General features: G+C 39.7%; 5 protein-coding genes across 23 annotated transcripts; all 5 read left to right on the forward strand.

The window, feature by feature from the left end:
• Positions 1-45,663: 45,663 nt before the first annotated feature.
• Positions 45,664-126,018, forward strand: RPS6KA3 (ribosomal protein S6 kinase A3). Of its 4 annotated transcripts, none has more exons than XM_056327153.1 (22): positions 45,664-45,891; positions 58,969-59,025; positions 82,192-82,308; positions 84,610-84,691; positions 88,497-88,577; positions 89,593-89,672; positions 92,070-92,176; positions 94,572-94,609; positions 94,981-95,123; positions 98,306-98,376; positions 103,304-103,392; positions 104,027-104,091; positions 104,190-104,292; positions 105,077-105,201; positions 107,202-107,327; positions 109,114-109,203; positions 113,200-113,358; positions 116,876-117,037; positions 117,231-117,307; positions 118,357-118,474; positions 120,578-120,718; positions 121,903-126,018. In XM_056327153.1, the coding sequence occupies exons 1-22, from the start codon at positions 45,820-45,822 to the stop codon at positions 122,023-122,025; spliced, it is 2,226 nt and encodes a 741-aa protein (XP_056183128.1). In that variant the 5' UTR covers positions 45,664-45,819; the 3' UTR covers positions 122,026-126,018. The 4 variants fall into 4 exon arrangements, with proteins under 4 accessions (XP_056183128.1, XP_056183129.1, XP_056183131.1 ...); XM_056327154.1 differs by having other exon boundaries at positions 107,205-107,327; XM_056327156.1 differs by lacking the exons at positions 45,664-45,891; positions 58,969-59,025 and adding an exon at positions 69,911-70,020.
• Positions 126,019-127,431: 1,413 nt separating this feature from the next.
• Positions 127,432-136,978, forward strand: EIF1AX (eukaryotic translation initiation factor 1A X-linked). Its single transcript, XM_056328807.1, has 7 exons — positions 127,432-127,630; positions 128,619-128,702; positions 130,471-130,574; positions 132,189-132,239; positions 133,207-133,288; positions 133,398-133,489; positions 135,607-136,978. Exons 1-7 carry the CDS (start codon positions 127,615-127,617, stop codon positions 135,610-135,612), a joined length of 435 nt encoding a protein of 144 aa, XP_056184782.1. The 5' UTR covers positions 127,432-127,614; the 3' UTR covers positions 135,613-136,978.
• A 25,817-nt stretch (positions 136,979-162,795) lies between these two features.
• MAP7D2 (MAP7 domain containing 2) lies at positions 162,796-247,643 on the forward strand. Of its 9 annotated transcripts, XM_056329507.1 has the most exons (18): positions 162,796-163,056; positions 210,271-210,348; positions 213,551-213,714; positions 221,490-221,604; positions 222,531-222,629; positions 224,425-224,535; positions 225,824-225,946; positions 228,886-229,034; positions 230,126-230,253; positions 238,026-238,258; positions 238,644-238,770; positions 240,070-240,274; positions 240,399-240,503; positions 241,778-241,831; positions 242,532-242,610; positions 243,346-243,532; positions 245,131-245,410; positions 246,019-247,643. In XM_056329507.1, exons 1-17 carry the CDS (start codon positions 163,014-163,016, stop codon positions 245,378-245,380), a joined length of 2,250 nt encoding a protein of 749 aa, XP_056185482.1. In that variant the 5' UTR covers positions 162,796-163,013; the 3' UTR covers positions 245,381-245,410; positions 246,019-247,643. The 9 variants fall into 9 exon arrangements, with proteins under 9 accessions (XP_056185482.1, XP_056185480.1, XP_056185483.1 ...); XM_056329505.1 differs by having other exon boundaries at positions 245,131-247,643; XM_056329508.1 differs by having other exon boundaries at positions 228,910-229,034; positions 245,131-247,643.
• An 8,565-nt stretch (positions 247,644-256,208) lies between these two features.
• Positions 256,209-291,996, forward strand: BCLAF3 (BCLAF1 and THRAP3 family member 3). 3 transcript variants are annotated; one of them, XR_008820138.1, is made up of 13 exons: positions 256,210-256,375; positions 264,507-264,580; positions 266,607-267,185; positions 267,528-268,190; positions 270,453-270,631; positions 271,288-271,402; positions 271,599-271,662; positions 272,516-272,634; positions 274,437-274,551; positions 280,326-280,421; positions 284,913-285,068; positions 286,915-287,805; positions 288,976-291,996. XR_008820138.1 is itself a non-coding variant. In XM_056328081.1 (12 exons), exons 2-12 carry the CDS (start codon positions 264,540-264,542, stop codon positions 286,942-286,944), a joined length of 2,157 nt encoding a protein of 718 aa, XP_056184056.1. In that variant the 5' UTR covers positions 256,210-256,375; positions 264,507-264,539; the 3' UTR covers positions 286,945-291,996. The 3 variants fall into 3 exon arrangements, 2 of the variants coding, with proteins under 2 accessions (XP_056184057.1, XP_056184056.1); XM_056328081.1 differs by having other exon boundaries at positions 286,915-291,996; XM_056328082.1 differs by lacking the exon at positions 280,326-280,421 and having other exon boundaries at positions 256,209-256,375; positions 286,915-291,996.
• A 3,256-nt stretch (positions 291,997-295,252) lies between these two features.
• On the forward strand, positions 295,253-526,827 carry SH3KBP1 (SH3 domain containing kinase binding protein 1). Of its 6 annotated transcripts, none has more exons than XM_056327158.1 (18): positions 295,253-295,785; positions 320,943-321,100; positions 375,345-375,468; positions 410,393-410,499; positions 420,192-420,315; positions 437,587-437,783; positions 463,053-463,128; positions 470,853-470,947; positions 490,344-490,445; positions 494,470-494,521; positions 498,373-498,453; positions 501,496-501,658; positions 506,771-506,856; positions 517,535-517,644; positions 518,962-519,087; positions 521,521-521,792; positions 523,221-523,284; positions 525,773-526,827. In XM_056327158.1, the coding sequence occupies exons 1-18, from the start codon at positions 295,782-295,784 to the stop codon at positions 525,812-525,814; spliced, it is 1,983 nt and encodes a 660-aa protein (XP_056183133.1). In that variant the 5' UTR covers positions 295,253-295,781; the 3' UTR covers positions 525,815-526,827. The 6 variants fall into 6 exon arrangements, with proteins under 6 accessions (XP_056183133.1, XP_056183134.1, XP_056183135.1 ...); XM_056327159.1 differs by having other exon boundaries at positions 320,943-321,074; XM_056327160.1 differs by lacking the exon at positions 295,253-295,785 and adding an exon at positions 299,420-299,619 and having other exon boundaries at positions 320,943-321,074.
• The last annotated feature ends 12,600 nt before the right edge of the window (positions 526,828-539,427 follow it).

A 539,427-nucleotide genomic window follows, 5' to 3' on the forward strand; every position in this document is an offset into this window, starting at 1 on the left:
CCCATATCAAAACGAAGTGTGCATGCTGTCTCTCTGCTCCCACAACTTCTCTAATAGCTTCACAGGGTAAATGATTTATGTATCTCTGAGTGCTTTGGATAGACCTTCTGGGTTTTTTATGGACCTCTGTGCATCACACATCAATCACCTGACTCATTGATAATGCTGACAGAGAGAGACAAAGTTGAAAAAGTATGCGTGCTTTGGAAATGATCAGATTATTGGTTTTGTTTGCAAAACTGCTCACATTGTGGGAACGGTGACAGACTCTAAGAGGGCAATTTAAATTTTTTTAAGTCAGATGAAGTGGCTGCTGCTTTTAGTTAATTGCCAACTCTATTTTTCAGTACTAAACAGAAAACAAATTCTTTTCTATTCCCCATAATGAGCTAATTCCAGTCAGGGTAATTACCATGGGATAATTGTAGACTACCTGTTGTTAATTAGGGCTCCACTGTGTGTTTACAACACTCCATGGGTGTAAATATTTTATGATAACCACAGCTTCATACATTGTTACCACTTAATTTAATATATTACACCGTTGTTATTGGGAGGGTGAGCAAGAAAAGATGGAAAACTTTGAAACACATCACAAAAGCTGCAACAGGCTCTTTCTCCAGTAGTAAACCACCCTGCCTGATAATGTCATTATGCTGAAAGATTCCCATTTTTTAGGTCATCTTATGTTCACTCAGCAGGAAAAACAAGTGCACCACCATCAAGCACTTGAACTCCTCTGAGCTTAATGGCAAGCAGAAAGGCAAAGGGGGCCAGGAGACAGTGCTGGGCTCTGTCCTCCCTGCACAGCCCCATCTGTCTGGGGCACCATGCTGGTGGGACAGGGGGCACCCACATCCTCGCTCTGCCGAAAAACATTTCACAGAACACAAATAATCTTACCAGGATGAAATAGAATTATAAATATCTAAGTTTTACTTGGTATGAGAAGTTGTTGGCTGGCCTACTTGGAAATGTGAGTGATTTTCATTTAGTCGTCATTTCATCGGAAGTGTGACATCATAAGCAGGAAGAGAGAGTGAAAGTGAGGGTTCAGCTTCTGGGGAAAATTCCACTTGTAATCAGAAATAAAAAACCCACAGAAACCCCTCAGTTTGCTAACTGGCCCCTCAAAAAATTGTTTTACATGCAGAAATTAGCATTTAATGAAACAAAGATTCCCCAAAGCATGTCCATATGTGGGGTGTGAGCAAGTAATGTAGTTTGCCAGTTGTGTCTTAATCTGTTAAAGCCTTTCCTTGAACATACAGAAGTTCAGAATCCCCATCCCATACAGCAGGGAAAGATTTAAAAAATCATTTCCTTCCTCTTCACTATACAAGAAAATACCTGTGTCTAATACAGTTTTGGTGTAAGCGTTCATTGTCGTTTCCAGCTTTATCAGTACTTTATGATAAAATATTCTCATTCATCTGTAAAAAAAAAGACAAAATCTTACCATATAACATTTCTCACAAAACAGCCCTAACCACAGCAGCTGAGTTAAAAACGCTCATTGCCCATCTCCTTCAAGATAACCTCCCATTCAAGAGAAAACCTTGACAACCGGTGATTTTGTTCTCCACTTAAATACTTCTATTCTTTGAATAACACTACAACTAATTTGGAAATGTGCTCTTCGAATACCTCTGGTGTTCTTCAGAAGGGAAAACCAGGTTTGCAGCACAACTGGTGAAAGCTTCTTTGTATCCTATGCCAATACTAACAGGTATTTTTGCTGCTGATCGTCTTCCATTGACTTCTAGCCAGGACAATAAATCAGATATATTATTATTAAATCCCTGAGTATAACTCAGCAGTTAGATAAAATGATGAGAGTTATAGACATCTGTGAGAACGATAATGTTTTATTCATGCTATGCATCTAACCACCAAACTGTACAAACCGGGGAACGGAATGTGCTCCTTCCCCCCATTTTCTGCAGAAGCAGGAAAAGGCTGGGAGCGCTGTCAGCAATTTGTATCTCCTCTGAAGATGGGCGCAGTACACTTCTTGATCCGTAAGTATGTCAGGGATTCCAGATCCCCTATTTAGACACAGCCTCTGGGTCTATCCCAAACATGAATTGCCATTGGTGTCAAAAGCACAAGTCTGTGTGCATTCCCTAGCTTGTTACTACGCTCTGATCCCTCGTGAAGAATTATTTCAGACTTATTTCACAATCCCTAAATATATTTATCCCTAAATATATTTATTTCACAATCCCTAAATATAAATATAAATCATTTTGGTGGTTATGAAGAAATCTTCAAAAGCAAAAAATATTCTGAAGTGATACTGTATTGGCTTCCTGAGTCTGCAGGCAGCATGAAGCAGCACCGTTGCCAGCCTTGTGGTGCCCAGTTCATCACAAAAACACCAAATGATGACACTTTCTATGAAAACTTTTTGTAACCTCCTTGTTATTGATTTGAATGAACTTTGAACTGATTTGGGGGTTTATTTATTTTCAAAAATCCTCCCATATCAAACAGTTTAGATGCTTTCTAGCCAGCTGCCAAAAAATATAGCCCACCTTCAGCAACTTCATCAACTGAGTTAGAACTGTCTTCAAGACAATTTAAGAGACACTAAAGACTGAAATTGTAGGACAGCATTAAAAAACCTTAAAACATGGACTGTATTATATTTTTTAATTACTATATGTATTCAGCATTCAAACCATGACAGAGTATCCACTGTGCAAGTTGTACTATTCCTCTGTTTTGCGTTTAAAAAAAAAAACAAACACAAAACATTTTTCAAAAATAGAGTTGATGATGCTGCCAGATTTTTTTGTTGCTCTTAATGCAGAGATCTCCCAGGTAATTACAATTTCATTTGCTTCCAGGACTTGATAGAAGGCCAGCTGAGACACTGGCCTTCCTGGCTACCTGCATATTGGGAAAAGGCACAGGCAAAGAAATTGTCATCGTTTAAGAAGCTTTTCCAAAGGTGGACAGAAGGGGAGTTAACCAGGGTTAAATGGCTGCCCTTTCCAGAAAAAGCACACTGCAGCAGAGGCGTGCTGCAGGAAGGCAGAGGTCAGTCAGGGGCGACCACAGCTGAGACATCTCAGAAACAGGCTGGAAAGTGAGACAGAGCCCCAGAGCGCAGGTCCCCACAACCGCCCCTTGCCTTCCCCGAGCATCACCAAAGCCTGCCACGTTACCGGCAGCGCACTGGTCTTCTGCAAAGTCCAGCAGCTCAGGAAACAGCCTGCCCATATTTTTTTGTTTCCTTGTGGGTTCACACCTTGCATAAAATGTGGATCTAAACTTCAGCTTCTGAAGGTATTTTATTAGATTGGCATTTCTTGGCTGCAGACTGTAGCAATGGAGTGAAATGTGTTTTATTCTCAGTGCCAAAGATAATGAACAACTGTATTAAACACTTACAGCTCCATTCTGAACAAGATCAACTAAAGTTACCTGACAGTTGTATTTTTCATTTCCACTCTTCATTAAAACTTCAAGATTAGTTGTTTGCCAAAAGTAAAGTCTTTTTTAAATATGCAAGTGATAAGCGATTTATTTCCAGGCTAAAGCTAACAGCTCCTTACAAGAAAGCCAGAATCTCATAAAGATAAAACTCACCTGTTCTAATCACATTTCCATTTCTTGAACTCAACCTACTTTTTAATAGCTTAAGTCACCTCTGAAGGAGAAAAATAATCAATCCACACACGTCTTTGGAGCAAAGCAGAATTATTTTTAGACTGCACTTTGTGGCTAAAGCTATAACATGTTGTTCTGCTCCGCGAAAGCACTCCATAAACATGGTGTCACACGGGTCTGCTTCAGCAAATTTATCAGCTGTTCATTTCTGAAAGAGCAGGAATAATCACAATTAATTAAACTACTGAAGAGTATACTTCCTTTAAAAATTATTCTATGGCTATACCAAAGATAAAGGCCATTAAACAGTGGAGAAGTTAGTAATAATCTCAGGAGGATAACTGTTGTACACAGCCAATCCTCTTAACAAATCAGGAGGAGGTAGGTAATGGAATAACTGCTGTATGGATACACTTTGAAAGACTTTAGAAAGATAGCAAAAAAATCTCAGGAAGGAAATCTTTATATATAGTAAAGAAATGCTACACAAGAGATTTGGAAAACAGTCAGCTGTCATTACTAAGAAGCTATTAGATCTTAAGCCTAGGCAAATTCCTTTATAAAACTGGGTCACAGGTGAACAGATCACATTTATTTGGGTTATGTAAAGGAACAAGGGAGACAAGGAGAGCAAAAATATGAGCCTGACCCCGTTTTATTTCATCTCTGTGCTCAGAGCAATACTAGAATAAAAATGCAGGGGGCAATATGGCTTTAAGGTAGCTTCTACTTCTGTTTAAAGGTGACTTTGAAAAGAACAGAAAACGACAGACCCAGAGAAAAGAGAAACTCAGCAAAATGCAAGCCCCATATTCTGTGCTCTCCTGGTCCATACAAGCCAAGCAGGTGGCTGTACCGATCCATCAGTACTCCCCACCATGCACTAGCTATTCACAGCCCCCAAAACCACCCTGATCAGCTTGCAGTTCCTCGGATGTGCCAAGGAGCAGCCGGTTCTTCACGAAAAGTTTCCGCTTCACATCCGACTCTCTTCAGCACCATTTTCAGCCACCTTGGACAGCCATGCTCTGGAGGCATTAAACCTCTTCCAACCTCTTCTCTTAAGGGAAGGAAGCCACGTCAATAAAATACACATTTCTCCCCCCGAAAAAAGCTGTGAGAGAACAGTATGAGGACAGCAGGACAAGGCAATTATAGATAAAAGTTGAAAATATGGCCTGTACTGGACTTTATATATAGAAGCTGTGCTGACCCATTTTAATGAAAATTGAAGACAGTTGATGAATCACGTATCTCCTGTATGGCTTAACTTGCCAAACACTTGCAGGTGTTGAGCTACTGATTTCAGAAAAAAGGGTGTGGGTGAGTTTTATACTCTTCCATGCCGAGCAAAACATTCTCTTTGCTCTCCCCTTCAAGTCATAACACACTCTGGCTGAAGCATCAGATGGAGTCAATACTTTTTGTCTTCCAAGGATCTTCCTGTTTCTGTTTCTTTAAACTTCGCAAATGATGCTCTATTGCATTTCAGAGCAGATGCCATTCAGGACCTCTACAATCATCACTTCATTATTTTTCAATTGCACAAACTGTATTTCTGAAATTGCTTGGTTAACTTTATTATAGCCATGATTTTTTTTAAAAGGGTTTTTAATTATATCCCCTACTGACTTAGTATCCAGACTTTTAATAGGAAGCAAATTTATTTTTTTTTTTTCACAACAGGCTACAGCAGCAGCTGTATTTCTCAAAAGACCAAAAAGAACAGGATGTTTTTGTCTATACAGTAACACAGCTTGAAAAGAGAAATGTGAGACATCAACATGTCAAACTGTGGCCACAGTAGGTATTTGCAATAATTATTTTATTTAAGAGAAAGGAACACTTAAACTAGCTTTTTTTAAAAAATAGTTTGGTTCCTTGGTAGTTTGATGACTCTTCTACACAGTCCAAAGGCAGAAGAAAGATAGGGCATACAAACACTAGCGTAACTCAAATCAAGATGTATATACTGATATAGTCTAAACAGCTAGCAGAGAAGAAAGGTTTTTCTAAGGCAAAGACTCAAGAAGATGCAATTTCCATGAAATGTGATCACATCAAGGAGCTGCAGTAGAGCCACAGTAAACTTTATAATGAACAACCTCACTTAGACAGACCTTATAAAAAGAGAAAACAACATAAATGAAATGCCTCTCCTACCATATAGATGATTGTCAGTGCAGCAGTAAATAATACACCTTAAAAGTTAAAGATTAAGTGATTTCAAATTTGTTATGCCTGTAGCAAAATATGAGTTCTGTTGATTATTTGCCACGGTGGTACTTTTCTTGAGCTAAAGATCCCATTTTGGCAGTCATGATGAAACATGTCACTGTGAACTAAAACCTGCAGAGAAAAGACCTAAATAACAACCAGGCAGATCATAAAGAGAGTGCATGATCCATTTGCACAAAGCAGAAGAGCAAGAGGAGTGATTCATACTTGGGCCTTGCTGAAGATATATGCTATGGAAAATAATTTTTGTAGTTCAATATAACTATAGCTCATATGGATCTGTTTAGGAAGCCACTAAACTCTAACTCCAGAAGTGAGGAATGCTGTGTAGCTACAGATGCTAGACTGCGTCATGACAAATATGTGAACTATTTTCACCCTATTATACAGCATGATGCAGTCAGGAACCAAAGCATCATACCCTGAGCTGTGCTCCAAGATTATGGAGTCATGTAAACTCATCTTATAAAAACATGGTGCTCAGCACTTAGCTAGATGCATTGCACATTCAGAGGAGAATCTTTTCAAACTTTAAGAGTCATGGACATAGAATGTGACAACTGGATCTTTCCACCATGTAATTGTGTGTATTTTCACTTGTATATCATCAGGTTCATAGTCTTGTGCCATTTTCCTTTCTTTGAGAAATTTTTCCCTGAAGTCCCTTCCATGTGTCATCAAGCTCAGCTTTCCATTACACAACAGCCCATACTTCAGTCAATCACTTGAACATCTTTATTACTTGCATCTAGTAATGCAGTGCTGGAAACCATAATCTATATGTGTAGCGGTTTGGGATGTCTACAAATGATCAGATGAAATTATACTATTATTAGCTTTGAAACTGAAGTAGTGTGGGAAATTTCTGGGTGAATATATATTTATTTTTCTGCTGTGTGAATGTTAGTGCCTTTTTTTTAGGGATGGAAACATCCTATGACAAGGATTTAAGTGAAGACAGCAAAACCAATTTTCTCCTTCCAGAAAAAAAGAGAATGTAGTCTAGAACAGAGGAAGAAAATCAGTACCCAAAGAAAAAAGCCAAACATTGGAAAAGGAGGTTCACAAAACTCTATTAAAATCTTGTACACTGTATAAATTCTGCAGCATTGTGGACTGGCTATTCTAAAGAATTTATTAGCGTATTGAGGATCCTCTCATTGAATATACAGCTTCCAATGTAATCAGACAATATTTTCTTCATAACACTGATTACATTTTACTGTCTATGCACAAGTATGTATCCATCTATTTTTATAGACCATTCAGTACTATATATGACCAACTCGATTCATATAATTTCCAATTGCTTGTCCATAAAAAAGCAAATAATAAAAATAAGAGGGAAATCCTGTTTCCATTAAAGTTAATGAATACTTTGCTATTGTTTCCAGCACAGGCAAGATTTCACCACAAAAGAGAACACTTACATAAACTGGGTTTGATTACTTGGCAGAGTTACCCATAGTTTTAAGGGGAAGAGAGATCTTCTTCCAGTCATGTTTAAATTCGAACTCTGTATGATGCCATTATGAAAGTTTTAGGTCTTTTCCAAGTAGTGGGACATTTTAGAAAGGAAATAAATCAGTGAGGAAGCCAGCTAAGAGATATTAGACAATCTTGTTTTATTGCATTTCAACTTTGATAATCCAGTGAGAGATATATATCTACTGTCATTACTATAAAAAGATTTCAACACTATCAATTTGCTATGAATCCCCTGTTGGTGTGATATTTTTATTGTCAGCACACCCAGCTGATTGATCAGCTCACAGCTGACAAATTTGGGTTTCATCAAATGAGGGGATAAAAGGCAAATCATGGGATTAGCTTTAAATGATTCTTCTGGTGTTCCTATATTTCTCAGTCTTTGTCAAGTGTCTATTTTTGCTGCTGAGGACAAGTCATTTAAATCAAATTAATCTTCCACTGTTTGTTCTGTATTCCTGCAAGGACAAGTGCAGACTTCTGCTTTGGCATGAAATATGTATGGAAAAACTCCCTGATCTCAGTAGGGGGGGGCATAAGATTGACAGAAAGGAGTGAGCTCAACTACCTGAGCTCTACTGTAATGCCCGGCGGGGTCACTAATGAACTGGACTGCCTAGCTGAAGGTAATTTGGTGTGGACTTCAACTGTGCTCTGTTTTACCTTTTCTGTAGCTCCTGACGCCTCCCCTGCAAAGCAGCAGGCTGAACCAGAAGACACAACTAGATCAGATGCAACTTGATCTTATCCATTGCTGTACAGCTGAAACTGCAGTAGCAACAGTGCAGTTCAGCATGTCCCACTGAGCCCTGTCCTCAAAAAACAGAATAAAATCTGATACTCTAACTTCCAGCACTAAAAGGCATCAATAATAGAAGTGCTTGATGTGTGTTGGCAAGAGGGATAAAATGTCTGAGTGCAAAACGTGAAATAGCAAAGCAGAAAAACTTACAGGTTGGCAACAGAACTTTACAGGTGACATCTAACTAATCTGTAAAATGGCACTGAATTTTAGATACTTTGTTGCATGGATTAGCAGATTAATAAAATGAAAGACAGACGCGTAGATAGACTGACAGTCAAACAGAGGAAAAATAAGCAATAAAAATAAACTTGTGGAGTTTTTTTCCATGTGGAGAGGATGTGGATCTACACTCCAGAGAGGGAACATAGGTATGTTAAGTAGTATATAGAAATATGCTTAAAATGTATAAAATACTATAACATGCAAAAGAATATTCAGATTTAAAATATCTAGCTTCTCATAGTCAATTCTGTCATTCTTATAAATCGTTGTCCAAAAAGAGTGCTAAACACATTTTTCAAAATATATTAAATAAGACACATTTTGGTGACCCTGAAAAAATATTCGGAGTAGAGTTTCATTAGCATGCAGGTAAAAATGATGACTCAATAGGATCAGTCATTGCTAATTCATCCTGTTCTGCAATATACCTCTGAAGAAGTATATAACATCCCTTACATTTTCTAGAAGTCTGACATCATGTGATAAATACTACTGGAAACAAAATAAATGGATCAATTAGCCATCTAAAGCTCGCTATTATCTGTGTGCATTTTCATCTTTTTATAACATGAAAGTCATAAAAATGACAAGACACATTTTATAGATATTTATCGGTAGATGGTCCATCAAGAGAAAGAACTGGTCCCTGCCAGCTGGGATAATACCACTTAAACTCAGGAAAACCTACAGTTTACACTTTTCATTATTCATGCAAATACTACGCACACAGCATGCATCATCAACAGTAAAGACTTCTTTTTATAACTGTAATAGCCTTATTAATAAAGTATATATTTTTATAGATCTTATATATGTGTGTGTATATATATGTATACCTGTACAAATTTTATCTGATTTCTTCCCAAGAAAGGGACTATTTACTGTGTCTGAAACAGAATTCAGCCATGTCAGACTATTTCTGTGCTTCCTATAAAATTTATTTCTTAATGGTTAAATAAATAAGTTATCCTCTAATCTGAGTCATTATTTAAACAATACTTCACTGTGGACAGTTGGATTGTTCTCTTTTCTTTATTGTTGTGAATTTGATTTATTAGGGATTGGGAGACAGGGGCAATGTGGCAGAGGGAGAGTTAGGGAATGGTAATTGTGTGTTGATCCCAACCAAGCTGCACTAATTCTGGGTTCCTCACTCACACTAAGCTGCTGATGCCTGAAAACCAGCAAGCAAAAGGTAAGTTGTTTCACCTGTATTCTACAATTTCAGTGACTTCTATAAAAATTTATAGAGAATACAAGCAAGGAAACTTAGCTGTTAAAATGCAGAGGGAAAGGGGCTGAGTGGGCAAGTCTCCTTCAGGCAGACCTCGATGCAATCCTCAGTGGTCACTGACTTGATCTACAGCAAGCAGATCTTGGCCAGGAAGAACAGTCCCTTTGCCATCTTTCTTGCATTTACAGGATCAAAACACAGCCCAAGCATTCAGCTGAGCAGCTTTAGTTTGGTCCATCATGTCTCCGAATTCAATCAAGAATCCATTCATGATTAGTGTAACTTCTCAAATAGATTCTCCTATACACATTCTTACCATACACAAGGCACTGCGGAGAACAGTTGAAGACACAAGAGGAAAGGTACTGAAGAAGTCCCCAAATTAATATTTAAAAAATCTCAAACTATAGCAGCATCTGCCTCCTTGAGCTGCCTCCCATTTTCTGTTAGAGGTGTACCTGAGCAGTCCCAAGGGCTTAAACAGGTGGAGTTGGCTCCTCTGGCTTCCCTGACAGCTGTTTGTTTTACATTCATTGCAACAGCTGATGTTCTTATAACTGGCTGGTTGCGTTAAAAAACAGATGGGTATTTTATGCCTCCAATTTGCTTTCACTGCAGTGCAACTCACTGCATTATTTTTCAAACTGGAAATGATGATTGATTATGGCCGGGGAAAGGGAGGAGTTGGGAGAGTCTCGGACGTGCCATGTGTTCAGCAGCAAAAAAGCAACAAGCATTTTAAAAAGATAGTACACAGAAAGAACATTGAAATATCAGTTGCACGATTGCTATCTCTCAGAGGAACCCTGATAAGGAAAACTGCTTAGGAAGCGCTTTGAAATCTTCCAATGGTAGCACAAACTGTTATTACAATTATAATTCCCCACCCTCTCACAAGTTGGAGGGCTCAGTCACTGGCAGTCAAAATGACTCACTGAACGGGCATGTGTTTGTGCTTGATCGCAGGCATGGAGAAACCTCAGAAGATCCTTGGCTTTAGCAAGGAAACTGAGGAAAGAATTGGTGCGCCAGTGCTGCACCCCTTGCAGACCCCTGGAGCAAAGCATGGGGGCTCAAAAACTGCTCCAGCAAAGCTCAGTGGTTTTGTTTCAGCTATTGCATGCCCCTGAGGGCTGAACAAAAGCACCCAGAAGAGAGGAAACCCAGAGCAGGGCCTCTCCCAGGACAGGTCCTCAGGCACGCTCAGACCCAAATGGTCTCATTTTGGATGTGGGCATTGGACTCAGCCTAGACACCCTCAGAGGACAGCTCAGCCAGCCTGTGATGAATGGACATTAGAAATACGCTCAGATAATCCTTCCCACGGCTCTCCCAACCCTCACGTTGTCATTTCTTCTAGGTAACAGGCACCCTGCACTGGTGTGCATGCGCTGCCATCCCCTGCCAGCTCGGGCACAATCTTCATTCAAAGGCAGCATCGCGCCCACTGGGAAAAGCAGTTTAGGATGTGCTAGCTAAAGGCCAGGTACAGAGGGTGGCCTGGAGGAGTTAAATTACTAGGAGATATTTCAGGAGATAATATGGGACCCTGTGCTGAAATGTAGTTCAGGTCCAGCATCTGTACCCAGGCAGGCAAACAAATGAGACTTCTTTGGCATTCACAGATGTAACCCTTGGCAGCTGTTAGACAGAGCTGGCCAATACTCTGTGTGGATGCATTAATAAAATATGCCCTGGTATTGCTAGCAATAATGTCAGCAAGTTATTGTTCTTTAAATGCTGCAATAACATTCATGCCTGAGGAGCACAGCACCGAGCGGAGGTTTCACCCTTGGCCAAGCTTATTCTTGCTCTGACTTCCCTGATAAAAGGCGTTAATTGTGGCTGGTATGTCCAAGTGCTTTGAATATGAAAGCAATTGCTTTCTTTGACAGGAGGAGGAATGTGACTTACGTAAGAACAGGAAAACTACATACCCTGTTGCAAATTAATAAGTACATTGCGTGCCAAGACAAAGGCTGCAGGAAAAGGAGGCAGTGGGGATAGCCGGGATCTTCAGTGTCCTTGGCCATGCTTGTAACATGTCCTTGGCCATGCTTTTATACGCCTGCATAGGCTAAACACGTCTGAAGAAATCTGCAGCTGCAAGGATGAGTGAAGCTCACCCATGCCCAAGGGGTAGAGTGCAGCCCTGACAGGGATGTCCTGAGGGCACCCTGTGGGGCACGCTGGAGGAGCCCATGTCCTGGCTCTCTCTGTGGACCATCTGGGTGTGTGGACCACACAGGAGTCTGAGCTCACCTTCAGCAGTGCATGGTGCAAACAGGTGGCTCTGCTTCCATCCCCACAAGCAGATAGGGATTGGGAAGGAAAGGAAACATTGAAACTCCTCTGTGAGGGAGGATGGGAGGGTGCACAGTCCCATGGGCGTAAATGGGCTTTTCTGCAGGATTCTCACCTCTTCTTGTAGACTTATAAAAGTGACCGCCATCTGCACTTTTTCGCATGACAGCATTAATCCCAACAACGGAATAAGCAGATAGCACCTTACTTTGCATTTTTCAAAGTAGGCATGACATGCCAAGAATATGCGCATGAATAATTATTCGAGGAAAAAACACAGGAAGCTCTGCCAAATGCTACACATCAGGGAGCACTTTAATCCACATGACCAAAAAGCATTGCATCCATCAGTGCTTTCAGGATAACAGGCTTTCCTATGCTTGAACAGCTATAATACATTATTACATCTACAAAAGGATTGGTGACAGTTGTTTTGCACTGTATTTCCTACACTTTGTCTGACAGATCATTTCTCACAAAGGTGCTTGAGCTGATCCAGGCATTTATACATACATATAAGATGATAGTAATTCAATATTGCAAAGTTAATTTTGCCTCCCATGATTACCTTTATCACTTGAAAATTAAATGGTTTTGAGGATGAGGTTTGTAACTCACACTGCATTATGGTTCTTCAAACACAAAGCTGATGTAAATCTTCATCAACTTTCCTTTAAGCAACAACAAGAACATGAAACTGCCACCCAGAAGCAGTGCCTTTTTCCTCGCTTGACCAGCTAGCTGTTGAAAGAAAATAAAATTCACCAGAAATTAAAATATTAAAGCTTTAAAAAGTTGAAAGGTGAGAAGGATATAAAAAATAATAATCCTTGCCAAGACCTCTCAAAAGCAGACGCACATTTAGTGTCTTGTGAGGGGTACTGTGTTTTAAATGAAGCTTGCAATGTAATTTACTTCTCAGTCACACCTGTACCAACCAAAAGGATTCACCAAAAGTATTTCTGATCTAAAAAGCCACGTGTTTGGGACATCAGCTGTTCTCATGAAAAGGAGAGGACATCCTGAGGAAGGACTCATGAAGAAAACTACCTGACAGAAACCTCTCCCCAGGTTTGGCAGCTCCCAGGCTTTGCAGGCAGAGAAGCAGGAAGCAACACAGCAGCTGTGACCACTGCCCTGTTTCCGCCAAGCCCAGGGAATGGCTGCAGCGGGGTGGGGACACGTGTGGCATCACTGCCCAGGCAGTGCCTCTGCCCCCCAGGTGGGATGCGCACAGTGCATCCTTGATTACCAGAGGCCAGGAGTCCTCAGAGAGGGCCCACATGATGCTATGGGGACTCTGGTGACTTTAAAGTACTTTTCTGGCAAATGCCATCACCGCCATTGCCAACATGGTGACACCTGCAGAGAGGCCTGGGAGACCTTCCATGGTGAAGAGGAGCCTTGGAAGAGACCTGTGGTGGGTCTGATGAGACCTGAAAGAAGCATTTATCTATTTGTCACTGTTCTGATACTTCCTTACCAGGGGAATCAAGGCAAAACAGCTTTAAAACTTTCATCACAGACCATCAGAAGGTTGCACAGGTATTTCTGTGCTGGTGCAGGGAGGGTAAATATAAGTAATAGTGACTTTATTGCTCTTTCAGCCTTTGTCATCATAATGAAACTACAAAAATATCTGTCCTACTGAACAGCTTCTTACGTAGGGTGACTTAGTGTTATTGCATAAGGCACCTGGAGATAGTAATTAGAGCCCAAATGCTGCTATAGATGTTATATGCCCTCTTCAAGGCAGTAATTAACCAAATGAACCAAATCCTGACTGGGGGGAAGTGGGGAGGCTTTTCATGACACTGCTATGACTTTGCAGTGAGCGTGGTGGTGCCCAGCACCATCCCTAGCTGCAGTTTGTTAGCTTCACCGTCACAGAAGCGGGGGTGAGGAAGCACTGTCAGCAGTGAAGGATGGGAAGCTCAATTCCTGTCACTTGCCAAATTTCCCAAGTCTGGGGCATTCAGCCGGAGCTAGAAAGATGCACAGAAGCAGTGAGGCAGAGTGGGAGGGTGGCACAAGTTAGTACAATAAGAAGCGAAGTGTCCCGTCCTCCTGGGGTGCTGGCAGGGGGACAGCTTTGCTGAGGGCATGGGGATTGGAGATGGAGTCACACCAGCCCTGGGCCAGCAGCTCTACAGGCTGCCCCTGCCTGCCCTGGGCCTGGGAGGCTTTGCTGAGGACTAGCAAAAATGCCTCTTTTCTGCTGGGTTTGTTCTGCTGAGGAGGAAGAGAGCGTGTGTGGTCTCCTGGCTTACGAAATGCTGAGCATTTTATTGCTCCTTAGCTCTAGCGTAACTGAATTGCAGCAGTTTGTCTGCCGTCCAGGCTAAGCATGCCTCAACTTGCATAAAAGGAAATTAACACTGAGGGTTTCAAGCTAAGATAATTTCTATACTAGTGTAAAACTGAAGTATTTTGACACATTCAGCTAATTTGTGCTGTAATCTAAACAGTGGGAAAGAACTCCTTCAAGTTAACCCACAAGCAGCTAATATCCACTACAAATACAGTTTCTTCCTCTCTAGAAGGGACCAACTCCTCCATTAAAATTTTGCTGCTGGCACCAAGAGGCTGGGAATCACTGAGGATTTTAGCACATATTCATTCATACCCATAAACATCATCTTTCCCTAGTGGGGACAGGCCCCCAGCCAGGCTGAAACATTCATGAACAGTAAGTCTGGGGGGAACACGAGGAGCTTTGCTTTGATAAACCACCGCAGCTGTACTGCCTGAGCTGTGCTGAGCATTAATTGGCTTTATTTAATTTGTTTCTTTGCTTTACAAAGGGGTAATGAAGTTCACCTATGGTAACAACTCACGATGGCAGTGAGCCATCTTCACTAAGCAAACCCATTAAGCATTCACAAGGGTTTAAAGGTATGAAACTACAACGTCACTGACAGAGTATAACCCAGAGGGCAGGCTGCATTTTCATCTTTAAGGTATTGATCGTGGCTGCTGCTGTTCCTAGAAAAACAGTCAGATGCCAGCAAAAAGCCAAACTGCGTTACAGTTTTAGAACTAAATTATCAAAATGATCCTAAAAAATTATCTGCTTATCTACCAGTGAAACACCAACAGTTAAAAGTAATAATAAGCTAATTATTTTGTGATGCCACATACAAATCTAAACCTACCCATTTCAGGGAACCACATCTGAACGGTGAGGGAAAGGTCACGCAATCATACACAATACGTTCCTGTGGAAATTTATATTAGCTGGAAAAGGAACTGCAATCAAACCTCACTACATGGGATGGGGAAAGATCCTCTCTTCAGCTGCCTCAGGAAGCTTGTGCTTTCTGTAAACCTTTGAGGTCCATCTTAAGTACAGGACTAGCATGAGTTTAAGTTTTCCGTGAAGTCTGTCTTGTGGCTCCTGAGGGTTTCAGCTGCAAGTCAGAAGCTCACGCTGCCAGCACTCTTCTTGGAAAGGAGATGTTTAAACTACAGAGTGAAGAGTTAGAGCCCGGATCCTGTGGCCAGCCCACTGAGCCGGAGAGCTCCTGCACACAGTGGGGCCTAGCTCCTGACAGGTAGTTTAATGGCAAATTACAGGGACAGAGCTGGAGTTTCCTGAGGGATTCAGCAGCTTTGTCTGACAATTACAATCTGCTAACTGGTCAGCGAGGTCTTTCAGCCAGGGAAGTGTCACACAGGCTTTTGGGAGTGGGGTTTGTAGTAAGATCCCCACAGCATTCAGGCTATGATTGGCTACTAGAAAGAAATACTGAATGTTCAGAGGAAAGTAATTATTTCTACGAAGCAGCAGAGATGTCACCACAATGGGTTAGGGTCTGCCTGAAGCCACAAATTGTCTTCCAAATGCCCACTCCTTGCTGCTTCAAAATTCCTTCCCGGCCCATCAATGCTAGTATTTTGACATCTGGCTCGACTAAACACATCTCTGGGTACAAGTGCATGCTGGCTGGTTTGACTTTACTGCCTCCAGAAAAAGGGTAAGAACCAAACCTACTGGCTTTACTCTGGACTTGCCTCTCTGCAGGTGACAACAGAAGGGGCGATTCTGGAAAAGCCAAAGGTTGATGTCTTTGTTGCAAAACTGGAGATGAGGTTCTCAGAGGCAGAGCAGAGCAATAAAGCTTGGGTTTAGCCTGGCTCTGTTCACCAACAGGTTGCTTCAAGGCTGTTTTCATGTCCTTCATCTACAGTCCCTAAGTCAGGCCTTGGTCAGTAAAAGTGCAGCATTCAACTACTCCAGCAGCACGCCCAAGAGCCGAATGCCAACCTCTCCCAGCTTTATCAGTACAGCTCTTTCAGTTTCCCTTCCCCAGTGCCAACGCTTTACGTGGAAATGGTTGCCTTTAACACTCCAGGCTGCTTTTGATATTGATCTTTGAGCTACTGGCTTCTTCTACCACTTCCCTAATTCAGATAGGAAATTACTCATGCATATCGTGATCAGCTCCTACAGACCTGTCCAGATACAGGTAAAGTATTCATGGCTTATCTTGGGTTAAGGCATTATCTCAACTATTCAAAGCACTTCCCTGTTGTTACAACATTCGTAAGTCTGATCCTGCATGCTACTAATTACATTTTAGCTGTACATACTCTTACTAACTACGTGTCATTAAACAATCTCTACCATTACTTTGGCTTTTCATAGACATTACACATAATACATAGATATTTCAGGTGACGGACATTGTAAGAGGGCTTTTAGTCCAAGCAGCTTCCACTCCACCCCACCAAGGCACAGGATACTACAGTGCCATGCTGACTGCTTCAGAGATGAGATGATACCCATGAGAGCCACAACTCTGACGTCTGCAAACACTGATTTTCTGCTTTGATAACTGCTCTGCGGTTGCTGAGGCTGGTGTTGCCTGAATGAATTCAAAACAGAAGAGAATCAGTTCTTCTCCCATGTTTAAAAGTTACAAGAAAATTCAGCTTATAACATTTTCAGCAGAATTGAATGCTAATCATAAATAGTGGCATGAGTACATGAGTATAATAATTATACAGAGCTGTTTCTCTAAGATTATGGAGTAGAAAAAGCAATCATGCTGCTTGGCTCCAATTCTAAGCTAAACTACTCCAGCAAATACTGCTTCATGATCCTGAATCTGCTGACGTATTTATATTGTTTACTGTGTGATTTCCTATGTCCTTCTTAAGCAAGCTGGGAAATTGACACACACAGAGCTGGAACTAAAAGGACTTTTAAATTTAAAATGTGAGAATACTGGAAGGATAAAGAAGAGTTTAAGTTGTGAGACATTTTTTTTCGGGTTATTTTCAAAAGTTTATCTGTGAAACCCTGGCTTCCTGAAGTGAAACTCTTTGGAGCTGCTAGGAAGGCATGAGGGACGGGAAGGGTATCCTGGAGCCAGAGGAACAAAGAGGGCTGTGCTGCTTGACTCTACTGCTACATCCCAAGCAGCACGCACGCTCTGCACCTCATACTAACCTGAATGGTAGCGCCGAGTCCCTTCAGTTATACTTGTCCAGAAGGTGTAGCTTGTGTCAAGTTATTTCCTTTGGCATTTTAGGCCATCTCCATGATGGCTGGAGACCAAGACTAACTTCAGGGCAGGTGCAGCCAGCCAGCATATGCCAGGGCACCAAACCCACCAACACCTGACTGCCAGTCCCATTCTGGATTCTGCCCCTCCACAGACCATGGGCACAACTTATGCACAGTTATACCTGTTACGCCTTAAATACTAACAGCAACGGCAATATGCATTATCTTTGGGGTGCAAGAGGTCCAAGGAGCATCAGTTTTGGTAGGGCATAGACTAGGATGCCACTTCTTCACTGGTCCTCTAATAGCTCTGTTGATATTAACTCTCTTTAACATCTACGTATGGGTGATTCATAAAATCTATTGGTGATCATATATTTTGTGAACTCTTGAAAATATTTTGAAAACTAAACTCTTGCTTTACTTGGCACTTATTTTTATCATTCTCATTTCCTTTTTCTATGTATGTGACTATAGCATGTCCCTGTGGTATATAACCTAGGAGCTCTGACAAGGGGAGCTGCATTGACTTGCTGCATATTCAGGAGGTGAACATACAAGAGGAAGAATTCTTTCGCTCCTGAAGACCCCAGCTTTTCACGTATTGCAGGATGTGGTCTTCCCACCTGCCAGGCCCAGCTGGGAGGCAGAGCAGTTGGGGCACTTGCGTGACACAGTCATAAACCAGAGCTGTTAGGCAGAACCGCAGTACTTTCAGTAGCATAGCCACAAAAAAGATAAATTCCCCCAAGAAAAAGGAACAAACACAATTTATTTTTCTGCATCTTCATCTACTAGTCACTAAGCAGTGCTATTATATAAGACTGCTTCCAGTTTTAAAACTTAGTAAGTAACTTTCACAGTCTGTAACATTTTCAGCAATTCAGAAAGACCCTGGGTTGAGCCATCTTCATATTAATCATCTTCAGAAACTGATTGAGTCACTGAGATGGCAATCTGAAGGGAAACTGCCATTTCTCTGAGCCACTGCATCCAATGTGAGTGTGTGAATGTGACTTTTTGAGGACTCTCAGAAGAAAAAAGGACAAAGATAATGTTCCATATATAAAAACTCAGGAAGCCTCTCTAAAGTACTTCAAGTACATGGAAAGAAGGAAAGGACTGTTAAAGCCCAGATCAAGAAAATGCTGGCATTATGGTGAAAAAGCAGAATAAACAGAGATAACATCTAGAAGTCAGAACAAGAAAGACAAAAAAGTGCTTGCATGCATTAAAAAAAGAAATAAAAAAAAAAAGTAGGCACTTGAGATCAACGCTGTAATCAAAACTGTTTGAAGATTGTGAGATTTGCTGCCTACTGGCACTGGCCCTTCTATGAATCATCGATTGCAAAAGTTGAGAATTGTTTTAAAAATAAACTGCAAACCATAATTTTTTTCCCCTTCTACTTTCGTGCTGGGACACTTGTTTGTGTTTCAATATGATACTGCAACATGTAAACTGAAAACCTCCTTTACATAGTGACAAGTTTTGATATGTATTCATTACTCTAAAACTATTCCCCTGTCATCTCAAGAATTGTGTGGAGGTTAAAATGAAATTAATTCATGAAATGTCCATGTCACTCACTAATCTGGAGTTTTTCAAAGACGTTACCTATGAAAAAAAAAAAAGAATGTAGATCTGTGCTGAATTACAGTTTATTTCCATTGCCAAAAAAAAAGTCTTATCAATGTAAAACTTTTATTTTCTTAAAAAGTTAGTCACCATAAAGGTACAATGGAAGCAGCAACGTTGCTTGTTATCATAGCATATAATCTCCTGATGAGATGTCTCCTACTTCATAGGATCCTTGTACTGATCATAAGAATAGTCATTCAGAACTGGACCAAAGCCATCTTAGTCAAGTATATGATGCTGAACAACAACAGATATAAGAAAGGTTACAAAAGCAGGACAAGCGTATGAACATACTCTCCCAGAAAACTCCTCCAGCTCAGGCAATGCACTAGACAATAATTTCCTGAGCCAGAGGTGCATGTTTAATCTCAGCATTAAATAGGCTTTGGTGCTTTGTTGGTCTGGGTTTTTTTATTTTCATTGGTTTGCCTAATCACTTTTTGAATCAATGTAAATTTTTAGTAGCTAGAATTTATAGCTGAAATTCATAGGCCTAGGTTTCATAGCTGAGCTGCTGCCTGGTGATTTCCTTGGATGCTTCCTCTTATTTTAGAACAGAAAAATGATTCTTCCTTGTTGATTTCCATCCCATACATGATTTTATAGCTCTCTTTCATATCTCCTCTGAGCTACAGTCCTTGTGTTTTTGATTTTTTTGTATTGAGCCTACTTCATACATATGATTGTCCTTGTCACGCTACTATGCTCCTTTCTTGGACATATTTTTTATATATACATAGTGATATGAAGGCTAAAAATGTCCACAGCATTCAAGGTATTGTAGCCTAATATTTTTTTATGGGTTGTTCTCCCTTTCTTCCCTAGTAATTTGCTTCATATTGACTGCCATTCAGCACTGTGCTGATGTCCCTACAGAACTTGTCATTACAACTTCAGAACTTCTGTACTAGTTGATAATAGCTTTTCCAGAGTCTGCAACTGCATATATTAAATTAGGATTTCTCTTGTGAACTCTTTATATTTTCATACATTCTCTTCCCTCACTCTGCCATGTTACTCAGTATCACAAAACATTATAGCAACTCTTCACACTTTGCTAGCTTTTGCTGTTTACACCAGGAAGAGTTCAGAACAGTCACTGAACTTTGTCACTTCATTTTTCACCCTTTTTCCATTCATTTGTGGATATGATGAAGCGTAAAGCTCCTCAGATAAGTCCCTGTGAGACCCCAGTGGTAAGCTCCCTCTGGTGAGAAAAGTAACTACTTACTCTTTTAATCAGTTGCATGTTCATGTCAACACTGTCCATCTCATCCAAATCTTAATTTCTTTAAGACCACTTGGTGAATAATCTTGTCAAGTGCCTTTCAGGAATCCAAGGAGACCATACCAGCCACATCTCCCCTATCAACGTGCTTGTTCATTTCTTCAGAGAACTCTGATAGATTTATGAGGAATTAATTCCCTTTACAAAACCATGAAGAATCTTGCCCAGCATATCACGCTTCCCTACATATCCAATAATTCTTCTGTTTTATTAATTTTCAGCACCAGTCTGTAATTTTCTAGAATCCCTGCAATTCCTTTTGACAACAGGCACCATCGGTTGCTACATTTCCATTCCTCTGGTATCCAGGTTATTAGTTCTAGATGAGAGATAAGTGGCTGTACACTACAACTAGTAGTTCAGCTATTTAATATTTGCATCTCTTTAGAGCTCTCAGGTGAAAATGTAGTCCAGCTGGTAACTCTCTGTTAACTCTCCATGCAATGGCAACTTAGGGCAATCTGTCTTTTCATGGGTTTGCCATTGCCAAGGCTCAGTCCTCCAAATTGGCTTCAGGTTTGGGACATTCAGAAGTCATTCTTTATTCCTATGAGTGTTAACTGAAATGAGAATTCTGAAAAGGTTAGGAGAGGAAGAAAAACATAACAACCTGACACTGGAAGACCATGTTAGAATGCTTCTTTCAAAGGCTGGACATTTAAAACCTCCTTATTTAACTTCCCATGGCATTCCTTGAAAAGCTCTGTGGATCAGCAGAAAAGAAAAGCAAGAGCCTGTGTTCACAACAGCATCTTTTGCCATTCAGCTGTGTTTCTTTTTCTGTCTACACTCTCTGGGTTCAAAAAGAAGGAACAAACAAAAGCTCGTGGTGCATAGGCATGTTTTTTTAAAAGTAGGATGAGCCTTCATGAAATAAGTTTCATGTAACAGAGGCTTTTAGACACTGGGGCTTTTTATACATTGCTCACATATAATTTAGTAATGAGTAGTTACCGATGTAGTTAGGCAGTTGTGGACCCAATTATCCAATTACTGCAACTGACTGTACAAACAGAGTAATTGTACGGCAAACATGCTCATGTACTTTGCATTCATGCTTTTGTAAGTCTGGCATTACCCTTTCAGTGCTACACCAGCGTGGGGACAGTTCACCTTGTGTATTATCACGTCTGTCCTTGGGGAAATTTTAGCATGTGTTTTGGGGAGAAAACATTCAGGGTTTTCACAGAAGGCAGCTAACAGTGGAACTATCAAAAGATATCTGGCAAGCAGGAACTTTAATTCTCTCAAATTCAGATGACATTGAAGTTAAATTGGCTGGCTTCTCTGAGCTCCCTATTCTCAAAGTTCTCTTGTGATAAGATAATTCTATCCCTTACAGATCGTGAAAAGTCATAGCATCCTCATCATCCAGAAATCTGCATGCAACTGAAATAAATCCACAGTGAAAACTGAGTTTTCTCCTTTGTCTTAACAGAATATTAGAGTTTAGTGCATGTTTATTTTTGAAATAAATAAATACAAACCCAGATCGAACTCACAATAAATTGCAGCATTCTTCATGTCACTCCTCTTCACACTTGGGTTTGGCCTGAGAAGAGAGAGGTGCATTTGTCAAGTCTGTACCTGTGCAAGAGCAGTATAAAGAATTAGGCACTTTTTTCTTCAGACTCAAATTCATTTGCAAAGCTAAATAGTAAGAGTAGATTGTATAAATCAGATTAAAATTTCATGCCAAGCAGGAGTGGGGTACATAGTCTTCCACAAACTGAAGCAACACGTTTCCCTTCACACTCATATTTCTGACTGTGAATTGTGTAGGAAGTCTAATGGCTTGTGACAATTACTGAATAAAATGGCACTGCAGGAAAGGAGATCTTCTTTGTGGGATGTAGCAAAGGTAAAATCACAGATTGTTCTAAATTGCTTGTACAGAATGTACCTTAGAAGAATAAAATATATAAGAGTATTTTTGTCTTGATGCAGCAATATTCCTACAGTGTTAATCTTTTTCCTGTTAATCTCCTGGATTCCCACAGTGCATAGCTCTCTTCCGTTTGTCCTTTATCCTAAAAAGTAGTTGATCAAACTCCAGGACCTTGTTTATCTTGCTGGAGGTAATTAGTTAGGACCAGCTGTCAAAGCCACAGCCAGTTCCTAGCACACGTGTGTGTAGACTGTCAGCATGTGCAAGTAACAGCATATGCCTTCCAGAAGATCATGATACTGATCTTAAACTGGAATCAAGTTTTGTTTGGTAGAATAACACATGGAGAACCAGATTACACCATAACTGAATACTACAATGTTTCAATAAATGATCCAACTTCAGACCTATTTTTGGTTTTGTAGACTGTTAGCACAGCAGCTGCTTGTAATATAAACCCCAGTTTATCTATGCCCTCCCAGTACTTAGAGGTTTGAATACTCCTTTTGAATTTAGTCCCATCTCTATTTTTAAAAGCTCATTTATCAGATAAGTGCAGCTGAAAGACCAAGAAAACTCTAGGCTTTGAATGGATGGATTTAATTAAAGTGTTGGGCATAAGAAGTGAAGATTTTATTCAATTATACAACTTACCCTGCACATCAGTGTTTTCTACACTTTGTCGTATTTAGAATCTGTTTAGCTGCAATATTATTAGAAACAGTAGTTGTGCTCTTATGAAAGAAAAGCAAAATAATGTTACCAATCTGTGAGCCAGAATTGTCTACCTCCTACTGAATGAGAACTGTCAAATAATAAAGAGCTCTTTGAAAGATATAAAAAGACTCTGATAGCTAAGTATGTTCTACATTAAACCTTTGTAATTCCCAACAAATTTGAAATGTAAAATTGATAAAGAACAAATGAAGATTAAGTTTACAGCAATTGCAAGTACAGGTCAGAGGTAGGGATATGTCATTCCAGGAACAATTATCAGAATGGAGAAAACTTTGTATTTGGGTTGAGATAACATGTCTAAGGATGAGCTTTATACCCTTGCACTCCCAAACATGCTGCCTACCCCTGAGAGGCTGCGACAGCCCCAGAAGGGAACCGCAAAGGCCAGAGGCTTTTCTGCACAAGTGCCTTTAGGAGCAGAAAGTTTTATGAGGCCTGGCAAGGCTGGAGTAATTTACTGGGAGACTGAGACAACCATCTGCTGGAAGGGAAGTTCAAACCCAATGCAGTGATCTCTTCTGAAACTGGGGAGTAGAAGAAGAGCAGCAACAAACTGATGAAGCTTAAGCCACCAGTAACTGCACTGCCTTGCAATAAAGAGGGAGATTATTAAAAGCACGTGAGTTAATGTCTTGGAAAGAAGCAAGACAAGGAAGGCTTTCCCTTTTCTGAAGCTTAGGTGTCCCCAGCTGGATTTGGATGTGTGGATGTGCTCTCTGCCTGTGCATAATTTTGACTGTTAGCTTTGACGTTTAAACCAATGCATAACTCATGAGCAGCAGAAGAGTTCAGATTTTTCAGTTGCTTTTGAATTGCTGAGTTCTAGACTGTGGAGGTGATAGCATCTCTAATAAAGGGTGTCCCTTTCTATAGAGAAGAGAAATGGAGCTGGAAGCTCACAACAGAGGTAACTTCAAAACTCATTCTCCACACAATCATCAAAACTATTGCAGGAAAAGAAGCAAGATCATAGCAACCTCTCTCCTGTTTGGATAGCACTCTGTGAAGTGCAAGCCAGAGAAGAATATGGGCAAGAGAAGAAATGGGAGATGGGAAAGGAAAATGCTGAGCAGATTTTGAAAATCATCTAAATACTGTCTTAAAGGAAACTAATCTTTGACTATGAATGCAGAGGCTGCAAGTAGATGGGACTTTTGGGTAGAGAAGTCTTCTTACTAATCAGAAAGAGAAACTGTGCAAGCAATCTAAAAGGAGAATAATAGTATTCGTCACTCCTTATGCTCTGAGATTAAGTCCTTTCAAAACACTGATTACAGCTCTAAGTACGGCCCAAAACTGGAATCCATAAATCAGTGACATTTTAGTAGTTCAGTTTCAGATCCTAGCCATTCTCTTTCTTACATAACCAAGAACAGTTTTTGCATGCTCGTGAAGTTCCACTGTATATAGTTATTCATCCTGTATAGTTAATTTTCCCTATAAATCCTACTATGCTTCAGCCAGTTTGACAGCTTACTGCCTAGTACTGAAAGTTGTGTGGTGTACAAAACAGCCCCAACTATTGCAGACCTCTGTGTAATGTCTCTCCTTTTGGCTTTTAAATCTCATCAGACATCAGCATATAGAGGTCAGGCTGAGTGTGGGGTTTTTTGCCTCCTACGCTGTGTTTGGCCTCCCAGTTGACACAGAACCTATGGGGGGAGACAAGGCCAGTTCTTGCATCGAGCACAGGGTGAGGGGGCACAACAAAGCCTGACCAGCCGTTTTCATGTGTCACTCTTGGACACCCTTGGCTCTTGTCCAGGGCCCAGTTTTCAGCTCTGAATACCCAAGGTCAGTGATAACTAGGCAATAAATTACATTGTGAGAAGATGCTGGGCCCCTGAAAAAGACACCTGAAGAGAATAACACAGAAGACTCATTTTGGGAAAAATACAGGAAAAAGAAACAAGCAGGAGCAAAGAAGGTTGTCACGCAGTAGACACCTTTCTATCAGAGGATGCCTAGTCTGAGGTGTTTTTTAAAAAAATTCTATCTTACAAATCTAAGCACAATACCCCTGAAGTAGAAAACTTCCACGGATTCTTCTTTAACAAGCCTGTGTGTTCTCTGCCTCCTGGAGGAATTAAGTTGCAGAGTCAGTTCCTGCCTGGTTCACCTCCAAACATCTGGAGGTTGCACATCGCAGGTGCCCAGAGCCATTTGTAGGCTCCTAGGAAGATGAGTTTGACTCAGAAAAGCTTCTCCCTATCTCTCTTTGCCTTTTCTTGTGCCTGAATACAAGCAGTGAATCATGGCATCGCTAGGCACAACTCAGAGAAGGGACATGTTTGTCCAGCAGAATCCATAACTTCAAACATACAAGCTGTTGCCCAAATGAAAGCTTTAACTGCTGCTTATCTCATACCCTGCCAAATTAAGTCTGTAAGGACTAATAACATCAGTGCTCAATGATTATGAAACTGTGTGGCCAAATTAACAAAGCAAGGGCTCATCCAGTGCTGAATCTGAAGGAAGTAGGTTGAAAGTTTGTTAGCATGGATGATGTTGCTAGAAATATCCTCATATAATTTGAGGCTTAAAAAACCAGGAGACCAAAACTCTGTAATAACTACATTTCATTATAGGCGTTCAGAATGCACAGCTGGTAGCCCAAGTGAAAGTGAATTAATCTCAGTATATACATTGACACTGTATCACCTGTAAGTTCATTAAAAGCACATGCATTTAAAGAACATGTAAATTGCCTAAGCACAGCAAGACAGAAAATACTAATGCTGAGGTTATGCATTCAGTCTTAAATGAGTCCCTTTCAACACTTCTTAATTGGTAACATAAGATTACTCTCAGTTTTTCTATTTCTTCCAGTGTATCAAGATATTTATTTTATATCCTCACCTAGCCCCACATCTAGCCGGTTTTTCTTTAATTGTTCCTCAAAGCAGTTATTAGTGTGTCAATGGATGCCCAAATATTAATATCAAACAGAAATTTAAAACAAGGAACAAGCATCATTGCTTCTTTTATAATGGCACCTTTTTTGTCTTTTTAAATTTTAACTTCACTATTCACCTCCTGAATTAAATGTGTTTCATTTGGAATATACATAGCTGAATTAGGGTCCAGTTCAGTTCCTATTCGAACCAATTAGCAGAATGCCCAATGACACAAATGAAAGGGAAAATGAGACCTAGTTGTCCCTCTCACTCCCAGCCTCATCTTCCCTTTTTCTCTTCCTTCTTAGATTCACTATACATTTAGCTTGGTTTCTGAATGAGATGGGGTTTATCTGACCAGATTGTCTGCATGCCTACCTTCGCTTTTTAACCATCTGGCTATATCTACCTTGAGAGGGCTACTGACCTCCAAGAGATTCTATTCCTACACATTCTGGGGAAATAGCAGAGAAGAGACAGGCAAATCAGTCACCACTCTAGGAGAAAGTGTGAGATGGGTAGTTACTCCCTCTGATTTGCCAGTCTGCGTTCCCTCTTACTAAGGCAGTACTCGGAAGCATGGATAGCAAGGTTGGTAGCTGGGTATTAAAGAACACATAGAAAGATGAGCTGGGATGAGTGTGATAGGAGTCAGGCAGATCAGATGCCAGACTGGAAATTAAGATTCACAAGTGGCAACTCACAAACTGAATGGTCTGTAAATTACTTTTTCTGGGGGGTGAAGGGGGGTGTGTGGCGTGGGGGATCAGTTTGATCATGACTCACAATCCTTGTGCAGACCTAAGTCCTGAAGAGAAATCCAGCTGAGCTGGCTAAGCATTTGACTGAGCCAAAACTAAGCAGAAACTTTGGGACTCAGCCCACCAGCAGCAAGAGCTCACTTCCTCGCAGCATTTCCTCCCCAGATGTTAGATGAGTATTTCACAAGAGTACCAGCTTATCTCACCCAGGGCAGCTGTGAAAGCTCGTATTAAGTCCAGCTTCTGGAAGTACTGTTTCACCTGGTGTTGGATTTTTCCCTCTCCCCTCAGCAAAACTTTCATTTTTGTTTCAGAACTACAATACACCAAATGCCAGGTCTTAAAACTTAAGGCTGTTGTATGTAATGTCTTATAAAAGTAGGACAAGAAATACAAAAATCAAATCCCATGGCTCACTCAGCTGTGGGAATTCCTTTCATTGTAATAGCCAGTGCAGATAATGTAGCTCAGCTACAGCTAAAATTGTTCACGTGCATGTTCCATTTTCTTCTTCACAGTAGCTTTACTATTTTAAAAAGCTTAATTTAAAAATGTTTTTGCCGTATATTGATCCCACAATCACACTGGCCAGACCTTCCAGCATCTTCAGGTAAATCCTACCCAACCCCACAATTCTGAGTACATCCAGCTTCTTTCAAGTCTCTAGCTTGTTTGACTCCTCCCCACTAAGGGAAGACTGCCCCTCTCCATCCCAGATCATGCCAGTACCAGAGTAGCTTTTGCTTGGGAAGACTGATGAGAAAAAGGTCATTAAATACTTAAGCCTTTTTTCCTCCACTGTAACTAGGGTTTCTTCTCCACCCATTGATGGGCTTATGCTTTTCCTGAACTTACTTTTAAATCAGCACTTCCACAGTCTGTCTTGTCCCATCAGTGCCCCTCAGCAGTCTCAGCTTCAGCTTTTCTGATTTTGACACTAAGTACCTAACATTCCTTTATAATGCTTGTCCTTATTTCTACCTCTTCTCCACTCCCTTTCTGTGTGCTAGTTCAACGAGAAGCTCCCTGTCTAGCCATGCAGACCTTTTCCTGAATTTCCCAGTCTTCCCACACGACAAGGTGGGTCATTCCTGAGTTCTCGCCAGCTTTCCTGGGTGCCCTTCCCCTTCACAGCAGCAGGAGATCATGCCAGACAATCCCTAAACAAGTCCCTGTTTGCTTCCCTGAAGACCAGGGTCCTCTGCTCACCTTTGAGCTTTTCTCCGGACCACAACCTCCAGCATCTTGTGGTTGCTGCAGCCAGGGCTGCTCTGTGTCACCAGAGCTGCCACCAGCTCTTCCCTGCTTCTGAGAAACAGGTTGAGTCAGTCATTGGCCCTGTCCCACTCATCAGCATTTCCACTGAGGACCCATCACCTACGGACACCAGGAGCCTCCTGGGGTTCCTGCCAGATGCTGTGCTGCCCTCACAGCAGGCGTCTCAGTAGTTGAACCTCCACCCTGAGGATGAGAGCCTGCAAGCAGGAGTCTGCTGCTAGTCCAGAGCTTGTGCTAGTTCCCAAGAAGCAGGCACCTTTCTGCCACGGGTAAGCGTAGGCACCGCCAGCCACAGCTGCTGTCAGACTTCATAGAACTGTTCCATAACAGATTGCCATTGAAGAGGCTAGCCGGTCTTCTATTTTTAGATGAGTGAGAGTCCTTCTATCAATTACAATGAGATTCACTACAATGGAAATTATGCTGCTTAAAAAATACAGACTTTTGAACTCCTTTCTGAAAACAATAGGAATATCAACCTAAATTACTGCTTATCAATTGTGATGTAATTGGAAGATGTTTTACGTGCAATACAGCTTTCCAGTTTGTTGTAATTTTAAACTATTTTATAGCATGATACCCATACATCTTACCCTGCGCCAGTCAAAGACTTCTTTTTTTTTTTATTTTGATACAACATCTGGGTCTCAGGAGGGGAGGCTGGTGGTTAAAAAAACAAAGTAGCATTGTACAGAGATTTATTTTTTTTTAGAGCTAAATAAGAAAATGGCCATGTCTGCACTATGGCACTTCTATTAAGTACAACTACACTTTGTTCCATCTGTGATTATGAAACCGCTGTTTAGTAAAAGTTAAGATCCATTTGAATGCACTGTGGGGGAAGGGAAGAGTTTTCAGCATAGTGGTAATGGAGTCTTATGTCCCTGACAACAATAGCATGTCTGAGAAATCTCACTCAGGGATAAAAATGGTATAATTATGTGGAAAAAAAAGATATATTGGCTTGGCAGTGGCAGCAGTTTGTCAGGCTGGGTGGCTAAACCAGTACAGTCTGCACCAGTGAGACATGGCTTTAATACTATGTTGTGCTACGTTAATGCTTTTATAGTATCTGCAATCTTCAATGCTGAAAATCAGATCAAAAAATGTGGAACATAATGAAAAAGGGGTTATATCTGAGACTTTTCTCATCCTTTCTCTACAGGAGAAAAAGACATTCCTGTCAGAGCTGCTGAGTGTGGTATATGTGTGTTTTAAGCAGCTTTACTCTGTGCAGTCAACAAAAAAAGATGGAGTGTTGGTTTTAATGTTACCATTTATATTCTTCCCTTTTTACACCATCCTTTTTAATTTTTATATTCATACTCTGTAAATTTTCACTACCAGAAACTAATTTTAGCATCAGAGATCCTAAAATGAGATCGTTATTCCTGGGGATGAAGAATACACAGAAGATGGTATAGAAATCCAGTCATTCTCAGGAATAACTATTATAGAAATTTAGAAATAAGTAACTTTGGCCCATTTAGTCAAATATATCTTGTTACAGTCACAGGTATCAGCCACCACCAGTTTCAAAGCTCAGAAGTTGTGTAGTACTTTGGTCGCAGTAGAGTGAAAGTCTGCAGTCCTTGAGTATTTTAACGACCATGTAGAAATGAAAAGATTTTTTCCCTAATGTCTTACTGCTTTGCTTTCAGGGTTCTAGGTTAATGGTGTTTGCCAGGCCACCTCTGTACTGTAATCTCTGTTTACTAGGCATTATTTTTTATTCCCTACCTTATCCTAGCTGTCTTTATCTAATCGGGTTTGTATGTTAGCACTCATGCTTAAATACCTGAATGCTACCAGCAGGAACTTGATCACAGTGTCTATAGGGGCATATTATCTTCTAAATAATTACCCCCTCTCACAGCAAGCCACTAATATTTCAATTTATTTTAGCTTTAGTTTCCTCTGTTATTGACACTGGCTATGTCTGCCCAAGTAGAAAGGCTACAGACTGACCCAGGAGCAATGGATTGGATGGAATTTTCCAGTGTATTGAGTTCTATCTATCTGCAAACAACCTGCATCCTCCTTTCTATAAACTGACCACGTTCTGTTTCAAAACCACTTAGATTCTGTCCTCCCTTATTTACATAGTTGTTTTAAAACAACAAAAACTTTGTTGCTCTGATGGTTGCAAACCACCCTAGCCTTCAATCTACATTTATTCATGTCCAATTAATATCCATTCATTCCTGTGCCAGTATTGTTCTTTAAGTGGCTCCCTCCCTTCCAGGTGTTTTACCTGTTTTGCATTCACGGAGAGTAACCATAACCTCTTTCAGCCTTTGCTTTTCCAAGCTGAGCAAACTGTCTTCTCTAAAACATTTTTCATTACCATCATCACTTCTCTGCACCTGTTCCAGTCTGAATTCCCTCTTCCTCAGTCATTGATGCTCAGAAGTACATACAATACTCCAGAGAAGTTTTTGGCAGAGTCACACACACCTGCATGAATATGTCTCATTTTTCTCTACAATTACCTCAATTGACACATCTAAGCACAGCGCTTCAAGGAAGCTTCTCATTAGCAGCTCATAGTCAGATTCACATCAGTTAATACACCTCAAAGCACTTTATCCCCTCCATCATTCCCACCTGGCACTCCCACAACACTTTCCCCAGGATATTTCTGCAGGAAATGGTTTCATTCATACATTTCTAGCCATTTAAACATTCATGGCCAGGCTCATCAACTTTAAAGTACCTGTTCAAGGCAATTTAGGTAGATAAATCCCACTCTGTGATTCATCCCATCTACCTCAAATAAATCCCTAGTACTAACTTGATGTCTAAAGTCGAAGATCACATAGGCTCTGAGACACTTGGGCCATATTCCCAGGTAAATATCCAGCCCTTGTCTAGGACCTTTGGGGTCATTTCTCTGCCTCACACCAGCCCTGTAAGTCCCATTTCTGTCCACTGTGTCCCCAGCTCCCTCTGAGCTTACGCCACCCCTGGCCAACCCAGAAAAGTGAAAGCTCCCACACTATCAATGTGAAAATTATTTCCTCATCAGCCAAGAAAGCTACAAAAATTACTTCAAAGTATATGCAACTGCTTACTACAAAAAGAAAATAGATTGATAATTAATGTAAGTTAGCATTTGCTGCTTTCTGTGAAACCTGATCAAAAGTATGTTTTATAACATACATTCAATGGCTCACATAAGCGAAGGTGCAGTTTGAACAGCTACAAAATAATTGGAAAATACTTCATGGAAGGAGCACCATCTTTCCTCCAGCACCACTGCTATGAATAATGTCTTCATGTGTAAACACTGACCCCCAACACTGAAGAGACACACGAGATGTGTTTTCAGAAACCATTTAGACTAAGTTACTCCAGATGTTAAGCTGGGATAGCAAAGGATGAACTGACAGACAGCAACGGGTTATGCTTACTTTCCTGGTCCTGGAAATAAATGGATGAACAAACCTAGAGCCTCAGCTTTAAAGTTTAGTGAACCGTTCTGGGGGATTCCTGCGAGCACAGACTATGGGACAGCTCAGGCCATGGCTGCAGGAGGGGCACGGCGAGCTGCTGAGGAAAACACTTTCTCCTAGATCTCAAAGAAACAATAAATACTACCATGGCTTTTCTCACTCAGAAACTTTAGGGAGGAAAAGGTTTACAGGCATTTCTTTATGCTCTGAGCACAGGCCTTTTCTTCCAGGATCATTTCCTAGATTGTTCCTGAGTGTAGGCATGGGAAGGCCAAGCAGGGTGGGAGCAATGGTGAGGAAACAGCCTTTGACTACACCTCTCTGCTCTTTCTCGTTGTCTGAAATGGGCAAAGCCAGGACAGACATGGGACAAGCACACACTATCTGTAGAAAATCTGTTGCCACCATCTAAAAGAAAATCATGGTTAGAAGGTAATTACCTGTTTTCCTGCATGAAAATCCCAGGCTTAGATGCCCAGAAGTCATGTCTGATCCACAGGTAGGTGAATAAGGCATATCTAGGTCCATCCATCCATTCCAAGACCAGGAAGGCAGATACTATGACTTCCTCTGAACCTCCTTTGTGAGCATCATCCTAGTTGTAGTTTGCCCAGCTGGCCCTCCTCCACAATTTGTTCTCAGGCTTACTCCCAGCCTTTGCCCTTACAACAACCCTCCTGCTCTGATCACTGCAGGTATTTTGGCACTTTGAAGCACCAGGATTCACTTTTTTAGTGTGTTTAGGTTTACGGTTGCAGGGAGGTTTAGCATTTCAGCCCAAGGAGCGAAGGCTCACCAGCACACTGCTAACTGCCCACCACTGTCAGCCAGCGTACAGAAGCTGCTCACGCAATACTCTGAAAGATGCATCCTACTCAGGTGCAGCCACTGGTCTGCTGCTTTCTGTGAGGGTCAGCTCTCACCTGACTTGGTTGGATCCCTCTTGCATCTGTCAACTTTGAGGCTGCTGTGAAGTCTGTTCAGACACCCATGGCTGTCTTTAAGTTGTGGAGGGCTGGAGGGCAGACGGGTATCTCTTGCCAGGCCACCCAGTGTATGGCTGAGAGGGGAAAGGAGGAGCACTCTCGCGTTCTGGTCGAGAAGTGTTCAAAATTAGAGGCAGAACTGTGTGGTGCCACGCCAAAAGATTCCCACTAGGTCCTCAAAGTGACTGGATAATTTTTTTGTACAACACTGATCTTGCGCAAGAGAAGAGACTTCTGACAGCTACGTTCCCTCTTCTTCACATCTGCATTCCGCTAGTGACAGGGAATTTAGGGCTGTGAGAAAGGTCGTGTGTGAGAGTAGCAGCTGGAGGCATGAGCCCTGCCAGTAGCTGCCCAGGGGGTTAGAAGCTTGACAGCGGCTTGCCCACAGGAAAAATGATAATTTCTTGTCCCACTTGAGAAAGTACTGAGTGCAGAAAGCCTTCTCCAGATACAACACTAAACTTGATTTCAAATTGCTAAGATTTTTCTCATATTTTCAAGTTCATCTTCAGGCAGTGACCCAATATACAACCACACATAAGCTACATGTGTATCCATCTTTCTATCATTTGCAGGTTTTAAAGACCATTAAAAGTTAACAGTGCATATCTCAATATAACAAAATTGTCAATGATAATTGCCACATTCTACTTTACAATTTTCAGGCACTGATGTTTAGCTGCATTACCATCAAAATGTGCTACAGATGTGCTAGAAAAACCAACACTTCTCAACCTTAATAAATCCTGCCTCTCCATCCTAGGGAAAGTTTTTTGAAAGTATGTTGTCTCAATGCCTCTGAAAAAAAGGAAATTAGATATGCTTTACAAAAAACTACAAACTCATAAAGCTGGGATAACTTTATTTTTTAGTCTGTCATAGTCCATGCATCCACCTGGCACTTATTACATCATAAGTGCTATAATAAGCATATCAATGCACGCATCTATTTAATTTTGGCAAGGCCTTGATTGCAGCCTTTTGTACAGAGGCAGTTCCTGGTGCTTAAGAATTGCAGCTAGGAATTGTGGTAGACTAAATCTAACTGATTTTGAACTGGGAACAATAGCTGTAATGAAGATTTGCAATTTTAAAGGCATGTAATTAACACACCAGTATTAGCTTCTTCCTCCGGCTAAAAAGTCAAGCTGAACTACCTTTCACTGAACTTTTGTTGGGTTTTTTATTACTTTTTCTTTGCTAACAAGTATAAAGCATGCAGGTCAGCTGCTGCCCAGATACCATTTTGAATATTGCTCATGCAAATGGTTAAGCCATGAGAGAGAATCAGCATGACAAATCATTAGATGTGTTAGGAACCAATGGGTGAAACAAATACACAGCTTATTTCAGGGCCTGATCTGAGACATAACCATTAGAAAACTTGGGATTTACTCTGTTTTGTAAGACAAAATTACACAGCACCTAAGGCAAGAAAAATCTTTCTTCAATAGTTTCTTCACTTATTGTATTTTTTATACACACGTAGCCAATGTACATAATATCAAACACAGGAATGACTTAGGTGTCCTTAATGCTCCTTCAGCCTTTAGATGTAGAAATTCAGTGAGTTTGCACACACCCCTATGAAGGCATGACACTCAATTCAGTTATTACAATTTTTTAAGCATCACCAAATACAAAATAGAACAATATTATGGTAGACAAAGTGCTAATGCTTATGTTTTTGAGCCACTTAAAAAACACCTATCCTTCAAGAAGGTTGAGCTCCTAATTCTTGTAATGCTGTTTACTTATTATTTCTATCATCTTATTTTCCAGGTATTGTTTCTTTAGCTGAAGTCTCCTTCGGTTTGTTTACCAAGCTCACTAACTGCCAGCATTAACAGTGAAGAATGGTTTATTTGAGTTTTCTCTGGGCCAGATCCTGAGATTTCTATTTGAAGTTTATTTGATTCTTCATCAGAAAAAGCCTCCATGAGCTTTCAAAGGCTTTTTTGCCTTTCAAAAGCCACAAGTATCATCCATTTTATAGGATGCAGGGCAGTTTATGTGAAGAGTTCACTAGACTATATGCAGAGTTAAAAAGCAAGGCTAAGCATGAACCTTTTAGATGCCACTGTGGGATGGAAGATTAAGACCTTCCTAGTGTTATTTATGACACAGAGCCCCTGAAGCATGGAAATTTTGGTTCTCTAAGTTAAAGTCATTTACCACAAACTATTCATTAATCTTCATTAATCATTACAGGTTGAAAAAGAAATACGTGGATGTTTTTACAGAAACTGTGTGTATTGGTGCAGTCCATTTAAGCCAGAGATCTAAATATCTAAGCTAGTACTGCAAAGTTTCCTCATCCTGCATTCATCCTATCCTGGATGTAGGAGGATTCCTAAAGCAGGATTAAATTAAACTACCATAGTCTGCAGCATTAGGATGACAAACTTCTCCACACCATCCTAAAAATGCCGACAGAGCCAGCATCTGATTCTGAGTACAGAGACAATGTCTTTTAAATGCATGATGTTATACTAGATAGCTACTCCTGAGTTGAACGATGTTATGCAGCAATCCTCTATGTCTGGATGAACTTCGCCATTTTAAAAGTTTCAAAATTAGATTGTGTTTTGCTCCTGTAGGTATTTATTTAAATTATGCCTATGGTTTCAATGGGAACAGAACTGTATTCATTGTTTTAATGTATTAGTACATTACCTTCCCATGTACCTTGTATTTAAATAAACTGTTGCCATTAGTTTTCACAGTTTGTTTATAAGAAGAATAAATTCTACAACTGAAATTAGTCCTTGGGGAAGAGTTCTAGAAGACTATTGTTAATGGTGCTGTGACATCAATTTATGGAATTCTTTGGGTTTTCCTACAGAAATACACAGTTCTATCATTAATATGCATGCTCATGGTTAAAAGTGTGACAAATAAAAAAATTATTCATTGAGTCCATCAGAATTTAGAAATATGCCAGTATGTTTTTCTCCTGTATCCTAACAAAAGGGAAAAAAAAAAAAGGCAGGAATAGCTCCCAACCTAAACTGCAGAAAGGGGAATTAAAAACAAACAAGGCAGAAAATAAGATCAGATATGATATTTAATAACTTCTAAGGATTACAGAAAAATAAATTGAAACTAAGGCAATGCTACTTAAACATCCTGAGGAAAACGACACGACTGAAACAATCTCTATCTTTTTTCTTGTTTCTTGCTTGTGTTCTTCCTTGCTTTAAATATTTAGAGCCATTCATTGCATTCAAATATGCTTTATCTTTTGATTATGGACACAATTCTACTTCCCTTAGGTAAGTCAGTAGCAGTCAAAGTTTTAAATCCCCAGAAGATGCAAAGTGGTTAAAAAAGCTAGAGGCCCTCTCATCTTCTGCCAGCAGAGGATCTGGCCCCCGGGTACTTAAATACAGAAGGAGAGCCAAAAAACTTATGCTGTCAGAAAAAGTCTCCATTTGCTGCTACTTTGCCAGTCCAAGCTAAACTGCAACTTCTTTTTTTTCTCCCTAAAATATGCATAAAATACATCATGTAGATATCAAAAATCTTATTTCTGGGCAAGAGAAATTGTGCCCAAACTCACACGTCAGTGGAAAACAAAGGATAATGAAATGGACAACAGAGGGTCCATTTGCACGCTGATTTTCCACAGGACTTTCTCACTTCAGCTTGCAGAGACATTAGAGGGCAGGCCAAGAAAGAAAAACAAAAGCATCTGAACAATGGATCTGCAGCCAAACCATCACTGGCTGACACCACTGATACTGCATCAGCTGCTGAAGTTACGGTAACTCAGCCACCCCGGACAACCAATAACTAGACCACCACCGTGCCCTAGTATGAAAGAAGGAAACTATTCAGTAGGACATGTCTGCAGAAATTTTATATATTCCTGCTTTAGACAACATCTTCTTTATGATATCAAAGTGCAGAGTTAATTTAGACTGTTCTTTTCCTTTTCCCTTCATGAATAGGAGTATCTGTACCTGCTACAAAGGGGGTGGATATTTAAAGCCCCAAACTTACGGTCAGTAGATGAAATAAACAGAGGTACTTTACTTCAGACCTAACAAGTGAGTCAGCAGTCAGATTCTATTTCCCCTGCTGAAGTCAGGAAACAAATTAAGCTGACAGCATGCCTCTAATGGTGATGACATCACTGCCAGCAGAGTTATTTTCAGTCTCCACGGCACTGGTAAAGAAGAAGCATAGAAAAGAGAAAGGGAAGCTTAACTTTTTCTCATGCCTACTCCTAATATATTTGCTTTGCACCCACTTCCTCAAATTAGGTATCTTTTGCAGTTTCATTCCATGCTTAAAAGTATTATGCATATTTCAAAGGCTTGTAACTGAATATTTTTTTTTCTTTCTTTAAGGAGTACCAGTACTTAAGGTTTACAGCAATTTTAGCCTTGTGGGATCAAGTCCTCCAAATACTTTAGAATTGCACCTAAATAAAACAGGGAAGAGTTCAAACCATTTGCCACAATGTTCAAAACTGAGCTTATATGGAGTCTGTCAGCCTTTAGATGCCCAGCCTGTGAGCCCCAGAGGACAGTATAGAATGTGGCTCTACATATGCAAAAACATCTCTCTCTCAAGCACACTCCTTACTTTTAAAGTGGAGGTAGAAAAGTTTCTGCTTTTTGACAGTCCACAAGCTGCACTTTGAAGAATTTTCTTCTTGGAAAAAATATATTTTCTGGGACAGCAGCTGAAAGACACTATTAAGGTGGATATATGAAGACTCGAGGGGATTTGGGGAAGAGCAGGGCTTTCCGTGTGAGAAGCCTGAAGCACAGAGTGACATAAAAAATTCATGAGGCTGTGAAGCAATAGGAAAGAAGATGCAGAAGAATGCAGAACCATAAACAAGGTAAAGGATAAAATGAGAAAAGTGAAATAAGCCAGAACAGAGTTCTGCTGAACCACAAGGCTCAACCTGAGAAAGAAGCAGAAAGAAGCTAAGGTGTAGAAAAGTCAAGAGAGATGGGAGCAGTCTGGCTTTTTCGGTGAGTGATGAGAACATTGCAGAAACGGGACCGTAACTCCTGGCAGTGGCAACAGACAGGAAACGCTGAATTGCAAATACGCAGCTCCTGAAGGTACACAATCTAATGAGAAGCTGACAACTTGACAAGGAGGATTAGAGAGGTTTCTTGCATGGCAAATGGGAAGTTATTAAGAAAAAGGATTCAGGTGTGAAAAAGGGAAGCAAAGTTTTGGACGCACCGCATGCAATGCAGAGGTAGGTAAAAATAAAGATGACTGGGCAGGAAAGAGGAGATGTGGTAAATGAGGAAGTAGATGCACATGAGGTGGGTGAGCACCCCAGATCTGCTCGCTGTATTTCAGGGAGAGCAGGCAACCTGCTGCTTCGGCCAAGTGCCAGCTTGGAGCTGTATGAGGATGAAGAATACCTTGAAAGAAACACAAGAATGAAGTTAAGAGAACCAGGTCTGTCTTCAGAAGATAAAATGGAGAAGAAATGTACAGAGGATTAAGAGGACTGAGAAAAGGCAGTCAGAGCTGGCTGGAAGGAAATTAGTGACAGATTTCCTGTTTGTCTACAACGAAAAATAAACCCAGAGTGGAATGTAACCCTTTAAACAAGAGCATTGATGTGTCACTAATGTAAAAGGGGTTTCTGTGGAGTAAAGTGGACAAACTTTGTCATATAGATGAGTGGAGCTTTAAGAAGCTCACAAAGGATCTCTTTGTCCTAAGAAACTATTAAAAAAGATAAATCCATAGCAATGAAATTAATAATTAAAGAATCCTTGCAACAGACCAATTCAGCACTCTCTGGAGATGGCCATCTTACTGCAATTTACACTCTGTTAACCAGCATCATTAGTAGTGGTTCTAGAAAGCACAAAGGAACGAAGCACTGAAATACTGCAGGAACACTGTCAACACTGATCAAAGCCCTCATCGTAGCTTTTGTTCAACTAGGGCAAGCAGCTCGTTTGTGCGCAGCAGAGGAGGACTCATTCTGTTGAAGCAGGCTAAATAACGTCATTCCGTCCTGAAAATTGTGATTTTTAGAATAGCTTCTTTGAAGTCAGTTTCAAGAGTGTTTCAAGAAAAGTTTCACTCTTGCTGCAAGTGAATCAGTAGAGGAGGAATATAACCCTGACAACTTGTTTAATCCTTTCTACTGTCTGTGGTGATGCAAGAAGTTAACTCTGTTAACTTGTAAGCCCACTGATGAGCTGAAAATTTGCTTCTTACTGCAAACATTTAGCAGAAGCCATTGGATATTTTATCTGGTTGTAATGAATTTAATGAGACCAAATGGTTCTTTCATTAATCTTGTATCAAGTGACTCTAAAATAGGAAATGTTGGCAGATTTCTACAATTGCTTAGAGGATCTCTATGGCTTATCACCGTTAGCACATCAGCCTTTCCGGTTTCCTGTGATTCACTAAATATTAACACAAAAATTCTCACATAGAATTAACTGGCTATTCATTTCCAAGACTCAACTGCTCCTTGTATGCTCTTTAGAAGTGTTTTGCTCTTTTTCCTCTTCCCTGTTTAAAGAACCATCCCCTTTCTCTTTCCTCCTGCATCTTACATTACCTTCCTTTTCGCTTACTGGAGAATGACCAACAAGCTAAAAATCTTCCACAACCTCCCCTCCTCCACCTGCAGTTTCTTGCCCAATCAAATAGTAGGTCAAGTCTGTATCACTTCTTAGCTTAAGCACACCATAGCCCAGAACCTTTTAGAGGTCAGACAGCACAGACTTTAGTTTCTGACTCACCTGTTGCATACATACCTTTTTGCAACACCAAAACTCCAAATAAGTGACCATGTCTTAACAGAGCCTTCAGCTGCTCTGCAATACTGGATAAATATTGATGCCTCTTCATCTTGCTATTCCTTTTGGCAAGGTTGTGACTCTGGAGCAAGGTCTTGAGGATGTCTTTGCTCCATCAAATGGGACAAAGTGGGTCAACACAGCAGGGACAGAGTGTGGTACCCATGAGGGGGTCAGGGTTGTTTCAGCTAACATGTTGCTCTTCACACTTTCCAGATAACGAGATGGCTTCCGTCATGTTCATGCCTTCAGTAAGTGCCAACTCTGGGTGATGGAAATGAGCACTCACTGTGGAACTGTTGTCATCGCATGTCCCGGAATGATTGCTGGAGATCTAAAATATCCATATTCAGAGTAGGTATCTTTTCACTGGCAAATCATCCATGGGACACGAGGAAGGGTGCCGGTATGCTTTGGAGTTTGCCAGTCCCCAGCTCATATGGAATAGTGAAGAAACACTTCAGGGTAAGTCAACCATCACTGAAGTTCCTTTCTCACAGAAGTCATAGATCAATAACACATGGGAGAGTGAATCTGTCACATACATGAATTATGAGGGGACCAGCACCCACACCAGGAATTCCCCAGCTGCACTGGAACAGTAGACATCATACAAGGAGATGGGGAAAATACTACATATGTGCAGCCTGTTGTACTACATGCGCCATTATGATCCCTTGTGATTTACATTTGATGATGCAACAAGTTTTATCGATCACTGGAGAACACTTATGGGCACAGTCAGAAACCTGGGCCCCCCTCTAAATGGCAGTGCCTGATCCTCTACAGGGAAAAACGCAAGGCATAAATGTGAGATGCTGGTGGAAGAGTGAACTGTCTTGAAGAAACATATGGGTTTTCCAAACCAGTAGAGGTAGCAAACTGTTTTTTTAGGTCTGATCACTTTGACAGCAGGTATTTCAAAAAAGATCAGCAGACTGCTGGGAATGAAGATCAGCTGTTGTCAGGCAGGATAAAGTACAGCTGTTAGCTTTTGAAGAGACAGGGGAGGGCGTTAAAACGAATTGGTAGTAAGGTTAGATCCAAAACATGCTAGATAAACTGGGCTTTGCTTGTCAGTAGACTCTTTAAAAATCAGACCTAAATTAATAACAGTAACAGAAAGGTATGTGACTCTTAAACTCCTAGTCTAGGGAAGGAGACCCATAGGGTACATAATACTGTGGCCTCCTGTAGGCCTGGTGTATTTAATAGCAGTGACTTGACAAGCAGACAAATTTTTCATTGCTATCCTATCTTGTATAATATAGTATCATATTCTGCTTCTATCACCTTTGTATCCTTTTTCTTTCTTTTTTGTGAACAGCTAGCTTGTGTCATATTTAACCCAGGAGAACCCTGATCCTCAGAGACTGATCCTTGTTCATACTCTACTGCTTCCTTTGTGTATCAAAATGCCACAACCTGAAACTCTGACCTGCTTCTCAAAGCTCCACTGTAACAGGGTGACAACTTGTATTCACTATTTGATTGCAGGTTTCCATGTAAGATTTCAAAGCTCAGCAAAAGGTTCCTCATACTCTATGGTGAACAGGGTATGTTTTGTCATTCAGATGATAAATATGAGCTATCTGTATGTACGGAAACACTAAAATGAGAACATATGTTGGAGACAGGTATGCTGTAATGAGACCATATTTTATTGAATTCCAGATTTCCACTCAGGATGTAGAAACCACAGGCACAATATTTCCTGCTACTATAGTGACCACAGATAAAACTCAGAGCAGTAATACCATCAAATCTGATCCATTATGCTTTACTCCTTCAGTGCAATTTAATGTAAATGTACATACATCCAGAAGAGCTACAGTTTCAAGTGGTGAGTCAGACATCGTATCTTTAATATACAGAGGATTTAGAAGTATTCTTGTTGTCATTACCACATCTTCTACTACACTTGCGAGATCAGAACTTCAAAGAAAAGCCTGCCAGAGAAAAAGGTAGGAAATGTTCGCATTCCTATATGATTCCATCATCCAGGGGCCTGTAATGGTGAAAGCGCCCTTCAGCAGATGTTGTTTGAAAGGTCAGGTTAAGTCTTAATACATGATAGACATTCATTTCAGTTCTTCCCTTTTTAATTATTGATTATAACTCTCTTTAACCCTGGTTCATACAGCAAATCCTTCTGGCGTCTCTGCTACAACAACTCACACCAGCTGGAAACTTCTTGCAGCACTTTGTCTCTCTTTTCCCACAGTCTTTGTCAGCTTTCCAAACATCAATGAAACCATCCTTTCAGTGTCCCAATGAGGTTAAGGAGATGTTCTTTATATTTGCAACTACAGCATGGAGCAACCAGTTCTAATTAGCACTAAGGCTTCCTTAGTCTATTTTGGCAGGCTGTATTTACACTGCTCCAATCAAGGCCTCTTTACACTTTTGAAAACATCGTGAAGAAAGACCAGGTCTCCTTAGTTGAATCTCATCTATATTAAGTGACTTACTAAATTACACAATCGTCCTTTGTGATCTGCTAGGAATTGAATCCAGGTGTCTTGAGAGTAAGAGACTCTCTGCGTCTACTAGCTATACAAATAAATTGTATTGATTTTAAAAAAAAAAACAACTCCTAGGAGGTTTTTTCCCATGTAAAATCACAGTAGCTTCTGTATAATTTCTTGTGCATTAAATTAAAATTATACATCTCAGTCCTATGGTTGTAATACTTGAAACTGAATTTCACACTTCTGGAATGCATTTACTTTTTCATATTCTATTCATTTTAATCCAGAAGATATTACATTATAATTCACACCTAAGACACTACTACACCTTCTAGATGAGTGTCAGATTGTATTTTTTGTTGCCATAAATAGTTTGCTTTGGTTTTCTCCCCTTTTATTTGTATTTTTAAAATGCAAGTTCAAGCTCCCGAGTATTATTGATAGTAATATCAGCAAATTAATCCTGTTTTACACTTATTATTTTTGGGGTATGACTATGGTGATTTACCAACTTTGCCATTAATTCTGCCTTAATTGCAAAGAGTAAGTAGGTACTATTTCAAAGCCAGTCAAAGCATTAAATACCATTGACTGTAAGCAAGCTTCCCCAGTTTCTGCTACTTATCAAGACACCTTCTGTGAGGAAAGACAGGTTAAGTCCTATTAAGCAGATGTCTCCATTTCAATAGGGTGATCTTTTAGTGAGATTATTAGAAGTGAGATCAAAAAATGGTGCAGCTTGTGAAGCTCACCTAATTCATATGATGACAGGTTTACAGGATTTTGTACAGCACTGTCATTTCAGTGCCAAATGCTACCCTTTTCCTAATGAACGTGATCAAATTTTCTGGTGCAATGCATGTAAAACTATGGATGCAATATGGTTGCAACCACTTACACAAAGGTGAAATGAACCCCCACAGCTAAGTCTAGTGACAGTTATTAGCAGTGACTACAGTCACTGGTAATGGCTGTGCCTAGAGGGAAAGAGGGTAAAAGGAAAAGCCTGCTGCCACAGGTGAAAGCATGATCTTGCTTTGGCCTGAGACAAAAGGAATGAAAAATAGGAGCTTCTGTCTTGAGGCAAAATATCTTCAGCGCCTTACCTCTCACTGAGAGGACAATCCAACTCTGAGCTTAGCAGGATCTGAAAGTCAGAATCCCCTGCATCTCCTAGAGATTAACTGATATGTTTCTCTTCCCCTTTTTTGTGGAGACAATTTCCAGATTATTTTCTTGCCCTGAAGTCTGTTCTTGCATAGTAGCTCCTATTAAAATCCTGATGCAGCTTTCTCCTTTACAAAATTTAAATGTGTGGTGTGATAATACTTAAACCCCAGAACAATGAAATAGCATACTTCTGCCTACCCTCCATACTTCAGTGCCTGAGAAAAGGTCAGATTTCTATTGTTTGCAGCCCTCATATGCTAGCACATAGGATCTTTGCCCTCATCTTTTTTCTGGATTCATAGGATGCATACAGGGAAGAACAAAGGATGACCGACATATGAAATTTAGAAATGCTAGCTGAAATGTGATACCCTCTGTCCTTCTAACCAGCGTTTTTAATTCAAACAATTTAAAATAGGTACCCATGGCAGGAAGGGACTAGACAACTATGAAAGGAAAAGAGGAGATCATGGAATTTTTTTATTAGGAGGAAGGAAGTCTTACAAAAAAAAGGATTGCCTGAACCATGTTAAATGCAAGCTTAGGTTTGGGGCGCTTTTCCTGTTGTGGTTGCCACTTTTCAGCTGCTTAGGTTCTTCTCCCTAATGGCACATTCTGAGATGTATGTGCCTGACAGGTACAAATGCATGGACTTTGATAATGTAAAGTACATTATCCCTGTGAGGGAACAGGAACTGATATTTCCAGAGGGATGAAAAGAAACATTTTTTCTCATTGTGGATTTTTACACAAACTCAAGATTTTTTAAAAAAAGTTGTCATTTGTGTTGCCAAATACGTAATGTATGACTGCTGTGAGTATGGGCTTCCTATTCAACATTCCAGCAACCAGTTTGACACTGAAGCGACCTGATCAGACTACAAAAAAATGATTCCTTGCTATTAACATTATGCTGTTAAGCATAAAGGCTGCCAAGCACTACTGAATTGTTTCCTACTGCCTTGTTCTAAATTTCATACCAATAACTGGCCAGTTTTGCAAATTGCCCCTGTTTTTGAAGGAAGCAGTCCTGACCTCTCTTCAACCTGTAACTCAAAGCTTGATAGGGTTGGTTGGTGGGTTTTTTTCAGGACAACAGAAGGCAAGGGTAGGGCTAGTTCTGACGTAGATCTGTTTCCCAGTCTAACTCACCACGTGGCAGCACCAGCAATTGCACCACTTCAAAAGAGAAGCTCATGCAAGGGCCAGGCTGAGCAGTAGTGACCAGGCGGGGGTGGGGGGTGGGGGGGAGGGCACAGCTGCTTCTCCTGGCAGTGGTGATGGCTTCAAATGATCATTTAGCTATGACCTTTTACTCCAGATATGGAAGTTTCTGTAGTACCAGCTGAAGTCTGATTCATTATGAGCAACTGCCTATCCACTCCTTTGTACCTCTTTGTAGATAGGTATTTATGCTTACGTGAACATGAGGTGGGATCAAAACTGCTGCCAAGCAGAAACAGAAATAGCCTGTGTTCATCATGGCAGTGTGTGCATGCACACGCACGTACACACATTTTTAATTACTAACATTCTTGCCATTCCTCTCACCTCAAAAAAAGCTCCAAATACTTAAAGAATGTTAACTTTTCATCAAGGATGGAACAAAGCGTGTGACCTGTCAAAATCTAGAAATGCTTTGGGACAGTGGAAGCTGTTGAAGATGAAGCAGCCTTCTCAAAATTCTGAAAAATCTGGCTTCGACAGCAAGATGTCTGACACAAGCACCCACCTCCAGTTGCTGGTCTAGTGTTTCAAAGCTTCTCCTGCATCAGCTGAGCCACCTGACACTGCAAAAGGATGAGCGTTTATTATAGCACTTAACATTTTAAGAGAACCACATAAGACCACATATGTTTGTGGATCTCAGTATATGGTTAAATCAGCTGTTTGCATACTACCTAACAGCTGAGGATAAAAAGTAAAATAGGGGCAGTTTTCAGAACCTGTGGGGGTTTTTTTGACAGCTTTATCTTCATGGCTCTTGGCCTGCAGCAGTATGACTTTCCCACTGCAAGGCAACACTTACTCATGCAGTCCAACCTCTACTTAAATGGCATTGCTATAAAATCAAATTCCTTCATCGTAATTCCTCTCCCTCTTTGCCTAATGCTGTTCTGCACAACGCTGCATCTTCCTTCCCGTCCTCACCCCCCTTGCAACTTCCCCATCCGCTCTTCTGCTCGCTTTTCGTCTCTCCCATCCCCCCGGCTCACCTGCCCGAGCGCGGCAGCCCCCGGCGCCCCCCCGGCCGCCCCTTCCCTCGGGCTGGCCGGACCGAGCCCGGCCGCGGCGGCGATCCCCCGCACGGGCGCTTCGCAGGGAGCGTCGCGCCACGGCCGCGGCCGCCCTCCCGCCCAGCGCGCCTGCCCGCCGCCGTCCCGCACAGCGCTGGGCGACGCCGACCGAGGCCGCAGAGCCGCCAAGTACGGACGGGCCTCGCCGCCGGGAGCCGCGGCCCCGCACCGCGCCGGCAGGCACCGAGCGCTTCCCCCGCCCGCCGGCCAGGGGCGGCGGCACGGCCGCGCCCGCCACCGACCCGGTCCTGCCCGGGCCTCCAGCAGCGCCGCGCTCCAGCCTCCAGCCCACGGCTCGGCTCCGCTCCCCCCGAGCCCGGCGCACCCCGCTGCCCCCCCATCCCCCACGGCCCTGCCCGGCACCTGCGGGCGCCGAGGGCCGGTGCGGCGGCGGACCCGCCCGGCGGTGGCGCACGCAGGCGCCGTCGGGCGGGCAGGTAGGGCCCGGGCGCCATGTTGTGAGCGGAAGCCGGGCCCGCGCGGCGGGCCGGGGGGAGGGGGGAAGCGCGGCCCCGCCTGGCAGCGGGGAGGGGGCGGGGGGAAGGCCGGACGGACGGACGGCGGCAGCGGGCAGCAGTCGCCGCAGAAGCCGTCGCTAGAGCCAGCCGGGGTGTCCCGCGCCCTACGGAGGGCTCGTTGCCTGCCTCGCCGCCCTCGCCTCGCCGCCGCCGGGGTGCGGGAAAGCGGAGCGTGGAGGCTGCGGGAGCCGGGCGGGGAAGATGCCCCTGGCGCAGCTGGCGGACCCGTGGCAGAAGATGGCTGTGGAGAGCGCAGCCGAGAGCAGCGCCGAGGTACGGGGCGAGCGGGGGGGTGTTGCGGGGAAAGTTGCGAGGCGGGGACGGGACCCGGGCGCCCGCTGCTGCTCAGGGGACGGGCGGAGTTTCCCCTCGCGGGCGCTCGGGGCGGGCAGCGCCGCGGCTGCGGGCGGGGGCCGGGAAGGGGCCGGGGGCAGCGGCCCGGCGGGGCGCCGGGCGCCGCTCGGGCGGGCGGCGCGGGGTGAGCGTTGTCGCCCGCCGCCCGGCCGGCCCCTGCGCGCCGCTTCCTCCCCGGGGCACTGACTCACGGCCGGGACCGGCCGGGACTCCCCCGCGCCGGGGCTCGGGGCGTGTTTCACGGGACCGGGCTGCTCCCGGCCCGCTCCCTCCCCTTCCGCCCCCGTCCCCGGGAGGGAGTAACCTGCTTGCGCGGTGGCGGCCGACTCGGGCGCTTTTGTTCTAGCGCGGTGTCTGGTTACTGTCACGGCGAGTTTCCCTTCCCGGGCGGCCCCGCCGGGGCGGGGGGGCCGGGGCTTGCCCTCACCTTGCCCGGCGCCCTCGCCCCGCCGCCGCTCCCCCCCTGCGGTGGCCGAGGGCCGTCCCCGCCCGGTGCCGCTGCCCCCTTATCTGAGCACGATGGGGTTGTCTGCAGTTTCGCAAGCGTTTGGGAAACCGCAGGGATGTTTCGCATGGGTGAAGCTTTGTGCTTGGCGGCGTTTACGGGGACGTCCCCGCGGTGCAGCGCGGTGTGGCTTCCCGCTGTCGGTAGCGGGGAGTTGGTGGTGTGCTCCCGTCCTTGTTAGGCAGGACGCGTGCCAGCTTGCCTTGGCTGAGATAATGAGAGCGGCTGGAAATTAGATCCACTTGCATCCAAGGCCATAGGTGCCCTCAGTTGTCTTCTTTTTTTTCCTACAGTGTACTACTGTGTTGGTTTGGATCTATGTAAACACTACACCTACACAGTTGTGCTTGCTTCATGATTCCCTAGTAGCCCGCAACGCCTGTACTAGTTTGCGACCAGACTCCCATCTGAAAAGAAATAGCTTCCTCTGACAGTGCAGCTTCTACCTGAATCTGCTCCAGCTGATACGCAGCCAGGCTGCTTCGAGTGATGCTGATCTTGAACGGTGTGGACTCAGGCCAGCTCACAACAATTAGTCGCAAGGTTAGGACTTACCCCTTAGTGAGCGGAGCAAAGAGAGAGACCAATGCGAAGTTTCTGCAGTATCAGAAGTATTTGTCCTTTTGACGTTTGTCTTGTCTTCCTTCTGCTTAAAGTAACTGCATCTCTGGAGGTCAGAAGAATCTGCTGTTCTGATCTGACAGATCTTTTAAATTCTTGCCAGTTACTGTAGTTACTTTTAAATTCTTGCCAGTTATTTGCTGACTTCTGAAGTGGTGATCTTAGATGATTTATGTTTTTTTAATGGGGAGTAACTACAGTAGCAGTGTGATGCTAGGGGGTGGGGGAGAAGGTGGTAGGGGAGATGTTTCAGCAAGACCGTTTAGACTAATGATTTGGAGAAAAAGATCTTAACTGTTACTTTAGTCTTCCATGCTCGCTGCGTGTAGTAATGGTATATATGCTGGAAAGGTAGCAAAATAGATTATTTGAAAGGTGTGTATGTCTGTCATCAGTTATACTTGTTTTAGTGTATTGCAGACATGATTTGTATTTAAGCTACTGTCGTAAACTTCTTGAAAGAAGAAACCTCTTCCTAAAAAAAAAAGTTAAACACACTGACATGAGTCTACCATAGTTTATCACCAAAGAATTTCCTAGGACCACTAATAAAACTTGAAACAGCAACGACCTGACAGGTTTGCAGTCTAACACCCTAGTCTAGAATAAACACTCAGTTCTTGAAAAGACCAGACTGCACTTTTAAAAGCTTTTCAGATGATCCTCAGAAGGTAAAAAGTAGACTTAGAAAGTTTGCTTACTTGAGATGAGTCTTTAAGAAAAGATGTTTTAGTGAAAACAGGTAAGTTTCAGTCAAATGCGTAAACAAATGACCTAAATACATAACTTAGGTTTTCAATTTGCATGAGTTGTGTTTATCTGTAGCATAGCAATATCCTAATTACAGACCCTATCCTGCGAAAGTATCCTTGGGCAAAAGTATTTTTTACATCCACCTGGAATCTCATTGTGATCTCAGTCATAGTTTGATAGTGATAATGTCTTTAAGCTGTAATACGGAGTCAGGTAAAGAGTTTCCGCTGACCTCTCGGATTTGCTGACAGTTCTTGTAACACCATGTTATCCACATAGAATTACAAATTACTGGGCTTTAAAACTCAGCTCAGACACTTTTCTTGTCTTAACAAGTCGTTGAGTTTTTAATTGGATTATTTTTTTTTATTTGTTTCCCAGTGCAGTCCTGTATTTGGTTTTATAGTGCTATCACCAAGGAGGCGATTTGCTGTGATGTGTGAGCAAATTTAGTAGGAGGACTAAAATACCTTTAACTAGGATTACTTTAGAAGACAGTATAGTTAACCATAAACAGATGCTGTAACTTAGATGTACAGGACAGCAGATCTGTAGAACATGGTCCTTCTTAAGAAATACGCAAACAATTTTTTTAGATAAAATATGGATTTATAGTTTTCAGACATCAGTTGCAGGACTTTTGTTTCTACTGGTACAAAGGTCAGTGATCCACACTACATCTCTGACAGCTTTTTCAATGTGTAAAGTTGTTACACTATTTTAAAAATAATTTACCTATATAGTGTAGTGTGTAGTTTTGTTTTGGTTTTAGTTTCCTGTTTTAAATCCCAACACCTTTAAAGCCTGTGGAATGATGCTGTCTTTTATTGACTCAGGGTCTACTTGGGATTTATAACAAGCATAGGTTTGTTTTCAGTGGTGAGAATATGCTTGTTACTTAGTCATCTGCTTTCAAGCAAATTAAGTATTGATGATTTGAGTTTGTATTTGACTGCCTGAGTAACTAGCCTGATCCTTTAATCTCTACTCCTAGCTATGCATATTAGCGTTGAGTGGAGGAGAATGAATACAGTTATGGCAGCCAAATTTTGGACACCGGTAGGTACATTGAAAAGAGCTGGTCATCATAAGGAGATGCAGTTTGCTAGACTTTCTGGGAAGTGTTTGTGCCATCTGTCTTTAGGAGTTTTAATTTAGGTGCTCTAAACTGGCTCTGGAGAAAGTTAGAATTTTTTTCCACTGCTCTTGGCAGGGGATTTAAGATCACCTGTTTAGGTGTCTAAATAGATGGTATGAATCCCCTCTTGCAGAATTCCTTGTTTTATCTTCTGTATCCAGAATTATTTGAACCTTGCACAAGACAAAGGACATTAATGTTTAACAGTCATGCTGATGCTTTAAAGAATCTTGTATAATATTATTTTTGCTTTGTAGTTCCATTCTGATGTCAATGTGACATTCTGTATGTCCATGTATACTGCTGGTGTAAGTTTATCAGATATCTTGCTGCCTGCAGTCATGAAGCTGTGGTTGTGTTTGTCTCTCTACGTTCTGGACTAGACTGTGCAGTCAGTGTTGTACTTAAGTTCCACAGGAACAAAGGCTGTATTTACAGTCATTTCTGGTATAGCCAACACAGGTAAACAATTCAAAGCTGCAGTGGAATCACCTAAATGGACTGGTCTCTGTGGAGTTTCAAGACTATCCATCGTCTTTACATATAGACAGATTCTCTGCAGCAGATGGCTGTTGCTTCTCATGCATGCCTGCTGTCAGGACATTCTGAAGTCTGGGTTTTTCACAAATTTGTGAAAGTAACATTTTCTTACACAGGGTTAAAAGTGGCAATTTGCAGTTTAATTCTCATCTGAGTAAGTAGTATTACCCTGTATTCCACAAACTGCTGTGATAGGTAATAGGCACTACATATATGTAAATACTGTCCTGAGAAACATGTCTGCATGAAAGATGTTTAGGTGTGTGGGTGAGGGGTTCTTCAGCTTTCTCAGATCCTTAATGGCACAATTTTACCTGCTCTGTTTCTTAGTTAATACAATCCTGCTGTGTGCCATAGTACTGATGTCCTGCTGTCAGCTGGGTGGGGTACGAGGGGACAGGTGCTTTACTTTGCTGAATTCAGTACCTTAATGCAGTATTGTGTCCGCTCTGCAGTTCCTGGTTTCCTGATAGAAGGTGTTGAATTTGACTTCTTGAATTGTTCCGTTAGTTTTCTTATGACATGGCCAGTTCTTAGCTTGCTGTCATTTTGTTTGTTATAGCATAGGTAATATTTCTTGTTACAGCTGGGACATCTAACACAAAGTAGGTGTATGCAGACTGGCATGTTTAAAGGCATGTCTGCTGTCTTTGAATTGATTGTCTTCTGTCACACTAACTGTAGTTTGTCATTTGAAATGCTTGACTTAGATTCACACTGATACATAGGCTAAAGTGGGCATTTAATTATTTCTGCACATCAAAAATATTAGCTTTATGAGTTGATTGATCTTGGCAGCTGGCAGATCTATCAACTTGAAGAACTCATTCAAGATATACTTGGCTTTGTTGTGGTTTTTTGTGGGTTTTGGTTTGGTTTGGGGGTGTGTGCAGGGGGTGTTTTAGGTGTTTGGTTTTGTTTGTGTTTTTTTTCCCCAGTATAATTCATAGCTGTATTCCAATAATGAATTTTTTAAGCAGCTCTTCAGGCAAGAGTAAAACCTTGTAATTGTGTTTTTTTTTAATCTTGGTGACTTTCAAGAGGGGAGTAACTTAATCAGTAAAACTGGATAAGTTAGAATCTTTTGCATACATGATACTGTGCTACTTATTCTCTCCTGCTTTGAAATAAGATTAAATGCCTCACCCATTGGAAATAGAGGGGGGGAGAAATCCTGTGTAACAGATGGGGAAATGAGGCTCAACAGCTTAGTGACCCCATCTAACATGGTTCGTGGGGTGTGTTCTAGAGCTAGGAGATGAACTCTGATTTCCAGGGACCTACTCCAGTGGCTCAACCACAAAGTTACTGCTAGCTCATTTTTATCAGTAACAGTTACCATATGTTCCCTTTGATGCAAGGAACCCCCTGTGGTATGCTTGCTGTACTTAACTCTTTTTGGAGGAAACGTGCTGCCTGTTTCCCACCCCCCCAACTTATTTATTTATTGAGTGAAGCAATTCAATTGTGTAAAAAGTAGCGCTTGTCTTCTAAATACATTATTATTGTATAGGTCTTTTTTCTGTCACCATTTCTAAGGTTCCATTTAATTAAATTGATTACATGTCCATTTCACATTTAATTTCAAGCATTAATTTATCAGAACATGCTAAAGTATATACAGAAGTTGTGATTAAATGATACTTTATTGTGATTTTAAATGTCCAGCAAAACATAGCTTTGAAAAATAAAATCTTTGTCCTGCAGGCGCAGAAGGTGGTAGTTTCAAGATGTAATCAGATCATAGTGAATATTATTTGTATTATTCCTTACATAACATGATTGCCAGAATTGGTTACTGTTAGACCTGAATGTTAAACAATTCTTTTTCACTTAACGAGGAGTCTTTGTCCTCCTGTCTTCCAGCAGCTGACATTTGTTGTACAGTCACCTTGGAAATCCTGAATTTTAGGAAACAATGAAGTTGCTCCATAGCTTAGTCTCTCTTCTTAGTAGTATTTATTAAAATAGCTAAATGACAAAACAAGCATAAACGAGTAATGGTTCAGTTTTCAATATTACATTTCGACCTTTGTAGTTTTTATCATGCAAAGAGATTCTGAGAAACCAACTCATGTCTGAAAACCTGCATCTGCATTGTAAGGAACTGCAGCACGCAGACCTTGCTCTGCTGTTTGCTGCCCCCAGCTCACGGGGGAAGGACCTGACACACTCCCTTGTGACTTTTGTGTGCCCCAGTCCCCTCCGGAAGGAACCGTGGCAGGTGCAGGGCATTTCAGTGGGCCAGGGACTGCAGGAGGCAGTGAAGGCAAATCATACCTGCCTTCTCATGTAAGTACAGCCTTGGTAATAAGATTTGCATACTGTCGGGTGCTAGAGTCACTCCTAAGATATTGTGTGTAAGCAGAGAAGGAATTTCTTTTATTTTTATATGTGCAGCAGTGGTTGGATATGTTGAAGTAGGTGATTTCTACACATGCATTTCTTCTTCCTCTTTGGAGCAGATGAACAGAGAACAGGTGGTGTGGGTTTTTGTGTTTGGTTGTTTAGGTTTGTTTGGTTTTTTTACTAAGGTTGCTGAATTGAGGCCTGAAGTGTAATTTACCACCCATACAGGTAGGGAACAAAATGAAAGTTTCACTTCCCTGTCTTTTTTTTTTTTTTTTTTTTTTTCTTTCCTTGAACAAATGAACATACATGATTTGGAGATTGTTTTGGCTACAGAAAGTGCTTGTGTGTCTGGCATCTGGATAATGCCATGACACTTTTCTAACTTCAAGCTGAATTAATTCAGAGAATTAAACTCACTGAGCACTGCAGAGTTGGTTTTTTTTAGTTTCATTTTCAGACCTGACTTGGCACGGGGCTGGACAAATGCTGATGCCAAGGAAAGCTTCACAGTGGAGGAAAGGGGACTACTTTTCTGTATTGCTAAATGATACTCTTGAGTCATATTAGATAAGAAGGTGGTAGCGTAAAGTAGATGGGGTTTATGAAATCTCATAGTTGAAGTTGCCAGAGTATCCTTCCTTAAGGAAATTTGGCTATGTACCTAAATGATCTAGAAATGAATGGCTTATATCTGAGGCCGATTGTCTACAGAGAGGCAAGTTTCAATGTCCTGCTGTTTCTTTTAACACTTGGCGAAGGATGAAGTCAGTCACCTTAGTCAATAAAGCTTAGAATAAATTATGTGAAATTAATGGAACTTAAAGTTACAAAGCTTTATATAAAAGAAGTAATTGCAGTAATTTTATGTTCCATAAAAGTAAAGAACTTGTATCTTTAGGGAGGTTTTTTTTTGATTAAAAAACAAAAAAAGTAAGGAGATTTTAGTACTTGGCGTGTACTATTTATAGCATAGTATATGCAAAATGGATTGAATATATATGCTAGAAGAGAACAGCTAAAGGAGTCTGATAGCTCACTTCTGCTGCTTACATACAATAAGTTTTAATCAGGTCAGGATTTAGGTACGTGCTTTGGATCTGTGTGGCTTCACAGCTCAGGAGTTAGGGCACAAGTCATTAATCCAGATCCTATTAAAGCCTTATATTTTAGTTAAGTACTGGAATAGATTGTGAAAACTCCTTTACTGAAGATTTAAGAATGGAGTAGATATAAACATCTTGTGAGCAACATTGCAGGAATAGCTGATCATGCCTTGGTGAACTGAGATAGATTGGATGACCTTTCAAGGTCCTCTCAGTCTATTTTCAACTTTTTCTGTGGACCTGTGATTTTCTTTTTTTTTCTCGGGGTAGCTCATTGCTACTTAGAATAGCAAGTTTGAGTGCATGGAGTTCAAAAGGCTCTTACTGAATGTAGTTCCATGCAGTGCCTTGTGTTGCTAACAGCAGATTTGTTACGAATATTATAGTGAGAATTCTGTATTCTGTGCTGCTTTGAAACAAGGCTGAAGCTTTGTTACAGCTTTACTCAATTCAGGGACTGCACAGTTCTTGAGCTTTACCTGTCAGTTGAGATTCCCTTGAAAACACCAGAGTGTAAGTGCTCAGGTCTATATATGGCCAGTGTTTTAATAACTAAATAATAGATAATACTTAAAGTTCCTGTGTGTTTTGAAATATTTATTTTTGGTATCCTAAACTTCATTTCAGTTTAAAGGGGAAAAAAAGTGTTTTATTATATCCTATAGCTGTGTTTAAAAGTTGCTGGGTAAGTCTGGAAGTTTTGGCAGCTGAGAATTAGGAATTACCTGGGAGAAACTTCAGATCCATCCAGATAATCTATTTAAATTATAACTCTAAAGCACAGTTAAATCATTGTTTGTGTAACTCATTGGCATGTTAAAACTTCTAGGTAATGATTTTTAAACAATGTGATGCAGACATATTATCTTGTGTGCTTATTTATGTACTCAAAACATCATCCTGCACTTATATATGGTTCATAATTCTTGATTTGTCCAATTAAGTGTAAGAATATAACACTTTTATATCTTAATTGGGAGTTACGGTTCTGCTAAAACATTACACGGAAAAGTCAGTAGTTACTTAATATACTGAGCCCTGTTAATAGTATAAAGACTGACATGCTCAAGCCCAATAATAATAATTAGGAAATGTTGAAGTTATAGTGGAAGAGTTATACCAAAAGCTATAACTGGTATCAGTTTCGTAAGGGGTTTTAAAATAACTGACAAACATAATTGAGTTAAAAAGTTAAAATATTTGGCACAGAGGCTACTTAAACACCCCAGAGTAGTCTAGCAATAGACTAAATGCAAAGCAGAGATGTTTTGGGAGTGGAAGAAGATATTGGTGGTGTCTTAATATCAAAGAAGCTTTGGGGATGAACTTATATCCTTCAGAAAAAAATTCTGTTAAACTGTAGGAAAGAACATAAAGTTCAGCAAGGTAAGTTCAAATTAGAACTTTGAATTGCAAACAGAGTGTGAGAATGGAGATACTAAACTAAAGCTAAAAAATTCAGGTGTATGCTATCTGTAATAGTATTGATGAAACTAATAGGAAAAATAAGAAAAAAGAGTACTGTGAGAAACATAATGATTTGTCCACTTAATATTTCGATTAATATGGTTTAAATACCTGTGATGGGAATGATGGATACCTGACATTAGTATTAAGGTAAAATATTCTTCACCAAATTGGTAAATTTGAATTGCTGTTATGGACACTAGATGGTGTATTTTTTCACGCAAGATTACCCATGTGGTAATTATCCAGTGCTTATCAGAAAGATAGATGGAAATAGCATTAGGTTTGTTGTGCAGGTGTCCAAGATAATACAATTTTGCCAGACTTCTGAGATCAATTGGATCTGTAAAAAAAAAAAAATAAAATTTACAAGTGACATTAAAACTGTAGATCAATATATAGTTGTAAAGTGCAGGATATTCCCTGCTTCACAAAAAGCAGTTAATTGTTTGTGGGTGGGATGTGGGCTACATTTCTTGATGTACTCCTTTCTTACAAAGTATTTAGTATGATTATATTTTCTCAGTACTAACACCCTAACCTACACCACTACTTGATAACTTTTGGTCCCTTCCACTGCAGCTATTTATGCGTATGGATTACTAGGCAAGAAATGAAATAATCTGAATTTTTAAATTTATTTTTTTTTAAAAAAAAACTTTTTTAAACTGTCTTTTTGCCAGGAAAGTCAAGTACGTGATTAGATCCCAGGAGTTCATTGGGTATAAACCTGTAATTTTTGATTGCTGGAAATATTGATAGTTGATTTCCTGTTCTGTAGTTGATAGACATTTGTGTCAAGACGTTCTGTTGGTTGATATGGGGGACATTCACGTACCAGCTGCCTGATGCAGATTCCCTGATGTTTGTCAGTTTTATGCTTAGTTAGGGAACCTGTAAGATCTCTTTTGTGTTCCTGTCCATGTGCCTTCAGGAAAACTACTGGAACCCAACTGTGTTTTAAGTATTAATTTCTACCAATTTAGTGGAATGTGGCAACAGGTTTAAAAGCTTTTGGGAGTCAAATTTGTAACTAAACATGACTGTTTGCCAGTGGAAAACAGACTAGGAAGTGCAATTTGAGTGGATTGGAAGTATTTGAGTGGTAACCTTTGTAGGTTACCTTTATAAGGGATGTGCAACCTTCTTTCATGGTGTAAATAGGTTGCTGATGTGTAAGTAGAAACTGGACTTTCCTGCTGGTTTTCTTATAGTTCTCTTGTGCTGTCATCTGAAGTAAGTTCTACTTTTGGAGGCCGACTACTAGAAATAATTGATCCATTCTGCTTGCTTAGTGTCCCACTGTGGGAGGAGTACAGTTGAAGAATAATCAAGGTCGAGTCTCTGTCTTTTGAATTAGACCAATTTGGACATGCGAAAATTATATTCAGCCTTCTCTTATTCTGTATTCATCAGACTATTATATCTAGTCCCAATCTGTTATGTCATTGAGAGTTACCCTTGGTTCTAGTTAAATGCTAGAGGGAGTCTACGCCCAGCAAGATGGAACCTATTTCATTCGCTCACCACTTAAGCATGCTGCTGACCTCCTCGATCCACAGTGCTTTAGATGTTGCCACTTCTGACAGGAACCTTTTGGCTTTACATTTTAATTCATAAGCAAGGCAGTACACCTTGTAGACTTTCTGAATACACAGCTGCTTTCCATTCAATGGTATCATATACCAGCAAACCATAAATCATTTATACATATTCTTCTTTACCTTACATGGCTGAGACTGTTCTGAGAAAAACTGGTTCTACCATCCAGTGATTCCTTTAGCATAATCATTGCTTGGGCAGACCTGTTTAAAAAGATCTTGCTAGTCCAATGATCTGGCTCAGATACGACTGCATGGTGCACATGCTGATTTCTTGAGTTTGTTCCTAGTTCCAAAAAGTGTGTTTGGAATGCATTGGTTGAATTTAACGGAAAGCAATGCAGGATTAAACAGGGAAAACAGATTGTACAAAACAGTTCAGTTGTGTTGCAAAAGTTTGCTGTGTTTTTTCTGGTAGACAGATAAAATTTTGAAAATTCAATGAAGTTAAAGATTAGAGCATTTTTAAAGAGAGTGATCTTTTTGTCTTCAGAGAGAGGCTTGTCTCAGGTTTCTGATAGCGTGGTCTACTTTCAACTATGTTTCAGTTGCTGTAAAATAGTAAATGTGAAATATTAAAGCTTACTGTGTAGTAAATTCTTATTTAACCTGCTCTTAGTGTACATTATTCTTCAGTGGAATTATTGTTGTAGCAGGAATCACTATTTCTGAAAATCTGCATGTGGTGTCAGTTTAGAGCACATGGCTTTGGTACACAAATTGCCCTATTTTAGGCCCCAGAGTTTAGCCATCGTTAGTTGTTAGGACATTATAGACTCCTCCTTTCGGGCTAAACTCAATTGTCTTGTTTGTTCTACTGGTTTTGGGTTTTGTTTTTTCCTATTGACGTGATACTTTGGAAGCTGTCCTGTAGCCTGAAAAGAATATAGAAATGTGTAACTAAAATACAAATGTTAATTTAATGTAAATATATGCCATAGATTTGAGAAAAGGGGAAGTATGTGATTTGCGGCCTTGATGGTAATGATACTTGTATACACAATATGCTTCCTTGTAAACAGGCTTTATTAAAAACACTCATTTCTGTTACTTAGCTAAGCTGGTATTTTTATGGTCTTCTGTTTGATAATTTCAACTTTTTATGAACCTTAAGGAAAGAAAGTACGGTATTTACTGCCTGCACGCTATAAGGAAAAGATGCTATGGTGAGGGGGATTTAGGCTGTTTGGAGCATCATCTTTTCAAATTACATTTATCTGTACTAGAGGGTTGTACTGATTACCTTTAACAGAAATAGCTTTTACAAGCTTATATAATATATACATAATATATTCACCTCTGTAGTAACCTATAATGTGTAAAGCTGATTTCTTACTAGTCCTCTGTCATGGAAAGATGACTTCTAGACTGGAGTCATACTAGAAGTCTCTATTATCTTCATGAAGCCAGTTAGGGTGAGAAAATGGCAGTGCTACCATGTGCCAGGACTCTGCACTGGAGGGACAATCAGAAGCCCAATGTTCTTCCCCTCCCCACCCCCTAAAAAAAAAAAAAAAAAAAAAAAACAAAAAACAAAACAAAAAACCACAAACACCACTGTGTCGTATTTGGGCAATCCACAATTCTTATAACCTAGCTTTATCTAGCTGCATCTTTTAACAAAAAAATGCTGAGGAGAAAACTTCGTAGAGAGCTGGTAATCATCTGAGATTGGACATTCTGTGCGTTTGCAATATTTGAAAATCAGAATTCATAAGTGGTTAGGATCTGATCTGTCATTTCATATAAAAGATTCTCCCAGCCATGTGCAACCTGGAAGACTATATTAATGAGAAATTGTTGGAGAAAAATGCTAGGAAAATTCCACACAAGAAGTCTGCTGACAAACTGAACTGTAGGAAAGAAGGTGTAGGATGAAGCTTGACTCTCTGAGTAGCTTTTGTTAACTTTCTAGCATCTAGAAAATACCTATCCTTACATGCATGTAACTTTAGGTTCTGAAAAAGCTAGATTAATTAGGCTTTGTGTTCTCTAGGGAAGCAATGCACAAATGAACTTAAAATTCTGCCTCCAGTGGTAAACGGAAAATGTTACTTTTTATAATAGTTTTTAATTTGTTTCTAAAATCATACTAAATTGCTGTTATACTTTTGGAGCAAACTAAGAATTAATGCCCTAGGTGACACCCTGTACCATAACTTACAAAATACGTATTTTCCTTACAACTTGTTAATATTCGTGCTTGTTCTGTAAGCAAGGTCATTCTATGTCTTTCTGGGAAAAATGGCTCTTAAAGATTCTCCAAGTATAGTATCACTGGCAAGGAAAGCAAAGCATTTGTTGACTGGCAAGGTATTTAAGCTTTTTTAGAATCTTTATGGCTAAATTTCAAATTCAAAAGCCTATTTCTCTATGGCTAATTAGAATGGTCCTTAGAAAAATACAGAAATAAGTAAATGTGGGCTAATAAAATTAGCATTGTGTTCATAGTTTTTATAAGGCTATACTGTAGTTAAACAGTTTCTTGACATAGTCATGGTGACGTAAGGACTGACTTGCTACATAAGATCTTGCTCTTAAAACCTGTTTATCTGTTCTTTGTTGTGGCTTTTTGCTGTTCAGTCTTCATCAGCTTTAAGTCTTTTGTGGAAGTTGTAGTAGTGGAAAATAATGTCTAGCTGTGTAGTGGTAGGGTTTCAAATACCAGAATGGTTTATGTGCGCCTTGCTGTGACTTCATCCAGTTTGATAATGGATGAGGATCAAAGTGAGAGTGGCATTGCGCGCCAGCAGTATGCGGTCTTCTGTGTTTACTTTCAATGACTTTTTTTTTAATAGAATATAGAGAACACTTGATCCTGTACAGTAGCATGCTATAAAAGCCCATCTGCATTATATTTTATTTCTGTACTTGGATTCAGCATTTCTAGTAATTTGCTGTATCTTTTTTTTACAGAATGGACAGCAAATTGTGGATGAACCTATGGGAGAAGATGATATCAACACACAAACTGTGAGTAAAAGATGGTTGTAATAAAGACAGGTAATAAAGCGCAATATTGTAGCACACTGATATCACCTACAGGCAGTTGCCACTAATGTTTTGTTGTTTAGGTTTACTAGACATGAGGTGCAGTCTAGGTTACTAATACTTTTGAGAGCTCTACTATTCTTTCTCACTGGCTCTGTTGTCTTGTTCAGTATCCTACTGTTTGTTCTGATGAACTTTTATGCTTTCCCTAGTATTTTTGTATGATATAGACTATCTCTAGTGTTTTTAGTATGAGGTAGGCTTTCCTGTGGAAAGCGCAAAGGTGAATATGGTAGAAATCATAATTGTGTTAGAGAGTGAAAAGGTTTGATGGTAAGATGTGGCTAGTTATAACATTCCTGTAGAGGGGAGGTTGATCTCCTCTTTTCTTGTCTTAGCAAACCTTAAAAACATACTGGGTTTTACTACCCACTTTTCCCAGTGCCAGCGAGTAAAGCACTTCCATTGGCTTCTGTTAGTCTCATCAGTGCATAGGTGAAAATATTCTGCATCTATGAGTTCCAGAGTATGCTTTATTAATAGTGAAGGTTTCAATTGGGGTTGTGTCACACAGCAAAGAGTTCTCTCATGGTTAAATTCCACACAGATTCAGTTGCAGACACATGTGTACTTGCTGTATGAAATATGATTCTTTCAGCGTGGTAGGGTACACCATAGCTTTGCCTCTTCTATTTTGATATGCAATGTATAACAGCAGCTATCACCTTTGTTTTTCCATGCTGTCATGAGATTTCTTGGCAGTATCTGTCTGTGCCCTTTTGTTGTCAGCATTAGTCATTTCATATTTTCCTTGTTGATCTGTGTCAAACTAGATTATTTGCATGATAAATCTTCATTAGCCTGGAATGTTCTGTCTATTCCCTTTCTTCATAGAACGAGGAAACAAAGTTTTAGGTCCTTTTCCTGGGCTTCTGGTTGAAAAGTTTAGATGTGTCACATTTGAGTACATTCAGGAATAGCAAAGCTAGTCCATTGAGGTCCAAGTGTGTATTAAGTCTTTCCTCTGATGATGTGAATTGCAACTTTACTCTTGTGATGCTAGTTTGGCTAAGTTGGAATGGAAGAGAACTGTTCATTGGTTTAGAGCTGACAAAGCTAAGGGCTCCAGAAGTGTTTGCATGGAGATACCTGAAGATGATAGCTGTAGGTATCAAACTTAAGACCCCTTCTCTGCTTCAGATAAGATGCTAAATGCGGAAACATGCTTACTGAAATTTTCATAGTGATGCAATAGCCAAAGGCAGGGGCTGCACTGTTAATGTAGATCTGAGTGGTGTAAATCAGATCTGGGCAGTAAGCATTAAATAGCTCTAAACTAATGCATTGTGAAGCACACACAGGAGTAGAGTGGTCACTCTGAGCTTGAACTAGCAAGTGAATACAAAACCCCAGGTATCTATCCCTTCTTTCTTCCTTCACCATAACTCCTTTTCATTTCGGCTATCTGTAAATTCTAAAAGCTCATACCTCATATTCCTTTCTGCTTTCAGCTTTCGATAGTCTTTCAGGGGAGTGTCAAGGGTGAGAAAGGACTGTGAAACTATAGAAGAAGAAATGTGAAACATTGCTATTGTTATTGAGAGGCATTAATCAAATGAATTCTTAACCCAGGCTTCTTGAAAATAGAGGTGCTGCTAAAGACAAGATCACAGTCGGGAAGGTTCATTGATAATTTAAGTTCCTTATCTTCATGTCAAACTTGCTGTTTACAAAATTCCGTACTGTGAAGATACCAGTGACTTCAGGCTTCTTATTGTGATGCTTTTTTTCTCGGACTCGAACGCAACTTTAGTGGTTTACCTGTAGTTTTCTGTTAGAGAGTACTAGCTGACTGTTAAGCCTGGTAATAAGTGGCCTTAACAATAAACCACAGTTTTTTAAACCCCACATTTGGTTGGAGTTCAGGGTTCGTATGCTGGTATTGTGCAGACGTCAGCTTGCGATTAGATGGTCAAAGCTGTTTACATCTGTGTAGCGTGGATGTAACTACAATGCCATAGCAGTTTCTGCTGAAGTTGTGGACAGAGCCAGTTCAGATAATGAGTGGAGTTGCCTTTCCCATACCAGCAGTAGATGTAGCTCTTAAGCGGGTATGAAAAGTAGATTAAAAGCCTGCACTATGTAGCTGCTTTTGGTTCCTTGTCATGGCATGCAAGGCTCTGCTGTCTTTAGCACACAGTGAAGGAACAAGGCAAGTGCTGCCAGATTACTCTAGAGTAGCACAGTGTTAAAGAGTAAGAAAGGAACAATATTTTTTTAGTTAGAAGGCAACACCAGAAGGGGATTTTTGTGCAAACTAGAACATCTCTTTTGGGGAAAGTGTTCAGTTTTGGTTTGATTTGTTAATTTATTCTGACTAGTGCCATCACTTGATGATAACTTCCTTGTTTTGAGTCTGTGACTTCATCTTCCTATGAACTTTTTTGTTTCGTGTTTGTCTGCTAGAATTATATTCTTTATTGTACTGGTTTTACATGACAAGGTTTCAGGAGCAGGGGGGTGGGAGGGGCTGCCCTACCATGTATGACAGAGCCAGTTCCAGCTTTATCCAAAATGGACCCATCACTGGCCAAAGCCAAGCCTGTCAACCATGTTGGTGGTATGTCTCTATGATAATATGTTTACAAAAGGGCAAAAAACCACTGTGCAGCAGCTGTGAGAGTAAGGAGTAGAAAAGTGTGAAAGAAACAGACCTGCAGACACCAAAGCCTGTGAAGGAGGAGAGGCAGGAGGTACTTCAGGTTCCAGAGCAGAGATTCCCCTCCAGCCCATTGGAGGACCACGGTGGAGCAGATGCCTTACAGACTGAGGAGGACTCCACACTGGAGCAGGTAGATGTGCCCTGAAGGAAGCTGCAGCCTGTGGAGAGCCCATGCTGGAGCAGGCTCCTGGCGGGACCTGCAGCCCATGGAGAGACTCCCACACAGGAGCAGGTTTTCTCTGATAGGAACTGTGGCCCATGGGAAACTCACACTGGAGCAGTCCATTCCTGAAGAACTTGGCTCCATGGAAAGAACCTATGCTGGAGCAGTTCTTGAAGAGAACTATCTCATGAGAAGGACCCACACTGGAGCAGGGGAAAAATGAGGAAGAAGCGGCAGAGACAGAATTACAAACTGATTGCAATTCCCATTCCCCATCCCACCTGCACTGCTTGGTCAGGGGAGGAGGTAGAAAAGTAGGGAATGAAGGAGAGAAGTTCAGCCTAAGAAGAAGGGGAGAGTGAGGAGAAAGGTGTTTTTAGTTTTGTCTTTGTTTCTCACTGTCCTATTTCATTTTTAATTGGCAAGAAATAAATTTTCCCCGAGTTGAGACTGCTTTGCCCATGATGGTAATCGGTGAGCGATCTGCCTGTTACCTTGACCCATGAACTTTCTTTCACCTTATTTTTTAGCCCCCTGTCCTGTTGAGGAGTGGGAGTGAGAGAGTAGCTGGGTGGGTGTCTGGAAGTCAGCCAAGGTTAGCCCACCACAACTGTCACATTTCCCTTTCAATATTTGGTAATTGCAGGATTACTTAAAAGTGGTTTCCTGTGCTTTCTTCAGATGTTTCCAAAGTGCTGCTTTTTTGGGGAGCAACCTATCTTAACACAATATGACCATCAAAAAATAAAAACATTTCTCTTAATATTCTTTCTGTCATGCTTGAGCTATTTGGTTAAGATTGTTTTAGCTTTTTAATGCCTCAGACCAGTATTTTAGGAGCTTATTTTGCATTTATTTCTAGGTCATGGCGAGTAAAATGTTGCTAATAGTGATGTAAAATAATTACGTGGGGTTTTTTAAACAAAACATTACTAAGGCTGCCCAGTCAGTTATAGCTGAAAGCTAGCCTTTGCTGTCTGTCAGCTAATTAAATACTACTTCAGCTAGGATGTGACATTCTTTGAGTGCTTCAGATTTTGGTGCAAGATAAAGACTAATTTTAAATTACCACTGAAACTCCTTTCAGTTCTGTTTAACTGTGCACTGCAATGGACTTGGAGCACTTACGTGGTCACTGAGAATTTATGAAATCTCCCAGCTTTAACTGAGGACAGGAGAGTGAACAGGCCTAGCATGTACCAACTAGCATATCAGTAACAAAGACAAAATACTTTGGTAGGTGTGTAAGGTATGCAGGTTCAGGATAGAGAGTTGCCATAGTTCTGTGGAAACAGAAGAAGGTGAGCACTTGAAATGCTGCATCCTTTTGCTGTGTTAAATGTTTGGATAGTATGCTGATACTGCAAATCAGATGAGAAATTTAAAATAAATATTAAAGCCTAACAGTGCAATCTGCATAGCAAGTCTCTCTAGTATTCTGTGTATGGAAAAATAAATGTCATTTTATTACAACCCTGTTCTTTGGGTCAAAAGTAAAGTTAATTGACAGGAGAGTCTGAGTTGCATGGCTTTGATTCAGATTTGGTAGTATGAATTAAGAAAATCAGGAGCTATAATGGTACATGCCTGTTTCTGAGGAGTCCAAGATGCTGTATGGTTCAAAGACTTGTTCCTGTTAAAACAGGAATCATTCATAATTCTACTTTTACTGCAATTAACGTACTGGTTATATCTGACTTTATAGCTTGCTGTCAACATTTTTTCTGATGTATCTCATAAATGGTCCGAGTCCAGCAGGAAATAAATATAAGAACAAGTAAACAAATGGCTGAAGCTTGACCTAATGTGAAAGCTTGAGTGGACATTAATGAAAGAGGGGAAGCTATTTAAAGCTTTTATTTGCTACCTTTCTCACTCTTGTGATGTGTACCATTGCCTTTGTATCTCTCTGTCCATAGAGATCAAGTAAATTAACCGAGCAGATAAACTGTTTTGAGCTCTTACAATCCTGATGTATGCTTTAGTACTAGTAAAGCTAAGTAGAAACTACAGCTAGTCCAGCATGTAGCTTTCCATTTTGTATGTATGTGAAGAGCATATTGTGTATGCTGTGTTCTTTGTTACGTTCTGTTGTCTGCATTCAATTAAGCTGTTAAAAAACACTTACTACAACTGATGTGCTGCCATTGCGCTATACTAGCTTAAGCATAATTATTAAACATTCAAAACAGGTTCCAAGAATTTGTGAAAAATTATCAGTAATATTTTGTAAGTTGCAGAAAAACTCAAGTATATACTTCTTTTTGGTAACCTGCGAGGACTGTAGATTGCAGTTTTTCAGTACAGGCAGGAGTGGAACCTATTCAGGCTCAAAGAACTGGGATGAAAAAATAAACCTTCTCTCCAGTGGAAGTGGTTGGGTAATATTACTATGCTTGACTTCTTGTACGCTTTGGTGAAACTTTAAACAAAACCCTACTTTTAAAAAAGCAGAATTAAAGCATACATAGAATTAAATAGAACTAAAGCGTAAAGCAGTATACTATAATATGCTGATCTGGATGATAAAAAACTAAGTCTCGGTAGCTGTCATCCTTTTACTAAAAATATGTAACTAAGATAACTAAGACTGTAGTCAGTGGGTAATCAAAAGGTAACATAAGAAAGGCTTCCAAAGAAAAGTCAGTAGTGAAAAAAATCTTTTCCACTTGTTTTTCTCTGTTGGAATTTAAATAAAAGAACCGTTTGCAGTTAGGAGGGATTAAAATTATGACCTTTGTCTTGCCAATCAGTGTTTTAATTAAAGAGTTCGCAAGGAAAGAAAATGTGATCTTAGAAAATGCTTTTAGATTAGAAAAATAATTTGAAGCATGTGGGCAATATAGTCTCTTTACTGTAAATACTGAACTGGTTCAATTATATATAGTAATAATGTTGAATTTCTATATTATACATGCATGTATACTGTACAATTTACCACAAATCTATAAAACACTGGTCTACTGAGGGGGAGTGGGAGCAGGGGGGAGGAGGCATAGAGGCGGAAATGTCAAGATAAGGACAGGGACGTCACTTACCAATTACAGTCATGGACAAAACAGCCCTCCATCACTTAGCCAGTAATACTAAAACTGGGTGATCCCATTTGCTGTGTCAACATTCATGAAAATAACAAAAGAATGTTAAAATGAAGTAAATAATTCAGCAAAAAAAAAGCATAATTAAACTGAAAAATGTTTAGATTTTAGAACGTTTGAGAAAGGCTTTAACTGATTTTTAATTTCACCTCAATTTTTGATATTGTAGCATTGTACCAGTGAGAAGTCTTAGTTTCAGAAATGCTGCATTTTGACAGGCTGAAGCACTGTTTCAGGACTGCTCCAAACTTCTGTTGGATATTGCTGTTCAGGTGCTCAGTAACATTTTCCAATTACAAGCATAATCATGTGTGCTAACGTGACAATAAACATATTTCTGATAATCGTTTTGATGTATTTTCAATTTTTGGTGTGTGTATTTTTGCCAGCTTTTTGATATAAATTCTTGGCTCTGGAGTAGAGTTTGTAAGACAGAGCTAGAATTTCTTAAATATTTCAGAAATGCTTGAGTTCACAAGTATTTGTTGACCACTGTTTGGGATTTCTCATTTTTTACAGACTGATACTTAGTTTTAAGTTAAACAGCTACTTGTGTAGCTTATCAGTAGTAAAACAGTAACAATTTAATATTTCTGCAGGTTTAGTGAAAGGTGAAGTATACAGTCATTTTTTTCACATTGCTTAGACGTTCTTGAATGTGTAATTAGTGCCTGTTTATATGGAAATCAAACTAAGGAAGCTTTCTTTACAGCCATAGCAATGCAATTGTTTGAAACCATAATACTAGATAATTCAGTATAATACCATGTTCCTTGTTATGAAGTAAGTTGCAGTTTCTGTTAAAGCCAACAAAGATAACCTGGCCATCAAATGAGACAGTGTCCACTGTGTAGTGGAGTGGGTTACAAATACTAAACTTGGACTTTAAGGTGGTCCATAATTTCTACATTCCTCCTAATGTATTCTACTAAATATACTTAAGTATACATACATGTGTATTTAATTCTATTTTAAAATCAAATAACTTGATTCTTGAACAAATAAGTTTCCCAAGCAAACCATGTATGTCTGTAAAACTTGAATCCAGTTATTCCCTTCTCAGTGCTCAGATTTTCCTTTGTAAAAGGCAAAATACCCTTTTTTCCCTCTAGTGTAATTAAATTGGAAGTTCGTTATTTTCTAAAGCACTGTGCTGTATTTCAGCTTGGGTGAATTTTGCTAGAAATTTACAGTGAAGTACGTGCATCTTACCTGTGTAAGAATGGACTTAGTGGTCCTCATGTAAAAGTTAAAGCATCCTTGCAAACAGCGCAGAGCTTTCAGCTGGAGACATTAACTGTTAGATATCAAACCTATATAAAGAAGGAATATTTTTTTCCCTAAGGTATCATCAGGTGCTGAGGAAATGCAAAAAAAAAACCAAAATTCTTTCATTGATGCCTTCTAATGGATTTTCTGGGTGGTTTATTTTGCACTTAGTATCTGAGGTGCAGCATACTTTCTGGATCTTGGTCAGAAAACTAAATAATTTGAGAGTGTAAGCAACATTAGAAGTCAAGCTGCTTGCTTGTTACTTGTGGAGGAAACAGATGGTAGCCCTGAAAAGCCTGTAAACTAGCAGATGGAAACTGCCACACCCCCGGATTAATAGAATATTGTTGCTTTGGCTATACAAACATACATATTTATTATGAAGAGAAGTATATTATTCAGCTTCTGAGAATTCCAAAACATGGTTCTCTGTTCCTCAACTGTTGACCTTCATCAATTGAAAAAGCTTTTCGTTCCTTGTGTGTACTCCATCTTTGTATTTTCCAGGTAATTGAAGGCAATCTGTACTATAGGGCCTTGCTTGTCTAGCAGCATAAAGACTTAATTTGCATTATTATACTTCTTGGGCTGAGGGTATGGGAAGATTGTCAGTCTACCTAATGGATTCTACTTAGATGAAATGCTTCAACTTTTTCTGGTTATATGTAAAAGTGAGCATCCTGCTGTGGCGTGCATGTTTTACTCAATAAAACCTATGGATTGCCACGTGTTCTGTACTGCTTTGAGAGTTCCTCCAGCATCTTTCACTTCTCCTTGCTCTCTGTGGAGGCTGTGAGCCCTATTCTCTTGAATGTCTGGACAGCAAGTCTGATGATATTTTCTCTTCACTTTACTAAATTTAGAGCATCCCATTTAAAAGAAGAGGAGGGGAAGATGGGAGATGAACTCACTTTATATTTCTGTACTGGAGGAGGAATTGCATTGTACAAGTGGAGATCTGCAGTTGACAGAACCGTCACTGTTGGGCTAAACAAATTCCTTTTGTTTTGGAGACAGTTGTGTTTTGTGATAAACATGTATAATGCAAATCCTTATCAAAGACTTCAAGGTAAGGGGAGCAATTTGCCGGAGCAGTTTGTCCTTGTTATCACAGACTTCCCTGTTGGGGACTGCTGCCCTCTAACCTGTCATTCTTCTCAATACGAAGGAATATTTAAAAGGGCAAGTTTTCTTCTCAGAGATTCTCAAAATTAATTATGTAGCGTATAACAACATTTCTGGTTGGCTGGTAGCGCTCTTTGGGAACCATGCAGGCTTTATTCTCCCAGAACACAAGAAATTTCTTCCACCTGCTGCAGACCCATGCCAGTTTTAGGAGAGCTATTGTTGTGAAGTAACCCCGCTGACCCCTGAGCACTGTGTTTTGTACTTCACTGGAAGGTTACATAAAAGGTTTGAGAGAGCAGTAGTCAGTAATTGTACGACTGTTGCAGTTGAAATGCCTTATTCCTGTCACCCTTAGCAGATACAGCTTATCTGCAGCAGAATACACTCATATCCTTACAGCAAAAATAGGAGGTGGTTATTTATCCACATTATCTTTTTGTCTTTAAAGAACATTGTAGTTAGTGTATGTGTTACCGCTTACTCTCCATTTCTGCTTTTACCTCTCTTTGCTACCATAGAGTTTAATTTAGTGATTTGTAGATTCCTGCTCACTCTGCTTTTAGTGCATTCATACGTGTTCTTGACAAGGTAAGTCAGAGAACTGGAATGGTCTCCCATTTATTTATTTTAATTTGGTTTAAGTCTTCAAAGGGTAAACAACTATATTGCTGTTAAACTGCAGTTCTTGAGATATTTCAGTTTTGAGGTGAGAGCAGCTGGAGGTTTAAAACAATTGGAGAGAGGAAAGCTTCAAGTCATTTTTATACTGTTTCTGAAATACTTGAAATCCTTGTGTAGCAGTAACCTACTTGTGTTCAAGAAGCTTTGTTTATCCTGAAACAAATATTGAATCATTTTTCATGCTGTGCTACTGCTGTTGTAGTAGAGGCTGTTTCTTCCAAAAAGGTTGTAACACTGTAAAAAGTACATTGTAATTGAGGACTCAAGGTACAGTACTAGTAAGTGGAAGCCTGTGTAATCTTCAAGAATAATTCAGTACACAGAATTTAAACAATCCATCCCGGTGGATATGATGTAAATAAAGACCCAGAGGAGTATGAGAGAACACAAAAAAGGCATGTTTTTGCTTGTGGAGTCCTGATAAGGCCAGGGGTCTTTATTTCATCTCTGCATTTGTGTGAGAGGGTCTTTGCTCATGTTGGGGAGACATATAATCCAAGTTTCAAAAGCAAAGTTAGAAACATACTGTAGACAGCCAAGATGTGGTATAGAGATAGAAGCACTATGTTCTGTCAGTTTAAATAAATAAATTACTGGCTTTGTCTTCTGAAGAGGAATTAAAATTAAAAACATTTGCGTTAATCCAGATATTGTTAGAACCCAATCAAGGAAGGTAGTTTGGAGGGTTGGTTTGTCTTAATGTCTTGTGCAGGAAGAAGTACAGTATTTTTCTGTAAGTTTCCTTTGGTGCAGAGTCACTAAATGGAATCACCTGGAACTGTTTATAGCTGAACTTGTATATGCCTTTGACTAAACGTTGTTACTTGCCTTTATTTATTGCTTGAAGAAAAACAGCCTTGCTCCATATTCTAATTGAGGCTGTACTATGTAGTTCAGTGCTTTTATTAAATATCAAAAAAGCAGAAGATAGTATCATACTCAGAAAAATAACTTTCATACTAAATCTAGAGAGATCAAATTAAAAACTTCATCTCTAGCTATTTGAAGTAATTACAGTGAATTCTAATTCTTAGAAACATTTGAAAGGTTTTTTTTAAAACATTGAAAGAAAGCTTAGACATTTTTATTACTTTAAGAAATTTTTCACTGTCTACAGAGCAATATAATATTGGTGCATAAGTCAGATGTTGGACCTGGGTGATCCAATTCAAATCATTTTTGCAGTCTGGTTTTTTTTTTGTCTTGGTCTAACCTCTGTAACATCTGTGTAGCATTTTCTATGTGCAGGATTCCAAAGGGCGATGCACAAGGTCAGTTCGGTCCTTTAACAACTCGAGAAATAAAAATAGTCATTAAGCATATACATACCACATTCTGTGCATTGAAGTCTAAAAAGTAGTGATATATGATATGTTAAAACATTTTGTAAAGTTAATTGTATTTTGATGAATTTTAACTTATCACATGTAGAATTTAAAATAGTTGCTATTCTGCTTAACTAGTACATTGTGGCATAGTACCATGATTTCTGATACAGATGTTGATCTTTTTTGTTCTTTTCTGGGAACCAGCAATAAATAACATCTGCAACAGCATGTTGCTATCAGGCAATCTGCTTAAGTTTCCTGTGCTGATCTCTACAGCATCAGCAACATGAGTACCACTGCTGCCCAGGTTTTTTTTTAGTGGGGCGGGGCAGGGGTTTTTTTTGCTTTTTTGTTGGTTTTGGGGTGGGGTTTTTTTGACCTTCCCCCCCCCCCTTCTCTCACCCCACCCCCAACTGTCTGACTTGCCTGACAGGAAATTTTCTAATTGCCGGAACAGCTGGTCACAGCAAAACCGCCAGGGTTGGTCTTCCCTGCTAGACTTATGATCACTCAGTCAGAAAATCTAAACATCATGGTTTCTTAGTCATGTTTAAGTTTCTGGCTCTACGTGTTCGTTCTATTCGGGTGAGCTTAGTTTCTTATTTAAAAGAATAAGGGGGGAAAGGGGAAATTCTATTTTAATCAAACTTCTAATTTCAAAGCAATTTTAGTCTCTCACTGCTTTGGGATCAGTGCTGTGTGTATGCAAAGGGGTTTGTATTTTCTTAAAAAAAACCCAAAAAACAAACTTGTGGTGTGCTCATATTCTTAGAGATTTCTAAGCTACCTGTTGATAATTTAACCTTATTGGGAATGTCTTACCTGTCTATAAACACTGTAAATCTTACTCTTTTTTTTTTTTTTTCCTCCAAAAATTTATGGGTTTAGCTGTATGTTAAATTTTCTCACTGAGAGTCTAGTTTTATTTAAAATCTATTTTTAAAATTAATACTTAGTGGTTATTTTAATAGTTAAATTTTCATGTAGCACTTTAAACTATAAAATAACGTGGGCTTTTTAATATCTTAGATTTACTTCTGAAAACAGTATTAAGAATTTTGACACTCTTGCATTAGTTAATGTCATGGTTATTTTAACTTTTAAATGATAATTTAGTCACAACAGACAGTTAATTTGTATAATTTGTCTTGTTGTTGAGCATGTATTTAAACATAAGAGTGGTTTAAGTAATGAAAAATCCCTAGTGTAGAACTGTAGTATCTCAAGCACTATTTCCATACTATTTAACAATATATGTAAACATGCAATGTGATAGAGCATTTTATCATTGAAACTCAAATAACTTTTCATGTTTCTCCTCCTGTAATCTGCAAATACTTTTCAGTGGAAAAAAACCCCAAACAACCAAAACCACCAACCTCAGCCACCTTCTTGTGTACTGTCTTAACATCTTAAGTGAGGGAGGTCTACCAATTTGTAAATAAAAGGGATAGTAATTTAAGACCTAGCCTTTGCAATACTTGTTAGAAAATGCAATTGAATTTGCTTGCTGTAACTGAAGCATTACAACAAGACATGCATGTAAAACAATGGAACATAGGCTGCATTATGTACACTTTTTTTAATGTAAAATAAACATGTATCAACTCATAGTCCTGAACTATAGTTCTTTACCACAGGCAACATGAAAGGTATTTCTTAGAAGTCAAATAGATAAAACAATGCCTTTTTTTCATCAACTTATGGCAGCTTGATTATATTCTCTTTAACATTCTGTCCATTTAAAATGCCAGGCAGTGCAGATCACACTAAGGGGTTTCAGCCCATATAAATTTTAGGGTGTATTTAGGATATTATCCCGATAAATCGGGAATCGCAGCTTTCATAGATTAGTGCTGAATATGCTTGTGTATATTTTTTTGATTTGTTGATTTTTTTTTTTAAACTTTGAATTTTTTTTTGATTGCAATGCTTTTAAATGTTAGTACTTACAAAGCAGGAACAAAACTTATATCAAAGTTACTGAGAAATGAAAGTTCCACCCAATGAGTATTTTTTTTCCAATGCTGACATGCACAGTTTAGTTCATGAAATAATTTTGTGGTGTTTGATCAAAAGACAACTGCATTACAAAACTGCTTTTGGTGACCAACACTGAGCTTTCAAAATGCTTACAGGAATTTCTCAGTTTTACCTGCTGAACAACTTACTCCTCACAGTTCCTTTGTGAAGAAAGGAGCCCTACTTCTGTCCTGGCCTTTGTATTTTCATTCTGAGGAGGGGAAGGCATTTTCGGAATTACCCTACCAGCCTGGCCAACCATGTTTATCCAAAGGGCTTCACCTATCCTTTGACTTGTTGCTCTGGGACAGGACTCATTCTTCAAACTCCTATCTTGCTTAGTCTATAACACCAAAAGAATGGGGGGAGTTCAGTCTCAGTAACCAGATTTGCAGTCTTCATTATGTGAGTTGGCTACCTGGAACAAATGTGGACATAGACATCCTTCCAGATCTCAAAACTGTTGTAGTAGAAAGCCAGGAATGAAAAGAGTAGGAAATATAGAGAGTAAGGAATAAATACATGAATACAGTGATTTTTATTATCTCTATGCATGGTTTGTCTCTTAGAGACTTAACAATTTAAGAATAAATGAAATTAAAAAAACACTGAAACTAAACATATGCAAATAGTTTGCTTTTAGGAAATCTTGTTTTCTGTCAGATAAAACAATAGGTGGCATCTGCAACAAGTAATCTGATATTATTTGAAAATACAAGTTTTTCAATCTTTGAAAAAGAAGCAAAGGCATGAATTGTGGAAACCTGTATTTCTGACTTCAAATGTCCATGTTAATTAGAACTTACTTCTGCTCTATTCTTGCTTTTCTTTGGTATTAGCTTAAGACAGACAACATACATGGAATATCCTTAAAGACTTAATTTTATGCATAGCAGTGCTTTGCTTTTCATTGTATTAGAATAATTGCTACTTCAAAAGCGACATATTTAATTAGCTTTTAGAGCAATTATTTGTGTATGAGCATTTAAGTAATCATTAGTTCTGTTAAGTGACTCAAATTGAATATTAGTCACAGATACAAGGAATGTTTTTTATTCCATGGTTTAGCTCACTAAAGTTGCTTACTGAGGTAATAGGAGATTGTGAAATATTTGTTAGACATTGAATTTATTTTTTTTTCAAGTCAGTTTTGAATTGAAAATTAAGGGTATAGTGAGTATGGAATGTGTGAATATGTGTAGAATTGTCTGAGATTTTCAAAAAATACCTAGACTGATGTGCCTCTCACATTTTAAACTCTCTTTTTTAACGTAATAAAGATTTCCATAAGCCCTAATACCAAACCTAGAAGTAATTGGTTTTCAGTTTGTTGGCTCTTTTTTACTTCAAAAAGCATAGCTCATAGGCGTTTTATTTCTTCAGGTAATACTGAAAATTCATTCTACATTCATAACAATTTGGGAATGTAAAACTGCATCTAGGAGACTTCCTGACTCAAGGGAGGGGAGGAAAAGGAAATTATGTATATGAGCTGGGGAACTGTGCCAGCATTGAGTCATCCTTTTAAAATCACTTGATATCCAATAAGCATACTGTCTTTACAGGACATAACTGTTATATGTAATTTCAGCACCAAGGTTTAATATCATAGTTAATATTTCAGAAATGGTTTCTGTTTGGTTACAGAGATCAACATTATTCTGCCTGTAACAGGAGAGTATTTTGCCAAATACAGCAATGTCCAATTGAGCTCTGACAAGTACAATGAAGGCTAACAAAGTAGTAAAAGGAAACCTGCAACTGTGGTTGGAGCAGTGTTAAGTAACTTGCTGGGGAATCCCATTTTTCTGCTTTCAGCCTTATCTTCACTTGTACCGAATGTACATATGCCTCAAGAACATGCATTTGTCTAGAGGAAGCAAAACATTCCTGAAATAGAGATTGAGAGGGGTGAAAACAAAGCTGCTACTTCCATAAAGAAAGTGGAAAAATCTATGCAGCTATATACCTTACATAACAAATGAAAACTGATAAAAGTATTGTTGCTGCTGCTCAACTTCAAAGTGGACAATAAGATTGCAATTAGCTCTTTATTACATTGCTTTTTTTGAAAATTGTAATTTCAGTAGTATAAGCTGATACAGCAGTCAGATAAGTTAAAATTCATTAGGTGCAGTTGAACAGTATTACGAGGAAGTATGCTATGAACTGTCCTTTACACCGATAGCTTACTATTGCCTGCCTTATAGGAAAAGGGTTGCACTTTACTATTGTTGAAGTATTTGTATCTTTCTTTCAGAAGCTTAATTCTAAAATTTATTTCAGGGCTGTTCTCTTATCTTGAAAGATGGCTGACATTTGAGGCAGGTATTCACCAATACTGTCAATATAGATCTGACTCAGTTGTTGTGATTAAAACTAGCAGAAAGATTTGGGTTTTTTCTCTCATTCTTGTTCCTGACTGTAGAAGTTGAAGTTGCAGAACTGTGGACTTTCCTAATGGCGATTCTGACTGGTTTATGTGTAAATTATCACTATATAAATTAAATATATAAAATATATTTTAATTCCTTTTTAAAATGTTATTGAAAGCAGAAAATATTAATGAAACTGTTCCTGGAAGAGTTTCTGCTAGGATCCCACCAACATTTCTTAATGTGTTAATAATGTCTGTTCAGAAGAAGTGTTAACTGTGCCAATACTACTTTTACATGCTAAATTGTGTATTAGGAACAAAGAATCCCGCACAGTTTCAGAGTGACTTGACTTTGGCAGGTGGTGACTCTACAGGACTGGCAATACCACTGAACACTCAGCTGAGCAGCATCGTGGTCGGTGCCTTAGCAACTGCAGTCTCTTCAGGTCCAGACTAGGAGAGTAGTATGGGGCTATTGCTGTGTATGCAGCATGAAATCAGTCTGTTGTTGCTCTGTAGCAAGGATGCAAGGGCTTCCAAAATAATGTTAAAACCAAAAAATGATTCAGAGAAGACCCTACAAGATTGGGAACTGGAAGGTTGCTTTAGGGTGAAAAATCTGAGCGAACTCTTATTGAAGGGGCAAAATAAGTCCTAAGTCTGTACGTAACTATACATACTGCTTGTTCCTTTTTAACTCTGTTGAGAGTAGTACAGAATTAACAGATAAAGGTGAAACCTGGGTCTTGTTGGAACCAGGAATATCAGTATTTCAGTTAATCTCTCCAGTAGTTACTTAACCTAGCTTAGATATTAAAACAGGTTTTAATTATTCATGCAGATTATAATTTCTTATTCTGTTTATCTAAAGTTTACCTTAAGTCAAAGTCTTAACCCCATTTTTACAGGTTTTGGTCAGCATGTCAACAATGTTTGCTCTACAGGAAGAACTTTTTTTGAATACAGGACCTGTCTTAAGGACTTGTTGCTTATGCCAGATTTCCCACCCACTGGGTTTTGATGAACTGAAGTACATACAGCCATGTCTGTACTGGTCATCTGTGCCTTTTTCCAATAAAAGTTTATCTTAAAGCCCTACTGAGAGGCAAGTTGCTTCTCGATTCCAAAAGCAAACATACTATGGTATTTTTTTGTTCAGGTAAAATTCAGAGGTTTTATTTAAAATTACTCTGAAGGTTAATGTTTTATTCTTGTTCCTGTACATCGGTTACTTCCTAGTAACTTCCATTTCTGTTAGGAAATGTTCTCACTGGGAAGCCTTTTATTCAGATATTACAGGTTTGGTGGTGTATTTCTCGATACAATTCCTTTATACAGAAGAAGTGTGCAGAGGGAAAGTTCTTTGATCAGTGTTTAGTTGTCTACCAGCTGAAATTCCCCGCACTTCTGAGGAGATTTTCACCTACATCTAGGTGGTATACATTTTGTGGGAAAGGGAAAATGCAACCTTGGTCTTTAGTCACTTCTATCCCTTTCATTAATGGAATACCTATGCGGTGTGTTATCTTTAATACCCCTTCCTGATGCAAAGGGCTCAAGATAGGATACGGTTATTTATCACATATCTCACTCTATAAGAACTGGGATTTTCTAAATCCACATATGAACTTTTTTATAAAGAGAATTTTCTCAGGAATCTTTTTCTGAATTTGTTAGTGAAATTCAGGTATGGTGAAGGAGCCATTTTTTTTGTTTAGCCTTTAAGTGCTGTTATTGCCTTTTTTGTCATCAAATAAGAACACCCATTTTCCACAATACAGGCATCAGAGTAATCAAAAATGTAATGCCAATCCTTTTGAAGTGTTTTAGCATGTTAAAAATAAATGGAATGTTCTTTCAAAAAGCCTTAATCTATTATGTATTCATAGCATGTACTGCACATACTCATCTTTGCTCTTGATATTATAAAAAATAAACTGCTAGTTGTTATTCTGTGCATGGTTATCACGAATATATTTTTAAAAGACCCACACTGTTATAATAAAATAAAACCTTTCCAGCCCCCTGCAACCCCCAGTTCTGTGCAGGCATATCTTTGTTAGAGATCTAACCTTTGGACATTTAGGGTTTGGTTAACTTTCTGTGTTTCACTTATTTCAGTTTAATTTCACTGAAGCTGACAGCAGAGGTGATGCAGTCAGTCTTTCTGTTCAGGATGAGTCTAGTTTACTTTCAGTCGCATTCTATTTGACCTGAATGCTTTAGATGTCTTAAGCGGTAAATGTTTCCCTGTTGTTTTTTTTTACTTATTCAATTTTATGTCACTTCATGACTTTGCACCCATTAAATGTCACCTATGTGTAGGAACAATTTAAATATAACATTCCATTAGTATTATTAGTCTAAATATTTTTTTTTTAGATAGCTGCTGCTTTTTCCCTTTAGGGTAATTTATATGTATTATAATTTTAACATATTTTCAGTATATTAAAGTGTGTATACTCAGATCTTTGTCACTTATTGTGAGGCTGATGAACTAATTGCTCTTTTAGTAACTCCTATCTAAAATATGCTATCATAAAGAGTTAAGTGTTTAAAATATCTCCACTTACATTCATATAATTTTGAGTACTCATAAAAGGAGGAATCTGTCTTCCAGGGATACCTTTTCTCCTAAGCAAGCATTCCATATGTGACATATAAGCTTATTCTTTGATGTTCTGTTTAAGTTAATCCACGTTTAATTCTTAGACATCTTTGAGAATTAACTTTCTTGCTGAACTTCCCATTTCTGTCCCAGTGTTAAAATGTCTTTGTCAAGCACTTGTCATTGTGCATGTTTACACTTTGCTTATGTGTTTATTCATGAACCTGAAACTGAGAATTTTAGGTGCAGCAGAACCCCTATGGTCTTTGGATGTGCTAATGTCCCTTATTCTGGATAGCCTCCCTCTTCCTGATACAAGTAAGAGCACAAATCTGATCCTGTGCCATCAATTTAAATGATTCAGGACTTCTTACTTGTGGATTATTTTGTTGGTGTCAGAGCATACACTTAAACATTATATTTTTTAATTTTTATCTCTAGTTTGTTCTTTCTTTGTCCTTTTTATATAAAACTTGTAGACTAAGAATGCTTCTGTGTTTTGAGGTGCTATTTAAATTATAATGAGTGTTTATTGTATTTTCTATATTTATCATATTTAGGTTGTGTCATAAGAATATATCTCATATGGCATTCACAATACTTAGTTGTTGTAAGTGTGTGTCTGGCAACCCTCGCTTAAAGTGTCCACAGATGGTTTAAGCTCAGACTCCAGAATTCTTGCACACACCCTTTTTACTTGTTTTTCCTTTCATACCACTGTTATGTTATCTTCAGGAACTGGAAGTTAGAGGTAAAAGGGCTATGTACTCTTTTTGCTGCTGTATTCATGATTAGAAAATAAATTCAATCTGTAAAAAGATTGGAATTATTAGGAGTAATAAAAGAAGTGGAAATTACAAACCTGTGGGAACAGTAGGAGTGGTATCGTGAATGAGACTGGCAGCTCTCCTAGCAGTTCAGTGCCCATTTTACTAGCCCTAGACCATCTTTTCAGTTGTCCCTAGAACATGCTGCTCAGAAAAAGGTCTATGGATAAGCTCGTCTGTGTAAAGCAGGCAGTGTGTTACACCATCCAGCTCTGTGTGGGCCACTTCTTTACACACAGAACCATTTTCAGATCTCCTAGTGAAAACTCAGAAATCTGAAGGATAAATGACAGAAGATTCTGTATGTAGATAAACTCACGTTTTTCTCTTACTTTTCTGGGCTCTTTTGTTACTACTGAGAAATATTTACCTACTAAGGCTCTTCTACTTCCTTTAGAGTTTGAAGTCCAGCTTCCTTTTAGTACGTTATCTAATAGTTTTTCCTGTAATAAGATCTCAGAAGCAAATACAAATATTTAATGTTAGAGCAGAATTAATTTGTCTTGAATTAAAAAATGAACATAAAAACAAATTCACATAAATTCAATTACTAAAACAAAAGTAAGTATTTAGAGTTTAAGTACCTGAAATACAGAATTTTTCCAGCAACATGATTAGGCTGCTATTTTTATAGCCTAATAATGGTTAAACGGTTTTTAGAAACTGCTTGCCTAGAAGGTGTGTATCCTTTTTCTTTTTTCCTGACAAGCATGTTTCCTATTCTAATTTGCAGCTGATTCCTAAAGAGAAAAATGTGTCACCCTTAGTATGCTGAACCTCTCTCTCTTCCCACCACCGATTTGGTTTGTCTGTGGAATATAGCCCATTCAGTTGTTTGTTATGCACAGGAATGCATACATGCATAGACATATATTGTGAGGTACATTACTAAGAGCTTACTTACGCTGAGATACTTACTGACCAGAATAGTTCTAACTTGCAAACTGTATCAGTACAGGAAGTTATTCTGAAATAGTGGCAGTTTAAATTCATACCCAAACTTGTTTGTCACTTACTTCCCTTCTAGGCCGGTGTTGATTTAACACTATTATACTGTTAAGGAAATGTTAAGGGAACTCAGAGTAACATTACCGTCGGTTTGTTTCCTTGTATTCTATATTAAGTTTCATGATAACGGAAGCCAGTAGCAACCACTTTAAGTTGACTAACACAGTATTTAAAACTTTTTTGAAATGTGGCTTTCTATAACAGTTTTACTTTCTGCTGTGAGGAAGGCCTTAAAAGAGAGCTGTGTGGCTAAAAAAAATCAATTTATTTCTCAGGACTTTTATTTAGACGTTGTTGCAGTAATAAGGCTTGAGAAAAGGGAACTATCCAAGCTTGTAAGTAACAGAAATAAAACTTAGGCAGTGGGGTGTAGTTATAACTGGAAAGAAGATCACCATTGCAATGGCCAGGTCACTGGTGAGTGAAGGGCTGCAGTAGTGTGAAAGTTGTCAGGGAATAGGAGAAAGAGGAGGAGCAGAGTCTTTCAGCACCCTACACATCTCATCTAATCTGAATTCATCACATGGGACAAATGTTTTTTTCCAAATATTAGGGAATGATCAGAGGCAGAGGTTAAGAGAAATTCAGTACCAGGCTAAACAGCTGACTTTTCTTCCAGCATACTGTGAGATGACATCTGTCAATTAATGTAATTAGTACAGTTAGGTGAGAAGTAGCGATCTCTTTTTACAGTGTGAAAGGTTTGTATTTTCGTTCAGGTGGATAGTGTGTACAGTGAGGGTTGATTACTTCTGCATATAATTTGTATTTCTATAAAAGGCCTAGCTTTTGTATTTTTAACTGCATTTGCAAAATCTGTTGGTAACTATTCGTAATAAATCTTGCTCCCAAATGTGTTATGGACAAGTTACTAAAGTAGGATATGATCTGAGTTCTGTTTAATTTAAAACAGAGTTGTATTAAGTCTGCCTTATAAGGACTGAAGAATATCTGAACCCTGAGAAACTGTGAAGACTGGGAATATTCTTTTAGCATTAGGAATGTGAAGTGGTAGTTTGGAGGGTTTTTTAGAGGTTGCCCAAAATAACCACTGGAAAGTTGGTTGCATAATAATTGCATCGCATTCAAAAATATTTTTGTTTGTATATAGAGAATGAGTTAATATATTTTCCATTTCTTGTTTTTATTACATTTTATGATGTTTTTAAAGCAATGCATCCACCTGATCACTTTGTGTCCCTGAATCTGAGTAGATAATAGAAAGATTTGAGGAAGTTCTGTTTCACGCGTTTTTTTACTTTCCCAAGGTTGCCAAGGAGCTAATAGGTAAAACAGTGAAACAAAAATGGATCAAAGTATCTGAAGTAATGTGTACTTGGCAAGCTATTCTGCTGTGTTAGTCCTCCCCTGGGATTCTCTAACATTGCAGTAGGTGGTTTAAGTAGTATGTAATCCATCTGATTATATACTAATTTAAAAGATGAAAATACAGATGTCCACCAGCAAATAATTCCTTTAACAAGTAAAGGAATCGGTATTTCTTTCAAACTCTCTAAAGATTCAGCCTTGAGTCAATGATGGCAGCATTTTATCCTGAAAGGAAAAAGGAGTTTAGGCTTATTAGGAGTAGTACAGAGCACGCATACATACACACGCGTGCAAAATTTTGGCTGTCTTAAAATAGAAATCGGCACCTACCCTTATTGGTCATCTTAGATTTAGAACACTCAATACAAATCCAAGTTCTTTACATTAAAATATCTTTTCTTCTTTTTCTGATTTTAAAAGTTGTCAGGATGTTCTGTGCATTATTCCAAAGTGTACACTGGAATTTTTTTTTTAATATATGTACACACTCTCTCACACATACATGCTCAGGATTTGTTATGTGCAGTTTCTTTCCAACTTTGGTTAAAATCTTTTGAAAAAAAGGGTCTTTCGAAAGAGAAATGTTGATATGGGAAAAGCATATGTTAGAGCAAGCTGATATGTATGAACAGATGCTGTGCACTTACTAATGCACAGTACTGCAGTGACCAAATACAAAAGGATACTTTCAGCAATAATTAATGCATATAAATCTTACTGAACACTTGAAAAATCTATAAATTCATGCTTCAGAAACATGTCTTTAGAATGCTGCCTCTATTTGCCCATTACTAGAACTAATTAGTGCACGTTTTTGTGTGTATAAATAAAGGGAAGGTCTGGAGCAAAGAAAACATGCCCTTGGTGGAAAGGGGTCAGGTTAGAGAGTACTTAAGCAAACTGGGCGTACATAAGTCCCTGGGCCCTAACAGGGTGCACACATGAGTGCTGAGGGACCTGGAAGATGTCGTTTCAAGATCACTCCAGTGATCATGGTGATTACGAGAAGTGCCTCAGGACTGAAGGAAAGCAAATGTCACCCCTGTCTTCAAAAAGGCTAAGCCAGGGAACTACAGAATGGTCAGCCACACCTTGATCTGTGGGAAGGTGATGGAACAACTGATTCCTGGAAACCATTTCCATGTACGTGAAGGACAAAAAGGTAACTGGGGTTAGTCAGCATGGATTTCACAAAGGTGAAATCATGTTTGACCAGCCTGAAGGGACAGTGCAAAGAGGACAGAGCCAGGCTCTTTTCAGTGGTGCCCAGTGACAGGACCAGAGGAATGGGCACAAACTGAAACACAGGGGGGTCCCTCTGAACATCAGGAAACACTTTTTCACTGTGAGGGTAACCGAGCCCTAGCATGGGCTACCATGGGAGGTTGTGGAGTCACCATCCTTTGAAATACTCAGAACCTACCTGGACATGGTTCTGGACAGACTGGCTCTAGGTTGCTGTGCTTGAGCAGGAGTGTTGGACCAGATGACCTCCATAGGTCCCTTCTAACATCAACCAGTCTGTAATTCTGTGAAATAGATCTGAGACTTCCTCATTAAATAGAGGAAAAGTATTCTCAGATTTATTTTATTCACTATAGCCCATAGAAGGGTTAGAAAGAATGCACAAAAAGTTGATATTGTAGTTAGTATATTTGCATTATATAAGTTAACGATTCTGTGTAATGCCTAGATAGTTCTATGGATGACATTTATAAGAATGCAGGTTTTTTTACTTAATTTTGAACACTTGCTGTTAAGTTCTGAAATTCTTTCCTTGTGTAACAAGGAGCGGTGCTTTTCAGGGAATTTTTGAATTCTGTGCTGAAAATGCTGAATTAAGTGCAGACCAGAAAAACACTAGAAGATCCACTGCCCTTTAGAGCTTTCTGGTGACAAGTTTCTCACAGAAGGAAATGCTGAAGACTGGCAGCTTTTATAGAATAGACTCTCCTTGAGAAGAGAGGCAATGAGATTCTTTTCCGTACCAGAATTTTCTCAGTGGCAGGTGGAGAGTTTATTGCTGCTGAAGTGGGGGTGGAGGGTGTGCTGCTTTTCGAGGAAGTGTCTTGAGTCTTACACTGTCTTATAAAGGTGAGCACTAGCATCACTGCAGCATAGTGGTCCTCATTCAAGTGTTAAAAAGGAGGGCTTTCCTAAGAGATACGGTCCTTTGATGCATTCTAGGTGTGCTTTACGAGGACTACATTCTTAAGAAGATTGGTTTCCATTCATGGGTTATGAATCTGGAACAGAGATGAACCAAACAGTATCAGCCTAAGCACAAAAGCTTGGGAATCGCTGACTTGCTTTGTCAACTCCATTCTTGTCTGGATTCTGATGCATCCCTTACAGTTTAAGCCATGTCATTACTGAACTAATACTGCCTTTTGTAACAGATATGATTTACTTTTTTGTGTCTTAATTATGCAAATAGCATTGCTCAGTGTTTTTTATCTACATGTAGGAGCATGTAGTTGGTTGTATTCAGTGGCACTGATATTTTTCAACATACTGTGTATTCATAAACATTTTAGGAAGATGCACCACTAACGTAAATTTATTCCACTGTGTTCATCTGTTAGGAAGAAGGAAATATAAAAGAAATTGCAATAACTCACCATGTAAAGGAAGGCCATGAGAAAGCAGACCCTTCGCAATTTGAACTTCTGAAAGTACTAGGACAAGGATCCTTTGGAAAGGTTGGTAACTGAACTCTTGTAGAGCCAATTATTCAGGAATATAGCATTGAATAGGAGTGAAATATTTAGAACAGCCACAATCTTGCATTAAGGCAATGCTGCAAGTGAAAACTACTTTCTGAATTAGTGCTAACTAGCCACTGTAACTTTGGCAGATCTTTTTAAAGCAGTAAATTTTTTTCTGGTTTCTGTGATATGTAGTTCTCAAGGTTCCATAGAGAAATTGGCTTGATATGAAATAATTGGATATTCATTGTTTAAAATGAAATATCATTTTAGTGTAACTACTCTTCTGTGTTGGAGGGGGTGGGCTCTGAAATGTTTTTTTGGTAAGTATTCCTAGTTCCTAACTTGCTAATGATAGGTCATCACCAGCACAGAAGCTATAGGCATAATTTATTTTTGTAGCAGATTGTAATTGCAAAGAGCCAATTTTAGGCAATAATGGCTACTGAAGTAAACATGATATATATACCCTAGTTGTGGTCATACTAGACATTAGCTGTCATAATTTGGTTAAAGCACAACGTACCTTCGTGTTTATTTGAAGATCTGTTAAAAGACTCTGTTTCTAGCATTTAGTGAGTACTGTCCACACTGAGATCTCACTAGATGTACGTGATTCATACTTTTAGTTGTCCAGATCCAACGTGGAAGCAAAAGATTAACTTGATGTGACAAGGCAGATCACTGAGACAGAATGGAATACACAATGTAAGACAACAGAGCCTTTATATCAATTTTCCACCTTAATTGCAATTCTGAATGTGATGTTAGGCTCTAGCATATAATGCCATCTGTATGGGGGAAAATGAGAATAACTGGTCCAATTATCTCTTGGTGGTAGGAAATTATATTAGTTATATTACTGGAATAGAAGTTCCAGTTAAGCTTGGAAATTTAGATGTTCAGAAACTATAAAATTTTGTACTCAAACTAGTAAGAATTCACCGAGAAACCTTGATGCCAAAGGTGGTTTCCTGTGCTATATGATTTCACCCAGAATTATAACCAAGTTTTTATTTGGAAATCTTCAGATCAGGAGAAGTAAATCATTCAGGGGCAAGGAAATGTAAGTTAATAAATGATAATTTTAACAATCCCTTGTATTTCATTTATATTACTAAATTCAATGCTATAACGGGGCGGGGGGCAAGTTTTGAAAAAGCAAAAGTAATTGATTGTCTAGTTGACTCAAAGTGTTGCCGAAGTGCTGAACAATTCAGTTGTTTTAGCCTTTATGCAAAAAGGATTGATATTACAAACCCCATAATATCTTTTCTAATAATTTGGGAAGATGTCACCAATTTCCACTCAGTTTAAAAAGACTAATTCTGCATGCTTTTCAAGGTTCAGAATTTTAGGTTCAGAATTGTGGAAGAAAAACACACCTGCCACAGGTTTTCTGGTTATTTATGAAAAAGTGTAGAGACATGTTGTGGTATACGAGAATGTTAAAACTAATTTCATATAACGTATTTATGTCTGGTTTTGTATCCAGTTCTCATTTATGTTAAGATCCCTTTGCATCATCGATAGATGATCAGAATATATAACCAAGCATAAATACTTAATATGAAATTAGTTTTTAATGTGTTTTTCTTCCACAGTTCTGAACCTAAAATTAGGCTTTGCTGGAATTCACTTTGAATTAAGGATATTTAAAAAACAATCCCACTCGAGAAATCCCATTACACTAAAGAAGGAAATGAAACACAAATAAGCTGAGGCTGGTTGTTCTTTATTGGTACATGCAAAACTAATCTGAAATATGTCATGAAAAGGTATGTTTTTGGGACACAAGAGGTTGTTATAATTTTATAGGAGTTTTTGTTATTATTATTTTGTTATGCATAGATTCATACAGTTTTCCAGATCAACTTTTGCATACATGTTTATCTTTATATCTGACATCTTATTAGCACTTTTGCTATGCCATCTTACAAATTTGAATAAGACAAAACTATTTAGAGGTAAATTTTAAAAAACTGAATTTTATGTTTCAAGTTTGTCTCAACTTCTGAGAGAATGCAAATTCATCCTTTCTTCTGTTCACTGTAGTCAATTAAGTTAAACCAAAATTAATTTAGCAGACTTCCTTGAATTAACCTTTTAGATTATGAAATGAAGGAATAGTAGGGAAAAAAAATGAAGGAAAATTTTGTTCAGCTTTGCAGAATCTAAAACTGTCAAGCTGAGTTTCATTGAAATAATACTGACTACTTGAATATCATAGCCAAGCATATTGATCAGACTTGCCTTTATTTTCTTTCAAGAATTCTTTTTTAATTTTCAATGCAGGTCTTTCTTGTCAAAAAAATCTCAGGATCAGATGCTAGACAGCTTTATGCAATGAAGGTATTGAAAAAGGCCACCTTGAAAGGTAAGCGCTGTTGAGAGAGCAGGAGGAGGGAAGAGGAACTGGGGACATTATACTCAACTTTAATCTTTACACACACGTTCTGCAGATTGTGTCTTAGAACTTTCTTCTAGCAAACAGCAAATAGCAGAATACACTGCCTTGCCTTGTATTGTAAACCCAGAAAGATTAAGTAAACAACAGTACTACACTGATATTGATGGGGGAAAGTAGGTACCTTTCCATGCTGTTTGTTAGATGATGGTGGGTTTAATAGGGTAGTTGTGTTACATCTGCCACCGACTTGTTCCTGAGCTGTTATTTGAAACTTAATATCCTTCCTTTTTTCGTTTGCTGTGCATCACCAAGGATACAGTTAATGCCTTTTGCTCAGTTTATATTTAGGTCGTGATATTTAAAAGTGCATTATATCAGCTGTTTTATTCTAAAAGTTTTAAGCACAGGAGTTTAAGTCTGTCTTTAAAACAGAGGTATACAGTACATTTTCCCTAAACTTTTGGCACTTGTTCTGGATGTATAATATATTTGATAAAATTATAAGTTAATAATCTACTCTACTTGAGCAAATAGGTAAATTATTTTGTTTCCTGGGTAGTTTTGGTCTTGAATTGTTTCAGTAACAAAATAAGTTTAAACCTAAACAATCTCAATTCTGTCCCGGAGAATCAGACAAGAAAAAAGAAATAATGTAATTTTTACTGTAGACTAAAATGTGATCTTTTCACATCATTGTGAAAGTGATCTTTCACACTAATCCCTTAACCAGAACGTGTATTTATTGCTTTATGCCATTGTTTAATACTTCTGTCTGTAGTTCTTATAACTCGTGACTGTACTGAAATTGCAATGGTAATTTTGGGATAGTTCCAACAACTTGTAGTACTTCACCTATGTTGTCGTTCATTAATGTTGATAACATACAGCTTAATCCGGAAATACAGAATGACTGAGGGAACAAAAATTTACATTAAATTGTGAACTTCTGCTGAAACATTGAACTTGACATCTTTCTGCTTAAGATCTAGTGCTGAATATCTAATCTCATGAATCTCATTATATGTCACTTCCCCTTAAAACTATTAGAGAGGGTGTAAGTATTTTTTAACAGTTTCCTATATTTTGATTCCTCTGTGTTTTGTGGCACGTGTTATTCTCATTATTTACTTCCTGTTTTTCTGAAATTGATTTCCACTCATTTAAGGTATTTTGATATCCTCAATAGCCTTTCATTCTCCAGCCTGTTAATAGCTCAGGACTGGAGTCAAAGGTCATTCAGCAGTTGCTTTTTTAAGACATTTAAAGACTTCTCTCTGACACCTTTTGATTGTGATTTAACCTTATGCGTAAAAATTAAGAGTCCAAGCTGTGGATCTAGTTTTGCCTACAGATGGCAGAGACTGATAAATACAGTAACTGGAAGCTTGACACTTCTGGTTGGAACAGGAGTCTCTTTGAGGTGCTAAGAATTCAAGGGTGCAAAAGTCTTGAGCAGAAAGGCGACACTAGCAGGAGGATGCCACGCTTTTAAACACTTCGAATTTTTGAGTGTCTTTTGGTTGTGATTCATGTTTGAATCACATGTGATTCAAGAGTGGAGTTGCAAGCAAATGAAGATTACTGTTGAAAACTTAATATGAAATTAACTGAAAGTAATCCTTTTTTTCCAGAATTGCAACATTTATCTAATCTAATGTTGTAATTTTAAATAATACACTGTATTGCTTGATTTGTCTAAGGTTCCTTAGCTCTTTCAAACATATTTCATAAAGTTATTTCTGTGTTCTAAAATTTAAGATAAAAATGCCCTTTAAAGACCGCTTCTTAATCGAAGGCAGTGTGATTCACAAATCAAATTTAGAGAGACTATTTTCATAGGAATGCAACTATATTAGCCAGAACACACAGCAACTATGAACAATCAACCTTTTAATGTTTAGAGCAAATCCAAAAATATATGCATAAACTTTGTTTAGTGCAGAGACTAGTTTATTAATACACTCTGATAGAAGGGATCACCTTTCGGTGCCCATTTATGATGGGGAGAGAGAAACGGCCAAATCATCGCTGGAGAGTCTGGCATCAAACATTTTAAGAAAAATCAGTGCTTCCAGCAGTACACATAAAGAAACTATAATTAACAGAAGTGAGCCATTATTTATCTTAGAAATCTAATACTAATGTCTGAAATAAGCTTAGTTACTTATACTTCTTTTGCTTCAGATTTTGTAAATCCAGACTTTCTCTAGCTTTTCAGGAGCAAGGCTTGTTATCCATATAACTGTTGCATAGCTATAGGTACTGAAGTCTTTTGAATTTTTTTTTTCTCCACAGAACCTACCTAAAAAAAGAACATTCTGCATTTTGATTTTGTAATGCAGATAAACCCTTGGAACAGTGAAATCACACAACTGTTTTATGACAATTTAATTACTTTAGATGTAAGGGTCAAAATTCGAATGTGATGTTTGCTCTGTGTTTGTTGAGCACTTATTTCATGTGCTTCCATTTTTAGGAACCTGCTGTAGGGAGATGGAAACTTGATAAAAATGTATCTATGTAACTTTTTGACAAGTACTTGTATTACTGTAAGTGCCTGTTTCTGGAAAAAGGTAGCGAAACTTCTAAAAGACCCTTTTGCTTCTTGACTTTTTTTTTTCTTTTTCCTGCCTTGTTATGTTTTAATGGCTGGGAACTCTGGTTTGTTAACTGTACTAGGAATGCCAGCATCTTAAACTTTGGACTGGACTTCGTTGCTCTGGGCTGCTTCCTTCAAGAAGCTGTATCATATGGGAAGGAGGCAGTAACAAAATGTAGAATAAGGGAAAGAAAGGGAAATGCAACATGTTAAACCAACGTAGCAAACTTCACTAGCTCCCATCTGTAAGAGTTCTGAGTTTTGTCTGTGTCCTGGCTAATCTGGAGCTTCAAATGGGGACGAGGCACTGACTGGAGTGGCCGGGGAGTTGCCTAGGACAGCTGAAGCAGGTGCCATGCTCAGCTGACTGTCCTGCCTGTATTCATGGATTGCCAGCCCCATATGTGGGGCATCTGCACGTGATGCTCATTTAGTTTAATCTGTGGTGGTATAGGAGCAGATATTTGTCTGGTTCTGAGCCACCATGATGGGGACAGCACAGGCAGCTTGAGCAATAACAGCCTCTGCTGTCTGATTCACTGCACTATGCACATGTTTACTCTCAGTAGACCTTTTTAAAATCAGAAAGGTTATCTGAAGTACACGCCACGTTGAATGGGTGTTCTTTTTATTCTAAGTTAATAATAAAGAAGGGAAATAAAACAAAAAATTTCCTTTGAAATTGTGAAGATACTTAATGCAAGTTGTTTGAATTGGTTAAGCCAATATAAGCATCTTTATGATAGTATAATTGTATTTGTTATTAGTTTGTTTTGTTATGACTTTAATTTTCCCTGCTCTTCAACAATAGAGGAAATGGCTATATTTTCTATACATAGCTGTGACAGTTTTGCTTTACTGTTGAAAAGGTTAACTAAGTATAGGGCAGACTGAAGGGTGGTTATGTTTTCTCATGTGCTTTTGTTATATTTATTTACCCAGTGTCAGATTTTCCCAACAGCAGAAACAGAAGCAAACTGAAATGCATAATGAGATTTATCAGAAAGCTCTGTACTGTGAAATAAATTCTGTCTCATATCTCTTCTATATATAGCGACCTGCAGACCATTGTATTACTACAGGCCACGATGTGAAGTACATCATGAAACATTGAGTAATACTGATTCATAATGTAAATTCTTTTATTTTAATCTTGCTCATATCCTGTTGTAGTTCGAGATCGGGTTCGAACAAAAATGGAACGTGATATCCTAGTAGAAGTTAACCATCCTTTTATTGTCAAGTTACATTATGGTGAGTTGTAGAAAATTTAATTTTTATATTGTAAAAATGGTGCTTGTCAAGATCGTACCTACTGTTTGCTTTGTGGTTCAGAGAATCGTAGAAAATTAGTGTCTTATCTCAATCCTGGTTGTGCAAATACTTGCTGTGTAGTGATTCTCATGCAAAGTAAGCACATGGCTACCTTCATGTACAGTGTTAAATCTCTATAGGACTCAGAGTCTGTAGCCCTTTGTGTTTTCAGAGAGCAGTTATCTATTTATGTCTAGCCATTCTTTTCCAAAACCTCTTCTTTTTCATAAATGTCATTCACTCTTTTTATTATTTCGTAGCCTTGCTTTATTTACTCTATAGAAAATACATGCAATGGCATTAGTGCCAGATGCATCAAAACTGGTGGGAATATGCCTTTTAATTTTAATATTAAGGGCAGCCATAAAAAATACTCACGTGGAGGGGGGAGGAAATCAATACTCTTAGCATGTCATGCAGAAAGTAACCTGAAAAAAAGATAGAGAATAGTTTCCACTGGTTGTTTTTTTCCCCCAGTTTGTGTTTTCTTTTAGTGTCCAGTTTTTCCTATAGCTCAAACCTGAGATGTCTATCACTCTCTGGTGTGGCTTAAATAATGTAGCTTTTCACTATTTTACTTGTTACTCTTTTGCAAACTAGATCTCCTGTTAAGGTGAGTTTCTAGAGGTTGTAGAAATACGTGCATTAGTTACCATTTTGCCCATTTAGATCTAGGCTTTTTACTTCCAAAATCTGGAATGAAATGCTGACTAACATAAGTATATATTTTTTTAGAAATTCCATTGGTGACTTGCTTTGCTTTCACATGGCATGGGAGTTACCTGGTCCATGGTAGAGAAACAGTTACTTAATTCCTTTAAAGACGTTTTTCCACAAAGGAGAAAGATGAAGAATTAATTTTGATGATGAAAATAAGAGTGCATTTTTGGGTATGGTAATCTTGTGATCATGGGTAAAATTAGATGATGTTTAATTTTTTAATTGATCTTTTCAGCTTTTCAAACAGAAGGGAAGCTATATCTTATTTTGGATTTTCTCAGGGGAGGAGACTTGTTTACACGTTTATCCAAAGAGGTAAACTTTTCTAATTTGAAAATTGTCTATTGATAGAAATCTCACTATAAATTGTCTGTATTAGCAGAATTTATTTTTAAACTCAGTTATCATTGAATAAAATTTCTAATATCTTTTTTTTCATCAGCTGGATCTTCTGCTTGGTTGGTTTTTTTGCAAAAAGTAGTCACTTTGTGAAATGCTGTTGGTAATTTACTTGTTTCTTAAAAAAAGGCTTAAAGAAGCGGTCTCTCTGTGCTGCTTTTCTCCTATTGCTACCATGTTTAAAGATGAGTCTCAGAAAGAGGTGGACTTTTATATAGTAGTTGTATTCAAATTAACTTCTTTTTGTCTGGTTTTTATATACAGAATTCAGTGTCAGGTGGTGATTGTTGTAGTTATTAACATTTAACACAAAAATACATTATTTATAAATATTAAAAATGCAAGAATTGTATTCCCCTTACTTCAGTAATTTTCCAAACGTGAACACTTTGCCTCTGTCATACTGGTGGTATTTCTGTGCAGGTATGTGAAATAATGACTTGGAAAAGTTTGGTTGCCTCAAATTAATTTGATTATAACTCTTAAAATAAATGCTAACATTTCATGTATCAGATTTTTTTTCTATCACTTGTGCAAAAACTTTCATCAAATAAATGGTAGGATAGAGATATAAATATATCCCATGTATATCTAGTAGCCAGAGCTTGTAACTGTAGCTGCCTTCCATTTTCCCTTGCTACACAGTATCTGGGACAGTTGGGTCACCACTACAAAGCTGTATGGTTATTAAGAGGAGAGTCGAATGCAATGCATTTTGTATATAGATAGATCTTAATTTCTGTGCTGACCACATAAAGTATTAAATTTAATTCAGTCAAGCCATCTGTTTCAAGTTGCTTATTTTAGTTGGTTTTGCCACAGATAAATAGAAAGTTATTAGTACTCTAAAAATGAGATATTTTCTTAAAATCCATACTTCTTTCTTGATTCCTAAGAAACAATGTATGTTGCTTTCCTGCTGATGACTTCTTAATCTTGAGCCACTCAAATTTTATAGGTTTAATATGGTTAGAAAGAAATAATCATTATAGGTACCTGAATCTAAGCAAATTGCTCATAACTGAAGGAGTGAAATGAACATTCTGGATGCAATTAATGTCATCCTCCTATCAAATCATGTGATTTTTACAATAGATCAGATGAACTGCAGCCTAAAAGTTCCTGCTTTTTCCCCATTGACTACAAAGGAAAAAGTGATTAATTCCGAGCTAGATGTCTAAACCGCAGATGTTTTAGGATCAGGAGAGATTAACTCCATCCATAGTGGGTGTATTATCATCCTCATGGGATCTTTCATTATTTGAGCTTTTAAATGTTTCTTATACGGATTTCCCTTCTTTAAATGTGCCTGTACTAAATATTGGCTCTTTTCTAGAAGTAACATAAGCAACAACCTTTCGTACAAGCTTTGGTATCACTTTCCCGCTTTACTAAGGGGAAAATACAGTGTAGTCTTCATTCCTAACTCTTGCTTAAAATAATGTTTACATGTGCTCCCCATTGCCATTGTTTTTTCCAGGTCCATATGCTGTATCTAAAGATTTTTAAAAAAGGCTAAGTGGTAACAGAGGTAGAATCAAATAACGTAGGCTTTTTTTTATTTGTATCTTTTTCTAAATTCTCAGAAAACATTATTTGTAACTTTTCTGTCAGTGGATCGCAACAGTTGTTGATGTAATTGGGACAACACATTCATTTCATTCAGTGTAAGCAGGGATTAATTTATCTTCTTAACAGAAAATGTGGGATTACTACCTGAGATCTTACCTGTGCTCTTACATAACCTATTTCCTTAGTTTACTCCTTGATTTACCTTTTCTGCACTTACATCTCAGTCTGCATCTTGGGGTTTTTACCATCACTGTAACTTCTTTCTCATAGTACTTTGAGGCAGTCTTCTCCAAGCCAAGGTGCATATACTTTTCTTGTGTCTCTGACTTTGTAGATGAAATTCAGGCATTTGGACTACTTTAGTCTATTTGTTGTCTGGAAGTGAAATGGACACATCCAATGAAGAGGTAGTCACATTGTTTAAATGTTTCCCAAAATTTCTCAGTCCCAATACAATGTATCTGTTCCCTTGAACAATCAGAAGCAAATAACCTGTTTTGCAGAAAGAATAATATTGGCTTCAGAAGTTATTTTTCAGGTATGTACTGTGAAATAGTATTGCTTATAAAATCCTAGGTTTTGTTTAACTAAGGAATTTTAATTTTTAGGGTTTCATATATAAATGAATTCAAGTATCATGAAGAACCATTCTGCAAAACCACTGTTTAAACCATTCTTTAGTTGGTGCTGGTATAAGCTTTACAGATTTTGCATGTAAAGTACATTGTTTTGCTTTTTCAGGTGATGTTCACAGAAGATGATGTTAAATTCTACCTGGCAGAATTAGCACTTGCTTTAGACCATCTGCACAGTCTTGGAATAATATACCGGGACCTAAAACCAGAAAAGTAAGACTCCTCTACAGCAGATGCAGTTTATTTATTTGGTTTCTGTAGCACTTCTATCCATGCACTTCACTATCCAGCTTTTAAACTTCAGTAATTTACTATATAAACTGAACAGGGAGGGAGGTGGGGGAAGTTTGTGGGCTATTTTAATTAAAAAGGTTGGATTTAATTTCTGCTAGAACATCTGAGCATCTAGTTGCAGAGTGATATGCCAAGTACTATAATCCATATCACTTTAAGAATGTACTGAAATATTCCTAACTTTCATTTTCCAGTTATTTTAGGGTGTATGATGGAGAAGAGGTGGCCATGACCTTTTGTTTTTGTCATTATTGTAGAATTTCTGGTATACAGATAAACTTAGAACAAATGTGTGATACAAAGTTACAGCTGAATGTTGTGTCTTTGCATTTGGAAGGCTAACAGCAAACATTTTTTTCCAATGCTGATTTTTAAAGTGCACTGCAGGAAGAGCAGAATAGAGTTTAAAATTTTAAGTAAAATATGGAAATATTAAGTCACAGGCTTCATTTAGAGTATCGACAATCGCTGAATCAGTAACAATTACACTGAAAACTTAAAATAAGCTTGAAGCTACAATTCCGGTATGGTGTTGTGTCTCAATATATTGGCCATCCATGCTTCATTCAAATGTCTGAATTCTGTCTCCTGTGTACGTCTCTCCTCCAGGAAGCTTTTGGGGTTTGGTTTTTTTAAGTTTTAGAAGATGTGAAGAAGAAAATGTCAGTGCAATCACGTGGAACATTTGAGCCTTTCAGCTCAAATGTATGCTGTAGTGTTACCCTCTGTCTGGAGGGGAATCTAAGTGACAATATGATGTGTGCATCTCCTCTGTTGTGCTCAGTCAGTTAGTTAGCATAGGCTGCCTCGTTGCTGGGAAATCTGTAATATAAACTCCAAAGTCCTGATGTCTTTGGTGACCCAACTTCTCTGTTATGGCTATAGAGGGAACCTGAAAAGTCTGTGCGAGATAACCATCTCATGTAAAGGATTGGTGGAAAAGAGCAAAAAGGAGTAACAAGTATCACAGAACCTGGCTGTTCCATGAAAATTCCATTAGGATAACTTGTTCTTTTATGCATCTCCTGGAAAAAAAGACACAAATTTTAAGATATTTAACCCTGACTGACAGGAAGGGAAAGATTCATACTCAAATCAAAAATTTGGAGACTTTTGGCATGGGGTTGCACTTCCAAATGAACAGGGAATTAATTATGTTTAAACTTTGGGAGTGTTCTGTTAAGTAATTCTGAAGTGAGGAAAAATAAGCTTGCCCAGTAGAAAAAGATCTTTAAAAAGCAAAGTGAGAGAACTTTAGTTATTTTGCTAACATTTACTTCCAAGAGGAAAAGAACGAAATAGTAATTGTCAGAAGACTAAATAGCTACTGCCTCAAACACAGTGTTTTTAAAAAAGAAAAAAATTGGATGTGTCAATACCTATTGAAACGCCTTTGGTTTTAGCCTTGGGTGTATCTGATTAAAAAAACCTATCAAAGCAAATCATATTACTTGCAATTTATGGATGACACAGTAACTCTCACAGGCTGTATCTGTACTGTGGGGCTGTTTCCCACCACGGAAACTGTAAGGAGGAAAAGGAAAGGGCAGGGAGAATGGACAAGAAGTGTGTGCCTGAGTCATGTCTCATCCCCAGGATGAAATGCAGCTGCCCACAAGAGAATCTGGAGGAACTAAGTCCTCTGTGTAGGTGGTGTTACAGAGTCCAGTTCCTGAATATTTTACATGTGTTGAATTGTGATTATATTCAGTGGTGGTTAAGGATAGTTGGCTTCTCAGAGAACTGTGGCCGCCTTTGTGATTGAAATAAACAGGCGGAAGCACAAGGCCTGCTCTAAGTGTAGGGCTTATGGGTTCTGTCCTTTGGTACACTATGAGAATATTTATTACTTCTGTTATCTGTAGTGGTCAACATTCTGAAATGGCAATTAAAAATGAATACCCATTTTGCATATATATGCAAACATACATTGTATTAACATATTTTGCTCAGTTTAATAGAAACAGAACTGTATTTCTATTTTTAGCAGTTGTGATAGACACGCACTGCAGATGGCCAAAACTGAAAGTTCAATATAAATGTTACTACATACTGTGCTGAATTTAACCAAATAGTTAAATAAAGCTCTGAAGTGTAGGTTATGTTTTATAATCTTTGCAAAGAAAGAATTAAAAGAGAATAAATTGTGCGGTTTCAAAGTATCATCTCCTAATGATTCATTTACATGCATGTTCAATTCTGCTCATCTTTATGTATGCTGTTCTGTTTATTCCTAAATGTTATCAATACATTGTCTGAAACAACAGTTAAAAGATTTTAATTAGTTTATTTTATTCTTTTTATTGTTTCTTAGCATCCTGCTTGACGAGGAAGGACATATCAAATTGACAGGTGAATAAGGGGAAAATGCAATGTCTGGATCTTTTAATTATAAAAATCTTTGCTTTTTTCCTTTTTTGGGGGAGTGTGATAAAATACGCAGTTTTAACTGGTAGGTAATTTTGCTGTGGAGCAAATAAAGTAATTAGTTTGAAATAAATAAAATACAGAATAATTTAAATATTATATCTGCTTTACAAGTATATCTGATCTTACGGACATATGGTAATGTGGGGAGGGGAAGAGAATTCTGTAATTCCCACATGTGTACTTGGGTGTATGTATGAAACAAGTATCACGTTTCACATTATGGTGAAAGTATTAACCATAAGTGATTTTAAAAGGAATAATTACATTTAGAACTATTTTTGGTTTTCTACCAGATTTCGGCTTAAGTAAGGAGTCAATTGATCACGAAAAAAAAGCCTACTCTTTCTGTGGAACAGTGGAATATATGGCACCAGAGGTCGTTAATAGACGAGGCCATACACAGAGTGCAGACTGGTGGTCTTTTGGTGTTTTAATGGTAGGTTTCTGGTAAATGTACAAAATAGCAAAACTGTGCTTTGCCAGGTTTGGTGAAACAAATCAAACGTTAAACTCTAAGGTGAGCTTTAAATGAATTCTAACTATCAAAAAAGTCTAAATTATATGAAATTAATAACAATACCACAGAGTTTGGATGAAGAACATGGACTAGGTCTCATATCAACACCAACAATATGCCTATTTTTGTTACCATTGAATTGAAATACTGTGCATCTATTGTAGTTTGAATGTTACGGAGACTAATAGGAATACTAAAGTATACAGGAAAAATACTGTCTCTTCCAAGACAGGGAAGAAAGTTAGATGGAAATTTTAAGTTTGAATTTATTCTCAAGTTGGAAAAAATGAATGATAACTTTCTAATTAGTCTCCAGTGTAATTATACCTCAGTGGAATAATGGCAGCTGTTGCTCTTACACGTCAAAATAATCTAAATGACACTGAGCTGATATACAATATAGTTGCTCAGTTGCTTACAGAGTTTCTGCAGAGAGTTAACTTCTGTGAAGTTACAGGGTTGGGGGAAATAATGTGTGTATCAAATATGGCTTTGGAAGAGAAAAATAGATCATGTTTGGTATATTAGGAATGCTGAATGGCTTTTAATATTTATAATCTTTTTGTGCATTTTTACATAAAAATTAAATAGTTGTATTTCTAAAGGAAATAATTTTGTTTCTTACTGCTTCTGCTACATATGACTGTAACAGTACAACTAACGTGTGTGCTTTGTAGTACAAAAAGTACTCGTGTTTGAAAATAAGTCATCCTATCACCTTTTAATCATCTAGAATGCTGTTGTGATCTGAAAACTGACTATGTAAAAGTAGCATCTGATAACTAGACTCTCTCCAGATAGACAAGCACACACACACACCCAAGTACATTTGATCAGTAAGAACACAGTCAAGTAACAGATAATTGTAGGGTAGTTGCAGGATATTTGTTGTTGATAACACAAACAGGATTAAACTTCAGCTTTACTTCATAAAGCTGGGAAACATAATTTTGTGCTTACAAAGTGCATATGCTAAAATTGAAAATTGCTGAAAGATGTTAGACGTGACGTGTAGCTTTCACAGTCTAAGTGCACTGCATTTTAAATACTTTGAGTTCTACTTTGAATACAAAAATATGACCTTAAAAAGTAATTTCTCTAAATTCTAGATGGAATACAGTGCAGTTTTCTCAACATCGTATTTTTATTGCTTGCATTCCTAGTTTGCATGGTAATTTTCATAGACAGTCTGTATGTGTCCGCTCTCAAATGATTTAATCAATGCAGATTCTAATTAAGAGAATTCAAGTGGTTGTTGGTGTGGTATGAGTACACATTATCTGGATTGAACAGAAGTTAAAGATAGAAACGGACACTAGAAAGTTGTATCGACAAATCATTTGGTCTCTTTTCTCCTGCTGCTGGATACTGAGTATGTTTAAACCATCCTTGAGAAGTATATTTCATTTTGTCCTCTAAAAGAGTGACTGTTTTGAATGCCAGACGTGAAAACATTCATTTAAAGTTTTCAGGAGCATTATGTGTTTGAGGTACTCTCCTGTAGAAGATGATAACTAGGGAAGGCCAGTGTTGGCTTATTCTTAAAGTACTATTGACCTGTTGATGTTGGAAGGTAGTGTTTTTGGAGGGGACAAAGAACACGTATGCTGAGTTGTTTATACAAGTGTGTATGCTTGTGACAAATAGGACCTTGCTAAAGAAACTTTTTTTTATTTCAAGCAAGTGTAAGCCAAACATGCAGCACTATAAACTTACCTTTAAAAAAGGGCTTTTTTGCAAGTGCAACTTGTGACAATCATTCTACACTATAAACAAACAAAAGGTGATTATTTTTTTTTATAGTTTTGGATTGTGCCTCTCATATCTTCCTGAAAATTGTCTTAAGTGTTAAGTTAAAAGTAGGGTTTTTTCATGTTGGCATTAAATTAAATGTAAAATTTTAAATATAAGTATATATGTAAAAAATAATATTTAGAGTAAAAAGTATCTCGCAGTAGTGAAGAGTTGGCAGCTTTTATTCTCTGAATACTTTATAGGTAGGGTAAGAATTCTAAAATTTTATTTTTATATAAAAAGGTTTTAAAGAATGCTGTTAGTGCAACTTCATGCTCTTATTGTAGATATAAGAATGCTACAGTCAGACATTATTCACTCAAGTTATCCCTGTACATTTTTAATGCTTAGAAGTCTGAACGATTAGGTCATACCAGAAAAGAGGGGAATAGAGGATGGATACCTTGTGTTCAGGATGACTTAAGCTTGCATAAGCTGTTCAGAGGGTTCCTTTATAATTATTTTAATTTTGATGGCTTTAAGTGTATGCCTTGACACTTCGTTAGATGAAATTGTTTTGCAATTCTTAAATCAAAAATCAGGATTTCTGCCTCAGAGTATTGGCTCCCATGACGGCTGCCGGACTGCTTTTGCTACCTCGCTTAGGTCCGATATCCCTGCAGTATACTGCAGCACAACAGAAGTGCCTTTCTATTTATCTATTTTTACTCAGTCACTTTCAGAACAAATCAGTATTTTAACAGTGTCTGTTGCCTGCTACCAGGCACTGTAAAATGTGCGTGCATGTACTCTGTAGCTCTTATGTGTTCCTTCAGGCTTTATTTCTGCTGTATGCATACAGTAACCACTTTTCATCATGCATGTCTTCGTCAATTTCAACTAACCTTTTTCCCCTTTCCAATTAAGGCTATGTACATGCCGATGTAAAAAATTTTGACCTTTTTTAATTTCTCTGCATGAGGAGAAGTCATCACTAACTTTTGAAAGGGGAATTTTTTTTTTTCCCTACTCCCTACTCTCTTGAAAACTAAAATACAGTTGTATAGATCAAGTCTTCCAAGAATAAACTTTTGTAGGTAGAAATGAAACACAGGACATTATAGTCTAAATTGTTCAGATAGAAGCATGTAAAGCAAGGTGTCAATATAGGAAAATATTTTGCAGCTTTAAAAATGCCAAAGGCTGCTCAATGTTTACAGTAATTTAAATTGTACAATGAGAAGTTGTTTTGCACAGACTTGATTGTTAACATGCATGAATTTTGGAAGGTTAAGATGCTAAGTAGTTTTGTCAAAAATTAGATTTTGTCCAGGTAATGTAATTGATGAAAGTTTTACTCTATACAGTTTGAAATGCTCACTGGTACTCTACCTTTCCAAGGGAAAGACAGAAAAGAAACCATGACTATGATTCTCAAGTGAGTACACTCTTATTTATATATCTCATCAGGTATTCTACAGGGATGCCCTCCGGGCTGCAATATCTAATTTCTACTCTTCCCTCATTTCCAAAGGTACTGGTAAATCCTCACTCCCTATTCCATACTACTAATTCCCTTTGCTGCCTGTCTAATTTGCCTTTCTATTCCTCCCCTATACCAGGTACAAAGAATTTCATAGCAGCTCTTTAATCTGTAATAATAACTTCTCCAACCATACGATCTTTCCCATCTTATTTCCATAATATTTTTAACTTTCTTATCCCTTTTGATAACCTGTGTGTTTTTTCCTTGTTGTTTTTTGGTTTAGCTTTTTTTTTGAGAAGTATTTTCTCTCCTTACCCATCTCTTATCTTACCAGCTCCTCACCCTACTTTATATTACTGGTGCTGCCAACAACTTGCTTCTCTGATACTTCCCCTGGTTACTAAAGTGCACCCTCCCTTACGTACTCTCCTATGACTTGTCCAAGCTCCAGTTTTCCCTTTTGCTATTTCCAGTATAGATTTTGCATTAACCATATTGTGGAAATTGCTTTCCTTCATGCAGTTAATGTTCTTGGTTTTGCTAATGAAGACCTGCTGGGGTTTTTTTCTTGCTGATTCCCTACATATTCTCTGAACTAATACAACCTATAACGTAATTGTCCCACTTTTGGGACTGTAGCCCAATGCTGTGCACGCTCCTCTGTTTCCTCATATCATAGTTTCACTTCTCTGTTTCCATCATTTTTTACTAATACTTTTTTTCCCGTAGAAGTTCATAAGACTATTTTAGTTTTCTCATGTGTTTTCTGCTTCATTGTTTTTCATTGTTCTTAGTCCCGTTACCGCTTGTCTTCCCATATATCGAAGCCAGCATTTCTTTTGCATCAACGGCTTGTTTTGAAAAGTAAATATATGAAATTCTTTCATATTTTTTAAGCAATTAGAATGCGAAAACTGCTAGAAAACAAACTCATTCTTTTCTTTGCTTTTGCTTTCATAATGCATACATGTTATGTTACTCTTTGCCCTTGTTTTTCTTCCTCATCTTGTATTTGCAAATGTATTTAGTGCTGCTAGTTTCTGCTGCTGCGTCAACACCATGCCAATTCAAATCTTCATGTTGTGATTATTGAATGTCTTTTACTAAAAGGTTCTATTTATTCACAGCAAGCGTAAACTCCTTCTGACCACCTCCTACTTACAAGAAGCTAGTCTGAATTCTACTGCACTATCACTTATTTCAGGAGCCATGCTTTTTTTTTCTATCCATGTCTCACAAGTCACATCTTCTTGTTCTTTCCTCTGTCTGCATGTGACTCATCTCTGTTCCTCAACAGTCTTTCCACTGTTGCTACAAAAATCTTATGTATTTAGCTGCCATGTGGACCATCCTCCTTGCATCTCCCCAGTTAATTGATATTCATAGTCATTCATAGCCCAAAGAGTGGTAGTGAAGGCAGTTAAATCCAGTTGGTGGCTGGTCACACATGGTGTTCCCCAGGGATCAGTATTGGGGCCATTTCTGTTTAATATCTTTGCCAATGATCTGGATGAAGGGATCAAATGTACCCTCATTAAGTTTGCAGATAACACAAAACTGGGCAGGAGTGTTGATCTACTTAAGGGCAGGGAGGCTCTACAGAGGGATCTGGACAGGCTGGACTGATGGGCTGAGGCCAGTGGTATGAAGTTCCACAAGAAGTGCCAGGTCCTGCACTTGGGTCACAACCAGCCCATGCAGCACTACAGCCTTGGGGCAGAGTGGCTGGAAAGCTGCCTGGTGGAAAAGGACCTGGGGGTGTTGGTCGACAGCCAGCTGAATATGGGCTGGCAGCGTGCCCGGGTGGCCAAGAAAGCCAACAGCATCCTGGCTTGTATCAGAGATAGTGGGGCCAGCAGGACTAGGGAAGTGATTGTCGCCCTGTACTTGGCAGTGGTGAGGCTGCATCTCAGATGTTGTGTCAGGTTCTGGGTCCCTCACTACAAGAAGGACATTGAGGTGCTGGAGTGTGTCCAGAGCAGGGCAATGAGGCTGGTGAAGGGTCTGGAGCACAGGGCTTACAAGGAGCGGCTGAGGGAACTGGGGCTGTTTATCCTGAAGAAAAGGAGGCTGAGGGGAGACCTTCTTTCTCTCCACAACTACCTGAAAGGAGCCCGTAGGCAGGTGGGTGTCAGTCTCTTCTCCCAAGTAACAAGTAGTAGGACAAGGGGAAATGGCCTCAAGTTGCACCAGGGGAGGTTCAGATTGGATATTAGGAAAAAAATTCTTCACTGAAAGGGCGGTCAAGCTTGGAACAGGCTGCCCAGGGCAGAGGTTGAGTCACAACCCATAGAGGTATTTAAAAGGCGTGTAGACGTGGCACTTATAGACCTGGTTTAGTGGTGGACGTGGCAGTGCTAAGTTAGTGGTTGGACTCAATGATCTTAAAGGTCTTTTCCATCCTAAACAATTCTATAATTCTATAATTACTTTTGGATTTCGTCTGAGCAAGTATCTCTAATTCCCTTTCCAAGTTCTTTCTTTTCTCACCTTTTAATCTTCATAACTGTTGTTAGTTTCAGAGAGCTGCACAAAAAATGTGATATGAAGTAAAGAAATTTTACTTCTGTTTTAATGTTCTCTACATTTATCATTATTACATACATATAAATCTATTTCACTGTTAGTAATATTGAACAGCTGAAAAACAGAAGATATTTTAAAGACTTTTCTAATAAGTTCACATTTTTTGTCTGGCCCCGTAAGAATGGCAGTTTGTTTTCTTTTTATTCTCTGTATAGTAGTAAATGTACTATATTTCTCCATAAATAATTTGTAAAACTGTTTAAAATGGCCAGGTGTGCATACAAGTTCATATTTTCATAGTGTATCATTTAAGACATATTGCTTTTCTTATGTTCTGTTCCTGAAAATCCACAGAAAATGTATTCTTCATACAAGCATGTTTTTCTGGGCTCTCTCTTTCTCACAACATTACCAAGACAAGTTCTTGTTTATTCTTGTGTGTTCTACCTAAAATTGTAAAGTCTGCAATTTGACGAAATCATAGTTTGCAGCAATGAAGTTAACTTTTTTAAGCATCTTTTCTCCTTTTGAAGAGGTATGCCTTCATATAAAATTCCATCTTCATCCATCAGGAATGTTGGGAAAAAATTGCTGTCACTCATGTAGTTGTATAACGTAGGAACTCTGAGGACCTGGTGATGATCTTTTCTTCTGCTGTGTCACTGGCCAGTAAAGGATTTTGTGAAAGGTGCTCCTTTGTGATGGAAAGGGAGCACTGACAGTCGTAATCTCTGCCCTTTGCACAGGGGCCTCCAGTTCACTCCACTGTGGACTGCAGTACATACCAGTCCTCTAGAATTTTTTCTGTGTACTTGGTTTCTATTCATTGAGTCACTTCTCTGTAAGATTAATTGCAGTTATGTTTTTGGCCTGGTTTTAGATTTTTTTCTAAGTAGTTGACCCTATCATACTGAACCTCCAGGGTTGCATCCTACTGTTGGAGCTGGTTTGGATTATAATAGGACAAAGATTTCCACCCACTGCAGCCCTCCTATTGTATTTAGTTGTCTGTTCTCTGTCCTTCAGTCACACTGTAAATGATACCATTGTTTTTCTGCAGACAGTGTGTTTCTTGCTTCCTTTCACAGTATAGCTCTATGATACTTCACTGTGAGCAGAAATGATATCAAGTGAATGTGCAATGAAATCAGCGCATATAGAGCGCATGAGTAAGAATTCAGCCGCTAGCGGTGCATGGCAGTCGGGGAAGCATTGGATGGGTCACTGCCTGTTCTTCCACTTCATCCGTGGTCTTGGTCTGCCTGTAGTGCATTATTGAATAGCCTAAAGAAGGCATGGTTTTTCAGACTTACCTTACCCCACCCTACCTCTGAGTTCATTAAAGCTGAAAGGAACGGAAAATATAGTAAATTCTAGTTTTAAAGTAATTAGTAGTGAATCAACGGCAATGTGTATGCACTTGCTGAAGTGACACAGAGGTGGACATCTACGAATAGCTGGAACACAAGGCAAATCATGTCTTCTGAGTGAAACACAAGGAAAGCTTGTGTGATGGATTGTTATGGAAAAATACAAACCACAGTTTGAATGAGAGGTGGAAAGGAGAAATTATATCCACCCTTACCATTATCATGGTCATAAGAAAAAGTGTAGTAATACCTAGTAATAGTGAGGGGGTGGAGGCTCAACATTAAATGGAAAGGAGAAAAATATGGCAAAGATTACAAAACAAAATTAAATGACAGGGCTACAAAAACATAAATCAAAAAATTCAAGACTGGAAATTTGGAAAGTAGTATTTGAAATTGATGGGGGGGCGGGGTGAGGGGTTCAAAAAGAAGGACTGAAGGGAGTGATTTTTTTCCGTTTTACCTGCTAATCTTGCAAGATCTGTCTTACCTTAGTACAATTTCTATTTTCCAGCTTTAGGTTTCCTGTTGTTTTGCTTGGGTGTTCTTGGTGTATGTCATACTGTGGTAGTTTTCTTACCTCTTTTAGAATGTCTTTTATCTTACTATCAGAATGGATTTTCTTGTTTGGTGTCACTTGGTAATAACTGGACTTAAAAGTTGCTCAAAGCATATTACAAAAATTTACAAGTTTATAAACTGTTATCCTATAACTTACCTCTCTACATTTTTTACCACCTCTTCCTCAAGTTCCTGAGTCTTACTGAAAATATTATAGTACTCAAAACAAGAGGGGGAAAAAAAGTAACAGGTTTACATGACTGACAGCACTTTTGCTCTGTTTCTGATGTCTGAAGGCAATTTCTTAGTGATGCTGGGTTTTTTGATACAGATTTTTTTTGAATGACAAAGGACGGGGGGGAATGCAGAGTTAATTCTCACCTAAATATGTTTGTATGCTAGTAATTATTTTTGTTCTATAGGGCCAAACTTGGAATGCCCCAGTTCTTGAGTCCTGAAGCACAGAGTCTTTTGCGAATGCTCTTCAAAAGAAACCCGGCAAACAGATTAGGTAAAGTGTTTAGCAGACTATTTTAAATTTGATTATGATATTGATAGCATCAATGATCATTAAACTGTCGTTGGTTTAGCCCCCAGAAGGTAATCAAGTACCACCAGGGTGGTGGGGAGGAGGATCGGAAAGGAATGGAAAGTCAAGGGTTGAAACAGGAACAGTTTAACAAGCGAGGTGCAATTAAAACAAAAGAACAATAATAACTTTTATAATTAAAAGGAGGGAGAAGGGGAGAGTAATGAAATCCAAAGGGAAGGGAGAAAAGAAAACAAATGATGCACAGTGCAACTGCTCATGACCCACTGACCGATGCCCAGCCAGTCCCCGAGCAGCAATTGGCCATCCCAGCCAACACCCACCTCCCCGCACTCCCCCAGTTTATATACTGAGCTTGACGTCCCATGGTACCTCTTTGGCTAGTTTAGGTCAGCTGTCCTGGCTGTGTCCTCTCCCAGTTTCCTGTGCCCTTCCAGCCCAAAACACAGCACTGCACTAGCCACATCATTGATCAATAAAATACCATTTCTGCTAGTCATACATCTAAAATTAACACAGAAGAAATACAGTTTTGCTAGTCATTCTTTTGACCAAGAAGAAAACAATTCACATGCATTTTTCTTCCTTACAAAAGGAGCAGGTCCAGATGGAGTTGAAGAAATTAAGAGGCATGCATTCTTTTCCAAAATAGATTGGAATGTGAGTATCTAATTCAAAATTAATTAAGTAAACTTTTTAGTTCAGTCTTTGGTGTTGTATAACTTTTTCATTCACTCTGGCCTGTGCCTTCTCATCAGAAATTGTACAGGAGAGAAATTCATCCCCCCTTTAAACCTGCAACTGGCAGACCTGAAGATACATTTTATTTTGACCCTGAGTTTACAGCAAAAACTCCAAAAGGTAAAAAGTGAAGAATTTAAAATTTACGTATTCAAAAATTAGAAACATTGTTTGGCTTATGTAAAGTGTCTTGTTCTTCCAGGTGTTGCTGGGCTACATGAATGCTCACAAACAAGTATTCCATAGTCCATAAAAGTTTGTGTGGTCTTTGGTGTGAATATGTCATGAGGGACAACTGAGTTGTCCTATGTTAAAGTAATCCTCAGCTACAAAGCAAATACATAGGTTCAGTTTTACTTATCTAAGCAATCTCATTTTTTTAATTCAAAAGATTATCCCTGTCTTTGTGACCTTAAAGGCTGTATGCAGTGGCTCCATTTAATCCATGATGGTGACTCTACATACCATGTATACATAGAAGCTTAAGAATGTCAAGCTTTGGATGGCAAAGTGCAGTCTATCTCTGTATAGTAGTTGTACACTGATCTATTCAAAATATGACACAAATTTCTGTCTTTACAAATTTAGGGTGTTTACCAAAATTTGAGTACTTCTCCATAAATATTAGGTAGATACACTGCTATAGGTAAATATTTTCTGCAGAGTACTGGATTTTGTATAATAAAATATTATCTGACAGTAATAGTCGTTGTTGTGTTTCTAGATGGTACATGCAAAACAATTCAGTAATTATTTGTATTTTGGTCCTCAGAAACAGAATTTCTGCAAATTCCGGTTTCTGTGTACTTTATAGAATAAAGCTGTAGTTTTCACTTCAGAGTAGACATAATCTCATCTCTGTATTTTAAAAACTTTGCTTGTAAGTAGATTATGTGTTTTTCAGATTCACCTGGTATCCCACCTAGTGCTAATGCACATCAACTTTTTCGGGGATTTAGTTTTGTAGCTATTGCATCAGATGATGAAAGCCAAGCAATGCAGACAGTTGGAGTGCATTCAATTGTCCAGGTGAGTATCTCTGCTTTAATAAACAAAAAAAGTCAGGAAAGCAGTATTGCTGTCTCTTGGTGGAAGGATTGTTTCCTTTGTCACAGAATGAAGTACCATGACAAAGTCATTATCAGCTTCATACAAGAAAATTAAGAGCAGATTATTTTATCCAAACAAACCTCTGAAGGTTCAGGACCTGTTTAATTACTAAACAGCCAGGTTGTGAATAGGCTTCAACCCTTAAATGAAAACATTCTACCACCTGTACTGTATTAACTCTTTAATGTCAAGCCATAATTATAAGGTGGAGGGGAATAACAGACATCTTGATCTTTTTCCCCAATGTGTGAAAATATCAGTTGATTCTTGCAGTAGGAGGCACTGGAGTACAATTGTGAATTGTATCTGGATGTTTTGGACTGCTATGCGTTTTGGAACCCCTGACCCAGGACATATGCTGTCCCTCCCAAGCCACTTTAAGTTGATGCGCTCATCTGTGATATTTTGTGACTAGTTTCAGTGCATCATACAAGGTAATGTTGTAGCACACACACAAGCTTTGGCTTCCTGACAGAATTAGAATGACTCCAGTACAGTCTCCTGTATTAATAAATGTGAGGTTGTCACTTTTAGTAGCCTAATGCAGTTGCTATTCTTATATACTTTGTTACTGCCAGTACTGCTGATTTTTGGACAACAAACCTTCAGTTAAGTGCAGTTTTGTGTGAGACGAGAAAAGTGGACTTCATGCTAGGATAGGGGAGAGGCATGCCTTGCCTCCTTATGAGGCTGAGGTCATTCTAAAAAGCGTACTTCAGCACTGGAGAGTTTACAGCCAGGAAGAAGAAAGCAGATGCATGTACAGGAAAAAAAACTGTAAGACACCTGCGAAAACTGTATTTCTACCTCCTCTTTCTGCTTTTAATTATTGTAATTACCAAGGAGGACTGAGTCGTGAAAATGAACTGGTGATCTAAACTGTGTCGAAAACTTATTGGTGTATAAGCAAGAATAAAAAGGTATGCTGTATGATATGTAGGATATTTTGCAAATGTCTGAGAATTTTTAAAAAACAATTTATTCAGATCATGAGTAGCTCTTATTTCTTTAATCCTGTCATTATGTCTAGATTAGTTATAACATACTTATTTGTATACATTACCTGCTTCATGTGTAATGAATCATTACAATTCAAGGGGGTTTAGACCATTTTTTATTCTAAATAAGCTGTCTGATTTGGTGTATACACATCAGAATGACTTCTGGTCATGAAGTCTTCTTGCCAATAGTTTCTGCAAGCTTTTCTGTGCTCCTTCTTTCCCACATAGTTTTTGTGGATGAAATTATTTGTCTTTGTATATGGTTTCCTTCTCTTGTAAAGGTCTGCTTCTCTGCTGCTTTTCCTCTGTGCCCCTCAACCGCTTCCTCACTCTGATTTCCTCTTTTCTGTGCTCCAGGATACCCAGATGTTTTCCTGCAAATGCTTTGCATCCTTTGCACAAACTCCTTATACTAGAACACCATTTCCTTCCGTTACAAGACTGAACACTTGTCCTTCTTTCAGCTTTTTATTTCTGTGAAAGGATTTTTGACTGCCATTCCATGCAATTTCTATCTAGTTAATCTGATTCTATTCAGTATGTCTGAATTTTCCAGCTGGCATTCATCTAATAGAAACAGTGATGATTTTTTACCATTATTTTGTTATTATTTTGTCATGTGGTCTTCTGATCTTACCTGTTTTGGAGTTTCTATCTTTAAATTAATCAGTAAGTGACCAGAAAAATCGTGTTTTCCATTTCTGAGATACAAGGTGCATTATTTACAATGTCTCTAATATAGAATTTATCTTGTACTAATATCAAACAGAAGGTAGTGACTGTTTAGACTGCTTTGACCAAGTACAGCCATCAGTTGAAAATTTGAAGCAAATCAGTAGGAATTCAAAAACTCATTTTTAATATAAAGGTCAGTTATATATTTAGAATAGTCATCAATTGATAATGTTATTTTGGTAGCAGTTGCACAGGAACAGCATTCAGTTTACTGACGGATATGAAGTAAAGGAAGATATTGGAGTTGGGTCTTACTCTATCTGCAAGAGATGTATTCATAAAGCTTCAAACATGGAGTATGCTGTAAAGGTAATTACTTGGTTATAGAACACACTGTTTTCAAGTTTTAGCATGGTAGATATGGGGCATCATTAATTTATTTGCCATAAAGAAAATTAAGGGGTTTTTTTTTTAATAAAAAGATTTTAGATGTAAATGTGAATTATAATAATCAACCAAATATGTACTGGAAGCTATTTATATAGCATTGCTATGGATTTTGTTATCTGTGTGCTGGTTTGGGTGGTGAAAAGCAATCTTCAGTCTTTGAAACACCTATGTAATTGTGGTAAAACTGTTGGGAGTTACATGACTGCTTCTAGAAAGAAATGTACGATGAGAAACTTACATGACTCATCATCATTTTTTAAAAATGTGACTGATTACTTTTATTTAAACATAGTCATATATGGCTTTTTTTCTTCCAGAGTAAATTCATAAATTGTCAGATAGCTAGGAGTTCGTAACAGTGCTTAAGTCTGCTATACCTTCCAGAATAAACTTCAACTCTTTGCTTGCTAGTTTTTAACAAGGTTTCTAATGTTGTTTTTATGTAATTCTGATGGGCTTTCTAGCACTTCTTTGAAGGCATTAAATTCTTAGCTGGAATCGGTGGAGTTCCCAGAAGTGAAATGATAAGTTTTTTTGTCTTTCTGTATGACACTGTGGGGCTGAATAGTGACTATGAAAGCAGAAGTATGGATTAGCAGACTTGGGGGGAGGGGGGCGGCGGGTTTTAAATCCTGTACTGTGAGGCAGTTCTCTTTTTGAATTGTTGAACAGTTTACTAATTAAATATGTAAAATTCAAAGACAAATTAGGTATGTTTTGCTGTGTCCTTGCACACAGATTGTCTACTGGGAAACCCTCCAATTTCAGTTTGGTACTTACATAGTTGTCTTTGTTCTGATTCTGACTAGGAACAGATTTGAATTATGTGCTTGCAATTTGAAGTAATTTCTTGAAACTGGAAGAAAGTACTGGCATAGATATTAATTCTTTAAGCCGTTATATTTATTGTGAAGATTGCCTCACTTTTCTGTTGCCTGTGTTGCGGCTTTTTTTCCTCAAGGAGTAATGAAGAAAGAATAACATCATCAGTGTTCAATGTGTTAGGATGGTGCTGGTAGCAGTAGGGTTTAAGGATGTCAAGAGGAAGAAGGGGTAAGGCAGAGACAGAGAAGACATTAGAGGAAATTCTACAGTTTAGAAGGAGAGAAAAAAAGGAGAAGAATTAGAGTATTTATTAAGTAGGACAAAATATTTTGCTTGTTTGCACAGGGAGAACTTCAGAGCCCGATAGCAAGCCTCCAGAGATTCAAATGACTTTCATAATGGAATGCTTGTCTGAATTAACTCAGAATTTTTTCCTTTTTCTTTCTTTTTTTTCCTTTGCTCTCCTGCTTTGTCTTTTGCTGCACTAATATTTGTTTGAGATTAGCTTTGTGAAAATCAGTTCATTAGCGTCATCAAACCAGTATCTCGTGTCAAATTAGGAACTTACAATGTTATTACATGATGCATGACTGAAGCCTTATCTACTAAACAGCCTTACGTTATTTATCACAGCCTGAGGGATCGGATCACTTGTCCTCCAAAATTGTTTTCAACTGAGAGATTTTACCATGTTGTTCCAACGTTTTTTTGCTTTGCCTTGCTGTTCTAATTTAACAAACTTTGTTTTGGTTATAATCCGTGCCCTTTACCAACAACAATAGATATTGCTTATCTGTTTCTGTTAATATGCACACCAAAATGTTACACTATATAATATTCACCAAAAGAATTATGCCTATGTATCTATTTGCTGTTATAGATTATTGACAAGAGTAAAAGAGATCCAACAGAGGAGATTGAAATCTTACTGCGCTATGGGCAGCATCCAAATATTATTACCCTAAAAGATGTAAGTAGTGTGTTAAAGAGATCCTTTAGTGTATTATAATTGCATTTCACTTCGTTAAGATGCTTATATTTTGGTACAACATAATCCTAAGCAGTCAAATAATTCATCCTTCATAAATCCTAGTACAGGAATAATTAATTCATTTAACATTAGCTGTACTTTTAAAGGAACAAGCAAGTTTTTTGATTGCTTAGTTAACTTCAAATCTATTTCTGTTTACATCAGCCAAAAGCAATTTTAAAATACATTATTGTATAACTGAGGACTCACTGTTAGCACAATACCCAAAGTAATTTTCATGGACAGTAACGAGTATTACTCAGTGGTGGACAGCATCTCTTCATATCCATGGCCATCACTTTTTTCTCTACCTAGAATCTTTACCTGGTCTTTATGGAAGATTAGCTATTTTATTATTATTATTATTATTATTTGCTCGGACCATGGAAATGCTTTGACCATAAAAAGCAAAAAATATCGTAAGTTATAAAATAGAGGTTTTTCATGGTGAACAGTAGATTCTCACGATCTAACAGAAAAATTCTTTCTCTCCTTGATTATGCATTAAAGAAGATTAAAAATTAAAAAGGCATATGCTTAATGACTTAGTCTGCAGGAAAGTATTCTGGTTCCCAAAACCAAATCTCAAGCAAAAGAGCTAACCATTTCCAGGAAGCTGAGCTGAAGGGAGGTTCTCATACGTTTTGAAGTCATTGAAACAGAAGCTTGTCAATACTGTGGACATGAGTACTGAAGAACTCCGCCTGAAGTGCTTCTCCTACTATAATCTGTCTTCACTTTATCAAAGTCATGTAGTTTGGTTCTTTCTTAGGAGAATAAAGCAAGTCAGATATGCAAGGGAGCACACCATGGAGCTTACCTTATTGCAAACTAGATACCATAATTACAATCCCTCTTTCTGTTTTTTTCTGCCTTGTGTAGTTAGACAATGAAGCTACCTGAAAGCAATTGTGCTAACACAGAACCTGCATCACCATTCATATTGCTTTTAGTGCTGCATGCTAGGTTTATGTGTTCCTTTAATTCATAATAGAAAATATGCTATTTAGGCATGACGACAAACAGGAATGTGAGTACTTACCTGAACTTCAGCATTATGAGTATTTTACATTGAGAGCAGAGAAATCCAGGCGGCCTTGAAAAGTTACCAATGTATGCTGAATAGTTTTACTTTGTGATGAATTCTTCATCATCATCGGTCATCTTCTAGCAGGAGCCATCTTTCATTCACACACCAACACTAATACACAAACAGCAAAAGGAGACAAAAAAAAAAAAGTCCACAGAAGAACAACAGTAGGCTGTAATTATCACTTCTACTTCAGATCAGTTCCCCAGGCAGAGTTTATGGAAGTATGTCCAGTGTAGGAACGAGGTAAAGGATTCATATGTAATAGAAACTTATATAATATCCACCACTGTAGAATTTAACATTGTTCTAAGTTTTCACTGTCTCAACATAGATGCATGGGGCTGATTGCTTGCATATCCCACAATACAGTGGTGTGCTATTACAGTTTTCAGAGGACAGAATAAGGAGTACTTGGCCTTCAGGCCTTGAACTCAAGAACACCATGAGTTATTATACAAATAAAACTTAATGTTGATTTGACTCAATTTTTCATTCAGTTTCACACCAAAATTTAAATGTTTCTTTTTTGAAATGCCAAAATAAACCGTTTTGGCATTTAAGTGCATGCCTTTGGGAATTACTATTCTATCAGAAATAATTTCTTTCTTTTCTTGTATTTGAAGAATACATGCAGTAATATTTGAATTTTAGCTTAGGCTGGAAATTTTCATTCTCACTCAGCCTTTTTATGTAATTTACAATGGATATTCAAAAGACCAAACTTTCTGCAATGTACAGTCCTCTGGGTTTTTTTCTTCCGATTGTTATCACTGGTCTTTTTCAGTTACAGTTTATAAACAAAAGAAGGAGCTATATTGTACTAAATCAGATGTTCTTCTTATCCAGTATCCTGCTTCTGACAGTGGCCGTTAGTGGATGCCTAGGAAACAGTGAAAGAATGGAGGAAGCACACAGCTTCCAACAAACCATTACCTAGAAACTTCCTGTACCAGACCATTATAGTATTTTACCCTTTTTACCTATTAAGTTACTGTTCTATAACAGAACTTTTGTCCTCTTTTGAGTTATTTAAAGCATTGGCTAAAGAAGCTTTTCAGAAGCATTTGAATACGGTATATCCAGTCTCCCTGTCCAAGTGCTCATTTATGAGTTCAAAAAAACCCTCCTAATATGTATGTGAAATCTTACTTCACAAAAACAATGTTCTTTTTCTCCATTTTATTATATTTTGTTCATGTGCCTACATCTGTTTCTCACTATAGTTTCTTCCAGTTTGCCTGGTAGAGAAGACATACTGAATGATGTCATGTGTCATGCTACTGGCATGTGTCAACATCACCTTAATGATCTCAGCACAATACTGTACACCTAACTGTGAAGAATACTTCAGTAGTATTTATTTAGTGCAAAAAACTAAATTGCTGATACCATTGGAGAAATTCGTGCAAGGGGAATGGTTTGGTTGGGGTGGGGTTGTTGGATTTTTTTGGCTTGCAGATGGGACCAGCAAGGGGTAGCACATAAAATAGTAATCAAATGCAAATTTTGCTTGAATGCTCCCTGCAGTATTTGAGATGTGTGTGCTCTGTCATGTTAAATGAAATTAGTATTTTCCTCATGTTACTATCAGGGTTAGAGGGAGCATGCCTATTGGACAAAACAATCTAAAATGCCATTTTACTATCTAGAATTAGATAATTCTGCTTATTAATACTGTGTAATATTTGAAGTCTTAATACAAGTACATTCAGATTATCAGTAATTTATATTTCAGGGGGGGAAAATTGCTGAGAAAATGAGAACATATAAACCCATCATGTCTTCCTCTCCTTAAGATCATAAGCTTGTAAAGGCTGTAGAATTGTCTTTAACACTCTCACTTTTTTTTTTTTAATTTGGTGAGAAAATAAATCCTTTTAGTATAGTTAAGAGCACAGAAATTTCGAAGCTTAGAACTTTAGTGGCTTGTATTTTCCGGGTAGCTTAAGACAAGGAAATTGGGATTAAAACTTTTTTTTAATTTACCTGATATCTATTCCTAACTTCATTTTACTACAACTCGGACGATTATTTCTACTTAAACGCAAGTTAGTTTTTATTTCACATTTATTACTGAAGAGAACGATTCCAACATCACCATAAAAAATAGGTTGAAATAAAAATAGGGAACAGTCTGTCAAAGGTTTCGTTAAAGCAGAAACGACTTTCTGGGTTAAGTTAAAGCTCCCAAGAAAGTTCAACTGAAATTTAAGTGCTTAATAGACCTTAAAACATGTTTCGGTTTAGTTCAGTCTGTAGTGCCCCCTGGTGACGGTATACATAATTCTCAACTATCATTGCCTGGAAGATAAGAAGCCTTGCAAAAACTAAGCCATTTTTATAACTAGAACTAAAGGCTAAAATATGCATTTTCAAAAACTTTTAGACTTTTTTATGGGCTTTATGTGCAGAGTACTGTATAAGTTGTAGGCTTTTATCACAGCAGCTTTGTATGTATTAACTTCAGTGTTTCCCAGAGGCTATTTGAGGTGAATTTTAGGGGTTTTTTCCTTGGTTTTTTTTTCTCTGACTGTTCAGTTGGAATGATCTCTGTTCATATTTGTAATTTGGTGCGGTAATCGCTTCTAGAATTAGCTCTTGTTTTGCCTTAATTAGACTAGTTTCCATTATTACTACTACTTAATTTCTCCCATGTCTAGTTTAATTTGTTTCAGTAAAACTGTGGGGGGGAAAACTGCAGGTTAGTGTATGGGGTGAGAAATATGGGAAAAACAATTGATGAAAACATCTTATGGACCCATCTGCACTACCTCTTTGCATTTCAAAGCAAGACAGCAGAGAATAAATATTTTGAAGTTTACATCTTTATGTACTTTTTGCAGGTGTATGATGATGGAAAATATGTATACGTAGTAACAGAACTTATGAAAGGAGGAGAACTTCTGGATAAAATTCTTAGGCAAAAATTTTTCTCAGAACGAGAAGCTAGTGCTGTTCTGTTCACAATAACAAAAACAGTTGAATATCTTCATGCACAAGGGGTAAGTTTTCATCTCAGAAAAAATGCTTATAGATGTTAACATTCTCTTTCGGAAGTATAAACTCGTATTTTGATATGTTCTTCTGTGTGGTAGTTAATTTTTTGTGAATAATTTCATTGAAGCAGGAATTTGTGTTGCAATCAAAACATTCCTCCTCATCAGCTGTGTAGATGTCCAGATAATGGAGATGATGCAAATGTTTCTGGTGTCCTTCATGCAGTCTGTCAGGAGTTCTGTGGAACGTGCAGATAATGACTAATAGAGAGGATTTGAGAGGAAGTAAGTCAAGAAGTTGTAATTCCAACCCCATCCTGTGACAGACCCTGGAGGTTTATTTTCCACCTACCACACTTAAAACTTCTTCTACTTCTTGGTTTTAAAGAGCATGATGTATGACTTGTAACCTCTGCATCATAGGGTCAGGAAGTTGTAGTGGACTGTTAGGAGAAAGAGAATTAGCGCAAATTTGGAGACAAAGGAAGCAGTTCAAAGATAGACAAGGCCAGCGTGACAGTTGCATGGCAAGAATGACAAGTCATGTTGCATTTTTAAGTAAACAAGAAAAAGGGTGCTTTGAGAAAAAGCAGAAAGTAAGGGTGCAAGGAAAAAGTCACGCTGCTAACACCTAATATTGTTACCCAAGAAAACATGCTTTGGAACATACAGCACTAAAATTATCTTAAGAAACAAATAACAATTCCTTACGCATTGCCATTTTTGGGAGCTGCTATTTCAGAAAAATTATGATCAAAGTTATCTGGTGTATCTTATTCTGTGATTCATCATTTTCTTCAGTCACTTGCTTACGTGTGTGGGTTTTTTTGAGCCTGTGTGCACAGGACTAGAATCCTTGGCCAGCAGCATCCATGGGAATTATGAAAAAACCTCAATACATTCTGTGTGGAAATATAAAGAATAGAATATCACAAATCATAACTTGGTTCACTCTTACCACATGGGGCCAAAAAAAGGCCCAGTATCCTTGCTTCAGTTAAGGGATTTTAGGGGCCTTGTGTTTCTTTACTGTAGATGTCTGTAAGTATTGGCATTTTAACTTGCATTAGATCACACAGTGTTTGGAACCTTTACTTTTGGAAATTTTTGAGTCATCTTGTGTTAAGTACGCTTCACCAGGAAAGATGGGCATATATGTAAATAGTGAGCACTTCAACAGTCTAGTTTTTGTCTGCTGGAAGAGTTCTTGTCTTTGGTGGATTTTACTTTTGTAGCTCCTACGGACACTGGAGGAGCTCATATGAATATGGTATTAGGTAATAACTGGTTTGACAGACTCAATCTGTGTGTAGTCTCCACAACCTCTCCCAGAAGGAGTTTCCTCGTAGAAATTCATAGGATACTTTTGAGTTGAAAAATTAGATATGCAAGGAATTAAATCCTTCTCTTCAGGGTAAAGCAATACTTCCAATTCTCACCCAAACCATTCTAAAAGTATTAAGGCTAGCATAAAACAAGTAAGGGTCAACACAATAGACATCATAAAAAGGATAAACAAGAGGTATCGTGTCATGCTGGAGCAGAATAATTCTGCAAGCTGGTAGATGATTGAGACTGCTAATCAAAAATATGATGTTGAGAAATAAAGAACTGAAAGATTCTGCATATTGTTTTGTTCTCCTCTGTTGCTCTAAAATAAAATGTTATTTCTGTGTAAAATATCAGTGTAATCTAAAACAATCTGCTATCTTTTTAAAATTCACCTTTGGGAAAACAGCTTAATACAGGAAGGTGTTTTATCTGACCTTTGACATAAATATTCTGATTGCTTGGGAGCTGGCATTTGGATTTGAACTGGACTGTTACACTTCCTCCCACTTGAGAATTGCTTCCCCTTCTTCCAAAAAAAAAATACAGCTCAAGACTGTTCTTGAAACAGTCTGCCAAATCCCCAGCTCTTTGCTGCTTCTATTGGTCATCTTTTCCTTTCTACCCCTTTCAAGATCTATTTAAAAAAAAAAACAACACACTATCAAATAGAATAAAACTGTGGGTTTTTTCTTCTGCCTCCTGGAGCAGTAAAGGTTGTTTCATACATTACTTAGAGAAAAAGAATTCTAATCTATCAAAAGACTAAAAAATGAGGGCTGTCGGGAGCCAGTTCTCTCAGAAACTGACATCTGAAGCCAGGATGTTCCCCTTAACATCTACTGTTCCGACTCATATTCTTTAATATCGTTTGTATATTTCAGCTTACAAGGTTCTTATTTCCAGAATTTTAAGTATTTGTTTTGCTAACTCTGGGAATTGAAAAATATTTGCATGCTGAAAAAGCCTGTACTAAATACACTTACTGTGTTAAGTGGCTCTACAATCCGCAGACCTCTGCAGTCTTTTGCTGCTTGGTCTTGTATTACTCGCCTTCCTGAAATGCTGCTCGCTTTCTGGGAGAGTGCGTAGAGCTTCTAATTCTGCACATCACTTGCTTGCAGGAGTTTTGGGGTATCTTCTTGTTCTGATGTGGTTGCCTTCTTGAAATATTTCACCACAATTTCTTCCGTTCAAATTTAACTATGAAAAGCTATGTTTAATACTTGTCAAATACATAGGACAATCAGGAGGATAAAGGCCTTCATAGCAGGTCTCTTTAAATATTTAACAGAAGACATTTAGATCCACTCTTCTGTGTTACAGCAGTATATACCCTTTTCTTTAGAGAGAGCAAAGGCTCTAGAGGCTTTAGGCTAATTTGTCTTGTGAAGAAAATGTAACAGGTAATCTGATTTCGAAGACTGTCCATGTGCATTCCAGGTTTTATTAAGGCTTGTTTTACAACATAGCTTGAAGTAAGATCAGATTCATTTTGCCTGAACGTTGGCAGCTTCTACAGTTTTTGTCAAGCATTTTACTTCTGAAGCCCCTACAAAACAGCCACTTGGGAACCAGTACGGGCTTTTTTTTGGCATGCCAGTCCATTAGGAGAATACCTCTGATATTTTGTTATTTTTTGGCAGGACTGTATTAAAATTCCTCCTTAATCAGACCTTAAATGTTTGCACTGAGGTTAGTTCAGATTATTTGAATGAAGAGAACAGAATATAAACAGTTACTCCAGCAGTAACTGATTTGTGGTTACTTAGCATGGTGGCCCATCAGCACCTAGGGACATCCATGACTCAAAAAGGTGTTACTAGCCAAAGGGTTCTGATTTACAGAGCCTTGTAGGTATCCATGTTAAAATAGGAAATAGATATATATGCCCATTGGAACAAGACATCTGGAACCATCTGTACAAACGAAGTGGGGGGAGTGGGATGTGTGGAGCAGGCTTTATGGCTAGAGTTTCTTAGCAGAATTGTAGTACTCTATAGACACCACTGAGCATCAGAATACTGCAGCTGGCTGATGTTAGAAGCTGGAAATCTGGAAACCGATTGCTGATGGGAGATCTGAAATTTAGTAGCAGAATTTATATATATATATATATATATGAAAGCTTTATAATATAAAGCTTCTCATACATTTAGCTTACTGTATTTTGTGTTTTGGTTTAAATTTTTAGGTTGTTCATAGAGACCTGAAGCCCAGCAATATTCTTTATGTTGACGAATCTGGTAATCCAGAATCAATTCGAATTTGTGATTTTGGCTTTGCAAAACAACTGCGAGCAGAAAATGGTCTTCTGATGACTCCGTGTTACACAGCAAATTTTGTTGCACCAGAGGTAAATACCAGGATAGCTTATATGCCTTGATTTATTCTGATGGGATTTTTTTGCTAGTTATTTGTTTCATTCTTGTGTAACAAGTGAAATCACTTTGTATGCACTAAAAATTTGAGACCTCTCTATTTTTGTGGTGTAATCAAAGCATTTCTAAGCGTATTTTTTTTGCAGAAAAAATATTTGTTTCCCCCAGGTTTTAAAGAGACAAGGTTATGATGCTGCATGTGACATATGGAGCCTTGGCGTTCTACTTTATACGATGCTTACTGGGTAAGAGTAATTTTAGTTTGCTTTGTAGAATAGCAAGCCAATATAAACAAAATAATAAAGATAGGCCCACTGTTGAAGATGTTTTTATGGAGGCACTGATGAGGCTCTGCTTTGGCTTCAGTGGGGCTAGAATATGGTTTCTCTTCAATAGAATCCAAGTTTGCAAGGACTGATGTGAAAAATTCTTGGTTTCTTATGTCCCCTCTATTTTAGGTGTTTAATTTCTGCTTTACGGTGATTTAGGAGTAAGAATTGAAATGTGAAAACTAGCTGATTAAGCAGCATGTATGTCCTGCAGCATACATGTTGCAAATATAATTGCAATGCATTGAAGCATGATTGTGTGCAAAATTCAGCCAGTGGATAGTTTGAAGTGATGCAGTTAGTATATAATAAGTGCAATAAAAATGCATTTATATTTGCAACATAAATTAATTGTATAAAAGATGACGAATAATAAATTCAGCTATAGTTCTGCAAGTTCAAAATATAGTTGCTATTTCACCTGCCAAATAGATTATCTTTTTGTGCTGCATTATTCAGATTGCCACTTTGGCATTTTAAAATAAATGATAAACATATTTCATTTTTAATATTTTTTTTTGGTGGATATTTGGTAGCAGCAAGAATTCTTAAACTGAAGCAACGAAAATTGCTGCACCTTCTTCTAGTATCAAAAGAGCATTTCTTCTTTTTCAGATTCACCATAAAGCCTTCACATTTAAATTTACAACAGCTTGTTTTATAACTTCAATAAAATACAAAGGCTTAAGGAATACTTTGTGTAAGTTGGGAACCACCAGTACTTCGACTGCTGTAGGAAAAATCTGGTTTCCAGACCTGATATAGAGGGAATACATACAGTAATAACAGATCTGTAGTCAGTGCCATGCATTTTCATGTGTTAGGAATAATTTCTTTCTACAACTTTTTGACTATCTGTTGCTTATAATTATTTTGAACTTGCTAGATATTGCAATCAGATTTATAATAACTATTGAGGTCCAGGTTATGGAAGTTATTAACATTGAAATTGTTTGGTCAAATAGCTACACTCCTTTTGCAAATGGTCCTGATGATACCCCAGAGGAGATTTTGGCCCGAATAGGTAGTGGAAAGTTCTCTCTCAGCGGTGGTTATTGGAATACCGTTTCAGATACAGCTAAGGCAAGTATATTTGCTTTGTCCTTTGGAGGATAAGAAATGGATTGCAATGTAACATGTTGCTTATAATGTATATGTTATATTGTATATCATTGGGTAAGTTCCGCTCATTGTTATTTTAAAGTACTGATCTGATCCTTTATGCGCCTAGAAGTTTGTTTCCCATTTAGGATCTTTCCACATTTCAACAGTCACTTGCATGTAGGAAGAAAAATTAGCTGTGCGTTATACTGTAGTAGTTACACTATATTTCCAAGGATAGTTATTATTTTATCAATATTCACACACATGCACGGTCATCCATGATGAGAAATGCTGTAATAAAACTTCATGTGGAAGCATGACATCCAAAAATGATAGAGATATTTTCATTATCCTGATTTAGACTATTAGGATAATTACCATATGCTCCACTGATTCAGGCTAAAAAAAAAAAAAGGTTTTCACATTTTTCTGTTGGGTAACTCTGAAGAACTGACCCAAAGACAGTGTATCTCATACTCTTTCATTAGGATTTAAGCAGTTTATTCTTTTAAGGACTTTAAGAGCTTTTGGGCCTTAAGGGTATCGTATCACTTAAGAAACAAAAAACCACTGAAGCAGTATACTTTTTTACTGCATTTGTACAAAGTAAAAATTTTACATGCTTTTTTTGTTGTTTGAAAAGTACATTTTTTACAGCAAATAGACTCCAAACTTGAGTGTGCAGTACCCTTTATGCTTCTTCTGTGCAGCTACAGTGAAGTGCTGTTTTCCTAAAAAATCATTTACGTGTGCTTTTCTTGCCAATTGATTTGTGATGTGCTTTTTAATGTGCTGTTCTCATAACTCATCCGTTTTCCCACAAATCACATCGTTCATTTGATTGGCAAATCAACCTGTTAGAATAACATGTTTACACTAATGTGGTATCATCAGCTTTTTTTTCCTTCAGTGCTATCCTGTTCAGTTGTATTTGGGAGGCTACTATGAATCAAAAGCCTATTAGTTATGAAAAAAACTTTGATTCCTTTTTAGTAACATCTTTATATTCAAATTCTGAATTTGAATTACAAAACAAAGAATGTTTTATATGAAAATGTCCAGTATTGCTCAGGTAACTTACCTTAAATCTAGTTGTAGTCAACTAAATATGTTTCTCCACAGGTAACGGCTTAATGTAGAAATGTTATTTGGGTTTTACCCTTACTGACTGTCATCTGAAGTCATGTATAAAATATGCTGCTGTATAAATTTGTTTTCAACATTTTGGTGTATGCAGTTCTTGCTAGCATAATTTGAAAAAGATAATATAGAATAGAAAGGGTGGTAGAAAAGGGTGTACTAGAACAAAGGTGAAAATCTGATCGGATGTCAAGAGCCGCTTCGCTGTAAGGACAGTAAATAGAATATCGTGTTTCATCTCAGCAGAGTTGACTGACGTGACAGATGAAAGGTACCATTTCACTGATGGTACAAAGGAGGAAAGACTAATTCCTTTTTTTCCTCATATGACAATTTTATTAGTAAAATCAGGGATCCTTCAATTAATATATTCTGCAGAAGTTAAAAAACAAACATCTATTCATGTGGTTCACAACTTAATTGTGAAACAACAGTGAAAGGTGTTTGAGAAGGGGAGGGAAACAAAATTATAAGCAGCAAAATGAGTTCAGAGGGGATGAAGTAAAGAACACTAAGGGTACGTACATGGCCAGCGCGAGAACTAAAATTCGGCCTTCAGCCTGCACAATTGCTGAAAGATTTAGACCCGAGGAAGTCATGCAAAGGGAAGGATCATTTCGGTTTTCTTAATTGTTCCTTTTCCAGTACTCATTTCCTACATATCTGCTATTTGTCATTGTAAAATATTGGCATAGTGGGGCCTCTACTCTAGCCCAACGTGCATATTTTTTATGTTTCTGTATTTCATCTCACTTAATTGGATACCTACCTGTTGTGTTATCAAACATCTGTGTTAGCATTGCTGGGTAGCTTTTCAGCTGTTTCAAACTGACATTATGAACATATTTTTATACTGCTAAAATCTGCAGTTTTGAACTATAATCCATTTTAAAGCTGAAGTTTTACTGCTATCTGTATTGACTCTTCGTATATTATTGACAGGACCTTGTTTCAAAAATGCTTCATGTTGACCCCCATCAAAGGTTGACTGCAGCCCAAGTTCTTAGTCACCCCTGGATAGTTCACTGTGACCAGTTGCCTCAATACCAGCTGAACAGGCAGGATGCTCCCCACTTAGTGAAGGTAAGCAGGTCTTTGTTCAGCTTGCTGTTTAGCCAAAACCAGCGTAAACAAAAGGATTTTTTAAAAAAGAAGTTATGGTAGCATGTGTTTCCTCTAAATACTATTTAAAAGTCGTTGTGACTGGGAGCTTCCCTAAGCTATAAAGTGAACTTGTAATATGTAACAGGATTTCAGAAGAACCCACTCGTGGAGAATAAATTTAATACATTTGAAAAATACTTCTATTTTATTAGGTTTGAAGTTTAGTGGACTGACTTACACTGAGAGGCTTAACTGCCTTAAGAAACCAGTATAGAAGAAATCATTTTTCTGATACTGAAAAATGTTGTCAGGTGACTATAGGGGAGCTGAAAATTAGTTTGGCTAATTTTACAGTTTCAGAGGAGGTTAATTGTCTATGACTAAAAGAAAATAGTATATTCATGATCACAGTGTAAGTTTAAAAGAAGTAAGAAAGGCAGTGTTAATTAATATGGTATTGTACTGTTCTGCACTGTTTGAAACACAGTCTGGTTTTGACCTTGATAAACTTTTTCACTTTGAACAAGCAGAGAGAAATCAAAAATAATTGAACTCTACTTCTCTGTATTCCACCCTGCCTTCAGTCCTACATCCAAGAATGTCTGTTGTGCAACATAAAAGGGATCTGAAGCATATAATTAATACTCTGAGTCAGCTATTAGAAATTTCTAGCATTCAAAAACACAAGTAGAAAGAGGGGGAAGTTCTAATCCCACAGCTCACAACTTCCTAACTTTTTTTTTTTTAATCTCCATGTGCTGAATAATGTGGGCGATTTTTAAATGTTTTGTTGAAAACAGAAATGGTTATATAAGTGATAAACAGAGACAGCCTACTGATGGGATTTCATTGCCCAACTAACTCACAACGCATGGAGAGAGAACTTAATTTAGCAATCTATCTTACACCTTCTGGGTTTGGCTTTTTAAGCAAGGTAAAATTGCTTTAGATTCATCTGAAAACTATTTGTTACTCTAAAAATCGCTCACTCCTGACACTGCTGGTGTTTGAGTAATGCAGTGTTATGTTTCTGTTTTGTAGATGAAAGTAGACTGGAAGCTAAAAGTCGTTCACAATCTCTGGCGCTTAGCGCTGTGCGATCTCTAGCGTGTGCATCAGTCACAACATGCTCTTCTTGGGTTTTTTTCCCCTCTGCCCCACAGGGTGCAATGGCAGCTACTTACTCTGCTTTGAATCGTAATCAGTCACCAGTTTTGGAGCCAGTCGGCCGTTCTACTCTTGCTCAGAGGAGAGGTATAAAAAAAATTACCTCAACAGCCCTGTGAAGTGACCTCAACCAGGTATTTGGTACCATGGTATAAGATGATAGCACAAATCATGGCGACAGGTAGCACATATCTGACAGATACCTGCAAGCACACTCTGTCCCAGCTGGTACCTATAATGCTGCTGCTCCTGCTGCTGCTACTGCTTTCATCTATTCTCGCTTTAAACTGTTGACGGCAAGTTACTGATCTTACTGGAGCTTCAAATGGAGTGACAAGTGGAAACACAATGAAAATGATCATGTTCGCGATTGAATAAACCAGAAGAGTTACGAATGCCACCTCTGTCAAAAATACACTGAATAAAGCACTCTGCACCACATAGCATTATTTTTATAAGGAATATTTTTTGTCCCCCTAAAATATTCTTTGTTACAGGTAGAGATGGACAGTTTATGTTAAGCACTTAGCTTAAACAATCTGTTTATATTAGCACTATATACTTTGTGCCATCCAACATTTTGTACGTTTTTGTAAACAGTTCACAAGCAGTACATTTCTGTGCTGTTTTCTTTAATGTATACATGCCTTGTTTTACTTAGATATTATTAATCATTCTGACAATTAAGTCTGATTAAACAGTTCACCTGGATTAATTGATATTGTTGGACAGCTCTAAAAGAAGCCTGACTGTTAAACAGCTATTGAATGTAATACTATGACTATGTATTTCTCCTTGCCTATGTCTTTTCTACATTTCCATGTTTTTGACGCTGCATGTCATGTTATGAAAATCAGGATACTGTTTATAGTATTCAAAATTTAAACAGTGGATCTCTCACCATACTATGTATACAGTAGGTAATATAACCCAGAGAAAAGATAACTTGCCCCATATCTCACTCTTGTTCCCCTGCCACCCCCTTTTTTTTCTCTCCCATTTAATCTCTGGACTCAGGAATCATTGCTAAATACTTTCTAATAGAGGACATTTCTATATTGTTTATTCTTATAATCCATTGTTAATATTTTATCTCTATTCTGTGACTTTTGTTTAAGCTGTAAAGGATTTGTTCAGTGAATTGTTGGCATTATAGAAGAAAGGCAACATTGAAGATAAAGCAAAACATATTGACCACTAATAAGCAGCAGCCTGCAAAAAGTAGGTTTAAACTGCATTCATTGTGGTTACAAAACTGATGGATCTAATGTTCTGTCAGTTACTTTCTGATAACTTTAACTGACGTCCAAAGCAAAATGAGATAAGAGTCATCCAGACCTGTCAGGGGTTAGAACAGGGTCATAATTTACCATGAAAATAATACTTTCTCAGTCAGGTAAGACGAAGCTGTGCAGAGTGAGTGTTCTCACATTTCTCCAGATGGAAACAAGTCTGGTGAAAGACTCATTTTAAATACCAATGTAAACTTTTAATACTCTTGGCCTCTTGGTGTCTTAAGTAATTACAGGCACATCTTGATGGCTAATCTTGAAACATCAAATTGTCCACATGAGGAAGTGGACTGGAATGTGTTTGGATTCAGTAAGTGTCCCACTCCACCGAAATTATATGCTACATCAGCTCATTCCAGATATGAAAATGGCTATTGGCTGGGTGAACAGCTCTATGTGAACAATACAATTTAAAAACTAAAAGGTGCAATTTTATGTTTTGCATAAGAAGACATCTTCTTGATCTAATGGTATTAAATTTCTTTTGCGGTGATTAATTTGCTAGTTTCCCTAAAATCATCAGTGGTTTGTGAAAGGGAGAATCATCTTTATGACACTGCAAATTTGCTGTAAATGCATGTGAGAGCATTCCTTCTGCCCCAAATTTTTCAGAGTTCCTTGGGTGGCTTCCTTTGTTAAACTTGCAAAGGATCACGCTTCTATTGCCCTTAAAAATCAGTTAAATATTTAATCCATCATATAACTGTTACAGAATTGGTTTAATGAACAGGGATTTTTTAAACTGCCATACATCTTAGAAATTTGAATGCACAGCTCTTTCAAGCAGTTAGCATTTTTCCCTTACTTGGTGCTCTAGCATTGATGTTCCCTTTAGCTGTACAGATGCATCTACCCTTCCTTCAGCAAACATCTTTAAGTAGAGGCACAAAAAGGCTATTTTAATTTTTCTTTGACAGTGTCTGCAGTTCCAGAGGAATTGAGTAAAACCTTACCTTTCAGAAAATGTATTTTCAGCTCTGTGAGTCAGTGTAAGTCAGGCTTACCAAAATCTAGAAACCATACCTGCTGGAGTGGCTTTTAAGTGTGTTAATCAGAAGATTGTCATATCTAATCAACACACAAGATTTAAAACTGATAGTGTTGAAATAATGGGATAGCAGTACTTGCTAGTGTGTCAGTAATAGCATTTCATTTCAGGAAGGAATTTCTCCTGTGTTCTCAAGCGTGTAGACACAGGTACCTGGCGAGGAGACCAAAAGGTGGAAGTGTTAAGCTGCCTCGCTGTTGGCGATATCCCTGTTAAAATAATAAAAAGTAGTTTTCAGTAGTCTTAGCTTAGCCATGTTTTGTGGCCCTCAAGCTCACTGGTCATTAGCCAAATAGTAAAGCAAAGTTCACTCCTGCATTTTATGTATCTGCACTCTCAAGTAAGCTGTTAATTTAGTCTAGACTTCACAGATGTTGCTACTATGTCACATGTACAGCAGCGCAGGATGAACATTTTAAATGCTATTAAAACAGGGCCATTTAGCACATGCAGACTCAAATGTGTTGAAGTCTAGATCCACTGTATTTTTAAGTTACTTTCTAAACCAAGGTGTAAAGGCCCCCCTGTTCAGGAGGTGTATGTTACAGGCTAAACTTACATGGGTTTACATACCTTACCTCCTGTTTTGGATCCATGTTCACAACTTTCACGTTTATGTTTTTGTAGCTGCGGTTTTTAGAAGCTATAAAGAAATCCACATAATGCTTCTTTGAATCTCAGCATCTTTCTATTAGAATGTGAGTATGCATGACACATCGTGTAATTTCATTGCTGGACTGCTTCTCGTTCTGCAAAGCACAGCAAGCAACTCTAGCATACAGAGTCATAGAGGATGAAAAAGGAGAACTGCAGATACAGGTGAATTTTCTATATGGAGGTCATGGTTTATTTTTTTCAGTGTGAAATTACCACTTACTGTGTGTGAGAGCATGAGAGAACAAAGGGAAGAGTGTAGTTGCAATACTCGTTAAATGCCATCTATATCCAGTAAGGGCAAAGTTCCTTATTCATAATCACTATAACATTGTATTGAAACTTAGAAGGAGTTTTTCAAGAGAATATTTAAAACTTTTTTCTAAAGAGTCAAGGGCCTAAGAAAATAGATTTACGTGTCTGGGATTTTTTTGTGTGTGTTTTGCTTTTGTAAATGTTGTGTACCAACTAAAGCTGTGCTTTTCTATTATTGGAAGGAAAGGATTCAAAGTATGCTGGTCCTTAGTAAGCAGCAATGGTTAATAGATGAATTTTCACTTATGAAAATGATGTAAATGATTAGCTTTATCTTGATACTCTTGACCTAATCAAAGGGAAGGTGTACTTATGAGGGATGTAATTATTTTGCAACCTAGTTGGGGCGGGGGGGGAAATCTACTTAAAACGTTTTTAAAAAATGACAAAATCACAGATAAAATATTTTTCTACAATTCTATACAATCATACTTTATACTAGTTTTCTCAGCATGGCATGTAAGTGAGTCTAAGGTACTGTTCCAGGAAACCGGTGGTATCGTACCTGGTTCTAGACCATTACAACGGCATCTGTTAGATGCTTGGCACTGCTGTCATAGAACTGAAATGCTAGTTTAGAAAAAGAAAAATTGTACTGAATACTTTAAATGATCGTTTTATTCAAAGTCTGATCTAGGAAATGTTCCAATCATGCTATTAATGTGTAATTAGAACTGTTGCGGATGTAACAATGAACAGTTCTGGAAAGATATCATTGCTTGTACTCCTGTCTAATGGCAGGTTTTGTAGTCTTCAAAAGAAACTGAAATTTCTACTATGAATAAACTTTCAAACATCTTAAAGTGCTTTTTTGATTAGTCATTTGTTCTGCCCAGTTATAGAAGTTGTATGTTCATCACTAACACTGCACTACATTTGCAGCATACCGTGCGCGTTTCCAAGCAGAAAAGAGTTTTTAATAAGTGTTTGTCAGTTAAAATGTCATTCTATTACAGCATATTTAGTCAGATCACGATCAGTAAGATAAAGAGGGGGCCAAAGGAAAAAGCTGGTATTCAGTGGATGGTACAGACCCCATGCATGACACAGCATCACCAAAGTGCAACCTGGTATTTCAATACCCTGCAAAAACTCCAGCTGACCCAAGTACAACTTAAAAAGGGGGGGGGGGGGGGGGGGGGGGGCGCTGCTCAGTGAGGCTCGCAATGCCTGTATGGCTCAGGACATTGAAAATAACGGTTCCTTAATTATCAAATATGCCTCCAAACATCTGAAACATTAGGATATATGCATAAGTACTCCATCCAAAAAACGTCCGTGTGTTTCAGCAGCTCACACGACTTGGAAGCTTGCAGCGTAATTCTTTTTAGCTTTGCAGCCGGGAAAAATTGGAAGATTTTGCGAAGTGTGCGCAGCCTACATCAAATTGCCATAGGTGCGACAGGGAGTATATGAGGAATGTAACCGGAGTCTTGCAGCGAACCAGAAGAAACCTGTCAGGGGACAGGAGAGGTTTGGTACGAGGCCGGACCCAGCACAGCGGCGCGGGGGGTGCGTGGTTTGCGGGGACATTCACACCCTGTGTCGCTGCCGCCCCGTGCCCGCCCCAGCCTTCCTCCTGCCCGCCTAACAACATCGTAACCTGGATTTCCGAGTAAAGCGGCTCTGTGTAAGCCTGGAGCAGCTCTGGGAAGGAGGAACAGGGGGGATGGGGGGGCGGCGGTGCCCTCCCGCCGTACTTCGCTTTCCCAGCGCGTACGCTCCCGTTCGTGACTGCGCCTGCCCTCCCCGGAGCGGCGAGGCTCCCCCGGCGGGTGGGCGCGCTGGGGCCAGGCCCCCTCCGTCCCCTTAACGTCCGACGCATGGGCCGCCCGCGGGAGCGAGCGGCGGCGGCGGGGGTGGGCACCGTTCGTCGGGGTCGGTGCCGTGAACACAACACCAAACCAAAGCACAGCCGAGCGCCGCGGCGGCGGCTCGGTGCGCCGTGTCAGGCCGCTGCGTGTCCCCGCTGCGCCCCGCGGAGCCCGCCCGGCGCCGCCGCTGGAGCCGCCCACCGCCTCCTGGAGCCCCTGATTGGTCCCGCTCCCCGCCCGGCTCCGAGTCCCGGCCAATCGCGCGGCGCCCGCCCACCGCGGCGCCCATTGAGGCGTGTCCCGGCTGCGCCGCCGGGAGCGGCCGGGCTGGCGGCGGGGCGCGGGGCGCACGCGCGGAGGCGGCGCGGCCGAGAGGCGGTGAGCCCGCCCGCGCGCCAGGGGGCGCTGTGGGTCGGTCGACGCCAGCGGCCGGAACGCACGAGCAGCCGCAGCCCCAGCCCCGGCCCCGGCCCCGCCGCCCATCCCGCCGCCGCCGCCCGCCCTCGCCTCGCGGGAGCCGCGTGAAGCCCCAGCCCCCGCCGCCGCCCCTGCCCGCAGCCGCCCCGCGGCGGAGCGCCCGGCGCCATGCCCAAGAATAAAGGTGAGGCGCCCTCTCCGCCGCTGGGCCTTCCGCGGCGGCCCTCCCTCCGCTGAGCGACGAGGCCGGGCCCGACGGGGCCCTGCCCGCCGCCGCCGCCTCTCACGTGGGAGCTGCCGCAGCCCGGTGCCTGCGGGCGGGGCGCGGAGGGGGCGGGGGAGCCCCAGCCCACCCCGCCGTGCGGGGGCTCCCCTGGGCCGGTTCCCTCTTCTCGCTCCGGGCCCTTCTGGGCCGCGGGTGCCGGCCCTGCTCCCGGTCGTTCGCGGCCCGGCGGCGTGCCGGAGGCCTCTGGGGCCGGGCTGCCGGCGGGGGCAGGCCCTGGCGGGGCCCGGCTGTCAGTGGCGGCCGCCGGGGGAACGGCCGGGTGTGCGGGCCCCACCGAGCGCTCCCGGGGGGCTGCGGCTTCTCCCCCCTCTCCCCCCGCCCGCTGCTTAACGGGCAGGGAGGCGTGAGGGGAAGGGAACGGCGGCTCGTTGGCGCGGGCGGGGGTTCTTCATAGGAGCCGCTCTTCTGCTTCACGCTGCTTCCTTGTGAGGAGCATCTAGTCCTGTTGCCACGTGTGTGCCCTTTTAAAAGGGAATCTTTGCTTGGAGCGTGGGCTTTCTCCTGAGTATTTCAGGAATTTCAGCACTACAGTAAATCCCTCAAGCCGTTCTTCTGCTCTTTGGTGGTTCCATCCACCAGGTTATCCCATCGTTACTTGTGAGGTGTTTGGAAGCAGCAGTCGAGGAAACTGAAAATGGTGATCTTGCGCAAGTTCTTCTTGAAGGCATCTGTCACTCCAGAGCAACCAGAACATCTTAAGTAATGGAGGGTCTGCTCTTTTAATTGTTACTACTTAGTTGAAAAATTTTAGAGCTAAAAACGTTACGAGCAAGCAGAAAATGTAGGATGGAATATTCAAAAAACAGCCATATACAAAACAGGCACAGAAATGCCCATATAGCTGATTGTTTCATTCACTGTATCTTTTCTCCCCCTTTTAATTTAGGCAAAGGAGGTAAAAACAGGCGACGAGGTAAGAATGAGAACGAGTCAGAAAAAAGGGAACTGGTGTTCAAGGAAGATGGGCAAGGTGAGTTTTTAACTATAGCACAGCGATGCTGTTGTTTTCTGTAGATCTTGTAAGTGACATATGTTGGAAGTTGATAAACAAAATGCCTGGATGGCTGAGAAATACAAAGTTATTGGGGAATAGAGAGATGTATTCTTACTGGGGTTGTATTTGAATTCTAAATGACATATTGAGTGTAGGAAGAAGACATTAGGAAAGGGACATTTTAAATAGCTTCATCATGTAAGAATGAAGCTTACCTCTCCTTGACTTTATTGTGACGCCTGTGTAATACAGCATATATGTAAGCATTCACTAGAAATCCCTTGAGTAGCTCTGTGTGAAGGTCTGTAAGCAGCTAGCTTAGCTGATGTCGTTCAGTGTTGCCAGTAGTTGTCTCTTGGATGCACAGTCCTGCTTTCTGTTTTATACCAACTGTAACGTTTCTTGGATCCTTCAGTGAGCTCTCCAAAGCCACTGACCTGGCAGAACAGTGCATCTCACTGTTTTTGCACTGTCCCCTAATGGTTTAGTTGAATTGGCTCCTGGGCTGGGACCTCTAACAATTACTAAAACAGGAGCAATAGGTGAGGTCCATAGATGTTGTCGGGTAAAATAAGCCACAAGAGTGTTCAGCCAGAGGGTGATGACTGGGATTCCTCTCTCCCCTGCCTTTTGGTGCCAGTGAGCTCGCTTCCCTTTTCGCTTACCCTGTCTTTGTGTGTCATGCTCTTGTGGTTGCTAACATATATGCAGGTACTTGTCTAGTGATCAAGTAGTCAGTTGGCTTGTTAGAAATGCAGAAAAAGTACTGACTTGAATCACTTTAAAAAAAGAAGTGACTGCTGAACTCATTCTTTAAGCTTTGTGATGTTCTGTGACAGTTATAAGCAAAAAAAAGAGTTGATTTTGATGCACCTATAAAACTTAAAATCCTTTTCAACTTCCCACCAAAATCTGCTTAATCAAACATTATTCTCAGTTATTAATAGTCTAGTGGTTTGTTGGACTGTCTTAACTTGTGCTAAGGAAAGGTTTTAGAATATTGAAATACTGCTCCAGCTAATTGAATATTACTTCCCCCCTCCCCGGCGAGTATGGGTGGTCAGATAATGTTGTTGTAAATCTTACAAGCTTTATTTTTTCTAGTTAAATTGTAATACATTATGCTGCAAACTTTAATAGTGTATGAAGTACTCCAGTAGTGATTTCTGCAACTCCGTGAAGGAAGGAGATTAAATACAAGGTGAGAGATTGTGGGTGGGTGTTGGAGAGAAGCTTCATCGTTTTCAGCTGAAGCCTGGTATCTGCCTTTCAGTCAGTTTCTGAGGACACCAGAATGTGTCCTTTAAACAACAGTATTCTTTTTTCCACAGAGCCTCTGCAGAAGGGATTCCAAATATCAGTGGGGTATACAAGATGTGCCGCTTTCTCCTCTTCCCTCAATGGATAGCATGAGATTTTATCACTTAAGACAGACACTGTGATGCTGCCATAAACTTTCAAACTCTGAGTGTGACCTGATAGCTCTAAAAATTATCTCTAGTAAGCATTTCAGAGGGAACCAAAGTATGGGCACAACCAAGAATAAGCAGTGTTTGAATGTTAGCATGAACAATGATACAGAAACTGTGATAACATTCAGCATGTGTGGCTGATCAAAGCTCCTCACAGCTGTTCGTGTTTGATAAAATGTTACAGCAAATTTTGATTACAGTGGCAGAAGTTACTGGTTGTTTCATGAAACTATTTGTTTAGAAGCTTTGCTATATGTTACCCTCTCTTTTAGAATATGCCCAGGTGATCAAGATGTTAGGCAATGGAAGACTGGAAGCATTATGTTTTGATGGTGTGAAGAGATTATGTCATATTAGAGGGAAACTAAGAAAAAAGGTAATTCTGAAGCATTGCAATAGAGAACGGTGGCATTATGCATGATATGTAATTGTTAAAATTTATGTATGTAGCTCATTACAGAAGTTACCATTTCTACTGCACTTAATATCTTAAACTTACTTTTGTTAGTAAACTAGTTTGTTCTTCCATTTGTATTATTGCTGGCACAAAAACAGGCAGTCTGACTTTTGAGTGAAGCTTGTAGTTGAAGGGCTACCTTTGGATGTGTGTATTTCAGGGGAGATTTTTTTGGCTGTTGATGAAATACTAATTCTTCGTATACTAGAAACTTGTATGTATATGAAACACTAAAAAGCACCCCAATTGTAAATGGGGAATGATGACTATTTGGAAAATCAACGTGTTATATCTGAGATTAGATCAGTACTTAGTTTAGCAGAACATCTATTAACATGAAGATTGACACACAGCATAGGAAGAAAAAGGTGTAAGAGGGTTGTGCAGAGCTACCTGGTTTTGTATGCTATTTCCCAAAACCAGTAAGAATCAGGGTTTGATACTCTGCTTTGGTTGATATGGGGAAGAACTGAATAATTATCATCTTCTCACTAGGTAACTTATCAGAGATTAGTTCAGTAAGGGCAGTTTGGGAAGGTTTCTTTACAGCTTCCCTCAGGCACCTCAGATGCCATCGTTTCATTGTCCACTTCATCAGTTCCCAAAATACTTCTGTACGAAGCTGATCTCCAAAAGTGTATGCCTTCAGGGAAGTCAGGTTCTTAACTTTGCCATTTTTGGATGGTGTCAGCTCTCTATCCTCTGCTGGTGTATGGTACAGAGGAGGTCCTCTCAGATAGTCTGTTCTCAATAAAAACAGATGTTTGCTTTGTTCATTCTGGAATGTTCCACCTGCCTGGTTTTGGAGACCAGTGAATGCATGTATCTTGGTATCAACGTGAGCCCTGCTAGCTGCCTGCAACACACTGCAATAAACTGTTGAAGGTAGTGGAGCATGTGTGTAGATAAATGCTAGGTGCTGCAGAATTAATGTCCTGCTACAGATAGCATCACTTACCTATTCCTCGTGCTAAAAGAAAGGAAATTCCAACTGAAATGAATGTATTTAATCTCAAAAAAAAAAATCAAGCTGATGGTGGGATAGTTCTGTCTTGTGCATTTAAATTAACATGTGCTGTTTCGCAGGCTTCTGGCTTTGGTTTGGCTGATTAGCCTAGTCAATTGCTAGAATCAACTCCCTTCATTTTCTCATACTCTTCACTGTGCTTGTCCATCACCCCCTTCATCGGGCTCTTTCTTGTTTGCCTTTATGGAGCTCAGTTCAGATGGTGGCTTGATGCATTACATCTGTTTTCTCAGAGGTTATGGCTTAGTAACCACTTTGTTGACTAGAAACTCTTCAAAGAAGTTTATCTTGGTAATAGGTCTGTAATGTGAAATAATATAACCTTGGTTTTGCTGTTAAAATACGAAATTGGCTATTTCCAATTATTATTTCTAACCTAGAAAGTGAAAATGGTGGCTGTAGTGAAGTGTTCCATTTCTCTCAGTAAAGTTAAATGTGCTGCTTGACCTCCGTGTTAGATGACATAACTTGAATTCCTGCAATATAACATATGTTTTCTCTTTCAGGTTTGGATAAATACATCTGATATTATATTGGTTGGCTTAAGGGATTACCAGGTAAAAATTCAATGTAATTTGCCAATGAAAAATACCTTACAAACAGCTTTATTTAATGTTAAATTACAGCAGGTGTCATGAGGAAATTCCCATCTAACTTTCTTTGAATTTGTATTTAGTTATGCTAAATCATGAGTTTTAGTTTCTTTGTATTACAGAAAGGTTGTCTTGAGCAGATGACAAATGCTGGTTCAACTTGTTCTTCTAAATTGCACCCTGTGACTTTGTGAGTGAAGGTGCTTGTTGGTGTCACACCTGACTCTTTTTTTTTTCAAGGTGTAGCTGTTTGATGCTTGGATCCTGTGATACAAGGGAGACTGAGTCAAGTACCAAACATTTTATTGTGATGATGGGAGTTGTTGAGCCTTAATGTTTAGGCTTTTTGCCTTAAGAGGCCAATTGATCAGTGGTTAGTTTCTAGTTAGATTTGCAAAAATGTACTAGTGTAATTTTACCTAATATTGTAAAGGTTAATGGAAAACAGTTGTATTTTTCATTAAGTAAATGCTTTTTATGAATGTTAGTGTTGTGTCATCAGTTATTTGAAGGCAGATTCTGCTTCTGAAACGTACGTTAGAGTTGTAAAACATTTAAGATACTGTTGTTTACTGTATATATTAAACTACTTAAAACTAGGAAGTTTTGACACTTTCTGACTGACCACCAAACGCCTCACTATGTGTGTTCTCTGAAGAAAGATTAGTTTCAAAGGCATGAAACTGAACTTCTCAAATTACTTACAATAGGAGAAAATTAAGTTGTCAGACAGAAAAAATTAAGATATTCTACAAATGAGCACTTTTTACTTTACTTTTAAAAGAACTGGAGGAGAAGGTGGGACAAGACATTCTTCTGTAAACAATATAGGTGTTATTTTTCTGTAAATAATATTGGTACTGGTCTGCTGAGGTTAATAGTTAGTTTTTTCCTTCACAGATGACTAATAAATTCTAATATTTTTATTTAGGATAACAAGGCTGATGTTATTCTAAAGTACAATGCAGATGAAGCCAGAAGTCTGAAAGCATATGGGGAGCTTCCAGAACATGGTAAGAATCTTCTCACTTCAAATTGGAACTTCATAATGGACAATAACATTCAGTCTGTCTTGACTTGATGTGAGTGCGCTGCTTAAATTCTCTTTAATTTCCTTTTCAGCTAAAATCAATGAGACAGACACGTTTGGTCCTGGAGATGATGATGAAATCCAGTTTGATGATATTGGAGATGATGATGAAGATATTGATGATGTAAGTAGTAAACATATTTTGTGTCATATGCTTGAAATCATTGGCAGTAAGCTGGTTTTACTTCTTTTAGAGCAAGTAATACACCGATGTTTGAAATGGCTCACCTCAGGCACTGCCTCAGAAAGTGGTGTGGACGTGTGCATGCCAGCTTTCTGTTCTCCCTTCTGTCCTACAGTTGTCCTCCAGTTGACCTCTGAGTAGATAGTATGCTTAGTGTCATACTATTAAAACACACATGGAGCACAGTCTTCTCATTACCCTTAAGATGTCTAAAAGAAAAATAATGTAATTTGACCCCAAAGACCTAGAGTTATGTAGCAGTGTCCGTTCAAGTGAGTGTGTGCGTGTGCACGCGAGGAGTTGCGTTTAGGTGAGTCGACGACTACATGCATGGCTGTAGCTGGGTGTGTTTGTATTGAAGGAACTGATTGTAGCCCTCGGTACCGCTCTGAAGCGTAAGCTCCTTACAACAAGCTCCTGGTGGAAAGCAAAATAGACAGTATAGGAAGGTTTAGCAGACTAGTAGGATTTCCTTATATCCCCTGCACAGCAGGCCAGAAAGACCTCTCGGGGAGCTGGCGCAAAGATTGGTGGGTCAGCTCTGGTGCCATGTAGGGCAGCTGTGGCCAGCTCAGTCAGGGCAGGGAGAGCCATAAACTGCTGATGCAACTGCGTTGGACACCAAATGCTGGAACAGGCCACAGGTTATGCAGATGTTTTGGTGAATTCCATGAATTCTGATTCCTCTGTAGATTTAACCAACTCACTATCTAATACTAACTACAGAAATAATTGAGAGATTTGTGTTTTTAGGAAAAGCAAAGACTTAAGTGTCCATTTTTGTTTACATAAAACGCTGTATCTTGGTTGTTGCTAAAGTTAACTGTAGGCTTGAATTTACAGGTTGCCACAATTAGTTGTGTTACTGCTTACCGCTAAGCTGTAGTAACTGACCATGCACACTCTTAAATTGTAGTAGTAAAATGGTTATACTTCAGATTATATAGCAAATTGTAGAAGCAGAATCTGCTGTGAAATGTTTTCCAAGATGATGCACTTTTTTTTGCAGTTGAGAGATAAATGTGTGCAGGGTCAACTGGCTGAGAGGATAAGTAGTAACTTACTGAGCCAGTGAGTTAACTTAATTGGATAGACTGTTCTAAGTATATTATTATGTCTTAATTCTTCATCTTTTTAGTCCTCTCTCTCCGAGTCGGTAATATGACTAATTCTCTTTAAATGCTTACATTAACTTGACTTTTTTGAGGTTCTCATTATATGATGCATCAGATCAAATATTTTAAAAATATCAAAATCTTGATGAATTTTTCTCCAGACTTGAAAGCTGCACTTTGGATCTGTCAGTGGTTGAGCTTACTGAAGGTTTAGCTTACTGAAGCTACAGACACTTCCTAGTACTGCATGGTTTTAATAATGAAGCTATTGCAAGATGTCAAAGTGATTAGAAGCTGTAGGAACACTGAAATAATAAAATTTGCAAACTAATGGATCTTTGTGTGGGATAATGTATTTCAGTGAGCAGCTATGATTGTTTTTGAGGTTCTGTCAGCTATGCAATATAATATCGTGCTTTAAGAAGGGAAAAGACATAAGGAGAGAAAGTTTGAACTCCTCTGAGGATCATTCTAGTCTAGCTAGGATGAAGTGCGGCTTCCAAGGTCATAGTTAAAATGAAAGGTTCCACCAAGCCTTTCCTTTGTTGTTTATGTCAGAAGAATGCCTAGAAAATCATTTATTTTGCCAATAAATTAATTTGAATAGTCACTGCTTAGGGAAGTTACCCTTAAACTCTGTTTTGTTTTCGTTTTTGAGAATCATGGGCTAATTTATGTTTGTACTGTTGATGCATAATTATATTGTCAGAATTGCTTACCTGCATAACAATGGTAACTGGGGGGGGGGGGGGACAACAACACACACGACATAAAAGGAGAGTAATTGTGTATTAAGAAAACAGGATGTGAGCCGAGGCAAAAACAGGACTGAACTGAGTTGGGAAAGTCTCCTGTTGAACCATAAAAAGAGCTTAAAGAAATTGCTGCTTGATGAAAAATGCATGCAAATTAAATACATGCTGTGGTGTTTTTGCTTTTCAGATCTAATTTGGAACAGAGGTTTACATTCCTACTTTTTTCCTCCGAGGATTGTTCTACATTGATATTTTGATTATTTTTTGGGTGAAGTCCCTTTCTTTTAAGAAGACTGAAAATTCTCAGTAAGGAGTGTAGTTTGTTACATCAAAAGGATTTATTTTCAATGTTGTTTTAAAGTATTTATATTTCTTTAGAAATGGATAATGCTGGATTATCACGAAGGTTCAGTGAAACACCACAAATATTTTGTCTCTTCACCAATTAGAGCTTTTACTTCTGGATGTAAGTGAGATACAGTGACGTGGGCTGTAAAAGACGACATTTTTCCCTCTTCTGCTTTCATCACTACAATTCCAGTTAAAACTTGTATTTTGAAATAAAAATTGTTTACCCTGTAATTATCATGGATTTTAATTGAATACAAATACCCAGTTCAGATTAGTATCAAATCATACTATGCAGCGTCTGTCCTTATACCCCTTGCCTTGATGTTAACTTTAAAAAGATTTTGATAATATAAAAGGAAGGCAGAGATCTGCATTTAAATTCATGATGCATGATGAATCTGCTTTTCATGTCTAGTAGCATGCTGCTATTTTTATACTGATTTTGATAATTAAAAACTCTCATTATTTCAAAGATGTAAATTTGCCGCAGTGGAGGGGTAGGGGAGGAGTGAAGATAAAAAGTAAGCAGCATCTCAAATTTGCAGTTGTTGAAAACTGTCTTGTATGCATAGTTCTTCTGTGTTCTGAGTGCGGTAGTCAAGCTGTAGTTGCAGAAGACGAAAACTGGGTGGCACCCAACTTAATAGGGATGCAAAAATACAAAACCGTAACAGCTGGGTTTGGACTAAAAACCATGTTAAATAGTTTTTCCCCAAAGTGAATGCTTAATATTCTTGATATGTTAAACATGTAGAATATTTTTACATTATAGAAAAGGTTATGTTAAGAGTAGAGTTTTATTTTAATCTAAATTCCATACATTGTAAGGTACAACATTAAAGCTTATGTGAACTTTGAATAACAATATAAATGAGAAAATAAACTTGTCAAACATAGAAAAAGAATCTTTTCATCCAGAATAAATCACTGAAGCAAACTAATGGAAAGATTCTTCTCCGCCTTCAGACTGGAGGAGTCAGTTAAGAAGCTGAATAAAGACTAACATCATCATGCAAATATTATTTTGTGGTAGCCTTAGTTTCTTTGTCTTCAATTATGTATTCAGCAACTCTGAAAGCAGGTTAATGGAAAACTTCCTTTTGTGCCATAAAAATCTGATTCTTGACACTTGTATTCGTTATACAGTCTTTTTGGTATGATGTAAAGTGACTACCCCAATAGATAAAAACAAAATGGCTTTAAATGTGGAGTGGCCTCATTGCTTTACATGATTTTTAAGGAGTTCTTTGCTAGGTTTGAACTTCCAGAGCTTTTGCGAAAATGTCCTCGTCTTTTACATTTTTTTCTTTTGTTGTAATGTCAGTTTTCCTTACATGGATCTGGTATCTTATTCTAGGGATAACATTTTCCTAGTTATTAAGTAACTTTGCCAAGTGTTTAATGGGATTTAAATATTTGTTGTAAAAATTTGCCAAATATTGGGAAAAGATACTAATCTCACTGGTTTTTCAACATATTAAGCAGACTATGAGCAGCTCTGAAAATGGTTAAAAGCTTTCAAAACTGATCTTGAGGTCCAAGTGCAGAAGGTATCTGTTTTCAGTTGTGCTAGCAGAAAGGTTAATGATTAAATTACAGTGAATGTTTACTGAAGATACAGGTATTATGGAAATGATACTTGCCAAAACCAATCTTGTACATGTGGGAAAAATGTAAAGTGCGTGGTTAGTGGTGAGGAGGTACACAAATGAATACGGTGCTGTTGCAAGAAGCTTACTTCACCCTACCAGAGTCCAGTATAACAGAGACTTAGCTGCGGGACAAAATTGAAACTGTTCCTGGCAGAATGAGTTGTGGTTTGCCCTGAGGTTCCTTCCAATCTTTATTGCTCCCAGGCTCGTGCCTGGCTCAGCCTAAGTCTGCAGAGTTTTTTAAGGAAATTTCCTGTTTAACTATTAATTTCCTATTAATGCTCTGGCTCAACACCATCTAGTTTCTACTTAAGTGCTAGGCTGCATCGCCTTCCTTGAATACACTTCCTCAGCTTGTTTCTCTGTCTGCTGCTAAAGCCCCTTTCATAGCCCGATCCAGGCAGCTTTGTATTGTCTCTTGCTTCTCTTTTGAGGGAGAAAACCGGCTTGCACAAGTGGCTCTCATGTCAGTGTCTCCACGCAAAGAACGGTGGTAAAAGAGCAGCTGCAAGATTGCCGACTGTGCAGCTCTGAAAGGTGCTCTGTCAGTAAGAGTATTTTCTAGATAAATTTTTGATTATTCTTGTTGGTAACTGCTGCTGGCAGTGTGAAATTGAAGGTAGGGATTCAAAACTGCAGCTACAGTGTAAACTTCGTGTTCTCTAAGGTGTTTCCCACTTTGAGATCTTCCCTGTGATTTTTATTTGAGATGCGATTTTTATTCATTGTTCTAAATCATCTTTCTGTGTTTGCTTTATAATAGGAGCAGCTGTGCAGTTGGTTGGACAGCCTTAATGCTTTTCCATCCTAATTCTTAACAGATATAGTCCAGACTATATTGATTTTTATTTTTTTGTTAAAAAAAGTATATGGTTAAAAAGTGCAAAAAACCCCACACAAACAAACCACCTCTCCTTATGCAAGAAGAGGAGGAGCCAGTAACCGCTGCTCATTGAGCTCGGTGCCATTTACTTGTTACTACCAATAGGTTGTATCAGGTCAGTGCACTCTACGTGCTAGTGCCATACGTTGATATGATACATACCATACATATATATGGTATCGTGTATGTACACACACACTCTTAGATGAATGTACAGTACAAAAGCTGATGGAGGTTAGGCTGACACAATGATTGCTCTGTAATCAGAGTGATGTCCGTGAATGAAAATGAGCAGGTGGGTGGCAGTTTGCTCGCTGTGGTACCTGGCTGTAATGTGGGCTGGGTTGGCCGAGATGAACAGGTCTGACTGGTGTCACTTCTGGGTTGTGGCGCCACTCCCTGAGGCCCCCTGGTGACAAGGTAAGTCCCACTCTCGGGCAAATTGGGGTGTCAACTGCTGTTGAGCAAGCTCCAATCTAAGCCATAATTATTTGCTGTTACTGAACACTAATATTGTGGGACTAGAATACCTGTATCATATGGTTCACTAGAGGACTCAAGACTTTTCATCTGTGGATGCCGTGCTATAGGTGTGTATATATATATATATATATAGGTAGTTTGACCACTTAATAGAGGTGAGGACTTAAGTGCAATTTTTTTGGAAGATGTGGGAAGAGGGAAGTGTTATCTGAAATAACCTTGGAATATTCCGAGTGCAGCTTTATTTGTCCCTCTAAACTTGAGGCCCATTGCTGGTTTTTGTGGAGGTAGCTGTTGGCAATGCTTTCTGATTTTGATACAAAACAATGAATTCAGAATTTATTTCTTGGTCTGTGCATGCCCTTCCCTTTGGAGCAGGAGGGAGAAGAGGTGAGCAGGAAGAATGCCTTTCCTTTATTATTTTTTTTAATCACAGCAAGCATGAGTTAAGAGTCCCTACTGATTAATTCAGGATACGTGTGCTATATCTTGCCCAACAAAATACCAAAGATCAACTTTGTGATTATAAAAGACAATCTCGACCAAATAGAGAGGCAAGCTGAAAATTGTGAGTACCTCCATGTGGTAATTCCATCTAGGCAGTAGGTACTAGCAGCAGGGTGCCACCAAGCATCTGAAGGCTGGTTTCTCCTTCCAAGCACTTGTTTGCTCCTGGGCTGCAGTTGCGATCCAGATGTTCTAATCACACCAATTTTATTTTCAGGCTTTCCTGTAGATGCTTAGTGAGGCAAAAATACTTTTAAAAAGGGCTGGGTTGTCTGTCCTATGAGTTCACTTCATGGGTGTTTGTAGACAAGAGAGGACACTTGCACGGCAGTTTTATTTATATCCAGGCTGTCTGCTCAAGAAAGGAAAGGTTAATCAGAAGGTGGTAACAGTTAAGGGGCCTATTAATTACTGCATCACTGGCCTAACAGTAAATTATCTTTTGAAGTGTTCTTGCTGTGTTTTGTAGGCACTCATTCTTCCCTCTTGCAAAAGTGGGTAGCTCATATTTTTGTATCTAGACTGCGATAGTGTGGGCGTCTCTTCTGTGGTCACTAGCATCTGTATTCCTTAACCAGCCCTGCTGTTCTCCATGGTTAAGTTAATGAATTTTATTCCCAGCTGAGGAAGATCATCAGCAAAACGCCTTTGCGTGCTTGGCCTCTGGAGGGAGCAGACAAGCAAAAAACCAAACCGACTTTGGCAGATCAAGAGCAAGCAGGTTGCCTCAGCTTCTCCTTAGGAAGAGTTTCTATCGCATGGTTTCAGGGACTCTGAGGTGCCCAATGTCTGCAATAAATCTTGTCAGCAACGGAAATACTTAGGATTTGGGTTTTTTTAAAAGTTTGTTCTAGTAGGTTGTCTTCTTTCTAAAGACCGAGCCGATTCAAATGCATAAGCACCGGCTGAGGTGTAATCCTGGCACTGGCAGCAACACGCGGTGGGTACGGCTGTTCCCATCTGTAGGAAATACAGTGAAGAGCAGCAGATATGCTGGAGGATCCCCGTGGGACACCCAGACCTGCATGGGTTGTATACATTCCACAATCCATGGTACCTTGCTGTCACAGAGGATTCAGCTTTGTGACAATCCTCAAGACAGTGACAGGACTCTCCACAGTTACTGTCTTTAGGCTCTGTGCTTAGAGAAGTGCTGCAAAGTGCTTGAGGAAACAGCTTCTGACTTAGAAGGCTTTAAGACTAGTTGTAGTAGACAGTGGTGAGGGGTGGGGAAGGATGCCCTAACGAGGTTTTGAGAATAATTTTACTCTTTTTCTGCCTGACTCGGTGGAACGGTCTTCCCCTGCTCATGGCTGAAGCTGGCGATGTATACAGACGCTACAGTGGTTAAAGCTGTAGTCCTGGATGCTCACTAAGAAGTTCAAGATGCCAGAAAGCTGTGGAAGAGCTTGCCATCTTCTAAACCTATGGGCCCAAGTGTCCCAACTTGCCTTGTCAAATTGCTCTGGAATAGGTCTGGGATGTTAATCATCAACTGACGCAGCAGGTAGCTGAGCAGGTGGAGAGTCTTGCAACACCTCAGTCATAAGGAACCATTATGTCTTGAGCAAATAATATGCAGCTAGATCCTAAATTTTGGTGAAAATGGCAGAAGTAGCCAGTGCTAAGTAACTGCGTAGGGTGTGATGGAATATATAGAAATAGATCTTCAGATTGGCAATATAACCCCGCAGTCCTATGCCACTAATTGACTGCAGCGTAGGAGCCTGAATAGAAGTGGAAAGGAAGACGCCGCAGATCAGTTGTCAGTGTGCGCAGATGTAGGTTTCCCCTAGATTTGGTAAATAGCTTCATCAGCTCTGCAGCAGTAGTGTTTAGGCATTTGCAGCTGTTAGCCTAACCAGAAGGGCCTGCAGTATCTATTCTCAGTGAACCTGTGGCTTATGACACTTTTAATGGAACGTTTGGTTCTTCGCATCTAAATGGCACTAGCCACTTTGGAAAAGAAAAAGTATGGGTGCATCCACTGATTTTAGTATTCATCAAGATGTTAGATGGTTCTGCCAGTCCTGTGAGCTGAAAATATCTTAAAAGATGCCTTAAGGCCCATTGGTGTGGTTGTCCAGTCTTACTGTATTCCACTTGAGTGACTGGGGCAGAAGTAATGGGCACCCTGCTGTATCCTGCTATGGTTGTCAGCTCGATCGCCTTAGCAGCAGCTTATACCACTTGCAACCGAGTAGTGTGCCTATGGACTGCTACTGTTAACCAGAGTAGCAGCAAGTGAGCAGAAACCTCTTCCCAAAATAGAGGGCCAGTTTCACAAAGGTGTTGGACATGTGCAACAGCATAGGAATTTTTTCACTAAAAATGTGAGTATGCCACCTGTAAGTGGAACAAATACTGTCATGGGTGTATTGTTATAGTACCACCAACTAATGAAACAGTTGCTGAAAAGTAAGTGGAAAAAGCCAAGATTAACTCCTCTAATTATGCAGTAAACCCTCAATAGCCACCTCCTCTTTCCCTCCTCTCCCCAGTCTGAATTGGTGTTATCACATTGCTGGGTGTACGTTGTGTCTATAATGGTAGGAAGAGTGATCTCAGGCTTCATGAAATGTTTTAAACTAAACTGCTGTAACGTTACTGTTTAGGATTACAAAAGTGAAGGTTAACTGTAGTATTTAGTATACACCAATACAGAAACTAATGTATGGTAATTAAGAAAAAGAATATAGCTAGTTGCTGAACATGTGCTGTTACAGGCAGCTTAGCTTAACCTACCAATAGTTACATAGACAGATGTTAGAGAAGCAAAAAGCATTGAAGATGTGTTTCTGATTTAGGGTATGAGGAAGCATTCGGAAGAAACAGCTTGAATGCCAAGTAGCCAGTACCTTCATATTGAGAAGACAGCACGACAGTTTCTGATTACTTGCTGATATCTTCTAAATCAATTAAAATAATAAAAAAGGGAAGGGAGGAGTGTATGGCACCCAATAGTTTCCTCCTTTAATACCCAAGCCCTCCTTAAAACAGGTAATCTCCTTATTACTGATTTTTGAAATAATATTTACTCTTCATCAAATAGGGGTTTGATTCTTTTTGCTTTTTCTGTACTCACACATTGTTTGCACATATGACTGTAGAAAACATTACTTTATAATTTTATATTGTTTGTTCATATCACGCTATAACAGTAAGTAAATGTCCTTTCATCTTCCCCTGAAAACCTAATTCTTCTGGGACAAAGTCCTTGAATTTATGATTTCTCAATTAATGTCAGGTACTCATGTACCATTTCTTTAGCTTAATTTTTTATTTTTCATTACACTAGTTTTCTTGTACTGATCATTGTTGACATTTTTCAAGAGACTTTTCATCTATTTCCTCTGTTGTGAGAAGTATTGTTATCATGGGAACATAGTGTTCTTCCTAATATTTTAATGTGCCTTAATAATTATCTTTTCCATGTCCTTCCTGTAAAAAATAATATTCTTTTTATTTTACTTCAACATACCATGTGGATGAACTTGGTAGGAGCATCAGCTAAGCTACTGTTTTTCCTAAAGTTGTGGTTACACCTTTACTCATGTTCCTTCCAATGGCTAACTAAGCATATTTCATGTTTTCCTCCCTCCCAAAACCGTACTTTCCCTCAAGGGGAGCACATACATATGTAACTAGAACTTAGACACACAGAAATAAAGCTGTTTAGCTGAGCTCCTGGCTTCTTCCAAAAACTTCAAAGGATCAAGGAATCTTTGGTAACTGTATGCCATCGCTGAACGCGGATGTTTCAAAATAACTTAATGTGGACATTGTAGTTAGAAAATTATTTATCAAGCCATACGCTAATACTTTTCAGAAATATTTTAAAGATTGGTTTGTATGGCAGCTACTTCAAAGAGCATACATAACTCACTAACCATAATTCAGTTAAAGAGGTATCTTATCTTTATGCTTACTAAAGCCTACACTTAACTGTTCTGTTAGACTAAATTCTTTCTTCCAGTAACAGTCTATTGCTTGTGATAAGAGACGGAGTGCCTAAGGCACATTACTAGCACAGTAAGTAGATTTGAAATGTATTGGGCATGGATCTTCCACCCCCACCACTATAAATCCTTTCCCAGTAAATTTTAACCTCTGGATTAAGAAATCCAGAGGTGGCAGACAAAGTAAGTGTTGTTTCTTGTTCCACCTCCACCACACCCTATTGCACTTCCTCAATTAGTCTCTTTTTAATCTCAAGTAATAGGGCTCTAAGTAAGTGCACTTCATCTCTCGTAATACCTTGGAATATTTCAGGTTTGGTACGTGAACTGTGCACTTGATAAATATATGAAAATAGCCAATCTGTCTGATTGAACAGACCACCTGAACCCTCCCATCCTGCTTTTGAAATAACCAAAAGCAGCTAGTGAAAAATGTAGGAAATAGGAGAGATGTCACTGTCTATGACCTTTTGTATGATCTCCCACTTCCAAAGCCTACCAGCTTGGGGATTGCCCAGCTGGAGCTCACTGTGTCATGGTAAACCCTTCCCTTTTCAGTTACGGAAACGGGGAGTGAGGATGAGAGTCATTCAGAAAAAGTCAGGAAAAAGATTTTTGATCTTACAAGTGACCAGGTTCCACAGGTGTGCTCTGGGCATGTATCAGGAATCTGGATTGGGCACTCAACTCCAATCAGAAATACTTATTTTAGTGGCATTGCTTGAAGACAGCAGCACAAGATTTGTTCTTTTTGATCAAAAAGCAGTTTCCCCTTGGAGTCTGTTCCGTTAGTGATTTACAGCTGAGCTTCCTGGCAGCTCTATATATGCTAGCAGGATACTGGAGTCATTTTAGAACAGCAGATTACAAAGGGGAAAATATGTTCCTCTTTCAGGACTGAAAAAACCCAATTCTTTTCATCACATACTAGGAAAGTGCTAGACCTTCAGCTCCAAGTTGAGTGTCTCTCTAGGCACCTGTTGGACACTCCCCACCCCATCTGGAAATGCTTCAACTCTTCTATTCCCTCCATAGAGGTGTGTCGGTGTTTGCCTTGCTAGCAGCCTGCTGAGAATTCCCATGGAGCAGAACCACATCCTGCGGTGACAGGGCTGCACAGAGCTTCTCTGAACCCTTAGGTGTTCCCCAGAACTGCTCTTTTCAATGAGATATGCAGAAATACTGTCTCAACCTCTGTTCGAACTTTTGTTCAGCATGCCATCACAAAAGCGTTCAAATTTGGTGATGCCAGTTAGCTGTGTGCTCCTCCAGCCTCTATTTTTAGAAGTTTGTAAGACCATTCTTCATTCAGCTGCATGAGGCTCCATTCAGCTTAGAGGCACCCAACCCATGACAATCATTTGGAGCAAAAAGTTAACTCATTTACCAAACACTGGAGGCTATTTAAAATGTCCTTTCTTCTTTTGTATTTACCTTTGAATCCCTCAGCAAAACTTGGCTATGAGATGCATCCAGAAGATGGGGCACATTCTTCTGCTTTTGTAGGTTGCTTGTGCAGTTTGACAGAGGAAAGTATTGCTAGATCTAAAAATGTTTCCAGCTCAAATAATCACATCTATGCATAGCACAGTGAGAATATGCCTTTGGACAGCAGGTTTGGAATAGCTTCCTTTGCTGTGCCTAGAATTAAAGGCCAAGTGTCCTCTAGTCCCTGTTCCAAGCCTCTTGTGTAGATGATGCGTGCGTGCCTGAAGAGACAAGGTGTTAACCACTGAGCGCTCCCCAAACTAGAGTTCTGAGAAATTTAAACTTTCACAATATTTGGGGAGTTAACACTGACGCTCAGAACACACTGAAGAACATGGTATGTGAGGAGAAAATGAGATCGATCCAGTGGAGATTAGGACTGTTAAGTCTTGCATATCAGTCTGAGGTTCTGATTAGGAACTCCTGCCTGTTTACATAGTTTTTCATATTTTTAATGGTAACAATAATGAATGCACCTAGTTTACATAGCTGAAGTACTATATCCATATGATTTCTTCAGCAGATATTATTATGTTGTACTATTATACAATAATAAGAAATCAGAAGCCACAGAAACCTTGTTCTTTCTTGGGCTGAGCTGAATTAGCGGTAGCTGATTTTCCACTAAAGTTCCCACACTGTAGTTCTTCTGCGAAATTAGTGTCTTGATGGTACTGAAGGTTAGTTTTATGTTTATTACTACAGAGTTGAGTATTGACTACTTTATGAAGTTGGTAATTGTGTTACTTTATTTCTGTATGGTTGTGTTGGCAGAACAATATTGCATTAGTATAATTGGGATAGAAAAGGACTGGAAGCTAACATTTGTTACAACATGAAAGCTTCTGAAATAGTAAAAATTCTAACTCATCTTTGGGCAAGACAATGTTTTTTAATAAATGATCTTTAGGTACTTCCCCCGTCAATGCTGATTTTGAACCTGTGCCATAGTGTACCAACCAATACAACAGTTTGTGCAGCACATTCTGAAACATCTCAGGGCAGTTAATTTTTTTTAAAAAAAGTTTTCTTCCATAACTTTTTTTTTTTTTTCAAATGTATTTTGAAGCTAGGTCACTTCCCCTATTTGATTTGCGTTAGTGCCAGCCAAGCTGAAGGAGAAATGAACTGGGAGGTGAGAAGAGTGGTGGAGGTATGAAAAGTGTTTTAAGCTGGTATAGCCTCCGAAGACTTCGAGGAAATTATGGCCGTCATTAGTTGTTAGCCTCACAGAATGGCATAGGTTGGAGGGCATCTCTGGGGTTTGCTAGTCCAACCTTCTGTGCAAAGCAGGTCCAGTTAAAGCAGGTTATTCATGGCTTTGTACTGTTGCTTTTTTAATATTTCCAAGGATGGAGGTTCCACAGCCTCTCTGGGAAACCTGTTCCAGGGTTTTAGCACCCTCATGGTTAAAAAGAATTAACTTCCTTGCATCTCATTGGAATCTTCTGTGTTTTGAGTTGCGTCCATTGCCTCTTGTTCATTCACAGTGTGCAGCCGAGAAGTGTCTGGCTCTCCCTTCTCTTCCCCTCCGCACCCATTATGTAGTTGCAGAGAGGAGTAAGATCTCCTTTCATCATTCTTTCCCACAGGCTGAGCAAACGCAGAGCTCTGGGGCTCTCCCCGGTCTCATGTGCTCCACTGCCATCAGCAGTCTCGTTGGTCATCAGCTGGACTTGCTCACTTTTCTCATGTTAAGGAGCCCCAAAACGGACATGGTACTTCAGATGCAGTCTCAACATAATGGTGCTCTTCACTGCAGGATGAAACAAGCATCTGGTGTATGATTTTTTTGTCCATTACTGAGCTGTTGGAGCACTTTATCTGAATCATGAGGCTTGAACTTGATTCCAAGAATCTGAGAACTCCTGACTCACTCCTCTGTTAGAGAAGGTAACTGAGTGACTGTCTCAGCGGATTTGTATGAAGTGAAAAAATACAATTGGGAGGTATTACATAAAAAATAGACTAGTTTTTATTTTCAGTGCAATCAGATATGCCTGTACCTCTAATGAAAACTGTACCACGGACTATGATGCTGGTTACTGTCATAACCACAGAGATACAGATCTGAAAACCTTTGCGGAAAAACCACTAATTCTCATGTTTTATAGATTCCCTGTGAAATATTTTTGAAACTTTTTTCAACTGTGTGTTTTTGAAGCTTGTTTTGTTAGTAGCTATTAAACTTATTTGAGAGAATAAATGAGATTCTGACTGTCGCTGCAGATTTCTGAACCAGTTAAGAATCTTCCACAAGATGACAGATTTTCTAGGTGCTTATGTCTTGAGCTTAGATTGGGACTTTTGTTAAATTCAAGTTAAGGCTTAAGGCTCTCTTCCTAAGATTTCTTCAACATTCAATTGCCAAAGTTCAATCTATTGAAGTTTTTTTTGGTTTGGTTTGGTTTTTTGTCAGAACAATATGGTTGCCAAAAGGTATTGGCTGCATAGGATAGTCTTGGAAAGGTTTCTATCTAATATTTCATTAGTTTCAGTCTGTTAAAACTTACAGCTAAGATTCAAAAGTCTGATTTATATCTACTGAATACCAGCTGAGAAAAGTAAATGCTAGTACAGAGGGTAGGACATACTTCTCATACCAGAAGGACCTTCAGAGGTATACTTGTTTGAGCTGTGAGCTTCTGGAATTATTTCTAAGTTCATGTTTAAACAAAGTATTTTTCTTAAGTCTATAATCAGTCTGAGTGTTCATTCTGTAGGATCATTTCTTCATCTCTTTATTTAATGAGCTTGCAACCTTTCTTCTAGGAAAGTGCCTTCTGAGGAAATAAGTGCAACTGCTGGAATAATTTTGTTGTTATTGCTGAGAGCCTGTCTATTCAAGCCCCATTTTAAGCTCTCTTCCTCTATCTATCTGGATTTGATGGATGGACTGTTTGATAGATAAGGAATTGGCTGGATGGTCATATCCAGGTGGTAGTCATCAACAGCTCAATGTCCAGATGGAGATCTAGTGGCAAGTGGTGTCCTCAGGGGTCCATACTGGGACCAGTACTGTTTAATATCTTCATCAACATAGTGAGATTGAGTGCACCCTCAGCAAGTTTGCAGACAACACCAAGCTGAGTGGTGCTGTTGACGTGCCTGAGGGATGGGATGCCATCCAGAGGGACCTGGACAAGCTCAAGTGGGCCCACGAAGTTCAACAAGGCCAAGTGCAAGGTCCTGCACCCTGGGTCAGAGAAACCCCCAATGTGCATACAGGCTGAAGGATGAAGGGGAGGAGAGAAGCCTCATGAAGAAGGACTTGGGGGTACTGATGGATGAAGAGACGGACATAATCCAGCAATGTGTGCTCCCAGCCCAGAAAACCAACTGCATCCTGAGCTGCATTAAAAGAAGAATGGCCAGCAGACTGGGGGAGGTGACTTTGCCCCTCTACTCCACTCTGGTGAGAACCCACCTGGAGTGCTGTGTCCAGCTCTGGACTGCAAGGTACAAAACAGATATGGACCTGTTGGAGCAGGTCCAGAGGAGGCCACAAAAATGTTCAGAGGGATGGAACACTTTTCTTATGATGAAAGGCTGAGAGAGTTGGGTGTTTTCAGCCTGGAGAAGGGAAGGCTCCAGGGAGACCTTATAGCAGCCTTTCAGTACCTAAAGGGGGCTTGTAAGAAAGATGGGGACAGACTTTTTAGTAGGGCCTATAGCAACAGGACAAGGGATAACGGTTTTAAACTAAAAGAGGGTAGATTTAGGCCAGATATAATGAGGAATTTTTTTATAATGAGGATGGTGAAACACTGGAACAGGTTGCCCAGAGAGGCGGTAGATGTCCTATCCCTGGAAATATTTGAGGCCAGATTGGATGAGGCTCTGAACAGCCTGACCTAGTTGAAGATGTCCCTGCTTATTGCAGGGAGGTTGGACTAGATAACCTTTCAATGTCCCTTCCAACCCAAACTATTCTATGATCCTATGACCACTCAAAGGCTTTATTTATTTATCTCTGCCTTGGTATCAGCAACCCAAACAAAAGCAAACAAAGAAGTTACAGTTTTCTGTCTGCAATATTTAAGACAGGAGAGCCTTCAGATCAGTTTTCTAAGCTTCAGGAGTTGAAGACCTCTTCCATGTTCGAGCAGCAGCTGTCACAGACAGATGAACGGAAACAAGAGTCACTGGTGGTTCAAACAGCACCAACATTTACTGGACTACTGGGTCACGTACTGGATCTGCATGAGTTAAGGGCAAAAGGCAGGTAAAAGAACACTTCTTTTACTTGGACCTGCACAAAAGAAAAAGGAGGTCAGATACAGTGTTTCAGTACATCCTCAGGTACTTCACTTTTTCTCCCCAGATGCAGGACTTGGCATTTCCCTTTCTTGAACTCCATAAGGATTCTGTTGTCCCATTTCTCCACCCTGTTGAGGTCCCTTGGAATGGCAGCACAGCCATCTGATGTATCACCTATGCTTCCCAGTTTTGTGCAATCTGCAAACTCACTGATGGTACACTCTGTCCCTTCATCCAGGTCATTAATGAAAATGTTGAGGAGTATTAACTCCTGAGGTACACCACTAGTGACTGGCCTCCAGCTTGACTTCATGCCAGTGGTCACAACCCTTTGAGCCTGGCAGTTCAGTTAGTTTTCAATCCACACCACTGTCCATTTATCTAGTCCATATTTCATCAGTTTTTCTATGAAGATGTCAAGGGAGACAGTGTGAAAGCCTTGCTCAAGTCAGCATAACGTCCACTGCTCTTCTTTCCTCCACCAAGCCACTAGTATCATCTTATCACAGGGGAGGCATGATCTCCACTTTGTAAATCAATGCTGACTACTTCCCGACACCTTTTTATCCTTAATATGTTTGGAAATCCTTTGCAACGCCACCTTCCCAGGTTCTGAGGTGAGGCTGCCTGCCCCATAGATTCATGGATCCTCCTTTTTGCCCCTCTTGAAGAGAGCAGTGACATTTGCTTTTTTCTAACCCTTAGGAACCTCCCCTGATCACCACCACCTTTCAGAGATTAGCAACACTGGCCTCACAATGACATCAGCCAGCTCCATGCTGTTATAACTTACATTATTCAAATCTAAAGGAAGCAGCACGTTCCATGAATTGCAGGATTTGCAGAGAGGAAGAAAACTGATCCTTAATTGTACATGACAGTGAACTTTAACCTTTGAAATCAAGGTAAGTAAATGTTTGGTTAGCATCGTTTTTACTCAAGTTTTGAAATGTACATCTAAATACAGCTCTGTGAAACTTCTGTAAAGTTACGTTGTTACCTTTTTAGACTACATATATCAGATTTCTTTGTTGAAGGTTTATATTTTATAAACGAAAACATCTGATTTTTCTGCACTTGTAGGTGCATTAGGTGCACCCCATCAGGTATCTTCTGGTTCTAGTTTCTCCAAGTATGGCTGCTCTGCTCCTCTCCTTTAGATACATCATATCCTATCATTTCTCCATTGAAACCTAGAGTACTGGACCGAAGGTCAAATCCACAATACAAGAAAGAATTCAGGTGTGTAGAATATATGGATATATACTACCCTCTGAGATTTTTTTTCTGTAAGAGGGGCAGCGGGGGGACCAACAACAAACAAAAATTCCATACCTCTCCACCTCTCAACAGGAGACAAGCAGATTACTGTTCCCCTGAATACGGTAAAGCAAGTTCTGTTGGTGGTGACACTTGAAAATCATATTGATTATAATGACCTTATTGTCATTTGTCTAAGATTATACCAATCACATGGACTTTCACATGCACCATAACTTGCTTCTTGCAAGTATCCTGAAAGCCCAGTTTTTTAGATCCAAAGTATGCAAGTCCATTTGATTCATCCCCTTTACAAAGCATTTTCCCCTGTACCATCCGGCATTGCTAGAAGAGAAGTCTGTGGCCAGCACAGAGAGTCAAAGGTAGGAACAGAATTTGTTAATAGGTCTAAGTGCTTCAATTTCCTCTGCTTCAGAGGATGCTTTATAATTCCGTTGTACTGAGGACAGAATCGTAATTTTGAAATTACCTTTCTATTGAGATTTAAGCATCAAATGGACTTAAAATTTGATCTGCTCCAGTATGTCAAGCTATATGGAAAAAAATTGGCAAATCTATATTTTGTTCAGAAGCTATTATCTCACATGCCATTTATTCTTAACTGATAAAGGCAATGGCAGTCCACAGACTTAGAGGAAAATTTTGCTCTTCAGTATCTCCTGATGGAGGAAAAAAAAAATGAATGCAATTGAGACAGAGACACTTTCTTTACCCCCCACCCCCCCGCCCTGTATCATGCAGTGTGGGAAACTACTGGTCTGAGATGTCATGGAATCAATATAGTTCACAGCAGTCTATTTATATCAAAGCATTTCCCACAGACCAAAGAAGCTGGATAATGCTTTGGTAACAGAAGGCCAGAGAAAGGCTAATTACTAATGTAGGTTCTCTCTGTTTCAGACATAGCAGAAGGAGAGAAGAGTCTAGATTCAGATTTTAATGTGGTAGAAAACTAAGTCAACTAAGTTGGAAAGGTGAATGGGTGCCAGGGCAAGGGCAAGAAGGATGTGGAGCAGGTGGTGTCCTGAATGCCCTTCCTTAGCTGAAGTCTCTTGCTATAGTCCTGACTCCATAAAGTGGGTTGATGAGAGGTGTCTCAGTTATGCAACTCACCAAGGTGTTTCCCATCTGTTGAATCTTCTCTCTTCGAGCAGGCTACGTGACAATCTTCTACCGCCACTCATGAAACCAAACAAGTTAATAAACAGATTATTATAATAATAGGGCTTTATTAATAAGATGTTTTGAAGACCCAAGACATGCTGCAAGATCATTAAAATGTTGGTTGGAAGGCTGAAGGTTGTCTTTTGGTTGGACCAGCTCAGCACTAAATTATGTCACTCTTGGCTTTGCCCGAGTCTTGAAAAGTGCCAGTGACAGAGATTCCTCCACCTCTCTGGACATGCTGTTCTAGTGCTGTCCTGGTTTTGGCTGGCATAGAGTTAATTTTCTTCTTAGTAGCTGGTACAGTGCTGTGTTTTGCATTTAGAAGGAGAATAATGTTGATAACACCCTGATGTTTTAGTTGTTGCTAAGTAGTACTAATTAAATCTAGGACTTATCCCTTTCCTATGCTCTGCCAGTGAGCAGGTGCACAAGAAGCCATGAGGGAGAACAGCCAGCAGAGCTGGCCTGAACTAGTCAAAGAGATATTGCATACCACAGAACATCACACTCAGTATATAAATGGGGGGAGCGGGAGGGGTTGGCCAGGAGCCACTGATTGTGGCTTGGGGACTGGCAGGGCATCGATCAGTGGGTCGTGAGCAGTTGTACTGTGCACCAATTGTTCTTTTTTCCCTTGGATTTTATTCCTTTCTCTTTCTCCTTTTCATTACAGTTGTTATTATTGTTACATTTACTTTATTTCAATTATTAAATTGTTCTTATCTCAGCCCACAAGTTTTACCTTTTCCCAATTCTTCTCTCCATCCCACTGCAGGGGTGGGGGGTGGGGAGTGAGAGAGTGACTGCGTGGTACTTAGTTGCCAGCTGGGATTAAACCACGACAAATGCCCAGCTATCCTGATTTTGTTTTCTGATGCCCAGTCTGAATCTCCCAAGTTGTAAACTGTGGCAATTGCTCTGTTAGAGCAGCTGGCAGCAGCAAGAAGAGTTTGGCTCTGTCACTTTTATAATAATCCTTCGAATAGTTGTAGGCTGATGTTATGTTACTTCTTGGCTTACTTTTTACCAGACTGAGTAGGTCCAGCTCCTTCAGCCCCTCCTCCATAGCTTTCTTAATTAGCCCTCCACTGAACTCTCTCCAATTTCCCCATGTATCTCTTGACCAGACGGATCCAAAACTAAATTTTTCAGGTATGGCTTCACCAGCACCAAGCAGAGATCATCAGCAAATTTCCCTTGAAACTCAGTATGTACCTTCTTTCAGAGGAGTGTGCCACAGGTTCACATCCAACCCAGAGTGTGCTGTCACCCACAGGGCTATGACCTAGCCAGCCACTTCCCAGCCTGTACTTGTACACGGGGTTATTCCGGCTGTCCCAAGTGCAGAACTTCATACTTCTTATAAGGATCATGAGGTCTCTGTCCAATCACTAACAAGGTCCTTCTAGGCTGAAACAGCAGCCACTTCCCCTAAACTGCTGTTATCTGCAGATCTTCTCAGAACAAGCTTTGCATTGCAGTCAAGTTGTTAATGAATGTATTTGACATAGGTGCCACTATTGACCCCAGGGCGCTCTGTTGATTACCAGCCAGATATTGAGTTACTGCCTGCTACCCTTACAGCCAGTTTTCAATTCACCTAAACAGTCCGTTTGTTCAGTCCATGCTGCTGCTGTGGGGATGCTTCCAGAAGGGAAAGCTGGGGAGGATGGTGTCAAAAACCGTATTCAAATCAATGTATATTACACCCACCACTCTGCCCTTGCCCACCCGAAGAGCCAGTTGTTTTATCGTAGCAGGTGATCAGGCAGGTGAAACATCGTTTGCCTTCCTGGGCTGACTACTGCTGTATGTGCTCCCTGATCTTTCCATTGACTGAGGTGAAGCTGGCTGGCATTAGTTTCCCAAGTCATCCTTCATGCCTTTTTTAAAGATGAAGATTGATAGTGGCCTCACACTCAGGCCTGCCAGGTGTTCTTTGGGGAAGACTGGGGTGGCCTGGTGAGATTTGGGTGATTTGGAGCTTGGGGTGATTCCCATCCAGCCCAACGGATCTGAATACATCCAGTTTCTCTAACTCGTTGCTCCTTCATTGCCAGCTGCCAAATTCATTCCCCATCTGTGCTCATACAGGCAGGGGTCTGGGAGGTGGCTTTGGCTGGGAAGGCAGAGGTACAAAAAAAGGCACTGAGTTCATCAGCTTTTTCATTGACATCTGTTGTCACCAGGGGCCTCCATCAGCAAAGGCCCATTTTCCTTGAACTTGCTTTTCCAATTAGCACTCCCACAGAATCTGCCTTGTTCCAACCAGTGCCCCTTGGCAGTCTCAGCTCCTGCTGGGCTTTGGCCTTCTTGATTTTGACACTAAGTACCTGACACTGCTTTTTTTTTTTTTTTTTTTAATTGGGTGTCTGTCAAGTGGTAATGGTTTACTTAAGGCAGTAAGGTAATTTTATTAGTCTGGCTAATCTAAATCACACAGGAGATGGTCTTTCTGATTCTTGCAAACTTTTTCTCCAGTAGGTCAAGACTCATGAATGAACATGGAAAAATTGTTCCAACTGCAGAAGCAATTGTCTGCTAGTAGGAAGACATAGAAAAGATCCAAAATTCTAACCTAGTTAAATGTGAATAATACAAAAATCAATATAAATGGAAAGGAATTTTTCTGGTCTTTAAAGATTTAAAGGTGCAACTAGACAGTGAAGACAAACAGACCACCCTATAGGAAGGTTTAGGGTTGGTCTGCCACTGGGAAATGTTCTTGGAAGACAATCATACACCAAATAGTTTGAATTCTGGACTGAGATCAAGGCTAATTTGATAAGAGCTTAAATTTAAAAGTAGGGAACAAAGCTCATTGAATCTGCCTGATGATAATATAGTGAGAAAGAAGTATCAGGGGGCAGAGGAATGAAAGTGCCAATACTGATAAGAGCACTTGCTGATTAATACACAGTAGGAAAGTACCGGCTAAAAGTCAGCATCTTGTGGTGGCCAGTATGAAGCTATTACATTGGTACAACAGATCAGAGGATCCAGAACAACCGAGTCAGAATGTGAAACTAGCTAGTACAGAGGCCTGGAGAGGATTAGCAGTTGTGGCTGGAGTATCAGGATGGAAGTATATGCATCATTTAGGAAAAAAAAAAGAGAAAAATAAAGATGGTGAAACAGCTTTAATGACTTCAGAGAAAGAAAAGGGACAGTATGTATAAGATGGATCATGTCTGAGTTAAACTCATTTAGAGAAAAGTAGAAAAAATACTGTACTGAAGTATCAGTAAGCCTGCAGTATCCAAGAGAGCCTGTGGGCTGGATTTAGACAGGGATGTAGATCTCTGTCATATCACCTGGAAAAGAAAAGAAATACCCTTACTATCTCTATAAATACAGAAAATTTTAAGTCCTCAGATCAGAAGGCCTACCTATTCGTAGATGTGATAACAGATCGCTACACTGCAGTAACAAGATATGCAAGAGTGCTATGAAAACTTTGTCATATGGCTAGGAAGAAATATGTGGAATCCTTAAATGTTTTTTAACTACAAGTAAATAATTTCCATTACTTTGATTTGAAATTAAAAGAAATTCTGAAGTGGCAGAAATCTCATTAAATAGAAAGGCTGGGTTTAGCCATCTTAATCTTTTTCCCACCGGTTGTTAGTCGTACCTTCAAATTGACCTTGAAGACAGAGTAAGTAACTTGCATAAATATCACAAATTAATTAAAAAACAAGCTTTGAACGTCCTGATATGCAGTAGAAATAATAAAAGAAGGAAATTACAAGATATGTACTGGATGTAATTAGACCTGATTTTCAAGGGGGGAGGAGAAGGAAGACTAAATTGTCAAAGGGCTAGAATTCAGAAAATGCACTAAATGACAGCAAACCCAGTATTATGCATTTGGTACCATCCTTTACATTATTTCCACAGAATCTGTCATGCATATTTTTAACACCCTAGCAATTACCAGATCTTTTTATTATATATTTTGGTTTCTCTTATGTTAGCTACAGAGGTTTGTAAACATTTACAAAATGCATTCACTATGTTTGCTTACTTATAACTCCTATAGAATTCAAATCTAGAGAAAGCAGCATGTTCCACAAATCGCTGGATTGGCAGGGAGGCAGAAAATTGATCCTTAATTGTTCATGGGAGTCATCTTTAACCTGTGAAATTAAGGTAAGTTAATACTCGATTAATAGCCCACGTTTACTCAAGATTTGAAATGTATGACAACTGTCTAAATACATCTCTGTGAGAATTCTGTAAAGTTGTTATCTTTTTAGCATATATATTTAATATCTCTTTGTTGAATGTTTATACATCATAAACTGAAATAACTGATTTTTCTGTTTGGAGGCAGATTGCGTACTTGGTTGTAGCTGTGCTGAAGTAGGGGAGCTCAGCCTGAGGATCTAGTTCATTCTTGATGAAGAAGTTTTGTGAATAGACCCTCCCCTTCTGTGTTAAAATGTTCAGTGTAATATACCCATTGATTTAAGGCTCAGCTCAACCATTTTTCAAATGCTGCTTGCTTCAAAATTATTGATCTCATTTTAATAATAGGAGACCTTTAGACTGTAGGCGGCTACAGCCATGGCCTGATTTATCTTTCTTTGAAGCAACCACAGAATCACTGTGACCAGCATTGCATTCTCCGTGTTTGAGTGAGCCAAGCCACACGCTTGAATAAATGCCATGGTCTGTGGAATTTAAGGAAGAATGAAAATTGATTATGAAAGGTAGTAAAATTATCACCTTTTGCAATGTTCTTTCTCTCTCTTTCAATAAAATCCATCAGAATTCAGCTTCCATTTTCCTATGCTGGACAGGTATTCAGTATATTCTTAAGTTATATCTTAGGTCTGTCATATATTCCTAAAAGGTAAAAATTAATGAATGAATGTTTATGATTAAAAAAATAATTTAAAAAAAATTGTTATTAAATCAGACCTAAAGCACTGACTTACCTCCTCAAATTATCATGTCTCTCCCAGAGTTATCTTAGGGATAGTGCTCAGAAAGGCTGAGCAACTGGACTTACCAGGCATATTGGAAGGGGTGAGCCCAAAGCATGCAAATGGTCTCACTGTGAGTGTGAGGCAGGGTCCTCTGTGCACGTGTGGTACTGCTCATAAATGCATGTAGTCTCAAGACTGTATGACTTCTTGGACTTACCTGGTCTATATGTTCCAGAGGTTTTTCATCCCCAGGGGAGTCATGACTTCCCTTCCCTTCAAGGTGACTTAATTTATTACATGCAAGATGATGCTAGTTTAACCAAAAAAGTAAAAACCTAATTCTCTACCGCCTGCCTGCCTGCCATCTGATGCAGTGTAATTATTATTCAATGGTAACAAAATTTAATTAGTTTAATGCTATTTTAGGCATTCAATCAGAGTAGAAGTATCTTTTTTTGATATTCTATAACCTTGAGAACAGCTCATTATCAATCTAATGTAGATATGTTCCTCTCCATGCTTCTATCATGCATAGAATATAACATAATATTCCCCTATATGAATAGATGATGTACCACTGGGGAAGGAATGTTCCTCTTCCTGGAAAAGTACAGTGGTGCAGTTAAACAAAAATACTACAGAAAATTGCAAATCCTTCAGGCAAATATCAATCACTTCAGCAGGTGGTGAACAGAAACTCAGAAACGTTTCTATGGCTGCAGGGCAGACATTCTTTCCTTCCTAAGCAAGGCTTAGCTTCTCCTGCCTCTCCAGCAAATGTTAAGACTGTGTCACATCCTGTTAAAGCATGAAAAACTAACAGAGCTTTTGCCTTTTCTTTGCCTAATACTGCAGTAAAGAACTTTTAGTTTAACCCCAGAATCAAAAGCAATCCAAAATTCATCAAAATCTAACTTGTTCGTATGCCCCAATGATACCTGGCCACAAATCTGCAAAGCAGCTAATAACACAGCTCTTAAAATTCATGGCTCACAAGGCTTTGAATCTGGAGAAGAGCAGGTATTTGGTTGTAAATAAGGAAGGCCTTATTTATGGGAGAACTGGAGAAATAATATGTATCGCCCTTTCAATGAAGCATTCATGAAAAAATACTGAATTTAAACCAGCTGTGAAATAGGTTTGTGCTGCGTTCTAATACTGTTTATCCCATTTTCACGATCAGTAAAACAGGGTGTGTAGGCAGGGCTATGTTTGTACACGACTTGAAATGCCTGTGTTGTCAGTAAATAATGAAGGACAAGGTGATGAGAGAGTTGCTCTCTTTCTCTGTTTTCACTTATTATTGTGAAGATTGACCTCATTATTGTCAACCTGTTCCAAGCCAAATAGCTGAACTTCAAAAGATAACATAAATGTGTGAGGCAAGTGAGAATATGCCCCTAGTTCAAGGCATTTTGGGAGTATAAAAAAATCATACATGGCATAGGATATTGAGGTAGAAGATGTGCGATTTAACAATATAGGGGTTTTTTAATATATATTTTTTCACATGGAGAAGAACTAATAGGCTTTTTGCATGCCAAATGACAAATACAAAAGCAATCCATTATGATTCATCCTAAAAAATATGTTAACGTTAGGCTGATATGATTCTCTGAATGACACTTTTCAGTTATGTAAGTACACAAAAGAAAAGCAGACAGATGTAGTTCAAGCTTTGCCAGGACGGAGCTGTACATTGAACCTGCTCTCCCATCAAGGGAACTTACAAACATTGTTTAATTCTTGTGGCTCTTCTGCCTGTGGCTTCTTAAACAGGGAGAGACACAGAGAAATTAGCCATTTCACCAGGCAAATTCAACCGCATTTTACAAAACATTCATAACTAAAAGGTAGAAGTCCTTTAGAAATACAAAAATGATCTTTGATTTCAAAATTGTGGTTTTGAAACAGAGCAGCATTTTGCTGTTGACATCTAGCTTCAAGACTGACACCACCAACACATTTTATCAAAAGGTTTCAAGCAACTGGAAAAAAAAAGATTTTCTTAGCTATCACACTGTGTTTCAGTTTATTGACTCAGTGCCCACGAATTTTTTGCGTGAGACTGATCCCTCATGAGGAAGATTTATCAGTCAATTAGTCCATGAGCATTTCTGACACTTGCAAACCTAATTTCTCTAACTCTCCAAGTACAATTATGATTTATAATCTATTTTAGGGGAATGCTTAAGGTGGTGAGTTAAGATTTCAGCAATCAGGAATAACTATAATTAGTTACACCCACCACCTTTCTTCAGTTTCTGATATATGTATTAAAACACTCTTCTTAACTTTTGAGTCATGTTCTGTTTTTCTTGGAGGACAGGAACTTACATGATGAAGAGGAGTACTTCTCTTCAGATGAATTTGTGTTGTCTACAAAAATACTTTGGTGTGAGCACTTAATTTCATGCAGAAGTTATGAGTCACTGGACATCGAGGAGTTTCAGAAAAGGAAGGATGATTTTGAAGTTAAAGCAGACAAAGACTGCCTGGGAGAACTGGATTTCCCATCTTTGACGCACAACATGACACTGGGCCAGTTGCTCTAACGGAAATACCATGGGCAGCCATTCTGTTTGCCACACTTTTTTGGGTTCTCAACTTGTCGGCTATTGATTCAAAATAGCAAAATAGAGCAAGAACTGTGGGCCATCACAGATTTGAAACATTGTAGATTTGGCCTGTTCTGTTGTCCCTTGGAAGCATTCGAAGGCATAGATGGTTTTGGTTGCATGGATACAACCACAAAATATAAAAGAAACTATAAAAAGAAACAAGATTGTCAGAATTAGTTTACACTTTTGATAATTTTTATTTTAATGTCTGTTAAGGTGGCAAAATTAGCAGACTCTCCAGCTCCTTTCTGCCTTCATCCTCAACTGACTTTAAGACTTTACCTCTCTGCAGATTTATCTCTGAGATTTTCCCACACTTAGGTTGACCAACACCTACTATAGCTCATGTATGAATATTTGCACAGACCTGTTCAGCACCTGCTGAAAATGTGTGGTAAGAGGGGAAAAATATTTTCCACAAAAGCAACTCAAAGTGGTGTCAATTGTAACAGCATACAACATACCATAAAAAAAAAAAAGAAAAATGTTTTAAAATACAGCAATCTGGAACAAGTATTACCAGAGTTGCATTCACTGAAGGACAAACTGGGCATCAGATGAAGAAAGCAGAATAACCAAAGTGTCTGCAGTAAAACACCTTCCCAATCAGAAGGCTCAATGTGACGTGCCTAATCGAGATGAAGTTGCGCTTGGGAGAATTTCTGCATTGCCTTGTAATTCATGCCAGAGAGCTGATGGCAAGAGGCTGGCTGCAGCCCAGCATGCACACAGCTTCTCCCTGCCCTCACAGGCACGATTGTGATAATTCGTGCTCCTGGTCCTAAGAGGTGAGGAGAAACTTCCCAGTCCTATCCCTGAGCTCCCCAGGGCTGTAGGGCTGTCGGGTTATGTGTGTATTCCTTCCCCTATCACTCACAAGTGGAGCCTCACATTGCTCCTGGTGATGTGCTGCCTCTAGGACAGTTTCCTTTTTCCTTTAGTGTGATATGAAGGTACAGTAGAGCAAGGTGGGGGTGGAGAGTTGGAGAAGGACATAGTGACATCTCCAACTCTGAACATACAGACAGCGGCTATAGTCCCATCACAGCTGGAAAACCCCCTTTAGCAGCTATGGTCAAGAAAATAATCTTGTTCTGTGATGTATGGACAAAATGAAACAGTTCATAACTTCCTTTCTAAAAAGATTTAAAAATTCACCAGAGTTCCTCTACCTGTCATAAAGGATACATAGATACATCTGAAACTAGCTCGTGACTCCTGGGTGTAAGTGCGTGCATACCAAAGCTTTGTAGACTGTAAGTAATACACTACATCTGGTACTTAAAGATCCATACAGTATTTAAAGTCAAACCTGAGCAAGAATGTTTATGGTCTTGTTTCTTAGGTGCTGGTAGATGCACGCTGTACTAAATCCACTATTCTCTGCTTTAAAACAACCTGCCAACATTATTAATTAACAGCCAACTATGGACAACTCCAGATACGTTACCTTCTGTTAGTTCTTCCCTGAGTATAAAATATGGTAATAGTACTACTTCAACTCAAAAGATGTTATAAAGTTAAATTCATTAATGCTTGAAGGAGTTATGAGACTACCACAGGAAAGTCATCATGGAAATTAATTAACCTGCCTTCAAGGAAGGGTTTGAAGAATGTACAGTGAATATGACATGAAAGATTCCATTTTACATGATGAAAATGAAGAGAAACGTTGAAGAACTATACATTAATTAAACACATCCTTTGTACTGAATGAGACAGGAGTCTTGTGGAAAAAACACTCTGAAAAGGTAATTTTAAAACTGGCTTACATCACATATTATATGCAATAATAAAGGGGAGGGTTTTGTCTTTGGAGCTTTAATGTTTTCTATATAGTTTCCTCAAGTTTTCTTTAAAGTCTTTTTTTCACTGCACAACTCCCAGTCTGAATATTGGTGAGGCTGTGAGCCAGCTATCAGTGAAAACTACAGTCACAGGAGACTACTTATTTCTCTGTGTGACATGTCATGCTTACGGGCTTCATGACTGCTTGAGAGCCAGCACTGGTAAACTCATGTTCCCTGGGGCAGGTTCTCCTGTAGTCCTGTCAGTCCCCTCCACCCAGCTACCAGCTCCTGCCCAAACACCCTCCCTGCAGATAGCCTGATACCCCTTCTCTAGCTCTGGCTATACTCCTCCACCTTCTCCTGTCCCTTTACATCCCCCACATCAATTCCCCGCTTTCTTAATTCACAGCCCTGCAAACTCGTCCTCTCCATTTCCTTTCCCTCAGTACTAAGCCCATGTAACTTGCACCGAGACCAGCTGTTCTTTCCCGTGTGCTCATCAGGCACCAACAGGCTAAAGATTAATTAAGACTACAGGAGAGTCTTCCTTCTTTTGTTGCCAAAGGAGCCTCTGGAAATCTGGAGGCGCATCTGCAGTAAGACAGTTAGGGTTCCTCCTCTGTAGCATCAGCAAAACAGTACAGTTCCATCTTTAGACAGGTAGAATAATTTTAAGTGGAGCGCCTTGACATAAGTTTAGCCTGAGAAACAGCTGGCATGAAAATGTCTATTGATACTTTTTAAATCTGGCAGAGTTATAAACAACAAAAATGAAGTCTTTCACAGATAAGGCAACATTAAGAATAACTGTTAATATACGCACCAACAAAACCTAAATCTGTCTAGTTAAACATTTGCTGAGGTGTGTGAACCAAAACACAAGGACACCATTTGAATGTATGGGTGGAAGAGCAATTTACTGGGAGACACATCAGAAATACAAAAACAAATGCTTTCCAGAGGGGAAAAAAAAAAAAAAAAAAGGAAAATAACTTTTCTCCTCCACCCCCTTATATGGACTATGGTCTGTGTTTTCAGCTAAAGAAGTAAATTATTAATTAACAGGAATATATTTTCTAGACAAAAAGAACGGAACAAGAGGACTAAGAATGGAAAGTGGGAGGATTAAAAAGGTCTTAAATTTCAGTTTTGTTAAACAGGCATTGAAGAAGAGGCGGTAAGGTGTTTAGCATCTAGCGTCAGTGCTGGTGACATGTCAAGGCAGCGGAGCAGGAGCTGCCCCAAGGCCCCAGGCCCAGAGGCCACGTGCACAGCCCGGCCCCGGGAGGGCAGGGGCAAACACATAGGCGGGCGGTGTGTGAAACTGCGGGGGGCTCCCGACCCCTAGCGTGTGACTGTTTAGGGGAAAAGAAGGCGATGTTTCCTCATATCTCCTCTTCTGAAATGGAGTACAAAACGGTACGGCCGCCACGGGGCCAGCCCAGGCTGAAGGGCTGTCTGCAGCCCAGCAGAGCGGCCCTGGCGGGGCACCGCGAGCAGCTGCCGGTGGAGCGGGACACGCTTGTCCCTTTCTCCAGTGCCACCGAGTCAACCAAGGCAGCGTGTGGCTGCAAACAGCACGCGCAACCTCCTGGATGGAAACATCTGGAAAAACCTAGAAAAAACGGCAGGATCCGCCAAAAGCCACAGGGCACGTTGTTGGGCTCTGCGAGTTAAACCGATTAAACGTGCCCGGTCAGCCGTGCACAGGCTCGGCCACGGAGCCTCGCCTGACAGCGCGCAGCCCCGCGGCACCCGGTGACAGGCAGGCGGTGCCACGGGCCGGGCGGGCCCCATGCAGGGCGGTGGGCCAGGCCTCCCCTCCGGCGGCACCCCCCTGCCCTCCGCCCAGGCCCGGCCCTCCCGGTGCCGCCGGCCGAGGCGTCGCGCTCCCCGGTGCGGCCGCGGCCAGGGCGGGCTGAGCCGGTGCCGCGCGACCGCCGGCGGGGCACGCGCGCCCTCAGCGCGTGGGGCGGGGCAGCGGCAGCACCTGGCGGCAAGAGAGCCGCCCCGCGCAGGCACCAGCGGGCGGGGAGGCGCCGCCGCCGGGCGACACCGGGCTGCCGCTTGCCTTGCCGCCGCGCCCGGCCCCGCTCCCGCTCCTCCCCGCCCGCCGCTCCGTGTCAGGTGCCGCGGGGCGGGGAGTGAGGCTCTGCGGCGGCCGCCGCGGAGCCGAGCGCCGGCAGCAGGACGCGGCGGTGGCTACCGGCCGAGGAAGATGGCGGAGCCGGGGGCTGCCCGCAGCCACCCGCGGGCGACAGGTAGGGGACAGGTCTGCGGGCCCGCAGGGTGCCGGAGGACGGCGGCTCGTCCGCCCGCCCGGCTCCCTCAGCTGCCCCCGGCGCCGCCCCGTCCCTTCGCGCCCCGGGCCGGGGCTGGCGGAGCCCCGGGGGGCGGCAGGTGAGGGTGGCTGCCCCGCGTGCCCGGCAGCCGCTGGCCGGTGCGGCGCCGAGGGGGCGATGGCGGGAGGGTCCGGCCGCCATCTCGGGCCGGGCCCGGGGCCGCCGCGGGACGCGGGGGGGGGGGGGGGGCGGCCCCGGGCCCGGCCCCGCGGAGCAGGAGGCGCGTTATCCTGGGCGGGAGCCGCGGGGGTGCCGGCGCCAGGGGGAGCCGGCGGTTGGCGGCTCCCGGGGAGATGCGGAGCGGGCCTCGCCCGAGGCCCCTGGCGCCCCCCTTCCCCCGCCGCCCGGTGCCGCCTTTGTGGTGCGGGAGGTGTTTGCCATGAGGTGGCTTTTGTGCGGCGGGTCGGGCTCTCCGGGCAGCCGCCTGTGCCGCCGCGATTTCCCCGACCGCCGGCGGTGCCGCCGGGGAGGGCGGCAGCTTGGGTTTGCCTCGAAGTGTCGAGCGGGGAGGGAGCAATTTATAAACCTCATTTTCAGCGGTGCCTGGGCCTGCCTGTGCGGGTTGGCCAACCCGCGCAGCAAACTGGTTGAGCTGGTATCAGGCGTGAACGCCTCGCTCTGAGCTCTTCTATAGGCGCAGCTCCTATTAAGGTCCTTCCTCATTGTTTGGTGAACATAACTTAATTTCTGAGGGTGAGAATAGTGTGAGATGTGGTGGAGGCTGCTGCAGCGTATGGAGTTGCGTGTGGCATGGCATCAAGTCCCCCAACAACAGGAGATATGTGGGCCAGGGCTGGTGGTCATGACCGCACGTAGGTGTTAGGGTGGGTCTGGCTGCTCTTCCTTCACATGACCTCTCCCTGGCTCTACATATGAGGTGAGTGCTGATTAAGGTGTTAGGCAGCTGCTCATTATACTTTTACCTTAATTATCTGATATGTGGCCTTTGCTTTATGAACTGCAAGCCATCTAAAGCTGGAATGTAAGAGGGAATTAATTTCCCTCTTGTCCTAAGCCACTATAATTTCTAAATTACCTTTACAGTTGCTTTGGAGGATAAGGAAGTATTGTTATCCCAGATTTATGGAGTGGGAAGATGAATCCAAGTCACTGAATTCTCTGAGGTGACACTGTGTGGGGAGCCAAGGAGGGAGCTGGAACACCTGTGTCTGCTGTTCCTCACCCTCCTGTGCTCAACAGTCACGGCTCCCTCTGTAAGCTGTTGCAGTTGAACAGTCAAGTGCTTCTAGATCTTGCATCTCCATTTTTTCCATGTTTTACATGGACAGGAATGGAGAAAAATAATCAATGCTCAGAATTTATATTTGTGATCCTTTTTTTGCCTCCTCTCTAAAGTATAAGGAAATCTACTCGATACTCACTTGCGCTCTTCCCAGACATTTGTCTTGTGTTTATCTACTTTTGAAGTTTTTCAGCTTCAGAGGCAAATGTTGCAAAAAAGCTTTGTTCATTATATAGATCCAGGACGTCATCTATTTTTCACTCTGTGTGAGATTGGGAATGCATAGAAAAGGCAGCATGTAGTATAATTAAAGGTGATATCGAATAGATTGTGTGTTGTAGAGCATGGACAGGCACAGACAGATATAGTCACTTGTCAAGCATTGACATTTGAACACTAATGCCCAAACAAGGCAGTATAGAGTGGTCTTAGTCAAATCTGTTATTTTGTTATGATGTGGTGTAAAATATTGTCTGTGGTGTGTTTCACAGACAGCAATATGGATGGGGTTTGGATCTGTTGCAGCAAAAAATGAGATTTTTTTTCTGGGACTCAATTTGCTAATTTTGTAGCAAACACAACAGCTGCTAACACAGATCATTAAGGTGGGTGTGGAAACGATACTCTGTTAATTCATGTGTTTGTGTGTACATCTTGGTCCTGGAGTCCTCATTTTATTCATAGGGCTAGGAATAATCTTGCCTCCATGTTCCAAAGTAAAATGCTCCTTTCCTACTGTGTTGGCCCCCAAAGAGTTGCTGCCCCAGCGACGAGTGGTGGCTGCAGCCACCCCCCTGCTTCACAAACTTTGTAGTTCTCTGACAGCATCTGAGTTTTGTTCTCTTGTGTCTGCCAATGCCGAGAGTATTGCTAGATGGCAGTGAAAGTGAGGCATCAGATTAAGCATGTGCATCACTTCACTGTCTGCCCAGATCAAGCTGTAATAAACAAGCCTGCAGTAAGGGAAGGTACTTGCATCCCTTGACTGCTAGGGGAGAGTCTATTGCTCAATGGTTTATAATTCTTGCAGAAAGGAGTAAAATTCTGTGGTTCAAGCAAATAATAATTGCAGAGTTCCAAGTGTATCCCTTTGCCAAAAATCAAAGGCATGTTGCAAACAATAGAGATGCCACAGCCTGAGGAGAAGATGTTGCAGGAATCTTTCTGTCAGGGAGAGTGTTAGGTGACCAGGATGTAGGTGTTACTGCTGTTGCCATCTGTAGTAATTGTAATGACTGAATAGCATTTGAAGGACAAGCTGCTTGGTATTGAATCTCTCATCTTCCCTTTTGCTGCCCAGTGAAATTTGCTGAATATGTGATCTAAGAGATTGAAACATTAAACACTTTGGTTTTCAGAGCAAAATACATTTTTTTCTTCCTATAGAAAAGTTGCTCAGCCTTAAAAGGATTTAAGAAAAAATCACGTGTTGTGCCAGCTTTGACTGTATATCACAAAAACAGTTTGTGTGAAAGGAATTAATGTGCATAGTTCTTGTAAAATACTGTGTGGGTTTTTCTTCTTGATAGCACTGATTTTCTTACAGGGCAAAATAATTTAAAGAAAGTATGCTTATACTTTTTTTTTTTTACTGTATTATTTACTCTCATATATGGACATTCAAGGTTGTTTATCCCCCTGTTAATTCATGCACTGATTTTCATGTGATGTTACCATTTGCAGGTTTTAGTTCAGAGCAGTTTAAAATGTCACAGCCTCTCAAGGTTATTGTTTTATTATTTAAAATATTGTTACACAGACTTTGCCTCTGTCCTTTAAAAAAAAAAAGTCACATCCCTTTACAACTAAGTTTCATTAAATTGCAATGAAGAAAAATATCTTGCCTTTGAATTCCAGGAATTCAGAAATAAAAAAAAAGGTATATCACTTGAAATACACATGTTAGAAAGGTGAGGCATCTGAAAACTTAAGTGTTTGTAAGGCAGTATTGCATAGTGTCACATACCTCCATTTGCTTTTGTGGCTGGCATTATCTTTAGGGGTGGAAAGGCAGCAGAGAGGCTTACCTTTTTATATTAGGTAATTATTTATAGATATACTATTTGAAGGAGTATGTAAATAATTAATGGAAATGAAACTATATATCCTGAATGTTGATACTGTATGAAGATTTATGTAGTAGCTCTTTTTGTCTAATGAATAAATGAAATACAATTATAACTTTCTTAGTTATTGGTCTTTTAATGTGTGCAGAGCAAAACCAACAAGGGAAATGCTTTTAAAATCTTATATTGACTTACAAATGTATTTTATGGCTACAGAAAAGTAAGAGCAAGGCTTTTAATTCTGTTTATTTCTGGACTCTTCAGGTGATTTAAATAAAAATAATTTATTTTCTTCACGTGAGTTTAATCTGTGCCAAAAGGTCCTAGTGTCAGTATTGTTGAGTGGCTTGTTTGGCTCTTCTGTGTTCCAGTTGTGTTGATAGTTTTTCATGAAATCTAGTTTTTGCACCAACTCTCTGATAGGGCATTGCAGTTTTCAGCCCTCCTTTACCACTGGCTCAAGCTGTTGAGCAGATACTAGAAGCAGTTATTCTCAGTTTAAGTTCTATGTCCACTTACATGTTGTTTTACTTTCTAAAGTATTGTTTGTATAGAATTTTTATAAATAAATGGACTGTATACAGGTTGGGGGGAAGTACAGCTGATCAGGAAACCAATGCAAATTATGGGGATGCTAACTAAGTGCATTGAGTAACAGCCAACTCGGGTTGTCTCCTCCCTGTTTCCCTCTTCCTCCTTTAATTGGCTCTTACAGTTCTCAGCCCGATAACTTCAGGTTTTATGAGGTCTGTGTATCTTTTAGGCCCTGTTTGATATAGTTAACCTTTCAGACGATGTGCGTGTGACAGGTTATGCTCAGCTCTCTGTGTTCAGTGGTACAGTGATTCAGGGCAGTATGTTAAATACACTTGTGTTACACACCCAAATTTAACTTTCTTGTGAATCTGTCCTACTGTCCTACTGGCTGAGAGGAAAGATGTGGATAACATGCTTAAACAGTGGAAGGAGTAATGCTGTGTAACTGAGCCAAGCCTATTGCAGCAATCAAAAGCACAGTTCTTTCAGTACTGCAACAGATGTTTTTTTAACCTGTGTGGTGTATGACATTTAGATAATTTCTGAGTTATTTTGCTGTAATTGACTTGTGTTTGATATTTCCATCACAACTTGATATATTATCTGTGTATTTTCTATGGCTGGAATTAGTGCATGTAAGAACATGGTATGTGTTAGTTTTTCCGATATACTTGTGTTCAATCAGCTTACCCAGTGAAATAAGTGACTTGAAATCTTGGCTAATCACAGAAGTATTTTACAGCATAGTATTACCCTGAACTGACTTTAGACAGGATATTTAGAAATACCTTTCACTGTGTTTTATCTCCACAATGATGAATGATGATGATGGGGGGGTGTAAAGATAAGAGGTGAGTGGGTTTCACAAAGTGGAAATCTATGTAACCATTAAAATGGCAAAAAGGAAAAAGAAAAAGGAAACTCAAGGTTATTGCTGTGTAACCCATCTGCCAGGCTTCGTGTCTGTCAGTCAAATAATACACTTTTTTTTTCCTTCATTTGTATCATGAAACTGTCAAGATCCTATAACCCGAGCACCCAGCACTCTCTGCGGGTCTGGATGTTGTAAAGATCTTGGTAAAGTACTTCTTGTTGTGATTAAATAGTAATCCAAATGTTTCATGTAGAATTACTTCTGCTTTTGAATTGTCTTGTGTGTTCTGTGTACGTACATATATACTGCATATACTTTTCAAGCTTTCTTCAGATGTGATGAATTAATATATTAAAATGCCTGTTGGTTACACTTTACTCATCTTCTTTGTTTTCTTCCTGTAACCCTTAGATGAATTACCTGCAGTAGTTACCATTTTCTTGAACTATTTAATATCTGTCTCCTCTGCAATATGAAGTCTTATGAAGCATGTGCTTCTCTTCATTCACTGTACTATTTGCGTGTATCACTTTTGCTTACCAGATGCCAGATCAGACTGTGTGCAAGTGTTTTGCCCTAGATTCTGGGACATCTGAGAAACAAAAGTTTCTCTTTTGCACTTGAACATCTAGAGGTTTTTGCTGCTGCTTTCATGTGCTCGTGTGTGTTTTCCTTTGATCAAGAGGAAGCTGATCATTCTCGTGGTGTTAAGGTGCTGCAGACAAATGTCTACTTTGCTGAGACTGATAAAGCATTTCTGTGATCTTTGCATAAACTTCAGTTACGTAGCAGACAAGCTCTTCTTTGCTTTTTAGCTGTTTTTTCGGTGAGAATGTCCAAAGCGCTGCTGACTAGAAGTATTTCTGATGTGCAGGGTTGGCACAGTTGTGTTGTCATTTTGCTTTAAACTGTTTGTTTCTCGGTGTGCCAAAGTTTATTCTTTCACTGTGATTTCACATTACTTTTTTTGGCATAAATAAAGGTGCCAGTAGCAAACTTATTGTACAAATATTTCACTTTTGTTAAATTAATTCCTTTACAATATGCAAACTGCAACTTTTTGTGTTCCAGTGTTACACCTGTGTGCTTTTATTGATTGGGATAGTTTGAAAAATGTAGTATTGAGCTGAAATTCTTGTAACGGTTTAATAGAAGAGATTTTTTTCCTGTGTATCATGTATTTAACTTCTTAAATTTTCTGTTTTCCATTACAAGAGTAAATACACGTTTGGTACGGTCTTGAGCATTCAAATCCTTTTTCTGCTGTGTGAAAGATCTGGAAACTCCTTTTTTCTGTACTCAAAGTACAGAAATAGATGAAATGGTTCAAGCTTTCGAGGTCAGCTCCTTCACTGATAATTACATTGGTTGTTTTGTAAAGTCATTCCTGTGTGCTTGCATTGCCTTCCAATACACCAGTCCATTGTGTATTGACTTGGTTTGATGTGATGAGCATTTTATTCTGGGTATCTTCTGAGTTGGTTCTTCATGCCAGAGCTGGGTGCCTGTTGGCCCCACATGCACATTAACGCATCTGCTTGCACAGAGAGATTGATTTTATGCCCCATAACCTTAGCACCATCATTGGTGCATTGTGTATTCAACCATTTTAGAAGAAGAAAGTATATGAAGCTTCATAAATCTACTTTCCTTTATTAAGTAGTTTCTCTTAGAAACTCCTTTTTCCTAGTAGTGATTTTAATAAATGAGTTAGAATTTATCGTTTCTACCTGAGGTTTCGATAGGATTGGAAAGGATGTGTTGGATAAAAATAAAGATACTCTTTATCAGTTTGTGGGTGCCACTGTAAAAGTGTCACAGAAAATCTTTAAGAAAATAGTAGTAACACTAGTATATCTCAGTCTTTTGTCTGCTTTAATGCCAGATGCTGGAGGACATATAGTGGTTTTGTCTCAATTAGGTAAGATCTGGAAGTATGCCTTGCTTGGTTCAGTCCATATGAGTTACTTGTCTCATGCCAAGCAGAAGCTAGCAGAGCTCTTCTTTATTTCAGCAAAACATTTATTCAAATATTTCTGGTTTTCAATTAATTTTGGTTGTAGGTGTGGTGGAATGCTGAAATTCTTAATGTGGCTTTGATCAAAAAAGATAGATACGGATTTTCCTAAGGCGGTGCAGCGTGCCTGGGTTTGTTAACTACAGCAGGAGTGCTGAAGGGGTCTTCCCCTGCCCAGCCAGGGAAAGCACTGCTGCTTTTTCACTTGAGCATAAATCAAGTGATAGTTTGAAGAATACTCCAGTCTGAATAAACTAGCTTTGATTATTGAATTGGAACAAAATTCCAGTATACAATTATATTGTAAGTAAAATAAACCTCATTTTGAAAAAACTCCAGTCCTATGAAACAAAAATATTTTTTGTGCTACTAAGTTGGCTATGTGGCAAATCACACAAGAAGGGCCTTTCCTTTTGTCCCAGAAGGGAAAACAGAACAATATTGCAGTGTTCATCCACACACCGTTGCTGTGATTTCACATATTTTAAGTAAAGGGGTTTAACTTCCCTTCACTCGGGAGGGTGGTATCAACTAATGGGAAGCGCTTTCCTTTTCCTGTTGTTGGCAACTTGCCCACTCATGCCAATCATTTTGATTTCCTTGTTTCTGTTGAATGTGTGCAGACCCACTCTGCATCAGGGGAAAGAGACCTGAGGGAGAGGACTAGAAACATGCTGTTGGGGCTCTTAAAATGTTGATAAATAGTAAGCCAATTATGGCTTCCAACATAAATGATGGATGAGCTGGTTCTTCTTTCTCTGTCCTAAAGGGAAGAGGGAGTAGGGTTTTACTTTTATCCTTAGTTTCTTGACTCTTAGTACTGTGCTTCAGCCACAGGGCATCTTTTCCCCATATGCTTAATGGTCTATTAATAGATGTAAGTATTTCCATTATGTTTCCTGGGTTTAGTAGCACTAAGTGCTGTGGTTATAAGTAAACATGGCAATTCTCAACAGTCATAGGAAGTGGTTTAATGGTGCAGTGAAATAAATGGGTGACCTTCCTTTGGCATAAATGGGGGTTTGATGAGGTTCTGGATGAGGATGCTGGATTGCAGGATTGTGGTCCAGAATGTGTTTTGTAGCTCTTTGAGGCCGGGTTATGGCACTGAATGAAAATGTTTGAGTGATGCTTAGGGGAGAGATTATTTAGAGAAAGTACTATGCAGAAAGGTTGAATTTCTGTGCATTAGCAAGTTGTGGAACTGAAAATCTGAAACAGAAATAACTGCACAGATTGAGGCATTCACAGATAACGGGAAGAGTTTGGTTTTCATAATAGTTTTTATAATCAAAAGGCAACTTTTCTTTTCCCCCCATTGCAGTATGTTTTCCCTGTTTTGGATTGGGTTTTTCCCCTCTTCTGAGTTTTTGTAATCTCTGCTCTTAGACGATAGTCACTGCCTGTATCCAGTCTTCCTTTAAGTCTCATACTGCCAAAGGGTGTCTTAAAAGGAATAGGTAGCCTCTCTTTGAGTCTTAATACACTTAATCTGTGATGAAGTTGTCCAAATGATGTGTGAATGGAACTGGAAGTCATGTTACACAGTAAAAGCACATCCATTTTCAAATCCAATTTTTGTCATGTCTGGTCTGTTTGTAATGCTGAAGACAAACTGAAGACTGTAAAGGAAGTCTTCATGCAACCAAGGCTTCTTGTAATGAATGCTCCCTAAAGCATAGTGACAAGCTTACAGGCTATGTAGTAACTCAGAAGGTCTTTAAAATAGCACAGTAACGCTCCTGGAAGACCACTGAGTTCTCTGTTGATGTAAAACCCCTGCAGTGCATAGATCTGTTGCCTACTTGCTGATAGCACTGCACCTGTGCTATTAATAAACTGACATCCTACTACGTTAACTCTTGACTTTTTATAAATTGGCTTTTTATTTTTCTCTTTAATGATGTTTTCCTCCTTCCCTATTTTCATCTACTCACCCTGGCCTACAAGGCCATAAGGATGGCTGCTTTGGTCAGAGCAACAGTAGCTCCTTTGCTGTTCTGTCTTCCCTGATGGCTAGAAGGTGGCATTGAGGGAAGGGTGTAAGATCAGAGCAAGCATACAGTGTGCTTCCTAGTGTCCCACAGATTACGGTTCCAGGAGCTAGAGGTGTATCCAGAAGACCTGGGTGTATGTTCCATATATAGATGTTCCCATGCTCAAGCCTGCTCCTTGCTCTAGCTTTGTAATTGCATTCAATGCAGTAATTCATTCCTGTGCTCTGTGCTGCAGCAGAGCTCACCCTGTCTCATCCAGCCTTGGGAGCAGAGAGAGAGAGAAAAGCATGATGCCAAGGAGGAGGCTGGGCCCATCAGATGGGCTTTGGCAGGAATCGACCTCTCACCAGCCCACCTGCCTTCTGCAGTGGGAGCCTGGAGGGCTAAAGCAGCTCTTAAATTTTTCTTGTGGCAGCTGTAGGGGAGGCAAGGAGACCGGCAAGAGAAAAAATGTAAAGAAAAGAAAATGCATTCCATATTACTTAACTTCTGCTTCAGGCATTGCTATTCAGAAATGGAGAATCACCATATCAAAGAGCTCTCTGAAAATCAAAGGTAACAAAAAAACAAACAAACTGAGGAAGGTTTTCATATTCTTCACAGCAGCCGTTGTTTAAAACGTGTTGCAGTATGATACACTTCTTTAAGTCATAGACTCAGAGGAGGAGGGCAGAAGTCATCAAGATGGTTTTCTAATAGCTATTTTGCACGGAAATAAATCAGGTATATCTCCTGGTGATGCACATATCTTGAGAAACTCTGGTCAAAACTCCTATGGTATAAGGTAGTCCTTGGAAGATGTAATTCTTGTATTGTGACCTTCAGTCCTAACGGCCAGGAACAGCTGGAGCTGATTGTACAGTCCTTCATAAAACTGGTCAGCTGAAAAGTCCCAAGAAAGAAAACTACTAAAGGAATGTGGACTAACTGTTCAGCAACTAAAAGCTAGCTTTAACTCCAACTAGATTTGAATGCATTCGCCTGCCCCCCTCCCCCCTTTTTGTTTCCAGCTATCTAATCTAGTCTGTTACTTCATCCCTTGCTAGAATAGACCCAATTTGTTCTTCTTAAGTGGCATTCATTAAAAAGGTGGTTTCAGCATTGTCTGGCAGACGCCGAGTACTCTTTTCAAGCAATGAAATAAAGAAATATATAAATAAACAAACTTAAATATATCAATAAACAAACAAACATATTTACTTGTAGGTGGAGCTTGAGTGACAACCATTGAGTATGCAGTTTGGGGTCTTAAATGAATTTGATGTAGTTTATGCTAACTTGTAAGGGCTGGTGGTGTCAGGTTTGTAGAGCATTTTTTTTGTACAGGTGTGTCCCGGACTTTGATCCGACCACAGCTAGTCTGTGTCTAATCAGTCCTGGCAAGGAACTTGATAGTCAGCTGCCTTCTGCAAAGAATGTTACATCTGATGAACGTATTCTTTCCAGTGAAGCAAGGTTTGTGGACAGATAACCTCTTTTTATTAGACCAACCAATTTAATCCAAACAAGCACACTTTCTTGCCCATCTATCTGGAGGAGCAACTGCATCCTGGTTCATGGCATGTGGAAGTGGAGAGAAGAAAAGAACAGGACAGGTGGTTGCAGGAGCCTTGAGGCTCCCTTGGCAGCAGCGAGTTCCTGCTCTTGCAGAGGCATGGGATGTTGTGACCCAGCCTTTTATATCAGGACACAGCACCTGTGATCACTTTGCTGTGATTTTTTTTTTTTTTTTTGTACTGTGCTGCAGTATGGCAGCCACTGCTCAGGGTGGTTTGGCTCAACTCAGTGCAGGTTCTAGATAAGCACTAGTCAAGAGGGAGGGAATAAAAGTTCAGATGTCTGATGTACTTTGGAAAGTATTCCAGTATGGTTCCTAGATTTGCAGGGTGAGTATTGCTATTGCATTTCAAGAAGTATTGACTAGATGAAATTAAGACAAATTTCTTGGGATAGATATAGAACGAAGTGTGGAATGAGCAACTGTTGCTGTTCTAGTATTATCATTGATGGAGTTTGGGTTTTTTTGTGCTTATGTCCAAAAGTACTGCAGTTCTTGTTCAGTTTCCCCTAATGTAGCAACCCTGATAAATAGGTTTATTAACTAAAGTCGTAATGGTTGAATTCCAGATTAGTAAAGAAAAGTAAAACCGGTGTAAAAAAAAAAACAACCAACCAACCAAACCGACAAAAAACCAAAAACTTTTTGACATATCTTTCTTGTCAGTAAGTTTTGGTCCATGATGCATGCTTCTGTGGTTTTTAAAAGTAACTAAACCAAGAGAGAATCACTGACGTAGCATCATTGTATGCAGTTTTCAGATTTCTTGTTGTAAATGCTGCAGCTAGCCTATTTTTGAGTGTATTCTCTTGCAGTAATTGCTGAATATTTATCAATTTCTAAACCATGTAAGTACATTTAAGTAGGTAAGGCTCTTGTTTTATATGCTGCAGTTGATTTGTTATCTAGGTTTTTCACCTGTTCGTACGGTATAGTGAACAAAGAGATAAATGACAGTACTGGCTGGCTTCCATGAAAAAGTGAGTTTCCACTTCCCTTGCTTTGAGAGCTTCTTTTGTCAAGGAAAAATGTCAGATGCAAGCTTGATGGCTCTCTGGAAGAAATAAAAACATCAGCCTTAATGCTGTTCACAAGCACTGGATTTTTCATTCTGAATGTGGTGGGATTTACAGCACTGGACTGGGTCACATCTGGAGCTAAACTGCAGCAGGTAAGCATGTTGCTGTGGCTCTTTTGCATGGGCTCTGCACATGGCGACTCTGCTGGTATAGGCGTCTACCATTTCTTTAGTAGAAAGGAGTGTAAGTGTCATGTGTACTGTAGCACTAAAGCAGTAGCAGCTTTGCTGTTTTTTTGTAACAGCATGGAGCATTTATAACCATAAAGGGTTAGGAGACAGTAGAAGAGATCCTGCTGCCACCTACAGCATCACCGAATACCAGATCTATTCCTAGCCCATATGTGCTGTCCTTCAGCATTTCAGGATTTAAGTTACTAAGATAGTTAGGGATATGCAGTAGTTATCTGAGAAAACACCTTTCCTCTTACTTAGCTGAGCTGTTCTTCTCATCGGGAGCCATAATGGGAACCCACTGCTAGAGGCTTACATGCCCAAGGGCAAATTTTTTCAGCATGTTTGAAGGGGAGGGAATATATGGGGCTGCGCAAAACTGCTTAGTTTCAGATTTAAAAGCTTTCAAAATCATTATAAAACTGTTCTTGATTTTTAGCCTTGTTTTGTTCCTCTTGACGAAAAGTTCAGGGTAGTGTAAATAAATGGGGGAAAAATTAAGGTCATGTATTGAGTGTTGTGTAAAATATCCTTAAGTTTTTTGCCTTTGAAAATAGTATCTATTTTCATCTCCTATACAGATTGCCTGCTAAGTGTAGAGAAGTAGCAGCTCTTTTAACACTTTGCTTGCAGCATGAGGGCAAGTGCTTTTTAAAATGGTTGGCAGAACAGCAAATTGCAGACAGAAGGAGTACGTTTTTTGTGTGCAGCACAGACATGTGTAGGAGATGGAAAGTTAATCCAAGCTGATACAGTAAGCTTAAGGAAGGTGGAGGTTTTGCGACATGGTTTGGTGATGGCCTTGGCAGGCCTGGGGTAACAGTTGGACTTGATCTCAGAGGTCTTTCCCAACCTAAATGATACTATGTTTCTATACTTTAATGTCTCATCTTTTGAAGTATAGCTAGCTGTAAGGTGTGTAGTAGTTCCATTTGACCAGGGAGGTTTGCAAAAACATTTTACACTGTCTCCTCATACATGTGTGTGGAGGCAGAGGATAGACTACAGAAGTCTATATGTTGGTAGGGATAGTGCAAACAGTCCGCTTTATTTTAGGAAGAGTTGGAAGTAATGGGAATGAAACTTAATTGTTTTTTGAGAAGCTCTAGAAGGAAAGTAAAGCTGAAGGTGGCTGCCTGTCTTGGAGTCCTGATTGCTTGGGGAAGGTGGTAAGGGAAGAAAGTTTAACCGCAACAAAGGCACAGCTTGGGCTTAATTTCAGGGAGGTGAGAAGGTGGGTTGTCTATGGTTCAGAGCCGGGATGCTGAGCATCCACATGTCTTGCGGATGGGACTTCTGTTGGTGAGACATTATAAACAGCTGTAAGGCAGTGTGGGGTTAACCTCAACTTGTTGCAATCATGAAAAGCTTTCAGTTTCAACAAACCTCCTCCATACTTGAAATATTTCATGCAAAGTATGTGGTGTTCTTTTTATGCCTGTGTTAACACTGGGCTACCAGAAGTCTTAAATGATGACCAGTGTAAACCACAGTTGAGGTGGTGCGCACAGCATTGACAGCTTTGTCAGTACTAAGGAAGGAATCCATTCACTCTTCATGTTTCTTTAGAAACTTTTAGGTTCTTCTGAAAACAAACAAACAAAATCTCTGCTTCAAATATACATGGGCAAGTTCTGGCAAAATTATTCAGTGGTTTTTCTGTGCAGCTGTCCTGTGAAGAAGTGTCAGTGAGAGGAAAACGGTAGGAAGCTCACAGTGATATTTTGTTGTGGGGGAACTACAGGAAATGCTTATTTACATGTAGCATGTTCTTTTGTGTAGCTGATACTACCAAGATGTGACTATAGTTATGTATGTGTTACCAATAATGAGCAATTGGTATTGTTTCCCTTAAGCCTTCTCATGATATGTTGATATTTTTTTATCCCAGCTTGACTATTGTACTGTAAAACATCGTTATTAGTTGACGTCACTGACTCGTGACACTTGCTGTAATGTTTCCCTTTCTACTTAGCTTAGTTTGAGTTTTGCAAGGAAGATACATTTGCTTATCGGTGACTGTGACTTCACTTCTTAGAAGGGTATAGAGCTTTTAAAACTGCTTGAATTAAAAAAAAAAAGTGGTCATGGTATGGAGCAGACATTGGATGAGTGTGTTTTATTTTTAGACATGTTGACAAAAACAAGAATGAAACTCATTTTAGTGTCAAAGCTCTGAAAAATTATGGAGGAATAAACAAGCAGTGAATTTGTGAACGTTTTATAGTGCATTATCTAGTATGCTTATTGCAATAGGATTAAGAATGTATATGTGTGTGCAATTACTTTAAGATACTGTGATACTGTGGGTGAAGCATGGAAGTATAACCTGAATTCCTCAAATATTAATATCTCCTCTGTGCCATTTCTGCATCTGTCCTCTCTCATTTCCTCAGCTATTGCAAAACCAGCTTTTGCTCTTGGTATTAACACTTCTATAATGCTTTTAAAAGGCTGATACAGTGTATTGAGCAAGACAGGTGTAGATTGCTCATTTGGAGAGATTAATACAGTTTTTTCTTGCCTCAGAACTCTTGTCTCTGTGGTCAGGAGGATTAAATTTCTTTTATGAATATCTATAGTTTGCATGGGGAAAATTCTTGAGGAAGCTGTTCTTGAGCAATGCCTCTTAATTTACTTATGTCAAGTGTAAAATGAAGGCCAAAGAGAAGGTGGTGAGACAAGGGCATTCCTATTCCCATTTTTTTAACATCATGAGTGACAGAGAACCTGGTATAAAATCCACTGTCAACTACATTTTTGCAGGTTCTTTTGTTTTTAATAGATCTTGCCTTCTACTGCTTAGTTATTATGGAGACAGTGTGCAGGTGTCTACGCAGAGTGGAGAAAATCATCCTAGTAGCACCTAGGACATGGACAAACTTAACTGATGAATAGTGCAAAATGTGGGAATTCTCTTCCTCTGACTAAATAGCTTTTTTCTCCAGCTGTTTCTGCCCTTCCTAATGAGCTACTCCTCAAAAGGTATCACCACTAGTATTTCTTTTATAGAAGGAGATTTTGCATTCCAGATGCTTGGCTAAAATTGAGCAAAACAATGTTTAATAAAGAATGACATACATTAATTATATAATATAATACGGTCCATATACTCTTACTCTGTGAAGAAACTTCATTATATTAGAGAGCGACTCATCAGTTTTCCTTGTGGTCCTGTTACATATTTATTTATAAATGTGGAAGCCTAAATATTTTATGTATTGATTTTTTTTTTTATCTTTAGTCAGATCTCTGCTTTTATGAAATAATTTTTTTTTTTTTTTTGAAGGAGCATCCTGCTCCTGTTAGATGATCCTGGAAGGAATCAATATATGAGGTTGTATACCTGAACATCTACGAGTTGTGTTGGCTTAAAAATCTTTCATCCTGCATGTAAACAGGAAGAAAAATATAGTTCAGTAAGGTTATTTATTTATTCTTACTGTTTGTTATTTTTCATCCTCTGGCAACAGATTTAACTTTTGCAGGTTTTATGCATAGATGTAGATATAAGAATTCTTTGGAAGTGTCCTGTATTTACTTGTACTTTCCATAGAATTCTTTTACACGTAGTCACAGGAAGAAATGGCATACATCCCCTTGGTTTGTAATATCCTTTTGGGATTTATTGTCATGATGGGAAGAAGCATAATAGGATTAAGATTAAATAAAAGTCGAGCGTTTTATGTTAGCATTGCTGCACTGCTGTTGTTTACTCGTGACCTTTTTCAAGCATCACTCTTGCTGTGCTTTCATTGAACTGTGAAAATGCCAAGCTTTCCTTGGGTTTATTTCTTACCTCCGAGATCTAACAGGGTGTGAGCGCTGTCTATTTCATGCTGCTCTGAGCATTCAGCTTGAGCAAGTGCTGAACCTGAAAGTATATATTGGAAAGCTGGTATTATTACTGTGTTAATTTGTTGAAAGTACCCGCTAACGAGCATTTACACTGGTTTGTCACAGGCAGATGTCCTCAAGTGCAGATTTGCTGTTACCTCAAGAATGAGGTTCTCTTCATCTCTTTTAGGCATTCTGCTTCTTAAATGTTTCAGTTTTGATGAAATAGGTTTTGAGGCTGTGTTTCATCTCTTCAGCAGTCCGAGGAGATAATTATGAAATTAAGTGCCTGATGTTTCAGTTCTTTTGCTAAGATGCTAAAACTGGTGTTTCTTCTGTTCTTTGCAAAACCTTGCTATTCTGTCCTGTCACTCCCCCAAGGTCTGTTCCTCTAACAGTGAATGGGTGCTGCCTTCGTTCAGGAACCCAAAGGCTGATGATGCAGGATATAGTCATACATAATGGAACTGTAAAATATGAGCTTTAGATAGTCTAATCTGTTAGAAACCCTGACTTTTGTGTGTTCTTTTAGAAGCCTTTGATCCTTAGCTGGAAATTCATCATTAAATGTCCCTTCCCTGAAGGGATCTGTGTTCTGCAGCCTAATGTTCTTCCTTTGTCATCAATAAAAATGTAAAGAGTATTGATATTTTTATTCCCCCCACCATGTTTAAATAAAAACTGCCTGCATTGCTGTTTCATTTGCAGTGTCATTTTTTCGGCTGTTAACAAGCAGGCAAACGAAGGCAGGTGGTATTTTGAAAATACCTGTAGAAAATCCTCCTGTTCCCTGTATGCACCCTAGTGCCTCCCTGGCAGGACAGCACACAGGCTGCATTACTGTGCACAATTAGGTGCTCTGCAGGAATTCGTCTGACAGCTGTCTACGCTGGTTGTCTATGCTCCTTCAGAAGGAGGTGATAGGTCCTAGAAGTACCCCCTACTCTCCAGAAAGTGACTGAGGGAAGCTGAGAGCTGCTAGCTCAGGGGTGAATGTCTGTTTACTTGGGCAGCTGAAGTTAGGATGAATCTTAACCTCCCTGGTGCATTGGAGATGCTGTAGCTGTCCTATTAGAGCTCGCTGTATCTGAGAAAAGTTTGTGAGCCACCATCCATTCTTCATGAGATGCTGACAGCAGTAGCAGTCACTTCAATCCTTGCTGGTCTGGCTTTCAGGTGTTCTTGTGAGGCATGGGAGAGCTGGTTATGGCCCCTCCCCTGCACTAGGGTGAACCTGCTGCCCGTGTGCCTGTGGGCACAAAGCCAGGTGCTGTTCACAAGTCAGGTTTATCATTCATGTTGCAAAGGTGAAGTGCCAATCTGCTCTGACATTTCCCTCTCTGTAGGAGTGTGTTGCGACTGGCTAGCAACTCATGGAGCCTCTGCTCAGCCATGACCTTTCTTGGAAACCTTTCATTAACTCACAAAGATAGTGAGACTTTTCCAGTGGCAGCAGTTTGTTTTGAGCTGTTGTTTTAGTGTGCTGATGGCTTTTCCTGGTGTGTGACTTACAATGCCTGGTTGGCTTGTCCCCACTGAGTTTATTGCTGGTAATCACTTCATTCAAACCACTTACTGCTTCATTTAAATCTTTATTTAAGAAGGCAGGCAAACTTCATAAGACACTCTTAATAGATAAATTGATGTGTCCTGAAACAAGCAGTTGCTTCTCTGGCTCTGAAATACAAGTTTGTTTTAATCATAAATGGTATTACTGTTCCAGTATCTACTGTATGTCACTATAACCTTTGACCACTGTGGCTGCAACACATGCTACTTCAGCAAATAGTGTTTGTGATGGTTTAGCTTTTGGCAATACAGTAATTAGAGATGTGAAATGGACGTTATCATGAAAGTTGCCTATCCCTGATTAAGAAAGGTTTATGTAAGGTAAACATGTATATGGGGATTCCTGTGAAGCCTGTCAAATTCCTAAAAATCATCAAGCTCCAGACTTGATTTGAGTTTTGTTTTGATTATACAACTTGTTATTCCACATAGGGTAATTTTTATTGCTAAATTGCGTGTAGACATGAGAACAGTTTGGAGAAAAGAACATATTGCTGGATCAGTAGATGACATAGGTATATTTAATGAAGACTAAAACTTAACCTACTATATTAATTCTACTTACTGGACTTGGCTATTTGGTACATGTTTTCATTACTTGTTATGTGTTTATTGTAATGAAAGCTTATTTTCCAGTTATAAATAGAGGGCCACATACTTAGCAGGCTGTGGAGCCCCCTGCTTTGGAGTTGAAACCGTAACTGTTAAGTAGAGAGCAGGTTTCTCATTTTGAAAAAGAATAAAGATGAAGGGGGACACTGGGTAGCATCCCAGGTAGGAAGGAGCGGTGGGTGAAGACTTCCAGATATGTGTGTGTGTGTTTGTTCATAATTGACATCAGGTCTGTAAAACCAGACCCCTTCCAGTGCTGTGCAGGAAGCTCTCTGCCTGTAAGTCTTCTCCAGCCATACAGACTGCTTTGGCTTCTGTCAGAAATAAACATTCTTGCCTCTCCTAAGACGGAGATTTCAGCTTCAGGAAGCCATTGCATTAGCAAAGCAGTGCAGATAGTGCTTTAGGTCTCATGGCGGCCCTTCCCCTGCATCCTGCTTTTATGAAGAGCTGTGGAGTTTGTCTTACTGACACTGCAAAACTGCTTGGATAAATGAACCTCTTTTTTTCCATCATTTGCCAGATACAGGTAGTATTTAATCTTTGACCAGTTTTCCTGTCAGGGCCACCTTATATAATTTGTGATGCCTTACTACGGTTATAAGCACTGTGGGACAGGGACTACCTTTTATTTTGTGCTTCTGATGCACAGTGCAACTCTGAGCCCAGTATTAGACACTTTGTGCAGTTTTTCCTACAATAGAAAAGAACATTTTTCCCCCCTCCTTTGGGAGGAGAAAAAAAATCTATCAAAAAGGTACTCTGAACCCTTAAAACATGGTTAAACAGCACAGTAAAGGAGGATATTGGAAATAAAAGGACAAGGGGGAAATATATCCAAATGAGAACATGGAAGAGAATAAGTCTCTGGAAATCTAAATATTAAATAACAACATTACAGTACAAATATTTTTGAGGAGCAAACTGATAAAGGCATAAAAAGGACAGTGAACACCCCAACCCCTTGACAGACACCCTGCCAAACTTTGTGGCAGGTTGTGAAATGGTCCATGTGTGAAAGTAACAGTCAAGAAACATAAGGTTGTATCATTGAAGCTTAATTATGTGCATCACTATTCTGCACAGAGGAGCTCAAGGGATATTTCTTGTCCAAGTCTTTCTTAAAATGGAATATGGTTTAATCTGTTGCTTAGATTGTATTTGGTGACAGAGGAAATTAGCCTCAGTACGAAGGTGTAAAAGATCTAGAGAACTGAAGAGTGACAAATGAAAGTTTTCAAGCAGAAAACTGAGTAGGCAAAATATGATATGCTGGGAAGAGCCTTTGTGCCTTTTGTAAGGAAATTTATCTTGTAAACCAATTGGACTTCTCACAAGATGCCAGCAAATATGTGGGGTGGAGCGATCCAGGAGTATGCTTGAGTTTTCTGAAAGGTATTTGTAGGAACTTTCATCAAAGACCCTAAATATCTTGAAAGCTTCTTACTGTCTGGTGAATTCATAATTGACGTGGAAAACTGTGTGAATACCGAGTTGGGGTTTTCTGTTGATAAGGTGTTAAGAATAGTCATGTAAAAAGCAGTCACTTACTAAAGTCTGTTAGAAAAATTAGTACCAAGTGACGGAGCAGTAAATGGCAGATAAAATTTAGCATCCATCAATATAAAGGTATGTGGAGAGTGATGTCTGTGAGAGGCAAATATAAACAATGAGGTGTTTCAAATTATTGGTAACATTGGGGAATGTGGTCTTGGAGGAGGGCTAGTTTGTGGAGGATAGACCTGGATGGTGTGTTAAACGTGAGGGTGACAGCTTTTTCAGCAGTAAGTCCCTAAGCTTTTATCAAGGTGTGTTTGGCTGGGACCCCCTGCACATGCTTCATCCCTATGTCTTCGTAGTTATTGCTGTTGCCTGTAAATGTGAATAGCCTTTTGTTCTGAGCAGTATTAATGATTTTTCAGAGGCTGGTTATCTGTGGATGTTTTCCATAAAATATGCACAAATGAATGAAACCTTTTGGGTTTTTTAAGTCAGTATTTAAGGGGTTGTGGTAGAGTTATTTCCTAAATATTATGTGTAATTTATTTTTAGAGAGAAACTTATTGGTTGTGTTACTGATGATGATTTCAAATAATTTAAAAAAACTTCAACTCTATCCAGAATTTGACATACATGAAAAGATTACCTGTCTGTAAATGTCTTTAGTCATTATTTGCACTGTAAAGTCCCAAATTTATTTGAAATGTAACTTTCTGCAAAGTGTATGCAGCAAGGAAAACTTTGTCAAGCCTACTGTCTCCTATAAAATCTACAGGTCTACTGTGTATTTTGTGCTTTTTTCCTAGTACAGATGAACCATCCCATTTCTTAAATATATAAACATAGTGTAGACTTGCAGAGATTTTTCAGTTCTTTGTTAAAACTAGGAATAATTTTGAGAATGGAAATTTAATTATGTAGTGTTCTCTTTTTCCTTTTTCAGTATTTCCTATTTTAATCAGATATAAAATGTAATCCTCAGTGGCAAAATTATTTCTTTCTTACTGGTTCTTGTTCAAAGGGAATTTTTAAGTTGTCCTTTAAAATTCTAGGGTGGCTTAATCAAGGTAAGAATATAAATTACTTTTTTTTTTTCCAGAAGCTAGGAAACTGGTTTTGAAGATGATGATAGATTATAAATAAGAACATCTTGAAACATTTACAGTGATGCTGTTTCTAGAACATACATCGTCTAGTGCTCCCGAGCAGAGGAGCATGTAATTATCAATTGACCTTGTTGTATCTAGTTAATGTGGTGGTATGAACACAATGTAACTCTGCTCCCAAAGTCAAGTCAGAGTTCTTAATTTGTTTTTGCTTTAGGAGGCTATTTATTCTTACTATGTTGGCTTTATAAATCAGATAAAGCAATTGGGATTCAAATATCATGGGTTTTACCGTAAATGGGCCAGTTCTTATCAAGTTGAAAGGTAAGTGGAGCTCCTATATTGAAAACTCAACAATACTAAATATTTTCATTTTCCATTCCTGATTTTACACCCCCACCCCTGTTTCCTGCGTGCAAATTTGCATACATGGCCTAATGCGCTTTTTCTACCTCTGTCTGTAAGTTAGCACCTTCGGGAATGCAATTATACTGTATTTGCTTGTTTTCATCTTCAAAATATCCACATCTTTATCTTCTCTCTGTGCTGTTGTATGTCCCAGCACTGGTCTGCAAAGGAAAGCAATCCATGCATGCAATTTCTATGTTTGGCCCTATTGGTTTTAAGTTCAAATCAAGAACATGCTGTGCTGCAAGTCTATTTGCTCTCTTTATTTTTTGAACTGTTTGATGAAGCAGTTTCTTAGTGGAATCTCATTCTTACTTGTCTGTTAGATGGCCATCTTGTTTTTCCTTCAAATATCCCTGTGATGTATGGAAGTTAGCTTCTAATTCTTCTGTCAGATGAGATTGGAAAACAGGCTAAAATGCTGACCTCTGTTTCTTGCTTTTTTGTGAATGCCTGTTCAGGCAAGACAAGGAGAAAGGGGGATCCCTGTCGTAGTCGGAGTCCAACTTAGTCAGCCTCACATGGGGCACCAATTGTTGCAGCACAAACAAACTAGTAGGCTGCAACAAGACTTTACCATTGGTCAGATTCTACTGTCTGTGCTGTATCTCCTGCCTCCAGAGGTCAGACCACACTGCTCCTCCTCCATCTGACCCCCTCTCCCACAATCCTCAGGGCTATTTAACCACTTATTGGGAATGAGCTACAGCTGCACATGGTCCATGTCAGTCAACCCACTGCCTCTGAGGCAAGGCCACAGCTGTATGTTATCAATGCTAATCAACGCACTGCCTTCATTCCTCTACAGATCCCTTCCATGTTTTGCCACACCCCAGACAACAGCACTTTGCACTCTCCTTTTGTATCCCATTTGTGTCACTAGGCAGCCCTGAGAAAGCCTTCTGCCTAGCCCTGGTTTCTTGAGCTTGGCTATTCTGCCTGTTTTGACTAACCTTAGTCTAGAGCTGTACAGTCTGCTCTTTGTCACAAGTCCGGCTTATTTCATCATGCTGTAGACTATTCCTTGAGCTTTTCTTCTTTGATCTACCAAAGAATTGCTGTTAACAACAAGCTTGTAAGTACAGCAATATCAAAGAACTGAAGTTTTGACCCTTAAGAAAGGGGCACAGTGCACTGAACCCCTCTAGGGCTCAGAGATGTGCACATTAAGGGAATTTTCTCTGTATTAGTCTAAAAGATTGACTGGCTTTGTAGAGTATTCTGAACTAGGGCTTGCGCAATTGCAGAGAATAAAACCTGGAATTTTAAGAGCATGTAGTTAAACCTTAATAATGCCTTAACTTTGTCTTCCCACATATACTATTTGCCTCTGGTTTTAAAAGCTTTTTTTGCCTCTGGAGACTATCAAAGTGATGCTCTTTCTTCTTTAGATTTCATATGCCAAAATATTTAGCTTGGTCTGGGCATTTTTTGTGTGCAGATGATGGAGGATGCTGCTGTATGCTTTGTTATCATGCTCCTCAGTGTTCTCAAACATCACTAGCTTTGTCTTTACAAATATGATAAACATGTAAAATAAAACGGATCTCAGTTGCCCCAAGTAAAAGCCCTTCCTCCTTGCCTTGTAGAGCCATCTGAGCCCTTGATTTTGATTTACCCGATGATGTTAAGCAAGGGTATACATTTAGGTTGGCAAAGCTGAAATACCACAACAGGTTTTAATACTTTGAAAGAAGCCAGTTGTCGTGCTCAGGCATAGTACTGTATTTACAATAAATTCAAGCATTGAACAGATCCCTAAGTCAGGTCCATCAGGTTGTGTGACTTAGGTGTGAAATTCCCTATTTTAAGTAGGTCAACACCCACCTCTTAGCTTTAAAGAACTATGCTTTCACCTCCCGCCCAGGTGTCAGACATAACCGCCTGCTTCAGCTGTAACCTGCCAAACCCTTGTATTAGATTTGCCGGCCGTGGCATGGGAGAGGCAATGGCACAAAAGTGCTGTGGGGCTGGGTGTACTGCTCAGTGTCCTGCCTTCAAAGCATTCCTTTGCTTTCCTTCCACTCCCACTGCACATGGCGGCCCTCCTGCTTCTCCCTGCCTTTCCAAGTCAGCATACAGTCACCTTTGCAGGGTAGGCAGAGAAGGCGAGCAATCCATTGTGCCTATGTGCAAATGTAAAATAAAAATCCCAAAATAGGATCTGCTGCTTGTAGGTTTGAGCGGTTTTGGTTAGGCATGCTCTGGAGTCCCTGGATTGTGTGTACCTACGCACACACACAATTTAGTAATTCTTTTCCCACAGCCAAGTATTTCTACTTCAAGCTGTTTTGGTACAATGAGTAGGTTGAAAATTTTCTTACTAAGCCTTAAAAAGTAATTAGAAAAAACCCTAGTATTTTCAAATACTGTGTTTGAGTGTATGACAGACTTGCTGGGTGAGTAATCTACATCAGATATCTATAGAACACTCATAACCTTGATGTTGAAATACTAGTCATAGGGGGTTTAGATTAATGGACTCTGTCCATAGGGACTATGATGTTTCATTCTGTTCTTTACTTTGAGGGACCCGAGCAGTCTTGCAGTGTAGATGCATACTGCTGATAGACTATATTGAATAGGTAAATTCTTCTAAATTAGTTTCACGGGGGCAATCTTACCATGAGCATTGCTGCAGCAAAGTAGAGGTGTTTCTAGCTGTCACAGGCAGCAAGCCAGTCCTCACTTGTGACACAGCCTTGCAGGTGGCCATTAATGGATTTCTGTACCTGCACAGAGCCTTCCTGACTGTGGTAGGGGAAAATTTATCTGTATATTTCCATTGCAGGGCCAAGACATACAGCTCTGAGACTTTATAGACACCCCAGAAGCAAATGTAGTAGGGTCTACAGTGTAGCAATTAATAAGTCCTCTTTGCTAGAGAAGTTTAAAAGTACAGCTGTGATACTTCAGGCTGCAGCTACATATAAAATCACATAATTATGCCTTGGTATGATAATGTCAACATTTGTCCTAAATAAATTGACTCCCCAGGAAAAGCTGTTATACTGAGAAGGAGCTTCGTTTGTCATTTACAAATAAATGAATTTGATAACAGCTTGAATGCCTTATGTTGAGCTGCCTGTTTCTGATTTAATGAATAAAGGAAGAATTGGAGGACACTATGGTGGTTTTGTGTTGTTATTTTTTTTAATTGTGTGATTTGATTTTAAATCTATTAAAATAGATTTTAATAACTAAGAAGTCTGAGGCAAACTCCTGTTGCCCAAATCAATATCCACACCTTGTGAAACAAATAAGTGTGATCCACACTCCTAAGCCTGTTGACTGAGGCATGTATAGAAATTTATGAAGATCCCTTCCACTTGCAAAAAAAAAAATGGGTATTTTTGTACGGAAATTAGGTTCTGAGCACCAGAAGGCAGTTATCAAAAATACCATCTTGCTCAGCTGCTGTAAGCTGGCTGAGTTCCGCTCCTCCGGCTTGGATCTTGTGAAACGAAAGCATACAGTTACTTACCACCCTGCTATGGTTCTAACCAGATACGTGGGTATGCTGATTATCACTACTTAAATGGTTTTGATTGCCTTATCGCCATAGGAAAATAACACCCCGACTAAGTTAGACAGTTGCTTTTGTTACTGAATTTGAAGCTGCTGCAGTGTAGAAGCAGTAGCATCCAAATGATCTGCTCTGCTAGAATTATGTATAATAGATGAGAGCCTACTATTACTCGCTGCAAAAGGAAATATGTTCAGTAATGTGCTGTATAGCACTATGAAAACATTCCTTAGCAAAGAGGCGATTTTCTTTTTAAAGGACCATGTACAGGCTCACCCCAAATTAGCTACATTAAGGTAATCACAACATTCACCAAGTAAAAACGATGTATGTTTTATGTACAGATGCTCAAGGGTGTCCTTTTGTGTCAAAATGATGACTGCAGGACTAGTGATTGTGTCAACTCTTTTGTTGTGTTTTGGTTTTATTTTCTTAGTTTTGGTCTGGTCTTATTTATAAAGAGGGAACCAGTCTGCAAAGTTGACAGTGTTCATTCTTGCTGCTTTCCGTGAGGTGGTGCAGTAATATGAAGTTTTAAATTGGCTTGTAACTTGGAACTTCTACGTGTGTGTTAACTCCTTTTGCTCACTGAATCGGTAATAAGCATGCTAAATTGTTCTGGTGTCCCAATTCTCACAGCTGACAGGAAGAGCCTGCAGCGCCCACAGCCTGCCTGTGAGGACCCTGAGCCGTTCCTCTCTCCCATTCCAGTTATCAGAGGGAAGGTTTTTTTACGTCTTTGCAAAGCTTGTTACTCAAGCAAGCCTGTCACCCGCAGTTTCTGCGCATTGCATGGAAGTGACTGTGGTACCCAAAGACTGACTTTAAAAATTGATGTATCAAACAGAAATTGTGGTTGCTTTGTCTGTGTAGCATGACAAGATGTTGTTTAAAAGGTGGCAAATAAGTCTTTAACACAGAGAGATTTGTCAGAGGACTCAAATGTCGTTGCAGACAAGTCTGTGTCAATTGAAAAAAGGACAAAAATATTCTTTAAAGGGGGTTCAGAGTCTGTAAAGCCAAAACAGCTTTAGCCAAGGGTGAAAAAGTGAGTTGATGTTCCAGTATTTCTTAGTTATAAAACTTACTGGTTTGTTATTGAATGTTCTGAGTGATCTCATATTTTCCATTTATACTAGAAACTGTTATCAGTGATTTTTCTATTAAAAGAAATACACTGAACGGTTCAGAAAAAATACATATTGGAATTGCTGATTGTATAAGTAGAAACAAGCTGAGAATTCTTGAGGCGATGAGCAAATTCGGGAGTATCCAATTGAAGATGAGGTTATAGTTACTTTTTTTTAAAAGTGCAGTATCTGTCATACACACCTTTCTGCCTCTCAAGGAAAACATAAGGACAGATGGAGTTAAAATTCTGAGCAGTGCCACAAGTTAAGCCAACTTTAGTCATAACAGAAAGGATGCCCAGTATATTATCTGCGTATATCAGGCATACCACTGTGGAAGGACTTAATCACACACTTCGATCCTTGAATCCTTTTAGATAAAAATGTGCTGACATTGTTATAGTTTGGGTCAGATTGTTACCGACAGTCATAACCAGGAGAACTCTCTGAACCAAATGATTGTTTAGAAAGCCGACATTGGTTTATTTCAGCGCTGAGTGCATGGGAGATTTTCCTTCTAACAGGCACACCAAGTTACTCGAGGGTACACATTATATACTTGCATATTCATAGTGCGTTACATACTCATTTTCATTCATGCACAGGATAGGTTACTGATTTCTCATTTCCCATGCAAATTAGTGCGCATCCTCAGATAGTGCTACTGAAGCTTTTTATCAGCTATGCAAGCTCCCAAAGCAGGGGTTTGCCCTCTTTCCGGAGGGCGCTATTTGAGTTGGAGGTCAGGATCTCCCATTACCACAATTACTTTTGTCCTACTAACAAATAATTTTCTGGGGATTGCAACACCTTATCAGCTTGTCTCCTCTCCTCGTCCAGAACTTTCTCACTTGGAGGCTTCTTTCTGCATAATTTAGATAATAGTGTTCTTATAGTTATCTGTTCTTTGTTTCCCAAGGTTGACTCCCTTGATTAAAAGTCCTTTCCTTCATCAGTTTTGACAACTTGAGAGGATGGGTCAGCTTGACCTAAACTTTGTGTACATACGAACATACAGTTAAACGCTAAATCAGAGTTTGGTAATTTGGGAGTTCAGGCAACAAGGTCATCGCAAGGATATTCACATAATACCAAATATTTATTCATATAACTTCTATTTCATATTAGGGGGGTATGTGTGTCTGTTAAGTTTACAAAGTACTTCTGATTAGTTCTTAGAAACTAATCGTCAGACTTAGCTTTAAGGTAGTTTTGGTGTACTGACACTGCTTTCAAATTTTTTAAGTTCATTTGTACACATTTCTTGAACTGTAAGCAGTCAAGTATCAATGCTTATATACATCTGAAGTGTAAGGCAAAGCTTGCAGGAAATGCTTCAAGTTAAAATTTCACTTCTGATTGTTACATTCCCTTCAGCCAAACTATTACAATTGAACTTGCAGAGCTGGTGTTAATATTTTCTCTTAATAGTTTTAGGTGTTACAGCTACAAGAGAACTATTTATTAAAGAGTCATCAACTTGCCATACCAAGTTAGTGTTCTTTCAGATATTATCCCACATGCATTTTGATTAAGATAGAAGTTGGAAGTTTAAAAATGGAAGCGTACATGTACTTAAGAGTCAAATAGAACTTGATTTTATGGAAGGTGATACTGAAATATTGCTGTGTACTTTTGTATAGGAAGTCATGTTGCCTAGAATTTTTTGAGCATAAAATCCACCAGATGATTTCGAAAAGCCCTGTATGATTTAAGATCAGTTTGGATTTAAATTTTGTAGCTGAATAATAGCCACTCAGTGAAGTTTGAATGGTGGGAAAAAACATGAGGTGGTAACGTAGAGAAGGTGAATAATGATACAGGAGAGAGGTGAAGTTCCAAAAAAAAAATAATCAGAGGAAAGCAAGTGGAAAGCTGAACTAAACTTACAGTGAGGAGAACACCTTGCCACTAGAAGATTTATATCCCATCTCTAAATTTAGGCTATTTTTATTGACTATTTTTTTATTAAAATAGTAATAAAAGTTATATTGACAATTTTTTCATCAAGGATTTCTGGACTAACTTGGTTCAAAAAGAAAAATAGACTTGTTTTCCCATTGAAATGAGTACACAACATATTTCTGGTTCTTGTCAGAGAACACTTGGATAAAGTTCTATAAAATGTAAGCTTTGAAACATTTTAATAATAGGAAATTAATTTATTTGCATTGATTCTCTTTTTTTTCTTCTATTTGAAATTGGAGGAACTTATACTGTAAGTTATGCTGGAGGAAATGAATAAAATTGACATAAGTACTGGTCTAGTCAGCTACTGGAAGGAAACAAGTGTTCTTTTCTACTGTGATTTTAAGCCTGTCCTGCCTTAATAATGATTAAAAGAAAATTAGCAGTTTGTTCTGTTGCATTACCATGCCAAAATGAGACATTTGGACTTATAATTTGCAGAGTGGCCTCAGATTATTTCAGTGTACTTGGCTAGGCTTCTCTCTCATGTTTATAATACTCCAGGACCCAGGTGCAGGTCTGTCCCTGTAGCTTCAGGAGTAGAACAGCATCCACCTCTTGCTTGAGACTCTTCCATCTGTGCTGCAGCTTGGCCCTTTGCTTGTCTCTTTGACCTGCTGGGAAGAATCAGTGTTTGGAGTCATAAGGCAGTAGCATCAGGCACAGGGTTTTATTTTCCTATTCTTTCTTTTGGAGACCAGATATTTAACAGTGAAGAGAAGGCTCAGGGGGAACACCTTGTCACTGTATTCCAGTACTTAAAAGATGGCTACAAAGAGGATGGAAGCTCTGTCTTCGAGGAGCCACATGGAGATGGCAAGGGGTAACAGGTACAAGTTGCACCCGGAGAGGTTTCATCTTGATAAAATAAAGACATTTTTTATGGTGAGGACAATCACTGAAACAACCTCCTGAGGGATGTGTTGGAGTCCCCATCACTGGAGGGTTTTCAAGATGCAATTGGATGGGGTGCTAGGTAATCTTATCTGGGCTCCCTTTCCTATGAAAGGTTGGACCAGCTGATCTTTTTACATCTTTTCTAGCCTGGGCTGTGCTGTGGGTCTGTGAACATGCAACCCCATCCTCATCTTCAGAGGACAATCTTTAGAAAGCAACAAGCAAATTACGTACTTGCAGGACCAAAACTGATATTTTGGAGTAAGTCCTATTGTATGATTTCTGTAAGGAAAGCCCATATGTGGCCTAGAGTCACTCTAGGCCAGGAATGCCTGTTGCATGGCTGGCAGGTCAGGCAGGGCTTGCTGGAGCAGGCAGGGGTGGGGGTTGCTGCAGCTGGCAAAGCCCGTGGAAATGTCCAAACCACCCTCCCATGTGAATGGGATGGCTGAGTGCCAGAAGACTTAACTTCATGGTCCTGGGGGAGGATGCCCGTTTTCTGGCTGAGGGCTTCTCAAGCTGCCAAATCGGTGAGCGTGCGTGTGGGTTTGCTTCCAGCTAGTGCACTGGGGCATGCCAGTCCCCTCTGACAGCAGGAGAGGGGCCAGTGGTACTTGCCCTGCTGAAGAAATTGGGGGAGGCCCTGCAGTGTTTTGGCGGCTTCCCGGGGCAATTTGCAAACCAGGGGAGAAGATGTGGTGGTGTGCAGGGCAGCGGTACTGAAAGCCACAGAGCTGCAGGCAAGAGATGTGTTGAATGTGGCAGAAGGCTTTTTGTTTGTGGTGTTAAGGTTTTGAGGGGAGGGAAGAGCTAGTACAGATTTATACTGTTAAGTGGGAAGGTGTGGGACATGCCAGAGAAGGGACATACTGCATAAGCAGAGCCTGAAGGCAGGGTGCTGGTTTTGGTGGAACTTGAATTATTAAAAAAAAAAGGGGGGGGGGAGGGGAATGGGACAGGGAGGAAATGTTATCTTTTTAATAAAATGAGTGAGGAAAACTGAACAAAATGTGGAAAAATAGCAGAGCTCAGGATACTGGTGCTTTACAGCCAAATTCCACTAAGGTAGAAACAGGTCATGATCCTAATAACACTGAAGTGTTGTCTCAGCAGCATTGTATATATACCCGTACTTCTCAGGTGTATATAAATACAGCTTTTCTGTGCTAAATAAGATCTAAAAATAAACTCAAGTAACACTCGCCACCAGTGGAGCTTTGTGTGTATACTGTTCTTTACCCCACCAAATTCTTAACTAGCTGTAAGATGCTCAGTGCTGCCCATTCATGCAAATCCCAGCCTTGTGGGGAAAGCTGCTGGGGCACTGCTGTGCTAGGGAGGGTTTAGGGGTGGTCATTCCTGGTCTGCCTTGCATCTCGAGGTCCTGGCAGGGGTTTTTCTGTTGATCTTTCAGATAACCTTGTAAATTGCTGAGCATCCTGGCTTGGAAGTAGTGCTAGGGGCAGGAAAGTTAAATAAGCCTGCCATGTGAGCCCCGGTGAATAAACAAACAGAAGAGGTATTTTAAAAGATAAATGTTCACACAGTGCTATTTATCATTCTACTTGTGAAAACTGGAACACATTTCTATGTTTTGATTTTCAATTTCTCTCATCCCTGCTTCTACCATATATATGTATGTGGGGGGAATCGATCTACACATGCATGAATCAAATCTTATTCTAAATCTTACTGTTTACTCTTCATCCTGTAAATCAATCTAAAATGGCTGAGACATGAAAATAAGTGTAAGAGCTAATCCAGTCTTTGGCTGTGAAACAAAGAAACAAGACTCAGCAGCACTTTGACAATACTGTTAAGCAGGTATTCTGTATTAGCAGCGCTGGGGTCTGGGGTCCCACTGGGGTTTTTCCACCTTGAGTGCGCCCACAATCTGGCAAACTTTCAGAGGCTATATACCATAAAATTATACATATACATGAGATTTCCTGGAACTCATTAACACATGTAAGTGTCTGGTCCGCATGCACTGTCATCTTTCCTGGTGGTCTCTGGATGGTCGTTGGGATTGTCTGTCTCTTCCATTCTCTTGTAATTTTCTTGTCTTTATTAAGTCCTGCACATCTGTGTAAACTGACATTATCCAGGCATCCTCCTTATCTCACGACCAATCCCGAGCCTCTTTTGTTCAGCTAAGGATCTAGTTCTTCGACAGTTTCCTTGTTCTCTGGGCTTCCTTATCTTATAACCATCCTACAACCATCTGAGCCTCTTTTGTTCAGGTAAGTATCTGTGGTGCTTACGATAGTTTCCTTGTTCTTGGGCCTTAACCGTTTCAGCTGTTTGTTTAATAGACAGCATCTTCCAACTGAACTCTTCCAGCAAGACAAGTAATCTTGAAATAATGATGTGTTCACTGTGTAAATTATATATATTTTTACCTAGAAAGACAATTTACAGAGTGCTACTCTGATTTTTGTGTCGAAATTAGCTTTGTATAGGTAATGGTAATTGACCTATTAATTTTTTCATAGGGTTAAAAGATGGAAAGCGCTTAGAAAAAGCCTGCATCTACTTGTGGTGAGAGGAAGGAAAGTCAGTTGCTGGTATCACTAGCTGCAGGTGTCTTTGTCAAAAGTAATTTCGAGAATGGAACTGAACGGCCTGTATACATACACTTCCCATGTTTCTGAGAGGAGGGGAACAGATGTGAATTCTTCAAATAGTGTTTAGGAACATTATTTTGAGATTATCATGATGTCTGCTTAAGTAGTAGCCAAAAACATCCTTGTGAGCTTCTCTTCCACACAGAGAAGGGAATCGCTGTGACTTCTGTCAGCTGCAGTGGCTGTTATGGGGAAGACTTCTTAGGAAGTTGTACTTTACTTTTCATTTAAAAAAAACCTACCCTGCAGTATGTTTTCTGAAAGTAACTTTTAGTGCTAGCCATGGTATTAAAGCTGAAAAGAAGAATGATTTTACTTCCCTGCTGTTGTTTTTCTCAGCTGCACTATGCAGGATATTTTCTCCCATCTGCTGGATCTACATGGTATTAATAATTAGAGTTGTTTGCAAAGCAGGCTGATTTAATTTTCACCTTGAATACTTCCTATTTTCAAACGGAAACTTTTCAAATTTCCTCCCGCGTCTAACTTTAGCAACTTTAGAACTTCAGAACCTGTATGTATGGGGTCTTCTTGTTTTGTTGTGTTTCTTAAGTATGTGGACCTTCTTCAACTGCGCTTTGATAGACGTGTCACCTTGGACTTTTTGAGCTGCAGGTTTAATAGGCAAGTAGCCCTGATCTGGCAGATCTGCCCTGATGGATTACGTAGGGTAGGAGTCTGCCTTTCAGCAAGTGTGTGTTTGAGACGTGCATCCTCTTAAGACTTGCTTTTTAAGGTGGCAAAAAAGAAGTGTTTTTATTTCAGCACTCAAAACCTGGTGACACTCCAGCCTTTATTCTGGGGAAGTGTTCATGAGCAGTATGTCCTAAAACTTCAGAAGAAGAAGGGAGGTTAAGGTGTTGGGGTAGGGGGTGGAACCAGACAATGGACACTGCTGTACAGGTATCTATAAAGTTTTCTCTCCCCTCAGGTCTTCTTTATCTGATCACTTCTCGCTCATTATGCAGGAGCAGCTGCTGTTTTTTTCGGGTCTATGTTACAGAATAGAACAGGTTTCCCTTCCCATCTGTTAGCAGCTGGTGACCCCTGTGCAGTGAGCAAATGGATGGTTTGCTGGCTTCTGGTGACTTGTGCACCAGCAGCCATTTCTGCATGTTAACAGAATCGTTTATTTATGAATATATTTTATGTATAAAGTATCTGGCCCAGCATGATCATAGGCTTGGGTAATGGGCATGTGTGGCTTATTAAAATAGAAATAGAATAACATAGTAATACTAGTTTTGAACACTTTAATTTTTGACAAAAGTACTTCACACTTCATAAACCTCTATTAAAAAAAAAAGAAAAATAAATATTACAAAGTGTGTTTTGTTGTAATGTGATTCACATAAGTTGGGCTTGAGGAGACATCTGTGTTTAAAAATGTCTGAAACCTGGTATGCTGTTTGCTGTTGACAGAGCTGTTATTTTACTCAGTTGTCATCCAGTGGATGGACTAGTAAGATAACACCCTATTACTGGGTGTTATTTTTGTTGTTGTGTAATGTGGTGAAAAATCATCTTGTTTGATGTCAGTGATTCCTGGAAGTGGAAAAGAGCCTGCAGGTTTTTGTTGCAGTAAAAGGGGTGAGAAATAAAAAGGAGCTTGGCAAAAAAACTGCACTTATAGATCCTCTGCCTTTACAGGGCTGTTCAGGTATAGTGTGCAGCCAGCTCCTATGTGCAGGAGTTACAGTGAAGTGCTCCTGGGCTGCAAGTAACAAAGATGCGGGGTTGAGCACTTTGGTTCTCCTGCATGAAACAAAGGACTAACTCAGTTTTGTGTGTTGGAAATAGTGTAGTACTTTGCTGTGCCCTCTCCCCACAGTGCTGTCCTGCAACACTTGGGAGGGGTGGGTACAGCAGGGTGCTGGTCTGTTGATGGTCCTACATGGTAGAGTGATCAGTTGGGTCCAGGGGTCCCAGCTGGGAAGAGCAGGAATTGGGCTGGAGGTGAGGCTACTGGAAACAGCCCAGAGGTGGGCTGCAGTCAGCCTACAACCTCAGTTGGGACCCATCTGTGTGGCACTGGTCCTTTCTCTGTGCTAGATGTGTCTTCGAGGGGGCAATGTCCTGCATAAAACCTCTCTTAATAAGTGAGTTGACTGGTGAAACAGAAAGGATGGATAGGTGCAAGGTAATTTCACTGTTTACCCAACACTCTGATGCTGCCCAGTAGACCTGTTACTATGTGAGTAGTCAGGGTGCTTGGACCTTGGCTTCTGTGAGGACTAGTGAGGTTTTGTCATAGTGTGTTTTGGGCTTTGTTTTGCTTGCAAATTCCTTTGGATTAACCTTTTCTGTTGTCCTATGTCTGTGCCGTGTGTAAACAGGATAAATTCTTAATTAAAGGTTTTCCAAGTAATGTTTAATACCTTTAGCAATTACTTATTGCTTGTAATTTAGTTTATATTGCATAATTAATGGGAGATGAGTTTCATATGACTGATTGAAATCATCTTCTCCTACAGCTCAGTCACTTCTGAGGTAAAACACAGCTGCTGCTTTTTTCCTGATCATTGCAATAGGACATGTTTATATATATGGTAGATCCTAAGTAAATATATTGCAAACCAAAAGAAAGGTGATGAAATGACAGTCTAACTTGAATCTACAAAGTGTATTGAATTGATAGATTGCTGGAAGAAAAAAAAATCAATCTATTGATAATTTTATGGTATTTCTATAATTGTGTTGCGTGATTGTGTCAGTTTACACCAGCAGTATATCTGAGAAGTTATTTTTAGATTTAAAAACCTCTGTAATTTTGTAGGATCCAGAACAGGAATTATTTTAAATAATTGAAGATGTTCTTGGAGTGAGGATGGTTTTGTATCTGTCTCTACTCTGTAGCTATAATTTAAGTTCTGGCAGCCTGTGCGAGGTGGGCAGTCTGATTGTCACAGCAGAGACCCCAGTGAGATATTAGGGGCAAAGATGAGGAATTAATTGTAAAGAGATACTCAGCTATGGAATGACTATAAAGCAAAATTCATTGGTACAAATGTCATGATACCTGAAGTACTATATAAAAACAGATCTTTCCATCGTACTGGTTTCATGGCATGAAAAGAAAAATAATCACATAGGAAAGATCATAGTTTGGTGGTGTTGTGGCAGGGAAAGACGATGACACACAAGTTGTTGTAAGAATTATAAAAGGATTATTTTGATGCAAAGTGGATGCTAAGTTACAAGCTTTTGACTGTAAACACCTTCATTCTGGTGCCAAATAAAGCTATGTGTGTTTTATTTGCAGCATCAGTCAGATTACATTTCCTGCCAATAAATTGTTTTATTAAAACCACAACTGTGAAACATCAGCAAAAGGTGAGAGGAACAATGGACAAGAGAAAATTAAAAAGTAAATTTTAAGTAGGAAATAACCATCTAACCTATGTACAGGCTAATTGTGGACTTACAAAGTCTAAACACACATTGGAAGAAATCAAGCTAACTGGTCTTCATCTTCAAAAATGTACAACTACATTGTATTATATGTAGATCATTTAATTACAAAATCACCATTCACGTGCTTTCAAAATCAATTAGAACAAAGTATTGTCTGCCAAGCATATGTGACCTTCAGTTTCTTGCATTCACCTTGCATTTACCTCTGTTGAAGAGCTTTCTTTTTATTCCAATGTACACAGCCACACCACGTGCTATTAGACTGTGTCATAACATTAAATAAATCCATGTGCCAAAAAGAAGTCTGGCCACGTGATTCAATTTGGTGTATTGTGTGGCATCTCCCACAGGAGAAGATTGTGAATGTGAATTCAGCAATCATCATCACCTTAGTACATTTATGATACTGTTCACTTGTGCAAACAATTATCTTTGTTTCCTTTTAGAGCTTATTATGTTCTGTGCAAATAACTTCTTCAAGTTCATCTGCTATCATCAGCTTTTTAGCTGAACAGTGCTGTTTTGGTAAACTGCAAGTCCTCCTTTGTTCCCTGCAGCAACTGACACACATGCTCCTGCACAGGACTTCCCTTGAGCTAGGGCAGAGGCAGTCTTGTCATGACAATGAAAGTTGCATATTATTGACTTAAATATATTTCTTGACCCCATTCTCTTTGGGCTATGAAGGTCATAAAAGAAGGTGGGAGATACCTATGCAAACTGGAATCTCCCTTCATCCTGTGTAGCTTTGCTGCACATCATGGCCAAAGTTTAGATTAACTTTGACAAAAAATAATGAACACAAGACCTGAGCTCTGTGCTAAGCACTCTTTACTGCGAAGTTTAGTGACCCACTATGTTTTAATTGGCCTCTTTCTGTTGGCATGTGTGTGGTGAATCCTGGATTCAGCATGTGTGTTCATCTTTGTATATTATTTAAACACTTTGCATCCAGCGTAGTCACTTTGTACAGGTAGCTTTCACTTCTGTTTTATCCTTTAGTTTTATAGATTTTTGTAAATCTTCATAAAAGCTCCAGATTCTTACCCTGAAAAAAGCCCCACTTTGTCTTTTGAGACTTGGAAGAATCAGGGGATGCACAATCCACTCATCTCTTGTGTAGAGAAATTTTGGTTTGGTAAAATACCTTATTTATTCTGCAGGTTAAGAGCTCTACATATTATGTGATTTGTGTTCTGAATTTGCCTAAACAAGACAATTTATAGTTGGAACTCAGTGAATAATCCTCTGAGAAATTACAGATTAAATAAGATTTCTCTTTTTGCAGTGGTAAGAAGGCAGACTTCATTTTAACACTTTCTGAAGTACTGAAAATCTAACTAAATACTATTTAAGAACATGGGTTCACATAATTCTTTCAACAGATGCAGAAATTATCAGCCTTATTTGTGTATCAGTCCATCTGTATACTGTCCCTTGCCCTTGAAAAATACTCTTCCAGGTACTAACTTAATAGATCTAATGCCTTCTGCCTGTTTCCACAGAATGCAAACATTGTCTTTCCATCAGAATGGGGTGGGATTTAGCCAAAGTGGGTGAGACCCAGTGTGTCTCAGTGTTAAAGCTGTAACTGTGTCTTATTGTCGGCAGTCTTGGACTCCTTCAAGAGGCTGCACCAGCCCCGTACATAAATTACATTGCCTGTGTCAGTGTTAAGGCAATCTTCACTTAGGGGTATTGCCTAGACATCTGGAAGCTCTAAGAAATTCAGACCCTTTAACATTGTTCAAGGGTAAAAAGTTGGATGATGTTCTTTTGGAGCAGTGTCCTTTGGGGGCATGGTTTGGTTTTTAACACAGACATTTTTCTATGCTCAGTGGCTAATATTAAATAGTTGGATCAAGAAAAATCATTATAAATGATCATAAAAAGGTGCATACTTTACATGCAAAGGGATGCATGCAAATATTTTTATTTCTCTTTATCTAGGACATTGAGGTTTCCAGTGCTTGGTCAAGTCTCAGCAGAGTCTTCCAGGTGGAACTGCATGCAATGAAAACTTCACATGTGGTTTTCCTTAAGAGTCAGAAGGTCACGGCTGAAGGACAGGTAGAAAACTAGGCAGAAGTTGCAACAGGGACATGTTAGGCTCTTGATGCAACACCGAGAAGGATTAGATTTTCAGATGAGACCAATAACTCTATAGAAGCACAAGAGGGAAAAATTAATGTTCTGGATGTAAAAAGGGCAAATATTCAGATTCCACCACTAAATTATATGATTTGTATCTGGGGGCCAAGACTGGGGCATCCAAAAGCAGGAGCTGTATGGAATACACTTTGGTAAACTGACCAGAAACCTAGTCAAAACTGTGTCTATGTGTAATGTTATTAATAGGAAATACATTGGTGTTGTACAGCTACTAAAATGCAAGAAAAAAAGTTATAGTCAGACATCTAATTGTAAAAGCTTTTTGTAAAAGCTTCCCTCCCAATGAGGATCTACGGTGCATGTTCCTAGAATAAATTGTTTTGGTTTTGATAATCAATGGATGTTTTTCTTCCCCTTGAAATAAATCCATAGGATGCACTATTAGTGTGAAGCACAGTAAAAGCAACATTTTAACTCTTCCTCCTATTCACAGTCAAGTCAACAAAGGATGAAGTTCACTTGATCATGTCTACTCTGGATTAATCAGCTTTGTTTCTTCTTTGAGGCTTTTGCCAAATCACAGGGAAAACATGCTTTCTGCATCTGATATCTGGTAGCTGCTTCTATGTGAAATAATATGCTGTTTCAGCAATGCACCAGGTAGAGGCAGAGCAAAGTAGAGGTTATTTAGATTAGTCCTTGATACGTGCATGTTTTGTCATGTTAGTAAGTCATAAATGTGTGCTTTTTTTAATAGACATATATAAATGGAAAATTGCAAATGGATTCTTCTTTCGTGAAATGCTCTGTATTCACCTTGCTTACCACAAAGAACAGAAGAGAAACACCCTAAAGCCTTCTCCAAATCTTCAGTCATCACTGATTAAATGATGGAGAACAGGGTATAGTGAGAAATGAAAATAATATGAAGAAGTTAATGTACTGTCTAGGAGAAAATATGTAGGCATATTGTGGTAATAAGGAGCATGCTGGCAACACTTTGTGTCTCTCTAAGCAATGATAGAAGCCAAATATGTTTTCTTGATTTTCTAAATACACCTTTTCTACAACTCGGAGCAAATCCCAAAGCACAGATATTTCTATGGCAGTTTCTGTTAAATTAGACTTGGAACTGAAAAACGGTTAGTAAAAGGACTCAGCAGAGCCATCCCTGTACGTACATGTGCAGTGGATTGCTTAAGGTCAGTGCTACACTGTACAAATTGCTACCTCATTAATGAGCGTTTCCCAAGCCTCTGTCTCCTCACTGTGAGCCCTTTATTTCTAGATAGTAACCTTGTTTTATTGTTTCTTCAGTGATAATGCTTAGATTTGTTTTTAATGACAGTTAATGAGGATATACTGACAAGTCTGTGTCATCGTTTTTATTCAGGGCTTCAGAAGAACGCTTTCTGGCTGAAGCTGGTTTAGAAGCAAGCTGTAGTTTTGTTTGCCATGTCACGCTCTTGTATGGTTACTTTGACATAGAGGTTAATTAAGAGTTTGATTACAGGACTTTTTCTATCTCCCAGACTGGCACATCTGCAAGCAGTTGCTTTCCTCCAGGGGCCCATGACCTACAGGCAGAGACCACAGAAGAAAGCAGGCTGTCTAGAAACTGCCAGGGCTTCCCCTGAAACACTGTCCTGTGAGCCCCAAGTCACCTGAAATCAGAGATTTGCAGCTGCTCTGTATTGGTGCTGTGAAAGTTTAGTTTTGGATAAAAGGAGCATTGGCAGCAGAATAATGGCCCTCAGCAGTGCGCTTCAGTGCCTTGAGCTGGGCAGCTTGACATGTGAGCTACTGCCATGGTGGGAAAATCATCCCAACTTTCCCCTTCACCGCGAAGTAGGATTTTAATGAGGGGTCCTGGCTGCAGGGATGTCTGGCCTGGGGGTGGAGGCAGCACACTGTCCGCTGCCGAAGGGAATGTTACTCAGGTCGCAAGGCCAGTGACACTGAAGAGCATGAAGACAGGAGCTCTGCCTAGTACGCTCTAACTTTTCTGAGTTCTTGCATCGGGTAAGCTGTCTGTTTTCTTCAGATAATCATCTTTGCAAACACTGGCTCCTGCACCCCTTGGTTTTAAATTACAGCATAAGACGTCTGCTCTGTCAGCAGAGGAAAAAAAAAATCGCAGTGAAATGAGTGGTGCACCTCAGCTGTAGGTCAGCTCCTTGCCCACGCGGGGGCTGTGCAAGACTGCAGTAGCTGTAAAGACTACCACAAAAGCGCTTGCTACTTGGCTATAGAAAAGCAGTTCTGTGCTCTCCGTTCAATTTTACTGCCTTTATGCACTGCAGCTACCATGTGAAAGCGGAACATAGCATTGAAAACTGCAAAACCACCAAAGTGTAAGATTGCTATTCAATGCTGTACACAGCAAAGCCAATTAACTTGAATAGGAAGTGGGTTTTAATGTGCGTTTGAGGATTGCAAACTAGTTGGAGGTGAGACAAATGGATACGTACAGTTTCCATCTTGTTTGCTGATGCTAAAAATACCTGCATCAGTGGAATGCTAGTTTTCACTGAGCTCTGGTTATCTAATACCTAATAACAACTGTATAACATCAGCAGATGTTGATACATAAAGTGCATTGCAAGTCCAGAAACACTTTTAATGAGGAATTGAAGTATGTTAGTCTCCACTATAGATGCACAGCTTTTTTTATTAGTTCCTTTTGGTGACAAAAGTTGTCGGAAAGAAATTGAATTTGTCTTAGAATTTAGGTTACTGTCTTAGGCTTTTTTTTTGCAAAGGTCAGAAAGTGAACTAGGCAAGCAGTGTTTACAGTATTCATAGATGCTCTCCTTGTAACAAGTGTGCTTTCCATTTATTATGATAGTACATGAGTGATAGGACCTGTTTTCAGACTTGGGTGGGGCATGCAAAGGCTTCCTGATCCTAACAAGATATTTCTATCTTTTCTAACCAGTTAGTTCTGCTGAAGTCAGTGAAACTAGTCAGTGCAAGTTAGTAAATGCATGAATTCTGAATACATGTTGGGACAACTGTTAACTTAGGAGGTATGTAGTGAGTGAACGAAAGAAGAAAAAAATTCTGTGGTGGAAAAATAATTGTTTTATTTGTAATGTTTATGGGTTTGGGGGTTTGCTTGATTTAGTACATAATTTCCAGCTGGTGACAGCAATTATTCCTTCGTGAACCTTACTTGCATTTAGTTTTTAACTGTTAACTGTGAGTTAGAAGCAATATTTGTTTTTGTTTATTTCTTTTTTTTTAATCCATTTCAGAATGTGTAGTCTTTTCCTCTTCCAGAAAGTTGCTGATTTGATTCCTGCCCCCACCCAGAACTGTAAGATTATTTACTTGCTCAGGGAGCAGGTTTAAAAAGGATTGCTTTCCTCAGACAGAGTGGCTGTGTGTAGGATGAATCTGTTCCCAAGACAGTGTTATGAATGCATTAATTCATTTTGGATTATGCCTTTTTTCCACTCCTCATTGTAAGTGTTGTGTAGTTAAGTATCTGAAGAGGGAAAGTGCTATCTTATTATTTTTGGTTAATATTATTGAGGGGCTTTTTCTGATAATATAATTAAAGTTGTGACAAGATCAATTTTAAAAACCATAGTTTTCCTGCATCTTCAAATTTGATTATCTGTCTTTTATACCGAGAATTTCTATGTTTACTGGAAAAAAATTTTTTTAAAAGCAAGGTGTGTATGTGGGAAACCAAGAAAAACCAAAACACCCCCCCAACCCTCCCCAAACCCTCTCAACCCCCATAAAACAAACAAACAAGAAAACCCAACAAAAAACCAACCAACACCAAGGCCCCCATAAAGCCCTGCTTAGACTGTTTTAAAGGATAACTCTTAAAAATAATTTTTTTTAGTTGTGATTCTGATGTTGTGCAATGGCCTTTCTTTAATAAAAGAGGTCTGAAAAGTCTCCCTAAACTTAGATTGTACTGCAGATGCGTCTAATCAGTTTCAATTAGGCAAAAAGACTAGACATTTTCATAAAAACATTTATAAACAAACATGAATCTTCAGGCATATTCCCCCCCCCCCCCCCCCCCCTTTTTTTTTTTGCTACTTCTTTCATCTAATTTTAGAATTTTTATTCAACTCTCAACATTTTTGTAGAAATATCTTGATGCTAAATTCTGGTTCTGCTGATATTCCACAAAATATATAATTCATGAGACTTGCATGAGAGCAGGAGTGGCATGAAAGTCTGACTGGGTCCCTACCTGCCAGCTTGCTTTGGAGCCAGTGCGTAGAGCTGTGCATGCTTTGATCAATGGCCACTAGAGCAACAGCGACTTTGAAGCTTTGTTTTGAAGCTTTGAGAACTGTTAGCTAAGGCTTTGAATGTAATGTTTACATGTATGAACGTTTTGTTTTGTATTAAAACTTTATATAAGGCATTAACAATAGTTTCCTATTTGTCCTCTAGCAGAGGAATATTCCATTGGAAAAATTCCATTGGTAACTAATTGCTGGATGAAAGATGTATAAGCAAAAGGAAACCCGCTTCCTTTTTGTCTCCTTTCTCCCTCCCCCTTGTGAGTCAAGAGTCTTAGAAAGTGTTTTTATTGCAGAGAAAGGGAGTATAATACACTCCCTTGGAGCAGGATGGAGAGGCAGGTCTGTCTTTTATCCCTGTTTGCCATCTGTAAGCATCTCTGTACAGGCTTTATTCTGCAGCATAGAAACTCCGACATACGTGTCCACCATTTAAGAGATAATGCAGCATGCATGGGTTGCATATATGCTACAAAGATGAAGTTTTCAGAGAAATACAACTATTTCTAGAAGTTCTTGAGAACAATTTTTCATTTGAAAGCTTCATGTGAAGTTACTGAAGGTGCTTTCAAATTAACTGCAGTCATAGAATAAATACAAAAAATCATTATGAAATGGAATTTTGTGTTCAAGTATATCAGTATCTGCTATTAAAATTACTATTCATGAATAGTAAAAATTAGAGAACATATGATTAAGATGAAATTTTTTTCATATACTGGAATAAAAGTTCTCTTCGTGCATGATACGCGCTCACGTTTTTAGAGACTTTTTCAAAATTTTCATTTGTAACGTTGAAAGGATTAATTGGTATCTGTATTGACAAATGTAGGAATACAGAGTGTTAACTCCTGAATTTAGAAATTAAATGTTTAACTGTCTTCATAAGCTTGAGTGTTTCCGGGTTTATTTTGAAGTTTAAAAAAAAGTTACAGCTGAATCTCCACCATTCACCTTCTTATTTGTGCAATTTTTGTAATTACCTGCAGTAAGAAGCTGCAGGAACAGGCTAGAAGGGGAGGAAAATCCTACCTACAGATTCGTACAGAACTGAAAATACCTGCCTTTTATATTTTAGCAAGTTTTTCCCCTTCATGCAGTAATAGAAGATATTTTTGTTGTTATAAGTCATCACCAAATGACGTATATATACTTTTATGTCTAATTTTAAAGTTACTTGGCCAGCATTTTGGAGTGATTTTACCTTAAACTTAAATAAACATACCAGTAGGATATGTTTTGCTACTGTAATGTTTGTGTGATGTATAGCTGAAGTTCTTGATTCAAACAAATAATTTGAAAATCGAGGGTGGAGATGAGGAGCATAAGGCAGGTACTTCCTGACACTCTGTGTCCTAGCTTTTCACCAGGGCCTGTGGGTTCCTGACAGCATCCGTGTCCTATCTGCCAGGCCACCTCTCAGACAATCAGCCTGAGGTGTCTGAAATGTCACTGTGTTTGGCAGCTGAGTCTGCCCTTAATGACTTCATCTACTTAACATCTTTATAACAACAAATAGCGATCCTGGTATTTTAATTAGGCATAATGGAAAATGTCCCTTTTGCTTTTCTGGTTATATTTGAAATCCAGCCTGGCAAACATGAAAATAAAATTAAGTGGCTGAAACTGGAAAAATTCTGATTCTTTGTATTTAATTTTTTGAGTGCAATACAACAAACAGCTTGTTCAATTAAAAAAACCCAAAACTTTTAAAAGATAATTATTAAAAAAAAGGACAATCCGCTAAATCTTACTGAACATACCGGCAAAGCCCTTGTGTTGTTTGCAGGCTGACTCTACCTGAAAGCTTCTCAGTGACATACTACAATTAAAATTTAGACAAAGTGTCTTTTGCCAATAGAAAGTGTCATCCAGGTACAGTCACATGCAGTGTCACCCCTTTTTTTTCCCCTCTGAGTATAGTCAGTAACTGAAAACTTGAACGTAACATTTCTTCATTCAGTTTGTACCCAGAGGGAAGCAGTGGCAGGTGGAAAATTCTGTTCTCTGTGGTTGCAAATAACAGTCTCAAGGGAGAGAAAGCAGGTTTTTAGGGAGCAAAACCTTGATTTTATAGATTGAGATTTTATTATTTGAAACAATGGAGTTTGCCAGCAAAGCAGTGGGTTTAAGTGCTCTCAGGCAGCTCTGTTCTGGTATACAGGCCACTTCACCACATCCCTGGCAAGGCTACCCATGGGCAGAAGTACATCCAAACTGGGAATTTCACCAATGCAGCAACTTCAGTGTAGATGACATACACTGTGGCAAAGGTCTGAGAATGTTGGATGGTGTCACATAGAGCGGTGAAGGTCTGAACTTGTTGAACGTGGTCATATAGGATGACCAAACTAAGTATGTTGAACACAGTTACAGAGAGCTGTGCTCAGATCCTTAGCTGACTTCCCCTCTGTCTTGGGATGCCTGCTATCAAGGACTTTGATATGTGCTATTATATAAATACATTGTGAAACCAAATACCGTGGAATATTACAGAAGACACATGTATATGTGCATTCAACAGCAGAGTAGGAAAAAAAAATATGAATGGACGCCCTATCTGCTGGCAGTTACTCAGGTGTGAATTTCAGGACAGGAGATGTCCAAGCAGCTAGGTTTGTCTTTCTGAAATGTACTCTCAGCTTCCAATAACCTGATTGTCCTGCTCGAGTACTTGTTTTCTCAACCAGAAACAGGATATGGATTTCAAAAGACAGAGCTTGCCTTGTGTCTCATCAGGACAGGACAGCCTTCCTCTGTCTTTAGCAACCAGCAAGAGGCTTATGCAAGTGGTATGTGGAGCAGAGTGTGTGTGGACATGTTCTGGCACTGTTTCATCAGTCTGAATAGGTTTACTTTGCCCATCAAAGCAGCGATTGCTGCGATTAACATGTCAGTTTTTACTTCTGTGAATATTTATTTCAAAGTAACATTAAAGTATTGAAAAAGTCCTGCAGCATTAGCTGTTATATTACTGCTGCAGGACTGCTGCTATTTTAACCAGTTTTAAGTTATGGTCTTTTTCTTTAGGAATGCTTGTTGTAACAAAGTCTCAAAGGAGCAGCTGACCTCTTCAGTTGAAAAATGAGGCACAGTCTCAAGGAATTAGCCCAGCAGTTAGATGCTTGCCTTTGAGAGTGGGGACTCTGGAAAAGGGGCTTTTGACAAGGGATGGGAGATGGAGCAGAAGGAGCGGCAATTTGTGTGTGTGCTTCCTTACAATAAAATCTTTGATGTCACTTGGGCAGTTTCCTTATTCTTCTGCAGGTCTGGGAATAAAGAGTTATTAGAGAACTTTCTGCCAGCATCTCTTTGTATTCGTTACTCTGGCAGAAGGCACAACCAGCTTGCATTTACATCCCGACTTTTAAATATGTCATTTGCTGCTACACGCCTCTAACCGAGGGATCAGAGGCTTAGTTGTAAATATGAGGAAAGCTCAGGACAAAGCTGAGTATACAGACTATTAACCTGAGGTCACTTAACACAGTGAAAGCTTTTTTGCTGTGGGCTTTCCTTTTTCATGGAAACCTTGTTCTGCCCTCTGCTGGCAGTCGTATTAGGAAATGTAGATGGCATGGCGTTATTTTCATGGTACAGCGCTGGCTTGGTGTTTACAGCCTGCTTTACTAAACAGAATTTGAATTCCTGTCATGAATCAGATTTCTCGCCACAGGTAACTGCTGTGCCCATTACGTTTATAATGCGTATTATATGAAGATGTGTAGTAAATATGCTAATTTTGGCCTTTCATCATCCCAAGGTACAAGTTATTACCCAGGGAATAGTTATTCTGTCCTTCAAAGCTGTGTTTACTTTCTGAAGGCAAGCAAATTTCTGATTTTTGGTAGGCATGCTGATTCACGAAGTCAAGTGTTTGAGTTAAGAAATGCTAGTATGGAGGATGCCTGTGCTATTTTATTGCTACTCTTGCTGCGTGCATATGCATTTGAGTCCTGTACTTATTAGGTTGCATACTATTTTCCTCCACATGTGTTTTTGCACATTGGTGTGTTGCACATTTAATGAGCAGCAGTTCCATATATTTGTTGTTTCACCTGGCCCGTAACCGAAATCTGGAGCACTGTCCTCCAAAACAGAATTCAGATTATAGTTCAGTCTACTTTCCAGTTTCAGAACAATATGAAGCAAGAAGTACTAACCACTTTGAACTTGGTTCACTTCTTGAGGAGGTTTATCCCATGCACTGAATAAGTGGAGGGACCAAAAAGGAAAAAATGCATAATATGTGCGTAAAAGGAGACAAAGTAGGATTTTACAGACCGCTTCTATTCTGATGCATCTCATTTCTTAAATGTCTGGTATTACAGCCTTGATATTCTTTTAATATTACCTGAGTGGATTTGAGACATCCACACTTTTGAGAAAGCCAACCTGAAAAATTGTGCATCAACTCTGGGTAGCTATGGTAGTTGAGAGCAAGGCCGGAGCTTTTAGATCCGCTTCTGCCAGTTGCATTCACAAAGCAATCAAAGTTTACTGCAACTTCATTGACAAGCATAATGCAACATATTTTTCCAGTGGGTTTCATAGATTAAAAGGGTAGGGTTTCATAAGGTTTCGTTTCTCCTGAAAGCAGGTGAGTGAGGGGAGCTAGTGCAGGATTTTGTAAACATAAACCATAGACATGAACTGTCTTGCTGTTCCTCTGCCCGTTCCTTAGCTTCCATACTCAAGGTTCCACCTCTCCATCAGAGTTAGGTCGCTTGCCACAGAAGACCTTAGCTCCTGCCTCTGCTTGTCTTTCTCCTTTTCTCCAGCCTCCACTTGCTCCCAAGCTCTGTCTTCCCTCTTTCAGCTCTTGATCCTGTCTTGATTTTACCTTCTCTACGGATTCTCGTCTAAATTGTAGTTTTCATGCTGCTTTGACTTTCAGATCATTGAGAAAGCTTTCCGTTGGAGCTGTAATTTAACTGCTGACAACAGGATTCCCCTTCTTGGTTACTTATTGCAGGCCCTTTCAAAGTAGTTGCAAACCTTTGCAGTGGTTGCTTTACTGAGCTGCCTCCTCTTCTTACTTGTCAAATCTGACAATAAATGCAGCCAAATGAACAAACAAGTGGACTAGTATGGAAGTAGGATGAGTCTTTGGTAATAAATAGATATGTATTTGACCCACAAATTCTAGCTGTAATTAACCAGCTGTGAACTATAATTACAATTTTCCAGAGGCCGGGCTGCCATCAAGTAGTCACTGTCTGTGTTTGCAGAGGAGGATTAGAGATGGTGTTTGAAGGTGCTGCTTGGGGAAAAAGCAAGCTGTTATTCTAATGGGGGACAGCTGAGACCTACGTTTTACACCAGTCACAAGGGACCACTGAGGCTGGTTTTCAGCCTTGCTGCAGAACTGTACATTTTACAGAAAGGCACTTACGCAGAATCTTTAAGGCAGGATGCCCTCGGAGAGGAGCCTGCAAGTGTGACTGTTCAGGAAGATAGTTGAGGTTACAGTCTAAGTAACTTTTCCACTCGTATTTATGCGAGAAAATTATCGACTTCAGTTCTTAGAGCAAAAGGGAAAGGGGACTTAATTATAATGCAGCAACTCAGTAGGGAGCCCCAATAATGATTGCAAATTATGTAAACTGTGCTGTGAGATGCTGTGCCTGTTTGCGCTGGAGCCCTGCTAAGACCCCAGGAGATCCTGAAAACAAAGAGTGAAAGGAGGGCACTGGAGGCCCTGTCAGCTGTTTTGAAAGGATACCATCCTTTAGCTGGTCCATCAAGTCACTAGCTGCTGGTGAGCTTACCTGTGGTGTTGCAGAAGGTCCATCTAAGGTCTGTCTGCCTGCTCATTCCAGGGCATGCAGGCAGGTGACCCCGAGGCACCTCGTGTGTCACTCCCTGCTTTCTTAAGTTGGGCTTTTCAGTGGCTTATGCTGTGCAAAGAACTGGGGTGTCTGGATTCAGGTACAGCACATCCTTATGCAGCCTCCTCCCAAACAAGTAACCTGCTTTTAGATACCAGCTGGAGCAGGAAACAAAGTGTTTCCTACCAGGAAAAAAGGGCAGGAGGGCTGCTGCCTCTGTAGCCTCATCCAGCTAATTGCTCGTTGTTGAAATGAGCTGGGGCTAGTGGTTTGCTGTGGGCGAGGAAGCTGTGGGGCTGTGTTAAGCCATAAATATGAAGGCTGGAACTCTACATAGCATTAGACTATAAGAGCTGCATACTGCTTTCCTGAGCTACGTTTTTCTTTTTTAGCCAAAAACTTTAGAATGAGGTTTTTAACAAAGATTAATACCTCTTAATTCTATCCTTATGGTTTTTCCCAAGAAAGTTTTAAGTTTTAAAACGAGCACTAACAGCATGCTTGTTTGCTCTGAGAAGAGGAGTCGAGCATTTACAGTGAGGAGCTGTGCTTTGAGTTCAGCAGTAGGTAGGAAACTGCTCAGGATGTGTCCAAATCCCAGTTTGTTAATTGGCCTGCATACAAGTGCAGAATAGTTTTTGTTGTTGGGGTTGTTAAATGCAGTAGATATTTATTTTTGGTGGATTTTTTTAGTTCTTTTGGATCTTTGGATGCTTCTTTAGTTTTACTAACACTTTTTTTAATACTTTTTTTTTTTTTTTAATCTCTCTTACTTCAGCCATTGATGGATTTCTAAAAACTGATGAAAGACAAAGACTGGCAAAGGAGAGGAGAGAAGAAAGGGAGAAATACTTTGGTAAGATGGCGAGAGGTGTATGTATTATTTATGTATATGTGTTAATAGACTTAAGTTACTAACATGACAGTTTTTCTGTTCTGAATTTTAAACATTGTGATTCAGTCTGTTCCTAGTATTTATCACTTATATTACTACTTTTACATTAAATTATAAAAAATAATCTGTCTTCTGCGATTTCCATTTGAATATTTAATAGTCTATAGTTACAAGTTGACTTTCTTCTTTATGTACTTCTGAATATAGGTTTATGTGCAAGATACTGAGTGTTACAATTGTGATTTGTAAAAATACTAAATAAGCCTTGAATAATACTTAGGATAATAAGTAGGATGATTTGGTGAACCAGCTTCAATTTTAGTCTCATTAAGTTTTAGCGATATTAAAAGATACTATGGAGTTGTTAAGTACAGCATGAAGCAGATACTTTTCCATAAGGTTTAAAATGTGTAATCTTTCAAGACAATGAGAAAAAATACTCATTTCCTAAATAACATAAGCATTGATTTCAGAGTTTTTAAAATATTCAGGTGTTTTTAATCTACTAATACCACCAGGGAAATGCTGAGGAAATCAAAGGGAGAAAAAAAAAAAGGTGCATGGGTGTATACACAGTTAATTTCATATCTATATATGAATTAAATTAATTGTTCAGCATTGTTTTTGAATATATATGCATTTGTATATGTATGTTTAACAGTTACCTTCACTTATCCTCATTGTAGTAACAAGAAAGGCCCCTGACAATACCTGTTAGAAGGAATTGTCAGTGGTTTATGATTTTGTAAAATTTAAGCTAGATGTGTATTTTGAGGAAATGTCAAATAAAACATTATGGACACCTGTGGGAAAAAAGTCATAGGAGAATACTGTTTTTTGCACAATAAATAAACTGTTGACCATTTCTTGACAAAACCTGAGGCTTGAGGCCATTGACTTTTTTTTTTTTTTTTTTTTTGTACTGTGGGCTTGGTGAGCAAAGATTCCTTTTGGTAGTTTCTGTGAAAATCTGATTGTGTTTAGTTCTTAATCTCCCCAGAGGCTCTGTCTATGAGGCATGCACCAGCCGGAGTTGTAGTTTACATCTGTTCTAAGGATACTCAATCCAGACTACCTCTTCTGTCCTCTTGATAATCCCTTCTTTTCTGGTTCCTGAGAAAGTGACATGATGAATAGATTGGAAAGGACTTGGATTAAAAAGCAGAAGAGACGAGAGGGGAAAAAAAGTTGGAGAATCTGGGAGTTATTGGCCCTGGGGATTTGGGAGGGCTTCTCTGCAGTTCTTGTGTCCCGACATCATACATGCCTTCTGGAAACATACTTTCTTAGGTTTAAGGCCATTTCTAGAATGAGGAGCTCTGGGTTTTGGTTACAGTTTGCCTGTGGCAAATTTCTTTTAGGAGTTCAGAAAAAAAGCAGCAAGTTCACTAGATGGACAGATCTTTATGCAGCTAGCAGGTACTTTGCGGCAATATGAAATGACCTTTTCACCAAAGCCAAAACTCATTGATCAGTGGTTTAGTATCACTAAATCAAGGAATAAGAACTGTATGTATGTTCCTGATGACAGAATGGTTTGCTTTTCTGTGTAGAATCAGTCCTGGGTTTAACCTGCTTACTCGGAAGGTAATAGTGCAATCTCTGGACACCTCACTTTATTTTTGGGTTTTATCAACTCCAGCATGCTGTTTTCACTTGCTCTACTTGATGTGGCTAGTAGTCATTAATAATTAGTGACTGGTCACTTGTCTTCCACTGTCCCTGAGGTAACTCTTTATCTGTGTACAAATCCAGGCTCACCTGCAGCAGTTGACACCCCTCTCACACTGCCCTGTCCTCAGGGCAAGGAATGGTGACTTCTCACAAGGCAAAAGGGGAAGACAACATCAACTATTTCTAACAAGAATAAGGTAGAAGTTGTTCTGTAAAGCAGGTTGGATGTGAAAAAGAAGTATTGTAGGAGGATCCAGTATTCAAGGGAAAGAAATGCAACTGTTGGAAAAGGGCCTGGTATTGGAGGGACTCTGGCTTTTAAACCAAGGGCTTGAGGGTAGAGTGGGGCTAAGGAGGTAGTGAAGGTCACAGTTGTGGTTAAAGAGCTTGGGGGCAGGAGGTGAGGGAGTAAGGCTGATCGGAGAAGAGGGAATTGAGATGGCTTGGCAAGGAAGAGTCTGGGACTGATGGGAAGATACTGAGAGAGTTAAAAGGGTGAAAATTTTCTGTACAAGGAAACAGGAATTGAAGAAGCACACTGAAGTTGACTAGGTGAGCAGGATGAAGGACTAGCTCTTGTATAAAACAGTGTTAATTCTGGCTTTTCCTAACTTTCAAGTTCTTAGCCTGGCAACCATGAGAATATTCCTTCTTTGATATCGGCCATATATGTGGTGGTATGTGACATACACACTTGCGTGTATATAAGCATGCTTACTGAACTCTGCTTCCCTGCCTTTTTAGGGAATACACTTGCATGAGAAGTGGATTTTTCCTCATGATTTCTCACAGTAACTTCTGCTACTTGTTCTCCTATGCAGACCTGAAGCAACAGTCCTGTATGTAATGTTGCTGTCTGAATTTCTGTGACAACAAGCTAATGTTTCAAGAAGATTATGACTCCAGTTGGAATAAACAGCTGGGCAAACCCTCAATAACAGAAGTAATTTTTTTTTTCATGCAGAGAAGCAGAAGTGGGTAACAGTGTAACACCAATTAATGAACAGAATGGTGTGTTCTTAAAGCATCATAGAAAATTTAGTGTATGTTTTCATGTATTGTTTTGAAGGCAGCCCCAAAACGAGAAGCACAGTTTTAAAGAAATTCTAAGGGCTTTTGCTTCAACATGTATGACTGATTCACTACTGAGAACATTTGTTATGTGTGAAAAAGCATTTGGCTTTAAGCTACAGAGGAATTTGAAACATAACCAAAAAGGAATTGTTAACTATTCCGTACACTGTTTTTACCTAGGTGTAAGGGGCACAAACTGTCACCTTGTGTACAGAGAGCTTCCCTATTTATTTATTGAGCAAATCGTTTAGATTTATTAATCATTCCAGCGCTTCTGTGCACTATATTTTTGATCTTAGTGAACTAAAACCCTGTGTACTTGTTTGCTGTTTTACACTATTGTGTCATGTTATCAAATGGTTTTAAAGCAGAAGAAAATTTGCATAAAGTGAAATGCACCTTTTTCTCTCTGAAGCTGCTAGAGAACAGCAGATACTGGAGAAGGAGAGAAGAGCAAAACTTCAATATGAAAAGCAAATGGAGGAGCGATGGAGAAGGCTGGAGGAACAGAGGCAGAGAGAAGAACAGAAGAGAGCCGCTGTTGAAGAAAAACGGAGACAAAAGCTTAAAGAGGAGGAGGTAAGATCCACTGGGAGATGTATGGCAGAGCAACTCTTTATGGTAGCATTAAACATAGTTGATTACTGACTTGCATTAAATGTTGATTTATTTATTTTGCAAATGCACATGACCATAGTTATAAGTACTCTACTACTGCTTGTACATCAAAAACACTTCCCAAAGCTTTTTTTGTGTCTTGGTTTTTGTATGATCTGCCAGAATAGTCATCTACTTATGCTAACATACGGGGGACTCTCACTGTCAGATGATAAAGCACCAGCTTTCCAGAAGTTAGTTTTAAAAAATGTTTCCATAAGAGGGAAAAGATTGTTCATACTGTTTTGTTTACTGTCTGTGAAATTGAAATAATGTTTTTGAAAATGTGTTGTTTCGTTTTTCCTCAGTGACAAATTCAGAATTTCTTACTTAAAGCAGTGAAGAATCTAGGCTGGTTTAAGATTCTAGCACAGAACAGAACTACTCATACATCTTTTGAAGCATCTTCATACCCTTCCTGTCTTCTACTCTTCCTGCTGAGATCACTGAAAGTTCTTTTTTGGTCTAATGAGTCCAATTGCTGTTGCGAATCTCTGAATGCAGTGTGTGTGTGTGTGTCTCTACGTGACATTGTGTAGAAAACACTAGCACTGCTACTGCAACTGGTAAAGAATTAATGATTTTGGGAAAAGGGGGCAGTGGTTTAAAAAAAAAAAAAAAAGCCAGAAGAATGTATTTCCCAAGTTCCTAGATAAAAAGGCTCTAGAAATCTGCTGTTGTTAATCTTCCCTACTTTCTGCCCTCCATCTTTTGATCAAAATATCATTGCAAAAGAGGTAAAACACTTCTGCGTGGGATCAGAATAATACACTGCTGTCATAACAGCAGTAACATACTGATTGTGGCTTCTGCATAATAGCTGAGAATTAATTTTAAAATATTTTGTCATGTCGTTCATTTCAAATTCTGGTAAGAAAAATGGCAAAAACCAGAAACAAAGGGTAGGAGGTTTCCTCCTCGGTGACGTCATTGGCCTGACATGCTCCTTCCCCAGTATTTCCTCCTGTAATAACCTTTTGCAGCTAAGCAAAATCGATCCCCTTTGTAGGGCTTGTATGGGAAAGTGGCAAGTACAAAAACTTCCAAAACCCTGTCCTCGGAATTTGCACCAGAATGGGGCAGGGAGGGGAAACAGGTGTAGGAAGAGTGATGAACTGCCTGCTTTCCCTGCCTGTGTGGTTTTGCCTGTGCTGCAGAAATGAGAGCAGGGTTGTTGGACGTAAGAGAGGGTATGCCAGGTCAGACCTGAAGGCTCTGTTTGGTGGGGATCCCATCTGTAGTGCACTTGCCTGCACTTGCCCAGAGGTGGATATAAGAAGCTGAGCACACAGTGATGTTTATCCCAAGCATCAATGAGCCTGTTACAGCTCCCCAGCACCCTGTATGTGTAGCAAGAGATTCCTCTAATGGTGAGAGAAAGGCTACCTCCAAGTATTTGGTCATAATACATACCACTCCTAGTTCTGCTCACTGAGCTGGTCCTTCAAGCTTAAACTGTCTAAAGCCTTTTGGAAGCCAAGGCAGGCCCAGGCCTGGCTCCTTTCCCTTTCCTTTTCTCCTTCCCCCAGGTTGAGGAACCTGAGAAAAGGCTGTGTGGGCAGGAGGACAGGAGAGGATGCTTGCTTGAGGATGGATTAGACCTAGTGAGAGGAAAAATCCAGGAGCCTCTGAAGGAGGGGAAGGTACATAACAATAAACTGTAGGACAGGGGAGGATGAGGGAAGAAGGAAACTGGGAAAAGGAGACACCACCACCACCACCTCCTGCTTCCCTTCATGGTTATTTGTTATTCCCTCATTTGCTGAATTCCACTTGAGTTCTACTAAAGGGTATGCCAACCCCCACCCAGCTCTTCTGATGAGCCTCTCAAACCCTGTATGCATAGTAGCAGTGGAGTCTGAGTACTGAGTAGTCTGAGTAAGGATGGTAATGAAGTTGCAGCTCCCTGGGCATGGCAAATTACTCACTGCTGCTGAGTCATTCTGGACATTTGAGGCCTTCTTTACTGGAAGAGCTTTGAACCTCTATTTCCCACACCTGAGATGAGGGGCGACAGTGCCATGGTCAGTGAGCCAGCATACTGCAGCATGTCTTCAGTTTTTCTCCTTTTAACACTGGTTAACACTGGGCGGGGACTGGGAGCACCCATTTTACCAGTTCATCAGGTGTATGAAGTGCCAAGTAGGAAGATTTTCTTCCTTGCTGTCTGCCTTATTGGTTGTACTTTATATCTTCCTTAAGTCTTTTTTCCCTGCTTTTTAACACAGCTGAAGGCAGTGCATATTTGTGATAAAAACAGAATATATAAATCTCTCTCTAGAAAATATTGTTGCACCTGTAAGAGTTTGAGAGATGAATGGCTCTTAACAAATTATGGGGACTTGTTGGCTTCCTACATCAGAACATCTTCTGCTTGAATGTTTTGCATGCAGAGGACATCTCAAAAAGGAGGTGGCTAAAGTTCAGTTTTTTATGCTTGCGTTTGTCCCTCCCACCTCTACAGTGCCAGTCAAGAGATCGTGGTTTGAAAGTCTGTGTTGATGGCAGTGGATGTGTTCTGGCAGAGTTCTTCTCTGGGGCAGCTGGAGCTTGTGGCAGAGCACGGTGGGAGTGTGTCCCATTCCTCAGACAGGAACTGAATAAGTGTGTCTGAAAATTGTTCTGTGTATATTGACTTCACCTTCCTTATCCGTAGAGGTCTTCAGTAGCACTGCCCTTCCTCCATATTACTTTTGAAGTTGTTATTTCCTTTAGTAAAAGCAGCCTCTGAGCCTTGAGGAAAGAAGTGTATTGTTGTTTCACAGACGCTATTAAAAAGTTGCTTTAAACTTTTTCTTAACTTAAGTAAGTAGCCAGTGGCTTTAGGACTAGATAAAAGTGAAGCTAGTCCTCATTCCGTTAAAATAATTTTTTCTCTTTCACCATCTTGAACTTCCATGTAACTTGGAAATACCTTGCAAATAAATGTCTAGCTGTACACCAGGGTATTGGGAAGTCTGTAGAAGCTGTGTTCTACTGCCCTTGTATTCTGTAAGACAATACAAACACACTTGTACAGGCTGTGTCAAGGATACTAGTGCAAATAAGAGTAATAACATTCATCTAGTCAAAGGTCCAGTTTTAATAAAACCATCAGATTTTGTTAAAAAAGAAATTGATAAAATTAGTACTGATCCTACCAATATACTGTTATTTAAATGACTTACTACTGGTAGGCAGCATCAAGTCTAATCCAGCACTCAGACTTGAAAGATTAATGTAGCAGCTGCTAAATGGAAAAGGAGTATCCTGCAGCATTGGAGAGATTATTTTGGTGCACATGGACTATTTGTTACATGTGTAAGAAGTATGCACTTAAGAGGGTGAAAAACTCTCAAGATATAACAGTGTTAATTACTTTCTATATTATAATTCACAGTTAATTACTTTTTGAATTATAATACATGGAAAGAATAATTGCTTTCCAAACGTATTTTGGCAGTTTGTATGCTGAGTGGAATTCACTTGCACAAGTAATACAGAAATTTTGCTGCAAGCTGTGTGATAGATGTGAGAAGAATTTAGTCCTTAGTACAACACTGACTGTCCTCTGCTCCCCTCCCCCCCCATTACTTGCTGCTGCAGCTCCCCATATACCTTAACACAGAGACTTCATTTGTCCTGTGTTGTTCTTTGATGCATGCACCCTTAATACACATGCATAATTGTAATTGGTTGAGAGTAGAAAATGGATTCTATTCAGAATGGTAGTTACATTTAAAAATACTGTATTGCTTTTTAATACATTCTTTAAATAGAAAATAACAGAACTCTGGTTGCTATGTGGAAGAGCCACTCAAAAGATGAAGGCAACTGATAATATTGAGAAACAGTGAGCTATTTAGATAGCTACTGACAAATATATAAACTGAAGAGGAAGATTTTTTGGGCTCTTTCAGATGTTTGTATTGTAGGTATAAGGTAGATTGGTTCTGAATTGTTCGTGCAAATTATTTTAAGTTACAATACTTGTAAAATTAATTTTTTCCTTGTTTTCACATCTGTGTCATGCTTTATGTAGAGGAAAGGAAACTACTTCAGTCAGATTACTTGTATTCTCACTACTGGTTTTCAGGTTTGTTTGGCTTGTTTGGTTTGGTTTTCTTTGCTTGGTTTTTTTAATTCAGACAATGCAAACATTTGTTCTGTTGCTTAGTCTGAGGAAAACCTGGATGGATAAGTATGGATTTTGGAAAGGAACATAGATACTAGCAATAGATAGCACTTTTTTTATGGTTTTACTTGTTCTTAATTTAACCTACATGTAAAGCTTGTACATTATAGTTTTTTGTGGAAGCTCACAATATATCTTCAGTGCAGAGATTATTTCCTCTATTTATAGCTGTTAAGAGTTCCCAAATGAGGATCACGTGGATAGTTTGATACATTTTTGAGAAGGTGCTTCATCTATAGTATAGACAGGAAGGGGTTTGTGCATTGTTTGCTGATGAAGGAATGCTTTGTCTTGTTGAGTTTTTGTCACAGACCAGATTATTAATGTATGAGTTGTTTATGCTGTGCTTCCATGTGTCTTACTATTTTCTTTAGCCTTTTAGTTTTGTGCTAACTTAAAATCTTTTTTTTAAATAACTATCCTTTCGTCATGAAAAATGGCCTTCATATTGTTCTTTATCTAAGCTATATCTGCAGGGTTTCATGAGGTTTAATAATTACTTTCTTCAGTGCTTTAATGGAAGGCTCTTTGCAAATGAAAATGAACCAACCTCTCCACATCATGTAATTAAGATTTCAACCTCAGATTGTAGGTAGCATGGGCTTTCAAAGATGTATGAAAAATAATATTTTCTTTAATCTATTTCATCATGCATTTTATTCTTAAATCAACACTCCTATAGTAGGTGGTGTAACTGTATTCTGTGGTTTGCAGACTACAGCATATTGCTGGTCCTTGCTTCAAGCAGCATTAAAAACCACTCCAAACATAAATCACCTAGATAATTGAAACTTGACTGCTTTCATCTTATCTTCTTTGATTCATGTGTAACAGTATTCATTAGATATGGAAAGAAATATTCCATATAAGTGTATGCTTTAATGAGAAAAAAACGGGAGGGTGGTTTTTCCTTTGTAAAGAGTGTGGGTAGAAAGGTATATTGGGGCAAGGTGCTTAGTTAGAAGGAAATAATGAAAAGAAGCAGACTGCAGAGAAGAACTGGTGATGAAGTAAGAGGTGAGGTTTGGAAAGAGTAAGTACAGAAAAGGGACTGAAACAATTAAATTAATGTTGGGAGTTGGGAAGTTAAAAGCAAGAAGTATGAACTTGAAATGCAAAGCCAGCACGCAGAGGTTTTAAATGTGAAAATTGCATCATCAGGTAGTAAAAGAAGGAAAACAGACTGTAGCAAACTAAGTCGCAGAGGGGTGAATCTGGAAGATTGCTTTCTTGTCACACCCAATGTATGGAAAATAAACGATAGGGTATCCAAAACTGTGAGGTTTTTCTGTGCTGTTGCAGAAGAGGCTGTGCCTGAACTTTGTGGTGCTTCATGTGTTTGCTCTTTAGGGAGAAAAAGGAGGAGGATGGAGGCAAAGCATGCATTTGTGAGCCTGCCTGGACACTGATGGCACTGACTAGACAGAAGGGGGAGGAAGGGCAGGGAAGCAGCTGCCTGATTTCAGTGGTCTTTGAATGATGTTACCTGATAGACCGTGAACTACAGTCACAGAAGGGAGACAAAACTGAAGTGAGAGCTCAAAACACATGACTGCAAGATCATAGTCTTGGACAAGGCAGCAGAAATTGTAACAGCAGGGTGGGTCACCTGGCTGAGAGGCAACAGGGACAGAAGAGGTGAGAATGATAGAAAGGGTGTGTGAGAATTGCCTTTTTTCACTCTTTGTATACAGGGTGATGATATAAAATTCTTTATGGTACAAGTGATTTGTAATAAAGTTAAGAGAGCTTAAAGATAAAAGGTAGTGGCTTTCTGTTGAAATTCATGGATAATTGGTAGCAGCGTTGGGTGAATTGGAAAAAATGAGGTCAGAAATAAATTGCTGGAAGTCATGGTAGTAGAAGAGATTCTTCAAAGATGTAGAAGAGACAAAAGTATGTTGCAGATAACCAGAAGATGATGAGAGGGCATCTGGCATGGTAGAAAGCCAGTGACCATAGACGAAGCCCCAGGAAGGTAACAGTTTACAGGTACATGCATAAAAGTTCCAGGCATGATAGTTATGGAGGTGCCTGATGTTAAAGTCGGATCTGAATGAGCTCCATCAGAGATCATGGGCTCGACATCAGTGTGGAGACTGAAGGAGACATGCTTCAACAAAGAATGACATTTTGGGTAAAATATCTCAGGGAAGAGGAACAGGAAACCTAGACCGAAGTCATGAATCAGTGACAGACAGTAGTCTGGCCAAGAGATACAGGAGAGTTTTCCGTGCAGTTGATCTGAGCTACCAAAAGATACTGGAGACAGAGCAGGGGATGGATAGAAATTGAAGGGGATGTGATGTAATCACAGAAGCCTGCAGGCTCAAGAGTTTGAAGTGGATAGAGTTCTGTACTAGACCAGAAGGACATAGCTAAGGCAGTAAGTAGTAAGACCAAAAATACTAGTAGTATCAAAGGGCTAAAAACCATTGGGGCAGGAGTTGGAGTCAGCAAGAGTAGACTTATCTTTCATGGTAGGGTTTGGGTGCTAAAATGTAAGGGTGAAGAGATTGCCAGATGTGAATGAGGTACTGGGAGAAGGAAAGGAAGAGGGGGTGGTAGGTGATGGAACAGCGGGTGGGGAAGAATCTGATTTTACCTGCTTGAAAGGAGGAAAAGAAAAGGTGCAGATATCATTGTTGCAACAATAAACCACTGAGAAACTAGCAGAGAGAGAAGGTGGGAACAAAACTGAGTGGAGGTCTTTAAGTGAGAGTTAGGAGGTGGTAGGAAGGGAATAAGGCAACCATATGTAGCTGTAAGGTAAAGGTTGAGCAGGATTTGGGGAGGGGAAAGAAATCTTCTTGTTATTGCCCATCTGAAAATCCTAACTCATCAAGCCATGGAGAAAAATGTGGAAGTGGAGGGGTAAAAAAGTAAATCTCAAAACAGCGTGATCTGGGCATGCACTAAAAAATACTGCGGGTGGGGTGTTGGGGTTCAGAAGCTCTGAAACGCCTAGACTGTGAGTAACGTAGTGGAAGAAAGGAGGGAGTTGTTTTTTAAATAAATAAATAAATTAGGCATCCTGCAAAGTAACCTACTTTGGATTTGAAGTGATCATGTATCTCTGTGGCTAGGAGGAGCCAGTGGCATTACAGCAATTTAGCTGCGCTCAGAAAGGCATGGAAAAAAATCCTGAGGTCTGCATAGACAAGAAGGAGTTAATGCTTGTCGAGCATTATTCTTATACAAATTAAGTCCAGAGCACAGCAGCAGCCTCACCAGCAGGAGCAGATGCTAGTCAGTGATGCAACCTGTGTTATTTACTTAGGCCTCTGTAGTGACCTCAGTGGCTTGCAGACAAAGGATACACATATCTGGAGGTAGGTAGCATGCTGATATTTTCTTTATTCAATCCTTTTTGTTTTATCGAAAACAAGCTTCTGTAATCATCTTGCATGGAGCAACAGGGGAACTGTGTATTTTTAGCATGGCTTCAGAAGGAGGGGGGGAAAAAAAAGCCCCCAAAGAACTGATTCAGATTTGGTTTCTGTTTTTGTACCAATATAACCAGGAACGTTTAGAAGCCATGATGCGTCGGTCCCTTGAACGCAGCCTGCAGCTGGAACAGAAGCAGAAGCCATGGTCGTGGGGAGGAGCACTGGCTGCAGGCTCAGGAGGGAGAGATGGTAAGTGAAACAGGCTGCCTGCATTGCAGATCTTGGAAGTGCAAAATGCATGAGGTTGTAGAGATAGTAAGGGTGATGCATGTTATAGTCAGGGTGGTGCTGTAGGGGCTACTGCCTTGGGGCGTGAATAAATGCTTTGTAATTGCTTGCCAGGCTTCCTCTCTCTAATACCTTCTGGGGAGAAAGGTCACTACTAACTGAAGAACGCAGATCATTTTAATAGAGTAACTAGAATCTGTTTGGAGGATGCTAAATGCTAAAATTAAATTTATGCTCTCTCTCCCTTAGTCTCTTCCCCCACATTATCTTCCCACACACACAGTCAGAAAATTTAATATTCACCAAAGGACTGAGTGCTGCCTAAGACTTGCAAAAGTTGATCTGTTTTTGTTTGGTACTTTAAAAGCCTGACAGGAATGTCATAGATGACTATGCAGCGTGTGCAGTTTAAAATAGTTTTTTTCCCCCCCACATACTTTTTGTTGCTGCTCTTTTTTTGATTTGGCTTCAGAACAAACTCTTTTTATTACATAATCAGTCATGTACTGCTTTTATATTTCAAAAATACGCATGTTTTCTGTTTTAAATCATATAATTTATTTAAATTTGTCAGGTTTGAATAAACTGATGTTACAGGGAAAGATATCTGTGTTTGGGTGATGATGAAATATGACAGTTCCTCTCTTTTAAACAATGTGTAGATATACTTAACTCTAAAAAGGCAAACTGTTTCACATCATAGTTTTCACGGTATGCCATCAAAAAAAGCCAGGAAATGAAATATATATGATAATAAAAGAAGTCTTTTATACTTTGAGAAAGAAACCAGTTTGTCGTTGTGATGCAGCTTATGCTTAATTCCAGCTCCCCCAGCTTAATCAGTAATTTCTTTCACCTCTTTTTGCTCTGATTTCTCTGCTGTGTAGGTGAATCAGAAAATAGCCCACGCCCTGTTCTAGGTTTAGCTGCCAACACCCTTCCTTCAGACCCTGTGACCTCTACTGCTCCAGCTGATTCCTTCAATGGTATTTCAGAGAATCACAATACCATCGTGTCTCGTTTATAACTGTTCTAATCACTGTAATCCATCCACTGATCTTGTCCTTCCTAACCACTGTTTTCTTATTATTTCAGTCTGGTACTCTACGGCGTTACCCTTAGTGATGTAGAGCAAATGTCTTTTTAATTTCCTTTTAATTTTGCAGTGCATGCCTCGCATTCCAGCACAGTAGAGGCATTTCATGGTTTTCTCACCAACTGTAGACTTCTTCACTCAGATTCTCATCTCTGTTAATTCTGCAGGTGCTCTGTGTTTGTGTCTGTAAACATAATTACGCATATATTTAACAGCTCTAATGGACATGCACAGGTGCAGGTGCTGTTGGAAAAAATTTTGGTTGCACAGTAGGAGAAAACGTGTTATGAAGACAATGTTTCATCAAAACAGTCCTCTCGAGGGCCTTTTACTGCAATATTTTAAGAATAAGCAAATTTGGTATAAACAGCCATGTATATTTTGGTATAAAACAGGAGGTTTTCAGCCTCCTGAAGTGGATTTCAGCCAAGCTGGTATTTGTAACAAACTCAAGTAGTAGACTTCATTTAGGCAGTTGTGGGTTTTTTTCTTTTTATATTGTTCAGTTATCTTTTTAAAAAGTAGTAATTATTATTCCCATAAAAGGACTGTAAAGTAGAGATGTCCTCCAAAATTAAGAATGGATTGTATACATGGATTTCTAATTTTCGTTGCAAATGTACTTGGCATTTTGAAAACGTAATGCAGCCTTGTGCTTTTAGAGCTAGGTACCTTCTCTCCCCTCCAAAAGAGGAGCTAGGCTTGGATATTACTCCTGCAGAATGCACAGTAAATGTTGTTCTACCCACAACCGCACAGATGGAGGCAAGTCTTGCAGACTCCACTGAGGCAACATTTCGATGGATGTAATAGGGAATGCAGTAACTTAGGGGCTGCAGAATTAGGGCCACATACGTGTCCTGGCTGAAAATCTTTTTGGTTTTAAAGAAATTAAAATCAAATTTAAAGGATAAAGCATCTATGCTTTTAGCTTCTGAGCATCATGCAATGATCATCATATACTAGTATGCCGTAGTAATACTGGAGTAACATTTTTCTGTCATTCAGTTGAATAATTGGGGAGGTAGGAAATAGGTATTGTGCTCAAATAGACTTTGTCAGACAGTATTTCAGAAGAAAAGTGAAAAAAACACTTGGGATAGTGCCAAAAAGCTTTTTTTCTTTTTTTTTTTTTAAATAAAAAATATTCTCGAGCAAAAAAAAAAAAGCCAAATGGCTGGTGCCAGATCAGTCATTAAAACAGTGAGTTCTCATTGTGTGAACACACAAATGCTGGTTGTTTCATTTTTATATTAGAATAATATTGGAGGTCTATCCCAGCTCTTCCAGACTGAAAGTAGAGGGAAGGGGGAATGCAGATGAGGAGTTCAGAGTTGTCATGTGTGCAGTTTGGTTTTTTTAGGTAACTTTCTGCTTGTGCTGATACTGATTATCTTGTATCAGAATGGCTTCACTTACACATAATTATTTGCCTGTGGCAGTATAAAAGATAGGCTGTCGTAAAACTGGATTGTTGTATCACAAGCAGAAAAGTTGCATCCCCAAAGCATGTCTTATAAAACGCTGGTCCTCCGGCAGTCAGAAGGAGCTTATCTCATGCCTTATTCAGTGTTATGATCCGTGGCCACCATGGCAAGGGCCACGAGTACAAATGAGAGGTTAATTCTGGGATTTTATCAACACTGTGATATGAATACAGATATCTTCAATGCGTCTCTCTGCAGCACGTGACAAACTTTCAGCTTCTACAACGAATCTGCCAAAGCAAATGGAATCGCCAATCAGTAAGCACCTCTCCTCCTCCACAGTGGCAATAACACATTCCCCCGACACAGGCAAGTGAATATGCTGGTCTCCTACCAGCATAAACTCTCCTTCTGCTTAAAGCACTTTATGTCCATACAGCTATGTAACTTGCTTATGTCTATTATTCAAAAGAACTCAAATATTTGAGGGGTAGTAAGTTAATATGATAAAATAGTTCTGCAGCATATCCCAAGACTGTGCTGGCTTGCTGGAGATCCTGGTCCAGCAACAAAAGCTGTGGGTTGTTTTTTTAGTGATTCTTTTTCAATTTTTGATACTCCAGCAAAGAGGATTGTAATTACGTGCTGCAACTGCAGTAATTTCGTATAACTGTACAGCTTTAGATCTTCTAGCCAAATAAGGAAACACAAGTAAACCAAACACGTGGCTTGACAATAGATGTGCGATGTACCGTGGGCAGAAATACATCTGGGAGACTTCAGTCTGGTGACCAGAGTTGTAGAGCCCTTTAATTTGATTTGAAACTCAGATCCATGAGAGGCTCAGCAAAAGATGATCATCTTGTGGGATTAGTGGTTACTAATCCCACTGTGAACTCTTTGGATTTTTTTGTTTGTTTTGTGTGTCTTTTCTTCCCTCCCCCCCCCCCCCCTACTTCCCCCCCTTTTTTTAAACCCTAATGAGAAAAAAAAAATGTATTGACTGAAATAAGTGATAATGAAGGTTGTTTCTAGAATGAAAAGAGAAGGTAAATTTACTTTCATTTCTGAATTCCTTAATGAAAACTCATCAATAGCTTTGAGGTTATTATGATGGATTGCTATATAGATGTGCATGTAGTAGGAATATCTATAAATATCATATCTTACTGGTTGACACTTAGATTTATGAAGTAGGAAGGAATGCAGGCATGTTGTATAAATAAGACTTATATAATGCCATGAGACTGCAAATTTTAAACGCGGTCCCAGTATGGTTGGCACGTTGATGAGTAGCTGCGCTGTTATATCAAGTGTTTTACCTTTTCGGCTGGGAAAGAAGGCAAACCTTTTTCGTGCTGAGTCATGAAAGCAACCATTTTGCAGAATGGAATATGCCTCTATGTGAGAACAAAATGCAACATGGTCTTAACCTTACTAATTGTACAGGTGGGAAAATAGTTTAAAATTATGGAGACACTAGAAACCTTTATTTTTCAGAGGGGAGTGAAAATTATATTAAAGTACTTTAAATCTCAAACACTTCAAGATTTTTTCAATTCATTTAATCATTTCATCATTTTATTTGTTATTTTAATGTAATATTGTTTTATTTCTTTGCATTTTCAATTTTATTTTATTTGCTTCCATACCTCAGCTCACCGCATGCATCTTAGTCCAATGGAAAACTCTATTGTTTCTCGACTGCTGACTCCCACACAGTCATCTTTAGCCAGATGCAGAAGTGCTTTAGTGCTTTCTGAGCAGTACAATAATTCAGGTAAAAATGTAAATTACTCACTTTGAAACTGTCAAGGTATCTTTTTGGTTGCATTTGAGTAGTTGCTGAAAGAAACAAGAGTACTATGAACCAAATGACAATTTACCTGATAGTACAAAATCAAAAATGAACTAAGCTATGCATGATAGCAGTATATTTAAAAGCTTGAAAAAACACATTATCTTGTCTGTCTTGTTCTGAATGTCTTTTGGAAAAGAGCACTGTTTTTTTAAAAACACAATTTGAATGAACAAAATCACTAAAACCTAAGCAAATGGAAAAGTAAATACATTAATTTAAAAAACGGTCTTTTAGACCAGTGTGTGACACCTCTCAGAGGCTTTATTTGATATATTAATGTCATCCCCTTTCATACCCAGTAATATGTAGAGCAGAAATCCCAGTGCACCATTTGAGCCTTAATTATTTTTACCAGAGTTCCAGTTCTTTGCTGTTAAATTACTTTTTTGCCTTTAACTGTGTGACTGTATGCGTATTTCTATATATGCATGTGTGTATGTACACATTTAAAATGAATACTTCTCAGAGGAAAAAAACAGACACTGATAGGAAGGTGTCAGTTCCAGAAATTACTGATCTTTAAGGGATGATAGTTAACGGTTCCTATCTGTAAATGGCAGTCTAGTAAAACCCTTATTTTGCAAACATCTACGAAAGTAATGTTTCCAGTTCTGCTAATACTTAGGCAAGTGCCTGACTTCATACAGTAGTTTACACTTATAAAGCTATACCTGGCCATGGGAAACAAGGACAAAAGTTTTAACAGCTGTTTTTACTTCTATTAAAAGCAAAAAAAACCCCAACAACATCCGCACCCACCATACACCCAAATGCCTGTCATTTTTTCAGGATAAAACTAGTCAGACAGAAAAAGTCAGGTCATCTTTAGGATGAGTGTTTTCATGCACCATAGTTGAAATAAGCTCACATCCTGCATCTGTGCTTTTAATACAAAGCTATTTAAAAATGAATTGCGAAGGAAGCCTACTTGCCTTTGTGCATTACTGCTTTGTTGCAGTGCATAGGGACATTGATACAAAATGGCTCTAAAATTACTTCTCTTGTTTCTACATTAAAAGCCGCATCTGTCAGAAACAGAAATGTTGTCATGTAGTACTTGGCCCATGAGAAAATTCCCAGTTTACTTGCTGCTCAGGGATCAACTATGGCTAAGATTGAAGAAAAGCCAACTTGGAATTATATCATTTTATTCTACTTAAAATTTTGAGGTGAATTGCTGGGGCCACCTACAGATGTTGTTTTCCATGTTGTATTTGATATTGAAGAAATCAATAGGGACTTCCTTTGTCCTTACCCACTCATCTTGTTTGGAAACTCCCAGCTTTCTCTCTCTTTTCATCACAGGATCTTTAAAGTAGCTTGCTGGCTTGTCGGACAGCAGAGTAAAATTTGGCCTGCAAACTGCTTTTTCCCAGAGCTGAAACAAGACTGCTGATACTGGGAACATCTGGCTGAAGCAGTGTCCTGTTGTCACTGCCTCACCAGGCAATCGGGCTGTAGCACAGGTTGCAAACAGCATCAGTACTTAGAGTGGCCATTGATGGTTTTGTCAGTAATTGCCAGCAAAAGGATTGAGGGAGATCTCCCATTTGTCATGTACTTCTCTCCATAGAAGTAGCTTTCTGAATAGGGAAGAGGGCTCTTCCTTTTCAAGAGCTTATACTGTGCCTCATGTCATTATGTTTGGGTCAAAATTGCTCTGCCTCTGTACTTTCTGTAAGCTTAGAAATGAGGAGCTGCAATTTAAGACTCTCTCTAGGGCAGTGCATTGTTATTGTCACTCTGAGTCAAGATACTCAGTCAAACAGTTGTTATTGGACACATAAAAGAAAAACTTTATTACAGCTGGAGTAAAAATACTTATCTGAATTAACATTTAACTTTCTAAACATTTTTTCTTAATATTCAGTGAACTTTTGCCAACTTGCTGGGAAGTCAGTTAAAGAATACACAGGTCCAATTAAAAGTATGAAAAAAGGCTTTACAACAAATTGTATTGGACTGCCCCCAACAACAACAAAAAAATTAGAAATATTAATTCCTTTCCATTTGAGCATAATTACTGCTTTTCCAAAGTCAATATCCATCTTGTCTTCAGTTGAACAAGATTGGAAACACACTGTCACATGATTACAGTTAGTGCCTGTCTTATTAATAAAGTATATAATCTGGTGATTGTTCTGTTATGTACGTGGAAGTTTGATCTTAGAAGGCGATATGAACAAAACCAGTAAAATATCCCATTTAAAAAAAAATCCTGTTTATATTGCAAATAAAGAAAAAATACCCCAAAAGAGTTGCCCCGTAAGCTGTAATGAATGTGTTGCATTCAAACTGATGTCTACCACAAATAAAAATAACTGAAATATCTACAGCAGCATTTAGTAGGTTTGGGGTTGGGGTTTCTTTTATTTTTAAATTAAATGTTATTTTGAAAAGCAATAAAGATATTTAGGAGCCTTTGTCATGTTTAGACTTTTTTTTAAAAAAAGTCCCTACGCTTCTGTAACCTTTCCTGTTTTGCAATATTTGTTCAAAAGACACCCAACTAGAATTATTTGGTTACTCTTCTTATCCTATGCAAAGGAAGCAGGACTTTTCTTCCTGACAAAGAATCACAGTCGTAGTCAGGTGGTTCAAAAAGGTATATGAGTAAGAGAGCAATGTTTTAGAGATAATTTTTTTAAAAATCCTATTAAAAGTTACTTTCAGTTGAGGCATCTTTAGTAAACGTGGGACTGTGTTGAATGTGTTATATAATGTGATTTTTTAAAATACTTCTTAAAAAATCTTTAAAACTACCTTTGAACATATAACGTAAAAGTGTGCTGTTTTCTCCTCTCCTTTACTTCCTCTGTGTTCCCTTTTGCTCTTGTTACTGTACTATAACTCTTTAGTATTCCATATCTGTCCTCGTGTAGCACCAGCTAGTCCTCTTAAATCTCCCTACAAGCCTTCCCCCACCCGAAGCACTGACAGAAAGAAGGCAACTTCACCCTCTGCTTCCAATGCCATGAAAGGGGCAGCCGCAGCTGAAGTTACTCAGGTGGGTTTGCAATGGTTTTGATTTCACTTCTGGGTAAACTGATGCAGCTTCTGGTTGTTTATCTTTCCCTTTACATTCAACACAGTGCTGCTCCTGTTTTAAGAAACAGCAGTAAGAAAGTAAGCCTTGCGTGCATCTGTTGCTTTCGTGCTCCTGTTGAGTATTATTTTAATATCTTTCTCCTGGGAATCGATGTTGAGCCCTGGTATTTGTAACAGCTGCACCTTTATTTTCAGGGAACTGACATTTCTGGCACTGAAGTGTATGTTTCTGGACTTGCCTGTAACTTCTGGGAATGGGGATGACAAATAGGATCTCTCTACTGAGTATGACTATCCAGTCTTGCCAGCTAATTAGCAAGCTTCACATATTTTGGAAACTTGCCAAGTGTATTGACAATGCCTCTGTTTTATACCAATTGCTTAACTCTTTCTGTGGATATGTTTAATGCTGTTTGCTTGTAAAATATATTATTGATCCACTGTAGCTTCCAGAAAACCAAAGGCAAGTCATTCACCTTCACTGAGTCTGCACAATGTAAGGCATGTATTAAAAAAAATAATCTATTCTAGGGCTGTAAAATTCCCATAAAGTCCTGTGTCTTGTAACAGTTAATAGTAGTGGGATTCACGCCACCTAAATTAGATGCAAGTGAGAGAACCAAAGTTGGGAGCTAAAGATTAGTGTAGTGTCTGTCTTAGGTGTGAGTCACAGTGTTATATCCAGCAGCATTTCTGCAAGATGCCCGGGCGCACTAATGATCTTGTCTAAGAGGTGTTGTAGGAGCATGTAAATGAATTTGAAAACTCCACCCAGTGCTGCCATGCATCTCCAGAACTCTTGGAGAGGCTCTGATGTGGTGTTACTTACCTGCAACTTGTATACTATGTCCATGCAAGACATGGGAGGGTGGGTGTTGTGTCTGTAAAATAGAAAACTATTGCACCTCAGTTGTGAGTTGGTGTTTTTAAATGTATCTTAAATTCAGGTTACACAAATCTGTTTATATGCCATCTTGTTAATAAAACAATCGAATATATTTTTGATGTGTTGGCCCTAATTATGGAAACTAAAAGGAACTCTGCTTCTAGACTGAGAAGATAAAGAAAGAGAAGCGACCTGCAACACCTGGTTCACCGTCTGGTCCGGGATCTCCTCTAAGAAGGTCTGATTCTCCTGCTGCCATGTCCAGAAGATCTGCATCACCTGCGACACCTAAGTATGCCTTTCTTATTAGTGGTCTAATATGCTGTGAGCTTCTTCTTACATATAAAGGAAACATAGATTCTTGAGGAACTTCCTTTGAAGTGTTGTATAAAATCTAGTTAATTTTAGTTGTACGTATACACATATACGGGGGGCGGGGGGGAGAGATGAACAGATACAATGTATGTAAGATTGTGTTAGTGCTCACTAGTGTCACTCCTTTGCTTTTTCTGTCTTTTGAAATTATTATGGTACATCTTGTAATTCACAAGAAATTTTATTTAACATTTATTTTTAAATATGCTTTTGTTTTATTTGGTTTTAAAGAAATTCTGCCTAATGTGAAGAAATGCACAGAACATGAATGCTAACTAGAAATGCCAGAATGTAAAATGTGTATTTCATATTGGCATGACATCTGGTTTCATAAATATACTTAACTGTGCGTCATCTAAACAATTGGGTTTAATCTTTGCTTATCTGCAGACCTCTGTGGGTTTGTTGCTTTTTGTTGTGGGTTTTTTTTCATGCAGAGTTGTGGACCTATAGCATATTTGGGTTTACTAGCAGTTGAGTGGCTTTTCTTAGTTTTCTTTTGCAGACACTGAAAACTGTAGTCTGTGTACCACAGCTTGCAACTCAAAAGTCTAAGCAAATGTGTCTTCAGCTTCCTTCGAACAGGTTGTTAAGTCTGGCTCAAATGCAGAAGTGTGCTAAAGTAGTCATGGTCTACAGTAGTTGTCTTTGTTTCGGTGTTTTTTTTTTTTCCCCCTAGACCCTGTTTAGGGGTCCCATGGGTCTTGAAAATTATCTCCTTTTGTCTGATTTTATTTATTTATGTATTTTAAATCTGAACCTGGTCATATTCTGAACCAGTCTTGATCCCCTTTGTCATGCATTTCTCACGCATCAAAAACTAGCTGGTGTTCCTTTTCTGTTTCAGCTGTGAGTGCATAGCCCTTTAATGGAAGATGATTTGGTGTGTGAATTGATTAGACAAAATACAGGAAACCATCCAACTTTGGCTATTCTTTCTGTTTTAGACATCCCTTGGCATGCCACTGGGAAATTGCAATTCTTGGTTGATATTATAGGACTACAAATTCTCAGATTTTCAATATTATATACGTATAATGTCACCAGATTCTGAACTACATACATTTTGTGAAGAATGGGATGTTAATGTGAATGTCTGTGAAGATATGAAATGTTAAGGGCAATCAGCTTTTTTTTATTACAGTTTTGAGTGGATCGTTGTCTAGTGGCACTTCAAAATGTACAGAGAAAAGTTTGAGCTATAAAAATGTATATTGTTCCGTAAATACTGATATTCCCTGTTCAGTATGCATCTTTCAGTTCACTCAGCCAGAATAAAAGACATACCAAGAGTTAAGGAAAATGATTGGTGGAAATGGATTGCTGAGAGTGAAGCGCTTCTTGATGGACAGACATTGAAAAGGTTGATAAGCTCAGCATAGAGACATTTGGGGGAAAAAAAGAAAAAGCTTTTGTGAAACAAACAGATGTTTAGTGCTTTATGAAAAAAGTATGACCAGTCTTCATTTGTAGCACTAATTTCAATAAAAGGTTAGGCAAAGATGGGGACTTCTTTCCCAGAGGGGCAAAGTGCGAGAACCTTCCTAGACTAAAATGTTTTCATGCCTATAAGTAATACAAACAACTGTTTTTAAAGGAAGAGGCAGATGCTACATGGAGGAATTAAGAAGCCTGCTGGTGGGTTTCTCTGTGATTCTGAGCCACAGTAGTTATCCTTTTTTTTTCCACCTCTTCCTCATGAGAATCTGATTCTGGCCACTGCTAGAAATGTATTACAGATCATTTAATGATAACATGGCCCAATTAGAACACTTTCCTTGGCTTTATGGGAGATACAGTAAATAGAGTTTAAGTCCATGTTTATTAGTGATAGCAGAAAGATGGTTCTGCTTCAGCACTCTGAAAAATTCTGCTCAAAATTTGAAATAAAAAAAGGCATCCTGATCACCATATTATATTATTATATAAAGATACCAATTTCTTCATACAACTCAAATGCCAGATAACAGTCTGGCTGGTCAGTGAATTTAAATATAGGCAGTCAGGCTTTTAGAATCTTTAGATTTAAATGAAAGATACCCTTTCATTTAAAATTAACTGTGGAATTTAAGCATGATTTTAATGTGACTAAATATGTAGGCAAATATTTATTCTCCTTGCAAACCTGACAATCTCTTACAAGTTTAATCTTTCTCCTTCCAGCACACCATATGGCCAAAAAAATACCCTGGAAGATATAAGAGTACATATTGTACAGCACTAGTAGTTAGCGAACCTGCATAACACCTTAGCTTTGAAAAATGTTAAGGAAAGAGTAAAGTATGGCTGGTGATTTAGATGATAATTAGCTGTATGCATTTTTCTTAAAAGTGTTCGACTTGATGGTCACTTTTGCTTGGTACTGTTCTAGTTACTAGTTCTTCACAGTCATCATCTTGGTTTGTGAGTAGTAGTTGCTTCTCGTCTTTATATGTTATTTCATTATGTATTAATTAAAAAGCTCTTTTTATCATGGTAAGCTGAAACAGGCTCAGACAAAACAATAAAACTTCAGTGTAAAGACAGTGATTGATGGCAGAACAGATTCACAGCTATTACATAAAAATATACAAAAGTTTGAAGGTGCAGATTTTACTAAGAAAGCAAAAAAGATCAGCCCAAAAACTTAATGTCCAAGACAAAATGAGTGAACAAATATGAACCTAAAAAGGAGAGAAGGGGGGGAAAAATATATTAAGCAATAATTAAAAGCAAGGAAGGAATTTGGAGCTTGAAGGTACTTGAAAAAATAAATAAATCAAGAAACATCACACAAAAAAGAAACCCAAAATGATTGCTTTGAATCCAGTGTGGATTGCTTTGAATCCAGTGTGGATCAGGTGACAAAGATGAAAATTAATGTATTAAAGAGCTAACTAAGATAATTGAGGTATTATCTTTTGTTTTTATAGTTGCTATTGGATACTGATTGTGCAAGGTGTTTCTGTTCTTCAGATATTTCATAAGATCAATAGTACCAGGTTTTTTGGTAAATTTTTTTGATGTTTTGTCTTGAAAAATCTATACGTTAGTCAGTTTATTCTTGCAGTATCCCTCAGAGAATAGGTAAGTGTCCGATCTTATAGATTGGCAAAGCAATAAAGCCTGTGTCCTTCACATGTCTTTGGGTAAATAGTCCCTTAGAAATCAATGGGACCTGACTGAATCAAGTAAATAGGATTTAGTTTTAAGTGTCTTTAGACAAGCCATATGGTAAGATAGTGAATAAAAATGGAAAAGCTCTGACAAACTTCTGTGTTAAATTATTTTGCCAAAGCATTACCTCATATGAGGAGGAGGAAGGGGCAAATGCGAAGGGAAAAAGGACTGCAGTGCTGCTGGTGGGTGGTAGGTCTTATTTCATTTCCAGGTCCCAGTCTGTGTCACTGTCCTTTGCTTACAGTTTCACTAACTGAACCTGTAACTTAGTGGTTCTTTTGGGTGACATCCCACTGCAGCCATTGGGACACACTTTGACACCACAAATGCTTGTGCTTAATCAAATTACAGAATACCGATGAAATAAGAACCTGGAATAGTACAAAAAAGCCCAAACTTTTAAAAGTTTTAAAAATTACATATTAGAAATGCACCTGCTATGCGGTTAGTTCCTCACAGAAGCAGCTTCTGTGTCCTGCAGTGACCTAGTTTTAGATTTTGATATGTGCTACATTTACTACTCTTGATCGTTGTTTTGCCTTGGAAAGATAAACAATGGGTAGAATGTTGGATCAAGACTATCTTGACGTGGGTTTTTTAGCAGCTAGCTAGAGAATGGACCAATTCAAGATTTTTGAAAACATCTGTAATAATGCAGCTATCAAAATAACTATTCTATAGATCTATGCTTAGTTTATGCTCTTTTAAGAAATGTAGAACAACAATGAATCTGTCTCTGGCTAGAGAAGATCAGGAGTGAGTGAAAGAAAACAGCTTTTGAGAAGTTCTCACAGATAGCAAAAATGTCAGAACCCAGGAACAGCTTGTGATCAGAGCAATCTCAGAAAGCAGGCTTGGGAGCTTGCAACTCCTTGGTGTGGTTTCAGCAGAGCTTTCGTCAAATTAGTAGGGAGATAGGAAAAAAAAATGCAGCTCTGGCATTGCTGCCCATTTCTGACTTAGCCTTCTGAACTGCTGTAACCAACGACCTGTCATGTACCAGGCTTTTCAAGAAAGCATGCTGTTCTCTCCCTTCCTGGTTATGGACAGAATTGGATATGACCTCTGATTCATGTGCTACCTATACTTTATTTTCTCTGCTTAGCAACGGTAAGCTCAGAACTCCTCTTGTGCTCTTCCTGAGACATTCTTCTGCAGTATTATTCTGCAGTGTGGGCTACCCCTCTTAAATAAGAGCTACTGTAATTTAATAAGGACCAGTGGATCCTTAGACCTGATAGAGGTTCCTGCAGTGCATGTAGGGGTCATGATGGGAATGGCTTCTTACAAGCTGCTGCCCCGTGTCAACACAGAGCAGTTAAGTGAGAAAACGAAGACCTCCTCGAGAAAAGACTATGCTTCCTGTACTTCTGTATTCTCCTGTAAATTCTAGTGACTTAGAAGAGTAAACTTTCAGACAACCAACATGCTACCACTTCTTGGATTTTGGCAATTTGTCACGTTAATTCTGTGCTAGATTAACTCATCAGGCACACTTCCCATGTTCTTTCCAGGGTTTCATTATATCCCTTTCCTTTTCTCCCAAGGCAAAAATAAAACGTTTTTTAAACCTAAACAGACTTCTGTGAAAGTGTTTATACATTTTCCCTTAATAATACCATTTTTCTGTCTTCACAATCAAGTTTGGCCCTTTCTGGTGAAAAGTAACATCGTTTAAATACTATTAGAAGGAAGTTTTTTTCCAGTAAAAAATCTGCCTGTGTCTGGGAATGTTGAAGATGCTAAGTTGACAATATCTTTTTAAATACAAGGGAGAAAACACTGTTCATTTAATACTTCATACTGGCATCCAATTTTAAATTTGTGGAAAAACCCCCACCTTATTCCTGATGGGCTTTCTCGGCTTTTCACTCCTTGCACTGCACTGTTGTTGGCCTTGCAGTAATCAGTCTTTTATATGCATCTCCCTTTCAGTTGCTTTAAAAGAATCAAAGCCATATTTATTTCTTGTTCTTTTGGGCAAAGAGCTGTAAGAAGAAAAATTCTGTGGGTCTAAAAGTTCAAAGATGCATTACTGAAATAATACGTTCAGCACATATTTCTCATTCAACAGGTAAGTTGCACAGCCAGTCTGCTGTAATTCCTATGCAGTGCAAGATATATGTAGGTAGCTCTCATGACTAGACTCCTTCCTGCCAACCTCTTTAATTTGATTGTCATGTCTTCATTAGAGAACAGTTAATTCTGTGCTAGTACTGAAAATGACTCAGCCTTAGTTATTAACCTATTTTGCTCCTCCTATCACAAGCAATTAAATAAAAAGTGTTGTGAGGAATGTGTGGTGAAGTTGGAAATGTAAACCAAAGACAGCAAGAAGGGACTATGCTTTGAAGAAGTGTTTGATTAGCAGGAAGCATACTCTGTGCTGCAGAGGAGCATAACAAAAAGGTTGTTCGCTTTTTATTTACACATTATGTTTTTCTGAAATGCTGTAATGATGAGGCACAAACGAGACGTATGTAGGCGAGGCCTTGAAATCTCTGTCTTTAGGAGGGCCTGGGAATCCATGTATATCTTAAAGATAAAACTAAAGACAGTGCTAAAACCAGATTTGGTCAACACCAACCAATCTCATTGGCTTCTCCCACTGCTGTTTTTTGTAAGAGCTGGAAACAGACTTGCCTGTCCACATCTTCCAAAGCCTGCTTCTGTCAGGGAGCAGCTGGAGCAGGCTGCCCTGCAAGGCAGGGCGAGCCAGGAGCTGTGGGTGGCAGCAGGGCAGACAAGGATAGGGACCTCACCCACAGGACCCCATCCCATTAGCAGACAAAAGAAGTGACCAGGGCAGGCCTGGTGATGGTGGCTAGGGTCAGCCAGGAGTCCAGTGGTAGCCAGCAAATGTCTTACTGAGGCAGGTCCGAGGACAAGCCAGGCCATTAGGTGAGGATCAGCAGGTTAGGAGGCCAAGAATGGGCTTACCTACAGCTTAGTTCAGGCAAGGACCAAGGGCAAGAACCTGAGCTGACAGGGAGCTCCTGGGCCTGCAGGCAGAGGATACCTGAGGTGAACTTCAAATGTAGTTGGGTGCTACTGTTTGACCAGCCCAGGGGCTTTTGGAGTCTGTGGTGGCTCTTCAGTGTAAGTATGGGTGGTGCAATACTCTGCAGTCATCCCCTCCCCACAAACTGGGTGGTTCTGAACAAGCTTACTGTATTCTGGTGTCTCAGTCTCTTTCAAATGCAGCATAATATAGTGGAAGAGAACCCTTTTGTCTCCAGAGTTCATGAATTGGTGGGGAGTTGAAAGAAGTTTAATTTTTGTCTGCTCTGTAATGCAAATCTTGTTCTGGTTATAATAGTCTTGCCACACAATTCTGTAGTTAGATCTATACAGAACCTGCCACTCCAGTCCATTGATTGTCAACCATTGTCCATGTTTTTCATGCTTGTGGTCTGCCAGAATGTGTGTGTAGTCCAGAAAACATGTTATAGTTTATGAAACTCTCTATGAAAGAAGTGATGAGGAGTAATACCATTATATCATAATTGCATATCTGTAAGGAAAATTAAAACTACATGTGTAACATTCACTTCAATGTAAGGTTATTTATTCTAATGGGAGTCACATAAATCGTTGTTTTAAGATTGTAGTCTCTTTATTTCCATACAACTTAGTCACACAGCCCAGGCTATCTTGATGTTACGAGTATTTAGTGCTAGTTACTGGTATTAGGTAAATAATGGTGTTTATGTGTAGTTTTATGTTTCCTGGTAATCTGTTCTTTAACGTGCACCTTTTTTCAGTGAATATCAACTATCTTTACCCTTCTGCTTTCCTGACTTCAAGTTTATTATTACACCTGAAGTATTGCAACAGCCAAATGAGCAATTAGCTGCATTGCCACTGTGCATTGCCATCAATGCAGCTGTGTAAAAAGGTTGCAGGGGCTGAGTTTTGAGCCTTGAGTCTGTTATGTTGGTGCTGATTAAAGCAATAACTGAAACAGGGAAGCTGACTGTACGATGGTTTGGTCAGTTCTGTCTCTTTCTGTGGCACCCAGCTTTACCTTAGTATTTAGTAGTTTTTGGTGCTATTTTGGAAAATCAGATACTATTAGGAAAAGACTGTGTTTGACAAGGTGGTATTCAGATAAAGGCAGCACACTGCAACTCATCACTTCTGCAGACAGAAAGCAGCCATAGCTTTGCTTTAAATGTTGAGAAGGACTATTGAATACAGTGATACTGACAAAATTGTTATGAAATGGCCATTACTGAAATAATTGGTTTAGGTAGTCTGTGATACCGTATCTCTTGCCTACAACTCTGACAGCATTATTGGTCGTCTTAAATGAGAATTTTCTGTAGTCACTTGCGATTGCATGCCAGTTCCCTGCATTTCAGGTTCTGATTGCTTGCTATCCAGGTGGTTTCTATGCAGTGTAGTCCAAAACAGCTGATACTCCTGTGTAGCCAGAGACAAGAAAGGGGAATGATGTACGTGAAGATGGAGTTTGATTCTAAGCTGTGTAACATATGGCCTGTTTTGATTTTTGTTTTCCCTCATCAGGACAGTTGCAAAGGCTTATCCTCAGTCTCCTAAAAACACCAAACAATATCCAGCTTCTCCTGTGAAGCATCGTGCCACTTCCAATCTCAACCAGAAAACTCCTAAAAAGAAAGCAGACAAGGAGAAAGAAAATGTCAGTCATCAAAAATCTTCAGGAGCACGCACTGATGAGGCAGGCCAGGTGGCTTCTGAGAAGCATGTGCCTTCTGCAGGAAAGACTGATAATAGTGAAGGTGAATCTTACTGTGAGAATATATTGCAAATATCGTGGGTCCCTAAGGCTTTTAAACAGTGATGACCTGTTCTTTTCATGAAGCTGCTCAGTCATAGGCTTATGAGAATGTGTAAAGGTACATAATGGAACCAGTAAATGTATAGTTTTCACCAGGGTTACCCATGTGTGAAAACTGCTTGTTAATGAGGATGTGCAAATGCTGCAATCTGGGGATGCTGTTATCTATCCCATATTCTATCTCTGATAATGCCAAGGTATGCTTTTGAAAGGCAAAGGTGTCATACCAGTGTGAACCAGGCCCATTTCAGCCTCTCTGTGAGCGTGGAAGTGCTGGTCACTCTCTTTGTTTCCTGCCTAACTTTCAACCCTTGGTCATCTTTCAGGGAAGATTACAGCAGGAACAACTGATGCAGAAGAAGCTTCAAAAATTCTAGCTGAAAAAAGACGACAGGCACGTCTGCAGAAAGAACAAGAAGAAAGGGAGAGACAGGAAAGAGATGAACGGGAGAGGTATCTTTGTAGATTTGTTAAAGTTATTACCTAATAGTTTAACCTGTATCATTGAAGAGGCTTGAAAATGTGGTAGTTTTAGAATCAAGGTAAGAGCTTACATGTAAGTGTTGATTTCTTTCAACTGGGACTCACAATTCGTTAGTGTCTTTTGCAGTCTTCATAACTAGTGAAGTTAGAAGATAATAATTTGACCTCTTCAAGAAGCCTGAATATAAACTATTACTCATCCAAATATTTCAGGTATGTCCACACTGCACTGTACTGCATACTGCCATGTGGACATACCTGAAGTATTTTAAGCTGTAAAAAAATATTTGAGGCAGTTCTAAATGAGCTAGTTCATGCAGAAGAAACAGCCTTGCAGTAGTAGTAGTTGGCAAGGCTGGTGTCATTCAACAAACTAACCTGAAGTTCATCTTTCTGCCCAAGTCTGTTGCAGGCAGTTGAGGGCTTTAAGAGTGTGGGCATAATGAAGGTTGCTGTGCCTAAGCAGTGAAATTCTGGCTGTGTTCTGGGAGCAAGCTTTTTGGGTTGTTCTCCACATGGGCTGCAAGTTGCAAGTGTCAACAAATCATGCCCTTCCTTTAAGGCCCTAATAGTAAATCACTAACTCTGCTTGTCTAAATTCAATTTTGTCTGTTCTTACTGAAAACATGGCAGGGTGTGGGGATCACCAGTGCCTGCCAGTTTGGCTGAGTGGGAATATTTCCTGAATCCCTGATATGCAAGGATAAGAATGATGGCTTGTCAAAGCAGCTTTTGTATGCGGTGACGAAGGAACATGATATCCCTCAGTGGGCCAGGGAGCAACACAGGTAGAATTTAGACCCACTCTTTCTGGTGTACCACTGTGTTTTGTGGACTTCTTTGCTGCTACTCATCTAATCTGTTTATCTTCAGATGAAACAAAGAAAAAAAGTACTTGCTTGTTTATAGATACCAGCATTTTGGGTGTGAAGTACAGGGGAAAGAGGGATGTTTTTATTACTGAAACTTACTTTTATTATTGAAGCTCTAATTGAAATTAGAATGGCAGTGTTTTGTCTTTGATCACACCTGTTTATTTCAAGGGAAATTATAATTTCTGTGAAGTATTTTAGGCAGTGAAAATACGATTGGAATAGAAGTTTGATAGCAACCTGAATTCTGAGTGTGTGCCCAACCTCTTGGCATTTTTCATGAAAATGTGTGCTGCTGTATGTATTACCAGTTACTGCTGATCGCATGCTATGCATGCAATAGAATTCATGCTAAACAAGATGAAGCCTTTTAAATATACTGTTATGTTTTTTGCAGGCTTGAAAGAGAAGAACAGAAAAGAAAGGCAGAAGAAGAAAGAATTCGTCTAGAGGAAGAAGCTCGTAAGAAGGAGGAGGAAAGAAAACGTGAAGAAGCAGCAGCTAGAAAAAAGGCAGAAGAAGAAGCCAGGAGAAGAGCTGAGAAAGAACAAATGCTAAAGGAGAAGCAAGAAGAAGAGCTCCAGGCCAAACCTGAGAAACAGGTACCATCTCAAACACAAATGTGAAACTTTGTATACATGTATTTAGATATACATGTAAATAAATACTTCATAGTATCTGGTAATCTGCCTGAAATGAATAATGGCCCTATCACATTTTGGTTAGAGGGAAGAAGCAGAAATCAAAGCCCGTGAAGTAGCCGAACAACTTCGTCTTGAAAGGGAACAAATCATGCAGCAAATGGAGCAAGAAAGACTAGAGCGGAAGAAGGTACGTATTTGCATCTCAACATAATTATTTCATTTCTTGTTTAATACATAACTCGGGAAGTTCCCAATAGTATGCAGAAATAATTATCTGGAGAGGAGTTATAGATGGATATTTGTGCCCAACTTAGTATTTGCTACTTGTATGTTAGGGGAATGTGGACGGCAAAGTTTGTAACAAAGTTGAATTGCCTAAGGCAAATTACTTTCTACTAGGCACTGAACCAACACAGAATTAACCTCTACCCACCAAGTTAAATGCCTGAGACAAATGGGAATGGCATGCCAAAGCAAATGTCAATTGCCACCCAACCCGGGAAGTCACAGATTTTTGAGGAACATGAGTGACTTTGTTTAAAAAACTTATTTAACAAAAGCTCAGTGTCATTAATGGAGAAAATTAATGGGATTAACAGAGAGGTTTGCTCCCACCTGGCTTGTCTCTGGTTGCATTATGCAGAGGTAGTAGGGCTGTCTGGCCACTCCTGTGCAAGGAAATGGCTGGAGCTGCATAAATCAGCTTTATCTACAGCTCGGTGGCAGGAAGGAGAGAACAGCTGCAGAGCTGCAGAACCTCTGTCTGGTTATATGAGGTGGTCTTTCCACATATGTTACTCCAATATGTTATTTTTAACTGTTTACCACTGAGCTGGAGGCATGTTGCAGTTGCAAATTAGAATACCAAACCGAAGTGTCTTTAAATGTGAGATTGGTCCCTTTCACAGTAGTGCAAAGAGACAAGGTTTGTTGGGAGGGTTTTTTTAATGAACAATGAAGGGGAGAAAAAGGTATTTTTAGGGTAATGTCTTACACATTTCCAGCAAGAATAACTTCAGATACTTCATTTTACTCTTCCATTCCAAAAAGCCTAACTATTAAAAAAAAAAAAAAAAAAAGTTGAAAATAGTTCGAAGAGCAACTAAATTAAAATAATAGCTGTTGGTTTTAAATAAACATCTTGTTCCAGAGCTGAGCACAACTTATAACTGTAAACACCTGGTATTAAAATGTTTGTCTCCCAAATTGCATCAACTGAGAAAGTTATGTTTTGTGAGATCTGATATGTGAAAGCCAGCTCCCAGGTGTTTTCTACCTTTTGTTTTCTTTTTTTTTTTTTTTTTTGTTTAATTTTTTTAATTTGTTCTCCCTTTTTCAAGACAGGCAGAAATGAGGTCATGACAGTAGATAAGTTTTTCTTTTTCTTTTTTTCTCCTTTATCAGTCCTTGTGTTAAATATTCTGTCTGCCTTCTCATCCTCCAATTTGTTTTGATTTCTAGAGAATAGATGAAATTATGAAGAGAACAAGGAGGAGTGAAACACCAGAAATAAAGGTATGAAAAAGGGTTGCAAGGTTTTTTTGTTTTGTTTTATTACCCATACATGAAAATTATTAAATTCTAGAGTAGTTCCATGTTAGTAGGTAGGCTCTGCACCCAAATTTTAGTTGTGTTTTGAACTGAGAATGAGGGTTGCCGTGTCACAGTTATAGCTGTGCTACTGCTACAGAGACAGTTTTATGTAACTGTTCCAGACCAGTTTTATGTAACTGTTGCAGACTTACCTCCCTCACTCTATCTAGAAAGGTGGCAAGAGCCTATTCCTGAACGCTGGAGCTGTAATGCTTGCTGCTGTGATAGTGTCTTCTCCTGCTTTGTACCAGCCAGTGAAGTAGTCGCTGAGCTCTGGGTGTTAAGCCTGCCAGGGATGCAGGATTGAGAACAGGGCAATTGTGTCCAGCTAGGCAGTATCAAGTCCAGTTGTTACTTCTACTCAAAGTTTTCTGCTGAGGAAACTGTTTCTTCAGTTATGTTCAGAGAATGCTTTCATTTTGAAGTAAAAAAAAAAAAAAAAAAAAAAAGAAATATCCTATGCCTAATTAAAAAAGGAGAAAGAGAAAAATAATCTTCTCTTGCTGTTGATGACCTTTGACCATCCTGTGGCCCTGGCCAATCTCACAGGTTTTAGGTCCAATCAGTTCCAGGAAGGTTACAGTCCTTCATCTAATACAGTTGACTCATTATTTGATTACAGAAAGAAGAACCGAAACTGGAGGTACCGTCAACTTTGAATGTGGAAAAGCAACCAAAGGTCCTTGTTCTCAACCAGACAGGTAAAAATTGCCATATTTTTCTGATCTGTTTTCACAGTTAGTTCTCTTCATCAGAGTTTTGTAATCTCAAGCAGAGCACTGTGTATTTTCACAGGTTCTTTGCGTTCCTCTCAAAAAGAACAGCTACATTTGTGTCAGTGGCAATGTTAGAAACTGGAGATGTAGCTTTGTTTTGCTGCTTAAGCAGAAGCAAAAGAAAGTTTCTCCTCGGTTTTAGTACCTGACTGACATTTCTGTAAATGAGAAGTTCTAATCTGCCAATAGTTTGATTGCTGCAACCTACCTTTGAATTTTGTAGGTAGAAAATTTTAGCACACAACCAAGCTTGCAAGCTTTTTATGGCATTGTTCTAAATCTTAGATTTGATTTGGTTTTACCCGAAAAAGCGTATGTATTTAAAGATTTATTAAATAAAATATACATATCAGGCATTTTATATATTTTGTTTCCTTCCCCAGGCTAAGGCTTTTAGTACATGACATAGAAGACAAAACATTCTCTTCCTGTTCCCTCAGATTTAAAATATATAGCATAAAGAACAAATTCAGAGTGGGAAAGAGGATTGACAGTGTAGTATGATGAGTCATAGATGAAACTGAGCCCTGCTGCGTTGTTAATCCTCCTTTCTACTTGATCTATAACTTAAAAGCATTTGTGATTTATTTTTTCTTTTTCAAACTATTTAAATAAAGAAGTTGCTACTGTCACAATTTCTAATCTTTTTTTTTTTAATAGATATCAATGGATTGGCAAACTGCCTGAAAAATGAAAGCTTAGAAAGTGCTGCCTCTGTAATCCGTTCCCAAGATATAGTTACTAATGGACTGAAGTCAGTTCCAGGGCTTGTTCAGCTGGAAGCTGTTGATGGGAAATCTAACAGCATGGAAGACTCAACAGATGAGGTTCAGTCCATGGATGTTAGGTACAGACCATATCTACCAATAGAAATTGCAGAATTCGTATTAGGCTCACACAAAGTTTTCAGTTTCACTTGTTAATAACTCTCCCCTACCCCACAGTGTGACTTTCGGGGGTATGTGTACTGTACTTCTGTTAACGTGAAATAGGTTGTTTCAGACAAGAGTCAACTGAACCTCATCTCACTCGCATATTTGGTAGGAGGTGGGGGGCTCTGAAATCCTTCTACAGTCCTTATGTACGGATTCCATATAAGTTTGCCCAAACCATTCACATTGTTCTGTGAAAGTAACTACTGTAGTTATTGTTCTGATGTCACCATTTTTTTTGTTTCAAGACTGCATAGCTATGATGCATGAGCTTTTCTCCCTCCATACAAACAGAATAAAGAAAATAATGAATTCAGAATTCTAAGTGCTTAATTGGAACAAATGTGTGGAAATCACTAAATAACTTCTTGCGTATTAAGTACTGTTGGATTTTGATGGAAGGACTTCCGGGGAAAAAAGGAGGTTGATAATTTAAGGCTGCTATGAGAAACCTAGCCCTGAATTTTAAACATATAATTTTTATGTGGTTCTTTGTTAATCAGTAAGCCAACAGAACCTCTCATATTGTTTCAGTATTTTCAATAAATAGGCATAAATATGTTAGAAATGCCTTACTGGGACAGACCAGAAGTCTATATAGCCCATTATTTGGTCTCTGAGAGTATCAATAGGAAAAAGTAGTTAGGGAGAGCACCTGAGCCCACCACCTTCTGCAATCCAGGACCACACAGAAGTGCTATGTTTAGGGATGTTAAGAAGGTACAACTCTTCCTTGGCCTTTTAAATAGCCACTGATGGGCGTGTTGCCCATGAGTTTGCATCCAGGACCTCATCTAGCAGCAAGTTCCACAATACAGTCTCACTAAGTAAATTATATTCTTTGATCTGTGTAAAACCTAGTTTCTTACTAGTGGCATCAGGCACCCCTGCCTAGGTTTTGTGTTGCAGGACTTCATGCATTGTAGTTTTGCCCTCAGCTTATTCACCACCCCTTCATTTGTTCAGAAATGTTTGTGAAATCCTTCCCCTCTCCAAACTGAAATTCACTAGCCTTACTCGTCTCAGCAAAGCATCAACTGGTTGCAGCGCTTCTTAAATTCTGGTATTTTTACGTCTGAAGTGTATCATAAGGTCTTAAGAAATAGCTTCTTAAGTTGTTGAGTACTTTACCTAAATGTTTGCAAAGTCAGGACAATAATTTGCAAGATGCAATAAACATTTAGGTAAGGGAGTGGTTCAGGGACTAAAGTAATGAGCAATCAGTAAACTCAGTTCAGTAAACTACTAGAAATATGTTTTTAGGAGAGGAGTGTTCACATTATACAGCTACCACAAACCTTAATCCTTACGGAATGTAAATTAGGTGTGATTATCCTGAACAGGGCAACCTCTTTTTGTTTGGATTGGGACTTATTATAGATGGAGATTTGCTGCAGCTGGCCTTAAGATAAGTGGTAGTTTTTGAACAGTCAGAAGATTAATTTGATTATTGCTTTATGAAAAGTTAAACACTTCTTATTCTACATCTTCCTTTTGTGTATTTTCTGTGTAGCCCGGTTTCAAAAGAAGAACTTATCTCTATCCCTGAATATTCACCCATGAATGAACTCATGCCCAGTGTTTCTTTGGACCAAGATGGGACAAGTAATGCCAAGGCTCTAGAAGATCTCTTGGATTTCACAGGCCAAGCTACGTACTCCAAGATGTCCAGTGATACTGTTAGCCTAGATGACTGTAACAAAAACTTGATTGAGGGTTTTAACAGTCCAGGACAGGAAAATACACTCAATTCTATCTGTTGACAACTTCACTTTTCAGCAGAACAGATAAAGGTACGGTATGGTGATAAACATCTTAGATATAATCAATTGCTGTGATTACTTACAAGCTTCCCAGAAAAATATAGCAGTTGTAAACAGCATATATGGAGAAGAGGAAGAAAGCTGGTCTCCTAGATCTTTAAGTTCAGCATAATCTTTCATATTTACAGGTCTTTGTAAATTGGCATCATATGCAAACTGAGCGTATGATAGCAACCAAAAGTATCTGGTAAATGGATACATTTCCTTTATACATTCAGAATACAGTGAGAAGAGTTGTTGAGTTTTTTTGTTTCTTCATTAATACAGTACCTTTCCTATAAGTATTTGAAGCCTGTTTGCATGAAGAAAACAGTTCAAAGTGGGGCCAGCCTAGAAAATGGTAGTTACTGTTGCTGCTTACTGTTTTCTGCTGCTGTAAATACTTTTGCAGCACAGTGTATAATCACTTATCCTGGAAAGCCTGCGTAGAAAAAAGCTTAGTAGGCTTCAGTGACAGTTTTGAAGTACAATGCCACAGTCAATTTTTCTGGAAAAGTGTATTTTAAATTACAAAACTGAGGTCATCTAACTTGCATAGCTGACTTGATATTCTTCTCTCTCTCTTTTTTAATTGACAGAGCTAGCAATTTGTGGAGGATATATATCCTTATGATACTACTGGCAGTAAAATATGAGCTTGTCACTTGAAAAAGCTTCTTCAGTCCTTGACACTGGATGTCAAATAATCAGAGCTGAATAGAGCTTTGTTTTCCCAGGGAATATGTTGAGCAACTGGCTGCTTTTGGTAGAAAAAAATGATCTAGAGCCTTGATGGTTTCAGGGAAGGCTGAGTGTACATTAGAATTTGAGCTTTAGGTGCTAGTAAAGCACTTATTTCTTCTTTTAATTTAAAATTCATCTCAACGCTTCACTGTGATTTTTACCTGTGCATTTTATTTTGAAATAATTCTTCCTTAAGCTTTTTCATACATCCATTTAGACATCTCTTTCTTGTAAATAACGATGGGGTTTGCCCACAGTGCATTGAAATGAAATAATATACTGTACTTGAGTTTGTGCCTATCTTTTTGTCTTTAATAAGGAGTTATTGGCAACTTTTATGCAGGCGTGTATTTTTCAAGCCTCTTCAGCTATAGTTTTGAATTACACAACTGCTGGAATCAAAAGAGCTTTCTTACTGGTTGTGGCATGTGGGAGCTATCCCATTATGGTTATGTTGACACTTTTAGTCACTACTGGCACTTAATGGTTAATATTAATTAGTCTGGGAGCAACTATCAACTATGTGTTTAAAACCAGATTTGTTTTAACACTTGTAAACAAAGTAGGCAAAGTGCCTAGTGTAATCCCTTAATATATAGGTAGTATAGCTGTAGTAGATCCAAGTGAGTGGTCGGGGGGTAAGATAACATGTTAATCTTTGAAGATGCAGACACTTCATTAATACCAGCAGGCTTTCTAACATGTGGAGAAATATTTTGTCTTCCTATAAGCTCAACAAACCAAGATTTAATTAGGAGCAACGATATGCAAATGTTGCAGCAGAAGTACAAAGGCTGAGACACACACGGGGAACGCTGCTAGCCCCCTCAACATTCTGTAAGCATCTGTATGGAAGAATTCACATAAGGATGTATAATGTCTAGACATTGTGCCATACAGTGTAAACTTTATTTCTGTTAGTGGACTATAACTTTATGCTGGGTCATGTGCTTCTTTGAGGACATTTTTGTCCAGTTACTTATAAGAATAAAATACAAATAAAACTGTCTTGGGACACTAACACAAAAGAAGTGAAAACTTGGGGGGAGTGGGGTTTTTTTGCTTTTTTCTTTGGTTTTTTTTTCACATGTGAGGGAGTTCACAGCATAGCTTGAGCTCAGTTGTAGCCCCATTCTTGAGCTCTTTAAAGCCAGCAACAGGAAAGTAACCAATGATATTGTGTGATATATAAAGAAATCATACCTACAACAATCCAGCTCTATTTATGTTTGTGTACTTCAGAGAAATACTTTCCTTTGACTGTGCAGTAAGCTGTAGCATGGTACTGTCTTCCAAATTAGTCCTTCATCCGTTTCCTAAATAATAAACAAAACCAGTTTGTTTTGCTGTTTGACATGGTGTTTGACAAATGTCATGTTATGTTTTATTATAGTGTCATTGTATAACCTGTAGATTTCTGTATTTGCATGTCTTGTATAGCATGTATAAAGGTGAAATACATTTTCATTTATGAATCTAACTTGTTTCTTAGCACTTCTTACTCCCAGCAAAAATATAACTAATTTAGAAATCCATGTATGTTAATTTGTTCTGAGGTGTGTTCTGAAGGAGGGTGTAATACTGAATGAACAGGTGGTTGTCAGAGCCTCAAAATATTTTACCATTGTTTCTTTTGCTGTATGCTAATTTGCTTTCTGAGATTTTGCAAATACACGAAGGAAATGCAGACAGGGGGTAGAAGAGTCTTAAGGTGAGGGCTTCCAAACCATGGTATCCACCGTGCCAGTGCCAGTTTGCAGACCTGGCATCTGTTCTCTGGCATATTAGCTGGCAAAGAAAACAAGGAAAGGAAAACTTGGGAGCCATGGCCAGTAGATGCTGTTTAGCGTGTGAGAGCTGTTCTCTAAGGGTATTGGTAACATAAATGCTGAACTTCCCTTGAAGCTACGTGCACGTACATACTGCTGCTTAGAAAGAGGCCAGTCTGGAGTTGCTGTTAATCTCGTAGTGAAACACTGGGGGGAAATGTTCTACGTGGGGTTTTTTTTGTTTGTTTGTTTTTAAATCATAACTTAATTCAGAATTAAAAATGAAGGTAATCTGCTTTTACTAGGAAGTATATTAATACTTTCCACGGTGACAGTTCATTTCATCCTTACTAACTCTTGAATCATTGGTGTTGTTTGTCCACTCATTTATTTAGAAGATTAAAGGAAACATGATACCTGAGTATTCATGAAGATAGATATTGCCATATTTTCCTTTATATTTTCTTTCAAATGTAACTTTACAAGTTTGGCTGAATATCTGGAGAAAATACTGTTAGCTGAGGGGTTAAATCACTGATGATGTAACTTCTGCATACCAATACCATACCAGCGTTAGCTGCTATGATTCAAGTCTGTGCAATGAGCTTTACTTTTAATTTGTCAGTGGTCTTGAAGCCGTGGTGAAGGATCACTAGTGATTCACATGAGTCCTAGGTTCATCTTTTCTGCTGTAAAGCACTTAAGAATCAATCTGTGAGAAGAAGAAGGAAAAAAAAAGAACAGTGATCCCTGAATGGATTTTATAAATGGATTTATAAATGGATGAATGGATTTATTTTTTTAGATTACTTTTATGAAGTGATCTGCAAAACAGGATTGTACACACCGAGAAGAATTGGACACTGCTACTGTCCTTTCCCAGATTTATTTTCAATAACTAATATAACTATTAGTAAGTTCCTAATACATAAATAATACCTATGAGGTACTTGGGCATCACAGTAGCTCTCTGATAAGGTTCAGCACTTCCTCTGGTGTTGCCCTGGGATCTGACACCCAAAGCTTGTTTTGGGCCCCAGCAAAGGCCCTGAGCGGACCTCCTGCTCTGCAGTAAGGTAATTTCAAAACAAAGTGGCATCAGTGAAGGGTAGATACGGACCCCCAGGCTGCATTTTTCAGCTAGTGGTAAAGGGCTGGAAGCAGGGGAAAATCATCGTCTCTCCTGTAATTGTACTCACTGTGCGTATGGAGAAAGCAACAGAATTAGCACAGGCTGCTGCTCCGGCTGGCAGTGTGGGGATCTTCCCGCTGCCGTGACTCACAAAGAGCACAGCACCTATCCCTGCATTCCACCCCACCGAGCACAGCACCTATCCCTGCATTCCACCCCACCGTGGCCCCGGCCTCACCAGCGTAGACAGCTCAGGTGCCCCAGCCACCACCCTGTATTTCAGGCGTCAGCAGCATGGCACTGAAGCTGTCTTAGTGCTCCACAGCCTTATGTGCCTGAGGTAGCGCCGTGGCCTTCAGCACCAGTCAGGGCTGGTCAGAGAAGCCCAGGGTCCCAGGACACCTCTGGGGCTTCAGCACTGCGAGGCAGCCTGGAAACCCCAGTAGAAGACATCCTTCCCTGTATTAAAAAGTAAATAGTTTAATATTCAAGAGCTGAAGACTCTGTGAGATCTAACTCTTGTTTGCTCTAAGTCATGGCCCGTATCCTGCACACGAGGGAGATTGTCCTGTAAGCGGCACAAAGGAATTCATAGGGATACGCTGCTTTAGCAACGCGTGGGACTTCTTCCTTACTCCTTCGCTCTCCCTCCCTGTAAGAGCACAAGGCAGAGACTGGAACACTCTCTCTGTTTGCTCTCATTTTAGAACAATGTTGTTCAAGCTGTTGGTTCCTCCAAAAACAATGTGGGAAGTGGTTGTTCACCTATGCTGCCTCTGTGTATGCGGGTGCAAATACACATAAATTGCAGTTATATGACCTTTGGGGGAGTTAGTTTCCAGTGTCAATATTAAATTCTGAAAACTGTACTACTGCTGGGCCACTACGCTAAAATCTGGAAAACATAACGTATGACAATGCAATTTTCTCTTTATTTTCTTTTTAATCTTAAGAAAAACAGGTTTAAAATTCATTCTTTCTTTCCAGAATACACGCGCTTGAAAATAATAGAAAACCTAAGATAGTGAGATGCATTTTTGTTATTGTTAGTGGCAATAATACCAGCCCAGAACACTGCAAGCCACAGTGTTCATCTCTCCCCTACTTTTTTATCCCATCATTTATCTTATCCTATGATCTCCTACAGCTGAAGAGCAGGTGATGCTATTCACTCAGTTGGCCAATTTGTCTGTTGAAACAACATGTTAAGCGTAAAAGCCCTTAAAACTGCAGACAGAAACAGCGAAGGGTGTTTAAGCTTTTAAAATAATTATGTAAAGTATAAGAAAACGGTTTCTTGACCACCAAAATAATTTTTGTTACTTGTTTTCCTCTCAGTTGCTTTGTTTGTTCTCCAGCTCGTATACATTTTAGAGCATTTCTAATGATTCAAGACTGAGGTAGTAATGTTTCTAAACCAGTGGGTTCGATGATGACCTGAGGCCTGCAGCTTTCAGGGTTGAATAAATGCTCTGCAAGCCGGTGTGTAACGTTCACTTGGGAGCATTACAAAACTAGATGTGTATCCCTGCTAAAATCAAGCCTTAATGATTTCTAGAGAAAATACAACTATGATGCAGGAGAGATTAATTGAATAAAAGGAAATGGCAAGCAGTGTGCTGCATGCTTTACAAAGTTCTTGCTCTAAGAATAAGTGTTTAAAATAGTTACATAAATAAACCAGCAGCTTTGCATTACCACTCCCAAGTTCTTGCTGTGTCTAAAAGAGGTAACTTGGAAGTCACGGCCATTGTAGGTGATTGACGTTGTACAGAATGGACCCAAGAACATAAAATTACATAGCTGGAGAAAAAATTAATGGGTGTGAGAGATGTTCATAATCAGGGAAATTACTCTGACAGTATTTCCACATTTTTTATAGAAATAACAGCCATTCGCACGGAATTCGATACATGAGCAGCACAGCGAACAGGATCAGGGCAGTCTCTGTAACACCATATTATGTTCACACATCCCTTTTCAGAGTAGCTTCTATCTTTTAAAATACAGATGGCAACATTGTCTGAAATATTATTAGCATATTAAATATGCAGAGCTATGGGGGTTGATACTAATAAATTCTGTGGAGTTACTACTACTTTTCCTGGTGTGAGGTCTCAATCAGGAACAGTTTTCACTCCTTCCTTTTCCTTCTTTTTCTTGTCTTAAACCTGTTCCTAGTTCAAATACACAAATCCAAAAGAGTACAAATTCTGGTGGTTGCCTGCTGGAATGAGTTTGTTCTCTCAGCTCCTGGACAAAGACTGTCCACACGGCAGCTGGCAGAGAAAAAGTCCGAGGAATCTTTTTGGAGACCGAGTATGTGCAGTAGTGTGTCAGGGCCAGCAATGAAGCACTGCTGGCATGAGCAATGAATGTAATTCTGGCCAGAAATGGCTGAAGCTTCCCTAGGTGAAGACCAGGCCAGAATTCTTTTCCTTTTGGCAAGAGATGTTTGTGTTTCTAACCTATGTTTTTACAAGCTAAATTGATGCTGATATTCCTGGGCCAGTATCTGGTTTTAGGGCAGAAAGTATTCGGTAGCAAACGAAGCTGCTGATGGATGGAGCAAATAAACAAGTTGATGGAATGAGGGAGGGGAAGCAGTATGGGTGAAGGTAACAGTTGGTGAAGAATGCGAAGATACTTTGTACATATAAAGTCCAAAGACAAACTAGAATCAGTCATGCCCACCACATCCTGCCAGGCTGGGCATTTCATATTTCGTCCCTCCTCAGACTTACCATCCTGCTGTTTCACTGCAATTTCTCCTTCTTTCACCTTTCCAAGATCTGGCTTTTGCATAGGCAAGGAAATGCAGCCTTTCTGTGCCTCCTCCTCAAATTAATCTGCTGTGGCCTCTTGGGTGATAAGCCTGGTTCAAAGCCTTTGCTTTGAAAATCCTGTTACCGTATTTGTGTCACACATCAGTGTTAATTCATACACTGAGATTGTTTTCACTGGTATTTTGCCAAAATCCTGCCAAGTTTACAAGGGCCATACGCCTAGCGGCAACAGCACTTTTTCACATGTTGTTACAGGAAAGTTATGGTAACCTTATAAATAAAACATACCGGCATTATTACGTCGTGAGAGCCCAGCCTCGCTAAAGGCTCTCTTTAAAGAGTAATTTGGTGATACCATCGGAGCCAAGTCATGCAGTCAGTCATCCTCTCACATTCCTTTGGGTTTTAATTAAACAATTACTTTACAGCTTTCCTTAAATTTGAAAGCTAAATAATGTAGGACTTAATTGAGGAAATAAGGAGCCAATCGTTATCTGTTGCTCTGAGCCTAGACTGAAAAAAATACCACGGTTCCACAGAAAGCTGTTAAAGAAAGTTCTTACAAATGAATTTGCTTGAGTTTTTTGCTTTATTCTGGACCGAATTCTGGCCTTGTTTGGATGAGGAGTGAACAGATTTGAAGTTATTTTGACAAGTAACCTCAGGACTTGACCTAAACACCAGTGTCTCATTTTCCATAAAGCAGGAGAAAGAGCTGACGCTTCTTTGCTGGGGTCTTAGAAGTTTAGCTAATTTTGTTCCACTGAACAATAGATACCTTTTTTTTAAAAATTATTTATTATCGGAAGAAGCAAATAAGTAGCACACCAGCAAAGAATTAGGCAGCCGATTCATTTCAAGACAGGAGACATTTGTGGCTTTGTGGTTTGGTGAAAGTATTTTGGTAAAACTCCAAGAAAAAAAATGCCTGGTTGTGCTAAGGTGTAGGTGTGGATGAGAAGTGGAAGAAGAAAGCATAAATATGAAACTTTTCCAAAAGCAGAGATCCGAGTTAATGAAGCCATGTAAGTCTTACCAGGAGGCAAAACAAGACAGCGAAGTACAAACAAAACATTTCCTGTCAGATATTATGATGTTGGCTGGTAAAACCATGATTACCCTCGGACAGCACTTCTTCATGGTGGATCATGGCTTTGCAGATGTAGACTCTGTCAGACCCTCTCTCTGCTCCGATGTGCTTCTTCCCCTTTAAGTATTGCTTTCTATGGGCTCTGTCTGCAGACAGCAAAATGAATTGTGTGTGACAACCAAGCTAACCCACTCCCTACAAAGAGCTTTTAATTTCACTTATCTGGCCCACCTCAGGGGAGACCAGGCATTCGGCAGCGGCTGCTGTGGCAGTGAGCCTGGCAGCGTGGGAAAGCCCAGGCCACGCTCCCCAGCATAGCTCGGGCTGCCTTGCTCTGCCTGCTTCAGCGGCTGACCCTGCCAGGGATCAAGGGAAGTTTTACTTCCACTTTTAAAAAAACTAACATAACATGGTTCAATAAAGTTCAGTGCCAATAGTAATGTTTTATGTGGAAAATGAAATGCCTCCTTGAAAGAGCAGATAATGCAGGATCTGTCTGCTATCGAGGGCTAGTTTCTACCTTTGAATTCCAGGTGACTTCCATTCATCATTTCCAAGTATTTAGCATGTAAACCACAGCCATGCTCTTTCCAAAGGGAATGTTTACTAAATTAAGCATTAAAGGAATATGAAAGCTATTCTTTATTCTAATGATACTTAATTAGAAAAAAACATGGAAATAGATTGAAATAATTAGTCTTAATAAGCAGTAATTGCCAAGTCTTGTGCAATAGAATAGCCTTCAGAATTTAGAGATGGAGAATAATAATGCTGTGGAACTACTAACAGACACTGCTTTGAATAATAATTTAACTTGTGAAGTGTGTTTAATGTTCCTGATGTCTTAGAGTACTAAGTCCCTACCTACTATTGAGACCCTTGTGCACTTACTATCCATCGGGATAGTATCCGTCCTGCTATCCATCAGGGTAAACGTATATTGGATCAAGACCATCTGAGGTGAATTCAAGTAATTAGGTTAATAATGAAGTTTAATAATTTAGTTTACGTAACGTAGAAGTTTATCATATGCACATAGAGGTGGGTTGTCTGTACTTAGTGCTTTGGACCAATTTTTGCTTCAGGTGAGGCGTCTGCTTAACTTTAAGTTTCAGGGCAGCACTAGCCCCCCTATATGCAGAGAACAGGCAAACCACTACAATAGCTGAAATAGGAAGAAAACAAAATGTTTTTTCTGTTAGTTCGACTTTCGTACTCTCAAGAGCAAAATGATAGCTGCCTGTACATATCCCGCATATTGTTAAGAGGTATGCCAAACTGGTACTGCACATTACCTTGTTGAGTCCCCCCATGCTGGCCCAGGTTTCTTTGGGAAAGTGCAGATTAACGGCATCTTCCCAATTTGGTCTCATTTTCTCGATCTAAAGCTCACTCTGCCCAGTTCTCACCCTGAGCTCCCATTAACAAAAATGCTAACACAGTGAAGAGGACGGAAGCATTGTTTAGTGCAGCTTGCCACTGTATTTCTATGCCATATACTTCAGTGAACCTTATGCAGTAACACACTACTACTAAATTTAAAAATCATACTTCTATATGCTTTTCTTATGAGAACTGCAAAGTGTTTTAGTGAATGCAAGAAATTATTTTGTAGGGCAATCGTGTGGGGTTCCCCATGTTTGAGCTAGTATGGAAAGAACCGAGCAGGATCCTGTGGGCAAAGACAGCAACCAGATTTATAGCAGTTAAGCAGGATCCCTCAGTCCCACCTACAGCAACTCTGCCAAGGCTGAGAAGATGAAGATCTGAAGGTAATGCTCTACTAGAAGATCAGTCATATAAAAGGAGGGCAGGAAAATGTCAGCAGCTGAAAGTCTGAAGGATAGCCAAAGGCAGCAGCCACGCTGGTATTGGGAACATAATGAAACCAAGACCACCGCTTTGAAGTACATCTAATTAAGAGGGCAACAGTAAGCAGCCCTTCCTCTCCACTCTTGATCCAGTGAACACAAACATCTAACGTGACCCAGTTAGGCCAGGGTTTGACAATGGAGTAAACGCAGCACTATGGCTCTGAGCTGGATGAGAAATGTCAAGACCGCGTAACACAGAGTTTGTTTTTTTTTAAAAAAAGTTGACAGGCTAACCTGGTTTTGGCAGGCTTTATGCCAGGTCAAGTATGTCTGCCTGTGCCACTGTAACAATGCCTTATTGGGGTATGGCCCATGTTCCTGCAGCTACTGTAAAAATACAAAACCAACATCAATTCTGTGCTTGGGCTAGAAGAAAAACACGTGCCTACATCTGACTTGAATCATATTTATATTAATGAGTTGACCTGACAATGCACTAAACTAGTATTCACGATCCTTGACCAGCACCCTTGGATGCCTGATGTAATCTAGACAGTGTCAGTGTCTCCTTTCACAAGTGGTTTTGGGTGATCATTGTTTCTCTGTTTTTCTACCATAAAAAGACACGCTGTTTTGAAAGGGCTTTGGTATGTGTTGGTGCGAGCCTCTGCTATTTACAGCTCCCGAAGAAACTCGCTCACTCAAAGGGCAGACCTGTCAGGCCTGCTGGGCGTCGTGACCGGCAATGGAGGGAGGCATCCCAGCGGCCTAGAAGGGTGTTCAAATCGATCCAGTCTCCCCGGGGAGTGCCTCAAGGCTGCGGCGCACACTCGAGCGGGCACCCCAGGAACTTGAGGAGAGCTCTGGAAAACCCACCGGAGCCCCGCGCCCAGCAAGCCCGGGCGGCGCTAGGGCCGGCAGCCCAGCCCCGGGGCTGCGCCTGCCCAGCCTCCCGCCCCGCCGCGGCTTTAACCGGTGGCTCCGGCCCGTAAGGCCTGGGGGAGACTTTTCTGGCCTCGCCTCGCCCACCCGCCCCGCCACATCGCAGCCGAGGCCGCGGCGCCTCCCCAGCAAACCCCGGCGCTTCGGGCCCGCCCCGCTCCGGCCGCCCCTGGCTCCGCGCAGGGGCCGGCAGCCGTTCCCCGGGCCCGAGAGGGCCAGGCGGGACGCGTCACGGGAGGATCCCGCTTTTCACGGGGCCTCCCAGCCGAGGGGCTCCTCACGGCTCTGAACGCGCCCCGGGAAGGGCCAGGGCGCCGCGTCCCCTCCGCGCTGCCGCAGCCGGGAACGAACGGCCGGCACGGGGCCGCCCAGCCCCTTCCCGCGGCGGCGCCCAGCCCGGGGCGGGGAGGCGGCACCCGAACGAGGGGCCGCCGGGCAGCCGTGAGGGGAGGCCCCGCCCGGCCGCCCGCCCGCTCCGCCCAGCCCTCCCCTTCCGGGGCGCCCGCCCTCCGCCCGCCCTTTCTCTCCGCCGCGCCCGTGGGGAGCAGCAGCGCCCGGCGCGGCCCGCCGGGACCCGCCACGCCTCCTCGCCCGGCACCTGCTCGGGGCGGAGCGGCGGCGGCCGGAGGAGCGGCGGGAGGCGGCGGCGGCGGCGGCTCCGGAAGCGGCCCCGTTGGCGGTGAGTGTGGGCGCCGGCCGGCCTCGGCCCCGCCGCCTCGGCAGGGCCTGGTCAGGCCTGGCGTGGCGTGGCGTGGCGTGGCGGGGTGGGGTGGGGTGCCGGCCGGTGCCGCGGGCGGCGTGAGGGAGAGCCAGGAGCTCGAGGCCCGGTGGCGGTGGCGGTCATTGTCCCCGCCAGCGCCGTCTGCGCGCCCGGCGCCGGACGGGCCCATCCCCCGCCCCGGTGGCCGGGAGGGGGCGGGCCGGGCCCCGGGTGCTCCGCCGGGCCGGGATGCACGGAGTTCCGTCGCCCACCGGAGGGCCCGCCGGCCTAGGGGAGGTGGGTGGGAGGTGCCGCTACTCCTTCCCCGCGCAGACCGGGGTGGTGGTGTGGTCGGTGCCGGCAGGGGCGGGGGGCCGGCGGGGTTTCTGCCGAACCCATCTTGGATCTGCTGATCCAGAGTAGCCGGGAGCGGCGGCAGCCGTAACCCGCCTCGCCCCGCCTGCGAGGAGCCTGCGTGCCTGTGTGCGTGCGCGCCCGTCTGTGTGTGCCGTGGCACGGCGCCTGTGGCTCCGGCCTTCGGCGGGTGCCGAGTGCGAGGGACAAAGCGTGGGCCAGGGGCGACAAGGCGCCCTGGGGCTGCCGGTGCCACCGCGCCCCCGAACCGCCACGGTTCCAGAAAACCCGTGTGGCTGTGAGCCTGCCGGGCGAGCCGCAGGGCTGAGGTAGCGGCTCGCAGCTCGGGTGTAAGGACAGCGTTTTCCTCGGAGGTGAGCAAGGCATTAACACTAGCGATCCCTGTTCCTGGTCACTTAGATGTTGTCACCCACGGATTTACCCCAGTTAGCCTGTTTATAATAACTCTTATAAAACTTGGGTTTTGTGTAGCAGTCGTATCTGAGTTTTAGCGTGTCTTTGGTTTAGCTTAATGTATTTTCAGGGTTGAGTCAAACCAAAGCAAGATAAATTCATGCTGATTTGACCAAATCTGTGGGGTTTTGATACTACTTTGGTTGGTTTAGTTGGTTATGTGCAGTTATTCATACACCTGAGGAGGAAGTAGTGTCTCCGGAGGAATCTGTGATAGCTGTCTCCTTACTTGGCTCAACTCCATCCAGAACAGCAACGCCTGATTTTTACTGCAATTCTTAAATGCCCCAAGTCACTTGTAAATATAGTTTAGGTCTCTGAATTACAAGGGTTTAAAACAAAGGCCACTCAAATTGCTGGGGGATCTTAATTACCTGCTTACCTTGTGTGTTTGTGGGCCTCAAAGAAAAGTGAATCTTTGGTGAAAGGTTTGCTGGGTGTGGACCGCTGGAGGAAGAGCATGGAAGAGGATGCCAGGAAGGGAGGGGAAGAAATAATGCAAAAGGCATGGAAGGTTCTCTGGTGACAGAAGCCACGTTGTGGTGCCCTGTGAGACACAGGACTAGGCACAGAGGGGCAAAGAACACTGATGACTAAGTCTTTCCCCTTGTTTTCATCTTTTCGCTCTGAAGAACTAACCAGAAGCCGTGGGGATTTTTCTGGTGTTTTTTTTAATATTGGTGTTGATGAGGTGAGCTGGAATTAATTAACTTCCTTTAGAGGCACACCCTGTTACCCTGATAAACAGTTGTCTGTCTTAATGAGTGTCCATGTACTCCTCCAGATCTGCCTTCAGCAAAATAACTGGTATATCTGCCACCGCTTTTGTAAAAGCAATCAAACCAACTCTCCATCCGCCTGCGCTGTGATGAGATGGGCTTGATTTCAGTGCAGTCTTGCCTCGTGGGTGTTCACCTGTCAGGAGGTTACATAGTGGTGTCACAGCAAGCTGGTGAGCAATGTGGTTGCACACAGGTTTGCTTTTCCTTTCAGGTGGCAGCAGGTCCTCGCTGTCTGCAGGGAAGGGAAGAAATGTGCTAGGAGTCCTCCAGCAAGGGCTTATTTTTCTGGTGTGGCTCAGGAAGGCGGTCCAGACTTCCCAGCTTCCTGGCAGCACTGCTGCATGGCACTGCCGATACTGAGTAAACAGAAGCTTCTTCTCTTTTTCTGGGGGATTTGTGACTTAAGGTGGAAAGGCAAAGGACTCCATCACAGTTTGTACATGTTGGAGAGCTTTCAGTAGGTAGAAAGTTGTTGCGGTTTGTCTCTGGGACTATGATGGGAGCAATTTTAACATGCTTCATTAGAGACAGGTAGGCAGAAGCAGCTGGGGAGGGTGCTGTGACATTTAAGGCTCTGTAGTAGATGGGTTTTTAAGTCCCCTAATTCAGTGCATTATAGAAATGGCTCAATAAAATGTTTATGGGTTGTGCTTTCTTTGTGTAAGAAAAAAAAGTATTTGAGAGTGAAATACCTAATTTATTATGTGATACAGATTTATCCTGCTCAGTCTTTCCAAGTTGGCATTACAGTCTGTTTTTCTGCAAAGGTGAGGCATTGCCTGCTAATTAGTGTCATTAAATGGGTTCGTTTTGTACTAAGCTTAAATTACATGCTCAGATCTACTCAGTTATTTTTACTCTTTTGCTCATATACACAAGGGAGTACTTTCGATGTATCCCAAGGATTTACTTACAACTTGTTTAGTGGTCCGTTAGGCCTAGCTGAAGCATACAGTATTTCCTATACTTTTGTAGTAGGTCTTCATCCTACTGCGAGTGTAAGGGAGAACAATAATTTTTATATCTCTGTAGCAAACAGAGGAGAGTGATGCCCGCACACTGCCCTTGCTAACATGAGGCTTGGCTGTCTGTTAACAGTCCTTGGTATTGGGATACAACCTGTGTAAAGCTTGCCTTCACCAGCTTGTGCCAGAGGAAGAGGAAAAACCTGAGGAAGAGGACAAAAAGTTCTCTAAAGCTGCAGTGACTGCAGTTTCAGGAGGCCAGAGGAGTGCTTCTGGTGCTGGGGAGGCCCAGTCTCAGCAGATAAACTGGAGCATCAGAGCTCACCATGATCCTTGGGTTGTGGCACGTTTGGCCGGAGTGTTGGCTCCTGCCATCACTGCCCACCTTTCCCAGATCAGGAAATTTGGTAAATACAGCATGGCAAGAAAGAGGAAGAAATGTGTGTTTGTAGAGGAAGAAAGGAAGGAATAGCCCTGTCATCTCCCTGGTGGTGGTGGTGAGGGTTCAGGCAGCAAGGCTGCAGTGGCTGGGGAGTGGTGCCACCAGACCTGCTACAAAATATGTTGGAAATTAAAAGCATAACCTTGGAGGTGTGGAAGGCACTTGGAGAGTGACAGAAGCCCAGGAAAAGGCATTTGTAATAAAAAAGCGCTCATTGAATATGAGAGGGCTGTGAGGAAAAAGGATGGAAATTTGGATCATGGTCATTTGCACTGATCTGTTCCCTGCTGTGTTGTCTAAGAGGGAATGATTTAGAAATCCCTCAGCTGAGTTTCATTTGCCTCAGCCGAGTTTCATTTGCCTCAGCCAGGGTGTGTGTCCTTGACTTAAGCAGCTGTTCTAGTTCATAGTTTTCAAACGTGTCACATATGTCCTGCCCTGAGGCAATAGGCCTTGAGTTGGGAGTCGGCTCCCTGGGCTGGCAGAGCTGTAATTCTGCCCCAGGCACCCCCTTTGGTGCTGGAGCATGGGGCTGCGAACTTCATGACATCCTTCCTCCAGCCCCTGCAGGGTTGGGGGTGGTGTATGGAGGTGCCTGTTGTTAGCTGTGGTTTTGAGGCTGAAGGTGTTTAGTAGAAAAGTCGGGGAGAAATGGGTATATGCACGCCCAGTGCAGCACTGGGAGCCTCTGCTTGCGGTGATAGTACCTAGGCCAGTCTGGGAAGCATTGGCTAAAGGAGATGTGAAGTCTTTGTTGCAGATTCAGAAATGCTCAGGCTGGTTTGCTGGGAGATGGTCTTCTGTTCTTACGCTCTTTCCTGGGCATTTGCTATTGGAGGTGGTAAGATTTGCCTGGAAGCTGAATGGGAAAGAACATGTTAGGCTTGTGTCCTGCTTGGACTATGGCTGGGGTGGGAGCCACATGGGATAGCCTTTGAATCAGCTGTACTGGAAAAGTTGCCAGTTCTATACTTTTCATTTAAGGATACGATAAATGGCTTTCTGTATTGCAGGCTTCAAGATCTTTCCCTTTTTTAAGTCTGGATTGCAGCTGAGCTTTTTACTTTGATTGTATTTCTGTTAAATACTTGGCTGTGTTGGTGTTGAGACTCTCAATTCCTGCTTTCTGTTTTTTGACAGACACTGCAGCAATACATGCTTTGGCTTGTCCCTTATAGCTTCCAGTTGATTCCTACCTAGAAGACAGTCAATGAAAAGCTTGCAGCTGCTCCTTATCTTTTTGGGCAGAGTGAGAAAGTAGTGAGCTGGGTAGTTTTTGCAGCAAGGGTCAGTCTCTGTCTTCCTGCCTTCTGTGTGACCCAGCCTGTAAAAGACTTGCTTATCCCTTCCTCCTCTTAGATTTGGGAGGTGGTGGCAATGGTTGTTGGCAGTCCCTTATAAAGGGATGAGGAATGACATCTCCATCTACTACCGGTGATAAGGCAATTGAAGAACAGCTCCTTGACGGTGAGCACTGCTGCTGTTGACCTGCCCTTTGTGCGTCCTGCCTAAGATTTCCTCCACTATCTGTTGTAGATGATGGAAGGCACCCAAAAGGCATGTAGAGCAGTCCACATATTTTTGGTCTGTTTACAGGAGAGTTAACTACTTCTGCTTAGTCTGTGCTGTCTGCGAGGTTTTAGCTCTTTGCACTGAGACAAGCTCCAATTTGCCTCCATTCAGCTAGACTGCAGTCATTTGTGATTTCTTGTATTTCATGCTGGAGAAAATAAAGGAGATTGAAGGATGTTCTGTTCAGGAGAGCAAGCTGTTAAAAATGTATAGCCTTTCCGAAGGAATGTGTGTTCAGGTTGGCATACCCCATACAATTTCTAGTCATTTTCACTTTTCTCAAGATACTCTTTTCAGGTTTATAGTATCTATATACTACAAGAATTTCATACTTGTCAAACCACTGATCTCAAGGGTGGAATCAAAGGAGAGCTGGCAGCAGGCTTCAGGCCATTTCTCCTGAGGGAAGTGGTCTGATTTCAATTCTGAAAGTCAAGGAAAAGAAAATAAAAGGTGGAGTTCTCATTAATCTTTAAAAACTATCTAAGCACAGTTACTGATAACTTCTCCAATGAGTCACTTACTGTTGTAACACAACAAACACAAGCAGTACTATGAACCTAATAATATTGCTTCCTAGTTAAAAAAAAGAAAAAAGTTTTTCATGCTTTCATAGTGATAACATCCCATAAAGTACAGCAGGAGGACCTGCAGAAATTCAGAACCCAGAGCATAGCAGGTCCTGGCACCTCTGCTCCAACATGATCTGGCCTTTCAGAAGCATCTGGGTGGCCGACATGGGAACTATAGGAGCTTCACTTGATTCAGGTAAATCTGCTATAGATGGGCTTGCTGCCTGGTACCGTCCCACGAAAAACGTGCTTTTGGTGTGGAACTGTATTGCTGGTCTAGGTGAGATGATTTAAGCTTGAAACTTGAATTGGCAACGTGCTTAGAAATTCTGTATAGATTAGTTTGTGATTCTGGTGTTACACTGGGAGTCTTGATTGCAGTTGAGTGTCTGCTGCCTTGTATGCTGTGTATTGATTGCATCTCCAATCTCTTAGGAAATTGTATCACATGGATCACTTCTTGGGAGGCACATTGAAACAAATGAATGCTTTCTTTCCACTAAACAAAAGGAGTGTCTTTGCTGGAAGTTACAGTAGTCCTCTTTACCCTAAGGCAAGATCTAGGACATATTGTCACAGTCCTTCCCAGGCTGGTAGTACGATTGTTTAGCCAATCTTGAAAGAATAAGGAATCTGTCATTGTGTATGTTCAGTTCCTATCTTGATTGGTCTGCAATGAGAGATCGTGGAAGATCTGGTTCTCTGTAATGGCTGGGTGGAGTTTAATGGTACTTTTGTCCTTTTGGTGTTTACATACTCACTTGAAAATGAAGCATAAAGTTCAGTACTGCAGGGAAGATAGAAAGATTTTGAATAGCCTTTAAAATATGGTCACTTCTTAAAGTTTACGAGAAGAGAGGGTAGTAGTGAATTTCTGAAGCTTGTGGGACATGCGCTTCTTTTTAAAATGTGTTAGCCATGGATTGTGTTTTCTTGTTTCTGAAATAGTGTTCAGTTTGGTAAGGTGTGTCTTATGGATAATAAATGGGAAAGTATTTTGGTCACAGTACTACTACTTTTTGAAAAATAATATTTGAGTACTGGCATTGGAGCATCGTATTTAACTTAGACTAGTATGATCTTTGAGTAGACGAAGGGCCTGAAGTTAATTGACGCTATGCAGTCCTCCGAGATACGCCTTTAGGATCTAAGAGGCAGTGCTAACTTCACATTTGAAAGTTCAGGGAACAAATATTCTACCTTGGGGTACTTTGGGGTTGAGGTTTTTTATTTTACTATCCCTTGCAACGCTTGTTACAACCTCATGCCTTGTCAGATGGAAAGATTCATTGTGGAGCAAATGCTCTCATGGTAAACAGGAGACTTTTGAGATTTTAAAAAATAAATTCAAGAGGTTTTCTCCAGAAGTAAGCGACTTCTGTGTTTTGCAGATAATTGTTTAGTTAGCTTATGGTGCGGCTTAATGAGCAGGAAGTCAATGTTTCCAGAGTCACTTTGAAATGTAGTAGATGGCTTGTCTGATGTCCACCTGTAGTGGTAGATGTCAGAAGTATGCTGTATGTTCTCCTCTGAGATAGTACTGTTTTAGCCATGAACTAATAATAATAATGAAAAAAAAATCAGTCATGGCAAGTGGTAATACATTATTGACTTGTTAGTGTGATTGGGTGGTGGTGATGGGGCACTGGGCCAAGCATGTGGGTGCACACTATGTCTCCAGGTTTCTTACATGCCTTAAAGCTTACTATTTTTTTCACCCCTTTCAATTTTAGTTGGTCAGGTAAAAGATTTACTTATATGATTTGAGCACTGGGAGTGTCAAAAAGGCTGTACTTGGCCAGTCCAGACTAGTTTTCTGTCTTCATGAGTGTCTGTGAGCAAATACTTAGAGAAGATACCAGAGCATATATAGAGTGACATTGACCTGGGCATATTCTTACAGTTTCAAGTGACTGGTTGTTCATTAATTTTGGAGCTGTTGATGGATCTGTTTTTGTACCCATTTATATTTCTGGCCTTTACAGAGTCTTGTGGTAATTCAGAGCTGTAGGCATGGGTATGTGGTCCAAATTCCAACTCCTAACCAGTTACCTGATAATTTCAGTCTGCTTTAATCCTTGTATTTGCTAAATAATGAATAATCACTCCATTCCTATTTACCAGGCACGTTACTGGTGAGTTTGTATATCCTTTCATCACTTGTTTTCCAAGATTCTAGTCTCTTTCTGCAAAGAAGAGCAAGAAGGGTGGATTCCACTGATACTTTTCTCATTCTCCCATAGCTTTTATGAGAAGGGATGCCTAGAGCTACTTCCAGGATTCAGGAGCAGTACTTTCTGTCATAGTGCATCCGCTGTATACTTAAATGTGTGTCTAGGTATTAGGTTACTAAGTCTAAAAGTGAAAAGTGGTCTTTTATACATGATTTTGTCTGGATGAAGTGTGTGATGTACAGCAGTTAAGACTTGATGGAGCAGTTAAAGCTTAACAGGTCTGTAACCATGTAAAAGTATCAGTATGTGTTACAAATCTGAAGCTCAATATGAAGTTCAGAATATAACTTATTGCAAAACCACCTTTCTTAGTAAACTTGATTTTTAGGCTGGCTGGCTGTCCCCTCTCCCTTTCATCTATAGCATTCAAAACATACTAACAGTTACAGCACTTCTTTCAGTTGTTGCAGCGTGCATGTCAGGTCATTAATATTTAAAAAGTGAGTAGGCAGCTTCACAAAATGGAGAGAAAAAGGGAGCAATGGTCAACTAATTAAATCTTTATAAAGAAAATAAGCTGTATCCTAAGATCAACAATTAGAAAAAAAGGTACTAGCCTTAAAATGGGAATTGAAGATAAAAGTAATTCAACGTAAAAATATGCGTTATTCCAACCTTGAAGTATCTAACAATACACTTGTTAAAAACCACTATCCCTGTTGCAATTTGTAGTGCAGTTCTGTTATCAGGCTAGTAAATTGTACTATTTTTACAGCCTCAAGAAACTCATATAAACATATGAGAGAAGATGACAAGGTCTAGATCGAGATCACCACGATGGAAACAAAGGTAAATATTTCTTTATAACTTGAGTTCTGAAATGTAGCTCTATATAAGGATTTACAATTAGGACTTATAACTTGTGTAAAAGAAAGTTACATCCAGAACTGTAACTTGTAAAATGTATTTTATAATTTATATAATTTAATATAATTAATATGATATAAATATTTATTAAATATTTTCTAAACTGAACATCTGCTGCAATTTTTTTCCCAACTAGCAGTTCTGATGTTATGATTTATTTTTTTTTAAAGCTGGAGGTGTTAAGTTTTTGCTGTCTGCCAAGAACTGTGTTTAACTTGCATGTTTTGAGACTTGGAACTCCTTAAGCACAAAGTCCAAGCACCAAACTTAGTTAAGGGTATTTTTACTCAAGCACTACTTGGTGCACGTTGGTGCATGTCATGTCTGTAACTCACTCCTGTTTTGCCTCTTGGTCATCAGGGGGAGGCAGATCAACTATTTAAAAAAACCCGAAAACCTACTTAGTTCACATACCTCAGGCTTTTCGAGCCTTTGGGGCTCATTTACAAATTGATATTCAGCGCAGTTAGATATGCCTTCCAGCATAACACAAACTGAAAACACAGGATTTGGCACCCTTGTTTTTGGACACTAGCCTATTAGCATGTGTCATCGATGATTGTCACCAGAATAGCATCCGGGTTACTTTATGTTGTTAGTTACCTGCCTGATTTTCAGGACTTGAAATGCAAATTCGAGGTGTTAAGCCTAGGAGGCTGGAATACAGTTTTAGCTTTCAAGAGCTTGAAATACTTTTCTGCTGGGTTTGGGTTGTTCTTCTAAACAGACTAATAAAGTTGTGATGACCAAGACCATGCAAGTTTGTTGGATAACACAGTAAAATATGTGTGGTCTTACTGATTTGTTTTTAAAAAGGGAAATCTCATCTACTTCCATACTAGATGGATAGTTGTGAACATGTTCTTTGGGTGAAGGGCAGGGAGGAATGTCCCAGTGCTCTCTGAAATGCAAGCCTCAACCAGAACAACGTGGGGTGGCAGCAGCAGTATGGGTGCTACTGGAGGTTACCATTATAGTTTTGCGAAGATCTGTGCTTCAGAGTTTGAACTCACTTGCAGAAAAGGAGCAAATAGTTATGCCAAATTGTATGTTTGTAATATGTGTACAAAGGAGGTGACTCCCTTGAATTGCAACTTGCTTTTTGATGTTTGTATTAGTGTATTGAGAGTGTACAGTGAATACTTGAATGCAAGCAGAACTGTTATATCTGGGATTACTTTCTGGTTCTTACTGGTGCCCTGTGCTGCTTTTTCTTTAAGGAGATTTTGGCTAGAAACTCTCAACAGGTTGCATCACTCAGTTTTGCATTTTTACCTATAGGTACAAAAATGAAAGCAATTGAGTGGATCTTAGCAATTGAATATTTTCAAGCTGCAATAAGTGTGGAAATGCATGTGGATACATGTATGTACGTGTACACACAGTTACATAAAAACATCTTTCTCACAGTTTTCTGCAGGAAAAAGCCTACCTGTGTGACATTTTAAATAGGATATTTTATAATGTTTTCAGTCAGCTTTGTGAGTTGTTTTAGCATGCAGAAAAACTGAAAAAGTTTGGTGGGGGTTTTTTTTCCTTCATTTCTTTATATAGGCTTTTTTTTACTTCCCCATTTTTTTCTTGGCACTGAAAATGATAGGGAATGATTGAAGTGTGAAAATTTGTGTAACAGTTGTTTTTCACATAGTGGAAACTTCACATACGATGAATTTATTTTAGTTTTAAATGAAAAACTACAAAGAGAGAAAAATGATTGATTTACTACTATTTTGAGTGGGTATTTTTACTATGAAAACTTTAAATTGGGTAAAAGTAAGCTTGGTACTCCAGCCAGGCAAATGACACTTTGAATATCTTGTTTTAAATTTTTTTACTAGTTGACTAAAATTGTGTACTAAACTATACTTCCTTGGAGAATAGGTGTTCTTAGGAAGACGTTGATTCAATTTTATGGGGCTACTCAAAGTGGATTTTATTTTTGCCTTAGGTCCTTATCTCCAGCATTTAGGAGTCCAGAGCACCATAGGCAAAGGCATGCTCATGTTAATTATGACTGTGAATATAAAAGTTTTCGTAAGGACCCAAAGAAGCCTATGCCTTGGAGAACAGAAGATAAAAAATACGGACAAAGCAATTCCAGGTTTGCACCTCATGGAAATAACCACCAGAGAATATATGAACGTAGGTCACCTTCACCAAACCTGAAAAGAATTCCCATGGAAGATACTTACAGTCATAAGCCCTACAGAACACAATCTTCTGAAAGAACTGAAAGCAATAGGAGATGCCAGTTACCACCAAAATACTCGGAAATACCATATAAAGAGCATGATCGTCCGTTTTATCACCACAAAATGGAAGACAGATACATGTTTGAGCACTACAAAGCCACTGGAAATGAAAAAAGAATGAAAGCTTTTCATAGACCATTAGGGGCTTCATGTAAACTTGAAAGAAAATGGCATGACGATGACTTGAGGCACCAGAGGTTACATGAAGAGAAGTATGGTCAGTCACCCAGAAGAGTTTCTGATGAATTTACGGCAAGGAGCTCTTTACAGAAGAGGTATAGGAATAAATAATTAAAACCTGGGTATTGTGGTGTAAAGCCTCAAGTGAAAGTCTGTTTTCATTATAGTTGAAGATATCCACCTTGAAACACGTTGGCCACTTTGTAGTTTAATTATGGGCGACTGGTAGTAGTGAAGTATTTGTCTTTTAAGTAAATCATATTGATGGCTAGAGTATGAAAGGATAATATTTCCCTCTTAAGAGCCCCTGCACATCTGTACCTTGGCGTGAGGGATTATGGGTTAACTTGCCACGCATTCTGCTGTCCAACATTCTGCACATATAAGTTCTCACTTTCTTCTCTAGTGCAAGTGTAAATTGCTTTATGTCAACACAGGTATCCTGAAGATCACGATTACAGAGAATATGGGCACACGTCTAAAAGGGCTAAAGAAATGGAGAGGTATGACGGTGGAGAAGTAGCAAGAAATTCCAAGTGGAAGCAAGAACGTTCTTTTCCACCCTATCAAGAAAAGGAGCAAAGAAATCTGGGTGCCCAGTCCCACCGATCGGCTGAAAGGGAGTACTCGGAGGGTTCTGTCACAAAGATAGCCTATGAGTATGGTCACAAACGGCGCAGGCATCTGGATGGGGAAAAGCCTTTTTCAGATGATAGAGCTCAGAAGTATGTGAAGCAGGAAGACCAGAAATACAGTTCTTCTAAGGGTGCCCGGAATAGCAAAGAGTTAGATTACTGTAGCGGTGGAAGAGCGAGACGGACTGAAGAAGGGCATGTCGAAGTACCAGTTAAATATAGTTCAAAGAAGGGCTGCAATGCTTGTGTCAACTCTTCCAAAACAGATGCCGATTCGAGATCTTTTAAAAACAAACCGGAGGAAAGAGTAAGGAAAGAAGGGGAGTTCAGGAAAAAAGTAGAGTCCTCCGATAGCCAGCATGATTCAAGTCATACTGTTTCAGATATGAAAATGTCAGATGTCAACTGTAGGAGGGAACACCTCACAATCAAAGTGGATACAAAGAAAATGGTGAACAAGTACAGGTATTGGTTTCCCCTCACCACCTCCTCTTTCTTCCTGTCTCTTTACAGTATATCAATATTGGAGGAAGGCATGGTTTCTTTAAGAGGTAACCAGGACAAACTAAGGTTGTACCTTTTAAATTTTATTTTGTTTAAAATGTTAACTTGTTCAGACTGGAAATTTACATCCTACTTCTAATTAAACAAAGAAACAAATCCCCAGGTTCACTTGATGGAGTTGCAGTAGGAAGTGGAAAGAACAGTTATGCCTCATACAAACCTGTAGTTAAAAGTGGCTTATGATAAGTAAATGTGTTACTTGTATTTAAAAACAAACCTACCCCCCATCCCCCCAAAAGCAAAAAAACCTAGCCCTGTGCTTTCTTCTGGAATATGATGGCATTTTTTTAGGGAGTCATCCCTTATTTCTTCTAAAGCGCAGATAACCTTTAAATTACATAGATCTCAGACATAATCAGATGTTCAAGATCTCAAGTTCAATAAAGCAATTGAAAAATGAGATATCCCTAGTTTGTTACTTATTGTTGTAACAAATGAAGTGGCAATCTGTTGAGGTGTCAGAACTGAAAAAGTAGAGTCTGCTTCTGTCTGTCTTCTTTGTAATACTTGTGGTTGCCTTCAGCATTCCCAAGACTGGCTGAATTGGAAAAAAGTGGTAATACTATGAAAATGTAGATGATGGATACATGATAGAGAGTAGTAAGCAGCTTGGTTTGTTGCCTTGCATTTGCAGGCCAGAATGTTGTATAATGGTAGTAATTCCTTCTGGAAGAGATTACCCCCCTTCCAAAATGATCAGCCTTCACTATTTTAATGGTATTTTGCCTCTTTTTCTCAAATAAAACAAATCAATTTTTTGCACTTTCCAGTATTTCAGAAACATAAAACAACGAGAGTTACAAAGAAAAGTTACTGTCTGCACATAGGGGGCTAATATTAAAGACTGAGGAAAGGGAAGTGGAGTAATGCTCCTGCTCTCATGGCTAGGGCAAGCATTTAAGTTCTTGAATGATAACATGAGGAAAATAATTACTGTTGCGTTTTGTTGCAAGCCCACAGGATGATTCCTGTATCTAGTAGCCTCTTGTGCTGTTTTTGAAAGTCATGCACAATAGACATGGTAATTATTTGCAGACTGAAGAGACTACTGCATTGGTTACAGCTGATTTCATGTGTGGAAGGTTTGCTTCTGCAGCCAAAAGTGCTAAATATTTTATTTTTTTGAAGATGAGAATGCTAATTCTATAGAAGCTGATGACTGGGAATATTTGTGCTGCCTACTTTAGGCTTTTAACAAACACCTGACTTGAAATGACTGCTGAGAAGAATACTTTCTTTATAAACCTGGGAAGCAGGTAGATAAATTATCTGCAATTGAGAGTGTTTGGATTCTCTCTTGCATGCGTTTATTTCCGGTTTACTGGGGGAATATAGGTAACTTCTGGCACCTGCTAGAGGCTATTTCTAATACAATTTTTGTATGAAATTCTAGTCCTGTATGCTTCAAATACAGGATGGGCAGGCATATAATCACTTTAAAGAATGCACGGTAAATAGTCTTTTATTCTAAAAGCTTCTACGTGGGCTGTTTGAGTCCTCAATTTATCTTTCCAAATGACAAGCATTTTCCTTGCAACAAGAACAGCAGGATTTTTAAAGTGTTAGCTTCCTTGTCAAAATAATTCTTAAGCAGCACTGCAACCATTTGGGGCATAAACTTACTTAGAATGAGTAAAATTTGTCAAAAAGATGCTATAAACACATTAAGTTCACACGTTGCCACTGTAAAGCTGTTTTACTAGGCTCAAGTGATGATTCAGTTCCCAAAGATGCGGTGAGTTTTCTACATCTCTCAACTTTTGAAAATTGTCTGGTAGCTCCTTATAAACAAAGACGCATAATTGCCTTCCAGAAGTGTGTATAATAAAGAAGTGTATCAGGATCTTCATTTGCCTTTTTTTGATAATCTAGATTAATTAGGCTTACAATTCACCGATTTTGCATTATATACTTCACCATAACAAGGATTCCTGAGAGTTTAGTCATATTTCTTTGTATCTCATTACAGCTTTTCTTCCTTATCACCTTATGAGTTTTTTAATTAAAAAAAAAGGAACAAAATTAATTTCAATTTTCATCACATTTATTCCTAAAATGAACTTCTTAAAACCCAACTCTTACTGTTTTGTTCTTCTCATCTGTTTGAAATTTTTTGATATGGTGAATTCTTTTAATATGAGTATCTGCAACTTTTTATTCTAGGACTACTTCTAGTCATACTACAGAGAGACAGATGTCCCATGATCTGGTTGCTGTTGGGAGGAAAACTGAAAATTTTCATCCAGTCTTTGAGCACATGGAATCTGTAACACAAAATGTTGAGAACGACCCATCAAGAGAATTTACTCAGGAAATAATCACAATTATCCATCAAGTTAAAGGTGGCTATATTTGGGGTATATGTATGTGCTTATATATTTATAATTATTAAAACCAAATCTAATTAGTTAGATATGCTGTCCTTGTAAGTCTCAGGTATTTGCTTTTGGCTTCCTTCTGTATTGTTTAAGGAAAATGTAGGTTGAGGATTTAAATTACTTGGGTGGAGAATGATTGTAGGAAGGTCTCAGTCCATAATAGAGGCATGATTGTGGAGTGTTAAGGTCGAAAGGATTTTATGCTGGTACTTAAGACTAACTTGCTTGTTCAGAAAACAAGAGAAGAAAAAAAAGAGCTTTGCTTTAGTCACAACTTCTAGTTATAGAGTTCCTTTAATTTCTCAGATTAGTGTTTAGACCGCTGGATCATGTTCAGTGTTGAACTTTATTTATAGATTCTAGTTATTTGTCAGCTCTATCATGGTAGTACTCAAATACTTAAGATTAAGCTCAACAGAAAGTTAATAAGAAGGATGTCAAAGTTGGGCTGGCCTAATCTTTCATTTGTGAATGTTAAACTGCAAGTGAAGTAGTTTGACATTTAATCTCAGAAATGGTTTTGATGTCCTTAAGAGTTAATCTTTTAAAAAATACAATTTCCCACTGTGCATTTCAAATACTACAAATAAACATTCTTGTGTCGTAATATCTCTTCACAGCAAATTATTTTGCATCTTCTGACATAACTCTACATGAACGGTTCTCAAAAATTCAGGATAAACCAATTGCAAATATGAATGAAGTTAAAATATGTTTGGATCCAGAAATACACAGGTAGTTAATGTGCTTTTTGCCTTCCTTTATTTGTGTAAAGTCTACTGAACATTAACTACCTAAATGCAATCTAAATTGTTTTACTGACTCGAACCTGTCTGCCCTTAATCAGTGAAGAATTCTGTAGTTGGTCAATAATGCTTTTGCTGTTTACAGTGATGGCACTTTTTTTATGTAATTTTTTTTGGTATTCTAGGAGGATTGACGTGTCTCTAGCAGAACTTCAGAACAAACGAACTGTGCCATCTGAATCTCCTCAGGTATCTTGATTTTTTTTTTTTTGTAAACTTTTTCAGCAAACAGTAAGTTAAAATGATATAGGTGTAAACATTTTCTCCTTGCTATTGGTACGTCATTTGTAGATGCTTTGAAGGGAATTAGTAATCCTGCCTATTTTGAAAGAAATGTACCCTTGAGTGTATGTACAGATACGCAGTGGTGCAAGGACAGCATGTGGACTGATGAGTAAAATGTGGACGTGTTCTCCAGCATAGCTGGAGTGTGGTTATTCCTGCTGCTTGAACCCCGATCTGGTTTTAAATAGTGTAAATACTAAGCAGGTGACTGATGTGTGGCTCTTACTTTCGCTCTGAAAGTAGAAAAAGCCTTACTGTTTCTTCTACTCTAATGTTAGAATGGCTTGACCTCCACGTAAGTCCTCAGAATGCTATTACATTCCATGCTTTCATCCAGGTATATAAGATTTTTCTGTCTTACTCTTCCAAGCTATGCTTACTGTGGTTTAGTTACCTCTTTTTCTATAGTACAGACATGTGGAGATTCAGTTATTTAAGAATAGTAGAACCTCTTAAGATTTACAGGAATTTATGTGAATATTTTTGCCTTAGCGAGCCCGTGCAGAAGTCTAGTGCTCTATTCACTGTTTGGAAACCTGTAAAAAGGCAGCTGGTGAAAGAAAGGGTAATTGTTCAGGACTGCTTTTTGTTGTTGTTTTGGACTTTGAATCCTTGGGTTGATGTGAATCTGTCCTGTGTGCAGACAGTTGAAAGACATTAGCAAGGTTATATACAGGAAGCGACCCCTGAAGGGCAGAACCATGTCAGTGTTTGGTTATTACTAGCTAAGTTGACTTTAATCCTTCTTCTTAACTAGAACATTATCAGAGTGTCAGAAGATCCAAATGATCTACGGCATGATATAGAAAGGAGAAGAAAAGAGAGACTGAAGAATGAAGATGAGAGAGTGTTTCATGTAGATGGTGTAGCTCCAAGGTAATTAGCAAATAACAGTCTTGTTGGCCCAAGTCTGTCGTTCTCCTATGTGTTCATTTTTGACCCTTCCACAGTTAAATTCGCATTTCTTGAGATTCTTTTCCATAGTTTGTCCTTGTAAGTTTCACTTGGACTGAAATCCAGCTGACACACACTGCAAACTACTCTGTAATGGAGTGTTATCTTAAAAAAGAGGTTAAGCTATAGTGGGGAAAAAATGAAAATCAAGCTCAAACTGTAGCACTGAATGGGTAGAGGGGAAGAAATGAATTTAAAGATGCGTAACTCCCTGATGTGCCACATAACAACGTTCTCTTGGTATTTTGTAGTTACATAAAAGTATTCTAGAATGAATATGTTGTTGTGTTGCCCTGGCTATTCTGTATGTAGCGTCATGTAGAATATGAGCAATGAATTGGAATTCATTCTTTCTGATTCTCGGATAATTCTATGAAGAAAAGCTAGATTTTTGGATAGCTTTTTACTGCTATCAATTCCTCCAAGTTTGTTAAAGGTGTTTGCCCCAGAGCTGTTTGCTAACCTCGGTCATCCTGTTTCACTTTTGATGTTGTGAAGTTGGTTGCTTAGAGAGATGACTTGCTTTAGAAGAAATGTTGATTAAAGAATTGCCGAAGTGTAATGAAATGTATCTACACTGTAGTCATGATTTACACATAGCTCTTAATATGCTGCTGTTTGTTCATTTTAAATGCAGTCTATAATGGCAAATAGCAGCAATACGCACCTATTTGGGAAAACTGACTTTTGAAGCTGCAGAAGAAGTATTTCTTGTATTAGGTGTTCTTTAAACAAAAAAAATAAAATTTCCCAAGTGGAGGAAAAAAAAAAAAAAACCAAACCAAAAAACATGAGGACTGTTGCATATAGCCTTTTATGTACCTGGGGCTATGTTTTTAGTGTACATTTGGCCTGACTTTTTTTGCCACTTCCACAGTTAGCTTCTTTGCTTACCTTTTGTGTATGCTACTCAGTGGGAAGCACAAGTTCCTCTAGTAAGTGTGGCTATCCTGGAGTTTGATGTGAAGGAGGGGTTACACTGTCAGAGTAATACGGACAACGTAACATGAGCTGAGGGTAGTAATGGTGTGGTTGGTAGAATTTTCCTGAGATTGGAGGTTTTTAATAGCTCAGATATGAGATATTGGCAATGCCTATGAGCTAGTCCAGTGTGCCTCTATTTTTGCCTTAGTAGTTTGTTTTTCAGGTATGAAAACTCTCTCTGTATATTTTGTGAACTATGAATTTTGACTTCTGGTGTTTACTTTTCATGGTACATATTTAGAGGCTTATGGACACTTCTGTGGTAGCAATGTGCTCAGTTAAAAGCCCGAGTCCAGAACAGCCTGCTTCTGAGGATGAAACTGGAGCATCTGCCTATCTACCTGAGCTTCTATCGGATTTGGAATTTCATGAAATGGAAAGCTCTGTACCACTTTAGTACAGTATAGAACTGCTGAAAGGCGTAAAGCGTTTCAGCCAGCGGAGGGCAGCAATGACCAGCCGTGGGGAAACCTGGTGTGCATAGCGAGCCTTTCAAGGCGGCAGAGTATCTGTTAATTGCTTATTGCCTAAAGTAATACAGTTTACCATATAATTCTGTGCAACTTGGGCTTAGACTAGTAATTTGTTGAACGTCCTAGGAAAAACAATTACTTAAAAACCTTCGCTTTGCACTTCTAAGTGACACAGATGCTAGATTAAGGCCATTTAAAATACAGGGGCTTGATATGCTGTGGCTTTAGATTTTAATTGTTCTCTCCTCTCTCTCTTATACATATCAGGAACCAGCAAAGCTGCAGTCTTTCAAAATTACAAAACTCTCAACTCGATGGTTTCCAAAAGCCTATGAGGTTTATTAAGCCACCTTTCAGGAAATTCATTGGGAAACCTCACCTGGTAAGCCTAAACGTAGAATTAGTAGCTTCTGCATTGTTGTTCTTAGATTTATAATTCATATTTACTGGATTGTCTATGCTGATGTAAATTTTAACAATCTGTAATGTCTTGCCTTTTTAAATTTCAAGTGAGGCTTTATGATCTTCAGATTTTGCTTAACAGTAAAACTACTCATGATTTCATAGTTCTAGCACAAGAGTACTTCCTTAGGTATTTGTTGAAGCATAGATTAATACAAGTGTGCTAAAACCACTTTTATGGCCAAATGCTGATACAACGAAAACGATTCTTTTGCTTCTGCATGACTGGGCTGTAGTCCATAGTAACTTTGCTACTGTTTTTTATAACCTAGCAGCGAGTTGGCCAGGAATTTGTTGATTTAGAAAGCTAGTTTAGCTTGGTATGTTGGGCAAAATCGAAGCATTTTTTTCAGTTAGTCCAGAAATGAGGTGGTCAGCTTTAGATCCCTTATTGAGTAGTAGGAACAGGTCAAACTAAACTTGTGAACTAAATTTTAAGTTCAAAATTACACATGGAAGTTAACTGATAAAGAAGCTTCATGAAATAAAAACTCATATTGCTTGTAGCTTTGCCAAAGAAATTGGTAGTTAATACTGCATTTCTTCCACTTAATGATGTATTACCTAAATTGTAAAGTAGAAGGCCTTGTTGTTGAACAGATAACCTGAGGTTAAGTTGAACAGTTGGAGAGGAGTAATACTCTCTTGCATTCTAGTTGTCAGTGGTTGGAAGGGAAGGTCTGAATCTTGTGTGGGTGGCATTTTAGTAAAACAATGTTTCTTCTAGCTATGATAGTAGTTCTGGAAAGCTCTTCTTTTAAAAACAAATAAAAATGAGGAATAAATCATAGAGATAACTAGAAAAGTCTGAAATTATATTCCTGAGGATGGAATGTTATACAATGCAATAGATTATCTGTGTTCATACTGTTTATCAAAGCTGTTCTGGGCACTTATTCTTTCTTAAACTATCTTTGTGATGTACTTTAATACTGAAATGGGCAAAACAGTGTTATTAGGGTCAGGAGAAATAAATTCGTCTATTTTGGAGAATGCCTTCTAAATTGAGTCTTATTTCCATGTCTTTGTCTTTTTAATTTGGGGAACTGGTGAGACCAGAAAAGCTTTATTAGTGTGTGTAGCATAATTCTAAAACTTTTTTTTTTTTTCCCCTGATGGTGCAAAATAAGGAGGAGACAAACAGAACTTGCCATTCTTAATACATTGTAATTAATACCCTATGGATGGCGTTCCAAAAGACCATGACACTTTTGTGGTCCATCAAAAGTAGCTTCTATGTAGTCAGCTCTGACCATCACTGAAACGTATCTGCCTTGCCTATATAATAGTGCAACTTTCAGTGTAAAACAACGTAAGGTTGTAATGGAAAAAAAATATTAAGACTGAGATTGAAGTCCCCAAAAACAAGTAGTAATTGCTCATTAAGTAATTGTATTGGGTCTGGCTGAGACGGAGTTATGTCCCCATAGCATCCCTCAGTGCTGTGCTTGCATTGGTAGCTAGGAAGGTGCTGGTAACACACCAGGGGTTTGGCTGCTGCTGGGCGGTGCTTGCACGGCACCAGGGCTGTCTCTCCAACCTTCCTCATCAGTAGGCTGGGGGTGGGCAAGATCTTGGGAGGGACACAGCTACGGACAGCTGACTCAAAGTGACCAAAGGGATATTCCATACCATATGGTGTCTGCTCAGCAACAAAAGCTAAGAGAAAGGAGGAGGGAGGGGGGCGTTCCTTATTTACGTTACTCTTTTGGAGCAACTGCTATGTGTACTGGAGCCTGCTTCCTGGGAAGTGGCTGGCCATCACCTGCTGATGGGAAGTAGAAAATAATTTTTTTTGTTTTCCATTGCTTCTGCATGCAGCCTTTGCTCTTGATTTATTAAACTGCCTTTATCTCGATCCGTGAAGTTTTTTCCATGTTATTCTGCCCCTTCTCCCCTGCCATTCTGGTGAGGAAGGGAAGTGATAGAGCAGCTTGGAGGGCACATGGTGTTCAGCCAAAGTCATTCCACCATAGTAATATAGTAATTGCAAATAAATTATTTTGCTTATTTGCTCCCCTTGTCAGTTTTCCTGTTTATCTAGTATGTCTAATGCTCAATATATAAAGTAATGCAGAAAGAGGTTAATTTTTCCTGGGCAGAGTGGATCACTAATACAGCTAACTCGTATCTGAGGCCATACAAATAATTCAGCTGAATAAGCTAGCTCTGGTAGTGTGGCACTACCTGTGACATGTAGGTGTGTTGTGTGAGAGCGTATGGTGCTCAAAATGGCTTTCCTTGAAGGAGTCCTTCAGGACTGGGTGTGATTGAAAAAGAGCTTATCCTGGTGGACTCAAGCTCGATGCCCATATGTGTAGGCTGCCAGCACTGCTTTAGTGTTTGTAGTGTGAGTTAAGTGGACTGGCATCCAAGCAGCCAACTGCAGTTTCAGCCACATGTATAATTTCTGTGTTGAGTAGGCTTTCTATAGTAAATTCAGAGCTGTGTCCACTGCTACTTTCTTTGGAAACATAATATCAGTAGAATTGAAAGCAGCCTTAGAAAACCAAAAATGAATGAAGGCAAAAGCCACTGGCAGCTGCTTTCTGCAAGAGGACAGATGTTTGGAATTTACCATTTGGAGAGTCTTGTATCAGAATAGTACGGTTCAGGTGTGAACGCTGCCGAGCGCCTTGGAAAGTGGAAGGACCACGGCTAAAAAGGTGGTGGTTGCAGAACAATGTGTTGGGTTTAAGTGGTTTGATGGGTCACCAGAACATTGATGCTGGGTTAACCACACCTTTTCAAATAGGAAACATCCTTAAATGAAGCATCTGTTATTGGGGCACAGCAATACATGGAAAAACTGAGAAGAATTTGAAACATAAGCAAGAGCTAAGAGTAGTTATTGAAAAAGAAAGTAAATTCTGTGGTTTTGCTCAGTGTTTCAGGTACTTGGGTAGGTATTGGTTCAGCTGGTTCTACGGTCCAAGCGGAGTTCCCCAGTTCTTGTGGGAAGCTGTTTTATGCTGCAGAAGAGATGTAGCAGCAGTGCACTGGCAAAATTGTAAAGGTGAAAACACACAAAAAAGCATCCAGTAGACATCTCTTAGCGCTTTTAGAGGTGGAACTCTCCGCAGTAGTTTTAAAAGCAAACCCTGGGAAACCCAAAACAAAAACTCTGACCTTCAACACTTCTGTCAGGTTTGTTTGCTGTTCTTTACAGATAAATATTCAGAAAAGTGCATCAGAGCACCAGGTTTCAAATGGCAAGCATTAACAGTGCAAAGGCAAAAATAATTTTAAGAAAGAGTATTTGACAAGAAAACCACTGCAGTGTCTCTAATTATAACACAGGATTTTTAAAAATGTAATGTATTGGATAAGTATTTGCACATTTGTCTTTGTTAGTAAAATTTCATTGCGGCTTTATCACTGCTAGAGGAGTTGTGTGTATCAGCATTGGTAAAAGATGGATGCTTGAAAACTGAAAGCCTGATCAGTGGGTGGATCATATCTGATGCAAGGATGCTGCCTAATATGAAACAGATAATGTATTGGCCCTATTAACACGTCCTTACAGTAAACTATCAAATGTGATATTAACAGCAGGTTTTGTTCTCTTGTTAAATGAACAATCTTAGTCATTAGGGTTAAAGTGGAACATGGAAATGGTACCTACTTGGTTGGCATAATTCTGGTATCCCATTACTAACAAATATGAAATTTTCAGTGCTAGGTATGAGCACTTTTTACAGCGGGCCAGTGGAGTGTTTCTTTTATTAATATTCAGTAATTGGGGGTTGAACTTAAACTTCAGAAGAACTTGTGTCTTGAAGGTGTGAATGTCTGTCTAGCCTTGATTGTAAGGGATGTCCATCTAACCTTGTACTCTATTGACAAAAAGAGTATAGCTTAAGAACAGAAGAACAGAACAACTATTTGTACACTAACAACCTCCCCCCCCCCCCCCCCCCTTTTTTTTTTTTTTCTTTCTTCATTTAAAGCTTCTGGTTTGGGAAATTCCTGAAGAGTAGTTTGCTACTGTAGATGGTTTTGTTTCCGTTAATGTACTTGAATCTTGAGGGAGGTGGGAGTGAGGAGGGGTGTATCCACAGTTAGTCAAGACAAGCTTTGTTTTAATTTCCCAAGGTTTGTTTTTAACTATAACAGGAAATTTTCTTGATATTTTTTTTTTTATCTTGCTGAATTGTCAGCTTTAAGAAGGAGTATACTTCAGTAGGGAGCTTCCTGATTTAATTATGTGCTGTATGGAGAAAGTTAATTTGATTTCATGGAGTATCTTCATATTCTTAGAATAAGAAGGGAGCTGGGAAGGCTCTGATACGCTTTGTCCTCTGTGTATTTAATTTTTCATATCTTTTTCATGGAAAAGCCATTTTTACTACTTTGATCTCACTCCATAATGTCTTTCTTCCTCTCTATCTGCTGAATTCCCCTCTTGTCAAGGTGTTTTAAGAAGCTAAATAGTTGACTTCTAGGCAATAATACAGTCTCAAAAAAAAAAAAAAGCTATCTTAAAACTCAGTTAAAAGCTAACTTGGATTCTAACACCATTCTGTTGCATTTATAGTCCCCCCAATTACTAACAGGGTGAGAAAGCATATCCAAAAGTGTTTCTGCCACTGAAAAGGTTTGGTACTTTGTTAGAGAATAGAAGTTCTGTAAACAGTAAAGCATGCATTTTCATTTATTATTAGATGTTAATATATATGAAATATTTCATAAGAGTTCTCTTCTTAGGTTCTCTTTAAAATGTATTTGAAGCTGCTAAAATTTCCTTTGAACAAAAGAATTCAACAGCATTGGAATACTTCTGTGATTATTCAAGAACGGGCCATAAACAAAAAAATTTCATTTGATCGCGAAGAGTTTGTTAGCAAGTCCATTCTGTCTGCATTAGATGACTTTAATGTGGTATTTGCCAGTATGTAGTGCTTCTGTGAATATTTTTAATTGTAAACAAGGATGGAAATGATATTCTAGCTGTGTGCACCATCTAGAGGTAGCTGTCATGGGGGAAGTCAGAAAAGGGCCAAAATACAGAGGAAAGTGGCTGGAGGAGCGCTCTATTTTAGGGAACCATAGTTGTTTGACTTCAGTTGTTCAGTGTGGTGACACAACAATTTCAATACCGCTTGTCTGTGTGGCGTGCTTTTGAAATCGTGTGTGTTTCTGTGGCAGGCAAGTAATCTTCAAATGCTCTCCTGTAATACAGTTAAAAGTAGAATCTTGTAAGGACCAATGTAATGTGCTACACATTTGTTGTTTGGTTGCTGTAGTGGCATGTATAGTAACAGTGCTGTGTCTGCTCTGAAATACGCTAACCAGGGATGTCCACAGTACTAATCCTGTTGCCCTGATTCCTGACTCGAGGAATGACTGCTGTAGCAGCCTGTCTGCTACACTTGCTGCTTGCAAATTGAGGCATCTGTTCTGGGGGACAGGGGTGGAGAATCTTAATTGGGTTGTTATCTGCTTAGATCTCTCCAAGAGGTTTGATATTCCAGTAGGATGGTCTGTATCATCTGTGGCTTTTGTGGGCTCTACTATCACTTCAGCCAGCCTGGACTCCAGGCCCTGTGCTCCTCTTACTGTGTTTCCCTCAGTGTCATGTCAAATGCTACAAGATTGAAAGAGTTGGAACATTTGTGAATATAACCTGGAAACTTTGTATGTTTTCTTGAATAATTCAGTAACATTAAACTAATAACTCTGTTTTCCTACTAGAATTCTTACTATTCTTCAAAACCAACTGATACTTACCCTCACAGACGCATTAGAGGACACCTTGAAAATGCAGGACCCATCAGAAGGCACTTTAAGGTACAGATCAGCTTTTGTCAGGTGTATGTTACATAAACTGGTGATTTGGTCCTGTTGAGTTCAGTAACAGGAGAGGTATTTTGGAATGTATTAAGTGCCGTGAAAAATTGTGTCATCATAGCCTAATTGTGTCTGTTAAAATAATGGGGGGCTTAGCTTTTAGTAGGTAAGAGGGCTGGCAGTGGATTGAGTGAGGTTGTCCAGTATTATATGCATGCAGTTGAAACACATTAACTGCAAAGTTGGGAATGAGAATTGCTGAATTTAGACAATGACTAGAAAGCTTATCTAGCAAAAAAAACCAAGCTGGTCAGCCTACTCTCCTTCACCAGATGAGTGTGGAAGCTTGAACTATTTCCCAAGACTGGAAGATGTGCATTGTATTGCTTTCAAAACTGTCTTACTGTTGTTTTGGTAGGCCTTTCATGTAGGGACTTCTGGGGAACTAATCTCTTGTGTATACCCTGCGTACTGCTATCTGTGCATTCAAAAAATTAAAAATAAAAAATCAAAAAAGTGAAGTTTATATACTCTGAGTCTCAAGGGGTGGACAACTGTGCTTCTTCCTAAGGTAGTGCAGTGCCTTTCTAATGCCTTCTGATTGTAAAATGTATCATGGGTTCAGCAGAAAAACAAAAACCAGTTTCTTCTTGTTCTACTGACAGTGGCATGCTATGCATAGATCCAGTGAGAGCTCTTTATATTAAAAAAGCATTAAGCAAATCTAGAACAGCTTACTCATTTTCTACCTTAAAATTACCCCAACCTGTTTAACAGGTGTGTTCTCAAGGGTAAAATAAATTATGGAATAGGTAGTCATTTTTCCTGTTCTATAGATAGTGAAGTTGAAGTGAATTTTTGATGGTTAAGTAGCTGGCATTTTTGGATGAAATTTTGAAAAGAGGAGGTCAGTGTAAGTGTGGGTTTTTTTGTTTGTGGTTCCCCACGTGACCGCCCCCCCCACCTCAGACTAAACAGAAGGCTTTCAGGCTCTCCCATTTAGGTGTATTTTGCCAGTCAATCTTAATCGGATAGCTAAGCTAACACTCAAAAAATATTGACTTCATTCTGATGAAAAAAAGTCTTTTTCCAAGCTGAAGTTAACAAGTTTAAAGTGTTAGCCTCGTAGAACTATTTTAATATGTAAGGACACCATAACCTCTTAAACAGTGTCACCTCTGTATTGTCACCCTGTAGGGGATGGAGGGATTTTTTAGCACTGGCTGCCATATCATTGAAGCAGTGTTGGTAATTGATATAAAGAAAATGGAACGTTGCCTTCCTTTACATCAGCCTATAGTTCTGCTGGAGATAATGCAAGCATGAAAGCGTCCACCAAAGTTGTCATCACATGTGTATATGAGAATTGCCTGAATAATGATGTATCCAATGATCTATCCCCATGGTACTTTAATATTTGCAGGGAAAACAGCATATGCACTTACATTGCAGTTTGCGTATGTGTATAGCATGTTTATCATTGCCATGGAAACAGCAGTGCTGATTTGACTTAATTTCATCAACTTTTTTCTTTTACATTTAATTTCCTCCTGTGTAACAGGGGTTTTCCTTCCTATGCTGTTGCTGAAACCTACATAGGAAGGCGATTTGACTCTCTCCTACACTGAGGAGACATTCTTGGCTGATCAGTTAAAAAAACCAAACGTACAAACCAAAAAACCCACATATGTACAGTCCCATTCCCTGCCACACCTCACCCCCCAAAAAACCCCAGACAACCTCAAATCCCACCACATTTCTTCTTAGTATATAAAATGGAGACATTTTAAGTAAAAAAGGGGGGGGTTACTTGGAGTAATTAAAAAAAAAAAAAAAGGTCTTGCACTATGTTCAAACTTTTTTTTGAAAACAAACAAAAAAGGTATTGGAAATAACAGCAGTTTCATAAAGGATCTGGAGAAATCTTATTAAAAGGTCTTTTTTGTAATGACACTTTGCAGCAAATCATGAAGCCAGCCTTTAAGTGGGTACATGCATGGTATCTTCAGAACTGAACTTCATTCACTGTTAGACACAGTTCAGTGTGGTGGTGGCTGTGGTGGGTTCACCTCAGCTAGCAACTAAGCACCACACAGCTGCTTGCCCGCTCTCCCCTCGGATCCCTTCCTCCCCCAGCAGGATGGGAGAGAAAATACTGAGAGCAAAAGTGAGAAAGCTCATGGGTTGAGTTGAAGACTCAGAAGTGAAGGAAAGAGGAAGAAACAAGTGATGCAAAGACAGTCACTTTCCACCTCCCACAAGATGACCGATGCCCAGCTGGTTCCCGAGCAATGGCTACCTGCTCCAAACCCCCTCCCCTCAGCTTCTGTTGAAGCGCAGGAGGTTATATGGCACGGAATATCCCTTCGCTCACCTTGTGTCAGCTGTTCTGTGTCCCCTCCCAGCTTGTGGCCCGTGCCTGGCCTGCTTGCCGAGAGGCAGAGTAGGGGAAGAAAAGAAAGCCTTGGCGCTGTGCAGGTACTGCTCAGCCCCAGCCAAAGCAGTGGTGTGTTACCAGTGCTGTTTTAGTTACAGATCCAAAACACAGCACCATGTAGGCTGCTGTGAAGAAAACTTAACTCCATCCCAGGCAGACCCAGTGCCATGGCTCATACAGACTTTATTTCAGAGCTTGAGCCATTGGTTCATAGGCATTGTCATTAGCATTATTTAAAAAATATTCTTAATGCAAAACTAGATGTCACTAGCAGATCTTTTTCTTACTTTTAGACTAAAAGTTAATGGCTTCTTAACCACACACCTTAACTACCTCATTTTGCTGTAAGCTATGTGACTGCAGTGCCTATATACCAAATGTGTATATAATCTGTTAATTTTGTCTGTAGCTGGTTCTGTTCTACACTAATAATAATGCTATTCCCCTCCCTCCCCTCTTACAGAACATATAGATATTTCAGTTGAAACTTCTAAGCTGCGTGTAATCCGATTTTCAATATCTTGTACCTTTTCCCCCATCTCTTACTTGATCTCCTCCTTTCTTGTCATACAAATGCAGTTGTAGACCACTAAGGCCTCCTTTCTAGCCGCCTATGTCAAAGCAGAGAACCACAGCAGCTGTGGGGGACTTGGGAACTTTTAATCCTAACTATGGTCAGGGGTTTAACCCAGCATTAAAAATGTCCTTCAGTTTTCCCTATGGCAGGCATGTATCAACTTAAGGAATTTACTTCATTGTATTGTGCCTGGACTCTTATGCTTCTCAGGAAAAGGGTTAGCATTTAATAGTCGTCTTCAAGTGTCCCCTGCCTACGTGCACCGTAAGAGTAACCCTGGGGGACTGATGGGGCCAGCTTCTCAGATATGTCCTATACAGTAGGTGGGTGAAATTATTTGGGAAATAACCTCTGCATTTGCATAAAGGAACCTCTGTTCTGTACAGAGTTTTCTTAGCTGTTCACCAGACACACAGTGGAAAATGCAGAGGAAAAACTGGTACCAAACTCCTTGCAATTTCAGAGCATGTGATTATTTATTTTTTTCTTGAAGTGATCCTTACTTTGTCAAAGAGACATGGATTTCACCAAAGTAATTGGGTCATGCTCAAGAAGGGCGGTTTCTATGATATATTTTGTCCTCTCCTACCCTTAAAAGGTGTTCGTAAAAGATAACAAGAATTTTATATGGTCAGGAGGTTTTGGTTTTTTTTTTTTTAGCTGGAAAGCCATTGTAGTGTCAGTTTGGAGAGGATGGTGAAACTTGAAAGGATGAATTTATACATGAATGCTTTGTCAGGACTACATTGGCAAGCTTAGAACAGTACTGGAAAACTATGACAAATCATGATGAACAGGGTTTTTCTTACTCTGAAGGTTCTTTCTGCCTATTTTGTTGGAGGTCTGAGTGCTTAGGAATGAAAACCTATTTGTAACTTCAGCTGCTGTTGTGTGGTCAGTGTTGATCTTGCTAGATTCTGTGTATTTATAATGCTGTTCACCTGTAAGCCTTTTGTTACGTCTGTGGCCTCCACTCCTGGTCTCACACTATGTTTACAGCATTCCAGTCTGGAGGCAACAAAGGCATAGAGCAATGAACATACGTACAGACTGTAAGATCTTAAAACTGTAGGGAAAATATATATACTAAACAGAACTAGACTTTTTTTTTTAAACTCAGTATGTGTGCCCACTGCAGGCCTGACATCACTGAATTTGTTAGCCATAGTGAGGCGTTTTCTTAAACTTTTTTGTCAATGAAGTTTGAAAAAATGTTGTACAATACGTTTACTTTTGTCTATGAGGAAGATAACTGCAGATATTTTAAATGGTAAGTACAATATGAGCCATATGGTAAACTAGTGGTCTGAGGAATATTAAATGGAAATAAAGGAAGAGATTCCACACTTACAAGTGCATACGTGCATACTTCTGTTGTTCAGTACTGTTAAGTTTTATATGTGTATAAATATAAACTATTGAATTTTGGTGCCCTCAGTTTGATAATTTTTTTTTCTCCCTTCCCCCACCCTTACAGAGCAGCTTTGCAGATGGCCATTTGCAATCCCATTATAAATCAGGCTTAGTACAGAAGGGTTTATATATTCAGGCTAAGTACCAGCGGTTGCGTTCTGTTGGTGTAAGGGGATTTACCACTAATAAATTTGGAGATGGATTTTTGAGGAAAGAAAAGGTAAGTTGGCCTAATTTATTTTTCACTAAGCCATTTATAAAACATGAATATTGATATAATCAATTCCAATTTATAAATCCCCATGGAATAACTTGGATGGGATTTTCTGAAATTTTGGCTCTTTGTACTTTATAGGCAAACTTGATTCTGCACTCCTATTTCCTCCATATTTATTCCATGGAGACTTGTTGAAACTTGCTTTGGGTAACTGCAGGTCAGAGGTGGCCTCTGAGATTCTGCAGTTGCCTCTGTTTCAGTATCCTTTCCTTGAGCTCAGTTGATCTCTCTTCCTATTGATAGGAAGACAAAGCAGCCCTCTGTAAAATTATTATGTCCTTTTAGGCTACAGCTTTAAATCAACATGAAGGGTTATTAGTAACTTTCTTTTTTTTACTGTGTCTGTATGCTTCACTGTTAAGTTACCTTTAATTATGTACTTTAAAGTGCATACTGGAGTGCTGCTCTGAATAAAGCATCCTATGCTGTATAATGTTGGTGTAAAATGGTTTTATAAGATCAAGCTGAAATAATTAGGCACATCTGTTTTATGCTAAACACTTCATTTGCAGTCTGTATGGGACAACAATAATCTTGAAGTGCAGAAGAACTTTGAACCATATAAAATGTTACAGGTTTTGTGAGGATCAGTAGTTAAAACATTCTAAATCCTTTATTAGAATTGATCAAGTGCAATCAAAGTAGTGTGAGGTTTCTAATGACATCAGAGAATTGGATTAGATGACCTACACAGCCCCTTGCAGTTTTGTGTTTCTGTGCGAATTCTTGTTTGTTCTGTATTTCTGTGCCCATCTAGCTCCAGGTAAATACACTTGAATAAGCATTTGTAGTTGGATTAGAGTTCACTTTTTCAAGCACAGAAGCAAAGTTTCTTAGAGCTGTTTTCAGAAAAACTCGTCTACAGGTGGTGGTGGTGGGGAAAGCCAAGCACCAACCCCTGCCTGCCCCCCGCCCCCCCCCCCCCCCCCCCCCCCCCCCCCAAGAAAAAAAAACCACACACACCAAAAAAAACCAACTACCCAAAAAACCCAACCAAAACCTACCACCAAATAACAAAAACAACAGAAAGAAAACCAAATACTTTGGACAAGGTAAATGGGTCACTTGTTGCTGTAGTATACTGATGAATGCTTTCTGCATTTGCATGGACTCTGAGAAGTATGATCTCTGAAGGTTAAATTGACTTGGAATTAGCGGAAAATAGATGGAGAAGGATTTTTTCCCAAAAAATTATGACCATTGTGAAATGGTCAAGGAAGTGCCGTAGTTTTGTTGTAGTGACGTTCTCCCCAATAACTTCCAGTGTTCTTCGTAATTGGATATTAAGGTTCTTGTCTGGAAGGTATAAAACATGCTTCGCACAATCGGGCTGCTGGAGATGATGATTTGAATTGGAGAAGCATAGTAAGATCTGAATATTGATTTTTAAGTGTGATGAAGAACTTGAGTATCTTTGAATTAAAGTAAAATAAATTCTGAGGAATAAGTATGACAACCATTTTCTTAACAGCCTACTGATTGCTGGTTGGCTAATTCTTAAGAAACAAAACCGTTCCTCAGATTCTAGCATTTCCCATGTCTTGCCTATTGTAATGATTAAACTTGACCTTGAGATTTGTTAAAGTGGTCTGAACATCCTTATTTCACCCTTTTGAAATAATTATGCATATGCATCCTTTAAAGTAGAATCTTCATAGCTGTGCTGTTTCAATCCATAATTTTAAGAATCTTGTATGTTACACACTATAATACAGTACTTAAGAAAGTTGGGAGGCTTTTTTCAACTGTTACAACTTGACAGTAACTTTTCTTTTGTTTCTCTCTGTAGGGAAATTTAAATATTGCAGCAGAAACCTGAACTGAGCTCTGATCCTGAAGTTGAAACAGAATACACAGCAAAGGGAGCATCTGTTCATTTTTTGACAAATTTGTCAAGACTTAAAATAGGATAAAGGAACTAACCCTGTAACTTTCTTGATTAAAAATAACTTTATTTTTCAGTAGTGGAATGCTGCGGAACTTTTTTACAGTTTTAATAATTGCTTTTAAAGTACAGTATTCAACTGAAACATTATAGTATGTTCCTTTAGTTCCTTTTGCATACCAGTCTTGAGAAAAGAAGTCATTGAAGGGAGTCTTATTTATTGAATACTTTTTCTCTAAGCATGATGTTACAGATGGAACTTCAGTTGTTATACCCAGAGGTTTATATGTTGAAAGTTTATTGCTTATGTACTTATAAAAAAGGAAAAAAAAAAAAGTGCCTGAATTGTTTGGTAATAGCACATTAGCTCAGGATTTTCCAAGTAATGACCTTTTAGGTTGTGCAATAGATTTTACACCTCTGTTCAGTCATTTCCATAAAACAGTATTTTGTATTACTTTAGTTTAATAATATACTTGGGTTTCTGATGTGTATATATATTTGTAAATTGTTAGAATGTTGGGACAACGTCCAGTATTTGATTAAAATGAATGGTAACAGGCAGGTATGTAATGTACTGTAGCAGTAGCTTATAACTGCACCGAAAGCATGCTTGGGTTTGTTAGAGGATTAGTTGATCTGTATTCAAAATTGTTCTGTCTCATTATGCTTTGGTGTATGACATTCTTGACCAAGCCACATGTTCTCTAATCTTTTTCGTCATAAATGATTTGGTGATTTCCTGGATTCTGAAATTGGGGCCTGAAGTATTTAATTACAAGAAAAACAAAAAACGTAAGTTTTTATAAACGTGTCTTCTAACAAAGCTGTTCATAATTGAAACTGCTTTAACTGCAGATAGCTTGTAATTTTGTTCAAAATGCCAGTAATTCTCTGAAGTTTACTGTACTGCAATATTGTTATGCTGTGTGCAAAACACAAATAGCCAGACGTGTTTCATAAGCAGCTATAAATAACATTGTGCTTATTTCCTGTCGATAGCCTTGGCCTTAATACACAATATACAATAGGGTTGTGTGTATGTATTAGATTTGTTTGTTCTTTTTATTGCTGGTAAATCAAAGATGCATAGCAAGTAGTTTTCAGAGATTTTCTTATTTAAGAAAAAAGTTGTTCACCATATCCACGATATGTGCAGGCTAATGTATTTCCATCAGTTCCAAGACAGTGTTAGCCATATAGAATGCAGGCTAGTCTCTGTTATAGTAGATTAGAATTCTAATACTGGGTGGACATGTGTTCTGGGAAAAGGAAATTCGGGTTTTGGGTGGAAGGTCAGGATGTGATTTCTGCATGCTTTTTTGGTAATGTTTTTTGCACAATGCCTTCAGTAGAGACTGTTTGAAAGTGTAGGTATGGCTCAGAACAGCCAAGATAGTGTCATTTAAGACCTGTGCTGCTTAGTGTTCATAAGCGACAAGCTGGCAGGAAGTGTGCCACGCTCATTGATGTTGTGGTTATTAAACAATAACACCAGATTGATTGTTTCTAAACCCCAGGTTTTCAGTTTAAATAACAATCACCAATGATTCAACTAGTTTTTCAATAACCGATATGCATACACAAAACAAGAAACTAAAGGAAAAGGAATTCCCTGGTCACATAGAGGCAGGCAACTTTCTGCAGATAAGAAATTGTTCATTTACACTGTCGGTGATGAATCTGGCAAAATTGTTCTGTATAGATTTCTGGGAGAGGAAAATAAGGAATTGAAACAACAGGTTAAGTGAGGCAAGCCAAAGCAAATGTGGAGTAGCTGCAGTGGAGCAGCCTGCTGGCAGGGGAGTGCTGCATGTACCCTGCAGATGAGGACAGGTTTACTCTCAAGCTGCCAAGCTATTCACACTGCTCCTGAATGTGCTAAAGCACTGTAAAACACATAAGAAAGTGAAACCATATATGATATAGGACAAACTACTGAAGCTATATTGTCTTATTCAACAGGATACTACTGTTTCTGTAAGCTTCCTGCAGTGTTCTTATTAAAGCCTGGAAGAGAACTCGTTGTTGAGCAAATGGGAAAAGTGGATACATGAAGAAACTTCTGACATGGCAGTTTTGCTAACACTGCGTGGAAGTAATGCTGAAGTAGTGAGACTACAGTCAGTTAATGCTGCTTTAACCAGGTTTAAAAGTGTGACTGGCTTCTCTGATCTTGTGCTTTCTTATTTTACCTGTGCATGACTAGCTGTATCTAATTTGGTTTGTACTTTTTAACAGTTTAGCTTTGGTTTTTATTTCTACAACTGTGAGCAACATTATTACAAACAAGGGGTTTTGGGCATGTTTACTGACTTTGATTTTTATTCCCCCCGCCTACCCTTGGTCCCAAGATGAATGTCATATGATGAAACAGTCATTGTTTCAGTTGCTTTAGCTTTTATTTAAGGTGATGTCACTTGCTCAAATCGCATTCTTTACTGATAACTTAACTAATTTGAGTTTCTGTCACGATAAAACTTCCTATATTTTATAAAAATCATACAGAAACTGGGTGGTTTAGGTGCTAAGAGTTATCTACTCTGTGATGTTATCTGGTGTGAGACATTGCTAAGTGGACTTATCTTTGTGAATTAGAGACTTGTGTCTATATACTCACATACAAATCAGCTTATTTATTATTTGAGCACAGAAAGGTTCTATTGTACTGGAATATAACGTTTAGTTGAGAGTAATGTATTGAAGTTACGAATTGAGTTGTGAAGGCACAAGAAAAAGCTAAGTAGAAGAAAGGTCAATTTACTTGAATAACTTGGTGCCTTTCTGCATATTGTGACTGCATTGTAGAAAACACCTGTACAAAGACTTAAGTAATATCCTGATTATTGCATTGTTCTAATGGCAGCATGGACTGATAACAGTTGTTAAAATAACCACTTAATTTAAACACATTTGTAAGCCTCAGAAGGAAAACAGTGTCTCTTGTATTAGTAAAGCCTGTCATTGCATTTGCATTGGAAGGGGAAGTTAAAAATGTGATTGTCTAAGAGCTTTCTAGCTTTCTGTTTTATACTTTGAAAATATAAATGTGAATTGCCTTTCTTTTGGTTGACTTGAAATGGCTGTTAAATGCTCATGTCATTCTCAGTTGTTCACATGTGAAATTGTTTTTTTTAATTATTTGCTATCCAAAATGTAGTGGGTTAAATATGACTAGTCTTCCTTATAAGTGTCTGAAATAATAAGTTGTTGTGGTGTTAGCATTTATATTGCTGATCCATTTAATATCCACATAGATTAGTTAGAATCCTCATCTTTGTGATGATTGAGTTCACAAGGTTAACAAAATTCTGGAGCTAATAAGAAGCAACACATTGCAAGGCTTCTGCAAGCACTGCCTTAACTCTAATAATAATTACTTGCATGTTTAAAATCACCTTACCTGATGAATTTGGATGGTCTCGAGACCTGGACATAACTATCTCAACTCAGGTAACTGATAGCAAAGGATGGGAGTAAATTCAGCTGATTGCCAGTTGTGTTAACAGTTTAGCTGCTGCCTTCTCTCCCAGGGCCTCAGGGTGAGATGCTGAATTTTCTTTATATGAACTTAGTTGCTTTAAAAACAAAACAAAAATCAAGATTACACTTTTGTGGCATTAAAAAAGGCAGGGTTTTCAAAACTTGCTTGTTACATGCAGGGAAAGTAATTTTCTGCTCTGTCTTGGAAATGGATAGTGAGAGTTGCTTGGAGAAGATGATTAAATATTATAGCAAAGAGAGACTTGTTTTCTCAGTATTCACCTTAGAAGACTGTAAATAGAAGGAGTTCTTTGCTTTGCTTTCCGAAGGGATCTTTTCCCATGCTGTGTAGAAACATGCCTGTTACCTTTCTTTTAAGGATCTGAACAGCCATCTACAAAGATCTCTCTCGAAGAAAGACTTCAGACTTGCATTGTAATGAATATTGAAAAAAAAACCCCAGCAACCTGAAAACAAATAATGGATGTTTCTGCACATAACTCTGGCCCTTGAAAGACTTCATTCTATTACTGCAGGATTTGAAGATGGGAGGTTCTTCAGCCTCCTTAAGAAGGAGAGGGAAGGAAAAAAAAAAAAAGCCATTTCAAGATCTTTGAAAGCCTACTTGTAACACTTGACTCCTTAATAGACCTTAAGGACAGCGATGGACTTTAAGTGTGTTCTGTTTCAAGCTTGGTGAGCATAAATTTTCCAGTGTTAAGATCACAGAAAACTATTGTCATAACACTTGCCCCTTCCTTCCGTGCCTGATGGTTTTTGTTGTTGGAGGGGTTTGTGAGTAGGTATTTAGCCACGTGGTTTTAATAGCTCTGTGCTGCCTGCCACTTTAGTACAGTTTTCTTCTGTTCACTGTTTATTGCTCTGAATTTTGTCTAGGCAGTCTAAATCTCATGTTGTCTTTTTTAATACTTCACTTTCTGGAAATAATACAGTAGATGGCTTTTATTTTGTGACCAGCTTCTCTTATGTCTTTGAGGGAAGAGACAGGGTGGAAACCGTTGTTGTTTGAGTACACTCTTCATGGAATTAAAAAACCCTCATTGTTTTGTTTTAAGAATAGCAGGAATTTCTCTTTTTCCCCCTGCCCTTGAATGAGGATGTGGAACTAGTGTCTATTTCTAAGGAATATATTAATGTTGACCTTATTTATACTGTAGTTTCACAAGGACCATCTAATGTGTGTATGTGCACATGTATGTACACATGCAACCACAATTATTAGAAACCTTTAAATGTAATTATTACTAAGTGTGGGTAAGAAATGAATTTTTAAACTACTGAAGATGGAATTAAATTCAAATGCATTTTAAGTCTGTAGTCTTTGGAGTCCACGATGGTGCTTCTGACAATGTTATCCCATACCTAAAAGCCTCATTCATAAGTATATATTAAGATGTAGGTATGTTTATATATATGTTTAACATAGTTTATATAAAATCAATGTAAATTTTGTTTCTACAGATAATAAATGTTTTCACAAAATTTTTACTTATAATTCAGTTATTTGTTTCAGTAGTTATTAATGTTTGGTGTCATTTTTAGAGTATGTTACTTGATCTGTGTAGCCATTGAATTTTTTCTTATACAACTGTTGCTTCTATAACTTCATTTATTGCCACTTTTTCAGATTATAGTATTGACCTACATTCTAGATACATTCTGTAAAGGGACAGAATGGGGGGAAGGCATGCACTTGCTTGGCTAACTTTGGCAAAGTTTACATTAATTAACTGTGTATTTTTAAGAATTCCCTTAATACAGTATCATCAGTGTGAGGTGAGAATAACCATGTTAATTTAACCATGTTAATAGAGTGGTGTGAGAATCCAAATGTACTAGCTTCACCTCAGTGTTTATTTAAAGGAAAAGAGTTAACTTCCCCATTGTTTACTTGAACTTGCCATAACTTGATCTTCACTGTATGTAAATAATTTGGTGTGGGTTTTTTTTTTTTAATAGTTCTCCTAATCTGGTTATTATCCTTGAACTAGAGAGTAAAGCAAAAGTCCTTCCTCTGTGGTTAGTCTACTGTGATATAGGGGAGGGAGACAGACACTGTTACTTCCCCCCACCCCCACCCCGCAGGAAAAACATTTAAATAATACTTGGGGGGGATATAATAATAATGCTTCCCAACTATTAGACTACAGTCTCAAGAGGTGATGGCTGATTGCATTCTGAAGTGCATGTCAGTTCAGAGAAAAGTTGCTGATTTCCATTGATACCACTTTATAAAAACATGTCTTTAGTTTCTGTAAGTAATTCCTTAACAAGTAAAGAGACTTTTTTTTTTTTTTTCTTTCCCCCAAATGCTGTCATGACGCTTACTCATTCAGCCCTTTCCCACGAAGGTAAGGTATCCTAATAGTCAACATACATTGTAATGTTAGTTTGAAGCCCTAGCTGAGGGGTAGGCTCTATAGGAACAAAAGATCGGTCCCATAGTCCTGTTTCTTTGGCTTAGGAACGATGGGAAGCCAAGTCTTGGAGGCACTATGACAGTGCTCCCCCCGGTTTACAATGAGATTTTTCCACTTTCTGGAAAGGACAGCCTGCTGTACTGTGTTACTGTTTTACTTGGGAAAGTCAAGAAATTCCCATAGATTCATTTTTAGTGATAGTTGAAATTTGGTATCTGAGATGGCCATGACATTGGCTTTCTCCTATGCATTGTAACACTGACGTCATGACGTGACTACTTTGAGTTACTCCTTATCACTTTTACTACCAGCCCCGAGGAGTTCTTACAGAAGCAGTGCTGCCGTTATATACCAAGCTAAATAATTCAGTTGTACTATTTATTCCACCTGAAGCTACACAGCTGGAGCACTGGAAAGCCGAACTTCATATAAAATTGCCATGCTAACAACAGAAATGCCTTCCTTCTCATATCTGGTTGCATCAGTTCTACTTAGTTTTGTTCTGATTGACTTGACAATTGCAGCTAGTTTGTCATAATGCTTAAGTAAAAGCTGCTACTTTTCATTCTGGTAATTTCCCAGGTAAATTTTTCAGGTAATAGACATCAAATGCTCTTATGCAATGAGGAACTGAGGATAATGGAAGCCAGCATTGTTTTATTAAGGGTGTGTGAATATTGGCTTTCTAGTAGCCTGTGACTGGCTAAAAGTGCTCTGTGTATATATGAAGATAAAAGGCCTGCTCTTTTTTTTTTTTTCTCCATTTCCCCTCTCTTCTCTCAGTCTTGGAACTCTTTAGTGGTTTGTGACTTGGTGTCTTAAGTGTTTTTGAAAATAGTGCTGAGGTGGTTCAAGGTTCGGAATTTGCAGTGAAACACTGAACTGGATGGAGGCTGTCTACACCTACGTCCAGCCTGTTTCCATTGTTTTCCTGTTCATAGCTGAACTTCACTTTCCTGGTTTTAGTTGGTTAAAAACTCTTGAAAAAAATTAGTATTATATCTGTGAGGGTTTGGTTGTATCACAACTAATCTCTTCAAAAGATTTGAATTGGAACTAGTGCAGTTTGTCTTTTCTGATGTTCCATTGCTGCTAGGGCATGTAAATAAGTAACTTAAAAGCAAGTTTTCATAGCTGTGGTTAAAGTGTTCTTAAAAGTAGTAATAAGTCAAGAATTAGGAATTCCTTCTAAATATTTTAACCAATGAGAGGCTTAACACCTTTAATCTTCTCTCAAAGAGTTCACCATCGCTATTTTAAAAATGTGGATTTTTGTAGCCAAGAAGCCAGATGCCCCCTGGAACGACTTCTGGTTTTTTACACATTTTTTTTTTTTAACCTCAAAAAACCTCTTTTTCAAAATTATCCGTTGTGCAGAGGGAGAAGTACAAAAACTGTATCAGTTGTGTTACTGGCTGTTTTCTGTCTTTATACCCAAATTAACTACCTGCGGTTAGAACAGGGGATTTTTTTTTTGTTTCGTGTTTTGGTTGAACCTTTCATTAGTATCGAAGGTGCTTATGCTGTAAAAGATGCTACCTGGACTTTACCTTTTACACGGGCTCACAGAGTTTTTAACCTGCTCTTCCCCTCTGCAGCCCGTGGGGGTGCTCCCCTGCCCGTGCCGTGCCGCAGCCGCCGCCTTGCTGGCCGGCCCGGTGCGGCGCCGTGCAGACCGCCGCTCCCGCTCGGTTCCGCTGCAGCCAGCGCTCCACCACCAGCTGCTCATGTGCGGCTCCGCTCCTTGCCCGAGCCCCCACAGCAGCCGCTCTGCATTTCGTCTTTTCGTCCGTATTCCTTCCTCGCCCCTGCCCCAGTCGAGCCGGCGCGGGGGTGGCAGCGGCCCCCGCGGTGCGGCCAGGCACACCGCCCCCTTCCTCACGGCCGGGGCCGGGGCGCGGCGCGACGGGAGGCACCTGCGGCACCGCCGCTGCAGCTTCGCGGCCGCCCTAAGGCCGGGCCCCGGGCCCCGGGGCAGGGCCAGGGCCGGGCCCGGGCCGCCGCAGGTAACGGGGAGGGTGGCGGGCAGCCATCCGCGCCCCCCGTCCCGCCGCCCGCTCCCAGCGCCCGTGCCCGGAGCGCCATCCCCCCTCCCCCAGCGCCGGAACTGGGCGAGCCCCTTCCCCGCCCCTGCGCGCGCCACCGGTGCCTCCCCCCGCCCGCTGACGACTCCCAGCCCCAGGGGGAGGGGGCCGCCCCCCCTGCGGACACCCCGCTGCCCCGACCCACCCCCGCCGGCCCCGCCGCTCCCTCCCCCCCCCCCCCCCCCCCCGCCCTCCGCTCCCGGCGGAGACTGGCGCAGTCTCGCGACACTTCCCGCAGCGCCGAGCCTCGCCTCGCCGCGCGCCCCGGCACGAGCAGCGGCGGCAGCGCGCGGCGGGGGGACCCGGCCGCTCGTCGCACCCGCGCCCCGCGCACGCACCGGCCGGCGGGGCGGCCGCACACCCCCGCGGCCCGGCAGCAGGGCCCTCCGGGCGCCGCCTCGGCCGCGCGTCTGCCGAGCCGCTCTGCCCGGCGGCAGCGGGGACCCGGCCGGCTGGCAGGAGCCGAAGGAGCTGGCAGGAGCTGAGCGCCTGCCCTCGCTCGCCTGGTTTTTGTAATATTTTTTGCGGTACCCAGGAATACATGTGCTGCGGGGAGCCGAGGTGCCGCTAGCAGGGCGCGGAATGCAGCCCGGCTGCAGCGGGTGCTGAGAGCGGCGGCCGCCGGAGGAGGGAGCGGCTCTGTCGGCAGCCCCTGCTTCCCGTGGCGGCGGCGGCTCGGCTGTCTCTCGCCCCCGCCGCCGCGGCCAACCTCCCCAAACTTTCAGCCTGTTCCCGCCGCCAGGCAAAGCCCAGCTCGACATAAATGGGTGAGTTCGAGCTGGCGGCGCCGGGGGGTGCCGGGGGGCGCAGGGGCTCCCGCCCGGCGGGTGGGGTGCGTGGGGCGGCGGCGGGGGGAGCCGGCCGCCACCCGCCTCCGCTCCTCCGCCTTGTGGCTTTTAACTTCCCTTCCCCTCCCCCGGCCGAGGCAATAATTGTTTTCCCGTGACAGGCGGAGAGGTCGGGTTGGAGGCGGCGGGGCGAGGGCCGGGCGCCCCTCGGGGCTGCCGATCCCGCGGGGCCGGCAGGGTTACGCGCCCTCCCGCGCACCGGCCCGGCCGGCCTCGCTGCCTCTCCGCCGGGCACGGCCACCTCCGGGCGGCCTGGGGTGTGGCGGCGCCGGGCCGGGCGGGGCGATGGCGGGGACACCCCGGCCCGCAGGTTGCGCTCCCTCGGCCGCGGGGCCGCCGGCGGGCAGAGCTGCTGCCCCGGGGACGTGCCGCCCCGCCAGGAGGGGGCGCCCGCTGCGCGGGGGGCGCGTGGCCGCCGCCGTTGCGCGGGGGGCGTTGCGGCGGGCAGCCGCTGCCCGTGAGGTGGCTCCCGCGGACTTCGGGAGGCGGCGGCGGCCCGGCCCGGGGCGGGCAGCGCCCGCTACCTGTGCGGCGAGGCCGGCGTGGGCCGCGGCGGGACGGGGGATGAATTGTCCCATTGTGCGGGGCCCGGCGGCGGCGGCGGTGCCAGGCGCGGGCTGGCCCAGTGATGCGCCCGGGGCGTCGCGGCTCCCTCTGCCCGGCGCGGTGCCGGCGGCGAAGGACGGGTTGGAGGGAACAAAAGAAACGGGCTCTTGGCAGGCGGCCCCGGGTGTACGCACCGACCGGCGGCTGAAGGCAGCGGCGATCAGCAGCTCTGAAACCCCGGCGTCGGGCTGTCCCTGTCCCCAGCCCCGCAGCTGCCCGCGCCGCGCACGGCGGCGGAGGCGCTGGAAGCGCCGTGGGGCTGCGGGGGAACCTGAGCGCAGCATCGCTAAAACGACTGAACACTACGCGTTACGTGGGCAGACATTTTACACAGTTTTACCTGTTGTGATACAGTGATGTTGGGAGTATAGTAGGAAAAAAAATCATCCCTTTGTTCTTTGAGAGGTTAGTTTGCGGGGTGCTGTCAGAGCGATGCGCAGCCGCTGCGCCTCTACGTTACGAGGTGAAGCGCTGGCTTCTCACTATTGACTTTCAGCCAGTCCTCCAGTTCGGGCTGGAGTGCGCTCACCCCTGCGCAGCTCGTCCAGCTGGATCGATCTGGGTGAACTGCTCCCGCTGACAGTAGGCCAGCATCACCGACTACCGCGTTTAGCTGGGCGCGCTGTAGAAGACTCTGTTAGGGTCGGTTTGCCCGCTAGCGAACGCAGCTCTCAACTTCTGTCTTCTGCAGCAACAGATAAGGTCGTAAACCTAGTGCTGTAATGAGATGTAGGGTGTACAGCTGCTGAACGGAGCAACATCTGCCTTCAGTAGGGCACGTCACAGGAAATAATTGTGATGTTATCTTTGTGTCCTTACCCTCTCTTAGTGTGTTTATTTCTTACTAGCTTTGTATTGCCATATGGTGAGACTTTTCCGATTTCTGCTTAAACCGTAGTCCAAATATTACCCTTTTTTTAGCTCCACGGTAAAAAAGATTGAGGAAAGTGATAAAGGACTGGTGAAGTAACTTGCATTGATAGAGCTCTAGAAAGGTTTGTTGAATATTGTAACTTAGCAGTGAAGGCCATCTTTTTTCCTTTTACCCACCCTTCCTTCCCGTGGGCTGGCCGCAATTGTTCACATCTGGCTTCTTTAAAGCTCGTTTGGATATTGACTTTCTCGAATCACTGTGATGCAGTCAGACTTTTCTGGGCAAAATGGGAGTGGAAGGAAGGTAGATATGGTTTCGTTGTTGTTCGTATCTTTAAATGGCAAGTGATTCTTGTAGTTTAAAAACAAATGGAAAAATTGTGCAAGGAAGTAAAGATACAAGTAGTTATGAAAACAAAATTTTTCTAGGCGATATCAAGTGAAAGCAGTTTTATTAAAAAACATTTTTTACATTGTTAGCACTTTTGAAAGGTATTTGAAATGCAGAAAAGAACAGGTGAATTCTTTATGTGTACTACATTGCTAAGATTCCTAATGTTTTGTTTTTAAATTACTTGTATACCTTCCATTTTAACCATTTGTATTTTCTGTATGGCACCGCATGTTGTTGTTAGTCCAACCCAGTGCATGTATACGTGTGTATGTTACACTTACGTGTATATTAAACTTTAGTGTATGTCTCCAAGCTTTTTTACGGCCTGTACCCCAAACCTTACAAGAAATACAGGTTTATTGATGTTTTATGAGCTCTTCTGTGATATTATAGGTAGAGTACCTTGAAGTGAATTAATTTACACTTGGAATGGGCTCGTCAGGAGAGTTGAGAGAGGTAGTGGTGGTAGTTCTCTAGATGTAAAAGGGAGGTAAGACAAAGACCTTAAAGGTAATTGTGAATACAGTGGGACAAGCTTAATGTTCCTTAAATGTTTGAGAAATGAAGAGGTGGTGTTCTGTGGGGACGTGTGTGTGAGTTGTTTGCTTGTTGTTGTTTTTGGGTTTGTTTTGTTTTGTTCTGGGTTTTTTTAAGGCTACTTAGAATTGTGTATGGTTAGACAGCTCCTTAGTCTCATTTGCAAGAGCTTTGCATGCCTGGGCATCAGACTGTCCTGAGGTTGGAGGTCCCGAAAACAAAGTAGGATGAAGGTATGGTAGCTACTTGGGGAAAAACTGGTCTGAAGGGTACTGCTTGGCAAATTTAGAAAATGCAAGAGTACAAGTCTGATTCTAGAGAGTGGTGTTTTTAACTGCCATCATCACAAAACAACTGATGTTGTGTAACTCCTTGTGTCAGTCAAGACACGCCTTCCCACTTCTGCAGTAGATGAAGGAAGACTTTTTTCTTTGCAATCTTTGCTCATCTTCAGAGCACAGACAGTTTAGAGCATGAAATGTGGTATGGGTCCTATATAATGACTGCTGTGAAGCTAAGCAGCTGAAGCCTTCATCATAGTGCTTGTAAATACCAGCACTCAACATCAATATTTTTTCATCTCAAGGCGTTCTTGAAGCTTTTCTGTTGGGAAAAAAGATACATTGCTTTTGTTCATGTGAAATCCCATTGATACCTCTGCTGTCACCATAGGTAGGACTTTGGATCCAGAGGCAGTCTTGCGCCCTTTGAACCGGTTAGATTACTAATACTGACAGACAACCATGGTCTGCGTGGTTTCCCATTAGTGGTTGAGAAAGATGCTTTGCTGTGAAATACTGCAGCTAGTTTGTACACACCAAAGGAGCGTTACACCAAGAAGTAATGTAATCAGAAGACTTGAATCTGTGTAAGAGTCTGATTGTCCTGTATCACTTGCAATCCCTTTTCCTCTTTTCCTCCTTTCTTAATCCTTTTTTCCCCTTTCCAAATTTTCCTTTATCCCCTGCCCTCAACTTCTGCCCTGCTTCCCTCGTAAACCCCTGCCTTTAAATCTCCCCCCCCCCCCCCCCCCCCCCCGCTTCTCTTTACACGTTTCAGACGTGCCACTTCCTCGTTCTCTCTCCCTCTTATCGAAGCATCAACAGAGGGAGCACTCGGAGCAGTTTCCTGCGTGTGGGGCCACGCTGGCCTCCGGCGGGCAGAGCTGGCTTGCATCAGAACTTCTGCCCGGCCCCGCAGTGTCACTTCGGAGGGTGCTCGCTGCAACGAGAGCCCTGGGGAGTTTAGCTGTTAAATTCTTCGCGACTCTACGGTCCCGTGTCAAATGAAGCATCTTTGAGGCCTGAGCGCAGCAGAAGTTGTATATATTACAAAGGAAGGCGGTGGGTGTGTTTGTGGTTCTTGACTACTCTGGCAGATTTTAAGTTCCCTCTCCAAAATGGTAGAGGTTTTGGAGCCTTTCAGCAAAATACCTGTAAGATGGTTTTAAATAGGAGTAGCATGTGTCATTCTTGTCGTCTGTGAACACAGCTCAACAGTTGCAGCTGAAAAAGGAAAAAATACAGGAAAAATGATTGGGGTGATTTTCTTCACTTTGATTTTATTAAGTAAGGTTTTAAGCAGCTATAAAGTGGCTTTATATAGGAAACATGTAAAAATCTTCCCCAACCTGCAAAAAGTCTTTACGGTCCTCCTCGTATAGAGTGTTACTCATTTTAATTCTTTTGTTGTTGTTAGGATGGTGAGACAGTTGCACTGGAGCTGTTCAGGATCAGATTTCCAGTGGTTTGGTGACAATATTTGTACAGCCTGTGTATGTCTTCAGGGTCAGAGTTCAAGTGGAGTTTTCATAAGCTGTGATAAAATATTTTCAGTAACCTGTATAAAATTTCATACAAAAAGAGCTGGCGCAGAGATTTTTTCCTAGACAAGAAGAGATAATGCCGTTTCTCGCCTAAAAGGTTGTCAGAGGTGCCTTCTAAATGGATCAAGATAGCAGCCTGAAATCAAGAAATAAAAAAAAATATGAATATGTGTGTATATGTAAAAGGCTATGGAAATAATTTCTGATTTTGCAGTCTTTTGTGTGTGTTGGTATCTCTTCTGCTTGCCCCTTTCAAGTAGCTGCTCTTTTCTCATTTTCTCCATTATAGTTGTTTTTTTATGTTAACTGTTGCTTTTAGATCAGAAAGCGTGATAAAGAAGAGAATATGTGAAATAGATGGTTCCTTAAAACAGCAGAATTCTGCTCCGTTTTGTGCTAATTGAAGATTCTTACGTAGAAAATTATGGTATAGCTGCTAGAAAAGGTATTTTTTTTCTGCCTATGTTTAAGGAAGCATATTTGATAATTAAAATTACTTTCTTGAGGAGCTGTTGGATTTTGATAGTAAAGCTGAATGCATACATATTTCTGTTTAAACTGCTACTAATGTGATATATACAGTTTATATGTAATGTTATTCAGATTGCTTCTTTTATAATTGCTATTCACTGGATGTTGGAGGAGGGTTTTTTTGAGTCATTCTACCAGCAGCTTATCAGAATTCATATAGCAGAACAGCATTGACCTTGTAGATAATGCATTGACTCCTTTCCCGATTGAAGGGGAAGGGACATGTGTTAGGAGGAGAAAAAGGAGAGCCTGGTAACGTGAAATGAGCAGCTGAAATTTCAGGTCTGAAATGTTAGAGGTCACTGAAGTGCTGAAAGCAGGTTAGCCCTGATGGGATCAAAGGAGAGAAAATAGCCACAGGGGTGGTATCTGTTGTTTTGCTCTGATACGGCTGTTGTAGAGCAAGCTCATAGAAAAGGATGATGGATTTTGTATGGTTCCTATCTGTGTTTGTTGTTGTTTTTTTTTAAATGACAGAATACAAAATCCTGGACCAGGGAGTGGATGTTTTCCCTGGATGCAAAAGCAGGAAGTAGCCATAGGGCGTATTTATGTTCTGTACACTGAGAAATGATGAAAGAATATATTAGGGGGAGGGGAATGAGAGAAGAGGTATTAAGATTCAGTAATTCAGCTAATGTAAAAGTAATTGCTGACAGTCTGCTTCACACAGGGAGGAAACACAATAAAAGCTTTAAGTCTCTAAGTGTGAGAAAATATGCAATACTGCAGTTCAGTAGTCATGGATTCTATTAGCAAATGGAGTTCACACCCCCAACCCCCACCTCCCACCCCCTTTTTATTATTGATAATAGAGAATCATCAGTAGAAACCAAATCTTGAGAATGCAGTGGTAATGTCCACTTGAAAGCTGTGTGATGAGATGACTGTTGTGGTCTCAGCTATGCTTTGTTCCTAATGCAGCTTTGCCTTGGACAAAGTAACATCCTGGATGATGGGCTGTGGAGGGGGGAGGGACGACACTGTTCTCATTCTTACAGCAGTTTGTATTCCAATGGGGATGTCACCAAGAATCTGTGCTTCTGTTTTAGGATGAAGAGTTGTCTAGAGTTGTGGATCAGAAATTACGTCTGTGCTGAAACAATTCTCTTTAGCAACAAGGGTAAAGCAGTATAGGAAGCTGAGCAGTTATATGAGGAAAATGTATCCCTAACTTCTAGTTAATCTGTAGTGTCAGTATAAAGTGGTGCCTTTTAACTCTGACTTTGAATTTCATTAGAAGTACTGTACAGAAGGAAAAAGTTCCTCTTTATCTCCTTCTCACTCTTTCATACTGTGCAGCTAATTCACTCTTACGATTGAAACCAGCTCACACCAAAACCAGTGTAAGTCTCTTCATTTATTTGAAGACCAGAGTTAGCACTAGTGTGCAGGTCCCTAGGTAACTAATGCTTTTTCAAAAATGTCAATGGAGATTTGTTGTGTGTGTTGCAAGTCAAGGCCCAACTTGATCCCATGGCAGGGGGGTTGGACTACATGACCTTTAAAGGTCCCTTCCAACCCAAACCAATCAAATAGATCTATCAATATTTAATTAGCTTTCAGTGGTCACACTGCTCATATTTAAAAATTAAGTGTTTTGGGTCCCAAAAGTAATTTGTAGTAAGTGAGTTCATGTGACCTGCCTTAAAAAAACCCCAACCAAACCCAATAAACCCTCTGCAGCAAAATAGAATCCCCCTGACATGTTCTGTCCTCTGCTTGCGGTTTCCAGGAACCTGTTTGTTGATTTACAAAGCAACACATTGTTGTTGCTTTTTACTGATAATGAGGTCTCAAAACAAACACACACAAAAATCATTTCTGGGTGTTTTCCTGCTTGTTTTGGTTTTGTTTTGTGGGAGGAAGTTCTTGGAGGTCAATGCAACTGGTGGTGCTATTCTGTGCTGTATTGGCTACCAGTGTCAACATGACTCTCTTTATACATAGCACTGTCTTTCCACATAGCTAGATTTATAAAGGTTTTAGTAGAAAGTAGCAGAAATATTAGAGTATAAATGTACATGTACAGAACTTTTCATTTTTTGAGCCAAATGTAACATCATTCTTGGAGAACTCTCACCTCAGGTTTAGATCAAGTATGTCCTCTCTGTGGTTGCTGATTCATCTTTACCACTGGCTAGAAACATTTTTAATACTCTGGTAACTTGGCAGAGGGGATTTTTTTTTTTTTTTTCTGTGACAGGCTTATGCAGCATTGCAAGTTTGCTATCCTTGTGGCGCATATAAAAGTGGCAAGCGGCAAGACCTTGGCCTAATTTTTCAGTGTTTTTCTCATTCCTGCTCTTCTTTCTGTGACGTCTCACCAAGCTCTTACTGAGCTGTTAATGCTTTTCTATTTCCCACTGTAAAAAAGCACACCAGGAATTTCAAAGTGTGTCCAGAAAAAGACGCCTTTGTCTTGGGGTTTCATTATGACAGAACTTTTTTCTGTCAAATTCGGAACATTTATAAAGTCTTTTAGCTTTGGCCTTGTGTTTCCAAATGTAAGGATTAATGACTTGCTTTGGAAGAGTGGTGATGCTTAACGCTATGCCAGCTGAAACCAGGACATTTATAAACAATATATGACTGGTGGATGAAGATTACCTAGCTATTTTTTATTTTTCTTTACGTTTCTGATGAATGTGTCCTTATTGTTATCAACAGCTTTATGAAAAAATATCGTATCAAGACCTTTCACTCCAGGTGAGACCATCTTAATTTCCTGTGATATAGTCTGGGTACTGTATTTCAGCAAGATACAGAGCTACAGTGTTTGCTGAATACAAATATCCAACTTTTCTGCTTAAATTATCAGGTTTAAAAAAAACCCCACATAAACCATCCAGAGCCCCTCAAGCAACTCCTATGAAAAAAAGCCCAAACCCTGGAAGAACCTAGCTTTGTTCCCATCAGCTTTTAAATGACTGGGCAAAGGGAAGGCAAGGAGAAGTGGGTGCAGAGAGGAAAGCCTTCTGGTCAAGGTTAAGCTTGAGAGGCCTTGCCTTGAGTGCATGATCAAGCAGTTTATGACAATGGATATTTCTGAACTCCCGAGAATGGGCACAAGTACTTACAGGCAGGGTATGGCTCTACTAACTGGGAAAATAAAATTGCACTATGTGAATGCTGACCTGGTGGCAAGAAATGCATACTTCATTTGCTGATATAATGGAAATTTAAATTCCAGTTCTAGGTAAGTATAAAAGATATCTGCAAATTTGGGAGCCATCATGATATTAAGGATTTTTTCCTTAATGGCATGTGCCACACTTTATTCTTCAATTTTAGTTTTTGTTCAAGGAAGCATGAGGTTGGCAACAGTTGATGAGAGCACTGGCTTGGTAGCTTACAAACTTTGCTTGGTTTATACCTGTATTTTTAGATTGCTTGTGGGAAAGAAAAGGTTAATCACTATGCAATCTTGAAATCTGGAGCTGGTCCAGACTTAAATATTTTGATATTGAGGTCAAATGGTTTAAACTGGCTCTAACTAGTAGATTTGAATGTTTTTGATACTTACATGCTTTTGTTGTGTTTTTGTTTAATGAAACAGGTAACATTTAAGTTTGCTCTCATTGTAAGATTCTAAGCCATTTGCTGTATTGAGCTGATCATTTGACTAGTTCAGTCATTAATCTGTCTGATACTAGATTATCTTTTCATCTTGATTTCATTGTTAATTGCTGTATTCTTAATAATGGGAATGTGTTCTTTGTAGCTATTTTTTGTTAGTAACTTTAACAACATAGTTAATTTTTCAGGTGACACAGAACCAAAACTTACTGTGGATTTTGTTTGCTTTCAGCTAGACTATATATTTGACCAGCTTCTCAGTTGCTTCTTTCTTTTTGTAGCAGTCTGAGTCATAGTGACATTGTTGGTCATAGTGAGCCAAGTTTAGTTAACCTGTATAAAACTGTTCCAGCTTTATAGAGGTAGCATGTATCTAACAGAGAGCTTTCTGAGTATAGTTAAAACGGTTTACTTAAGTGCTGTTAAGATGGAAGGTCTTAATACAGCAGAAAAAGTACCTTGTGTGACTTTTTCCTTGATTGAGTGCTGCTGAAGGCTTGAGCTGGGCGTCCTGTGTGATGCAAAGAAGTGTACCTTTGAACAGCCAACTAATTCGTACAAGAACATAATCTTCCTGTTGCAAGAAACAGCCTTTCAACTGGGAGAGAAATCTTACTGCTACTGTTGCTGTCGTCTTTTGTTACAATTGTTTTTAATGTTCATCTCCCTGGACATTCCTCCTCCGTCCAATAGTCTCTTCTAAAATGGGAAAGATCTTTTATGTTCTTTGAAACTTTAAAGTCCCTGGTATCTGCTGATCATTGCATTCATCAAATACCTTCATTTAGCTGTGTTTAAACTAGCTGAAATACACTTGTCAGTTTTACTTGGACCACTGAGGTCAGCTTGCATGGTCTTTGTTCTGTCACCTCATACAGCCTTTCAGAATTGCTTGCTTTGATTTGCATTAAGCACGCTACTTATTCTAAAGACTACATTTTTTTGTGTGTGAAGCACCTATAAATAGGGCTTTTGATTAGCTGACATCTCAGTTATCTGGCTGTGGTTCATGGAAGATTGAGATAAGATGCTGTCTAATTCATGATGAACTACAGTCTGACAATTCAAAATTGTGCTGGTTCTGAAGTCATGAGACATCTATTAATATGTATTCCTCCACAATATATTTGATAGTTAGCTCACAGTTGTGCAGAAAACAAGTCTTTGTTCCCGTGTGTTTCTCATTCCTTCACCTCATTCTGTCAGAAAGCAGTTGCTTCTCTTCCTATCACTTCTAGAAGTGCTTGTATGCCTCTTTCCCCTTGTAGGTTGTGTTTTGTTGTTGTTGGTTTTATTTATTAATAGGTCTAGCTCACTTTCTCAGGAAAAGATGCTCTTCACCTGTTTTTTGTTTTGTTTTGTTTTGTTTTTGTCCAGATACCTGATGCTCTGTCATCTCTTCTTTTCATACACGCTTCCTTCAAATTCATCTTCTCTTTCATCTGTGTTTCAAGTGCACTATTTCTCTTTTTAGGAAACTTTCCTATATACTTCACTTACAATCTCAAAACTCCCTATATTAAGATGTAAAGATATACAGAATTCTGAAGACAATGTGGTGTAGAATACAGCGAAATTGTGGGTGGTCCTCCACAAATTTTGCTTCAGAATTATGGAAACAAACCTTCAGCTGGTTTCCCATGAATACCATGTTGGGAAGGAGAAGGATGGCTGGCTTCTAGAGACTATTGGTTTAGTTTACTGAGTGTTTTCAGAATCTGAATTGGTACACTGGAAGCTAAATGCTGAGGTGTGTGTTGTTGCACATTGTGTTTTGCCAGCCACCTTTTCGGTACTTCTTGATGGAAGAATGGAGCTTTTGGTGTGTGGAGAAAAACAGGTTGTGGGAGTTGGCAAAGCCAAATGCTGACATTACGATTTTTTTAAATATGGAGAACTTAAATGCAGGATGTTGCTATTTTAAGTAGAATTTCAGTTCCTGTCTGTTCAAGTCTGTCAGTGTCTCTCTCAAGAAGCAAAACCAAGGAGCTGATGCAAATGCAGCCTTACAAGGCAGAGATACTAAATGCAAGAAATGCTCTTTGTCTCTCTAGACCCTCTGAAATACAGGGTTAGTTTCAGCTTCTAATTTCTGTAGCTCTGAGAGCTTGCATCATTGGAAACCAGGGAAGGTCATTAGAAGATTTTTCAAATGGATGGAGCCCAGGAACCTTTTTCTTAGATGAGGAAGAAGTAGAGCTTTCTGTTTAGCCTTGGAAGAAGTGGTCAAGGGAGATAAGATTCAATGATAGCATTATCTGGCCTGTCTAGTTCTCTTGTTTGTATGGTTTTAACCTGTATGCTGCATCCTGTCACAGAAAAATACTGTGACAACTTCTGAGGAGGTTTTACTTGTCTTGAGTAGAATCTGTCTTACTGTCTCTTCCATGTCCATGTGTTCTGTTCCAGACAGTACCAGTGTGGGTAGCGGAGTGGATGGGAGACGAATATGGTCAGAAGAACAACTACTTACAAAACAATAGGGTTCATTGACTCTTGTTTTTTTCACTTGGGTTCCACAGAGCTCCATCCTGCTGTTTCCTCCCCTTTCTGTCCGCATCCTCAGTGCAGCAATGGGTTCCTCTGTCTAAATGCTGACTTTTGTTTGTGCTTTTGCTCCATACGCAGCTCTGCTGAGCATTCACATTCAACCAGCGCACAGTGGCTCAAATTCCCGATTGGAGCAATGCTGTCACCAGGGCACAAGCTGTTCTTGCTCACAGTGGAAGTTGGTAACAAGCTTTCAGATGTACTTGTTTGGTTTGCATCAGTTTTTGCCTTCAGGATTGTTCTTCAAAGGAGGAGTTCTGTGACATCTCTTAGAAGTGAGAGTGAGTGATTCTTCAGGTGGAGGAGACCTCCCGAGTTCTTTAACCTGCTGCCAGAGCCATGTCTTCTACTTGCAGCATAACTCTGCTTTCTGAAAGGCTTTGCCTTGTTCAAAACCCAGAAAATTTCTCTAAGAGAAAATGAAAATAAAAAATGTTAATGGAAGTGCCTTCTTGCCCAGGCCTAATTGACACATGGGATTTTGAAAAGCACCGTGAAAGCAAAACAGAGAAGCTAATGGCTGTGGTGTAGAAACATTTTTGTTTGTAAGAGCAAAAAAAAAAAGAGTATGTTAGTTTGTGAATTCCATTCATGGTGACATCCAGAAGTTGTTACCTGCAGAAACTGATTTTAGCTGAGAAAACAGAGGCAGTAAAGATACCATCGAAAACTTATTTCTCCAGAACTGCATCCTGAATTCTAAAACTGAAATTTGAAAAATTTTTAATGCACAGAGTCAACACATGTTATCTGATATGATCGTTAAGTTTATTCGCCCAAGGGTTGTCTGAAATCTGTGAATCCTTATATGCAGTAATTTCTGTTTCTAAAACAGCATCATTTTTTTTCTCAGCATTATTGCTTTTACCACAGTTTGAAGGAGAATAAAAGAACCTGATGTAAAAAGACAAGTTGCTAAGGATTATGAGCAGCAGTCTTATGAGCCTTCATTATTAATCAAGGAAAAAAATATGATACTGGTGGGTGGTAAAGGTGTTATTTTAATCAAATGTGTTCTTCCTCCGAACACTCCTACCCTACCTTCCATTGTTGCTCACACAATTGAGCAAGTTAGGGTTGTGTTTAACACCTTAGGTGGTTTTGGGCTGTTTTTCGGTATGATCTAAAGGTTAGTGGAGATGGTTTAATGCTGGCATATAAATCTTGAAATGGACAATAGTGGTGAAATGTAAATTACCTATGGTCTGAGCTCTTGTACTACGAGCTGTAAGCCCCAGCACACACACAGAGCTTTTATAGCTCCTGTAATGCCTGGCAATCTGTTGTATGTAGAAGCATTATAGTAAGTGTCCTTCCATTTGGCTTATAAATTATGGAACTGCTGAGGAGTTCCATGCTGGGCCTGACCTTCCTCTGAATGCGAAGTTTTTGAGATTGAAATGCTTGGGTTTATGTAAAAGAGGGTTAGAAGAAAAAGAGAAAAAACCTCATTATTTCTCTTCTAAGTCAAATCCTGGTCCTCACTGTTGTACAACACATCTCGGTGAGGTTTTATAATGTATCAGTTAAATCATGGCACTGGTTTGTTGTTTTAAAGTTTGACAGGTCAAATCAGAAGAGCTGCTGCTGGGGTAAATATTTTGCCACTGCTATCTTAAAAATACTAGAATTCCAAGAAACTGAGGGAAAATGACATAGCTTTGAAATTATTATGAGACACCATGTTTGTTTGCTGCTTGCATTACACAGCAAAGGGCTGTAACACAGTCCAAGGATTTTGACTGTATCAAGCTATTGCTGGCAGCAATCTCTTCTTGCAGAAATTGCCACTTTCAGCAGCAGGAATCCTACAACAAGATGTATCTGTGCACCACTTTTCAGCCTAGTTACTTAATGTAAACTCATTTTTATCAGTACTTCAAGCAAATGTGGCTAAGATGCAGAGGAGTATGTGGTGTTCTCCTCATCCTCCTCCTGTGCAAAAGGGTTGCTGCTTTTGGCAAAGACGGGTGATGATAGTAACAGCTTAGGCATCTATAGTGAAATCCTCCGAGCCCATCTGAGATCATATTTATAATTACACTCATGCTTCTAGTCTGTTTTTTAATGAGAGTAGGTGAATGTTACTGTTCTAGAAGCTCTGAAGTTTAACAATTAAACACTATGCCCTACACAGTACAAAGATTGTGAACACGTTGTTGATACATCCTCTTCTCATGTTCCTGGGAGTTAAATAATGCGACATCGTATCACTGAAAAGGTAATTGTTCCCTGGCTTTCCAGATTTTTTACTTTATTTGACCTTTCACCTCAGTGTATATACATGAGCATCTATAGATATTACCAAGGCAACTTTAGCACTAGAATGACATGACAATTATACTGCACTAGTACTTCTGAGCAATCTTAAACAGCAGTTATTTTCATGGCATCAGCTTTTCTATCCTGCTTCCTTTTTATGTTGATATATTAATTCGGTAGCAGTTCTCATGAATTTAGCCAAATGGTAATTATATATAGTTCTAGCTATATTTAGCTGTAAGTAACCTTTCTCCTTTTTGTTCTGAAGATGTAACTAATATCCTTCCTTGCTTCTTAGTTGTCTGAGAATGTAATTGAGAAACTGCAAGAGTAGCATTACCAACAAGTTTTTATGAATATATAGTTTGTCAAACGGCAATTAATTGTCTTTACTTGGCTTAAGTTACAGGCTGTTTCTCCTTTCCTGTTTATCCCAGCAATGGTTATAATCCTTTACACTTCTCAGAATTTTGAATTATTTTTATAGATATTGGAGGAGGCAGAAACTCACGTTAAGATGACAGCGTTAAATTTTCCCCTCTGAATCTAATGTCTTCCATTTCTTCTGGATGTCTTCTTGTGTGCATGAGTATCTGAGGGGGAGAACAACGTTAAAACAAGTGAACCAACTCTCAAGACAGTTTTGCCTCTAAGAGGCACTGCATTATATCAGTTACACGTTAAAGCAGTGCACATTGTCTACGAACTTGATGACAATGTGAATCAGAAGTAAGTTTGTGAATGTTGTGTACTGCAAGCATCTGCTGTAGTTGGGAGGTACTCTCGTTGATAGAACCGGTGAATTATGGTAACGTGAATCTTTTTCAGTAGCAAGTCTGATTCTAGCAGTTTGTTGTCTGAGGCAGAAGGATCACTTTGCCCCGCAGGAAAAGATGAATTAATATGTGGAATACAAGTGCTTTCCAGACTGCCAGCCACATGAATACCAAAGATTATCTGTGCAATCTCGCTCTTTCAGAAGGGTTAAGGAGATTTGGCCCAATAAAATCTAACATGGATTGTTGGATTGAAAGCGGTATATAAGGGAGCCTTTGGGAATATGGATGTAACTGCTGCTGCCGTTCAGAACTATCACAACAATCTTTTCTTTCTGTGCTTACTCATTGATGCATGCGCATGAACATCTCTGATGATCAGATGTGCTTTGGCATATTGTTTAAAAATTTGTTGATAGTCAGAGATATGAGTGTGACATAATAAATTCAGTGAGAGGTAACTACTGCGGCAGGCCTAAGAAAAGCTTAACAAATTCGTAACATTTGTTAGAAGTACCTGCCTGAAGTTGTTTACCACACAATTGCTATGAGATGCCTGTTTGATATGGAAATGCCCCACATATATATAGAAATCCAAATGTGCTGAATTACTCTTACTCTTTTCCTAACTCTAAATTCAAGATTCTTGCAATGAATTGTGGTCATACCAAATGCCTTAGCTGGAATATAAAGTATTTCTTGTCCTACTGGGTAAATTCCACTAGAATAACTTGGTGCTTGTGTTTTTAAAAGCTGGAAACAAGCATACCTCTTGGAAAAACAGAAAACTAGCTCTTTTCCTGGAGGACAGCTGGGGCATTATGTCAGCTGGAGTGGCTTCAGCTCTGCTGCTGCCCAGAGAAGAGTCACATCAGGACAGCCCTAGGCCAAATGTTCACTCTCTCTTCCAAATTAGATTTTGGTTGGGGTCCTCTGCACAGCTCCTCTGTTTCTGTGCCTGCGTGTGTGCGTGCATGTGAATTGCACGCAATGGGTCTTCCTATCAAATGCTTCCTGTCTGTCCAAAGTGCTTTGTGGCTGCCTGCCGTGTTCCTGATGAGTGTGCAGACTGGGTGAAGAGCATTTGTGGCCTGTGGGAGGGGACTAGGACTATAACATAAAAAGGTCTATGTGCAGTATGACTTAGGTGGCCCCTTCTGTGACTGCTGTGCTCTTCAATGGGGGTGATTCAGTGAACACACTATTGTAGGACTATGACCTTTAGTTCCCCCCCCCCCCATTGTTTTCAAAGAGGAAATAGGAAAACATAATGTAAACTGAAGGCTATTGTCTTAGCAGAAGAGTTACTGTTTCTTACGTAGCATGGGTTTAACATCTTGAAGATTGAGCAGTACAGTTTTTCCTTCTGATACTGGTTTTTCCTCCCCCCTGAGCGTTTCTTTTTCATGATACTGAATCTTTGCAAATACTTTTAGCAGAGTATTATTCCTGATAGTAAGTGTTGCAAAAGAAAAATGGTAAGAAATGAACAAAACTCGGAATTAATTTTTCAAGGAAATTGCTTGCAATCAAGCAGATACAAAATGTTGAAGTTAATTTTTTATTTTTATTTTTTTTTTGCTACAGACATGCTATAAAGCTAAGAGCTCAAGCTCTCTTAAAAATCCCAGTTGCAATCTATATTTAAACTGTAAAGTTAGTGGTAGATTGTGATGGTGATGATACTGGATTTGTGTGCATTTCAGAGGTAGCACAGGGCAATGGGCATTTCCATTTTGGTAGAGTGATGCCTGAAAGGGCTATTCTGTGGCTCCTTTATCTAATGATAAAGTGTAATGACATTGGGAGAGTTGACTTTTTACAAACTACAAATGATTTTGTTCTCTGAAGAGCCCGGTCAGACCTTAATGTGAATCTATCTTCCTCTTCTTCCCTCAAACGTATTTCTACCACAGCATCCGACATGCGATTGGCCTGCCAGCTACACAGTGTTTCTAGAGTCCGGAGAACAAATGGCCTTGTAGGTCCTATTTGGTCTTCAGGCCTTCTGGTCCTCCAGGTCTGGGTTAGGAAACCAGCACTACTGAATGTAATGTAGTTTGGGTCTTGTTTCTGTTTTTCACTTGCGTTCAGAAAGTAAGTCATGCTTTGTCATTTGGTCTAATAAAAGTTTTTCCCTTCTAGTGGCTCCTAATGTTTTGCTAAGAGTTTTATTGCAACCTGTTGTATAGCAAAAATTTTTTTAAATGTATGCCCATAAGCACTAAGAGTGTGCTATGTTCACCAGTTTGTACCTAGGTCTCTCAAAAAGAACAGCACATTTGAATTAAGACCTGGTCTAACAAGTTTTGAGGCAGATGGAATTTGATGGCCAGATTGTTAACCCATTATAAAATGTTATCTTTATGCAAAAGAGAAAAGCTCTGTTGCACTCTCTTCTGAGGAAATGTAATTTGAAGTTAAGTTTAAAGCTTTAGTGTAGAATATTTGAAGGTAGTTTGTCTAGTTTCAGTTCTGGTTTTTTTGGGTAAACCAGTGCAAGTGTGTTTATCATTCACATCAAGCTCAGTGACTAACAAAAGTGAAACATAAACCTTACAGTAGAGAAGCTCTTAACTCTTTGACTGCCATGTCTAACTATATATACCCTAGATTTAATGTCTGCATTTGGGCGTGAAACCATACTGCTGCAGAAGGTGGTGTTGCCATATGGATGCTGTTACTGGGGTGGAATGGTGCCAAAGCTGTTAATAACATTTCCGTTGTGCCTACACACTTCAGATGTCACCAGAAGCTGATTTAATAACATAGTATTTGTTGCACAGTAGTGGATCTCTGTTTCTTTTCTTGATTCATTTCTTGCTTGGAAAGACACTGTACTGTAATAGAAAATAGCATAAACTGAGACACTTTGGTCTTCAAAAATTGGTGGCATTAGAAAAGAAATGCTTATTCTGACTAGGTCAGTTTTAAGATAATAGATTTCACTTATAATTTAAAATATGCCATGGAAAAAACTAATTAATAAGAAAAATGTCATTATTAATGAAATAATTTCATGTGTATATGTAAGACTATGGGGAAGGAAAGGTTGGAATAGTTAAAAGTTTTAATCAGCGGTGTTTTTCCAGATAGGCTTATTTTAAATATAGCTGAGAGGTTACGTTTCAATTCCTGGTTCATAGCATTAACATTTCAAATTTTGTATTTTAAACCCAAACCATAAAGCATGAAATTAAAAAAATCTTTGCCCCTGGACATTGTAGTAATGAGTTGTACTGTGCCGGTTTCCAGCAGGTTTGGTAATAACTAGCTTTGATTGTGTTTCATGAGTTTTTATGTTACAATTTGGATTGATGGTAATATAAGGCTAGGAATAGCTGACTGTGTTGGCATGAGAATGACCATTCCCCTTTTAGATCATAATAACCTGAATAGCTTTTGATACTGGATTTAATTCCTAATGTGAAAAATGCCTTCTTTCAACAGAAAGAGTCTAATAGCTAGAGTTTGCGAGCTGGGGCAGGTTTGACTTTCAGGCATCACAGGGTACAATATTTTGAAGAAAAATGCACCAAAAAGAGAAGCCAGATCTGTCTGCCCCAATTTTGCTATTTTATTTTGCTTTTGGCTTAAAAGGGATTTGGGTTTTGGCTGTTAATGTAACAAGCTGTTTATCTTGGCAGAGCTGGGCCTAAGACCAGCCTTTGTTGGTTAACATATAAAATTAGTTTGAGCTCACTGTCCATGGAGTGTTTTCTCACATCATGAATCATTGTGCAAACTGGGACACTGTTTTAGTCCAGTTCCTGAGGAGGAAATCTAGCACAGGAATGAGGTGTGTTGTACTTAACAGATGTGGAGCAAAACTCAGATCTGCTTTTTTTCATAGCACATCTGGATCAGTGTTGTCTCCAGTATCCATCCAGCTTCCATGAAGACAAAATTTCACCTCAGAAGAAACAAAAAAGATTAAGTTTGATTGACAGAATGAATTTTTCAAAATACGGTTTGAGCAGGTGGTGTGGTTTAGCTTGCTTTAGAAGTTGAGGTTGATTTAAAAACTGCAACTGCATGGACCTATAAATTACAAAGCACTTTTAAGCTGTTGTATGCTCTGCAAGCCTAAGTAGTGTGATAAATGAGAAATCTGAGTGATCTCAGAAGTACCTTCTTGTCAGTTTGTCACAATCTGCACATTTGTTAGGTGTGCACTTATTCCTCTTTCCAAACTGTGCTCTTGATTTCTTTTGAAGAGTTAATAAACATCTTGATTGTGTGGTCCATTTTTGGTGACTCGCATGTCTCTGACAGCTTACACACACTTAACGTTACAGTAATCAAATTCTCTGAGAGGAGACAGCTTTTAAAAATATTTATATGTGTTTTTTAATAAGTGGAAACTTTTATAGACAGAGAAGAGCCTAACAGTAAAGGGTTTCTTTGTTTAATCAAACTTCCAGTAAAACAAAAGTGGTGGAGCAGCTGCAGCTGTCTGGATATGAATTAGCACAAGGCAGACAAACTTCGGGGAGATAACTCCAGTGCCTCCAGCCTACCCAGGCAGCTGCAGGCTCAGCTCAACAGCCCTGTCCTACCTTGTGGTCTCTCATCTTAAGAGAGAGAACATAATTAAAAAGAAATCAAAACTGCCAAGAATCATGTCAGTTTTACAGCCTTCTTAGGGGAAAACTGCAAGCACAGCAACAGGTCTAGAACTCTTTTAAAACACGGGACTTGGAGAGTGGGAGAGTTGTTTGTCTTCCTTCGGTATGTCTTGCTGCATCTGAATGTTGAGTGTGTGAAGAATTGTTGGTTGGAGCCAGCCCTGCTCCATTGCCATTTCCCCCTTACTGCTCTCTAACCACCTACTGGTTGCTTAGGGAGAACTCAGAGCAAAGCAATATGTAATTGCAGCTGCAATAAAATGAGAATAGGATTTAAAAGCTTCTTAAGTAGGGAGGAGAAATGAGTTGGCACATACAAAAAGCAATGTATAAGCTTTGAGTCCTGAGAGCAAGTGCATCCTAGTAAGCTGCTTAAAAGTGAAGGATACGGGGCCTTGCTCTCGAAAGATCTTTCCTAGGCTTCTACCAAAGTGGAAGAACCCCGCTGAGTTTTGCCTTTTTTGAGCCTGAGTGCTGTTGTGTTCTGTGAGGGTATAGATTTTCATTACTAATTGGTGCCGCTGCCTGAATCCAAGTCTTTGGAGAATTATCGTGTGAATACAACTTCTGAACCAATTTTACTGGTTGCTCTGGGATAAAATGTGTGTATGTGGATAGTATAGATGCTGTTTTTCAGGACTGTAGTTTGTGTTTTAGAAATAAGTTTCCTGTTTTTTTGGTGTTTTCTTTAACTGGAATAGTTAGTTCAAGTTCAGCAGATTCTTTAGTTTATGTAGCATTTGGCACAGAAGGAGTCTAGAGACCCTGCCAAGGTGTTCTGGAATGGCTCAGTAGTTGTGATGGTATGCTGCAGGGCAAGTAGGTGGGTTGAAAAATGGGTTGGTTGGTTGAGCCCAATGTTTTGGGCTTTCCAGATCTTCTCCAAGTCCCCGAGGCTTCAAAAGCCCAAACCCTCACCTTCCCGAATGAAGGGCAGACAGAGTCTGTGCCTCTTGTGGTGGTATTGGAGGCTCCCAGAATGGCAAGTCTGGAAGCCAGTAGTTTATAACCTCTGACACCAGGATGAAGGCTCCTGCTCCACCTCAAGGTCTGCAATTACAGAACAGGTTCAGTGCTTCTGTGGGTGATGAAGGTCTGGGTGCTCCACCCAGTGAAGCACCCAAGCTAACTAAATCTGTGCCATATTGCCGGGAGTGATCTGGAAAGTACCGTTTGTGACTGTATGGCTCTTGGGTGACAGACAGGGGCATGGGAGCCTGGGTGGTTTTTCTCCACGATCCTTCCAGTGAGAGGAAAGGGTGTGAGGATGAGTGGACAGATTCTGCGGCAACAACTGGTTGCATAGCTGGTGTCGGCAGCAGAGTTTTGGTTTTATGATCGTGAGACCATCTTTGACGATTGCTTGGAAAAAATGGGAACCACCTGACTAAGGGCAAAAGCATCTTTGTTTACAGACTGGCCAGTCGGGTGGGGAGCTGAGGAAAGCTTTGAAATTGTAACAGTGGGGGTGGGAAAGGATGGCAGCCGATCTTGTGAGGAAGCGGTGACCAGGCTGGCAAACAGAATGTGTGTGGTGATGCAAATAGTGGGGACCTTGTAGTCAAAAAAAACCCAAACCAGGACTGAAGGGGGCCCTTCCCAAGCATATCTGTAAATGAGGACGTGCCTTTCAGAATTACAGGGAAAACTCTTGTACTCTTTCTGGGAAATTGGCATGGCTGGTTGCCTCTCTGAAATGTCTGTGCTGTCATGAACACAGCATGGGGTGGAAAGAAGAGGAATTACATGTCTGCATGCAGTTGCAGAGTTATGATTTCATTGGGATCATGGAGATATAATGGGACAGCTCATGTGACTGGAGTGCTGCAATAGATGGATACAGGTTGTTTGGGAAGGACAGGCTAGGAAGGCTAGGAAGGGGAGAGTTGCTCTTTGCTCAGGAGAGCAGCTGAAATGCATGGAGCTCTGCTGTGGGACAGATGATGAGCCACTTGAGAGTTTGTGGGTTAGGGTTAGAGGGCAGACCAGTGTGGATGATGTTGTGCTGGGTGTCTCTAGAAACCACCCAACCATGAAGAAGCAGTTGACGAGGCCTCCTTCAGACAATGGGAATAAGACTCACATTGGCAGGACCTGGCTGTCACGGAGGATTTCAACCATGCTGATATGTACTAGGGGGGTAGAGAAGTTTACTTATGCCCTGGCTGTGATCAGTCCAGGAGGTTTCTGGACTGCGTTGACTGCTCAATCTCATACTTGCAAACAAGGAAGAACTGTTTGGGGATCTGAAGGCTGAGGGCAGCCTTGGCTGACCATGAGCTGGTAAAGTTCATGACACAGAGAGGAGGGGAGAAGAAAGCAGAAAGTAGGATTGCAAGCCTAGACTTAGAGAGAAGACTTTGGCCTGTTCAGGGCTCTGCTTGGAAGAATCCCACTGGAGACAGTTGTGGAGAAAAGAAGGATCCAGCTGAGTCCATTGGTTTTCAGAGATCACCTCCTCCAAGCTCAGTAGTGGTCCATCCTGACAAGCAGAAAAACAAGCAGAGGTGGTAGGATGCCTTCCTACCACCATGGATAGATGAACAAGAAGCTCCTGACAAAAATCAAAGATAGAAAGAAGGAGTACAGGAGGTGAAAGCAAGGAGAAGAGATCTGGGATGAAGGTAGAGAGAATGTCTGTGTGTGCAGGGATGGGGTTAGGAAAGCCAAAGCCCACCTGGAACTTAATGTGGTGAGGGATGTTGTTGTGGGTTAACCTCAGTGGGAGCTCAGCCCCACACAGCTACTTGCTCGCTCCCCCCGCCCTCCTAGAGGGATGGGGAAATGAATTGAAAGGGTAAATATGAGAAAACTCATGGGCTGAGATAAAGACAGTTTAATATTAATAGGTAAAGCAAACACTGCGTGCACAAGCAAAGCAAAATAAGAAGTTCATTCACTACTCTCCATTTGCTGGCAGATGTTCAGCCATCTCCAGGAAAGCTGGGCTTCACCAAACGTAACAGTGGCTTGGGAAGACAAACACCAAAACTCCAGATGTACCCCCTTCCTCCTCTTTCCCCCCAGCTTTTATTGCTGAGCACATCGTACGGTACGGAATGTCCCTTTGTCAGCTGGGGTCAGCTGTCCTGCCTGTGTCCCCTCCAGCTTCTTGTGCACCCCCAGCCTGCTTGCTGCTGGGACAGTGTGACAAACGGAACAGGCCTTGGGGCTGTGTAACCACCCCTCAGTGACAGCTGGAACATCAGGGTGTTAACCAATGCCGCTTTGGTCGCAAATCCAAAACATGGCACTGTGTGAGCTGCTGTGAAAAAATTGCCTCTGTCTGCTGAAAGCGAACGAGGGCCTCATCACAGAGGTACCTGATGCCTTACGCACCTCAGTGTTCGGTGGTGATACTGGCCTTCAGCAATCCCAGGCCCTTGAAACCAGTGGGAAGGTCCAGGGCCAAGCAGACGTACCCTCAGTGGAAAAGAAACAGGCTGTGGAGTACTTCAACAAACTGGACAGGTGTGCAGCCGTAGTCCTGGTGGGGTATGTGCTGAACCAACTGGTATTGGGACACCATGCTTGATAGCCTTTGAAGGGTCATAGTGACTGGGAGATCTTCCTAGAAGAAAGCAACTCCTGTCTTCAGGAAGAGCAAGAAGCCTCCTTTTTGCTGAGAACTACAGGTTGGTCAGCCTGATGTTGTCCCCTTGGAAGGTGATGGAACAAATAATCTTGGAAGCCATTTCCAAACATATGAAGGACAACGAGCTGGCTGGGAGTAGTCAGCATGTGTTTGTGAAGTGGAAGTCATGTCTGAACCAGCCTGTTGGCCTTGTGCGGTGATGAGCTCATTGCCTTGGTGGAGGAGGAGAGGGCAGTGGACGCTGTTTCTGTTGACTTCAGCAAAGCTTTTGAGAGCATCTCCAGTATCATCTTCATTGACAGACTGATGAAGTGCAGAGCAGGTGTATGGACAGTGAGGTGGATTGAGAACTGGCTGAAGCGCCCGGCGCAAAGGGCTGTGACCCGCAGTGTGCTCCAGCTAGAGGCTGGTCACGGCCGTGTGCCGCAGGGGTGGCTGATGGGGCTGGCGCTGCTCAGCATCTTCACTGCTGACCTGGGTGGTGGGGCAGGGTGCGCTCTCAGCAGGCTGGCAGGTGAGGCAAGACTGGGAAGAGTCCCCGGAGGGCTGTGCTGCCGTTCACAGAGGCCTCAACAGGCTGGAGAAGTGGGCTGGCGGGATCCTTGTGAACAAAGGGAAATGCCAAGCCGTGCAGCGGGAGAGGAGCAGCCCCGGGCTGAGCGGCTGGAGAGCAGCTTTGTCGAGAAGGCCCCCAGGCCTCTTGGTGGACACGAGGCAGACCGCAAGGCAGCGGTGTGTGCTGGTGGCCAAGGCAGCTCCCAGCTTCCTGGGCTGCGTTGGGCGGAGGATTGTCATGAGGCAGGTGGGAAGAGGTGAGCCTTCTCCTCGGTGAGCCTTCTCCTTGGTGATCCTTCTCCTCATCTGCTTTCTGGTGAGGCGCATCTGGAGCGCTGCGTTCGGTTCTGGTTTTTGCCGTAGGAGGGAGAGAGGGAGATGCTGGAGCAAGTCCAGTGAAGGGCCATGAAGATGCCTGTGGGCTTGGACCATCCGGCACCTGAGGAGAGCCTGAGAGAGATGGGACCGTTTAGCCTGGAGAGGAGAAGTCTCAGGGTGATGTTATTGATGGATCTGAATGAGTGTTGTGGTGGAATAAAGAAAGTGGAGCCAGACTGCCCCTGCCAGTAGACAGTGAAAGGAGGAGAGGCAGTGGGCACAAACTGAAATACGCAAAAATCCATTTAAACATAAGAAAGCCTTTTCTAATCTTAAGAACGATCAAACACAAATTCTTTTAGATGTTGGGATAGAGTTCATTTTCTACTTAGTCACTGGTACTGCGCTGTATTTTGGATTTGGTGTGAGAACAATGCTGGTAAGACACTGATGTTTTTAGTTGTTGCTGGGTGATGTTTACTCTTAGTCAAGGACTTTTGGTTTGTGCCAGTGGGAGTGCTGGAGGGGCACGGCAAATTGGGAGGGAACACAGCCAGGACAGCTGACCTGAACTAGCCAAAGGGACATTCCATACCATATGATGTCATGCTGAGTATATAAACTGGGGGAAGGAAAGGGGGGACATCCAGCATTATGGCATTTGTCTTCTTGAGTAACCGTTATATGTGGTGGAGCCCGGCTATCCTGGGCATGGCTGAACACCTGCCTGCCCATGGGAAGTGGAAAATTAATTCCTTGTTTTGCTTTGTTTTTGCATTACCTATTAAATTGTTCTTGTCTCAACCCTTGAGTTTTACATTCCTTTTCGATTGTCCTCCCCAGTGAGCGGCTGTGTGGTACTTGGTGCACAGGTTGTTATTTATGCAGAAACTTTTTTGCTGTCTGTGGTGTAATTGTTAGCTTTGCTTTGTGAGCAGCATAGCCTGCTTGCAGGCCAGATCTTGCAGGGTTTATATAGCACAGTCATTTGTGCAGAAAGCAGGTGATGCCTGTTAGTAGTTCTCATTTTGCTCTTTCGATGGTTGAAGTGCTAAATGTTTGGTGGAACAACTTGGGGCATGGTTTTCCACTGAATCAAACAGGAGTGAGGCTTTACAAATATGGTTATCCTTGACCTTGCCAGTCTGGCTCCTCCTAGTAGGTATTTTGTGAACCACTAAATACAACTGTGGCTTCCATATTTGAATACCCCAGGTCTATTATTTTTGATTCTCCAAAGAAACTTTTCTGTCTTAATTACTTCCTTAGTTCTCTACAGTTTGTTGCCTGTATGGTTTCAAGGGATGAGGAGTCCTCCCAGGAAAAAGAGAAAGATACACCATATGATGGTAGCAAGCTTATAGCGCACCTCTATTTGATAACAGACATTCAGAGCAGCAGGAGTACTTAATCTTCAGATCCTCTGATGTGTAATCACAAGTGAAAGTAAATTTTTCTCCCTTTGGTGAAATCCTGCAAGAGCATGATCATTCAGCAAAGGTCTGCATTTCTGTATAAACAATAGTGAAACTCAGGATGATGCAAAAAATTCTTGTTAAATATTCTTTAGTTTATTAAGTGGTGTATTTAGCAAAGTAGGAGCAGTGGCATGGGATGCTTATGAATTTGAGAACCTTTCCAGAAATAAAATGGAAATAATATGAACAAAAGCTAAAACATTGTTCAAGAAATAAAAATAAACTTTGTAATGCTGCCAGTAGATATAATGCTGAAGCATTATAAACCAATTTCCTTGAAACAGCAAAGAAAAATGAGTGCCATTTGTTGTCTTAACCATGATGGGCATTCCTGTTCTTTGGTTGTTTTTCGGGTTGTTTTTTTTTTTTTTCCCCTTTGGCTTCTCTTGTAGCAGTTACCCACAAAATGTTACCATTCCATGTTGCCTATTTGATGTGCTGTCTTGATTAAGCTGAATGTGTTACTTTCACTGAGAATATATAATTGGATTGGTGGTTTCTTATTCCTTTCAAAGGCACGGAAACTTAAATGTAGTCAATAATTATGCGTATGTGTGTTTCTCTTTCAGTGGAGGCCATAGTGGAGTTTGACTACAAAGCTCAACATGATGATGAGCTGACAATCACTGTAGGTGACATAATCACCAATATCAAGAAAGATGATGGAGGCTGGTGGGAAGGACAGCTCAAAGGCAGAAGAGGTTTGTTCCCTGACAACTTTGTAAGAGTGAGTACAAAGTGGAACTGTTCTTGTGTTGTGTGTATACATTGTGTGTACTGTGTTGTTCAGGCTAAATGTCAGCTTATATTACAATGTTTCTTATATCCAAAAGCATAATATATTGGACTACTGTGTTCTATTGAGGCTATGTTAGAAAGGAAAGATTACATTCTTTGCAGAGGCAATGTGGTTTTGATAGCCTGAAAAAAAAAGTAGCTACCCCTACATTTCTCTGCTGTTCAGTGATTATGTTTGACTGTGTGGCCTGGGAACAAAATGATGATTCTACAACAATTTATATGTCATGGCATTTGCAGTATTTTATCTTCTCTGTAACTGCTGCTTCTTCTCCAGTGTGCTTTCTTAGCTTTTATGGAAGCTTTTTCTAAATACTTACTCCTGGCTAAACTAGTTGAGAGAAATTAAAGCAGATTTTTCCAAAAGAGTTGCCTATAAAACCTTTTTTTTATAAAAAACCCATTACTTCGTATTTCATGTAACGTACCAAATAACTTGCAGTGATACTAGTTTTAGGAAAGCCATTTAGAATTTAAAAAATACATATATTTTTTGCTGGGCATCTGTGTGTGCATGCCTCTGTCTGCACATATGAGACTAGCTATTAGAACCTCTGGGCCTCCTTGATTTGTCATTGCAGACCTAGGCTGTTAATTTCTATAAACCTCCATAAATTTGGCCATCCGGTATGGAAAGGAGGGGAAGAACTACAATAAATTACATAAATAGGTTTTGTGTTAATCTGCTACTACAGCTTCAGAGAATCTTTGTGACTTTTGCCTTTCCGAGGGTATAAGTATCTTCTTTTCTTCTTTTTCTTCTGTGTGAGCCTGTTGTGTGTTTAGGCATATGTACATAATGAAGTAATTTAATTTTGCTTCAATAGCGCTGCATATGTCAAGGCAATTTGGGGAAGTGGTTCAGTGGCAAAATTACCAAGCCCGTAGTTGGGGGGGGAGGCGTTGGGGGGCAGGGGGTACAACACATGGGAGCCTCAGGTGTTCCTGTGGGGACAAACATACTCGCATCCTAATCTTTGTTCTTGCCATTAGCACAAAGGAAGAACAGCTCTGTGCCTGTCAGGCAGCAGTGATTAGGAGGAAGTAACAGCCTCAAGGAGTTGAAAGGGAGTGAGGAGAAAAATGGTTACCCTGTTTTCTTGTTAACCTCTGAAAATGCACGCTGTGGGATAGGGGGAAGAAACTATTTTGGGACTCACTGTGTATCGGTAATATTTTTCTGCTTGAACTCTGGTAACTGTGAAGTTCTGTGGGACAAAAGCAGACTTCCTCTGAGCTTTCTCCTGCCTGATATTTGAAATCTGCTGCTGACGTTAGGAGGTGTTGGATTTAGTGCTCTAAATAAATGCGGCCTGTGAATGTCTGTTACGAAAATACCATAATCAAAGTATGAAGGTCTGCAAGTTCTGCCTCTTACTACCTAATTTTTAAGGCCTCTTCTTTCCAAAATGACTTCAGATTGTGGCATCCTGTCACATAATTTAAAAATAAATGGCTTTTTCTCAATAGAGAGTTCTAAAACAACCATAAATGTCTTGGATTTTGTGTTCTCATAAAATATCACTACCTGCTCTTTACTCTCCCCACCCATCCCACTTCTGTTTTTTGTTTTTTGTTTTTTAAAAAAAAAACAGCATCCAGGGCTGTTTTCTAAAGAACTAAAAACTGCATTAAAGTCTTCCTCATTCTCAGCTTGAATGCAAAGTCAAATATGTTTTTCACAGTTGAGCATTCCCTTTCTAAATTAGGTAACGTGGAGTAGAAGATACAAACTTCCTGAAAGTGTCATTTGTTTGTTTTTGAGTAAAGAACCTTTCTTTTTCTTCAGTTTTTCTTGTGTAGGTCTCCTTGTATCTGGAGAGCTATAGTCAAACATAACAGCAGTCCCATTGGAAAGTTTGTTGAGGGTAATCATTCTGTCCACTAAGATTATAAGTAGTTGTAAACTTTCTTTTTCAGTTGTAGAAAAATTTTTAACAAGTGCATGCAGAAGCAAGCTCACCAGCAACCAATTCATGCCCCATTGCTATTCTGTTGTGTCAGCAACATAATTGAGAGGCAGGCAAAAAGGGATGCTACAGATGAGTGCTGGAGTTGAATGCGATCTCAAATTCCCATTGCTTATCAGAATTGGTTGTAAGAGTAGTTACTTCAAGTTATTCAGAGGTAAAAATCACTAGTGAAATTCTTGAGGTACTTTGCATTCTGCCTTCAAGTGGAGGGAATAATTTCTATGGAAGGGAGCTTTTCCTTCCTGTGATTTGATTTTCTTTTGAATAAATTCATGACAACATTCCAAAGAAACTGTTGGGTTTTGCAAAATTGTGTTTGAGCTGAATTGAAACCACTGAATTAACACAGTGAAGAGTCCTGAGTGGTCTCTGTTAGCATTTGTGCATAGGTCCTGGAAGTGCAGTTTGAAGAGAAAAGAGTTTGGAAGAAAAGATATACAAATCAGAAATGGAAAAATAAGGGAAACACAATATATTGGATTGATAACACATCAATACAAAGTGTTACTTAAGAAAAAAGATGTTTTTCAAGGGAGTGATAGGTTGTGGATGTGAAAAGACTTTTGGATTTGCCTGTAGAAAGGTGGTTTTAAATTTCACAGAATAAATGCAAATTAAGAGACCATTGAAGAGGAGGTGTCTGAAGACAGATGTAAGAAAGAAAGAGGAAAGGGGAGGTAGCAATTTTACATATGCAGTTATTTTTTTCAGTGGACTTTCACTGTGAAGTTGTATCAGAAGTGCTTCCTGTTCCTGAATCTGCGAAACAATTGCTGTGAATTTTATATATTTTTATACATACAGACACGAAAAAACACAGATTCATACCCTTCTTATGCTCTGCAATTCAATTTACAAGGTATAACAGAAAAGGTATTTGAAATTTCTTTTCCCTTTCTGATTTCACTGCCTGTTAATCTGCAGCTATAGTCACTTGGAAGATTTTGTGGAGGAAGTTTGTCTAAATATGAGAAAATTCTTTGGTCCCTCTTTAAGATCTAATTTACCTCTGTCAGCCTTTGCAGATACCTACTTTTGTTAAAGATACTGGTGCTGAATTTGTTGTAAGAAGTGTATCACATGTATCTGGTTGTTGTCTTGTTCTGCTTTTTTTTCAATTTTTCAGGTAGAGAAATAGATGTGTGGAGAATTACATACTTTTCCTGTTGTCTTACTTCGTTACTGTTTTACTCAGTTACGCAGTTGAAAAAGAGGAGGTAGCAGGTGTGATTGTAGTGTTGTTCATTTGCATGGTATGAAGTTGTTTTTCAATCTTTTTAGCTTGAAGACTTCAACTTGAAATCCAAAATCTTTACTTTTATAACGAAAAAATAAATGTGGATGATATGTAATATTAGTGCTATTAGGAGACAGATGAAAGAGTTGATTTTTTTTCTGGTCCTGTTTTAAAAAATGCCTTGTCTAACCATGCTCCGCACTGTAAAAAACTGTGTTTCTAAGTGTGGTAGCATCTGAGACGGTTAGATTTTGCTGATAGCAGATGAAGATACAGAAAGCAGGAAGCCGTGGTGCAGAGCCATGCTTGCTGGTTTTAATTTACAAAGCTAATTCTATGTGGGATTGGATAGCGTTATACTTGGTAAACTGAATTTGCTGCATGTGACAACCTTAAAGCTTGTCTGTACTCTGGACGGCTTGCCAATATTGCTGGCAGAATTGGGGAGGTAAATTCATTTTAAAATTAGGAAGGAGTGTAGTGGTAGTTATTTTTGAAATTTTGGTGTATAGCTTAGATTTTCGAATCAGCTAAACAGGACAGGGGCTTTGTGTAACTCTACTGCAGCCTCAGGTCAGCACAGCAACCTGGATTTCTTGTTGTACAAGCAAAATACAATCTTGAAATACTGCAAATTAGTTGTAGGGTGTCGGGGATATCCATGCTGAATCATAAGTGCCCAATGGAGATCCTTATCCTTATCGGTTGCTTGTTACTTCATTTTCTTCCTTGTATGTTTTCTTTGTTTTCAGTCCTTACAACCAGCCAGAGGTTGCAGGGGATTGCGAGTGAAACACAGGGCGATTCGTTGCTGAGACCGTTGTGCTTGTTACACACACCACACACCCCTACCCATCCCCATGAGTGCCTTCCTAAAACCTTTCCCTAACACCTTTCGTAAGACTGGGCCTGTGCACATGCAGGGGCCCTTTACAGCCGTAGTTTGGCTCCTGGGAGGGAAACGAGGATTTTCCTCATGTCCCAGAACACTTTGGTTCCTGCAGTGCTTTCTGCTTCTCCAGCCCTCCAGCTGATGCGTGGTACCCATCAGACCCAAGAACCGACCAGCTCCTGTTGTCCTGCCCTCCTGCTTTGCCACCACACTCTCTGATACAGCTGTGCCTGCCTTGGCTTCAGGGTTTTGAAAGTTCTTACACCCTTCACTGCTCTCCTGAGTACTCTGAATACTGTGAATTGTGACATCTGGGTCAACTTTGCCTGAACAGCCACTTCTGAAAGTTGTGGCATCTGCCAAGGCAGTGAGGTTATATGCAGACTAAGGAAAGCAGCGTCATTTCTGTGTACCTGAAAAGATAACTTGCTTTATGGGTCAGTGAATTATTATGAGGGTTTTTTTACATACTTGGCAGGAATTTGCAATTAAATTACTGACTTATTTTTGGAAACCTAACTAGAATACTATATAGGTATTTGTTCTTCGGAAATGTTTTAGATTGTGGCAACCTAACTGTTGTGTTGTCTTGACAACGAGAACCAGGAGTACTAGTTTTTATTCCAGGTTCTGGGTATGGCCATTAAACTTATTGCCCTTATGTTGAAATACAGGAGAATACAATTGGTGAAAGAAGCTTTCAGATAGATTCCGTCATGTGAAAATGTTGTCTCTTTGAGCTTTTGTTTCTGTCTATAACAATTAAGATTTTGTAGGGAGAAACATTGCTTCACTGATGTGTTATGATTTATTATTGCTGCTGTTACTACTCTTACAGTGGTGAAAGCAAAGCTAGTAAAATGGAGTCATTCTCCCTCTCCCAGTCCATCTCCCCACAACGACACAGATCCAACAGGATGATCTTGTACCAGTCAGTAGTCTCTGACTGGGCAGCGTTCACTCTTCTAAGGGCATTCAGCACAGAGCAGCAGCAGCACTCGGCCACCCTGGATGCCCAAGGCGTAATTGCAAATTGTGTCACGCCTCAACCTGTTCATCTGGCTTCAGAGGAGCTGGGGGAGCTCCCAGTGAGGTAGCTGCCCTGGGTGTTTGGCCTGAAAGTGATGTGAAACTCCCTGGCAGTGACAGAGGCTCTTTCCCAGTCCCTGTCGCGGGGAGCTGATGATATTCCCAGCTGGATGGGAAGGGTGCCGTGATCATTGCTGTCAGCAGAATGGATCCCGTATGTTTGTCATGGGGGCCAGCATGCTGTTGGCTGTCCTGTGGTGATCAGTTCATTGGATGTTTTGATGCCAGGGTTTGAGAGGGGCATTACTTGGGCGTGTGGAGCAGAGGAGTGATGGGTTGCTGCTTGGGGCTGTCAGCTGTTGGATGTTTTGAGGGAATCAGTGTGTGAACGTTTTATGAACAAAAGTGAGAACGTTTTAAATATGTACAGCAGCCTTGCAGTGGACACATGGTAACATGAAACTTCAGCGTTAAGGTTTCTATTAGCTTTCAGTGACTAGTATTTTATGTTGTAACAAATTATTAATAAAAATTAACCTTCTGAAAAGCAGTGGCTTAATTGTAATTCTATATTGATAGAACTGGTGAAAATGCAGGAGTTTGAAAACAGAATGTGTTGCTTTTCATTTTTTAATATGCATTTTAATTGCTGATGTTTAAAAAAAACCAAGAAAGGAATATTCTTATTTAAATACACATAATATTGCTTCACTGTTACAGTTCAGTGTAGGCAGTATAAATTGATATACTAAGGAGACTCAATTATTTCCTCTTTTTGCTCAGGTTTGTCTTTTGTATTAAGGAAACCTCAGTACAGTATGTCTGTTTAAAATATGCCGTTGTTTAAATTGTAAATAAAAAAAATGTAATTTTATGTTAAAAAGGAAACTAAACACTACTTACTTTTCTTCCCCTTCCTGAGGCTCCAAACCATTAAGAGGAGGAGTACCTAATCAGAGATTGAAACAAGGACCTAATGTGCTATCTAGAAGTTGTATTCTCAAAGATAAAACTTCTTTGGAGCTGTAATATCATAATTCTTCAATTATGATATTAAAGCTTCAATTTATTCAGAACTTATTTATATATTATTATTTGGAACTTTGTGTTACACAGAGAAGTCAGTGTGATTTTGGCAATAGCCTGTTAAAGTAGTTTCCGTAAGGATTTATAGAATTGGCAGGATTAGATGGTGGATGGTGTTTCTCCAGCCTAGTCCTAAAAGGTGGGGGGCAAAGAGATGTCCTGACCTTATACTTTCTCTTTCTTGAAGTCAATTTCTTTTTTTATTTTCTTCCCCCCTTTTATTTTTTTCTGGCAACTTTCTAAGCTTCAGATGTTTTTATTTTCTTTGTAGCTTGTTTATGTGTGGGTGGGTATGTTAGTAATCCATGCATTTTGGTCTGATTCATTTTTACACTTGTTCTGGTAATTGTTTTACAGTTGGAGCAGGCAGCTGTGAGAAATGCTTCTCTGTAGGTAAAATCTGTAGAGGTGCTTAGCAGCATTTGCATACAAATGTCTTGCAAAATATACTTCCCAATTTTTGGATTTACCAAGAGTACAGCTGTGTACCTAATTTTTTTCCTACAGGATCAAAAACCTTGTTAGAATTCTTGAAACACAGTAAAAGGAAGCACAAAGTCCTACAAACTGAATTGCTGTTCAGTTCTGCCGCTGTTCTAAGCTAACCTGAGAAGACTTGGTGTGATTTCCACCTTTCATTCAATTTAATTACATATCCCTGAGATGGATTCTCTCGACTTTAGGAAACATGACCTGATTTTGATGTTTTTAATGTTTGTTTTCAGAAAAGGGTGTAAGAGTTAGCAGTATTCTGGATTCCTGTGGTGTAACTACAGCATTTAATAATGGTAATTGTGAAGAGTTGTGCTTGCATTCAAGCTTAGTCTGCCAAATATTCCATCTACGCCATTAGAATGATCCAGTCAGTATCTGGACTACATCTGCTAATTGTCTTTCAGTTTCTATTACTTAAATGTTAAGTAACATTAACAGTAAGTAAGAATGAAGATGTGAACAAGAGGGACATATAGGGAAGAGAAAACTATTGGGGATTTTAAGACTAGCTGTTCTGACTGCTGATGTCAGATACTGTTTATATCAGATTACTGTTTAATGATACTGTTTACTTCTGAATATTCCTATCCTGATCAAAGACTGTAATTCGTTAACAGTAAGTATATGTGCATACGTGGGGGGGTGTGGGGTGTGGTGATGTTTGGTGGTGTCAATTTTTTATTTGTTTGGGTTTTCTTTGTTGATTTTGGGGTTTCATTCTGTGTACAGAAGTCCTGGTTTTTTTGGAATTATCACATGTAGACCATTTAACAACTTTCATATAACAGCTTTCATGCTTTTATAGTGTGCATCAACCAGAATGGCAAACTATTCACTATTGCAAGTACTATTTGACGAATTGGGTATCTCTGTATTCAGTGCCTGTAAGTGCAGCAGTTCCCTCCTAGAATCTTTTGGGAATTATTTGGGAAGCTGATGGTGGAGATGGAGTCCTTAAAGGGTCCCCCATTTCTTTCTGTCACCTAATTATTTGCTCTACTAGAATTTAACTGGCATTATTGGTAGAATTATAATATGATAGATTATATCAGAGCAGTCTAGGTTTACGATCAGCAAATGTTCTCTTCTGAGTTGGACAGTGACAAGTATGTGTGAGTCCCTTAATCCTCATTTTTTGGCTGTTACAGCCATATGAAATATATTATTGCTTATATATATATACTGTAGTCATTCACTTAGCCTTGGAAAAGACAAAGGTGCAAGTAAACTACCATCGTGTAATAGGATGAGTTATTTACTCACTCTGACTTCAGACTTTCAGTGATGATACTTAGTGCCAACGGTTGTGACAGGAGGTGGTGAGGGATAGAAGGGAAGAAACAAGTATAGCGTGCAGTTTTAAAAATAACATTGATACCTCCCACCCAGGGAGAAGGAACAAGGCAAACCTGTCATCTTTACAGAAGGTGGTAATGACTTCTGGTTTTATTGTTAGTTTTGGGTTTTTTTTTTTACTGACAATATTCCGTTGCAGGTCATTCAGGATTGTGCAAGGTGTTGAGTGTATGTATCGGCTGCTTCAAAAAACCTTGATCTCTCCATTTCCCACTGCATGAGGACTCACTGCACCCTTTGAAAGATTAATTTAGTACTCGTTCTTCCAGAGAACTTGCATTCACCTTCCCAGAGGCTATAAGCCGGTATTATCAAAAACCCTGATTAAAACCACCCTTCTAACAGAAACTGCCTCTGAAACAGAAACTTCTTTCATAACCTTCATGATTGCTTCTGGTTACAAGTTATTGCCATTTTTTCGGCTTGTTCGTGATAACCTGCATAGCTAAGCCTTGGTTTCCCTTCTTAGGGAAGTTACCTAGATGAGTTTAGGTGGTCTGATCTATCTGTCAGTATTTGCTTATTAATTGATAGCACAAAGCAAATGAAACTCCTTTTTATCCTTTTGGCTGAAAATTATTCTCTTCCTACTTTGAGCCAAAAGCATTGTGTCACCCAGCTTTCCTTTTGCCACCTGTTTTTTTGGTTACTTGAAGGGTTTTTTTGTTGTTGTTCCTTCACCCCAAGCCTCCTTATCATGCTGCCCCCAGGACTCTGCCAGCATGTGAGCAGACTGCCCATTTTACTGCACGTTACTGTCATGTTGTCTGCATTACGTGGCCATGGCACTTCAGGGACATGGTTCATACACTGTTGTCAGCCATTGCCAAGTACTGGCCCAACAAACACCTAACTATAGGTAAAGAAGGTAACATGCAGATCTTAGTGTTTTCTTTATCCTTTCCCAATGTCCTATGTGTCGATTTTGTTGTACTCCCAAGCACAAAGATAAATTACAACATGTTCTTCCTTTAGAAGTCCTTCTAAGATGACCCGAGTTACTCACTTTCCAGGGCTGAATTAGAGAAATATAGATGGAAGAATGCCTGGAATTCAGAACTACCATGTTAACTTTCTTGAATAAAAAAATACCTAAAATTCACCCACCAAAAAACTGCAAACATCTCAATGTGGCTTTCACCAAATTTTTTAATGCTTCACTTTTGTTTTAGAGTCGTCTACTTCTAGAATTGAATATTTCTATACAATTTGTTTAATGGAAGAAAGTACTGAAGTACAAAAGGACATATGCCCACTTGTTTTCATCTGTTCCCACACAGCTGCTTCATTTTGCAAGTTTCAGTCGATTCATAATGCTCTGTGGTGTACTTTTATCTGTTTACATTTCTTTGACTCTGTAAGATCTATACTTCAGACTGAAAGCACCTGAAGGCCTTTGGTTGTGAATTTGATTTGATCAGTTCTCATAAACAGATTGTCTCAAATAACGATGGTTAATTGAAAACCAAAAATGGGTTTGTTACTGATGTTTTGTAAATGTACAGAATCCTAAAGCTAAACTAAAGTCCTGGAAGGAGTTAGGTTTTGTGTTAGCTTGCTGGGAGATACTGCCAGTATTTTTCCCTGCAGAAGGAAAGATCCTGTGTACTTTGAAACCTCCTTAAATGAACAGTTGAGGGCAGATCCTTTAAAAATTATTGTACAATAATAAATTCCCTACACAAGTAGTTCACTGAAGTTGATGGAATAGGAGGATATAACTGCTTATATTCACCAGTTCATGAGGGACTGGGCACTGTGCTTCATAGTCCTTAATTGCTCTGTGGTTCTGTGTAAAAAGCTTCCCAATTTCTGTATTGTCAACCCACATGTTTTTAGTGGGTCATTTGAATTTCTGCAGCCTTTCAGACAATGTGAAATTTTTTTTGAGAATTTAGGTAAACTATCTGGTGGACATCAGAGGAAATTTTTGAGTAAGTGGAGGGAGCGGAATGCTCATTAGACTTAAAAGCTTTTTTTTTTAAAAAAAACCTTTCAAAATGTTTTCAGCATACATACGTGTGCGTGTAGTAGACATGCATAATGTATGTGTGTGGTATGCAGAAATAAACACTAGGTCTAAAACCAGAACATACAAGTTAAGGTGTCAAAAGTTATTTTTAAAGGGACTTTTACAAAATAGAAAGAAAGGAAATGGGTTCTCTGGTCTCATTCATTAATTCAACCTTTTTCCCTCACTAAGCAATTGTATAATGCTGACCTTTTATGTCTGAAGTGGAGTTTCTACAAGGAAGTACAATGTATATTGCTCGCCCTTCAGAACATTGGTACCGCTTGCGGTGACGCTCTGTCATATTGACTCCATTTTTTTTGTCCTGAGTTTTTTACCTTTTCATTGTTTCCTTAGTGAGTATTCAGATATTTAGAAAAGGGTAATTTTTGTTTGATCTCTTTAAAGGGGAGTGTAGTGTATTCCCCAGTAGCTTGTTTTTTAAGGTTCATGCCTTTCCATTAGAAGTTGCCCTTCTCTTCCCACTCCCCCACCTGGCAGCTTCCGTGTGAGTTTATTATCTTATGAAGCTGAAACTGGGTGCACAAGTTACAACGCTGAAGAACTCCTTCAGGGCTTCCTTGCTCATACCTGGAGCTACTTGTAAAATGTTGGTTACTTGCCTCCCTAGTCTCTGTACCGTGTCCCTCTGCTGTCAAATTGCAGCTCCATGGGACTGAGCAATACAAAGAATGAGAGAAACTATTTATTACATCTCTGTTATAGAGTGGTTTTTACTTGAAGACTGGTTATATTAGTGGAGGCCTTTGAGCCTGTCCGTACTAAAATGAGATCCTCAGCTCCTACCATTGAAGAATGTATGTGTAGGGACAGACAGTGTAGAGAGATGGGACTTGAGTTTTAACAAGAAACACCACTAACATTTGCTAATGAGTGCTAAGAGATGTATTTGTTTCCTGCTGATGTTTTCAGACACTCGTAAAGTGAAAACAAGATTTACAGGGAGAGGCTAAATTACTATCTCTGACTAGACTGCGTTGTTGTAAGAACTGACTAGGCTCCCAGACTCAGTATTGCCTCATCAGATCTGGCAACAAGCAACAAAATTAAGGATAAACACTGGCGACAGGCCATTATTTTTAGTTAAGGCCAATTAATATTAGCCAGTTAGACTACTTGAGAGAAAAGGGAAGTTTGCATCATTGGAGCATAATACATAGCGCAGGTGGAGAGCTGAACTAGAAACAGCAGTACCATCGTATTATTGAGCTTCATCTCAAAGTAGTAAGTTTTTGCACTCCTGCACATAAACAGAGCTTGTGAAAAGGTGTCACATGTAATGATTCGATGAAAATACAGAGCAATTAATGACAAGTACTTTTCTAGTTATGCAAAAAAAATAATAATGTTGTAGTAATTGTCTGGTAAAGATCATTTGGTGCCACTGACAAAGCTCCTTGATTTTTGTGATGTTAGTAGTGGCTGCTAAAATACTTCTTCTTTTGCTCTGAATGTGTGTGTCTTTCAATGAGCACAAACCATGGTGTTGATGTTATCTGCTGCAAAAATACATAGCATAAGATAATAGAAAACCAAATTGTTCTTTGTAAACATTATGGATGAGCAGCCTCACTTGTGATGGGAGCTTGCATCCCTTTTACTCTGTACTGTTCTTTCAGTGCTTTGGTTACAAGAGTGTTAGTATAATGTATTGCAAGAGAACTTCTGCTGCGAAGCAGTTATAAGCAAAGCTTTGCTTCAGGGCCGTCTAGTAAAACCCTGTACACCAAGCAAACAGGCTGTACTAGTGAAAGCTCAGTTGGTTAAACCAGTTTAGCTAGTTCAGTCAAGTTAGGGGTAGGGGGTTCTGGTTTAGTTACAAATCATACCTGCCAGTCTTCCTGCTCCAGCTGTGCTGGCAGAAGTCTGCAAATAGGTACCATTTTAGAAAATTCCACTTTGGTTGTTTTTAACGTAAGCACATTGTTGCAATGCAGTATTTTCCTTTTTTCCTTTCCTCTTTTCTATCTTTTGTATCCTCCCCTCCCTCCAGCTCTCCAAGGAGTTTACAGCTCTGCCTCTTGGTTAAATGAAGCTGCTCTTGGGTGTAGTTATTCTCACCTGCCTCTCTACCTGATACATTTTCTGCACTCTTGGAAGACAGAAGTCTAAGGTCTGAATTCTGTGAGTGGTAGAATTCCAGTTTTTGTTCTCAAACAAATGGGCTGGAATAATGGCAGATGTGTAAGCTGTGCAAGATACTAGGACAGTATTTAAGATCCAGATAATTATTGCTTTGTCATAAAACACTAGCGTTAACTCTGTTTTTGTATTTTATAACAATTGTATTGTTAGCAATGAGGCAACTAGAAAGGAGTGATTGAACAATTTGTTTAATGTTAATTTTAAGTGAAAGGGATACCTACAGCGTATCTGGAAAAGCTTCTTTAAGATGAACAAGTAGTAAGCTAACTCCACTCTACAGACCATCACAGTAAATTTAGCTAGGGCACCAAATGACATTGTTTAAAATGTTAATGAAGCATTTCTGCGCACTGCAGATGCTGTAGCTATACTAGCAAAAAACTGAAGTTGTGAAGTTGTGTTCGGTAGTGTGTTGCCTTGCAGCTCTTCTCTGCTGGGTGCACTTACGTGCAGAGAGAAAAGCTGTGCAGCTTGTACCATGTTAGATTGCTTTCATGCAAGTGGTAAGTGACTAAGCAAAATTTGAGCAAGCACAAGTTTGGTCAGGAAAGAAACAGAATAAATAGGAAAAGACATGGCAGAAATGGGCACAGGACAAACCATGTAAATTCAGGCATTTCTGACAGTGTTGCAGAGAGCAGTGTTCTAATACCTGCCAGCTATATGGTGGATTACATGGGAGCTTCTCTAGAGTGTTGTTCACACCCTGCTCCTAGCCCGTACGCTGTTTCCAGCTTAACCTAGAGTTAAGTTGTATTAGAGGTTAGTGTGGACAGATTATGGTTCTTGCCAAAAGTTTTGTAATAGCTTAGTTCCCCACAGGAGGGATGAATGCTGTTATATATATAATATATAGTCACTTTTTTTTATCATAGCTGACAGGATATATATATGTTCTAAAGACTACATTTTAATCTGAAACATGGCATTTCAGTTAATCGTGACTGTCCAAGAACGAGTGTTTGAATTGCTTCAATGATTATGTCTTCCATGGCTTCATTTCTTCTCCTTGCCCTCACAGGGATACTTGGTCTGTGTTGTGATTGATTGCAAAACTAAAGATAACTTTATTTGCAGTATTTTGAATTTGGGACACCTGTTTTATTTTGTCAAATTTCATTCAGTAACTCTAGGTCATATTTGCTTCCACAGTACAAAGCATTCTTAATTCTCTCTGTCATTTCTGCAGCCCAGTCTGATATCTGAAAAACAAATGTTATTATCATAAAGGTAGAGTAGAAAGGTCTGCTATAATGCCAACTTAGAAGAAAATCTCACCAGATGGGAAATGGGTTTTCTCAGAAGGAAACAGGTGAGGTTCCTGTGGACTAGCAGAAAGCAAAAGTCATTCATGTTTTCAAGAAGGAAACGAAGGAGAATTTGGGGAACTCAAGCCTCACATTGACCTCCTGGAAGCCTTTTCCAAACATACGAAGGACAACGAGCTGGCTGGGAGTAGTCAGCATGTGTTTGTGAAGTGGAAGTCATGTCTGAACCAGCCTGTTGGCCTTGTGCGGTGATGAGCTCATTGCCTTGGTGGAGGAGGGGAGGGCAGTGGACGCTGTTTCTGTTGACTTCAGCAAAGCTTTTGAGAGCATCTCCAGTATCATCTTCATTGACAGACTGATGAAGTGCAGAGCAGGTGTATGGACAGTGAGGTGGATTGAGAACTGGCTGAAGCGCCCGGCGCAAAGAGCTGTGACCCGCAGTGCACTCCAGCTAGAGGCTGGTCATGGCCGTGTGCCGCAGGGGTGGCTGATGGGGCTGGCGCTGCTCAGCATCTTCACTGCTGACCTGGGTGATGGGGCAGGGTGCGCTCTCGGGAGGCTGGCAGGTGAGGCAAGACTGGGAAGAGTCCCCGGAGGGCTGTGCTGCCGTTCACAGAGGCCTCAACAGGCTGGAGAAGTGGGCTGGCGGGATCCTTGTGAACAAAGGGAAATGCCAAGCCGTGCAGCGGGAGAGGAGCAGCCCCGGGCTGAGCGGCTGGAGAGCAGCTTTGTCGAGAAGGCCCCCAGGCCTCTTGGTGGACACGAGGCAGACCGCAAGGCAGCGGTGTGTGCTGGTGGCCAAGGCAGCTCCCAGCTTCCTGGGCTGCGTTGGGCAGAGGATTGTCATGAGGCAGGTGGGAAGAGGTGAGCCTTCTCCTCGGTGAGCCTTCTCCTTGGTGATCCTTCTCCTCATCTGCTTTCTGGTGAGGCGCATCTGGAGCGCTGCGTTCGGTTCTGGTTTTTGCCGTAGGAGGGAGAGAGGGAGATGCTGGAGCAAGTCCAGTGAAGGGCCATGAAGATGCCTGTGGGCTTGGACCATCCGGCACCTGAGGAGAGCCTGAGAGAGATGGGACCGTTTAGCCTGGAGAGGAGAAGTCTCAGGGTGATGTTATTGATGGATCTGAATGAGTGTTGTGGTGGAATAAAGAAAGTGGAGCCAGACTGCCCCTGCCAGTAGACAGTGAAAGGAGGAGAGGCAGTGGGCACAAACTGAAATACGTAAAAATCCATTTAAACGTACGAATATTTTTTTTTTTTTGTGAGGCCAGTCAAACACTGGATCCTTGAATGTAATTAAAAGCCAACTGGACAAAGCCTTCAGTGTCCTTCTCTGACTGACCCTGCTCTAAGGCAGGGTGTTGGACGAGGCGATCTCCAGAGGTGCCTTCCTGCCTCAGCTGTTCTGCGAGTCTCTAAAAACAATTAGTTTTATCACTGTACTTTGGCTCAGTAGGGATCGCTCAACTATGGAGTAGTAAATGGAAGTGTTAGTTGAAGTTTGGAGGATAATGCTCTGAGCCTACCTAGAGGCTGTATCTTGTGAACAAGTGATGCCTTTTCTGTATAATCAAGTCAAGCGTTGGTTTTAGTTTCCATTTCTAATTATAACTACATGTTTTTTCTTTCAGTGAGCAGCATTTTTCACACTCCAATTAAAAATATGATGCCTTTCCCACTGCTTACACACACATGCAGTTATGCCAAGAATAAAGAAGGAGATTTTAGCAACATTATGAAATAGTGATTTTTGAAGCACTTAACAGGCTGAGTGAACTCCAGTGCCTTTAGTTGATTATTTTTTTTAATCCTATCTTTCTAGGGGCCATGCTTTTATGTGTATCCCTTTCCCTCCCTACTTTTTTTCCCCCCATATCCCACAACTTCTTAAGTGACATTAACTATGAAGAGGTGAGTTGGTAACTTATTACAAGTCATAAGTAACAGTTCATGAAAGTAGGCAGCTACAGAGAGAAGAGTATCCACGTTCTGTAATAGAAAGTGGTATGAATCCCAGGCTTGCCTAATATAAAACCTTTGTAGAGTGCTTGAAGGGAACTGCTGGAAAAAGTTGCATATAGGAAAGTAGAAATATCAGAATATTAATGAACCACAGGAGGCAAAGATGTTACTCTGAGTAGCTGCAGATTACTCAGGAAGGAAAAAAGTGTCTGCTTAACGTGTGTGTGTGTGTGTACATGGATGGTTTTGTTTATGAGAGAGAAAGAGCATGATCTCATTTTGGAGTTCATTTTGGATTTCATTTTGGAGTTTGGAAAGCATCTCTTAGCTCTCTTTGCTTGAGATACTGATGTAAGGTAGGCTCTCACTCTCTTGAGATTACTAGCAACACTTCTCTGTATTTTATCTACAGCACATGTTCACATGTGGATAGACAGGACATGGTAAAGAGTTAGATAATAGTATTCCAGATCAAGCCTCAGTATATTACATTGTATGTTGACTTTGACTCATCCATTATCCATTTTATAGTTTTATCTTGTTTTCAGTAAACCGTAAATCAGTTCATGGATCTATGTTTGTGAAATGGACTCAAAACTACATGAGGAGCAAAGTCTGCATGTTGTTTTGAAAAACATAGTAATTTTTAATATATTTTTCTAGCTAGGTCTGAATTGCTGTAACTTCTCTGAAACTCATCTCATTAGAAGATTGGGTTTTTAGACCTGTACGTTAATAATTATTTTGGATTTGTTCCATGCTATCAAGATTTCTCTTGTATCATTAGTTACTAGATTTATAGTTTGGTCTCTTCTCCAAAATTGCTTTTCACTGGCTTGATTGTGTGCCTCTGTGTGTTAAGTTGTAGACTTTATATGTCAGCCGGTGAACCACCTGCATGTTGTCTGGTAAGCAGGAGGCAGGCTGGGATAAGTTTTGTTGAAGAAGTCATGCACTGAAGTGAGCACCAGGTTTTCTGGTTACCTGGATCATCCTCCATTTCACAGTTCCCGTGGAGCCATCTTTTCCATGCAACCCTCTTTCTTTTGCTGCTAATTATAACCTTCTGAGTTCTTACAATCAGAGAATTTCCAAACTGTAAAAAGAGGAAAGAAGGACTTGATAATTTAGAGAAGAATGATTGAGTGAAAGGGAAGAGAAAAACAATTGTGAAAGACAAAAGTTGTGATGCATATGGGGCTTTGTATGACTTTGTGGAATGATTAAAATAGTTTGGCTGCCAAATGAATCGCACTTCTCTTTTGTCATTCATGGAGGGCTCTGCTAAGGTAGAGCTTCTGTATGAACAAGATCTTTTCAGATTAGAGCATTTGAGCAGCTTGTTCTGTCTTGCAGTAAAATTTATTTTCAGCAGCCATAATCTAGACATGTTGTACCTGTGTACAGAAAGCAAAAAACCTTGCTGTAGAATTTTGTCCCTGAGTTGAATGACACCTGGCAGAAGCTAGGCCAAGACAGAAGATTATCTAGATTACATTTGGAAATGGAGTATTTGCCTCTTGGATTTGTAAACCTAGAACAAACTTGTGAGAAACTGGTATTAGGTTAGTATTAGGTTTAAGTCAGCAAAACAGAGGAATAGTGAAATTATATTAGGGAAGTATTGTAATGGCTGCAGCAAACTTGCTCTTCTGAAGAGTTAAAACTGATGACCACTGTTAAAATAGGTAGAAATACATTAAAAAAAAAGGGGGGGGGGGATGAAAAAGAACAGCATACAGTGTTGAGATGTCTGTTGAATTACTAACAAGGACTGAATTCAAGAAGGGTGATGGAAAGGGAGTGAAGTCATGGATTGGGGTTGAAAACTTGAACAGGGCACCATAGCTCAGTGTAATATGGTGAAAAATGCAAGTGCTGTAAAAAAAAATCAGTAAGAAGAAAGTGGACTAGAGGAAGCGCAGCGTGATGTTCAAAGCCAACATAACCTCTGCTGTGCTTGCTTTTGTTTTCCTTTGGGTTTTTGGGGTGGGGTTTTTTGCATCTTCTTTCTCAGTTATCACCCTGTTAATAAGTATGCCCCTGTGGCTTTCTCTGCTGACCATGAACAGCGACTGTAAACCATCTCTTCTCCACATGTTTCACAGAGGTTTAGTAGTAAGACAGAGTGGTAAGAGTGAGAGTTGAGAGGATGCATAGGAAGTTAAGAACTGGAGCACTGAGTTTAAGCAGAATGGCTCTTGCAAGCCAGCCAGTAGGGCCCTCTGTCTGTTTGTACAGAGGATAGATACCAAGGTTTCATACAAGCGGTGAAGACACCTTGGATTAAAAAATTGTATTCTGTGACAGCATCTACTGGCAAAGACAGACAGCTGTGTTTGTAAGATTTTTGTCCTGTAGTGTTTCTAAATGTGCCATGATGACTTTCTATTGGTTTCTCCCAGTTAGCCTCCTTTAAAACTGCAGGCAACGGTGTAGTCAAAATCACTTCCTCTGATCTTTTTTTTTTTTTTTTTGTAATGGCTTTTGGGGTTTCACTTTTGACAGAGACTCATGGTTTCTTACAGCAGTTACTTTGATAGCTTTGTTTTATCAAATCTTTTATTATTGGTGATTTGTAGTATTAGCTTCATGGATTTGATCCAAAGCTCATGTAGTCTGTTACATGGCTCCATTTGGATTGCACTGCCTATTGCCAATAATTAGATGCATTTTCTTCAAGTTATGCTTTTGCTTGAACACTTTAATATATCACTCTGTACATGTGTGTGTGTGTCTTCTCCATCTCCAGACCGTACTCTTGAGTTTTCTTGCAGTCTCTTGAGCAGGAGCAGAAAACACTGCTAACTACATGGACCAATGTTGTGACCTAAAGTGACGTATCTGTGGGGTTTATTTATTGTATTTTTCTTTCTTGAAATCTCACTCTTCTAAATTATGTTAGTAAGAATTAAAATTAATTGAATCAGTAAAACCTGTTTTGATGTATTAAGGTAGGGTAGCAGAAGGTCGTCCTTGCATCTGTTACCTTTGCAGAGACTGAGTGTCATTCTGAGTTCTTCAGGCTTTAGAGATGCAAGTATTTGGCATGTTAAGAACATAACACCTATATTAGTCTAACCATCTTTCTCCTGAATACCTGGTTGATGTCTGATTAATGACTGCATTATTTAAAATTGTTCATGCATTTATATAACTTTGCCTTTAAAATGTTTAGTGATACCCCTAATTTTTGCTTATACTAAAATAGATCTGAATGTTCAAGAAGGACATTCAATCTGCACTTTGCTAGCTGTTTAATGGCTGCTGTAGTGGCTTTCTGACGCCAGCATTTAACCAGTCTGGTTAATACTGTTTGGTGGCAGTTTGAGCATAAAAGATGCTAAATAAAGCTTAATGTTTTGCAGTGCAATCCTACCAGTACAGATGACAAACAGTGGTTTCATTCTTTGCAAATTTGGACTGCTTGCACAGTGTTTGCATAAATTCAAGCATGATCTGATGCAAGGAGAAATAACATCTAGTTGTCTGTTTCCAGAGTAGCATGCCAAAAGCAAAGGCAGTTAACGACAGTATGTTTCTGATTTGAGTCTCAGATTTACTTTTTTTTTTCTTTTTTTTTTTTGTTATACATCAGTGATTCAAACAACAACTTGTTTGTATGAATAGTGTCCCTAAAATGATCACTTAAGTTGTGTGATCAGAGGATCTGCTCTGTTAGCTTTGTGGAGCTTGTGGATGAACTAGAGCTTTTGGTAAAGAAAATGCTACTTAATATGGAAATTATTTTACCCTTTTAAAGTGGAATTACAACAATTGGAATGACCAACAGTTAGGAAGAGATTGTCCTGCTGAGTTCTGCTCCAATTAAAAGAAGAGGTACTGCACCATTTTGCTGCCTTCTTGCAAACCTTGTAACAAGAACAGTGGAAGGAAATGTGTCTGACCTCTCTTCTTGAGAAGCTGCTGACAAAAGCAACAAGGGTGAGGTAAAGGCTGCAACATTTTGTTGCAGAAGCTATTTCTGCATCAATTTTATAGCCATTCTGCTGAAGCGGGAAGAGTAACTATTGCTGTAGTTAACTTTCACAAATAACATAACCCAGAGGACTTTCACGGCACAGAGAATGCAGCCTAACGCAATGAAAGCTGGGAACTCTTGAGGTGGTGAGATTCTTCATATAATACAACAATTATCATCTTGGAGGAGCATCTTATTTTCTGCAGGAATTCTTACAAGCTACTTTTTGTCAAGAGCAAAGCTTTTTTTCTGAGCTTTTCTTGTGACAAAAAAAGGAGTTTCTGCCTACTGACATGGAATGACCAACTGACTCACAAGAGCATGAAACATTACCATGTTTGTTCAAATATAATAGCCTGTCATATCAAGCACATTTTCTCCACAGTGTATTTCTACTTTAAAAGATCTTTAGTTAAGTGATCGATTAATTTTTTTAAAGATTATAGAGTTCATGAAGAAAATTACCTACTTATTTTTTAAAAATAGAATAAATTTGGAATAGATGAATTGACATCGCTAAAGCCTGAGACATAAGTTTAATTAGTTACTGGCATAGCTTCCGCTACAGTCACTATGCAGAACGTACCTCAGGGAATGGTTGTCTCAATGGATTCATAATGTCTTATGCTGCATGGGTTCATCTTACCAATGTTAAAGAAATGACTTGAAGCGTTAGGGAAACTTTTATTTCATTAATTCCTGGAATGTTGTTAGAATTTTTAAGCATAAAACTGTGCCTCATCATCTCCATATGTTTTTCTTTTTGCACTTTTTAGAAGGGGCTTTTGAATCTTTGCAGAGACATTAGGGTTTTATTACACTTCTTGAACAAAATCCTTCTCAGGTACCAGAGCAGTTGTTTGTTTTTCAGAGGAAGTATCTTTGTCTGTATTGGCAAGAACATCACATGGGTACAAAGCCGGAATCTGGTGGGGTTTTTTTCCTGTGGATTTACTTTTCCTTGTTTTGAAACTCCATAAAGTCAGCTGTGAAGAAAACATCTTGAAATGCATAGTTTTGGAGACTTTGTGTTACTTCCATGGTTTATGAGATTGCAGTTGACTAAGAAACTTCATGAACCCTGGAGGCCACCTGTTTGCCTCTTTCTTCTTTTGAACTGTTTGGGTTGCACAAAAGAACAAACATCTGCAAGTCCTTAGCTACTCATAAACCCTCCTTTCACAGGGTGTGCCAGAGACTGACAAAATCTAGGCATAAGGTATGTTATTAACTACAACTAGTAGACATAGCCCTTCCAGGGTCTTGGACACCTCTTACAGTTTTGGCACAATTTCTCCCCCGATCTGGCTGCTTTAATCTGTGTTTGAGGAGCTCAGTCAGTTTGTTCTTCTGCCACATCTTTTTGACTCCTGAGTAGCAGCTGAAGGAGTCAGAGTTGTACCTTTCTTGTTCTTAAAATGACTGTTCTCTTGCTCATGTTCAAGCTGAAGCTACTCTTCAGAGACTGGGGAAGAGGCACAAATGAGTCATTCTCTCTCCCTCCCTCTGCAGTGCTGCAGAAAGTTACTTGTGGCTGATGGCTGAGCTTCTGAGACCAAGTGGGAGCAATAGGAGGCATCTGGAGAGGCTTGCTTTTACCATCAATGAAGATGACTTAGGAAAAATTGTATTTTTACATATTAATACATATTAAAAGCCACATTTTTAGGGCACTGAAGGGCTAGGAAACAATGGTTCAGTTTGGGGATTAAGTATTAATGAAGATGGTATCTCTCCTTGGTCTGTAAAGTTGTTAGAAAAGTGTTTCCAGGCCTGGAAAACTACTCTTTGAAATCGTGGCTGCAGTCCTGAGGCTCCAGGTAGGACCAAGCCTGTATTACATCAAGCTGTGTGAATGTACATGATCACATCACTCAATGAAAGGCTGATTGTTATAAAATAATTTTCAACAGCCCTGTGACCTCATCCTTTGGTGCGGAAGAAGCCAAGAGATTATTTTTTTTAAATTATTATTCACTGTTTTTCTCTAAATGCAAATAAACCAAATTAAAAATATTTCAACAGGGAGGTGAATAAAGAGATGCTGAAGATGAATGATGAACATGTGGAATATAAGAGTAGAAATAAATACGGTCTTGTCTGTTGGCTGGCTTTGGATGCCAGTTCTGTCTAATGTCTGCTGTGGTGGAAGAGAGAAAAGAGACAGGTAATCTGTAGATGTCTTCGAATCCTCAAAGAATTGGACATCTTGTAACTATTATACAACCATACCTGTGGCAGCTGGTCTTTGGGGTAGAATTTACTGTAAGAAATGCCTTTGCCAGGTTTTGTTGCTGTTGTAGACTAACCATTTCACATGCTAAAAGTAAACAACAATTTAAGCTGTACAAGCATCTTTGTGAAATGGTCACATGTGCCACATACGGTTGGTATGAATGACTTGCCTTGGCTAGCTTTTTGTAACCACTGTAATTTACAACTAATGAATGTGGTTCCTGCAAAATGAATGCCTTTTCTCCCTTACATTTAGGGAAATAATATATATTTTACATTCATAGGATAGGGATCTAGTTGCTGTAGGATGATTTGAGGGTCTGAGGGGTTCCAGGAAGCTCAGACAGCATGTCTAGGTGTTACCAGGACGTCTGACTTGGACTTCAGTATTTAAATGGACACAGCTTGGATCCTGCCAGCGTTAGGCACTGCCTACCTGCACCTGTGTGTCCAAGGCAGTGTTCCTGAAGAGACAGCACTGTGCCTGACATCTCGGGCAGAGAATGGGTGTGCCTGGAGTGCTGAAAGCTCAGGTAAACATGGCAGTCGCTGCTCACCATCACCCCACCACAGTTACCGTCAGGCAGGCCCCAGAAGCCATCAGGCTGGGTCACTTCAGCACAGTACTTTTGGATATGCTAAAGTTTCTAAAGGTCGGTTTGGAAGTTTCTGGAAACGCCCTCAGTGTGTTCTCTCTACATTTGTGACCCTTGACGGTGCAGACCTTGTATTTGCTTCTTCCCCTTCTCGCTCCTCTTCTGCTCTAGAGAAACCGCTCCGCTGGGCAGCTGTTTGACACCCGCTCGGAGCGGCCGCCTCTAGCTGGCTTGTGCTCGCACAGGCTGTCAGCTGCGAATGTGGAGCAGCTTGGACTGAACTTGTAGTGAGGAAACGAAAATAAAGCCTTATGTTTATCATGGAAGAGATGGAACATTTGAATGCTGCTTACATCAAATATCTGTGCAAGAGAGAACGCTCTGGTTCCCACAGAATGGGAGTGTAATATATTGTCATTTTTTATTTTCTTATTATTAATTTACCTACTTGATACACATTTTTATTAAAAAGCAGTACAGCAGATAATAGTGTAATAGTGATAGTAATAGTAAATAATAATGTAAAAGTAATGATAAAATAATAAAAATATTATAAAAATAATAAAATAATAAAAGTAAATGTAAAAGTAATAGTGATGCAGACAGAGATAAATCTACCATTAGATTTGGAGCTCTCAGCTGTGTTTTAAACTGAACTGTACTTTTTAGAAAAGAATGTTTTCTATTCTTTTTGGTCATATTGTAGAGAAAGCAAAGTAATTTCATTGATGTTGGGAAGTATGTCTTCCTAATAAGTTTGAGTGCACATAATTTCTCATGGTTTACCAGGGAAAAGGGGCCTTTTGGAACATAGGAACATCTGAATCCCAAATATTTTTTCTTTTTTTGAAATTTTTTTTTACATTTTTAAAGAGAAGAAGCTATACTAAACCCTGGTAAATGGTGCACTGCTGCAACTGAGAAATATTGATTTAAAAAAAAGGCGGGGGGGGGGGGGGGGGGGGCAGGGCAGGCTTTGCAGCATGGGGGAAACCAACCACCCAGCCAGTGAGGACGATTTTCGTCAGCCTAGTCTTTAGCATAGGAAAGTTTTAAAGAAAGTGAGGGCCCAGAGACAGTAGATGCCAAAGCATTCCTGCTAGTGCATAGGATCTTGTCATGCATTTTAAAGGATTTAATCTCATTTGGAATGTATGGAGGACTCGATTTAGGCAGTCAATTCACTGTTCTTACTCATTTCCATCTCTGGTGTGCTCAGCCCTGTGAAGGAGGGTGTCTTTCTGGGTGCAGTTAGTCTTGTGTATTCTTCTCCCACCCTCAGCCTTTGTGGAACTGATGTATCAGAAAGGCTTCAAGATCCCTGGAAGTTAATATTAAACTATGGCAAAGACACATGAGTTTGGATAGCCTTTGTCAGTGTGTCTGTATACGCAGGTGGGCAAAACAACTGGTTAAGATGGGATCTTCCTTTCAAAATTCTCTTTGCAGGAGAAAGAGAGGGATGATCAGTTTTGAACAAAACCTGAGATGTGGGTGTGATCAGAGCTGAAGCCCTTTGGGTTTGCAGGGCATCTGTAAACAATGTGACTTTAACCACAAGTATTTTTATTTTACACATAAATTACACAAAATATTCTGGGTGTCTGGGAGTCAAGAATTAGAACAAAAAGGATGATAGGTATGTGGGGGGGCTGGAGTCTCCCTGTGTTGGAAGATGGATTAGCTGGAGTTTTTACTTTTTAAAAAATATTTATTAGAGGTCCTATAAAGAAGACCTTTTGAAAATAATTATGCAAAATAAAAGTATTCATTATGATACTACCCACAAAATAAAAAACTTAATTAACAGTGGAATGGCTTTGTGCCCTTTTTCACCAGAAATGTGCCCAGTAACTACTGAATGAAACACGCAATTAATCAGTTGTTTTGGGAGTTCTCTGTTGTGGGGACCAGTGTGTCTTTTTCCTCATAGCAAACAAATGATGAATTACTTGTGGTTAATTTCTGGATCATTTTGCTTAAAGGGAAGTCTAGTTGTTTTGGAACCACTTTGGTTAAATAAAAATGAAATGTTTTCAGTTGTGGTATATTGTACCAGCTTTTCTCCTGAATGGAAAATTTAACCAATTTGTAACAACTGTGTTCTGTAGTTCCAAGGTAAATCTTTTGTCTGGAGTAAAATCCTAGTCTCCACTCAAAATAATGCTGTAATTCCCATTTAATTCAATGGAAACAGGACTTCACCCTTAAATATGAGTAAATCTATTCTAAATATGAGTAGGATGGTGATTAAACAGCAGTTAAAAACAGAACAAAGCCTCTTGTCAGAGTAGATAGAGTGCGTGTGTGTTATTTTTCACTTCCACTGGGTCCCAGAATAGATCCAGAGCTCTTGTTATTTCAGTTTGCAGGTCTTTCAATAAAATGTTTCTAGATTACAAAAATAAATCAGATAGTGCTGATCTCCGTTGACTGTGCAGTTGTACACAGAGATGTCAGAAGAGCATTACAGATGTTTCAAAGACAGAGCACAGAGCTCAATACACCCAAAACCAGCAAAATGCTCTCTCTTTGTGCTGGTCTCAGTCAACTGTGGTTTGCTGGCTCCCTGCTTTTGGCTGTAGCTATTAGAAATTAAGAGGCTAAAACCAAATCTGGCAGAGAGAAGAATCACGTGTGGGTTTTGTCTGGAGCATGTTACTGGCTCCGGTGCTTGTCAGGACGGGGAGAAGACAGGCAGCCCCAGCATAAGGCCCTGTTGGGCAAGGCTTGCAGGTGGGGGACCCTCTGCTCCTGCACACCTCTGAGAGCTCTTCTCATCAGCCCAGCAAGTTCTGCTCTAAAGAATTTAACAGTGGTGGTTGAGGGTTTTTTTTAGAGGAGGGGTTTGGCTTGTTAACTTGATAGGGCTTTGGTTTTATTGTGCATTTTAAAAAAAGTTCTTATTGCTTCTTTTTAGATGTTATTTGAAATATTGCTCTTATGATTAAAGAAGAAAAAAAAACCCAAAAAACCACCCCAACCAAATAAAAAACCAGCCATCAAAACCCCCAACAACTAACAGCTTCCTCCGTTGTTTAGCATAAAATTATTCCTTGCAGATCTTGGCTCATTTATTCTTATGATTTATATTTCTGATTAAATAGTTTCTTCCCTTCCTGTTATTTTATATTCCTTCCCCTCTGATGTATTTTTAGAGAGCAATCATATATATTTTCAACCTAGCAAACAGGCCAGGCTCTTTTGATTTCCCCTTTGAAGTGTCCTCTGCTTTCCGCTGATCCTCCCAGCCCTTTGCCTCCGTAAGTGTGATTAATCTTTTTGCTGCAGAATTGTATGCAGCACTTCAGAAAAGGAAAAGGCCAGCTTACCTAGGATCTACGATTTCTTTAGCCTTTGATTTACATATTAACAGACTGGTTTTCTACAGGGCTCCTGCCTTATTCCAGCCTTTTTTTTTTTTTTTTTTTTTTATATTCAGGCTCCTAGTTGCTTTCCTTCCCTTCCTTCTGGCTCTTTCCACTCTTAAGCTTTGGCTCATCCCTGAAGTTCCCTTCCTTGTTAGGTATGACTGTCCCTCCTTGCTCCCACCTCTAGGCTTCTTAACCTTGTCCTCTTTTTTTCCAGCCAGGCCAGGTCCCGCAGCTCTGTGTTTCCTTCCCCTCTCCCCATTCCGTGCATCCCAGGTCATCACCCTGAGCTTGCTTTGCTTCACCCTCCACTCTGCCCTTTGTTTCCTTCCCCAACAAGCTTTTCATCCAGATCCTTACTTCAATATAAATGCTTTTCCTCCTTCAGTACATTTGTTCCTCCAACTTGATCTTCGGTTATTTCCTTGTGCGGCTGTACTAGCATGGGACCACTGGAAGCACAAGGCTTGGTCTTGGGTGCAAGTTTCTGCACTGGACTTCAACCCTGCCTGGCACGACTGAGAGCTGTTGTGAGAGGAGAAGTTCCGCACTCCTTGCACCGTTGCGGTAAATGCACTGGAGCATCCCAGCATGTGTGGCATGGTTTGCTTTAGGATTGGGTAGAGGCTCCAACTTGGTCAGTGAGGATGGCATCTGTGGTGGTCTTAGCAACTACTCCTAAACCTGTCAGTTGTGTACTTTTTTTTAATTTTCCAATTATTACATTTTACCGTATTTGTCAGATTTTTATCTGGATACCAAAAAGTATATTCCTTGTATAAATGTTGCCCATAGCAATATTTAAAGGCATGGCATATTAAAACATGCATCTGTGTGTGTTTTTCAAAGGTTTAGGATTTCAGCGTAGTTAGGATTACTTTGTCCTAGGCTTTTTTTCTGAAAATAGGTTCTTGTTAGAAAGAATAAAAAAATAGGAAGGTTTAGAAATTTATCTTTTTACATCTCAAACATTGTGTTATAAATATTTTTAGAACTTTGTCAAGGTAATAACTAGATAAATACAGGTTTTACAGTAGGAAATAATTTGCAATAATGGAGAGTACTACTGGGATCCTGTGCAATTTGTACAAGGATAAGTTACATTTTCAAAGGGATAAAAGCAGGTCAGTTTTGTTGTTAAACTTTTTAACTTAAAACATAGCTTTAGACAAATAAGAACCAAAGAAAATATGTATTTGTACAAAATAAATGTTTCCCTATTTTTAATTCTAGCAAGCTATTAAAAACCTAAAATTTTCACTGCTACATCAGCCAAATTATATAGCTTTGTTTTAATCCATGATGCATAAAATGAAAAAAAAACCAGAAAAAATAACAGGTTCCAAATACAAAATACCACAAACAATTAAAGATAAATTAGATTTTTAGCTGGAGATTTTATTTATCCGGTATAAAACTTTTAACTGGTGACAGATGTTACCTCTGTGTCCACATGCTAAAGAGTACTGTGTATTTGGTTAATTACTACGTGCTCTGTATTTGATTCTTCTTGTCTTCTGTTTGTACTGTTGGCTGCTGTGAATTAAGTAAACTCTTACTTCCTAAAAATATTGTATTACTTGTCCTGTTCATGACATTTTTCCCGGTTTGTGCAGCATCACTGACATATTAAACTGTTAGCTCTTGAGTCCTAGGGGTCCAGCTTGAAATGCAAATGATATTAGTGCTGGGTTACGTTTTTTCTGGAAGGAAAAATAATTATGAAACAGCAAAATTTATTTCCTTATATGCCACAAAAAAAAAGGTAGGTAAAATCTCCTGAGGCAACAAATAGATATAGTATTGCCTGAAATACCTAATACCTACTCATTGCTTGGCAGAGGTAGTATTGAGCCACCCTTACAAGATGCGTACTGTTCCAGAGCCCACTAAATAGATTTAGAAGGATGTAACTACTATGAGGGAAGTAATTGCATTATGAATATCCTGCTTCAATTTACCTCTTGTTGCAGACAGTTTAAAGATATTATGAATAGCAGAAAAAGCAATGAAAGCTAAAATCAGGCATTTATATGTGCCTTGGAAGCTCTTCTGTATTATGAAACTGAACCTTTTACATTTCCAATAAATAAATATATTAGTGTTAAAGGCAAACAAATAATAAGTAAGTGACCATACTTGCTTGCACAGATTAAATATTTCTTTCTACCTCTGGCAGTATTGTGAATCCCTTTATGTTTCTCATCAGCATGGAGCCTAACGTAGGGATTCATCTATTTGCTTGGGCATCACAAGGAGTGCTACGGCAAGGGGACTTAGGGATTGCTCTAAGCCTTTTCTTTATGAGAAGCTTTCCCTTTGGGAAATGAAGGCATATTTTTAATTTTCTTTTCTACTCCAGCTGACATGCTGTCTGACCTGGCAATAGCAGGGTCCTGAACTGTGTCTTCATTCAACCAGCATTATTACTGCTGGATCTTTCAGTTGGACTTGGAGTAAGCTCATGATTAAAGCCTCTGCATGTTTGTTAGAACAAAATGGTACAAACTATTTAGGGTGAGGCGATGGGAATTAACTGGGCTTTCGGTGGTGGTGATAGGAGGCTTGCTTTTCCCTTGAGATGGTGAATGGGTTTGAATCACCATAATAAAGCGCTTCAGGGTTGTTTCACAATCTGTGGTTGCTGTCTCACTGCACATGTAAGTAGACATTATTGTTGTTTCCCCGTTTTTACAGTTTCTCAGGAGTCTGGGAATGTATTTGTCATCTCCTACACTGTTTTCTTCCCTTCTTTTTAGTTCTGAGGCTTAAGAGGTACTAAACCCCCTGCGTTTCTTTAGGCCTTCGGTGGCCTCTGTCACCATCTTTGTGATTTAACACGAGGTATGTAAAATCCTCCAGAGTGCTCAATAGGGAATAGAGAGTCTGGGTTTGGGGGGGAGAGGAGTTACTGTCATGTAGCCCAGCTGAGAGCTGAGGTGTTATCTAATGAAGCGTGTTAGTTATGAGGGAGATTGAAAGCAGAAATCCTTTGCATCCATATGGAATCTTAACTTACCAGTTTAATTGGAAAAAAAACCCAAAATAACTGTGTCAGCACTACTTTTTTTGAGTAGAATAGGCTGATGTTATGACCTAGTAAGTTAATTCTATTGTATTTTACTGTTTACACGGACATTTACAGTGTATTTAAAATAGAAGTACCTATAACCTAAGTTGCAAAATACCAAAATAAAGTATTATTATGTTACATACTTGTAACAAAAAGAGTTACAATGTACTCTGTGCCCAAAAGGAACAATTCTTTCTAATCCTGTGGACGCCCTGATAGCACTGGAAGGACAGGTGAAGCCTTTCGTTTCTGAGTATTTGCAGATTCATGTGGCAAAGCCGAAGCTAATGTGAAAAAAGAAACGGCTGATGTGTTAGCTACGCACACGCTAGTCATGTCCCTTAGAACTTCATTTTTGCTCTCATTGCTATTTGGGAAGGGGTTGCTGCGTAAAAGGCAGAAGCGGTTTATTTGGCCAGAAACCAGTTTGCTGGCAGGCTCGCTCGGAGGCTGGTGTCTCTGTGCTTCTGCCCTGCACTCGCATTCCCACTCTCGCGGCCTCAGCTCGCCTCGGCAGCAGTTGCAGAGCTGAGATGGCACGGGAGGCTTTCTCCAAAAGTCCTGGGTGTGTACTCACACTGATGGCACATGGGAAAACTGTGTCACTCGTCCAGATTTCTGTGCTAGGCATATTAAAGTGGTTCAGGCATGCTAGCGTGTGGTATGTTTTTGTTCTGCTAGACTTTGAATGAAGGTAGAATTTCTGGGTGTGGTGGTGTGGAAGCTACATCAGTGCAAAATATGTAGTAGGGGATGAAGACAGGGAGGTACACTATTTAACCTGCATAATTTTTCCTTAATGTTTTGTAGTCTAGCACAACATGCTACATTAGCATCACTTTTAAAAAAAGAATGAAGTTTGTAATTTGGAAGAAAATGTGGATCTATTTCTGACTAAAGAAAACTTTATAGTATTGAAGTGTTCATATGGGCATCTTACCCAGTCTTGAGAAAAGTATTTTCATAATTTTGACAAAAATTGTATAATTCTAAAAATTTGGAGTTGTCTGTTGACTTAACCAAGACTCATTACTCTGAAGAAAACTAATTTTCCTGTCTTTGAGATAGTATAGAAAGAATCTATGATTCACCTATTAGACACACGGCATGGTGTTTCTGAAAATTATTCAAGAGGAGAAGGCCTACCTGAAGCAGCCTAGCGTAAACTGCGAAGGTCTCAGAAGTGATCTAGCTGAGCAGGATCTGTCAAAGATGTGATGAGTTAATAGTGAAGAACATAATAAGTGATGAAATCCATTTTCTGTTGGTTGACCTTTTAAATTATTTGACATTTCTTCTCGTGTTATTTTTAAATGAACGTTCCTTGAAGATATGATGCCAGTATCTTACTTTGTTTCACTCCACCCTCACCCATTTTTAGTTTTAGCTCCCCCTCTCCCCTCCTTTTTTATTTTTTTTAAAAGCATTTGTCAGATGGCTATGTGGTGTCAGGATTATGAAGCAGAAGCAGTGAGATATCCCCTGTCATGCCTCAGAGATTATTTGAAGTAATGAGGAGGGCAGGGAGGGAAGAAACTGGAGATAATAACCTGAAATATATCTTAAGGACAGCCTGAAAGGATGGGCCATAACACTGGTATCTTCTATGCTTATTTCACAAGGGTTCTGGGAAGTGCATACAGTTAAGCAGCAGGTGATTGTCCATGTGAGATTCCTCTTCTGCCCACACTATGAGTTTTTCCTTTCTCTGTAACTAACTAACTCTGTAGCTGGTTCTATACATGGTGGTGTTTACAGCCCGCAGAGTTAAAACTCTGTCAGTAACCATGGCATCTCCCAATGATCCCGGGTGTCTGGCAGCCTTTCACCAATTCAGCACATTTTTTAAGCTGTAGGATTGGTTCCTGGGTCTGTGTTAGCAGTTTGATTGTCCCTGCAGCTCCATTCCTAGTGCAGTAGGACAGCTTAGAGTGCATTTCCTAGTGGATTTTCTTTTTTCCTGTATGGAGTCTGAACCTTCATATCTGGTAGTAAAGGTTTAAACAACACATCTAAAAACTGCTGAGTGGACAAAGCCTAGCCCCAGACTTTTTGCATGAGTAGTTGCAGGTTATGGATGCCTTGAAGACCAGCAGAAGAAGAATCTCTGGAGTATTGCTTCCTCCATATTACAGCCTTGCCAGTAAAATATGGAGACTGCTGCTTCACAGACATGGCTCAGTGTGGTCCTAGAGGAACCCACTCAGTGCCTCATGGAAGAGAAGGGCAGAGCTCTCCTTTTGGCTGCTACATGTATGCTTGAAGAGCTTTGGCGTGATGGAATAAGAAATTACTCTTCTGATTTTGAAAGAAAGTTTAAAAATATATGTCCTGGTTTATGGCTTACATTTCATCTGTTGTATTGCTTAAGCAGCTGGAGGAGGCAAGAGCTATTAAATCTAAATGCAAAATCGCTGGTTAAAAATACATATTTGTTTTCCTTTCTTAGGCTGATCAAAGTTGCTTTCTGTGTGTAATAGAAGGGTTTGTATCTTTTCCATTTAGCACAGTGATCTTGATTTTCACTTCTTTCAACCTCACTGTGAAAAGCGGAGGGCTGTGCTGGCTTTTAAAAAGCTGTGGCAAAAGGACTGAAAATACTGAGGTAACAATCATATTTTTGCTTACGGCTTGCTTTAGTGTGGTCGTGTAATAGGACTGCCAATGCCATGGACTTGGTCTTTTCAGGTAACCAAAGAAAGTACAGGTTACTTGTTTCAAATTGGTGCACATAGGTGGTGAGTATCATCATCCCTGTGTGGAGACAGAGGTTACACTTTAAAATGAAGGAATTGATGTAGCAGTGGTCTGTCTTGTCCAGTGCCCTGTTTCTAGCACTCAGCAGTAATGAATAGTTGAGAAGAACAGGCAGCAGGCTCTTCTGAATTAACTTGTCACTGGGGTGTTTCTTGTTACCTCTCAAAATGGGAATGTAAAACTGCCTTTAAACCATTTTTTGGTTGTTTTATATATGATAACTACATAACTGTAGAACTGCTAGTTCTGGGCTTGATGCTTTGAATGTTGAACGAGTGCCTTGATTATCTACTTCCAGTGTCTACCTTGGTGTGTTATAAACTGTAATTGCATTGGTTGAGTAGATAGATACATGTAATCTCTTCCATTTTTTTAATATGAAAATCGGGTTGTGATCTAATCTTGCTGACTCCTCGCTTAGTGTCTTGCTCAAGGAAAATTGTGAATTTTTAAGAAAAGAAAGTCCAAGCTCCTCTGCATTATTTAAATTGACTGTTTTCTTTGTTAAATTAGGTCTTCCAGCTAAGCTGTCACTTATCATTTAAATGTGACAGGGGAGGTGAATTTGTTAACCATGGAATTGCATTTAGTTTTCTTACTGTGAGAAACTAGGACAAACCAAAATTATAATGGTGGTTGGTTGCTACAATCCATAGGGTGCAGGAGGAAGACAGCATAACATCATGTCTGCCTTTTTGATTACATCACGTGGGAATCACTGAGTTGGGGTTGCCCACAACACACCTTTTAGTAACATAAACTTCTAAAATCTTGTAATTTGAATAATCATTTGTTTTCCTGAGCTGGGGGTGGGGGGTGGAGTTAGATCCATGTTACAGTTTGTAGGTACTATTTTACAAGTCTATTCAGAGGAGCTGCATTTCTGTTACTGAATGGGAGAAGTGCTACAGAAAGTAACAAATTACAGTAGTGATACTACGTTGAAATGTAATAATATGTTAGCATTAATTTTCCCAAGGCAAATAACTATTTGTGTCTAAGGGTGCAATATATGCTGATAGCAGAAATATAAATATGATAAAGGTTAAAAAAAAAAAACTTGCTAAAAAAATAGTTTTCAAAGAGGGAGCTTACTGAATTGGTAAACATTGATGAGGTCTTTAACACTACTTGGCCTGCTAGAAAGTAATCTATGCCGCTCACTGTACCTCTTAAGTCCCTGTACTTTTTTTCTCCACAAGTAATCACAGAAATTATCTTTATATCAGATTGAGAATACTCTATATGTAATCCTGGGAGAGAAATGTTGTGAATATGCCTCTCCTGCTTGTGCAGTACTGTGCTGTAATAGAGTTGAGCTTTCCTATATTTACGACTCAGAATCCATATGTACAAAGTTACAGATGCTCATTATTTTTCACAAGAAAAATATAGGTGCTATCTTTAACTTGCTGCTGTCACACAGTGCTGTAACTGCTGTCCTTCAGGAGCAGGGACTCAGTGTCTCAGGAAAGTGGGCAGAGGCAGAGGTGGAACAGTTTATAATTTGGCCTTGGTGATTAATTTGTCATTTCTTTTTTTATATATATTTTTCTATTTATATAAAAATATACATAAATTGCAAATTTGTTCCCTTCTCCCTCAAAGTGCATGAGTTCATCAAACAATTGTAAATAATACACTGGGTTTTAGTCTACCAGTGCCCGCTGATTTATGTGTTCCTGCTGTTCTGGACCCGGTGCTTGGTTTGCCTGACTTCTGGCTCCATTAGGACGTTTTGTATTTAGCAGCCTGATCTGTGTAATGACTTGATTTTCAAGGGAGAGAGTGAAGGAGTTTCTCTTTCCACAGCTAGGTCTTTGACCGGAGCCAACGTCCAACCTATAGGATTGTTAATCCTGGTTTCAAAGTGTCCAGTTCTTTTTTATTACTTGGGTTTTTTTCCTCACTTTCCCTCCTCTTGAGTCTTGATTGCTACAGGAATAGTGAGCCTCAGTGACAAACTCTTTTTGCGTTTTCTTCTCAAGAGTACCACATACAATTAGGTGAAACTTGCTAGCAGGACCATTGTAGACATGCCTGCTATTGTAGGATTTGTATTTCTTTCCCTTTCAACAGCACAGCCTCCTACTGCCATAATGCATACTTACTAGCTGGAAAGGACGTGTTGTAAGGGTGCTTGTAAGACTGTGCTGTAGTGTAAGGAAATTCAGAAAGGCTGGTTTGCAGTCAGTCCCAATCACCAGCTTCCCTGGAAGCTTCCTTGCATAGTTACTCTAGCTGGGAATTTACAAAAGAGTGCCTGGACACGCCAGGGAAAAAACCTGAGTAGGCTCCGTTGGATACAAGGTGCATACTGCCTTGTACAAATGTTACGGTGTTTGAGGCTTTCTGCCCAGTATGCTAGACTGGACTCTCAGATGTTTGCATTAGGTTTTTGATCTAATTCATCTTACCTGTTTCCTTTTAAAAACAAACAGGATTGTTTTTATTTTCTTACCCGGTAGCCTCTATAGTTTTAGAAGGTGGAAGGCAGAGTACTCTGTGGGAAGACAGAATGTCAAAGGGTTTGCTACCTGTATTGCATGTTCCTAAGTTTTCTTTTTCCCCTCATTTGTCTTCATTCCTACGCCCTACCCCACTCCCATTTTGAGGATTGGTGCACTTTTTTGCATTTTAACCAAAACCTTCCATGCTCTCATGGCTATCCAGTTAGCAGAGCTGATTTCACTCTCTGCAGGGCACCTAGCACTGAAAGGAAAGTCCCACAGTGGGCTTTTCGCCTGCTCCCGGCAAATGGGATAGATAGGAGGTGGAAGTTGGATTATGTACAGGCTTTGGAGCTGGATCTAATGTCTTCGAGCTCTTAATTTCAAGCTGTTCACAACAAAATCTGCTTTAGAAATGGTCATCAGCTTGATGTGGATATATTATGAACAAAATCTACATTTTCAAACCTGTATTTAAATTTTTGAGGCTTATTTTTTTCTTGACAGCGTCTGTACAAAATGTTAATGGTAAAAAAGTGTCTCATGGTGGTTTTAGTGCTTGGCTTCCTGAGATTCAGTGTTTCAGCAGGGTACGCAACCAGCATAAAAGATTCTAAAGGTAATGACTTGAGGGTGTAACACTGATAAAGGTGACATCACTGCAACAGGCAAAAGTGACATCTGGCTGTGGACACATACTCTTGGGTTTCGTTTTGTCGCTTTCTCTGGCATCTGGATAGTGCAACTCTGGGCTTACTTCATCTGAATACCAAAAGGACATGTCTAATATGCTTTTCTGTTATGGAAGTCCTTTCAAATATATAAAGATAACTTTTCTTATGTAAAGTGACAGGATGACAGCTACCAAGTGGTTTTTCTTGCTACTGTTAAACCTTGTTGTATCCCTGCTTTTTGCCCTGCAAGTAGAAGACTTCTCAACTCCTTCAGCCAGGCGCTGGCTGTTGTTACTGCCTGGTTGGAGTTACAGATGGTGCTTGTGATGTCTCTTGCTACTTCTGCTTCAGACTGGATCCCACAAGCGTGGAACTGAGTTCAACATGTTAAGATATAAATAACCACTTCCATATTTTGTGGCATTGAAACGGGTCACTTGATGATTTTTTGATGTATCCAACAGACACCCATTCAAGCAGTGGCTAGGGAATAGGATTGAAAGATTCAGTGTTCTTTGTTTAAATAATTGAATTAAAGCATCCGCTTAATTGGTAAAGATTAGATTTATAAAATAAAGCTTACAAAACGAAAAGGAGTATAAATGAGTGTCAATTGACTACTGTCTTGCCTTGCACAGTCTCAAAAGGATTTTGCATATGATATGGCAATTTAGATTTTTATTCAATACACTGAACATTTATACAGTTTTATACATTTATATAAAATAATTTCCTAAGACACTACACACTGTAGAACAGTGGAGTCTGGAAGATACTTTGGATCAAAATAGTTTTCAGAGCACCTTTACGTTTGGACATCTCATGTTAAAATAGGAAAATAAGTTTAAAACATGTGATGTGGGAAGAGTTTGGAGGTAAAATTTAGCTGTGCTCTCCAAAGGGTATTTTAAAAGTTGCTTATATTTAGAAATGGTCTGTGAAGATTGATTCTAGTATTTTCCTCTGGTTTTATTCAGTTAATATTATTTCATATGAAATACGTGTGACTGTATGAATTAAGAGCGCAAGACAAATAGTTGCGATAATTCTTCTGATTTAATAGAATTTTCTCCCTTGTTTTATAAATGTGCTACAAAATTTGAAGAGCTGGTACATGTATTTAAAAGATTCTTACAAATCAGGTTTAACCAATGTTTTCATATTATTTTTTTGAAAGGTGTAATTTGTGGCCAACTGCCACAAATTTTGAGTGAATGAATATAAATATCCTAAGACAAAGACAGAGTTACGATTTTGTGAAAAAGGAATAGTATGCTTTTCCAGTTTTTCTTGCACACTTCAGAAATCTAGGTAACTATTTTGAGGTGCCACTGATCTACCAGCAAACCTGAATAATTAAATGAAAACCAGTCTTATTTTCTGGCCTTAAAAGCATCTTTGTATAGAAAATTACTTTTGGAATTTAAATTCTCAATAGGAAGAACTTCAGAGACAAACTAAGACAAATAAGTAGATGTATAGGAGTTCCTTGAGAACTGCATATATGTATCTTGTAAATAGATTTGAATAAAAAGAAAATTGGAAGTTAAGAAAGGGAATTTTGTGTTATTGAAAACTGAACTGCTTTATTTTTCATCACTGATCACTGAAACCATCAGTGAAACCAAACACTGTCTTCAGATGTTATGAGGTACAAGAGAACTTGAGAGAAACAAGAATACTATGCCATGTGATAAAGAGGGAGAAGCTGAAATACTATTTTTAATTACCGCTGTCTTCAGCCTTTGTTTTCCAAATGGCAAATGACTTCCTATACCATTGTCAATGCTATTAATATGAAGGGGTGCTTGATTCTAAGGATTTGTGTAACTGTGTAAATAAATGGAAACCAGACATTCCTTTTGACCTGTGTCTATATTTAATAAATATTTAAGAATTCAGGAAACATGGAATTGAACAGTACTTGGCCAGTACAGCCCTTATAATCCAGCTTCTTTGTTTTGCTTTTTTAATGGCTTCTTCCAGTTATCGCTTGTTTATTTGAGTGGGTCTGGCCACAGGGAATGTGAGGTAAAGCTTATCTAGATGACGAAGCAAGTGGTTTTATTTTTTTTCTTAAAGCATATTAAGTAATAATGATAAATATGACTTTTAAGGATTTAATGTGCTTTAAAATGGTTGGTTTAGGAGCTTCTTGTAGCTGGTAGAATTGCAGGCCTTAGTTGATTGCCTGGTAATTACCAAACTTGTTTGATTATACCAGTTACTTCCCTCCCTGCTTTATAGATGAAGGCTCTTGCCCCAGCACTGCAGCTGTTAAAGTGGGCTCATGTGACACTTGTCGCTGCTCACACCCTGTTCAGCACTCCAGAAAAAATGAAGTCCAAAGCAAACAAACTCTGCCCTCATGCCTTGTAGTCTGTGCCACCTTAAATTTAGCGATAGCATAGATGGTAAATAATGAAATATGTGTTGAAAATACCTAGGTGTGAAAATATGTGTACCTACTTAACAAATGCAGTGAAGTAGTTACTGACTGTACAAAACTTACATAGTGGAGGGATGGAAGACATACGAAAAGTCTCCAGCAGCAAAATGTAGGATCAGCCAATTCTCTTGTAAGGACTGAAGGCAAAATGGAGGTACTGTCATAGGCACGTATGAGTTTAGTCTCCTTAAATGGGTCCTGGCTACAGCATGCCTAAGCTTGTTTTCATGGCTAGCTAGCAGGTGTACTGATCTACTGAGATATTGCCTGCCTTTCACACCTTTACATTTATCACCACTTACAGGTTAGTGAATGTCACCTTTGCACCCAAGCACGTGTGTTGTATAGTATAGTGCAGACACATCCAGACTAGTTTGTGTAGCACCAGCTCACGACTGCCTGTCCACCTCCCCAGCTCCGTGTGGGGTTTCCTTTCAGCTGTGGACTTCAGGTTGCTTGCCAGGCCCTTGGATCTGATGGTTGCTGCTTGCTTGCTCTGCATTCATGTTCCTCTTTCTCTACCAGAACATCCTCGACAGGCCTTGTTTCTTCCCAGTCTTATACTGGGATTAAAAGAAATGACTTCTTTTATGCTTTTCGATGTAGTATGATGTTTGTTTATCCTGGTTTCCTTTTCGGAGATCTCTGTGCCAAGTCCACCACCCCCATGAATTCTGGAAGTGTCCATCACATGCCTTGTCTAGAATGGTTAGTGACTTTTCTGAAGTAGTCTGTTAGTTGGTCTGTGATTGTAAATATACTGTTAAAAAAGTAGAGCACACCTGTGTTTTTCGTGTAACCTTTGTAAGTTCTGTACAGGCTAGATGGCAGAATATTGAAAAACGTAACAGTTATCTAGGAGAACCTGCACAGCAGTACTCCCATCTAGCTGGATTACAGAGGGAGAGACTGATTTCTTAAACATGTTTAGTTTCTTTTACTGATGATATTCTTTCAGGGCCGCCTTCTACAAATAGTGAGATCTTTTTTTTTCCCCCCTCTTCTTTTTAGTTTCCCATATAAGAAGAATTGGAACCGTACAACTCAAAGTTATGAGTGATATACTGAATATGAATTGTAATTTGAAGTGACTACTTACAGCACTTTAGCATAAATACTCGCTTCTTCCTAATTTTTTTCTAATCAGATGAGTTTTAATAGGCTATCAAAATTAAGTTGGCTTTCTGTGTGTGTGTTTCAAATGCTTGAATGTTTAATAAATTTTAATACAGCCTATGGAGAGCATTTATGTACGACTATGTAGTATCTACTAGTTATCTCCAGGTACAACTAGAAGAGGGGGACAGTGAGGGAAGTGGTTTCATGGCCTGTAACAGCTGCATTTTAAAATGCCAGTGATTCTGTATTTTCATTAATCTTTATATAGTGTGATTGGGTGATTTTTGTTATTGCTTGTCAATAGCCAACTGCTTTGTCCTCATTAATTATTACTCAGAAGCCTTACTAGATTTTGTGTTGTTTCCAAGAGGCAGAGGAAGTTATCCTCACTTAAAACACCTGAAAATTTTACTGCATGATGAAGCCTGTTAAAATCAGTAGGACTACCTGTGCAAAAAGTATACTTCTTGACCTAGAGGAAAAATGTCAAGAAGGGCTCCCAATGAAAACAAAAGAACCAAGTGGTTTCTGTTCTGAGGTGTCAAAAGTTCATTGTAAAGGTAAAAAAAACACCCTACACCAGAACTTGAAGCTGTTTTGCAGTCAAGGAGTTTAAATACATCTGGGATATTGTATAATTTCTAGAAACTGTCAGAGTATCTGGGAGGAAGGAGTGTTGGTTTTTTGCCTTTTCAGTAAGAAATACAGTTCAGGGACAGGATGGATAGAGAATCCTCTTGTGAATTTGCCTGGGAGAAAACTACTCAGCTTTGCCTGCAACTTCTTGAGTTCAGTCTTTGTCACAAATGGAAAGAAAGATACTCCCTTCCATGAAATGAGATTCCTCCCTATTTTTTTCAAGAGATGTTTGTATTTGTATAAATTATCCAATGATTTTTCTGATGGCTTAATTTTCTCTGGTTTGTGTTTTGCATACACACACATTTATATTTTAGAGCAGAGAGCTACTTTCAAGGCAAGCTGTTGTAGGGAAACAAAAGCTAAGTCACGTATTGTCATTTTTCTTTCTGAGAGTTGTGTAAGTCAATATTTAGCAGAATTTCAACACATAGTTTTGCATATATGTATTTGGAGACATAGCAGTTTCATAGTTAAGATTACACTAAAGTTTTGAAATGTAGGTGAGCCCTCTTCAACACGTAGGAGTAACACTCAGTGTTACTGTTCCCTCAGCCTACAGCACTCACAGACCAGGAGTGTTATCAGCTGTTCTGAAATAAATTGCTCTTTTCTTGATAAGTTGGTCAGCAAAAAGGCCAGTTAAAAAGAATTGTTAATGATTAGATCAGGGGTCCTCAAACTGTTTAACCAGGGGGCCGGCGCGTTGATGCAGTGGCAGGCCGTCATCTGCGGCTGCTTGGTTTCCCCCCCCAACCGCCGGCGGGGGGGTCTGTAAATACCGGGGGCCGGATTGAGGACCCTGGGGGGCTGCCCACGGGCCGTAGTTTGAGGACCCCTGGATTAGATGAACAGATAGGTCTTCCTTCCACATATAGCATGCAACTTTTTCCTCTTGATTCTTGTTTAAATGTAAAAGTGACGACTTACAGGTTAAGTTTTTAAATCAAAAAGTACTTAAAGTCAATCTCCATAGGAGTTTGTGGCTGCTGAAATCTTCTTGTTTCTGCTTGCTGAGTCAGTCTGCATCATCATTCAGGGATGCTCAACAAGGTGAGCAGTCAGAGGAGTTAGTCCTGGAGTTCCGATGTATCCTTATATATGGCCAAACTGCACCACTTCTTCAGCCTTGATGACTCCTATGCACCTACTGTCTGCTTGCTTTCTTCTAACTCTCATCTTCAAACTTACCTTTCCCCTCAGCAGAACTATATATTTAGTACTTTTCTTTCACCTCTATGTTATTTCTGAAGCTGGAATTTTAATAGCAGTGAGTCTCATGCATACTGGTCTCACATGTCCTGTTGGGAAACACCGTAAAATGGCTGTTGCTACTTGGAAGGAGACTTATCCAAACAAAGATCATACTTTCTCATGTAACACTTCTTATCTGTAAACAGGAATCCTGCTGAGTGTGCTAGGCAGATACACATCGGTTTTTCTCGTGTAGACTTGACCATAATATATTCTTAAGTTGTTGGGGTTTTTTTCCTTTTAATACAAGACAATGAGTCTGTGTGGCTCCGATATCCATGAAAGTTTGTTTGAAGTTTCATGCTGGCTGAATAAACATTAGGTTGAGAAACTCCAAAAGTAGTTTCAGTGTGATGCATTACTTCAAAGGTAACATGCCAATCTCTTTTGCAAACACTGAGTAATTACAGGATTGAGTAATTTGAGGTAAGAATCATGGTCACCAAATCTTCTCCTATCTGACATGCTAGGGTGCACCTCTCCTTCAAGTACCAGCGGCATATCAAGCTCTCTCAGGCAGCTGTAGCACTCACCGCACCTTTCTTAGTCTTGAGCAACACTCTTTGCTCTTCTGGATCAGTGTTGAGCGTGGTTATTTCTACTGTTTGCATTCTTTATACCTCTTCTCTTTTGGGTAAGACCAAAGTATGGAAGGTTGTTCTGCTTGAATAGATCTCCTTTTGCCTGCCTGTTCCTTTTTCACAGCTGTAAAAGAGCAGACAGAACATATGAAGGGCCTAGAGGTTCTACCATGAAACACACTGTCCGGAGACCTCCACTCCACGAAGAGAAAGTCTGAAGTGTAGAGGACAGCCACTGCATTTCTGTATGTCAGTCAGGGAACATTTGAGACCTGTTGTTTAAAGTTTGGGTCAATTTTCCCAGCTCTTAAGACTTTATGAATAGGGCTATCTTTTCTAAATATCAAGTCTTTAAGATTAAGTCTAATGCCTCCAAAGAAACATGCGACCTACTTTTTATAAAGGGATTTCCATGGTTCCAGGACATCTTTTAACGGGGATTATTAAAATTATTGCTCTGAATCTTTTCAGTTCCATATCTCTTAACACACACACACACACACACACGCATCCACACCCCACCCACCCACCCGCCTTTATTTTTCTGTCTTCTTTTTTCTTCTTCCTAAAAAATTACCTCTTCAATCTTTGGAGTAAACTTTTGCATACCAGGCATATTGGAAAGGGAACCACCACTGGAGATGAGCATATTGGCAACACACTGGAACTCAGAAGGCTGTACTAGGCAAAAAGGAATTCACAGGGTGTATGGCCCCATTCCAAACTCACATGAATTAACTGGACCTGCTGTAATGTTTGCAGGAAGCAAGGTCAGATTAAGAAGGAAAATAATTAAATAACAAATTTTGCTTGACAGCTGCAAGGGTTGTAAGACTTGAGGAATGTGGCTGTCAGAAGTGCTGAGGAGCTGTCTTTACCATCAGTTTCTTCTTGAAATTGTTGGTCTTTAGCACCAGGAAAAATGGGATTCATAATACATTTTCCTGTGAATCTGTGGCAGGTGGATGCCAGCAATATTTATGAAGAGACCTCTAGCCCTAAACTGTCAGACTGCCGAAGGAAGAGTGTTAAATTCTAATCTCTGATTTACAAGTCTGGCAGTGCATACTGTTCACATGGTATGTGATTTGAATAATGATGTGTCTACTCCTGATCTCATTAACCCTGATTTAATCCAGGATCTTATTTCATTAATGCCTGCTAGCTTTCATACAACTGGTTACGCAAACAAACAAAACCCTAAAAATCCTGTAACACTGTAACTATCTTTCCAGGTATGTGTTTTCATGAGCACTTCTTTTTTGGAAGAAGTTTCAGCTTGTCTGACGGAACTCTTAAAATACTGATGCATCTTCAGGAATCTCAACTTTAATTTTACATGCAGTGGAGCTGCTCAACACTTGCCCTGTCTGCATAGGTTCAGTGGACTTCTCTGCGTAACCTTTGTAGCTGTATGCTGCAGAGGGTTGAGTAATTGGGCTGATTTAATAGAGTAGCATGTATTTGAAGACAGGTCTATCAAAGAGTGATAAGAATCTCTGCAATTTACTCAGACCTTTTTATGGCACAGTTCTTCGTTCTGTAATGTAGAATTATGTGATTAAAGACTTATGTATGAATTTGCATAATTTTCCCTGGATTGTTAATTGGAAAGAAAAATGGCTATTCGGACCATCACCAGTTTTTTTTTTTAATTGTGGTTAAAATGAAAATTTTGAATTCTGTGCAGCTATATTTTCTGTATTTCCTGTGTTTTCTGTAGTGCAGTGACATTCATTCAGTTTTTTTGGTTTTGTTTCTTTTTAGCTGTACAGCATATAATTTAGAGAAGATAAATTCTTTCATAAAAAATTTCTTCCATATGATTTTAAACAAAGAGTGCAAGGTACTACATGAATCATTTCATGTTCTCATTAAAAAGGCCTGCTGCTAAGGATCATCCGGTATGTAACGGGATTCTGTGTAAAGGATTTATGCTACGTCGTCTCTCTCTGAACCTCGCTGTGTTATAGAAATAGTTTATCTGTTTATCAAACACACTGCAATTTGTGATAATGTCTCCCATTGCATTTTTTCTCAGAATATATGTTGTCTCTTTTTCTGTATTGGTCATCTACTTCAAATTGTATGGTTATGAGAACGAACAAAGACACAGCCCTGGAAATTCATGGATTCAAGTAGTTTCTTGTATGTTTTATCAACTTCGCTTTATGTGGTATTATGCATAGCACTTTTTATACTAACAGCAGAAATATTTCTGCTACAAGAAGTATCCATTTATCACCCTCTAAAACTGTAGTCTGTTCCAGCAGGTTTTTTTAATATGGCCAGGTGCCTGTGGGGGGCAACTATTTATTGCTAATTTCTGCTAATTAATGCTAAATTCTGGTGTAGCTCACTCTGCTCTAAGAAATGAGGAACAACACTGCACTTTCAAGCAAAGTAATAATGCTTCTAATAGTTGGATGAAAATAGTATGTGAGAAGAAACTTAATTACAACCTGAATTAATTTTTTCTGTTAAAAAGTGAAATTGTTTGAATGATTTCACTCTGTTGGAGCTGAGCGACTGAGGAGAAGCTGGCTGAGAAGCACCTTTTGTGCCTCCCCGCAGTTCCTTGTCTGTATTCACAGATGCAGGGAGGAGCATACATGTGTCTCTAAGCACCTCCACAGGTGCGTGTGTCTGTACACGTGTTGAGACCATTGGGCAGCTGAAACACATATAAACTGTACTGTGCTGTTGCCAAACACAGGAGAAAGCAGGAGATGCAGCTGATGAAAGCCTGGCTGGTCATCCATTGTTGGGAAGGTTATGGAGGGTGATAGAGGAGGAGGTGGAGGACACCAGTTAAAGAGGCTGGTTTTAAAGAGCCAAGCACTTGCTGCAGCAGTGCTTCTTGTCTTGAACCTCACTACTTGCATATGTTGCTAAATACGTAAAGCAGAAGAAATTCTCAGCCCCAGATTAAAACTGAGGAGTGTGTTCTGCAGGGGTTCACTGACGGGTGCTAGCAGGCAGCTGGATGGCTCTATGAAATAAGGAGGTCACTTCCAGTCCACCTGCGGGTTACGGAACCTGTTGCTGTACAGTGGGATTCTCTGTAAGTCTTCAGAAATGCAAAGCCTGTATCAGCCTTGCAACTTGTCCACTTTAATTTTTAGAGTCTTTGGGTCACCATCTCACAAGTGCCTTGCACATGGGTGGTGGGACTGCGTGTCCCTGTTCTGGTGTCAAGGTGACAAGTTCTGTTTTCCTCACCTCTAATAAATTTATAACCAGCTTCTGCTTTTGTACTTCCCATCTGCCTGGGGAACCTGCACATAAAGTTCCACAAATTTACTTGCTGTCTTTCAAAGGCTTCCTTAAAGGTGTCTTGTTAAAGCGCTTAGAAGATGCTGCTAAGGGCTTATGCACCTGGCCCGTGGTGATCACTTCTGCTTCTTCATGCTTCCTGCCATCTGCTCTTTCTGTTAATCAGTTACACTTTTTCTTACACCTAGATTGTGACATCTCAGAGAAAGGTACTGTCATTTTTTCTGACACCATGGTGTGGGATCCATAGGTGCTGTTAGAGTATCTGCCAGAGAGGAGATCAGGAGCAGAGCATCAGTCCTGGATCACTTTCCCCTCCTCAGCATCCCCAGTGTTGGGGTCAGGATCAATTTAATGGCTTGGAACAGCATTCAGCACCCAGCGTAGCTTCTTTTTCCTATTGGCCTTTCATTATTGCTCTAATTATTGTTTTCAGCCTTGGTCCATTAAGTGCATTAAGATACAATGAATTGCTTGTCCTGGTGGTAGTGAAGCTAATCACTGCTGTAGCCATGCACATCTGTAAAACCTGAACTACAATGAGCAGAGAGTGTATTGGTTTTTTCCGCTTGACTTCTACTGATACAATCGGTGTTACGTATTTGGTACACTTTTTATAAAAACTTTTCTTACTATTGTATTCCTTGCTGTTTCTCATCATCTCTTTTTTACCCTTCTCCTTTCTTTTATTCTTTTGTTTCTTTTTTTTTTTTTGGTAATTAAAAAAAAAGATGTAGGTGAATATGAGCTGTCTCCTTTTAAACTGGAGAATGCAGTCTGAGGCTAAGGGCACAGAACAAGATTTTCTTGACCTGAAGGGATGCAGGAAAGCACAGTCATGTTCACATAAAAAAAGAGCTGAAAGATTGCATAAGACTTAAGAAATCTGAGAGTTCTGTCGATTTCATTATAAAACATGCACTCAGCTTTCTAAAAGCACAAAGCTTTCTACATATGCAAGACTGCATATCCTGTCCAGAAGACCTTTTATTATCAGGATGTACAAAAGATTTAACAAAGCTGTATCAAAAAAGGAAGAATGTGGAGATTCCATAAAAAGAGAAGCTTCAGTTTGCTGGGCATTGCTGTGTAGGAGAGGAACAGTGGAATTCAGCTGTGGCAGAGTGCGGCCTCCTCAGAGCTGGGGTAGGGCGGGCATTGCAGCATGGGCATCTCAGGCTGGAGTAAACAGGGAACGTTCAGACACAGGTGTTACAGAGGAGTTACCCACAGGTTAAGCAGGAGCTAGTTGCGTTGTGCCTCCAGTGGCACAGTATTCTTGCAGTTAACGTCGAATACAGTGGATGTAAGAGGTAATTTTCTTTCATAACAACTGTTGCTTTGTCGTTTCATAGTAATTTTGTTTGTTGCAAGTTGTTTGTGCTAAATCCAAAGTACTCATTTTTTACATGGATGTGCTCATGTGACGCAATACATTCTCCCAAATGTTTGAGGTACTGTATATTAAGTAAAGTTTAGAAATAAAATTAATATTTAAATGCTGCAAGAACAATGCATGTGACAGGTGTGCTGCTGAAGCCTTTACTTATGGCTATGTAATGAATTTATGACTGTGCAGGCTAGGTTCTAGACAAGTGCAGTAAATAGCTGAGCAGCGCCCTGACAAAAGCCCGTCCGCCTGAGAAGCAGGGGCAGCTCTCTGCGCTTACCTGAGCAGCCATGCAGGCTGCGCCTCGGACTGTACGTGGGTGGTGTTCAGGAGTTTATTTGCACTAGGAGAGAGCAAACCAGGAGATTGCATCTTTTTTTTATGTAATACAACAGGGAAAAAAGGGAGGGTATGGCACATCAGAGCCTTCATCCTTAAAGTATGTTTTGCATACTTTACAAAAAAGCAAAATACAAAATATTTTTTTTACAAAATGTTTTTGTAAATATTTTACAAAATATTTTGTATATTAAAAAGTACAAAATAAAAAACAAATACAAAAGCAGTGCTTTGTTCTGCATACTGCTACTGTTACTGCTGGAACGGACACCCCGTTCAGCATGTAAAACTCGGTGAACAAATAATGCTTTTCTCTATCAAGCTGTAAATCAGATAGAAGTCATGTGAGCCACAGAAATAGACTTGATTTTGAAGGCTGGATACTGAAACCATAGAACTCTTTGAGAGAGGCTTAGGAGGCTTTGATTTAGAAATAACCCCAGAACTAGGCAGTACTAGCACAAACCAGGAGGCTCATGCTGTAACCTTCTTTTTTTCCCAAAGATTATGTCACATGCCTGACAGGGAGTTGGGAACATATTTCCTATGAACTTGGGATAAGCTGATAGTGAACGACCAGAGAGGATGTGGAATCCTGCAGTAGTGAAACAGGAGCGTAACTTTTGCTGTGACCTCATATGACGTGTGCGATAGCAGTATGGGATCTGTGCAGCTGTTAGAAGCCGGGGGTCACTGCTGGGGAGGGACACTCTCCAAGCTGTCCTTCCCACTGTCCTTGCTGACAGAGCCACTGATACGTGTCTTCTGTCATGACCAGCTAATTGAGAGATCTCAGTCTTGATTGTGTTGCTTGAAGGTACTGTGTTCTCCCTCTGCGTCTTAGAGCTGGTATTGCCCTAGAAAGAAGAAACCAAAGACTAGTGAAGCTCAGATGATGCAGAATCCAGGAAAATAAAAGCTAGGTGGTTTCTTTACTGTGTCTGAAATGTTACTTTGCTTTCTATGGCGTTTAAGGTTAGTGCTGTGAAGGCATACTGGATTTCAGTGCTGCCACCATCTTACTGGTTGAAAACAGTTTTCAGACTGATGCTAGTTCAGTTGCTGGGAAGGTTTGTTCCAACCTCACTGCCAGGTATGTTGTTTATTTCATAGTAGAACTACAAGAGTCTTGCCAATATCAGAGTTGCAGTTATATCTAAGCACATTTGTAATTATTCAATAACTCTTAACTAGTTTTAGTGAAAATGTCCCAGGAAATGACTCAGGAGAACTAAATATTGCATTGATATACTCTGCAGCAGTTATATTTTGAGGTTTTAATATACACAGATAATTGAATTCATATATTGTTTGAAGTTGCAAACATTGTTTGCAGGAAATGATGGTGGCATTTTTCTCTTGTAATGTAAAGTATGATTCCTGAGAAAAGAGATTAAAGGAAAAGCCTTCTCTATCTCAGAGGGGTCAAAGTGCCCCTGGCATTTCCATTGTCATCTTTTGATAATTCAAATGTGTTGTGTGGTTTCCCCCTCGCTGCATGTGATTCTGGGTTCTTATCCCTGCTCCCATATTTGGCTTCAAGCAGTGTACGGGCTGTAGATTTTTGAATTGTGAAAGCTTCATTATTTCTCAGGTTTTAAGTCTTTGAGTATGCATGTGTCTTGCTTTCAAAAAGCTTTGATTTTGATTAAAATCCTTGCTTCCAGTATGCAAGAACTGTTTTCCCCTCTGCACATGGAAGCCATATATAAATCACCTAGCAGTCTAATAGTGATTTTTCTCATAATTTTTCATGACTTCCAACAACTATGTGCATTGAAGTGTTGGCTGGAGCATTTCGTACTTGCAGCAGCACAGAATAGCCTATCATTGCGTTTACAGTCATGGAAGGTGTTGCAGCAATTTCCTCAAATGTTTAAAGCTGAATTTCCTGTAAAGGTCAGAACTGCTAGAGTTAAAAAAATCTTGAAACTTTGATGTTGTGAAAATGGAGGAAGTTCTTGTACTTTCCTTCAGACTTGGTAACGGATGCTAACTTACTTTTGTGGCTGACCTAATTCAAGCATTTGCTATAAATTAAAGGAAGCTTTGTGATAGATGAGTGGAAACTTCAGTATTTAGACATACAGATAGAATAGACTTTTTCCTTGAAAGGTAATGAATGATGAACTTCTGAAAACAAAGCTAGATCTTACAAACAACGGTAGAGAAGTGGCAGGTGAGGCAAAGACCTTTCTCTTTGAAAACCATTAACCACTGTTTTGTCTCTCTCCAGCTCTACAAGTTATATGTCTTGTCAATAAGTAACAGTTTTTGACTTAAGAAAGATGAAAGATGCTTAATTTCTAGATTTTATAGGATGAAATAGCCATTTAATAGGGTACAAGTACACTTGAATATGTTGTATTTTGCTATGTGATGGAGTTCTGTCACATTACATAATTTGTTGTTAGTTAATATTCTGTCACACTGTAAAGCTCACAAGCTCATGGGAATTGTCTTACAAATTTTCTGTGGTTCATACTGATGTAGGGCTGGATTAGAGAAGATCCAAGCAAAACCAGCTCAAGTATTGTCTAGGATTTTATGTTTCTTTGGAGAAAACATATTTGAAAGTTTGCTAGTAGAAAACAATGTTTTCATGGTGATTTGGCTATTGGCATCTATGCAGTATGGTTGAAGCCTAGTTATAAAAAAATGAACTTTTTTAGATATTATAAGGGCATACAAAGTGTAAGGGTCTTTGGAGTACTCTAAAATATGTCTATGTCCCCGTAATACCTTTGAGATTGTAATATTTCATCAAATTGGGCTTGAAGTTTATTTTTAAAGTTCACAGGGACTTTTTTTTTTCAGAATTTCTCAGATCGAGGATGCCTCTTCCCAGTAAGAACTGCTTATCATATAGCAATCACTCTGAAACCCACATACACCGGAGGTGGAAACTGTCTAAAAGTTTGTGGCATCAAGAGGGCCTGGTTTAGATTTAGTGGTTGAAATGTGAGGTTATTTACTTAAGGGCTGGGTTCCCAAGGCATAGCCCCTTGAAAATGCTAATAACGTGCAATTATCTTTGTGTGGGCTAGGAAAAAATGCAGCATTTTGACCCATGAAATTTATACCGGGCACTGCCCCACAGCCAAGTATCAAATAGTACCAAAGATGAAGTTCAGAGATATTTTTGAAGCGGTTAGCACTGTGAAAGCTTACCTCTTTGCAGGTGGCTGTGTAAGCGAGACGGCACCTCATTCTGCAGAAACATCTGAGTGTCAGAGGGGTGGTGGGGTGAATATCCAAGTGCTGCACTGGGGATTCCTTTGAGGCCCTTCTCCTGAGGCTGTGTGTGGGGCACTCCATGGACATTTGTCTTGTGAATTCTGGTTCTGGAAAGGGCTTTCTAGGTCGCTGAGTCTGGTCTGACTAGTGTCACCACAGGGATTTCTAGTGAAGGTGCTCACACCGTGTCCTTTTGAGGAGACTCGGCATGCCACAGATGTCCTGCGTTTCCTCTCCAGTCCCCCTTGTCCTACTCAAGAGCAGACTTGAGTGAGTGGTGGTTGTGTCTGATCAGGGTGTGAGTATATTTGCTGTAGTCAAAATACCACCAGAAAAAAAAGTGCATGAATCCTAGTCCGGATGTACACTGAAGTCCTTGCTGGGCAGACAGCTAATTCTAGGTTGATGTTTTCCAGTATTTTAGAGCAGTATAATGTAGTAAAGTCTCTTATCTTTCTTGTTTCTCCTCTCTTTTCACACACAAGCTTCAAGAAACAACAGTTCCTGAGCTCACAATTGGATCCTTAGTTTCTGTTCATCCTCCTTTAGCATTTAAATTCAGCTGTTCTTGAACTACTCATGGTAGATTGGGGACTTCTGTCCTAAGTGAAAGTTTGCTTTCTACTTCCTTGTGTACATGGAATTTCTTCTTTAACAGAAAATAGTATCTGCGAACTTCAGCTTGAAACCAAAACCAGAAATGGATTTTGTCACACACTTGGGAAGGGTCCCATAAGCCACCTTTGGTACACATGGGTTTGGAAGCTCATTTGCCTTCTCCTTCCTCATATCGCAGGCTTCCGCCTCATGCAAATCTAGAATGAGTGGGTTATGTAGAAAGATTTCTTTAACCATTACTGATGGAATATCAAGCTTTTAGGGCCATTGTAGTTGCATCATTTACCAAATACGCAAGGTAGTCATGTTCAATGTCATGCAAGCTGCTCTAGGAGAAACTGCTTTAGCAGGGGATTGGGCTAGATGATCTCCAGAGGTCCCTTCTGACGCTGACCATTCTGTGATTCTGTGATTTTTTTGTGGTGAAATAAAGTGAGCTGGCTTGGTATACCTATGTGGCCAGAGTTGTTTGGGGTTTTTTTCACTCTGTTTTTGAGGTGGAAATGCAGTTTTCAGTAAGATGATGTAGTTCTTTAGAGTAATAACCTATTTTTTACAGCAGGTACAAGTGGGGATAGATATAAAGGGCTATGTCAATATTCCTGAATTTAACAGAACTAAGGTCCCTTTCTTTGTCCTGATTTTGAAGCATTGCTCAGCCCTCATGGCAAAATCCTCTGTCCTGTCTTCCCTCTGTGAGCTTGCTTTTTCCACGTTGCCTGTTGGGAACAGTCTGTGTGCTGGATTATTCGCTGAGCCATGCCCAGGCATGGCATGGGAGAGGGCTAGGTAACATGGATTGGGAGGTGTGTTAGCAGTGAGACAGACAGTCATAGGGCCAGTTTTCTGGCTCTGTTTGGGCCACAGCTGAAGCAAAATCTTGAAATCCTAAGGTCCCCAAGGGTAAGCAGTATAGAAGACAGTGCTGATGCAGAAACACCGTACTGGAGAGAGGACTGAGGGCAGAAGATGTAATATGGGCACTAATGTTCGCTGCTGGCTGCAGCAGTGAGGCTGTTTAAGGTGTGAGGCTTTTGTTTGGTTTTGTTTGTATGTTTTAAAGTCTTCTGCTGTAGACTAAGACCAGGAATTGAAAAGTTGCGTAAGTGGCTTAAAGCTGGCATAACTTCGGTACTGCAGAATGTGTGCTAAGCTGCTTAGATAGGGGCGTCCCATGGGGTATTGCTAAGTATAAGTAGGTTTCTGATAAGATTTTGGCTTAGTAGGGCCGGATTGGCTTTTGCTTGATTTCTGTTTCACTATTTAGAGAATTCACCACTTTTCCTTTTGGTTCCTTCCTGGATCTGTAATTTCATGCTGCTGTGGTTGATCACCTGCCATGTTACTGTGGGCAATAGATATGAAAAATTATGACCCTTTTCATGAGCATCAAAGGAAACAGTGATGAAAAGTAGCCCAAATCGGTACTAGAAAGGCAATCGTTGGGCTATTTTGGTGACTGCAAGGTGCTGTACCTTCTGTATGAATTTTGGCTTAGTGGACATGTGGCTATGTCTGTCTTTCTTTTTTCTGTGAATAGCAGACAAGAAAGGAAGTGTAAGACTTCCCACCCTACAAACAAATGCCAGTGTTTGGTAGTTGGCTTGCTGTATTCCTGTTTGTTTTTTTTTCAGGAGTCAAACAAGCCTTCCTCAAAAAAGCTGTCAGCAGCAGCAAAGGCAGCAGTGTCATTTGTCTGAGGCTTGAGGGTACAGCTGCACTTTCTGTTATAGCAGTTTTTCTCTGTCACTTTTGAAGTTGCAAATAGGATTTTAAAAATTAAAAAAAATCATACCATTGTCTCAAAATCTGTGAGTTGAGAATTTAATTAAATTTTGACATAAAGAATAGAAAATAACACCCTAATGACACAAAGGAAGCAAGTTCTGGCAATATGGGGTCTTCTGTAGGCTCTTATCTTGTGGTCCTGTTCACATGAGAGTGCTGCTTGACTCAGTCAAATTCAGTTTAAACTGTAGATAATTTTTTAATACACTGAGTTTGTCACCTAGCTGCAAAATAAATTTAAAGCTTCAATACAAGAGGCTTTGGGTAGACTCATTTATTACCTATTTTAATTTTTAAGGCTGTGAAAAAAAGCTTGTGGAACAATACATGTATTAGTCCGGTCCATTTTTTAAGAAAGTGATATAAGAATTTCTTCTAAATACATGCAGTGGTTTTGAATTATCATGTGGTTGGTTCCTTTCTATACAGGAGCTGTGCAGTGTTTCTTCTAACAACAGCAGCATCTATCATACACGCATTCACCTTTTGTGTACATGTTCATTCACATTCATTAATTCAATTGTGATGGTTACTGTGATGAGTTAATTTTAGGTACTACTTTACCTGTGTGATGGCACTAGATAAAAGATTTATTGTACCCTTGGTGGGCAGCAGTTTATAAAACTCTTATCTCTGCTAATGGAATACTGATACACAGTAAATGCCTTGTGCAGCTACAGAAGACTGTATTAATGTTGTGTAGGTAATAGTTCAGCTTTGAAATAGCGGTTGGACTAGGGAAGTAAAATGTTAAAAAAACAATTACAAAATTCATGTTTAAAGTGCAACTTATAGAGAGTGACTTGGAAATTCTTGTTTTGCTTGATGTTCCTCTCATATAACTGGTTCAGAAACTTCAAATAGAAATTTGCTTGCTATGATTTAGTGCTCATGTCTGAGATGCTGGAAGGCTAAATAAGATCTGAAGTATTTCCTGTGTGTGGTACATGGCTACTGCATTGGGATATAGAAAAGGGCAGTGAAGGTGTGAGAGTTCAAAGTGAGGAGGGAGGGGAAGAATTTGTCCAAAGCCATCACCTGTCCCTGATGCCTACTCAGTGTAGAAGATCTCATCAAATTTGCAGATGACACCAAACTGTGGGAGCAGCTGATGTGCTTGCAGGGCTGCAGTTCAGAGGGACCCAGACAGGAACCTTATGAAATCCAGCAAGGGCAGATACCAGTTCTGTCCCTGGGAATGAGGAATTACTGGCAGACGTACAGGCTGGGGCCTGATGGGTTTGGGAGCAACTCTGCTGAAAAGAACCTCTGGGTCCTGGTGGGCAGAAAGCGAAACATGAGCCAGTCTTGTACCCTGGAGTCAAACAGAGTCAACAGCATCCTGGGCTGCATTAATAGCCTGCAGACTGGGGGAAGTGGTAATCTTTCGTTACGTGGCACTTGTTAGTCCACATCTGGAATACAGCATCCCATTTTGTAGACGGGATGTGGATTTTGTGTTAAAGAAAGGCATTGATGAACGGGAGCGAGTTCTGTGACTATGGGAGCTGGAGCACGTGCCCCGTGAGGAGATGCTGAGGGAGGTGGGCTTGTTCAGCCTGGAGAAGAAATGGCTTTGAGGGGAGGGACCTTCTAATACATACAAGGAGGTTATCCAGAAGACAGAGCCAGGCTCTTCACAGTGCTGCCTGGTGGGGAGGACAGGAGAGAGCAGATGGGACTTGAAAAGAAAGTTTCAGGCTGGGTATAAGGAAAATTTTTTGTCACTATAAGGGCAGTCAAGCAGTGGAGCAGGTTGCAGCCTCTGTCTTTGGAGGTTTTTAAGACACAGCTGGGAAAACAGCCTTGAACAGCTTGGTCTGACCCCAGAGATGGCCCTACTTTGAGCCAGAGATTGGAGTAGAGACCTCCTGCTTAGTAGGTCCCTCCAGCCCAAGTGGCTACTGTGATCCTGACCTTGAACGAAGCTTGGAGCCAAAACTTAACTTATTTTTTTCCTTGTGTTTTTGTATATGGCTATAAGCAAACAGTTTAACCTCTTTAGTGTGTCAGTTACCTGTCTATAAAGCGGATGTAATGCTACTTGTCTACCTCAGTGGTGTTTCAAGATAAGATATATGAAAGGCTGTGATATTTGGGATGCTTTGGCAAAGGAGATACAGACAACAAAGCAGTTAGGTCTTTAAAATCTGCCTAAGAAGGCAATAAAGAGGTATTGTGCGTCTACTCAAGCACTAACTATGAAGTCTTTGGAAGCTTTTTTCTGTGGGTTTACTTTCATGAACCTCCACCATATATATTTTCTCTGTGTGCTGCCAAAGAAGTCGATCACCTTAAAAGGTAGTCAACTGCAAAATGTGTTAGTGTTAGTAACGGCTCTGACAGCAGGCTCTATATATGCTTCTGCCAATTATGGTAACATTTGTCATATTTTCCTAGTTAATATTTTTCTTCTTGCTATGTTTATTGTTTCTGTGGGCTTCTCAATGGAGGGGAAGCAGGCTTAGCTGTCTTTACATCAGGAGCACTGTACCCAGTTCTGCCCTGTGCATCAAATGTGCAGCTAATTGATGGATAAACTGAGAAGTCCACCCCGCCGCCCCCTTTCAGCTTTGGTGATCTTTCGTAAGAGATTTGCAAAGCTGTCCTACAGTTTTCACACATAAGTAAGGTATTAACCTCTTTTTAAAAAGAAAAAAATAGTATCTGTTGGAAGAGTTAGCTAAAATTACTTCATTTTGTAGCATTTCAACTCACAGAGAGTCTTTGAGGTAGCATTAGAATAGGCAAGGGTGTATACATAGAAGTTTTAAGAAATGATGGGAGCTTGAGACTCAGAATATTCTGTAATGCCTTTTTTCAACTGTTTTTTTCTGTTTCTTCTCCCTTTCCACCTGCCTTTTCTTCTGCAGGAAATAAAGAAGGACATGAAGAAAGAAAATACTGCCAACAAACCACCAGAGAAGCCTATAAATGAAGTTTCCAATGGAAGCCCTTTACTGTTGTCTGAGACAATTATTAGAACCAACAAAAAAGGTATAGTATATGGAAGCTTAAATGCAGATTAAATCCAGACCTTTAAAAGAACAAAATGTAAACCTTCCTTGTTTCTAGAAATAAAGCTAGTGTATTTAACTGTAAAGGCATAGCGAGAATAATTTAAAAATAATTAAAAAATCTCATTGTCCTTTAGACTGGTGTATGGATGCATGTATTACATCTAATATTTCCACATTAATTTGCACAGACATCTCTTTCTTATTAAAAAAATCCTTCCTAGATACACTTAATTAAGGGAAGCTGTGTGAGGAGATTACTGAAGCTTATTAAAGTAAGGAACTGACAGCTTGCCATGTATGGGAGGTTTTTGCACAGTGATGTCTGTCCACATCCACATATTCATGTTCTATGTGGGACAGAGACTGGTTACTGACAGAGAACTTAAAAAAACCCCAACCAACCAACCAACCAACCAAACAAACAAAGAAACAAAAAACTCATAGAACTTAACACATTAATTTCCTGAGAAGTGTTCTTCTGTTTCAGACTGGAATGTGTGTGCTTCATGTCTGGCTTGATTCCCAATGCAGATTCATTCCTGTGTAGGGTTCTGAGTTGCTAAAATGAAAGCCTCCAGATCTTCTGTCTCTTTCCCTAGCTCCCAGTCCTGCTCTCAGAAATATCAGAACAAACCAAAAAAATTGCGATATAGAAGCTGGATTTTTTTTTAGGTTATGTTTGTGTGCCTGTTTGTTTCTGGGAGGACAATTGGCTACGTGCAAGAGATGGGCTGTATTTTTGCCTGGGAAATTCACTGGACAGTTTCTTGCTTGCTGTTTTGTACAGAATAATCTGGTGTCATTAATCATTGCTGTAATGTAATTTCCATTTTGGCATGTCTTCTATACTGTTAGGACTATGCATATGGAAATTTTCTTTTCCATATTACCAGCAAATGCTGTATCTGAGCTGCAGTTTAACTAGAGGTTTTAAACCTAAGGTTTGCAACTGCAAGTGGGGAAGATTTAATAATTTCTGCAAAATATATGGCTACCTTTAAGATATGAGGGCGAGTAATCATCTTTTTTGCAAGGATTGATGTCCTCTGAGAGAAAATTGGAAATAAATCTCTGGAAGCTTTGTCTTTTGAGTTTTGATGTCATCTTGAATCTGGAGACATGTCCAACATTTCTGCTTTGGGTCATAGGTTTTTCAAGCAACAGCAGAATTAAATTACCAAGAATTATTCTTTTTCGTGGCTGGTGTACAGAACTGTATGAGTAGCTGGGAAATTATCTAGGGACCAAGTCTGTTCCATATTGCTTCAGCTGCTATTTGGAGAAGGCTAATAGCTGTGGCAGATGCAGAGCTTCAGTTCAGTCACAAGGGGATAACCCTCCAAATACGGTACTTAAGAGTGCAGGCTTTCTCCTCCTCTTTCTTCCCTCTGGCTCAGAAGCTTTAAAGGTTTGAGGAGATAAAGAAGTTCTCTTTCTGCTTGTAGCTGGAGAATACAAAACTTCATATGCATTGAAAGGAGAGAAGCAAAGGCTGACATGAAGATCTGTAGCTTGAGGAAGGGGTTAGGTTTGGAAACAGCAGATTTCATGTTAGGATGTTATCGCATTGGATTTCATTGGTGGGGATTGCACTTCTCATGGCTACCTCTACATAGTGTCAGGGTTAGTAAATTTTTCATTTTGGCTGCTTCTCCACAGCTGTTTCCATTGCTGCAGAGCAAGCAGTTGCAGCATGCCATAGTCTAGCAGTACAGCTGAGAATAACAAGCATAACAAGGCCAAGAGGGGTTCCCCCCTTTTTTTCTGGGATTTTTTTGAGCATGGTGCCACAGCGGCCTTGCTTAAGTGAGGACAGCTAAGCAGGAATTTCAGTAATAAAGAGTCTTCTAAGATCTGTGTGACAAATCTCCTTGTAGAAAATGTTGCAGCATTTCACTGAAGGAGCCCTAAATGCCACAGGGATTTTTTTCTTCAGGTGTTCTTGTGCTGTGATTTTTATTAAACTCTACCTCAGTCTGTTTACTGATCACAGAATGTGACCTGACATGGAAAGAGGGTACTTTTGTTTTTTGCTTTGCGCCCCCTCCCTTGTTGTTAGGAAGTGAAGAAGAGAGGGATGCATCTAAAGGTCTTCAGCTACTGTTCAGCAGTTCAAACAGTAGGCAGTATTATTTATTTGCTTACTCAATGTAATTTTGCTGCTTGAACTTCACAGCAGATCCAGTGACATGGGAGTGAAGTATTCTGTGCTGGTATTGTGTTTCTGTTACCAAGATGGTGATAAGTGCTTTTCTGCTGCTGTGGTGTTATGTTGCATAGTTTTACTACTTAACTTGGTTGGCCTAATTCAAGTGGCAGCACTTCAGCAGGCATTTACGTTTTAAGCAGAAGAATCTTGGCCACTTGGCCTTCTGGCCTGTAGAGATTTTTCCCTTGAGGAATATTGATGAGTGTCCAACAGTGCTATTCAAGGAAAATAGCTGAATTATTTGTGAGAAATATCTAAGTATCTAAGAAGAAAAAAATGGATTTCTGAACAAAAGATGTTCAGGATCCAGCTTTATATCTTGTTCGTTCATGCCAAATATTTCTAAGCACTGTATTGAAATCAGGGGTTCTTCTAATAAAATCAGTGTATATGTAAACGCCTCTTGTAAAGGCTTATTTCATTGAATAAGTAATGGACATTACATCTACAATCCAAAGTAGTAATCCAGGAACAATTTAAAGTTGGTGTAAGGCCACTAGTAGTAGCCTACCTGGGTTAGTACTTCCATTACATATTAAGGGTGGCAACTGACTGTGGAATTAATTAGTTGTAGGTCACCATGCATGAATTGTTCAGTTTTTCATTATAAAGATCAAGAGAAGATGGAAGGATTTGATTTTGTCTGCTTTTTGCTGGGGGCAGTAAAACCAGAACATTTTTCATCCTTTAATGTTTCTGGCTGACCATAAATATTAGTGACTTAACGGAAACAAACAGTAGAAATTGCTGTTATGGTGGACATAATTTAGGAAACTCTGTTACATTTGGCCATGATGTATTTTTGAAAGTTAGTATTTGTAGCTATTTCCTCTATTTACAAGGTTGTAAGTATGATCTAGAAGTTAGGGCCAGCTACACCTAGGAAACAATGGGTTTATTTTCAAAGCCTGCCACAGAGTTGCTATATAACTTTTGCTAAACCACTTAAACTCTGTTGGCCAAATTACCAGGAGCAGGTTTCTTAATTTGTATTGATTTTTCAGATAGGTAGAGGTTTGGGTTTTTTCCTGATTTATTGCAGTGGCACATCCTTATTTATTCATAGCTTCCAGGTATTTCATCTGCCTCTGCCTCAGGCTGCCTATTGGCAAAACCTGGGTTTATACCTGCCTTGTAAAGATGTTGAGATCTGTTATAGCAGGTAGTGATGGCAGTTAACATCTATGAAACTGAGCATTTTAATATAGTGTTACAGTGAGTTCATGCTTCACCCCTGAAAGGCTCCAAAAAGGACCATTTGCTCGAGTGTAGAGATGGGGTTAGGGAAACATAAAGTCTGTGTGCTTTCCCTGAGAGTTCCCAGGGCTGGTTCCCAGGCTGCTCTAGCCTAGATTTGATGGGTGCTTCACATGCAGCATTATCAGCCCCTGTCTAGGGAAAAAGGCTGTGGCACTGAACAACCTGTCTGAAGCTGTTTGAAGGTCAGCTGTGGTTGGCTTGCATATCCTTTGCCAGAATCTGAGAGGGATCATTCTTTCACTTCTTCCTACATTTCATATGCCAAGAAGGTCCTTTCCTTGCCTGGTGTGGGTCTTTTAGTGTATCCTTTTTGCTGATCCAGAATTTTTGGTTGGCATATAGAACTATTGTGCTAAAACTTCTTTACCTTGAGGGTGACACAGCACTAGAACAGGCTGCCCAGAGAGGCTGTGGAGTCTCCTTTTCTGGAGACATTCTGTGCAACCTGCTCTGGGTGAACCTGCTTTAGCAGGGGGGATGGATTAGGTGATCTCCAGAGATCCCTTCCAAACCTGACCATTCCATGATTCTGTAAAGCTGACTTAGAAAAAAAAAAAGATTTTTTTTTTTTATTTAGAATTTGCATTGTTGCAGCCTGGTAACAACAGGTTGGGAAAGCCTTTTCTTCCCTGAAAACATATTCAGATTGTTTGAAAAAAGCAAAAATCAAAACTATTGCTTTTGTTCCTATTATTTAATAATGTAAGAAAATTACACTCAGCTCTTGGAACAGGAAAACACTGAAAGATATTTTTTTTTTTTCTTAAATGGTTTTCCATCATGGTGAAATTTCATTTTTTCTAAATTAACTTCCAAAATCTAAAAACAGATCCAACGTTGTGCAACTGTTTCAGATCTGTCATAAATTCAGTACAATCTTCATTCAGGTATAAAGGGACACAATGGAAACTGGCATGCATTAAGCTTAACTGTGAAATGGCTATGGCTAATTTTAGGATAGTTTTGTTCTGATTTTTGCGTATTCTATTTTTAAATATACCACTCCTTATGCTATTTTGTGTATCTGGGAATAGGACCCCACTTACATAGGCCAAATTGCAAAACTGGAGTTGATAGGCTGTATTTTCTAAGTAAACTAACAGCATTTGTAACAAGTAAACATATTTGAGGAAAAGATATATAGCCTTGCCAGATGTATTTGTTTTATATAAACTGTAAATGCAGTCTGCACTGAGGTTGCTCAAGCCAGCAAATCTGGAACAGCTCATCATGTGTTACAAGTTCTTAATCAGAGCCAAATACTGAAAGCAAAGAAATGTTTTTTCTAGTTCTCTTGAGAATTATTTTATCTTCCACCCTACATTTAAATAATAAAGAGAATTTGCATCCTATCCTAAAAGGGAGAGTTTTGTAAGTAGGTTTGGTGATATGATAGGTTTATGTTCTGAATAAATAACAAATCTATTGTATGGAAAACTGAGATTTAAGTCTATTTTTGTAAATTAGACAAATGGGAAAAGTATTTCACAAGAAAGATGCCTCATAATTATGTTCAATAGTTTAATGATTATTTGGATACAAAAAGACACCCATTTATTAAAAAGACAAGTTGGTGACGACTGAGTTTTATATTAAGTAGTGTGTGTGTAAGCTATGATTCTGGTCATACTGTTCTACAGAGAGGCAAACCTCAAAATTTCTTCATAAAATCTTTTATTACTAAACCTAGTGCAAACGACTGCCTTTGTCATGTCCCAGTGATGTGTTTGATGGTGTCTGACCCTCAGTACGCTCAGCTTTGGTTTTCCTTTCAAACACGGGGAGTTTGAAGACATTGATCTGTCTTTTGGTTGGAATATCTTTCTGCTGTTTATACATCCAGGCCTTCTCCACAGACAGGCTTTGGTGTTCCCTTGCAAGTACTGCCAACTTCAGAGCAATTAGAGCTAGCATGAAAAAAAAAATCCTTTTCATTTTTAAGATCAGCTAATTGGTGTATAATCAGTATGCAGTTTACACAAATATGCATAAGAACATACTTATCGGCCTATTAAGGTTAAAATATGCATGCAACATATGACACAAACCCAAAATGAGACATAAAAAATTAATGGCACAGGAAACTCGAATTCAGCAAAATATTTATTCTCTGAGTTTAAACACCATATCTGCATATGCATAAATAGTGTCTCAGATAATACACATTTCCTTTAAAAGTACTGTTCTTGAAAATAACTACCTGTGTAATTTTTACCCTCAGGTAAGCTACACTGCACTGAAAGGCATTGTTTTCAGTTCAGAGAGGCAGGAAAAGACACCTGTCAGTGCTGGACATGTGGGGTAGCAGCCAGGAAGAAACTTGGGATGTGTGTGTGGTGTCTGTGGTCTGTAGTGTTTTAAGAAATTTTTCTGGAGGCAGTTGTGGATGACTTTATCCCATGCTAGAGGAAAGTTCTCTACTTGGTAAGGTTCCCCTTTGATTATTCAAAACAGTATATTGTTTTATCTATGTAACCTGTAGAGGGTACATGGAAAAATTATGGTTCTTGCTATCATTTATTTTCATGATTCTTTTCTTCTGATGAAAAACAGTTCTCAGTAGTGAAAGTGAGGGGACACTTAATGTGCATGGAATATAGCCAATTTCAGAGCTGGTGAATAAGATGTGTTCAGGTGAGGGGTAGTTGTCTAATGCGTGAACATGCTTTCTTGCATCATGGGGCCATACTTTTATAGTCAATGTCCTTTTACATAAATACATTTATATAGTAAGGGAAATCATCAAACACTGCAATTTAAAATTATTGCGTTATCTGTCTCATGGCATGATGAGTTTACTTCTTTTGGGGTTTCTTTTGTAGTTGCAACTATACTGTGAAATCTGCCTAAAGAGAGGCTTAATCTGTAGAACAGGAATACGGATAGGTGTTACAGTTGATCTAAATTTGACACTAGTCTGTTGACCATTGACATGATAAATGTCTGGAAGAAGGATCTCGATGTTATTATCTTGGCAACAGTGGAATGGGTGCTCACTCATTCTTTTCAAGCAGATCTTGTTTACAAGTTCTGTTTAAATAATGATTTAATATATTTAAAATCTTTTTTCTATATTATGGTCATTTGCTGTCCTGGGTTTCAGTTAAGGTTTCATTATCTCTCCAGATTCCAATAGCTTATTCCAGTGAGATCATTTCTTTTCCTGTCATTTACTGGGCAGTTCTCCCATCCTCTTTTTATCCTAAGTGCCTGCCCTTTCTTTCCAATTACACCTTACTGGTACACTGCAAAATGCACAAATGCTGAGCCCTGATGTAGCTTCTGCAATTCTGCATAGTTGGATCCAACCACTGGTATGGGATCCTGGTGAATACCATGAGGCTCAGTGCAGGAGCAGCCTGTAGAAATCGGTTGTAGAAATCCCTCTTGGTGTAAATTGTCATTCCAAGTGAAGTTTAACCTCTGGGCATCTTCATCTGTTTGCCTAGATGGCCGTCTTCTTGTGTGTCATGTGTTTAGTTCTAGGAATCCCATTTACGGACCATTCTGTAAAAACACTGAACAAAAATACAGCCACTGCATCAAGGAGCCAACTATATATACACCTGTGTGCGTGTATATATATGTATGAAATAAGGTAATAGATGAATAAAAAATGAGAAGAATACAAGGGCAGATGCATTATTTGGATGATTGCTAGCAGGCTAAATGTATTCAGGTTTTTTGCAGACAAAGGACACTTGTTTTAATGAAAGATTTAAATCTGCTTCTGGAAACTAGGAGGGTAGCATGGAGAAATTTGTGACAGTGTTGGGTTTAAAATTTAACAGGCACTGTTGGATGCTGACACCCAGGACAGAGAAGAGGCAGAAGATGACCTTTTCATATAGAGTCTGAAGAGAAGTGGATGAGAAGTCACCGGTTGGCAATCTGAGCAGCTTACAGATGAAACAGAGGGTAGTTACGGAGGCAAATAAGGATGCAAGTTAGGTTCATTGGCTGTTTATTTTAAAGGTAGATCCAGAATTATATTTGTCTGGATGGGAAAGGAGAGAGACGTGAATTTTTAAGGAAGAGAGAGAGGGAACAGATGAAGTGGTGGAATAGGACTACAGGGACAGTTGAAAGAACAAGGAGAAGAAAATCTTTTTACAAGTAATTTATGCAGATACCTAAAAAATTCTGCACTTGAAGGAATAGACAGAATTACATCTACTCTTTTGTGAGCACTTAGGAATTTTTATTTAATCAATTACAGGATTTTTTTCCTTTCTAAAAGCTTTGCAATATGTTTTATGTGTCTGAAGCATGAAATTAAGTCCGATATATCTTCTAACAGTTGTACAAGAATTTGCTGGTTCATTTTTATCACAGGATATGATAATTGTCCAAAAGGTACTAGTCAAGAGCAACTGTGTTGTCAAACTCGGGTGCAAAATGTTTTCCTATTAGCAGTTACACTGAAATCTCCTTTAACACAAGGCAAAACCAATAAAACAATACTAAATGCTAGAGAGCCGTACTTGTTAAAAGCAACAACAACAATGAGTCTGAAACTCCCTCTTCAACAATTTCCCCATCAGAAAAGAGACTGCTTTTCCACCAGGTTCTGCAGAGAAATGTCTCCGTGCTGCCAGCAGTTCCCTCCTCACTGCTGCAGGATGTCAGTTGGCACTTAGCAAGGCCAAGCTGCCTCCGAGGTCTGTCCCTGGCCTTCTGCCTCCTGACTGTAGCTGTGTCTGTCTCTTTTAGCCTTTCATCTAGGTGGCATGGGATTTTGAAGAACAACATGGTTAACTTGATTTGAAAATCAGTGGACCAGCTTTCTCCTCTGTCCCCTCTCACAGCTTTCTTTGATTAAGGGATGGCAGAAGATGAGCAGGGTGGCTCACCTCAAACTGAGCCTTGGGGTCACTGTACCTAGCCTGGGGTATCTACACTTCGTATCTGGCAGCTGTGGTAGGAAGGAGTCCTATTCTGTGTTAGAGACAATGAAAGCAAAGGAGCAACGTCGGGGTACTGCTGTGGAACATAAAACATAACCCTATCTGGAATGCAGGTTTGGGGCCAAGAGAATACACTTTTAGTGTGCAAGTTAGTGTCTTTCCCATAAGCTCTAAAACTTTAAAATGGGTCAAGAATGCTTGTCTTGTCATCCCTGGAATTAATCCGGATGAATTTGTAACTGCTGAGTTAAATACACCCATTTAAGTGTGCTTGCATGCTGACAGGCAGATCCCCACTTCAGTGCTGCTTTGCCTTTGCTTGCTTGAATGGTAGCTGGGATGGTGCTGTGTTGCTTTCACAGGTACAGGGAACTGGTGGTGTTAGCCTTCCCTGCTGGACTGGAATCAGGCCTGTGTGGCTGTTGACATCTTTCCCCTATCACCTGTAGACAGTGATAAGAGCCAGCGGTGCTGTGGACGCTAATCAGCGTACTGAGGCAATGGGAAATTATGGCTCTGTGGCAACCATAAAAACCTTTGAATGATTTCTGGGATTGTAGGTGAGAAGCAGGGCCTTGGGTCTCCTTCAAGTTGCAGTGTCATGTGACATGAATCGAAGACCTAAATAATTTGTACAAATGATTGGTCTGAGAAATTGTTCTTAACCCAGTAAACACCCCTCTGTAAAGCAGATTTTCAGAGGTATGTGAAAGCGTAATGTCTTTGTACTTTTTTCCTACAAGTGTATTTTTTAAAAACAGCTCCATACTTGTGCTGTCTGCATTGGAATAGAGTGACCTGTTCTGCTGCTGTTGAATCACTTCAGTGCAGGAAACTTTTTGACTTCTGCCTACTTGGACCAGAAGGAAACTACAGTTGTTATTCGAGAGCTTCCTCTTCTGACAGAATGGTATTTATAAACCCAGGTTGGGATAACTTCTGCAGACAGTGGCAAGAATGTACACAGTAAAAATGAACCATGGCTTCTGGTAGGAAGCATTGCCACTGCCTTGGTGGTTTAGGAGAGCGGAGCAAAGAGTTCTGCTTAGAAGTATGTGGTGGGAGGGATCTCTGAGAACCAGCAGCCAGTCTGGGGTTTCCTTAGGAGTATGTGTCAGTGGGGGGGAATTAACTCTCAATGTGCTTTGCACAGGTGTATTTCACCTGTTCTCTTGCCCTACTCCCTTCCTCGTGTGCATGTATGCAACACGTAGAGTGCTTTAAGCAAAACTTTGCTGTTGGCTGCAAGTGACAAGAAACTATATGAAAATATTGCCTGTAAGGCACATTGTGTGTGCTGTTTTATGATGTGATAGAATCTATGAAATATTTTACTTCCAGGTATTTATTCAGGCTGTAAAAACTTTCTTGTGATAAAATAACATGCCTGGAATGAACGTCACTGCATTTGTTTTAATTATTTTTATACATGGTCTGAAATACTTTGATTCATCTGGTTAAATGCTCCTGAAGTTAGGGAAGTTTGCTGCGCTATAACTAGATTTGAAAAACACATGAAGGTATCAGACAGTGTTGATAATGCATGGCTTGGATTATTCTGAGTAGGATGGGATTATTAGCTATGTAGGCTTTCAGTTTGCACATTCATATATTATGTAGGTGCAGTGACTCGAGTAACAAGATACTATGCCTGCAAAGGTATATTTCATGTTTCCACGGGCATGAAGCTTCCTGAATCTTTTTCATTTAATACTTCATGCATGTTTTATCTTATTTCAGAATTTCACTCCACTATTATCAAGGTGCTCACAACATGGAAAGTTGTGCTGTTATTAGTGGTGCGTTCTGATGTATTGTACTGTTTACCTTATTTTTTTTTTTATGGTTACCTCACTGCTTTCTAGTATGATTTCATAGTTAAGATGCCCCAGTAGTTTGCAGTAGTTCCTATTCTATATCTTTCTGCATTCTCTTTTTAATTATAAATACATGTTTGTGCCTGTTTCTTGCTTGGTATTAATTTGTAATATCATCCTGTTTAAAAATTCAGAGCATGTTGCTGATGATGGTTATTTTCCAAGCTGATTGGTAAGGTGGTTGTGCTTGACAAGGGAGTGAAACATGGAAGTGCTGACAAGTGGCTGATTGCTGATTCTTGGCCCCAAGCGCAAGATTGTGATATGAAAGATTATTATTATCTGTCACACAGCAAGAGCTGTTATTTCCTAACTTCAGCACTGACTGTATTTAGAAAGTGAAGCAGAGGCTGGGCAGAGGTCCTCATGGTGAGAAGCAGCTCCCTGCAGATGCCCAAATTAGCTGGGAATGAGCGCTGAAGTCAGTGGGGTTGTAGTGCCACTAGCATGATCCTCTGGCAGGGCTGCATCGGCCCAGTGAAGCCCCTCATGGTTTTAGCTGTTACTATAGCATCTTCTGTGGCTGCATCTTCATACATCTGCTACTCTCCTGCACAGATTATTCCAGAGAGCACTGGCTCCTGCAAGCACCCCAGGCCACCCGTGACAGTCCAGGTACACCTGCTTCCCCACAGAAATACCTGGCTACTCTGGAATCTGTTTCTGATCCTGTTTTCTATAGGGACCGGATTTCATCAGCTTTGTGTACAGTGCTCGGCCTGGCACAGTATTCTTTGCTCAGATTTCTCGAGTAGTGCGCTACAGCAGATGACAGGGATAATGCTGTGTTTAGTGATCAAAAAGGGTACAGTAGCATCCCAGCTGTCCACTAGCTTGAATTTAAGCCATCATGTACATTTAAACAGCCTTTTTTACACTAGGTCATGTATTTTCCTGTTGGCTATCATTCTCTGTGATACCTTCATTTGGGATATTTCAGTGGTAAAATAACCAATGAAAGTACCCTCAAACAAGCTCCAGTCATTAGCACCAGATATTCCATTCATTTTAAATAACTTTAAATGCTGTATTACTGTATTTCCCTGCTTCATTTAGTACCACGTGTACCTTGTGTAGACTTCTGTCAGACTCTTGCCAGATTCCAGATGTCCCCAGTCTGTATAGTCTGGTGTCTAGCTCTGCAAAAGCTGCAAGATGCAATGTCAGCCATTATTGCTTCATTTTGCAACTACAGTCATAAGACTTGGTATTTTTTCAGGCCTAGGAATTCTCTGTTAGACTACTGACTCAGCATAGTGTTATCCTAAATTACATGGGTCATGATTACTTCTGGGAATTCATAAGAGGTCGGGAAGTGTCCAGGAAATTATTTAAATTAAAAAAAGGTCCACTGACCTTATGAAAACCAAAAGATTCACTCACATGCCTGGCAGCTATTGAACAAATAGAGTACTGGAAAATAGAAGTAATAAATGTTGAAAGGTTAGCCTGAGGCTGTAGTTTCAGAGAGATGTTAAGTTAGCACTGCCACCAAAAAAAGAGCCATCTTTCCTGTTTTTGTTCTTCCCATGTTCTGGTACAGATGTTTGGCTGCTTGGTGGGCCAGACAAGGAGAGTGATGGAGGTTAACACGAAACTAGCAAGAAAAATGCTGGGGTTGTTTTTAACAGCAGGTCAGTTCACTGTCTGCCTCCTCACGCTGCTGCATAAGCACTTGGTCTGACAGGACAGCTGGGAGTGTTGCAGGAGCTGGGAGAAGCAGAGGGAGCAGCAGTGCTGCCTTTTCTTTGATTGCAGATGAAAACCATTCTAAAAGTGCTGTGAGAGAGCGATGCTTTGTCAAGCTTTTTCAAAGATAGTTCATGGTCATTCGATTAAATCAACTGCTAAAGAACACAGGCATGCTGCCGTGTCAGTTTGAATGGTCAGTGTTGCTCTTCGCTTTTCTCTTGGGTTGGGGAGGTATGTGCTTTGGTCAGTGTCCCAAAAAATCAGAATTGCAGTTGTATATAAAATCCTTCTTATACAGAACGCTTCTCCCATCCCCACTCTTCATCTTGTAACCACAGAACTGTTTTGGAGATGGAATTCATTACAGACACAGCTCACTTGAGCCAGAGACCTATTTAGTCACAGCTTTTAACTTTGAGGAAGTAACATCTCATTCATGTAGTAAGTGTAATGGAAAAAAGGGGAACTTGACAGCTATTTTTAGGAAAAGATAGTGTTTATGCCAGCAAAACTAAAGAAAAAAAAATATGTTGAGACATTACAAACTTTAAACCCAGACAGATTTTTTTGATCTATTTATTTTAAGGTGAGGGAGTTTCTTTTAATGTGTACCTCAACTGCTCTGTCAGCCTGAGTAGTCCTCAACTTACATTTTTATTTCTATACAAATTGATACTCTCCTATGAAAAACCCACTAAAAAAATGGGAATTGGTAGTGCCAGGAAAATAGTAAACCTGATAAAGTGCTTTCAAATGCACAATATGCATTTTGAGGACTTTTTTATTACTTTTATTTTCACAAATAATATTTTTACAAATAAATTAATGTTATTGCACAAATGCATCAGCATAACAGCTGATACAATAGTTTTTTAATAGACTGTATGATTCAGGAGAGGGTGATCAGACAGGTAGTGATGGGTGTACAGATGCTATGAAAAAGGCTACCCAGATGGCAAGGCACGTAACCAGCCTGCTTGCCTTGCCTGACATGAGAAGTCTGGAAAACTCTTGTTTAAGGAAAACAGAACAAAAAAAGAAAGGGACAGTAAACCAGAAGAAATTGCTCAGTTCAACATGGAGAGCTCTAACATGTTGATTAACATGACATTAAGGAATCTTAGGCAGTGACCTGGTGAAAGTTTGTGGAGGTGGCCTAGTGCTTAAACATTGAGATAGTAGTTTGTGTGAATGCTGCTGTGGGGGAAAAAAGTAAGCGTTAAGAAAAGGTTTGGTGGCAGGTTCAGTAGGGGATCTTGGGTGCAGTTCCATCTTTGGATAGAGTTAGGAGAGCTGTGCAACTGGATTCCAGGAACTGGTTAATTTGGCAGGAAGTTTCATCCTTGCACAGATCAGAACTAACATGAAGTCATCACTCCTCAGCATGTTGTCAGAAGTGGAAATGGTTGTGACCCTAGAGGCAGAGCGAAAGATTACTGAGGTGAGGAGTCACCCAAGTATGACATGCCCAGATATATCGGGGGGGAATCTGGGGTAGCTACTGGGTGAGGGACTTCGAGTAAGCAAAGCAACGGAGGTTTTTGATGGGAAGTTATGTACAGCTTAGAAGTTGGCATTGGGTAGAATATAGTAAGACTGGGTTATTTCTGTAGAGAAATCTTTCAGTGTCTTTTAAAACCCACTGAAAACTAGCAAAAAGCAGAAGATACAATGAAGATCGTTAAATAGTTGGCAATAGATCTCTTCATTAGGAGAAAGAATGTTTCATTTGTTAAAGAATGTTTCATTTGTTAATCACTGTTCTCAATTTTATATGGGAAGTTACCACAGCACATAGAGAAGACAGAATTACAGATATCAGAAGGCAGACAAGCTTTTAGTATAAAGACACAAAACCCAACAAGCATGTGTTCTGCGGTCAGGTTTTAGGAAGTTCTGTGCCAAAAATCTGAGACTAGAGGCATGAACTGACCATTGGAAGGAGGCAGAGTAATTAAAATCCTGTGCATAAGTTTGCCTGAGCTATCTGCCTTTGCTGTGTTCTGGGGCTTCCCCACCATTTGCATTGTGAAATTCATTGCTTAATGCAAGAGTGGCACACTGCTCAAGTGGTTATTTGAAGTTTATTTAGAAACATAATGCCATCTACAGCATCTTTAGAACAAAAGGGTATTTAATGTGGGAGTGGACACATTCTAGCCTTTGCAGTCCCCAGTGGAAAGGAGACAACTCTTTACTAGCTACCTCATTATGTAAGGTATTAAAGATTACATTAGATTTCCACTTAAGCTTTTCAGTATAAATACTGGACCTAATGTAAATAAACTACTGCTACACTGAAGAATTTTATTTTTAAATAAATCAGAGAAAGCAGAATACTGATTTGCACACAATACAGAAAAATGTGAGGGTTTTATTTTCTCCCATACTCGTCTGGTTCTTAAACCCCCAAATGTAATGTGATAGAAATAAAATTCAATTAAATTTAAAGAAAAAATGAAAAATTCAAAATTTTTCAAATTTATTTTTTTATTTTAATTTTTGAAATAAAAATTTAACTGAGTCCTTGGAGAGAAAAAGACAAATCTGTCATAAAGAGATTCTTCATAGATGCCATATATCTTCTTGAAAGTTTCCTTTTTCAGATCCTGTAGGAAACCTATCATAAAACTAATTTCAGAATGTGAAGGCTCTGATGTCATTTTCTGAAAATTTATTTAAAGTGTAAAATTGGTATCAGCTACTGTTGACAGAAGAGTAGAGGTCTTTAATGCATTTATAGGAATGTAATAGTTCTTTTACACTGAAAGCTGAATAGAGGAATATGACACCCATTAGTGCTACGAACTGAATGAAACCCTCCATTTTGAGAGGCAGCAGCCAGTGGCCAAGTCACATAGGTGTGCTGGCACGTCCCAGCATCTACTATCACTTTCTCAGCCATGCAGGTATTGAATACAAGTAGAAGCTGGGGCAAGGGGTGTTGAGGGCAAGTAGAGTTTGAAGTGATTAGAAGGCACTGGCTGAAAATCCATGGTTTTCCAAGCTTCATTAATTCTGCTGCTTATGAAAGAACTTTTTAGAGACTTTTGGATGCCCTGTTCCTCATACAAAGATTAAATAATTTAATAATATGCAGATATACATAAAAGTTTCTCATACTGCTAAGCACACACTTCTTTTTTTCACTCACCTTATGCCAACTTTGTCAAAATACAAAGAGGAGCAGAAATGTGCAAGTTTATCTTCCTGATTTCTCTTTGAGGTTAAGAAGAAAAATAAGCAATGAGTAGCTCTGGAGTATTTTTGGTATAAGTTGAAGGCTGCATTTCCCCTTGTATTTCAGTTACCTAGGTGAAAGTCCTACCAGTTAAGAAGCAAGACAGGACTGAGAAGTGCTAGAGAGGCTGTCTGCAGCTCCCTAGTGAAATGACAATCTTCATAGTCTGCAGTTCTAGTATTTGCTGTCTAATCCCAAGTGGTGTTTACTGTAGATAAGATCCTAAGGGAGTTTGGTTCAGTCTGGTGAGCGGGAGGATGGGTTGTACTCACATGAGGTTTGTAAGCAAGCAAAGGCATCAAGTATATGAAATCAAGATTCTGCGGGTTTGCTGACAGCTCACACCTAGTTGCAATAATATACTTTGCTCTCAGCATCTTTGCCTGTCAGAGGCTGACTCACAGGAAGGAGAGTGCCTCAGAGCAGCTTGGTTGGATTTTAGCAATCAAGCTGTAGACAAGACTAGTAACAGAGAAATAATACAGAATCATGGGGCATAGGGGGTTTAAAGGGTAGCCTTAAAAAGAGTGACAGCGTAGCTGAGGTTGGAAGGCACCTCTGGAGATGGTCTAGGTCAACCCCCTGCTCAAGCAGGGTCACCTGGAGCCAGTTGCCCAGGCTCATGCCTGGTTGGGCTTTGAGTATCTCTAAGGATGAAGACTCCACAACATCTGTGGGCAACCTTCACCAGTGTTTGACCACCCACCCACTAAAAAAAATAAACAAACAAAAAAACCCCAACCAACCAAACATTAACTATATTCCATTAACAACTAGAGATCCTGGTCCAGTCCTAGTCTGGTGAAACCTTCCTTTCCTGCTTTTCTGGCTGTTGGCCAAATAGCAAGATGCTGTACAGACAGAGGCTTGTAGTCTTGAATGCTCAAGGCACGAGAATGAAGCCACGCCATGTCTCAGGCTGGTTTCTTAAAATCCAAGCTTACTAATCTATACTTACAAAGACTTTCTGCACGGGAGTGTTCTATAAAGTGTGATTGTACGTGGAATAAAAAGGTAAATGTGGACAGCATAAGAGGGTATCAAGAAAGGCTGAGGGGGATGTATTGTGGATAGGGTGAGAGCGCAGCTGAAAAAGTAAATGCAAGTAAATGTTGGCCATAGAGCCCATTAGCCGATGCTGAAAGACTGGAAGGTCAAAGAAGCCAAGCACTGCTCAGGTATGTCTGCCTGCCTTGCCAGTGCTCTCCTATTAGAGCAGCATCTCTAGCATAGATGGCTTGGCTAACCATCATGTGGCCAACAGGTCCCAGTAATGCACTGCATCCTTTAACTGGCAGCTTTAAACAGAGAAGCTTTTGGAGGCTTATATGTATTTCTTTTAACACCACATAGCTCCCATGCTGGATGGCGCTGGAGCAATTTCATTTTCAGTTGCCTGCCTATATAAAATTTCTTAGGGTGATCATGCTGTCAGTCCTTTATTTCTCACTTTCATCACACCGTAATCATTTAAAACAAATGATGTATGTGTGTAGACCAAAGATTAAAACAATGAGAAGTCTGAATATGGGCAAGGCAACTAAGAGGTAAATACGGCCCTGGAAACTGGGGCAGGTGGCATGAATAGAAGAAAACAATCAGTTAATGTGTGTTCAAAATTAGAAGATATCAATGGTGCCTTTTATAAATAAACTGTTCCTGTATCATGTGAAATTAACAGAGAAGCAGTCAGGAGGAGAGAGGGCAGATGATAAATGATTCATTTGCCTGCCTCCTCCTTGAGATTCTTTTCTTTGCCAGATTGAGATAACAGATGTCTTAAAGATTATGAATTCGCAAGGAAAATAACGCAAGACAATGGACAGCCAAGACAGTATTCTGGTAGTCTAAATATTTTGTTTCTTATATTCTGTTGCCTGATGGATCTCAAAATCTAGAAAAGCTCTTATATCAATGAATGACTTTGGTCACACAAGGTTTGGTTCAATGAGGCTTTCAATGAGGAGAAGCTGATCTTCTGCATTTGGACTGCAATCTGTTTTGTTCATTGTGACTCAGCCTCCGGTTACAGGCAGGTCAGCTGGGCATGGGGAAACGTGAAGACTGATTGTTGTGCTATACATCAAATCTAGTGCTTTTTTTCAGAACTTTGTGATCATTGGTGACAACAGATTTCAAAGGACACATGTCTTCAACTGTATGAAATATTTCAAAGTTAATTCAGAACATCCTGTATTTTCAGCTTGGGGGGGGGGGGGGGGGGGCGGGGGGGGGCATTTCTCTGCAGTCACTGTTCACTAGGGGAGGTTCTTGCCTTAATATGCTCATCTCTTCGGGGATTGCTGACTCCCACCACCCAGGTCTGTATTGAACATGCCAAAGAGTAGATTAACCTGAAACTTGTTAGAACAAAACTTTTGCAACCCAAAACAAACATGACGGTGTATTCTTTGTGGGTTTCTACATTGAGAACACACCGCGTTTAAAATACTGGAAACGGGAGTAAGATGTGAAGTAATTATTCTGACTCAGAAAGGGCTTATTTATATACTCCCCGCTTTAAGAAAAAGGCTAGATACATTGGTGAATATTTTATCACTCATGCATCTCTGTGCTAACTGAAGTGAAAACTGAAGGACTGACAGTTTTACATCAGCTGCCGATGCCTAGGTACTGTAAAAGAAGGGACTGTGTTAGTATAGTCACTCTGGGTTTGTCTGCAAGCGAACGTGTCACCATGAAGTGCTATTCTGTCCTGGGGGAGAGGTGGTCTTCGGTTAGATAGACTCTGTGGCTCCGTCTTCGGTTAGATAGACTCTGTGGCTCGGTCTTCCTCTATTTCCACACACAAATTTGGTTTTGTTCACTAAGCTGTTTGGAGTTCAGACATGTTTTATGTGCATACATGTTCATTACAAATTGATTTGCAAGAGCAAGTTTAGTCTCAAGATGAAGGCAAGCGGTCATCAGATTTGTTGTTGTCCCAGCTTCAGATTAAACTTGGATCTGTTGAAAAAGGAGATGGAAACAGTGCTGTGTTTGCTTTTGGCTATTGCTAGTGAGTCATCATCCTACCTTACCACACACACTCTTTTCTGAGTATAAATACTCTCTTTGTCTTTACAAAAGGTTGTTTCAATTGGAGTTTCAGTGCAGGCTTCAACTCTCTTAGTGGGTTTTAAGATATTGAACATCTGTGAACACTGCAAAATAATAAAACAACAAGACAAGTGATCCAGGAGTAGACAAGGAAATGTAATTTACTCCCCTTCCCCCCCCCCCCCAAAAAAAAAAAAACCCACAAAGAAGCTGACTTAAGTAATAAGTTACTTACAGATGTATTTCTGTAAATAAATAGGTATTAATTACCTCAGAGGCAAATAAGTTATTGAATGTTTTGCATGCTTTGGCATCTATCTTCAAAGACAAAAGTAGTGAATTATGCAGAGCTTTACATGTATTTATATTAATCTTTCCTTGAAGCACAAAGATATCAAGTATCTTTTGTGTGGTGCTTGATTTAAAATTTTGTCAGAGATATGGAGTGCTACTATTGATACAGATTCCTTCTATGCTTAAATAAAGCTTTCTATATTACTGAATTTTGTTACTCTCTGGTTTTCAATAATGCAAGCAGCACATACTTTATAAGAACAGCCAGGGTTCGTATTAGTTCCCAGGTGCTGCTTTTTGAAGATACTTAGACTGATACTAAGAGATGATTTAATATTTACAGATGAATGTATCAGGACACAGTGTAGCTCATAGTAGCTCTGTAAGCAAACATGCTGCTGCTGTTAATAACATACAAAATTGTTTTAGCCCTGAGGACAAGTATGAGCATTAGCCTGGAAGTGGAAGTTGTCAGCAGCTGCAGCTGTGCTGTGGGGATATGTGTGAACACAAGGCTTGACTGAGAGGCGGCCAGGGGAAGTAGGCTGAAATGCCTCAGTCGTGCAAGGTTTGCCTGTGGAAGCTGTGTGCTCCTCCTGTTCGCCTTCTCCAAACAGCATCAAAGATTAACTAGATAAAGCTGCTTGTAAAGCAAGATTTTAGCAGGTATTTTGTACCTGAAATAGTTAGGTACAGCACATAGTAAGAGGGCTTCCAAAAGTGTTCAACCCTTAGTACCGAGGGAGTAATTGACAGCTGTCTTCTCTGTCAGCATGTCTTGTTTCAATTGCTTTTGTGGTCATGTGCTTTCCTGTGTCCTTTTCTACTCTGTGTCAAGCAGCTCCCTTGGGTAAGACCAGCTTCCAGTATCGCAGCTTCAGCGTTTGAGGAGGTGTGCGGTGGCACTGGAGTGTGTGCTTGGGCCTCTCTAAACAGATGCGAATACCATACCGAGACATAGCAGTGCTACAGGTGACTGATGAAGCAATCAAAACATTTGATGATGGCATTTAGTGTAACAGATGCAAAGGTGTACAGAAAGTAAAGGTGAAGTCAGAAATGATCAGAGGGTTAAGATGGCAGCAAAGTTTTCAGAGGCTTAGATGTGCATAGTACTTAATTGGGAAGCATTTTTATACAGGTTCTTCCAAACTGATACAAGAGAATTGTAAACCAATTATGCATATCTGTGACCATATACACAGCTGGAATGTAAATTTAAACCTATGACTATGTTATCCTGCTGTCTTAATCTGTATATTGAATAATATTAAGGAATACAGAACAGGAAATATGTTGCTGGAAAATTATTTAATATTTGTAAATCTTGAGGGTAATGAAGTGCCAGGAGTATATTATGAGAAATTGTGTGTATTTATTTTTTCATAATTTAATAGTGGTTGCCTTTAGCTATGGTGAAGTTACAGAAGAATGTTTTATTGGCATTTTTGACAAGAATGTATTGACATTTTTAAGCAGTATGATTGATCACACAGACTCAGTCCCATAATTGTTCTGCCCTCATAAACGTAGAGTGTATCCACAAAACACATCCAAGCATCCGTGTTTTTCTTTAAACTGCTTTATTGCATTATTGTAAAGACAAAAATACATCCATGCTGGATTTCAGGGGGTTTTTGGTTATGCAGGGAAACAGAATAATAAGGGAGCAGTGAGAAAAAGCTGGATAATTAGTGTATTGTACAGATGTAAGCAGCAGTGTTTGGGCTGAGCACATAGGGGCCACTTATTGTATGACTTTGTACTAGTATCCTTTCCAGAGATTGTAAGATGCTCTATGTTTTTGGTTTTCCATTTATGCCAGAGCAGCTCCTGTTCCCTGCTCTCCTGACCGAATCTGCCTCAACTTTGAGTGACTTTCCCTTTTGATTCTCAGAAGGCAAATATTTGGAGGCCCTTTTTGTCTCTTCTCAATGTTGAGCAATTAGCCTTCTTCCTTTTATGCAGCTCAGGTTTATAACATATTCCATCATGTAGTTTGTTGCTGTCTGCCTTGGATACTTATTTGATGTAATAACCAGTGCTGTGTTAAAAACCTGACTACAGAAGAGATTTTACAAAGTGCTTGAAAGATGTAGAAGCAAGGGTCTTTTAGAGTGAACTTAACCTTTTAACTGCCTAAATATCTAAGCATGCTTGCAAATTCTCCCCATGTTACTATCATTTAATTATGTTGGTTGTTATGACAAAATTAGGCCTCTGGGGTAGACAAATGGGAATCTCAGTACTGGAACCAGAGGTTAGTTATTTGTGATTAATGCAGCAAGGGAGATCAAGTAGTGACTAACAAGCGATTGGAAGAGATTGTAACTATTATTTAAGTGCTCTGGGTGTTCTGTATATAAAAATACGTTTGTCTTTTGGCAAGAAGCCTTTTGATCATCTTAACTATTCTGACAAGAATCCTGCTGAATTCTAGGTGTTCATCAGCAGTGAAATTACATGCAAATGCACCTGAAAGTTGAATGAAATGAAATGAAGGCATAGTCATAGGGGAGAAAAATGCTGCCTACGTGCCAGCATCTGGAACATAAGTCAGTGAACATAGTATAATTTAAAAGTTCTGCCTGTAGTGGCTAGTAAGTTCTTTGTAATAAAACTTATGCTTTAAAAGAAATGGTAGTATGTCTGGCTTCTGTCTGTCTGGACTGTCTAGTGAAGTACAGATGTCTGAGATTGCCTGAGAGGTATAAGGTGCAATCACATGTGCTAATGAGCAATTTTTTTTAATTTCTGTATCACTTGCTTCCAGTTTTATTGGCAATGTGCTATGCGGGGGTGGCTTAGGAATTATTCAATGTTAGTTAATTTTGTTCAATGCAAGTCTTACCTGGGGAATTTACAGACCTTTAGGGAATGCATTTGTGTTTGGATAAATGCTCTTAAGCAAAGCAAACCAGTGGTTGATAGATGGACGTGTGCTGGAGTAGGCAATACTTCGAGAGACTGAGATGTGGCAGGACTTACCTGATCTGCTTCTCATCTTCTGCCTGGGATCTCTCTACAGACCTGTGTAGGAACTCTCGTCAGAGTCACTCACAGATAGAGAAGTTGTGGAAGCGCAACTAAGGAGCTAAATTGTCCTGAAGAACTTTTTCTTGTAACAGGTGATATACCAAAGATAAGCTCTGAATGTCGGGAGGGGGGTGTGTGGGGGTGGAATTAAGCTGAGCATGTCTGGAAGCAAGAAAGAAGATCTTAAGGGAGTTTGATTTGAAATAACTGGGATGCAACATAATACCAACAATGTAAAGTTCAGACTTAAACTAACTTCAGGAAGTGGAATCTTTTTCTGTGGTTTGCAGAGCCAAGTGCCATGCTCCTTTTTCTCCAGCACTGAACAAAATGCGTTGCTCAACATGGGCAATTCGTTGCTGTTGATGTGTGCTGTTGGTTTAGCATTAATAATTGCAGTCAGACAAATCCCTTACACTCAGGGCTATAAACCTCTGGGTGTGCTTAGTAGTGGAGGACTTTGAGGTATAAAGCCTGCTTTCCATGAGAACTAAAGGTACAAGGCATTAATGAGGGAATTGAACATTATCCTTTTGGCTCTTTTGATTAAATACCCACTTGAAAAATTACTGCTTTTTAAATGTGTTAGAAGCTTGCGAAAAATGCTAAAGGAAGAAGACCAAAAGAACATGATCTGTTTATGGCATCTTTTTAAAATGACACTATATTAAAGCACTGATTTGCTGGCAGCCTTCTTACCGTAAGTCATCACTCTTCATAGCTCATCAGTTTAATTTAATAAAAATGAATGCTTATAAATACCACAGAGGCTTGTTAAACTGAAGAGAACAACTAAGAAAATGGGGAAATTTTTGTGGTATTCGGAGTTTCTCACCACCAAAAGCTAAAGATGTTGCAGAGCTGGCTAAATGCAACTATTACGCAATGCTTGTCTCCCCTTCTTCTCCAACATTGCCTTGGGCAGCTTGTTCTGCCCCTGCACTGTACATAGGCTGATGACTTGCCAAAACAGCCTTTTCGTCCCGTCCCCCCTGCCTTGTTGCTCAGTTTTGGAGGATAGTGATACACATCTGGTCTGCCTGATACAGGAATACTTGCCCTGTGCTTGTGGAATGAACTATCCCATGTGGATACTGTGGCACTGTTCATTTTTGAGGTTGTTTGTGGAACGGTGAATGTTAATTTTCACTTTCAGTACTGAGATCACTTTTGGGAAACCTTCCTTCTGCTCAGTTGTCATAGAGGTAATGGTGCCTGGGGCTTCAGAGGGCCAGCAGCAACAAGAATAATTGATTTATTTCAATTTATCATACTTGTTTATTGCTTTTCTGAACATGTATTCCTGGGCACTTGTGCAACTCTCAAATAACAAAGTATAGCATAACATGCCCTTTAAAATGGCAGGTTATTTTGAATTACAGCATTTTCACGATGGTAGCTGAGAAATAATAACAAATCTTAACAGGAGGAGTGCAGTTGAGGGCTCCTCCTGGTGTGTTTTCCTTTCAGCAGAGCTGAAGGACAGGTAGTTGTGTAACCTCGCATGCTGAGCTGATGTGTGTCAGCAGCCCAGTGAGCAGCCCTGCCACAGCTCTGCTCTCTGCAAGGTTTTGAAAATGTCATGGCTTAATTGCCATGGGAGACACATGCCTGAATGTTTCTGCCCAAGTGGCTACTCGTCTTGGTGTAAGTGTTGCAGAATCAGACCCGTTACACCAGACTGGATGAGTCATTTTCTCAGCTTACCAGGACATCTAGCTTCATGTATTAGCTTCCTAGAATTTAGGATTTGTCTGGGCTTACGTTCCAAGGCAAATTTAGTGTAGTTTTCTGTATTTTAGAAACGCTACTGAACAGGAAAGTGAATGTCTGCTCTGTCTGTGGATGTGTTCATATTTTTTGTTTAACTTTGTTGCCTTTAATGGCTTCAAAATGAATATTTACATTGTATAGATACTCTAGAGGAAAACAAGATTTTAGGTTAAAAATCTGACTGATATCCTAATTGTGCAGTATGAAAGAGAATTTTGGGTTTTGTTGTGTTGATTTATTGCATGTGTTCATTGCGTAATAGCTCTCATGAATGCAGCAACCAGAAAATCGGTTGCTGTATTTTTTGCATTTTTCCAGCATTTCTTGAGGCATTTGTTTAATGTATATTTTTACCTTTTGGAGCAAAAATAAAATCTTGACAGTGTTGGAGTTTGCCCTGATAAGAAAGGCTTACTTGAAACTGATCTAGTAGAGATCAGAGTAAGATCTGCAATCTAATGTCATTACAGAGATTGAGAACCTGTCAAATAGCACTGAAACTCTGGTAGCTAAAAATAAAATAGCACAGTTGTTAACATTCTTTAAGAAAAAGGCATACTTTTTAAAGCTGTTCTGGAATATTTTTTTTTTAGTTAAGTTGGACAGAAGTCAGATTCAAGACAGCAAGCTGGTAGTACAAAGTTAATATATTTGGAGGTTACTGTGTAGGAATCCATGCGGTTTGATCTAAATGCCTTTATTTATATAGGGAAGAACACAAGGTAAACTGAATGTGCACAGTGGTTCCACAAATTAGAGCTATTTACTTTCATTTACTATATGTTGTGAAGTGCTACTGTGCATAGACAATTTAAGCTGTGTGAATTATGTGATGGAACATAAGAGAAGTGAAAAAGAGGCAACAGCAATTCATGTTTAGTTTTGGTTTATTCAAATGCTTTCTCTAGAAATCAAGACAAAAAAGCAGCAAAGAGCAAAGCAGTTGACCACTATCTCAAAACCTGGCTAAGGAGATAATAGTTGGGATTATCCCATGACAACATAAGGTGTATGCAATGAGAATAAAAGGAGAAAAAGCTTTTATGGACCATTTGCAAATCTTTTTGTGTTTCTGTTCTTGCATTTTAAATCTTCATCTGCCAACCAAGAAAGCATGTTTCCAAGTTGGTGTATCTCTTCTTGTTCTTCAGAAAAGCTAATTTATTGCCACAGATACCTATTGCCTTGCAGTATTTCTTAAAGCTCCTTACACAGTCATTTTGTATTCATTGTATGCTAGTCAGTGTAACAAACTCTTTCTGTATTATATCCTTGCAAGTTGTCTTCAGAGTATGAGAAAAGAAACCAAATATACCGGCAAGTGCAAGATCTTGTGTTGGGTAATAGGCCCCCTCACATCAACAGATGCTAATTGCATTGACAGATGGTGGAGGATCCCAGTCCAGCGCATGTGGCAATGAACTAAGTCCCAAAGTTATGGATGATGGGGGCAAAGCTACTCTGTTGAAATATGTCTTGGCTTGCCCAGCATTATAATGAGGACAGAAACATTTGCTGCTCCTTGGAATGTACTGCTCATGAAAGGCAGTAGATGAGAGCAACAAATTCTTATCATTGAGAAATGGGCAAGAGAATGGGTCATTTGGCAAAAGCTGGTGTAAAGGCCCCACTTGCTTCTGAGGGATATTTTTGCATCTCTGGAAGCAGGTGAGAAGCTGAGTGAGCTTGTCCAGTATTTACCAGGACTGTTTAACTGGTTTTAAAGTACTTTTAAAAAAGTCTGTTTGAACCCTCTCACCAAGTTCCAATTTTCATCTCATGATGGGAGTTTCACCCGTAATGCTAACCCAAAATAATCATTTACACTATGAAGTTTAAAAGATACTGGTACTAGAACTAGTAGCTTTGATGAACATACACATTTTTAGTTCTGCATGTGACTGAGTTAATGTGTAGTTTAATACTGTGTTTTTCACTTTCCCCCTGAAAGATAGAGTTTAAAATATGCAGCTTTTATGGCAAGGCTGTGTTCCTGTTGGAGTCTGGACTTGATCTAATTTGCTGGTGATGATCTGCCCATACTCTTGACATTGCACTTGCAGAAGTTTCTACTCCTTTTATACGCGTTTTAAAACTTTCAGGCTCAGAAGGAAAGAATTTTGGTGGTGTATGGTTAAACTGTGCAAGTGTCTTTTGAGTTTGTTTGCAGTTCCTTTTCTAGCATTTCCTTCTGGTTTGGTTGGGCTTAACTAATGATCTCAGCTTCACTAGTATTTCAGTTCTGTCTGTGAAAAGTGCAAGCCTGGCTCCCCCTGTGGCATAGGGAAGTGCTCCACTTCTCAGTTCGTTACTGGTTTTCTCCTAAAAGCCTGTGACCACTGGTATTACGTTGTTGCTGTAAGTTGCTTCCAGTAGTTCCTGCTATTATGCAAAAGACATATACACAATAAAAGGCCTGAATATTGCTGCATGTTTTTAACAAAAGAATGAATTTATTGAACAGTATGAGGTTTGCTGTTACTCTGATGGAGCATGTGTGTAAAAACATGATGGGGTAACAAAAATGTGTCTTCCAAGCTTTCAGGTTCCTCACAGGCAAATCTTGGTCATAAAATTCTGAGCAGCAGCCAGATGGCTGAAACCTGGAAGTGTGGCTGTGGAGTCTAGCAAGAGAAAACCTACTCCTTGGTAACAGTAGAACATTAACACATTCAGAGTAATATATTACTAGCAGTGATGGCATATTGCATTGTGGCTCAGTTGTGCTTAATGGAGTCCTGCGATCTCCATGATTCAGCTGCACACATGAAAGCAGGGCACTCCCCAGTTCATCTGCTTGTGGAAAAACACAGCAGCTTTACTGTTTGATAGAGGAAGCACCTCAGATATTCCATCTCCCGTCACCCCTCCTTGCATTTTATCTTTCTCTTCTCTGGTATATTAATGCCACAAATTTTAAAACAAACAAACAAACAAACCCCAAAACAACCCCAAACAAAAAACCCCACAGCAAAACAAAACCACAAAAACCACCCAAAATTCCTTCCCCCTCAGAGTATTCACACCCAGCGTACTTCTGTTTTCTTCTAGACGGAGAACAAGCAGACCTCAGCAGGGTTTTTTTGTCATCCATCCAAAAAGCATTCACCCTTCTAACAGTGTGTGGGAGATGAGAGAATTGGAATTGACATGTCACATCCCAGGTCAGCAAAGTACTGCCAAAATCTTCCAGGAAAAGAAGGAAATTGGAATTTGACAATTCCAGTGCCTTTTAAAATCAGAGTTGTATTTCTGCTGGTGTGTGGGTACAAGATGATGGAGTCCTTGTGTTACTACTACTAGAAGATAGTAGTGACTGAATCAACATTAGAATTGAGTATGACCAAGACTTCATGTGAAGTCTCTTAACACCATCTTCAATACACTTTAAAAATGGCAATTTAAAAAAATCAACACTTTTAATGCTAACTATCTGTTTGCTCCTACTTAGGTAACTTCTATTTCTCAAAAGCACCTACTGAGGATAGTGGTTTTAAGAATTTTTCTCAAAAGTAAGCTTGTAGCTCAACCTTTTTCTTGACATTTCCATTTTAATATTGTCCTGGTTTCAGCTGGGATGGAGTTAATTTTCTTCTTAGTAGTTGGTACAGGGTTGTGGTTCGGCTAGGATGTGAAAACAATGTTGATAGGACACTGACATTTTTAGTTGCTGCTGGGTGATGTTTATACTAAATCGAGGACTTTTTGGTTTCTTGGGCCCTGCCAGCGAGAAGGCTGGAGGGGCACAGGACATTGGGAGGGGACACAGCCAGGACAGGTGACCCGAAGTGGCCAAAGGGACATTCCCTACCATATGATGTCATGCTGAGTTTATAGACTGGGGGAAGAAGAAGGAAAGGAGGGGGAACATCTGGCATTATGGTGTTTGTCTTCTTGAGTAACCATTACGTGTGGTGGAGCCCGGCTATCCTGGGGATGGCTGAACACCTGCCTACTGATGGGCAGTGGTGAATGAATTCCTTGCTTTGCTTTGTTTTCCTTGCGTAGATGGCTTTTGCTTTACATGTTAAATTGTTCTTCTCTCAACCCTTGAGTTTTACATTCCTTTTCGATTGTCCTCCCCATCCCTCTGGGTGGGTGGGAGTGAGTGAGCAGCTGCGTGGGGCTTGGTTGCCGGCCAGGGTTAAACCACGACAAATATATACAGTTCAGTGATTTATAACAAAAAAAAAGCTGATACAGTAACCATCTAGGCTGGCAGTTCAAGGCAGCTATACCAGAACTCCATCAGTACCATTAAAATCATTAACATACAACCTAAAAGGATATATGCCATCTCTTAGTTGTACAATAGTTGCCTTTTGTCTTTTTGCACATTAAATTTGGAACTGGTTTCTGAGTCATATCGCAGCCCAGCTTGTCTAACCAGGAGACACTGTACACGGAACCAGTTCCTCCCAGCTACAGCTATAGTTGGAAAGCTGGGAGGATGGGAAGTGCAGCTCACGCTGATGGGCAGATGAGGCCATGTGCAGGGAAATCTGAATTAGAGGACAGGAAACTTTTCCTCCAGTTTGCCATTTTACTCCTAGTAGACTTGCCTGTCTTTGCCAACTGGTTTTACTGAATTCAGTCAATTTGCATCTGCTTGAAGGGTGGCCCAGTGGATCTCAGTTTCCTTCTGTGATTCACCTGAGCCTGCTCAGCAAGCCCTTAGTAGAGGGAAGCCTGCAGGAGCTACTATGTGCTTTAGTGTGTTTGAAATTGTTTAGATGTGGGAGAAACATCTTTAGAGTCCTTGGGCTGCAAACCGTAACTTAGCCCCCAACCTAACCCATGCGATTTCCCTAGCAACACTCCTTTATTACGAAACAATGGTAGAAGAAATCCAGGAACAACTGGGTTGCATTGTTTGTCTGAGCTGCAGTGATACAGATAGAAATGATATGCGTGACATAAACCAGATTAAATTACAAAACTGTGCGGCCTAGTTTTGAAGAGATTGTCAGTTATTTAGGTATACCTTTGTCAGCAGGGAGCGGGACAGACCCATTTGATCCATGGGTCTGTTCTCTGAAGGTTTTTATTGAATACAGTTTTTTGACTCTAGAATAGTTGTACAGTGTTATGAAAGAGATTGCTGTACTTGTTCTCATGTGGTGGAGAAAAAAAGTGGATTAGTATGTAGAGTTGATGGACCTGGTGGTTAGTGAAGTTAACCATGTCATTTCCACTGACAGAACTGGCTACAAAGATGCTTGCATCAGTGAACAGTAGGCTCTACAGAAACCACCATATAACCCATTCACACACATATATAAACATCTGTTTCATGACAGAGGTTTTAAGTTTAAAAAAAGTAGTTTGGATTTGAAAATTCCAGTTCATTTTGAAATAGCTTACTTCCTCTGTATTCTGCGGCTGCTGCATTTTTTGTGTAATCCCACGCTGTCAGTTTGTGACCTTTCCTGGACCCGATGGCACGATGGTCAGTACCAGTTTGACTTATTGTGTAGTGTTGCCTCAGCTTTTGGTGCCCCTTACAAAGGTAAGCATTAAATGCCAATGCATTGTCATTGCCTCTTGTTTGGTCTTCATTGCTAATACCAGAGAGGTGTTTTAAATGCCTAGAAATCATACGCTCTCTTGCATGTGTACAGCTGGAGGAAGCCTCTTTACGGTCTCCATAGGCAACCACACCATTTTTAGAATCTGACCAAACACCACTTTGAGATGAATGAAATTTGTGGCCTGGAAGATTTGTTTGTTTGTTTGTTTCGTTTCTAAATATATGTTCATTCCTTTTTCCATTTGTCTTGACTTCAGACTTTCTGAAGTTAGATGCTGAGGTCTGATCTAGCCACGCAAGTAGAAAAAGGCACCTCCAGAGGGTCATTCATCTGATATATTTTAATTGTCTGTTTTACAGTGACACTAAACACCCTCTGGAGGTATTAGGTTCTCCCCACTCCTGAGTGATAAGGCTCAGATTTAGACATCTGACTCAGGGACACCTACGATGAGTAGGTGAATTTTAGGGTGAACGCCAAAAGGAGCTGGTTTAGCAAAGCCCATTGTTTACCCTGCTAAGCTACCAAGTTTTGCTCTGAGTGAAAGTGTTTGGGGAATGATCAGAGGAGTGGTTCACCTCTCAGGGCAGGGGGAACAGTATCCTCAGGTGGGGTGAGTGGGAGCTGTCAATCAACAGCTGCAAATAAGGAGGCAGCCAGCATCATTCTGCAGGTGCATTGTGACATGACACCTTTCCTCATGCAAGGTCCATTTTCTTTCCTCCCTTTCTACATCTGCAGAGACTTTGTGAGGGTTCAGTGCCTTTGACACAGCCATTACAAGGAGCGGAGCACAGTCAGGCACGCTTTGCAGCACAGGCGTTGAGGTCTTGGTGCCGTTGCTTCAGATGCAACGTGCTTTGCAGTCACTGGTTTGTTAGCCCCCTTGTACACACACAGCAAATTCTCTGTAGCTGCCTGGTTTGTTTTAAAAGCTGACTGTACAAACTCAGAGTGTGAATTTTTTTCCTTCCAGGTTTGTTTTAGCTATGTAAATGGGAGCCAGTGTTTTTTACAAGGGTGAGTGATGTTTTTTCTGTATGACAGCTTGTTCTGAATACAGTATAGCTCGGTTAGCTCCTGACCTGCAGCACAGGTGTTTTGTGCCATGGCTACAGGAGATGAAAAAGCCTACAAGTACAGCCAGCAAGCATAGCGCAGTATGGTGTTGTCTGCAGCAGGTTACTTGCTACAGATTATTATACATGAACCAGTAAAAGTTCACTGATCCTGTTTTTCCTTCTTTCAAAACCCAGTGAGGACTTTGCAGCACACCTCCTCTGATTTTGAAGTAATGTGTTTATTACCTGTCTTTTTACCACGTGGTAACTATTCGCTTGCAAGTAACTCATTTTATGCTCAAGTGTGGAGAAAAACGCAAAAAAAACTTCCTACAAAATAAATTCTTCATCAATTTACAAGTGAGAAAAAATGGATTAGATTAGAAATTATCTGCAGTTTTCATTGCAGAATTGCTACCCTATATGGTTTAAAATTAACTTTACATCAATTGGTCAAATTACTTGCATTTTAAATTCAGTGTGCCATTTAGATCTCAGATGACTAGCAATTAAAACGTGGACTGTAATAATACTCTGCAATAAGTGGCAATATTAGGACAAGGGGAAATGGCAAGAGAAGACCAAGACTCCAATGTTTCTGCCTAAACTGCTGCTTAGTTGTCCGAGTTGGTCTTTCTGGTTCCTGACCATGCTGCCTTTGTAGACTTTGTGTTAATAAAGAAACAGGCAAAAAATCAGTGATGCTGGGGTGTGTGTATTGCATTTGCAAAACCAGAGTTTTTATTTACCAACAGTTTTTATATAGGCATGGCTTTGTTACTCTGACTTCTTTTCCTATCAGCTCTGTTTTTGTAGAAGACTCATACTGCTGTATTACCAAGGTTGCTTTAGTGTAAGAAAAAACAGATATCCCTTGGCTGAAGAATGCCCCACACAACTTTTGTGTTCTGCTGAAGTGCTCCCAACATTATCATGCACATGGGCTCCAGTAGCACCTTCTTAATACCAAAGGGATTCAATGCTGGATCTGTTGATTTGCATTAGACCACAGACGGGAACTAGTACATGGAGTCTATGCCTCTTGTTGGCTTGCTGCTCTCCACTTAGGTATTTCTTTAGAGAAAGATTTGGGAGGAGAAGGAGTGCGGAGAAACAACCATGAGACTAACCGAGATAAATGCAAACTTTTTGTTAGATTTTCTATACAGTAATTGTCATGGTTTAACCCCAGTCAGCAGCCAGGCATCACACAGCTACTCGCTTGCTCCCCTCACAGTGGGATGGAGGAGAGGATCAGAAGAGTAAAAGTGAGAAAACTCATGGGTTGAGATAAAGACAGCTTAATAGGTAAAGCAAAAACTGCGCACACAAGCAAAGCAAAACAAGGAATCCATTCATTACTTCCCATTGGCAGGCAGGTGTTCAGCCGTCCCCGGGAAAGCAGGACACATCACATGTAACGGTTACATGGGAAGACAAATGCCATAACGCCAGATGTTTCCCTCCTCCTTCTTCTTCCCCCAGCTTATATACCTCAGCATGACATCCTGTGGTATGGAATATCCCTCTGGCCAGCTCAGGCCAGCTGTCCTGGCTGTTCCCTCCCAATTTCTTGTGCCTCTCGACCCCTTTCACGGGCAGGGCTCAAGAAACTGCAAAGCCCTTGGCTTAGTATAAGCATTACCTAGCAACAACGAGAAACATCAGTGTGTTATCCACATTGTTCTCACACCAAATCCAAAACACAGCACTGCACCAGCTACTAAGGAAGAAATTACCTCCATCCCAGATGAAACCAGGACAGTAATAAAAAACTTTAGGTGGTGAGAGGGGTAAGGATTCATACAGGTCTATTATTAGCATCCAGAAATGTGTTTACTTCTTACTCTCTTAGCAGTCTCAAAAATACTCTCCAAGAGTCACACAATATTGATTATTAAATGGGGAGGCAACTGATATCTGTCACATCAGGCAATGTCAGCTCATCAGTTGCTACTTGATGTTAGAAATCATAGTGCGAATGTTACCTTTAGGGAAAATAGGCAGCCTTTTTTGCACAATGAAAGAAGCACTCAGTATGGAAGATATTTATTATATTTAAGTCGTTTTGAATGCAGTTGTGTAAAGCTGTCCATTTTAGACCATTGTAGTTTAGGTGGTGAAGAATGAAGAGTCATCTGTAGGTGGAAAAAAGAGCGAATTTGAGCGAATTTGGTTACATTGTATTAAGGTATTAATTTTAACATTCAGAAAGCTGCCACTCGTGGGATTGCAGTGGGTGTGAAAAATATTATCTGAAAGCCAAAGTCAATGGCTTCCCTTCTCCGTTCTTTCTCTAGTTTTGATTAATAGATTAGAAAAAAAACAGTTCTTTAACTTCTTATTACTGTTTGCCCTAGAGCAGAATTCTAAAGAATGTTGCAGGGGAAATAATAGAGTGACCATAAGATCCATTTCTGTCATTTAATGTCAGATGAAGGCCATTTTTGGACAGTGTTTACACAATTGATTTTGATGTGTACTTAACATGTTTAATAGTAAAGAGAAATAGCATGAAAGAAACCACATTTACTTGTGTAGGGGGTGTGTGTATATGTTTGAATGGATACATGTATATCAATGATACAAAATAGTATGGTCTGTACATTGCATAAGAGAAGAGGGAGTAATCAGTGAATCCTGTGTTTTGAATGATTTCTCTCTTCCTACCTTCTCCTCCACAACATTCCAACATGGTCATGATTCACGTCAGTAAGTTAATGCCTTACTTGCCTCAGTCTTTAGTAGTAAGACCAATTGTTCTCTGGGCACCCATCTCCCTGAGCTGGAAGACAGGGAGGAGGAGCAGAACAAGGCCCCCACAATCCAAGGGGAAACGGTCAGTGACACAGGTCTATGGGGCCGGGTGGGATCCACCCAAGGGTACTGAGGGAGCTGGCGGTGCTCACCGAGCCACTTCCCATCATTTATCAGCAGTCCTGGCTAACCGGGGAGGTCCCAGGTGACTGGAAGTTGGCAAACGTGACACCCATCTACAAGAAGGGCCAGAAGGGGGATCCAGGGAACTACAGAGCTGTCAGCCTGACCTCAGAGCTGGGGAAGGTTATGGAGCAGACCATCTTGAGTGCCATCATGCAACGCGTACAGGGAAACCAGGTGATCAGGCCCAGCCACCAGGGGTTTGCGAAAGGCAGGTCCTGCCTGACCGTCCTGATCTCCTTCTGTGACAAGGTGACCTGCTTAGTGGGTGAGGGAAAGGCTGTGGATGTTTTCTGCCTGGCCTTTAGTAAAGCCTTTGACACCACTTCCCACAGCATTCTTCTGGAGAAACTGCTTGCTCGTGGCTTGGGCAGGTGCACTGTTTGCTGGGTTAAAAACTGTCCAGACACTCGAGCCCAAAGAGTGGTGGTGAACGGAGTTACATCCACTCGGTAGCTGGTCATACATGGTGTTCCCCAGGGCTCAGTACTGGGGTCACTTCTGTTTAATACCTTTATCAATGATCTGGGTGAGGGGATCAAGTGAACCCTCAGTAAGTTTGCAGATGACACCAAGCTGGGCAGGAGTGTTGATTTTCTTGAGGATTGGAAGGCTGGCAGAGGGATCTGTACAGGTTGGATTGACAAGCTGAGGCCAGCTGTATGAAGTTCAACAAGATGTGCTGGGTCCCACACTCAGGTCACAACAAACCCATGCAACACTACAGGCTTGTGGAAGAGTGACTGGAAGGCTGCTTCATGGAAAAGGACCTGGGGGGGTGTTGGTCAACAGCCAGCTGAATATGAGCCGGCAGCGTGCCCAGGTGGCCAAGGTGGCCAACAGCACCCTGGCTTGTATCAGGAATAGTGTGGCCAGCAGGACCAGGGCAGTGATCGTCCCCCTGTACGTGGCACTGGTGAGGCCGCACCTTGAACACTGTGTTCAGTTTTGGGCCCCTCACTGCAAGAAAGACATTGAGGTGCTGGAGTGTGTCTGAAGAAGGGCAACAAAGCTGGTGAAGGGTCTGGAGCACAAGTCCTGTGAGGAATGGCTGAGGGAACTGGGGCTGTTTAGTCTGGAGAAAAGGAGGCTGATGGGAGACCTTTTCACGCTCTACAACTACTTGAAAGAAGGTTGTAGTGAGGTGGGTGTCAGTTTCTTCTCCCAAGTTACAAGTGATAGTATTGGAGGAAATGGCCTCAGGTGGTGCCAGGGGAGGTTTAAGTTAAATTTCTTCACAGAAAGGGTTGTTAAGCATTGGAACAGGCTGCCCAGGGAAGTAGCTGAGTCACAATCCCAGGAGATACTTGAAAGATATGTAAAGTGGCACTTAGGGACATGGTTTAAGTGGTAGACTTGAGAGTGCCAGGGTAATGGTTGGAATCGATGATCTTAAAGGTCTTTTCCAACCTAAATGATTCTATGATTCTGTTGTTCTATGGAAAGGACATATATATATGTAAAAGTTTAGTCCAATGTTTTTACACATGTGAAAGAATTACAAAGAAAAAGATACAGGAGAAAAAAATTAATTGGGAGCTTATTTCCTTATGAGCAAAAGCCACAAGGTTTTGGATCCCTTCCCCACCCGTCCAGTTTCTGGATTTGCCTATACCATGTGTGTAGAGCATTAGCCTGGAAGAGAAATTGTAGTAAATACACTTGTAAAGATCCTCTCAGTAGAATTTGTCTATCCTGTTCACTAGGAACCACAATCTATTAGTTAAATTTTGGCTCTAGAATGATATTGCAGAAAGAAAATAATCCCCACGATTTATTTTCACGTATTAATTGCATTGAATTATAAAAATACTTGAAAGAAATCATATGCATTGGAAGTCTTTTCTCCACCCTCTTTTAGTAAATTAATTCTAGGCAGATATATTAAGCATTGCAAACATTCAGATTCTTTCAATAGTGCTCAAAGAATATTTCATCTTTACTAATTTCCATTGGCTTGTGTTTGGCGTGGAATTTTGTTTTCATTTTACAATCTCCCTATTTTCTTCATTTCCACCAGGAGAGAGAAACAGAAGAAGAAGATGTCAGGTGGCTTTCAGTTATATGCCTCAAAATGAAGATGAACTGGAATTAAAAGTTGGTGACATCATTGAAGTTGTGGGAGAGGTGAGCAGATCTTTAATGGCACATTCCATTCTGATATATTTTGTGCATGCTGAGCTCTCAGATACAGTGTGTTTTAAGACATAATTTAAACCAGACATTTTTCTTCAATGTTATACTGACGTGTCTGGTTTGGGTTACTGATGAGGGTGAGGGGATGTGGTTGTTTGCTTATGGATTTTGTGAGGGTTTTTTTCTCTGTAGCCCTTCTGCTGGTTTTAGTCAGTTGATGCTTTTGAGTTCTTTTCAGGGAAAAAGCTCAGTTTTTGCTACAGGGCTGTTTAGTCTTTATCTCTGAAGAGCCAAGATTATAGCAGAAAAGGCTTTTCCCAATTTTAATAAGCCAGCCACAGGGAAGAATTATCTTTATGCAGTTAAACACATTTAAGAAATTTATTTGAAGCCCTCTGGAGTTCAGCCATGACATTCACCTTTTGTCATCTTTGCCTGCAAATTTTAACAATTTCATGTTAGTCTAATCAGATTTAAACCACCACCAATTACCCCTTAAAAAAAAAAAAAAAAACCAAACCCAAACCCCCAACAAATTGTTTAGAGACTCAAGATGTATATTTGGGTGGAAATGGATGTGGAAAATATCTCTTAGGAAGACTGGGAATAACTTATGAAATCTTGGACAGAGATACAGAAATTTTCTTTGCAGGGGTGAATCTGGTTGCAGGATCAGAACATTTCTTTTCACTCCCAATACCTTTAGTTTTGTTCCATTAGAGATTTTAGAAATATCATCTTGAGCTTAACAACATGAGGACCAAAAGTCAAAATGCTGACTTGTATCCTTTAAGCAGAATGCATTCTAACTCATTTAGTCTTTACTTACTTAGCTTTAAAAAGATCTAAGACCTTAGTCTGCTCTAGCAGCCAGTAAAAGGTGTGTTTCAGCTTGTATCATTTATTTGTAGGATTTTTTTTCCCTGTGACTCAGCAGCTAGTAAGTCAACATTTTATTTTTATTTTTTGTCAAGGATAAATGATTAGTTTTCTTTTTCCTGCATCTGTCACTCAGGTAATCAGTTCTAAAAGAATATAAATATTACCGCAATCTATATGACATCCAGCGATTTCTTATGAGAGGTTAAATTCTCACACCTGAATATAAGAAGCTTAGTGATCACTGGTTTTCCTTTAACCTAGCTGCGCATGCTGGCTCTGCACATCGTGCTTCCTGGAATCAGACGCAATGTGTCACTTAACTAACCTTATTTTGTCTGTGAGCAGAATTGTAATGTGGGATGGCAAGGTTGTAGGATATTTAAGAACATATTTTGGAGACAAAGTAAAGCCAATATAATTAGTTTTACTGCAGAACGTGAGCTGTTTTCATTGTGCAATTTGAAGTATATTTGACCTCACATGGCCACACAAATATCTTCTGTCAGTTGCCCTACTTAAAACTTTTAAGTCTGTGTCTTTCAAGAGTAAAGTGATGGAAAAAAACCCCCTTCCAAGTATCCAGCCAACAAATTAACTGTACCGAAAGAATTGTATGATTAAATAATTTAGATGAGACACTAGACTTCTCTTATGGAACTCATCTCTTACCGTCTTATAAATCTGAACAACTAATAGTAAATAATAGATTTATATAAATCCAAATGGACTGAAAGTGGTTGCATTAAAATTGAAAGATGTAGAACTATGAAAGTGAAACATTCCTGTACTTGCATGTGTGTACTTATAGTTGAGGTTCACTTGGATTGCTGATTACAGACTTTGTAGTCTAAAAGTCATACTTGTACCTTGAATTGCTGCTGTTGAAGAAAGCATTGACAACTTGCTGATATAAGGTTTAAGAAAATACATTGTCTGGGGCTGCTTTTTTGATTGGCAGTCTTAAAGAATGTCATACTGGAATTAGATTTACTATAGTGTGGAATAAGATCGCTCATGGCTAGCTTGAACGGCTGGCCATAAGTAAATGCTGAGGAGGAACAGGTGACACAGGTGAGGCTGTGCCCACTTTGACCTTACAAAATACCCTGTTCTGTCAGATACTGAAACATGAACTCTGCCTCAGGCATCATCTGGTGCATTCATTCGATCCAGGACCTTGTCTGAGTCTTCTGAGTAGAACTAGATCAGCTGGTGGAAGAGGGAAAATAAAGGAATTTAGAGAAAAAAATTCTCAGTCAGGAAGTGTTGTTGTGTGACCTTTATTTTCCATCATGGTTGATCTCAAGCAGTTGATGTCAAATACTTGCTGTTATTACTTCCTCTTCTGCCCTTATCATGGTAGTGTTAATTCCTTGGAAAAGTAGGGCAGAATTTTTCTTTTGAAACAGGAACTTTGATGTAGAAAGTACATTCAACCAATGTACTGACTTCATTGTTTACCCTTCTGGTCTTCTGGTTGTGGATAATGCTGCATAAAGAGTCATTGCACTGAAATAGGTTTCACAGTGTTTCTGTCATTATACAATGCTCCTTGTTTCAAATGATCAATGTTTGATGTGAGTGACTTATTATTTAAAAAATATGGCTTCCTCAGTTGCGAAAGTGGAGATTTTTTTCAAGTACCAAAATCACGCTGTGTTATTGTACAAAACCCCCCAAAACAACAGCAAAAAACCCTCTCCAACATAGGTGACAATTGAAGGCAATTCTTGCAAAATATCAATTTTGTTTATCATTACTCAAGATGAAAAACTGGATGATAGCATCTTCAGCATTATTTACAGTGCTTCAGTGGGTAATTGGTACAATAATGGTCATTCACTTTCCATTTCCAGTTGCTTCTCTCTCTTACCCCATCTTTTTATTTGTGGGTAGAAGGTCCCAGATTCCCACAGGTAGTATTTTACCATATCCTCCTAAGAAAGTTGCATCAGTTGATTTAATTAGTTGGTTTTACATTGACTTAGATTAATATTTTTAAATCTCTGTGAATTTCTGTTTAGTTGAAAATAGATCTATTCCTAACTGCTTTACAGCAAACTAAAATGGATCTTTAGATCAAAATGCTGTCTATAAGTCTTTATGCAGGTATTTAGCAAAATATGTGTTTAAAATGTCGCTTAGAGTTGACAACTCATTAAACTTTTCCTGTTGCAAAGAAAAGCTGGTTTCTGTTGTACTGTGCTAATTTGGCTTCATCCTTTAAAAAAACAATGGGTTCTGCTGCTCCTTGAATGCCTTAAAGGTCACTGCCTCCAGTAAAGGGTCGGCAGAAGGGAATGCAAGTCTTCTCAACTGCCTCCATCAGTGCCAAAGCATGTTTCCCCAGACTCCTGGTGAAAATGGGATACACTGGTACATGGTGACTTGCGGAGGATGAGGATTTCTCCCATTCTCCCACCTCTGCTTCAGGCTGCTAATCAATACCTGAGGTGTAGTAGCACCTAAAGCTGCCCCAGATCCTTCTTTCTGGTGCCAACAGATTGGATAAGATACTTTTTGAAAGGGTTTCTATGTCTGTGGTAGTGGTAGATACTACTGGAAATTCCTACAGCAGCAGAAGTGGTTTGGGGCTGTACAGTAGGTTAAAACATCATCAAGTGTGAGTTTTAAGATACTAGGCTTGTCACCAGATGGGTATCTTTGGAGGCTGTATATGTTCAGAATTCATAGTTCCTTCATATTTGTTCTAAATAGTTAGAAATTAATTATAATAAAATCAAACATCCATCACAATAGATAAAGCATTTGTTGTTAAACTAGAGGTTTCCGTAACTACACAGACACTGGTGCCCTTGAGACACTAATTACCAGACTTAAATTAGAAGTACATTTGAAACTAACGAGAGAAGCGTTTCCATCATTGTTTACATTCACATTTAATGTGTGATTGATAGCTTTTTGCTTGTCATTTTGCTAGCTCATTAGATACAACTCTAATTACAGTTGTCCCAAAATACAACTGTAACTAATTGTCTTATTAAATGCAGATATCTGAATTCCAATTATGTTTCACCTTTAGACTTTCATGGGATGCCAGAAAATTAACCTGTAGCATTAGAGCAAGGACATTTGGCATGTCATTCAACGGTTCTGAGCCTGCTTTCATTTGGGGATCAGTCTGTCATCGTGCTGCCATACACCTTGTGGCCTCATCCTACTGAAAAGTCAGCTTTTTGGCAATGTGTAGTGCATGGAGTTAAGCTCACAACTAAATCTTTGACTGAGACATGCTGCAATACCACTGGGCTTATTCTTTGACTTTTAGTTAACTTTGCCATATATTATATGGTCAAATGCTATAAGTAACTTATTTGAAATTATAAAAATGCAGACTGAATTTTTATAAATCTATTGCTTCTTTTAGGCAGGGTTGGTGGGCTGTGGTTTTTTTGTTGTTGTTGTTTTGTTGTTGTGGTTACAAGATAAAGTGGTTCAACCCATTTCCAAGAACAGGATAAACATTGGGGACTGAGCTGGACTTTCTTTACAGTAACTTATTTTTACAGCTGTAGAGTTGAAAGGGGAATATTTAATAGCGGCAAGGGGATGGTCTGCACCACAAATACAGAACTGTATAATACTGCAAGAAAACTGCTGGGAATGAATGCTGGGGTGCCATGTCCCTCAGTTACTTTTCCGTGAAATTCTGTGGTAAGGTGTTTTTCCTCATCCTCTTCTAACAGGTGGTTCACAAGGACTTTTATGACTACTGCTTGTTTGGTTAGTCCATATGGTAGGAGGCTTTTTTTGTGGAAATAAGGGTGCAAATACCTCTGACTCTTAATGAGGTCATTCCATTTCTATGTGATCTCTGCCCCTCAGTTCCTTACTTAGAAGATGATGGTAAAAAAACCCAGCAAAAACCCAAACCACAAAAAAACCAAATGAGAAAAATCCCAAAGCACATTTTGACATTGTAAAATAAAGAACTCTGAAGCTGAAAAGATCCCCTAATACAGGGCGCTTCTGCAGTTTTTAATTCTTCCCTTCTGCACCAGTTACCCAACCGCTTCCAGCTGTGCTGTAGCAGAAGCCCAAGGGCTGGCTGATGTCTCATGGCTATGGCTCTCCGAATGCACTCCCAAAACAAGCCATCAAGTGGCACTGTAGGCACCATCGTCTGTTGAGGTCTTGTTTCCAAAATTTCTTTTCCTATTGGCAGTGAATATGATTTGTTTATTTTGCCTCTTGGGAATTTATGTTTTTAATTTCCTTTCAACATGTGATTGCTGTTGCCCTTCAAGCTCAAGATCTTCCATTAGAATTTATAAAATAAAGGAGTTTTTTCCTTTGCTTTCTGTGCTCTAGTTCTCTAAGCAAAAGAAAACTTGTTGACCTTGGGCTTCTCTCCTTGCTTGCCTGCCCCTGGCATTGCTTTTATTCTTGGGACTGTGTTTTAGTTTTAACAGCCCAGAAAGACTCTGTTGTGATCCAGGGAGATTTTCTTCCACTTGAAACCTTTCCGGATTCAAAGCCTCCTTCATTTGTCCTAGGGTAGCTGTAAGTAGTCTGTCAGCCTAATAAACAAGGCTACACGTTGTAGAAAAGCTTGTGGAACAGGCAGATAGAGGAGTTTACTGGAAATACACTTTAGGTTAGTGATTCTAAAGAGCTGAACATTTCAATCATTTAACAACTTTTTATAGCAATAATTATAAGCAAGCAGCTGTGGCAGTCCTAGATATTCTGGCAAGCAACTGCTGGTAGCTGGCCTCAGCGTTTCCTGCTCTTTTTTGATATCCCATCCTGGAGTTAGAGGGATGGGCGCCCAGTTCCCTCAAGGGAAGGTGCTTCTAGGCTTGTAGCAACAAGGCTTGTTGCACTACAGGTCAGGCTGGTGCTCCCTCTGACACTTCTTTCTTAAAAAAGGGATGTTGCAAATTGTGTTGGCCATGAAGGGAAAACGTAAGGAACATAAAAAGTAACATTTCCTCACTTTTGGAATATCTTAATCTTGCAGTTCTAGTGACCTACTAAAGTGATTTTGTTTTCTTTGGTTGCTTTACAGTTACAGAATAAAACTGCATTCCTGGTCTGAAATAGAACTATTATGTTTGTGTGAGGGCTTGAACTGCTGCCGTGTTATTATTTTTTTTACTTTAAATATGGAAATATGCTGATTTCAATAAATTTTTGTTGATTTCTAAGCAGCTTAATGGCCTAGCATCTGCACACCCTTCTAAGAACTTCTTGTTTGTGTGTCTGAATGTCTAATCCATGTAATTCTCTGTTATTTTCCCGTCTGTCCACTTCCATGGTATCTATTTTGAGCACTTCATTATTATTTGTAAGTAAAATTAACTGCTACAGCCTCTTACTGTCTTTCTAGTCTGGGTTATTATTGTGTTCTGGGATCCCACGATTTGGTTAAGCACTCACTTTCTAACAATGAAAACCAGTATATTTTGGATCATTTTAATCTGTATTTGGTTTATAGTTTCCAAAAGCATCATTTACATCAAAAAAGACTGCCGACTGAGTAATTAAAAACAAAATACAAGTATTTCTTCATTGAAAATGTAAAAATAAACCTGAAGGCAAATGATACTGGAAGAACATTTGAATGTTGCATAATTATTATACAGATTAAATTTCCCTTTAAATCCCAAAGGCAAAGCTTCTTAATGGGATGCATTTCTCTAGAGATGTTGCACCATTCTCTGGTGATATTGTTCATATCTCATTCGATCGCATCCAAGTATTGGACTGTGTAAGCTGTCTGCTGTTGCATCTGTCCCTGCTCTACGCGTGGCACTGGCTGAGTTGCGGTTGGGTGCATGTGTTGTTACCTCCCTAAATACATGAAGTGGAGTAATGAAGTATCTTCAGTCACTTTCCTGTATGTTGTTACTCTTCAAATGTGGTGTGACAGCAGTACTGGCAGCCTAGGAGCTTGGCAAGACGAGGACATGCCATGCCTCTCTGAAAGGCAGTGAACAGATATAACACACTGAAAACACGTCTTGAAAATACCTCTAGCTGTAGCCACTTAGATCTGACAGATTGGAAAAATTCTTCTTTTAACTTAAACCCGAAACCTTTGTTTTCAGGCTGAACTTAAAATTGGTGTGTAGGATATCATGAATAGTAGAACTTCTCTTCCAGGGTAGGGACACGGACTACTGAATGAAATCCTCCTCTTAGATTGTTTGATTCAGCACATAAAGGCTGAGCATAAATCAGGACCTAGATGTATGAATCCTGAAGGCACTTTGTTATGATAGTATAATAACAAATTTTATTGAGTGCTTATAATTCCAGATGGATTGACCCCATGCATAATGGATTTTCATTTGTAAGGGTTTACTTCAAGCCATATGGTAATGGATTGCCCCATTTTGAGATAACTAAATCCTGGGGGTATTTTAGTGTCTTTTTTTATTGTATGGATTAAACTCTAGCTGGTGTGTTTTGAGGCTTAAAGTTATGTAGCATGTAGCTATATGTTTAAAAATACTTAAAGGTTTTGATGCTTTTGATGAAAATTTCCTAATAAATCTTTGGGAGGCCTGTTTTGCTGACATGATTCTGCATTTTCTTGCAGGAAAAATCCAGGTTTTGCTTTAAGATTTTTCTGAATTTGTAAAGTTATTGAAGTATTTTCAGATAATTAATTCTTGTATCAGCTAGAAAACTTATAATAAGCTAATGAATGCTGTGAGCATATTTACATCCAATTTAGATTTACCTCTCTAAATATCTCTGTATGTGTGTATTTCTATATATGTACATAGAGATCCATACATAAACATGCCACATAAATAGTACTGATGTTAACTTGTGAGAAAACTGTGAAGTGTTACCCTGCAAGAAGTAAGCAGGAGAAAATTACTTGAGGGAAGGATGGACCTGAGTGATACTGGTCACCCTATTTCTGTTAAGTAATCTCAGCATCTTGCAAAGCAGGGATCTTGGGAACTGAGTAATTCCCCTGTTATTAATCTTCGGGTCAATTGGCTAATGCAGTTATGGTGTAATGTTTAGCTCTAATCAATAGAGCCGTCTGGGAATACTGCATTAGAAAAATTGAAATATTTTATATTTGGCCACATTGTGTATTTTCTGTATAATGATATATCATATATAGGTATTTAAAATTTGTAGAGTCTACTAAGTGTTGTGTGTCGTGCAGCTTCAGTTTCCCATATGATTATTAATTTGTCTGGAGAGAAGAGAAGCAAGTATTACCTTTTAGAGACTTTGCTACTATAATGCAAAAAACCTGCACCCCACTGAAGCAATTGAGTGATTTGCATGTATTCCCACCCCACTGAAGCAATTGAGTGATTTGCATGTATTCCATCCTTTGAAGTAGCAGCCATTATTCCCAGAGTTCTGCTCGACCTCACTAATACCACTGATGCATTTTGGGGTGGGGAGGGAGTTCTGTCATGCGCAGATACTGAGATTGAACGCAGGTAGCTGTGCTGGTCTGAACTACTTTCAAATTAAAATAAAAAATCAAGCTGGGAGGACAAGAAATATGCTAAACTGGTTGAAGGTGGAGGGAAAGCACTCCTGAAGTAGCAAGCTTTGTTTGTAGTGAAATCGTACATGTAGCGAAGTTGAAAAAAAATCAACCATTCCTCTATAGGTTGAGGAAATATTTGCTTGTATTATTGAGAGGTTTGTTTTCTAAGAACTTGAGATTTTCACAGGTAAGTGATACGAAACAGACTTTTTTCTGTAATAATTAACTAGTACCATTTAAAATGTGGGATTTGTTTTTCAACAGGAAATGTGAACACCCTCAACATGTAAATTTAAGTTTCTGTTTCCGTATTTGTCGTAGGGGGACAGGAAAGAGATGGGCCAAACGGTATTGGAAACTGATGTGTCACAGACTGACACTGTCCTCTCCTGTCATTTTTTTGGTGAATGGACAATGTCTGACAGATGAAAAATGTTTATGTGTCAAGGGTGTGTTTAGCTGATGCATATAATAAGTCTTTTCTTGCTGTCCCAGTATAACCTAAAGGCATCTGATATCTAAGGCATTTCACTGCCTGACACCACTGTTCAATCCTCAATGGCTTATACAGGAGGGATTTTTTAATTTTATGTGATATTTTCTCTTGGCATTGGGTTAGGAAGTGTCTTTCCTCCTTCTGACCATATCAATATTACGTATTTCAGTAGCTCTTTGTAAATCTAGAGTAAAATCTGCATTAGTACTGTTTTTTGTTCTCCATAGATTTCTTATGTTAACACATTAATGATGATTCAAAATTCTTAATTTTTAAAAGAGAAAACTTCTGATTTTGATGGGGAAGACAGGAATGTTCAAATGATACCTACTTTAGATTCTCTGAATAGCCCTTTGCAGGCATTTCTCTTTCGCCATTGATTACTTAGGGAGTTTAGACTCTTACAGTCTGTAGATCACATCCATTAAGAAGATGGTCATGAACAGCAATACAGTGTTCACTGAAAATTCAATGACTGAGCTGATAGCCATAAAAATCGAAATGTAGAGACACTGTGTGTTCTCTAGTTGTTCTTTTATCCTTTTATTTAATGCTTGTCCATGCTTCTGACTGCTGTCAGCACTGCTGACATTTACAGATGGGCGCGTGGATCTTTCTTGTTTGTACTTTAAAAAAATAGAGAGAGATATGCTCTGGCTTGGAGCCTATACCATGTGCTCCTTATACCTGAAATTAATACAAACTGCTCAAAATCATTAGTCATTGCTATTGAAAATCATGTATGTAATGTAACTCTGTAAGGTGTTGCTTACGTTAAAACTCCTTTCTTTTGTTTTTGTCTTGGTGCAGGTGGAAGAGGGCTGGTGGGAAGGTATACTCAATGGAAAGACTGGCATGTTTCCTTCCAACTTCATAAAGGAACTGTCTGATTCTGATGATGTTGGACTAGCACAGGAAGAGCAAGTAAAGCCAAGTAAGGAAAAAAATACCATTGATGTTCTGTATAGATGTATGTGTCTTTACACCCTAACACATTGATAGAGTAGCATACTCTTATCTCTTGCTTGGAAGTGGTTTTGAATGCCATGTTCTTAATTTTTGCTGTGAAAAGGGTAAATGATGATGATAAGTGTGTACTTGCTACCTGATTTGCAATGGCAATGCTCCCTGAGCTGTGTCAAGACTTGCTGAGCTGCAACAGACCAAGAAGAGAGAAGGCAATAATTGCTAGAGTTGTATTTCAAAATTAATTACAAGAGTTTTTTTGTCTTGAGATGTGGAAACTGAGCAAAGTAACCAAACATCTACAATGTGGCTGTGCTCATTTAAATGAGGGATTAAAGTGCCATGCCTTCTATGACTCCAGTAGATTTAAGGATTCATAATTATTGGTGTGGGACATGCGGCACTTTTTCCCTCCAGGTGCTGAGCATGTTACTATCACCTCCGTCACCCACTGCCCCAGCAGCCAAAGGGAAAAAGGCCAGAACTGGGACATGGAGTTTGTTCTCTCACTTACAGTGGGCCAGTACTGCTGCAGGTGAAAAGCATGTTTGGTAACTAAGTTTGCAATAGTATAAGCATGGTAGTAGGTTGTCCTATTAAAACTTCCCTTGGAGAATAACCTGAACCAGAAGTATGCTGTTATATGAAATAGACATTTGTGGTCTTCATGTTTTTTCTGCTTTTCAAACAGATATTCTTTTTATTTCCTAATAGAGTAGTGAATTCTGAATCTTTAGTGAAAAGGAAAAAAGTCAATTGCATTTACATATTTCAGGCTAATCCCACAATACCTGCCAAGGTCTTCCTATTTTCAGCACAGCAGATACTCACTGCTATGTAGTATTCTGAGATCTCTGAACAAGCAGAAGTGAAAGAACTCCCAAGATCTTTGTAAGCTTATTTCAGCTGAAATTTACCAAAGCCATTATAATTTACTCTGTTAGTAAGAGGTAGAAAGTTATACTGCATTTTTTTATATATATTTTTCTCTCATTATTCTATTTAAGGCAGATTTATCACCTTTATTTCATCCCACAGTAATAAGATTCTAAAAAACCTGACTTCAGCAATGCTGAAAATTTTTCATATTGTTTATGTAATGGAGTACCTATTCATGTGTAGCAGCACTGGTGACCTAGTCTTGTGGTCAGTGCAGCTAAAGGTATTTACAGGTAATGTTCCTTCAGACTGGATGGAAGTATTTTTAAGGAAGTTAACAATTTTAGCATGAGGGGAAAGGGAAAAGGGCATTAAGTGAAGTTGTACATTTCAGTGAGATTGCAAACTGCTTTCTATAACCTGTATATGCTATCATGAATTTTGTTCATTACAAACACGGTGAGTCTTAGAAGAACTAATTGTGTAGATGTAGTTCCAGCTCTGGATTCTGTAGTGTTTGGTACTCTATAAATGAACAAGGTAAGTGATACTGTTCAGGATGGAATACCCCAGTTTTATCTGTGTGAATGAATGAATATTACTTCCCCAGGTAATTTGGTAATACTTATATAAGCATCCTAAAAATGTATTTTAACAAAAACATGCATTGGAGTGTGTAAAAGCAGCCACAAAGCATTAGCTTGTTTCATCGATATCTGGAATGGCATATGCTTAGTTCAAACTCAGTTTTGTGTGCTGGTTCTGACTGTCAGTGGAACTAAAACCTGTGATACTTGTATTGAGAAGATATCGTTGTCTCTTTAACTAAATTGAAGATAATTATAGTTGAGAAATGGGTTTTCTTCTTTCTTTTATGTAACTTAACTCTTTGGAGGTGCTTTGTGGCTAGATAAAATGATGTGTCATTAGGAGCTATTTTCTAAATAGCAAAATACTTGTAAAACAGAACACTGTAAACCTCCTCAGAGAGAAACAGGGACTCAAGTAATGTTGAGATTCTTATGGGATTTTTAACACTTTTTTTATTTATCTTTGTTGAAGTAAACCCATCAATTTAAGAACTGCATTCCCCTACCAGAATTACGGGAAATATGCATCAACTCAGTTCTTTCTGTATAGTCTGTGTAATTGTTACAGGTGTTGCTTTCTAACACATGGTGCTTTATGAGGCTTTATTCAAGTACACTGACTATCTGGATTTGAAAATCTTTATGAGATTTCAGCAAGTTTATGCAGCTGACTAGGAATGATAAGCTGATTCCAATTATCTGTGCTTAGTCTTAAAGCCTAGTGAAATAAAACGCAAACAAGTAAACCCTGGAAGATTTGGGCATCAGGCTGGCATTACTGTTGAGGTGCTCTGGGTAGCATCTCAAAAGTGTGTACATTCATGCCTCTAGATCATCTCCTTCCTCCATGTATGACAAGACATGACAGCACTTCAAATCTGCAATGACTCCTGTTTGTTTTTCTGGAAACATTGTTTGAATATGTCTGTATCACAGGACTTCGTAAGGCAGAAGCCTTAAATATGAATTCTAGGTTACTAAGTTAGCACTCAGGTACAAGGGGTTGTACCTGTGCATTGAAGTAGAACCTTGGGTGGTCACTGAGGTTCTACACAGCTTCCAGAGAGGCCTAGATAGAGCTGGGGTATGGCTCTGCAGTCTTGAACAGCAGCCTTGAACTTTTCAGCCTAGGTTGTGAAATGGATAAGGTAGTACTTGGCAGGTTTACTGTGAGACTTGGGCAATTAGCATGGGGTCTTTGCAGACAGGGCACTGTACAAACTCAAGAGTAGTTTTTATTTAACAGTTAAATTTAATGCTTTGGTTAAACCTACTTAAACGTGATCTTTTAATCACATTTTGTTTACCCTTTCTAAAGAGAGCCTTTTTGGAAGGGCGAATGTAATTTTTGGTGAACTCAAAGTGGAAGAAATACAGAAGAGAAAAATTTAGTAACTTGGCTTTTTAGGAATAAAGTTAATAAAAGTGCATATTTCTCTGTCCTTCTGTTATGACCTGCACAGGTCTAATGGGGAGAAAAGTATTGTTGGATTTTATTGGGTTTGTTGGGTCCATGTAAATTTTATGGTAGATTAGAGTAAATGGACAGAAGGAATTATCTTGGTTTCTTTTCGTGCTGTGCCATAGAGTAACCTCGGAGGTTTCTTCAGAACAAAAAGCCCCTTTGTTTGAAAATGTCTGGGGCTAGTTTTGGAAGTGCCTAAATATTTCCGAATACTGACAGTGGGACTTAACTTGCCCCTTAACTTGAAAGGGTTGGTAGCCTGTGCTTCCCCTCAGATGGTGGGTACTCAGCAGACTGGGAAGTGAAACTGTTACAGGATCAAAAGGTTGTGGGTTTGGGCATTTGTTTATTTGTTTTTAAAGTATCCCAGCTCTAAAGTGACTGTCAAATTTTTTGTCTTCAAAGGCACATTTTAGAATGTAAGCACAGACAAGATCAGGTACCCTTAAAGTAAACAGCAGTTCCTTGTTCCTTGTTCCTTGTAAGCATCCTCTTAAATTAAAACATTGCTTTTCTTTGACTGACTGTTACAGCATGAAGTGTGCATTGTATTTTTATTACTATATTAAATGGATAGATGAATTATAAGATTATTTTCTAGATTTCTCAAATATCTAGTACTAATTTTAATAATATTTTCAATACAGTATCTTGTTGTTATAGCCTGTTGAGAAGCAAGAAGTAGTCAAATAAATCCTGTCTGAGGAATCACAATATTAAGGAGATGATTTCAAAAGCATTTTAGCGTTTTGATGGCAGTGTTATGACAACATTTAAAGGTGGCCTTCTGTATCTTGCTGTCTCTTGTATGTGTCTGTTCAGGAATTGCCAGGCGTCATGGTATGTATCAATTACTATTTTAGAGCCTTTTAGTGATGGCCACTGAGAAGTCACGACTGCTGGAGTTAGAACTGATGATAGACTCATCAGCAGATGGTTCAGTCAGGCAACCTCCTGTATTTTGAGTTCTTAAAATGTTGGATGTCCATTACTGTCTCTCTGGCTTTCCTCAATGTCATGAACATACCATTCTCTTAGCAATTTCTTAATTGTTTTTTGACTGTTTTAATAGCAACCTTTTAATGGTACTTTGTAAAAACAAGGTGGAAAGATGGATTTGTGGCTTTTTTACTTCTTCATTATGTAAAAACAAGACAAGAAAAAATTTCTGTAATTTTATAAAAACTGCAATTACAAAACAAAAAAGCATCTTTTTACAAGATGTAAATGGGTATAGCTTTTTATTTTCTGAAAATCCAACAGAATTATATGCAGGGGGAATAAAATACACATTTTTGGTACCAAAATGGGTGTGATGCTATGGTGGGACAATTCACATGTACTGCCTGTTTTGCTGTAACATTTTACTGAATACATTAATTTTATGATGATATACCTAGCTAAGGTTGTTCAGATACACGAGCTGACATTGATATATTCTTGGGCTTCCCTGGGTACCTCAGATTAAAAAAACCCAACACACAAAACACCTCAGCTGCTCATGCCTTTACCTTCACTTGAATTTCATATCGTAAATGTCAGAGTATGAATTAGCTTGCTATCAAAGGAAAAAAAACCCAAGAAATTAATGGTTTTGATAATAAAAATGTTATTTTAAAGATCTAAGATGGGAAGTGGAAATTGTTTCGGTTTTTTTGTTTTAGTGTTGTTTTCTTTTTTAATTTTAGTATTTTGTTTTTGTTAATATGAGCCAAAACAAACACCTGATTAAGCTATTGGCTGAAAAACTGGTGTATCCAGGTTATAGTGTCCTATCCCTTCAACTAAGCATTATTTAAGACCAGTTCCCATATCCATAACATTTCTTACAAGTCAGCTTGGAAAGTTGCAGTATTTCTGACGCTCACAGGATCCTGGTGTATTAAGGAAATGTAAGTATTTCATTGCTCTGTTTGGATGTCAGCTGTGCTTGCTCGAGTGCACTACATCTGCATCAGGAGTGTTGAGCCACTGTGAGTACATCATTGCAGTGATAATTTTTTTCAGGCTTCCCCCGTGCTCCGTGAGGAGGCTGGGTAAGAAAGACAAAATGATTTCATTTGCAAGTCTCACAATTTGATGGATAACAGACAAAATCTAAGAAAAATGCATTCTGTTGGACGCTGTAAAGAACAGCTTTAGCAAAATCATGAGATTCTTTTATCTGACATACATGCAGTAAGAATATTTTATCTTCATGTACAATCAGATACTTCTGTTAACATTCTCGTTGTTTTGCTAATGAGGCTTTAAAAATGTAGTGACTGAAAATACAGATTAAAACCTCTTCCTTTCCCTTCTTTTTATCATCATTTGATCTCTTCACCCCCACCCTGCTCCTTCTCTTTTTTTTCGTCTTTCCTTCTTTTGCCTGCTGTCAGGAAAATCTGCCTTTGAAGGGACAATTCTGTACAGAGTGGCACCGGCAAAGATTGACAGCTACAGACGTTATAACAGTGAGTGTGTTTCAAAATCAACAAGCAATAGCTTTAGTCCTCTGTACTTGTTTGATTTATCTACACTTGTAAAATGTGCCACTGCTACTCACTTACGGCTACCCTACGTGCATATATTTGTCTGTAAGCTAAAGTCAGTTTGCTGCTGATGAACTGCCTAGCCTTAACGCAATGAGAATGCACTCGTTCCTTCTGTGCATGTGTATGTTATTTGTCCATATAATGTATGTGTGTGAGCCCACAATAAATTGTGAATTACATTGGATGTTTGGGTCTCAGCTATGTATTGAAATTAAGACCATTTAGTCCCATCATTTTTGCACCTGAAACATGAAGGCTGTTGATTACAACTACAGATCTCTGAACTAAAAGTCCTTCTTCTCTAAAAATAAAGTTCCCATTATGATTGCTGAATTCATAAGATAAGCTTTGCTTTCCTTAAAGAACATTGTGGGGTTTGGTTGGGTTTTTGTCTTTGTAGGGTTTTTTTGTTTTGTTTTGTTTTGTTTTTAATTTACTGCATGCCCTTCATTTGGCTTTGTCTTTGACAGCTATTACTCACAGCATTTTGGCTGATAACGTTTTTTCTGCCAAGGAGGGTAAAAGATACAAAGCTAGTTTCATTTCATGTTCAGGTTTTTGCCTTCTGCGTTTTGGAAGCAGGGAACATGCTGCTTTTCATATGCTTTTACTACCCTTTTAATACAGAAGAAGAGAAGATGGTTACATCAGATGCAAGACAGAGGAAGCAAGGAAGACAGGAATCTGTTCTTCCACCTGCTTTCTTGAGAAATCTAGCAGAAAGAGTTCCTACTGAGTCACATTCAGTGTGACTAAGTACAAAGTGTTCAATCCTGTCCTCCGGTGAACAGGATGTTGTGCTAACTTTGGCATCTGCTTTTGTCCCAGACAGCTTTCTCTTGAGAAGATCCAAGCTGTGCTGCCCTTCTTACTGCTTTCTGGGTGCGAGTGTTTGCTGTCCTACCTCTGAGGACTTTTGTCTTAGGCATGTTCACTGCAAAGGATGAAGCAGTTGAAATGGTAGTCTTTCATTCTGATAACTGCATTTACACCTTCTTGTCTTGTCAACAAAACCTGATCTTTTTTTAAGCAAAAATCTTTGTGAATGTGTGCAGCTCTGAGTATTTCCTCGTGGAGAATTATGTCCCTGTCTACTATAATTCATCTCTTTTCTGCGGCTCTTCTCAAGCTTCCAATCAAGCTCTTGCTGTGGCTGGAGCAGACCATGTGGCTGCTGGTCTTCACATTTTTCTGCTGCTTCTCACCTTATAGTCTTCATGATTGCTTATGCATCACTCAAATTGCATGCTTCTCTCAGAGTTCTTAGACCATCATGTCCTCCAATCCACCTATCTGATGAGCATAATAAGGATTTATGAAGTAAATCTCTAGTATGCTTGACCTCTGACTTTAAGATCTAGCTTCAAGTCAGATTGCAAGGTCTGCCTTTGGAGCCTTTAATTTTGCAACATTAATCTTTCTGGGCAGTGTTGCCCTAACATTACCTTTCAAAGTTTTCAAGAAACCTGGTCTCCATGCCCAGCCCATTTTTCATTAAGGGTCAAATGACCCTTCACCTTTTCTTGAGTCATTTAGGGTGACCCTAAGTGAAACCAGGAAAAATTCAGTCACCCTTCCAGTTGTGCTAGAGCTCTGCATTTAATTCTTCTTGTTAATAATACTGGCCCATGGTTGTGCCCTGTCACAGAAAATAAATTTCGTCAAACTGATTTCACAGAGTGCAGGATTGGATGGGTATCTTGATAATGAGCTTAACCCACAGTAGATTGTCTCATGTTGCTCTGGGCAAACACCCATCTAAACCTTGTTTTTAAAGCTGACAGTGTCTTGTTTAATGCTACCTCCCTTGGCATTTTGTTGAGACTTGCACGTTTTTTCATGCTGCAGAGGTATTTTGCTTTCTTTGTAAAACTGCATTTAAGACAGCCAGATGTCCGGCTACATTTGTGGCCTTATTTGTTGTTTACTGGGTTGGAACTGGGACTAAAATGGGTGGTACACAAAATCAGGTCATCTGGGAAAGTTTTAAACAGAATGAGGGTTGGCATTGTTGATATTATCAGAGATGTTATCTTCTAAACTAGCATATACAAAGGAGGGTTCATTATCCCGGCATACTCATGTTCTTCCCAGGCAGGCCTGCTGAAGGTGTGGCCAGCTCCTGGCATTGTTGATATTATCAGAGATGTTATCTTCTAAACTAGCATACACAAAGGAGGGTTCCTTATCCCGGCATACTCATGCATATCTGACCGGTGGTCCTTATTTTTAGACAGATCCATGTGCTTATGTCTCCAGTGCAAATCGTTTGGAGGCATTCCATGGATTTGTCATTTAGGGATGTTTAAAACAACCCACAGCTGTTCTAATTTCAACTTTCTGATTTCTCAGAGAATTAAGCTGGAGTCAGTTCATAGCTTTAGATTAGTTATGCCCAAAGGGTGCTTGGATTCACCTGTATCACATTGCATGAAGCGCTGCTCAAATTTTGAAGCAAGCCTAGAGCTTTTACTTTACAAATATATGCTTAGAGCTAATACTTTTATTTTGAAAGCCATTTCGCAACTGCTGTGTTTAAAAGAAATTTTCATATTTAACCAAGGCCTATAATAGCTAAATGCTGTTGAATTAGTGTGTAGCTGCTTCTAGAGATATCTTCCACTGAAATATGCAAGATTATCTCCTGCATAAACACCTGGCCTCGCCTTCATATGCTGACATAGCTTTTTTGGTCATTAGGTACGCCAGGCTCTGCTCAGCAATAATTCCAGCTCCTTTGGCATTCTGCTCATCAACCTGCTGTCAGAAAATCTTTGCTACTGTGTATGCTGGGTGAAGAGAGTCACACAGCAATAAAAAATTACTTACTTGTCATTTTGTTGATCGCAGCCCTCTTTTCTCTCATCCTGCAACTTTCCTGCATCTCCACGAAAAACGCTTCTTGGATTTCTGATTTTTTTTATTTTTCTGGTTTAACTTCTCTTTCTTCCTTCACTTTCTTTTTCTTCAAAGATGCTATAACTGAGGAAGAGGGCAGATACGATGCTTGATTTGACAGATATTTGCCTCTCTTTCTTTATATGTGGATCCACAATGCTGTCAGTAATAGATATTAGATATAATGGAAGAAGATGAGACAGGATCGTTGAAACAGAAATATTCGTGAGTAACCTTCATTGTGTTTTCTATTGCTCCACCACTTTTTTTTTACCTTTTTTTTTACCATCCCCCTAATCTTTGAGGAGCTATAGCTGGTCAGAGTTCCAAGCAATTGGTGTGGTTGGTGTATTTATGACATTATTTACCCATTTAAGAATGTCTGAATGTGAGCAAAGTTAAATGAGAAGCCCAAATGTGGGTTTTAACAGTTCTGAAGAGGGGACAGTTACAACTTTTTATTTCACCTCAAGTTCTTATAACTTACTTACAAAGAAGAACATATATTAAATGCACAGCTGCTACAATGAAAAATAACATCTGAGAAAGAACAATGCTAAAATTGGGTGAGGGGAATTTTTATGATTAAAAAGAAGCATCCTGTTTTCTGGAGGACGAAAGTAGGGATGGTGAAGGGATTGGGGGTGGTGGGTGGAAGAATTATGTTGTCTGGGGTGAAGTGCATTAAATCCTTTCATTGATTCGGACTCCCACTACCAGGTGGTTTTACATGAGTCTCACAAAAGACTGGGTTTTGGTGAGTGACAGGTAAAGAATCCTTTTGGCTGTGGTTGCTTACTCATCTTTTCACATGTGATAACTTGTTCCTGTACTTGGTGAGAACAAGTCTGGTGGAAAAAAAAATCCAAAATGAAGACGACAATGGCACAGTTGTAGAGCTCCTGAATGAATGATTGTTTCTATTCGTTCTTAGAGTACTCGGGGAAGTGGCTGGGGATGAGGTGAAGCCACCAACTTCCATATTGATGGCTCTGTGTTCATGCTGCAGAGGATGCTTGTGCTGCGTTGCCCTTAATGCATGCTGCTACGTGGTGCTGGTCACCGCTCCCATTCTCCCTGCATGATTTCTTGTGCAAGCATAAAAATCTTGGGGCTGTTTCTTATGTGGCAAAAACTTGTGCTAAGAAAAATGAACTTGCTGAAAGGAAAAGACAAAATGTTCAGATTACATGGTTACATTTCTTCAAGGAATATAACTGAGAATAACAAATAATGACTAATATAGAGCTAGTTTGCCTCAGCCATTTGTACCTATATAACCACTCTTGGTAAAGAAGCATAGATTTGTTTTTTGAAAGCGTGAATTTATTGAACCTTTAAACTGTGAAGAATCAACATGGCTTTGTTCTACAGTAATATTTAAAAACAAACTCCCTTTTCTGGTTTTGATTTTTGCTGGAATATTGTTGGTGATAGCTTCAATGAAAGACAGGACTTGGACAGAAAGCAAGCTCAAGATAAATATAAATACCTTATAGGCTGTGGGTATTTGTTCTGTCTTCGCCAGTATGTGAGGAAAAGGAAGAAGGGAGGTTCCTGTCTTGTCTGCTGTAATTGCCATGTATAACTTCACCTTCTTTGTCATTCTGATCGGTCACTCGGGTGTTCCACACTGTCATTCTCTAAATAGAAGGAAAGGAGATATTTCCCCTCTCCTTCCTTCCCTTCTGTAAAAGGCAAAAATCCCGATAAGGTCCATTTACACAGTTCTTTGTTCTATTAAACAGAGCTGACACCATTTTTCTCTGGCTGCCAGACCAAATCAGGAGATCCTTTGCATCATCTCAGGTGTGTGCCTCTGAACAGCTGACCTTTACATCACGTAACAGAGCTAGCCTGAGAAGCACTTAGAGGGGCAGAGCATCATTGGCTTATACATTGCCACAGTGGTCTGTCTTTTGCCCAGTGCCATAAATTGTCTGCGGAGAGAACAATCCAGAATAAAGAACAAAAATTAAATTGCTAAATAATAGCTCAAAATAGAAAGCTCTGTAAAGCTCACAATGTATCCCCCTTTTTTCCTGCCATTTTAAGCTATTTAGAAACAATTCATTTCCTGCTTTGAATGGAGTTAATTTTATCGCAGCTGTTTATTTTTGTTTTAACAGCTTTAGTTTATACAGCCCTTTATCATCCCTAAATATCTTTCTGATTTAGAATCTTGGTTTGATGCCAGTGCAGCTCTGGGGCCGTTGGTGAATTAAGTCTGATGTTGTGGTCTCTTTTTAATCCCTGTTTGAGCTAATCTGTTTTGGTACATTTCAGAATGTTGCTCTCAAAAGACCTGTAACTGGCATAGCAGGAGTGTGGCGTGTTTGAAGTGTCTTGAGAAAAGTAATCTCTCTTATATACCCATATAGGAAAAAATGCGTGTGAAGTGCAGAATTCCTCCAGACAGTGTTGTGAGAATTTAATCTTCATGAATACTAAATTGGCTTGCATTTCTAAGGAGCGTGAAGCAACAGAGCATCTCAGAGCTCTGAGTGTTCTTAAATAGCTGTAAGTCAGTAGTCCCATATCTTGTCCCAGCCAAAAGTTGGGAAGGGTTGGCTCCTGGGAGTTTTAACTTCTTGCTGCTGATACTGCCCTTGTTCAGACTTCAGGAATCTTACTATAAAGTGCACCCAACGCTCAGATTTGAGCTCTACTTTTTGGTGCTACAGTTGATTCAGCAACAGTAAATCTAGGTAGAATATTGTCTTTGCTTATAGAGCCAGAAATGTGAAATAACACCTTCAAAAGACTTCGCAGAATCACAGAAAAGTCAGGATTGGAAGGGACCTCTGGAGTTCATCTAGTCCAATCCCCCTGACATGAGTTTTGAATGTCTCCAGAGAAGGAGACTCCACAGCCTCTCTGGGCAGCCCGTTCCAGTGCTGTGTCACCCTCAAGGTAAAGCAGTTCTTCCTCATATTCATAAAGAACTTCTTGTGTTTCAGTTTGTGCCCATTGTCCCTTGTCCTGTCTCTGGGCACTACTGAAAGGAGCCTGGCCCCATCCTTTTGACACTCGCCCTTAAGATATTTGTAGACATTGATAAGATCCCCTCAGACTTCTCCAGGCTAAATAGGCCCCGCTGTCTCAGCCTTTCCTCATAAGGGAGATGCTCCAGTCCCCTCATCATCTTTGTAGCTCTCTGCTGGACCCTCTGCAGTAGCTACTTGTCTCTTGAACCCCAGTTCTGGACACAGCACTCCAGATGCAGCCTCACCAGGGCAGAGTAGAGGGGGAGGGTCACCTCCCTCGACCTGCTGGACGTGCCCAGGATCCCATTGGCCTTCTTGGCCACCAGGGCACACTGCTGGCTCTTGGGCAATTTGCCGTCCTCCAGAACTCCCAGATTATTCTCCACAGAACTACCTTCCAGGAGGTCAACCCCTAGCCTGTATTGGTGCATGGGATTATTCCTTCCTAGGTGCAGGACCTTACACTTGCCTTTATCGAACTTCATTAGGTTCATCTCTGCCCATGATTCTCTCTGACTTTACAGCCTGAGAATTTTTAAAGACCTGAAAATTTTTCCTGCTATTAGAACGGGTGTGATTGATAGTAGGCATGTTAGTGAGCACCTTGTTGATGTTATGTTCTTAGCTTGTCAGCTCTCCAAATGCTGACAGAGAGCTGACAGATTCTAGAAAAGTTGCTGTTAAAAAAAAATTTAAAAATAGAGGCCTGACTACTGTACTGTTATCCTATCCTGGCTATATTTGAAGTATTTAATAACTTAAAAGAAAAGTAAGATGTGGTCAGTGTTTCTGAGGATAGAAGTTTGCAGAGCTCCTGGCCTTATGTTAGTGCTGAGTTCATAGCCCTACTACAGCTGTTCCAGGCTGTGCAGGTGTATTGGGCAGCAGCAGCAGACTGTGCCAGCTGAAATGCCCTCCGGTTTTTAATGCCCATTTAGCAACCTGACCTCCCTGCTAACTAGCTTTTCTTGAAAAAAATTCCATGTTTGAAATTCATAATCTGACAGTCTAGGTCACTCGGGTTCCTTAGTTGCCAGCTGTATCCATGGGTTACATTTGTCTTTTGGGGAAACTACCCACCCATCTCTGTTCTGCTACTAAGCTGTTTGCAGTAGTGGCAAAAAAGGCCATGAAAAGCTCAAGGAGGAAAAAAAATAAAGAGGAGAGTGGCTGGAAGACAGGCATTTTTCTGTTTTTAAGAGGAGAGATCACCTTAGCCATCCCTTCCTTGTGTAGGCAAGGCTAGGGAGGCCAGCGCAGCTGCAAGCTGCATTTGACAGGATTGGTCTGAGAGAATTGCTGACATATATATGCTAAGATATGTATAGAGATAGATAGATAGATAGATAGATAGATAGATAGATAGATAGATAGATAGATAGATAGATAGATAGAGATATATATCAGGAAACAACCCAATGAAAACATAAATGAGAGGAGAGAATTTCTCAGGCAAAGGTGGACGTAGTGTTGCAAATCCTTGCTTCAAGTTCTTTATCTGTACAAATCAGAGGTGTATAGGTCATATACCTTGGGAGGAAGGTAAGAGAGAGCCTCCTTAGCACATCGTTAGGAGTAAAAGCAAGTTAGATTCTTTTCTGCAGGACTATTTTGTACTTAAGCACTGCATTATTGATCCTTAATGTTTCTGGAGATCTTCATTTTATCTGATTTGTTCTCAGTTTCCATTGCATATAGTCACCCGCCTCTTCTATCACCTTTGCCTCTTGCCCTCAACTGTGAAGTGTTAAGAGTAAGACCAGACTAGTTCTTGAAAAAGCCAGGGCTTTTATTATTTATTTATTTATTTAAGTCCAAGGGAGCTTCTCAGTTTGTGTCAATCAAAAAAAAAAATAAATTATGTAATTTCCCCAGTTGATCAGGAAGAATTCTTTCAACTTTGAAGGAGCTTTGTAAGGGTGGCCTCTGTATCTGGTCGCTGAAATGCAGTTTATTTTGGACAGGTTTCACTGGTCCATTCTGTCCTTATTTTAAATCAAAAAACAAACAAACAAACAAATAAATAAAAGCTGATATTTCCTATGTTGCTTTAATTATGAGGACAAAAGCTATGTGGGAGCATGAGGAATGAAATACTCTTATCAAGCACAGGTGGGTGATGCTAGGGAAATCTGTTGTAAGCCTGAGGTGAGGTTTCTAATAAAAGATGTGATGTCTCATCATATAGGAATGGTCATAAAAGGTGAAGATGCCATAAGGAAAACAAGTGATGACCCAGAAACAAAAGCCTAACTCTTGCTGGAGCTCCTTGAGTTTCTGATCTCTCATGCAAGCTTCAAAGATCTGGAAGTCCATGTGAAACCTGTTGAGTAATTCCCGTAATTACTTCCATATTTTGCTTCCATCCACTGGCCAAGGTCCAGGTCCTCTTCTCCTGCAATTAGTGATATAGAAAGCATATTTCATTTGTTGTTTGTTTATTTTGAAGATAGCTTTTCTGTTCATTTCAGGGAGTGGGTAAGAGTGGTCATGGATTCTATCAGTTAAAATCCAGTTACTTGTGGAGGGAAGCATCTGCACTGCTCTTTCCCTCAATCAGAGTAGTTCAAGGAGATTTTGGCAAGGATGAAAGAAGGAACCTTTGCCAGAGGGTAATTTTCCCATCTTTATCAAGAAGGTATTTTGTTCAGCAGAGGGACAGTGATCACTATGATTTGTTTGAGTTTTCTGAGTTGTGGATGTTTTATACTCAGAAGTATTATTTTAACCCAGTGTAGTTAGTTGGTGACCATTCTCTTTGCATTTAGAAGTAGTAAATAAAGTTGATTCTAGCTTCTGTCTCAGCCAGGGCCCTAGTGACTGACATTTTGCAAAGCTGGGGAAGGTCCAGCTAGTAGAACTTAAAACTTCTTCCGTTACTGCCCAAGTCACAGCAAGGTGTAGGAGTAACAAAGACGCAGTGGCTTTGCTGTGTTGCCTGAAGAGATTTGTACCTCTCTGGCATAATTAATTTACTCTTGCATCTCTGAGTGCCTCAACATTGTGGAATGGCTCTGCTACGGATAACAACTCCCTTCCTGTCAACCACAGCACAGAGCAATATGGCAATGAATGCTTGAATTCCCTGATTATTGCTTTCATAAGCTCTGGAAGAGAAGGAGCGCACAGAATTTACTTTACTGATGGCAGGAATGCTGCCATTCTAACTACCATAATAAATGAGTGAAAACAAACCTGAAGTTTTTCCCCAGGCCCTTCTTGGGAAAAGAAAAAATTCCAAGTGAAGAGATCAAGATCCCTCATATTTAAGAAAATAATTGTGATATTATTATTTGGTATTCTTTTAAATTCCAATCCTGCATTGCTCATGGAACAAATAACTTGTTCAGTGCTATCTAAATTGAACACTCTAAGAAAAACAAATGTAACTTATGTTCAACAGGTAGATGTAACAACCACTCAGGAGGCCAAAGGGCCTAAGCATTTTCCTTAGATTTTAGTCTTTTTGTTTGTTTCTAATTGGGAACTTTCTATAATTCTGCAATTATATGCCTTTTGTGTTTTGGATACAGAAAATCTCAGAGCAGCATATGATGACTTTTCAGCTGAAGAGTTTTGCTAAAATTCCTGGCCTGAGACATAACTCCTGATTTCATTCTCTAGCAGCACCCTGGTGTTGAAACCAATTGAACAGCTGAGCCCCTCGTGTCCTGGATCGTGAAGTTCTGCCTGTAGGCCCCAGGACTTGCACTGGTTTCTGTGGTTAGTTGGAGAAGCTTAAAGCAGCCCTTGAAAAAGATACTGTGTTTTGCTGGATAGTCATGTTGCTAGTGAATTGCCAGGAAGATAAAGATAGTGCCCCCCACAACAAGTGGCGGCTCACCAGCATGGCAGAAGGCTGTTGGATGGAGGCTGTTTGTTAAGACCAAATGCATCACTTGAGTCGGGGAGGCAAAAGTGAATGATTCAATTGTTAATATTAAAAGTTCTATTCATAAAGATTTTCACTGACTTCAAGATTTTCTTTAGGTAATTCCTCTATTTGATTTTAAAGGGTTGTTCTAGTGTAGGTGGAAATTATATTCTTTCAGCTCAGGAACATGGCTTCATTCTGTTTCTGTTGCTTATATACATCAGAGAACTGTAGAAACTGAGGCATTACGAAGATTTTATAAAACTTCCCACATGCTCCACAACTTACAGCCTTTCTATGGGGACCCAGTAGACTGCCCCATCTTAGTACCATTTCATAGAATCATAGAATCATTTAGATTGTAAAAAAACTTTAAGATCATTGAGTCCAACCATTAACCTGGCACTGGCAAGTCCACCACTAAACCATGTCCCTAAGCGCCACATCTACCATTTTTTAAATACTGCCAGGAATGGGGGCTCAACCACTTCCCTGGGCAGCCTGTTCCAATGCTTGACCACCCTTTCAGTGAAGAAATTTTTTGTAATATCCAATCTAAACCTCCCCTGGCACAGCTTGAGGCCATTTCCTTTTGTCCTGTTGGTTGTTACTTGGGAGGAGACCAACACCCACCTCACTACAACCTCCTTTCAGGTGGCTGCAGAGAGCAAGAAGGTCTCCCCTCGGCCTCCTTTTCTCCAGGCTAAACAGCCCCAGTTTCCTCAACTGCTCCTCAGGAGACTTGTGCTCCAGACCCTTCACCAGCTTCATTGCTCTTCTTTGGAATACAAGTAATTTTGGGGTAACATTACTTGCTTACCAAAGGGAAGAGGGAAAGAGATTTGTATATAATCTCTACTTGATTTTAGGTGTCTAGATTTTAAAAAGGAATCTTCTGTACTGGCAGCCTCTTATGATGAAAATCCATAGCAATCACTTTGTGGACCTTGATATAAAAATAATGAAGAAGATGAGCTTACTTAAAATTTTTCTTTCTTTGACTTGCAAGAACCACATCCGTGGCACGATGAATGCTTGTGAAGGGAATGTGAGGATCAGAGTTTATTATTAGGTAGGATTAGTGCTGTAGTAGCAGCAATTGCTGCAGTTTTCCTGGAAATGTAGTTAAGTCAATCTGTAATGTAGGAAGGAAGATTTAAATGATCTAGGGGACGGTTTCAATTGGGGGAAACTTCAGTGGGTCACTTTTGCTGCCAGTGGCTGTTTCATCTGATTCTGCACCGTTCTGTAAAGTGGCTGAAGCATCACCATACTGCATCTGTGGCCTCTGCTATACAAACGGCAGATATTTTCAGATAAGTGCAGATAAATTTTCTTATTCACTGAGATAAGTAATGCAAATCGGAATGTCAGTTTTGATTTATTATATTCCTAGAGGATAGTGTGCATGGGTGCTTTTCTTATGAGGCTGTCTATGCTGCAGAGAGATTTAATTTTCAGCAGGGAACGTATTATGCAGCTTATTTGATTGCAAATTTCTTTGAAGAGCTTTCAGCTTTATATTTCCCAGTTAGGTAATGTAGCTTTAGATGCTAATTGCATAATTGGCTTGATATGAGTCACACAGATTTAAGGTACAGTGTGCCTGGTCTGACTGCTTGTTAGCTTTAAGTGGCTTTGTACAACAGCTGCCCTACAACTGAATTTAACTCTTTAATTTATTGATTTCTCTTCCAAATAATTTTTGTCTGAGGAAGAAGGATTTTCTTGGTACTCAAGGAATGGTCGTCTTCATTCAAGAAGTTTTTGATACTGGAATATGCATGTTTTGTGGATTGGTGTAAGTCCTAAGTGGTACACCAGTGCTAAAATAAAGTGATTTTTAAAACTCAAAAATGAGTGCATGGCACAGAGAACATCTTCTCTACCTGTTCCTTGTGGTTTTGTTTTCCTTTAGAGGATGGTGGGAGGGATCATCTTCCAGTCACAATCTGTTTTGAAAATAGCTTCATACCTAAGATTCCTTCTTTCATCCCTCCATTTCACAGGCCTAAAAGATGCTACAGGCTCTGAGAGTGATGGTGGTGACTCTTGCAGCACAAAATCGGAAGGAGCCAATGGAGGCACGACAATCCAACCCAAAAAGGTCAAGGGTGTTGGCTTTGGAGATATCTTCAAAGACAAACCTATAAAGCTACGGCCAAGGTCAATAGAAGTTGAAAATGACTTTCTCCCGGTAGATAAGGTATGTGTCATTTCTTAATTCTCTCTTGGTGTTGATTTAAAGTTTTCATCCTAAAGTTCTAAATTTTGTTACTGGCCAAAACTTGAAGTTTTTATGGTCGTTATTTCTTAATCTTTCTGTGGACAAGATTTTGCTTTTTTTTCTTTTGCTACACACCACAAAGTGAATTCCAGTGAGGTTAGCTGCCTGTAAGAACTGTTACTTTGCTTAAAGGTTTACTTCTACATTCGTACCTCCATCTGTGTAATTGGCCTTTTTTTTTCCTACGAAAATATTACTTTAGAGAGCAAGACTGGAGAGGCTTTTCAGGTTTTCAGTTATTCGTATTACAGTAAAAAAAAATATTGCTAATTCTTATGTAAACCAAGGGAGATACTGTTTCTGTGCCATTCATTTACTTTAAGAAAAGGAAGTGTTGGTAAATACCCATATACTTCAACTTAGTACTAGGTTTGTTGATTTAAAGGATGCTTTCAAAAATCACCTAGCTTTGTTTAAAGGGATTGGTAAAAGAAAAAACACATTTTTTATGGGTTTGTTCTACGTGAAGTAAAAAGAAAGTCCTGAGATTAACACTTGGGGGAAAAAATTAAGTTCTGACAAATTGAAACAGACTATCTTTTTAGTTAGTCTTTGTTTGAAAGCCTCCCAAACTATCACTAAGTAAGTTAGAAACAGAGAAAGACTAGAAAGCAAAATGAGATGTTTCTAATAAACTATAAGAGGCAAACTTTTTTCTCTCTCTTTTTTTTTTTTTTTTTAACAAAAAAAGGACCAATAAGATATATTCATTAGGGAAACAAACAAAAGAGTGCATTGTTTCCTAATGATGTAAGAACTAAAGAAAAATCTGTGAAATCCTTCTTTTAAGCGAACAGTTAGATTTGCACAGCATTACTGGTATGCTGGGGAGTGTTAGGAGGCTTCCACACCTGGAGTTCTGCTATGGGCATAGTTTTATAATGTGTTTTCTTTGTCTGGAAAGTGACTATAAGAAGCTCCTGGGCAGTTGCTTTTGTTCCCAGCTGTGGCAGCTTCGCGTCTTTTGAGATGTGCTTGTGCAGTTGTCCATAGAACCAGGCACTACAGTAATTACTTTTTTAGGTCTGCAAAGCTTTTAGTTTTTAACATAGATCATTTCAGTGACCTGATGTATAGCACAGCACCTGCCCCCACATCTGCCATCAGTTACTAGTGGTACAGGAGAAGAGGGGGTCTGCAGAGGCATGGTGAAAACTTCTTACGTAAATTAGTTATGCTGAAGGAGATTTGGTTAATATTTTACAGGAGACTGCAATTTGCACGCTGTATGAGGAGGGTAGTGAAGAGCTGGGATAATCTAAGTAAAGGAAAGACCTTGATTGTATTACTTCTTGACCATTGCTGACTTCTTCAGAGACTGCGTGGTACCCTGCTTGCCTTCTGTTTCTGGGTGGGCTTCTTAACTCAGGTGTGGGGCTTTGTGAACGTGCAGGGCTGGGAGCGGCTGAGCTGTATTCCAATGGCACCTCATCAAAAAAGCCTCCCTGGGATAGAAGACAGGGACAGGTCAGACCTGGTGGTGTTCAGTGAGTGCTAGTAAATTTATATTATAGCTAATGAACCTTCCTCCTGCCAGATTCAGGGGGTGGAGTGTAAAGTAGTGAAGTTAGCTTTGCATGGAGCCATTGTGGTATCTTCCTGCAGCACGGTTCATTTGTGAACCTGGCAGTGTTTAAAGGTGTGATTGGGCTTTATAAAAGTATGCTGAAGAATAATTTTACCAGAACATGAACTTGGTTAATAAAAGATGTCTTTTTTTTTCACACCCACCCCCCCCACCCCCCCATTTTGGGAGGATGTTTGTTTTTATAATTTGATGGCTGCCTGTGATCTTGAACTTGCAAGTACAAGTCTTTCCTTACAATAGGAAGTACCTGATAGCAGGCAGACTTAATCTCATGTATGGCTGTACTTAAAAAACCTTTTTTTTTAAATGAACTCAGGACATAAGAAGTCCTGTATCATCAGGAAATATGTATTTTAATAATGTATCTCTACAAGAGGTGAGTTTTAAATCGTTAATTTCCTGCATCTAGGTATGTAAAAGAAATACGTGGCAGAGAAAGAAAATCACCTAAGATAAGCATACTGTTATAATTTATATTATAGTAGTGTTTATAATTGGTGTGTAACGTAAGTGTTCACTTGTAAGGTGATGCATATGTAGGCACTGACCAGATTTCAAGTGTTGCATAAAATTCAGTTCTCCCGAATCTAATATAAGCAGATGAGAATTTACTAATTATAAGGCCCTGTTAATTCCGTGTAAAGGATTTCTTGTGTCTGCAGTTTACTATAATTGTAGATACCTCTACAGTAGTGATTGTAAATGGGAATGGATTAAAATAAATTACTTATCCCTTGAACTATGTTTTAATGTGAAGTGTTCGCAAAGTGGTTATGAAGTGGCCTTCATTTCGTGAAGGGAAGTCTTACTCCACTTTGTAATAATGAGAAGTCTTACCCTGGTTTTTCACAAAGAACAAGTATTTGTGCAGCATAAGCCAATAAGTTTGTTACCCAGCCAAAAATTGGATATAAAATTTTCAGAAAATTTCTAAAATTTTTCCATTCTACCCACAGACCTTCCTTCCTGTGTCTTCAGATTTCTTCTATAGTTGGCATGGGTAGTGGACAATAATGGCTTTGTTCTTGTAAACGCAATCCATCATTTGTGTTTCAAGTGTGTAAATAACTGAAAGCAGTATTTTTTTTGTTGTCATTGCTTTTTTTCTGTCTAGGGTCAGGATGATTAACATTTGAGCAATGCCATTCACAGGTTTCAACACTGCGGTCTTTGCCTACTCTTAACACCAAAACGTTACCCACTGACACAACGTTTGGTTACAGCTGCAGAACATTGACTTCCCCAAATACTTGTCTCCTGGCTGCAAGAAATTCCTCCCTTGTCATTGCCATGTTCTTTGCCATTTAATGCTGGCTGAGAGCGAGAGAATCCTGCATTAAGTTTGCTGTTCCAAGCAGGGTCACATTTAGCTTAAGAGCTCTGCATACTGGTTCAAGTATGATGCAAAGTGCCAAATAGGTACAAATTTTTCTCTAGCAGTGTATTTTTTAAGGGGAGCTTTCCCCTGGTATCTGCCTTGTTCATTTACAAGTGGCCTCATTTTTTAAATAACTTGTAATCTTTTGAAGAGGCAGAAACAATGCTTTCCTCAATTCATTCTTTTTCACTCTTTTTTTCTTTTTTTTTGTTTGTTTTTATTTTAATTCTTTCTGAAATTTGGAGACTGTAAAACTTGCTGTTGCTTCTTCTTGGTACAGTTGTTGATGAAACATTTTATGTATTATTGGAATGATACTGTTACCTTTTTGATTTAAAATATTTCCTAACAACTGCTGATTTTTTTAAAGCATCAATAAATTAGTCTGAGGATTTTATAATGTGGAATTATTTATAACAAGATAATTCCTATGGAAAATCTCAGCCCCTTTTACAGAGTAATCAACAGGGTCTCATTTTGTTGGCGTTATCACTTGGTGTTCTAATGTGGTTTCAGTTTTATGAATAATAAGTTTAGATCATATTTCATGCAGAGGTGATACAAATTACTGAGGTGTTAAGAAGGTTTTTACACAAATATTGGCAGGAGTATGAGGGCAGAAAGGATTGCTGACTGTGGAGCAGAGGCAGATGCCATTAGGCTCTCCTGTAAATCACTAGGCAGTTTGATGTGCTCCAAGTGCTAGCCCAGTGGTAACAATGTAGGATATAGCGGCCCTTGTCTTTTAAAGTGATCAATAAACTCTCTAACTAAAGGCAGAACTGAGGAATTGTGTGAAACCCCATTGGTTTTATTGGTGTGCAGAATTCATTGCTTTGCTGTTCTTTGTTATAAAAATCACAGAAGCAGATTATCCTAGGGAAATTAATGATGCGGTTGTGGGAGTTTAATTTGAGCAGTGCCATCAGTACTGTGCTTTTATTTAAAAAAAAAAAAAACCAAACACAAAAGAATCAAATACTTTGTAGTCGTTTTCTTTGCATTTTTGCATTAATGAATGAACCACAGGCCGTGTATAGCTGGAATCAGATTCCTGAGGCTTGGCTCTGACAAATTCCCATTACTGATAGGTGTAAGTGAACTAATTTACAATGCTGCATGTGACTGAAGATGTAGCTTGCTGACAGATGAATTTTTAGAGGAAATACAGTATGCATATAGGCATGTTGTGTCTCCTGAGAAAATTCCGTATAACACTGTTGAAGTAGCACAAACTTTATGGTCAAAGAGAAAAGCTCATTTCACATGTCCTCCATCTGTTTGTGCAGATTCAAGACATTTAAACAGGTGTTTATGCTTATTTCTTTATTCCTTTTTCATTCTGTAGTAGCTTATCTATAACTTCTGTTTCTAGGTTGGACTTCCTTCCAATATGATCTTGTATGTGCTTCCATTGTTCTAATAAGCTATGACATCTTCCTCTCCTGTGTCTAAAAATAAACCTCTAAAAGTATAGGAAAATATATTCAGCCAATACACTCCTTAGTCTGAATTAACTGTATTGGGTTGATCCGTGAGTTGAGGCTTCAGCTGGAAATGCTAAAGACCGTAATAGGTGAATATAGAGTAAGAAGTCTTAAAAAGCCATTTTTGTCTTTCTGAAAACTGCCCTTAGTTCAGAATAGACTATTGAGAGTATTTTTAACATTTTCAATTTAAGGTACATTTGTAGTTTTCTTCAGGCAAGACTTATGTAGTTGGCTAGCAGTGGTGAATTTGAGCACAGCTAGATTTCATTAACAGCCTTTGATGAGGTCACATTAGTGTTTGCCAGAGCTTAATGCAGATTATGTACTCAACCATCAAACTAGGGGATATTGCAGCCACTGTAATGATTTAATATAAAGGGGGAGGTTGTCATGGCTCTAGATCCAGCAACGTGTAAGATCTAGTTAACTGGTGCTTAGGGATCCTTCTCACTGCAAAACACGGAATTTATACAGAATTTTTTATTTCTGTGTATATTTAGTATGTTTGGGAGAGGAGAAATGGAGGAGAAGTAATGGAAGTAGACACAAGAGTTACAAGGGCTGGAAGCTCATGTCAATTATTAAGTCTACCTGTCCTTTGTAATAAGATAGAAATTTGTAAACTCTGGGTGCCTGCAAGGTCTGAATTTCTATTTTGAGCCAGTGAGCCGGGGTGAATATGTTACACTGACAGTCACATCTTTGCCACACCTGTTCTGTCAGGTCCTGCCTAGCTGCTTGTAGAAAACATTATTTGTCCTTAATTTTCAGTTGTCATTTAAAAAGAAGGCTTTGAGAGATGCAAGTTGTAGGTTCCTCCTGGCATTTCTAAACCGGCTAATGAGGCATGGCCAGCACTGGCTGTGTGGGCTGTGCGCGTCAGTCTGTGCTTGCGTCTCTGTTGCATGGCTTGCTGCTACTTACTTTTCTCCTCCAGTGACTTTGGAGGTGCTTGCTCCCTTAACAGAAATGTTGAAGCCAGTGTTTAGAATACTGAGATAATGAAAAAATGGATGTGAGCAAAACCACCTGGTACTGAATACAAATGCTATTAAAAATGCCTGCTGAGGCAGAGAGCGTGCAATGTGAGTATCAAGTGTGTCTACACACACTTTGCACTTGAAGGCACAGGTTTCTGGCATTATTTATTCAGACACAGCCATCGGTGATGGCAGCAGCAGTCGTGGCAAGCAGCAGCAGCGTCAAATTCTATGTAGGAACAGGGGGAAGCGCTCAGCTGTTCAAGCAGCATTTGTGTTTTGCTTTGAAGTTGCTGTCAGCGTAGTCTGGTATCGCTTTCCTAACCATTTATTCTGGTGCCATCTTGTGAAGAAAGCTACAGGGGAAGAAAGACCCTGACGCCTTCTGCAGTTGTCATGAGAGCAAGGCTGCCTGCAGCAAAGGCTCACTACTTCACCGGTGTAACTTTCCATTCCTTAAGTTCAGGATCTATGTGTTTTTTTCATTATGCCAAAAAATAGCACACATCTGCAAATGGTGGCTGATGTTCATGAGGCAGTGTAGACATTAGAAATAAATTCTGTAGAAGATTGTTACTCTTTCTGGAGTAACTAATTCACAGGAATAAGAATGAAGGGTAGGGGAAATATGACTGGCTCATGAAATGAGGGACAGTGGAAGAGCAGCATGCCCCTTTCGGGGAGTCTGACTCAAAGCAGGACTTGGTACCAAGGGAAGAGAACGGGAAATGAAAAATTAAGTTTAAAGGAGGAACAAATTCTATAATGTTGTCTGGCAATGAGTCTCTGCTGAGTCACTGAACTGTGCTATGTGAGTGAAGAGTGACTCCTGATCGCCTGTGCACTTCCTGCCCTCCCCTGCTGTTCCAGTAGATACCTGCGCCTTCGTTTTCTCAGTTTGGTTTGTAAAATGTCCAAGCTGCCTGAACAGGGTTGTCCAGGTATTGGTGGCATGGTTCAGCTTTCACATCAGTCTGCACTAGCAGTTTTTGGCAGAGGAGGTTACCCACACAGTGGTTTGTGCTGCTTGTGACATTTTTTAGGCTTTTGGTTTTAATAAAGCAGCTATTGGACTCTAAAGAAATGCAAGCTAGTCGATGCCCATGCCACGAGACTTTACATGTATATTGTTGGTCCTTATTCAGAGAAGATTTGTCCATACAAAAAGAACACATCAAGCATATGCATGAAAACATTTTCAACGTGTTCCTGACTTGAGCTGCTTGAAGAACATCTAAAAATAGAAGCGGAGTAATGTAAGAAGTATTGATAGCACCAGAAGATACTCATAAAAGCAGCGTGGAAAGTCTGATCTGTTCTCCTGGGGCGCAGCACTGGGCTTCTGCCAGAACAGTCCTCCTGGAAGAGTGCTCTCTGGGAGGGAATACTGGTTTTTCAGTCATGGTTTTGATTAGGAAATCTTAGGATGCTGCAGTCTGGAAAACAGGATGTGTAGGTTTAAGCTAATGCAATTTTATTTCCTAATAGGGACACAATAAAAGTATATATGTTGTAAGTTGCTCTGGATCAGCTGATGATCGTTAGCTTGCTAATCACAGTAAATCTCTGTATTTCACTTGGGTCTGTACCATTACCAAGCTTTATACCTTGAAAAGCTTTTTATAAGAAGAGTCATTAAAAACCCCCGAATACTGTGCTTTAGTAGTTCAAAATAAAGCTGATTTTCAGAGTTCCAGAGATACTTGATGGAGACATAAACGGAATTTCTAGGAGAGGTCTCATGTTTCAACTTCAGTATGGAGAAAATGCTTCAGAAAGTAACAGTACTGATATGCAAGCTAGCTTTTTTTTCTCTCTGATGAGCTTCAAGAGAACTGGCTCACAAGCTAATACAATATGGTATGTCTAATAACAGCAGTAAAATCTACTTAAGTAAAATCTAATTGATATAAATTGATACAAAAAGATTTACATTAATGTAACCAAGGCTTTAGGTATAAACAGTTTTATAAGCTGTGTCTTGGTGTTTCTAAGTAAAATAACTTTTTTTGCTTGCCCCAGTTGGATTTTGTTAGATAATATAACTAATTTTTAATTGCTATGTCTGAGTTGTTCTTTTAACTTTGAAAAGATTATAAAAATTATAATGAAATGAGATCTGATATTCTTAGCACACATGAACTTTGAAAATTAAGAGAACAAACACAGTTATGCAAATCAATAAAATAACCCTCCTGACTTTGGAAATTACGTGAGTAACTTTAAAAATACTGCTGAATGGAAACCAAACTGAATATAACCTGTAAAGTAAAATTTATACACTCATCTTTTGCTGTCTATTAGCTTCATTGGTTTGTGAAATTTTTCTGAAATGGTTTCCTTTTTTAAATGTTCTCTACTCTAGAATTATTTTTACAAAGTCATGCCTGATTGTAGTATTTATACTTTTAAATACTCATAAAAATTATAAATGTTTTACAGATTATTCTTCTCTCTTAAAACAAATACCAGTAATTGTGTGTTTTCTGGAACTGAAATTAATGACATATTGTAATATAACTTGAAAATAATTTGGGATTGGAAAACAGAAATCCTCAGGAAGGAGGTTGCAGGTCAATAGGCCTTCAGACTTGCTCTGAATCACTCCTGAACCTGTTCTGCAGCATGGTGCAAGCCCAGGGAGTGTTGCTGCAAGAGATGTTGCCTTTTCTGTAAGCCATCATCTCTTGCTCATTTCCATTCTTTAAAATATCCTTGTATTTCTTCTGGAGATTTGTACTTGCAGTGGTGGTCTAACTCAGATTGGTTTTGTTTTGCTTTCAGTATAAGGCCAAAGGGAATCTCATAGATCATCTAATCCAAGCCTCTCAACTGGATTAAGACCAAATATATATAAATAATCTCCAGGGGATGGCTGGTTTTTAAAAAAGCATCTAGTAAAGAAAATTGTGTATCCTCCCTGTGTTCTCATATTTCACTGTTGTAGCAGAAAATATATTGCAATATCCTGGCTCTGTAAAATAACCCTTTTCTTATTCTTTTTTGTAGGAACCATGTTGAACAATTTATTGTCTTCCTCTTTAAAATCTACATACTGTCTTAAGTTCATCATGTCCTTCCTTACACTGTTTCTTAAAACCAGAGAGGACCAAATTTTTTGCTTTATCTTTTTAATGTATGAGTTCAGAGGCTTTTTTTCTTGTCCCATAATTGTTTTGGCACTCTCATGAGAATGCCTCTCTCAAGAATGGGCTGTGCGTCTATAGGGAATGTGTTGAGTGTGCCTAAGTATGTCCATAGTAGATGTGTTTGTGTGTAAATGCTTACTGAATAACATATAAGGTCAAATGGGAGTGAGTGTATATTATCTTGTGGCTTTGTTAAATATAAATCTTTAACTTCTTTCACATTATCTGAGAAGCCCACGGTCTGTTTCCCTCCCCTGCCCTTTTGCAATCGTTTTAAAGTTGAATGTTTGTGAGGAGGCAACATTAAAAATTTATAAGATTTTCATGGAACAGAGCATCATCTTAATATTTCAGTTTCTTGGTCATCCTTCTTTAAAAACAAAAGCTGAAACAAAGGCATAAATAACATGAAATTTCAGCTTATTTAAAAAAAAAAACAACACAGGGGCTAATACACTCAGAATTTGTCATAAGCTTATTTTCTTGTAGAGTTGTTTACAAAACGTTCTGCCTGAGCTGTTCACAAAAAGTCTGTAGGTCCTCGCTCACATTGCCTTTCCTAGCTGTCGGTCTTAAGAAACTAGGCTGGCTTGGGAAAGGAGAGGAAACTTCTTGCTGTGAGTGAGCAGAGGTAGGAAAAGCTCCAGATTTCCTGTGAAACAAACAAGTGGAACCTTTGTTTCCCCGGGATGACCCAGAGTGTGAGTCAGTGTCAGGGCTGGGCTCCTGCTCTCGCTGAGCTCATGCAAGGAAGAGGCAGGACTCCAGGGCTGCTCTTGGACACTTGGAGCTGCTGAAAGGCAGCTTGGCTTCACAATGGGAGAGGAGGTATTTCTTTTACAATTAGTTGGGTGTTTTTTTCTGTGGCTATTTAAAACTGCATCATAATATATATTCTGCAGAGCACAGGATTCAACTGCAGGGTTCTTTGGTGGTTCTGCACACTTTGTAGATGCTGGGTAGGTAAGAAGAAAAGAAGGAAGAAAAGTGCTGGGGATCCTGAAGTCCATTTCTGCTATAGAGGACCATATTATAATAGGGGGTTACTTTTGTGTGAAAACATATTCTGTCCTGGCTCTGTTTAGCTAAAGTTTTTTTCCTTTCAGGCTGTTTTGGCCATTAAACTTGCACAGATGTTTTTTATTTCTATATGATTTGGTTTCAAGTTTCTTACTCTAAAGAATAATGTAACATTTCAGTTAACCAAGACTAGTTGGACAGTCTTTAGGATGTGCTCTTTCAAATGTTTGCTTAGTAAACAAAAGTTCACCTCCACACACATCTTTTTTTCCTTCCTAAATGCACTAATAAAACTGCACTACTTTTTTTTCTTTTTTTTTTTTTTTACTTATTCCTCTTCTGTGTGAGGTGACATTTGGAGTTTTTTGTACAAATGAGGAAAACTGATACAGATGATTTTTGGAGAAAATGATCTTGGGATAATAAAATCTAAATGGAAATTAGCCTTTCCTTCAAGAAAAAGCAAGGAAAACTGGAGTCAACTGACGCTTGTAAAATTTTATAGAAAGCTGAATGGAGAGACACCAAGTAAACTGTTTAATGATTTGCAGATACTTTGGGGACTCTCAGTAGAAAAATGTAAATTTCTCTCAACTTTGGCTTTTCACAGCTGAAGTCAGTAAGCTGTGTGCAGAAATGAAGTTCCAAGTTTTCTGAGTTGCTTTTTTTCTTAAAATGTGCCATGTGTCTTTCTTTTTTTCTGCCTTAAAAAAAAAAAAAGAGAAAGGAGGAGAGGAGGAGTGCAACGGATCATAGACCAGCCAGGCACTTGGTGGGATAAGAAGTCTGTAGTCCAATTTCTAAGATGCCTTTTTAACTCCTTGTGTGTGTTTCTATAGGAGGTCAGTGGCATTTTGTGTTTCTAAAATGGTTCTTAGATACTACAGATGTGAGCTTATATTATTACAGTTAGTTGACTAAATGCTGCATAAAACCTTCCCAGTAAAAACCAGGGAGGGGGGAAAGAGAACTCAGCCTCTGGGGATAAGTCCTGAGGCAACAGCAACTGGTAGCCAAGCAGGGGCTGCTGGTGGCTGCTTTCTGCTGGGCGCTGCACTGGCCACCCAAAGAGCAGTAGATCTCCATATGTACAGCTGACAGTTTCTTTTGCAGCAGTCTCTGTACTTAAAGCATTTGCTGAAAACAAAAGCTGAAACACATGATACTAGTAATTTTCCATTTGTGTTTTGAGTTTCGGAGCTTCATTCAAAGGAAAAGAGATGATATTCCAGTCAGTTGAAAGAGAACTGGATGGAGATGCTAATGTATTTTGCTTTGTGACTTACTGCTCTGCAGTTTTCCATGTAAGAGTTTAAAATATCTCCCTGGTTTTCCTCAGTGAATTCTGCCCTGATTTTGGTGATGCAAGGTAGAGGGGGAAAAACACCCACTAAAAAATGAAAATTACTAATAATCTAAGGAGAAAAGAAGAAATAAAATGTAAAAATAGAAGAAATATTTGCTATGAAAATTACTAATAATCTAAGGAGAAAAGAAGAAATAAAATGTAAAAATAGAAGAAATATTTGCTATCAGCACTAACTCTGGGACTATCTGCCTGACAGTATGTGTTTAGTCTTTTTTTAAAAAATCATTGAATTTAAGAAAATTGAACAGCTACTTGACAGTTTGTTGTTAGCTTTCACAAAAGAGCAAAGAAGTATTGATGCCATTTTAAAAAGGAGGATATTAAAGAAGAGCCATTACCTGCTTACTGTTTTCCTAGGGGTTTTGGTTTGGTTTTTTGTTGTTTGTTTTTTGGGTTGGTTTTTTGTTGGGGTTTTGGTGGGTTTTTTTGAAATTAAAGTAGCTGCACTGCTTTCCTTACTGCTGCAAAAGGAAGTGGAGATGTAGCAGTTGTAAGGTTCATTAATTTTTGTAAAAGAGGGAGGTTTCATAACAGCAGTTTCTGCTGGATGGCACAATCTGGATCATGCTAGTTACCAACTGCAATCTAGACAGGCACGATTCTCCTGGGAGAGTAGGAAGGAATTTCATTCACTCAGTGCAGACTGACTAAAAGATTATTCCTAGAGGAGATAGAAATTAATTGTGAATTGCAACTGCAAACGTTAAAATTCCTGGCAAGGGGTTAAGGGGACATGGTCCTTTACATTTGTGAGAGCCACAGTCAATAAAAGGGCAAAATGAAAAATAAATAAAGCAGCAAAGAAGACTTACCTGCTCCAAAAAATAATTTCATTACAGAAGCACATTCTAGCGTCGTAAATCTGCAGCTTGAGGAAGAGAGAAAATGAGCTTGTTCATACTGCTCATTTTGATGTGCATGCTTTCAGTGCTTTGAGATGAGGCAGTTGGGAGCATGCTGTGTGGGTTCCATTCTGTATTTGATTTTTTTTTCTAATTTAATTTGCTGAAGTGTTCTCACTCATCGATGATTCTGAGATGTCTTCCTGCATTTGTTTCAGCAGCATCTACCTAATCTAATCTCTTAAATTCACTTTCTCACCATTAACCTTTTAGGAAGGTAGATTTATAGTTCATTAATGGTTTGAAACCAACAGCCTGACAGCATCAATTGTCAAGATTCCAAATTGTACAGAAATCTGAATGTTACAAAGTGTGCAAGTTAAGACACATAAGTTTCTCTCCTGTCCAGCACATCAAGCCTGTTGGTAGAAAAAAGCCTCTCCACTGGTGTTCCCTGCCCATAATTTGAAATTTTAAGAACTTGTCAAAATATGAAGCTACAACAGCTTTAGAGTCTGAGCTCACCTGTGAGTAGAACAGGTTTAACTTTGGCAAATGGTGATGTAAAAAGCAAAATGTGCACTATTCTGGTCTCCAAGCTACCCAGAGTTGTAATGAAAATGATGTTTCACTGCTCATATTCATGTTTTTGTTCCTACCCCCCTTTTCTGTCCAAGAAGTTGTATTTTACCTACTTATTTCCTTTAATGTTATTTGAAATAGCACATATTTCTCTGGTGGCTTGCACAACACTAACGAAGATAATCTTCATCTGTGGTTTGTATAGACTGCTGGTGGTCTGCTAAACACCTGGTAGTTTTAGCACATGGATAGCTGGATGGGACATTTGGTGCTGGCTCAGGACATTTCTTAATGGAGCTCAACAGCTGGAAACAAGAACTAAAGTAATCTTCCATTTAAGCAGTTCTGAAATTGCTGAAGAGATGTTTTGTCGTCATATATGGGAAGTTAGGAGTCTGTGAAACACTGATTAGATGTCTTCCCCACTATGAAGGTTTGGGACTTTTTAATTCAAAAACATAAATTGCATGAATGTGGAGAATATAAACAGTCAGAGCTCAGCATAAACATCAATATTGTCACGGAGGGAGCAATGTGTATTCATACACTGAAATATTGTGCATCTGAAGACGTCTTAAATCTCTAGCATTTTCTCAGAGTAAGCTGGAGACCGTTAAAGCCTTTTCAGACTGCTTGACAGACTCAAATTTATTCAGGAGGTTGGTAAGTTGTTACAAGTGCTTCACTGATAGTGTTGCGCTAAACATCATCTACCTTATGGGTCAGAAAAAGTTTGAGGCAGCTAAACAGGAAATGCAAATACATACTTCTGTCCTGTGGATTTGTCGTCTTCCTTACTTTTTCATTATTTCAATAGCTGACTGTCATTCCAGTGTTTGCTTTTTATAATCTTTTAGGCTTACAGTAGATTTCTCTGCTTCTGTGAGAACTACAAAAGACAGCCCAGGAAAGCAGACTTGCATATGCCATAAAGCATTTTTTAGCTCTGAAATTTCTGCATTGAAAATTTTTGTAGTGGCCTACAAATCAGAGGATTTAAATTAACCTGTAAGAGTTACTGCTTTATAATTTTGAAGACTTTTCTAATTATTTGCACCATATATCTTTGTTCTCCCTATGGTTTTGCTTTCTTTTTAACTGGAAAACTTAGTTTGCTAGTATTTGGGGGAAGAGAGGAGCTGGAAGAATCCTTTGAAGTCTCCCTTGTATAATGACTTTGGTTTTATGTCACCTTGTGTTATTTAGATTTACTTTCCAAAGTGTACTGTATTCAATATTCCATATCCATATGTTAAAGAATGAGATCTCCAGTAAACTGAAAGATCCTGAGACATTTGTAGTTCAGATCAGAACTGTGCCTGGGCTGGTATCATGCCTCCAGTCATATTCAATACTGGGAGCCTAGGAAAAGTGTGTGAGAACAGGGTAAACATGCAGAGAAATTCCTGCAGTGAGTCTTCACAGCCTTTAGTCATTTTGAACTTTGTGGTTGCTAACCCTAATGGATTTTTGTTCCTCATCAAACCAAGTAGCCACATTTTCATTGCAGGTAACATGTTAGCATCTATAACTCCTGTGAAAGAGTTCTACTCACTGGATGACACATGGGAAAGAGTTACCTCCCTGCACTTTAAATGTGGTACCTGCTAATTTCATCTGATAGCCCTTAATTTTTATTACTGGAAGAGATAACGAGTGAGTCCTCCCTAACTACCTTCTGAATGCTCCTCCTGGTTTTTATAGGCTTGTGTTAAATCACCCGTGTGAATCTTTTTTTCCAGGATGAAGAATCTGTTGCATAGGCTTGATCAGTCTTTGTGACTTTCTGTCTTTTCCGGTTGCTTTAGGGACTGAGATGGGTTATGTCTGAGGGGGAAAGGAGGAACTGCACACAATGATAAAGGTGTTGGATGGATTTTTACAGCATTTTGATAGTGCTTTCCGTTGTTCTTCATTGCTTTCCAAAGCATTAACACCTAGTGTTTCAAAGCACAGAATTTCTGTCTAAAGATAGCATTTCTCCTCCAAACATGTCATTTTACTTCTATCTGAACTGAATCTCTGTCTTTTGTCTTTTCTGGATATCTGTGAACATGTGAAAAACAAGAGCCTTGATCTAGATCCCTGAGGGATTCTGCTGGTCACCGTGATGAAATCCTGCCTTTTGTTTCCTATCTTTTAATCTGTTACTTGTCCAAGTTAAATCTTTTTTTAAAAGGATGAATAGTAAACTCTTTTTAATGTCAGTTTTAGTTTTTAGTATGCACTTAGGTTACAAATTCAATCTTCTTCAGGAGCCAGGACCAGCAAACTTTTTATTTGTGTGTTTTAATGAAAATTGCTGTGAAATGGCTGTGTAAAGTAAGAAAGATCATACTGGACTTGCATAAAGACAGCACTGTATTCCTGTAACACCAGTATTTATTGATTAGATAGCTGGGCTTATAGATTTATTGGTAAATCTATAGGTAGATCTGTAACAGGCTGCGCAAGGAGTTAGTGGAATCACCATCCCTGGAAGTGTTTAAAAAACATGTACATGTGGTGCTTAGGGACACGGTTTAGTGATGGACTTTGGCAGTTCTGGGTTAACGATTGGACTTGATCTTAGAAGTCTTTTACAACCTAAATGATTCTGTGATTCTATAGGTAAGTAGATATAGATAGATAGATAAAGAAAATTCTGTCTATAGCTTAGCTGGCTGCAGTCCTAGCAGGTAATATGCATGGACTACACAACTAATGTATTTAAAAATAGCAACTATAATGGGATTCTATTGACTGAATTTAGATGTCTGCAATGCTTCTAGTACTCAAGGTTTCTTCACAGCCTGTAGACTAAAAGGCATTGTTAGGACATGACCTTTCCTATCCCAAAGGAGAAGTCCAGATGAATTATATGCTAGAAGGGCTGTTTGCCTCCAGTGACAGAAGGGAAGCCTGCAGTGACTGACCCCTGTGTACACATCTGGCTCATAGATGATGTTTAAGTGAAATGAACTCCATCTTGAATAACAACTTCAGAACAACAACATATTGTCGTTTTGTATCTCATTGCCAAAACCAGCTGAATGCCACTGTACCAAGAAGTCTAACCAGCTTACATGTAAAATGTGATAGACTCACATGGAGTTACAACACAAGGGTCTGTATGAAACCCTAAATTTTAAGATTTCCTAGTTTTTGAATTGCTAAGAAATAATGTTAAATGAGCATTAAAATAATAAATAATTGTGAATAACATATTAAATAGATTTTTTTTAATAGAAGATACAAAATAATAATACAAGTTTAATTGTAGCACCTAGTGCTTTCTCCTAAAAAAAAAAAAAAAAGACACATCTGGAAAATCTACCAAGAACTTACTATGCTGACCTTTGTTTCTTATTCATTCTCCCTTTTTCTTTTAAAGAACTTTTTCCTGAAAAAAAAATTAGACATTTAATTGTTGCTATTAAATAAAATGTGAAGATGTAACAAACTCTGAGCCATCAAGGAATGTCAGCATACATTGATTAAATCATCCTGGTCTTCCTCTCTCCCTCCCTTTTCTGCTGTATGTAATCCTTCACAGTGGCACGCCAGAGGGAGTACAGGCTTGCCATTTTGTCTTCATTTTGCCATGAACATTCAGAACCACATAAATCATTCCTTGTCTATCACAAGAAGTGATTTTCTAGATCTTCTCTTTACATGATTTCCAAATACTTTTTGATGTAGTTGTAAAGCACCAGTAACTTCTTCTATTATTTCAAAAGTTACAATTAATTTGAAAAATAAAATAGTTTTTAATCAAAACAAATTTGACTATTCCTTAAGTATTCAAAGCATTTTTTATTAGACTTGATCTAGTTTAAGCAATTTAACTGATGATAAGAGGTAGTTTTGTTTATTTTTTTCAACTGCAATAAAGGAATACATCTGAAGAATAGTCGTTAATGAATCAGAAAATAAAGCCCAGAAAAATCATGCTTTGTTTTAAAATTTCCCATGTTTGAGGACCTCTGTGCTGTTTGCTTTGCTTTGTTTACTTGCTTGCTTGCTTGTCTGCTTGGATTCCGGTGCCATAACAGTGGATGACAGATACAGCAGTTGTAAGATGCTCTGACATTCAGTACTCTCTTTCTAGGGCACCAAGCAAACTGAGGGTGGTGTAATGTAATCACAACCTGTTCACCATTTTTCTGCAATGAAAACTATTGTAGTAGGATTTAGACTGAGATACTATGTTTGTCCCGGTTTTTTTCTCTTTTACTTTTAAGAAGTAACTTTTGTATTTGGTAAAAATGTATCGGTTTCTGTGTGAACCCTAGGAAACATTTCCCCCCCCCCCCCCCCCCCCCCCCCCCCCCCCGAATACTTTTAGGTTTTCTGCATATGCATTCTAGTTACAAAAGCCTTTAACATTCAAGTAGGATATATTTGCTGACTGCTTGAACATTACTTCCCTCTGAAGCAGTGCTGGCATATAGTAGCCAGTTCCCAGAGGATGGATGTTCGTGAACAGTTACAGGGCCTCCACCTCTTCGCTGTTGAATTCAGACAACTTGTCTGCTTTGGCCAAACTTGTTAATTATGGTAAGAGTCGTGCTGGTGGCTGAAGTTATGTTAATTTTCAAGGAGCTCCAGTGTGATGTAGGCTTTGCTCTTTTGCCTTGTAAGACCAGGATTTTATATGGAGGGGCATCTTTTCTTTAGAGATGTGTTGATTTTGTCTAGGCAGGGAGAATTAAGGTGCAAGTGGTTCATATGCCTTTCGCAGCGCCTAAATACAGGGGTATTCAACCTTGCTGTAGAAGGGTAAAACCTTTCACGGGGAACGTGTTTTTCAAAAGAAGAAAACTGTTTATTTCTTTACAAAGATATGCTGTAATTCCAAAGGCCTATGCTCATCCAAGTCCAAAAGTTATCTAGTATAGACATCAGTTGGAAGAACTGCACCTAAGTCTGCTGGAATATGGACTAAGTGTGAAAATGTGTTATTTTCAGATTGTTCAGTGGAAGATAATGTAGCTTGACTACGTGGAAAGAAGCTATAATATGAATTTTTAAAAAAACCTTTGCTTTGTTGTCTGCATTCTGTGAAAATTTGCCTAACACCCCACTAAAAATGTTCTGTGGGTGTGTGCCACATCTAATCCTGTGGTCAGGGCGGCTATTCTTTGTGGAGGTATCATCTGGTATGTAGAGCAGAGTACCTGAGTGTCATTCATATTTCGGTTTTTGAGTGATGTAAAGGCTAGCACTACCGCCACCTTTCCTTGGGTTGCCCTGAGCATAGGCAAAATGTGATATGCTGGCCCTAGGAATTATTAAAGCACACTGAGATGCTCACCATGCTTTCCTGATGAGCTTAACCTGGTATAGATGAGCGCTGCAACTAAGAGTTGTACCTTACCCCTATGGCCATAAATTTTTCTATCCCAGTTCTACCCAAATGTTTGTGCAGCTGTTTAGTGAAGCAGATAACATTAAAACTCTCTTTTGTTCTTCCTTCCCTTCTGCAATACTTTTTAATGTGGATCAATTCCCTTCTCTCCCCTTGCAGATATGCTAATGTTGTGGCAGAGGGGAGAAGTGGTGGTGGGATTCTGCAGCCAAGGGTGGCTCCCCAGGGATGTGGCTGCTTTGGTGGGTGGGCTTTGGTGTTGACCGACCTTTTCCCCCTCTCTTGCTCACAGCAAGTGAATTATGAGACACCTGCGTGACACCAATTATGAGACATCCTGTCTCTCTGCTTATACTCAGAGTAAACTAGGAGCAGAAGACTAAAAAGGATTTTGGTTGCCTGTGCTTGTGACATTCTGGTTGTAACTGAGGACTTGATTTGTCCTGGTTTCCTGTCCCATTCTTTCACCTAACCTAGTTTTAAGGAAATTACCCTGTGTTGTGGAGGCAATGCCCTCATGGATGATGTCAGTAGAAATGCATGCAGCTTGGGCAGTTAGGGCTCTCTCTCTGTATTAGCTGGACATGCATTGGGCAAATGTACCCATCTAGTTGGTATTAAAAAATACTAATAATTATAGTTCAGGAGCATATGGATGCTATTTCTACCAAAGCACAGCTGGGTAAAAGTAGGGACAGAGGAAGAAACTGTTTTAGATGACTGAGGCAATCAAATATGCAGGTGGGTGCTTAATCACAATTTCCCTAAAAAATTTTTGTTTTCTCTATAAACCTTCCTTAAAATTCACATTACCCTCTTTGAAGTGCCATGTGGTGACCCTTTCGGAGAAGTGTTAACTCTGTCCTTTTGGGAAACCCCAGGATAGCGATACTTGATCATCCTGTCACAGAAAGAACTTTATGTGGAGTTGAATGTTGGTATCATGGGAAAAACTGTAATCCTGGACATTTCTCTTATTTTCTGTCTGACAGACTAAGGGCATTCTGACATCTGAAAGCCTTTGAGATTTTTATATTTGGGCTCTTTCATTTTTATATTATTTTTTTTTAAGGTAGACCAGGTAGGATGGATAAAGGACTTGATGATGTTCCTTAAGCACTTGAAGCATGTTAAAAAAAAAAAGAAATTAATTTGGCTCCCCCTGCACACCACCAGCGCTGTCCATAGTCAGTGAGAAAATTTCTTATGCTTCTGTTCATCCAGAGCTGGAAGAATTTAGTGACCATTTCTGCTTTATGAAAAAATGTTCTCACTGTGGTGGTTTGACCTTGGCTGGATGCCAGGGGCACACCAAGCTGCTCTATCACTCCCCTCCTCAGCAGGACAGGGCAGGAGAAAATAAGATGAAAAAAAACCAAAAGCCTTGTGGGTCATAATAAAGGCAGTTTAATAAAGCAGTAGCAAAGGCCACACACAGAAGCAAAGGAAAACAAAAGATGTTCTTCCCTACTTCCCATCAGCAGGTGATGTTCGGCCACTTCCCGGGAAGCCGGGCTTCAGTATGTGTAGCGGTTGATCTGGAAGACGAATGTTGTAAATAACGAATGCCCCCCTCCCTCCTCCTTTCTCTTAGCTTTTGTTGCTGAGCAGACACCATATGGTATGGAATATCCCTTTGGTCACTTTGAGTCAGCTGTCCTGGCTGTGTCCCTCCCGAGATCTTGCCCACCCCCAGCCTGCTGGTGAGGGGGGAAGGTTGGAGAGACAGCCCTGGTGCCGTGCAAGCACCGCCCAGCAGCAGCCAAACCCCTGGTGTGTTACCAGCACCTTCCTAGCTACCAAAGCACTGAGGGATGCTATGGGGACATAACTCCATCTCAGCCAGACCCAATACACTCAGTTACAAAATGGACTGTCAAAACTACATTAAAGAGTACAGCTTTTAAATTGTCACAAATAGTGGCCTTGGATTTGCACATAAACATAGATTAAAAAATTTGCAGGCATATAAACATCATTCAGAAATACTAATTGAATGTTAAAAGGAAGCATTGTGGTTCAGGAAACATGACATGTTTTTCCCCTGACCTAATCACTGAGGTTTAAAGAAATTCTAAAGGTTCTTAAGATACGTAACTGTCTTTTCCTCCCCTCTATGAAATATTAGTGCATATTGTACTATTTTCACTATTCAAACTGACAAATTATGTTAAACTAAAAACATTAGTGTTTCCAGCTCATACAGCCCATTTTTAATAATTCTTTAGTGTCTGATGTATTCCTTAAGAATATCTTCATTGAGTTACATTTCAAGTAGCAGTTCCGACATATTTTATCTAGGGTAAAGACCTCAATGCACTTTCCAGAATAAATACAGTAATTTATTTTTTTTCCCGTATTCCTGAGTAAATAAGCTGTTGCTTTGAGAAGCCTGTATTTGTTAAGGGGGAGTCAAAGGATAAATATGTTCCTTTAGTGCAAAGAAGTAAACCAAAATCTTCTGTATGAACCTAGCTGGTGCACAAGTGACAATTCAATTTGAATTTTCATATTAAATGTTATAGAGACACAAGACCTGAATAACAAAAGTAAATGGACAAGTCAGTTTTTCAACAAGGGAGAATCCTGAAATACAATTTTTAAATACCCTGAAGAAAGAAACTTAATCACAGGTCTACTTTTCTTCCTCTGGTCAGGGTTGAATAGTTGTAGGGAAGGGCCATAGTGCCTTCAAGTGAGAAAACCTCACTTGTATACTGCCTGTTACATGCTCGGTTCTCTTGTGTTAATCTCTGCTGTTTTAAGGATTGCAGCTGAGCCAAAATACATAATTGAAAGGAAATGAGATTGTTTATATTGTACTGCAACCTCATTCACGTGATTTCATGTGCTACCTCAACCACTTTTGTAATCGCTGTTAATTTAGTATCAGAGGAAACTGGTCTGCAGTGATGTTGATTTGCAGTGTACCAAACTGCCATCAAGGCGTCTTCTGCTAACTGAACTTGTTATTTAATGCTAGATTTCCCTTCCGTTGTCTCCATAAAACCAAGCATTGATACTGGCAGGTTGCTGCTAAATCCGTCTCATCCCTCTGAATATCTGTACACCAAATCATGGTCATTATTCGTGCTTTTATCAGCTGTTTCTGCAGCAAGAGGGCACTTCATCCCCTTTCATCTTTAGGGTTCACTTGTCAGGCGATTAGGGGGATTTGTGTCTGACAGCTAAATAATCTAATTATACTCGCCTTGCAGAAATAGTGGGATCAAGGTTCTGCCTGTTTTGTTGATATGTTCTGTTGTGTGTTTGGGAGTCAGCCTAGGCTTGGAGTCAGGAAATATGAACTCTGTTTCCACCACGTGTTTCTTGTGTGACAGGACTAAGCAAGTCAGAGTGATATCTGCAGCGTAATGTAAGTGGAACAAAGCTGACTGCCACCATCTAGAAATGAGATTTATGGTAATCAGCATACTGGAGGAAGATAAAGGGGAACTGAAATTGTACTCTTCAGAAGTTTCTCTGAACCACCAGGCTGGAGATACAGAGGCAGAGGGGATAATGCTGCCCTTTTTGCTGGTGCTGAAACTGCTCTGCAGCCAAGAATTCGAAATATACAGGGCCAGAGAGGAAATGCAGAACGTCACTTGTCTTTGCAGCCTGGTATTCGGACAGTGCTGGGACGGTGTCATTATGGGCATTCTGGTTCATGCTGCGTGTGACTTTTTATTGCAAACATTATTGAAAGAATGATAGATTTGGGTAAATGGAGAGAGGGAGTTCAGGCTGGGAAATGTCAGAACATGCTGACAGCATTGAAGATCCTGCTCTTGGATTTAGAATGTCTAAATTAACAAAAAGTCCTTCAAGTTCTAAATCTCGTTTTGTGCCTGTGTCCCAAAGGAGTAAGATGTGCTTGCTTTTGGGGAATTCTGAGCCTGATAATTAGGAATGAATTGGGTAAAAGACTAAGTAATGTGTAAGCTGGAGTTGTGTATCAGTATTTTGCAGCATAGATCAACGTGTGTAGAAGGGCTTGGAGGAAAATATTTTCTGAATTTGCCACCTTATGTAAAGGAAGAACAGAGGAGGACAAATAATTATATTGAAATCTTCATTTCAACATAATTAGAGTGTTCTTTGCTCCCATGTTTCCTTTTTTAAAAGTGAAGGAGATTTTGATAAATCATGCTGGCCCTTCAACTGGAGAAGACCAAAAGACCCTATAGTAACTAGTCCCTGAGAATAAAGTCTGTGTCATGGAGATGTGTGTTGGATCGGCAGGAATTTTAGTTGGCCTTGCTTGGGTCTCCTAGCCACTAGTATGAGAGAGTATGAGTGATGTAGAGCAGTTGGAGAGCCAGAAGGAAAGTTTCTGGCTCATATGGGAGGAGGTGTGTCTCCCATTTCCCTTTTCTTGTCAGAAAAATTGGTAACTGTGATAATATTATTTGATCTGGGACTCCCAGCACACAGATCTTATCTAAACTTGATGTTTTGTCCTGTTAAAGCAGAACCATCAGATCACAGAGGGTTCAGTGTCTGTTAGAGTGAGGAAAGTTTATCTTGCATGTTTTCTAATGAACAAGTGAGTACTAAATTTGGTTTCATGGAGATGTTTTCAGAAAGTGGTAACAAATGTTTTCCATGCAAATGTATGGATCACTATAGACCAATTGTAAACATAAAAAATCGTAATAAAAAAAATATCTCATTTACTACCATTTTGCAGTAAGAATAAAACTTCTTGGCAGTGCAGGCCCACCTAAAACTAGATTTGCATGGCTTGGTTTGTGTGTCACCCCTATAAATCCTTCAGTGCAGTCCTCTTACAATTAAAGAATACCAGTTCCACTTGTCTTCTCCTCTCCCTGTCCCACAGCAAATTCAGGTGGCCCTCCTCACTGGAGTGGATTCTGCGCAACCCTTATTTAAATCATTTGAATTGCAAATTCTGTATCCTGCTAGTAGATGTAAACATTCCTTCCTCTCCTCGTTGCAAAATTCTGGGACAGCTTTGCTTGTTCCACAGTAAATGATCTTTGGATCTTGTAGGTCACTATTTAGCACATTCCATGTGCTACACCAAGTTTTGCACTGTCATCTATCATTAAACCTGTCAGGAGTCTGGTTTCTCCTTGCTTTGCTCAAGCTATCTCTATATGTGCAGAAGGAGTTGTGTCTTTAGCAACTTTGCTCCCTGGGCTTTTTACCTTCTCTCCTGAACAAATAGCAACTCATGCAAAGACTGTTTTCTGACTGCTTTCTGACCTGTTCCCTAGCTCCCAACAAAAGAACAGCGTTGTTTGGATGGTATTCTCTTTTCTGTTCCCAGAGAGTCGGTTGGTTCCCCACGCTGATTTATCAACTGCACAGGCATTTGTTCTGAACAAGCAGATGAATGAATGTTTTCAAGCTTCTATAAATCAAGGATACATTGCAGCATGCCCTTCCCACTGGGGTACACCAGTTTCTTCCTCTTTGCTCATGATTCTTCTGCTGTGATTTTTAGCCTGTTAAATTTTAGGGTTTTGTGCGTTTATCTGGGTTTTTGTTTCATGGCATAAGATCAATAATTTATGTATGATAAAGCAGTTACCAACTGCTTTCCTTTAATTAATTGCTATTGAATAACAATTTCATCTTAAAAAAAGAAAAACATCCCTAAATTAAAGGGTTTTTTAATATTCCTTTAGTAAGCATTTCTTTGTGAGTTAACTAGCAGTACAGTTTAGAGTATGTGCTCTCATCATTTTCCAAACCATTTTATCAAGCAAACTGTGAATAAAGGTTTGATCATGAATGAGCATGTACTGGGATATGCAGCTATCTTGAACTGTTCTGTTTGCCTCTGAACCAAAAGCTGTCTTCCTAGTCTTGCTTTCATCTTGAAGGCATTCTGTGCTTTTATCTGTGTGAATGCCCGGTAGCTTCAAATTACTCATTATATCTCTTCAAGTACAATTTTCACTGCTTTCCAGCTAGATCTGAGAGTCAGCTTTTCATCATCATCCTTCTTGACTTTAAGCTTCTTCAGCACAGCCAGGTCATGCTCTTTTCTTAGTTTTGCCCTCCCCGGATTTGCAGGAGTCTGGTATCTGTTTTTCTGTTACCTTCCTAATCACTGCTTCATATAATGCTTTTCATCCCTCATTCCCACCTCAGCAAAGAAGCTGGGAGGTTCTGTGGAGTTTTGTTGGTAATCTCTCTTCACCAGAAGTTCACAAACTCTGGATTGTAAGTGGGAATTGTAAGAGCATCAGGTTAGTTGTTTCTGCTGCCACCTGCAAGTTAAGTACCAACAGAACACTTCTGAGTATTGCAATTCATAGTTTGTCATACTTATCAACACAAATTTGATGATTGTCTTGTGCACAACTGTCAAAACTACCTCTCTTGCAGAGGTGCTCTTTTTGCCAGCCTAAAATCCCTGTGTGTGTATTTTACTCCTTCTCGTAGATAAATTTTGACACAGTTAAGTGTTCAAAATGACTAATATGGAGCTCTTCATTTTCTTTATAAACCTTTAAATTTTTCATCTGCTTGAAGTGCTGTACTCCTATTGCTTCTCATATTGACCAGTGTTTTCCTCATGATCCCCAAGAGGTCCTCAGTGCCTTCAAGAATAAATCTTAGCTCTCTTGTCTCTTAGCTCTTACTCAGGTCACTGGAGTACAGAGGAGGTTTTGTGGTGTTTATGCATACTTTACCAGAAAAGGGCTAGGGCTTTTAAGTACTTATATCTATATAAACAAGTAATAGTTACACTTCTGTCCTCAACTACACATGACTGGAGTTTTAAAGCTAGACAGGTTTCTTGATAGGGAGAAAAGGGGATACCGTGCATGTAGTAATTGGTGAAGATACATGAAGGTGAGTATCACCAATCTTACTGTCTTTTGTTGAGGGCAGGTAATGTTTTTTATTGTTCTTTCATCTTACCTGTCTGAGGCTGATTATTGCTTATTGTAGTACTCCTCTGTAGTTATTTTTACTCAAAATAAATAAAAAAACATTTAAAGGGATGTTGTCAACTTAAAAATGACAGTCAATCTGGAATGACTGAGATCAGTTGTCCTTGTATGGACAGAAGTCAAGGGTTTCCCCACCACCCCCCTTCCAGTTTTACTTTTGGTACTGAATAGCACCTTTCCTTAAGTAATTTCATCACATATTCAGTCTGTCAATTAAATTTTTGTGAGTCTTCCCTGAAACTGTGGTAAGGAGTTATTGTGTAAAAATGTTACCAAGCATTTTTTTAAAAGGGAAAAATTGAAGACTGCATTTCTATGAATTCTTTATCATTACAAAAAATATGAAAACTCCACAGACAAACCTATATATAGTTTAATTTGTCTCTGTTTCTTTACTGTCCTTTTTCTGCTCCTGTATTTTGTATTTCATTTACAATTTTTTATGTTGTCCAACTTTTAACTGAACCTGAAAATTTTAAAGGAGAATGTTATATTTTTTTTACAGAGTGTTGGGAAGAAAATACCTCCAGCCACAGTAACTCAGGAGCCAGCAAAAATAGAAGTGGACAGCAGAACAAAAAGTAGGTTTCATAGTTTTTTCTTATTTGCACTTTGTGCTATTAAGCCTCTTACAAGCAAGCTGAACACTTTTCTGTGGTTTTGGCTAAAAGGGTGTCCTATATATATGAAAAGCAAGGGTGCAGATAGGTATGTTTAGGATAAACTTTGAGTAGCCAGTACATAGACAGAATGCTTTGTTTCACAGAATCATCTGAATTGTTTTTGCTCTGATAATCCTACCTCGAGTTTTCTGCTACCAGAAATCAAATTAAATTACGTGATCAGCTTTCAGCCTTGAGGGTACTTCAGAATTAATCAGAGTTGAATAAGATCCAACTTCAGTCTGTAACTCCTAGGTAGGCCATAGAAAAATATCTGGTTGTGAGTGGGCCTTTGCTTTTTTTCCTCTTTTTTCTTTCCTTATGTAGCAGAAATAATCTGTGTGGGTGGTATAGTTTGTATGAGAAATGAACAGTGTCCAAGAACATCAGTTCTGGTTTTGTCATTTCAATGCTTAGTAAACAAAAAGCAATAATTAAATCATTTAGGCAGGTCTCAGTGCTGTTCTAAGGAGGCATATATAACTAGCTTACCAAATAACTTTAGGATTTTGTTTATATAAAGTTACAAGTAAATGTTATGGATGCTGGTAGAAAAGAATAAGAAGGAAGATAACATAGCCAACCTTAGAAAAGAAATTTGACTATAATATAGTGTTGAGTTTTGAAGTCTTGCACAGGCCTTCTCCTTCCCTGATGTGTTTATCCTTTTAGAGAGTTAGCAGATAACATTGTCAGAACTGAAACACAGACAGACATAGGAAGACAAGCATCTGGAGCAGCAGAGCAGGGCCCTCTGAGAGAAGTGTATGGTTATAACCTGTTTTACCACGTTTTCAGCTCAGAGTTGCAAAAGCAGCTTAAAACAGCTTTTGGTGAGTTGTTGTCCATTAGCTGCACCACACTAATTGACTTGCTGCATCCTGTTACCTTGTTCCCCTTGTGCCACTAGGGTGTTAATGGGAAGTTCTGCAAGAACTCAGTTGCCCTGAGGAAGTGAGAACTTGAAATACTGAAAAATGTTCGAACTGGTAGTGTAGAGCAGGGCTTCTGAACCGATGTGTTTTGGAATTACCTTTCCCAACCTGTAGCTTGAGAAGGTTATGCCGGCCTGAGTGCAGGTGCCATCAGAAGGTGTGTCCCGTGGGCATCTTCCCTCTCTGCTGACAGGGGCTTCAGCATGGAGTGGTGGTTGCTCTCTCTTCCTACTTCTTGAATTGGGTCTGCTTTTTTCTGTGGTTTTCCTGATGCGATAGGGCAGTGATTTGCAGCAAGGCACTTCATGTGCTTACTGTTTGCTCTTAGTACATGCAAGATGGCCTAAGTTCTGCAATGGGAGTTGGTCAGAGCAAGAGACAGAGAAGTATGTTCTGTAGGTGCATCTCCTAGCAATATGCTATGAACATCTCCCTAAAAAGTGGGCTTAAGATTTTGGAGGATAAATAGATGACTCTTCAGGGCCAAAGAGGACTTTTTGCTCAAAGGGAGAGCACAGTGGAAGTACAAATCCTTACAGAGTGTGAGTGGTCCCTTGGAAAACATCACTAACCTTTCAAGAATGAAAGAATGCATCTTTGAAGAGAAGAGGGGAGAGCTGTTTGGTTTAGATTTGTGGATGCCTAGACTTACAGGAGAATTATTCTGCTGTTGAATTTTCATATCTCTTACATAGCTGGGGTGGCACATGCATGTGTGTGCATTTATAATTGTGCCTCTGGAGTGAGAAATATTTTTTTTTTTCTATGAAGTAGCTTGCTTTTAGTTTAAGTGGCTAGCAGTGAAAACACTATATTGTAGAACATATATATACATTTTTAAGTAGCTCTGTTGGATTCTGAAATTCAGCAAAGCAAAAACATCCGCAATGACTGAAAGAGCTATTATAGATTACTGCAACTGCAAAAATGGAGTATAAATAAGCAAACAACAAAACAGCAAAGGCAGTAGTAAGTCACAGAATGCACTGACCATGGCACTTAATTTCATTACTCCACTCACTGACTGATTACAATTTGTGTTAAACTATTGCATAGGAATACCAGAATCCTGGCAAGCAATTAGTCTTTTTGCATGATGGCAGAAGGTACAAGTAGTAGCTGAATCTGGATTAATGAGGCCCTAATTAATACTGTTTCTGGGTTTTTTGTTTGATGAGGTGGTGTTTTGACAGTTTACATCTCATGAAATTCTGTGAAAATATTTATTAGTGCAGTCCATTTGTGAGTCTGGAGTGTAGCAATTAATAGTAAACCCAAATTTTACTGAATGTAGTCTTAAGATTTTTTTCATCTGCTTTATGGTTTTGGTAACAGTGAAGTAATTTTTCACTAGATTTTATATATTTTGAGGCTGTACCAAACAGGCCACATTTTGAGCTTGGAACAGACTGTGGGACATAAGATGCTGAACAAAGATGCATGTGAACTACCCCCATAAAACATCGTGTTCTTCTTAGAGGATCACCCCTTTATAGTGTTTAGGATGGTCCTGAGACTTTTTCCTCAGTGAAGTGTGGGCAGTGACAGACCACGTGTGATAAATACCTAGTTCTTTGCTGCATTTTCTTCCTACTTCTGAGTTACGAGAATTATGCTGGGAAGGGGAATCACATGTCGCCCTGGGCTCTTGGTCTGTCAGGGAAGCTAGCGATGGCTTTGTTCTTCCTTCTGAAGGACAGGACTAGGAGGGAGGTGGGCAGAGGAGATGCTTTTTGTTGTGTTGTCATTGTATCTAGTCTAGTTGGAACAGTACGGTTCAAAAATCACAGGATGTAGATGAGGATACATATTTTCAAATGGGATTATACCTAGCCCAAGCCCTCTTGCTTCAGAATATGTTCTGAACAAGCTAAACATCCTGCTCCAGCCTGTTTGAGTTGCAAGATACACTGTAAGGTTGATGTGGTCACTCAGTTCCCTGAGCAATGCCTGTTGTCTATGGCGGATTGTTCTCCTTTGCTTGGGAGGCACTGCGAGTCTGCAGGGAGAGACTCTGGCCTGACAGAGTGTATTATTGTTGAATTAATAAATGAGAACTGAAAAGTTAATTAACATCATCTTTTCTCCTCCCTTACTGTTTCCAAGATGTCTGCTGTTGGGGGTTTATTAGGAGGTATATATTTAAGATGTCTTCAGGTCAGAGTCAAAAAGCAAGGCTTCTGGAAGAACCATCTGTGATGTATAAACCCAGCCTTGAATGTCAAATGTAAAAATTAGATTTATCATCTACAGTTGAGATGCTTGCTATTGATATCTTAGTTTGAAGCTTTAATTTGGCTTAAGCCTGTTTACCAGGCTTGGAATAGGTTATATTATTTTGACTGTTAGTTTTGTAGTGTTTTTTTTCACTTGCAAACCCCCCAAATTCAGCAAGTTCTAGTGTAGTCTCTAAGTGCTGTGTCTGAAATCAGTGTTTCCTTTTATCTTTTTTTTCCTTCCTATCTAAACATAACTGTTGAAATTAAGTGCTTCTGCATCCTCTTGCAATATTGTGCTGTGCTGAGTAAGGACAAGTTTAGTACCAAAGTGACATACCTATTAGATTCTTCTCTGCTTTTATTAATCTTATTTTAAAGGTTCATATTATTTTGAGTCCTGTTGGCTTTGCTTTTACTTACTTAAATCACATTGGTCTACCATTCCCTTAGGAGAAGTTTGAAAGCTGATTTTGTCAAGTCATTTACATTGTTCCAAACCCATCATGTTTTGGAGATGTAGCTCTGTTGCAGTATGATCCACAGGGTCCTTGTTAGACAGAGGAATGTATTGATTTAGTGCAGGTCAGTGTGAATTGCATTCAAGGAGTCCACACTTCTGCTATACATAAAACAGTATTTTTTCCATGGCTGTGCCTTCACTCTGTGTTCTTGCGCTAGCCTTCAGAGCACGGGAAGCTGTGACCCTCCCCCACTTCCCTCTTGTGCCTCCCACAAGATTGTCTCTTGGCTCTTTATGAACTGTATCAGCATTTGGCTAAGTTTAAGATCTGGGTTTTCACATTTTTCTCTAGTTTAATTCCTTGTTTCTCTGTAAAAAAAAAATAAAAAAGAAAGAAAGAAGGGTAAGAACTTGGTGGGGAGGGCACAGTTCTTGACATAAAAACTAGAAGGCAAAGATGTGTATCCATTTGCTATGAGTGAAAGGGCTGTGAGTTCATGGGTTAAGTCTTGCTGCTTTTGACAACCGCTTACTGTGAGATCCACATTGACACTTAACTTTTAAAGGAAACGTTCTTAAAAATAAAAAAAAAAAAAAGAGAGGACTGACTTTTCTGATTATCAACTGACTTTTTCAGATGCTGAAACCATAGCCACTCTTGTCCGTTGGGAGCTTCATCTTGAAAGATGATTCAAATTCAGTCTTCAAATAGTAAGGGGGAGATGAGGTAGGATGACCTGTTACAGGCCTCAGGAGACACGAGCTCCCTGGACACTTGCTGTTCAAAGCATTATTTAATCTGAAACACACGGGATTCATCCACACCTTGAGCAAGAGCTGCACCACTGATGTCCTTTCAGAACAGTGCTGTTACTGTGGTGTAGTGGCTGTTCTTCTCTGTCGATTAGCTGTGCATTGTGCTTATCTTCCCACCTAATCTGGAGATTATACTGTTATTGAACAGAGGAATAATTTATGTACATGAGAATGGGCGTTCAGGAATGATCCTTCTTGGGCCCAGGTGGTTTTTGCCTCTGAGAACCCAGCCTGGCTTCTGTTCCGTATCCGAAAAAAGAAGTGCTAAGCCTGTCTCCAGAAACAGACTTCCCTGAGTGTGCAGCACTCACCTTCTTTAGTACAGTATTATATCTACATCGCCTTTGTACTAATTCACTGAATTTACTGTTTAGCAAAGCTGATTTTCAGGATGCGGATACTCTAGCATAGGGCACACACCCCCACCCCCCACCCCACCCCCAATTTTTTAAGATAGTGTACACACTGAAGTGTAAAAATGTGCTGAATCTCACGTTTTATCTTAGATGCTCTCTGCATCTACCTGACCTAAGTCAGTATGTGTCAACTTTCCACCAGCTTTTATATAAAATGTTATTATACTGTCTTGAAGACAAAGACAGTGAGCAGGTGAAACATCCTAGCCAAGTCCATGAAGAGAGATCCAAACTGTTCCTCGATAAGGCAGTAAAATAGCAGTTAGACACCCCTTTCGTCCTCTTGAAATCTGAATCGTGACCTCGTGGCGCTCACATACCTAGTTGTTTGACAATGTTACCAAATGTTTATTTAACAGTGTTCCCTGCTCTCAGAACCAGGGAGAGGGATTTATTTTTTTTCCTTGCTCATGTTTTTGTCAAAGTCATGTTCATTGTCTTCACCTGACTTGTTTATTCAGAGACATCAGAAGGGGGTATGGTGGGTTGACCCCAGTCAGCAGCTAAGGTCCACCCAGCCACTTGCTCCCCTATAGGGGAGAGAAAAGGGGGAGAAAAAGCAAGAAGACTCATTAATAATGACAGTTTAATAGGTGAATGAAAGAGGAAAAAAAAGAGGCGATGCAAAGGCAATCAATTACCACCCACCACGAGTGGACCTGTGCCCAGCCAGTCTCCAAGCAATAGCTACCTCCCAGACCAACACCCCCCAAGCCCACCCTTTTTTGTTGCTGAGTGGGGGTTATATGGCATGGAGTATGCCTTTGCTCACCTTGGGCCAGCTGTGCTGGCTGTGTACCCTTCCAGCTTCTTGGCCACCCCTGGCCTACTTGCAGGGGTCCAGAATGGGGAAAAGGAGAAAAGATGAAGCCTTGGTGCCATGCAGGTACTGCTCAGCAATAGCCAAAGCACTGACTGGTGTGTTACCGGGGCTGTTGTAGTCACAAATCCAAAACACAGCACATGTGGGCTGCTGTGAAGAAAATTAACTCCATCCCAGCCAGACCCAGTACAGGGCAAGGCCAGAAAAACAACTGCTAATGATCATGGATAAATTTAAATTTTTGTGTTCAGGAAAATAAATCTGTGAAGCCTAAGAAATTCTTGTTGAAACACTTGAACCAGTGCCACATAAAATACATGCCATTTATGAGTGGCAGTGTGTGAACTGGAGAAGAGCTTTCCTCTTCCCCATTAGTACTGTTTCATTTCTCAGGCTGGTGGTGCTTACAGACAGCAACCCTTGACATGCACGTGTGTTGGCTGCTTATTTGAGGCTGATCTTCATGTCACTAAACTTCAGCAGTTGGCATGCAGCTTCTGAGTCAAAGCCCCAAGCTTCAGTATAGCCACGTGAATTTGGTGTCTGTGCTGCAGTGGGTCCCAGTGGAGATCTGTCACTGCTATCCAGGGAGTTCAGAGTGGGATTCAGCTGATCAAATGTAGGTGTCTGCCCTTGGGGTGAAAAGCAACTTTCAAGGCTTCCCTCACTTTACAGTTGATGGTGTTCAAGTCACTAGGCACTGAGATTGCCAGTTCTAACATCAGGTGCCTGAATCTAAATCCAGATACCAGGCCCAGCCCTGGGGGCTGACATCAGTAGCCTACACATGGAGGAGGTACTGCAGGGTATTTTGGCTTGCTTCCAGAGGGGCCTGGCTCTTCCGTAGGTAGTGCATCATATCTGCCAACGGCATGAGTGTCTTACGTACACGCAGCTGTCTGAAGTGACACTTAGTGTCTGGGCAGCTGAACTGACCCCCCGGTGGAGCCTCAAATACCGTGCAGGTTCTCTTTGTAGTAAGTATAAAGAAATAAGTCCTGTTGTTTAAAATTAATTCAGGTTTCTGTGGCCTGCAAGTACCGGTTTCTCTGCATCCAACATGACAGTTGTCTAGATGCAGAAGTCATCAAAACTGAGACATTTAAATTTAGGTGAAGACTTCTACAAAGTCACTTGCCCTTCTACAACAGGTCCAGTGATTTCTCTGTGTTTCTTTGGTCTTTTTAAACCTTCTGTCTTAGAATATCACCTATTTTTATACATTATTTAACAGCTGGAATACATACGCCCTTTTTATTTGTAAGGCACATTGACATACTTGTCTGTTGCACAGAAACAAGTTGTAAGTATCTGCTTTTCATGACAACTGCTCTTTATGATTTCTGAGTAGGAGTGCTGGCTCTGGTATTTGCCAGATGAAAGTTGAGATGATTCCCTTATTTATAGACAGTAAAGGGAAAAGGGAAGAGGAGACTTCAGACTAATATTCAAAACTCTTCTTTTATGCTGAGTGTGCAGAAGGTTTTGTTATGATATGTGTTTACATTTATTAATGTATTATTTATTATTTTATCATCTTTATAAATTCAGAAATAGCTGCTTTTTTGCATACCAGGGGATAGATAAGCTGTGTCAAGCTACTGGGTCCTTTATGCTTCCAATTTATGTGATCTGGTAGGAGGCCATACCAGTGGAATTATTGGAAGTAAGTGTCAGACACGGGCTTACTCTAGGGGAAATAGTTTGTGGCAGGTTGCTGTCTGGAGCAATACCATTTGAGATAATGGTTCTAGGGGCTACAGAGCCAACTCCCTAGATGACGTGTGTGGGAATGCTTATCAGTATGCAATTTTTAAAATATTTCATACTGTTTATGAAGGTCTAAAATACAAGGAAAAACATGGCAAGAAAATAAAGCAGCTCAAAGAGACACAGAACATTTAATAAAGAATTTTACCCTTGGATAAGCGGTTGTTATAAAGTGATAATTTATCACGATGTTCTTCCTTTCAGCCAAGGAATATTGCAAAGTGATATTTCCCTATGAAGCACAGAATGATGATGAACTCACAATCCGAGAAGGTGATGTCGTCACACTTATCAGTAAGGTAAAAGCAATATTTTCTCCTATAATTGGGGATCTGGTTTTTAAAATCAGCATCACTTAATTGCTGTAAAATCCCTGTTTGTGCTTTTGACAGTGTCCTTCCTAAAACAATGCTAGCTTGACAATGAAACATTACATAAACTTCAGAGAGCCCTACATCTCCCTTCCTCTTGTGCTTTAGAGCCTTACCTTGATAACGTTAAGAATAGCAGACGTGTACTCTTGAGTTTACAAGTTTATACAATTAATTTTAATTTGAATCTGCTGGCAGATCTACATAAATTGTAGATTGATCCCTGGAACAAACATAAAAGCCTAGAGAACAAACTGGAAGACTCAAGAAAGCAACAGCTTTGAACATCTCTGTTAGATGTGTGAGTGATCTTTCTTGTAGGAATTGTGAATTAGATTTTTTGGGTTAGATGGAGATAATGTGCCTAAGTTAGCTTAATGAACTAAACACTTACTTAAAATGTAGTCACTCACAGAAAAAGATGATAAAACAGAAAGTAAATTAAATAATTATAGATCTGTGTTCTTTTCTTTAAAATACTTGAAGTGATTCAAGATTAGAAATGAAAAGCTAGTGCCAGGATTTATACTAAATTCTCCAAAAATTATACAGTAAGATGGTGAGGAAATGGTTGGGTTTCTTTTAGGAGAGCTATGTACCATGTTACAAAGAACAGCTTATAGTTTAAGTGCACTTAATTTCCTGCTCTTGTTTAAAGACTTCACAGTTTGCTCAAGTGTTTTTGACTGCTGGACATAAGTATTTGGGGAAAAAAAAGCTACAAACTAGAAAAGGATGTGGATTTTTCCTGATGTAGATGAATTGTAAAGATGTGCACAATAGTGCTGTTGTTGTTTGTGCTTACATGAAAGTAAAAGAATGAATTCTGTAATTAGTAAGTTTCAAATTCTGTAATTGGTATGTTTCATAAGAAATTGTTACTTGACTGAGCAATTTGGCACCTGAGTCGAAAAAAACAAAAACTTTGGGAAGTACACCTGGGGCAGCATTGACTATATACTAAACCATTTGCTATCCTAGAGGACATCTTTGTCCTGACAAATCTATGTGTAACCAAGGAAAAATTAGCAGACATCTGGTAGGAAGAGAATCGGCAAATTTAGAAAATAGTGTACATTAAATATCCTTTGATGACTTGCCCTCAATGACTTTTTTGTTTAGCTTGTCTTGAAAACTGTTTGGCTTTACCTGATTTAGAATGTTCTTGTGTGAGTATTTAACAGTGTCTCTGATCATGGAAATGGCTTTTAAGACATTGCTCCTGTTAGCTTTATGCTTTATTGACCAGGTTGATTTAACTCTCTGAGATGGCTAGACTCCAGGTGGAGCTGTGTTCTTCAGCATACATAGATAAAGAGACAATTACTGTACTAAGGTTTCAGTGTGAGTTTTCATTTGCTTGCTTTTTCCCATTTTCTTCTTCCCGCTGCCTCTGCCCCCACAATGGAGGATATTTGTCTCTTATAACAACTGAGGTGATGATTTCACCGAATTGATCTGTTTTCACAACCATGCAGCGCGAAGTTAGTCAGTATATTCTATAGTATATCCCCCTGACCTCCTACTTTCCAGCTTGATATTTTCTGGATATCACTGCAGATATTTTATTCAGTTTTCTTCTTTTTTTCTGTGGTATGTCACATATCTATGAACAATTACATAAAACCATGCCTCTGGAGAGTGGGGGATCTCAATGCAAAAAGGCTTGGCATTTCTGCACGGATACTTTTTTTTATGCTGTGTCTGAACTAATCTGAATTACTGAAGAAGCAGTGATTAAGAAGCAGTCACTCTGCAGATCCTTTTGTGGTTTGCAGACCTCATTGCAGTCAGACTAGTGGGGCTTTTTCATCTGTTTTTAACAAATAGTTTAAAAATCAGGTGATGTGGAGTCAGTGTCCTTGCTGTAGAGTTCTGAAAACAGTGTGGTTTGCTTCATCCTCTACCATGCAATATAGTAGCTTTATTTTAGTCTGAATCTTCTGAAGCAGATGTTGTTATTTTTCTTTTAGTCAGCAAAAACAAAGTCAGCCTCACCTTTCTGCCCACTAATAGCTTCTGCTAGAGAGTTGCCTTTTACCTGGAATTCAAATTGCCATGCTTAGAGAGTCCTTTCCATGACCAATTAGTGATCCATACTAAGAGGAATTAAACGGAAATGTATGGAGTACTTCAGAAACTATTATCATGATTTTGCTTTGCTATCAGATTACAGAGGTTCTTTTAATCTATTTGCAAGAAATTGTTTTGCAGGGTTTGCTTTCTATGCTGGAGAACTTCAAATTTATTCTTCCCAATTACCTAGACCCAAGGAGAGGAGATTGTTACTTTATAAAGACAGAGATGCATGTCCTAGTACTTCCTACAACCACAGATACATTATCATAAAATAATGTACTTTTTTGAAATCACTAAAACCAGAAAGTGATATAAATTCTTGGTATGAAAAGTCCCTCAGTAGGCTATCTATTTTCACACAGTCAGATCTATAGGAATGTTGAAGACTCACAATTTTAACTCGTACTGAATTTGCATTTAATTGAAAACAACAGCACTGGTGAGGTTGTGTGGAAGTGGCTGGAGTGAGCAACACAAGAATGGGGGATGAAGGTGAAATACAAGAATCTTAAAAGCATGAAGATGAGATAGCACTTGATAGGTACTAAGAGGAAGGGGATTATTTTATTTCTATTAATTTTTTATTATTTATTAATTTTTATTTATTAATTAAATGAGTTAAATGGTAAGTTACTAGGAGAACCTGTGTATTTGTGTATGCACATGTGAGAATATGTGTATGAGGAAGCTGTTAATCTGGTATTCATCTTAAAATGTAAAAACTTTATTTTGTGGAAAGAATTACAAAGGAATAGTGTCAGTACATGCAGAATTCAAAATCACCATTTTAAAAATGCCCCTGCAGATAAAAAGGATAAGATTATATCAGGTTTCTCTCTTTTTCAGCTAAATTAGATATAAAGGTCCCTTTTTCAAGATTAACATATATCTGTCGAATAAAGAACAAACCAATACTTTTTTTGTCATGGCCTTTGCAGAAGCTGTTTCAAGTTCTCACTCTGTTTGGATGGATGTTGTGATCTTGACTCAAAAGCTGGTCAGACCTTTCCTATAGGCTTTTATGGTAATGGAATTTGAATATTGTACAGTTTTTATGAAATAGCTAAAGAATACTTTGAATGGATTTACTGAATCACAAGTGACTTCTCTAGTGACTTGGAGAATTTGCTGATAAGTTTTACTTAAACACTCAGGTGAGTCAGTAGAGGCTGGTCATTTACAGGTCAGAATGGAATGTATTTTGGGACATAAAAGGTAAGGTTGGTATTATGCAAGAATGACAGCTAGAAATAATTGCTGATTAAACAGCATATTGAGTCATTTTTTAATTAAATGCATAGGCCTAAATCATGGAAAAGGTACACAAAGGTATAGAGTCCAAACATGTGGTAGTAACAATTGTTTTCTCATAGGTTAAAATTTTTCCCAGTGGGTTTTGCTTTTCCCCAGTGAAGCAAATACCTTTGTAGATACATAGAAAAGGTTTTATTTATTAATTACTGGAAATTAAAGTGGACAAATAGTAGTACTTTAATTACTTCGTGCAAAATATTTAAAGATGAAAGACCAGAAAATATTGCTCAGAATCGTAAGGAAGGTAAAAACTTCATCTTCAAGGCAATAAAACTGTAGACCTGGTACGTTTGCTTTGCAAAAAGAGGTCTAAGAAAAATACTCCTTTGGAAGAAAGAGAACAAAAAGCAAAATACAGTAATTTTACTTGTACAGCTGACTGTTGTGCAATTTGATGATAAGATACATTCATCAACTGAAAAGCTATGAGTGGCAAGAGGCCATGAGATTGACCCTGTAGGTTATCCTTTGTAATGTCAAATATTTGTATTCCTTGGGTAATTTTTTTAGTTGTCTTCAAAATGTTCCTGACAGGATTTGGATAAGGACAAGAACACTGGTAGTGACTGCACTGTGCAGCTGAAAGAGAGTGGCAAACAGATGTTTTATCATGCTTAAATATTGATTTTGGAGATTGTATTTATAATAAATAGAGTTGCTTTTAAAGCAACAGAAAATTCACATGACATCTTCAACTGGCATCTTGAAAACCTTTTAGGATTTTTCATTCCAGCACTTCTAGATGTAGGCTAAAAATAGGCTACTTTCTAGTGTTAATAAGCAGTCTTTATGCAAACACTACAAATTTCTTAGTAGCTCTAATAAATTATGACTAAATGCATAGGATTCTGGAGATTTCACCAGCATACAGAAAATGACCTGTGTGAAGAATTGATAGTAATAGCTAAGTAGTTTCAAGGCAAATACATCAAGCACACACTGGCAGCTGTGCATTCATTTGAAAGCAGTTTTACTTCTGAGAGTGTGAAAGATTTCATTGTACTGTGTCAACCTACCTGAGCTCTAGACAATAAAGACTACTTTGTTGCCAGGAATGAAAACAGTCTGGATAAATAAAATAATTAACTGCTTCAAAAATCATTGCAAATTTGAAAAGCTGACTGTAATAGAAGGGTATCCTCACCTGAACCCTTACTATCAGAGTAGGAGTAGTGGAGGGCAGTATCAGTGGCAATTCCGCTAATTCTGAATTTATAAGATGTTGAAATTAATAGGTATTAATATATCAGATGGAATCATAATCTTGTGCCTTGCTCTCTGCATCCTACCGGGCTTTCTCTCAGCCTCCACCACCTACCTGGATGGCAAAGCCTCTCTTCTCCTGCTACAGGCCAACAGCTGAAGATGTGGCATTGGTGGTAGGAATGTGTTGCACTGAAGTGATGGATGAGTATAATAGGGGGTCCTTTCTGATTTTGCAAAGGAGCTTTCATGAGGAGGCGAGTTTCATGGGGGGCATCCAGCATTCTTGTGGATTCATCAAAACTGAAGGACTAATGAGGTGAAAAAGAAAGTAACAGTGAAGTACAGCCTTCCAAAATCTTGCTGTTGCTTTTCAGATAGAACTGGGAAAATTGATGCATTGGTATCATGAAAGACACAGCAAGGTAATGTCTGTCACTAGTGACTTACATGACAAATTATCTGGTCTAGATATGTAATGACAATCCACATATTTAATGGCAGTCCAATTTGTAGTGCTTAATTCTGCATTGGGGAAAAAAGAGCCATAAACCTAGTTTCTGAAAGTAAGCGTAATGGCAGTCAGTTTTTGCAAAAATAGTATTTGCTGTTCGTGTTATTGTTAGTAATTTACTGGGAGATTTGCAAGTTTTGTCGTTCAAAATGCTGTACATTTAGTGAGTCCCTGCCCAAAACCACTTGCAATCAAGTGGTAAGACAGACAAGTAAGTACAGGTGAGTAGAAGGGTATAAGGAAGCAGTGAGATGCGTTTCAGTCTTGATAGTCACTTTCTTAAAGTCACATTTTCACTATTGTAGGGACACCTTTTTGCATTTGTCCATGTTAGAATATGGGATCTGTCCTTATGTGGAGCACTTAATATTTTCCAATTCTTAGGGTTGTCATCAGACACTTCATTTCACCCTTATTGTATTTATAGACAGTTACCCGACTATGGCCCTTTTGCCAAAACAATTCTCTTGGTTTTCTCTCTTACAACCATCTTTGAATGCTCATCCTGGTGCAGGAGGTAATTGTCCAGAGCACTTTCTTTAGCTGAGCAATTGCCAAGTCGAACTCAGCTGGGTAGGACTGTGAAGGAAAACAGCTGCTCTAATGGATGCAGGAGGCTCCTAAAGGGATGAAATTAGTAAGTGCTATGTACAACAATCTTGCCAGTGAGTTGAGGCCATGAGCAGGGGAAGGAGCAGGGACTGGATGGTGTGATAGAGGAGGATACTACTTGATACTTAATTGAACATTTTGCTAGGTTGTGGTGTCACTAGGGTAGAAACCTGTCTGTTGCCTGCATTTGTTTCTATGGGGCTTTTATCATTGCTGATTTTTTCCGTGTGCTTTTAATTGCAAACAGCACACACATATTGTAGAACCGTTGGTTATAGAAGTAGGTGGAGGAATTAGAAGACTTTCAGTTTTTCTTTCAGTATGAGCAAATAGGTACATAGTATCAGTCATTTTTCCATATTAAGATGAAATTTTCAGTATTTTCCCCTCTATGGGTAAAAAACCAAAAGAGTGATAATATTTGAGGTCATTAAAAACAAAGCTAATTGGTCAAGAAAACAGAAATTTGCAAAGCAGAAGTATGGTAGCTTAAGGTTGTCTCTTTTGAAAGAAGGGAAGAAGTTAATCTTATTACATGGTAGTCATTCAGGTAATTTTGTTTTTCCTTGATTGACAGCTAAAAGCTTTTATTTCATTTTTAGAAATTAATTTACTAATCCAACAATACAAAAAAAAATAAGTTATGTAGGGGAAGATACAATCTGGTTTAATAAAATATAAAAATCGCTTTCTGTCAGAGCAACGCAGTGAATTTTTGTTGACACTAAATATTTGGTCATGCAGATGCCACTGTTTGGGGTTTTAATACAAGATATTTTGAGCATTTGTAACTTCTGCAACAATCTCACAAACAGAAACTGAAAGGATCAAATAATGTCTAGTTTTAAGAAAGCTTTTGTTACAGCTTTAAGAAAGCTTTTATGATGTTTTGTGTTTAAAGAGTAGCATGTAAGCAATAAAGGCACTTACTGCTTGCCTTTGGAAATAAATAGGTATTTCCCTTAGAGAGAACGGTACCATAAATTGTCTTGGTGCATGCCCTTTTCTCTCCTGCGATAACCATGAATTATTCAACACGTCTTTGGCCAGATCTAATAGCCGTACCTAATTTGCTTTCTGTGTTCCTTGACCCCTACGCTGTGCTTAGCACCAGTTTTTCCCCCAAGACATCCCACCTCCTTAGCTGATTGAGAAACCTGCTCATACCAAAGTTGCTGATTTCATACAAGAAACTGTTTTGCGAAGTGATCGTGCCAAGGGTACAGTTTTACGTGGTTGATGGTAGGTGGCTGCTGAAGGGGACAGTTTTGCTCCTGCCCTTTTGCGTTGCTTCTGGCAACATTGGCCACAGGATGCGCAAGGCCGTGTGAGCAGGAAAGGGTGACAGGAGGAGCAGGATTGCTGAGAGCCTGGCTTAGCAGTAGGGTCATTTTGACCTGACCTGAAAGGTTCCTTTGAAGGTTTTCACCTAAGGGGAATGAGAAGGTTTGGATTTTTGCTGGGTTTGAAGCCACAGTGCCATGTGGGATGGTAGACAAGAGTATGTCCTGCAGAATGAGAGAACTTTTTTACATGCTTCTAATGTGTGTGGCAAGTGCATGGGTTAAAACTTGTGTCATTGCATAGAAGCATGAGTGTTTCCTCATATGAGTGATACAAAGCAGTTATATAAAACTTGTGGGGACGCTGATGATCAAATAAATAAATATGTTCATTTTCTAAAATTATTTGATACACTCAGTAAGTTATAGGGAAAACAGATTGTGAGTAATTGTCCTCTAGTTTTTCTTCTTGCCTGAACCTTATCCTTGGCCAAGACTTCTGTTTATAGTATTTTAACACTTGTATCTTGCAGCATTACTCAGCTGCTGCGATTAGCAATGGGGCATTAAGTAAGGTCTGTGTAGAGATAAAGCTTGACTATGTTTAATAAGGTACCAGGTGCAGCTTGCATTTCACTGGTATCTTTAGAAACATTACTGAAACACTACTGTTTGTGCTGAATGCTTAAATAAACTGTGAAGCCTAAGATCAGTACAGGGGAAAAGGGAGCAGTCAGCACTTGAATATTCTTCCTGTCAGTATATTTATAATACTTTTAAAGTATGCACCGAAGTTCTCTTTTCCTCGTGTTGTTATCCCTGATTGCAGTGCTAAAGCAGTGCCTTCAGAGGAAGGGATTCTTTTGTTCCTGGGAAATCCCAAATTTGAATTTTGATAAATGGAAGTTCATGCCAAGTTATGTAGGTGAAGTGGTAGCATCCCCCATGCATGCAATGCTTCAACAATTACATCATTTGAAAAGAGCTGAGTTTATTTGTAAGTATGTTTAAGACAGCCAGAATAATCTAAAAAGTTGACATATTTTAAGATAAAAAAGGAAAGAATTTTTTTGTGCCCAGTGCTTACAAAAGATATGTCTGAAATGCTGAGGCATCTGGAAAACTGTGATTATTGCTCACAGTGTGGGCTTTAGACTCACTGCTTAGCTTCATCCTTCCTTTTATCCTGAATGTTGGGTTCACCTGCTGGTTTGATGGTATTATAAGATGGTATACCCTTTTCAGGGTCAGGAGAACTATTTAAAGGAAAAGTAAAAATACACATATAGTATCAAGTAATTACCAATTGTAATTAGGACCCTGGTCTTAAGATGTCTGTGATCTAACTTGTAATAGCATTAAATAATCCTTCAAATGGTTTGTTCTATGTTTTTATAATTTTTCTAAATAAAAAAAAATCATGTAAATATTATATCTTGGTTTATCAGAAGCATAAATTATGCCTGTTCCTAGCACCACCTTTCATGTTTGTGTTAGCTAATTTAGTTTTGAGTATTAGAGTGCTAGAGTTTTATGACGTGGAACATATTTATTTCTCCATGATATTCTGCTGACTGAACATTGCAAGTGAACTGAATCCCCAGAAGAGATTGTTTTGTTCAATGAGCAACATGATTATTCCTGTTTGTACAAATATTTCATCAAAGCATTTCAGCTTCATTACTGATTATAAACCATTTAGTCACAGAGTGTGAAGTCAAAAGGTTAGATCTAGCCTGAAACAGATTTAACAGACAAAATATATCTGGTCTGCTAGATCCTCTGCTCTAACATCCTGAGTATTGCAGGTTGTTCATTATTCTCAACCAGTTTCTTTTTTGCAGGGCCCAGTAAATCGGGCCAGTTCTTGGAACAGACTGTGTCTTCTGGAGAGGTATCTTTTTGTTGTGCCTTCCAGTAAAAACCATGGTTGGGAAAGGGTAGCGTAACCACAGCTGAAATACTGTCTAATTTCTGACAGTCTCTTCCATTTCCTTCCATACAGTGTTGACATAGCAAATTCTCGGTAGACCCCTGGAGCCTATGGATAAAGGAAATTTACCTGTTTGACTTCTAAAGCTTTAAAAGAGGCAGCGGGTGTTGGTTCCACCAAATGTAAGGTTCCGTATGGCTTGAGTATGATAGTTGATGAGAGCTGGGAAGAAATCCATGCAGGATTTGGGGCTTCTGGGACATAGGCTGCGGACCTGAGCAGGACAAATCCCTTGGTTAGGGGCCAAAAAGAGCTAGTCTGGGAGGTTTCCTCTCATACTTTTCTTTCAGTATTTCATAATCTATGAGTGTTTGCAAGAAAGTGTATGTAAAGGTGTTCTCCAGGACTGCCTCAGAAGATTTAATTTATTGTCTGTTGGTCTCTTTTATCTAAATCACCTTGGATTAGGTATTTGTTGAGAGATTCATTCTGCCTTAATGCCAGATTTTAAAACTGTGTTTCTGCTGAGGAGTACTTGATTACTAACCAGATGCTTTAAATCTTAATGATTTTCTTCAAAAGTATTTTAACAAATTTTGCACTATACTGTAAGGTCTCAATCCCAGTAACGGAGCTTAATAAGTAACAGATCTTGATCATTTTGAGCAGTCTCAGGTAGCACAGGGTGGGTGTAATGTAAGCTTCTGGAGAGATGCCTTCCTTAATTCGTAGGTATTTTACCAAGTTTTATGAGAATTTATGAGAATTTAGAGGAGACTCTAAAACCGATTATTTTCTGACTTCTAAAATAAAATTGGATTTTGACAATATGTCTTGGTTTCAGCATTGTAATACTGAATATAGTAAGAAATTTTAAAGAAATATTCTTGAATGTTATTAAACTGCTTTTTTCACCCAGCTTTAACATGATGCTGTTTCCCCACAATGACAAGGATGTATTAATGAAGACCTGATGCAGTGTGAGGTCAGGTTTAGTTTAGTTCATTTCAAAGTTACTAAAATAATGCAGATTTTTTACACCTGACCATATTTAAATCAAGGCAGTTATTCAATAACAGGGTAAAAAAAAAAAAAAAAGGTAGAAATTTCCCTACACATTATTGGTTTTGCTCAGTGTTGTCATGCACCAGTTTTAAAAATCACAGAGCCTGTCCTGTGGCCTTCTTCAGCATTTGTGAGAGTTGGGACCTCTTGACCCCAGTGCTGCAGTCAAGCCCAGAGGCAGGCAGCACTGCTGCCCCACGGGTGCTCTGCATGGGTGAGCTGAACAACAGAGTGCTTGTCCTTCAGATTTATCTTTCTATGAGGCCTTAAATCATCAAATTCAGAAGCCTTTATATATTGCATATATCTCTGTGTGTATGGATGATGTCCTGAAAAGTGCTATGGACACATTTGTTCACATTAAAGTTGGTTTGGTTTTCTTCAGATTATGAGGTTGGCTATCAGTTATAGAAAGACTCTAGAGAGGTGTTTACAAGAAGGTTGTAGTAATTTAACGTGTGGCTCCAGCATAGCAGAGCAAACATGTGAAAGCTGTCAGTGCAAGTGTAAGAGGTCTTCATAGCTTTCTGAATAATGCAATTTCACCAGCTCAACATTCTTCTTGATAAGAACCAACTTTACAAGGCAGAAGGAAAGCAGACATTTGATGAATACAACTGCCAACTGCTGGGACTTTTTTTAAAAAAAAAATCATGCAAGGAACTATGTATTCTAGTGGAGATTTCTGTGAAACTGTGGTATCCTACCATGAAAATTTCATTTTTTCAAACCCTGCAGTGTTGTGGCATATCTCAATACTCTAATAGTCTGAACTTTTACTTTGTAAGTTTAGCTTGCCAATTGTATATTTTAAGCTTAGTTATCTGTAAATCTTAAATTAAAAAGATAATTCTTGTAGGCTAGTTTTTTAGAAGATCTCCATAAATGGTGACTATGCATGCAAGTACATCTACTGGCATGAGCAGAAAACTTGTTATCTGAGCACTCCAAGAGTACACATACCACAGTACATGCTTTGCAGTCACCCTTTCTGAGGACCTGCTTGTTCTTGGCATTGCTTTCTGTCCTAGTTATAATGATGACGTCTGTACGATGCGTTTCTGTATCGAAAACTTTTAATCAGAAAAGCTGAAAATTGAACAGTTATGGGTTGATGTCTAAACCATGGCTTCATATTTTAATGGTATTACAAAGTAGCAGCATGTTCAGAGGACCAGCCTGCACAGCAATCAGCTTCTTCAGAAAAACAGAAGTCCTATTTACAGATGAGAAGACTGGCCTTTTTCAGATTTGTTTCTTCAAGGGTTTACACAGCTGCAGTTAGTCATGGATAGGACAGAAAATAAATACATGGGTTGTTATTTGGTTTGGGGCTTTGAGGAATAGGAAAAACCTCTCATTTACCAACAAAAGCTTTCCCCTTTGCTAGGGGCAGCTTGAAAGGTGGGTTAGGCAGGGGAGTGATGAATGTGGGCCATGGCACTCCATGAAATGGTCAGTCTTTCCAAAGGTAGCAAGAGACAAGGGAGCGGGTGCTGCCTTGAAGGCCTGGTTGCTTTGGAGGAAAAGATGGGAAGCATTTTTGCTCCTAAAGTAAATGGCTGAAGCAGTGGATACCTTCCTGGCTGTAAAACTGTTTCTGCATCTCTTGCAACCCTTCATTGTGTCCTTTGTGCTGCCAGCTGTGGCGGTGCTGTACTTCATGGAGTGGCTGAATAGTTATTTAGGGAGTCCCTACCAGCCTTGCTCAGATGTGCTCAGGTTTCTATATATTTTAGTAAAGCTGCAAAAATCGTTCAGCTATTAGTAGGTACCCAGTGAGTATCATCTAAAGTGCATTTGCAGCCAGCTTCAGTGATTATCTAGATAAAAATCCAGTGGGCTTCTGAACACAGGCAAGAGAAAAATTATTATGACAACTGAACAGAGAACGGAGTAGCTACTGGTTTTTATTCAAGTGATTAAGAACAGTCTCATAGCACATAGTAACTCTCCTGTAAGTGGCTTGAAGGAAAATAAAGGAAAAAAAAAGTAAAATGATGCATAGTAGTTGGAAGAAAATGTAGATGGGCACATCTGACATTCAAATTATAGTAATCTTGTATGCTTTATTGACTCCTAGCAAAATAATGAAAAAAAAATCCATATCATGAGTTTTTATTATAAATATGTTCACAACCAGAAATGCTGCTTTTCCGTTTTCTGAGAAAGCGTTGGTTGCCTTTGTGATCCTTTCATCCAGCTCAGGCCTAGAGCACAAGCAGCAGCAGCAGCTAGAAATAAACCCATCTGTAATAACCAAACCTGGTGTTTGAGAGAGTGCTCTATGTGCAATAAAACCCCTTCTTTCTTTGGGGTATATGAAACTCCTGCCTGCTTGAAGCAGAGGGAGAGGCTGTGAAGCTGTCAGCATTTCCAGGAGGGAGAGTTCAGTCATGTTTGTGTGGCAGGGAAATCTGTCACTGTCAGGCTCCTAGCTGGGACACGGCTTGGCATGAGAGGGATGTGTCACCTACCGGGTATGAACTTGTGTCTTTTAATTTCATGGTCTTGAACGTGGCATCAGCTAGTAAAGTGGAGATCAAGCTATCTGGGGACTGACAGCTCTGCCTTATCAACCTCTGTCGTCATTTCTTTTACCACCAAAGAAACCCAGCAGTGGTGTTTGACTGAAGGGAAATCTGTATTCTTGTCTTGCAACCGGTTGTACTCCTGCACTGGGAAGATGGCTAGGGCTAGCATCTTGTCAGCTGCCTAGGTACAGCTGCTTCTGTAAGTTAGTGGAGTATTTGTAAGCCTACACAGTACAGGGCAGCTTACGCTGGGGCTTTTTGTTCAATCTCCACCAGCTTCTGCTTTTATATGGCTGGATAGAGAGCACCAGAAGAAGGAACTGCACAGTGTTTGTTCTAATACAAGAGCAGTAGTTTTGCTGCTAGGCAAAACTGTTAATATAGGATACTCTGTGTGTAAGAGACCAAGCAATGTTGGGATTCTTTCACCCAGAAGTGGAGGAAGCATGACCTCTGTGTTTTATGGCTTTTCTTAGTGAGTAAGAGAATGGCTACAAGGTCTCTGCAGTTGCTGGAAGGAGACAGCCATGATCCTACGCGGTCAGCCCTACTTATGTATTTCGCTATGTTTCACTTACATTCAGTAACAGTATGAAGAATCTGGTGCTCCAAATGGAAACTTTCCTTGCCTGTATGTTAAAATATCTTTGCATGGCTTTTGTCTGGTCTCTTTAGTATGCATTTCTTTCCCTGCCCCCCCCCCGCTCTTTTAGTCGCCACAGACCTACGTTTCAGAGTGGAGCTGTGTCCATATCTTTCTTATCTTATTGTTGGTTTGGAGCTTGTATTTTGTTTTATTCTTTTCTGTTGTTTTGATGTTCCCTTCTGCATCCGTTTTCTCCAGATAATTCCCTCTTACAGGTTTCTTCCCAGCTTGCATGTCTCACTTATAATTACATGAAGGATAGCTCCCTCCCTCTTTCTTCATGTCAAGAAGAGGACTGGTGTTTTTTAATTCACCTGTGTCTATTGTTAAAATTGTTAGCAACATGTTGATGAGCTAGTTGTAGTCTGGTTTTCTGGCAGTTGCCATTTCTCCCACATTCGCCCTTTCCTCTTGCAATGTTTTTCTGACTTACGTAAGAATTCCAGCTCAGATTTGACATTTTTAGTGATTGTATTTTGTGTAATATTTATTTATTGTAAAGTTTAAAAATCCCTCCTCAAAAATTGCCCAGCACCTCTGTCTTTCTCGTCACTATGTTTTGTCCAATTCTTTACCTTAATACTTATTACAAAATGAATGTTGCTAATAAATCCAGTGTACTGAGTTTATTATCACTTATTTGGGATCTGCAGAACTTGGAATTAGAATGGATGTTGCTTCTGCCATAGGAGAGCTTTTCAATCCTTCTTTCATTTTGCCTCTCCTACCTCCCTTTACTTTGTTCTCTGAAAAGTCGTTTGAATTCATCAGGGACAAGATTTTGGAACAAAACAACTGGGCAGGGCCAGGAGCAATGGTGGCCAAGCCCCCCGACAGGTATGGAAGAAGCCCTTGGGGAGCACCAGTGACCAGGGTGGGCAAACAAGGTGTGGTGCAGCCCTTCGGGTGTCAGGGCAGGCAGGGTGGGCACTGAACCCTGCCGGCTCGACTGGTGAGCACTGGTATCCGCTCGGCAGAAAGCCCTGGCACCCACCCTGGCAGACGCAGCTGCCCGGGCAGAGCACCAGTGGGCACGCCGCCACCCGGGCTGCAGGCTGTGCCCTGCTCTTAGGCCGGCAGGGGACAGCGGCAGTGCGCACCCCCGGGGGGGGACTCCTCTGCTTACTCTGGGAGGAGGCGAGTTAGCTGAGGAGTGTCAGGGAGTGGGAGAGAGACTATTGGAATTGCACCCTGCCTTCCCTGAGGCAGGCCCGACAGGCAGGCAGACGGGACGGGACGCGTGGTACAGAGGATTCCCTCTCCTCTCTCTGCCTGGCTGAACACAGTGACTCAAGGGACAGGGGCAATGGTGGCCAGCTCCTGCCCGGCGCAGCAGGCTGTCTCCTCTGTGGCCACGCCACCTGCCCAGGTGCCCGTGCATAGCAGGTACGAGGCTCTGCGAGTGGAACTGGACAACAACGAGGATGATGGTTCATCTGGTGTGAAGGTGGTGTTGCCGAGGTTAAGTTGGCCTGTGCCCTGCATCAAAACTGCTCCCATAAAGAAAAAAAGACGGGTCATTGTCATAGGAGACTCTCTCCTGAGGGGAACAGAAGGCCCGACACGCAGAGCGGACCCACTCCTTAGGGAAGGTGCTGCCTCCCTGGGGCCTGGGTTAAAGACGTGAGGAGAAAGCTGCCCGCCCCGGTACGGCCCTCGGGTTATTACCCGTTGCTGGTTTTTCAGGTAGGCAGCGATGAAGTTGCAACAAGAAGTCTGAGGGCAACCAAGGGACACTCCAGGGCCTTGGGACGACTGGTTAAGGGATCAGGAGCACGAGCAGTGCTCTCCTGGATCCTTCCAGGTGCAGGGAGCCATGAGGGAAGCCACAGGAAGAGCCAGCAGATCCACACCTGGCTGCGAGCCTGGTGTCGTGGGCAGAATTTTGTGTTGTTTGATCCTGGGTCAGTTTGCATGGCAGCAGCCCCGCTGGCAACAGGCAGAGTACACCTGTCTCAAAGGGGGAAAAGGGTCTTTGCACAGGAGTTGGCAGGGCTGTCTCGGTGGAGGAAGGTACTGGAGTAGCTTTTCTTAATGTTCATAGGCAGCCACATTGTTTTAATCATGTTGCCTTGATTGTGCTTCATAGCTCTGCCATTTGTTAGTACTTGAGGCAGCTTGTGCAGCTGTAACTCAGGTATTCTTGTATGGTGGTCTGTCTTATGATGAAGGCATAACTGCTGCCAGCATTGTATATGGGCTTTCAGAGGTTGCTGAGGAACAGCATGCCTGCAGTTGTGGATGACAGGAAGGTACCACCACTGAGTTTCTTCACCAGATCTCATCTGTAACTTTTAATTTCAGAGATCTTTCTACCTTTTTGCTCAGTGACACAGAAGCCTCCTCTGGTAAATAAAGTAAATGAGAAAATTCAAGAGAAATTGCCTAAAAATTTGTTTAATGTATGATAATCCAACATGGTGATTGGCTGCATAAGCCTGAGCCACAAGCTGGAGAGAAGAAAAAAGCAAACCTGCAGCTGTTTGGGATTAATGAACATGTAACACAAACAGCATCTTCATGAAAACAAATGAGCTTTTAAAAAAACATTGGATACAAAATTCATGTGTGTTAATAAAAAGAAGTAGGAGTAAGATTTGTGTTTCCTAAGTGCATAAAAAAATCTGACCCAAAAGGAGTGTATGTGATGTCGTGTGTTGTTTAGTCAGGATTATTAGCTGTCACTAAGCTGTGCCATCAGTTGAAGCACAAGCTTTTCATCTTTGGACACTTGAATTATTCTTAATACTTTTCAAAATCTAAATTGGGTCATAAGTGTTTTGGCAATTTCAGATTAGTAGTGTAGGGGGTGGAGGGCATTATAAAACACACCATGTGATAGAACAGTTGAATGCACTGATTACTAGGCTGCGTGAGTAGATAGAGCCAAGTGGGAGGGCGCCTGCCTTCACATCAGGAATGAGGGGTGCTGGCTGTGCAGTGAGAATAATATCCTGCACAGTGCCTGCCCGTGCCATGCATGACTAGCTGATTATCTCTGTTCTTCGTGGAGCCCTGGATTCACTCCATGGATATTTTGAAAGCATCAGCTAGTCAAGAATCAGCCCTGTTCACTAACAAAGACGTGACAGTCTAACAGAGCTGGTAAATACCTCCTAAATAACTCGAGGAAGGTCCATTAAAGGTAAGTGTCCCTGGTGAAGGCCACCCTGCTAAAGAGTAGGGAGAATGCAGGAGAAAAGCACAGATTGAGCATGAGCGAAAACAACCAGAAAAAAGATGAAAGGATTGTTCAGTGCCTTCATTTATAGATCAGGAACAGATTACATTAGAGTAAAATACTGAGATGCAAGGAGGTAAAAAACCCCAAACACCTAAAACAGACATGACGCAAGAAAGCAGGGTATTTAGCTTGCGTTTTTAGTTAGCCCATGCTCTCTCTCAGGAGATGAGGTGGACTAAATAAGCTAAATAAAAAGCCTAGAGCAGAAAAATAACTAAAAAAAAAAACCAACCCCAAAACATAAAAGCAATGATCTTTAATGCTAGTCTGTTTTCTCTCAAATATCATCCAATGTTTATGCATTGTAACTTACAGAAAAATACCAACAAGCACAGTCATCATGAACACTTATTTTTAAGACTTCTCTTAGTATCAAGTACACCTCATTAAGTTAACTTGCATTATTCTGTCATCCCTGTAGCAGCTGAAACAAATGATTTCACGGAAATGTAAATACAAGGCTATTTTGCATGCATGTATTATCATGCAATACTTTACTGCCCATTCACATTCAATTTTTTTTTCAGTGGAGCCTCTCCCCTATTTAAACTACTGTTTACTTCTTCTAGACAAAGAAATACTCGTTTCCTCTTACTTTTTCCACTCTGTACTTTTGTAGTGCACAGATGCTTTCTAAGCATTTGTCTTCAAAAGTTCTAAATTGTGAGGGCATGCTATGATTGTTCCCGGGTAGATGATGAAATTAAGATCAGAGTGGCTGTATTTTAAAGTCTTTGTGCGCATTTTGGATACTCATCTTGGAAAAAAACCAGCCAGATTTGTCTTTTAATGAATATTTAGCATTCTGTTCCCCTATACACATGGCTACAACAGTGACTGATTTGAGCATGTGCCTTTTTTAATCATAGAGCTTTTACATGAACTCCACAACAGGTATACCTTTACAACCAAATTGTGTAGATAAATAGTGTTAAGACATGCAGTTCCACTTGGTGCTTCTAAAACTATTTTCTCACACCACAAGAACACAAGAATGTTAAGATTCTAGACCCCTTGATCCAGTTCTGTTTCTGGAGAGACGTTACCTCATAGCGTATATGAGGCTTGTATTTGGCCTATTTCATTTGCTTCTGCCCAATTTTTCTAGCATTGTTCCCTGTGAAAATGTATTAGTGCATGTTGCTGCCTCTTTCTTTTTCCTGAACTACCTCTGCCTGCTGTTGCCTACTTTTATTATATCCATACCCCTCTGTTCCTTCTTGTCCCTATATTATGGTGTTCCAGATGTGCAGCTTTTTTGCTCTCTCTCACTTCACTGAAAAGCAAGAACAGACAGGTGATTGTAATGAGCCAGCTTTATACATTATCACACTTTTTTTCCAGAGCCCAAATAAAGTCTTTGCAGGGAAAGAACTACTCAGTTTCTGCAGCAATGAGAGATGGAGAATCCCCACCACAGGATGACCTGGAACAGCGACCATGCCCCAAGCTAAAACTGTTAGACCTACATCAGTACCACTGAGTACTCAGAGAACACAGCTGCTAAATTTCAGTTGATCTCTTCTGAACAGTGGTGAACTGTGATTTTTTGAAAGACAAAAGTACTTCATTAAATCTGGGAGAGTTTCCACAGGGCTGGTTTAGAAATGTTAAGAGTAGGAACATGCAACATGTTGAACTCTGGAGCAGTTCCAGTATGCCTTTGCAACCAGGACAGCTGGGTATACCTGGCAGGTGCAGACAGTTTGGTCAGTCCCGATCTGTGGCTGTAGAAACAGTGATGCTGCAGCAATTGCTTAAAGCTGATGTTGCCAGAAGATGTGGGATCCAACCTGTAAACCCAAGCAGGTTTAGCACTGGCTGTCATAGAATGGGAGGAGGATCCCCGCTGAGTTTTGTCGTGTCCAGCCCATGAACCGTTTGTGGGATTTCCCTTTCCCACAAGTCTCAGGTGTGTAATATTTGTAAATGTGGCTATGAGCCACACGAAGATTTAGGGCTACTGCTCCAGAGGATGGAAAGATTGGCCTGCCTCGTGCTTAGTCAACTGCAAAAATTGGCTGAAATGGTTTTAAGACTGAGCAGACAATGGGTGACACTCCCATAATTATGTTTTGGAAAACCGCTGAATTGGTTTGGCTACAGCTTTCAGTGAATGAAGAAAAATGTGGAAAATCTCAACTGGAAGTTTTCTCTTTAGCAAACACAAAAATAATGAACATGGAGCTTACTGTCCAGGACTTAAGGAGCAATTTTAACCTGTTCTAAAATGTCTGTGGCTTCTGTTACAATTATTGTTCATTACCAAAATAGCTGTACTATTTTTTCCATTGTTTAGAATCACTGATACAGTGGCTTACTTACTGTGAGCGTTTAGCTGTACATTGTTTTGCTACACACTCTGCATTGTGGTGCTCCAAACTGCTGCAGAAAAAGGTGATGCTTGTTATTGTTCGGGTGTATAATGCATTTTTAATTGGACTGTGATGAAATTTAGTAATTCTAATGTGTCAAACTTTTTATTTCCCAAAGTATGGGAAATAAAGAAGCTTTTTTACCTTCTGGAATGTATGATGTTTAATTAAGTTACTGTCTTTCTGTAAAATGAAGTCAGAGAGAAGTAATATCATATGTGCTCAAAATGCTTACAGGTTTAATAGGTCAAATTATTAAATAGTGTTTTGCTTTAGACACAGACAACCTTTTGAACTTGTACAGAATTTTTATTGTTCTTTCCTAGCTGCTCCACATGATAATGTAATGCAGGATGATTACTGAAGTTTTTATCTGGTAGATTACCCAGTTAACCTGGCACTCCAGTAAATTGTCATGTTCTGGCAAAAAGGCAGGACATTATGCAAAAGAGCACTTCAGCACACAGATCTGCTCAGTACACAAGCACATTGTGGTTTTCTTTTTATTTTACTATTTTGTAGGATTGCATTGATGTGGGTTGGTGGGAAGGAGAACTCAATGGCAGACGAGGTGTATTTCCAGATAACTTTGTCAAGCTTCTTCCTTCTGATTTTGAAAAAGAGGTAAGCAATATATTTTATTATTTTTGCTTTAGAATACAGAATGAAAGTGGAGTTGAAAGAAGTTCTCTTTCAGATACATGAGTTTGATAAAGTTTTACTTCTAACTTAATAACAAAAAAACTTTAAAGGAAACAAATACTGGGTTTAAAAGCATCCATGAAGACAATGTGTGACACTCAAAGTCACATTATGGAGTTTCTTTGAAGGATTTTATTGGCCTATCCAGTCAGTCTGACTCCACTACATTGCTCTGAAAGCCCTCTGTCCTGTGTCCTAAGTTTGAGAGAGGTCCCACGGTAATTTGCTGAGTCAGATGATGCAGTGATGACCGGAATTGTTAACTCCTCTCCGTTGTTTTTCTGGTGGAATATGGAAAGTTTTCTGGTGAAACATGAAAAGTTAGTGTACCACCTGCATGCTGATTGACAACAGTCAAGCACTGTTCAGGAATGAAACGGGTGAAATTTTAACTGTGAAATTTGAAAGACAACAGTAAGCTTTTGGTATCTCAAAGGCATGTTTCTTTATCTCTCTCAGAATTATTAAAAAAGAAGGTATAAAATCTACGCAAAAGGTTTTTCACCTTCTGTTTATTTGAAAGAGAAGGTGTTGTTGTTTGCCAAACAATACTTAGAAATCCTGCAGCTTCCTGGAATAAAGTAATGGATTACTTCACCCAAAAGTCCATTCCATTTTCAGGAACTTTTTCATTCATCGGTGGGGTATTACAAGCTTGCAGTCAGACTTTTGATGAGTGTTTCACAGTGACAGTGTAAGCCACCTGTGATAAAACCGAGACTTACTGACAGTCAGCTTCAGTCTTTGGCAATAAAATTAGATGCTGGAGGCAAAAATTAAATACTTGGAAAGCTTAATAAAGCAACTATTAACTCATAGAAGTTAACATGGTAATTATTGAAAATGAAGGTAGAAAGGACAGCAGAAACTGTGGGAGATGAAAACGCAGTTCCATAGCAGAGTGAATATCCTGGCCTTAGGCCTAACAATAAAAGAAGGTGATTTCCAGAAGAGGCAAAAATCATAAACCTTAAGACATCATGAGCCTATTATAGAAGAAAAAAAATACCTTTACTCTTACCAATTTTTTTTTGTGGTGAAATTTATTCAGTCTTTTTCAACTTACAAATTATGTGTCTTTAAACAATGACTAGAACTTGCAAAATAAATTAAATATTCAGACATTTAGAAATTGCAGCTAGGTTTGCTATAAATGTGGAGAATAAAATGTTATTAATTTTTAAAATGGCACAAATCTGGCAACATGAATAAGTAACTAGTGGGACTACGGACTGTCCGACTTTGCTTGAATCAGTACAAAAAGGGAAGGAAATAGATACTTTTTGAGTGGTTTTGTCAGGTATTTTCTGATGATCCAGAAACCCTGGATTCCATCCCATGGCCTGAAAGCATTTGTTGCAGTAATACTTCTGCTTGTTGAACAAAAGCTTAGGACCTTTTCCCATGTCCTTGTTCAGTCCCCAGTTTTCCAGTCCTGATTCTTTTCCACACATGGCTGTTTGTCCCAGGCCTCTTCTATTCACTGCCTTGTCCCAGTCTCCACCTTTCAGGTGGTCTCGATTACAGGATTTCCCCCTGAGCTCACTACCCGAGTCTAAATCATCGTCTGGATTTATTTTCTATCCCTACACAAAATTTCTTTATCCATCTTGTTTTCCTCTCCCCTCTCACTTTGTCCCTGCTCTGTATTTCTGTTCTCTTCTTGCCCAACCAATCCTGGTTTCCTTTCTGTTGGCTTCATTTCTAGTCTGTCTCCATCTCCTCCTCTGTTACCTCATCCAGCCACAGACCCTTGTAATTCCTCCTTCCTTCTCCATGTTTCCCTCAGCACTCTTAACTTCCCCCTCACGCTACTTCCTTTCTGACCTTTGCCTTTTTGAAACAATGTATTTCCCTCATCAGCTTCCAGTTAAAGCCACTTTGTCTAATGAACCATAGGATCCTTTCTCCTTTGTGTTTATCTAAATTAGTGGTTTTGTTTTAATCAGGAGTGGCATCTCTAGTGAATCTCTCACTTGTCCGTCTGCACTTGCTATGCTTTGGTTTGCCTTGAAAACAGGTCTCAGGGGACATGAACGAGACTCCTTTCAGATGAGAACTAAGCCAAAAGATGTGCTAAAGGTGTGCACCTCATATATTCCAACTGCTGACGTATGGACAGTCAACGGGATCAGACTCACATCGCTCCAGAATAAGACCCCAAATGTGTATATTGTACTGTTGGATCCTCAGCACCAACTGTTTCACTCTGCAGCCATTATCAACCAAACTCCCAATTGCTATCCCAAGACATCCATTGTCCCTGTCTTCTTTCCTTCCCACATTTTCTGCACTTTTCTGCATTTAAACCTTGAACTGTGTTGCCTAAATTCTTGCAGAAGTGTCTCTGACAGTATAAGGGACTCACTGTTCATGGACAGTGGCCCACGGCAGCCAGGCTAGAGAAGACCATTCTGAGCTCCATTCTTGGCCACAGCCTTCTCAGGTTGATGACAACAGATGAACTGGATAGGATAAGGTGGTAGGAGGTGGTAGGCTGCAACCTGAGGCTTGTAAGACGGCAACTTCAGAGATTTAAGCCGTTAGGCTTACTCAGCCTGGGCAAAACTGGTAACTTTTTTTCTCCAGAGATGAAAACGTTTGCTAGATTTGAGAGAGATCCCCAGGAAAGGTGAGTGGCAAGGGCTCAGCCATCACAGAAAACCTGTTCCCTGTCAATGTTCAGGCCAAGACTTGAGAGATCTAGGGCAGAAGCTGAACTAATTACTGCAAGTGAGCAAAACAATTGATCTTTCTTGAAAGTAGGTGAGCCATTTGGCAGATATGTAGAAAATAATGGGAAGGGTGTGTGTCAACATGAGTTTGATAGAAAATACCAACCTAAATGGTTGGTCAAAGTTTGGCAAAGCTATGCATATCTGGAAACATCATCTTACAGATAGTTCCACAAGACAATTTAGTGTTGCATAGGTGGTGATGTAGTGACAGTGATTGTGATCCATGTGCAGGAAAGGAAATAAGTTTCCTCCTCAGAAAAAAAGGATGGATATAGGAAGAAAAAAATTAATACTTAGGCTTTATTCTTAATAATTCTGATTTTTTCCCCCTTTTTTTTTTTTTTTTTTTTTTTTAAGAGTGAGAGTTAAGGTATATCATTTCATCTGACATGGTGCTCCATTTGGTTTTGTGTTCATTCCAGGATATATACGCATACCAGTATGGTGTGTGTGCATACACACACATCAACACAGAAGAAAAGCTACTCCTGCCCTAGCCTGAAGGTCAAGAGAAATGGTTCTGGCACTGATTTGGTGGTCGTGTTTCTCGGCCATACCATTGGCAGATCTATTAGGAAAAAGGTCATAACAGAGACAGTAAAAGTAAAAAGTACATATTGGTTGGAGAAATTTATTTCATTTCACCAAACAGCTTTATTTAGGCTGTTTTAAAATTTTTAATTTTTAAAATTAAATTAAAATTTTAATAATTGTCTTTCACAACTGGACCTATAAATATATCATAGTGAGTGAATAAAATGTAACCTTTGCAGCATTTCCTGTGTTACGCATTTTTGCCCTATTTGTGAGTCTGCAAAAACACACTTCAGGTTTTGCCATGTCTGTCTGGGTCTTTGTGTTTGTTTTTTTCCCAAAATGGGCTGGAATATTTACAAGATTGAATTCTAAATAAATAGGTTTCTTCAGTGAACCAAAGGTCATGTATTTCTCTAATCTTAAGGCACATAAACTGGACTTTTTTCCCCTCAGCAGGACATTTTAGTTGTGAAAGTAGAAATATGTCATTTTATTTGTCAATGCTATTTTCTCTCTTCAGATTCATTTCAGTGAAGATACAGAAGACACATCTGTAGTCTAAGACTTGTAATTATTAATAATAAGCAATGTATGATTAATTCCAGCCTTTGTATGGATGAGATTTACAGGCATTTTGAAGCAATCTGTTTTCTTCTGTTATTACATTTTAGAGACCGAAGAAACCACCGCCTCCATCAGCTCCTGTCATCAAACAAGGATCGGGTAAGGTGCAGCTGATTTTTGTACAGCACATGTCAGTAAGCACATCTCAATTTAAATTAAGTGTATTCAAATTTATATAGAATTCATCTGTATCAAAATTGATAAGCAGAAGGTGTCTAGACAACAGCTAATAAATCAGAATCAAACTGAAAAAAGATGATAACCCCGAAAGACTGTGGTGTGCTTTTTAAATATATTGGAGGCAACCATCTGCACCATTTTAAAATAACGTAATATGCCCCTTAAACATGTTTAGTCAGAGAGAGCATGATACTTCAGGTTTTGAAAGTTCTTTGGTTCTGTTCCTTGACTGAAGTTGGTTGTGTGCATGTCTTTGCAGCGTAGAGCCAGTATGCTGGAATCTTATAATACCTGCAGGAGGAAACTGCCTTCGCTTTACACCTACAGATCTGGGTTTCTTCTAGAGATAAAAAGCTTTTTTGCATATCTGTAATATAGTGTCATAGACCTTGGCTGTAATACAAGGGCCCCATCTGAGTTGCAGTCTAAAACTTACAGATCTGCATGAATGTTAGAGCTGGCTGTCTCCAGGTTCTGTGCCATAGTTAGATTCTTGCTTTTCAATACTTTATAGCCATAAGTATTAAATGAGTTATCCTGAATCTGGTTATGTAGATAATGGTGTTGCAAATATATTAAGGGGCTGGTTATGTTTTCCAAACAGATGAGTGCTAGCAAAGCTAGTTTTGGAATATTTTAAACTGAATTGTTTATAAATACCGAGAGCTGAAACCACTTTTATTTGTAGTTTTAAAATAACCTCTCAATACAAATTTTCAGAAGTGCCTGCATGAATTATTTTTTCTGTGAAACTTAGAAACAGTTATAATATCTATGCATTTGACAGTTCTGACCTCAGAAACCAAATTCCAGTTCCATTCATGTAAAATCACAAATCACAAGGCATGGGATGCTCTCAGAGTTTTCATTTGTGTTACATTTGTGGTGGAGACTTAACAATGGCTGGAACTCATTAATCCTTCAACTCCAGTTGGTTTGTTAAAATTCTGCAGCAGCACTACTGCTTCCCCCACTGCTGGCACACATTAAAAAACCAAAACTAACACATCCAATCTAGCCATATCATTTTTCTTGTCACTGTGGTCTGTTCCAGCTTTCAATGCTTTAAAAAGTAAATTTCCCTCCCTATAGTCTTGATCTATTAATAGAAGTTACACCAGTGTACAATTCACTGTGAATCAATAAGCTATAATTTAGCTAGTTTGAATTTGTCAAGCAGTTCTTTCACTACAGAATCATGACTATAAATATTTGGTTTGCTTATTGACACCCATGGCTTATTCTTCACTCTGTCTTGAGACTCCTAAAAAACTAAATCTGATTTTAAGATCAGTAACAGTGTCCAGAGAGAGCAGTATAACTTTGCCATCTAGTGGTGGTTGCATATTAGAGATATCGTAGTGACAACTCACATTACAGTCTGACACATTTCAGAAAAGCTCTATAAAACATTGTATTTCTTTCAATTTATACACCTATAATTAGAGAATAGTACTTCTAATCTGTTTTTACCTGTTTACATCCAGCGCATTAGATCTGTCACCATAGCAGGATAATGTGCCCATTTTCAGAAGGAAAAATGGATGCTTAAAGGATGCAGATGATTTGATTAAGGCCATCTAAGTCTATGGCAAAGCCAAGACTATTGCTATTCTTTGTTTTCATAATCAGTCTTTGACAAGTCCTGGCTGACTATGCACAAGAGTTTCTTCTGATATGTATTTAGAGATGAAAATCATCCTATGTTTATTACCATCCTAACATATTCTACTTTGACAAATTATCACTTTACCAAGGTGACACTGTATTTTACCACATCCCCACGTCCAGCCTTACTGTTGATAGTAGGCAACAACTTCCAGTAATGTTTCTGCATATTTAACCAGTCATAGTGTGATGAATAAGTTGAGAACTGCCAGTTCAGCCTAAATAAATATCAGTGCCTTCTGATGCAGAGCATAAAATCATAGCAGAGAACTAGAATTGGTCTTTGTACTACAAGTGGCACATATGTAAAGGAGGTGTCTACTTTGTATTATAGTGTAGCTGGAAGTTTGGCTGTATTTCCAAATTCTGTTCAGCAGTAGACTGCCAGGGCCATCTGTGCTGGGCTACTTTAGAAAATAAGGTGAAAACTGGAGAACCAAAGTTGGGAGCACAAGTCCCTTACAGAATGATTAAAAAGCAGTAGGCATTGTACTGGGTGGCTGGGATGAGCAATGCACCTGTGTCTAGACCGAAGGGTGGGAATACGCTTCTGAGTCCCTCTGGGAGCTGGAGGGCACCAGAGCTTCCTTGCAGCTGACCGTCTCCTGGCAGCTAAGGCAGGATCATGATGCCTGCCTGGGCACTGATTAATTTGGGGGTCACAACCCAAGTAGGGAGTACACCTGAGCCTGGGAGCTTCTCAGTGATTGTAGGATCATTGGTTTAGACGTGGCCAGAGAACATCTCTCTGTATGTTAGTCATGACTGTTAATCTTACTGTAATGAGGTATATAGACTTGTGTCTCTTTTTTTCTTGAACACGCTAGTACATGCATGTTTATCAGTATGTTGACTTCTGCTTTGCATAACTTGTGTTTAGAAAGACTTTAATTGGTTTCTGGCAACAGTTTCTCCTCTCAGGAGTGAAGTATTTTTCATAGAATCACATAGGTTGGAAAAGACCTGTAAGATCATCAAATCCAACCATAAAATTCAGTATTATTTATTGACATAATAAGTGATACAAGTGTTGCCTGTCTGCCAGCACAGTTATATAAAGAAACAATGGCTGGTGATCACCACTGATGAGTACTGATTTCTTGGAACCAGCTGCAGAAAAGAGTTGTGACAGCACGTTCAGAAAATATAAATGTACTTGAGAACTGTATGTAACAGAATACATTGAAGCAAAAACTTGCCTTGTGTTCCCTGCCCTGCCTCTCTGCTTTTCTTGGATGTCATCTACTGTAATTTTTATTGAAATACTAATAGTGTAACCTAAAGTGGTTTTCAACACTGCTAAGTTGAAATGGCAATAGCACCTAGTAGTTAGCCAATGCAGTGAAGCCAATATTCAGTAAAGCATTTTGTATAGTATGGGGACTAGAAGATTGCATCTTGCACGTGCCAGGAAATTTTTGCAAAATCTTCCCATTGTTGGTGCCACAAGTTCCCATATTCCTTGTAGCAACAAAAGTCAGTATGTCAGGATCTCTAGTACAGAGGCAGAAGGCAGCACAGGCCTACACCTCCAGGCCAAAAGCTGTCAAATAAAATATGCAGAATACTGTCAGTACTACTATTTTCATCATTCTAATATGTGGAAGTGAACAGCTAGTACTAGAGGTGAAAAAGAGGGGAGTTTCAACTTAATATAAAATAAGCCCTGTATATTCATCTATATTAACTATTCTCTTGGCAGAAGTGCTCAATTAATTGATTTATTCCTAATGATTCTCTGCACTGTTGAATTGCTCTTCAGTTAAGTATGTCTACAATGGTAAAGGATCTGTCCACATTTAAAAATCTGTAGTTACTGAATTATTTTCTTTCCTTCACAGAATGGTCTGAAAGTGCTTATTCTTGTGACATGCATGCTTTGGAAACTATGAACTACTCTGTCAAAACGTAAACATCCAATTGCTTTTTTGCCATTATGGTGTAAGGAAATACTTGAAGCTGGATTTATGTTCAGTTTTAGCAAGACATTTTCAAATTGAAGAGTGTAAAAAGCCTAAGAAATTGCAGAGTTAAATCGTATGTGGCCATATATGCTGTTTTCTTGCGTTGTTCAGAATTCCAAATTTTCCTTTCTTCGACAGGTACCACAGATCGAAAGCATGAAATCAAAAAGGTTCCTCCTGAAAGGCCAGAATGTCTTCCTAATCGAACAGAAGAAAAAGGTATGAAATGTGCTTTCCTGCCTGCTCTCAGCAGAGAGGCAGGGGAAATGGAACCGATGCACATCCTTATTTCCCAGTCTCTGTTTTCATTAAGTGTATTGTTTGGATGTTTATTTCCCAGTCGGATAGATCTGTGATGACAGGCATTTTGGAAAGGATTGCACTGTTGCTTTTGAACTAAATTCAGGATATTCAGTTGTACCAGTCCAGAGCTGTTAAATATTTGCAGCCTCAACTGAAGTCAAGGGGGGAGATAGGCTCTCCATACATAAAATGCTGTCTCAAGCTCTGCACTTAGTAAAACCCAGGACCTTGATCAAGTAAGATACCCTAGATGAGTGTGTACTTTTTTCTTAACATCTGCATGCCTTAGTTCTCTAGTTAAAAGCAGGGTTGGTGGTTTCCCTGCGTCACTGTTGTGGGTTAGCCCCGGCTGGCAACCGGGCACCACACAGCTGCTGACTTACTTGCACCACAGTGGGATGGGGGGAGAGAATTGCAAGAGTAAAAGTGAGAAGACTCATGGGTTGAGATAAAGACAGTTTAATAGATAAGGGAAAGACCGCGCACACAAGCAAAGCAAGACAAGGAATTCATTCACTGCTTCCCATGGGCAGGCAGGTGTTCAGCCATCCCCAGGAAAGCTGGGCTCCATCACATGTAATGGTTACTTGGGAACACAAACACCATCACTGTGAATGGCCCCCCCCTCTTCCTTCTTCTTCCCCCAGCTTATATATACTCAGCATGATGTCCTATGGTATGGAATATCCCCCTGGCCAGCTCGAGGCAACTGTCCCAACTGTGTCCCCCTACAGCCTCCCATGCCCCTCCAGCCCTTTCACTGGCAGGGCTCGAGAAACTGAAAAGGCCTTGAGCTAGTATAAACACTACCTAGCAACAACCAAAACCGTCAGTGTGCTGTCAAGACCGTTCTCACACCAAATTCAAAACATACCACAGCACTGAAAAGAAAACCAACTCTATCCCAGCTGAAACCAGGACAGTCACGGAGGGGCTTTGTGAAGATATAGTCATTAATGCTTATGAATCACCCCATTGTCATAGGCACAAAAGTCATAGGCAAGCCTGTGAAGAGATGAAAAAGTTCTGTCTTCAAAGCCAGGTTTGAACATTGCAAGAAATGGAGCACAGCACCACACAGAGCAGTGACGAGCAAATTAAACCTTTAATGGTTTCATTGTGTTCGTTGTGCATTCTGAAAAGTCTGGGGAGAATAGTTACATTGATTCTCTAATTTAAGATGGTGCCAAGTTTTATATGTTTAAGTGGACTATTAGATTGTACAGACAAGTTTATGGGATTTCTTAACTTTTAAGTATTTGAATTTGAAGTCTTTTAAAAGGCACACGTTTGTACATGACTAAATGTATAACATGTAGTTATAATTTCATGCCAGAACGTTCAGACTTTGCACCAAGATCTGTTTCTGGATATGTGTCTTAGTGATCTGACAGGTGTTTTAGCCATTTTATTTACGTATGTTTACTTTTGGTTATGTGCACTACTTCTTGTGGTTATCTTGCCTTTTCTTTCTATTTTTGCATTTGCAAAGCCAACTGTCAAAACAGTGGAGGAATTTTAAATAATGTTACTGTCCCAGAGTATAAATATCTGTAACTTTTCTAAATGTTGAAAGGAGGCCTTAGGAGTCGTGCCTATGTTTCTGGAGTACCAGGGAGTGGCAGGAATCGTTCAGTGTGGTCTGGCAGTGGGGGTGGCACAGGAATGTTCTTTGCCCTGTGTGTTGGTATGCTGCCTAGCCTGTCCCTCATGCATAGTTAAGGTTCTTGGAGACTGACACAGTATAAATTGTCATGGGAGTAAGTGTGTAAAAATCACACAACACGCTGGAAAATCTTCAGTGTTACAGAGGACCTAATGATTGATTGCATCAACTGAAAGTGAACTGAAAAGGGGTCTATGCCTGCGAGCAACAGTCACTTGCTGGACTGTTCCAAATCCAATGTGGATTTTGTTCCTGGTGATTTATTCCATGATCCTCTCAGACTGAAACCTAGAACCCATTAAGCAATACCCTGAAACACTCCCAATACCTCTTACATGCTTACAGAGGTGTAATATTCATGAGATACCATAGACAGTGTTGTCGATTGATGTGGGGTGTTGACACAGTAGGATACAGAGAATGAAACTTTTGTCCCTTTGAGAGCTTTGTCCTTTCTTTAAGAAGAATCAGGTTTCCTATGGTGTGGCAAACGTGTTTACATGTTTGTTTTGTATTATGAATTTAGAGCATATTATTTACAAGAGTTATCCATGTGTATTGTACTTTACATGCTCACAGGCACTGCATGTTTGGCATTGGATATTAGTATTGTGGCACTTCTTAACTATGCATAAACAGTACTGCAAATGATCCAATTTTTCACTGGCAAACAGAAAAATTTGGCATGTAAGTCTGTGCTTAAAACCTAAATAAAAGGTCTGATTTTTCCAAGGGTCTATATCCTGACAATCATTGCTACATTTTAATGCTTCTATTTTTATTTAACTGTAGTTCACTTGAAACGTACTTTTTTTTCCCCAGAAATGGTATTTCTCTGTTTGTCCAAGAGATGTTAAGAATTTCCAGTGTAATTGTTTTTGTGACCTTCTAACTTGATACTGTTTCATATTAGAATTTGATATAACTCAATGCTCATGGGAAGTTGTTCCATATGGTATGTAATTTTTTGCCATTCTTATTTTTTCTTACACTCATAAATCAGTAAATTATTAAAATAAAAAATAGCATTCCTATGTACACACTGCACACATATTTTGGCCATGAGGAATTACAGGTGGAAGAGTCAGTCAGGGCAAGCAACTGATTTGTGGTAAACATGTTATTTCAAATAAAGGATTATTTGGGATAGAAGTGGAAAGGAGATAAGCTTTTTCTTTGTATACAGTGTATCTACAGTTAAGATTTCTTGTTTAATTGTAGGCTTGTGAGGGCAAATGAATTCCACTTAATAATATCTGTGTTCTTTTTTTCTGGAAATAATTGATTTAAAGAAAGATCAGAGAGAGAGCAAAAACAGTTAGACTTGCAGAAGCCTTCAGTTCCTGCTATACCTCCGAAGAAACCTCGGCCACCCAAAGCAAACTCTGTGAATAGACCTGGTACCTTGCCCCCAAGACGACCAGAAAGACCAGTTGTGCCTGCGACTCATACAAGGTATTGTTTTTCTCTGTCTAGCACCTTTGGGATTAGTGGAAAAAACACACATTTAAAGAATTTCGATTTTACAGTTAATGTCACAATTTTTTTTGTGGTAAGCTGTTTATTTATAGGAAAAAAAAAAAAAGCCTTTTAGTCGTCTAGCTGGATCATAACTATCTTCTCAAGAATGAAAGTCTTAGGCTGTTAAATACTAGTCCATTTCTACTGATGAGCACACTGTTACTGCAGCATCATAGTATCCACTGCAGAATATGTGGGAAATATCTGCATCAGTATGTTGCACTGATGTTGACTTTCTTAATTTACCTCAAATTATTCCAGCTTAGCCCCCGGCACTAAGTTACTGCAAAAGGTTGGATTGTACTGAGGAACAGTGTTAGACAATGCACATCTCAAATACTGTCAGCTTTGTTTCAGTCCGTTTCCTTTGACTGTTTTAGATGAATTTTTAGCAAAATGAATGTGTCTTCACAGAATGTTCTTTCAAGCTGGTGCCACTGCAGAATACTACTGTCAAATATTTGTGCTGTAACATTGGTTGTTATTCTGTAATTACGTGATGGTCTTTATCAGAGGTGGTTACAGCTTTTGAGGAGCACTGAGAAATTGGACTTGCCAACACAACTCCATTTAATCTCTGCTAGAGCTTGGAAAAGCAGAGGTTGCCAAAATAAAAGGCCTCACCTGTAGTCCTAATCAAGTCTAGATGGCTACATTAGTTATCAGCATCTGGGCTGCGCACTGTAGGCTTTCTTTATGCATAGTGAATAGAAATAGGTGAAAACTAGAAAAAAGCAGTTGCCTAAAATGAGTGAGCTGCACATCCAGAAATACTAGAATGTAGGCATAGAAAAAATTTTACTGTTACACTGTTAGAAAAATTAGCTGCCATTGAACTCCTGGAGTTCAAGTATAGTAGTGGTGAATTAAATACCAGAATGGAATTCAGGGTAGAGTGGAATAAAATAGAAATTCTAGACATTGATTCCCCTCATTCCTCCACATGTGGTTCATTAAACAAATGCTCTCAGTGTGAAATCTGAGACAAATAAAATAAAATAAAGCTTGTGTCTGCCTTGTGCTGCCAGTTCCATCTTACTGAAGTGCTTTGGCTGTGCATCTCTGAGAACTTACCCTTCTATCCAGGTGCTACTGCCACAGCTTCTTTTGGACTTCTTGGCTTTGGACATGCTTGCCCAGTTTTCCCAAAATACAGTCAACACCTGCTGGTCACTTGGGCATGTTTGGAAAAGCAAGTATTTGCTACAACCTTTAGAACTAGCTAAGTGATGTCTTTTTGGCAAGACCAATACATACCCTACTGTTCAGTTTACTGGCTAAGCATGCAACTGGGTAGCTAGTCTTTTGGTTTATCCTTTGCCTTTAAATATTTTAAACATATTATAAATATTTTAAACATTTGGAGTCGTGAAGGTATGTTTTGTTGCTCTTCTGTTTTCCTTTTTTCTGAGTACAAAATTGTATAAAGAAACCATGCATTTGTAAAGATATTTCAGTTTTCCTGTTAACAAAGTGAAAAAGCAGATCCAAACAGTAACATTTATGTTCTTAATTGTCCAAACTCTGGTATGTCTAGCACCAAAAAAAAAGCTTTGTTCTTTTTATCTAATATTGGTATGTTTCAAAGAATTTTACTTGTAACAGTAGTTAGATTAAAACTTAGAAGAAAAGGTGATTTTTAAGGTGATGATGCATGTTGGTGATCACAGTGCTAGCAGTTTCTCTACAAATTTCTTTTCAGCTAATTCAAATTAATGGATTTATCTCATACATATATATTCTGCCTGGTAAGCTTCAAGTTGTAAGGGTGTCTTAAAGGAAGACGGCAGAAACGTCACGTAATGGAATAATCCATGGAATAGACTTTGAATTACTTGAATAATTAAGAAATGTGAAACCTCAAATGGAAGCAGACACTTCAGTAAAGGCATTTCGTTTTTAAATCAGTTCAGTTTAATAAGATAGTAAATATTTTTAAGACAGGCTGGTATCCATTTCCAGAATCTGAAAACCTAAGGCAATTAGAATAAAATTGAACCAGCAGAATTTTTGCTGACCTGTCTTGGTTTAACCCCAGTGAAGTGCTCAGCCCCATACAGCAGCTCACTCACTCTCCCACAGTGAGATGGGGGTGAGAATCAGAAGAGCAAAAGTGAGAAAACTTGTGGGTTGAGGTAAAGACAGTTAAACAGATAAAGCAAATGCTGCACACGCAAGCAAAGCAAAATAGGGAATTCATTCACCATTTCCCATCAGCAGGCAGGTGTTCAGCCATCCCTGGGAAGGCAGGGCTTCATCGTGTGTAATGGTGACTTCAGAAAACAGATGCCATTAACTCAGAAATGTCCCCCTCTTCCTTCTTCTTCCCCCAGCTTCTATTGCTAAGCATAATGTCATATGGCACGGAATATCCCTTTGGTCAGTCAGGGTCAGCTGTCCCAGCTGGGTGCCCTCCAGCTTCTTGTGCACCCCCAGCCTACTTGCTGGTGGGGCAGCATTGAGAAACAGAGAATGCCTTGACACTGTGTAAGCACTGCTCAGCAATAATGAAAGCACTCCAGTATAATCAGCACTGCTTTCATCACAAACCCAAAATACAGACCATGCAGGCTGCTATAAAGAAAATTAACTCTATCCCAGCCAAAACTGGCATGTGATCCTGGGAATTGCTGTAGTTATAAAGTGAGTGCCATGAGATTTCCATGGCAGCTGCTGAGCAGAAGAAGTCTTTTTTTTCTGTTCTGGGTAAGTGGCTTGCATCTTAGCCATCTCACTGACTTTTTGTGATGATGATTGTTTTTCCATTTAAATGCAATCCTCCTTTCCTGGAGGCAGGTTAGAGCTTCAAGGGCAACAGGAGAGACAAAAACCGTGTGGGACAGAGGGTAGCTGTCAGTTTGCTCCAAAGATTTCACACCATATTTAGACATACCTGTGACTACACAATTTACAGATGATTCAATTCTCTGGAGTAGGCAAGCCATGAAAATCTACAGAAAGTACATTTCTACAATTAGTCTAAACTAATCTGCATCCATGCTGCTTCTAACAGGGGCAGGTTCCCTCTTCTGGCACCGCGTTCCTGCAGCCTCCCTTATATTAGCACCAGCATTTGTGCAGCCATTCAGCCATATGGGTCAGGGAGCTGCTCCAGATGGCAATTTATCAGTTTGCAGTGGGATTTCTATTAGTGTGGGGTTTCTTTCAGGCTGATCATCTCTCAGATCAAGCTGATAGCCTGTCTTCATGGGCACAAGCAGAGGGAGGGAGATGCTGTGACCAGGAAGGGATGGCTCCACTCCTTTCAAAACAGTATGGATGTAGATAGGCATAGTAAGCCTGTTGATTCTTTTGACAACAGTTGGGTTTTTTGGTGGGGTGGTTGTTGCTTATCTTAGTATCTTGTGTAGTCAAATGGTAAACGTTGTGACTCTCAGCCCTAAATCACACCATCCTCAGAATCTCCTCCAAACCATACTCACACATTTCCTAGAGCGCTACCAACCCACACGGTGCTCCCAGTTTGCTGGGAAATGTATGTATGCAAAGCAGAGTATGCAGTCAGGTGCTCGTTGCCCTGTCAGCCAGGAAACTATGTTCCTTCTTACAGATTTACAAATTTATAAGCAATTTAAAAAAAAAAAAAATTAAAAACCAGCAGATAAGAAAACTGATTGGGTAGATCACTTGGAGAATACCCTTATTTATTATCTCACCAATTAATAGATTTTTTTTAGTAATGTGTTAAATTTCTTCTGTTTCAGTTTCTAGTGGAGACAGCCTGCCGTATTGATAGGTGTGTAGGACTAGCTTGTTTTTCAAGTCATAGACTGGTTGTCTTACCTTTTTTAGTTCATAGAGTATTTGTCACCCTACCACAGTGTTTAACAGGATATAAGTTCACTTAATCTGTGACTTGCTCCATTTTTAACACATATTTTCAGGCTCTTCATCACAGCCTTTCTGAAGACTGAAATAGGGTTTCCATCCACGTTGTGTTTTGCTCATAAACTGCTGCCACGAGTTGAGGTTCAGGCCATCTGTCATCAACTTACAGACACAAATGAAAAAAGTCAATGAGATTCAGCAGCTCACTATGTATTTTACTGTCAATGACTTAATTATTGCTGTTCATAGAAACACACATCTGCCTGGATTGTTTCAGGGACAGACCTATATTTTTACCCATCATTTGGGTATCTTACATACATCGTAATTGTTACATTGCTATGCTGGGAAGAGTAATTGTGGAAGAACTGTGGTATTTGTTAGGTGACCTGATAATGATGGTAAGTACAATTTATTGCATTGATTGAACAGTTGCCATCACAGTAAATATTACAGGGATTTGACTGTGTGACCTGTGCAATGCCTAGCTACTCACCTACGGCTGTCCCTTTTAAAATGAGTTGTTTCAATAGTCAGATTATTTTAGTAGAAAGTTCTATGAAGAAAGAATAATCATGTTGCTTATGTTTGATCCCTGTTTGATTTAAAATAGTCCCTCTGTATGAAGTATCACAGCTCTTGACGCTTGCCTATTCTGAAGACATTTCAGACAGAGTAGGTGATCTTGGTTCTTTGGAGCTGTGGAAAGAATAATTTCATAAGCAACATGCTAAAATGTGGTGGAGGAGCTGCCTTTATGAATAAATACTAGGAACTGCTGAAGTCACAACGCTAGCTTGAGGTTCTCTTCCCTTCTGTAATTCTAGACAGTCCATCACTATAGTTTGTACGAGGCAATTAACTAGAAAAAAATACAAATAAGATGTTGAAGAATGTCCCTTTGCCCTTAGATTTCCTTCATGGGGAGATGCTGTGAACATCTGAAGAATTATTCAGGACACTACAGTATCTAAAATAGGCTTTTTTGACAGGTGTTGAGGAGAAATGAGATAAGGTTAATCCATACAGCATGTCTCCTTTACTGGAGATTGCTCTCTCTGACACATTGCTATTACTCTGGTGCTACAAAGGAAGAATATTTTGCTCTCTCAATATTGATTGCAAGTTAGCTATTATTTTACTGTAACCCACACAAAAACGCCAATAAAATATCTTCTTTTCTTGATCCAAATACAGGAGTGATAGTCCAAAAGTGGAATTAGTGGGCAGTACGGTATCCGGCACTCTAGAGAAAGACTCCTCTGAAAGAAGCAATGACATCGGTAAGTTATAGTGCTTTTTATAATTTGTCTGAGAAATTTATGGTGTAAATTTCTGCTTTTTAGTGACTGTTATGATCCAAAGGCAGATTGAGGATTTGGTGATGAATGTGAGTGCATTTATATCAGATTTTAACTGTAGGATTAAAAGATCATTTCTGCTTTACTTTAAAAAGTTTTATTGGGGTTTTCTGTTTAAATTGTTTTTTTAAAAAAAAGAAATATGGAATAGTGAGCTATTTTGAATAGGAGGGCTTTTGTTATTTCTGTTTAAAAGTCTTGAAGCAAGTGAGAAGGCCAACAATAATAAGTCATACTTGTTTAACAGATGTAATGTTAGTGCTGCCATATTTTTAATGCTGCAAAAGATTGTGGATTTGGTGCAGTTAGTAATCTTTACACTTTACAATACAAAGGAATGGAGACCCAGTTCAGGCCAATTTGAATAAATTTTACTGCAAACACCAATTAAAAGCAGTCTAAATTTCTCCTGAAAATAATAATTGCTGAGCCAGTAACACGAACAGTTTCATCAGGAAATCACCTGGAAAGGAGTAACGATAGGTTATTTTTCTGTCTTCTCTCACCCTCCTTCCTTCTCCAGTTGGCAGTGCAGGAGAGATGTTTGCTGGTTAGATGCTGCAGTAAGTGGCACTTGGAAAGCAAGGTGCTCTGACTCTTGTCCCAGGGCTGTAAGCGAAAGCCGCGACAGCCATCTTCTACCTCGACTTAGAAATACGCCAGCAGCAGCTGCTGCTGTCGCTCTCCTCCGCAGTCGCAGCTGTGCCACGAGAGACCTGTTTTTGTAAAAGGCAGAACCAGGGTACCCTGAATGTGAAAGCATTACTACCTTTCACTGGTGGCATTAAATGTTATTTCAGTGTGGTGGTTTCTACCCAGACTGCTTTATTAATAAAACATTTCTGTAAAATAGCATACTTTTAACAGCCAAACCTGCCTTTTCTTCAGTCTAGAAAGCAGAGCTTTAAGTTATAGATGGTTTTTAATTACAGTGTAACAGTAAAATGCTAAATTGATTTCACATAGGTTTATGAGCTTTTCAGCATTCGTATGTCTCCTTTTTTTTAACCTTCTGGTGTTGCAGTGGTTTGTGACAGTAACATTCTTCTGGAGAAGCAAGTAGTATTTTTTTCCCAGATTTTCATTTGGGATAAACATGGCAAGCCAGAAGCTTGTGATAAATTGCATGAACATTTTTATTGTAAGAGATTAATATAAATTAATAGTATGGAAATGCAGTCAAATTCTACCATTTAGTGTTTGTTACCCATGTCTAGAAGTTTGCTTCAAAGCGTGTAAGCCTTCACTTACTTGAAGGAGAAAGCTGTGACTGCAAATAGCATACAGTGATGTTATGGAAGTAAACTTTTTAAATCTTTGTTCCAGTTCCCTTGGAATCACTATCAGGATAAAAGCTTAGTGTTTTGAGGTTTTTTCTGGGTTTGTGGTTTGTGGGGTTTTTTTAACAGCCTATAAAAGGTTAGGTAAGAAATTTGATCTATAATGATTTTTGTTCACTTCTAGAACTTAGGTGGGGGTCTTTTCTGTTGGTTTTGAGTTGGTGTTTTTTTCAGTGAGGGATAGGATCCAACAAGAGTCCACAAACCAAACCACACATACAACGTGTTTGTTGCAAAGGGTTTAGCTGATGACCTCCTGTTACCACTAACAAGGAGAACATATTGAGCCCAAGGATAAAATAGTGTGAATACTTCAATAAGTATAACTTGATAGGGTCAAACCAGATGGCATTTACAAGGGCAAATCATGTCATTCTAGCCTGTTAGACAACTCATTAAAAGAAAAAAATAAAAAAAGTATGATTTTGAAATGAAAGCGAACCAAAATATTATAAATGTGACAAATTTTCAGGAGGCTTTTGACAGCTCATGTAAAAATATTGTTAAAGAAATAAACAGCCTTTTAAGACAGGGTAGAGCAATGAATTAATAAGCCAAAGCAATTCACAGAGGATTTGTGTATTTTACTGTGAGGATGGATTTGGAGTTCAGGACAGTTTATGGGGCAGTATAATTGGAAAGATTTATGATAAATGCGTTGTATTTTTCATTTGTTTACAAAGAGAACAATGGCTTGGAGAAATCTTGTCGCTAAATGCATTATTAGTAAAAATTATGGATGAGCAAGTAGAGTTGTCCAGTGTATTCCAAAACACTGACGGATCAGGCAGTGTGAGTCCAGATAATATTTAACTGTGATATGTGTTACCACTGTTGCCCCAGTGTCATGTACTCTGTGGGGAGGACAGCCTCAGCTTCTCTGAGATTCATTTTTCCAGTCAAAACGGATCTGATTAAATCTACCATTTGATGTCTTTTCAGTAATTCAAATTTGCAGTGAATTAAAGTGGGCCTATGTACAGGGAAGGTGGGGCTTAGCAGTAGCCTTTGAAGGAAATGGAAGTTGAATGGCCTTTGCAGCAGCTCGGGTGTATGACCATTCTGGTTACTGGGCTCCTCTTTATTCCTCTGTTAGCCCCAATGCCACTCCTGGGCACTTAGAGCTCACAGGGAGGACGGGGAAAAAGCAGCAGTTTCAAGTTGCCTTACCCTCTTTCATGCTTATTCCAAATACTGATAGTGAACCATGGGCTGAAAATGAGTACCACAGCATTCTCCTGGCTTTTTTGCACTGGTGATGTTAAACTGGATAATGGCTGTCACTTTCTCAGTCCTGTAGACAGTCTAAAGCTCTTGTTCTTTCATTCAAAGCAGAGAGGTGTACGAAAGCACTGGAGAGACAGTTTTGGTTATAAAAGCAAACCATACTAAAGCTGGAAGGAGAGAAGTTTTCCATTCTGTGAAACCTTTTTAAGGATTTCTAAGTTGGTTCCTTTATCACAATGAGACCACAACCTTTACAACAAGGGAGGAGAAGGAGGGGGTCCTTGGCCATCTCCCAAAAAACAAATAAGTGATCAGCAACAAGAAAATCAGTAATTCCATTGACAACTGAAAAGCAATATGCAGAGGGGAACTGGGGAATCCAGGTTCAAAACCTGTGTTCTCTCTAGGTCCCCTATTCTAGATCAGTGTGTTAAACATTGCTTATTTCAGAAACAGCATTTTTCTGTTCCACCAGTGGATCAGTGTTGTCTAACCAGATAACCTCACACCTTTAAAACCATTCTCACCCAACTTTACCGATCAGGAAAGTCACAAATGATTGGAGCAATGCTAAGGTGATATGTAATACTGTACATAACATTCTGCCAGTTGCATATATAACGAGTCCTTTTTATGTAGATGTTAGTGCATGGCTTGATTTGATTAGCATGTTCTGCAGAGTTTTGACTTGACATTTAAATTTCTTGATGATAATACAGCACTGATTACAAGTCTGCAATCTGTACTGACAAGAGCAACATCACTGCTGAATGTAGATATAATGGCAGCTATTATTACTGTTGTTCATACCTTTGCTTCTTTCCACAACCCTTACAAAAAAACCTGGAAAACTAGCCTTCAGAATATATTAAGAGGAAACATTCCCCATTCCTCCTCACTTCTTCTTTTGTTTTCTTTTTCCCTGTTTTCAGTGATGCCTTTCCTTTCCTTTCCACACATCTTTCATCCAACTTTTGCTATTTACATCTCTTTGCCATGGGTAACTCTTCTTCATTCCATGAGGGTAAGGCTTTTTTTTTTTCCTCCATTTCTTTTCTGTCCTGTCTTTGCTTTAGTTGACAATGCATAACAAACAAATAAAGTATTTTGTAGAACACCTAATGTATACATGGCTAATACAATTATTTTTTAATTAAAAGTTCAAATTGAGTGTACTGTGACAGAAAATCTTGCACCATAGCACTGAAACAAGAAATTGTTATATTTTATTTTATTGTACTATAAGATGTTTAGGGACATAAGTGATATGTACGGTTTGTATGTGGTGTTTGTCAGTGCTGTGGTTTCCTTAACCTGTTCTTACAGACAGATGGTATCATTGCAAAGTTTAATGCATATATTTCATTGTAATGTCCTTACAGGTTATAAACCAAAAATACTTAGCAACATGCTAGGATGGTCCTCTAGTCTTAAAGAGGAAAAAAAACCCAATAAAACAAAACAAAATGAAATTTGAAGCACGCTTACTGGCTTTCAGTGGAAAGTGTGCGGTCGTATCACCCAAGACATTGTCTCCAGTATTGCTGTGGTTAAATCTGTTGTAAAGTCTCATGTACCAATAATTGTTCTGGATTGGCCGTGGCTTTTTAGGCTTAGTTAGAAATGCTTCTAAAGCAGCATAAGCTATACTGAAAGTAAGCCCTGTTCTACAAGCAGAAGAGTAGTCGTTATGTAGAATTACATTGATTTCACCAGCTTAAATTCATGCGTTATTGCAAAACTTAACTTTTTTTTTTTAGGTTACGTGTTTCTTTTTAATTTCACAAAGAACTGTTATATCTGAGGGCCAGTGCAATGACAGAAACATATAGCACATGTAATAGCTTACTGAATCAAAACCTAATGCTTCCAGAAAATTACTGAATTAGTCTAATTATTGGTATTGAGTTAGTTTTGCAAGTCAGGATTAATCCTAAATTACACACTTTGGAATCCTGTAGTCCTGAAACAGGTCTCGTCTATCCAACAAAGGCTTGCTTTGAAATTGTGTAACACTAGAAATCATACAGATTTAAGCTAAGTGATTTAAAGAATAAGCCACAAAGAAGTAAAAACAATATATCTACTGTGGAAATGCTCAGTTAATCCACACAAGAAGCAGTTTCTGTGCTTTGCAAAAAGACTGAGCTACACAGGCACTTTCCACACAGAGCCAAGCAGAGACATCTTTCCAATATTTTTCCTGGCTCTTTACACATTCTGCATAGTATTTATGAAAGTAGTTAATAATCATCAGTGCTAACGTAAGACACATATGCCTTCATTGACTTCTGCTGAAATATATAGTGTTGGTGTGAATTTTCTTGAATCTCTTGATTCCTTGAAAGCTGGTTAACATGAGTCCATTTTTCAGATTTCTTCAGATGTTAATTTTCAGAGCATTTGCTGATCGATCATGGAGTACTGGCCAAACCCACGTTATTAGCCGCACTCTTTTTCTGTTCCTCCCTCAAGGCTGTTGCTAACTTGCCTGGAAGGGTAGTTTAAAATACCCTACTTGAAAATATCTAATAAACAAACAAACAAAAAATCTTCAGTATGTTCATGTTTCCTTGAGCTGTATTTGCATTTTTTCTAGAGCTACAGCATGCTCAAATTTGTTAGGAGGTGATCACTGTGCCTCTGACTGGAAGAAAAAGTGATCTAATAAGATTTGGCCCACACTAAGGAAAAAGATGTAGAATATTTCCAGTAAAAGGTTGTAGAATGGAGCAGGTTTGTCTTTAAATCACAGGCTGTCATACTGTGAGACTTTATAATTATTTTGCCTGAAGACAGAGTAAAAGTTGGAAAAAAGAAAATACTGGTAAATATAAGGGTTGGAGGACAAAATGTGACTCATATAATGAAGACCACAATCTGCTTAAACCAATTCTTTCTTTCTGTGCTGCTATTCATGCTCACTTTATTAGAACAAATCAAAGGAGCAAAATTGCCCAACTGGGTTAAGTTATAGTATTTATGTCAGTGAATCAAAATCACCCATAAACATAGTTGTGAATTGTAAATATTGTAATCAGAGATATGTTAATGTTCCATTACATAATTAGGTCTCTTGCCCTGGAGGGTCCAGAAAAAAGCAGTAAACCAGAAATTTAAATCATTCTCCATATGTATCAAGTTGAGGTGCCTGAAAACAGCATATCCATTTCTTCTAGCTCAGTTTTCTTGACCTTTCAGTTCTTTCTTGGCATCTTCTGAATCGTTAAAAATAAAATCCTTATGAGGGCACTGGCAAGTGGTTTGCAAAGCTCATTATGGCAGCTTTCTATATTCAGCTATTAAAAGAGATAAAAGTCAGGACTGAAATGGGAACAGATAATTATATTCTTGAGGAAAGGTAGCTGTCTAGTGACTGTCCTGGGAAGCCAGATAAGCTGTTTCCCTCCAAAGCAAAGAACCATGCAGACAAACCTCTTCAGCACATCACTGTTACACTCCTGAACACAGTAACCCTGCAGGCAGCCAGCGAGCTCCCCAGCTAAAAGCGAATTACCCAGATCTTAAAAAAAGGGTCTGCAGTTCATTATGTAGCATAATGAATAATTCAGTGGCCCTGACCCTGGCTGGGAGCACGGCTGTATTCTTTGAAGGGTATGATGCTGTTCAGCACAGAGGGACTAGCAGAATCTTGGTGCTCGAAGTAGTTAAAATAATTGTGGTCTTCTGAAAATTCCCAGTAATATTCAAGTTAATGTTTGAGTTGTTCTTTAAGTAGTGCTATATATTGAATGGACATCAATGCAGAAGATTTTGTCTGCAGTATCTCTGTCTCATTTCATAGCTTACAGAATTATTGTATTTAAAAACAGTATAGATAGCATTTCACAAGTCTGTTGTCAATCTTTTAAATGCGTTGAAGATGATTATGAAATGAAATCTACCTCTGTGGCTTTTGTGACTTTATCTTCTTCAAATTAATTGAACGCCACCTTTGCCTCATTTCTTCCAGCCCTGCTGTATTGCTGTTCTATGAAACCTCACAGTTTGAATGTGTTGATTCTGTTACCCATCACTTGCCATTTCAGTTTTCTCAAGGTGAAACCTGTCTGCTAATTCAAAAAACTTTACATCTTCATTATGTATAAATGACTTTGCCCAAAGACTAAAAATTCTAAACGTAAGATAACATTAAGGCCTAGCCACATTTTATGCCAGAATAGTAGGGGGAGAAAGGGGTAAGGAAGGAAGTATAACCATTTAACAGCTTCTTGCTGGGTTTTTTTTGGCGGTGGGAGGGATCGAAGGTTACTTTCCAGGAAGGTACAAGTCTAATGAGCTGAGAGCTTTTTCCTTAAATAGTTGTTTTCCTGAATCTGGGCATTTTTAAAAAAAACAACCAGCATCATCATGCTTTAAATAACCACATTTCCAAATGAACATAGCAATGGGGGAAAATACCCTATTCTTAACTGGCTTGGAAGGATAGCAGAGAATAATTATTGCACAGCTGACATTTTTCATATTAATTATGTTTGCTCAGTAAGCCAGACATTGTATTGTGTGTACTACACTAGTGTATTAAAATTACTCTGATGTCTTTCTTCCCGTCTCACGAATTACTTCATGAATTACCTGCTCGATCAGTGAGACAGTAATAATGATGAATGCATGTCCTTATTTGTAGAACAAGTGTCAACTATTTTTTAGTTAGGGAATGGCACTGTTAACTGATGGGTGCCCTCTATGTTCTATGTGTTCAATAGAACCTTCCTTAACTGTTTGTTATTACTAGACATAGAGAAAGCTGGACCACTACAGAGTTCAGGTCTGTTGGATGCTGATGCTGCTTTACTGGCAACTAACATGGCTGTGAATACAGTAGACTGGACTTTATTTCTCGTGACATTCCATTTGGGCCAGCTCAGGAAGGTTTTACATTTTGCTTAGTATGTGGATTTAAGCTCCCAACTTCTGATAGCTACAGAAATACAAACTGAAATAAAATCTCTGCATTTAATGACTTCGATGAGTCACACCAATATAACTTTCTTTCCACCAGCAAAAAATAATCAAATAACCAGTATGAGAGTATGAGTGAATTCATTACTAAATCTACAGTATAGATGACAGTAAGGCAGAGGTGTCTTGAGTGGTTCAGTTCTGCATTTTACTAGTTACCAGTTTACTAGATGGGAGTTCTCCTGAATGAATCCGTCATAGGTGGTGACCATGAAAGGTGGTGATAGCCTTAGATGCTGAGCAGATTTGGGAGCAAGAACCACATCTAAATAAGGAGAATAAATGGGGAGATAAAGGACATATGGAAGTTTTTAGCATTGTATCAAGAGATGACCCTTACACTTAAATAGAATTTAATTTATAGTATCAGCTGAATGGCTGTGATTTCACTAGTTTGGCAGCAGATTCTACCTGTGGAGCCTTTCCAACTTCTGCTCTGCTTTTTTTTTTTAAATTCAGTGCAGGTATAAGCTGAGTTATTTTTTCTAGCTATCAGAAATGCATTCAGAAGTGGAAAAAATGGAGGATTCCTGGTATATCTTGATAACAGAAGCTTTGCACAGAAATGTTTATCTTTCACAGTACTCATAGAATGTGTGGAGCAGCTTTTATCTGCAAGTGCTCATGGGTCTCAAGGGCACATATTCATACACTCTCCTTTTATCCATACATTTTACAATTTAAACATGAATATTTGATTATTCTGATCAAACTCTAGATAGAAAATAGAACTCTAGGTAATTATTAGTTTATTTAAGCCAAAGAAAAACACTGAATTAATGCCTTCGCTATTTTTTTCATTGTTTTCTATAGTAGCATAGATACTTACTTTTTCTAAGAACAGAGGAAGGGACAGTGACGCTTGCCATAGAAGCAGCACACAGAGAGAGGAAAGTCATGCTCTGGATCCTTCCTAGGCTGCAAGATAACTTCAGCCCGTTTGCTTCCCCCTGAAGCAGGAGTCTGCCCTTCCTCTCAGTTTTAGCAACTTGTGCCAGTCCTCTGGCACTGATACTGATCCTTTCTTCAGCACAGGTATCTGTGTGGCTGGGCACGTGCTGTGGGAAAACAAGCTGGATTAAACTAGCTCAGGAAAAAAAAGAGTAAAAACAGTTAGGTGGGAAAGAGTGGCTGGGACAAATGGAAGCATTGCTTTGGTCTCCATTTGTACTCATGTATGTGAGCCTTACATGTTTATAGATGAGTGCATATTTTTCATGTCAATACATTCCTGCTGTGCAACTGAACACAGTAACACAGTGGTGAAAATTAAGGCAATGTATTAAAATACATCAGTGATTCGCTGTGTCATCTTAAGGAAGTCATTCACCTGTCTCACGTGTTAGCTTCAAAATGGATATTACTGGAAACTAGCTCTTACATTTCCTCCCTCCCCCCAATAAATTAATTTTTACTTACATTTCTCCTCTCCTGAAACCCTGAAGTTCTGTAGGACTCCAGACAGGTTTTGTGCAGTCTGCTAATGTTAACTCGTTTTTACTTCAAAAGCACTGTGGCCTCACCTGATGTGTTGGGTACAGTTGAGGCTTTGGATTGCCAAATTCCCATTGACAGACCGGGAGACCTACCTTTGCACGTAGGTTGCAACAGTCAAGAAAAAAGCAATGAGAGAAATACCTGGTAGAGGACAGTGGGGTCACTGGTTATATACAGGAAGAGTTGCTGCAAAAATAGTCGTATTTGGAGTTGACTATTTCAGGGCTATTGAAAGAGGGTTTTTTTTTTTCCTTCTTTTTTTCTGTCTCCCAGAGATGGAAGAATATTGCTGAATAAGGAGTGTCTGATCCCATTTACTTCCTAGCTGCCAAATCATAAGTACTTGAAATTAGTTTAAGTGTCCTTCAGTGCATATAGTTTATTGCACAGGCCAGTTAATTCATTTGTTTTTCCATTGTCTTAATTTGTATGATGGTTGCAATATGGCAACAAGGCTGGATCTTCAGAGATTCATTGTTCTGTAACAGTTCTGGAAATTAAGTGCCCAGTATATATAACTATTAACTTAAAATCTATTTCTTCCTACATGTGTGCAGTGAAAAATAGTCTCTGACTAATGAATATCATTCCAGTATTTGATTTGCGTCTGAAAGTAGTTTTACAGCATTTTGATTTATTTGGTCTAAAGTACCTCTTGTATGTTTCCTGACTCGTTTCTGCTTAACACATGCAGTAGGGCATTTTGAAGGGAGGTGAGTGAAACTGATAACCCATAAAAATAGATGAATGTTGTTAAGCCATTTGATTCAGGCATGTAATCACGAGCTGTGGTATTCCTTCAGCCTTCACATCATTCTTTCACGTAAACATGCTACCACGTGGCTAGATTCAGTAAACACTTCCCCAAGAACATTTTACTCACCATGAAGACAGTCAATACTGCATTTGAGCAGACCTGTTTTTCCTGGGCTCTGCAAAGCTTCAGGGGCCTGTTGGAGTTTTTACTGACCATAACCTCCAGGCTACTGGAGGGAAATATTCCTCTCACCTATAGCTCCTGGAAACTATGCTGCCTCCAGCTGCAGGTGTCCAGGAACCTGCAGACCACTTCCAGCTCGATCATTCGTTCTGTGCTCCCCTAAGGAATTGCTGCAGATGCAACGCTGAGAGTACAGCTCCTGAGGCAATGCATGCACTGTCTTAACGTCTCCAGTTATCCAGGGCGAAAAAGTTACTAACCCCTTGAACAGCAAAATGGAAATTCTGAAACTGTTTACTCCATGCTGTAGGACCGATGTTGTCATTTAGCTTTCGCTATGCTGAAAACAAAGCCAAAGGCTCCTCTACATGTTCCTCCTCTGCTTTATTGTGTTTGAGAAGGAAGGGTAATTGTACTTGGCAAGGGTGACTGGATTACAGCTGCCTTTGACTTCCAGGGCCTTTACCTGTCACGGTGGCTAAACATGTGCAGAACACTGTGATACAGTGGGGAAAATGGGATTTGATTTCTTTCAAATTAGAAAAAAAATTGTGATTCTTTCCCTTCGAGGACAATTGCAAGAAAATCAAATCAATTCTATTTTATTTTTAAGACTTGGAAGGTTTTGACTCTGTAATACCAATTGCTGAGAAGCTTAATCATCCAACCACAACCAGACCAAAAGCTACTGGCAGGCGACCACCCTCGCAGTCTCTTACGTCTGTAAGTTAATTTTCTTTTAAAGATTTTTTTTTCTCATTTTTTCCTCCCTCCTATTTGTGTTCCCTGGTGTTTTTACTACATTTGCACAGGCATTCCTTCACACGTACAGTGAGGCAGAGAGATGCAGCTCCAGAATATTAGTGTCAAAAGGCTGCCAGTGTTTTGAATATTGATGTTTAAAACATTACCTCTCTTACAAGATCTGTACCTCTTTATTGGTTGCTGCCAATTATTCCTGGCCAGCCATGTCTGAGCCCAGAAGAATCCTTTATAAAAATCTGTGGAATAAACTAGTTTGCTCTAAGTATTAAGGATTTTGAAAGTGTTTCCCAAAAGAAGCATTTCTCTTGGTTTCTTTAGGACATGTATGAGATTTTGGGGACAAACAGACTATTTCAGCCTTCAACAGCTCATGTGTTTCTTCTCATTAAATTCACAATTGTAAACATAAGCATGATGTAAATTTCTCTCTAATATGTATCTTTAGACAAGTTGGTCTCATAAACCATACTGTGGAAGCCACTGCTCAGTTTTTCAGGGGGTTGGCGTTTGTTCCTTTCCATGCTGATTTGCATTCTGGAATATCAAAATGAGAGCAACCACTGATGGTTACCCATGTTCGTGTTGCTGAAGAAAAACAAAGTGGAGGAAAACAAAAAGGATTATCATGAAACTAATAGAACACAAAAAAGAAACCTTTCAAAATTGGCTATGTACATAAATACTGAAATATAGACAACAGTGAGGTTTTTCTTCCTCTGTCAAATCTATGGGGAAAGGAACAAGGAGTGGAAAGAACCTTCCCTGTTTGCACCTTTACAAAGAGGCCGTGCACAAGGCAGCCCTGCAAGTGCCAGCAGTGTGCACAGCCAGCAGCATGCGCCCTCTGAAGAGCAGCAAAGTGAGACCTGCACTGACCATGGCAGAGCTGCCCAGGTGGCAGAGCTGGCATCCCCACAGCACGGTGCTCAGCATCCTGGCCAAATAAGGTGCAGCTCTTCTTGCAGATAGGAGGGTGCTTTCATATTTTATGATATAATGTGATGTAAAGGTGTAAATTAATGTTGAATTTAACAGCAAGTATACGAGTATTCATCAAGTATGTCTCATTTTATGAAAGCCTTGAAAATAAGATCTAAAAAACAGGGGATGGGAGGAGCAAGAGTCCTCATTTCAAGTGTTGTCACTTTTAAAATGATAACTAAAAAAAAGTAATCAAATAAATGTTTTTCTTCTTCCTTTGTTAAATTCTTGTACAGTGAAAATACCTGCTTTTTTTTTTCCCCTCTCTTGTGGTGTGTGTGTTTGTCTTGAAAGTCATCCCTTTCAAGTCCCGATTTCTTTGACTCACCAAGCCCTGAAGATGAGAAGGAAGAACATGTTTCCCTTGCTCACAAAACTATTGATGTGTCAAGGAAATCAAGAACAGTTACAATATCACAAGTAAGTTAATTGGAATGCCTCTGCTTAACCTTATCATGTGCATCTTCATTTTTTCAAACAGTATTCAAATATTTATTTTGAAAATTGAATTCAACAGTCACCTGGTAACTAGCCCTTTTAAAGCTTAAAATGGCAAGGGTTTCTAAACATTTTTCAGTGTTTGAAATCCAAGTCTAAGGTGAATTGCACCATTAAAATGTCTCCATAACCATAATGTGAAAAACCATATTGTTCTTCTAGTGTAAATACTTTTCACAGACTCAGAGAAGCTAAGGAAATAAATTTTAGAAATTTTAGAAACAAAAGCCTTTTTTTTTTTTTTTTTTTTGCAGCTGTAAATTGAGTTTACATTAGAGGGGTCTGTAAGCAGAGAAAATAAAACTCTTTGACCCACTCTAATAGTATGTGAATTTAAATTTGCAAGTATAATCACTTTCTATACTGGTAGTAATTATTCATGTTACAGGCTTGTGCCATTCTTACTGTATATTGATAGGAAACTATAGGATAGTTGAGTGTTACAGAAGGACTGTGTAGGTCAGGCTTTAGAGGTTGGAGCTATCTTGTAGTATATAGGGATATCTTTAATAACACAAATACTAAATTCTAAGTATCCTAGTGTAACAGAAGTGTCTGAAAGATGAAATCATGCACTTCCGTGATCAAGTTATCAGCATAATGTTTTGCTGTATGGCTCCCTCTTCTGGGAGCACTTTGCATTTAGGAAAACTCTTGGGCCAAGATTCATAAATTACATGCTGGTATGCCAAAGATGTAGAAGGTTCCCGTGAAACAAGGTGACTCCTATCAGAAAGTAGCTGCTGGAGGTGTTAATTTTGATAGCCAGTTAAGCTCTGGAATAAGGTGGTCAGCGTGGATGACTTCAGCTGTGCCTTACTCACTTGCTCCGGGTTTAAACTCAGCCTGACGTCTCTTTTCAATCCAAAGGAAACTTGCTTCTACTGATATAAGGATTATTATCCCTGAAAGATCCATTTATAGGTACACATTACTCACAAATGCACACACATATATATATAAAATGTTAAAAGAATATTATTAAGGTCATGAAGTCAAGCATTTAAGTCACTAGAGTGATTCAGCTGTCTTGTGATTGTAATGCCATTTTCATTTCTATGATCACAATTTTTTCTCTGCACAGCACTTTTTTGTGCAGTGCCTGCCCAGGGTGGATTCTGTGCTCTATCAGGCTTGTGTATTAGTGGGGAAGACTGTTCTTTGCAGAATCCGGTTGATCCTGCTCTTCCCTCTCCATCATGCTTTCTCCTAATTTTCATCTGACCACTAACGTTTCTCTCGGTTGCTTTGTCCACCTAATGTCTCCTTCCATTTCCGTAACATTTTTTCTCAATATCTTACCATACTTTCCATTCAACTTCAATCTCGCTTTTCCAGAGATGGAGCTGGAAGATTGCCTTAGTGCTTTTTCTTACTCTTGGCTAAATTAGATTTTCAGATACTCCTGGCAGCACACATTAGCATTGCCAAATAACAATATTATAAATTATTAAGACTCCCCTTACTTGCCATTGTGCTAACTGTACTTGTACAGTGTTCTGTGTATGCAGTGAAGTAGCTGGTCATGTTTGGTAGGTGGACTTCAGATTTTCTATGCCTTGTCTAATAAGTAGAGCACTGGATTGAAATTCAAGAAGCATGGGATCCTTCTGAGCTAGCCACGTGGTTCTAGGATAACTAGGTTAATGCTGAATTTTCTCTTAAGTTCCTGGAGGAATAAAGAGCCATTGGTAGTTATGGGAATTCACAGAAGCTTCAGGTAACAGAGGATAGTACAGTATTTTTTTTTTATTAATAATAGATTATGATTCTGAAGGCATGGGATTTTGGTTTTCTTTTTATATCACACCAACGAGCAAACTTGAGGAATCTTTTGCTATTTTCGTAACACTAGGCGCAACATGTAACATTTTTTGATTTAAAAAAAATGTTGGATGTTGAAGATTCCTTCAATGGTTAGTTGACAATTGTAAATTTAATCTGCAAAAAAATGCAACTTGGCTTCTTGGCCATACAGTTTTGTGCTGTGCAAGAGATGTCCATGGATGTAGGTATGTTCTCACAAACCTCTGAGAGAAACACTGAGCATCTGTCCCTGGTTTGTTTCATGCTAGACCTGAGATCTTGGAAATGCTTGTTGATGTCTGATTGTAACAACTGTGGAAAGTCTTACTGAAGCTGTCTGAACTTCTGCATCCCAACTAGACTCCCTCTGATGTACATGTACAAAGATAATGACTAATCATTACATTTGACATGCTTTGGTCAAAACTGACCATGTTAGACCTTGGACTTTCAACATTACTGAAGAGCAACAAAACACTTAATATTTGTTAGAGGTCTGATTTTCATAAAGCTTTCTCCAGAAATTAGATGTTATTCTTTTTGTTGCAGGTGTCTGATAATAAAACTTCCTTGCCTCCAAAACCAGGAGGTTTGGTTAGTGGCAGTAACGTACAACCATCACTATCCCCTTCACCGTCACCTGGATTTCACTCAATTGCTATGGGAACAACAGGCCACAGGTCAAATTCCCCATCCCTGTTCGGTACTGAAGGAAAGCCAAAGACTGAGCACTTGAGCCAAGGTCAGACTGCCCTGGAGGAGTTGAGAACTCAAATTAAGGAGCTAAGAACCATCATTGAAACAATGAAAGACCAGCAAAAGTAAGTACTGCAAATCACAGCCGTTGGTGGGATGCAGCCGTTCCTGCATGGTGGTAGCAGTTCCTTCTTGAGCTTGCCTTCCTGTGTATTACTCTGCACAGTTTGCCTTTGTGTTTGTGAGTGATTTTCATCTGACAGAACACATTCAGGGGTGAGAAGCTCAGGGAAAAAGGCTGACACGATCCATCTGTAACAGCTTTTTCCCTGTATTATTACAGAAGCAGACATTTATGGGGTGTTGAAAAAGTTAAGATACAAGCTATAAGCAGTGAATAATGTTCTTATGTTTTATTTGCTAATAACTATTTGGGAACTCAGGTGCACTGATCTTAATAAGGAGTGCATTTCTTCCAGTTGTAGTACAAATTACTACAAGTTCCTAAAATTATTAAATCAGTTTGTTGTTTGACTGTTAGCACATTTTCCCAGCAAGCTCGTATTACAAAAGAAGTAATTGAATTGTGATTAGGACGTGTGCAGACCTGGTGTGTTTATGACCCTGAATCTTGCTGGTTTAGTGTTGGGCATCTTTATTAATCTTTGAGCTGCTCATTTCTTAGGAGAAACTGGGGCTGGCACGTAGCTTTTGCTATTCCTGAGAATATTTAATGTTTTGGAAGCTAAACCTTCACTTACATTGTCAGCTGTGTGTAGCACAGACAGGAAAAAGAAAAGGGAAAGCAGCATGCAGAGACTGTGGCAGAACAGAGGTGCACAGGGAGTTTGGGAGAAGATGTGGGAAGGGTGTGGTTCAGGCTGGATCTAGCTCCAAGCCCCATGGCTTCACTTCTGAGACTGACACCTGCTTTTCAGGTCTCCCTGGCCCTTCTTGCAAGGGCTGCTTCCACCTACTGGTTTCTGTCTTAAGGTGAGATCACTCCGTGGAAGCATGAGGAGGTGTTGCTCCTTGTAGCTATGGTCCCCTTCCTGACAAAGAAGGTTGACAGCAAATCCATGTTTAGGATCATTAAGTCTTATAAATGAAGTTGAAGGTTATGTTGTATTGCTGGCATAAACAGCTTTTAAGTGGCTTAAGTATGTGATAGAATGGGCAGGATGTGTGTTACCAGTTCCTATAAGCCACCAACAGCCAATCCATCTATGTTTTGTACAGAAAAAAAGGCAAGTTGGTGCCACCACAGTGTTGATACAGCCAGTCCAGAGTAAAGCCTGTGGATGCAGGGCTTCTAAGAGGAAATACATTGTTCATTAGCCATATGGGATGTGGGAGGTTCTGTACTTTCATAACATGTCTTACTTCTCTGTTGTATAGCGTATAGTATACAAGAGTATACTGACTTTAATCAGTTGTTCAGAGGGAAAAAGGTAACTAGTGAAGCAGGGAAAGTATGCCTCCAAGAGGTGATCATTTGTATTTTACTAGTTTAATCATTTCCATTCCAAGCTTTTTTTGCATTCTTTTAACAGAAAAGAGATTAAACAGTTGCTGTCTGAGCTGGATGAAGAAAAGAAGATCCGTCTACGATTGCAGGTACTTAAATTATTTATAATGTTATGGAAGTATTGACAGGTTTGATTTAGCCTCTGGAATGGGACATAAAACTCTGCTTAAATACTTAGATTCCACTGAATCAAAACCTAACATTTCTGAAAGGGATATACCTGTTTCCTTCATAGTGTTGTCAGTCTGTGTCATATATATTACTATACTGCATTCTTACTGAAAAGCCTGATAATTATCTAAAAATTTATAATTTAGGAAATTAAACACAATATAGGTTCCAAACTATGACATTTTTTAGCTTCAGTTTTAGTGGTTTGATTTTGTCACAAATTAATTTATTGATTTTTTAATTATTTGCTCTCTCACTAAGCTTTATATTTTGTAGGAAGCTTGTCTTAGTGTTGATGTGCTTGCAATATTATTTCATATAGCAAGATTTTTATGTCTGCTTTACAGACTGTACTCAGGTTGTCTTTACTAAAGCATCCTAAACAATATACAAGAAGCTGCTCTGATTAAGAGCCCAGTTACTGCTGCCACAGTTTGTATAGTACATTAGCTCTAGATGTTGTCATGCTGGCGTAGCCATTTGCCAGGTAGCATGCTGCCCTACTTGTGTGAGGGTTGTGAAGCTGGGCCTTTGCTAGGATCATTGGTTGGTTTTCTGGGTTTTGGAGAGTGATTTGGACAGTGGCCTTAACAATGTGCCTTAACTTGGGCAGCGCTGAATTGGTCAGGCTGTTGGACTAAGTAATTGTCGTAGGTCCCTTCCAACTGAAATAATCTATTCTGCTCTGTTCTAGTCTATGTACTTGATAAGTGGTTCAGTATTGATTATATTTTATGTTTTTATGGTGTAGGTCAACTGTACTTTACCTTTGTATTAGGGATAGAAAATTGAATTGTAATGTCACTAGGCTGTTCCTGCTCAGTAAAATGCTTGGGAACATGGCAAAGGGTGGCAGAACAGGGTACCATCGCTGTCTGTGCTCCAAAGCTCCCTAAAGGACTTTATGCATGCAACCAAATAGAAGTATGGCTTCTAGTAACACACAATTCACGTTCAGCTAAAATTGAAATTTATTCAGGTAAAATCAATGAAGTTTTTAAATAGTGGTTATTGATTTAGTCTTACAGGCCAGACTATTCAGAGGTCTGGATTCTACCTTCAAGGATGCCTTCACATCCGTTACAACAGGGACCTGCATTGATGGTTTTAAAATCATAATCTTACAGCTGAATGCTTTTACCCCAGTTCAAATGTTGCTTACGCTGGTAAATGCTCAGGTGCTAGCCCAGGTGGCATTATTAGCTTTACATGAAGATGCGATAGTCATAAATTATCACAGCTCTCTGTTTGTGTGTTAAAGAAGGCTGCCTTGATGATATGGCACAGTTGAGCACTGAGAGGGTGTGTTTGAATAAATCTAATACCTCTGCTTCAGGGTTTCCAGTGTCTGTCAGAGGTGCCAAGTGTACAACTTGGGCTGATGGTGGTTTCAGACTCGTCCCTTTACAGCACGGGTGTACATTCATCAGAGCCCTTAAGGTGCCTGGACGCAGGCTTGTGGGTGTAGGAGGCAACTAATGCAAGGAATTTTGTAAAATAAAACTTTGTAGCAATAAAGCTTAGCTTGTATAAATGTCAAGTTGTTTAAGCTGCACAAGATGAACAAACATGGCATTAAGTGTTTGCAAAAGAATGTACAGAGATAACGGGCAAAAGAAAGTACAGAGATAACAGACAGGCAGTTAGAAAGTAGCAGAACTATAGAAAGAGGAGAAAATTCTGGCTTAAACCAGTTCAGTAGTTTGGCTCTGAAGAAACAAGCGTATTGAGCATGCACCAGATTGAAAGACTTACCTAATGATGTAATGTAAAAAGATGAGGGCATGAAAGACTGCCCACAGACTGCCCACATGTAACATATGCTATTGCTGAATGTATAAATATCTTTGCTTTGTAAAATAGAGTGAGTGAGTATGGTGATGCGATCCCCCTCACTCCCAGCGCTGAATAAACAAATACCTGGTACTCAGAGATGCGATTCTGTGAGTAGTTTTTGCTACCAGGCAATTTTCAGCTTCACGGCCACTATCCCTATAGGAGAGAGACGATAGGTTTTGCTCCTCAGCTACTCACTGTCAGCAGTTCAGTTTACTTGTGCAGGGTGTAAGTGCAGCAGCCAGTGCATGGACACAGTGCACATTCTGCACCTAATTCCTGGCAGTGAGCTGTGTGACTTGTGAAAGTTGTCGTTTAAAGAGTTTGAAAGGTCTTGTGGTACATTCGGCGACTATGCTTGTCAAGTTCTGAGGGGAGGAAGCTGTGCGTGCTCATCTTGTGCAGCTGAGAAGGTCACCTCAATTTGTGAAAGCTGTGGAAATGAGTAATATAAAACCCATGCTCCAGACCTGTGGACAAGGTGAAACATGTGCTTTTCAAGCTGCAGCAACTGTGCCTCAGTTTGCTAAAGCATCTAATCTCATCACAAATTTGTTTCTTTGCTTTCAGATGGAAGTTAACGACATAAAGAAAGCTCTTCAATCAAAGTGAATACTTGATAGGTGGAATGTTGCGTTATTCTTCATGACTGAGACTCAAAATTTATGCCCCAGCCAAAATAACTTTGTGCCAAATGATTTAAGAATTGCCTCGACATCCCTTTATTTGAAGGATTAGCACAGGTTTTGATAGCACAACAAATATACCAACAACAAGGACAAAATTTCCACCCAAAGCAGTGCTGTGCAGCACTAGTTGTGACTGAAATTGATCTTCTTGTGCTAAAGGCTCTCTACTTCAAGATCCTAGGTGAAATGAAAACTCAGGCAGTTTAGTCCATAGTGGTACTATTTTGATGATATTTTTCCATAAATAAAGTGTATTTCAGATTATCTGTTTACAAGCTCTATGATTTTGACTTTTGGTTTTTAATTGTCTTTTGTCACAGATTTTAAAATGTTTGTACTGCATATAGCAAGGAATGAATGTTAACGTTGGGACTGGAGGGATTATTTTTGCTTTGAGATAGAACAGCCTACTTTTTGTTACAGTTCTAAGTTCTGTTAAATATGCAATTTTATGTCCCCAAATCCCCTACCATTTAAACTTACGTTGTGTACAGTAATGTATTTACGAGAAGGAAACCAACCAACAGAAATCTGGTCTTTGCAATGATTTGTGCCTTTCTTTGCCACACACTGACTGGAGCCAGTTGCAAGCCAGGTCTCCCTAATGTAGCCACCACGACGACTCCTGTCCCCAGCAGAGGTCACCTTCCCAGTGTACAGCTGCTCAGTCAGTAGAGCCAGGTTTGTGCAAGGTGGCAGGACAAAAGGGCGCAGCTGAGAGCAGCTTTGTCTTGAGCAGCTGTGGCTTTTTAGCTTTCCTGGTTTTGATAGGCCTCTCCCTCAACTTGAATGTTCATCTCCGCTTGATTTTCATTAGATGATTTAAACGCCCGCCTCTGTCCCCGATTTTGCACAGAGTGAACAGAATATGCATTATTAAAGCAAAAATAAATAAAAGTAATCTATAAAACATGAATAAAAAGTTGTATTATTTCATGCACAATGTTCTCTATCGTGTGACATTGTTTCATTTGCTGTTTGTGTGGTATTGCTTGCTGCGTTATGTTGTACACGTATAGACTGATACACTTTATAGTCCTGCTTTTGCAGCAGGACTTTCTTTTCGTCATTTTATTGAACCTGGTGCTTACTTCATTTCTTCTCGTTTCTCTGTTCACTTTCATCCTTTCAAAATAAGGTCTTTTTCTATTTGTGGTTTTGTGTTCCTTACTAGCCATGGAGTATCTCATACTTTGTCAGCAATCTCTGTTGAGTTTGTACAAAGCATGTAAATAGTGGATATTTTTGCATAGCATAGAGTGAGTGGGTGAGTGATATTAGTGATGCTTCAGAGTGACAAAAAAAACCCCACACAAAGGATCTGTTTGTCATCTTGTCAAGTGCTAGAACTGGCTCCAGCCAGCATATCCTGTATCACAGCTAACCAGCCTGCCTGCCAGGAGCCGGAGACATAGTGTTCACTTGGCGGGTCACATTCACACGTGGTTGGTAGAGTTCCCATAATCTTTTTGATATGCATAGATATATAAAATACACGCTCCACCATACCCAAATACTGCTTCGTGGCCTCAACTGGCAATACAGAACCTCGCTGCTGGCCTGATTTCATCTACCATAGCATCTGCTTCTGTTCTGTCATGTCTGAGACTGAAAGATTGGATAGTGAAACTCGAGATTTTTTTTAGAAGTCCCAATACATTGCTCAATGTACTCAGAAGCACTAATAAAGTATTTTATCACTGAAACACTCTTACTTTATGTTTCTAAATAACTGCATTAAAATATTTTTGTACAAAGAATGATAGTCCTGCCATGGATTTCCAGCAATAAAGATTTCTAGATTACTTCCATGTTTTTTGTGAGGGTAGTAGCAGAGTTATGAGAACCAGAGGAAATGAGGGATAAGGAATAAAAATCCTGTTTGGGTTTGTAGTCATACATTTGCAGTGTGTATCCAGAAATGAACAGCTCTGGCTTCCTAATTGCATCCTTAAAGAGATAAACTATTGTATCTGTGGTAAATAAAGTATTGATTCCTGACTTACACCCCAAAAAATATAAGAGACATGTCAGTAATGTTCCATTTTTTGCAAATGAAAGCCTGAATTTGGCATGGAGTTTCCTTATATCAGAATACTTTTTTTTTTTTTTCTCCTGTTGAGATGGTATCTTGTCATTTTATAAATCCATGTTAGAAGTCCATCATATCGTGCTTTGTAAAAGAAGGTTAAATAAGATTTTGTGAAAATGCTTTGGTTTTGAAAGTTGATTATTCTGGGAGAAGAGAGTTTGTAGAAATATAAGCTCTTCTTGCTGCATTTCTTTATAATAATAGAAAGTATTTCACATAACACATGGATTTTCCCTTTATAAAGAGGATGAATTATGCATTAAACCTGTGGATATAAACTGCTGCTTTTAAAAATGCTTGGGTTTATATTTAAAGAAAAGCAGAAAATGCTGGTGAACTACAAAATGATTTGGATGTGACAATGATTAAAAATTGTTTGAAAGGTTGTGTAAAATGACTTCATTAATATGCACACACCGGTCTTGTGGCAGACTTCTGTTTACATGTAGAAGTCTGGTGTGAAACATCAGGCTCATGCCTTTGGATGACAATATTCAAATTCTTGATTTGGAAAATGTTTAGGTTATTAAGAAAGCAGTTTTATGTTCTCTTTATGTTCTTTCAACTCTAAAAGGAGCAAGTATTTATTAATGTGAGAGCATAGCACTTAGCAGTTAAAAATGTTCTGCATGGAAATAAGATGGTAAATAGTCAAAGTGGGGTTTAAGTTCTGTTACTTAAATTTCATCTTCTCTGTTTTTCTTATTAACAACCCATTTGTAAATGAGCAGAGGGGTTAGATGAATCCGTTGGTGTGCAAACAGGTCAAAGGATTGAATGCAACTATATGCAGTAAATTTTTGTTTCTAGGTATATGATTGCCAGCTGCCCAGTAAATTTTGTGAACTGCTTTGTGTATGGAATGTCCGTAGGAGTGCTGTACTCCGTGACAGCCAGGACTGAAATGCACACCTGTGCAAGCAAGGTGGGAGAGCATAAAATACACATAGAAATTCATGTTCTGCTGAAGCTACAGAATCGTTTTCACTCATCTTCTTGTGGAGTTGACTGACATGCGAGCAAGGCCCGCTCTCCTCCTGCTCACCCCCCACACCAGGCTGCCCTGCTGCAGGAGCAGCTGCCCAGGGACCGTGGCGTTACCAGCTCCTCTGCGCAGCACGGAGCCCGCGGGCACGAAAATACATTTGCAGCTGCAGGGGTGGTGTGGCGTGGAGATGTCCAGTGTTCCTGTGAATCCCTTGGCCATGCCCCATTGTGTTCATAACTGTGCTGACAGCTCTCATGCTTCTAGCCTTGGTTTGGGGCGTTTATGCTGCTGCGGGCCTGCCTTGGCAGCAGGCAGGGGCTGTGGTCAGAGGTGCTGCAGTCTGTGGATCCCCCAAATACCCAAGCGCCAGAAGCCAGAGTGCAGCTGGGGTGGGAGTGACGTGCAGCGCTCCAGCCTGCGGGAATGGCCAGGCAGCAGCCTCTGCCGCAGCGCACAGCTGGGCAGATGTGCGAGCTCTCTGGTGTCTGCCTCACCTCTGAAGGACCCTGGGGCTGGAAACAGGACAGAGGCACATTGGTGAGGAAAGTGAGGGCTGGTTGGAGGGAAGATATCTCACCCAGGCAAGCTCTGGTTCAAAAGGCAGACAGCAATACTGCTTTAAAGTAGAAACAATCAACCACTCTGCAACTTTTGCATTGAGGGGGGTTTCAGCCGTGCTGGGGTGGCAGTGCTGCTGAGCAGCTGCAGTTCCTGTAGGATTTGGCAAGAAGAGGGTCCTCCAAGCATTAACTTCTGTTCAGGGCAATCCTTAAGTTAACAAGAGCCAGAGGGTGTGGAGCTGAACTCCCCACACCAAACACTGAGTACTTGTATCCATGGTTATTAATACCCTTCAGCCAGAAACTAGCTTTCAGTCAGCACCTTTGGCCTCAGCTGACTCTTGAGCTGGCCTAGGAATTACCAGCTGGTTGCGTTTGTCCTGGCTTCCCTCCTCCTGCCCTCCCACCGCGCGGCCCCTCCGATCCTCTCGTTCCCTGCCTTTGGAAAATAACCAACTTCCTTAAGTCGTCAGCCCTATTCCAGCCTGGAATAGAGCAGATGAGGAAGCAAAAGACTCTTTTTAGATGTCTGCAGGAAGCTGTGGTGCTGTGTGTGCCGCTGCGGGGTGGGTGGCCTCAGCACCCACCAGCCTGGTGCTGGGCAGCCCAGAGCTCTGTGCTGCCCTCCCCACCACCTTCTCCTGCGCTAAGGAAGGCTATCGGACCCGCTCAACACACCCATGTTTCGTGTTGGCTCTTTTAATTAAGATGATTTCCAACCCTGTGCAGGCACAAACTTTTACAGGTAGCTAGCATCAAGCACTAGCAGCCCCCGAACAGATGCTTGCGAGACTGTGCTTGCCACAGTCTGGCTTTTCTTGAACCAGTGATGCAGCTGAGTTCCCCGTTTCGGTGCTCCCAGTTCCACTGTTAAGACAGTGTGGGAGTCCAAAGTGCAAACAGCTAAACTAACAAATGGCTTAATACTCTTTTTTTTTTCTTCTTTAAAGTATTAGAAATTATATCTTTAAATGTGTTAGTACTGTAGGATGAAAAATTTAAGATGTAAATTAAATTTGTTGAAATTGTTACCCTTCAAACTGGAGTGTTATCTTAGTGTATTTTAGCAAGTTAATTAGCTATAATTCTAGACAAATCTCTAGAACCATGAGAATAATTGTTCTCACACATTGTAAAGGTTACAATAGGGAGGCAGGGCCTACCAATCTCTCTCAGCCCCTCAGATAAGTAGGTTTTGAACTCTCTTCATCTTCTTTGTGTAGGAAAAGCAACTAGGGAATGTAGATGATGGTAGCCAGGGGAAAACATAATTGGCTTTTATCAGTACCATCTTAAAAGTTGTAATGGGCTGTTTCTCTTGGAGGAAAAATCTTGAAAATTAGAATGACAACGCCGATTAGATAAGAATGACCAGGCTTCACAAGCAATTTTGAATATCAGAACATTAAAGAAGTATCTGTTTTCAGAAGACTCCCTGGTAGAACGCCTTCACTGCACTGCCCCCAGACCTGGCATTTTGATTTGCTGTAGGAGACCATTTTCCTCAGAATGACAAGCTCTTCCCCATGTGCTTCATCCCAGTGAGCAAACAGCAAACATGCTTCTGCAAAGGGACCCATCAGGCTGCTCTTCACCTCCTTGGGTAACAGCAACGAAGAGTTTATTTTGTGAGAACATTTTTTTGGTTCGTCTTAGAGGTAGTGAAAATTAAGCTGGGCAGCTGTCCCTGATACAGGAAGACCTGTCACCTGGGTTTAGCTCCTTTTGGGGATGCTTTTCATTGTGAAGGGCACAAGTAGTGCCAGAGACAGCACAGTTCACAGAATCTGTGCACCATACTCTTTCTCCTGGCTCAAAGCACCAAAAAGCAGAATAGCAACTGAGGAAGGGTAAGTAGAAAAGTAGGTGCACCTGCATGGAAATTGCTGCTCCTGGATAGTTTGGCTACTCTGGATTGAAAAAGCCAAATTTACTGAGCCCCACCGGAGGCACAGATGCAGCCATTTAGCAAATAAAAGCACAAGGCAGGGGGAAGCATGACTTAATATTGAGGCCCTAGCAATACCAGCATTAGCTGGAGAAAACTAGCTCATTAATGGATAGCAAGTCTCTCACTGGAGGTTCAGGATGTTTGTGCTGTGACTATGCAGTCGTGCCTGGCATGTGTCCCTGATCTCAGGGGAATGGAAAGTTTCTAAAGCTCTGACCTGAAGCACCTGTTCATCTCAGAAATGCAGCTCAGTAATGTGTTTGGGGAGCCCTTACACAAGAAGGGTGCTACATTACTGCAATGGCTACAAGCTTCAATGTTGGACTTGGACTAATTGAGGTATGTTAAAGTCAAGAGGCTGATTTGGTCAAAGTGCTGATTCAGAGCTCCCAAATGTCCCCAGTGCAGCAGGTACCTGTCACCAATGCACTAGCTGGAGCAGCACCTCTCTCTCCAGCTGGGTGCAAGTCTGGGGTAAGCCTGAGTTCTCCCACTCACATTTTCGCTTGCCTTACAGGTCCCCTGATTCAGGCCTTACGCTTCCTCAGCCTTCTGCATAATTATAAATGGCAGCAATCTCAGATTTTAAATCTCCTCGTGTCTTGAATCTGACACCTTCCTGCTCTAGAAATGTGTGTCAGCACCCCACTGACACACAGTAGGGGAGCTGCCCAGCTATGGATGCAGCCCACTGCCTCTGCCCACGTGAAGGTGCTGATGCTGCAGCTCAGGTAAGCTGGTTGCCTTCTGCAGGCTCTGGCTGATCTCTGCAGGCTGGACTGGGATGTTGCTGTGCCTCAGTTAAATAGAAGGCAAATGTGATGCCCAGCAAGTTGGCTTCATGCTGTAGTGGTGAGTGTGTGCCATATGGAAGTCTGCAGCTTCTTTGGGGACGTAAGGAAGAGGATCTGACATTTGTCCTGTATGTATATGTGTGCCAAATTAGTAACCTTGCATTTTACTTTGTTGCTGTGTGAATAGCTAAGAACACTACAGAGCAATACTGAAATCATTCACAGTTTTCCAACTGGATTTAAACTTGTAGAGAAAACGAGGCTGCTGGGTAACTAAAAGGATTACCTTTTACTACTGCTTGTGGAAATCTTAGTGCTATCATCAGCTTAACTCTTTTCTTCAAATAGCTATTATTTGGAATTTCCCAGATCAAAAGGAGAGGTAGATGTTTCTATTCCAAGGCTATTAGCAAAGCGTGTATTGGTTTCTATGAAAAGGTCAGGAATGCTCTGTGCTTTCTAGGTGTCTTGGATTAGAACAGGAAGTGAGTTACTATTTAACCTGGTTTTCACTGCAAAATGCAGGAAGAAACTCGTCGGTACTTTGACAGAAATGTGATTTGACACAATGATGGGCTGAAGGTCTCGCTTCCAGCATTATAAAACTTCTGGAATGATTCCCATCATACTAGCAGATAGATGTCTGAAAAGGGACTGCATTTGAGTGACAATGTATCTGGCTGTAAAACTTTCTAACTGTACAAGAGTGGCATGTTATTTGGCAGTGGCTTTAATAGCCTCGAGCATATGTCACTGCTTTAGCAAAGAATAAATTTAATACAAGTTGACAAAGTAGGGAAAATGAAGCGTCTGGCATTGCACCTTGTCTAACTATGTAACCAGGAGAGCTTCAGGACCAGTTGTAGCTGGTGCGCAGTGTTGGGTACATTCAGGTCCCATCATTAGAGTACTAAGAACTGCACCTAGCCAAAACCAAATATTAAAATCAGACCTAGTACTAATAAGCTCACACTTACAAAGCAAGGGCATCGTGCAAGCAGAGAAAACAGTTGCCAGAGGTTATAGGAAAGGCTAATGTTCTTTGTCTCACTAGGTGCCTTCGCTGCGCTCCTACCAATTACTGCCTGCTTCTACCATGACTTTTCACACTGATAGTTCATGAATGTGAATTACTTGTTGATTTGAAAAAAGAAAGCCCCTATTTTGGACATTGATAGACTTCTTTCTTCACATACCAAGTTCATATTTAATAGATGCTGCAATTTCTTGACTGCCTTAACAAGAAGAAAAGGTGGGTGCAATTTAAGGATTTTTACTGAAGCTGTACTGAATGTCCATGTTTGCTTAAACAGATGAAGTTTTCATTAGGACCTATTATAAAAGTGAATATCGACATAACAGATGAGGGTTTTTTTATTTGTCACTTCAAAGAAATTCTTGCCTCTTCAGGATTTCTTTACTTTTCGCAGTCCCAACTGGTAATACAAACCCATTGTCATTACAGATATTTAAAATGCTTTTAAGCAGCGTTGACAGCTTTGCTTTTGCTAAGCTTCTAAGCCCCATGTATCCTCATGTATCTGGCAACTACAGCAATATAAAAATCACCAAAACATGAATAAAACCAAGCCACGTGTTCTACTCCTTTCCATTGTTTGTACAATATTCGTGCATAACCATGTCATGTTCCCTGCCACAGTCACAGTTTTGCTGGGCTTTCATTAATCAGTAAACAGAACAAGCCTGTTTAAGTGGGATAAAAGTGAATACTCAGGTGGCCTTCATCATGAATATTTCTTCAGTGAGAAATAACCTGAGAAAGGCTAAGTGAGAATCTTGTCTTAAAGCAACCTCTAAGAACAGCTGCAATGAAAGCACTGAGCTGTGACTCATAAAGAAGTCAAAGATACTTTGATCACGCTGAAAACAGGAAAATTAATCAGGCCTAGTAGGAATATTTCTTCTTCTGCCCATGCAAGAACTTTAAGCCAGATCTCTTGAAGTTCCTTCTTATTCCTTAAGGAAATGTGTATTTCTCACCCCTGGGACCTGCTGAATTGTAGAGACCTAACACAAGGAGCAACCTGTTAGGTTTAGGACTGCGGAAGAGAAAACATTTATCATGTGCACAGGCTGTTGTTGAAGGTGACATTGTTGAAGTATTAATATCCAGTACTTGAATACTAAAAATCACAATGATGTAGACAGTCAGCTGAGGACTGTGTCCTCCTGAGTTGGAAGTTTTCTCTTTCTCCAGGTTTTCTTGAGGTTTTCTCTAGCATTAGTCGTCTTAGTGGGGGTTCAGAAATTTCAGGGTCTAAGGGAGACCTTTCTGGATGTGGGCCTGGATTGGGTTTCTCCCATCTAAAGTATAATCTAGAAGCTGTTTGAAATGTGTTTAAAAATGGAGCTAAGTGATTTTCTGTTTGGCTAAATGTATAAAGATTATATTTTGGAGAACGTGAGTTAACTTCTGGCTATAAACTGGCTGTTTGCCCCTCATTTCCTGAATTGAGTGAGGAAGACTGGAGAGCCACAGGTACTTAAATCAGAATAAAGTTTTTAACCAGACTTTGTAAATGCACATGCCTGAGTCTTGCATAATTGGTCTGATCTAGCTGTCTGATAGAAATAATGTAAATAATACCAACTATCAGCCATACGAAAAGTGTGAGCTCTCCGCGTCCATAGAGATTCAGGAAAGGTTGGGGGGGGTTATCCTTCTCTTTTCTACTGTATTTACTGGTGGGTTGTTGGTCTGTTTTATTTTGTTGGTTGTTTTTTTTTTTTTTATTATTTCAAATGCACACAGTCATCTATAAGTGAAATTCTGGTTTTGTGGAAGCTATTGAGAGACCTGCATAACTTCTTCACTGCTAGCCTGCACTCCTTAATCGTTCACGTTCCCAAAGACTTGCCCTGTAACTACTCAAAATCCAAAAGCAGTAACTTTTGATTATAGTGCTGGATGTGCTGGAAGCTAAAGGAGATGAGGAATTTGGCATCAAAGCCAATTTTGAAATTGATTACATTTTGCTGTGTGTTACTTGTGAGCACACAAGAGCATATGTATAAAATTATTATTCTCCAGGTCAGGCAGGAGGAAAGGAAGACAAAGGTGACCCTTTGACTAACCTTGTATTTTACAGATGTCACCCTGTCCTTCATTTGCAAGGGGTGGTAGCGAGCAGATGCTCTGTACGACGTGCTTTCCTGTGCAAAACAGTAGATCTGAATAGAAAGCTGTGCTAGGGATTATATGCTTTGACCCAGCAGTCATTTTCTTTGCCTTCATTCTTGGTTCATCGGTCAAATGAACTTGTGAAGCCTTCCCACTCCCCAGTGAAAGAAAAGTAAGCAGAATCTCTGAGATCTCTGAACCTATGGCGCAGAATCTTGGAGATCTCTGAACCTTGGCCACCGATGCTGATTTGATGGCCAAGGTGGTTTGACTTCACATCACTCTGAGGCACTCAGGTTTCCCCTTGCAAACAGGTGTGCTTTGCTGTACGTCAAGTTTTAAAGCCTGCAGCGTTTTTAGGCCTCTTCATGAAGATTTTCTTGAATTATCTGTGTTGCTCAGCTTCCGTTGTACAAATTTTGAATCTGACTTTTGAACAAAACCAAGCTGTTTATTAGACTTCTTAGGGAGCATCTACAGCATTTTATTTAAACTCTAGTAAAGCTTCTACATAATGACCTTGAAAAAGAAAACCTCTTTTATCTGGATCGATGCTTTGAAATAAATAATCTTATCTTCCGGTTCAGTAAAGAAATTAAATATTTTCTTTCTCATCCACATGACAACAGTAGCTGTATGGTTACCTGGAGACCTGCTCACTGTGAATGACAATAAGCAGGGCAGCACACTAGCAACAGTAATATTACAAAGTCCATTAACAGAGTGTTTGCTGGGAATAAACACCACAAATCACATGGTCTTGGAAGGTTGGTACAGTAGTACAGTGGCTTGCCGGGAAAGAATTCAGACATTAAAATATTTTCCCTAAGGCCTGATCTTCACAATACAGAAAAAATTCTCACATCTAGGATACAGACTTCAGGCTTTCTGGACGCGTGTCTGTGCAAGGCGGCTGTTGCTCCGACAGTGCTTCTTGGAGGAGCCTGTACAGGACACTGCTGCCTGGCCCCAGCTGTGGGCTCTCTGCCTGGGATGCAAGGGCAGGAGGGAGATGTGGTCATGGCTAAGCGTGTGCCCGTGTGTGAGTCTGGTCAGTGCCAAGCACCCATGGATGAACTCCAGGGCACCGCCACACGAGGTGTGATGGATGCCCAGGATGCTGTGCTGGTGGGCAGTCTTCACGAAATACTGCAAGGGCATGAGCAGGTGGATTTGCACTTGGGAAGAACAGCTCAGATCTTCAGGTTTCCCACGGGCCTGGGCATCTTCTCGTTTACTTGGCACTTACCAAGAGATCTGGGCTTTCCCTGACTCTGGGTAAAAGGGGAGGAGCCCCACTTACAGCTGAAAATGTTAAAAGTGCAATCAAGTTGCAGACTGACAGTTATGCTCCTGGTTCTAGTGTGTGTTTCCTATAAAAAAAGGGAAGCTAAAGTATGTTGTAGCTGTATATGCATCGGGGGAAAGGTAGCACGTCTGCCTGTGGCATCAAACTTTACATAATTTGCAGCTCAGCTTTACCGTTTGAACTGTTAAGTTTGTAGCCCTGGGAAAGAAAGGAATAACTCGCTTCCCGTTAGCCCAGTTATGCCTAGAGAAACAACTGCTGCTCAGGGATTTGCAAAATGGAAAAAAAATAATTTTAAAAGGTGGTTTCAAGGGCATCTATTTTCTTTGGAGCACTTACTGTCTTTGTGAATTGCAGCAAACATGTCTGGTGTCTAGGTGGTAACTAATATTCCGCACTAAATGGATTTGATAGGCACAAAGTGCTGCCTGACAAAATTGTGGCATCATCTTTGTGTTACTGTATAAGAGCGAATGTTGACTTCTCGGGTTTATGCTTGGTTTTGTTAGGCTGGGTTCTGTGCAACGGCAAAAGGTCTTGGAAAGGTGTATGAAAACTGAATGTTCACTTCTGGCCTGGACCTTTGAATAGGCAACTCTGGGGGCAGAGTGGCTCTTTTTATAACCTTGTTATGCCGTGTTTCCAAGAGGAAAGAGTGCTGTATGACTTAGCTTTTTTTTCTTCTAGATGTAACATTTTTTGTTTGCACAAAAACAGTTCAAATATCCCCAAACCTGAATCTCCCATTTATTCTCACTTGAGTGACTTGCATGACCTGAAGGTACTGTTGCTCAGTGGGAATGTCAGGCATACCAGCACTGAACCGCAGTTTCTGAAGATTCAGTGGCAGTATATAAAATAAAGCTTCTGCCTTTAAAAACACTCCTTCCTTCTAGCTTCAAAAGAAGTGTACAAACTCTGAACAAATTGCACTGGGTTAAATTACTGAAAATGGGTATTCAGAATGTGACAGCTTGTTAGGAATTTTTTTTGCACAAGGAATAGTGAGGATACTGTTTGGAAGACAAGTGAATGTAGTTAAGAAAAGGGGAAAGTATCCCTTTCTTAATTATACTCATGTAAAGTATCTACTAAGACAGACTATCACTCTGTTTCAAGACCAAGAGACAGACCTCTCAGCAAGCAATTTAAAACAGCACCAAATGTTAAAAACTGCAAAATGAAACCCAAAGACATATCTTAGACCTACAACAAGCTACATTTTAATAATATCTAGAAGATAGAAAAGGTTTATTTATTATGTCTCCGTGGCATCCCACTAAGCAATTCCAGCCTACATATTTGATCTAAATTGACACTTCAACAATTTTCATGATGACAGAAAGCACCACACCATGCATCTGTTGTTCTGAACCCATTAAATTGCAGGTTTTTGCGTGTATGTTGCTGAAAGCCCAGGAATGTTCTTGAGTAAGATAAATGCTTTCCTGTGTAAATAATCCCTTAACTTTGCCAGTGCTGTATGTTTAATTTCAAGTTTTAATACCAGCTGTTCAACAAGTTTCCTATAATGCAAACAAATACAAAGTAGGATTTGTATTGGGGAGGATCATAAGCTTATGTGCTAGTGCTTTTTGTTGGTCAAAGGCTTCAATGTGCATACTCAGTATCTTCTAAATGCAGATTTAGATTTTTCTCCCATTGCATCAGCTGATTGGTGCATTCCTAGATCAAGGCTGATAGAGTTAGAGTTGTCATGCAAGTTACTCTTGCCCCAAGAGGAAAGCTGCCAGGAATGAGTGGGATCTCTGGTGGCCATGGTATATGTAGTTCCTCCAAGGTCTCATTTACTACTGTTTTTGCCAAAAAAGCACACATATCCCCAAATATGGACCAAATCCAACAGTTCATTTGCCCCAAACTCTCCAAAACGAAACAGCTTTGCCGCTTAAATTATTTATCCACATTCTCTCTAAAATCCTTACAAGCCTCTAACCAAACAGGAACACAGCACAGCAGTATGGTATTGTCATGTTGGAGTGTTTCTCGGAAAGAGTGGCTACTGTAATTCTTATTATGGTCACCAAAATCGTGGTGCCAGGCACCTAAAGATGAAAATACTGTGCTGTAAGCCTTTGGTTGTTGCTTTTGCTGTATTACAGTGAGTGCACAGTCACAGTATTAACCTCTGATAGCCACGCAGAGCCACGCTGCAGCAGAAGGTGAAGACTGTGTAAGACTTCTTCTATCACAGTGAGTGAAAAATGAGATGCAAAAGCTTTCCAGAAAGGTTTACTGCTTCAAATACAAATTTGAGGACTGCAGTTTTCCACTGTTCCTTTGATTCCAGGAGGCCGTAGTCTCCACAGGGTGTATCAGTGTCCTTTTGACAGCTGGGGTACAAGGCCCAGGTACAAAGTCACCCACCCACCTGCCTTTCACTTGCTCTTGTGGCATCGATCAGCAACTCGCCCGCCAGCAGTGCCAAAGCTGAGGCTAACAAGAAAAATGTGTTTAGAAAATGGGATGCTCAAAATTAGTGTTGTTCTTCCAAAGAAGCCAGGAGCTGCCACAGAGTTTCTAGGAGCTGATTTCGCCACAATCGTTGGAGATTTTAAAGAAAAGAGATGGGATGTAAAGATGAACTGTTATCCAAACTTCTGATACAGTTTGTCTGTGGTCAAAGTCGTTCAAACAATAACGTCAAGAAGAATTAGCGGGGGGGAGGGAAGCCGTGGT

Source organism: Falco biarmicus, chromosome 2 (genome assembly GCF_023638135.1).
Source record: "Falco biarmicus isolate bFalBia1 chromosome 2, bFalBia1.pri, whole genome shotgun sequence".
Lineage (NCBI taxonomy): Eukaryota > Metazoa > Chordata > Aves > Falconiformes > Falconidae > Falco > Falco biarmicus.

Bases quoted from the DNA above. Each gene is read 5' to 3' on its own strand.
- EIF1AX (XM_056328807.1), top strand. The intron at 128,703-130,470 runs GTGAGTTTTTAA...CCTCTCTTTTAG, and splicing joins GTTCAAGGAAGATGGGCAAG to AATATGCCCAGGTGATCAAG. The intron at 133,289-133,397 runs GTAAGAATCTTC...TTTCCTTTTCAG, and splicing joins TGGGGAGCTTCCAGAACATG to CTAAAATCAATGAGACAGAC.
- SH3KBP1 (XM_056327158.1), top strand. The intron at 470,948-490,343 runs GTAAAAGCAATA...ACTATTTTGTAG, and splicing joins TCGTCACACTTATCAGTAAG to GATTGCATTGATGTGGGTTG. The intron at 519,088-521,520 runs GTAAGTTAATTG...TTTTTGTTGCAG, and splicing joins GAACAGTTACAATATCACAA to GTGTCTGATAATAAAACTTC.
- BCLAF3 (XM_056328081.1), top strand. From the start codon at position 264,540: ATGACAAGGTCTAGATCGAGATCACCACGATGGAAACAAAG. The intron at 271,663-272,515 runs GTATCTTGATTT...CTTCTTAACTAG, and splicing joins TGCCATCTGAATCTCCTCAG to AACATTATCAGAGTGTCAGA. The intron at 280,422-284,912 runs GTACAGATCAGC...CCACCCTTACAG, and splicing joins CCATCAGAAGGCACTTTAAG to AGCAGCTTTGCAGATGGCCA.
- RPS6KA3 (XM_056327153.1), top strand. From the start codon at position 45,820: ATGCCCCTGGCGCAGCTGGCGGACCCGTGGCAGAAGATGGCTGTGGAG. The intron at 92,177-94,571 runs GTAAGACTCCTC...ATTGTTTCTTAG, and splicing joins CGGGACCTAAAACCAGAAAA to CATCCTGCTTGACGAGGAAG. The intron at 94,610-94,980 runs GTGAATAAGGGG...GTTTTCTACCAG, and splicing joins AGGACATATCAAATTGACAG to ATTTCGGCTTAAGTAAGGAG.
- MAP7D2 (XM_056329505.1), top strand. From the start codon at position 163,014: ATGGCGGAGCCGGGGGCTGCCCGCAGCCACCCGCGGGCGACAG. The intron at 225,947-228,885 runs GTAAAAATGTAA...ATAACTCTTTAG, and splicing joins TGAGCAGTACAATAATTCAG to TATTCCATATCTGTCCTCGT. The intron at 229,035-230,125 runs GTGGGTTTGCAA...CTCTGCTTCTAG, and splicing joins CCGCAGCTGAAGTTACTCAG to ACTGAGAAGATAAAGAAAGA.